Source organism: Miniopterus natalensis, chromosome 18, assembly GCF_054644295.1.
Source record: "Miniopterus natalensis isolate mMinNat1 chromosome 18, mMinNat1.hap1, whole genome shotgun sequence".
NCBI lineage: Eukaryota > Metazoa > Chordata > Mammalia > Chiroptera > Miniopteridae > Miniopterus > Miniopterus natalensis.
The window spans coordinates 15810694-16281165 of record NC_142098.1 but is presented as its reverse complement, the minus strand read 5'-3'; the positions used below and the strand labels follow the sequence as shown (position 1 = coordinate 16281165).

General features: G+C 53.7%; 3 protein-coding genes and 2 long non-coding RNA genes across 7 annotated transcripts; 1 reads left to right on the top strand and 4 right to left on the bottom strand.

Moving 5' to 3' along the window:
• Positions 1–20309: 20309 nt before the first annotated feature.
• Positions 20310–421002, top strand: GSE1 (Gse1 coiled-coil protein). Of its 2 annotated transcripts, none has more exons than XM_016197171.2 (17): positions 20310–22658; positions 168543–168723; positions 385485–385703; positions 396688–396887; positions 402075–402247; positions 402735–402932; positions 403472–403663; positions 404048–404364; positions 405025–405349; positions 408101–408714; positions 409959–410071; positions 410379–410649; positions 412174–412287; positions 413102–413473; positions 414023–414295; positions 416207–416310; positions 417039–421002. In XM_016197171.2, the coding sequence occupies exons 1-17, from the start codon at positions 20310–20312 to the stop codon at positions 417171–417173; spliced, it is 6150 nt and encodes a 2049-aa protein (XP_016052657.2). In that variant the 3' UTR covers positions 417174–421002. The 2 variants fall into 2 exon arrangements, with proteins under 2 accessions (XP_016052657.2, XP_087683226.1); XM_087827100.1 differs by having other exon boundaries at positions 402072–402247.
• On the bottom strand, positions 62910–74520 carry LOC148091017 (uncharacterized). The gene is made up of 3 exons (XR_015716009.1): positions 74500–74520; positions 66171–66352; positions 62910–63493 (listed from the first exon to the last, which is right to left on the bottom strand). It is a non-coding gene; the product is annotated as an uncharacterized LOC148091017 (long non-coding RNA).
• Positions 415507–417277, bottom strand: LOC107525105 (uncharacterized). Its single transcript, XR_001602025.2, has 2 exons — positions 415965–417277; positions 415507–415661 (listed from the first exon to the last, which is right to left on the bottom strand). It is a non-coding gene; the product is annotated as an uncharacterized LOC107525105 (long non-coding RNA).
• Positions 420257–430648, bottom strand: GINS2 (GINS complex subunit 2). Its single transcript, XM_016197199.2, has 5 exons — positions 430527–430648; positions 429997–430111; positions 426184–426283; positions 423202–423328; positions 420257–422967 (listed from the first exon to the last, which is right to left on the bottom strand). Exons 1-5 carry the CDS (start codon positions 430614–430616, stop codon positions 422842–422844), a joined length of 558 nt encoding a protein of 185 aa, XP_016052685.1. The 5' UTR covers positions 430617–430648; the 3' UTR covers positions 420257–422841.
• An 8632-nt stretch (positions 430649–439280) lies between these two features.
• Positions 439281–468745, bottom strand: CLMB (calcimembrin). 2 transcript variants are annotated; one of them, XM_087826773.1, is made up of 5 exons: positions 468582–468745; positions 464422–464628; positions 458890–458935; positions 443229–443369; positions 439281–440921 (listed from the first exon to the last, which is right to left on the bottom strand). In XM_087826773.1, exons 3-5 carry the CDS (start codon positions 458915–458917, stop codon positions 440863–440865), a joined length of 228 nt encoding a protein of 75 aa, XP_087682899.1. In that variant the 5' UTR covers positions 458918–458935; positions 464422–464628; positions 468582–468745; the 3' UTR covers positions 439281–440862. The 2 variants fall into 2 exon arrangements, with proteins under 2 accessions (XP_087682899.1, XP_087682898.1); XM_087826772.1 differs by lacking the exon at positions 464422–464628 and having other exon boundaries at positions 439282–440921.
• Between the last annotated feature and the right edge of the window lie 1727 nt (positions 468746–470472).

The following is a 470472-nucleotide window of genomic DNA, read 5'->3' as shown; positions in this document are numbered from 1 at the left end:
AGGTCCATGATAAGAGGGGGTATCCAGGCTGTTGTATGAGTTTCTTATGGCTGCCGTAACAAATCACCACAAATGTGGTGGCTTAAAACATCACAGACTTTTTTCTGTAGCTCAGAAATCTGACATGTCTAACTGGGCCAAAATCAAGGTGTTAGACGGGTCTGTGTTCCTTCTGGAGGCTCTAGGGGACCCTCTGTATCATTATTTTTTCCAGCTTCTAGAGGTCGCCCACATTCCTTGGCTTGTGGCCCCTTCTTCCACTTCAAAGCCAGCAGTGTTAGCAACTTCAGATCTCTCTCTGAGCCTGACTCTCCTCCCTCCTTCTAAGGACCTTGTGGTTGCTATTGAGCTAACCACAGACTGATGTGAAGGTTGGTCTTTGGACCCCAAGGTCAGAGTGGGTGACAAGGAAAGCTACTGCCTAGGGATTGGAGGGGGCTGAGGAGCCACAGAGAGTCACCAGAGGATGTGACTGTTTCACATAGCTAACACAGACAGATGTGGGCTGATGGGAACATGGAAGCCCCAGACTTCGGAGTGAGGAACCCTGGCTTGGCCTCTCGCCAGCTGTGTGACCTAGGATGGGTGACTCTGCCTTTCTAGCTTCACTCTCTGCAGGTGAAGGGTGGGGGCATGGGAGGCCCACCTTGCAAGGGCTTGGAAGGATAAATTGGATCACATCATTAATTGTGTGCCCAACACAAAGTAGATGCTCAGCCTGTGTTGGCAACTGACCATAGGGGCACCCTAAACTGAGCCCCCGGGAGATGATACTACCTGGGGTGAAACGATCCATCCCAGAAGCATCTCAAAAGGTGAGAAAGTAAAAGGTGTCCAAAGATGAATAACTTTGGTGACAGCAAAGAGACCAGAGAAGTCACTGTGGCATATAGTAGGTAATGATGGATGTGTGGAATGGATGAGCAAGTGGGGTGGGGGGAACCAGCAGGAGGACCTGGGTTCTGTGCAGGGAAAGGGCCTCTGTCCAGGGACAGAGCCACCAGCTGGGGTCAGGGGGCCAGAGGCCTGGAGCTCGCCTGAGGCCCCTGCTCTCCCAGCCGTGCCCCTTTCACTGTAAAGGTCCTTTAATCTGATGAATGGTTGGAACTGGCTGTGAACCAGCCTGAGGCTGCTCTAGGGAGGGGCAGCTGCAGAGCCCGCAGCCGGGGCAGTGACCACTGGATGAATGGGGGGGCCTCCTGCCCAGAGGCTTCTGTCCAGGGGAGAGCCCCAGGTGTGTATTGGCTGGTGCTCCTGGCAGGTGGCCACAGGTCCAGGGTCACCAAGTCCCCTGAACTACCAGGAGCTGTGTGACTAAACTCAGGCAGTGGATACAGAAAGACATGGTGAGCAGAAAGGAAGCTGCCCTTCTGCTTGGGACGTCTAGAGCCCCCTGAAGAGCAGCCCCCATCTGGAGACTCACCAGCCATCCGGAGTGGCCACAGGCCTGATTCTTACCACATGCAACTGTGTGCCTGGATAAGCCACGACTCACACCTAAGAGATGTTCGCATTTACTGAGCACCTACTATGCGCCAGGCCTGTGCTAAGGCTGGAGAGAGCCATTGTAGCCTGCCTCTGTCCTGTGCTAGTTGTGTGGCCCTTAACCTCTCTGTGCCTCAGTTTTCCTATCTGTCAAGTGAGGATAGAACAGTGCCTACCTCATAGGGTTGTGGTGATGATTAAATGAGTCAACTCATGTGAAGCTCTTAGAAGGGGCCCTGGCCCTGGGACCTGGCAAGGTCTTTGTAAGCATTAGCTGTTCAAATAATAGGCATCATTTGACAGTCCCCACTGTCACACGATGTAGAGCACTGGCTGTGCACAGGACCTCCTAATGGAGTGGACGCAGGGCAGTGCCCTCGCCAGAGGAGGCCGTGGTGTGTGTGCCGAGTCTCTCCTTTTCCCTGATCGCTGGTTTGGCACAGTTCAGTCTGACCCACACCTGTTAAGTCAGGTTGCCTAGGACCAGTGATGGGAGGGAGGCAGATGTGGCCCCCGAACAAGTGAATCGAGAATGGGTTGAGATTTTCATTCCCCAATTGGTGGTCTTAGAGGTCTCGACCCTTAAGGTGCGCTTTCGGATGAGCTGTGCCAGCATCTAGGTGCTTGGTGGAAATGCTGCATCTGGGACTCAGCCTACTCCCCTGGGCGACTCAACAAGGCCTCCATGCTTGTCGGAGAAGTGCAGGTGTAGACATGGATGCAGGCCCGGTTGGCCTGGGTATCTGGGGAGACTTCGGAAAGGGGATGTCTGAGGAGCTGAGCTGTACAAGATGATCTGACTCTGGAGAAGCAGACAGCAGGAGGCTGATGCTGTAGTGATGGGAACAGCTGTTAGCGGGGCTGCACCGGGAACAGCCAGATGGGGGCTGTGCATGTTGGCTGGGTGGATCCAGGACACCATGGCCTGGGCCAGACCAAAGAGATGGACTGCCTCTATCCTCAATATTTGTGATACTTAGAATGACCACACTTTCCACATATCAAACTCATTTACTGTGCCAATAACCTGGTGCTGGAAGCGTGATCATGACTCCGTTTTATAGGTGGAGTAAGGGAGGTGCAGCAAGGCGGAGCGACTTGCCCGAAGTCACTCAATTTCTAAATGGTTGAGTCAGGATTTAATCCCAGATATCGTGGCTACAGAGTCCTTGCTTTTGGCCAGTCTCTGAACTGCCTCTCTGGGGGCACTAGGGAGCCACAGAAGGTTTGAGGGTAGAGGAGTGATGTGAGCAAAATGGAGTTTTGGAAGTCTGGGGGTGGCAGCAGCATGCTGATGGGTTGGTTGGGGAAACACATGTTTGTGTGTGGGGTGAGGTGGGAGATGGGGGTGGGAAGGGCAGAGGGAGAGGCTTCTATGGGACACTGTCCCCCATACAGGCAGGAAGTGGTGTGATGGCTCGTGGGAGGGGTCAGAGAGGCTGAGACGCAGCCAAGGAACAAGGTCTCAGGAGAATTCCAAGAAAAAGGACAAGGTGGGCCCCCAGCCCCAGAAGCCTAGGACCAAGAGGCCAAGGTCTGAGGCCACGAGAGAGGTTTGACTGCCTGGGGACAGAGGCCTGCTTGGAGCTGTGAGCAGGGTTTCCCAGGCTTGTTTTTTCTACTTTTTTTTTTTTTTTTACCTCTTTCCCTGTTAGTCAAAGCAGACCTGGAGTCCCTGGGAACTCCCTGCCGACCTGGCTTCCATGAGAGCCAAGCCCGGAGGAAGGAGACCCCCTGTCAGGCCACATCCTGCTTCCCCGCAGGGAGCCCCCCACCCCTCAGCACAGGCCCCCAGGGACATCCCTGGCCTCCCCTCCCTCTGAGAGTTGAGGAGAGAACCTCACTCTGCAAAGAAGGTCAACGACACGTCTGCCTGTGACACGTGTCCTGGGGGAGCGGGCCTGCTCACCTAGCCCTGCGGGCCCCGAAGTTGGCCTGCCTGGGATGGTGGCTGACCTTGGGCGGGTTTCTTAACCTCTCCTGGTTTCCTTCTTTGTAAACACAGGGAGATTAATTATAATAAATGTTCAAAGATTCCCATCCAATGGGATTGTTTTGAAGATTTCTTGAAGATCATGAATATGAAGGTCAGAGTAGTGCTACAAATAGACCCATTCCCATTTTTTCTGGCCGGGTTTTGTTCTAAGAGACTGGGGAGACCATAATCATAAAGCCAGCCATTCAAGGTTTAGCAAATGTTTGTAGAGCGCCTACTATGTGTCAGGCAGTGTCCCAGCCCTGGGGGAGAGAGCCACACCTGGGAACAAGCAGACAAAAACCCTAAACATCTCCAATTTTTATTCTGGGGCTTGTGTGCCCTGACCTGTGCCCAGTGCTTCCATGTACCATCTCATTAACCTTCACAGAAACCCTGTTACAGGATTGTCGTCTCCCCGCTTTTACAATTGAGGCAAAATTCCAATCACCTAAAATTTACCATTTTAACCATTTTAAAGTGTACAACTCAATGGCATTTAGTATGCGCAAAGGCTGTGCAACCATCACCTAAATCTAATTCCAGAACATTTCATCACCCCAAGAGGAGACCTTATACCCACTAGCAGTCACTCCTGATCCCCCCTCCCCAGCCCCTGGCAACCCACTAATCTTCTTTCTGTCTCTATGGATGTGTCTATCCTGGACATTTTATATGACGGAATCCTACCCTTCGTGGCTTTGTGTCTGGCCTCTCTTACTTAGCATGGTGTTTTCATGGTTCATCCGTGTTGTAGCATGTGTCAGGACTTGACTCTTTTTTTAAAAATTGAATTTATTGAGGTGACATTGGTTAATACAATTATATAGGTTTCAGGGGTACAATTCTATGATACATCGTCTGTATATTGTATAGGGATGCTCACCACCCCAAGTCAAGCCTCCTTCCATCTCCGTTTACCCCCCTTCTCCTCTTCTCCCTCCCCTTCCCTCCTCCCCCCTCCCCCTTTCCCTCTGGTAATCACCACACTGTTGTTCTGTGTCTATGGGTTTTTGGTATTTTTTTTTTTTTTCTTAATCCCTTCACCTTTTTCACCCAGCCTCCCAACCCCGCTCCCCTCTGACAGCTATCAGTCTGTTGTCTGTCTCTATGAGTCTGTTTCTATTTTGTTTTCTAGTTTATTTTGTTCACTAGAAATCCACCTATAAGTGCAATCATATGGTCCTTGTCTTTCTCTGCCTGGCTTATTTCACTTAGCATAATACTGTCCAGGTCGATCCATGCTGTCGCAAAGGGTAAGCTTTCCTTCCTTTTTACAGCCTGGAACTATTCCATGGTGTGAATGTCCCACAGCTTTTTTATCTGCTCATCTACCGATGGGCACTTGGGCTGTTTCCAGATCTTAGCTATTGTAAATAATTCTGCAATGAACATAGGGGTGCATATATTCTTTCCAATTGGTGTTTTGGGTTTCTTGGGATATATTCCCAGAAGTGAGATCGCTGGGTCAAAAGGCAGTTCTATTTTTAATTTTTTGAGGACCCTCCATACTACCTTCCATAGTGGCTGCCCCGGTCTGCATCCCCACCAGCCGTGCACGGGGGCTCCCTGTTCTCCACACCTCCCCAGATCTTATTGTTTTTACTCCTTTTTGATGGCCAAATAATCCTCCCTTGTGAAGATAGACCCCATTTTACTTATTCACTCTGTTGATGGACATCTGGGTTATTTCCACTTTTTAAAGGAAAAAACAAACGAACACTGGGGACAAACCAGCTCCGGCCCAAGGTCAGCACTTGCCTATGACCCAGCAATTCCACATTTAGCATTTACCCAAGAGAAAGGAGCGCACACGTCCACACCAACAGCTGTACACGAATACCCACAGCGGCCCATTCTTAATGACCCCCGCTGGAAACAGTCCAGATAGCCATCAGCAGGGAAGGGACAAATACACGGGGGTGTCATTACAGAATGGAGCACTACTCACCAAGAAAAAGGGAGGGAGGACCGGCTCACGCAGTAACTTGGAAGGATCTCAAAAGCCGTATGTTGAATGAAAGAAGTCAGACACGGAGTGCGCGCTGCGTGACTCCAACTGTATGAAATCCTTTCTAGAAAAGGCCGAGTGACAGTGATAGAGAACAGAGCAGCGGTTTTCAGGGGCCGGGTGGGGGCTGGGCTGGGGAGGGGCACGAGGGGTTTTCAGGGGTGATGGAAATGTTGATGATTTTGAATGGGGGGTGGCCTTGCGAGTGTATACATGTGTCAAGCTTCCTTAAATGGATGCATTTTGTTGTATAAATTATGCCTCCATAAAGCCAGTTAAAGAAAAGAAACTGTGTCCCAGCAGTACATACCCACAGTCCTCTCCCGTGTCTAGCACCAGGTCCCGTTCTCTGAACCATGAAGCCCAGGTGCCCTAATTCTGCCTGGTCCCCGAGTCTGCAGCAGCTTTGAGCCCCTCGTGCTCAGCACTCAGTAAACCTGCTAGAAAACCTGGTTGGCCGGCTGACTGAGGCGCCCTGGACTGGGCAGAGTGGTGGCTAAACACTGCCCCAGGGACTGGGAGCCAGGTCCCCATCCGGACCCTGCGGCTCTGGCCACCAGCTCTCTTTGCTCTGGTGGTGTAGATGTGTCTATGCAGCTGGGCAGTCAGCTCGGTGGCACCTTCTAAGGCTCATCACTTTTCTCCTGCAGCCTCTCAGCCACCCTTCGAATTGGCCACCTTCTCTCTACCTCACAGATGAGGAAACTGAGGCTCAGAGAGGTGATGTCCCTTGACCTGTCTCACAACCGGCAGATGGAAGACCCAGGACTTACACGCAGGCCGCAGGTGGCCGACCCGGGGGCATGTCCACCCACAGGCGTCCTCAGTGTGCAGAGCACTGGCCCCGAGTGCTCTCTGAACCTGGGTCAGAACCTAAGATGCTGGGATGTGTGGCACCTGGTGTCTGGGTGCCTGGGGAGACCGGAGGCAGCGCGGGCAGCTGGCTGGCGAGGGACTGTGGGGGTCCTCTGTGGGGAGAGGCTGGGTGTCACGTGCACTGTGTATGTCTGTCTCCGTGTTTCCCGGTGTGTGAGGTCTTGTGTCTGTGTCTTCTGGTCTCTGTGTCTCTGTATCTCTGTCTCTGGGTATCTCTGTGTCTCTGTCTCTCTCTGGTATTTCTGCCTCTCTGGTTCTCTCTGTCTCTCTGTTCATGTCTCTCTGTCTTTCAGTTTGTCTTTCTGTCTCTGTTTCTGTCTCTCTGCCTCTGCCTCGATCTGATGTCTCTGCACAGTGAGAATCATCACGTCCCCTCCCTGCCTCTGGCTCCTGCGGGAAGAGAACCCTCGTCAGGGTGGGGGCTGCAGTGAGGGCGACAGGCCCGCCCTGACCTGGCTCGGCTTCTCCCCAGGCCAGCTCTGGCGCCTCCGGGCCGGCGGGAAGAGGCATTCAGCCCAGGGAGGCCGGGGCCTGGCAGGCAGGCCTTTCCTGGGACGGGCCGCCTGCGCCCTTTCCGCGGCAGCTGGCTGGCTTTCTTCTCTGACACCTTTGGGATGAACTTCCCTGGGGTTTCCAGGGCCCTAAGCCCGGGGGAAGACCGCTGCCCCCTGACCCCATGCAACCACTCTCTGTGCCCTGGGGTCCTCTGGGAGGGGAGGAGGTGGAGGTTTGTCCCCTCCCCTCCCAAGTGCTGCCTCTGCCCTTCCAGGTCCCTCCCAGCCACCCATCCCCCCCCCCTTCCTCTGCTCCCTCTGTACTTCTTGGCCCCTGCTTGAAAGAGCTGCTACTGAGGCCCTAACAGCTTTGAGGGTAGAGGCCATTGGCCATACTCCCAAGGTCACAGCCCCCCAGGACAACACTGCCCTTAGCTAGACTCCAGAGCCGCCAGCCCGCCCGGATGAGCTATCTGTAAGAGTCTGTCAAAAAGAAAGGCAGCTCATGGCCAGGCGTGGCCTTGGGGTCCACCAACCCAGGTTCCCAGTCCAGTTCCCCGAGTCAGTTACTGCATGTGTACAGGGTCAAGGTCATCATCTCCAGGCGGAGGTGAGAGGCCTGAGCCTACGGGGTAGCTAGGAAGGCTGAGACCACAGACAGGACCCAGGGCCACACAGACCTTTAATAAACATCAGCTCATCGGGGCCCACCAACCACCCTGACTAGCAAAGGGGGTGCTCTGCCAAGAACGACTGTCTCTAATGTGAGACACCCCTGTGCTCAAGGTTTTCTGCTGGTTCTTTTCAATATGTTCTTCCAACTGGACTTGTAAAAACCAACATGTATTGACGAGCTCCTGAGATTCCACTGAGGGTAGGCAGTCCCTAGGCCAGAACCGTGCACAGACGACTTCTCACTTGTTCACTTGGGCCAGTGTGGGGAAGGTACTTGGCCTGGCAGAAGGAAAGGTGGCAGGCAGGGCTGGCTGGCTGCCTGAAGGAGGGGGCCTGTTAGGGGAGGAACACACTGTGACTTTAGCTCCTACCCGGCCCACTAGGCCCCCTCTCCACCTCTGATGTGTCAGGAACTGTATGTGTGTCCCTGGCCCAGCCTGCAGGCTGGCACCGGATGCCGCACACCAGGGTCCCGGCAGCTGGGAGGGTGACAGCTGGGCCCTGCCCTGGGGACAGGTTTTAGCACGTTCCCTTCCAGGGTGGAGGCAGAATCAGTATGGAGGGAGGAGGGGGCCCTAGAAGGGGTAGGGGTGGGGTATGGGGGCAGCTGGAGTTCTGACTGTCCTGGGTTCAAGTCCGGACTTGTCCTGGGTGTGCTCGAAAATGACTAGACACGTCCCTTCCCTCATCTGCAAAATGCTGATGATATTAACCGCAAGGTTGTTTCGAGAATAAAAGTACAGGACGCTGAATGCAGTTGAATGAAAAGATTTTCCCCATCAAAGTAATGCAATAACCTCCTTTCGCACATCAGCTCTAAGAGGTCAGGGCTGTCGTGTTACAAATGAGGAAGTTCAGTCACAAAGAGCTTCAGACATTCTCTCTGGTCATCAGCAGCAGGGCTGGGATGCTCTTGCATTGTTTTGGCATCTATGTGGCTGGTCTCCTAGCTGGATTTATAGGCTCCCGAGGCCGTATTTCTGCAGCTGGCAGGGAGCCCACTCGATAGCCAGTTAGGGAATCAATGAGTGAATCAGTGAACGTTAAGCTGTGTGACCTCAGGCAAGCCTCTTCCCCTCTCTGGGCCTGCATTTCGATATCTGTTAGGTAAAGGGTGGGCACACCTAGCTCCGGAAAGCTTTTAGGCCAAACTCCAGGAACCCAGTGAAGAGAAATGCAGGTCAGGGCCTGAGCACAGGGACTTTCCAAATTCCCTGGTCATTTTTAGCCTTGCTCCCAGGGGACAAGTGACCCTCGCTCTGTCCTCGGCTCGGCCCGCTCTCGGCTAGTTCTTTTTCTGGCTGTATGAACTCAAGCCGCGTGCACAGCCGAAGTTAAACTCAAGAGGGCTGTACACGTGGCTGGGGCGGGGAGCCAGAGCAGATGGCGGGCCACCTGTTGAAGGGTGGCTGTGAATCAGCAGCTCCCACCCAGCCGCCCCTCTGCTACCCATGCCCCTCCCTCCTCCCTGACTCTGAGTTCTCCTTTCTCAGCTCCATGCTGGGCCCCCACGGCGTCCACAGTGGGGGCTCCGGGTCTGGGGCTCTCACAGAGAGGGGACCCAGCTGAGGCTGGCAGGAGACAAGCATTGCCTTTAGAGCCTGGTTCTTGAAGGCTGGGGGAAGGCGTGACTCTGAGCAGATGAAGGATCTGCTCTGGGGTCCGGGGTGAAGGGAAATGCTGTCCCACTGCTACTGGACATGTGCTTAGGACTTCAGGGTCTCAGCTTTTGCCACAGCTCCCTGCTGCCAGGGGCATGTCAACCCTAACTGCCAACGCAGGAGCCCTGGGTCTGTGGGGCAGCCCAAGGGCTGTGGGTCACATCCTGTTGGTCCCAAAGCCAAGGCTAGGAATGGGTTCTTCAAACCAAAGTCATTAATCTTGGTTAACACAAGGGAATTGCAACTCAGCTCAGAGATGACCTTCCCTGCCTGCTCCTTTCTCAGAGCCTGACCTTCCTGCATATTTTAGGGACATAGCATAGAGTTCCCGTGTGAGCGCCACCATTCTCTGTCCCTCTGCTTCTCCTCAACAGAAGAGTTGTATCTTTTCTCTAAATTCAATCTGCCTATCTTCCATCCCTACCTTCCTTTTATCCAGAAGTAATTCCTTTCTTTCTACTGCTCGTCTACTCATCCATCCATCCATCCATCCATCCATCCATCCATCCTTCCTCTTTCCTTCCATCCATCATCCATCCGTCCATCCATCCTTCCTTTCCATCCACCCGTCCACCCATCTGTCCATCCACCCATCTACCCATCATCCATTTTTCCTTTCCTTCCATCCATCCATCCATCCATCCATCCATCCATCCATCCATCACCCACACACCCATCTATCCACTTATCCTGGCACCCAATAGGTGCTTAAGAAATTGTAGTTGAATGAGTGCATGACGCGTTTTTCTAAGCAACTTATCTAGTGACCTTATTAAAAGGGGTGGAAAAGAGTCACCCAGAATGGGTGGTTTTGGCTGAATGAGCTCCTCACACCTTTCCTCACCCATCTATTCATTTATTCACCGGCTCATTCTTCAGCAAATATTTAAGTGCCTCCTAACTGCCAGGCATTATACTAGGTTCTGGTACTGGAGATACAGAATTGAGCAAAAACAGATGTCTGGCCCTTACCCTCATGGAACTTGCAAATTTGGGAGGAGACAGATGTTAATCGAATAACCACGCTCATGAACCCATAATTGCAAACAGCAATAAGTGCCCAGAAGGAAAAGAAATCACCTAGCATATCCCAGAGGTTCCTGAGCCAGGGCAGAGGGCCTGGGAAGGCTCCCATGAGGCCTGGACCCCCAGGCAGGAACCAAAGGATGAGCCAAGTGACATCAGGAAAAGGGCACCTGTGTCTGGTGGCTCAAGAGGGGGAATTAAATAGAGGGACCTGGTTATAAAAGTGATAATGTAGTTGCAAGAGCAAACAGGGGAGATTAGAAACTGCAGGAAGCTGCCATCAGCCTGGGTTGGAGAGACAAAGAAGAGACAGAGTTACTGAAGCTGCTAGAGCCACAGAGAAAAGATGGCTGTTTCTAGAGATGCTGCCTGAAGGTGGTGGTGGTGAGGGGTTGGTAAGAATGCAGAAGGGGAAAGATGGAGAGGGGAATGGGGGAAATGGGGGAGGTGTAGGGAGGAAGAAATACCCTGGCTTCTCCCTCTCCCGCCCTTTGGTCTCCCCACAGGATCTTCATTGGGGGAACCTAGTGGGAAGCCAGGAGGCAAGTGAACCTGGGAAATGCCATTTGCAGGGTCTGCCTACAAAGCAGAAGGGTGCGGAGTGGCTCTGCCTGGCACAGACTGGAATTAAATAGGCACAGGGGGAGGGAATCAAGTTCCAAGCAATCAAAATGGCACGTGCAAAGGTCCTGTGATGCTAAGTGCATGGTGTCCCTTGGGAAGGCACAGTGGGCCCAGAGGTCCTGAGGTCTCCTAGAGACATGGGGAGGGGCCAGCAAACAGCGAGTTTGATCTCTAACCCGAGACCCTATGAAAACTGAGAAGGATTTTAAGCAGTAAGGGTGCCACAACCAGATTTGCACTTTTGAAAAGACCACTCTGTCTCCTGGGTAGAAAACACATGTGAGGTGCCCTCAGAGGGGAAGCAGCCATTGCGGCCCTGCCAAGCCCATTGCCTAGTTCCTGGTTTCCACTGCAGGCCCGGGGGTCTTGAACTCTCCCCAACCCTCTGGTTGGGGACAACCACAGCAGGAGGAGACCTCCAGCTCCTCATAATGAGGTGTCCAATCCTTGATCATCTGCTTCCTTCCTTTGAGACCTCTGTGTCCCAGAAGAGGGCCCCTGCTCTCCTGCCTCAACTAGCCCCTTACCCTCAACTAAGCCCCCCTCCCCCCCAGCTGCCCACAGCCTGGGCCGGGGTGCCAGCCACTGCGGCACCTGTTCACGGCTGTTCTTCACATCTCCAGTGGCTCAGCTTTCAGGTCTGATAAATATTAATGGCTGAGTAGGGTCGCGGGTGGCCCCACAGGGAGATAGTCTTTCTGGAAGACGCGTCAGGATGCCCAGCCAGAGTCCCAAAGGGACACCAGGCCTGACTCCAGCCTCCTTGCCTGCCCCCACCGCACCCCACTTGAGGGCAAGGCTGGGGTCCCAGGAGACCCCCAGAGCATCAGACTTGTTTTGGTTTTCTTTCAGAACCAGAGCTGCCATCATGTGAGCTAAGCTTTGGGCCCCAAGGAAGAAATGGAGTGAGAAAGAAATGAGTTCTTAAATGACTGGGTGAGGGCACCTTGGCCTCAGAACCAGGAGCCCCATTTTCCAAAGGGGTGGAAGAGCTTTTAGGCTGAGAGTTCTCCTTGAGACTGCGTATGACCTTGGGGGAGTCAGGGCTGCCCTGGGCCTTGGACGCTCCCTCCACCTGTTAAATAAAGGGGTGGGCTGGAGAAGATCCAAAGTTTCAACTCTCTCCAAAAATATATACTTTAGAAGACATGCACTTCTTGAGGATGGAAAGCATTTCAGGGAGTAGCAGGGGGTGAAACGGACCTTGTGCAGCGCCCACTCTGTTCACAGCTCCTCCACATCCTGGCACTTGATCGCCCCGTGGCAACGGGGGGAGGTGGGCATGTTTTTTCTCCACAGCCATATGGACTAAGGAAATATGGCTCAGAAGTTCAGCCACTTTCCCAGGGTCACACACAAACATGACAGGGCTGGGATTTCTATCCAATTCCGGAGGCTATGTGGTGCAGTACTTAATAGTGGGGGCTCTGGGTTCAACTCCCAGCTCTGCAACTCAGAAGCTGTGTGATCTTGCGCAAGTAGCTTAGCCTCTCTGGACTTCAGTCTCATCTATAAAGTGGAAATAATACTTACTCCCCTACCTCGTCTGCCACTGAAAGGATGAAACAGACGACGGATGGAGATTTAGAACAGAGCTTGGCTAGCGAAAAGTCGATCTCCTCACTCCAAGGCACATCCCACTGTACCATCCCGCTGGGTGTTTTCGTGGACCCTGTGCAGTATCTAACACAGCCCCCCAGATGGGTAGGTGGGCATGAAACATGCTTTGACCCCAGGAGGGAGTAGAGTCAGGCCTCAAAGTGGGAACCAGGGACTATAAGTCCCTGTTCCTGGTAAGCGCCATCCTCTCGACAGCTGGAATGTTCTAAATCCTTCTAAGACCTGGGCAGATTGGAATTTTAAAATGTGTTTCCCCTTTTAGAGCGAGCCATGCCTAAGTATTTCTGGCCCGTGAAAGGAACATAGTTTCAGAGCCAGGACAGAGAAACCATGCGTGCTCGCACAACCCAAAGAAAACACCGGCTACCAAGCCCTTTCCCTTTGCAGCCAGTGTGGGCTTCCTGGGGGCTGCCTGGGCAGGCAGGGTGGTTGCCCTGCTGGGAGATGGTCCATGGGCTGGGGCTAGTGGGTGGGCAGCTGAGAGGAGGGACTGGGAGCTAGGGAACCCTGGGAATCCCACAAGCTACCACAAATGTGGTTTGAAACATGTTAGCATGCAGTGAGGTCGAACATATGCCTACCCCATGACCAGCATTCCACTCCTAAGTATCTACCCAGCACAGGCGCCTCGTGTGTTTTCAAGAAGACATGGTTGACAATGTTCAGAGAAACAGTACTCATGTTAGCCTAAAGTGGGAACTACCCAAAAGCCCCTCAACAGTGGAATGGGTGAATAAATTGTGGTATATTCCTCAGCGGAATACTATATAGCAATAAAAAAGCACTGCATACTCCTACATGCAAAAACAGGAGAGTTTCACAGACATAATATAGAGCCAAAAGCCAGACTCAAACAGCACATACAATATATTTCTATTTATACAAAGTACAAAGACAGTCTGCGCAGACACACACTCCAACATGGATGAACCTTGAAAACATGCTGAAAGAAGTCCATCACAAGAAGCCCACACATGTGATTCCGTTTATATAAAACATCCAGAATGGGCGAATCCATAAAGAGAGAAAGTACATTAGTGGTTGCCAGGGGCTGAGGGATTGAGGGGTGACAGCTCAAGGGAATGGGGCTTCTTTTTCAGGTGACGGAAATGTTTTCAAATAGATTGCGGTGATGGTTGCACAACTCTAAATATACTAAAAGCCATTGAATTGTACATCGCTGAATTGGTGGATTGTGTGGTATGTGAATTATATCTCAATAAAGCTGCTAAAAATAAAAATAAGCACCAATTTGGTGTTAGAAGTCAGGACGCCTGGAGTTCTTCTGGCTGTAAGTCGTTGGCCTTGGTGGGGGGTGGTGCCTGGAAAGGGGCTGCTGGGAGCCTGGACAGGCTTTATTTCTGGGTGCTAGTTATACAGATGTGCTTAATTTGTGAAAATTCTGCGAGCTGTGCCCATATGATGATGTACACTTTTCTGTATGGAGGTCATACTTCAACAAAAACTTTTTAAGAAACAACACCGCAGTTTCGTGTTGGACACATGCTTCAGGCCCAGTTTACATCCCCATCAGTGCGTCCAGCCCCAACCAACCGCAGAAATAAAGACCAGGACAGGCAGGCCGGCGGTCAGGCTTTGGAATATCCTGTAGTGACTCAGAGTAACAGCTGGAAAGAATCTGTTGCTGCCGACTTCCCAGCCCCCGTTAGCCAGCCCTGAGGACCTGCCACAGCCCACTGAGTATGCCAGGGCCCTAGAGCTTAGCTGCTGAGGGTTAGGGGAGCCTGGGCTGGGGCAGGGCCGCTGGTGAAGCCCTGGGCCCAACTCTAAGGCATCCAGCAAGCCCTGACCAATAGCCTCCCTAGCCGGACCCAGTCAGAGACAAGGGTGCCTTTATTGCTAAGGATCAGGGGAGGCTGGCCTGGCAGGCCAGGAGCTGGGCACACGGCAGTGCACTTCAGAGCAAGGCTCTTGGGCCAGGCTGCCTCGGTGTGGATTCAGCTCTACCACTTCCCAGCTCTGTGATCTTGGGGACATGCATTCAGCGTTCCCAGTCTCGGCGTCCCCATCAGTAAAACCGGGTAGTGTGCCTGTTTCTCAGTCTGTCTTGAGATCTAACCTAAATGATGATGTAAGCTCTGAACATAGCACCCGGCATGTAGTCAGTACGCAGGAAACACTGGCTGCTATCCCGACGTGCTGTAGGACACAAACTGGTCTGTGTTGAGCGCCGACTGCATGCCAGGCCCCCTTAAGGCAGTTCCAAGTCATCACCTTGTACTTTGGTCCCCTCCTCCCCCACCCACCTACGCCCGACCTTCTCCAGAAGCCTCCCTGGCTCAGAAGCCTGGGAACTAACCACAGAAATGATTGCTGTGGATTCTGTGCTGCAAATCAGGGGTCTGTTGAGAAGCCAGCAGCAAGGGAGTCTTTGAGCACACTCAAGATTTATGTGGAGCGCTTGTCCCTTCATCCCCAGTGGCAGGTCCACCCTGGCGATCATTTATCAAAGGAGTTTTATGAGGCTCTGAAGTTCATGGCAATAGCCTGGGGTTTCGAGATGGCGGAGGTTGGGGGGAATGGTGTCTCCCGGAGAGGGAAACGGGGCTGTTTGCTTCTCGGTTCTTTTCTCAGGTTAATAGGAGCCAGGCACATTTTTAGGGGCGCCTGATTCTGCTCTTCAAATCTGTACCCCGTGCTCTGATCCATAACTGTGTAATGCAAGCAGTGATTTTTTTTTATTTTATTTTTTCCCCAGAAAGCACTTTGCAGCTTACAAAATGCATCAGCCTAGGGTCATCTCAGGCCCCAGATATAGAAAATGGTCCCCCGCCTCCGCTCTCTGAGGCTGCTGTATTTGAATAAAGAAGGGATACCAAGATAGGGTGGCATACACACATCTTTTTTAATGTTTCTGTTGAACAAGCCAGCACAGCTTCCACATACAAAAGGTTTCACCAGCCCCAGCAGCTGGGAGCTCACCCTGGACACAGGAACCCTACCCTTCAGCCCCAGCTTCGTGGTCTCTCAAATGGAGGTGGTGATTCCTGTTCGTACGACCAAATAGATGTGAAATGGTTCATAAACTCAAGGCCTCCATAACCCCCCTCGCCCCCGGTTTCGTTTTTCTCCATTGTTAACTATGGCATTCCTTCCTCTGAGAAGGAGAACATACTTTTGCCAGGGGCCTGCTATGCTTGAAGCCCTTTCGGAGGAGAGGAGAGAAGTGCCTGCTTCATTCTGAGGCAAAAGAAAAAAAGGAGAGAGAGAAAAAATAGGGCAGTCAGATGATAAATTTTGTTTTTCTGGTCCCCAGCGAGCTACAGGCCAAACACACAGCATATGTAGCCTCAGAGAGAGGAAGGATGGACCAGCCTGGGAAGGTAAATGGGCCCTGGGAGGGATGCCAGAGGTACATGCGCAGCATAGAGAGAGAAGGAAACAGGCAGGGGCCCCAGTGAGGAGGGAAGCAGGGCCTTGGGGTCTGGAGAAGCTGGGGGCACATGGGAGACTTTGCTCTGAATTGCCAGCACCGGGGACAAGTAAGAGACTAGAAGACAGAGCAGTGGAAGGCGGCAGGAGTAGCTGGGCGATTCTGGAACTTGGAAAGCACGGTGAGGTTTGGGATGCAGTCTGGCATCCCAGGTTCAAGCACGACTGGGCCCCCCACTGTGCCCCTGGCCTTGAGACACTGTGGGAGGGACAAGGGAAGCCACCCAGGCTCGGCTCTGGTGGAGAGGCAGGCCCAGAGATAGATACATAAAATCACCTGTGCTAAGTGCTTGGAGCCTGGAAACTAAGTCTCCCAGCAGGGTGAGGGCAGATTCCTGAAGCTTCCCAGCCAAACCTGCAGGAAGCCGCAAGTCTGAGATGTGCCCAGATGCTCCACACTGTCGGCTTCTGGTCTCCTGCGCAACCGAGGGGGCGGGCCTTTCCTCCTGGGTCCCAGAGCCGGGTCTGCCTGTGAGCATCTGTTGTGGCTTTTCAAGTCCACTACACTCGTGTCCTAGGACTAGAGATGGGGGGAGCTGGGTGGCACACTGTGTGGTCTGGAGGGAGCTGCTGGAAGGGTGGTGAGATTCAGGGAAGCACGGAGATGGCTCTGCTGGGGTCGAGAGGCTGTGGCTCTGGGCTATTTTGGTGGCTCATACCTGACTGAGCTTTTCTCACCTTCCCCTTAGAAATTGGAACTTGGAGTCTACTTTGGCATGCGACAGTAATACAAATGAGCTTTGACACTTCTCATCTTCTGGCACACTTGGCCTGTTGTGTGCCCAGGCACAAACCTGTCAGGGCCTCAGCTTCCCTACCTGTGAAATAGGGTACACATGCGAGGAAGGAGACAAGACTCTGTAGGCCCTTCTTGCCCTGACAAGCTGGCATCTCAGACTTAGGGCAAAGCTCATCTTAATGGCTAACAAAGCCAGGGAGACATGGCGCCTGGGTCCAGCCATGACCTTGGGCCCTTACTTCCCTTCTCCATGCCTCTGTCTCCTCACCGGCGATGTAACAAAACCTATCTCATGGGCTCAGTGTGGAGATTTGGTGTTTGTGTCTGTAAGGCCCAGGTCCCTGTGTGTGATTAATTTTCCGGCTCTACTGTCACGTCTGTGTTCGCAGCGTGTGCTTCACCTGGACTGTCTCACTGCAGCCTCCTCCTGGCTCTATGGGGTACGTTGTTTTGTTCTCCCTGTTTCACAGGTGGGAAAACTGAGGCCCGGAGAGGTTAAGTCGCTGGTAAAGGCCACACAGCTGGTAAACGGCAGACCTGTGATGTTAATCTGGGATGCCTATCTGTGCTAGTGGCCCCACCCAGATGCCATCCACCCACAGATGACCAACCATCATCATCTGCCTGCCATCTCCCCTGATCCGTGTGCCTGCCCGATCCTGGCTCCTGAGACGTGTGGCAGGGGACTTTCCTGAGTCACTGGGTCATTGAAGGAAATAAAACATCTAGCTGGATGCCCCTCTCCTCCCACTCCTGGTCTGCTTCACGTGAACACAGAGACACACGCACGAACACACGTGTACATATGCACACAAACACACATGTACACAGCAACACATGCAAACACAAATACACACAGACACTTGAATGCATGCCCATGCATATGCTCTGGCACATTCATACATACACACATGCACACCCAAACCCATGCACATACCAATGCATACATACACGCATGCATACACACACTTTCACACATGTGGCATGTACTCAGGAATTTCTCCTGGGTGACTCCAACTTAGTCAAGAAAACACCACCTCCCTCTTTTTATCCCATTGACCCCTGTGGCCCTCCTCCCTCAGACTGTGTGTGTTCCTCATCACAGTGTCCCCTTCACCTCAGACTGCGGACAGGCAGTAGCAGAGTCCCCTCAATCACTGGATAGAGCCAGGAAGAGTCAGCACACACACACTGTCACCTATAATGTGCCAGGCCCTGTGCCCAGAGCATTGGGCTCTCTCTGCCTCATTTGATCCACACACAAAAACCTGGTGAGGATCAAAATCTTATTGTACAGAGCAGGAAACTGAGGTTTAGGGAGTTAAAAGGTTTGCCCAAGGTTCACTCAGCTAGAGAAGGATGGGACAGGATATACACAGTGAACAAGACAGGCTTGATTCCTGCCCAGGGGAGGGAGCACCCAGGCTCCTGGGGAGCCAGACATAGAACAGTCGACAGAAAATAAAATCAACAGCAAATTCCTATGCCAATGAGCTGAGTCAGAGAATAACAGGAGGGACCTACTTGAAATGGAGAAGGCAGGAAAGACCATAAAGAGGAGGAGTTGGTTTGGAAAAGAGAGCCTGGAAAGGCATTGGAAGTGGAAGGAACAGCATGTGCAAGCCTCAAGGAACCCACGAGTAACCCCACAGTGGACCTGCATTGCCTGAGTTGGCATTGTTTTACCAGCAACCTCCTGGTCTGTGTGGGGCTTGATACTTAGGCTAGGACACAATTAACCAGACCTCACCCTTTAAAGTTTTTCTAACCAGTCCACCTCCTTTCATCAGGTATTAAAAATGCCAGAAGCAGAGAAACCCCTTGCCCTGGCTCCAACATTCCTTCGGGACAGTTTGGCTGACACAGCTTTTTTATGGGCCTGGATACGGGCCTGCATTTTGCATTTCTGGCAATGATGATGATTTTCCTGTTCACCCCTGGACTGTGACCCCTGGAATATCCACCAGGGTTTCCAAAGAGGTGGCCCTTTCCTCTTGTTCCATTTATTTATAATGCATGGCCCTCCTCCACGCCAGAGGAAGCCTAGTTTTATTTACATGTCAGTGCCCCAGAGGGCACAGGGGCCCACATGGCACCTTTGTCCCCAGGCTCACTCTGGGCTCCAGCTGGCAGGTCAGGACAGCTGTCACCTGCTTGGAAATCAGAGACTCAGAATTTTGAGGCTGGAAGGGGTGACATTTCACAGATGGGAAATATGAGGCCCAGAAAAGGTCTGGATGTGCAAAGGCCTCCTAGCCTGTCAGAGCAGCAGGGAGTACCGAGGGGTCCTTGCCATGTCCTCTGCCACAGACAGTCTTGATCAGCAGAAGGGTGATGGGGACCAGATGTTTGCCTAGTGAGGCTGCACAGGGTCTGACTCCCAACCCCACCACTCCTGAAAAGTAACTTAACTCTCAGTGTGTTCTCTTTCTCACCTGTAAAGTGGGCTTTCCATCACACTCAACCCTGAGTTACTGGGAGGAGTAACTGTGCTGATGCATATAAAGTGCTTAGAAAAAAACCTTGGCACATGCTAAGGTTTCTCTCTGTGTATTATATAAACACTATATATCTATTCACATATACAATAAATATATGGAAACAGTGAATCTCCTATCAGATCTCCTGCTTAACAAGAGGAAGAAAGGCCCCAGAGTTGTTGAGTCACTTGCCTTGGAACACACAGCCTTGGATGCACAGGACCCTTTCTGCCCCTGGCCAGTGGTGTGGCAGGCTGAGGGCTCTGTCCCCAGGATGGTGCACTTACTAATGTGTTCCAGGAGTCAGGGGATGGCTCCTCTTCCCTCTGCCTCCAAAATTAGAACACTGGGCTCTGGAAGGTGCCCCCAACTCTGGGCTACTGAGAGCTGCAAATGGCCCTTATTAGAATGAGGAGGGGGCCTTAGCACCCCTGAATGAAACTGGCTCCTGGGCTGAGGCTGCTCCTCCCCGAGAGCTCCTCGGCTGGCTCCTTAGTCTCAGGGGACACCAGCCACGTCCTTACCTGGCTCCTCCAGCGTCTTGCTTGACCTTTACTTAAAGACCAGCTGTAGCCGCTGATGGGTTTCTGCGGGTCCCCCGAGGAGACCCTTCAGACAGCTCGAGCCCGGTGCGCTGGAGAGAGCCCCTAATTGGGGCAATGAATCATCGTTTGCGGCTCCCGGCTGGACACAAAATAGATAGAGGAGCCGGCGCGCTTTTGTGCGCAGTTTGGGACGCGGGGGGGAGGGGGGAGGGAAAGAGGGGGGACAGCGGGGGAGGGGAGGGGGAAGGGGGAGGAGGAAGGGAAGGCGCGCGAGGGAGGGATTCCCCGCCCGCCGGTTGCCGCCCGCCCTCCTCCCTTCCCCTCCCTCCGCGCCGCCCGCCGCCCCGCCTCCCTCCTCCCCAATTAAATGACCCAACGCTTTGGCAGGCGCCGAGCTCGCACATGCGGCTGCCGCTCCAGCCGCCCGGGGCCCGCCGCCGCCGCCGCCGCTGCGTTCCGGGCGCGCTGGGCGCGGCGCCGCCGGGGGCTGGGCGGGCCGGGGGCGGGGGGGGCGCCCCTGCGAGCGGCCGAGCGCCCGCGCCCGCGCCGGCCGCCCGCCGCCAAACTTTGCGGCGCGCACACATGCTTCAAGTTGGGCGCGGTGGCGGCGGCGCGGGCGGGCGCTGAGGGCGGCGCGGGGCGGCCATGAGCGGGCGGCCGGTCTCCCGCAAGCAGCGGCTCATGGCCGCCGTGGGCGAGCGGGCGGCGGGCGGCGGCGGCGCGCCGCTCTCGTGCTTCATCTGCGGCGGCGGCATCGGGCGCGGCAAGGAGCTGAAGCTGCAGGTGAAGCAGCCGGCGGCGGCGGCCGCGGCGGCGGCGGCGGCGGGGGGCGCGGGCGCGGGGACCCCGGCGCAGCCCTTCTTCCCGTTCCTGCAGCAGCAGGAGCCGGCGCCCGGCGCGCGCGAGCTGTCCCCGGCCGACGGCTGCGTGCTGGTGTGCGCCGTGTGCCGCTGCTTCCTGGGCGAGCAGTGGGCCGCCTTCGAGCGCGCCCGCACGCCCGTGGACAAGCGCATGTACTGGCTCAAGCGGCCCCACCAGTGCGACGCGGGCGCGGGCGGGCGCCGCGGGGGCGCGGGGGCCCCCCGCGAGTGGAACGTCGCCTACGCGCTGGGCGGCGCGGCCGGCGAAGACGACGACGACGACGACGACGGTGGCGGCGGCCCCGGACCCCGAGCCGCGGCCGAAGAGCCTCGAGACTCGGAGCTGTCGGAGCTGTCGGACACCGACCCCCTCTCGGAGCCGGACCCGGGGGCGCGCGACGGTGCGAGTCCCCGCCGGGACGGGGCGCCAGCGACACGGGCCACTCTGGGGCCTGGGCCTCTCGGGGGCCGCTGCCAGGAGTGGAGGCCGGCGCCGGAGCCCCCTCCGGGACAGAGCACCGAGCCCCGCGCGCAGGGTGACGTGCAGGAGGAGGAGGGGGACCCCTCGAAGCTCCACGTGCACGGGGAGCCTAAGGCCGGCGGCAGGCGCAGGCGGAAGGGTGTCGGGAGGCAGTGGGTCCCTGAGGCCCGGGCCAGCGTCCTGAGGGGCATTCAGGACCCTTGGCAAGGCCCACCAGCCCAAGGGGCCCCCGCAGGTGGCATGAAAGGAGCCCCTTCGGGCAGGGCCGCCAAGACTCTGGAGAGCAGGCCGGTGGCGGAGCCCCGTGGAGGCTGCTGCTTGTCCGAGGACAGTGACATCAACATCACCAGCGAGGAGGAAGACCGAAAGGAGCAGCCTCTCCGGCGCCCCTGCGGCCCCAAAGAGAAGGAAAACGGGGGCCGTGTCCCCCGGGTTCCTGCGGAAAGCCGCGCTGCGCCGCCAGAGGGCCTTTGCTGCTACATCTGCGGGTCGGCGCTGTCCCCGGCCTCGCAGCACCAGATCCACGTGCAGAAGCAGGAGAAGCTGGCCCAGGCCCCCTTCTTTCCCTTCCTGTGGCTGCATAGCCCGCCTCCCGGGGCTCAGCCCATCAGCGAGGGCGGCAGCACCCTGGTGTGTCCCTGCTGCTTTTCCTCCCTCATGCAGCAGTGGCAGAGCTTCGAGCTGGCCAGCGTGCCGGTCCTGCAGCGACTGTACGTGGTGCCTCTGAACAGCCACGCCCCCGGCATGGCCTCCAAGGGCAGGAGGCTCCCGAGGGAAGAGGGCCCACCCTCGCTGACCCTGCCAGAGGCCTGCTACCTCTGTGGGGAGGACTGCACCCCTGATGCCCGGGCAGTGGCCTCCCGGATCCTCAACGGCAATGCCAGGAGCACCATGCATTTCCCCTTCCTCAGCCTCCTGCCCTGCCCTCCCAACGCCCGGGGCCCCAACAAGCGCTGTGAGGTCCGGAGCTGCCCCAAGTGCTTCAGCGTCCTGGAGGACATCTGGGCCTTGTACCGGGCCTGCCAGAACGAAGAGCTCATCACCTCGGTGCAGGGCTTCCTGGGCAGGTACCACCAGGCCTTCCCTGCCTCAGACCCTGCTGTCTCCGAGCTGCCCACATCGACCCAGGGCAGCGCCGTGTCCATCTGCTACATCTGCGGGACTGAGCTGGCCCCCGGGAAGGAGTTTCAGCTCAACGTGAACCCCTCCAGTCGCTTGGGCGAGAAGGAGCCCTTCTTTCCCTTCCTCACGGTTTACCCACCCGCCCCGCGTGCCAGGCCTGCCGACTCCACCGGCCTGGTGGCCACCTGCGTGCTCTGCTACCACGACTTGCTAGGCCAGTGGCTGCAGCATGAGGCACGGAGCGCCCACCATGCTGTCAGCGCCTGGTCCCGGCAGTACCAAGTGGACACGTTCGTGTGCTTCTTCTGCCAGCAGGAGAGGAAGCGGTGTCTTGGGCTGAAGGCTGTGCGGGTGGCCCGGCTGCCCTTGTTTCTCTACACCCTGCGAGCGAGCCACAGCCTGCTGGTGGACGACGGGCGGCAGCTGATCATTGGCGCCTGCGTGGAGTGCGGGACCCTGGTGTGTGCTGGCCAGGGGCTTACCCGCCAGGGACCCGTGGGCTGGAACTCCCCAGTGGCAGCGGCGATAAAGGTAAGTAGCGGTTCTCATCTCATCCTCTGAAATCCGTGCAGGAAAAGAAAGGATGTTCTCCGTTCCTCTGTCAGGAGGCGTGAGCGCTGGTTCTGTGTGGTGTGTTCTAGCAGGAGGTGCCCTCCCTGAGTCACCAGGCTGGCACTTGGAGGTGGGTGTACTGGCCTGGCTGGGCTCAGAGGCATGTAGCAGGTAGAAGAGTCGGGGGCCAGGAGTGGTCTTGTGGAAGAATAGGGCACTGCTGAGAGCAGCAAGCATGGGCCTGAACTTGAGTGTGTTTGCAGCAGAATCTACCAAACAGAGGAAGTTCGGGGCATGTCTGTCATCCGCCTGATAACATTGGTAATTAGTCCAGCCACGCAGGTCACGGAGAGGTCTCCGTACTTACCCGGTTTCAAACACATCAGAGGTGGAAGTTCCTCTTCACTAGAGCTCCCTGGTGGCTTAGCTTTTCCAGAGTTTTCCATCCAAGTTCACACTTTTCCTTTGTGACTCTGGTTGCTTCACAGCAGATAGAAAGATTTCCAGACGTGGGGGTTTGGGACCCAGGGGGACAGTGGCCCAAACAGACTCTTCCCCCTGTGGGAAGTGAGTCTTTCTTCTCTGCAAGTCAGCTGTGCAGGAGGAGGCAGGAGGCCTGGCGCTGGCCCTGTTTATAAGGCGCCTGCCTTCACGCTGCCTGCCCAGGAGGAGCCAGACAGGGCTCAGTTCATTTAGGATCCGGCTTTGGAAAGGCTGCGGCAGGAGCTTCCCCGGGTGGGTCTGAAGTGGGCATCTGTGAGCTGTGATCACCAGTACGGCCACCCAGGGCCATGAATCCGGATTTCTACCAAAGACAGACCGGCTTGTTTCAATCAGATGCCTGTAGTGGTAGCCGCTGGCGAGGGGCCTGCAGAAGGATGTGGGAATTGGGGAAGTTTGTCTCTGGTCTGTTCAGTAATGGTCGTCCCATCTCTTTGAAAGGTTCCTGGTCCTGCCTCCCAAGTGTCCATGTGCGTGGTGGTAGCACCTTTAAAGTGGACCCGGCCCGAATTTGCCCACCTCCCCTCATGCTCTGTCCAGGGTTCCCTCTCCACTGATACTGCTTTGCACTTTAGAGCTGCCTTTGAGGGCTTTGGTGCAGTGTCCTCTCATCTTAAACAGAGGAGCGTATCACCTCTCATTTGCGGTGGGTGGCAAGTCTGTGCGGCGCCTACTGCTGGACATCTGAAGAATTGCAGTTTCCAGACGGGCTGGCACTGAGACAAGAGCCCCGCATTGGAGCAGGACAGACTTGGGTTCCAGTCTTGTCCTTTCTCTCTGAAACCAAGTGCCTGCGCGTCCATTTGTTATCCTCGCGGAGCTCATTTCCTTGGTTGAGGAGTGGCAGCCTACATCACCTGCTTTGTAGGGTCATTGTGAGGATTCCATGAGTCGGGGAATTTAAACTCGCCTAGAAAGTCAAGTGCTTGGATCATAGTGTGACCCTCATGTCCACCCAATGTGTGTGATGGGGCAGTTTTTTCTAGGATGCAGGCTGGTCTTCCGCAAGGCTTCAGGTTTGCAGGCTGGGTGTGGATTTTAGGCTTCACGATGGTGTGTCATGGTGTAACCAAAGTGCTTTTGGTGGGGCCTCTCAGACAGCATGTTCTGTGCAGAACATCCAAACTGTGCAGAGTTTTCTCATGTTGATTTGCTCACTCATCAGGATTGATGAGATGCCAACTGGGGGCCTCAACTTGATAGGAGCTCAAGGAAACAAAAGAAGCTACAGTTCTCAGTCCAGCTAGGGAGGGGGTCGTCTAGGGTAGCCTGGTGTGGATGAACACGCAAGCTGGTGTCTGTCCAGAAGGGGTCAGCATGAGTTTGGGAAGGCTGCTGAATGTCCAACTAACTTTTGCACCATTTCTTTTCTTTTTTTCTTTTTGCTCCTCACCATCACCCTATGATGCCCTATGATTCCCATTTTACAGATGAGTAAGTCCAGACTCAGAAAGTCAGATGACCTTGGCAACTATCACACAGCCTGTAGATGACTGAGGGGGCTGTTGAACCCAGGTCTTCTGACCCCTAAATTCCATTCATTGGATGGAGTTGGGTAAAGCAAGAGAAAAGCTACAGAGGTCAGAAGGAGCCATGCAGCCTTGAATGGGCAGGAGTACCTATGAGTATGGTGGGGCGAGATGAAGGGGAAGTCAGGTTGGAGTAACTAGAAACCTTGAAATCAGGAAAAGGAAGTTGGGTTTAGGGGAGCAATAAAAAGTTCTTACAAGAAGACTTGGAACAGGCCAGGAAGGGAGCCACCCAGGACCTGGCAGGGGCAGCAATTCAGGTGGGTGGTGAGGCCATCCGGACTGTTTGTGGTGGGGGCAGCAGAGTGGGTCTCAGGCTCCATTAGAGGGATAGAGAAGCATAGACCCCGCCTGTAAGTGCCCCTGATTGAAGGTCAGTAGATGTCAGAAATGCAGCCTCTGCCTTTCCTCCCTGCCATTCATTCAGCAAATATTTATGGAGCCAGGTGCTGTTCCAGACACTGAGGATTTGGTAGCAAGTTCAGAACCTTCAGTGTCAGGGGGACAAAGAGTCAACAGAGAATACAGCTTCCTGCAGAGCTGTGAACACAGCAGAAGGAGGGTGAGCCCAGTGCCAGGCTGAGTGTGGGGAATGAGAGCACACGTTTGCAGGAGCTGGGAGCACCGTGAAGGGACTGCCGGGCAGGAACTCTCCGGGCAAAGAAGCAGCTGAGCCACCTGCGGAGGTGCAGAGGCTGAGCCAGCTGGGGAGGTGCAGAGGCTGAGCCACCTGAGGAGGTGCAGCGGCCTCCACACTCATTTCCTGAGTCCTTAGTTCTGTGTCTCTCTTTGGTGTGTGGTTTGAGAATTTGGGTGGGAGTGACTGGGGCTTTGGAGGGTGGCCGCAGGGAAACCACTTAGCCAGGACAGCATGTTCCAGAACCTCATCTATACTGCCTCCTATAAGGCCTCAGCTGTTTCCTGTTAAGCATTGATTCATTAGTGACTCAACTGTAAGTAGTACAAAAGAAAACTTGAGGGAGGGAGGGAGGAAAGGAAGGAAGGGGAAAGGAAAGGAAGAAAGGAAAGAAGGGAGGGAAAGGAGAGTGTTATCGGTGCCCTCTGGATGTGTTTGTGGCTTTTCTTTCCAGCTGGACTCCGTGACCCTGGGAGAGCACTCTGCTCTGTAGTCACAAAGTTTCGAGCTGGGTGCTTGGATAGGGCTGTGTCAAGGCTGGGCTGGGGAGGCTGCAGCTCACTCTTTCAGGGTCCTGGCATCCCTTCCCCAAGGAGGAACCCCATCATACACAAAGCTCTGCAAAGCCACAGAAAGACCCTGGGTTGACCTTCAGACAGACCTGGCTTTAATCTTCATTCTGCTGGGAGCTGGCTGTGTGACCTTGGGCAAGACTCATGCCCTCTCTGAGCCTCAGTTGCAGTGGAGATGATCATCCTCTGGAAGGTTTGTGATGTCAGAACAGCTTGCGTGCAGCAAGGGTACGAGATGAGTCCATGCTTTTCTCCCTCCCTGAGATACTGGATACTGTGGTGGGTCTCTCATTGTCACTCTCAGGCTCTGATATGCAGTCCCTGGCCCCCACCTATCTGCTGGGGTTGGGGAATGGTTTTCCCTCTCTTCAAAGCTAGTGGGCACAGCTGGCCAGGCTGCTGGAGGTGGCACTGGGGACTTGATGATGATGATGATGCCTGTATAGGATGTTTTCCATGTTCCAGGCTGTGCCACATGCTTCACCTGTATTCACACTTGCTGAATCCTCACAGCCCTGATTAGGGAGGTGCCACTGTGCCCATTTCATAGAGAAAAAAGCAAGTCCAGAGAGGTCAAGTAATTTGCCCAAGGTCACTCGGCTAGTAACAACAGGACTAGCATTGGACCCAGGACTCCAGTTCTGTAATCTGTGTCCCAACCTCATCTCTGTCCTGCCTTTCTGTCCCCTCTTGGGCTCCAGTTGTGAAGGTGGCAGTGCCCAGAGGTTGGATGGGTCATCATTTTCTCCGCATGTGCCTCCTCCCACCCCAGGGCAACGGAGAGGCAGGAGTTAGTTGCGTGGACTACTGGCTGGCTCTCTGTTCCCTTTTTCTCCGACCTGCTGACGCGTTGTGCCCTTCGTCTGTGCTCTCCCCAGCATTGCTCAGGTGTTCAGATTTCAGCCGGGACCTCCTTCTGCTGCTGGGAGAGGCCTGCTCTGTCCAAGATGGGTCAGCTGCATGATCGATTTGCTTTCCTTGCAAGCCAGTTGGCGGGCAGGCCGCCCTTCCCTCTTCCAGCTCCGTCTGGAGAGCGTTCTGGGTAATGGAGCATGCAGCTGTTTACCTAACCGCACCCTGGCCCCTCACCGTGGGGACGCCTTGCCGAGCCCCCAGTGCGGCCTCCGAGCCCAGAACAGGTGTTGCTGCCGCGGTGCCTTTCTTTTCTCAGCGCTGACATCTGAGGCCTGCAGAGAGCGTCTGTCATCACTCGCCTGTCAGGCCCGGCACGCACATCTGTTTCCCGTGTTTCCTGGCTATCTGCGCCCACACGGCTCCCTGCTCTTCAGGGAGGGCCTGGCAGCTCCTCCTGCCCAGGTCCAGGCTTGGGGGGCACCTAGGCCAAGGCGACGGATCAGATGGGGGAACTTTGTGGGCTGCCCTGCTGGGCTGGCACTGGCACCCTGTCCCTGGAGGCAGCTGGGAAGTAATGGGCTTTAGGCCTTTCTCAAGCTCCAGCCACCTTCTCCAGGGGAAGCCTGTGCTTTGCTTGACGGGTTGGGAGCCATCTGCTCTGAGGAGTAAACTTTCCAGACTTGCCTTGTCCTAAACCTGGAGGCAATTGGAGACAACTGGGAAAGAGGAAGTGGAGACAAAAGGTCTTCAAAACTCAGCCTTCCTTGGAAGCAGGGAAGGCAAGGGACAGGGCTGGAGGAGGGGTGGCTGTCTTTGGCCAGGGCCGGAGTCTGCATAGCTTTCTGGCCTCTTCCCTGGTTAGTTTCCCTGGATCGCACCCTTGAGTGTTTTCCGAGGGTTTATATGTTCTGGGCAAGTTTGCCTCGTTTGCACATTTTTTCAGCTGGGGAAGAGCCCATGTCTGGAATTTAGGTTCATCTTCTGCCCTAGGTCTGTATTTCAGTGGGGAAGGTGCAGAGGGATGGGACGCCTGCCCTTCAGAAAGAGCATTTCAGAACTTGGCTTCTGTTCTTCACGTAGCCCCAAGTGGGATCTCATGGGGACAGTTGTAGAAGGAGCTTCTACTTACCGGGTGGCCTTTGCTCAGTTTCAGCATCTGACAGAGTGAAAGGCCTGGTCTTCAGGGGCCACAGGTGGTTTGCATCACCCCCGTGAAGCCTGCCTAACTGGTGGCACCGTGTTGAGAAGGATGCTGAGCTGTGCCTGGAATTGCTGGGAAAATATCTAGTGATTCGTCGGTGGTCTCTTCTGCGGAGTTAGGAACAGGAGCGTGACTTCTGGACGTCTAGGTTTTCTGTATTTTATCTTAATTTTTCCATAGCTTTATTGACATATAATTGACATATCACATTTAAAAGTTTAAGGTATAAAATGTGTTGATTTGATACATTTATATGTTGAAAATGATTACCACCATAGCGTTAGCTCACATAGCTACGCTTTCTTTTTTGTGTGTGTGTTAAATCCTCACCTGAGGATATTTTTCCCATTGATTTTTTTTAGAGAGAATGGAAGAGAGGGGGAGAGACAGGGGAGAGACTGATGTGAGAAAGGCACATCGATTGGTTGCCTCCTGCACATGCCCTGACTGAAGCTGGGGATCAGGCCTGCAACCAAGGTGCGGGCCCTTGACCGGAATCGAACCTGAGACCCTTCAGTCCACAGGCTCTAAACACTGAGAAAACTGACTAGGGCTGCCCTTTCTTTTTGTGGTGAGAACACGTAAGATCTACTGTCTTGGCAACATTCAAGGATACGTGATACAGTATTATCAGCTATAATTGCCATGCTGTAATTTAGATCCCCAAACTTGTTAATCGTATAACCAGAAATTTGTACCTGTTGTTTAATGAGACCTCCCTATTTAATGAGGTCTAGGTTTTAAATTCCATATATGATGCTGGGGTCCCGAATCACCATGATACTCTGTCCTGGTGAGAATGATAACATGCTAGGATCAGAAATATCCTCATGGATCATCATTTTTCAGACAATGCTACACCAGAAGGACCAACAGGCCCACAGCCTCATGCCACTTTTGCTGGTTTATTTTGTCAGTAACACCAACTAACTATATGTATAAATAAGTTTTTTAAGAAATTCTGGCAGCCCTGTGCCGGGGACGCAGCTGCAGTTCTGCTTCTCCCCTTGTTCTGGGCTGCCCTGGAGAAACGTAAACACACTTTCTGCCCATTAGCTCAACAAATGTTTGCGTGCATGCCTGCTGTCCACCAGGAGCTCTGTGAGCACCTGGCACTCCAAGGATGTGCTGTGGAATCAGGCAGCCTCTGCCCTTGGGTGCTGGCAAGGGATTGGGAGTGAGGGACCTGGCTGTAGCCATGCAGTCTGTTTTCTGCTGAGAGCCCAAGAGGAGGCTGGGAAATGGGTATGTTCCGGGAAGGCTTCCTGGAGGAGGTGACATCTAAGATGAGTCCTGAAGACTGAAAAGGCTCAGCCAAGTCCACATGGGAGTCATGTGCTCCTGGCAGAGGAGTATGTGCAAAGGCCCAAGGTGGGGAGTGTAATTGCTGAAAAACCTTAAGTAGTTCTCCTTGCAGTGGGAAGGAGGGATGGGGCAGGAGGGGTTGGCAGTGCTTGGAGTCCCTGGATATGCATGTGATTCAACTTGAATAAATCTGAATTTAAAAATGCCAATGACTAGACTGTGATGATTGGGGGGGGAAATACCAGAATTAGAATCAGAATCTGTGAGAGGTAGTCCTAGTGGCAGTGATATTTTAAAGCTTCCAGAAGATTCCAGCATTGGGGTGAGAAGTGCTGATAGAGGTAAACACAGCCCAGGAGTTAGGGACCTTTTTCTCTTGAAGGCATAGCAATCACAAAGGATTCCGTGCATGTGCTCAGTCTGTCTTTATTGAGTGCCTGCTGTGTCCCAGGCACTGTTCTGGGCATTAGGATCCAGCAGTGAGCAAACCAGACTGGGTGCAGAGAGGGACTGTGACAGTGGCCATGGAGTGTCTGGGAGACATAGGTGAGTGGGGGCTGTCTCAGGAGCAGTGAAAAGGATCTGGGCAGGGGCCTGAGGTGGGACCTTGGAACAGGGGGAAGCCGAGGTGCCAGAGGTCAGGGAAGGTTGATCTCAGAGGCCCACAGGGGCCTGTCATGTGGGACCTCATTGGCAGGAGGACTGTGGGCTGACCCTGAGAAGATATTGATTTTAAATTGGAGTAAAATTCACATGCCATAAAATTCATCCTTTTAAAGTGTATAATTTGGTGGTTTTTAGTACATTCACAGACTTGTGCAACCATCACCACTATCTAATTCTAGAACATGCCCGTCACCCCCGTAAGAAACCTTGTGCCCATTAGCAGGCAATTCCCCCCTCTCTCCCCAGCCCTGGCAGCCACTAATCTTCCTGTCCCTATGGATTTGCCTATTCTGGATGTCTCATGTAAATGTCTCATATGGGGTGAATGGCTGCTTTCACTTGGTGTTTTTGAGGTTCAACTATGTTGTGGCATGTATCAGTATTTTATGCCTTTTTATGACTGAATAATATTCCACTGTATGGACAGACTACATGTTGTTTATCCATTCCCCAGTTGATGGACATCTGGGTTGTTTCCACCTTTAGGCTGTTGTGACTATTGCTGCTGCAAATGGGTGTGTGTAGGTTTCTGTGTGGACATGTGTTGTTGTTTTCAATTCTCACCTGAGGATATCTTTTCCATTGCTTTTCAGAGAGAGTGGAAGGGGGAGAGAGAGAGAGACAGACACCTACGTGAGAGAGACATCGATTGGTTGCCTCCGGGGATTGAGCCTGCAACTGAGGTATGTGCCCTTGGTCAGAATTAAACCTGGGATCCTTCAGTCTGTGGGCCAACACTTACCACTGAGTGAAATCGGCCAGCGCTGGCCATGTGTTTTTATTTCTCTTGGGGGGACAACTGGAGTGGAATTGCTGGGTCATCTGGAGGCTCCCTGTTTGAGAAAGTCCCATTTGTGACTCCTTGAAGCCTTTCTCTGTTTCCTCACTGACCATAGTCACACCTCCTACTGCAGGTCTCCAGGCATCAGGTTTGTGTCTAAAGCTGGGAGTTGATCAGCTCCTCTCTGGGATGAGGGGAGCTTTATTAAGAATTGAGAACATGTTGCACCTGCTCTTGAGGCTTTGCCTTGCTCCAGCCACAGCCCTGGGAATCAGAAGCCTTGGACTCTTGCCCTAGCACTCACTGTGGCCTTGGGCAAGACCCTAACTGGGTCTCATGTTCCCCTCTGTAAAATGGGAGCAGATGACGAACTTTTAGCTGACCCCCTTGGCTCCCACTCGGCTGTCAAGTTCTAACCATCTAGTCTTTCTGCACCTGTTGGCAGGAGTGGGGAGAGACCCCTGAGGCCAGGGGCTGGCTTGGCTCTATGAGACTAGTGGCTCTCGGGTTCCCTGGCCCAGCACTGGCCACCCCAGCCACTTGCTTTTGGTTCCTGCTGCCTGACCTGTTTGGTGTGGAACTGAATGAAATCAATTGCTGGATTGGATTTCCCTCTAGAAGTGCCAGCAACCTCGAATAAATGACACAAAGGTCCCAGTTGGTATTTGGCTCAGCAGAGCCAGGACCCTGGGCAGGAGCAGCCACCTCTCAGGTCTACTGTTTCCTCCTGGCAGGCTATAGGGCCAGAGGGAAGGGGGGAGGAATCATTCAGGGACTAAGGGAGGCCCCCTCACAGATCAGAGCCACCTCATCGTGCCCACCAATTGCTGTGATTGGTGGGGCAGAGCTGGTGGCAAGGAAGGGCATTTAGGTTCTAGCCACCCACCTGGTCCTGATGAAGACACAGTGAGGTCTAAGGTGATGATGATAGAGATGGCAGTGGCAGACAGTATCAAAAGCATCCCCTCTGTGCGAGCCTTGTCCTAAGAGCTTTGCCTGTATCACCTCATGGAACCTTTCACTAGTCTTATGAGGTAGGTTTTCCTATTTTATAGATACGGAAATTGAGGAACAGAGAGGAGAACTCACTTGCCCAAAGTCACACAGCTGGGAAGTACTGGAGCCGAGACTCTGATCAGGCTGTTTGGCTTCAGCGTCCACACTCCTCCCAGATGCAATGCCAGGAGGTAGCCGTGTGGGAGATAAAGGTTGGCTCAGTGGACAGCAGATCGTGGTATGTGTGGTTCAGTCGGGGAGAGGGCTGAGGACCCAGCCAGGACCTGGCCTAGGGTAGCCCACAGCCAGTGTTTGGAAGCCTGAAGGGAGATGGCAATCAGGGAAGTCTGCCTGGAGGAGGAGTCACTGATGGGGGTGCTACAAATGGGTAGGATTTAAGTAAGTGGTGACTGTGAAAAAGGCCTCCCCTTTCCAGAATTTATATGCCAGTAATGCCATTTTAAATCTGTCCTTATTTTATTCTCTAAATGTGTTGCTTGGATGTTGCCCATCAATTGATTATACTCCTAAGAACCACTTCAATGTTTTAAAGGTATTTTCAGATTGTATTATATTTTACATTTACGAACAATATGTGCTTTGTCCTGGCTGGGGGTTAGAGTGTTGGCCTGCACACTGAAGTGTCGAGGATTTGATTCCCAGTCAAGGGCACATACCTGGATTGCAAGTTCAATCCACAGTCCTGGTTGGGGCGCATGCAGGAGGCAACCAATCGATGTGTCCCTCCCCCATACCCCCTCCTCTCTCTCTTAAAAGAAAAAAATCAATGGAAAAAATATCCTTGGGTAAGGATTACAAAAACAAAACAAACAATATGTGCTTCATGACAGAAAACTTAGAGTAGGTGAGAGATGAACCATGTGTCAGGCTCAGCTCACCTCTGCCCTGTGGGTCCTGCCTGATCCTCTCGACCTTTCCACAGCTATCCATTGATTGTCCACCAGCACCAGGACCTCTGTGGGTCTTGTTACTGGCTCCTCTCTGCCACCAGCTAACTAGGTGACCGTGAGTAAGATGCCAACTCCCCTGGCTGTCCATTCCTCCTTCGACCCCGGAGGGTGGCCTCAGCTGCCCTGTGGGTAGGTGGCATCAGTCCCATTTTTCAGATGAGGAGGCCAAGGCTCATGAACCTGAGAGTTTGGATCAAGTTACTGACAGTAAATGGCAGAGAGCTGGGACATGTGAGAACAGGGTGGTCTAATGCCAGTGCCTTGGCTGCCCCCCTGCCTGGGGTTAAGTGGCACTTACGGGAGATGATGGAGGGCTGGCAGGGGCCTGGCTTCATCTAGCCCCACCTGGTTTAGCCACACAAGGAGGCCGCATTGGTCCCCTGCACCAGATTCCAGAGAGGGGCTCCTGGGAGGGAGGGTCAGAGCGGTGACACACTGCAGCAGTGTTTTATAAGCCTCCCCAGACCCGTAAACCCGTCTCCCGGCTTCCAGATGAGGGTTTTCTCAGACAGGGATTAAGGCTTGTGTGGGTTCTGACGCCCACCACGGAGGGATGGAGGCAGGTGGGAGGCAGGCGTGGTCTTTCAGACTCCCAGACACGGTGGGGCTGGGCCAAGGGGGCTCTGTAGGCTCCTGGTGTCCGCAGCAGTGTCCGATCTGAGTCCAGGGAGGCTGGAGGAGCCTGAGAGTGTGGCCTTCGCTTGGCTGTGGTGCAGACACTTAAATCCTGATTCCTCCGAGCGGCTGGGTCCTCATTTCCCTTCCAGAGGGTATTTCTCACAGTCATGCAGTATTTTTTTTGGTGTGTGATTATGCGATGTCTGGGGGGCTGCCGGACGAAGGAGGCCCAGAATGTCCGGCCCACGGCTTGATGCTGGTTTCACAGGCCTGGGGCTCTTGGGCAGGGCTGTCTGCACTGCAGGCTGAGCACCGGGGACACCAGGAGCCACCTGGGCCTGCAGAAAGCATCTGGGCCCAGGGGCCAGTCTAGTGGGGATGGGGCACACGGGGCCCCTGCTGAGGTCCAGGCTTGGGTCTTGCTGGGGTTGGAGTTGGTGGGCAATGCCATTCTGGAAACAAAGCCCACATTTTCCTTGGTGTAGGAGCTGAGGTTTTGCCAGTGGAACTGCACGTCCCCAACTAAGCATGAAAAATGGCCACTTGACTCACCACCCTCAGCCGGCCCTGGCTGGGGAGGTAGAGAGTTGACTGTCCCCCAGTAGTCTCTTCCTGCCTCTCAGGCTGTGTGTGAGCAGGCTTGGTTGGTGGCCTGAGCCTCCTACCCTCTCCCTCCTTCTTTGAAACTGCATTTTCTTTCCTTTTCAAAATATGGAAATGGGGAGCCTGGTTTTAAGAGCTCCCAGGAGGTGTGATTGCTGATTCCTTTCCATTAACAGTTGACACCTGGACCATGTTCATCTGTTCCCTGTCACTTGCCAGGTGACAGGGATGAACAGGGCCTTTCTCTGGGGCTTAAGGACTGGCTTCAGGGCAGGCCCCAGGGAAGGCAGGCAGAGGGGACAGGGAGTCGCTGGAGGTTGTCTGAATTGGAGGGACAGAGGGTTGTTGGAGCCCTTCTCCCCCCCCAACTTGTTCACAGACATCCCCCATCAGACACACTCACCTTCTCTCTCACACACATGCACACACCTCCACTCTTACACCCATTCCCTCATTGCACACATACTCACACACACACGCCTGCTCCGTAGTCTCTGACGGAGAGTGTTAAAATTCACTGCAATTGGGTTTGTCTTTTTCTCCCTTTAATTTTGTCAATTTTTACTTCATGAATTTGGAAGCCCCTTCCCATTTATGATTGCTTTGTCTTTTTGGCGGATTTTCCCTGTCATCGCAATGATATATCCTTCTATCTCTGGCAATATCTTGAAGTCTATTTTATCTGAACTCTCCCATCTGAAAATCAAGGCCTCTGAGGTTCAGAGAGGGAAAGTGACTGGCCCAAAGCCACACAGCTGCCGGTGTCAGGAGCAGGAGTCACGCTTGCTCTGTAGCTCCACCCCACCAGCTGCTTTGGGGCGGTGGTTCTGAGAGAAGCCCCTTCCTGGTAAGTTTCTGGGCACCTGCATTTTGATGTCATGATTGTCAGGCGGCCAGAGTTGTGTCTGAGCCCGCCCTCAGCAGAGAGGACCCCCCAGGAGCCCAGCATCTGGCCTGCAGCCTGCAGGAGCCCAGCTGAGCATGCTTGGAACACCCTCTGGAAATTTCTCGCCAAACTCTGCTCTGGAGCTTCTGGCCCTCTCCACCCCATTTGATGAGATTGTTCTGAGTGTGTCGGGCAGATCTTCCCAGGTGTCACATGTAGAAAGAATTTCTCTGGGTGGCAGGAGACTGTCCGCCTTTGCTAGCCTCCCTGTGTAGGCTTTTTGGAGCTTGTGCCAAATCCACTTCCTGGTGGCTTCACCCCAGCTGGGCCATGGCCTGGAACTCCTGGGGGCTCCATGCTGGCGCAGGCTGCCTGCCAGTGCTCCGAGTCATCCCGGCAGGCGCCCCGGTCCCAGAGAGAGCTCTCTGTCTCCATGGAGCATTCTGGGAAATCCAGGGCTGTGCAGGGAGCCTGGGTGGGGGCGTTGCCTAGGAGATGTTTGTGGGGGGAATTGACAGAGGGGGCATGTTTGCCATGAGCTGTAAGTAGGGGCCACAAGCACTTACGATGAGTTGATTCATCCAGGAGTTTCACTGAGCCCCTGCTACGTGCTAGATGCTACAGAACGAGAGAGGAGAGTGGCACACGGAGTTCAGGCCATGAGTGTGCCAGGCGGAGGGTGTGAATGCGGTTATTTAGCTAATCCTGGACGCCATCCATTGTAAAGCGTGTCATTGTTTTACATACCACTGGGCAAGAAAACATGCTGCCCGTGAAATCAACACTCCACCCATGGTAAGACTCATCTTGACTTCAGAGGTTAAACTGTAAGTCAATCAAATGTATGAAACGCGATCATAATGATGACGTGATGATGGTGCTGAGGAAATGGCAGTGACTGCTGCCAGGTAATACACCCTTGCAGGACACTGTCTTACCAGCTCTGTGAATAGGACTCTGACAGGTGAACGGGGGAAGCTGGCACCCGTTTTTCCTGCTGGGACCCTTGGGGTGATTTTGCAGTGACTCAGCAAGGTCGGTCCCGCTGAGCCTGGGTTGGTGCCATCGGAACGCAGTTGCCCTTGAGATGCTTCTTGCCTCTGTCACCTCCAGATCCAGGGCAGGGCAGCGGGGAGCAACCCAGCTGCCAGGCTGGCTCTGTGGCATCCGCTGCTGAGGACGCTGGGCCCCCAGGGGCATGGTGGATCCCTCGTGATTCTGGCTGCAGTGGCACTGGGACCTTAACCAGACGGAACGAGGCATCAGTAGAAGCTGGCAGCTGCGTGGCTCGGGGTCCCTGGCTGGTTGGAGGGGCAGGAGCAGGGCCAGGCAGTTCCCCATGCTTCCCCGCTGCCCTGCTGAGGCCCTAAGAGGTCCCGAGAGGGTCAGGGCACCTGCTGCAGGGCTGAGAACCCTGCAGCCACAGGAGCCTTCCTGCGCTGGGGATTGAGGAACAGGGACAGCAAAACCTAGCTTCCCAGATTTTCCCTATTACAGAGCGCTTCTCCGCTTAGCTTCATCTGACTCTCCCAGCCATCTGTAGGAAAGGGGTGATGTAAGCACTGTGTCACCCCTTTGGTACGGACTGCGGGACCAAGGCTCCAGGGGAGGTCATGCTGTGTGCGCTCCACGGGCAGATGGTGTGGTTTGGCAAACAGCATTCTGAAGTCAGAGCTTGTCACCCACCCCTGCCACCCATGTGGTCCTCACACGTTACTTCATTTCTCTGAGCCTCAGGCTCCTCACTCATACCCAGGGATAATCTTAGGACCTTCCTCATAGGGACGTAAAGCGACTGAAGCCCCTGGTGGAGAGCCTGGCAAGCAGTCAGGACTCCAGGAGTGATGGCTCTGGTCCCTGGGGGCAGAGGAGGGAGGGAGTGTGAGAGGAACCTGAGGCCCTGCTCACAGCCTGGCCTCAAGGGCTGTGGAATTTACATGCCCTGTGCCCCTCAATGTCAGAAAGCCCCACCCATGAGCCCTCCATTGGGGCCATCTGTGTCAGGTAGCAAGAGCTCCTGGTTAATCTCCCATGAGCCTTGGCTTATCCAAGAGGAGGCAGCTTGGTGGATGGGAAACTGGAAGTAGCCTGGGATCTGAATTCCCTTATCCCTTCTCTAGGCTCCTGCACTCATCTGAGGTATGAAGGGGGTATTCGGGTGATGGACCCCACATGATTTCTGGCCCTGTGAAAAGCCACATTGGCATTTGACGGCAGTCAGCGGAAATGTGCCATCTGACTGCTTATCGGTCTGTCTCTGGGGCCTCATCTGTATGTGGGAATTACTGTAGTGTGTATGTCACAGGGCCTGGTGCATAGTATGTGCACACTAAACATTGGCTCTTATTATTTTTGCAATTTGTCATTTAGTTTCCTCTCCAGTCCGTATCATTCTGGAGAACTGACCTGTAGACCTTAAAAACACAGGAATCGAGACCCCATTAGTTGGATGAAATGAACAAGGAGGGGCCATCTTTGAGGTCAGGCCCTGGGGAAGAGGGACACTCTAGAGTCAGGAGTTAGGAGAGTTTAAAAAGATCTCCCTTTCTCAGTGTGGTACCTCCATTCTCACAAATACATTTCCTAACCTCAGAACTCAATGCAAACTGTGGTACATATATGCATTTTTCTGGGGAGAGGAGTGTAGCTTTTAATGGACTCTCAGAGGGGTTGTGTGCCTCCCCAAAGGTAAGGAGCCATTGTTTCAGATGCACTTACCTGCACACACGCATAGTGCTATGCACACGAGCCGACTCCTCACCATTCCTTGAAACTATGGACTTGTTCCTGCCTGAGTCACGTGTTGACACATGCATGCTCTCTCTTCCACTTTTCTGCCCATTTTCCCACCCCAGGAAGCCTTCTTTGCAGACTCCCATTAGCTGAAGTCTGTCCCCTCTCCTGGCTGTCCTAGGCACTTGTTTGTATGCAACTTTTTCACGCTTGATAATAAGTTATTACTTTATTATATGTGGTCTCATGCTGTCTTCTGATTACTTCACATGAGTAAACCCTGTGTCTTCAAGAGGATAGAAAAATAGCTGAAGTTGGGATTTCTATCCTTTGACCCTCTGCTGGTTTTCCTTTTGTGCATTGTACAGGGATTTCTTGCCAGCCATGGGAGTGGCATTCCTGAAGAGTACCGTGGTTGGCAGAACCACAGTTGGCATGATCAAAGTCTCAGACAAAATAAGAGGTTAGGGAAAAGAAAACAATAAAGATGGCATTAAGTATATGTCTTTCGAAACCACTGTAAATAAAACTTCCAGGAGACACCATTGCCAAAACACACCAGCTTTGTCCACATTTAAAAGCCTGCTCCAGCTGGTAACCTTTTCCTGAATTAAACTTCTTCAGTGGATGGGAAACTTGGCCGTCATCTTGATGTGATGTTTATTTCTTTTTGAGTCCATCTAGGTAATTTATGTTTTTCAGGGAACTTACCCGTTTCATCTAGGTAGTCAAGTTAATTGGCATAACTTCCTTATAATATTCTGTTATCTTTCTCATGTCTGTAGGTTCTGTAGTGATGTTCCCTGTTTCATTCATGATATTGGTAACTGGTGCCATCTCTTTTTTTTCCTTGATCAATGTAGGTAGAAGTTTATCAGTTTTATTGCTTTCCCGAAAGGTTTATATTTAAGAGACCGTGCCTCTTTAAGTTTTTTAACCACTGTTTTTCAGCCTTGAAATATGATGTCTTTTGCTCTTGCAGCTTCTCTGGCTCTATTTTTGCAAGTGTAGATGAAATGTTTGTGAAACCACTAGGCCTTTTCCAAGTTATTCATGCTTATAGGCACATTTTTCATGCCTGACCTCTCTTCTTGAGCCAGTGGAGATTAAAGTGATTTCTCCTATCAATCTGCCCTTGTGACATCCATGGGTGAAGTCAAGATGAAGTGTCCTTTTGCTCGAAGGGACCTTATCAAAACCTGAATAAGTAAGAAAGATGCTAGACTTAAACATTTTTTAATGCAGAAGAGAAAACTGCATTATCCCAGAACCACAGATTGTGCAGAATTGCTGGCTCTGTTGTTTGGAACATATATTTCAATAATGTTATGTTTCACTTCTGATTATACAAAGTATTCACTTTTTAAAGTATTTGTGTCCTCCCATGCTTTTGCTACAAAGTATATTTTATTTGTAATCTTGATTGAAACTCCTGCTTCTCTTGTCTTTGCATTTATGACAATCTCAGAGTGTCTCTTTAGAATCATAGAACTGGGAGGATACTTAATGATCCTTGAGTCCAACCCCTCTCACTTTATCAAAGAAAACTCCAAGGCTCAGGGAGGGGAAGGGACTTGCCCATGAACATAGAACATGTTAGAGGCTGAGGCAGAATGCCAATGCCCTGGGACATTTCCACTTCATCAGCCAAGGCTGATGACAGATACCTAGTGACAGATATCTTGATAATTTTGCATTAGTAGTTTGAGGGGCTGTGGAAGGCCAGCCCCAGCTGCTAAGTCCCTGTGGGATCTCCTACTCCAGGAACAAAATAGAGGTTCATGAGGATGAGGCCAGATGGTGAACAGTATTCTTCTGTGAATCCACCACCTCCTCCATCCCCAGGGCCGCCCTGTGCCCTCTCAGAGCTATGGGAAGTTTCTTCTGTGTGAATTTACTTTTCTTAAAAGTAAATTTTTAAGCCCTGGCCAACATGCTCAGTGGTTAGAGCATCGGCCTGCATACTGGAGGTTCTCAGGTTCAATTCTAGGTCAAGGGCATGTACCTGGGTTGCAGGTTCAATCCCTATCCCCAGTTGGGGCCTGTGTAGGAGGCAACCAATCGATGTGTCTCTCTCACATCAATGTTTCTCTCTCTCCCCCTCCCCCCTCCCTTCCACTCTTTATAAAAAAATCAGTGGACAAAATATCCTCATTCCTCAGGTGAGAATTAGAAATAAATAAATAAATAAATTTTTAGCTTTATTGAGATATAATTTGCATACCATAAGTTTATCCTTTTAAAGTATACAATTTAGTGGTTTTTAGTATATTCATAAAATTGTGCAATCATCACTACTGTCTAATTACAGAATTTTTTATCACCCCTAAAAGAAACCCTATCTCCCCCCCACCCCGGCAACCACTAGTCTATGGATTTGCCTATTCTGGACATTTTATGTAAATGGAGTCATACCATATGTAGTCTTTTGTATCTGGCTTCTTTGTTGTCAGGGTTCATGCATGCTCTAGAATGTCAGTGCTTCGTTCCTTTTCATGGCTGAATAATATTCCATTGTATGTATTTGCTACATTTGCTTATCTGTTCATCCATCGATGGGTGTTTTGGTTGTTCCCACGCTTTGACTGTTGTGACTAATGCTGCTCTGAAATTCATGTGCAGGTTTTTGTGTGAATGTATTTGTTTTTGTCTCTTGCGTAGACACCTAGGATTGGAACTGCTAGGTCATATCATACCCCTAGGTTTAAGGAACTGTCAGATTGTTTTCAAAGAGGCTGCACAGGTTTACATTCCCAGCAGCAATATATGGGGATAGGAATCCACATGTGTGATTTGCTTTTATTTTGTAACTAATTTTTATTATTGTTTTACTGTATCCTAAAGTCGTGTAAACTTCAAATCATTACTATGAGTATCCACTCTTTTGTTTTGTTTTGGTCATATAGACTCTACTCTTTTTCTAAGTTCCTTAGGTAAAATTTCCCCCCACTCCCTTCAATGAAGTGATACATCCCTAACACAGAATTTTTAAAAATTTAAATAAATTTATATTTTGTTCACCTATTTCTGCCCCTCCTAGCCAAAAGCTGATGTGATTTGCTTTTCATTGAGGAACAAAGCAAGTGGGCAGGTTATCTTTAATTCTAAAACTACAACAGTATACATTCAAGACATATTAAATTTTTTTCCCCATCCTTTAACCTTTATATCAAAACATAATTTTAATACTTTTTTTTCATTTTAAAAGTGACAGATCTCATCTCTAACACATACTGTGTGGTCATGGGCAAGTAAGTTAACCTCTCTGTGCCTCAGCTTCTTCATCTGTAAAACATCTGTGATTGTATCTGCCCGAGAAGGGGGCGGATACAGCGAGTTCGCGTATACCCAGCTCTTAGCATGCATAGTCCCTGGCAGTTAGGAAGCCCCATGTAATACTAGCTATTATTTTATTAGGATTACGTTATTGTTGCGGGGAATTTAGACACATACACAAAGGAATAAAAGAGCCGTGCTCACCCCGCCCAGCCTCACAGCCCCAAGGCAGCGCGTTTCCTCCGGGCGTTTCAGTGCCTCTGTTTACCAAGGTGAGATGGAACCCTGTTCAGTTGCGCGTCTTGCTCAGTCCCTCCCGTGTCCCAGCGTGAACATTTCCCAGTATTGCTGTAAACATAATTGTAATGTCTGTGTGAGACTCCCGTGTAGAAGGGCCTTGGCTGACCCGTTCACCCCGAGAGGGGCCATTTAGGGAGACCAGAGCTGTGTCCGCCACTGTTCATGTATTTCGGGCAATGCTGGATAAGCTTCTTGGCTTGAGATTTCCCTGATCTCATGAGGGACAGGTCCTGGGAGAGGGGATAGACTCTGGCCCCCAGTGAAGGTTGCAGAGCTCGTGGGTGTGGGTGGGAGCACGCAGGAGAGGCTGCCTGGAAGGGGAAAGATGTGGCACCAAGGGATCAAGGGCAGCTCGCTTAAAAATGTTGAACCTTTTCCTGAAGTCTAACAGTTTCGTGTCAAAAATTTAGACAATAGAGATAAAAAGGAACAAAAATTGGCCATAATTCCACAACTCAGAATATCCAGCCTTTTTTCCTACGTGCGTGCTTGTGCTCACACACACTGTCGTGGGAGGGAGCATATTGCATGTTGTTTTAACTAGTCTTTTGCACCTCGGATATCATGACTATCTCTTAGAGGGGTCAAGCCTGTGGACTGTGGAGCAAGACGCTTGGGTTCAAATCTGGTCTTCACCCCTCACTAACTGTGTGTTCTTGCGTCAGTTGCTTCACGTCTCTCTGCAATAATTCCCCATCTGTAAAATGGGGATAATAGGAGTATTTCTATCATAAGGTTGTTTTTCAGATTAGACAAATTAGAACGTATCGGAGCAGAGTGCCAGCTGTTACCCTACCATTCTCATATTGCTCAGCATCCTTCAAAAAAGGACTGTTATTGGCTACGTAGTGACCCCTGGTCATCTGTTGCTGAGTTTTCACAGATGCAGATGGCTCTGCACTAAGCCTTGAATCTCACCTGCCCCTCAGCTGCCTTCACCCTTGGACCTGGCCCCCCACTTTGGTTCTTACTGGGCGACCTCAGGGGCTGCCCTGGCCTTGCCTTGCCAGGCAGTGGGGAGCCTTGGTGGCCTCCTGGCCTCCTCGCTAGCCGTGCAGCAAGTGGCCAAAGGGGTGTGAGACCAGGAGGGGGAAATATGGGCCTTTGCTGGAAGCCACCTCAGCCCTTTTGGGAAGAGGTGAGATTTCAACACATGCCTTCGTAAACAAGAGTGAGCCTTATTCTTGGTCCTTCCGGCCGCATGCCTGCTCCCCACCTCGCTCTGGCTTTCTGGGGCAGAGAGGCTGCTGGAAGGCTGGCCTTGCCTTCTGCTCCCCGGGGAGCTGGCAAATCATGACAAAGCCTGTGATGCTGGGAGACCACAGGGAGCTCCCTGCTTACGGTGTACCCAGCAAATGGGCTTCCAATGGATTTGCTTTTCTGGGCTGTTAAGGCGACATCAAAAGAAAAGGGAAAATACTGAACACCTACTATGTGCTTGTATTCCTCTAGTCATCCAGTTCTTCCGTGTCTGTGCATTGAGCGCTCACTGTGTGGCGAACATCAGGGCTGGAATGACAAGTATGCCATCTGTTGAGTGCTTGCGATGTCCCGTGATAGAGGTGTTAGCCTGCTTCACTTTGAAAAACTTTTTATTTTGAGATGATTTTGTGAGAAGTAACACCAAGATCCCACTACCCTTCACCCAGTTTTCCCCAGGGATAGCATCTTGCATAATTATAGCACAATGTCACAGCCAGGATACAGACACTGACAAGCCACTGATCTTATTTCCACCTCACCAGTTTTGGCTGTGTGTGTGTTTGTGTCTCTCTTTTGTGTCTGCTTCTGTGTGTCTCTGTATAAGTTTCTGTATGCATGTATCTCTGTCTGTCTGTATGCATTTGTGTGTGTCTGTATTATATCTCTGTGTATCTCTGTGTGTGTCTCTGTGTGTATGTGTCTTTGTGTGTGTGCGTACGTGTGTGTTGTCTCTGTGTGTATGTGTCTGTTTTGTGTGTGGCCTGTTTCATTTCACAGGGAGGAGGTGAAGCTCAGGGTCAAGGCCTTACCCAGGACCAGGCAGAGCTGGGCTTCAGTCCAGGCATTCTGACTCCACGTCCCTGAATTACTCCAGGAAAACAGTCCTATTTACTCTTTGCTGCTGTTCTTGGACTTGGTAACCTGCCCTGGTCTCTGTTGCAGCTATGAGCTGAGACCCCCCCCCTTCCCGCCCCAGACACACTAGAATCCTAAGATGTTGATGCTGAGCTGCTGGCTCCTCCATTTCACAGAGGAGAAAGCTGAGGCTCAAAAAAGGTAACAGAGTTGCCTAAAGTCACCTAGCTGGTCAGGGGCTGTTTCTTCCAGGTCTGCATCTGGCAGTGACCACAATGAACTTCTTTTTCCAAGAGGTAAAAGGACAGAGGACGCTGTTGATCATAAACACCAGGCTCTGGATTCAGTTTGGTTGTCAGGGAGACAGTGGGGGCATTCAGGAAGGTTTCTGGACAGGAGATGACGCCGGAAATGTGCAAGGTGACCTTGGACACTTAGCATGCCCCAAGTGTATGCCAAGGAACACTAATGACTCGGCTGTTGGGATGATATTTCTTTGCTTTGAGAAGTAGTAGATTAAAGAGAGCTACACAGGGTTGTGTGCTGCAGGACTTATCAGTGCCTTTAATGCAGTAATGTGCACTGTGACCGTCTTGGTAGGGGCCAGACTTCTGTTCTGCAGTGTTTTTCAGGAAAATGTTGTTAACAAGAACCCCAGTGTGAGATTCTGAGCTTCTGCTCTCAGGGCTGGGGTGGGCAGAAACCCAGGGAGCAGGATACGAAGGGCCGAGTCTGTACTTTTTTGAGAGGAGGCTGTTATGTCTGCAAGCAAGTGTTAAGGGTGTCTGTAGCTCTGGTGCGGCCAGTTGTGGGGCCAGAGGATCTCAGAGAAACGAAGGCTCCTTCCCAGCACAGGAAACACTTAGGAGATAAGGCAAAGTGCGGAAAGCGGGGTGCATCTGTCTACCACTGCAGCCACAGCCATGTGCCTTTGTGTGGACAAGGGGAGAAACACTCACGGATGAAGCCAGCTGTCTCAGATTGACAGAATTGCAGGTGATTTATGATTTTTAATATAAGATTTAAAAAAAAACACACCAACAGAGGTGGTTGGGCTCCATTCACCGGGACAATAAGAAGCCATTGTGTGTTTGGAGCAAGGAAAGGTTGAGAGCAATATAACAAAAGTGGTTTTAAAAGAAGGGTTTTTCTGTGTGGTGGTGGGCAGGAAAGTTGGAAGGAGAGAGGGAAACAGGCAGAACCCGCTTGGGAGGAGGCTGCCCCTAACCCTGGCCTGGGCAGGCGTGGTAGCTGAGGGGGGAGAGCTAGAAATAGCCTTGTAGCTCCCCATTTTCCTGAGGCCCAGAGAGGTTAAATCACTTGCCTTGAGTCAATCAGCTGCTGGCCTGCAGACCTAGGACTTGGATGTGGCTCTCTGATTTCTGAGTCATAGAAAATTGCCACATGGCCATGGTGTCTTCATCCGCGTTGTATTTTCCCACCATTTGGGGTATGCACTACTGATCTACCTGGGAGGGTCAGAATGTCCTAAGGCACTGCAATACCACAAAAATCACAGAAATGTTAGAAAAAATAAGCCCCGTTGTAAAAGTTAGCAGCTGCTATTCAGTCACTTCTGGTCCCCAGTCCCTTTTGGATGCCTTTGGGGCCAGAAAAGATTCAGAATTGTTCAGCCCCTCAGGCAGACTCTTGATCCTGTCTCTTACATCACACCCAGGGACCTGGGCAGCACCCTTTCATCAAACCCATTATATTCTGCACAAAACATATGACTATTCATACCCAGTAGGGGGGAAAATGAGACTATAAATAGCCTCTAGGCTCTAGGCTGGGCAGGTTTTGCTGACAAATGGGTTAAGAGACAATTTTGGTTTCCAGAACTTTTGGATTTGGGGGTTTGGGGATCAGCATGATGATTGCCTCAACTGGAGAGATGCCAGTGAGTCACCACCGCCTAGAAGAATCTCAGTTTAGGTGCCAAGGAGAGGCGGCCACTCTCCTCTCTGGATTTTTGTGTTTATTGGAAATTAGAGGTAGGTGGGGGAAGGAGCTGTGTCCAGCTGTAAACATCGGCTCCCGCAGGGGGTTGAAAAACCACCGACTTTTTATTCATTGTTTGACTTGTTGCAATGAGCCTGTGTTACTTTTAAAAAATTTTTATAAATATATCTTTATTGATTTCAGAGAGGACGAGAGAAAGATGAAACATGAATGATGAGAGAGTCACTGATCAGCTGCCTCCTGCACGCCCTGACTGGGGATCGAGCCCGCAACCCGGGCATGTGCCCTGACCGGGAATCGAACCACGATCTCCTGGATCCTAGGTCGATGCTCAACCGCTGAGCCACGCCCGGCCAGGCCTGTGTTACTTTTTAAATTTTAAGGAGAAAAGGAAAAAAATGGTCTCCAGTGTGCCTGGTACTTTCCTCGTACCAAGGAGCTTTGGAGATTTTTCTTGATTAGGTCCGAGGCTCTTCCCCGTTGCTGGCAGCCAGGCCTACCCGGACCTTGAGAGGCTCCGTTCAGTGCATCCAGTGACCTGTTATCATTCCGCACAAATGCTCCAGCAGCACTGGTCTCCCCTGGAGGCCACATGTTTAGACGGGGTGGGACCCGCTGGCATTTGCATTCCCTCATTCAGAAGCTAAATGGATCTTTTATTAAGATCAGCAAAATCCATTTTTAAACTGAATTTGAAGGTCACCTTGTGCTCAGGTTTCTCCCGATGCTGGGAGCATTCACAGCATTTGCGGACTGGCCACATGTCTTGGAGACGACTGCACTGTGCCAAGGATCGAGTACTGCAGAGGGAGTCGCAGGACCTTGCACGGGACCATTGGCTGTCTGGTTACCTCCAGCCAACAGCTTAACTTCTGTGTTTCCTGTAGGGGTTGGGTGTGATTCATTCATCAGTCAACCATTTATTGAACACTTAACTACGTGCCAAACACAGGGAAGAGCAAGACCTGGTTCCAAGGAGCTCAGAGTCTGGGGCAGGGGTGGGGCCTAGACAGGTGGACACGTGGTTCCAGGACAGTGGAGCGAGAGCTGGGTTTGGATCAGCATTGGAGGGAGGGATTGTGGGAACACAGTGAGCCCCTCATTCCCTGGGGAGGGGGCAGGGGAGGTTTATGACCCCTGGGCACTTCCAGCTTTAAAATCTTGAATCCATTATATCTCAGTGTAGGGCCTAAAATACAAAAGAATTGGATTATTGTTATTTTTTGCTTATCAAATTGCAGTTCTGGAAGATGGATGCGGGAGCTGTATTTCTCCAGCTTCCGGGGGTCATATAAGCAGCGGCCCCTTAGCAGGGCTATTGGCTGTTTTCTCCCAAGATCTAGGCTGTGTGTCACTCAGGCCAGAAAGTGACCAAGCCCCTTAATCGAATGCCTCTGCCTCCTGGTTGGCAAAATGGGCGAGTCCTAAGAGCTCCAGGGATGGCCATGCCTCTGGGCCCTCCGCCTCCGGCCACCCTATAACCCTGCAGGGACCCTTAGGGCCATGGACAAGTTCACCCCAGCCCCAGCCATGGGGGATGGGCTCCCAGAGGAAGGAGCTCCCGGGTCCCTCGCTGTAAGGGGAAGAAGGCCCTTTCTCTGCCGGCTTGATGAAGGGCTGAATACAGCTGGCCCAGTGCATGCAGCCTGTTCACTCAGCAAACATTTCCTAAGTGCCAGCTGTGGGCCAGGCGCCGTCCAAGGACGAGGCGGCATGGGGACAGCCATGAGCAACACAGACAGGAGTCCCTGCCTGCCAGGAGCTGACCTTGTAGCCAAGGAGACAGGCAATAAAGAAGTGACCGAGCAGAGCATACTGCACGTCCCATGGTGGCCTGGGGGAAGAGGTGATGGCAGCTGAGAGAGATGGGAAGGAGGTGGCCCAGAGCCTGCTGGCCAGAGGCTTGGCTTGGGGAGGGGCACTGACTGCTCCCTCCCTGGGAGGCCCCCGTGGCTTCAGTGATGTCTCAGATTTTCCTGACAACGCTGGATGCCACTTCTGGATTCTCATGAGCACCACTGAGACACCTTCCCCCCACCGCTCTGTCTGCCTCTCAGTCTCTCTCTTGTGTGTCTCTGTCTGTCTTTGCCTTTCTCTGGTCTCTCTGTCTCTCCCTCTTTGTCTCTGTCTCATTCATTCTCTCTCTGTCTCTCTCTCTCCCCAGCTCTTCACTCCCTGGGCTTAGGTCCCAGCACTGCCTCCCTGGCCAGGCGTCCCATGTGTTGGCACAGAGGAGCCTGGGTGTGGGGTTCCTTCTGTCCGCCGCTGTGGCTCATGGAGTCCAGCTCGGACACCGGTCCTTTTGACCAAAAGCCTCAAGGGACGGAGATGTATTTATTCTGAACTGTAAACACCCTCTCGGAGAATACAAAACAGAGGGGCCTGCTGTGTTTATTTTATCAGAAGCATATTGGCCTAACTGCGAAAAGAGACAAATTTGTTCACCAAGATTCCCCTCCTTTATTTCCGTGTAAATAGGCAGTTTTTTCTTGTCTGTCAAAAAAGTACTTTGGGTGGGAACTAGGAGTTTGCGCCTCTGCCCTTTTTTTTCCTCTCTCTGAAATCTTAAGTTTGGGAGCTCAGATCCAAAAAGAATAAAATGGGGACATTCTTTCCAGTGGGCTCACTTTCTTCACTCAGCCACAGGCAGCAGGGAGGGTTTTAGAGCAGGGATGTGATGTGACCAGAGAGGAAGCTGACCCCTGTGTGGGGGGCCCACTGGACACCCAGAGGCTGGTGGCCAGGAGAACAGGGAGGAGGCTACTGCAATAGTCCAAGCACAGACGTGGAGGCAACGTGGACAGTCACTGTGGGATGGGACAAGCCAGGCCTGGAGACAGACTTCCAGGCCAGAAGACATGACCTGCAGCTCTACCTGACTTTGCCCTGCTCTATTTTCCCCTAAATAAAAATAGCTGGGACTGTCACCCTTCCTTCTGCTGTCTGAGGACAATCCCACCTTCTCCCTCACCAGCTCCTTGACACCTTGTCACTCTCTTCCACCTTCAAATATACTTGGGTCTCATTTTTGTCACTAACAGTCCTTGTGGGCTGATTTTATCTTTCCACCAGGCTCAAAGTTCCCTTGAAGCAGCGACCTCTTAAAAGAATCATTGGGCATTTTCCGTATCTCTTGTCTCAGGCAGCTAGGCCACCATCACTGCTACCTACTGTCATCCCATAATAATAGGCATAATTAATATTTGTGGAGTGTTTTCCTGAGGCCTTTGGTGTCATTTCTCCATGGCTGCCTGTATTCTCCATTTCGAGAGCAGGGAAAAGAGGAAACTTTGCTCAGAGAGGTCATTTGACTCCCCAGAGTGACACGGCTGTCCATGGTGGAGGCCGGACCTGAACTCAGGGCCCTGGTGTCTGGATCCTGTACTTTCTGCCCTGGGCTGGCGTTTCCTGGGGGTAGGCTGGCTCCCTCACACAGGATGGCTCTTATAAGGGGCCTACAAATGTGACATTAGCTGACAGTGACTCATGGCGAGCAAGTTGTACTTTTTGACTCCACTTCTAGTCTTATTGTGAGACAACTGAGGGCTAGTGTCTCATTTACCACCTCCCCCTTATTTTTATTGTGGTAAAATGGACATAACAGAAAGTTTGCCACAGACTTCTGAAAAAAATTTTTGTTGTTTTTAGAGCCTTTTAGATATTGGGATCACAGATGAGGAAGGTAGAACTTTAAAACAAAACCCCTAGATGTAGTTTAGTTACAACCTGTGAATGTTGAACAATACTGGTTTTCCAAAAATCTTTAAAAGGTTTTTAAAAAGTGAGTTGATGAAAAGGAAACTTCAGGTGACTGGTCATCCCTGTGGGTGGTGTGGAGCCATCACCAGGCTCCGGGTAGGCGGCATGCGGTAACGCCCCCCAGGCCTCCCGTGCAGGCCACAGATGGCCCTGGGGTGACTGTGGGCTCTGTGGCCCATGATGTGGAAGTGTTGGGTCCCAGAGCCAACCTCACCTGCCCAGCCTTTGTTAGCACCTGGGCTGTGAGCGGCCAGGCGGGCTGTCCTCCCAGAACCTCTCTTTCCTGGTCCTGCCGCCTTCTGGAATCCAGCACCTCCTGAGAAAAGCACCTGAGTGCCAGGGTCTCAGGAGACTCCCCACAATCACACCTCCCACCTGTGACATGGCCAGGCGTTGGCACTAGGGGTCTGCTGGAGGCTCAGCCTGGCTAGGGGCCGGGAAACAGCTGCTTGGCTGTTAGGGAGCTAGGGGCCCACAGAGCAGAGCCCAGCGTGGGAGGTGCTGCGGGGAAAGGTGGCTGACACTCTCCTGTGGGTCCTGGAGAACACAGCCAGTCCTAGACAGGGCGGTGGGTCCTCACAGGGCAGAGTCCCCCACCCTGAAGCATGTGTTAATAAGTGGGTGTTTTTAGCTGTCACATGATGGGCCCACCAGCATTCATGTTGCCCTGCGATCCTCAGGACAGACCCACAGAAAGACTCGTCCCCCGAGTGCTAGCAGTGCGCTCCCTGGAGAAGCTGTGAGCCCCTTGGAGAGTCCCTGGGTCCTGGAGGCCAGGCTTTGGGAAGATGACTTTGTTTGCTAATAGCACGGAAGCCTCCATTTTGGAGCCTGACAAGAAATCACACCCAGTTCCCTTTGTCTGTTCTGGTCCAGGCTCCTTCTTTAGAGCCCAGATGTGGTCCACCCTCTGTGGGCCCAGAGCGGAGCCAGGCCTGGTCTGTGGGGTGGGAGGCCAGGGGTCAGGCCTCGTCCCCCCGCCACCCTGGCGACAGGCTGCTGGCCTCCTGGCTGTGCCCCAGGTCCTCCGGAGGCCAGCCAGCCCTGGCCTCTTTCTCTCCCGCCAGCTCCCCACTCCCCGCCCCCCCAGCCAGAACATCTGTGTGCTCAGGGAATGTGGCTCCCAGCCCGCCCCAGAGAGGCTCTCTTCCTAGATGCTCACTCCTTTGGCTCCCAGTCCTCTCCTCTGGGAGTGGGTCCTCAAGGGCACCTGGCTCAGGGGCCTCTCCCTAGCCTCCCCCTCTCCCCCAGGCCCCCGCCCCTTGCCATTTTCCCTCCAGCTGTTCTTGCTGGCCACCCAGCCAGAGCTTCTTGGCAGGTCTGGCCTTGACCTATGCGCATTCCAGGCCTGCAGCAGCTCCACAAGGGGGCTGGCTGCTCAGGTGGGCTCCTGCCTGCAGTGGGGACACACACGTGTGCATGGCTGAGGAGAGTTTAGTGAAGGGCCTGTGCACCCAGGTGTGGGCAGGAATAGGCAGAGCATGGGGAGGGCAGCTAGCGGTGAACACTGAGCCACCAGCGAGCCAGGGTGGTCTGTGTGCAGGCCCGTGGACAGGACACAGGATGCAGCTGGCCCACACAGCCCTGCAGAGAGGGCCTGGGTGATAGATGCAGTCACTAGCCTGCTGTTCTCTCCTCCTGCCAGTCCTGCCCACCAGATGCCAGCAGGCCAGACACCCACGGATGCTCATCACACAGATCAGCCTGGCAGGACAAGAGCGAGGACGAAGGATGAGTGGAAGGTGGACCTGGACTCCATGTTACAGATAAGAGACTGAGGCCAGGGAGTGTGGTTTTCTTTTCGTAACAGCTTTGTTGAGATATATTTTACACACCATACAGTTCAGCCATCAAGCCTGTACGATGCAGTGGCGGTTAGCATGTTCACAGTGTCCAGCCATCACCGCTGCCTATTTTAGAATATTTCTATTACCTCAAAAGAAAACCACCCCCTTTACCCATTAACAGTCACTCCCCACTTCCGTCCCCCAGCCCCTGGAAAACACTGATCTCCTTTCTGTCTCTATAGATATGCCTGTTCTGGCCGTCTCATATACATGGAATCCTACACTGAGTCATATTTTGTGACAGGCTTCTTTCACGTATCATGATGTTTTCAAGTTTCATCCATGTTGTAGCATGTGTCAAGACTTCATTCCTTTTTATGGCCAAGTAATATTTCAGTGTATGGACTTACCACATTTCGCTTCTCCATTCTTCAGTTGCTGGACATTTGGGTTATTTCCACCTCTTGGCTATTGTGAAGAGTGCTGCTATGAGCATTTGTGTACGAGTTCTTGCGTGGATGTGTGTTTTCATTCTCTTGGGTCAATAGCTAGGAGTGAATTGTTGGGTCATATGGTAATGGCCAGACTGTTTTTAATGGGGGCTGCACTACTTTATATTTCTGCCCTGCAGCATTTGAGGGTTCCAGTCTCTCTACATGCTCACCAGCACTTGCTATCACTCATCTTTTTTATTTTGGCTATTCTAGGGGACGTGAAGTGGTATCTCATTGTGGTTAAGTGGAGTGGGATTTAAACTGTGCTCTTTCTGCCCCCAGAGGCTGTGCCCTCCCCTCAACAGGAGCTAACCCTGAATGGGGCTGTCCTCCCTGGGACTCAGTGTCCCCAGCAGCAGACGGAGCTCCTGGAGGGCAGGTCATGTAGCCCTGAATCCCCTGTGATGCCAGGTCGACCTCCTCCTCCCCCACACCTAGCCCGCCGGGGGTGCTGCGTGCTCACAGATCCTTGCAGAGTCCTTGGGCTAGGACGTAGGTCAGGGTGGACTGCAGGCCCCGAGTTCTGGAGTCTAGGCAGTCAAAGCCCCTGGCCTGGGGTATTCCGGAGAAAGGCCCCTGAGAACCCCCGGATGTTCCAGACGTATAGCTTGCCCGAATCATGAATCATAAAATCTCTCATTTGTTGGGCACGTGCACATCCCTTAGCTCACTTGCTCTTCCCCACAGCCCTTGAAGAGGTGAATGCTGTGATCATCCTCTCCTTTTTATAGGTGAGGAAACAAGCCCAGAGAGGTCAGAGCACTGCCCTGAGGCTACACAGCAGAGCGGAGACTTGAACCGGTGTTCAGCTGATCAGTCCATGCTCAGGCCACGGCCTTCATAGCCTTACTTTATCCCCCTTCCGTTGGTTTCCTCCAAACCGCTTCGTGCCCACAGTGCTGACATCAGCGGCGGTGAGAAGCAGCAGCGAAGGCCCTTGTCCTCCCGCTTGGGCGGCTGGGCTCCCAGTGTCCGCTTGTCAGCAGCAGATGGGCACCCCTCTGAGCCAGGTACTGTGGGGGAGGGGCGCTGAACTGAGCCCCAGTAACCTTCCCAGGTGCTGCCGCCCTTCAGATCATTCCTTCCCTCACTGACTCACGCAGCAGCTATTTATTAAGTGTGATTGTGTGCCTGGCAATTAAGCATCGGTAATGTGCAAAACCAGACACAGCCTCTCCCTCACGAAGCTGCCAGTCTGGTGGGAGAGAAAGACAGATGCTAGCCGCTGAATCACACAAACAGATGTAAGCTTGCAGCCAGGGTAAGGGCTCGGCGGAGGGGAAAGCAGGTGCCGGGGCCTTAACTCCGCTGGGGGGACAGCTTGTGGGAAGCTTCCTGGAGGAAGTGACTGTTAATCCAGCGGGATCCAGGGGGATAAGGGGAAGTGGACCAGGCGTAAGAGGGGAAGGAAGAGCATTCGGGGTAGAGGAGAAGCATGTACAAGGCATTAGAGAGGCAGGAGAGCGGCAGGAGAGCCGTGCGCCGTGGGGGGGGCTGCACCTGGGGAGGGAGCTGAGGAGGCGGGCAGGCCTGGGAGCAGGGGCAGGAGGCCTTCAGGAGACCGGCCAGGTGCAAAGGGTTTCATCCGGGGTGACACTCCTAGATTTGTCTTTTGAGAAGCCTCGTGGTTCTAGAGGTGAAAACTAAAAGAAGGCAGCAGATTTTGAACCTGATTTGAACCAGCAACAGGGACTATCCAGGGGCAGAGTGAGTTGACTATCACCCCGGACTGGTATGAGAGGTTTTTCACACCAATGAATGGGGCCTCAACAGGCCCTGGGCACCCACTATTCAGGGACCGCCCCTCCTTGCCAAGATCCAGAGGGACGCCCCAGGTGGGGTTTGGAGGGTGCTGTAAAACGGATCTGCCTCTCTTGGCCTCACCCCTCCCCTATCCCTCTACCTGTTGCCAGCACCTCTGACCTGGCTGGGCCTCCCAGTATCCTTACCATGGCCCGTTCATTCACAATCTCCCACTGCCTCCTTGAGAAAGGGGGGACTTCCAGGCCACAAGGATGGAGGTGCTGGCCCTGGGCCAGCCTAGCTTCCTTGCTCACCACTCGCTCCCCAAATGTCCCCACCCCAGCCTGCCCTTTCTTTATGGCAGGCAAAGTGCTAATTCCCAGCGCAGAGAGGTGGGCCAGAGTCTGCGGCCAAGAGAGGAGAGACTGTTTACAGCCTCCGGCGGTTCTTGGCTCCAGCGGTCCGGCGGGCTGGCCTCGCAGTGACATGTTTATTTTCTCCAGGCCCAAGCTGGCCCCCACTCTTGGCAGGGATGTCTGAGGGTTCTTGGTGATAGGGACAGGCTGGTGGCTGGGGGGCCGTTTGTGTCCGTGCTCGCCTGCTCTCTTCCTCCCTCCTGTTTCCACATTCAAGGAGGCAAAGTGTGGAGCCAGGCCAGGGCAGGGGGGTGGGGCTCACTGCCCTCCCGAGGGCACTGCCCCCTTCACAATGCCTTTCTTGCCCCTTTGGCCAGAAGACCCTCTGTGGTCCAGGGTTCCAGAGTCCTACCGGGAAGGTCTTCAGGGTCCAGCAGTCTGCTCTGTGGCATTTTGGGGGCCCCTCTCCTGCCTGCCAGCCTCCACCATTCAGTCACTTCGCAGATTACTCCCAAGCTTCTGGCTTGTGCCAGCCCCTGGTGACAGCAGTGAGCAAGACAGATGAGGCCCTGTCCTCTGGGGCTGGCAGCCCAGCTGGGAGGGGTCTCTCAGGCCCTGTCGAGGGTAACTGAGGATCTTTTCAGAGGCCCCTAACCCTTCCTCGACCAGCCCCAGAGCACCTTCCCATTCCCAGGTCTGCGGGGCCACCAGTAGTCCCATGGCTGGTGGGAGTGAGGGAGCCTCACTATGGAGCCGGACAGTGCTGGGCTGAATCCTGGGTTTGCCTCTGACCAGCAGGGTGACTGTGGATGAGTTCCTGCCTCTCTCCCAGCCTCTACTTTCTCATCTGAAAAATGGGACAAGGAGTGGTGCCATTTTACAGCCGACCTTATGGGGCTGATCATTTATTCATATATCAGCTCAAGGTCACCCTGTGCCATGCTCGTGCTGGGCAGGCATTGGCACACGGAGATGAGAATGGCTTTTTGGGGCAGCACCTGAAGAGGGTGGTGCATAAAGTGAGGGTGGCTTTCTGGGGGCACCAGGCTGGGGAAAGACTGACATGATTGTGTGGGTGTGACTGGGAATAAGTTGGTATCCTGGGGCCTCACTCGAGGAGCATCTTGTCTAGGCCAGGGTGGCCCCATGGGAGGGCGTCCAACTACGGTCCCTGGAAACAGGAAGTTCAGGAGAGTTCAGGGTGCTCAGGCCCACGGGACCCACCCGGAGCCCATGTGCAGTGCGCAGTACCAGTTGGGGAGTCATGACGCCTGTTTCTCATCTTGACTGGCTGGTGACTTTGGACAAGTCATGCTGTCTTGCCCGGCCTCAGTTTCCTTGGAGTCTAGCCCTGCACCATCTCAATGTTCCCTCCAGGTTTAGTTCTTGAGCTCCGTCAGAGAGGGACCATCTCAGTGGATGCTCCTGTCCACACTTTGGGGCAAGTACCATCCTCAGGCCGGCTTTCCTCGATTGAGATGTGGGCAAGTGCCTGCGTACAGACCCAGCACGTTCTCTGACCGCGCAGGTCCTTAAAATGCAGCCTTTCACTGGGACACAGACTTCTTGCTGCTTTCTAACTCCTGTAGGTCCTTGCCCCTACAAATGATTCCACAGGAAACTCTGGGGCCTCCAAACTGGGAATTGGGACACTTTTCCTTCAAGGACCAGAGGATAAATATTTTAGGCTTTGGAGGCTGGTCCCCGTCCCATATTCTTCTTCATTATTTATTTATTTTTGTACAGTCCTTTATTTATTTTTTTGTTAATTCTCACCCAAGGAAGGATATTTTTTCCATTGATTTTTTTTTTGAGAGAGAGAGAGAGAGAGAAACATTGATGCGAAAGAGACACATCGATTGGTTGCCTCCCACGTGCAGGTACTTGCCCTTGACCAGGAATCAAACCCATGACCCTTAGGTGCGCTACTGATGGTCTAACCACTAAGCAACACTGGCCAGGGCTGGACAGTTCTTTAAAAAGTAAAAACCGTTCTTAGCTCGGCTGGCCGGTGGGCCCCAGTTTACTGCAGCCTGCTCTGGACTAGCTGGGTGGGGTGCGTCAACCAGCATGCGAAATTTGCGTTTTCAGAGCTCTGTGCCCCAGGCCTACTGTGCTGCACATATCTTGGCTACTGCATTAACTCTTGACAACACCATGATAGCCACTGTGATCCCATTTACAGATGAGGAAACTGAGGCACAGGGAGATTAGGGAACTTGCCTGTGGGGTCATAGCTAGTCAGGACAGTATCAGAATTTGAACCCAGACCCTCAGCATCCTGGTTCTTAACTATGGTGGCTTGCTCCCAGAAGGCTGTGGGAGCCTGGCATTCCCTGTCTCCTGTCCCCAGCCCGATTATTTAGAATGTCAAGGTAGCCCAGATTCTATTTTTGGCTTTTTCTGTGCCTCCCTTAGCCCCCAAGAGGCATGCATCCGCCTTGATATTTACTCCTCTCACCCTCTCCTTTACCTGCCCCACATTAGAATAGATACCTTCTGGAGCAACGCAGAGTTCCAGCAGTGGCTTCAGCAGCACCTGGTTCTCCATGGGTCTTGTAAGGCAAAGCTTCGTCCCTTCATCTGCTTGGCTTACATTCTGCATTCCTATATCTGAGCCATGTGGGTTTGGCCATGGCACGTGACCCCGGGCAGGGAGGGGGAACCCCAAGTGGTCAGCCCGACTTTACCCACTGGGCCTGCCCTGGTGGTCATGCCAGTGGAGGCTGAGAAGGCCACTGGGAGAGGCTGTCCCCTCCCATTGATCAGACACCAGGCACTTAAAGTGACCCATTGGTGTCCTGAAACTGTCGGCCACCAGAGCTGATTTCTAACTTTCTGGCCTCTAGAGTTGCTATAAAAAAGACAGGGAGTTTGGACAGGCAGTTCAAATGAAAGAAAACACAAATGATAAATTTATGGGACATAGTTGTATGAAAGCTATTAAAACACCAGAAAAATGGTAAGACAGTGCTGGTGAAGTTGCAGGGATGTGGCTTATTCCTATCACTGGTGGCCGCACAGGTCTGGATCGGATTGTCTTTCCCCCAAACCATTAGTCAATATGTATCAAGGGCTTTAAAAACACTTGATGCTTTGACCCAGTAATCCCATTTCTGGAAATGCCTCCTAAAGAAGTAACCTGCAAGGGTGAAAATGATAAGGCACACAAAGATGTTCTTTGCACCATTGTTTATAATAGTGGGGGAAATGCCAAATGTCCAACAGTAAGGTACGGTTAGGAAAACCGCCGTGTATCTCTTGGATGGAATATTATGTGCCAGTGGCGGCTGAGAAGGCCACTGGGAGAGGCTGTCCCCTGCCATTGATCAGACACTAGGCATTTAAAGTGACCCACTGGTGTCCTGAAACTGGTGTCGATGGTGTCCATGGAGCCCATTTCAGCACAGAGATGCTGATGACCTAATGTTAAGTAAAAACAAGCAGAACACAGAACTGTCCATGTGTCGTGGTTGTAACCTTAAAGAAGTATGTCCATGTAAATCAAGGCTGCAAGAGGACTTGGAAAGTTGATGTCGCTGCTCAGAAGGTGATGGGGGACCCCCCTCTCTCATTGAAAGGTGCTTTAATGCTCTTACCATGCTGTCTTGGCATAAGGAGGTGCTTTTGCCACTTTTGTGCTGCGAGACCTCAGATAAGCCATTGGCCATGTTTCAGCCTTGTTCCCATCATCTGTGAAATGCTTTGGCACCTTCTCGGCTTCCCTTGGGACTATAGGATTGGCAGGGGCCTGTTTTGCAGCCCTTTATGGGTGACAGTTTGTTATCTTGCATGGACCCTGGTGAAACCAGAGGTAGTAAGGTGGTGAGGGTAGAGGGAATGTAGACCAGGCCACCACCCTGCCAGGTGCCCCGGGATCTAGGAGGCAGGTGTGGAGTGGCTTGTCCAAGGCCACACAGCTCCTGAGTCTTGGAGCTGGGAGCTGGTCCAGGCCCTTTCCCCAACTTTGATGCTGCCACTTGGGGTAGAGCGTTTTTTCCACAGAAGCCATTAAGACCTTTAAACTCTCAGGTCTCATGACAGCTGGGGGCTGAAAGCTTCTGTGTCATCTTGGTGCCAGTACCACTTGAAACATAGCCCATCAAATGGCTTTTGCTTTGTGGAGGATACCTGTCATGGGCTGAATTGTGTCCCCTAAAGTCCCTATGTTGAAGTTCTAACACCCAGGACCTCAGACTGTGGCTGTATTTGGAGATAGGGCCTTAAAAGGGTGATTGAGTTAAAATGAAGTCATTAGGGTGGTCCCTGATCCATATGAGTGGTGTCCTTATAAGATGAGATTAGGATCAGACAGAGAGGGAAAACCACGTGAAGACACAGGAAGAGACGGCTGTCTAAAGCCAAGAAGAGGGGCCTCAGGAGAAACCAATGCTACTGACACCTTGATCTCTAACTTCTAGCCTCCAAAACTGTGAGAAAAATATACCTCTGTTGCTTGAGCCCCTAATCTATTGTGTTTGGTTATGGCAGCCTGACTAAAACACTGCCCTATGGACATCCATGACGGGGTGTCCACCCACTCACAGGATGACAGCTGAGAGTGCACAGCAGTATGTGAAGACGGGACATCTGGGTTTTAGTAATCATACTTTACTGTTGCACATTTAATGTGTTTCTCCAACTGTTATAAATAATAGCGCAAAGGACATCTTTGTGCACTTGAACATTTTCATTCTTGTAGGGTATGTTTCCAAAAGGACCATATCTCTGCAAGCACCCTGAGTGCATTACTCAGCAGGTCTGGTCCAGGCCTGGGGAGCCCAGAGCCTGGGTCACACTATCAGAAATGCCCTTGAGAGGACTAAATGACCTTGAAGGTCATTTTCTGGGATTCTCATAGCAGACAGCATGGAGGAGCCCCTGAGCCTGGGATGGGAAGGCAGGTGCCTGCAGGCCGCCCAAGCTTGCAGGCTCCAAGGGCAGAGGGCAGTGGGCTATAGGCAGCTGCACTGAGTCAGTCATGTGGGAACGGAGGCCTTGGTTGTCCCCACAAAGATTTTTCTGTGGCTGGTTCCTGGTGGTAGGGGAAGGCTGTTAAGTGAGGCGGAGGCCATCCCAGGGCGTCTCTTGCCAGGCTGGGAGCTGGCACCAGTGCCCTTCCCCCGGGTACATATTATCCCATAATAGGGTTTGGCTGTTTGGAGTCCAGAGACAGAAAAAAGATTGACATCATGCAAGGATTGGGTTTGGTGAGTGCAATGCCTGCTGGCCCTTTCTCCACATTAGTGGCTTCTGTTCACCTGGGAATTGCTGCCCCGGTGGCAGCACCTCAGGGAGGCTGACTGCACTGGGCGAACAATGTCCCACTGACTCACATCCACCGGAACCTGTGAATATGACCTTACTTGGAAATAAATTCTTTGGAGGTGTGATCAAGTTAAGGTGAGTTCGTAATGGTTCTAAATCCACTGCCTGGTGTCCTTGTGAGAAGAAGGGAATTTGGACACTGGCAGAGAGAATGAAATGCAGAGTCAGACACACAGAGAGAGGCCACATGAAGATGGAGGCAGAGAAGGAGGGATGCAGCTACAAACCCAGGAAGCCAGGGACTGCTGGAAGCCACCAGCAGCTAGAACAGGTAGGAAGGACCCTCCCCTAGAGCCTTCGGAAGGAGTGTGGCCCTGCTGACACTTTGATTTCAGTCTCCTCCGAACTGTGAGAACATACATTTCTGTCATTTTAAGCCACCCAGTGTGTGGTACTTGGTAATGGCAGTCCTGGGGCAGCATGCACATAGCCGATGGCCCTTCCCTTTCCTCTTTCTCCAGGGCCCTGCAAATGTGACAGGGTTGGATCTGGAAGGTCCCTGAGCCATCTGTTCTCCATCTTCCACATTTGACCTGGGGATCCCATGCTCAGAGGGAACGTGACTTACCCAAAGCTACACAGCGAGGTGGCGCTGGTCCAGAGCCATGTGTTCTGCCCCCTGGCCTGCCCTGGTTTGTGCATTGAGGGAGGGTCTGCATAAGACTGGGGTCCCTCTGCACCATGCCCCTCTCTGCTGGGACCTGGTCCATGCATTGGGAAACCTCTGGCAGGAGTCAGAGGGCAGTCTGCACCATGGAACCAAGGCATCAGGCTGGGGATGCAGGCCCCAATCTGCGTAGCTGGGGGCCAGGCCTGTTGCATCGTGTGCGCCCTTCCCGATTGGTTGGGATGGGTGACTCCCCAAGAGGCATCTTTTCCTTTGGTCATTTTCCCCTTCCTGTATACTCCAGAATTGCAAATGAAGCCCTATGTACTAGCTGAAGCCCCAAGATCGTGGGACCCATCCTTGTTCCCCTAAGACCACAGAAGGGCTGCTTTGTGCCCATTGTGCAGATGGGTGACCTGGGCCTGCCAGGCTGGTGTTTCTTTTTCTCTTTCTGGCCTGGGTCAGGGAAGGCAGGCTCTCCTGATTATCTGGCCCTGTGGGTGACAGGAGTTTCCTTGGGACAGGTGGGCAGCACTTCCCTGGGTGACCCCAGACTGAAGGAGGCGTATTCCTGCTGTTACTTCTGGCTTTTCCAGGTGGGCCCTGGGCTGCTGCCACCCCCAGCAGCCCCCAGCTGCTCATACTTGGTGACCCGCAGGATCTCACGTGATGTGAAGCATCCTCCTGGCCCCAGGGGGCGGGAAGGGGGACGACAGCACCCCACACTCAGCCCCTCACCCCTTTTTCAGGAGGCTGGGGTGGGGCAGGGGGGAATCCCAAGGCACGTCCTCCACCCTCTGGGCCCAGAGCAACTCGGCATAACCCCATGCCCAGGTTTTCAGAGCACTTTTTGGTTCCCCCTTTCCAGTGGGTGGCTGTAAAAATAGCACTTGGTTTGAGTTAGGAGCTGGGGGCGGCGGGGGTCTGGTTTCCCTGCTCCTGGAGGAATTACCGGCCCACATGTTGCCAGGAGCCTTGGCTGGGAGAGGCAAGCGCGGCTCCAAGCCGGCGAGCGGGCGGCGGCGCAGATGGAAACTCGATCACCCCCGGCTCAGCAGACTGTTTGATTTATTTTAAAATCAAGCAGATGGCTGCTGCAGGGGTTTGTTTAAGTTCAGCTCAGAGCCGGGCCCGCGGCCAGGAGCCTCGGGGCAGCTGTGCCAAAAATTTTTCAATGACTTTGGTCGTCAAACCACCTCTTCCCCTCCCTTTTGAACTTCAGCCCCGCCGCACACATGGCGGCCTTCTCGCGCCTTCTCCCCGCGCCTGCCCGCCCTGCGCCCCCTCTGCAGTTCCCCCTTTGTCTCTCTGTCCCATGCCTGAATCTCTGTCTTTGTCTTTTAGTTTCTGTCTCTCAGTACATGCCTCTGCCCTCTCTCTTTCTCTCTCTCTCTCTCTGTACATAACAGAAAGGGACTCTGTCCCTCTGTCTCAGTATGTTTGTCCCTCTCTGTTTCTCCCCCCTCCCCTCTCTCTGTCTCTCTATTACTGCTTCTTTCTCTCTCCACCACTCCCTTTCTCAGGAAACCTTCCCAAATGTTCTCCCTGCTCCCTGGCTTACTCCAGCTCCCTCCTGCCCCACCCCCACCCGCCTGTCCCCCCACAGCAGCCCCCACTTCCCCATCCCTGGCCCAGCAAGGCACATGGGAGAACAGCCAAGCCTTTGTGGCCACTCAGCGTCCTCTGGGCCGTCCCTTTTCTGAGACACCGTGGCTGGGAAAACCAGGCCCAGACCGTAAAATCCTGGAGAAGACTAGCCTCCAGGTCAAGTGGCTCAGCCCCCAGCTCTGAGGCTAGGAAGCCAGGGATGGCCTGCAGCTGTCCTTGCTGGGGGGCAGGTGGCCTGGTTACTCGTGAGGAGCCCACTGTGTGGCTGGTTGGCTGGGGATGTCATTGCAGGCTGCTGGTCTGGTTCGTGGTCCCCTGACGTGCACACACACACACATTGCTTGTGAACAGGGTGAGTGGCATTCCCTATGCCCCCAAAGGGATTAATTGGTCTCCTGTTCAAATGGCAGCAGGCTCTCCAGCCCAGGGACTGTCCACGGGCCATGGGCCCCTATCCAGGGCTGCCCCTCGACTTTATCCCCTACAGGGCCCAGCCCCAGCTTCCTAAATAAGAGAGGCTTTAAAATAGCAGCCAGCTCTGTAAATAACCTCAGGTCCAGAGAGGACACTCTCCAGGTGGGTGGGGCACGGCCCCTTGCCTGGGCTGGGCCAGGCTCCATGGCAGGCCCCAATTCCCGGGTATTTTTCTGCCTCTGGGTGGAGAGGCCTGCTGTCTGACTGATCTGGTAGGATCTGACTCAGCTGCCCTTCCCTGTCCCCCAGGGTCACTCATGACCAGCTGGCCTTGCCTCAGGGATGGCTGGAGAGGCCTACAGCACCCTGGCCACATGACAGCCGAGGGTCTGTTGGGTGGGGGCTCCTGGGGGAGAGGTCAGGATGCTGATTGCGCATCTGCCTTCTTCTTGGCTGAATCCATGGTGGTGGGAATCTGCCCTGGTCCCCATTGCCCCTCTACCCTCGCTAGGGTCCTTGGTAGAATGACCTCATGTGCTTTAACGCGGAGGCCCTGCCTCTTCCTCCTTCAGCTTCTGCCCTGAACTGGGCCCTCCAAAACCTGGGGAAAGATTTGTTGAGAATATCAGTATGGGAGCCCAGTCCCTGTGTGGGGGCCAGAGCAGGACTCCTCAACTTCGGTATCACTTGCCCACCAGCGTGAAGTGGTTACAGGACCACGGGTTGGGCTGGGGGCAGAGTCCTTGGTCACAGGATTTACGGCCCCCACAGTTCCCCTTGGGGATATTGTCATGTCCCGGCACAATTGCATTATTTCTCCAGGGCATGGTTGATGGTTGAAACCCACCCACCAGCAGTTTTAGATCTTGAAAAAACACAGCGAAGGGGAGGGGGGGTGTATATCTATTTTTCAAAGCAGCCGGTTTCCACCTCCCATAGCTGCTGTGCACCAGCATCTCTGTCAGATCAAACAGTTTGGAAATTTTAATGGATTTTAGCGCTTCCTTGAACACAAATGAAGCCCAGGAAACCGAAAACATGGCCCAATTAAAAATGCATCTGAGATGGAGGGGGGATAGTTCTCCTTGAAAATGCTCTCTCTGAGGTCAGGAGCTTTGGCTTATTTGTTTTCTGTCTCATTGGTCTCTAGCCCGGTGACGGCCTCTCCGGACTGAAATCTGGGTCCATCCATGCAGAGCTTCATTCAGATGCCGACTCTCCCCTCCTCTCTCTCATTGTGTTAATTTCTCGTGCCAAAGAAGAAAGGAGAAAAAATTGAAAACTGTGTACTGCATACCCCAAAAGTGTGTTTGTGAAATTTTTCAAAATTTTATATTCTAGGTGGTTTTACCAATTTGATTTTTTTCTGATTAACTGTACAATAGATGAGTTGATCTATCGGGAGGGCATGAATCGAAGCTATCACGCTATTTCTTCTATCTCAACCCTACCATTATTATAAGTTTTAAGTTCTCCAAGCTCCTGAACTCAGCGATGCCAAATGGGCCAGCACTGTGTTTTTTACACTTTTTTTTATTGTGTAAAAAATAAACAAAGTGAATTTTCCCGTTGTAACCGTTTTAAAGGGTACAGTCTAATGGCATTAAGTACATTCACACTGTTACGCAACCATCACCTCCATCCAGTTCCAGAACTTTCTCACCACCACGAATGGAAACCTGTGTTCATCACCAGCACCGTTTTTAAGATGCTCTAGAGGCAGAGACACTGCTCTTCTTAGCTCCTCAGGGCAGCACATGGCACATCTCGGGGCCCACAGAGGAGGGGTTCTACCGAGGATTCCTGTGTATGGGGTGACATCCCATGACACTGGCAGAGAGAACCAAGGAGAGAGAACTGTCGTAGGAAATCTGTGCTTGATGACAGGAGTGAATATGGAGAGCGAGCGAGAAGGGGAGAAGTGAGGAAAGAGGAGGGTTGGGAACACAGAGGAGAGATGTCTGGAGCCAAACTCATTAAAAAAAAATCCTCGGTCTGGTTGGCAGCTGAGAACCATTTTTATATTTGGGTTTTGCTTGAGGCTCTACAAATTAGCGTGGTCTGTTCCAGTTTGAGTTTATAGCTTAGTTCAGTTTGAGGCTGACTCCCTGGTTTCCTGGAGGCTGAACCCTCAGTGGGATCCAGAGGCTCCATCACTGGTTCCATTGAGGTTTGTTGAGCACCTACTAGGTGCAGAGCACTGTTCCAAGTAAGGGAGGTGCAGCTCTGGACAAGACAGACCTGCTTCTGCTCCTTTCGCGTTCAGGACTGTGAAGAAATAAGGGAATTATTATGTAACGTGGTATCACGTGTAGATCCGTGTGACAGATAAAAGAGTGAAGCTGGTGAGGGTTGGAGGGAGTCAGGACCAGGCGCTCTGTGGGATTGACGAATAGGTGCTGTGGTCAGGGGACCTCTGAGCAAAGTCCCGAGTGGAGCCAGGCACAGGCCAGGTGAGGAGTGGTCCCAGCAGAGGGAACAGAAAAACAGTCAGTGCAGAGGCCCTGAGGTAGGCATGAGTTTGAGGATTTGTAAGAAAAGCAGGAGGCTGGCATGGCTGGTGTGGATAAGCAGGGAGGGGGGAGTTCAAGAGATCAGTAGGGGCTGCAGGACATGGAGTATTTGGAGTTTAAGTGGGAAGGGGATCCACTGGGGGAGTTCTCCAGGGAGATGTGACCTGACTCATATACCATCCCCCCCAGTCCCTCCGCAGCTGGGTGGAGAGCAGACTGGAGGGGGCAGGCATGGACATGGAATCAAAGAACACACTGAGCCCGTCAGATTCCATTTATTTCCCTTTCAGTAGCCCATTGATCATTTTGACTACTTCATGAAGAGTCTTGGTTTGGAATTGCTGTCTTTAATGCCTAACACTTGTAGTATGAGTTATCTATTGCTGTATAAGAAAATACCCTAAAATGTTGCAGCTTAAAACAACAAATATTTATTATCACAGTTGTTGGGGGGGGGGGGGAAGAAATTCAGGAGTAGCTCAGCTGAGTGGTTCTGGCTCTAGGTCTCTGATGATGCTGATATCAGGATTTGACCGGGCTGCTGTCTCATCTGAAATTTCAACTGGGGCTGGAGGAGCAGCTTCCAAGATGCATCCATGCAGCTGTGGGCTAAAGGCCTCAGTTCCTTGCTAGCTGATGGCAGGAGGGCTCAGTTCCTTGCCATGTGGTTCTCTCCAGAGAGCAACTGGCTTCACCCAGAGTGAGTGATCCAAGAGAGAACCAGGCGGAAGCTGCTGGTCTCAGAAGCAACACACCTCCCTTCCTCATGTTCTGTTCATTAGAAGCAAATCACTAAGTTTGACCCACATGTAAGGGCTTTGCCTAGAGGGAGGTGTGTCAGAGCATCTGTAGACATATTTTTAAACCACCATACTTGCCTATATCTGTTTAATAGAGAAAAAACAGGCCTTGGGCCCAGAGCCTTGGTCAGGAATAGTATATAGCTAAAATTGAATACCATTGCTTTGTTTTCATGCTATGTATTTTTGGGGTTACCTTCTATTTATGTTGCTTAATACTGATTTTCATTTTAGGGTGGCCATATTAATTTTAAATGTATTTAAACTTAAAAAATGAGTTGATTGAAGGAAAATTATGAAGTAAGAAATACTAAGTAGAATTAAAATGAAGGACAAAGGAAGTGAAAATGCCAGAAAGTAGGGAGGTGGAACGTGACGGCCAAGTCTGGGGCCTGCAGGCTTGAGAGTGGCTGAGAGTGTGGACTGTGGAGCCAGACTACCTGGGTTCAAATCCTGGCTCAGCCACCTACAGCCATGTGACCATGGGCAAGCACCTAACCTCTCTGGGCCTCAGTTTCCCCGTTGACTAAATGAGGGAGCAGCCTGCTGCCTGGTGCTGCTGTGGAGCTCAGAGCGGAGTCTCCACAGAAGGGCTTGGCACAGGGCCTGGTACGTCTTCAGGGCTTGATGAGTGTCCCCTGCTAGGGACAGTACTGTGCTTTCAGCACCACCACTGTCTGTGGGGCTGCTCCTGATGACCCCAGGGTAGGGTGTGTGAGTGTATGAAGCACGCATGAGGAAATACACCCCTTTCCCTCTGTTCACACTGAGCAATGGTAGCACTTGTTGGTGAAGGAGGGAAGACGCCTTTCTTGGTTCTTTATCAGGTCAGCAAACTGAGGTTACCCATGAAGGAATAAGTAGCTCAAGCTGTGGTTTACTCTCCCTACCTAGCTGCAGGCATGCATCCATCCGCTCATCCAGCCATTCAGGCACCTATCCACTCACCCACCTAGCCTTCCACCCTTCCTTCCACCATTCATGCATACATCCATCCGCCATCCATCCGTCATCATCCACCCAGCCATCTGCCTTTTCTTCATTCTCCGTGTCTGTCCGTCCATTCATATATATGTCCTACCTGATTCCTTCTTTCCATTCATTCATCCATCCATTCATCTCTGGCTTTTGTTTCCCTCTGAGCATCCATCTACCAATCTATCCACCATCCAGCCATCCAGCCATCCATTTAAAAAAATTTTTTTGTTGTTAATCCTCAGCTGAGGATATTTTTTCCATTGATTTTTAGAGAAAGTGGAAGGGAAGGAGGAAGGGGAATGGGGAGAGAGAAAGATAAACATCAATGTGAGAGAGACACATTGATTGGTTGCCTCCTGCATATGCCCTGACTGGGGCCGGGGATCGAACCTGCAAGCCAGGTACATGCCCTTGACCAGGAGTCGAACCCACAGCCCTTCAATGTGTGAACCGATGCTCTAACCACTGAGCAACACTGGTCAGGGCCCAGCCATCCATTTTTCCTTCCTTTCATTCATTCATCCATTTGCCCATTCATGTCTGTCTGTGCATCCATTCATTCAACAAGCATTACAGCCCCTGCCACCAGAGAGCTCCAGTCCATTCAGGAAGGAGTGTGTATTGTGAAGGAACTGAGAGGAGATGGTTGCTTACCTTGTAATGGTGTAGTGAGTGCCTGCTGCGTTCAGTGAAGGCAAGGGCATGTGGCCCTCTCCTCACGGACCTCACAGTGGGTATGTCCACAGGACAGAATGTGTCAGAAGGGGATGCGATCAGCTCTGCCTTGCAAGGGACGCAATACTTGAAGGGGCTCTTGAGGGATGCACAGGAGTTGGCTGGGTGGGTGAAGAAGAAAGAGTGGTTCAGGTACAGAAATTACATAGGCAGACTTGAGGAATCCTATGTAGTTTAGGGGTATCTGAGACAGTAATGGGGGAAGGATCTTGGAGGTTGGGGCCAGATGGTGGGTGGGGACCACTTGAACAAAACCCCGAGAGTTGGGGAGGTAAGAATAGGTAGAGAGGAAGTGGGAAGGGAAGTTCATTCCAGGGCAGCCAGGACTCTGGATATATCTTGACTCTGCTGGGCCCCTGGAGATATTCATTCATTTACTCACTTATTCATTCAACATTTCCTGAACACTGGCCATATGCTGGCATGGGGCATACAGCAGTAAACAAGACAGGCAAGGTCCTGCCCTCATAGGCTTACAGTATGATTGGGGGCACCAAACATTAAACAGCTAAGTCAATGCCAAGAGAATGTCATACTGAGAGCAGTGAGAAGAGACATGAAGAAAATGTTGCAGGAGAGAGGTGTAGTGGGGAATGCCATCCCAGGGAGGGCCGGGACAGCTCTGCAAGGGGGTGGCAGCTAAGCAGAGGGGCAAAGGGGAGAGTGCGGCTCCCAGAGGAAGAGCACAGCATGTACAAAAGCGCTGAGGTGGGAGGTAGCATGTAGTCTGGGCTCTCAGGAGCCCTTTCACCTAGCTCGTGGTGAAGAACACGTGGATTACAGGGGTGATCTTGGGAGTCAGGAATAGGGAGGGCTTTGCAAAAGATTTAGTTTGTGCTTTTCCTATAAGTGCTGAGGAGCCATTGAAGGTTGTTGAGCAGGGGGAGAGTTGTAAACACTGCTTTGGGGCAGCAATATATAGGATGTCCAGGAGGGGGAGGGCAGAGCTTCTAGGGCCACAAGCTTCTGGGAATGCTGAGTCAGTGCAGTTAGTGCCCTGGCTTTAAGGTCAACCAGGCTTGGGTTTGAAATCCCTGCCCTTCTCTGCACCAGCTGTGTGACCTGAGCCTCAGTGTCACCTGTAAAATGGGAATAACAATAGTGCCTACTTCTGGGGTTGACATGGAGATGCTAGGAGGTGCTGGTGTAAAAAGACCCTACCTATAGTGCATGCCTACAGTATGTGCCTAGCGTTGGTCCTAGCTGTTTCCCAGGCCCTGTGCAAACCATGTGAATTATTGGTAGCAGGTACAGACAGGCAGGAGGGCAGATCAGTCATGTTTTGGGAGGGGAAGGGGGTCAGCGGGAACATGTTCTTGAGCCCACAAGACCAGTTAGCAGAAAGGATCTGCTTAGGAGATGGTACAGAGAGATGTGAGCCTTCTTCTGCCTCAGTTTACCTTGCTGCAAAGGATTCTGGGGGGCTCCTGAGCCTGGTGCCTTTGGCCCTCATTGGAGAAAACATACCCGAAAGAGTTACGTGGCCCTCCGCCCAGCAGCCTGTTCTGAGCTGTGCAGTGCCTGGGCATCGGGCACGCCAAACAACTGTTTTTGAGTCACTGTTGCAAGGCTGCCAAGTGGAATTGCTTCCACACACTCAGCTCCAGTGGGAGGGGTGGAGAGACACCGCTTTCTCCACCGAAGGTGAAACAAACTGGCTAGGAGTCAAGGCAGCCTGCAGAGTGGTGGGGGACATCTCTGGACCGGGGGCTGAGGTCCACCCAGGCTGACAGGACGCCCACCTCGTGGGCTGCTAGCCTGGCTCCCGGGTGGCAGGGGCGGCAGAGGGGAGGCGGGTGGGCTGCGTCATGGGGCGCCTCTCTCTGCAGTCATCGGCAGGCTGGAGCCAGCTGCTCTGGCCTTGGCAGGGTGAACACAGAGCAAGTCAGCGCAGCCTCTGCAGTGCCAAGGCTGGGAGCGGGCTCCCAGCTCCTGTTCAGCTCCTGCGGGCCTAGGCCTCTGTGCCTGCCTGGCTTCCCCCAGCCCCAGTCTGGCCCACTCGTACCCCCACGTTCTCTGACTGTGATGGCTAATTAAAGCTAATGTCTGTCGGGTACTTTCTATGTGCCAAGCACTGTGTTAAGTGTTTTTATTTGTACTAAGTTATTTAATACAAAGCTTATCCCTTTTTTATTGAGAAGGGAACAGAGGCACAGGGAGGTTAAGTAACTTGCCTAAGGTCACACAGCCAGCAAGTAGCAGAGCTGGGATTTGAACCCAGGAAGTCTGGCTCTAGAATCCATGCTCTTAACTGCTTCATGAGACTGCCTCCCACAATCAAGAGTGAGAGTGTAAACTGTAACCCCAAGTGTACAAGAGATGACCTTTTCCTTAAATCAAAGCAAATCCAAGTACGAGTCTCAGCCCTTTCCTCATGGTTGCAAACTGGCTGCCGCAGCTCTAAGCATCACATTCTTACATGATAGTATCCAAAAGCAGGATAGGAAGGGGTAGGGGAGGGGCCCTCTTGCTTTTTTCTCTTTAAGGAAAGAGTATTTCCCAGAAGATTTTAGCAAACTTGGGTCTCCTTGTCCATGGTGGGTCACATGCCCATCTGTAACTGCAGGGGCACTGAGAACTTGAGTCTCTGACCTTCTCAGACTTTATGGGGACAAGCTGTGCCATCAAAAAAAGAAGGGGCTAGGAAAGGCCGGTGGGTAGGCAGCCCAAACTGCCTGCTCCTTCACTGATCTTCAAGCAGCCTTGCACTGTAGGTGGTGCTATCTCCATTTTATAGACAGGGGAACTGAGGCTCAATGACAGGGGTCTTGTCTGGCCTCTTTTGATCCTGTGCTGGCATTGAGTGTCTGGGCTGTGTGGCTTTCCTTACTGTTTGTGTTTTAGAACTGCCTCTCTAATTGGAGGGTCAGCCTCTGACTGTCAGGGACAGGGCTTATTTGTCTTTTGAGTGTCCTTGTCTGAATCAGGGATGAGCATCTAGAAGGTTCTAAATCAACTTGTCATACATAGAAGGGTTTGTGTTACCCACGACCTTTCTATTTGCAAGTGACACTATTCCACCTCCAACTTGCTCTTGCAGAAGGGGGTACTATTGAATGGATGAGGGTGAGGGTGGCTTCAGGAACTCTTGGATCCAGGGCTTCTCTAATGTCTCCATTCTTCTTCCTTTCTCCATCCTCAGCTCTGCTTTCTCCTGCATGGGAGTCATTCTACAAGCGTTCTCACATGCTGTGAAAAATGGCCATTAGCAGTTCTAGGTTGGCATCTAGTGACTACAGAGGAAGGAAAGAGTGATTCCTAGCAATGTCCCAGGGAAGCCTCTGATTGGCCCAGCCTGGAGTAAGTGCCCACCCCTCTAAAGGGAAAAGGAGTGTGTTGATTGACAGCCCCCCTAGGTAGGGGAGGAACAAATATACTGGTTAGATAAAATGAAAAAGTTTCTTATTATGGAAGAGTGGGTGGAAAGACAGAATGATGGAAAGATGAAGGATGGATGGGTGATATATAGATGGACAGATGAGTGAGTGGAGTGATGGAAAGATAAAAGAATAGAATGGCCCCGCCAGGCGTGGCTCAGTGGTTGAGTGTCGACCTTGGATCCAGGAGATCAAGTTTCGATTCCCGGTCAGGGCACATGCTCAGGTTTTGGGCTCGATCCCCAGTCGGGGGTGTGCAGGAGGCAGCCGATCAATGACTCTCTCTCATCATTGATGTTTCTGTCTCTCTCTCCCCCTCTCCCTTCCTCGCTCTGAAATCAATGGGGATATATTAAAAAAAAGAAAGAAAGAATAGAATAGTAGTGGGTAGATGGATGGTTGGATAGATGAATGGATGTTTGGATGGATATCTGGATGGATGGTTGTTTGGATGGATGAATGGATGGATGGGTAGATTAATGGATGGATGATTGAGTGTACAGATGGTTAGACAGACAGATGAATGCTTAGATGAATGAATAGATAGACCCATAGTTGGATGCAAGGTTGGAATACAGGGGTGGCTGGTTACATGTAGCCCCTCTTCCTGCCTTCCTTAGGGGCTCTCTCTTGGAGCTACCTGTATGAGTAGTACAGTAGCTAACACTGGGTCTTCCGCTCCAGCAGCTACCTGCCTAGGCCCCAAAGCCCATCTACACCTTCATTTTCACTTCTGTGTTAAGGTAATTTCTGCTCCTTCCTCCTGTGAGCATCTCTTATAAGAGATGTTCTCCCAGCACACAATGATGCCTGGTCATCTTAGAAAACTTAGAAGATATAGAGAAACTTGCAAAAACACATGGAAAGTCATCATGGTGCCAGCCCCCAGGGACCCCGGATTCTGAAGCCTGGGAGATGTTGCTCTGTGGCTCTCCTCTGACAACTGCAAGTGCCTGTGCTTGGCTGCCCCTGTGCCCCTGGTTTAGGGAGTGCCAGGCACATGGGGCCTGGGCCCAGCCAGACTCACTTCCCCACAGTTGAGGGGGTGGGAGACGGAAAGCCACAAGCCTTCTTGGCAGGCAGACCAGAACCAAGGCGCTGGCTTTGGCACATCTCTTAGGAGGTACATGTTGGTTGGCACATGGCCACACCAAACCAAGTGCTTTTACAACTCCTTCCTTGGGAGCTGCCTACTGAACCCGAAAAAACATGCAAACCCCAAAGGGAAGCCCTGGCCACAGGTGCTACCTGGAGACACAGTTAGAAAAGACCAGCCCTCCTATCTGAATGTAAACTGTACTCTTTTGAGCACCAATCTGCTCCCCTTAAGCCTCAAGCTTCACTTGGGAAGAATGGGGGCTCAGACTACCCTGTCAGACACCCTCAGATGGGCAGGTGGGTGGGGTCTCAGGGTGTGGATGGACTCTGAGTATCTGGAGCAAAGAGGTTACTTGTCCTGCTCAGGGTGCAGGAGCAAAACGGACAGATTCAGACTGGGTCTGCTGCCTTGAGGGCCCTGAGAAAACCCGGCTGAGTTCCTGTGTGAGGAGTCACGTGACAGAGAAGGCAGTCCTTTCCCCCCAGCCTCACTTTGTATTCCTTCCATAGCTCCGGGGTGGGGGTAGGGGTGAGGGGAGAGGGTGGGGAGAGTTTTACCAAAACACCAGCCCCCTGCCCTCTGGTAAGATACTGTACTTGACCTTGTGTCCCGAACATGAGCTCCTTTTCACTGAATGTATCCTGGAGGCCTCCCTGACTACTCCAGCTGAAGAAAGCTGCTCTCCACTCTGGTTGCATCTTTAGGGTCTCAACTCTATGTTTTTGTCCTTTCTGATGTGAACAAATGTATGGATGAATGGCTCTAGGACAGCGATTTTCAACTGGTGTGCCGCAAGAATTTTTAAAACATGCAATACCTATTTAGTCAGGGGCACTGAACTCTTTTCCCTTAGGTTGTCAAATTTAAAAAATGACAGCAGGCAACACAATAGACTTATGGTGTAAATGAATCAAAATTATACCTTTTTTTTTCCAGATGGGCAAAAAATACATTTTTTGGTGTGCCACAGAATTTTAGTAATTAGTTTATGTGTGCCATGAGATGGAAAGGTTGAAAATCACTGCTCTCGGATGAAACACAGGACTGGGCCATGGGTTAGAGAGGGCAGTGGGCAGGCAGGGGCTGGGAGACCTGTGCTTTGATCCCAGGGGCCTCTTGGGACTGCTAGCTGGACAGGTCCCCCACCCAGGCCTTGTTCTCATCAGTGAAATGCACAGGGAAGTACAGTCCCAGCCTGTTCACCCCAAGAATCCATGTGGTTACCTCCCTCCCTGCTTGCAAACCAAACCATGTGTATCAGCCAGTCATTAATTTGTTTCCTCGCTTTTTATTAATCATTCTGCCCACCAGCCAGAACCTCAGATGGGGATGAAAACCCCTGGGAGGCACCAGGTTGACAGAACTGGCGCCCCAAGCAAAGAAACAGGAGCTGGAGCCTGTCTGGGGCCCTCAGTGGAGGCTGCAGGGCTGTTCAACCTTTTGGGATATTTAGAACAGCTCCAGGGGCCCTGTTTGTCTCCTCTTATTGGGGTGGGAAATGCTCTGACAGCTGTGTCTGTGCTTGCATGTCTGTGTTCCTGTGTACACGCATGTATGTGAACATGTGCACACACATGGTATGAGTGCAATATGTTGTGTTGTGTATGTTTGTGGTGTGTGAAATCTGTGGTTCACGTGTGGTATGTGCCTGTGTGCTATGTGTGGGTGTGTGGTGAGTCCATGAAGAGTCTGTGTGCATAGTGTGTGTTTTTGCACGTTTGGTGTGTGCATAGGGGGAGCTTGATGTGCGTCTGGGTGCATGTGGTGCATGTGTGTTTGTGTTTATGCGTGCATGCTATATGTGGTGCATGTGCGGGGGGTGCATGGGCGGGGCAGTAGGAACAGACGGACTGACAGGGAGTTTCTCTGGATGATTAATGGCCTTTGGAAGGAGGCACCACATCCATCAGACACTCCTGGCAGGTTCTGAGCTTGGCACTCCGCCCACCTTCTGGCTGAACCAGCCCAGGTGAGGCTGTGTTTCCAGCCCGGGTGGCCCAGGGCTGGAAGGCTGGGTCCTGGAGGGGACAGAGAGCCCTGTTCAGAGCTGCCTTGTCCCCCATTATACCTATGGTGTAGACCACCCGGGCAGCAGCCCAGAACTCAGCTCTTTAGCCACCTCCCTAACACATACCTTTTAATAAATGCAGAATCCAGGGCCTCCCCACAGGGACTCTAGTCCGGTAGTCCCAGACCAGGGCCCAGGAGTCTGCATTTTAAACAAATGTCACAGGAGTTTGATTCTAGAGGGCTTCAGACTACACTTAGAAGAAACCACCTAGTGCTATAAGGAGCCTTGGCAAAAGTTAGGAAGGTGCCCTCCCTTTTCCCCTCCTGGATTTGCCCCTTGAACATCCATTCTCTCTGCCTCTCATTTGCTGTGTGACCTTAAGCAAGTCACTATACCTCTCTGAGCCACTTCCTCATTGTTTATAGTAATTCTGTCTCTTACTAGCTTTAGGACTTCAGCTTCTTCATCTGTGCAATGGGCTTAATACTAACCCTAGCCTCCTGCTTTGGTTCTTGGATTCTTGGAAGGAGTGAATGAGCTATGTCTTAGGAGTCCCATGAGCACTTAAGTCACCATCACTGCTGTTCTATGCCCTGGAGATGGGATGTGTGGTTAGATGGGGCGGTGTGGCTCACAGTGGGTGGTCAGGGAGGTGAGCATCACTTTAGATCCTATTAATAGTATCTGTGCTTACTGAGCCTGCTACAACCAGTAGGCTATGTCCTCATCATCCTCAGTTTACAGACAAAAATACCCAAGGCTCAGGGAAGTCACATGACTCACCCAAGGTCACTGAGCACAGGAAGAGCAGGATCCCAAAGCCTTGGCCCTCAGGAGATGGGTGAGGTTGAGGCTGCCAGGCCACTTAATGCTCCCCCCTCCTCCAGCAGCCCTGGGAACCAGGCTGCAGGGAGCATGGGACTGGAGGGGTTGGGAGGCGCTAGAGCCACAGCCACTAGCAAATCCAGCCCAGCTGGGGGATTAGACTGCATCTGGCTCGGTTTACACCAGAGAAACAAAGGCGGCTGCCGGCGCCTTTATCTGGGGGCGGGGGGGGGGGGGCTGGGGGGGGGGGCTCTCTTCTGGCCTGTCCAGGACCTGATGGAAGGGAGGAGCAGAATCTGGGCTCTGATCCCCAAACTTGCATCCCCGCTCCTCCACCCCAGGGCGGTGACCTCACATCTCTATATGGAGGACAGGATGTGCCTGGGGTGGGGTGAGGTGGAAGAAGGATAGGTTAGGTGGTGGGGGGTGAGGTCCCTCATGGGGGTGGGGGACAAGGAATCCTAGGAGCCTGGGGCTCCCTGCAGCTAAGCTTCCCAGGCAGCTGGCCCAGCCCACAGTGGGGAATCCCAACCCAGGGGCACTGGGCATGTGGACTGTGTGCCCTTCCCCCTCAAGCCCTGGCCCCAAACTTAGCACTAGGTCTCCCTCTCAATCACCGAAGGGAAACAGCCAATAAAACAGAGAATCAGAGCAAGCCCCACACCCCCACCCCACCCCATCCCACCCCTCCTCCATCTGCAGGGGGGGTGGGGGGGTTTTGGGCTACCCTCCCTGCAGAGAGGTGTTGGGGGGTATGGAGTGAGTGTTTCTGGCTCCCACTTCGCCCCCAAGGGTGTTCTGATCTCTTCCCCCTAGAACACTGGGGGTGGGGAAGTGTGTCGGTCCCTCCCCCAGGCCGCCCCGGGAAGCGCAAGGAGGGTGCCGGGCAGGCGGAGGCGGCGGTGAGCGCGCGGCTCGCCGGAGCCAGGAGCTGACCTTATTAGCCAGGGGCAGCTGTTCACGGTGCACATCTGGCAGCGGGCTGCGGCCGTGCCCCTCCCCCCGCCCGGCCTGCGTTACCTTCCAGGAATGCTGGCAGCGCCTCCCGCATCTGGAGCGTGTTTCTGGGGGCAGCCGGCGCCCCCTCCGGCGCCTGTCCCGGGCTAGGGGGGCGCCCCACCCGGATTTCCTGGCTCCTCCCTCCTCTGGCTGCCGGCGGCGCCTCCCGGGCAGGCCTGCGGTTGGGCCACTGGACAGAAAGGGCAGCGGGACTTGGCTTTCTCCCCGTGGAGCTGGGGGACCTCAGGGACCAGCTGTGAGGCCCCCATGGTAGACAGGGGGAAACTGAGGCCTGGAGGAGCCCACCGCCTTGGCCAAGGCCTTTTGGCTTCCTGTGGTTATGCGGCCCAGCAGCAGATGCTTTCAGTGTTAAAACCACAAAGCCTGAGTCATTCCGCACCCTGTGGCATCATCCTGCTGGGTCTTCACCTCTGGCGGGCTGGGCTAGAAGCTGAGGGCTTGGGCGGCCTGGGGTACACAGTAAGGAATGAAAAGGCAACACCACGTGGCTTATGCCATGGGCAGTCCAGGCTGTGTAAGGCATTGGAGTCTGACTGGTTCCCAGCCCAGCTTCACCACTTCCAAGCTGTGTGACCTGGTTTTGTGACTTAACCTTGCTGTGCCTCAGTTTCGTTTGCAAAATAGGCTGCCCAGAGTGCCTACTTCAAGGAGTGTGGCACTGTGGGTGACACCAGACCAGGGACTGGGCCCGAGAACAGGGAGGGACGGGGTTCGATCTGCTTGGGGTGGAAGTGGGGGCTTCCCTGAGAGGACAAGGAGGGCTGATTGAGCATGAGTCAGATGTAGAAGAGAGGGAAGGATGTTTTGGAGGGAGAGTACAGCAGGCATGTGGGCCTGGGGTTGATGGAGCTTGGATCTGCAGTAGAGGTGGGAGGGTCATCGCAAATGCTTGCTTTTGGGTGCCAACAGCCAGCTTCTCTTGGACTTTGTAGCTGGGCCATGGGGAGCCCTTGAAGGTCCATGAGCAAGAGAGTGGCTTGTGGACCCCTAGGCAGCAGTTGCCTCTCCTGCTTTGAGTGGAGCATCCCAGAGACTGTGAGGGACAACAACTGCCGCCTATAAGGCCTTAAAATTGTGACCTTCCTGCTCCCACCAGGCCGCCCTGTGACCTCTGTCCTACTGTCTCTGTCACCCCTTTCTCAAGCCCCAGACCTTCCTCCTGCAAGATGTCCTGTGAATCACATAGACCCCGGGGTACGTGTGTCAGCTCAACCTCACTCTAGAGGTCTTCAGTTCAAAGCTTGTATCCCATGGAGGGGATGAGGCAGGCTTCCTGAAAGAAGAGTGAAAGTGGACTACGGGCAGAGGAGACGGACGGTATGGCTGGTGGAGAGGACGGCACGGGCAGAGACTAAAAGGAAGGTGTGAGCATGAGCATGGCACACACTTTGGGCGGCCTGTCCAGATGACTGGAGGGCTGGGTGGGGCTGGAATCCAGAGAGGGGAGTTCAGACTAGGAGTTGACAGCTTCAAGTGCATACTTGGGGATTTGCCTCATCCTAAAGGTATTGGGGAGCTACTGAAAGTGAGTGAAAGCTCCATGGGGCAAGACATGGGTCTGCTGCTCCAACCCCAATGCCTGAGTGGGGCCTTTGGATGTTCTAGGAGCTCCCTAATCATGAATTGAATGAATGAATAAGGGTGCTATGGGAGGAAGGCCAAGGGCAGGGCCAGTGCAGAAGAGTGGACAGTAGGGAGCTGAGGCCTGGGGTCCTGGCTTGGGCCACGCAGCCCAACTGTGCTTTAAGATCCAAGACAGGGGCAGTGTTGGCCATGGGTGCAGGAGGACCCCCGGGTGGTGGCATTCTGCCAAGAACACTTTCTCTGCCCAGGTTCCCTGCCAGGTCTAGCCATAAGAGCCTGGGGACCTGACCCTGGCCTGGCGCCATAGGGCACCCGGGGGGGCCACCTTCCAGCCCAGCCACCCACCAGCCTGCCCTGACCTCCGCCAGACACTGCGTCTGGCCTGCCAGCATCTGCTGCCTGCTTCCTCCCTCCCCCAGTGCATGTTTGTTTTTCTTCCAGAACCATCACCTCCCACAGAGGCAGTCATCCAAGAGAGGTGGTGTTCTGGAGACATCCCTCTGCCCTCTGCAGCCCCATCATGCCTCACAGCACTGGAGGGGATGGCGTGGGAGGCTGGGGCCCCGGCGGGCAGGCGGCATCCTCAGGCGGCCAAGATTTCGTCAGCCGTTGGCTCCTTGTTCTGCTGGTGGAATCCAGAGCAGGCGTGAGAGCAGCCCTCGCCTCAGCGTCCTGGGAAGGGGCTCTGGACGGCTTTCTGCTTGTCTTGGCCCCTTTCCCTGCTCCCTTTCTGCCCCCTTGGAAGAGTCAGGCAGGATTGGGTTAGAGCCCCAGCAGGGGAGGGCTCCAGGCCCCAGCATAAGGGCTCTCCCTGGGGCCCCAGGACCCTGGGCCTCATTGGGACTGCCCTCACTTCAGGCCTGGTCAGGACAGAGCTATTTGTAGGGTGCTGACGCTATTCCTCTGTCCCCTCCCTCACCTTGGCTGTCCCCTTCCCTCCCCATTTCCTCCTTTCATTTAGCCAGTTCATCCAGTGGACACCTAATGAACACCTACTGTGTGCTGGCTGTTGACAAACCCTGCAGGGCCCCACGCTGGGTAAGGTAATGACCTTTGTGTCAGCATGGAGGGAAGCCATTGGAGAAGGGCAAGGAGGATGCCATGACCAGAGCTGAGCTGTAACAGATCACCTTGACTAGTGTGGAGAAAGGAGTTGAAGTGGCTCCTCCCAGGGGACAGATGTGTATTGAGCAGGGCAAGGGGTTCAATTGGCCGTTGAGCCCTGACTACAGCTCTCCAGGGAGCCCATGACCAATGTTCAGGAGAGGGAGCTGAGGCCAAGAGAGGTGGGAGGGCAAAGCCAAGGGGGCTTCTTCTTGGTTACTCTGTCCCCCTCCCAACAGGATTGGGGAGATCACCTAGGGTCTGCGATTTTTGCCACTTTTTGTGGTTCGACAGAACTCTGTCTCTACCATCCCCCCCCCCAAGTTTTGGATTGTGAAATCCTGCACTGGAATCTGAGGATCCTAGATCCCAGACTGAGGGGCCTTCAGGCTGGCAGGGGGTAGGGTGCAGAATCTGTTCCATGAGATCCTGGGACAGGCAAACCAGCCCATCTGGACTGTGATGACACCTGTCATTTGGGAAGGGACACCGGGAGCCCTGGAAGGATGGAAATGTTTTATATCTTGATGTGCTAGTTACATTGAGCACTTAAGTGTTTGTAAAAGTCTGTGGCCTAGTGGGAAAAACTTTTCTGAGGGCCTAGAAAAAGGAGCTCTGTGGCACCACCAGTGGGCTGGGTGGCTTTATGCGAGTCACTGAACCTCTCTGAGCCTCAGCTTCCTCATCTGTAAAGTGGGGACACTGGTGTTGCTTTCAAAGGGCTCTTGTAAAGATGAAATAAGTTAATACAAGTGCAGTGCTTAGCTGTTGTTGCTGTTCTGATCAACCGTGTATGCACCACGGGGTTTTCTGTGCTGCCCCACAGTAGCTGGCCCTGCTAGTGCCTTCCCCAACAGGAATTTCACACCCTTCCTGTGGGTGCCAAGCTGGATCCTTCCTCCAGCCCACAGAAGACAGATGTGTTGTTCTGACCCTACTTTTGACTGTCTTGGCTCACTTTTGAAAAATGCCTTATTAATAAAAAGCTGCCCTAAGATCCTGAGTTCCAGCCTGGCACGGGTAAGGAAGCAGGTTCCCTCTTCATAAGCCTTCTTCCCCTCTTTGGAGACAGACAAACCTGGGTTTGAACCTGGCTCTGACACTTTCTGATTGTGTACCTTGGGCTCATTGCCTCCCTTCTCTGAGCCTCAGTCTTTGCATCAGTAAAACAGGGCTGGTGATTTCTATTCTAAAGGGTTGTGTGAGGATTCAGGGTGAGAGCCCCAGCCCAGCACCTGACAATTAGCAAATGCCCGCTTGGGTTGTGTTGCCTTGTGCTGCCTCCCAGGCACTCCCTGTTGGTGCTGGGGCTAAACTGTGCACAACTCTTCCCAACTCCACCTTGAGTGATGTCTCATTGGTAGCTCAAAATCAGTTGTGGTAGGAGTATTTACACCATGGTAATTGGCAGATGCTATGAATCAGTTGTTTTGTTTTTGTTTTGTTTTTCAGAAAGCTGGTTGTGAAACGTTTGCCACACATCCCTGGGGAGGGGTTGTCAATGAGTCTGAAAGAGCTGTGTCTTTGACTCACCATGCCCAGTGCCCTGATTTAGGAATACGTCACACAGCTAGTAAAATCCAGGCTCCTTTGCCTTAAGTACTCAGCCCTGCAAAGACAGTCAACAAGGCTTCCTGGAGGTGGTGGAGCTCCCAGCCAGGCTTCAAGGGGCGCTCTCCCTCACCTCTGTCTCCCACCGTTTTTCTAGGACTAAGGGTGGGCCAGACACCCCTTAGTACATCGTCCCCAAACTTCCCCTGGACTGGAGCTGAACAGGCAGCCTGCCCATCCTTTGTGGTAGCTGCCAGGGAAGGAGTCAGCCCTTGGAAGGCAGCTAATCTCTCTTAGTTTCTGTCTGTACCCCCCTGTCAGCCAGGTCCTCTTCACTCCCCACCACCCCCAGTACCGCCCCCACCCTGGCCACTTGTTCTGCCACTGTCCAGTGTTCCTGTGCCCGCCTTGCAGCCCACATTCTCAGATTCGTGGGTCTAAGTGTCCAAGTGACTTTCTGGCACCGAGGAAGAGCTCAGTGCTTTCCTCTTCACATGCCCTAATACCCTCTACCCCCTTCCTGGAGCCCCTCCTCCCCTGTCATCTCTCCAGGACTCGCAGCCTTCAGTGGTTCCCCCTGCTGGCTGCAGCTCCACACACAGGCATTCGCCTGTCCCATTGCTGGGGCAAGGAGGGGGATCCCATAGGCACATTCAGAAGGAACCAGGCGGGGCTGCTGTGTGGGGCTGGGCATTCAGGTCTTCCACAGAGGTGCCCTGCGCACATAGGACGTGCGGGCACCAGTGGCCCTGGGTCTGGGAGGATTCAAGGTTTGGGATTGGATGGGGCCTGAGGGTGAGCATTGAGCTGCCCCCAGACCCCCAGGGTGAGCACGTAGACTCTGGAGAACTCAGTCCTGGTTTGGATGTCCAGCTCTGCCACTGAGTGAAGCACCTTGGGCCATTAAAGAACCTTCTGGGGCCACAGTTTCTTCCTGAAAGACGGAGACAAAAGATCGTTGTGAGGAATTCTCCAACATCACTTTTTGTTCGGTGCATTCACACTCACATACTTTTACCAGCATTCATTTCATAACTTTATTCAATTAGGTCCTCTTTTTCTTAAGAAAAAGGAAGCTTCACATCACAGCTGTGGTCCGTGGCATTGGCCAATAGTGACCGTGCACCCGCCCTGTTTTTATTGTTGTCGTCATTGGAGACGGAGCTTCCTAACTAACTGTGATAAAAACCTCCCCTGGTTTTTGCCCCTTTTGGTTGGGTTTATTGAGATAAAGTTACATGCCTTAATCTTGATTTTAAAGCAGTTACGTTAAAATTTTAAAATATTTAACTCTTGAAATAGCCCTCAGCATTCCCTCCAACTGGCAGTTAATTTAGTGCTTTTTATACTTGTAAGTACCAGGAGGGTACAGATTAGGGGCCTTTCTATTAAAGGGGCCTTTAATCTGTATCCCCCTCTGGCTGGAGGGAGGGGGTGGGGGTGGGGGCGCTGCCTTGGGGTCAGCCTGGGCCAGTCTGGCTGTTCTGGGAGATGGACCCTAGGTGGCGCTCAAATTCCAACCGTGCAGTTTCCCATCCATTCCTCACTAGAGAGATACTGTGTGCATGCACGCACTGTGTGCACACGCGTACAGGGGCCATCTGTGTATAAATGTGTGTGAATGTATTGGGGGATGTAAGTGTGGGGGTGTCTGTGTGTGTCTTTGTATATGTAAATGTGGGGGTGTTTGTATGTGAGTTGTGGGGAAACTGTGTCCTGGGTATTTTGTTAGTAGTGGATGAGGGGGGCGTGTGTTTCTGCGTGTCTGTGTGTGGGTATGTGTCTGTGCGTGTGAGTGTGTATCTGTTTGTGGGTATGAGCTTCAGGGAACCTCGAACCCCACACTCTCCACCAGTACTCCACCCCTCGCTGGTAGCATGGTTGACATGGGGTGCTCTGGACCCCTGCAGGACGTCCCAGCTGCAGGGACCCTGCACCTCACTCCACCCTGCCTCGCTCACCCTCAGGAGATGTGATTAGCAGATGTACAGGGCCAGGCCGTGATTTATGTTCCTGTCACCTAATTATTCCCAGGCCTAGAGGAGGAGAAATCAAATGCTTTACAGGCCCAGGAGCCTGAAATCCTGGCAGGGGCTCCAGGGCGCCAGGCTTCCCACCCCCACCCTTAGAGGCCCCAGGTCTCCGAGGCCCCGGAGAGGGGGAGGCCGCAGCCAAGGGTACTGGATGAAAGGGAGCGGTGCTCTCTGGGAAGCAGACCTGGGTGGGGGACCTCTGTCACTTCCTATGAGTGCTGAGGGGTGGGGGCTGGGTGTGGGAGTAAAGGGGCCATGGGGTCAGCCCCTTCTTTGAGGATTTATGGCTGGTGCATCCCCCACACTTACCCCAAGGCAGCTTTGTAGAGGGCCCAGATTGGGTCACCCTCTACTTAGGTTCCTATGGTGGCTTCCCCAATGCTCTTAGAAGGAATTTCCAAACTCTTAACTCAGGGCTCACGGGATGTCTGAGCTCATCTTGTGGGCCCCCTCCCCCACACGCCCCCAAGCATCCTTGGCTTCTTCCCACTTCTCAGACACGCCTGTTGGTTCCCACCTCGGCTTTTGCACTTTCCGTTTCCTCTGCCTAGAATGCTGTTCCCTGTCTTCTCAGGGTCACTGCTCTTCCTTGAAGCTGTCACCAAGGCCTTCCTTGACCATGTGTTCTTGTGCACTCACTCTGACCCCAGGTATCCTCTGCTCCATGTAGGCAGGTCGGTGTCACTTGTGCATGCTGTCCCCAGTGCCTGGAAACGTACCTGGTGGGGAGGGAGAGCTTAGTAGATATTTGTGATTTGGGTGCATGGACAGACAGACCGACCATAGATGTGAGCCAGCAGCAGTGTTGAGAGGCCTCAGATCAGGGCAGACAGGACCTCAGAGCTCAGGGGCACTGGACCCCTGGGGATGGGAGCAGGTGGCTGTGAAGACCCCCAGTTCTGGGAGAGGCGCCCTGCAGGGGATGGTATGCGCTCATCGGGCGAGTCCAGGTCTTGGTGACTGCACAGGGCCTTCTCTGTCCTTCCTCTTCTGGCGAGCCTGACTCCAGCCCTCATGGAGGTGGGTGGGTGGGGGCTGCATCTTGTCCCTAAGCCTCCAATGGAAGAATTGCTGCCCTCAATGGGCAGTGCACCAGTGCTCAGGAACATGGCCCTGACCTAGAGTCACTGGCGTTGACTGCCAGTGTTGGACTCCCCAGCTGGGTGGCCTCAGGGAGGCTGGCCACTCAGCCTCTCTGTCCCCCTTATCTCTACATGGGGCCCATCGTTGTTGTCCCAGGGGCTGTTTCAGGGACTCAAAGAGGGGATGTAGGGAGGGGCTGGGTGCATGGCCAGCCTGCCAGGGGGCTGGGCTGTAATTGCTGTTGGAAAGGTTTCACCCCTCTTTCTCTTCTACAGTATCAGGCACCCACTGTGTGCCTGGCAGCCGAGCTACACATGCACCTAAAGGCCTTTCTACAGAAAGACCTGGGGCTCTGCACAGTGGTGGCTCTTATCTCCCTGCTTTTGTGTGGAGCTAAGGCCTGCTGTGGGCAGCCCTGGCCTTAAGAGGACTTTCTTTGGGCCTGCTTGGTGTCCTCCAGCCCTGCCCACCTGCTATAGGCTGAGGGCACCGTGAGGTGAGCCCAGCTGCAGGGGCAGGCAGACAGGGACAGGGACAGGCAGGGCATCAGCAGGGGACCCTGAGGGCAGGTGGGCCTGGGGCTCCTCAGGGAGCTCACAGCTGCCTTCTACCTGGCTTACCTCCTCTCCTTTGGCTCCCATTCCCTTTTTCTGTCTTCACTTATTTTTTCCCTCTTACCTCTTTTCCTCTCTCTCCCTCCCTGTCTCCTTCTCTCCCTCTCTGCCTCCCTGTCTCCTCTCTCTCTCCCCCCTCTCCTCTCTCTCTCTCTTCCCAGCAGCTGTTACCTAATAGGCTGTTAATGATGATACAGTAAGTGGAAGGCACAGTCCTGGGGGAGCCGCCATGATCTGTGTAATTGGTCTCGAAGGAGACAGAAGTATCTAATATTTACACACCAGCATTAGTCTTTTGGGAACCTTATCTTGGCTGGAGCTGAGGAGGGGGAGACGACTCTGGCTGGCGCCATCTCCCCTCCACCGGCACCCACTCAGAAAGTCTTTGGTCAACGGGAACTTCTCCCTTTGAGTGGGGTGCCAGGGCTGGGAGGCTCAATGCTGGGGGTGGTTCAGTTGGATTAGTTTGGGTGGGTGCTGGGCACTCTGCACCCCCTCCAGAGACGATTACATAGTGAGAGTCCCCGAACACTGAAGAACTCAGGGTGGGGTGGCAGAGAAACAGACACAGATAAGAGGCAGCTCCCAGGGGTATTTGAGTCTCTGGATCCAGCCATGCCTGAAGTCCTTCTGCACCAGACTCTTCACATACCAAGTCAACAAAGTCCATCTTTTGCTCAGCCGAGTTGAGGCACAACTGAGGAATCCCATCTTACCCATGCATGAAAGATATTTAAGCAACAGCAGTGTTTGTTCAGATTTCATCGTTCCCAGTAGCCCAATATACCCAATCAAGAGAAATAGAGTGGCTCCAGAGGGGGATGCTGGGCTAGAGCCCACCCCCACCAGGCCCTGTCTTTAGGTCCCGTGGGGCAGGGAGAACCAAGGCTGCAGACCCTCCCCTCGCCTCACAGAAGGAGGCATGGGGTGCAGTGAGGGGTGGCTATGGGGACCATCGCAGTTTCTGCTGATGGAGTGCTTGCTGTGCCCAGCCTGGGATCTAGTGTTTTATGGGCCTCGTGTAGATAACACCCCCATGGGAGAACCATGTTAGCCCAGTTCAGAGACTGGGAAACTGAGAGGCAGACTGGGTGCAAACCAGGCCTCCCAGTTTTGGAGCAGGGACTATAAGGGTTCTGCCAGCACCCAGCTAGGGAGAACTCGCACAGTGGAAGTCACTCAGTGGAAATGACAGCTCTTTAGAGCAGTGCCCTGGGCTTTCTGCCAGGGCATGGGACAGGCGGGAGTCCAGGCCGGCTCTGGAGCTGGGGGCTGATCTGGGATCCCACTGCCAAGCTGTCCACCCAGCGGGATGCTGTGGGTTTTCCATGTGGCTGTCCCTGAGTTGTTTCTTTGACAGTAAACTGGTACCAGTAAGTTATGTTTTCTTGAGTTCTGTGAGCCCTTCTAGCAAATTTTTGAACCCGAGGAGGGGGTTGTGGGAAGCCCTGATTTATAGCCAGTTGGTCAGGAGTACAGAGGCCCAGGACATACAATTGGCGTCTAAAGTGGGGGCAGTTTCCTGAGACTGAACCCTTGACCCGTGGACTCTGTGCCAACTCTGGTAATAGTGTCAGAACTGAACCTAACTGTAGGCCACCTGGCCGTGCCAGTGTCCAGAGAGTTGGAGATTTGGTTGTTGGTGTGGAAAAGCTACGCAGCTGGTGTCAGAAGTGTCCTGTGGAGAGAAGTGGATTGTAGTCGGGCGGGTGTTACTCTGCTGGCCTATGGACCTGGCTCTGTGTGGGGCCTGCTTCTCACAGCACTGGGCCCAAGAAGCAAGTGCGGGGAGGGCAGGCAGATGGCCCCTCACGGCCCAGACCTGACACCCTCTCTGAAGATAGCCAGTGTTGCGGGAGTATAGCTGCCAGTGATGTAGGGGTGAGAGCAGTGTAACTGGGTGGCCCTCCGTGCCTCATTTTTCTCATCTGTACAATAGGGAAGGCACCGTTTCCTGCTCTCCGGCTGTGGTAGGGTTCTCAGGGGTGGTATAAGATTTGTGGGACAGTACCCGCCAGGCACACACTGCCTCCTCCCACATGTGGTGTTTATTAATAAACTGGTCATGGCCTTGGGCAGCTTCTCACCAGTCCTCTCCCAGTTTTGTTCACCATCCTGAGGCCAGGCTGAGCCCTTGGCTGTGCCCTCAAGAGATACACCCCCCTTCCTGCCCACTCAAGAGAGAGAAGATGGGTGGCCTTTCTTTCAGAAGGGGCTTAGACCTTTTTCCTCGGATCCCTGTCCACACTGGCATAGTGGCCATCCATATACCACATGGTCCCTGGCAGAAGTCCCTGGGGAGCCGCTGCCCAGCACCAGACATGTGCTCTCACAAGGCCTGGTCCCTACAGAACCCACTGACAGTTTACAGACAGAGCAGCCTCAGGGGTGTCTGTTCTCCATCACCCCTGTATCAGCTGGCTATCTCCAGGACGTCTGGTGAGCTGTGCTGGTGGGGACAGGGTGGTCGCCCCTCAACCGCTGTGGGCCCCTGCTGCCTCCTAGGGAGCCCAGGCAGGGCCTCCCTTCCCTGAGCCTCCAAAAATCCCCTTGCCATGGAAGCGGGGTGCCTGCAAGCACCTCATTCCTCTGGTCATAAAATAATATGTGCTCATTCCTTTTAATTTTTATAATTTCAGAAACTCCCCAATGTATGAAAAATGGCATTTTGCAAGCGCTATTTTAAGTGCTGTTTTTTTCTAACAATTTTATAACAACTCACTAAAGTGTAGAGTTCAGTGGATTTTAGAATAGTCACAGAGTTGCAGCCATCACCACTATCTAATTCTAGAACACTTCATCACCCCAAAAAGAAACCCCTTACCCTTAGCAGCAACTCCCCATTCCTTGCTGGCCAGCCCCTGGCAACCACTGATCTACTTTCTGTCTCTGTGGATTTGCCTGTTCTGGACACTTCATATCAGTGGAATCATATATGTGTCCTTTCATATCTAACTTCTTTCACTTAGAAGAATGTTTTCAGGGTTCATCCATGCTGTAGCAGGCATCAGTGCTTCGTTCCTTTCTACAGCTGGGTAATGTTCCATGGATGGATATGCCACATTTGGTTAATCTGTTCACCATCGATGGGCATTTGGGCTGTATGCAGGCGAGGCTGTCATGAATAGTGCTGCTTTGAACTCACATATGTTGGTTTTGCATGGACATAAGTTTGCATTTCTCTGGGGTGCACACCATAGAGTGGACTTGCAGGGCTACAGTGACCCCAGGTTTCAGTGTACTTCTGCAACAGAACCTCTTCCAGCTCTCAAGGTCCCGCTTCTATGTTACTCTGTCTGATCCTCTCAGGACACTTCAGAGGCATGTAGCCTGTCCCCAAGGGGAAGGACTTGGGTCATGTTTGCCACTGTGTCCCAGTCCTGAGCAAGTGGTGGCACAGAGTAGGTGCTCAGTAAACAGTGGGAGCCTGACTGAGCCCTGTGACCTGGTCCTTAGGCCAGCCGTGTTGGCCCTCTGCATGGGGGGAGATCAGCTTCCCTATGGTGCCTTGCTCAGGACCTGGCACCTGTCAGCTGGCTCAGGTAGAGGCAGACACTGCCTTTCTCCCTGTTGCACTGGGCTCAGCAGGTGACCTGGCCCAAGGTCATCAGTCCCAGGTCTGTCTGACTGAGAAGCCAGACAGGGCTCAAGAAAAGGATCAGCGTGACCCTGTAGGAGGCCTGGGGCCTGCCTGTCATAATTCCCACTGGGCCTTGCTGGGCCATCTGAGCCTGCCTGCTTATGGGTGGGGCCCCAGCTTCCCAGGGTGCAGATGAGGCTCTTTCTAAACCCAGAAGGCCTTTTTTCTTTCCTGTATAATTCTAGGTCCAGAGACCGAGTAATATAGCGACTGCCCAGAAGCCTGGCACGTGGCTGTCTCCTCAGCCCCACACTTTACTCTCTGCATCTGCATTCGGGCCTTGCTGTCACACTGCTGATCCTCTGGGTAACTACCTGCCCCTCACATGCCCAGACTCTGAGATGTTTTGTGCTCCCCCCAGCACCTCCCTAGCCAGCCCGGCCAGGCATGGGGCAAAGCTAGCCTGGCTGGGGGCATCACCTCATCTGTGATGTGGACAGTCACATGCCTGGCACAGAGGAGCTCAGTGCTTGTTTGTTAGATGGGAACAGAGCAATCAGGTGGAGCTTCCTGCCCCTTCTGGCATCAGAGAGAACTTTTATCCAGCGTTTGTTCTGTACCAGCGTGAAACTGATATGTTAATTGCACTAAATGAAAATAACAGCCATGCTGGGCTTCCCTGGACTGTATCTTCCCACTGAGCCACACCCTCCTGCTGGGCCACACCCCGTGGGTAGGACCATATTCTCCTGCTCTGAGGTTGGGGGTCATTTTTATTTTATGGAGGGGGATCCAAAAGGCCAGAGAGGCTGGTATGGTGCCGGGTGGGCTGGAAGCTTCTATGCATGGGCTTCCCTCTGGAGCATTGGGTGGTGCCCGTAGGGGAAAATGCCTGTGTTGCTCTGGCAGATCGCCCGGGGAGCTCAGGCCTGGAAAATACCCAGGTGGTGGAGACAACAAAACTGGATTGGCTCTGAGCCCCATGTGTCAAGGCTGATTTCAGGCAGACAGTTCACTATTCTGAACCTTGGCGCCCTCATCCATAAGAGTGGGCCTAGGTCACCCATCCCAGGTTTTTGGTGAAGCTTGCTAAACTCACGTTGAACACTTCCGTGTGCCTAGGGCTGGTCCCAGCCCTGGAGCTGTATGTAGTGGGGTTAGCTAGTACTCCCCCAAATGCATGCCTTGGGATATGACCTTACTAGGAAGGAGGGTCTTTGCAGAGGTAATTAGTTACAATGAGATTATACTGGATTAGGGTGGCCCTAAATCCAATGATAAATACCCTTAGAAGAAGAGGGGAATTTGGACACAGACAGAATGGCGTGTGAAGACAGGGACACAAGCCAAGCCAGAGATTGCTGTCCGCCACTGGAAGCAGGAGGAGGCAGGAAGGATCCTCCCCTACAGCCTTTGTGGGGAGCACAGCCCTGCCAGCACCTTGACTCCATGCTAATGGCCTCTGCAACTGTATTCTCTCACAGATGTGAGAGAATACATTTCTGTTGTTTTTAAGCCCCAGCTTGTGGTAATTTATTATATGCCCTGGACAAGTAATACAGTCTATTAACTCATTTAATTCTCATGTCCTATAGCTAGGAACTGTTACTAGGTGCATTTTAGAGATGAGGAGACTGAGGCACTGAGATAGAGTCCCTTAGCCACACAGACGTGGCAGAGGCAGGGAGAAGGCCAAGTGAAGACGGAGGCAGAGATTGGAGTTACGCTCCAGTCTCTGCCAGGGATTCCGATTCCTGAGCCCAGAGTTAACACCACCACCGGGGGTTCAGTGACTATCCCTGGTACTTAGTAGATGCTCAGTAAACATCTGTTGCCTGGAAAACCACTGCATGGAGTAGCCTCCGCCTGGCTCCTGAGGGGAATTTGGCAGCATTAGGAGGCTAGGCCTGTTATTAGACACTCAGTATTTCCTCCTGCATAGTACGAAGCTCCAGATTTTTCCTCCCCTCTCCCTATTACTTAGGCCTCCTGTGCCCTTGTGCCTACTGTAGAAATCAGCTCTAGACAGTGGTTTAAGAGGACAAGCCCTGCCTTCCTCAATTGTTTCCTCAGCTCCCTGGGCAGAACCCAAGTTAGTTGGCAGAACTGCAGAGCTCTGGGGGGCCCAGTTTGAGAAGCATGAGTTGGTTTCAGGCTTCAGGCTCCAAGAGTGCCCTGTAGACTCCACTGCTGGGGTTGTGGAAACAACAGGAGAACAATGAGGCTGTGGCCTCCAGGGGGCCCTGAAGCTGGGACGGGTGCGAGAGGAAATGGAGGGTATCCTGGCCGGGGGACTTGCATAAGCTTTGAACACCCTGAGCTTCCAGCCATCGAAGAATTCCGCAGGCATTGTCCACGAGCCCCCCTGAGGCTATAGATGCACACTCAGAGGCTCTGGGTGACAGGACTGGTCTGCCCTTGCAGCTGTGTGGCCTCGAACAAGATGCTCAGCCTCTCTGAGCCTCATTTTGGTTGTCTGTGATGTGGAATCAGAGGCCGCCTCCCTCATTGGGGTTCTGGCACTCCTCAGAGCAGCTCCAAGCAGCTTGCTCGATGTAGCAGTTGGGGTGTGCTCCAGCTCCAAGGCACCCTGCCCCCACCAGCAGGCTGCTTGCAGGCCCGCTGAGGATGCTGTGACAGGGAGAGCATATGGCGGGCATATGCCATGCGGGAACACGGCTGCCCACGGGAAGAGGCAGAAGTTCTAGAGAGGGAGCTAAGCCCTGTGTTGCTGATGGCAGTGTGTAGCCTCTGGCACCCCTCTACCCCTGGCCCTCCCCTGGAGGGTGAGCCTCTGCTGGCTTGGGGACTTGGGGTGCGCTGGGGGGACCTCCTGGGCTGATGGGTGATGTGCCTGCTGCCCACTAGATGTCGCTGTGCCCTGCAAGATCTGGCAGAACCAGCCCCTTGATATGCGGTGGGTTTTCTCTCAGGGGGCTACCTGTGTAGCCTCTTCTGTGTCTCAATCTGGGACCCCCAATCCAGCCTCCTTTCCAGAATAGGTGGTTCCTCCTTCCCCTGCACCTGTAGGAAGACTATGAGTTAGCCAAGTGGTGAAGGAGGGTGGGCAGGGCTGTTCCCAGTGGAGGCACCTGTGTCTTCAAAGGCCAGGAGATGGGACCAGGCCGTGTGCTGTGAGCTTGGCGGCAGTGAAGGAGGTTCTGGGTGGCTGGAGCATGGCATGGGCGTGGGAAAGCATGGGGTGGAGCTGGAGCTGCACCTCATCGCCCCACTGCCTAACCTGTATCGAGCCCGTACCAGATGCCAGGCATTACCTCATCCCATCCTCCTAATCAGTCCAGAAGGGGGTGCTGTTGTACTTGGTGCTCAGAGAGGCCAAGTAACTGGCCTGGGGACACACAGCCAGTAAGTGGAGCTTGTATGGAGTCCTTTCAAGGGGTAGCATCGGAAGTGGGAGAACAGAGGGAGGTCCTGGGGGTGGCCATTGAGCCCTTTCCACCCTTGGGACCCAACTCTTGCCTACTACCCTGCCCTCCTCTGTCCCTCTCCACCTAGGTGCCCCACAGGCCTTGTTCTCTTGGCTGCCTGGTTTAGGACCTGAGTTGACCCTTAGAGGTTGTCCCTTCACCTTTCCCTCACTGCCCTCCACACAGCAGGCATCTAGTATATGCTCTGCTCTCTGCTAGGTAGCTCCTCTGCATGTCTTCACCATGGGGAGGGGTGTCCCCTGAGCACCCAGTAGGTCTGGCAACAGGAGTCACAGATTGAAACAGATGGCTCTGGTCTCTCAGCCTCTGGGGCCTTTGCCACCAACTGGGAAGTCTCAGAGGTCACCCATCCACACGTGGCTCTCCACTTTGCTTGCTCTGAGTATAAATCAGGTCACCCACCAGGTGACAGGGATAAGTATGTTTCTGGGACAGCAGGGGTGTTTGCAGTGGGAGGGTTGTGGACCCCAGGCTCTGTGATCAGAAAACCCCCAGAGGGAAGGACACAGGAGGGGGTCCAGGCTATGGGCAAGAGCTGGTTCAAAGCCCACAGCCTCATCGGTGGTGTGTGCTGTGCTCGTTTACACAGGTGATGGTGAGGCTCAGGGTGGGGAGGGGCATTTGGGCCTGCTGTGCCCCCCGTGCTGTGCCCACTGTACCGTTCCCCTGAGAACCCCCAGGCCCAGGAGAAGGGAAGGGTGGGGGAGAGCCCTACTGTGGCAGCAGCGAGTGGTCTAGGCAAGGACCTGCTACCCACCCAGATCCCATGTGGGAGCAGATGGGCAAGGAGAAGGGAGGCGGCAGCAACAGTTGGTGCTGCCAGCTTCTGGCTCCCCCGCGGTGGCGGGTGAGAGAAGCAGGGGATAGGAATGGGTGGCAGAACCCAGCCTGCTGTCGGCACCTCCCCCTCAGCCTGCCTCCTTGGCCCTTCCAGAGGCTTCTCCCCCAAACCTGCCTGGAGCCTGCCTGGGACGCCCGAGAGCCCCCTGGTCAGAGCTGGGCTCAGGAGACCCAAAGGCCCAGCTGCCAGCCGAGCTCGGAAGCATCCTGGCTGTGTGACCCAGAACCACTGAGGGTGCCCCTCCCAGCCTCGGTTTCTCCATCTGTAAAATGGGGTGATGTCAGTGCCCACTTTTGAATGCTGACTCTACCATATGGGGCTGTGTGACCTTGGGTACGTCCCTGATCCTCTCTGTGCCTTGGTTCCCCATTTGTAAGTGGGGAGAGTTATACTAATATCTGACTTGTAGTATCGTGGGGCCGAAAGGAGTTTTTGCAGTAAAAGCATGTTGGGGGGGGATGCCAGGGGGCATGAGCTGTGGGCTCTGTCCTTGGCAGGGAAACTCAGATGTCACTGGGGGGCAGGCTTTAGGTAGGGAGGACAACCTCAGCTAAACATGTTATTTATGGTGTGTGGTTATAATCAGGCACGATCTATGTACTTTGCATATGTGAACTCATTTAACTTTACAACCCTTAGGTTTGGTCCATCATTGTTGCAGTTTTACAGATGGGGAAATGGGGGTGTGGGGCGATGGAGGGTCTTGCTTTGGGGTACTGCTTCACATACCTTCACAAAGCCCTCCACTTGTCCGGCCTGACTCTAGTACCCTGTCCAGCCTCTGAGCCTCTGTTCACTCAGGACTTCTATCCGGGATCCCGGGATCCTGTTGCCCCACCTCCCTCCACCTGCCCAGATCCACCAGCTCAGATCACTTGTCCATCCCAGTCCCAGGTGCTGGACTGGCCCAGCCGTGCTTTCAGCCCCAAGGTCTCACCCCTCCCTCACCTATTCTCTGACCTCAGGACATGCTTGCCCTAAACAATAAAGGTTTTACTCCAGTGCAAGGGAAAGGTAGGATGGGGTTTCTGAATGGAAGGGACATCTCACCTGGAGGTTAGGAGTGAGCGATCATGGGGCATAGCCTGCTGGGGGGAGGGGGGGCACTCTCCAAGGGCCTCAAATGTCCTGCCAGGGCCATTTTATCCTAGGGTTTCATTCCAGGTTCAGGGGTAGTTTTCACATATTTGTAAGTTGATTTATAGAAGAAGTCTTAGGAGATATGGGAAATGAAATTACATTTGGTTAAGCATTTTACAGATGACCTTCATTGAAAAGAAAAAAGAGCCCAGCCGGCATGGCTCAGCAGGTGAGCATCGACCTAGGATCCAGGAGATCGCGGTTCAATTCCCCGGTCAGGGCAGGTGCCCAGGTTGCGGGCTCGATCTCCAGCAGGAGGCAGCTGATCAAATCCTCTCTCTCATCATTGATATTTCTCTCTCTCTCTCTCCTTCTCCCTTCCTCTTTCCGAAATCAATAAAGATATATATATTTTAAAAACACCTAAAAATTAAAAAGAAAAAAAAAAAAGAAACTAAAATTGAATATCTTCTTGCAGTTTCTCAGCTCGGAGACTCCAGGAAGCCGGGCATGGCAGTGGGGGGCACAGGGCCTGGACTCAGTTCCTCGATTTGCCCAGCGACCTTGGGCAGCTTGGCTTACTTTCAGGACCTTGGTTTCTTCATCTGTAGAATGGACAGAATAACCCTTGTACAGCACCTCCAGGGGGCCTGGGGGGAGCAGAGGCTTCCTCACCTGCTTTGAGAAGGGACAGAGCTGGGCCAAGACCCCATTCACCTCCCTGCACGCTGCAAATGCCACACAGGCGTGGCCATTTCACCGCAGGCCCATCACACAGCCTGGAGTAGCTCAGCTCCGCTATAGGGACCGACTGGCCTTTTCCTGTTATGGGATGGAGGGAGAGAACAGGGGCCCGTGGGAACATACATTTTCCTGGCATCCTGTCCTGGAAGCAGGCTCTGAGTTCTTCTAGTGTGCAAATGACAGCAAGAAAGGTCCAGAAGGCCGTGGGTGCTGCCTCCTACATGTGCAAGGGAGGGGAGGGAGGAGGGGACAGAGTTTAATCTCAGGGATCTTTTGTCCCGGCCCTGCACCCAGCAGCCTCCTCTGAGCCTCGGACGCAGGTGGTCATGAACATGCCCATTTGTTCCTTGTTCTGTTTGGCACATTTTCATTGAGTACCTACTACCTGCTGCAGAAATAGGGAGCATAGCCTCCTGGAGCACAGCCTCCTGGAGCGCACAGCCAGGGGCCCTTCCCAGCTGGGATCCAGGTGAGGTGAGGCGGGGTGCCCTTTGACTCAGATGGCATCAGAGAATTCCAGCTAGAGCCCCCCACCCTACCCCATTGGTGAAGAGGAGGAAGGTGGGTTTCCCCAGATGTTCAGCCCTGGTTGGGTCACTGCGCTGTCCTCAGAAAGAACACAGCCCCATCATGTGGGGGCTTGTGGGGCCCTACCCCGCCCAGTGTGACCTCTGCTCCCCTGGCCAGCCCTGCCCTGGTGGGAGGCCAGGCCTGTGGCTCTGCCAGACTCGGCTCCTGCCAGCTGGCCCAGCCCTGCACTGTTGCCATGGCAATCCTTCAGCATGTCAGTGGGCCTGCTGCTCCCCCGTCATCTCTCTCGGGGGCCAGAGCCACTTCAGGGAGGCCCCGGGGGCTGCCAGGCAGAGGTGAGGTTCCCAGAGGCTCCAAGGGTCCTGGGCCCAGGTCAGGCCTTGACCCCTGCTGAGGGGTGGGGTGACCTCCTGACAAAGGAGGGTTCCAGAGGGTAGCCAGGGAAATGGAGGAAGCAGCTCCATGAGGCCAGCACGGCTGTTTAGAACCAGCGCATATTAAGCTGAACCTTATGAAATGGAAAAAGTGGTGATTTCATATAGTTTGTTTGATCTGATCTTAGGTGCCTCCGTAGTGTTTGTCACAGGAATCAAAATCGGTCACTCTCATGGGCCATATCCAGGAGGCAGAAGAAGTTCAGCCTTTAATGCATGAACCAAGTGCATTTCCAGACCAGACCAGAGATCTCAAACTTGTCCCCGAGCCAGCAGCATTAGGGTCACCTGGGAACTGGTCAGAAATACGGATTCTGGACGAGAAACTTGGGTGGCCCAACTATCTGTTTAACAGGCTCTCCAGGGGACCTTGATGCTGCTCAAGTGTGAGAACCTCTGCCCTAAAAAAATAAAAAATAAAGCAACAGACTGTGTTTTTCTAACAGGCAAAAAAGGAAAGATTTGATGATCTTTGTTATTTATCTTTATAAATAAACGTGATGATAATAACGATGGTACTGTCAGCGAGGCCTTGCCTGACCACGCTGTTTTAAAGTACAACCTCTCCCCTCCCCATACCCCCCCAACCCCCATGCTTCATCTTCCTCCATGCCTCTAATCACCTCTAATGAGCTGTCAGGAGCATGCAAGCTAGCCTGGCCCCCTCCCCACACCTCGTCCTCAACATCGACAATCGACAATCGGACAGATTACACATGCTACTTATGGTTCTTTGCTGTCTCTTTTCTTCCCCCACCCACCCTGCACCTAGAGCACAGCCCCGCACAAATAGGGGCTCAGTACACATTGAACTGATGAATGGAGGAACCCAGACACATAGCTCTTTCAGCTCAGCCTGCCTCTCATTCTCCTGGATGCCCGCAACAAGCTGAGGGAACCAAACGTATGGTGCTCTTATACCCAATATGCAGATGAGGAAACTGAGCCTTGGGGAAGGGCAGACTTGCCCAAAGTCACCCTCGCCTCAGACACCTGCTCTAGTCTGGGTCCCAATCCAGAGCCCCGATAATTGTGGGTAAATTCAGTCCCCAAGGATGAGCTGTCCTGGACTTGCCCTTCTACTGCCCCAGTCAGGCCCAAGAGTCCAGAGCACTACCAAAATGGAAACTGTTACCCTGGAAATCTCCAACCCAGGGACGGAGGAGGAGACCTCAGCATGCAGCCTCAGGGCCGTGAGGATGATGCCTGCCATATGAGAGGCCCCTGGTGCAAAGACACACAGCTAATTAGCTGTCAGGAGCGATGCAAACTCTACCCTGGCCCCTCCCCGACAATCTCTCCCGGAATCGCCCTCCGCCACCGTGTGTCACCACATGATAAAAGGAAATATGTTCAAAGCTGAGCCACTAACAAGAGATGGGGAGGCTCACAGACTCAGGGAGAACCAGATTGCCTCTGACACTCTCCGAGGAAAGGGGAATAAATTAAAACCATTAAAAAAATAATTTGTCATGGTCAGGTTTCAGAAAGAACACATTCTTGAAGAGCAGGGTATTCTGAGCGTTGGCTGGGAGGTGCCCACAAAGGGATGGAGGGCCTGGGCCCTGGGCTCAAAGTAGGCCCTGCCTCTTGCTACCTGTGTGACCTTGAACACCTCACTCCCCTGCCTCAGCTTACCTAAATGTAGACTGGGGGTGATAAAAGTCCCTACATCATAAGGTTCGAGGAAGATCCTATGAGATGAAGTGCTGCCTGGTGGTCAGAACCAGCTGGGCCACCCTGGAGACATGAGTGCTCCCCTTCTCTGCAGAGCAGGAAGAAGCACACCATTTGCTCACTCTTGCTGAACCCTAACTGGAAGTCAGGAACAATTTTAAACTTTACATGAATTCACTTATTTAGTTCTGGCAAAAGTCCATTGTACACATGAGAACACTGAGACCCAAAGAGGCCAGATTATTTCGCTGGTCATACACCTAGTGAGTGGTGGCACCAGGACTCCTGCCCCCCTAAGAGCCCTTGTGGAGTGTTGCGAGGATTAAATCACACACATAAAGGGCTCCATGCCTACCTGGCACACAGCAGGCACCCAATAAGTGCTGGTTGGCCCTGGGGCCACAGCAGAGATGCTAATCAGCAGCTGTGTGCCCAGGCTGCAGGAACACAAGCATCCCAGGGCAGAAGGACAACACCTGGATCATGGGGGTGGCCTTGGCCCTCCAGGTCCTGCAGGGTGGGAGGGAGATGAGGGCAAACCATGAAAGCTGGTAGCTTAAAACTCTGACTGGGCACCCAATTTTCACGTGCCAGGCCTTTCCCCAGGTGACCTGAGCTCCTGGGAGAGGACGAGACCCTTTAGCACACAGCCTCTGTGAAATGGGCTGTCTCGGTTGAATCCCCCTGAAATGCCAAGCTAGGCCTCTCATCTTTTCCACATGCCTCCCTTTCTCTCTACAGCCGGGCTGGGTGGGTCAACAGATGTCCCCAGGAAAAAACAAGAGCGCATCTGGATGCTCATGCTGACAACTGAGGCTGCACATGTATTGTGTGTCCTCGTGGACAACAGCCCCCCGGTGCTCATATTAAAGGACATGGGGCCAGCGGTGGGGACACCACAACCCTGGCCTTTGCAGCGCACTCCAGGGGGAGACGGGCAAGCACAGAGCAGTCACAACTCACCTTGGGAAGTGCTGTGATGGTGCATAGAGTGGCTTCCTGGAGGGGGGAGGCCCAGGAGAGTGCTATGAGTCAGCCCTTGTTGCCGTGGAAACACACTCCTGCTGGATGAATCCACTGAGCTGAAATATTTGACCTGACCAGTATCAAGGTCACTGAAAGTAAAGCCACAGTGTGACCTCAGAGACCAAAGGTGATGGCAGGGTTAGGTGGCTGGGAGGGCTTGCTAGCGGGGGGAGGAACTGGAGCTAGCCCCTCAGTGCTCCAGGGAGGGCTGGTGGGCTGTTACCGGGCCCCTCCCCTGGGCCACCCCAGCCTAGGACCACCATTCATGATCCTTTCAGGGGCTTGTACTGGGAGGGGAGGGGCCCTGCCCCATCGCTTAGTAGACCCCCCCACTTCTTCCATCCCCCTTCTCTGCAGTCTCATCTCTGACCCTTCAGCTGCAGCCAGACTAATGCCCTGTGGGGGGGTCACCACCTCCAGGAAGCCAGATCAGGGGCTCCTACTGCCTCTGAGGTGCTCCAAAGCTCCCGCCTGCAGAGCTCTCCACCCTGGAATGGACCCCTTTCTGCTTATGTATCTCCCCTGGCAGTTCTTCTTTCTCCATGCCCCCCTCCCCAGCCCAGTCTCTGACACTGATGTTTTCCATAGCAAGAATAATCCCTCAGAGGGAGGTCTGACTGCATCCTGAGCAAAACCCTCATCCCAACCCTGTGTGGCTCTGTGCTGGTCGCTTACCTTCCTGTGCCCCTGAGAGCTGTGACTGCAATCTCTGCCTGACAGCCCTGGAGGGCTATTTGTAGACCCTCAGACTCCAGAAGGGTCAGCCAGGCCCTTGGAGATCCAGAGCACAACCCAGGTTCTTCTACTTTATTTCTCTCTGCCGCCATCCTAGTGAGGGATGGGAAGGGAGTTTAAAGAGGTACAGATGATGGTGGGCTGGAATAGAGCTCAGCCCAGGGTGGCCCCCTTTCCAGCCTGGGCATCAGGGAGGGCTTTCAGGAGGAGGCGACACCTGAGTGAGATTTCCACGGACTCAGTGTCACTAGGTGGGAAAGGTGGGATGGGGATTCCAAATGGAAGGAGCATCTCACCTGGAGGTTAGGAGTGAGTGATCGTGGGGCACAGCCTGCTGGGGGAAGGCTGAGGGGGTGCTGGACTGGGGAGTGGGACCCTTCTCCAAGGGCTTCAAATGTCCTGTCAGGGCCATTTCATCCTGAGGTTTCACCCTAGGGGCAGAGGGGCCCCTGACAGATGGGAGTAACGTCTGTGCGGACACTTGTCCTGGACAGAGTGTGATGTCTGCCTCCCTGTCCCCGCCCTGCTCCTTTCTAGAGCACGAGGAAACCCCACAGAAGCCCCATCTCAGCCTGGTCCTGTGTGGCTGGATGAACTGGCCCCCCAGTTCATGTGCCCAGTCCAGGTGGAATGGGAACCTCGGCCTCACCCAGCTGGGCCTCTTCCAAGTTTCACCTGCTTCTGCTCTGGGATGCCCCTGAGTTCCTGGGGCCCAGCCTGTTTCACATTTATCCCCCCATCCTCACCATCTTTTTATTTCAGCTTTACTTCTGACCTAGTGGTGCTGGGAGCACATCCCACTTCCCTTCCTTCCCTCCTTCCCTCCTTCCCTCCTTCCCTCCTTCCCTCCTTCCCTCCTTCCCTCCTTCCCTCCTTCCCTCCTTCCCTCCTTCCCTCCTTCCCTCCTTCCCTCCCTTCCTCCCTTCCTCCCTTCCTCCCTTCCTCCCTTCCTCCCTTCCTCCCTTCCTCCCTTCCTCCCTTCCTCCCTTCCTCCCTTCCTCCCTTCCTCCCTTCCTCCCTTCCTTCCTTCCTTCCTTCTTTTTTATCGTCACCCAAGGATATTTTTTCATTACTTTTCGGAGAGAGTGGAAGAGAGAGAGAGAGAGAAACAGTGATATGAGACAGACATATCGATTGTTGCCTCCCGCACGGGGCGGGGGATTGAGCCTGAACTGAGGCACCTGCCCTTGACCAGAATGGAACCCAGGACCCTTCAGTCCATGCGCGGACGCTCTGACCACTGAGCCAAACCAGCCAGGGCACATGCCCCACTTTCCATCCTTGGCACCAACCTCTCTGAGACCTGAGAATGGCCTTCGGCCTGGGGCTAGAAGACAGAGGGAAGGGACTGGTGTGGGTGCCGCCTTGAGGCCTGGACTCCAGGAGGTCTGTCTGTGCGTAGTGTCCAGCACCCAGCTCCACGCTGCTTCTCAGAGGCTCAAGTACTCTCTCTCCCTGCCATCCTCCCAGCAGCTGTCATTCCAACGCATATAGAGTCACAAAAGAAGACTGTGAAAGTGGCCCCTCCCCCTCTGTTGAGAACCCCTGATGTAGGGCGTGTCTAGAGCACATAAACAGCGGAGCGCAGGGGGTTAAGTCCTTGTATTTTGAGATCAAGACTCTGAGTTGCTGTGTGATGCCAGTCTGGTGACTTGGCCTCTCTGTGCCTCAGCTTTTGCCTCTGAGGAATGGGACAGTAACAGCTCTATGGCCGTGTGTGGGGCTGTGGTGAAAAGTAAACAGGCTGGCACTCCTGGAGTGCTTGGAGGGTGTCTAGCGTATTGTAAATGCACAATAAACATTCACTGTTATCACCGTGTCACTAGCGGGGGTGGGAGAGCTGCTGTCCTGTATGGCCACCTTGGGAATGATGGGAGGGGAGTAAATACCATTTTGTTCTTCAGAGCAAGCAAGCAGTGGAATTAGACCAACAAGGGCCTGCGGGTAAATGCAGGGTGTATGGAAGGGGGTGGGGGGGAGTTGAAATTAGCTTACTTGGAGAAGGAGAAGCTTGTCACCGGTCTCAGCTGCCTGGCATGCCTGTTTCATAAAGCAGAAAGGAGCTTGGGGCCGCCTCCAGTGGGGGAGGCAGTCCTGATTGCCGCTAATGGGAGCTACTCAGAAATGCTGTCCCCCTCCCACTGAGCCTGACATCCTGGGACCTAGTCTCTGCCCACCGGACCCCACCACATAGACCTTCTCCAAGCTCAGGCCACCTTCTGGCCTCCTCCTGATTATGCCCAGCCTAACTGGGGTCCCCCACCCCTCATCTCAGCCCTCATCTTGGAGGCTCCATGCCCCCAGAGTGTGGGGAGCTGCCCCGTGATACGACGAACACCCTGCAGTGAGGGCCTCTGGCTCTGGAGGCCACCACTCCCCCGATGCTGCTGGGGGCAGACACTGAAAGGACACATGTCCAGGGCAGGTTCTGATTGTCGTGAGGGAGGAGGGTTCTGATCAGGCCTTGGGGGGGCATCTGTTATGCACAGGAGGTAGGGGTGTGAGACCCCACCTGCACCTAGGTGTACGAGGTTCATACGACCTAATGGCACATTTTTCCAGTGAGCATCCCAGGGTCAGGAGGTGAGGGCCCATGTCCACGGTCGGGGGCACGTGTGGACCCAGGTGTCTACACTCAGCCTTGCCGTGCTCTGGGTGCCCTGTGCCCCGTGGGCTACAGGACAGTTGCTGCACTCCCTGTGAGAGTAGCCTGGCAGCCGGCAGAGCCCTAGACAGGCGACGCGAAATGATGGATTCCAGGCCTTGGCGCCGCTCGGGAGGGAGGAAGGGAATCGCTCATGCTGTCAGGGGAAGGCCGTTCCAAGGATCCCGAGGCTCCCCAGGGAGGTGGAGTGGCCTCCTCTCCAGGCTATGGGCACTTAGGGGCTGAAGTGACATGTTTCTGCCCTGGGGGCAAGGCTGTGTGTCTTCTCTCTCTAGGACACTGTCTGCAGTCAGGAAGGAGTGATTTGAAAGGTGGGACAGGGATGACCTCGCTCATTGCTTAGTTAGGGAAACTGAGGCCCCCAAAGTGAGTTAGTGCTTGTCAGGGCCCTCAGGGAGGCTTTACCCTTCACTCCTGCTTTTGTTCAGCCAAATTGGGGATCGCTGATGGCAAGCTCTTCAGAGCTGCCTGGGGCTTCCCTTTAACTGGGTAGGAGTGACAGTGTCGAGCAGGAGAAGGACCCAGTCGTGGAGCTGAGCACATGCTTCCTACAGGGCTGCTGCAGCCACTCTGTCCCTGCGGGAGGAGCCGAGTGGCCTGCACCCTGTGGGCCTGTTTCTTCCTGACCTTGAGGTAGCTTTTGTTGCCTTGCCCACTTCACAGATGGCAAGACCAAGGCTGGCAGGTCTGTGGTGCTGACTGTCACACAGCAGACGGGATGGAGCCAGGTGCCAGGCCTGGCTGCCTCGACTCCTAGACCCACCCCCTAACTGCTGGGCCCCTGCCTCTCCAGGAAGGGAAAGGGATGGTTTGGGGTCTCAAAGAAACAGTAAGAGCAGGACGAGGGGGGGTGAACATTTTCTGGGAGGTGTAAGCGTAGAGAAAGGATCTAGTGGACATTTATGGGTACTGGTCACTTTGAGTCCCATGCAATTTCATCCTCAGAAAAACCCTGTGACCCACATCTTTTGGTGGCCGGAGGGACTGACATCTGACTTGATGTCACACGGCCAGCAGGCCGGGGAGTGGAGACTTGAACCCCGCTGCATCCTGCCCCTTCCCTTCTTATCCCCCCTGCTGCTGGATAGCCGTGCCCACTGAGCTGGGGGGGACGGGAGAGAGCCTGCGGGGGTGGCTCTGCCCTCAGCCACAGGCCCTTAGGCCCTGGAGCAGCAGCTCCTTCCTGCCTCAGAGCAGGGATGTGTCTCCCGCTCAGCTAATTATGTGGAAAATTGGAAGAAATTGCAGGAGCCTCAGTGGGAAATGAGGTCAGGGCTGAAGGTTATCGGAGCAGCAGCAGTGGCGGCCAGCCGGCCTCCCTTGAGACTCCCTGCCCCTCCCCGAGGCAGAGCTGCATCCGAGGCCTCCTCCCCAGTCCAGAGTCAGGAAGCAGGGGAAGCAGTGGGCAGCTAACCTCACTCACCCCCAGTATGTTGCCCTATCCATAAAAATCCAGACGCAAAATGGACCAGCTTTCCCACCCCCTAGACACCTGAGTCCCCTCTCTTCTCAGTCACTCCCTTCGAGTCTCCCCAAGGATCCTGGGCATGAAAGGGGGTACTGGGCAGCAGGGGGCTTGTCGTGGGCCATTCAGGGGCACTGCTGGGGACTGGCAAGAAGGAAGTGAGGGCAGTGAATATGTGTGTGTGGGGGGGTGTGTGTGCTTGGGTGCACATCTATGTACATGCAGAATAAAGCCAAACCTCTTAGTCTGAACCTCACTGCTCTCACTGTCTTCAGCACCTCATTCAACAAATATTTACTGAGCACCTACTATGTGCCAGGCATATACTTTCTTCTAGCTATACTCACTCACCTCCATTCTCTTGAACACATTTACACTTTCCCTTACCCCTAGTTGTTTCCTCTGCTGGCAAACTCCTATTCACCCTTCAGAACCTTCTGCAGGTGGCCCCTCCTCAGACAGCCAGTGCACTAATATATTCTGCTGTGTAAGAGGCAGCAGAATGTGCTGATTACACATGGATGGTGGAGTCAGATGCGTGGTTTAAACCCTGCCACAGACTAACTGGTTGACCTTGGCCTCACCACTTGCCTCTCTGAGCCTCAGTTACTTCATCTGTGGAATGGAGATGAAAGAAGTGTCCCTGTCAAGATTAAATGAGTACTGTGTGTAAAGAACTCTGTTCATTGCCTGTCATGGCCCAGAGGCTTTGTCAGGGTTTGTCCCAGTTGGTGAGGAGGGGGTGGTTTTCTCGGCTCCCCCTAGCCCCCCAGGAGTCTTTTCTTCTCTATGTTCACATTAGCACTACCTGTCTTGCCACCCCAGTGGGTGGACAGGCCTGGACCTCGGGAAGGGTCATTGCTTACCTGCTCTCAAGCCTCCGACCTGGGCGGGGAGGGGCTCCAGAGAACATGGGTGCAGAACCTCTCTCAGCTCTGACGCTGCAGCAGCTGTACCCCGAGGCCCTCCTCCTAACAGTAATGATGATAATGATAAAACTACCAACCACCGCCACCCCGCAGGGCCTGCATGGCAAGGCCCTCCTGCCCTACTCTGCACTTCGCATTCGGCTCCCTCCTCAGCTCCCCTTTCCCACTGGCCCCCACCCCATGCGTGGGTCCTCAGTGGGCAGTGGGTGTGACCGTTCTAAGGGGAGGGTATTGTAAGTCAGTGGAGCCAGACTTGGGCTGCAAACTGCTTAGGATAAAGGGCAGCCTTTATGGGTGTCCAGGTATCTGATTGAACCATGTCTGGCTGCCAAGGATGGGAGTGAAGCCTGAGAGGCTGGCCTGAGGCCCCGCTGCTGTTATGATCTCAGGCTGCAGCTGTCCCCAGAGCCCTTGGGCCTGAACAATTCACCTGTCAGCCCAGACTCAGCGGGAGGGGTCCCAGCCATCCCAGCAGGAGTTCCTGTTCCAGAGGGGCATTGATTCTGTCACTCCTGGGTGACAGCCCACTAGCCACCACCCCCTGGGATAGACTTCGAGAGTCTCCTCTCTCCACTCAAAGCTGCCCAGACATAGGGTCTAAAGGAGGAGACCCATTTCTACCCTGGGTGGTGGGCCAGCTTTTCCCACCTTCCAGCCGGCTCTGATTTAAACCAAGGTCCAGGGAGGGTGGAGAAGGGCGTGGCTGACTAAGACATCCTCTGAGCCAAAGATTTCCCATGTGGTTGCCCTGGGTGGGCAGGGGCTCCATTTTATGGATGGAGAAAACGAGGGCAGGGCTGTTCAGAAACTTGCCCGAGGCCACACTGGAGCCACATCATGTTTTTCTTCTTCTTTTTTTTTATTGTCATGCTGTTTAATACAGAGGTTGAGGGATGAAAATAAATGAGCCGCCCCCACATCCAATTTCCTCCTAATTGACAGTTGGCAGCCTCCTGAGGGCTGGTGGGCCCCTCCTGGGGGATCGCCCCTCATCCTTCCTCGGTTCCCGATGCAGTGAGACGGCTGCCCCAGCGGCATCAGAGGCTGACTGGGAGGTGGGCGTAATTGACTTGTAACATGCAGACCATGACAGGCTGTCATCTGTGTCAGGCTCTGGTGGGAGTGCACCTGTTCGTGCGTGTGTGCCGTGTGTATGTGCATGCTGTGTGTGTGTGTGTGTGTGTGTGTGTGTGTGTGCGCGCGCGCGCCCTCCCTCAGGTTTTAAGACGATAACAAACATCCTTTTCTGGTTAGGGAAAGGCTTACAAACACAATGGAGGTGGCAGACAGGGCTGGGAACCAGGACAGACGAGGGGACTCCTGATTCCCTGGAGCTTCCTCCCACACTCTGCCTGCCCTGTCCCCTCCAGAAGCCCCTCTCTGCAGCCTCCCCCGCCCCCCTTTAAACCCAAGCCATGGGGAAAGGGCTCCAGTGCCCTTGAAAAGTAGCCAAAGTGCCTTTGTGCCCTCCATTGGGCAGCAGGTTCCCCAGGTCTTGGGGTGAGAGGTGGCCCTATAGGTAGGGTGCCTGTGCTTCACACACACACCACTGACCAAGCAGAATCAGGGCCAGTGCCTCATGTAGCTGCATTCCGTGGATGTGGACATTGCTGAGCGTTTTGGGGTTTGCATAGCCAGCTCATTTTCTAGGTATGAAAACTGAGGCCCGGAGACGGTAAGTGACTTGCCTGAGGCTGCACAGCTGGTAGAGCTGGGATCCAGACTCAAGTCCATTGGACTCTATCCCCATGCTCTTCCTACAGTGTTGCCATATTGCCTTCTATTTGGGCCCTGGTGTGGCTTCACTCCTCTAGAGTCACTCTGGCCGGAAGGGATTGGGCAGGTGCTTGAAAGTAACCTCCCTAGGCCACTTGGTTCCCTGAACAGATCCTGGTGCTCTGGCCCTTCACCCTGCCTGCCACCACACAGCTCCGTGGTCTCTGGGGAGTGAGAGAGCACTGCCCCGCACTCGTCCCTCCAGGCCCATCTCAGCCGGGGCAATGACCGTGGTGACCAGCTGCTCTCCCGCTGGCATCATTCAAGAGCCCCATCTGGTGTCCTCCTCCAGGGCCATTTGTCTCGGTGACATCAGGGTCTCTCCCTCTGCCCAGCTGACTCTCTGAGGACACTGCCCACGTGGACATCCAGCCCAGTGAGCTCCAGACACTTGAGGAGCCAGAGGTGGATGATTCCATTTGCAAATATGGATGATTTTCTTTTCAACTATCTTCAGAATCTGGAAACAATTAAAGCAGCCCAGTGGGGGCCGAGTTTATTAAATCAAAGCGTGCAGGCTGTTGTGTTTGCTGGGTTGATGCTGCCCTGGGCTGCCTGCTTTGTTACTGCTCCGTCCCGTGTGCGGCCTTGAAGGAAACACACGCCAGAGGGAGGAAAGATCCATTTAATAATCCTCAGAAGGCCGGCTCCCCGCGAGCTGCAGAGAGCGTCGCCCCGGGTGTTTCTGGGGTGGGCGAGGTTCTGGATGAGGTCTTGCCTTCCGCTCTGGAAAGAGCAGTTTCTAAATGGGCCTGTCTGCTGCTTCCGACAGCCCATCCATCCCGGGCTAGACGGAGGAAGAAAGAATGGAAAGCAGGCAAACCGTGAGGGCTTCAGATGTCTACCTCGTCTTGTAGCAGCTCCGCCAGCTTTGGTTTCTTTATTTCTTAACTGGAGCCAGTACCCACTGTATAGTGGCTTGGTTGGAGGCACAGCGGATGCTGTCAGGCCCCTCCTTACCCCCATCTCCCTTGCCTCTGAAGCCTGAAGCGTGGCCTCCAACTGCCTGCCCCTGAATGGGTCTCTATTCCAGGTGCTTTCTGGGGCCCCAGGAGCACGCTGAGCCTGTGCCGGGCAGGCCAGAAGTGCTGGAAGTTAGTGCCCTTCGCCCTTGACCGCGGGGAATTGGTGTATAGGAACCCCGCCTCCCTCCCACCAGGAGGATCATTGATCGCATCTTTGCAGTGGTCTCTAGAGCTCCCTGGCAGGCGGGATGGAAGAGAATTGAGGATGGGGCGACCTGCTCAGCCTGGCTCTCTCTGGCGTCCTTCGCTTCCCTGCCTTCTCCTCCTCCTACCTGCTCTCCTGACATCTCTGCTCACATTTGGGTCTTTGTCTCCCTCTGCTTGCTCCTGGGTTCAGTGGGATGCAGAATCTGGCTTGGGGACACAAGGTCTTGGGACCTGGTAGCAAAGTGTCATTGTGGTTATTGCATCAGCAGTCTTTTTGGGGCAAATGGAGAGGCGTCCTCAAAGCCTGAGAACTCTGCCAGGGAGAGAGAGAAAAAAAGTTTACAAAGTGCTTACCTATATGGCTTAAGGCATTTGGCCTCTGTCCCCAGGGGCAGTCAAGCTACAAGCAGCAGCCCTTGGCTTACAGCTGGAAACAGGCTCAGAGAGGCCAAGGGACCTGTGGGGTCACAGGCCAGCCAGGGGTCTTCTGACCCCATAACCTACCTCCTTTACCACTGTCTTGGGTGCTGGGGACAGAGTCCCAGTGGGGAGGGAAGCATTGCCTGAAGGGAGGGGGCTGGGGGAGAGGGGGCAGTTCCTGGGTCACATTCTGGTAAAGATGTTTTCATTCTTGGGAAGCATCCAGAGGCCCCCAGGGCTGGGGTAGGGCAATCTCGGGAGTACCTGTGGGGCCCTCGTGGCCATTGTCTCAGGACGCTTTCTTGAAAAGACTCTTCTTGCAAACACCCTCCGGCCTCACCCTTCCCTCTGTGGAGGTGGCTCTCTGGGCCCCGCAGATGGACAGGCTATTGGGTGCATGACTCTGCCCAGCGCAGGCCACCGACACTCTGAATACAAGGTGTAGGTGTGTCCCCAGGCAGTCCCATGCTCTCCTTTCCCGTGTGGTTCTCAGCTTCAGGGGGCCGGGTTCACCCTGGCCTTGCCTGTGCTTTGGAACGGCTTCAAGCGTGGGAACGATCCGTTCCTACAAGTTCGAAGGAGCCACGTCTGGTCTTCCCATTCCTGCAGTTAATCCTTTGACAACTTTTCTGTTTCTTCCCGGCTTTGAGGTCTGTTCATGTTTCTACTTCTCTTGGATGAATTTTGGCACTTTCTACTTTCTGCAGAACTGTCTGGTTTTGGCGAGGTCTTCCCATGTGCTGCGTTCAGCCACACATGGTGTTCCATGAGCCTCTGCTGGCTCGGCGCCACCACCCGCTTCCCGCCGACCTGCCAGGCCCAGGCCCCAGGCACCTGCAGCCAGGCCTCCAGGCAGTGCCGGGGGATTGGTTAAGGGACGTGAGAAGGAACAGGAGAGAACCCTGTAGTGCTGTTTGTGCCAAGGTGCCCCTGTTCTGCCCTGGGCAAGAACGGATCAGGACTGGCTGGGAATTGACACGATGACAGCCTGGAGGTGAAAGGTAAGAGCTTTGAGGCCGCAGAGGCTTGCTCAGACCCAAGCTGTACCCTCAGAGCTAGGAGATGCCAAGTAACTGCTCAGCCTCTCCAGGCCCCAGTATCCTCATCGCTAACTTGGGGTGACCGTCTTCCCGTGCACCTGGGGGTACAAGGCTTGAAAGGGAGAAGGGAAGCATCAAAGCTGAGTGAAGAGCCCTCTTGAGAAAGGGCATTACTGGATGTAATTCCACCCTAGCAAACCTGACTGGAACATTTTGAAGGAACTTATACATGAATGTTCACAGCAGCATTGTCCACAATAGTCAAAAGGTGGAAAGAGCCCCGGTGTCCATCAACAGATGATAAACAGGATGTGGTCCAACTGTACAGCAGAATATTACTCAGCCATTAAAAGGAACGAAGCGCTGCCCTGGCCAGTGTGGCTCAGTTGGTGCATCAAAAGGTTGCCGGTTCGATTCCCAGTCAGGTCACATTCCCACATTGTAGGTTTGATCCCTGGGTTGGGGTGTGTGCAGGAGGCAACTGATCGATGTTTCTCTCTCACATTAATGTTTCTCTCTTTCTCTCTTTCTCCCTCTCCTTTCCTCCCTCAAAAATGAATTTTAAAAAATCTTTATTAAAAAAAGGAATGAAGCACTGACATGCTAGCTACAACATGGATGAACCTTGACAACATCATGCTAAGTGAGAGAAGCTAGTCACAGAAGGCTACATATGTATGATTCCATGTATGTGAAATATTTAGAATAGAAAAATCCATGGAGACAGAAAGCAGATTAGTGGTTGCCAAGGGCTGGGGGACAGGGTGGGGAGTGACAGCCAATGGTTACTAAGGGCCACTGAATGGTTTACTTAAAATGGGTAAGTGTTCAGGTTTATCTTATGTGTATTTTGCCATCACCACAACAACAGAGAGTTAAAGAAGAGGAAGAGGTGGGGCTGTGTTGTTTAGTGACACCCCCACAGTGATTGTCATCAGTGTTCTTAGGCTTGGTGACCCAGGCTTGTGGCCCGGGTTCCAGTAGCTGTGCGCTTTGCTCCGTGGGCTTTAGGAACCCGTTCAGGACTGTGGAAAGCATTCCTGTGCTCTGCAAGCCAGGTGCCCGTTCCCCTCTCTCCAGTGGAAGGAACTCTGGTCCAAGCTGGTCTAGTCACTGGCACCTGGACCCTGCAGGCTCCCCAGGACCCTGGCCCTGCACCTTCTGCAGTTCATGGGGAGATAATGCATTTTCTGCAGTTTCTCCTTGAGCAGCCTTGAGAATCAAAGTGTTCCTAATTATAGCTTGTTGGCAGCCCATGTCTGGTGCTGGGAGGCGGTCAGCAATGAGAAGCCACATATGGTTCTGCTGCGCCTGGCCACTGAGTGTGGCATGGAGTGGTCAGCTGGCCACAGGTACTGACCTGGGCCCGTGCTGGCCCCCACCTGCAGGTAGAGAAAGATTACAGAGCACATAGCCTCAGGAATTGGGAGGAGAGTGGGTGGTTCCAGCCAGCAAGAGCTCCTCAACACCAAAGGAAAGGACAGACATGGAAGCCACATAGAAGGCAAGCAGGGGAAGGGAGGGTGGGAGAGGGAAGCCCAGGCCAAGGGCCCTGAGAAAACAAAGGTCCAAAGGCGAGAGCTCGGGACCCTGAGGGGCTGTGCCCCTGGCAATGGCAGGAGCATCTTGAGGGAGGGGCCTGGAAATTACACTGGGAAGTGCTTGGCGTGATCTGCCTCACCAGATTCATCATAAATATCCACTGAATGCAGGCCACACCAAGGAAAGGAGAGAAGGTTCTGAAGCCAGCACCCAGCATAGCCATCCATCGATCCATGGGGTCAAGGTCAAATCCCAGGGCTCTGACCTGGAGATGGGAAGCCAGTCAAGGCACAGGGACCCAACATGGGAGAATTGAGGTCCTGCCCCTCTAACCCCAGGCCCCAGACCAGGTGGGAGCTGAGCAAAGGAGCACTGAGGCGCTGAGCCCCATGCTCCCAGCAGATGGCAATCTTGGTCCAGGAAGGGAGGAGGCAGATGGCCGAGCAACCAGGCCTGCACGCTGCCCTTTGGCCCCTGTTTATTTTTGCACAGGTGGGTATAAGGCCTCACACAGCTTCAGTGGGGCTGTGGGCAAAGCCAGAGTGGGTGCTTCCTAAGTCCCTGAGCCTTGGGGTCCCCACACCAACAATGGGCATATTTTCTGCCTCAGAGAGTGAGGAACTGATGGGTAATTGTGCTAGCATGGCTCTTGGTAGGTGGCCAGAGCCTCAGAGAAGGTAGTTCTAACTTTTAGATTGCGTTGGCAAGGTTCCCATCCCCACTTTTGGGATGAGGCAACTGAGGCCCAGAGAGGTTGAGTTCCTTGCCCAAAGTCACAGTTTGGAGGACAAGACCAGGCCAGTTGGCTCCAGCTTATAGGGAGCTGGAAGACCCACCCGGTGGCTGCTTTTGCTGCGCACTTGCTGTATTCACTGTATGAGCACCTTACATAAATCTTCTCACTTAATTCAAAGTGGGAAACTGAGGCAGGAGGATCTAAGGAAGGTGCCCCAGGAGTGTCAGTGGTGTCTCTGCACACAGAGGGAACATCAGGTTCCCGTGGACCATTTCTGTATGTAGAGGGGACGTAGACAGGCAGCCTCAGAGGCTTTCCTGGCTAAGTCCAGAGGAGGCACAGTGGCAGCTGCACTTACTCTAATTATATTATGTCATTTAAGCCTTGTATATGCCACATAAGAAAAGTCATTATCGTCACTCCTATTTTACAGATGTCAAAGCTGAGGAGAGAGGTTGTCTGGGCCAAAGTGCAGGATTTGATTCCAAGTGAGTGAGGGGCTCCCCTGGACTCACCCTGCATGGTCAGAGAGGGGCGCCTCACTGACCCAGGCTCTGCAGGTCTCGGCCTGAGAGCACCCTGTCTTCTTGCCACGGAGCCATGGGTCCGAGAAGGTGGGAGCAGCAGTGGTCCTTATCTGCTCCTCGAGGTAGGGGGCCTGCACCCCATTGCTCAATAGTGCTTTGCTTTTCTGGTTCTGTTTTTATTTGCTTGTTTTCCATTTTTGAGAAAGGCGGCATTATACTTAACAGCGTAGTTCTTTTTTAAAAATCACTTGATCCTGAACTGACTTGTGCTTTTATGAGCATGAATTCATGAAGTTTGTGGTTATTGTTGTTGTTTTCGCCTCAAATATTTTGGGGGTATGTTTTTACCCCAAATTTTAAAAAATGCAAATGGTAGCCTGGCTGGTATGGCTCAGGGGTTGAGCATCGACCTAGGATCCAGGAGATGGTGGTTCGATTCCCGGTCAGGGCACGAGCCTGGGTTGTGGGCTTGATCCCCAGTCGGGGGCCTGCAGGAGGCAGCTGATCAATGACTCTCATCACTGATGTTTCTATTCTCTCCTCTCCTCTCTCTGAAATCAATAAAGACATATATTTTTAAATTGCAAATAAAGTGATATTATGTGGTATCGAACGAGAGGCTTTTGGGGCCTGGTTTATTCCTCCAGCTTAGGTGCTGAGCGCTGGCTCATGCCCTGGAAGGTGAGAAAATTGTGGGGAGGGCAGTAGGAAGCTTGTGGTCTGAGTCCCTGGAGAGGGGACCCGTGTCTTCCTGTTCCCCATCCTGAAATTCCTTCTCCCCAGCCAGCCTGCCATTCATCCCACTTAAATTAGCTCCTGGGGCCCTAGCTGGTGTGGCTCAGTTGATGGAGCATCATTCCATGTACCGAGAGGTCACTGTTAGGGCACGTGCCTGAATGGCGGGCTGGATCTCTAGCAGCAGACATGCAGGAGGCAGCCAATTGATGTTTGTCTCTCTCTGAAATCAATAATTTAAAAAATATATTTAAAGTAGCTCCTGGGCCTGGAGCCTCAGTTTCCTCATCTGTAACGGGGTTGAGCCATCTCTGCCTGCTTCTCGAGGTTGTTGGAGAGCTGCCACTCAGCCCTGTGTCCTAATGCCTGTGAGTCTGCCAGGAGCTGTACCAGCATTGGAGGTGGTTGTTTTCTGAACCCCAATTTCTTTAGTCTTCATTCAAATCCCTGAGGCTTTCTGGCCCTCCCCTGACCAAGTTAGGATCAGAATCTTGAGAAAAGCCTTTCCTGATGGAAGGAACAGCATTTCAGAGTAAGCAAGGGCTTTAATCTGGCCGGATCATTCACCAGGTAGACACCATTTATTGAGTGAAAGGGCATGACTGCAGGAGAGTTATCAGTGGAATTATTTCATTCTTTGCATCCGCAGAGTTAGTGGGGAGATTGAGCCCTGCTTAGGCCCCAGAGAGCACTCCCTTCACCCAAGGGTTGCTGAAGTCAGCACTTTCATTGGCAGCTTTCCTAGAGCTGGAAGGTCTGCAGCTCTGTTCCAAAGCCCATGTAATTTTGGAGGAGACAGAACTGGCCCTTGGAGACAGCTCTTCCCTGCAGGTGAAGCCTGAGGCATGGTGGGAGGAGCACGAGGCTAGGCATCCGGAGGGTTTGGGGAATGTGCATCTGGGTCCTGCTTCTGCCTGTCAGTGACCTTGGGCAAGTCCCTTACCTGTCCAGGCTGAGGCTTCTCTGCCCAAGACTCCTTCCAACACCGAAGCTCTCCCATTCCGCCAGTGAGGGCTCGTCTCCCGGGCTGAAGTAACTGGGGCCCCTGATCTCTTTTATGTGGGTATCCCCCCCCCACACACATTGTTCCTGCAAACTATTATCATTAGTTTACCAAAGGTCACCCCTGCTTCTTTGTATTTGCATAGATGTTTTTCCATTTTCAAAGTCCTCTGAGGACATTGTCTTGTGTAACTGCCTGGCTTCTTAGAATATCAATACAGAGAGAAGCAGAGAGAGCAGGGACAAGGAGAGGGTCCTATGGGCCAGGCTGGTGTGGCCAAAATTGGCTCCTCTGGACTGAGTTATCACCAAGTCCTGAGTTGCCTGCCTGGATCATCCTGGCAGAGTTTGCTTCAGCAACAGGGACAGGTGAAAGCTCACCTGGGAAGGGCCGAGCCAGATGGGAGAGCTGGGCCAGGCGCCCTTGTTCTGCCCATGTCTCTGGTCGGATGTGGGGAAGTTTGGGAAGATTATCTCTCTCTGCTCTAAAGTTACTTAAGAAAGGACCCAGAAAATAAAGCCACAGTGTAAGCAGCCTCTCTTTCAACATAAGCACCATTAGGCTTCAGAGCTGCAAGGAATCTTACAGGTCGTCAGTTCCGAACCTTATGGGGGTGGGGCAAGGGGCCGTCCAAGGCCAGGAGAAGCCAGGTGACTTATCTGGGGTCATGAATTCTTGACAGCAGGCAAGTGATGGAACAGCACTTGGTGGTGACATTCACACCCCCCCCCCCAACCAGCCACCGAGCAGCTCAAAGCAGCCCTAGCCACAAGTTAATTAACCCTCCCAGCACCTCTCCAAAGGAGATAATTATTACTCATATCCCCTCCATAGGTGGTTAAACCAAGGCCCACAGGGGTTGAGCGAGTGTATTAAATGCCAAATGGAGAAGTTACTCTGCATCGAGCTTAATCTAACCTGCCTCTTAATTAGCCGGGGCTATTAGTCTCCAAGTACTTTCAAAGACTCCATTTTTGTTGTTTTCTTATAAAAACCATACGCAACACTCCAGAAAAAGAAAACCCCAGAAGAACATAAAGCATCTGACCTGGTTTCCCTTGGCCAGAACTGAGGCGAGTGGGCATGGTTTGGGGGGCAGGGAGGTTACATCCTGAGGCTGGACTGTCTTTTTTGTGAACCAGGTCACTTCCTGGGTTATGGGTGACATCATTATGGGGTCGGAACATGGAGAAGTGGGGTGCAAGAGGTTAGGGTTCCTTCCGAGCCTCATTACCACTGTCTTGCATTCAGATCTACAAAGGACACTGGTTAGATCCACCTTGTCTGAGCAGGTCAGGGTCACCATGACATACAGGATTGTTTAGCCAGAAATCATGGGATCCCCAGGTTTAGCCTCCCCACGTGCAGAGCGCTCGTTTCCATTGCTCACAGCTAAGGGAACCCCAAAGGCTCTTGTATTTTCCTAAAATTTTTATCGTGAATTATGACTTCCCTCTTTCTATCCATAATTTTATGTTTTCTGTATCAGATTTGTCTTTATCACCTATTGTAAGGTTTTGTTTCCTGATTAATTTGTATAATTGGGTGCTGTATCAGTACCTAATGCTGCATAACCAATCGTCCCCCAAACTCACTAGCTTAAAACCACAGTCATCATTGACTGTCTCTCTTGTCCCTGCTCCCTCTGCTTCTCTCTGCATTGGTTTCCTAAGAAGCCAGACAGTTACACAAGACAATGTCCTCAGAGGACTTTGAAAATGTAAAAACATTTATGCAAATACGAGGAAGCAGGGGGTGACCTTTTGTAAACCAATGATAATAGTTCTGTGGGTCAGTACTTGGGGCATGGCTCGACTGGCCAGTTCTGGCTCAAGGTTTTTCAAGGCATTGACTGGGTCTGGAATCATCTGCAGGCTGGCCCAGGGCAGGAGGGTTTGCTTCCAAGGGGGTACCTTCACGGGGTGGGCAGGTTGGGTCCTATCTACATGGAAGGTGCCTCCACAGTGCTGCTTGAGTGACCTTGCAACATGGCGACTGGATTCCCAGAGCCAGCAGCCAGCAAAGCGTGGTGGAAGTGGGAACACCTGATGACCCAGCCTCAGAAGCCATATCCCTTCACCATATTTCACCAGCCACACACATCTCTCTCCTGTCCTTCTCTTCTGCTCTTGTTCACTGACCTCCAACACCCCCCTCCTCCCTCTGTCCTAACCAAGTGCTGAATTGGCAAAAGCTGAAAATAGCCTGCTGGGGGCCCTGTAGTTGCTGGAGATGAGTGGGTGCCAGCCCTGTTGTGCCCCACCCTCTTAGCTCCACTTGGCTTCCAGCTAGGTCTCTCCCTTTGACTTCTGAGGCTGCAGCCAATGATGGACCATAGGCACTGTTGTTCTGGAGCACAGAGGGGCTCAAGAGGGATACTGGTTTTTGCTCACTGCTGCCAGTGAATGGGGTTGGGCCATTGCGAAATCCATGGGCACCCTCTCTGGGAGTGAACCGCAGAGTTCCAGAAAGCAAATTTTTATTGCACTGTGCAGCCTTGCCAGGCCCGTGGACCAAAGGAAGGGCACTAAATGAGGTAAAAACAATATTCAAGTTGTTTATGCAGCTGGGTTCTGTCCTGAGTGCTTCCTAGGTACATTCACTCCTTTAATCCTCAGACAACCCCAAGGACGTAGAGACTATTATCCCCATTTTATAGATGAGGAAACTGAGGCCCAGAGAAATTATGCCGCTTGCCTAAGGCCACACAGCTAGGAAATGGTGGAACTGGGCTTTGAACCCAGGCAGTATAGCTCCAGAGCTCCTACTCTTACCCATTTTTCCATATACCTCTACTGCCTGGTGCTTTTGGGCCCATCTCTTTGCCCTTCTGGGCCTCAGCTTCCTTGTGCGACTACAATGGAGGGGAGAGAAGAGAGGCAGGACTACATGGTCTGTGCAGTGCGTGCATGCACACGGCTGTGGCTCTCTCCACGACAGCTGCCTGCCAGCCCTCAGAAGCACGCTGTTCTGCTTTCAAGATGCCCCCAGCGCAGGAGATGGCCCCATGGGTCAGGAGGCCAGGAGAATTGAGAATCCGCCTGATGGGCTGTGCTTTAGCTGTCGCTGCAGGATGACTCTTGGCGTGTAATCACAGCGTGCGGCATGGGGACAAAGAACATGACAGCGGAGAACGATCAGACAGAGAGAAGGCGGGAGAGGGCAGAGCAGGCGGGGCCTGCCCTGGAGCCTCTGCTTACATCCACTAGGCGGGAACCAGGAGAGGTGGCCCCGAGACCTGCCCCCATGCCCTCCTCTCTACTCCTGCCCCAGACACCTGATCTCCCGCAGCACACCCTCCCTCGGCCCCCAGGACTCTGTGATGACAGCACACAGCCTCAGCTTTTCATGTCCACCAATTAAGGGATTTGCTGGGTTGACGATTCTTGGAAACTCTGTGCAGATGTTGTGTTCAAGCCAGTGAGGGAAAGGCAAGAATCCACTAACTGGATCTTAAACTCCTGCTGCTGGGAGTCGTGATCCACGGTCTGTTGGGATCATTCGGGCTGGAGGGGCTACTAGGAAAATGGTGGCCTGTGGAATAATCAAGGAAGGCTAGCCGATGCCGGGTGAGGGCTGGCACACACGGGCCACCGGGCGACAGAGGCTACCCTCTCGGCTGCTGTAGGCAGACATTCAGCAGCAGGCAGGTGACAGGCTTTGCTAAGATTTCGGCTCAGGGGTGTGGGCTCTCTTTTTGTATTAGATCTATAATAACAGACCCCAATTTGAATAAAAAATTTAGTGAACATAGAGGGAATGGTGGGAATACAAAATCACCGTTTGCAAACACTAGAAGAACCAGTGTTTCAGACAGGAATCGTCAGTGGATGCTGAAGTCAGTGGGTGACCGGCAGTATGGTGGAAACAGGATGTTTGCATTGTCTCAAAGTGTCTCTCCCTGAGGTCCGTACTGATTTTGAAGGAGAAAGTGGTCACTTTCAACTAGGCAGGTGCCACCTACTCAAGTGACCAATGGTATAACCATGAGGGAGGAACAAGTGACATCATGGCCTCCTGATATCATACGCTGAGAAGAACACAATGTCACTTCTGGGATATTCCTGCCAAAAAATGCCCTGTTTCGCCCGGCCGGAGTGGCTCAGAGGTTGAGTGTCGACCTATGAACCAGGAGATCGCGGTTTGATTCCTGGTCAGGGCACATGCCCGGGTTGCAGGATCCATCCCCAGTAAGGGGCGTGCAGGAGGCAGCCGATCAATGACTCTGTCATCATTGATGTTTCTGTCTCTCTCTCTCCCTCTCCCTTCGTCTCTCTGAATTCAATAAAAACATTAAAACAAAAAGCAAAAAACAAACAAAAGTGGCCTGTTTGGTTAAACTTAGGTGAGTGTGCCTCTTGACCTCGTTCATTCTGCACCAGGTGGAGTTTTGGGCCAGCCCCTCCCTACTCAGCGCCACTCCTTCCTAGAGCTCCTAAGAAAGGCAGAGTCTCGGGCCCTGCCCCTGACCTAGGACAGATCCTGTACTTTGACAAAACCCTGGTGCTTCATACACGCGGTAAAGGCTGCAGGCAGCTCTCTCGAGAATTCTGCAGCGCCTGCCAACTCCAAGGGTGCATGATTTTCATCCAGTTAGTTTCAGCATTGCAAGGATCCCTGCAGGGAGCAGAACTTCCTGGCAGATGAGAGGAAGCAAATGGGAATGAGGGGCTGTTGGGGTGAGGCTGGTTACCCTGGAGATTGGGTGGTTCCCTGGCCTGTTAGCACAGAAAAGATGGAGTGTCCTGGCAGGTCGCTGAACGCCTCTTCCTCTCTTCACCCCCTCATCCTGAGCTGCTGGATTTACAACCCGGGCCGCATGTGTGTCTCGCTCGACCAGGAGGAGGTCAGCAGACCCTGCCATGAAAAACAAGCCCAGGCAGAGGGCCTGCTCCCCCGAGCTTGTTAGCGGGGAACACAATGGCCACTTGATGTTTTCCGAGGAAGGGTTCAGGCGGGTCACCCACGTGTTGGCATAAGCTCTTGGTACCCTCGCCAAGTGACTCATTCAAAATGGGAACATTTATTTGAGGGCATGTGTGACAATGCAGCTCTGGGAAAGAAAACGGGGTGTCAGTATCCATGTGCCTGGCTGGTCTCCCCTAAAATCACTGCTGTCATCCGCCTCCCTGAACTGGGGACTTGGCTGACGGGGTGTCCATTCACAAGTGGGGGCCCTCCCGGCAGGAGACGCCCCTCCTAACAGTAGATTATTGTGGAGCGCCTGGCCTGGGAGCCGGGCCTCGGGAGTACCGAGCAGGCACGCCGGAGCCACAGTCGTCGTCGGGAGGTGCTCTCGGGCTTGCCAACGCTTATTTGGCTCTGTGATTTACACATCTATTAGTCCAAGTGCCCAACAGCTTCAGATGCGTTGGGATTTTTTTGGAAAGATGAAAGATTGGGGGGCTACTTGAACATCTGTTCCAGTATCACTTGGGAAGTTTCAAGTCAGGCAAGTCTGTATTACCAGCCAGGATGGGATGTTCTATTCCCTGTGTAGGGAGTTAAAAAAAGAGAGTGGAAATAAGACATGAGTTTTTGCCTTGCCCTGTGGCATGGGGCTGGTGCCTGGGGCACCTCAAGAAGCAGCTTCGCTGTGGCAAAATAGGTTTCCTGCCCCGAGAGGGCCAGTGGATACGGGCTGCAGGGGTCGCACTGCCTGCCCTGGAAATGCTACCGCTGCGGCTCAGCTCTCGGTGCCTCTGGTCTCCCCTTGCGTCTCCGGGGACAGGGAGAGCAGATGAGTGTTCTGCGGTGTCACTGAGAACTCTGGCTCATGCGAGAGACCAGCTGGAGGCAAGCGCTGGGGTCTGTTCGAGACAGATGGCTCTGTCAAATTTGGCTCCGGGAAATTGTGCAAGACATGCGACACTTGGCGGGACTGCAGAGGCCTGGGCTCCCAGGGTGGCCTCAGGGGCCGACTCAGTGGGGCCCAGAAAGAATAGGAGAGTGGGGGGGTTCACTGCCTGCCTGCCTCCTGCACCACCCACTCCATGGTTTTAGGGAAGGACTTCTTGGAGCTTAACAACCACTTTCGTGCTCACAATGACCCTTGAGGCCTTTCATGATCTGCCCACTCCCCACCTCTGACCTCATCTCGCTCCACTCTAATCCAGCTGGCCTTTCTATTCCTCGAACACACCAGCCATGTGGCTACCCCAGGGCCTTTGCACTTGCTGTTCCCTCTGCCTGGCATTCTCTTCCTCTTGCTATCTGCCTTCCTCGCTTCCTCTTGGGCCTGTCCTCCATTGTTACCTTCTCCGTGAGGCCTTTCCTAACCACCCTATCCAAAATTCCAGGCTCCAACTTGACAATTTCTCTCCCACCTTCCAAGCGTTATTTCCTCCCTCCCATGTGTTGCTAACATGCTGTTTTACTTGTTAGCTGTCTGTCTCCCTTAACCCTACCGAAACCTAAGTCAGCTCCATTAGCTCCGTGGGTGGCCTGGTTTCTTCATGGCTGCGTGTGCACAGTTCCTGGAACAGTGCCTGGCACACAGTAGGTGCTTGACAAATATTTGTGGAAGGAAGAAATGAAGATCAGTGAGAAATAAGCAGTCGACAATATGTAGCCTCCCTCCCCCATTTTGACATTTTAAAAAATAATGAAAGAGGCACTGACTCTGAATTCCCCAGAGAATGTCAGAGCCGCAGTGGGGAGCCTCACAGGCAATAAAGCCACCTGGAAAATGAACAAAGACACAGAGCATGGAAGCCACCTGCCTGAGGTGACACCAAGCACCTCTGTGCCCACCTTGCCCACCCTGCAGCCTGAGCCGACTGTGAGGAGGATGTTGGGCAGCTTGGGAATCTGCGACATGTCAGGCACCAGCTGGGGACCTGAGAAGGTTCAAAGAGGATTTGATTTGTCTTAAGGAGCCCTTTGTCTGGGGAACACTCTGGTGTCACTTAGAATAGCAGAAATCAGGGATGCAGGCTGCTTCATAGAGGAGGGACCAGAGCCACATGGGGTTCTGTCTGGCTTCCTGGAGGAGGTGACATTTGTGCTTGTGTCAGTGGTATCTCTTGGGAGGCATTTCGGCCCCAGCAAAGCTGCAAAGCCAGGAGGCCAGTCTGTCAGCGTCCACACAAGTCACCCACCCTGGGGAGAGGGGGAGTGGGTGCTGAAATCCAGCTCCCCTCTGCCAATGAGCCATGAGCCCTGGCCTGGCAAAGCTTGGCGTGGCTGGCCCTAGGGATGCTGTGGGGAGAGGAAGTTGGCGAGAGAGCACTGGGGCCTGGCCACCCATCTGGCCTCCACCTGGGGTGGGGGATCAGTGCAGCAGCAGCCCTCACCACTGCCCCTGCCACCCCTCCCCTGCCCGGGGGTGCCCAAGCCCAGCCCAGCAGCCACTTTGTGGAAGAGCTCCTTTGTGCCTGTCTGGCTTTTGTGTTTTCTTTCCTTCCCGAAGCAACCAATCAGCATTTTCTGGATTCTTCTTTCCGAGAGACCTGCTACCACCGTTGCGAGGACACTGTGCCTCCCTGCCTCCTCCCCAGCTCCTCCCCATGTGCTGAATGGAGGGCTGTGTGCCCTTGCAGGACAGACGTGCCCACAGGGCTCAGGGTCGTGGCTTGGGCGCAGTGTGTGGCCTCTGCCAAGCAGGCAGGCTGGACCTCATCCCAGCCCCTCTTCTCCCTGCCAACCCCAGCTGCTGACCGGGCCCCTGGCCCCCAGGAGAGCCTCTCCACGTTGTCCTCACCCTGTGGGAGGCTGGGGGTGGAAGTCACGGCCAGCCAGCCGGCCATTCAGCAATGAGAGGCCGCCTCGCAGGCCTCTCTGTGGGATCATTCAGCGCTGGCTCTGCCTCCTCCCTCCCTAGCACAGAACGCTGTCCTTGCCGTTCTCACCACACAGGGCCCTTATTTCCCTTCATCTTTTATTAGAGCTGGTTTGGGGTTGACTGGGTCAGGCTCTGGGGACTTAGACAAAAATAAGGCAGCCCTGCTCCTGACCCTCAGAGCTTGGTAAGGAGGCAGAAAGGTAAACAAAATTACTACCCTCAACCTGGGAGTTTTCATCATCTCACAGTCGCAGCTACTTGCTGTGTGTCTTTGGGCAAATTACTTAACCTCTCTGGGCCTTGAGTGCTCATCTGTAAGATGGGGATAATAATGCCTATTACCTCTCTTGTGAAGAATAATTATTTGTGTGTTTGTGTGAAGATTAAGTTGTTTTATTTTTGCTCAGCTTTATTAAAGTATACTTTACATACAGTAAAACCCATGAGTTTTAAGAGTCTAATTCAGTGAGTTTTGACAAATGTATACAGTCATGTAACCACCACCACAATCATCCCACAGAATGTCTCCATCGCTCCAGAACGTTTCACTGTGCTCTTTTGTAGTCAGTCCCTTCTCTGGACCCCAGCCCCTGGCAGCCACAGTATGATGTCATTGCAGGTTTTCTGTCACGACATCTGTGCCTTTTCCGTTAGCTAGTGGGCAGGTTAGAGGCCCATATTACTTTCCTGTGGTGATTTAGTTCTCAGCAAGTGTGTAAATGACCACAAAGTTGGTGGCTAAAAACAACAAATTTATTCTCTCAAGTCCAGGGGCCAGAAGTCTGAAAGGAAGGTGTCGGCAGGGTTGGTTCCTTCTAGAGGCGCAGAGGGAGAATCTGTTTGTGCCTCTCTCCCAGCTGCTGGTGGCCTCTGTGTGTGTGTGTCAGTCTCTGCATTCCATTCTCTCTGCCAGTGTCCAAATTCCCCTCTTCTCACAAGGACACCAGGCAGTGGATTTAGGGCCACCCTAATCCAGTATGATCTCATTCTAACTTGATTACATCTGCAAAGATCCTATTTCCAAATAAGGTCACATTCTGAGTTTCCTGGTAGACGTGAATTTTAGGGGGCACCTCTATGTGCCTCAGTCTGTCCATCTGTGCAGAGGGGTAAACAATAAGGCTGTTAATTAAATGAGATAACATGGGCAGAGACCCCAGAGTCCCTGAATCAGCCAGATCAGATGGCCTGTTCTTGCCAGCATCACTCCAGCAGTGGCAGTGACCCCTGAGTCCCCTCCACTATCTGTCTTCTTTCCCTCCACACCAAAGCAACCACTACCCAAAGTTTGATATTTTAGGCTCCGTGCATATGGCTCTAGCTTTGTTTGGCTTGCTTCTAAACTCTGGATGCATGATCTGGAGCACATGTCCTCCGGCACCTGCTTAGGGCTTGAGGTTTACTCCAAGAGATTAATGTAGGTCCAGCCCATCCCTTTTCCTGGCTGCATAGTACTCCATGTATGCCATTTATTAACTCGTGTTTCATTGATGGAGGGGATTGTTTCTGGTGTCCTGCTATTACAGATGCTGTCTAGTCTACCTGATGCTCATGTGTGAGACTTTCTCAAGGGTTTGTGGCTGAATTTCACGGTGACAGGTGGAGTCATCTGCTTTTCTGGATCTTGCCAGCATGCTTTTCCCAAACCAGCTGTATCAGTTTTTCCTCCCCCTGCAGAATAGGAGACCATCTGGGCCCCATGTCCTCACCAATATTCACTTTCAAAAGTGGAAATTGAATGGAAAACTGGAGGCTAAGGGTGGATTGCAAGACATGGGAATGGAGGTCAGGACAGCAGCGAGCCACACTCGTACCTATGTGGACACCGAGGCAAGGGCGTAGCCTGCCTTTCTGGTTTTCAACACGTGGGTACCACCTGCTCTGTTTTAAGTCATTTAATTCTACCCACAGCTCTCCCTTGCAGGTTCCATTGTCATCCCCATTTTGCAGGCAGGAAAACTAAGGCATAGAGAGGTTAAGTAACCGATCCAACGTCTGGCCAGCAGCAGAGTCAGGATTTGAGCCCAGTGGGCTGGGGCTGGATCTGTCCAGGTTCTTCTCAGGGAGTGTGTGGTGGTTTGGCGGCTATGCCAGCTGTGGTCAACATCTGTTGGTCCCCTCAGGAGGACAGGGATCTCCTGTATGGCCTCTTTACCACCCTGCCTGCTGCTGTCGTCTCACCCAAAATACCCACCAGGCCCTAATAGAGACGCTGGTGCGAATGGATTCACTGCCTATGTTGACTGCATGTTGGGAACCGGGAGATTTTTAAACATAGCTCTGATTATCTGCAAGGCATGACAAACCACCCCAAATTTTTTATTATTATTATTGATCCTGACCCAAGGATATTTTTTCCATTGCTTTATCAGAGAGAGTGGAAGAGAGAGAGAAACATCGATGTGAGAGAGACACAGCGATTGGTTGCCTCCAGCACTGGGCCAGGGCCGGGGATCGAGCCCGCAGCTGAGGTACATGCCCTTGGCCGGAATCGAACCTGGGACCCTTTAGTCCGTGAGCCAACGCTCTAACCACTGAGCAGGAGGGCTAGGGCTAACCACCCCAAACTTAATGGCCTAAACCAATAACCATTTTATTGTGACCTCCCATGATCTGGGGTCCGACTAGGTTCAGCCAGGTGGTTGTCACTCAGGGTCTCTCGTGCGGTTTCTGTCACATGGGGGCTGGGCTGGGAAGACTCAAGTAGGAGAGCAGAAACAGCTGGGACTCCCCAGGTCTCTCTCTCCCCTTCTCATGGTCTCCCCACGTGTTCTCTCCGGTATGGTGGCTTCAGGGTAGCCCTGCTTCTTACATGGTGGTCCAGGGTTCCCAGGGTGTGTGTCCAGAGGGAGAAAGAGGGGACAGGGTGCAACAGGCAGAAGCTGTGTGGCGTTGATTGAGGTGAAGTTCATGAACAGAATTAACCATTTTTAAGTGTGCATTTCAGTGGCATTTCATACTTTCACTATATTGTGCAACCATCCCCTCGGTCCAGTTCCAAAATATTTTCAACACCCCCAAAGGAAACCCTGTATTCAGTAAGCAGTTGCTCCCATTGCTCCTTCCCCGGTCCCTGCCAACCACCAATCTGCTTTCTGTCTCTATGGATTTTCCTACTCTGGTCGTTTCATAGGGATGGAATCATACAATACATGGCCTTTTGTGACTGGTTTCTTTCTCTCAGCACAGTGTTTTCGAGTTTCATCCATGTGGTAGCCTGCTGGAGCTTCATTCCTTAACAAATTCAGGGGTGGGGAACGTCTGGCCCGAGGGCCATATACGTGTACAAATGGGTGTACTGTCGGGCTGTAGGTGGGCAGGCCAGCCAGGGAAGGGGAGGCAGGCAGACTGGCCCCCTGCATTTTGCCTGGTTGTTGTCAGAGGAAGGGGAGTGGGGAAGTGGACACTTCCACCCACTTGAGTCCCTGACTTGGGCCCATAGACTCTTGGGGGGTGAGACGGAGCCTCACTCTGCCATCTCTGGAGGTGATGTCCCTGCAGGTCCCAGGCAAGGGCTACTGGAGCTTAGGGGGGTCCTCCTGGCTCCCCCTCAGCATGGACGTGGAAAAGGGTGAAGAGACGCTGGGGTTCCCCCTGTAACATCATGGTCTCATCCCCCTTAAGCCAGAGACGAGAGAAATCCCAAGGCTGCCACCCTCCCATTTTCTCTTCTTAATGAGTTTCATGTAGGGCTTTTCATTTCCTTAATCAACAATTGCTTCTCAGAAGTCTGAGAAGAAGGGACTCCCTGCCCTGGAGGAGTTTTATGATCTGATGGGAAAGTCGGGACACAAACACATGGTCTCATCCTCATGTTACTAAGTCAGCCCTGCGGATCCGCACTCTCGTGGACCCGAGCAGCTCTTGGAGGCAGGATGGAAGTTCTCAGTGCCCCAAAGGGCTGCCCGCTAGGTGCTCAGAGGGTGGGCTCCCACATCTGGGATGGAAGGCCGGCCCTGGGAGGAGTCAGGGGAGGAATATGACCCCAGGGGTCCTAGGAGGCCATGCTATGGGGGGTGGGGGCTTCCGTTGAACCACAAGGTTTGGTTCCGGTGGGATTTGGGTGAGTGGCCTCACAGTGGGCCCAGGGCACACGGATGAGGATGGTGAGATTTCCGCAACAGGTCCTTCTGGGAGAGCGAGGAAAAAGGTAGGTCGAGGCCCCATCAGGGGCACCCTGGTAGAGTTGATTCTATGGGCAGCAGGGCGGCATTGAAGGTTTTTGACAATCAGACAAGTGACACAATGAGAATTCTTCCCTTAGACATCTGTCAGTTTCCTGTTGGGGGCCGGCACTGGGCATTTAACAAGCAGCCTTTGCCTGCAGAGTCGGGGAGATGCAGGGGAAGGAGCTGCGCTCACCCTGGCTGAGACTGGGAGTGGCAGAGCCTGGTCCAGGACTGCCCCTCAGGGAAGCCATTTGGGGAAGAGTGGTCTCCTCAGGGGATCCGTCTCGAACTCAGCCAACCAGCAACCCTGTACTAACTCAACAGCTCAAGGTGGCCAACTTGGGCACTGGCTTTCTGTGGTTGCTTAACAAATGACTGCAAACTCGGTAGCTACAGTGACACAAATGGATTCTCCTACACGTCTGGAGGTCAGAAGTCCAACATGGGCCTCACTGAGCTAAAATCAGGGTGTTGGCAGGGCTGGTTCCTTGCCTTTTCTAGCTTCTAGAGACTGCCCATAATCCTTGGCTTGGGGCCCCTTCCATCTTCAGAGCTGGCAGTGTTGCATCTCTGTGACCTGATTCCATAGTCACCTCTCCCACTCACCACAGCCAGGAAACCACCCAGCAATCCAGCAGCATCTCCCCATCTCAAGATCCTTAACTTAATCACATCTGCAAAGTCTCTTTTGCTATATAAGGTCACATATGTTCAGATTCTGGGGGTTAGGGCAGAGACAGTTCGGGGGTGCCATTATCCTGTCTGCGGCACACTGGATGACCAGTTAGCTAGACAGGTAGAGGCCAATAAAGAGGGGCAGGAGAGATCCAAAGCCTGGAGGTATAGGGGACCCTCCCCACCCCAAGAAGAGGGAATAGACCAACTAAACTTGCCACCAAAGGATAGGGAGCACGGGCCAGGGGTGGTCTGGGGCAAGGAGGGGAAAGCAAGAGCGTGAGGCAGAGACCTGACCTTGGGTGAGCATGTTTCCATTTCTCAAGGTCGATTTGCCCAGAAGAGAGTCTCTGTTTGTAGCAGCCAGCCTGGACAGTGGTACCCCTCTGGATGAAGGACCCCACAGTTCCAGGAAGGTGCTTTGTTAAGGGACTTCTTTCTGACGTTGCTGTTGGGGTCTGGAACGCCCTCTTCAGCTGATTGACACCCTTGGTCCGTGAGAAGGGTCCTCTGGGAGGACCATCTTTTTTTCTGGCCCTGACAAAAGAGACCTCATGTATTTTAAAATAATTAGACAGATTCAAGCCCCGATGATGATTCGTGAGTGTAAACACTTGTGTGGATGGGGCGGAACTTTCAGGACGGGGCTGTCAAAGTTCATGTAGCTACATGTGCACCGCCTTGTCTTCAGAGAGAAAAATGCATTTGGGGCTGACCTGGCAAGTCTAGGAAATGTGATGGCCAAACACTACCTTGGTCATTAATGGGTTTAGTTCTGAATGGCCGGGGCAATGAGTCTGACATGACAGAATTTTTGTGTCTGTTCGGGAATTGGCCGGTCCTCAGGGCAGCAAGCTGGTGGGTGGCAGCCAGGCTTTTGGGTCCATCTGGCCTTCCTGTGTGCCACCAGCCAGCCAGCCCTCACCTGGCCTCAGGGAAAGCCCAGGCTGCCCCCACGCCCACTTCCACCTCACAGACGGCTGAGGCCGAGTGCCTTGCCCAAGGTGGCAGGGGGTGTCCCAGTGGGCCTGCCTCTGGTCATCCGGTGGGCTTGCTCCTGCTTTTAGGATTCAAGCGCAGCACGTTCCATCTGAGGCCTCTGCTGCACCCCTTGCTCTGCAGAAATTAAACTGGGTTTAACTGTAGACTTAATTACATTTTTTATTATGTTAAACTATATCATATAAAATATGCCATTTTAATCATTAAGTATGCAATCAGTGGCGTTAATTACATTCACAGTGTTATACAGCCATCACCACTATTCATCTCCAGCACTTTCTCATCTTTCCAAACAGAAACTCTGAACCCATTCAGTAATAAGTCCCCACTCCCCTCCAGCCAGCTCCTGGTATTCTCTAATCTACTTTCTGTCTCCATGACTTTCCCTGTTCTAGATATGCCCTATACATAGAGTCATACAATAATTGTCCTTGTGTCTGGCATCTTTCACTCAGCATAATGTATTCCAGGTTTATCCATGTTGTGGCATGTGTCAGAGCTTCATTCCTTTTCATGGCTGAGTAATATTTCATTGTATGGATGGACTACGTTGTGATTCTCTATTCACCCACTAAGGATTGCGTTTTTCGAGCAGTCACTATGTGCCTACCTCAGTTCTCACAACGGCCCTCTGATTTAGATGCAGCCTCACCCCATGTTGTGGATGAGAAGACTGAGGATTTGCAAAGTTAAGCAACTTGTCCCTGCCCACCCATGTAGCATGTGCTGTGCTGGGGCACCCTCAGGTGGTTGAACTCCACACCCCTTACCTTAAGCCCCCCAGCTGGCCTGCCTCTTGTTTATTTGGGGGTGTGGTGGGGCTGGAGGAACAGTAGTCGATGCTGGGCAGCTGGTCCCCAGGAGCTGGGGCTGCAGAGCTCACTGACCTCTCTGGCCCCTTGAGCATCCTGGATGGGAGCATTCCGTGAGCGGGTCCAGAGTTCTTCCGCAGGGGCTGCCTTTACTTCCTTCTTGACATCCTCCCCCCTGCGCAGATTTCCCACACAATTCCAGCTGCCAGCTCTCTGAAGTGGCACAAAACCTTCCCAGACCCATAGGACTTGGCTGGCACCCCCCCCCTCTCACCTCACATGGCGCCTTGGCGTTGGCGTCAGGGAGGTTGCCAAGCCCGCTGCAGGAATGTTTATGGTTAAACCTCCCAAGTCGAAACCGAGACCGTGTTGCATTTTACAAGCCCAGCAGAGTGGTGCCCTCCGAGAGTGTTTGCTAATAACCCAGGCAGCTGGCAGAAGTGGCCCGCATTAGGGGGGGGGAGATGCATGAAATTCCTGGGGTCCATTGAAGAGCTGCTGGAATATGGGGTGTCCCCGGGAGGTGGGTTCTGAGGGTAATGAGTGGTCTCCAGAAAATTCAATCTCCTCCTAAAAGTCTGCCCTTTCCTGCATAAGCCGCACTTTAGTTAAAATGGGACGAGTGGGGCCTGGTGTTGGGAGCGATTAGGTTTATCCCAGGCTGCTCTAAAGGAGCAACAGAGAGGAAATCCGCCAAAGTAGCATTGTTGGGCTGAGCTAGGGCTTTTCTCTGGTCTGTGATGTCTAGGCGGGGACAGTGCCTTCTCACCATCATCTCTCTCCAGCTCTGTTGCTGTCTGCGTCTCGTCTCTCTTTGCCCTTGAAACAAGGCCCTGTCTCCCTAGGTCTCCTCCCAGGGCAGGTCAGAGAGGTCTCCCCTCAGGCAGCAGCCCAGCCTAGGTGCACCCTCCTTCCAGATGCCACAGAGGCCCTGGGTGTCAGACCCTACTGTTTGTCTCATAAAATGAGCACAGCTGGAGGCCCGCAACCTTGCCCCCAAACCTGCCCGTCCACTTCCAGGGTCCTGCAATCAATTCAGGTACAGACCAGCCTGAACAGGCCATGCCCGCGGGAGGGAGGAACAAGCTGATCTGGGTTCCATGACCCAGGCAGGCAACTCTGTCCACCTCGGTGGATCAGAACTCGAGAACCGGCAGGACTCCCTAGGCAGGGACCCTCCCAGATCTCCCCACCCAGCTCAGCTGCAAGCAACCCTCTGAACAGCTGTTAATGGCTGCCCCAGATCTCCAAATCTTCCACTTCCAATTTCACATCTTAGAATGTCACCTGGGGGAGGAGACACAGCCCAGGAAGGGAGAGAGGAAATAAAAGGGAGAGAGAGGGAGCTCGAACGCACACTGTAATCTTCGCTCCGCGGCTCAGCTTTCAGGAGCCCCAATTAATCATTATTAATTTAATCCAGGATGACTCAGAGTCGTCCTGACAAGAGATCAGGCACGATTTATCCCACCTGCTCAGGGACGACCTTATCAGAATTCAATGAATTCGTCATTGCATTAAGTGAGGACCCTAATGACTCTCTTGTCTGCCCAGTTTACTGAATGACCATCAGCCGCAAATGACTCATGGCCTCCCCATCCCCACGATGCTGCTGTCAGGGCTTTTCATGGACAGTAAGGGGGGGGGCTAGGCTCAGGCAGGAGATCAGCCTGTCCCCTTCTCCAGCATGAGAGCATAATTTTCTGCTCTGGTGCCAGCCGTTTTCAAATGTATTTGTGCATCAGAATCACTAGCGGTGCTGGTTTACAATGTGAGTTACAGGGGCCTCAGTCCCAGAGCTGCTGATTCAGAAGGTGTGGGTTGGGGCCCAGGAACCTGCATTTTCCATGAGCACTCCTGGTAATTCTGATTGATACGAAGGCCTGTATGTCTCAGCCTGAGAGCACTGCGAGCTCCTTGAGATAAGTTCCAGGCCTTACCCATTGCCATCACTTGATGTATTAGGCAGGGCAGGTGATGCTAGCTCCTATAACAAATGGCCCCAAATTTTCCATGGTTAATGCAGAATCATGGTCCAATAGGGCGTTCAGTAGAACCTCCATGAGATGGTTCAGGGACCCAGGTGCTGCCATCTCTTAGGACCTTGGAGTCCCCCTCTGCTAGTCCATCTAGCAGATGGTGGGAGATGGTGCAGTCGTGACATGACTTCCACTTGCATTCCAATAGTCAGAACTAGTCCTGTGGCCCCCACCTAGAGATGATGGGGCAGAAGACTTTGCTTATCTATGTGTCAGGGAGAGGAAGTGGATTTGGTGATCATCGGCCTGTCTCTGCCTCACCCAAGGCCTTGCAGGGTTCCCAGCACGTGTCTGGCATTCAGGCAAGGTGGCCAAGTGACTGGAGGCTTGCCATCTGATTGGGTTCATCTCTGGGGCTCCAGGATATACTCCAGCCATGGTAATTCTAAAGGTTGGGAAGTACCCTAGGAAGTGAGGTGCTTTGGGCTTCAGATCCACGTTTCAATGCTCAGTCACTACCCAGATGTTCCCAGTCTAGAAGCCCATCCTGATAATGTTACTGCTCACCTTTGGCTAGTGGTGGGTGGTGGCTGTTGTCATTCCCTACCTGTCCCTCTAACGATGCTCCTCCTCCTGCAGGGAGACCTCCCTGTCACCAGAGGGCGCTGAAATGCCCTCTGAACTAGAACTAGCACCTGTGGTAATCCTAGTAGCTGGAATTTAGCGAGAGCTTGCTGTGCCAAGAGTTTTACCTGGACCCTCACAACAACCCTGGGTGGCAGGTTCTACTGTTACTCCCATTTTAAAGACAAAGAAACTAAGGCACAGAGAGGTGAAGCAGCCTGCCCAAGGCCCCACAGCTCACAAACTGCAGATGAGGTTACAAATATGATGGCTAGGAGCAGGCCTCTTGTACTCCAGGAAACCTGGAGAAAGTGACTTTAACCTGGACCTGCCTCAGTTTCCCCATGGGGTGAAAACAAGATGCACCCCTTAGGGTTAAATGAGAGAATGTGTGTGAAGTGCCTGGCACGGGGTGAGTTCCCAGTAAATGAGGCATCTGGGCTGGTGAGAGCTCCTGCTTTAACGTGCTGGGATCTTTAATCGAGTCTCTTGTAAGCTCTGAGTGTAAGGGCTATGCCCTACACTTTTCCATGCACTCCTTAGAGCTGGCCAGGATGTCCTCACTGACTGGCTGTGGAAGTATTCACCTCCTGGCTCCAGACAAAGACAGTGACCCAAACTGGGAGAGCAGGACTAGGAGCAGTCCTGGGGGCAGGAGAAGATTCCAGAGTGAGAGTTTGACAAGAATAAGAAAAAATGTTGGAAAGTGCCTTCAGAGGCCCTCAGGGGACTTTGCAAGCTTAGAGGGCAGGGTGATTGCTGTGTGTCCTCTCTGCATCAGGCGCCCGAAGTCATAGACTATCAGAGCACAGAAGGGCCTCAGAGATAGCTTTCTTGTTTCATGATGGGGAAACCGAGTCCCAGAGGGAGGAAGGGATTGATCACCCTGTTGTTTTGTGCGGAGCCTGGAGTTGCCCCAGCTGATGCCTGGACTGGTTGTCTGTCGTGATCCACGGCTTGGCGAGAATGAGCACTCAGGTGGAGTGGGGGACCCTCTTTTCAGAAGTTACTGGGCACCCACAGTGCCTGGTGGCTTGGGCTCCTGGCTCACCCCTTTGGGCATCACAGGTGAGGCGGGGTAACCTCAGGGCAGCTCCATTTCAATGCAGGAGAAGCACAAGGCTGTGGTTTTAGAAAGGAAAGGGAAAGAGGGGCTTTTGGAATTGAAACCCCTAGTGAGCAGCTGCCGAGTGGGTGGTCCTGTTGCCTTGAACCAACCAGACCTGGTGTCAGCTGGGAAAGTGAAAAACTGCCTGCTGGCAGCTGGACCACGACTTTCCTGCTGAACATAAGTAACGCTGGCACTCAAGACTGCACTGGGAACAAGACAGCCACAAGATGATCAAAAGTCTCCTCTTCCACTAGCATCCCTGACTGCTGCTCTTCAGCCAGCACAACTCTAGCCTCCTAGAGAAAATTAAGATCCCCCATCACCAAATAGCCTCTGCTTTAGAACAGCATCCAGCCCAGAGCAGCACCCACCTCCTTAAAGCCCGCTTAGGGCCATGTGCCCAGCCCAGTGCTGTTAGAGCTGCCCCCTCCGCCCACGGTTCAGCCCTGCTCCGCATATGGGACATACTGCGTTACCCAGGCTCGTGCTTGCTTCAGAGCACAAGGTAAACCTGACTGCAGGCAATCCTGGTGGGCTTGCTGGTGGGCCCTGCCCAGGCCAGGCTGCTCCCTGCGGTGGGCATGGGGAGTGTCAGGTTCTTCCCACCCAGGGGGGACTGAGGAGCAGTGGTCCTAGACTCTAGCTGCATGTGACAACCACCTGGGGAGCTTTTAACAAAAGCCTGATGCCCTGGCCCTGCCCAGACCAACTAAACTGGAATCTCTGACCATGTACCTCAGGCCTCAGTGTTGCGTAAATTTCCCCTGTGGTTCTGATATGCAGCCAGAGTTAGGAATTGCTGTGCTAGAGACAGAGCAAGAACCTTCCTCTGATAGTTTATTGGCTGCCAGTGTCCCTAAAGCACCCTCCAGCTCTGGCTGTGTTCCCGCTCAGCTGCATTTCCTAATTCTCCCAGCTCAGGGCAGGAATGGGAAGGCAGGTGCCAGGTCCTGGGAGGCAGGCCAGGTCCCGGGAGCCACACCACTGTCGAACAGGGTAAGGGGGCTGGAGATGCTTAATCATGGGATGCATAGCGTCTCTTCCTACATGTTGGATGTGTGGTGCAGAAAATAAGTAGATCTATTCTGGATGGAGCCAAGGGCTTCCCTCAGACTGGGGGTGAAGTTCCAGGAGAAAGGGTTTGACTCCATAGGGAAGGAAGTTTCTAGCAATTTTAGGCCATCCGGAGAGTGGGCTGCCTCTGGCCCCAGGCAAGGCCACAGGAGGCAAATTTGAGGGAGTGGTGGGTTGACGGAGTGGCTTTTAGGCAAAGCATTTTCCACAGAGGAGAGCCCCACACAGAGTCAGTTCACATGGGGAGAGCAGAGGTGAACCTGGGTGTTCCAGTTCCCAGTGGTACTTCCGCCAGGAACTGGGACCCAAGCTCGCTTTGGGAGAGAAGGAGGCCTGGTGTCCAAACCCAGCTCACACCATCTAGGATTCTAGCCCAGAGCACCAGTATGGGGGCCCCAGTACCTTGCAATTCAGGACAGGAGAGGTGGTTCTGCATGGTGGACCCAGCTTTAGGGTTTGGGGAGGGTTTGTGCTCAGGTCACACAGACAGACTACAGCAGACCTACTGCTTGGGGACTGGGGTCGGGGGAGCTCAGGCATGGCTCCCCTGCTGATGCGTAACTTCTAAGGGATTTCAAATAGTGTGCTCAGTGGGAAGCAGGGACCCTCCCCATCAGATTGGGCAGCTTCTTGCCAGTGGCCACTCCTTCCTCTTCTTTCTTTTCTATGCTCTCTCTGGTTTAGCCATCTGCAAGGTTTGGAACCGTCCCCAAGCCTGCCCTCACCTCTTCCACCAGTGCAGAGCTGGGGAGTCCCCAAGACCACTCTCAGGTCTGATAATTTTGCTATAAGGACTCAACTCAAAGCTGAGAGCTGTGATAGTCACCAGTGTGGTTTAGGACAGTGAAAGGATCTAGACTAAAGACGGCCATGGGCACAAGCATGTGGGGTGGGTCCAGGAGAGGTCCGGACACACAGCTCCCAGGTGTCCCTTCCCCATGGAATCAGGACAGCGTTAACTCCTCGGGGCAACAATGGTGACACATGCACGGAGTGTCACAACCAGGGATGTTCACCTGGCCCTCGGCATCCAGACACGAAGATATGGCTGACCTCCCACGTGGGGGACCTTAGCCTCCAGCCCCTCTGAGGTTGCCCAAGATGCCCACCATAAGTGGCACTGAAGCCTAGACTATAGGGGTGGCCCAAGGCCCCAGGTAAACAGACACTGTGATCCAGCAGGCCATTCCAAGGGCCTGTAGGTCCCTCCTGGAGCCGAGGGCAGAGCCAGACCTCTCTGGACACGGTTCATTCTTCATCGCTTACAGACAGCTACCTGGAGTTCAGGAAATTGGGACTCAGCTTGTTGAAGCAGGTATTGGGTTCTTGATATACAGGGAAGGATATAGGCTGTGCTTACAATGTTGACAGCTTCCTCCAGGGCAAGAGAGGGATTTAGCCACAAACTTTGGGGAGCCCTGAATAAGTGTCAGAGTCTCGGCTTCCTCATTTTTGAGGTAGAATTAAGAGCTGCTTCCTCTGTAAATTAAAAGGAGCCATCTAAAGGAACTGTCAGCTCTGAAGACCTCACTGCATGTAACTGATGTCTCAGCCCAGGGGAAGGGCTACTGTCGTTAACTATCTCATGGATGCTGAGCCCAACTTCCAGGAGGACCCTGAAGGAACCTTTGGGGCAGCCAGGAGAGAGGACACATCTTAAGACACTAGATGGAGTGTCAAAACAGACAGCACCTCTGCTTCTTAGGCCTATAGTGCCATCCTCAAATATCAGCACCCATTTTAAGCCACAAAGTGCGATGCTGATGACAGACAAAAACACAGGGACTTCATTTAAACTGCTCAAAAACAAACTCCCCAAGAACTTTAAAAGCAACTGCCGCCCAGGCAGGTGGCTCAGTGGTTGAGCATCGACCTATGAGAAGATCGAGGTTCGATTCCCAGTCAGGGCACAGGCCCGGGTTGCAGGCTCGATTCCCAGTGGGGGGCGTGCAGGAGGCAGCTGATCAATGACTCTCTCATCATTGATGTTTCTGTCTCTCTCTCCCTCTCCCTTCTTCTCTGAAATCAATAAAAATATATTAAATAATAATAATAAAAGCAACTGCCCCCCAAAAGATCTTCCAGAGGCAAGCCTGGCTTGACATTGCCATGTATATCGAAAAAGAATGAAATACATACATTTTCAATGCTTTGCCAGTGCAAGGCTCTCAGTAATACATTTGTTGAATTGTGCAAGGCAGACTGCCTGCCTCCATTTAGTCTAAATCAGCAAGGTTTTGACCAGAAGCTCTTTGGAGAGACCAGGGCAGGTTCAGCATTCTAAGATCGTGTTTTCTGTTACCATAACCCACAGGAGAAGGCTCCCCCGGCGGGTGACTATGCTGCTTCGGATGGAGGCATTTCCGCTGACTCGGAGCTTTCCAAGTGTTCACATGGGCACGTGGTAGTGCGGGAGTGGGAGAGCCCATTCAGTTAGGTGACAGGTCATAAGTACAGCAGTCGTGGGGCTCTGGGGCTGGCCTGGGAGTTAGGATTTGGTTCTGCAGGCCTAGGCAGGGCCCGGGAATCTGCATGTCTAACAAGCTCCCAGGGGATGCTGATGCTGTGGGTCTGGACGACTCTGACTAGTGTGGCACTAGACTCAGGCTGCCCGATCAAAACAGAGTAACAGACACATATGTCATGTCAAGTGGTCTAGTGGCCACATTTTTAACATAAGAAGAAATGGGTCAGATTCATTTTTAGCATGTATTTTCTTTGACTTGGAATACCTGCAATGGTGTCATCATGGCGTGTGACTGGGGGCTGGGCAGGCGGCAGTCTACCCTCCGTGGCCCTCCAGGGAACAGGCAGGGAACAGCGTCTGCTGCCAGGGCTGCCCTCCCGCTGCCCCCTTCTCTACAGGCTCCATTCGGGGCTAATGATCCATTTTCAGCTGCTGCTTTGCGAGCTGGCACTCGGGAGCGTTGCTCTGCTGCAAAGCTGGGCAGCAGGCTGAATCCTGTTTGCCTGGCCTGCTGGCGGCCTAGGGTTGGGGCTTCGGGGTGAGGGGTGGACATGGCCGAGAAGCGTCCATTGTGCCCGCAGCAGCTGATGTGGTTACAGCTGGCGAAGAGGCGGGCGCCCCCCCCTCCTCCGCCTGGGCTCGGGAACAAACATCTCTTCTTACAAAAAAAGAAAAAAGGAGAAGTGACAGGGGTCGTGGCTGTGCTTTCCACATGACCTGCCCGGGAACAGAGCGCGTCTTTGTTAATCCAGCCGTCTGTCAGTTGGCCTCTGCATGGAGGCATAAGCCACTTAGCGCCACCTCACCCCTGACCCGCCATCGGGTGCTCAGCTGGGCTGGACTAGGGGGGCCCCCGGCCTTGGCCTGAGCCTCCTGCCAACTTCCCCAGCAGCTGCCTCCTGCAGGGTGGCCCAAACAGAGCTGTGCTGACAGTGATGGGAGAGGACTCGGGGGGAGGCATTGGTCCTGAATGGCACTCTCAGTTTGGGAGCTTATAACTGCTATGGACCTCAGTTTGCTGATCAGGGAAATGGGAATAAGAGCCATGGCTACCCCATTGGATGGCTGTGAAGTTAAATGCATTGCTATGTCTCACCTTGCTGGCGATGCTCAAGAAACACTAGCTTCTTTAATGAACCCATCATTCTCATTAATATTATCTTCACCCATCCTTTGTTTCATGTCTGGGATCAGTTTTCCTGCCCCTCTTTCACCTTCCTCTCTTCTCCCTCCCCTCCGCCTTCTCCCTTCCTCCCTCCTCATCACTCCCCTACTCCCTTAGACCCTCTCATCTGCACCCCCACACACCCTGTTACTCTCCCTGCTCCCAGGCACCCGGGCATCATCAGTCAGCCATGCCAGACCCAGCCTGTCCAGTGGCCAGCGGGGGCTGCCAAGGCTCAAGAGGGTGAGGTGGTGGCAGCTGGAGCATGCCAGGCTGGGGAGGGGGGTTCCGGCCCCATCTGGAAAGGGCATTGTGCCAGTCAGGACACCCAGGGAGGGTGCTTGGCCTGTGCTCCTCTCCTGGTCCTTCCTGCGAGCTGCTGTCTCCCTAGCCCACCCACTCTGCTTAGCACCCGAGACAGGGCTCCAGGTCATGGGGCCAAGTGGACTGTGTCCCTGGACTGGGAGTGCCCCCTGCACTGTAAGAGCCCCAACACTGTTCGCAGCCAAAGCCCCAAATTGCAGCCTGCTCAGGGGTTCTGGGTACAGCCTGGGGCAATACACACAGAGGGGCCCCGTTTCTTTCAGAGCCCTTGCACTTCAGAGCCTCCGGGGCAGGAGCAGTTTGAGGTAAATATAGCCCTGGCCTGCCTCTCTCCACAACCTCATAAACACCGGTGGGTCTCTCAGGAAGGTTTAGCTGGTGTTCCAGCCATCAGCCGGCTGACAGTGGGAGCACTGCAGGGAGGAACGGCCTTCTCCTTGGTGCCAGCCCCAAATTCCAAGGCCCAACAGACTCCCTGTTTCGTGGGCTCTCCCCTGTAGCAGATGGCTGAGACCAAAATCCCACAGACGCTGGCAAAAGAGGAGGTGCCCCCCCGCCCCCCGCCAGGCAGTGGGCTCCCACCAGGGCATCTGGGAGCCCCAGGTGTTCCTTGGCTCTGGTCACATCCCTCCAATCTCTGCCTCCATCATCACATGACTTCTCTTCTATGACTCTCTGTGTCCCCAAATCTCTCTCTGCCTTTCTTTTATAAGGACATCTGTCATTGGATTCAGGGCCCACCCTAATCCAGTCCGACTTCATCTTAACTTGATTCCATCTATGAAGACCTTATTTCCAAATCAGGTCACAGCCCCAGGTCCCAGGAGGACATGCGTGGGGTGCGGGCACTGTTCACCCCAGTGCAAGCAGGAGGAGGAGGGGAAGGTCTTGTCCATCCAAATTGAAGCTGGCCTCTGAGAAGGGACAGCTGAGGTCCCCCTCCACTTGCGGTCTAGGCCTGGCAGGGCTGGAGCGATTCCCAAGGTGCTGGACCACAGAGCAGGAGATGAAGTGACCCCGAGGACTGATACCCGGTGTGCGATCACTCCTTAGACCCCGGCCACGGGTCAGGGAGCAGATCTGCTCCTGCCATCCTGACGGGACAGAAGTCTGTGGGGCCTGCTGGGCACTTTCTCAGAGGGGAGGGACCTGGCAGTGGCCTCTTGTCCCTGAAACCACAGTGGGGAGTTTATGCAGCCAGGTGGTCCCTGGGTTCAAGTCCCCGCTCTGTGCCTTCCTGGCTGTGCCCGTCTCCCCTTCCAGGGAGTCGCCCCAACTGTAGCAGGACACGAGGGCTGTTAATTCTTGATGATTTCCAGCAGCACCTTCCTGCTGCCCTGCTTCTCAGGCAGGGCCCACCCCCCACTGCCATGTATCTCCTCCTCAAGGCCCCAGAGACACCTTGCTCAACCCTTGTCCCATGCGGTTCCATGTTTGGGGGCGCTGCCCCGCCTAAAGACCACCCTGGTGGGTGTCCTGGGTCGGCCTGCCTGGTTGGGCCAGGGCCAGGCCATCTTGGCCTTCTCTCTCTCTCCAGGACAACGGCCCCTTTTATGTCAGCTCTGAGTAAGCCGAGCAGAATAATCCCACCCTTGCCCCCAGTTCTCCTTCCTGCCACCCCCCCCCTCCGCCCTTTGCTGTGAGAGGGTTTCCTGCCCTGTCGGTCACCCCGGGACAGCTGGAGGGGCATGGGGCCAGGGGACTGAGGCTTTGGCCTGAAGCAGGAGCCTGGGGCCAGCTCAGGCAGGAATGAGGATCTGTAGGCGGGGGTCCCAAGGCCTGGGCTGGACGGCTGTGGTGAATGGGTGTGGGAGCTGCTGCGCTGCTCTCACGGCCAAGACCTGGTCTCTGCCACCCTGCAGCCAGGGCTGAGCTGCCAACGTCTACCCTAGACCCTCACACCTGCTCATTTTGGGGGGTTGGGAGGCCACGAGATGTGAACAGGTTTCAGCTGGCATGGGGAGGGATACAGCCTAGCTCCGAGAAGGGCGGCCCCTCTTCTCCACCCACCCTCCTCCCTGGCAGTGCCTCATGGAGCTGAGGGAAGGAAGAGAAAAGGGAAAGAAATTATCCTGCCAACCAGTGCCACCAAAACAGCCCAGACCCAGAGGCTCATTGCTCACCCCTCCCCAAAGTAGGGGGCATGAATGCTGCCACCTCCCACAAACCCTTTGGAAAGTTCTTTACACCGCTCTGGGTGTTCAGTTTCAAGCTCACAACTCCTGAGCAGAAAGTGGAGGCGAAGCACACGTGGCATGCTGTGACCTGGCCCAGCACTGGGCAAAGGACAGCTGGGGGCCAGATGGAGGACGACAAGCACAGTGGGGCCTGGGGAGAATGCAGACCTTGCTGGCTCCCCCACTGTCCCCTATGGAGGACGACAAGCACAGTGGGGCCTGGGGAGAATGCAGACCTTGCTGGCTCCCCCACTGTCCCCTACACAAGTGCATGCACACGCTCGCATGCACACACACACACACACACACACACACACACACACACACACACACACACACACACACACACACACACACACGCTTCCCTAGCCCTCTCCAGCCTCCTCCAGCTGCTCTCAGGTGGCCAGCCAGCCCAGGCCATCTCTCTTTAAGAAACCCCACAGCGCCGAGCTGTCTCCACCTCATCACTCAGCCTTCAGCTTTCCCCAGCCTGCATTTTTACGCTGCTGTTTCTGGAGCCTTATCTCCCCAGACAAGATGCCCCGAGGCCAGGCACTGGTGTGGTCTCTGTTTCTTATGTATCTCCCAGGGCATCTGGTAGGAGAGACAAAGCAGTTCCGGGGCCAAGAATTCTGGGCCTTCGTATCTTGATCAAGATGCAGACTGGCGCAATCCCTGTATTTGCCATTTGCTGACCTAGCGGAACATCCAGGACATTTTGGTTTGGAGGGACAACTGGTCACAGTGCTTGAAATCAGGGCCAGCTCAAAAAACCTGCGGTGCATGCCCAAGACAAAGGAGAGGGCCAGCTAATATCTGGGCACCCAGCCCTGCCCACTCCCGTCTTTACCATCTTCCTCCAAGAACTTCCAAGGGCACCTCTGCAGAGTTAGCCTTTGACAACTGAGAAGGAGACAGAGGGGTGGGTTAACGGAAAAGGGAAGGGAGGCTGTGGCCAAACTTATCACACTGCTCAGCCCTGAGGGTCAAATAGCCCAGGCCGGTGTTTAAACCAAGACCCAGATCAGGAGCCTGCGGACGACAGCAGTCAGGCCCTGCTCTCTGGGCATCTCGCAGCCTCAGTTCTGCTGAGCCCCCTCCTGCGTGTGTGTCGTGATTGGAGGCTGTTTGCGGACAGTCACACTTACTTGGAGAGTGGAGCCTACCCTGAGTATGTCAGGGAGCGTGCAGGGGTTAGAGGGGGTCTGAGGTCAGCTTCTGTCTTCTGAGAGGAGATACTGGTTTTACTGGTTTCCCTCATTTATTTGACAGTCACTGAGCACGGACTGTGCGCTGGATGGAACCGAAATATCACATGGCACGTACTTATGCTAAACAGTATTGGCGTTAAGGCAAGAGAGGAGCAGCCGCATGCTGCAGGCTTGTGGGCTTTGCTCCGACTGCTCCTGAGTCAGTGCTCAGGGCCACAGAGTGCCCTGGATGGACGGACACATGGCAGAGGCCACCTTATCTGTCTGCTGATTTCCAAAGGGTCATGTGACTTACTGGAAACTCCATAGCAGCCAGTTAGCTTCTGGAGCAGGCCACGCTACAATAAAAATACAATGCCAGTCACATATGCAATCCCCCACTTCCTAGTAGCCACATTAAAAAAAGCAAAAACAGTTTCATTGCAAGAAAAAAACATTTGTAACTATGTGAGGTAATGGGTGTTAACTAAACTTAGTGTGGTGGGCCTGGCCGGGCGTGGCTCAGCGGTTGAGCGTTGACCTAGGATCCAGGAGATCATGGTTCAATTCTCGGTCAGGGCACATGCCCGGGTTGCGGGCTTGATCCCCAGTCGGGGGCGTGCAGGAGGCGGCCTATCAGTGGCTCTCTCTCATCATTGATGTTTCTATCTCTCTCTCTCCCTCTCCCTTCCTCTCTCTGAAATCAATAAAGATATATTTTAAATAAATAAGTAAATAAACTTAATGTGGTAATCATTTCACAATATATACGTATGTCAAATCATTATCTTGTACACTTGAAGCTAATACAGTGTTATATTGTCAGTTATATCTCAATAAAACTGGAGAAAAGAGTAAAAAATAAAACTGGAGAAAAGAGTAAAAACGGGTGAAATTAATTTTAATATATGTTATTTAACCTAACATATCCAAAATATTATCATTTCATCTTATAACCAATATATTAAATTATTAGGAAAATGTTCTTTTTTTCTTAGCAAGTCTTTAAAATCTGGCGTGTCTACTTACACATCTGAATTAACACGGGGTGCATTTGAGGGCTCCATGGCCACATGTGGCCCTTGGCCACTGTTTTGGACGAGTGGGTCTGGGACGCACATCTCTTGACTCTTGGTCCAGGGACTTTCTCTCTTCCAGGGGGGGATGAGCACCCAAAAAACAATCTCAGTGTTGATTGGGGTGTCATCCCCTGCTCCCCACGGAGCTGCTCAGGGGTGAAGGGATGTGCTCATGACCATTGGCCAGTAGGGGGCAGTGGTAATTCAGTGCCCTGGGCCTTTCCGCAGACCAAGCCACCTGCAAAGACAGCAAGTGTCCTCAGCAGAGGGGCCAGAATGAATAGTGGTCTTTGCAGCAGATTGAGAAGGTCGGAAACCCCTGATGTGTCTGTCATTCCCCATCCTGACCCCTAGCGGCTTTGCAGGTGTCACCAGCCGTCATGGCACCATAGCTTGTTTCCCTGCGTGCCTTGGGAGGTGGGAGGTGGCATTCTCTTGGCAGGATGATCTGTTCTCTCATCAGGAATGTGGGATATGCAGAGCTGAACCTGGGCAGGTGTGAATGCCTGTCGTGCTCAGGTAACCCAATCTAGCTTGGCTGCCTCCCAGTGAGGCATGGGAAGGCTTCACAGGGTCTAAATATTGAATGAGCTGCCACTTGAGTCAAAAGTAATCACAGCAGGAGTCCCACAAGTGGCGCCCTGGTGCTTATGTCGGGATCCTGCTTTCACAGGGCACAGGGCAGGTCCTGCAGGGCACTCTAAGGGCCCCTGCCCACTGGGGCTTTCATTCTCTACTGGGGCCTAAGGCAGAGGCTACATTTATTCTCTAACCATGTGGCAAGTTCTCTGGTGCAATCTGCTTTGTTTACTTACCCAGGAGCATTTACTGAGCACCTACTGTGTATTGCATAGGTATTGTGTTCCGAGGATAGCGTGGGAACAGGACTGGACCTTCGTCTGGTGGGACCACATGTGAAGCTGGGGCTGACACGCTTCACCGCAGGCCTCTATTCTGCTTGGTCAGTACCTGTAGGCTCTAGGTTTCCCACATTTCCCACCTGATGCTGCCCACCCTAGGGCTTTCTCTGCCTTTTCTGATCAACAGCGCTGGGGACCAGTGTCCCAGGAGCAGCCCGCAGCCCGCAGCCCGCAGCCCGCAGCCCGCAGCCCACAGCCCACAGGAGGTGCAGGGAAAACCCTCCTGCCTCCTCCTACTCAGGTCACAACTAGATCTACACCTGCCCTTAGCAATGAGATTGAGCTACAGTCACCCACAGAATAGCCTTGATGAGCAGCCAAGCACCCCCCACTGGCTCCTTTACTTTCTGTCTCACCTCCCACCCCTGTATCTGTTCCTTCCCAAATCAATGACTTCCACTCTTACCTCAGGGTCTGCTTCTGGGGGATCCCAACTAAGACAGAAGCCCTGTCTTACCAGTTATGAAGGGTTTGAACATCAACGTAGGGCTGGGATTCCCAAGGAAGATAGGGCCTGAGCAAGGCCTCAGAAGAACTGAGAAGGTTCGAGAAAGCTGGGAAAGAGAGGGGTTGGCTTGCCAGACAGGGACAACAGCAGCTGCAAAGGTCTGGCAGTGGGACAGGGCAAGGTTTGAATGGGGCGGGTGAGGGGCTGCACAGAGGTCTTCCCATGGGGGGGCAGGGACCTGCATCCACGATGCCTTGGGACAGGGCACTTATCCCCAGCCCCACTAGGAGAACCAGCCCTTTGCAAGAAGGGGCATCTTTCTCTGGGATTTGGCTGCCCCCGAAGACAAGTCATTGAGCCTCCCTGTGCCTGAGTGACAGTGCTCTCTCCTATGGGGATTGAATGCACAGTACATGGAAGCACTCAGCGCGGTGAGGGGCACACACGGAGTGGGGGCTGTCATGGGCTCAGTATTGGCCGTAGTATTGGCACAGGTCACCAAGCCCCGCAGGCAGGCACTTTAGCAAAGGACCAATGAAGATGTGGCTTCTCAGCTCCCCCCTCCCCCTTAACCACCCCAAACTGGTGCCAGTTAACTAGGGGTGGGGGAGGGCTGTCAGTTCTTGGGCTACCTTAGCTATTGGCTCAGCTGTGATGTTTACCTTGGGCCTTAATGTTCTCACCTCTGAAATGGCCCAGCAACCTCACAGCGTCCCCAAGCAATGTGGCTGATGGGCCCGCCACTTGTAAGTCAGGCAGTGCTCTTAAGGAGCCAGCAGGGCCAAGGGGCTGCAGGCACTCAGATGGCCTCGTCCTGTGTTCTCCCGCTTCCCTGGGTCCAGCGGGGGTGGGGTGGGTAGGGTGTTGCACTTTGGGCCAATGAGATCACTATAGGATGGGCTCCCCAGCCACATCCCATTTGAGCTTGGCGGTTATCCCGCAAGGTCTCAGGCAGCCACTGTCACGACCATTTCACAGATGAGCAAGCTGGGGCGCTACCCAGAACACAGAGTTCACAGGGGCCTTGAATTCCAGACCAATATTATTTCACTCATTTCCTCTACACTTCCCTGTGACCTCTTAGAGTCCCGTCTGGAGGCTCTTCGAGCACATTCTGCCTCGTACCCAGTTATTTCAGGAGGGCTTTGGGTCCTACTTCCTTGAAGGGCTTTTCACAAATAGTATACATTTAGTAAAATACTATCAAACCAAATTGAAGCTGCCTGTGTGGAAACACCTGGCAAAGTGCCTGGCAAACATAAGGTGCTTAATAAATGCTTGTTGGGTCACTGGCTGACCTTCCCTCCCTCCCTGTCTCCATTCAAAGCATATAGCTGACGCTACCCAGCTGACTCATTTCTCCTTTCGGGCTATGTTCCTTTAAAAAAAATTACAGGTTCTCAGATGGATAATGACAGGCTCCAAATTTTCAGAGGAGAAATTCTGTCTGGGAAATTTTAAATAAGGCAACAGGGAGAACCAGTCAGGGCCAGGGAATCCATTTTGCTGCTGTTCCTGGGACCAGGGGCCTTCAGAGGGGCCTGGGTGGAGAGTAGGGTGAAAGTCTGTGGCCCTACCCGGGCAGGATCCTGGTTACCTTCCCACAGACGGAGCGAACTCTTGAGATGTGGGTGGCTTAGCAGACATGTGTCACCCACCCGAGGGCTCTTAGGTGGCCACAGGCCATGAGCAGTTTTTCTTCTTCTCCCCCTAATGTTGTGCCTGTTTGTTTCCTTGGAGGCTAGGAGCCTGGTGTGGTGGGCACTGTGACCCAACACGATCCTTTAAAATGCCAGTCAGATCATGCCATGTCCATGCTCAAAGTCTATGTGGACCCCCATCTCACCCTGAATAAAACTAGAGTCCTTCCCTGGGTGTCTGAGTGTCCTGGGGCTGCCACAACAAATGGCCACAAACTGGGGGCTAAAAGAACAGAAATCTCTCCTCTCACAGTCCTGGAGGGCAGAAGTTAAGGGGCCAGCAGGGCTGTACTCCCTCTGACGGCTCTAGGGCAGCATCCTTCCTGCTTCTTCCAGCTCCTGGGGGTGGGGGTGCTCCTTCGCTTGTGGCCACATCCTTCCAACCTCTGCCTCTGTCTTCACCTGGCCTCTCCTCTGTGTCTGTGTCCTCTCCTCTTCTTATAGAGACACTTTATAGGATTTCGGGCCCACTCTAATCCAGTACGGCCTCATGTTAACTATTTACATCTGTAAATACCTATTCCCAAATAAGATGACATCCTAAGGTTCTAGGGGGGACAGGAATTTGGGGGGGTGCTATTTAACCCAATACACTTAGCCTGTAAAAGTGTGATTTGACCACTTAACTCGCTCCCCGGCCTCCTTTCTTCCCACTCTACGTGGCTGCCTCAGCAACACATGCCTTCTTGCCACTCCTCCAAAGTACCTCAGGGCCTTTGCACCTGCTGATTCCCCTGCCTGGAAGGAACTCGGAGCTCCTGTCCTCACTTCCCTCAGGAGTCTCCTCCAATGGCCCATCACTCTTGATCCTATTTATGTAGCTTTAGTTTCCTTCATGCTACTTACCCCTGCATGTCATGTGTTTCATATTATACATCACATATTGTAGAGATCTTACTGCCTTTAGGGAGTCTGGAAGCCTAGGGACCTTGTCTGTCTTGTTCACAGCTGTATCCCAGCTCTTAGAACAGTTCCCAGCACATAGTAGGTGCTCAGTTAATCTGTAGCCTAAATGAATGCTCATATAACTCAAGTGTTCAAGCTTTACCGAATACTGTGGTACCCTTAAAATAATGATTTATTCCGCAGAGGAGCCTCGGGGGCCGTAGGACAGGGAGGAGAGGAAACGGGCAGCAAGAGGTCAGCTCCACACTCCCCCACCCCTTATTCCTGAGCTTATTCTGCTTTTATCTATTTCTTATTTGAAAGGAAAGCAAGGGGAAAATTCTACTGCCTGCAGCCAGTTGAATCTCCAATCTAGAATAACAGCCCCGTTTTATGAGGACAGTGCGGCTCTGGGAGGAGTCGGGGACACACCCAAGGTCCCTGAACCAGTTGGGTAGAGCCAGACCCAGAATCCGGCTCTCTGGCACCAGGGCGGTGTCCCCACACCAAGCCTGACCGCAGCTCCTCCCTCCCCCGGCAGCCTCGGGTGACCGTTGCTCAGGACTGGCACTGGGCTTGCGTGGGAAGGCGCCCGGGGCTCTGCACCCAGCAGCTACAGGTCAGAAGGGCAGATTGGGTGGACCCTCCCAGCCTCCCGGAGCACAGTGTCAGTTTCCAAGTTCAACATCACCGTCCGCCAGAGGCCAGCTCAGTGTCACATGGCACACATTCCAGGAAACAGAGTGTCCTCTACCATCCCTGGCGGCCAGTCCGGGTCTGATAGCACCAGATGGGTCAGCACCTCAAAACCGGGGGTGTGAGGGCCGGGGGACAGCCCACCCAGAGTGGCCGAGAACTCCCTAAGCCTTCTGGAAACATTGTACCCAGTGGCCACACTGTTTGCACTTCCAAACCCTATTGCAAAGAAAAATAAATACATAAACCTAATCAGACGTGAACTTGCCACATGCAGTGACCAGTGGCCTGTTTGTATTGCTCTTGTGCCAGCAGCTAACATTTACAGGGGTCTGCTGGGTCCAGGCACCGAGCTGTGCTGCTCTCGGGACATTGCTCCCAGCTCCCGGATGGCTCTGCACGGGAAGGGCTGTGTCTCCCATTTTACGTTTGAGGAAACCAAGGTCCAGGTGACTCTGGGGTCACTGCTGGTGAGGGACCCTGCATGGACACGTCCCCGGTTGCTCTGAGGTGAAAGCTCACGCTTGTTCCCACAGTGTCTCCAGCCTCCCAGGAAAGCTGTTGAAAGAGAAAACAGGACAGGGCTCCACTGTCTGTTGCCTGAGCATTTGCGGTTCATGGCGCAGATGGAGCCTCGGAAAGCTGCCCGGGAGCCAATGTCAGGTGGGCCTGGAGCACTGAGGACCATAGTCTCTGAACCAAAAATGAGGTCATGTGGTCTGACAGGCATTTCTGTGCCAGAACACAAAGTGAGTGGGAGACGGTGTTCGGTGCCAAAGGCCTGGCATTTCTGGAACCTTCTGATGGTTGCTGGAGACCATGGGATATCGGGATTGGGAACCCTGTGTACTTCAGCTGCCCTCAGGGTGAAAGATTAGAGGCTGAGGGGGTCAGGGGAGGCACTGGCGGGCCAGGGCCTATGCAAGTCAGGTTCCAAGGAGGCCGTCAAGTTGTGCCGGAGTCTGAGTTGTACACTTTAAAGTGGTGCATTTTATGATGTGTAAATTATACCTCAGGTTTGAAACAGCCTCAGTGGTGGGGGCATCGCTTGGGGTCTGGACCTCGTGCTTTATATCTTCTGTCTCCAGTGCGTTGAGCTCTGGGGCTCATTACTGTCCCTCCACATTTTCGCTCTATCACGGGTTTTCAAACCAAGAACTGGGTCCTGTGATCGGATAAAGGATTTAAAAATTGATTTAAAAGTATATTCACATGGGGCCAGAAAAAATGGCCTGAAGGTTCACACTTGACAACCACTTTTCAGTGCAAAGAATACAGTTTTCCGGAACTAGGGCCTTTCTGGCTTTTTCAGGACTTGGGACCATCCATCCACTGGGACAGGGCAGTAAAGCCAACAGGTTAAGGGTGAGGAGGACTGTGGAGCCACCAGCAGAGTTTGAATCCCAGCTCCACCACTTCCTGGCTGTGTGACATCAAGCTAGTTATTTAACCTCTCTGTGCCTCAGTTTTCTCATCCGTAAAATGAGAGTGAACATTGTTAGGATGAAAATGAGTTCAATGCTTAGAACAGTGCCTGGCACTTAGGAACTACAGCGGTACCTCGGTTTTCGAACGTCTCCGTTGGCGAACATTCCGGGTTACGAGCGCCGTAAACCCGGAGGGAAATGCTTCGGTTTTCGAACCCGCCTCGGGAGTCGAACATGCCACGCGGCTTCCCCTGAGGGCAGGATCCTGAGGCCCAGCTGTCGGCTGTGGATCCCTCGGTTTTCCAACGTTTCAGAACTCTGTCTTCCAGAATGGGTTACATTAGAAAACCGAGGTGCCACTGTACTTGCTTTGTGAATTTCAACTCCTATTTTCGAGCTGATCATAAGCAAGGATATCATGGGCACCTGGTATGTGCTTGTGCTGTGTGACAGCTCGGCAGCGACACAAACAGCAACAAGCATTGCTTTTGCTCACAAATCTACAATTTTGGGTGAGGCTGGGCAGGGAGGGCTCCTCTCTGCTCCACTCTCAACTTAGCTGGAGGGCCCACCTCCAAGATGACACACTCACATGGCTGGCAGGTTGGGGCAGGCTGTCTGCCGGGAGCACAGTCATTTTGGCTCCCTGCATAGCCTGGGCTCTGTCACAGCACAGTGGCTCCGTCCCAAAACCAAATGTCCCGAGAGAAAGAGCCAGGCAGAAGTGTATATCACCTTTATGACCAAGTCTCCTTAGTCACCTAGCATCCGTGGAGGCCTCCCCCAGTCCCCATGTTCAAGGCAAGGGAACAAAATGGAAAGATTTTGGAAGAGTGTGTGGGATGGGAAATACCATTGTGGCCATTTTGAAACATAGAATCTGTTCTTGCAACATAAAGGGTCAGGGCTGGATGGGTTTCTACAGGTCCCCTCCCCCCAGCACCCCATTTTACAGATGGAGAAAACAGGTCCTGAGAGGAAAGTGAATTCTCAAGGTCACAGACTCTCCCTCTGCAGCATATTAGCTTATTCAGAAGGATGCCAACTTTCCTGCTTAATAGCAAATTCCTGGAGAGGAGGGGCTGAGTCATCTTTATAATTGTGTCCCCTTGTTCCCCAAATGCCTGGCACAGATCCATGGCCACTCCTGAATCCAGCTGGCCCCTGGGCCATGGCCACTCAAATCTTTAGCGTTCTCCCGCTCGTGTTGACCTCACAGTGCTGCATGCAGCAAATGCTTAGTCAGTGCTCAGCCTCTGCCCTTACCTGACCCATGCCAGGTAGCTTGAGCCCTGCCTGGGGGTGGCCAGGCTTGGCAGACCCCTCCTCTTACAAATAGAACCCCAGCAAGACTGGCCTGGGTGGGCCCCAGAGTCCCAGGAGGGACAGGGGCCTGGCTTCCTGAGTCCCTTCTGGATGTGTCTCTGTGGCTGCAGGAAGAGCGCTTGAGCCAGATAAAGGCCCAGCGGGGGCCTTTACCAACAAAGGAAGCCAGCCGAGGCCTCTTCTCTCCCGCCTAAACACTCTAAACGCCTTTCAAGCTCCCCTGGCAGACTGGCGGCTATTCACAGGCGAGAGGGGGAGGTAACTACCGCACAAAATGGGGTGGGAGGCGCCTCTGCCTTCCTCCAGCAACCCAGAGGCAGATCCATTTATTTTAAAAGAAAACAAACAAAAAAACCTCATGTTCTAGAATATTCCTTCTCAGAGTGCAGGCCCCTTTCTGGGCCCTGCAGAGTGTGCCCTGGGGAGGCAGTTGGACAGAGGTGATGGACCTCAGTCCCTGGGTCTCTCCTCAACTCCCCTCGCCCCACCTTGGGTTCTTGTGGGCTCTGCCTCTCCTGTGATTTGGGAAGCCTGCCACTCGACCCTGCAGCTGGCTGTTCTTTCTGGGGACCCACCTTCACCCCAGGCCTCCTGCAGCTAATTGTATGAACAGGGACCAAGGAGACCATCCAGACCTCCTGCCACACCCTGCAGCTCTCTGTCCCCCGGCCTTGCAGTAGCAGGCTACTGGATCTGCAGGAGGGTGCTGATGGGCCGGTGAGACAGGCATTCAAGTAGTGGTTTAAAGTAGGGTCATTGCTTTAACCCCCAGGGGGGCCAGAGGCTCAGCTGACACTACTGTTTTTAACATTTGAACTCTGCTCTCTGCCCCTACTTCTCCCCCCCAGTTCCCTGGGTTCTGCAGAAAGAGCCGCAGTCTTAGAATGAGACCAGCCCTAGTACCACCTTTTCCTCGCCAGCAGTCTCCTCTGTTTTCTCATCTGTAAAATGGGGATTAACACTATCTCCCTCTCGGGGCTGTTGTGTGTGAAATTAATCCAGAAGGCACCAGCAAAGCGCCCGAGTCCCTATATTTACAGGTTTCAGCTTCCCTGAGTTTTCTCTGGGGGGTGACATGGGGATGACAGTAAGGTAGAAGTGAGGGTGTCAGCCCCTTGGACAGGTGAAGCCTCAGAATAGCCTGGGTTCCCAGTGGGTGCCGGTAAATGTTAGCCAGGGTGCCCTGCTGACTCGGGGGATGCCACCCAATCCGAGCATGAGCTGTCCCTCCCCCCAGTCTCTGCTGGGCTGCAGGGGCGTCTCCTGGCAGGGCTGATGCTGCTTAGTAACGAGCCCCTGGGGCACTGCAGGGCGCCTGAGAGAGGGCAGGAGAAGGTTCGCTGGTGCCAAGGCTCATTAAGCACTGCCGCTCAGATGGGGATTAGGAGGGAGCCAGTCCGCCATTCCTCGGGTTTGGTTATTAAAGGCTCTGTTCAAGGTAAACACCAGGAGCTTCCTTTCAAAGCCGCACCTGCTAATTAGAGGGCAAGGAACTCATTAAAACAGTAACTTGGGGCTGCCTGGGAAGGAGGGCTGGGGGCAGGGAGGCCGGGGTACTAAGAACCAGGGTGGGTCATTCTTAATGGGCAAAGAGGACAGACACCCCCATTCCATTGTGGGTGCATCCCAGGGCCACGAGAGGAAGGTGCAGGACCCCTTTCTCCAACGAGCCTAACCCGGAACCCTGAGCCTGGGCCTCTGGCCCCTTAGCTGTTAGTCCTTCAGTTCCGCCTGCACCTGCCAGTGCTGTGTCTCCTTGATGGGCTCATCAGGGAGGAGTAGGAAAGACCAGGAACAAAGCCACGTTTATTAAACGCCTGCTATGCCAGGCTGAATACTGGTGTCCAAGATGTCCATGTTCTGATCCACAGAACCTGTGCCTGTGTGGCTTTACGTGGCAAAAGGAACTTTGCAGATGTAATTAAGCTAAGGACTTGGAGATGGGGGGTTGATCCTGGATGATCAGGGTGGGACGAATGCCATCACAGGGTTCTTATAAGAGGGAGGGAGGAGGGGATGCTACGGAAAAGGAAGTAGGATATGTGATGACAGAAGTAAGAGGCTGGCGTGATTTGAGGAAGGGGCCATGAGCCAAGGAATGCAGGCAACGCTGGAAGCTGGGAAAGATAAGGAGATGGATTCCCCCCTAGAGCTCCAGAAGGAACCAGCCTGCCCACACTTGGATTTTAGCCCAGTGAGTCCTATGTCAGACTTCTGCCCTCCAGAACTGTAAGAGAATAAATCAGTGTTCGAAGGCACTAAGTTTGTGGTCACTTGTTACAGCAGTCACAGGAAACTGATGCCCGGGCCAAGTAGCAGGCACTTTGTATGGGTCACTTTCCAAGCACCTGAGGGGGTGCTGGGCTCTCAAAGCTCACGGGCAGGGATCCTGGCTGCACAGTCTCTACTAGATCTGGGTTGGGTGGGACAGGGCAGGATGTGGCACCGGTGTGGTTGCTACATTGTTTTCTTTATATTTGATGTATTTTATAATTATGGATGCTTTTAAATGACAACTGCTTGGTGCCAAATTCTGCGCTCTCTGACTCCCCCAGCCTCCCTTTCACAAATATCAGTGACCAAATGTGAAGTCAGACCTTCCCCAAGGAGTTCAAGTGAGTGGTAGGAATCATTCCTTTCTGGCAGCGTAAATAGCCTGAGGCACAAAGAAACCGGTAATGGCTTGATTTCCCAGCCTAGCAAAGAGTCAAGGGTTAATCCAGTCAACGAGATTGTGAGTTAAAGGCCAAATTCATACCCTGCTGTGTGACCTTGGGCAGAACACCTCGCCTTTCTGGGCTCAGCCTTCTCCTGTGGAAAACAGGGACATGCTTCTGATCTTCGCAGCTTGCTTGAGGGTGTAAGGTCCGCCTCCCCCTCCTTAGGTGGACGCCTGAGACATTTAATGAGCATGTGTGTCAGGCCCTGGGACCTCTGGATGAAAGGGCTATGTACACCTGACTCACCTTTATGGCGATTCTATGCCCGAGGGTGCCTTTTGCCTTGACCCGGGGCCTCAAGGTGCGGGACCAGTTTGGCTACACCTGAGCAGTCTCTTAGCTGCTCTGCCCCAGGCTCTGGGGGTCTGACAAAGACCATGGGGCCCCTCCCCTGGACAAGTGGCCCCAGGGACAGCCTTAGGCACAGAGTGGGGGATCCAGACTCTCAGTCACACCGGGCTAGTGGGGCAGGTACCTAGAGGTGGAAAAATGCAACGCTTCTGTGCGCTGTCTGCTAGGGCCTTGTCCCTGTTGGCCACGAGATGGGGCTGCTGCATCAAAGCTAGATCTGTGTGCCTTGGTTTCAGGGGTATAGACCCATGGGTATAATCCCTCCTCCCATTTTACAAATAATAATAAAGCCCATGAACGCATATGTAGAGCACACTCCGGCTACTTTATACTTCTTAGCTCCTACAGTTTTCCAGCAACCCTACAAAATAAAGGTCATTGTTGGCCCCACTGTCCAGACGGAACAGCAGAAGCTCAGAGAGGTGAAGTGACTTGCCCAAGATCACACAGCGAGATTCACAGCCAGCTCTGTGAAGTTTCGTAGCCAGAGCCCTTGATTAATATGATCAAAGCTGCCGCCTCCCCTGTTTGTACCTCCTCTCCCCTCCCCTGTCTTTCCCTCTCCTTACCACCCGTCTACATCTTGTCTGGCAGCAATTCTGAAACCAGGGCCAAGGTGTGTTCTGACTGTTGAACACGTTTCCTCCCCTCCCGTTCTTTTTTTAAAATATATCTTTATTGATTTCAGAGAGAAGAAAGGAGAGGGAGAGAGAGAGGTAGAAACATCAATGATGAGAGAGTCATTGATCGAGCCCACAACCCGGGCGTGTGCCCTGACCAGGAATCGAACCCCGATCGCCTGAATCCTAGGTCGACGCTCAACCGCTGAGCCACGCCCGGCCGGGCTCCCCTCTCGTTCTTAATTGGAGAGAGGAAGGTGTGATTTTCCCCGCCCCCCACACACTGTATTTCGTTGTTTTTCTTACATGGGAATCCCTGGTTCTGCCTCCTGTCTGCGCCTCTCTGGGTGCTCCCAGCCTCAGACACTCCCCTCCGCTTCATCTTCCCTTCCCTTCCCAGCTAATGCCTTTCCAGATGGTCTGCACAGGCTTCTGAGGCTGTGGTGAACATCAGAACCTGGGGCCTTGTTAAAGGGCAGGTTCTGATACAGCAGGGCCAGGGGGGGCCTAGGAGACTGCATTTCTAGCAAGCTCCCAGGGACAGCCCCTGCCCTGTCTTCACTCCCTGCTGCTAGGCTGTATATGCTCTCAGAAGTCACCAGCAGCCTCTAGCCAGTGCTGGTGACCAATTCTTGGTCTGTGTCCCCTTTGATGTCCCCTTTAGCCCTCTACAAACTACTGTACTCGGCAGGATCCAACCAGAGAAGCTGAAGTGGGAGATGGATACGAAGAGTTGCACCTCCAGGGACTGGCTTAGCGAGGGTGGGGCTTGCCGGGCAGGCCCAGAATCCGCAGGGCAGGTCCCCGGGAAGGGCGGCTGCCCCTTGGGCCTGGGCTGGCACGAATGTCCACAGACAGGATTTCTTCTTCTCCAGGGAAGCCTCAGCTCCGCTCTCAGGGCCTTCCCACCGGCTGGCTCAGGCCCACACAGGTAGTCTAGAACAGTCTCCCTACTGGGAATCAGCTGATCCTGGGCTTTAATCACATCTGCAAAACACCTGCACCTGGATGAGTGTTTCAGTCACAGTAACACGCACGCTCCTGGACTGACTGCAAGGGCTGATGGTTTATAGTGAGATGAGCATGCAGAGCTATTTGAGTGGCCTGAGCGCTCAGGGACGGTCACCTCTGTCCTCTCAGGGCCACACCTCCAGCTGCTTCCTGCACATCTCTTCACAGATGCCCCATTGGTACCCTTTCCCTTGAATGCAGGGCGGCCCTAGGCTTCTCCTCCCACGCCCCTACCTTCCCATACCTGCTCCTCTCGTGTCCTTCTCGGGTCCGAGGGTGCCCCTGTCCCTGGTTTCTCAACCTCAGCACTATTGACATTTGGATTTGGATCATTTTGTGGGGAATGGTGCTATCCTGTGCATTGCCCTCTGGATGCTGCCAACAGTACCCCCAGTCATGACAACCAAAAATGTATCCAGATAAGGCCAGATGTCACCCCCGTTGACAACCCCTGCATCCCACTCACCCAAGGGTGGTCACTTTGGGTTGAATACCATGTTATCTCCTCCAGGGTGTGGGCACCAGGCCTCCCCGCTGTCCGGGATCCAGGTCCTTCTCTGTTCTGTTCCTTTTCACTTTCATTGGATCTTTCCCATCGCTGACCAAGCTCCTTCCTCAACTCCAGGTCTCTCCTCCCCCACAGATGTGAGGATGGCACTCCTCTATGCCCTTCCTTGGCTCCCCACTGCTGACAGGTTCAAAGGCTTCACGGAATCTAAATGGCGTCAAGAACGGGATTTCTGAGCTAGAGAGGCTGCTCGCCAGCTGGGTAGCCCTGGGCCTCATGGCCTCAGTTTTACCATCTGGAAAATGGGAGTCACACTGTCCACACTTTGGAGCAGTGCTTGGGTGGGGGGAAGAGCCACACAGGGGCCACTGGTATCACTGCCCTGTTGCCCATAGCCCCTTGTGAGGGCCGTTCCTGGCTTCATCCACCATCACTGTTTTTTCACACCAGGGCTGCGCGCCTCCACACCTGGTGAGCTCTCCCCTTCTCAGCTTCCCCTCCTCCTGTCTCTGTCCCTCAGAGTCCTGCTCATCCTTGGAGGCTGAGCTCCCATAGCACCAACCTCACCTGGCATCTCGACTGAAGACTGAGCTCTGAGGTGCAGGGGCAGGGCGGTGGCCTCCAGGGGCACTCAGCATGGAGTAGGCCACTCATGCGGGAACCCTTAATTGGGGGCGTGGAACCCCTCACTGGAGACCCCAGCCCTCCCAGAGCCCAGTCAGCCCCACACCACTGGCGGGGCACCGGGTACAGGTGAGCTGGTCCAATGCTGGCTTGCTGACCCAGCCCTTTGCAGCCACTCCCACTGCCAGAACCCACCCTGCACAGTTGGGGTGTCAGAGGGCAGACCTCTGAGGCAGAGGTCCCTTGTTTCCAAGGGAGCCAAAGAGGCAAGTTCAATCTGCTTTGTAATAAATGAGGCCTTTGATCTCGCAAAACTGAGTAATTAGCCAGGAGCCAGCGAGTTGGCACCTTGGCAGGCTCACAGCCTGGCTGAGCCTACTCCCACCTGGGCCTCTCAAGCTGCAGGAGGTGGAGGCAGAGGCCAGCCACACTGTGCAGGTCAGGTTCCTGAAGATGCTGGGTGGCTATTTTGGGGGTGCTTGGGGGGAGTGTCACCAGGGACAGAGATTCACACGGTCAAGGAGGGGACCTCGGGGACCACTTTTTCCAACTCATTTTCCCCATCTGAAAATTGGGGCCATTAGTCCTTTGCTGACAGGGCTGGTGTGAGATGCCACCATGATGTAAACAGAGCAACAGGGACATACTGTCCTGCTGGCCCTCTCATTAGCTCAGGACACTCATCTAGGGCCAACACTAGTTTGTAGGATGGCTCTGCAGCCACAAGAAAAGGTGCCCCTTTGGGCAAATACAACTGCCAACCAGAAACCCAACTGTGTCATGGTCTTCCCTCCACAGCCGCCCAGAAGCCTCCTGGTGGCCAGGCCTCATTTCCGTGGGTGGCATGTACGTTCCCTTAGTGTCCCCATATTATTTCTGTGTTCATCCTCGGGGCACCTCCTTTTAGTGAATCTCAATGTGAGGGGAGGCTGTGGGGTGCTTTAGTCCCCCTGAATCTTCATCAGCCCCATCAGGTAAATAAATTTAAAATGTGTATTTGCACCCTGACTGGTGTGCTCGGCAGTTAGAGCATTGGCCTGTGCACTGCAGGGTCTCGGGTTTGATTCCTTGTCAAGGGCACACACCTGGGTTGCAGTTTCTTCTCCGGGCCCTGGTTGGGGCGTGTGCAGGAGGCAACCAATAGATGCGCCTCTCTCACATCAATGTTTTTTTCTCTCTCTCTCCCTCCCTTCTCTAAAAACCAGTGAATTGTGGATTAACCAAAAAAACCCTATGTGCTAGCTAGGCCGACCCACCCTCCAGGCAGCATCCCTCTTCAGGGTTCCCCCTTTGCGGATTTGGCTTCCTGGAGCCCCCACCACGATTTGAGTGGTGATCCTGTGCTCTGCGCCAGCAACAGCCACAGTCGTAATAACTGATTCAGGAGAGACGGAGAGGGAAAGGAGGGAAGGGAAAGGCAGGAGAGGCACGCCTGTTTTCGAGGGGGAGCCCTGAGCCCGTGGACACACATACCCTGCCCGAGGCCCGGAGGAAGCGGCTGCCTGGGAACAGGTAGGGACTGCCTCAGCCTCCACGTCCGGGAAATACTTGTGTAGAGTTTCCTGCTCACCTCGGGGCTCCCTTGAGAGCCCCCAGCATGCGCCCTGGCTGGCTCTAGAGGGAGTTCCAGCAGTGGGGGCTGGGCTGCCTCATGCCCGCCCCCCAACCTGGGCTGCAGTAGGACAGAGCCAAGGCTCATGGGCCTTGGACAATTCCTGGGACCCCAGTGTCTCGGGGCTGTGACAGAACTGGGCATGGGGTCTGGCCTTGGTTGGAATGTGGGCTGGGATCCTTCTGTGCCTTGGGCCTTGGTGATCACTAGGTTATTTGACAAAATGCATTAACCTTTTCCTGCTGCGTGCAATTCAGTGGTGTTTGGGACTTGGCCGCTGGATTTTGGAGCCCTTGTTCCTTCCCTGGATTATTCATTCAACAAACGTTTATGAAGCCTGGCTCTGGGCCAGAGAGTTGGCAGGTGTTTGCTCAGGGATCTCCAGGTCTGAACACCAGACTTTGAAGACAGTTTCTCTGGTGCTGGCATTAAGGGATCTCCTCCTGGGAAGATAGAGGTACCTCGGAATCAGACCACCCACTGTGGCCTTGGTGAATGGCATGCACTGGGCAGCCCTCTCCAACCTGCCAGACTGTGAGCTACTGAACAAGGGCAGAGCCTCATAACCCAGTATGCACATAGTGTGTGTACATGGACATGGGCACATCCATGTACATACCCACAGGCATTCATGCCTGCACATCCATATGCTGAAACACACACACAAACCACATGTGCACACATGCACATGTCCACAGGATGTGCACACAGGTGTGCATGTGCGGCACATGTGTGTACGTGCCATTAATGTGTGTGCATGCCACCCACGTGTGTGTGTGCTCACAGACACACACACATAGGCACAGACATGCACGTGCCACAAATGTGTGTGATCTCACACACACCCAGGTCTGCCTGAGCATCTGGAGGGTTTGGGGCACAGGATGAATGGAGACTTGTGCCTGTTTCTTCTCTTTGCCTGGCCACTGTGTCCCTTATCACACAGGGCTTCACTCATGTGGACACCCAGCCCACACTTCGGCTGCGGCGCCCTTGGCCAACCTCAGCATGGGCTTTCTAGAAGGCATCCTCTCAGGAGGCCAGACTGGAAGGGGGGACAGACTTTGCACAGCTCTGAACATGGACTTGGGCATGCTAGCAGGGAGACCCAGGTCCTGGAACAGGGGCCATGGCCATAGAGCAGGGGCAGGCCGTGGGGAGTGGCCCTTGGCCCCACAGACTCCTTGCCCTCTGGGACACGTGGGGCATGCCAGAGCTGGGAGGGTCTCTAAATACAGGGTTTGGGGCAGGGGTCCTGAGTGCTTGGGCCTGAGGCAATACTGACACACATTCTGTAACTGAAACAGAAATTTCACAAAATGATATTTTTACTGCATGCGAAGCACTGCAGTATTTTTTATTCTATTCCATTTCCCTTTTAAAAAATTGCTCTCATGTGGGACACATCCCAGAGTTTGAGAAACATGAGGCGGCTGACATTTCAGGTTCTTCCCACCTCTGAGGTTTGGGGCTGATGGAACCCTCCCTGTGTTCTCATTCATCTTTGCAATAAGACAGATAATACACAAACAAAGCCAGCTCCCCCTTCTCTCCTCAGCCCGCCTCCGCGGTCCACGGCACGCCCGCCCGGCTTGCACCTCCTCAGGTGCAGGTTTTTCTTCTTCATAGTGCTCAAGAGAATCCCAGGATCAGACTGAAGCTCTGGGAATGGAGGCAGCACAGAGGGAGGGTGCCTCCCTGCTCCTAGAAGCTCCTGCCTCCAGGCTCTCCTAGGCCTTCTCTCTGCCCTCCCTCCTCTCTTTCCCTCTCAGTTCTGGGGAAGGGCTGACTCACCCACTCTTATCTCCCCCTCCCAATTTTTTGCCCACTTTATTCTGCTTTCTGGTCATTGTACTATTAGATCTTTACCCCTCCCCATCTCCAAACATACCTCCATCTGGGTCTTGCTTTACCTTTAACCAACTGTTTGTATTAAGTTGCTTAACCTCCTGGTGGTTACAATGGGGGTGTCCTAAGCGCCCTCGCAACTTCCTGGGCTGTTCTGGGGGGCAGTTTTGCATGCAGGTTAACAGTACAGACTGAGGATGACAGCATGGCTGCATCTGGGTACAGAGCAGGCTGAGTGACCTGGGGCAGCTGACTTATCCCCTCTGTGCCTCAGTCTCCTCATCCATAAAATGGGTGTGTAATAGGAGCACTTATCTCAAAAATCATGTTAGGAGAATCAAGCAAGTTAAAACTTGTAAAGCATTTGAGCGATGCTTGGCACATACATCAGATGACGTTAAATAATTATCTTAAGGCAGCGATTCTCAACCAGTGTGCCACAAGAATTTTTAAAACACGTAATACCTGACTATTTAGTCAGGGGCATAGACTTCTTTTCCCTTAGATTGTCAAAAAAAAAAATGACAACAGCCAACACAAAAATAGCCGTCTGGTGAGACATCAGATTGGCAAAAAATATATTTTTTGGTGTGCTGCAGAATTTTAGTAATTAGTTTGTGTGCCGTGAGATGCTAAAGGTTAAAGATTGCTGTCTTAAGGGGTTGCCATGAGGAGAAATAAAACCAGCGAGGCTTTAATGAGCAGCCCCTAAGGACCAGGCAGTATTTTAAGCACATGTATCTTGGGTCTTTTTTTTTTCCTTGTGTCATTATGACCATTTTACAGCTGAGGAAGCTGGGCTCAGAGATGCTTAGTAACTTCTTCGTGGCCACACAGCCCATAGTGAAGGAGGCAGTGTCTGCAGCTGGACAAGCTTGATAGATGGGGGCTGCTACCAGCGACGTGGTTATTACTGACGTTGTTGCTTGAGAATGAAACGAGGTGACGGTGCAGAGCTCGGCCTGGCACTGGGAGGCCAGTTCACACGGCAGTGCGACCCGTTAGCATCCTTGGGTCTAGCAGCCGGGCAGGTGTTTGCGTGAGGTCACAGCTGGCACCTGTGCCCCCAGGTAGCCCAGGCCTGACCCAGGTGGCTGTCTTGGATAGAGTTAATGCCGTGCGGGATCACGTTGGTCCCCTCGGGCCCGCTTTCCTGGAGTGCCACTCTCACAGCGAAGGGACTTAGCTGGCTCTGGTGTCAATTTCCCCCTCCTGGAGGCGGGCCACTCGCCATTTAGTAAATCTTGAGCTATTTTATGGGATTGCAATCGACCGTCCCCCCAACGGTTTGTTCTAGAGTCTCCCTGGGTATTGATGCCAAGCCGGCTGGCCTGTCATTCCCATTCTGTGAAGGGGGCACACGTGTCTTCGCCCATCCCCAGGATCTGCTCTCCCTTGATTTCTCTGAACAAATGCCCAGCAGAGCTGACCAGGCTCTGGCAAGATTTGGCCTTTCTAGAAGCTCCTGCCTTTATTTCCCACTCTTACTTTCCCCTTTCTACCCCAGTCGGGACTCCCTGCAATTAATTATTCCCTTCAGATCTTTTCAGGGAAGGCAGCAGTGAAAAGCCACAAAAATCACTGTCTTCTTAATTTTCTTCCATGATTAGATCCCTTCCCCTGGATGTGTGTGTGTGTGTGTGTGTGTGAGAGAGAGAGAGAGAGAGAGAGAGAGAGAGAGAGAGAGTCTTTCTAACCTTCCCCTTCATTCTTGGCTAATTCAGGATTCTTAGATTCTTGAATTGTGTCTTTACACCGTGTGCCTGTGTTTGGATTTTCATTTTCGATGACTTTCATGTTTCCTATGGTCCCAGAATTAGCGGATGTGCTACTGTCTTCCTGCGACTGAAATGTCAGGGGCAGGAGGTCTGGAACTTTCCCTGTCCTCCTCACTGCTGAATTCCCAGTGCCTAGGACAGTGCCTGGCACAGGGCAGAAGCCTGATAAATATTCTGAAATTAGTTGCTAGGTCTGTTTTGTTCTTTGACATTGCCCCTGCCCCCGAGAATACCCAGCACTGGGGGATTTAGGGAGTTTAGGGGAACTGTCAATCTCAATGGGCATCACTGTAGCCAAAAAGGAAACAGATTGTACAAATCCCTCAAAAAACAATGTAGGTGTGCAGACCCAGCCCCGATGCAGCGGGGCGTGGTGCATTCGGAGTTTGGACTGGGGGCGAGCCGGGTGCTCGCTGCAGTTCTCCAGGTTAGAGGCTCCTCCGTCCTCAGGCTGGGCCAAAAGGCACTCGCCAGGATGGCTCGGAGGCGGTTTGGCCGGCTCAGCTCCTGGCTCTGCCCCCAGCCGTCCCCCAGGCAGGTTACACAACCTCTCTGGGCCTCCGTATGATTTCCTCGTCTGGAAAATGAGACCGAAAATGACAGTGTCTACCTCACGGGTTGTTGCGAGGACGAAGTGAATTAAAATATGTGGAAAGTACTTAAAACAGTGCAGAGCTTGAAGCAGATGCTATCCTGTGTTTATTAATGTTATTGCCATGATATTTGTTATTTTTTCATATGCTTCATTGAAACCTCTTCGGCTGCTGAAAGAGGATTCTCCGCCGTGTGCCAGAACATCAGAATCTTTCTAAATTTTCTGGGACCTGCAAACATATAACGCGTCCTGATGTGTGTGTTTCAAGTGAACATCTTGCGTTAGGACACAGAGCCTGGTGGTGGCGGCTGGCGGCTGGGGCACTCGCTTGGCTTGTTAAGGATCCAGGACCTCTGCCCTCAGGCCTGGAGGGTGCCCAAGACACCCCTACACTCTCTGGGGGGCGGGTGAGAGGCGACGTTGTGTCTGCAGGCCCGTGAGCACCAGCCTCCGACCTGTCCCAGCCGTCTCCCTGACACCGCCAGGCCCAGCCAAGTGGCAACCAAGCAAATGTGACGCCCTGTGAGGCTGTTTGCTGTGGCTGTCATCGTGTTTTCACGATCCTGTGACAGAAACTCTGCCCCGGCGTTAATTTACATTATAGCCAGTGCACCCCAACGTGTGTTTTTAAAGGGTATAATTTCTATCAACTTCAATTAGAGCTATTTTTATTTTTGTCACCCTGAAAAATTTCCCTGCGGTTAAGCTGCCATTTTTCACTGTAATACCCCTGGCAAGGGCTGGGGAAAAAATTAATAGTCTAGTGATCACTTAGCTAATGCACTGTCAGGGCTTGATAAACTGACTGCCCTGGGTGAGACGGCGCAGTTCCTTCCACAGTAATTATGTCATGTCCACCTGCAGCGGGCAAGGCCCCTTGGGTGGCGGCACAGGGTCGAGCTGAGCCCCACTGAGCCCAGGGCAGAGCCTCCCTCCCATTCCCCCGGCCCTCGCCCTTTCCTCGGAAGCTGTCTTTGCGATGATTTAAGCCCACCAGGGCAGGCTTCCGCCCATCTCCCAGCTGTGTGACAGGCTGACAGGTTGCTAAGCCTCTCTGATCCACATTTGGACAGGGACTGTGTCATGAGGGTTACTGTTAATAAGCTACCTGACCTCCCCAGTGCAGGACATCAAAGGAAGTAATGCCAGAGGGCAGGTGGGTAGGGGAAGCATTGTGACCTGTTAATGGGACATCCATTTACAAATAGAGGGTGCAGGCCCTGAATGGGGAGCTGGCAGGTAAAGCTAGGTGCAGACCCTGCAGACACAGGAGGGAACAGGGACGTGATGTAGTGGGATGTGAGTCTGGGCTGGGGGCAAATGGAGCAGAGGAGCCTGCGGGAACAGCTTCCTTCCACCTAAATCAGGCAAGTGGGCCACCAAGCTGTGGCACAGCCACACCGTGGACTACTGCACCTCCACAACAAAAGGAACCAATGACTGATATGCCCAAGAACCTGGGCAAACCTCCAGGGAACCATGCTGAATGGACGCGGCCAGCCCCAGAGGGTAGCATGCTCTATGACTGCAGTTACGTGACATGCCTGAAGTGAGAAAGCTAGAGAAATGGACGACAGATCAGTGGCTGCCAGGCTTGGTGTTGGGGGCAGGAGGGAGGTGGGTATGCTTACCAAAGGGTGTCACAGGGATGCTGGTGATGGAACCTATACCAGTAACAACACTGCAGAGGACAGAATACACACACGGACAAGGACAGGTGAGACTGGGGGATTCTGCACGAGATAGGTGAGCCATCAATATCAGTATCCTGCTGCTGAAATTGTGCTCTAGTTTTGTAAGATGTTGCCGCTGGGGAAAACTGAGTAAAGGGTACATAGAACCTTTCTGCATTATTTCTTACATCTGCAAGTGAATCTGTAAGCATCTTAACAGAAAAAGTTAAAATTGAGACAAAAATAAAAATCAGATGTTTCTCCTTGGCTCAGACCCTCCTGGGCTCCTCTCTCACTTCAAACGAGAGCCAGAGTCCTTACAGGGCTCCACAGACCCCTCTGAAATGTGACCTCATTGCTTACCTTGCTCCCCTCCAGCCACACAAGCCCCTTTGCTCTTCCTCAAATACACCAGGCACACTCTTGCCTCAGGGCCTTTGCATAGACTGTTCCCTATGTCAAAAACACTATGCCTATGGCCTTCACATAGTTCCTTCCATAACTCAGATATCTCTTCCATCAGCTCTATGGGGGACACTGTGCCAGGGCTGGGGTTACAGGGTGCCATCTGGGGAGTGACAATATGGGGAGGCAGAATGTGGCCCCTAAATCTGTGGCACTAAGATGAGGGCACTATTGAAGGTGGGTTGGGCGAGCGTCCAGCTCTGCCTAGAGAAAGGAGCTGGGGACAGAGTCCAGGAGAGGGGGGGTACACCCTTAGCTGAGGAGGAGGCAGAGAATTAGAGGGTGCCATTTCAGGCAGTAGAGAGGCATAAAGCATTGTGGAGTGGGAGGGGTCTTGTGGGCATTGACAGTAGCTCATGAACAGACCCCCATGTTGCTTTCCACCCAGAACCCTGAACCAAGCCTCAGCCTGCCCAGGAAGTCCTCACCATTTTACAGATGGGGAAGCCAAGGCCCAGAGAGGTAGACTCACTTGCCTGAAGGCACACAGCTCATAGGTGTGGGGCTGGGATTTAAACCAGGCAGGCCAGTTTCTGCATCTGCCCCCAGCCCCTACAGGATGCCTGCAGGGGAGAACAGAGGGTGATGAGCTCAGTGGTGCAGACACAGGTATGAGCACCAAACCTTCTGCAGTCCCTCGGGGTGCATCATTCGGATTCAGGTAAACCAGTGGGCGTCTCTCTGCAGCAGCCCCCCATCCACCATTTCTCCCAGCCTTGCCTCTATTCTGAGTCAAGCCTCGATCCCCTCCTCCCACAGACACCCCTCCAGCCACACCGCCCTCCTGCTGCTTCTAGAGCAGGGACCAGCAAACTGCAGCCAGTGGGCCACATCCCACCCACAGCCTGTGCTTGTACCACCCATGAACTAAGAAAGGTTTTTACATTTTTAAATGGTTGGGGGTGGAAATCAAAGGAAGAGCAGTATTTCACAACATGTGAAAATTATGTGAAATTCAAATTGCTGTGTCCATAAAGTTTTATTAGAACAGTCACACATTTTTCATTTGCGTGTTGTGTAAGGCTGCTGTAGTGCTACAATGGCAAAGTTGAGTCAACAGAGACCATTTGGTCCCCCAAAGCTGAAAATACTAGTTGGCCTTTTCAGAAAAAGTTTGCAAACAGTTTGCTCCTGCCTCGGGACCATCTTGCTTGCTGGAACACCCTTCCCCCAGCCATCTATCTCCACAGCTAGCTCCCTGTTTCCTTCAAGTCTTTGCACAAATGTCCCTTCTCTAGGGGCAAGCCTATGGAAAATTCTAACCACCCACCCACCTTCCTCCTTACCCTCTTCTCTTTGTCTTTTTGGCACTTCCTACCAGCTGACATGTGAATACGTATTTCTTTATTGTCTGTCTCCCTAACCAGAATGCCAGCTCCTTAAGCTAAGGAATTTTAACTGTTTTATTTGCTGCTGTATCCCAGGCACAGTGCCTGGCACATAATAGGTGTTTAACGTTTATTGGATGGAGGGATGGATGGATGGATGGATGGATGGATGGATGGATGGACTGGGACAGGTGGATGGATGAGTGGGTAGATAGACAATTAGATGGACGGGTGGGTGGATGGACAGAGAGATGGATGAACAGACATGGATGAATGGACACAGGAGCAGTTGGACAGACAGGACGTCTGGATGGGTGGACGCATGGTTGGTGGTTAGGTGGGTGGATGGATGCGAGGTATGACAGATGTGTGAAAACTAGGCTGGGCAAATCAAGTGGCTCTTGGATGCCACATAGAGTTGTCAGAACTTTGGTAAAAGAGTTTACTCAGGGGGTTGGCAGGTTCAGTGTGGTGTTTCAGAATGATTACCAGGCCCAGAGATGGTTGGGGGTGGAGCAGGCAGGCTGTGTGCTCAGAGACTAGTGGGGGGCTCTCTCCCTGGAAAGCGGGAGAAGATCAGTAGGAGCAGCAGGTACCAGCAGAGATGGGAGAGGGGAACCCTGGGATAGTCCTCCAGTGATTGGCCTGAGATCAGTGTAGCTCCCCCTGCCGGCCTCCTGGAGGTGGCCCTGGAGGCTGATGCCAAGGACTGGGGCTGCCTCCATGTCTCAGAAGGCTCTCTTGCTCCACCCTGGGCCTGAGCTGGATCCCCCAGCAGCACCCACATGGGCTGTTGCCTGGCAGTCATGGGGAGGCTCTCTTGCCTCTGGAAACAGTGAACTTCTCCATCGCAGCCCCCTTGAGGGAGGGGGCCAGGGTCATGCCTTCTAGAATGTTTCCTTCAGTCACAAAAGCATCAGAAGCTGGGCATGCCTGCCTCTGACCAGCTCCTACTGGCCTACCTGCTGCCAAATATCTTGCCAGCCTCCCTGTGGCCCCACCCTTCTCTACGAAACCTGCTCAGGTGTGTCTCCTGAGGCTCTAAGCGCTAGTAGCCGAAAACTCCCACTTTGCAGTCCGAATCTCGGAGACATCGCTCCCCACCTGCCCATCCCACACAGTGGGCCAAATGCTGCGAGTGACTTACCCTTTCTGTGCCTCAGTTGCCTCATCTGTTTAATGGGGCCCAACAGTTCCTGACCCCGGGGCTGTCTAAGTCTTAATGGTCTGATGCCTGCAAAGATTGGCCTGGGGCTTGTCACTTAGTAGGTGCTATCCATGTATAGCTGTGACCACCGAAAGCCCCAACCATTTTTGCCCCCAGCCTCCTGCTTTAGGATCATGACCCTTCCACTCTGACTTGGAAAGAACCCCAGTTTCAGCTGAACCCAGAGACTCTTTGCCCTGGCAGCCCCAATGTCTTGAATCAGGACTTTCTGGTTCTCTCTGTGGCAGGTGGGGCTGGGCTTCCCCACTTTCTTTCTTTAACAGGTGCATTCACGGGCTTCCTCTGTGTCAGGCCTGTGCTGGGCTGCATGAGTCCTAACCCAGGCATCCCCCTGACTACCCCACACTGTGGGCATGACTCTCAGCATCCCCTTTTTCAGATGAGGAAGCTGAGACTCAGAGACATTAAAAACATGCCAAAGCCCTGGCGGGGTGACTCAGTTGGTTGGAGCGCTGTCCCATACACCAGGAGGTTGTGGGTTTGATCCCTGGTCAGGGACCAACCGATCGATGTTTCTCTCTCACATCGATGTTTCTCTCTCTCCTTTCCTCTCTCTCTAAAATCAGTAAAAACATATCCTCGGTTGAAGACTAAAAAAAAAGTGTGCCAAAGACCACCCAGCTGGGAACCCAGGCATTCTCTCCTACCCAAGTCCATGCTCTCTTTCGTTGGCCACATAGGAATCTGTCCCCCTTTTCAACACTGGGTTTGGCTGCTACCCTCCTGAGAAACGCCTTTGCCTTCCTCTAGCTCAGACACCCCAGGCGAGGTGCCCTGTGCCTGCTGGAAGGGGCGATCTCTGGGCACTTCCTGTCCTCTTAGCCTCAGTTTCTCCATTTATAAAATGGGTTGGTCATACTTCCCCACCTAGCCTATCTGATAGAACCATTGCAAAGCTCCAGGAGGTGGTTCTGTGCACACCCCCCTTACATATCATCCAGGTGGACAGTTCTGACTGTTTCTGTCCCTCAGGTGGCTGCAATGAGTCGTCACCTGTCCAGACTTGAAGCCAGGGACAAAGCCTTCATTTGATTTTTCTGAGGCCTGGCCCCTGTGTCTGTTTAAGCTTCTGTTGTCCTCCAGGCTCAATGAGCCTGGCCTCTGAGGGGTGGGAGCACCTGGGGGAACTCGGGTGGGGACGAATCGCATCGACTCCAGCCTGTGACCACCCCACCCCCTACGGAGCGCTGCAGCCGGAGCGCCCCTAATTGCTGTCACAGATGTGGCAGCCACCAGCCTCTCCAGCATGATCTGCTGTGTTGCACAAGCTTAATTAGTCCCTGATTACTCATTTACTGGGTGCTGTGTGTATTCCATATCTAATAACTTCCCAATTATGCCCGGTCTGCGCCGAACATTTAATAACCCTTAGTTGCCTGCTTATCAAGGACTCTGTATTTGGCAGCTCCATCTGCCCCTGACCCAGAGCCTTATCAGTCCCTTTATTGCAGTATTTGGAGTTCTCCGCTTGCTATTATGGAGCTGTTACAAGGAATTAAGGGGCGTAAAATACTGTTTTCGGCCTCTGACGCACTAGCTTTCAGCTCAGACAGGAAATCCCAACAGAGCCTGTTGAGCACAGTGTCTTTGTGGGTGGGCTCTGGTGGGGACCAGGGAAGGGGGAAGTGGGGCCCCCATGGCAGGTCTGGCCCGTGCCCCCTTATTTCCCTTCCTAGCAGATGGCACCAGTCCTGTGACCTGTGTGTGCCTGGCTGGTGGCAGAGGTCTCCACCAGCCCAGGAGGTACCCCTGGGTCGTGCCCACCCCACCTTCCAGCCAAGGCATGCACCCTGACATTGATGTTTGGGAGGGAGGTGGTTTTTCTCCCCAAACTTGGCTTCCTGCCAGTGCCTGATTTTTCTTCAGGGTGAAAGGAATGTGATGCCGTGTTCTTTTGTGCAGTTGGGGTGCTGGCATCTCCTCTTCTGTCTCCTACAATCTGTTCCCTGTCTCATCTGAGCCGTTGGGTCTAGGTATTTGACAGGACAAAACACTGGCCTGGATCTTCGACTCTGACTTTGTCCAGCTGGGTGACCTTGGGCAGCTGAGTTGACATCTCTGTGCCTCAGTTCCCTCCTCTACAAAGTGGCAGTTAAGGTAGGGTTGTTGGGAGGATTAATTGGGCTACTGATGTCTGGTGCTTAATGGGCATCTGGCACATGGTAGGTGTTCAGTATATCTAAGGTAGGCATTACTAGCCTATTTCCCAGAGGCATACACTGAGGTCAGATCAGTTATGACTTCCCTGTTTCTCCTAGTTATGCCAGCAGCAACTCAGGTCTCAGTCCCAAGTCTGCAGTACTCAAGATTGGCGCAGCGGTGTCCTGGAATGCATCTTGAGCTTACTTGGGAAAAGAGAGAAGATTCAGGGTGATCCGGAAAAATAGGGGAGCACACACCTCAGGTCTTGTTCCCCTCACTTCAGAGACCCCTGGGGCTGCCTTGGGGCTTCAAGCCAGCAGCTGGCAAGTAGCCTAGGAGGCAGCCCTGCCAGCTGGCACTGAAACTGCCCAAGGCCAAGGCCCTGAAGACTTCCCCAACACATACCCTTCCAGGCCTTTTGGGGTCCCCAGTCACTGTACCATTTTGACACTTGTTACTAATGCTTATTCTGTCAGATCATGAAATCGACTGTTGTTTCTTGAGCACCTACTATGTGCCAAGTGCTTTAACAGAAATAGCTCATCTAATTCCTTCCACCATCCCTCTAGGAGGTAGGCAGTCACTGTGTTATTGATCCAGTCCCATTTTGCAGAAGGGGAAACAGGCATGGAGACATTCAGTCACCTTGCTAAGATCTCCCAGCTGAGGAAAGTGGCCAGCCCCACCCTGCTGCAAGGAGGCTGAGAAAAGGAGTCTGGCTGGGTATCCAGGAGGGAGAGGGATACAGGCTCCGGTAATAGCCACCAGTCCCTGCCAGAGAGGCTGCTGGAGAGAGAAATCCTGAGCCTTCCATCCAGCAGCCTCTGGGATGCTATGGGCCCTCAAACTGGAACTTCTCTCGTCTTTAAAAATACATGTTTTGCACATTACAACACAGATGAGCCTGGGAGACATGATGCTGAGTGAAAGAAGGCAGACACAAAGGGCCACATGTTGTAGGATTCCATTCATATGAACCATCCAGAACAGGCCAACAGAGACGGAAAGGAGATTGTGGATGCCAGGGGCCGAGGCGGGGGGGGGGGGGGGGGGGGGAATGGAGGGTGACCGCTAGTGGGTGGCGAGGTTTCTTTTTGGGGTGATGGAAGTGTTCTAACACAGATCCTGGTAATGGTTACACAACTCCACAGATATATCAGAAGCCATTGAATTGTACACTTTAAGTGAGTGAATTGTATGGCATGTGAATTATATCTTAATAAAGCTTAAAACAATAGAGCAGAGGTTCTCAGATGTGGGGATCTCATGGACTGAGGCAGTTAATAAAATCAAACCGGGAGCCCTGAAAACAACACAGTGGTCCCTTTGGAGCAGGGTATGGTGTCTGCCTTCTCCCCCACTCCACCCTCACCCCTGAATCTACCTTGAGTTGGTGCTCAGAGACCACTTACTCCCTGGAGAAAGTGTAATACTTTGAGAGCTCATTAGGATATCCAGTGGTGGGCTGCAACCCCCTTGTATGTTAAAGAGCGCTGGAACCTGCCCCTCTCCCCTGCACCTTTTGTCCTTTCCTTGTTAACTGACTAGCTTTCTGCACAGTGGCACCAGTCCAGGGATATAAAGGAAACAATAGCATTTATTCTGCTTGGTCTGTGGGGCCCCAATAGCTCCGAGATGTTGCCACTTTTGGGGTGGTGGGAGGGAGAGATATGTCCCAGGCCTGGTCCTAATAGTATTTTAAATTAAGACTGACCCCAAGCCCAGAACTTGTGGCTCTGGTAGAGAGAAGGCACAATGAATGTGTTGGTCCAAGGGCCTGCGTTTTGTTAGTGAGGAATTGTAAATTCGGCTCTGCAGGGTGAGGAAAAGGCAGCTCTCTGCCTCCGTCTGGTCTGTCTGAGAACCTTTGCCTCCACCTAAGGGGAGGCTGCTGTGAGATAATCCATATTCACAGCACCGCCTGTGTCTGGCAGCCTTGCCCATCCATTAATACTGACCAGTGGGAAGAGCTAGACCAGAGGAGGGACTGGAGTCCGTCCCCTGGCGTTTCTGGCATGCAGCTTGGCACACAATGTTCTAGGGAACATTTATAGCTGGGCGGGTACTATTCTAGAGCTTTACTTGTTGTATCAGTTATCTACTGCTGCGTAACAAACGATTACAAATTTAGCAGCTTACAAAGCATTTATCATCACACGGCTCAGCTGGGTCCTCTGCTCAGGATCTCACAGGCTGCAAGTCAAGGTGCTGGCCGGGCTACACTTGCACTGGGGAAGGACCCACCTGCACATTTATTGAGTTTGTTGGCAGAATTCATTCATCTGTGTGACCAAGGGCTGCTGTGAACATTCAAGTTTTTCTGTGGACCGCAGTTTTGGTTCTCTTGCATATCTGCCTGGGAGTGGAATTGTGCGGTCATATGATAACTCTATCTTTGACCTTTTGAGGAACTTCCAGGCCCTTCTACACCATTTTACAATCCTACCAGCAGTGTAGGGGTGTCACACAGTGCTCTAACATGTTTTTGATTAGTTGCCAACACTTAATAATCATGAGAGTGCAGCTTTTAAAAATGGATTCCTAGTTTCCTCTTGAAAAATCAGATCTGGCAAGATGGGGCTGGAATCCCTCCATGCAGCCCCTGCTGGTGCTGAATGGGGCCGCCCCTGCATTCTCACCCACCCAGTGCCTGGCTTATGGTTTACCCTCCAGGCCCCCATGGGGATGTGTGTTTGAATCTCTTGTCCTGCCTATCCCCACTCCCTTTCAAAACTTGCTCCCCTTGAAGGCTTAGTTCAAATTCTACCTACTCCAGGAAGCCTGCCTGGATTTCCTCACCCTTGTGGAGTTCTTTCATTCTCAAACTCCTATAGTGCTTGTTATCTGTACCCCTTCTTGCCCAATAATATTCTCTTTCCATCTTCTCTTTTCTAATTAAAAGCTGTGCACTTCCCACCCCTGATTGCTTTGTAACAGCCAAGTTTTCTCCCAACTGCTTGGATTCGAATCCCAATGGTCCCTGAAGCTGGCTGGACAGGTCATCCTATGACTAATGCTGAACATAGCAGCCCTGGCAGAGTTTTCCAAGATGATTAGGGCAGGGTTGCAAGAATGGCTGAAACCTGCCAGGGTGGGATCTGTACCGGGCTCCAGGGTCCCTGCCATGTTGACGCCCCCTCCCCGGGTCCCGAGCAAGCCAGGGAGTGAATGAATGACTTGTGCTGGGCCAAGGTGCCGCCTCCTCCTGGCTCCAGCCTCAGCCGCCAGCACGCCTGTGGGATTTGTGGGGGCTGTGGTCTGGGCTGTGTCACCATATGGATCTCATAAATTAAAGCGTTCCCGGAAACAAACGGTAAATTTATCCGTCTCTTGCACAGAGGGCTGGTGGAGCCTGTGCTCACCCAAGGAATTCTGAGCCATCCATCTCTCTTAGGCACTTTGGTTTTATAGCACTAATCCCTGAAAAAAAAACTGGATCAGCACGAAGTTGCTTTTCTACAGCCAGGCTGGCCCTGGAGCTCATAATCAGGAAGTGGGGGTTGCCAGTCCCCCAAGGAGCTGCCATTGGGTATTCAGGCCCTGAAACCCAGGCAGGGACTTAGCTTACCCCCTCCTGCCCAGGCCTCTGAGGTCAGAAGGGAGAGCCCAGAATATGAAGGCCTGCTGACCTGGGCTCACCCTGTCTTGGTGTCCTCAGGCTTCTACGACCCCTCTTTGAGCCTTGGTTTCCCCAGATGTGAAAAAGGGGTGGGGCGACCAGGATAGTCAAAGTCAAAATGACAGAAAATAGAACAGTGGTCGCCAGGGGCTGAGGGAGGGAAATAGGGAGTTAGTGTTCAATAGGGACAGAGTTTCCATTGGGATGAAGAGGAAGTTCTGAAATTGGATGGTGGTGATGGTTGCATGGCATCGTGAATGAACTTAATGCCACTGAACTGTACACTTAAAAATGGTCAAGATGGTATATTTTATGGTATATATATTTTACCACAATTTTTAAAATCTAGAAAGGATGGCTACCCTGCTGAGTGAACTGACGATTAGCCAGGTTTATCTTTATAGTTACAGCTAACTGGTAGGTAGTTATTACCAGCTTCCATGCAGAGCTGAGTGGGCTCCGGCAGTGATGGGGACTGTAGATGGGGCCACTGTCCAGCGAGCAGCCTGTTGCTCTTGAGCAGGGTTTGCTGGGAGAGGAAGACTCTTGCACTGGCTTTGCTGGGAACCAATTCTCCACTGCCCCTCACCAGCCAAGCTGAGTTCCTGAAGGCAAAGACCAGGCCATCGTGGGGAGGAAGGTGTTCAATGGCCCAAGAGACCCACCCATTGGACACCTCCAGGCAGCTGTGGCCAAGACTCACTGCGTCTACCCTCCTGTCATTCCAGGTCACCTCTGCATCTCTCGAGGCACCGACTGCCATTCACCCTCCTACCCGGGAGCCCGAGCCCTGGCTGGGTACCCCAGCAGAGAGCCTGCTCAGAGGCCCCAAGACCGCCCAGGAGCTGGGGCCACCCCGGTGTCAGCAGAGCAGCCTGGACGGAGCCGGACCAGACCTCACAGGCACAGGTAGATGCCAGCTCTTTTGTATCTCTAGGAAGCGGAGTGGATCATGCTGCCCCTGGCAGGGAGGGGGCCCCCAAAGCCAGCCGCGGCTCAGAGTTCCACCCCGCGAGCACCCCATGCTGGCGGAGAGCCTGCAGGCCGAGTCTCCCATTCTCGAGTTTGGATTTTTTTTCAATCGTCCTCAGGGATTAAGCCAGATTGTGGTTTAATCAGAATCCCTGCTCACCCTTGATTCACAGGCCACCTTTGTTGTACTGTATTTATCTCTCCGTTCTATTATATGCACATATTCATTTAAAAAATTAATGTAACAGATGCCCATGAAGCCGATCCCAACCCAGGCACTAGATGGTCCATCAAGCTCGGTGCCCTTGCACCCCGCTCGGCCCCCGGACGGAAGCACCGTCCGGAATTTGCTTTTCCCGTAGCTGCGTTTGCCTAAACCTCCCATCCTGGCTTTCCTGGTGGTCTGAATTCTGTGCCCCAGGCCCGGGCGCCCCTCACTCGGCATCCCTTGGTGCGTCCGTGGTATTGTCACTAGCTACTCTTCCGTTGTTGTGCTGCTTGGCCCTGCGTGTGCCCACTCTCTCGCCGATGGCACAGGGATCTGTGTGTGCCCACTCTCTCGCTGATGGCACAGGGATCGTTTCTGGGGTTTTTGGTTGTGAACGCGCCATGTCCTGGTCTGCGTCTCTCACTGGTGTTAACCTCAGCTGGGCCAGAGGGGATAAGGGCATTTGGCTTAAGGAAGATATTGCCCGCTGGTTTCCGGCGTGGGCATTTCCCTCCCACCCCACCAGCCACGGAGATCCTGTCTGCCCATCTTGGCACCGTTGGCCATCCTCCGTTTCCTGATGACAGAGAGGCTGGCCCCTCCTTGGCCGATGGGCCTGTGAGGCATTGATTATGGGCCCTGGGCTGGGGGCAGTGAGTGGTTCCCAGGTCCGGCCCTTTAGCTGGACTTTGGCATGTGGTGGACACCTGTGTTCTTACCCAGGAGGGTCCCTTGGGCTGTATTTCTGTCAGCGAGACCCCTCAGAGTGGGTTCCTGTGTGTGTCCTACTTTGTTGCTGCCCCCAGAGGACTGAGGACTGAGACCCGCAGTCTGCCTGCCTCTGTGCTGGCCCACTGTGGGCAGCTGGCGGAAAGCTCTACTTGTTCTGGAAATGGGCCAGAGCTGGGAGGAAACCGGCTAGCAGGTGGGGGAAGGGTCGGGAGTGTTGAGGCAGCTGGCCTGCCCTGTCCTCATGTTGGGGCTTCCATCTAGGACATCCATCTCCAAGGCAACCCCAGTACCCACCCCTTTCTCTGTGATGTTGACTCGGCAAGGAAAGAAGCTGGGCCTCAGGCCAGGGACAGACTCTGCTGACCAGCAGCTTATGGGCAGATGGGGATGGGGTAGTCAGGTGCCAGCGGGGGCCTGCAGGTGGTGGGCAGGGTTGCTTTTGGGGGAGCCATTCCCCCCAGCTCCCCAGCACACTCAGAGCCTTGGACAAGCCCCTTCTCCCATTCCGTGCCTCAGTGTTCTCATCTGAGAAATCGGAATGAAGGCTAATGTGAGTACCTGGCTCGTGGGGCAGGTGTGAGAATTAATAAACCAGGATATGGAAAGCATCAGTGCAGGTCCTGGCACCCTGAGTGCCCATCAGTGCTGGCTGGTGTCAGTGCTATTGTTATTTATAATTCCTCGTTACCCAGCTGGCACCTCCTCCAGGCATCACGGAGCATCCCTGAGGCTGTTATGCTGACCTGCATTCTCCACCCTAGCAGTCCCTCAGCTCTGGGTAATATCCTGCAAAACCATGACCCTTGGGGACATTACCTACCCCTCTGGGGTTGGTACACACAAGGTCCAGCCCCCTGCCCTGGGGCTGCCTGGGGCAGGGCAGGGGCACCAGGGGCACCAAGCCCACGTCTACCAGCTGCTCCCCATTAGGCTGCAGCACTGCCCGGAGGGTAGGGGGTGTGTAGCTTCACAGCCGGAGACCTGCTGGGAGCTCATCCTGCTGTCAGGCCCCTCCTTGGGAGGCCGCTGCTGCTCAGAAACGTGACAGTGAGTAATGGTTATTACACACCTGCCACCTCTCATCCGGTGGGCGGGCACAGCCCCCGGGCCAGCTATGCGTTGCCAGCTGGACAGCGGGGCGGGCGCAAGGGGCGAGCATGTTCAGACACATGGACACACATAGCGCAGGGACACACAGGGACGGACCTGGCAAATGCACCCGTGCAAACACGCAGATACACACAGACACATGCATAGGGGTACACCTGCACACACAGGCACACACAACCCTCTTGCTTCATCTCTCCAGCGCTCTGAGCCCCACTCTGTCTTCCCCACTGTTCCTCCCGCCCCCTGCAACGATGGCTTCCACCCCAGCACAGGCCGGGGCAGGGCCTTTTCAAGAATGGCAGGGTGCTGTGGGCAGGTCAGGGATCGCATCTGTTGCCTTGGGGTGTAACAATCCATTGAAGTCCATTTCCGATCGCCAGTTCCCCATAAATGTCTGCTACATGGGGGACAGCAGCATTTTCCATGGAAAGGAAGCTGTCACACCAAGAACCCCTTGTTGTGGGCCTGGTGGCTGAGTCAAGTGCCCTCAGGGATACACATGGCCAACCTGCAATGCAGAAGCTGTGTGATTCTTGGGCGCAGCTTTCCGAGTGCCCGCCTGGGGTGGGGTTACTTGCTGGCTGCAGGGAGTGTAGCTCCAGGGCTACGGGGGAACTGGCAGGCAAGGCACAGACCTTGGACTGACCATCGTCACCAGCTGGTGGGAGAAGGGTGCTGCCAAAATCTTGCCATGAGGCATCCTTCACTGGTAGGGCAGCAAGCCCCCAGCTCAGCTCTTTCCAATATCCTTAAGCCTTTAGTCAAAGGAAGATCCATTTCTCATGTGTCACTTGCTTACGGTATAAAATCCAGGGAGAGGATACTCCTAATTCATCACCGGCTGATGGGAACAGGCATTTCTGAACAATTGTCTTTGTATTGTCACAGCCTGCTTGGGAGGGAAGCAGCAACATCTGGGGATAAGCAGGGGCGTGGCGTGGTGTCAGGGACACAGGTTCAAGTTTCCAAGCCTCGGCACTGCCGATTCCCAGCCACTGAACTTCTGTGAGGTTCTGAAAATTCCCAAAACTTAGCTGCTCCGACCAGGTGTGGCACAAATGAAATCTTGCTTGTAGCATAGTATCAGTGATGGGGGATGAACACAAGGAGGCACCCAGGGCTGCCGTGCAAGACTGTGCAGGTTACACACTGCACAACTGCAGGGGGTGCCCTTCTTGTTGTGGTCTCTATAAATGTGCTGCCTGCAGGGCCATCAGGGCTGCCATGCTGCTTCGCTGAGTGGTGGCCCCCTAGTTGTGCCACATGGGCCCTGGATGTCCTTTCTAAGCTGTGGAACAGCTTCTAAAGTGGTTAATAATATCTTTATTAACCCCAGCCGGCGTGGCTCAGTGGGTTGGGTGTTGCCCCGTGCACCAAAAGGTTGCTGGTTCGATTCCCGGTCAGGGCACATGCCCAGGTTGTGTTCGGGAAGCAGCTGATCGATATTTTACTCTCACATTGATGTTTCTCTCCCTCTCTGTCTCCCTCTCCCTTCTTCTTTCTCTAAAAATCAATAAAAAATCTTTTTTTTTAAATGTATTAATTGAGATAGTGGAAGCCACAGACCCCTTGATGGGATTGGGATTGGGTCACGGGAAACCAGGCCCAGATCGAGTCTCCAGTTACGGCCATGTTCCTGGGGCCTGGACATTGAATGTTTATAGAGCCGACGTCCATCCTGGGCCTACTTCATTTTCTGCCTCCTTTCCCCTCTGGCCGTGTATTTAAATGAGTGTTTCTTGATGTGTTTAGGGTGTGGACATCTTCAAGCATTCAGATCCAGTATTCCCTGAGTTCAAATCCTGCCTCTGCTCTTTCTGAGCTTTTGTCATTAGGCAGACAAACCTCTCTGTGCCTCAGTTCCCTCCCGGTTGTGAGAACCCAACTGATCCATGTCCAGTGCTCAGCACAGTGCCTGGCACATGGGAACTGCAGAGAGCACGAGCTGGTGACCACCCGAAGACCTGGCCCCACAAACGCCTTTGTCTCTTTGTTGGGCAAACAAGCTCCCAGCTGGCCAGGGCTGGGCCTCCTTGGCCAGGAAGGCAGCGCCTCCACTTGGGTACTTGGCTCAGGCCCCGAGAAGTCCTTGGCAGGCCTTGCTTGGAGCCGGTACTGGTGCTGAGTGCTTTGATGAAGGCGCTGGAGGACTTCGGCCCCTGCTGCCAGGCGGCAGCTGCTTGGAGGGCATGGGCAGCCAGGCTTGGCTGCAGCTTCCCCAGCCCTGTGGGTCAGCCCCCCTCCTCCCAGCACTAACGAAAAGGCACCTTATGCAGCAGGAGTGCTGCCCTTCTCCTGTCACCCCTCTCTCATCCCTGTGCGTCTCCTGCTGAGCCGAGATCCAGTCAGTTTTTTCTCCCACTAGCTCTGTGTTTATCTTCTTGGGAACTTCTTGTGACACTGGGGAGCTCAGAGTTTGCAAGTCAGGGCAGGAGCCTTAGAAGCCCAGGCAGCCTGGGAGGCTCTTTACTTGTAAGTCGATCTCTCCCCAGAAACCTCTTTGAATGTTTAGTGGGGACTTACTGCTCTCGGCCCCCTTCGGTGCCCTCCTCTCTCTGTTTATTACTGCTCCTGCTTACCCAGGTCTGGTTGCTTTCCACTGGTCCCCTTGGCTAGTGTGTGACTTTGTGTGTCTGTCTGTCTGACTGATTCAGATTTCCATGAGATAAAAAAAAAGAATTTAACTTGGGCAACTTAATAAACCGATAAACTGAGCATTGACTTAAACCCAGTTCCTTATGGCACAAAGATAAAAGCATCCCTTTATACCTGGCACAATTGCTATTAAAAGGGTCTGTTTGCCCTGAAGTCTAATTTCTTTCCAACTAAGTTTGCGGTTGATTTCAGGTGGAAAAGAAGAGGTCAGCCGGGCCACAGACATGACTGTTCCGGGGCTCAGGGAAGGGTGCTGGAGCCCTGGACCAGGCACAGCCTACCCCTCCATGGTTACTGCACTGTGGCCCACCTGTCCACCACTCGACCGTGGTCTGCAGCTGCCCACTGACCTGCTTTCCCCTCGACAGGGTTCAAGCTGATAAGCTGGCACTCGGGGACCTGGGCTATCACAGTTTGACACCATATGGGTTTAATTGGCTTGAAGAGCGTCATTTGTAATACTTTCGCTGTGCCCACACCAACTTTCACCCAGGACCTTCTAATTGAGAGCAGGAACCCATTTGAAAATTGGGCATCTCTCCCAGCGCCCTTTGCTTGCATTGTCACCATGATTCCAGTCCAGCGAAGTTATGATTGCTCGTTCACATGTCTGTCTTCACTTCTACACTGCCTTCACATGTACATTTGCTCACAGATATCTACTGAGTACATACAATGTACCGAGGCCTGCATTAAACACTGGGGGGCACATCGGTGCACAAAACAGACACAAAATCCTGCCCCCAAGAACTTTCATTTAAGACAAAGGCAAATAACTCACAAATAAGCAAGTTAATGTGTGATACCAGGTAGTGACAAGTGCCATGAAGAAACGTAGGGTGGGAGACATGGAGGCATGAGGGCTATGACTTTAGACAGGGTGGTCACAGAAGGCCTTGCTGAGGAGGTGGCATTGGGCCTAGAGTCCCAGGCCAAGGGACAAGCAAGTGCAAAGGCCCTGAGGCAGCCCGTGTTTAGCACACTTGCCATCTCCATGAAGGCAGGAACTATATCTTACTGTCCTCTTTATCTCTCCAGTGCCTGGCACAGTGTACATAATAGCTGCTCGGTAGATGTTTGTTGAGTGAATATAAGTTTTTCAGTCAGCTGGTACTAGGGGATGGGATGGTGGGGAGAGGTAAAGAGGAAATAAGAGTCTTATAAGCAAAGGGGGTTTGTGTCTTCCTGAATTTCCTGGGCCATGAGGATTGATGTTCCAAGCAGGTCTTTAATTCATACTCCATTCCAGAACTTTTCTTTCTTCTCCAGGGCTCTGCTCTAGAATATAAAATTTTAACTAGTACAGGCTACCTGCTTTTCCCCAAGGTTTCAGTGTGATCTTACTGGGGTGAAGACACTTCAAGGTCTCCTGTGAATGATTGATCCTTCCCCAACCTACCCACCCACACTCCAGACTTGGATGACTCCGGGGAGGGTTTGTGAGCTCCCTGGATCACACACATAGAGAAGACCATTTATTTAGCAACTGCTGCATGTCAGGTGCTGTGAGTCAGGGAACAATTTTTTTCTTAGTTGTATTAGTTTCCTGTGGCTGCTGTAACAAACCACCATGAACTTTGTGGCTTAAAGCAACACAAGTTTATTACCTTACACTCTGGAAGTCAGAGGTCTAACATGGGTCTCACTGGGCTAAAAGTAAGGTGTGGATAGGGCTGTGTTCCTTCTGGAGGTTCCAGGAGAGAATCTGTTTTCTTTCTTTTCCATCTTCTAGATGCCACCTGCATTCCTTGGCTCATGGCCCCACACCACTGCAACCTCTTACTTCTGTCATCACACTTCCTCCAACCCCCCTCCTGCCTTCTGCTTGTAAAGACCCCTAGGATTGCATTGAACCCACCCAGATAATCCAGAAAAATTTCCCATTTCAATGTCCATAATTTAATCACAGCTGCAAAGTCCCTTTTGCCATATAAAATGACACATTCACAGGTTATAGGAATTAGGATTTGGTTATCTTAGGAGGCCATTATTTGACCAGCCACACTGGTCATTCTGCCAGGCTGAGCTGGCCGTGTGCAGTCTGTGGGGCGTAGTGTCCATGCCCACGACTGAAGAGCAGGCAGGCTGGTGAGGACTGCACCGGGAGATAGAAATTAGTACTGAGTGCTGACTTTGAACCAGGCATAGTTGTAGGCTCTTTGCCAGGACTGGCCGTCAGGCCTCATGGCCATGTGGCCAGAAAAGTCCTGATTTAACCTGGTTCACCCCAGCAGGAGTGCTTGGGGCCACTCTGAGTCAGCTTACTCCTCTGGAAGGTGTGGTGATAGCAGCACCTTTCTCACAGGGTTATTGTGGTGAGGATGACCTCAGTTACTAACTGCATTTAAAACAGGGATGGGGGTCTCCATGCCACCCTGACTGGGGGTGTCCCAAGAGAGGCTGGAATCTCACCCACCCCAGGAAGTCTCAGGTGCAGTTTGGAGTTTGCCCAGCAGGTGGTGCAACTAAGCACTGGCAACATGGCCAAAGTCACAGCCCTTGGGCTGCCCCTACCCCAGTTTCCCTGCGCTTCTGACCACCCTGGCTGTGGAGGAGGGGATCCACCCCAGAGACCCGCATAAGGCTCTCCCCTGGCCTCCTACCAGCACACCCCAGGAAGCAGCCTGTGAACCCACCTTCGGGCACACTGGATGTCCTCCTGGGCCCAGCCTGTACCATAAAGCAGCTGAGCAGTGATCCTCACCCTCAGGGAATGCTGAGCCCTGCTGCCCCCAGATATGCCAAGATGGGTTCTCACAAGGGGCAGAATGGCAGAGAAAATGCAGTGCAGCTGGGAGGGCTCCAAGGAGGAGGCAGGAACTGGGTATCTGAACCCTTGTAGGCAGAGAGGAGACCTCTCAGGGAGGAGACTCAAGAGCTAAGCCCCCAATGATGATAGGCTTCTTCCCTCCCTCACTTTTCTTTCCTCCCCTCTCCAAGTCTCCCGCGGAGCTCCTCTGTGGGGCACCAGACAGCACAGGCCCGGGGCAGGCCTTCCCTGGAATTTCCCCCCAAGCCTGTGACCCCACCTGCTTCTGCCTGCCCATCAGCCCCCTTCTCTCCCACAGTCCCAGCATCCTCCCTGCCTTCTCTTTCCAGTGACAGCCCCTCTTCCCACAGGGCACCTGAATTCCCCTTCGTCCAGGACATGAAGCCTGCGCCCTCTCCTTCCACCTAAGCTGAGTTGTCCTCGGCCCCTTCTCTCTGGTGCTTGCCCTTGGCATTGATGACCTCCAGGAATACCGCATGGATAGCTCCTGCTGCTTGGGGTGCATTATAGCACCTATGGGGCTGGTGCCCGGCGTATAGCAGGTTCTCAGAATTGAATGATTATATGGACGAGCAAGGGTTCCCTTGATGGGGGGTCACATTGTGAAACCCTCTTGGGATCTGGGATCCTCTCTGCCCCCCAGGGCACAGCAGTTCTCCCATGTGCAGTAAACACCTGGGGCCACCGGGTCCTGCTGGGACAGCACAGGCCAGAGTTTGCAGGGAAAGCAGGAAGCGGCCGTGCAGCTCCCAGCCCCCACCACCCTCCGAGCCCTCGGGCTCCCGGCTGCAGCTCAGGGGTGTGTGCCAGCGGGTGGAGGCTGGGGGGGCAGGAGGAGGGCCCGCTGTCCGCCGCGTGGTTGTGCTGCGGCTTGCTCTCCCTTGCATGCTCTCTCTCTCTCTCAACTGACTTCTCAGGAGTTTGCTCCTGAACCTGAACTGCAGACCCGAGAAAGAGTCTCTCTCTGCTCTTCTAGCTGCTGCGCCCCCTGCCCTCCCCCATCCCTCCCCAAGCCGAAGGGAGCTGCTCCAAGGCAGCCAGGCCAGGGGGCCAGGGGGCCAGGGGCTGGGACAGTTAGTTCTCATGGACCAGAAGAGCCCCAAGTGGAAAGTGCTCCTGCCGGGTGAGTTCCCCGGGATGGCCCCACGCTGGGCTGTGAAGGGGGGTTGTGGGTTCTGGGACATTGCCCAGACCTCCAGAGCGCAGCTGGGGGGAGCAGAGTGCTGAGTGGTGACTCGGTGAGGGGTTCATGTCCTGGCTGTAGGGGCACCACAGCTCATGCATGGCCCAGGGGGTAGATACATAATATCCCCAGGCCCCCCAGTCTGAGCCCAGGGGGACCCTAAGGGCGTGTGGAAGAATGTTGGGGCATGGCAGCAAGCCCCACATCCCCTGGGGACCCTCCCTGGGCATATTCCCCATGCCCTTGCCATGGGCAGTTTTTTCTTCCCACTGCGCTGTTATAACACACAGGCTGGCATAGGGCCTGGCACTGGGCACCTGTGGGTGAGGACAGGTGAGCCTGCCATCATCCCAACCAACAGGATAAAGATCAGAGGTAGAGGTCACTGAACCCACCCTCCTTTCCTACAGAGGGGGAAACTGAGGCACAGAGGAGGGAACTCTCCTATTAGGGGCTGCCCAGTCGCCAGGAACAGAGCAGGGCCTACAACCTGGGTGACCCACCTGCCAAGCCACCTCCTGCTTCCAGAAGTGGAAGGAAAGGGCAGGAGGGTCCAGGAGAGGAGCCAGGTAGATCAGGCAGCTCCGGAGCAGGTGGAGAAGGCCAAGGACACATGTGGTGGGTCTCGGCTTCCAAGGATACCCTGGGAGGACTCAGGTGTGTGTGGCACAGGAGACATCGAAGCCCTGGAGCTGCTTGTTCCTATACCAGGTGGGGTGCCAGGGCTTCTCTACATCCCCTTTCCTCCTGTCACAACCAGCTTCTTGGCCAACACAGGTGACATGCAGGGCCCCGGGCTGGGAGGGGAGGCATAGACTCTGGTCCTGACCCTCCACTCCTTGGCTTGAATTTAATCTAATTAAAAAGGGACACACTGGCTACGGGAGCACACAGCCCTGCCCATCCATAAGCAGGCCAACTGTGAAGTGGCAAGCTTCCTGTCCCCAGTAGTAGTCAAGTCGGATCCATCAAACCTTTGGAGAGGTTGTAGAGGGGCAGAGGTCAGATAGGAAAATCTTCCTTTCAAGTCTCAGATTCCAGGCCTTTCCTCCTCTGTGCACCTCATCTGTGCAGCAAGAGGGCCATAGCAGGTCGCATTTAGCAAGCACCTACTGTATACCAAGGCTCTGCCACACTTGGCAGGCACTATTTCACTGAATCCTCACAACACCCTGGGAGGTAGAGGTAGATGGTGTTCTTTTCCCCCATAGTCCAGATGGGAAGACTGAGGCACAGAGGGGTCAGGTGATGTGGTGATCGGCACTGGGCCGGTAGGTTGAGTGGCAGAACTGGGATGCAAAGTGTGGCACAGAGCTTGCACCCTGAACCACCATGCAGGATAAGATGTATCCCCAGTTACAGGAAGTACAGCCCCATTTAGGAAAATGTTTCCTGAACTTTGAGAAGTTCAGAAGCTTCCAGAATCACTGCAGGGCTTTGGTTGGGAGGACAGTGGGCTGTGGCTTTCCAGGCCCCATGTCCTCTGCTTAGGCTGAGGACAACCCCAGACCTGCCTGGACAAGCAGGTGCCAGGCAACAAGGCACCTATGGTGATGGGAGGTGGGGCACCTTGTCCACGCAGGGGGTGCTGGGGCAGCACTGTCAGGCCTCACCTGTCTCATGGGTGCTGGGAGAACGGCCAGGGGCCGTCAGGTACTCTCTGTTCCCATCACTCGAGCACAGCCCCAACTCCAGCCCCTTTTTCACTCCTTTGGCTGGCCAGCCTGGCCCCAACTGCTTGCCTGCATGGCTGGTGGCAAACTTGCCCCAAGTGGCCCAAGGCCCCGTTTCCCAAAGTGCCTGATACCCGTGCCTGCACTCTCTGCGATCCAGACCATCTTAAACAAAGCTGTGCACCGGCCTGGGTTGTGGGCACAGGGTCTTGGTGGATGGTGTCTCCCTTACTCCAGGTGCAGCTCAGCCCTGCCTCCTCCAGGAAGCCTTCAGTGATTACTCAGGATCTCCCTTTTTTCCTTTTTCTTTAATATGACATCTTTTCCTCAGGTCCAGAGTGAGAACGGAGCTTACTTGGCTTCAACTAGCTCTAAACTGGGTCATATTTGAGGGCATATGAGGCACTATTATTTATAATGTGAGGATGCTAGGTGAACTCTGGGTCTGTCCCTGGCAAATCAGGACATGCAGTTGCTCAGCTTATAACACAATCATTAGCTATTTCTGTATTGCCTTCTCTGGTTATTTCTTTTTCTTGTCAAACAAAACAGGCAAAAATGTGAAGAGGGAAGGAGAGAAAGGGAAAGGAAAGATGAAGAGCTCAGGCTATTGTATATGCTTCTTGCCAGTGGAGCCTCAGTTTCTTCATCTGTAAAGTGGGGCTACGGCAGGCAGCTACCGCATAGGGTCACTGTGAGGGTCAAATGAGGCAATGCGCGTAGCAAACGTTCAATCACATATCGTTGTTGCTGATAAGTGTCCTGTCCTCACACCATCCTTCCAGCACCAAAGTGATGTCAGGTGGGCCTCTGATACGCTGGTTGCTGTCTAGAAGATGGTCTGTACACAGAAGGTGCTCACTGAACGCTCCTAGAATAGGTGGGTGGATGGATAGTAGAGGATGGATGGGCGGATGAATGAATGGGTGGAGGCTTGAATGAAGAATGAATGAATGAATTCTATGTCTCCTCTCTTCCCAGGCATGCCTGGGGACCTTGGCCCACTGGCAGCAGGCAGTCAGGGACAGGTATAACTGCTTTTGTCCCCAGCGCCCCCCATGGTCACCCACTGCCATGGCAGGGCCAGACTTTCTCCGCATGGTTGGGTGCTGCCTGCCAGGCCTCCCTCTCACCCTTCCTCCTGGCAGCTCAGGACAGACAGGTCTAGTGGGTTTCTAGATCAGCAGCTCCTTACCCTGTCTCTCCCTCTCTCGGGACTGTCTCTGTGTGTCTGTGTGTATGTGTGTGTCTATGTGTGAGAGTCTCTTGAGTACGTCTGTGTGTGTGTCAGTGTGCGTGAGTGGTTCTGAGCCTTTCTGTGTGCGTGTCGGTGTGTGCGTGCAGCAGGCCCAGCATGCGAGGTGGCCCCTGTGGCCTTGAGCGGAGGGAATTAGTAAGCAGACAGTGGCTTTGGCAGCTGGCCGGGCCCACAGCCCCTGGAGGCTGGGAGGGGTGCAGACGTGACACACTTGACCTGCCGGTTCAGTGGGGGCTGTGGAGGAAGAGGTCCCTGAGGCCAGTTTTCAGAACCCCAAACCCCCAGCCACCCAAGGCAGGAAGAAGGCCTCTGTCCTCTGTGGGGCAAGGACAGTTGCATGGACAAGGGCCAGACTGTGTCTCTTCCCCTCGGTGACAGTGGCACCATGTTCTGTCTTATGGGGTTTGGGAGACCATCCCAGATACCCCTTCCCAGATACAGCATGAAAAGTGGGGCTCTGGGCCTGGCTTGGAATCCTGGCTCTGCCATTTAGAGCTGTGTGACCTGGATGAGCCACCTGACCTCTTTGGGCCACTCCCTGCCGTGAAACTCACTGACCCAGGCTATGAGAATGGAGTGGGTTGGGGCGTGAGGCCCTTAGGACAACCCAGCTCAGCCGTGTCACCTGTCTGCACCCTGGTTGTCACTGTCCCCATCATCATTGCTGTTCTTGTTTGGGAGCATTTGAGTCCCAAGGTCACCTCCTGGACCACCCGTTGCCCACCTCCTCCAAGTGCAAAGAAACACAGGAATCTTGGGACCCTAACTAGGGAGGACCCCATTGGATCCTTACCATGCCCAGGGTGGGAGGCAAGCTACCAAGGTGAGACATGGCCCCATTATCTGGAACCACTGTGCTCAGAAGTCCCCAGAAAATGCCATCTTGTGAGCAGCACCCGGCCACCCTTCCCCACCTCTGATCCTCTGATTCTCTCTCCTCCTCACCCAGCAGGGTACAGGAGGGGAAGAAGCATTTATTAAGCACCTAGTATATCTCAGCTCTCAAGCCATTAGCCTGTTTTACAGATAAGGTCATACGTGGGACCTGGGACCAGCCCAGCAATTCCGAAGCAGGAATTCCCACCAGGCAGCAACCTCTGCCCTCTGGATCGGCCTCTCTCCCACCTCCTTGAGCCTGAGCAACTGCCCTCAGCCCCCTGGGTCCCCCACCACAGAGCTTGTGTACCCTATAGCCTCCTCTCCTCCTGCCCCCAAGAGGCAGAGCATGGCCAGATAACCGACAGCACAGTCTCAGGAACCAGGCCATGCAGGCAGTTCTGTGCACCCTCTTAGAGCCTCACTTTCCCCATCTGTAGAATGGGGATGGCCAAGGATCTCCGTCTTCTCTGGGGTTGGGAATGCTGAGCTGTTATGAGTGCTGCTGCTGCTGTAGCCTTGCCCTTCAGCCACCACCACTTTCCCCCATCTTTGGGGACTGTCCTGGCCCCAGGAGCTGGTCTGGGGTGAGTTCGGTGGCTGGGTGGGCTGGTCTGGCCGCCTTGCGTCTCCCTAATGGCAGGTTTGGTCATAGACAGAGCCTGTGGCCTGGCGATGTGGGGTGGTGGCTCTGCTCCCACCCGCCCGCCCTGTGGTCTCGGTGGGGACACGTGAACACAGCCTGGCTCTGTTCTCCGAGCTGTGGGAGGCAGACTGTCACCGCGGGAGCCAGGAACTGGAGGTGAGCCCAGGAGTGGGGGAGGGACGGCAGATGTCTGAGCCTTCATCCCTCAGTGCCAGGTCCTGCCAAGCCACAGGTGCCCCTGAAACACAAGGTTTGAATGGGGTCCCACTGGGTGGAGGGCTGGGACTGGGCGAGGGGGCACTGTGAAGGGGAATGCAGGATGGCGAGGAGGAGTCCTTTTGGAGGGAGAGAAGGTTGTGTCCTGGGGAAGAAGGTTGTGTCCACGGTGACACAGGTCATCAGCACACCCCCTACATGGCCACCACCAGGGCTGGGTGTCCGGATTGCTCCTGCCATGGTGCAGTTCATGCGTTGTGCAAGCTCAGGGGCCATTTGGGTAGAGTTGTGCAGTGGCCCAGGGCCCCCCACCCATCTCCACCAACCACATTTTGATTTTTGGTCTGGAATTCTGGTTACCTTTGATCATAAGCCAGGAATGTTGGTGGGGGTGATGTGTGTGAATGATTGTGGATAAAGGGGCGCCCATGGTGGGCCGCACACGGTGTGGGGGCTTGAGGGGGTTGCAGGAATACATGTTTATTCCTTAGAGGTCAGAGGGACATCTGCATGTCTCAAATCATCCTATGCACCCCATTTACCACAGGCATCTGTGTGTCATCAGAACTGATGGGTACCATGCCTCCCCGCCCCACCTGTTCCCTCCTTTGCCTCCTGGGCCTCCAGGCCAGGATATAAAGTCATAACTTGAAGGCTCACATGTGGGCTGCTGGCCAAACAGAACCTGGGAATCAACGCCAATTGAAACCTTTCCTCACTGTGTGACCTTGGGCAAGTTACCGAATCTCTCTGTGCCTTAGTTTCCTCATCTGAGAAGTGGAGGGTGGTGGTTGGATTAAATGAGATACTGATGGAAAGCACTGGGAGCAGGGACAGTGGGCAGAAAATGCCAATTGCTGCTTCTCACTTCACAGGTCCTGGGTAGAGACTGCCGGCTTCCCTTCCCTCTAACACTCAGAGGTCCTGGCAGGCAGGGGGTTGGGGCTCACCTCCCTTGTCCCCTAGGGGTGGCAGGGCAGCAGGGATGGGCCCTGGCTTCATAAATACCTGCAGGGTTGCAGGGGGAGGCCTGTGGCTTCCTGGGAGCTGAGGGAAGGGCGTCCCGCCCCCCTCGTGGAGATTGTGTTAGAACTTCTGTGCTGGCGCAGAGGAAACCACAGGCTCTGTGTTGGCCACTCAGCCTTATCTCATGCCTCCTGCAGACAGCCCTGTTCCTAGGAAAGGGCTTATCTGCCTGGTCATCTGCGCCCCAGCCCCCTAGGAACACATGCAGTTTGGTGGATTTCCCTGGGAATGGCAGCCCATCTCCTGGAGGTCAGGACGAGGTGGGCCAGGGCAGGGAACTGGGACGGACAGGAGGCCCTGCTCTCCATGCTTTGCACAGATTCACTCTCTGAATCCTCCCCAGACCTGTAATGAGGCAGGGGCACTTACTAACCCATCTTAGAGAACAGGAGACTGAGATCTGGGCAAACCTTTGTGCCCTGTGACCTTATGCAGGCCCTGGGTCTCTGGGTGTGCTGGGCAGACAACTTGGGGATGGAAAATAGCCACCTGTCCCCCTTCACCCCTTTGGTCCACAGCAATCTGGCTACCTTAGTGCCTCTGCCATCTTCTTCCCTCGGGAGACATTCTTTTAAACCAGCGGTGGGGGGGAGCAGAATTGGACCCTCCCCAACCAGTGCAAATAGTCAGAGGAACTAGAGAGTAAAAATATTTGGTTTTCAATCTCAGCTCTGGTCCTTCCTGGCTGACGCCCTCTGGGCCTCTCAGAGGAACGTATGCCCCTTCTGTGTTCCAGGCATGACCCCAGGCCCTGGCCCTGCTGCTGGCTGCTCCCTAGAGAGCCACAGGCCCACCCTCACTTCCCTCAGATCGGTAGGTGAAGCCACACTCTCCGCAGGCTCCCCTGACCACCTACCTCCTCCATGTCACACCCCTGTCCTTCCTTTGGGATGTCCTAGGCACAGGTCACCATCTAGTAGCATATTTCACAGGTTTTTCTTGCTTACCGTCTGCAGCCCCACTGGTTGGGCAGCCAAGACAGTGAGTATGTATGTGCATCTGTCCCTGTCCCTCTCCTCCCAGCACCTAGGACAGTGCCCGGCACAGAGTAGGCTCTTCCAAAATGAGTGAATTGACAGATGGATCAGCAAAATAAGAAAACTAAGAGCTCCTTCTCCCCTTTCCTCTTATCAGTTATCGATTATTACCCACACTTTACTCCTAAAGAGATTGGGTAGGTGCTCCCGGCACACAGTAGGTACTTCCAAGCATGGATTTCCTTCCCCACCTCCATGGTGAGCCACTGGCCAGTCTCAGGCCTTCTGATTCTTATGGATCAGCCCAGATCTTGCCAAAAATGAGCAGCCCTGTTCCTGGGGGCATTTCATGCTGCCCCCTACCCTCAGGCTTCCACTGGGTCTAGCCCCTGCTCCCTGGTGGGCTGCCAGACCACCGGCAGAACCATGAGGGGTCCTGGCACATGCTCCCTCTGCTGCCTGATACCTGCCTGCCCGGAGCCGCATGGCCATGGCCCGGGAGTCAAGGAAAGTGGGCCGCTACAGTCATCCTGTTCCTCCTCCCTGGAGGTAAGACCTTTGCAGGGTCCAGGGTATGGCCCTCCAGAGGGGGCTGGCCCCTTTGGCCTTCCTGCCCCGTCCATACCTACTGGGTGTCCCAACCCTGCCAGGCATGGTGGGCAAGGGGCTTGTTTTCCAAATCCAGACAGAACAATCAGGTGTTTGGACTTGGGAAGTCAGAGCTTGTCATTTCCGAACATTCTGATGGATTTTAAGGACCACAGGACTGGCCACAAAGTCCTAACATGTAAGGCTCCATATCCCTGAATGATAGTAGGGGTCTTGTCCTCAGGGATCTTCAAGTCTAGCTGGGAACACTGAGAGTTAAGGACACACCACTGAGGTAGTCTTGGGAGGGCGTCCTGGAGGAGGAGAGATGGTGCTGTGACTTGAAGGATTTCAAGATGCAAAGGAGGGTGGTCAAGGTCTTCTTGGAAACAAAGGGAGATGGTTCTGGGGTGTGGAAGGGGTGATGCCCGAGGGCTTCGTGTGAATAGTGGAGACACCGAAACGCCCGCATCTCTTCCCTGAGTCCCTGGATCAACTCCCATAGTTATAAAGCCCAAGGAGCCACTTGGTCAAGGTCACAAGCGAGGTAGAAGTTGGGGCAAAATGAGGTGAGGGATCCTTCCCCACACTGCCCAGGTGCCCCCACCTCCTGGCCACTCCGTCCTGTGGGATGCTCCCCATCTCCACAGCTCCCCGTCATAACTGGGTTAAATGTTGCACCTTAGACATTTGGTCTGTGCTCTGCCTTAGATGGTAGCAATTCAAAATCCTGACATAAACACAGTTAACAAATTGGCTCCATTTGGTGTGGCCCCAGATCTAATTAGATCCAATTAATACTCACTGGGGGGGGGCGGTCTTTGCCATCAGCCTCTGATCCTTCATCGCCCTTGAAAGCCAGCCCTCCCCCGCTCCTCCAGCCAGAAGCACCATCCTGCGTCTGGGTGGGAGACACTCCTCCTGTTCTCTGCCTATTATTTGGGGACCTGTGAATTTTCAGGTGGGTGTGGGAACACGCTGGTTGTCTGGAAAAGTCCTTGTAATGCATGTTTATTTAACTCCTTTTAATTGAGGTAAAATTCACATAACATAAAACTGACCACTTTGAAGTAAAGAATTCAGTGGCACTTGGTACATTCAAAATATTGTGCAACCATCACAACTATCTGGCTCAAAAACATTTTCATCCCCCCAGAAGGAAACAGCCATAGCCATTTCATGTTCTCCCTCCCCCAGCCCCTGGCAGCTACTAATCTACTCTGTCTCCATGGATTTGCCTTTTCTGGACACTTCATATAAATGGAATCCTGACTATATGGTCTTTTGTACCTGGCGTCTTTCACTCGGCATCGTGTCTTCAAGACTCCTCCATGTTGTAGAGTGAATCTGTGCTTAATTCCTTTTCATGACTGAATAATATTCCATTGCATAGCTAGGCCATGTTTTATGTATTCTTTCTTCCATTACTGGGCATTTGGGCCATCTTCCCCTTTGGCTCTTATGAACAATGCTGCTGTAAACATTCGTGTACGAGTTTGACTTCAAACACCTATTTTCAGTTCTTTTGGGTATATGTTTAGGAGTGAAATCTGCTAGGTCATACTATTAATTTTATTTAATAAGGATGTATTTTGCTCTTACTAGGTGCCAATTTAGTGTTCATGGCACCCCTAAAAGGTGGATGACGTTAGCCCATTTTACAGATGAGGAAATTGAGGTTTGGCAGTTAGACACAAGGATTTGAACCAGGCAGCCAGACCATGGCAGCTCTCGCTAACACTCAACTGAGGCTGGCAGCTCTGGGACCACTTCTCAGGGTGCCAGGGCTCAGAATTCTGGCCAAGCCTGGGAGGACTCCCTTGTGCTAACCACCCCTCAAGAGGCTGCTGGGTGAACCTGAGGTCACTGTGTCTGTTTTTAGAGAGAATTGTCATCACAGAATAAGCTGGCGGTGGGGACCTCTCAGTGGCAGGTCCCTCGTCCTGACAGCAGCCCGGGAGCACCTCACTGACTGTGGGCAGGCCAGACACACTCCTACCTGAGGTGCCCGAGAGAGCCCTGCCTGAGGCCCAGGAGTAGATGACAGCAGGGGGCCCTCGGCCCGCTCCCCTCTCCAAGGCTCCCGCACTTCCCCAGAGCTCGTGCTTTCTGCTCAGCCCCTCTCCTGAGGCGGGCAGCTTGTCCACAGTGCATCCATCACGTGGTCCTGGGCCCCGGCGGGGCCACCCCCTGAAATGTGGTTATCTCCCAGCGACACACCACCGCAGGCCCGAGGGGCACGGGCGGCTCCTGTGGCTTATCTCTGCTGCCGGTTGCTCCCTCCCTGGTCACTCCGAGTCCAGCCTTATCTTGGCATTTCTGGCCCTTCCTTTATCCCCAGCCCTGGGTGGGATGGGAGCCAGCCCCTTTGCATTCCTGGACCCTCGGGGACAGGTTTATTCCCCTCCCAAAGCTAATCAGCCATGAGGCACCCACTGTGCGCACTCGTGTCTGAGAGGACACGCAGTGACCCCTAAATCTTCCGACATTCAGACCCCATGGGCTGGGGAGCCTACCCCTGGACTCTGGGTGAGCGGGAAGGACGGGGCCCCGTCCTCAGATGCAGAGCAGGTCAAAGTGCCTTCAAATAAGAGCAGAAATCCTAGAAACCCTCCTCCTCCACATAGACCGCTCTGGGAGCAGGGACTCCCACCATCCAGCCTGGGGTTGTCACTGGGCCCTTTACCGTAACCTCCTAGGCCTGGTGTGGGCACACAGAGCTCCCTGCACAAGTGTGCACTCTCACACACACACAGCTCCCACCACAGGCACACACAGTCCTCAGTATGCAAGCACACATGTATATTCACATACATGTACTCTCATAGACACACACTATTTGTCTCGCACTCAAGCACACCACACATTCATGTGCACACACGCACACACACACTCATATGGCGTCTCCCTCTGACACACACACTCCTCCCTCGCCTAGCCTGGGTGACAGCGAGTTTCCTTAGTAGCTGCCCACAATTGACTATTCATGCTTCCCTCTAATTGCCTTGTGGGTGTCTGTCTGCTTGGGGAGGGGAGCAGAGGCTGGGAGGAGACAGCAGCAGGGTTGCTGGGTTTTTGAGGATGGGGCTGAGGTAATACGTGTCTGCTATTAAAGGGAACCCCCCCCAAGGGCACAAAGTCACCCAGCAGGGGGTGGGAGGACCCCATGTACCTCTTACCTGCAGAGCTGGGGTCAGAGTGGTTCCTAGGCCAGTGGCATGGGGCCCACAGAATTGTGTCCCTGGCCCAGAGGCTGTTGTCATCAATCCTTGGCCGTTCCCTACAGGGCTTGGCAGCCATCCCCATCTTTGGTTCAGATCCCGGTTTGTTGTTTCCTCAGGATCCTGTTAACGCCAACAATCCCTCCACTTTGGGAGCCTTTCTTTTCCAAAGCAGCTTCACAGAGCGCCTTGTCCTGGACTCTGTGCTCTGCAGTGTCGCCTCCCTTCACAGATGGGGACAGGCTCAGGAAAGGAGAAGGATGTGCCTTGGGGGCCACCCAGCCTAGGCCCCCTGATCTAAGGGCCCAGAGACCCCCTTTGAGAGGAGAAATGTGCCTCACACTGGCCAAGACCCCCTTCTCTGAGGACAAGTGAGGTGCAAGTCTTTGTCCTTTGGAGAGCTGGGATCAGTTTGGAGAACGTCTCCATGGTCCCAAAAACATAGTCAACAGGTTTGGGGGTTCTGGCTTCCCTACCAGCTTTGCTGTTTACTTGCTGTGTGGCCTTAGACCATCCTCTCAACCTCTCTGAACTTTCATTTCCGCACCTATAAACCAGAACTAACATTAGCACCCACCCCAAAACCTCACCAGGAGGCTCACATCGCTCCTGCTAATAGCTCGGCATGGGGCCAGCGGAGAGTAGACATCAAAGAAGTGGTCTCGAATATTATCATGAGAAAAGATTTTGTTTCCCTGTCTCCCTGCCCCCTGGGTCTCACTTTTGCTTCTTGTGCAAGCTGGGACCTGTGCAGGCAGCGGCTCAGCCCACAGAGGGCCAGGTGTGTGGGTGGAACAGCCTGGATGCCCTGCAGCCTTTATCTACCACGACCTTGATGAGCTCCAGCTAATTAAGGCCAGGCCCTCCTGAGGGGACGCACGCATGCATGGAGGAGTGGAGTGACTTGAAATTGGTCCCGCAGGAGTGGGATCCGGAGGGGGCACAGAACAGGCCTGTTCTAGGCTCATGGGCCTTCGCTGCCCTGGGGGCTCTTTGGCAAGTGACCAGTGGAGGTTGGGAGAGCACTGGGAGATTGGTCTTTGGAGGGGGCCTGCTGTGCTCCGGGCCACTCAGAGTCTCCGCTAAGCCAGGTTAGCTGCTGGACACCTGTCCCCGCCCTATCCCGCCCAGCCTACAGAACAGCTTCCTGTCCTAAAGGTCTCGCTGGCTCCGTCACCTGCTCTAGGCCCTGGGTTGCTCTGCCAGATGGGAGACAAGCTCATTCTTGCTGAGGAGGTCCTTTGTCACATGCTGGGCCCAGCGGGCAGGGCAACCTCGGCAGGTGTTTTGGGGTGGGTGCTGCTGGCCAGTAGCTGCTTGTCTGAGGCCAGGAGCCAGGGTGGAGGGGAGAGCACATCACCTGCGTGTCTCACAGCGTGTCCTCCACGGTCAGAGTCCACGGCCCAGGTGCCTGGCCAGAGGCTCCCAGCAGCAGAGTAGGAGATACTTGCTTCCCACCCCCACCCGTGGTCCTCAGCTCCCTCAGGGTCCCTGTGGAGCAAGACAGGAGGGAAAGCTGAGAGCCATGGCTCAGGTGGACCCGGCGAGGAGGGGGCGCCCATAGCCCCCTCGCCTGGCAAGTGGCCACCCCCGCTCCCTGGGTTGGGCTGGCTGCTGATGGATGATAATGCGACCCCAGGAGTCTGATGAAGTTCATTTGTCACCTGCGTGTGTTTTCGCCTCCCCGCTCTCGAGAGGCAGCTGGTCATCCATCCTGGAGCCTTCAGAGGCCTCGGCAGTAATGGGGTCATAGATCACTCCCTTGTGGAGACAGAGCTGGACAGAGGAGTGGAGCCATTAAGAATGACCGCTGATGACCCCCAGGCCAGGATGGCTCCGGCGCCAGCTCCGGCTAGGGCCTGCCACCGCCCTGAACTTGGGTGAGGGTGTGAGAGGGCCACAGGAGGTTTCCAGGGTTGGCTCACACTTTGTGGGGGGTGCCAGGGGAGGGCAGTTCTTCTAACTGGGAGGGGGGTGAACCCCCGCCCTCTGAGGGCACACAGAGCAGGTGTCACTGTGCAGGCCTGTCTGGGCCTGTCCAGTGGCCATATGACAGCTGGCCCTTTGGTCAAGGCCTCTCTGTGATAAGTCAGGGTTGATAGGACACCAGCTCAGAGACCACCCTGTTTAACCTCGGGTGACTGTAGGTGGAATCCTTCACCTGCCCCCTTACCCCAGTTCAGCTCAGCAGTGCCGCCCTGAAATTGTAGCAGATACCTCCACGTTTACATCCCTCCTGCCCTAAAGGGGGCCAGAAGCCCCATTCTGCCTGGCTCAAAACCCAGCCTCACCATCCTACATGCTATGTAAATGGGCAAGTCCCTTATGCTCTCTTGCCTCAGTTTTCTCATATGTAAAATGGGATAATAACTCATGGAGCTCTGTGGCGATGAAACGAGTTGTAAGTGTAACACACTTCAAAACAGCATCGGGCATCTGGCCCTGCCGAGGTGAGACCTGTTACTGTTGTCAGCAGCAGCACCGTCGGTTTATAGCACCGGCTCTGCTTCTGGCTGGATGACCCCCAGGGAGGTGCTTACCCTCTCTGGGCTTCAGTTTCTCCACTCATGGCTGCAGCTCCCACCATGGTCATTCCTGCCAGCTGGGTTTCCAGAAATGGGTGCCCAAGAGTGGAACAACTGGCCTCTCATCTGCCATTTTCCCGAGTCCTGCTGGCTGGGCACCCCCCCTCCTCTCCTAACTCTGGGGGCCTAAGTCGCTACATGCTGGGTGTGAACCTGAGGGATTCCTTCTCTCGGCCCGCCCTCTGGCCCTTCAGTGGGTGGGTGGTGCTCTTGGCTTCAGCCAGGACCCGTTTGCACTGTGGTGGCCTTGCTGGTTGAGCATTTGTGTTGAGCCAGAGGGAGAAAAGCAGGGTCCCAGTCAGGAGGCCCAGATAGTGGGACTCTGGGCCAGGCCTGTTCACATGAGTCAAGTACTCCTCATGGGCCTGCAGTGACAGAGCGTCAGGTGGGGAACCTGGGGCACAGAGGTTCTGGGACCACTAGGGCCACACGCAGCATCACACATAGGGTCTTCTCGTGTGAGCTCTCCAGAGTTCTTGGCATTTTGAGTGCGGGGTCTCCAGATGTTCCCACTCACTGTCAGACAGCTATGGTCTCGAGCAACAGCTTTGCTGGTCCAAGATACCACCGCAGGTTCTCCACGCAAGCTCCCTGCGCCCTGCACAGCAGACACTGGGCCTGAGGACAGTGTGAGCTCCTCCAGAACTTGACAGTCCAGCCTCCAGGCCCTGCGGAGTCCCACACCTGCTGGTTTCCCAGAATTGTCCCTTCCTAGGTGTCCAGCCTTCTCCCCATCCTGCCTCTCACCCACGCCACTTGAGCCCCACCAGCATGATCTACTGTGGTCCCATCTCTCCTGCTTCTGCCGAGGGGTCTTTGCACTTGCTGTTCCCTTTACTTGGAACGCCCTTTTCCCAGAACTTTGCGTCATTGGCTCCTCCCACCCTCAGTCCTCGGCTCAGACACCACCTCCTCCATGAGGCCTTTCTGGATCACCTGGTCAGATCGTCTCCCCCAGGGAATCACTCACTCTCATACCTTCTTGATTTGCTTGCTTCCTCATACTTGACACTAATTATCCAAAATTATCTTACTCGTTGATTTCCGTTTGTGTGTTGTTTTAATCTCTCTGGGCTTGAACATACGCCTTATGAGAGCTTGTACATCTCTTTAGTTTGCCTGTGTGTCCCCAGAACATGGGACAGTGTCCGGTGCTCAATACTTATTGGCTGCACAGATGGGTGGATGGATGGACGGATGGATGGATGGATGGATGGATGGATGGATGGATGGATGGATGGATGGATGGAAAAAAGAAGGAAGGATTGGTATTTGAATGGATATTTGGATGAAAGAAAGGATATTTGAATGGATGGATGGATGGGTGGGTGGGTGAATGGCAGAAAAGGTGAAAGGAAGGCAGGCATCATCTGAGCTTCTTTGCTTTCCTGAGCCAGTTCTGACCATTGATGGGGGTCAGTGGGAGGTGGCTGGTGGCTTCCGTGGGAGGTTGGGGAACGACAAGGTGGGTGAGAAGGTTGGGAATGACAAAGTTGGTGAGAAGTTGGGTCAGATGACAAACCTCCAGGCAAGGTCACAGGTGTGTCATGAGTCCCACAGGGTGGAGGAAAGCTCTGTGACATCCAGGGCCGTCTCTGAACCTTAGAATGACTGTTGCTAATCAAGAAAGGGAACTCAGGCCCGGAGGCCTCCCAGCCCCCGGCCCCCCTCCCCTGGCACCAGTCAGGGCTTGCCTTGCCTCCTCGGAAGCCATCTGGTTGAGCAGAACCTCCCTACGAAGCTGCAGGGGGTCATACCAGGGGGTGTGGTGGGGGTGGCGGGGTCATGTGTATTTGCATCAGATTTGCATGCAGGTGGTGTCAGACCTGTTCAGAGCTCCTTCAGCGATCATGTGTCTGCTTTTCTTCCTGTGCCCCACCCACCATTTGTCACTGTCCTGGAGACCCTTCAACAGGGAGGAGGTTGGCCTACTCTGCTGGCTGAGCCTCCAGTGTCCCCTCCCTGTGAGTGAGAATAATCCATTGAGCCGTTCCTGCTGATGCCTCCACTTGTATAACCATTGAATCCTCACAACCCTGTAGCATATGTGCTGCTGCTGCCCCCTTTTACAGAGGAGCAAACTGCGGCCCAGAGAGGAGCTGAGAGCTTTGTATGGATCAGGGATCGGGGCGCCAAAGTCTCATAAAGACCCCTCGTAGTCCGGGCTCTTTGCCTGTTTTAACCAGGAGTAAATGGAGGCACTGCAGAAGCCTGAGAAGGGACAGAGGGAGTAAAGGGCCAGCACCTGTGCTTGGGGGATACCCTGAGATTCATCCTCAGATCTGGCTGGGAAGTCGATGTACTTGTGTGTCCCCAGAATCTGTGACTGTTGCTGGCACATAGTAGGTGCTCAATAAATACTAAGTGCCTGTAGCTTTGTGAGGTCATAGACACACCTCTGCTGATGTAGGCAGGACATCATTCAAGTGACAAAGGGGAAGGCCCAGCAAAACATGGAGACAGAGGGTCCTTTGCTTTCAGGCAACAAAGTCAGGGTCAGACTCCCGCGGAGTGTGGGGACATGCACCGGGGCGGGTAGGCAAGGCCACAGCCTGGTGAGGGCAGCAAGCCCCCTTTGAGCCCTAATTCTAAAACCCAGCTTTGTGTCGTGTCATATAACAATATGATAGGTTAGGGTCAAGCTGTGGTCCCATAACTTGTTGGAAGACATTTCAGAACAATAAAGGTGTCTGGCTTTATATCTGCTCATATTTTATCCTGGCTTCGGCCTCTCCTGCTTACTTGTCGTGGATTTACCGTGCGTATATTTTAAACGGGTTGAAGTTGGATGCCAGTGTTCCCCTGTCCCCTCCTGCCTGCCTTAGGGAGCCTGGCCCGGAGCCCCCCGCTGGCCTCCGCCTGCTGAAATATTTACCTCCAGGCTCCTGTGACAGCCGGAGCTGCCTCCCGAAGCAAAGGTTATTGGACTGCGAATGTTATGACATTACATTTTGTGTCTGCACTCTTGAGATGCAAGATGATGGCAGAATGCTAAGCTCTGGGCTGGGCCTGGTGGAGAGCCGGGCCCCACAGGGAATTGATAGCGGTCCACTTTATTACAGGGCCTTCACGCCCCGCGGCTGGCGCCCTGGGAGTTGAGTTGACAGAACAAGGGCGCCAGCCTCCCTGGCTGGGGCTGCTTAACCGGTTTGATGCTGTCAGCTCTCCAGGCCCCCATGGCTGTCAGCCTAGCACACACCAGACGGAGCAAACCCACAGCAGCAGCAGTCACAGCCGGCGCTGTGCAGGACGGAGTCCATTCTGCGCACTGCACCGAACCCTTTAGGTTATTCAAATACTCTTTAGGCACAGCTACTCTCTGTAATAGGCGTTTTTAACCCTTTATCAGTTGAAGAAACTGAGGCAGGGAGATAGAGTGACCTGCCGCAGGAGTGTCCTGGGTGCTAGAGTCCAAAGGCCCGAGATCAGAGGGTCAGCAGGGCCAGGCTCCCTCTGAAGGGTCTAGGGGAGGATTTGTCCTGCCTCTTCCAGCTCCTGGTGGTTTCCTTGGCATTCCTTGGCTTGTGGCCGCATCTCTCCAGTCCCTGCCTCTGCTTTCACATGACCATCTTCCGTGTGTGTGTGTGTGTGTGTGTGTGTGTGTGTGTCCAGGTTTCCACCTTCTTATAAGGATACCAGGCAGGCATTAGATTAGGCCCACCCTGATCCAGTTGACTCATTTTAACTTGATTACATCTGCAAAGACCCTATTTCTGAATTTGGAAGGGACACTATTCACCCCAGTACATTTGCCCCAGGTCAATGTAGTAGATGTTGTTGGAGTGCTGCCAGTATCTCCTCCACTTATCCCAGAGTTCAGAGAGCTCCATACACCCCCCCATAGCTTCTGGATCTCAATGCTTTAGTGTTACCTGGCTGTGCCCCCACTCTAGGTAGGAAATTGACATCCCCAAGAGCAACCCCTACCCAAGAAGGAAGGTGTTGCTGGACAGAGACCCCACCCTCTTCTCAGGGACAGTTCTCTTCTAGGGTCCCCAGCCAGACCACTGGATGTGGTCCCCTCGTTGGCTTTCCTCTCTTCCCAGTCTCTGCTCCACTCCCTCACTTCCTGGAAGTTCCAAATAGACTTGCATTTGAATCCTGGTCTCAGGCTCTGCTTCTGGGGGAGCCCAAATTAAGACAATACTAACAATAACAACAAAACAGCCAGCAGGCATAGCATTGACTCTGTGTGAGGCAGTTAATTCATTTAATGCCTGCGACAAGGCCTAGGGCTGCCAGATTTAGAAAGAAAAACAAAACGTGCAGTTAAATTTCAACTTCAGATAAACAACAAATACATTTTTGTGCAAGTATGGCCCATGTAATATATGGGATATACCTATCCTAAAAATCTGTTCTTCGCCTAGAACTGGGATGGGGCGGCGGTGAAAGTGACTGCTAATGGGTACAGGGTTTCTTTTTGGAGTGATGAATATTTCCTAAAATTGATTGTGGTGATAGTTGCCCAATTCTATGAATATACTAAAAACCATTGAATTGTATACTTTAAATGGGTGAATTATTTGATATGTGAGTTAAATCTTAATAAATCTATTCTATTTTAAAATTTATTTATTGTTTATCTGAAATTAATTTCACTGGGCATCCTGTATTTTATCTAGCAGTCTTATTAGGGTGTAGGTTCTTCCACTATCCCCAATTCACAGACGAGAAAACTAAGGCCCAGCCAGATAGCCAGGAAGTGGTGGAAGGGTCTGGAACCCAAGCAAGTTGGTCTCCTTAACCATTAGGGAGCATTGCCTCTGGAAAGACTGCAAATCTCCTGAGGACAGAACCTGAGGCCAGAAGGGGTGACTGTGTCCAAGTTGGCTGACCCTGGCTGGGCTGGGAACCCTTCATGACAATGTCTTTCCATCCACCCAGAGGGGAGCATGTGTCTCTGAGCAGCTGAATCCTGGTGTGGCTGGCAGAGCCTGGGCTTCTCTCCGCCCCTCCCTGCCTCTTTGCATTTGGCTTCCTCTCTTCAACAGGACTGAGGGCTAGCCAGAGAGGGGAGGGTCAGCTAGATGGTCCACTCGGACCTTGCTGCTGCAGGCTGCTGGCATGGGGCCTGTGGTCATTGCTTCTGACAGGCCCAGCTGCCTCCCATGCCGCAGCTGCCTCCTGGAAAATGAGTCTGGGAGCTTCCGCTGTCCGAGGGCCCCTGGCTGCTCAGGTGCAGAGGGGAGGCACTGGTGTACACCAGCCACCTGATGTCTGTGATGGACATGTCATCCCCTTGAATCCTGCTGGTGGTTATGTCTGATGTCGCAGAACCTGGCACACAGTAGGCGCTTAATGAGCAATGATGGCATCGACTCACTCTATCTTGGAACTGAAGAGCTGCTCAGGCAACTGGGAGTGTGTTTTGTTAACATCATTTTGCAGAGATGACTCCTGAAATCCAAAGGGCCATCTGTCACTGGCTGAGACAGGTCCGGAGTCTTCCGGAACAGTCTTTCTTTGGGCTGCTGTGTGATTTGCAGTCCCACAGAGGCCTCAGGACCCACACTGTGAGACAGCAATCCACTCCAGGGCTCGGATCTTTTAGGGCTTCTGGTCCAGAACCAGGCCAGCCCCCAGCCTGGTGACTGCACCCTGAGCCACGGGGTTTGCAGTTGCCTCACCCACCCATCCATCCCTCCCACCCCCTCACAGGTGGGCCTCTTTGCCACCAGGGGGCAGCAGGGACTTGACTGCCAACCCTGGGCCCAGCACTCCTGACTCAGGCCCCCTGGGCTGCTGCTGAGCTTGGGGAATTTTGGTCATGGGTGAGGGGGCGCTCTTCTGCAGAGGGCAGTGAAATGCACCTCCTCCACCCTCCCCTCCAGTGGCCCTCCCCACGCTTCTGCTAATCTTCCTGTGAGCAAAGGAATTAATGAAATACTACCTTCCTTTGCATCAGGCTGACTGGCTGCTGGCTCTGGGGTTAATGGTTGAGTTTTGCTTTCCTCCTGGAAGAATGAATATTTCGTCACTGCAAGGGAAGCCAGCTGTCAGGTGGTCCAGGAAGGTTCCCGCTTTACCCGCTGCCCACAAACATCTGTGAGGGTGGGGGCCAGTGAGGGGCGGCAGGAGAGGACAGGAAAGAGGTCAAGGCCTGAGAAATTAAACGTTCATAAATGCAGGCCTGGCGCTCACAAAGTAGGGCAAAGCCATTAGCGCTCATTAAAGTTTAATACCTGTCGGGGCTCCTGCACCCCATTGGATACTGCTTTAATTTGATGGGTGTAGAGGGAGAATTCTCAAATACTCGTGGAAGGTGGGGCTCGCCTTTCTCATGTTAATAGAAAGAGGACAGTCGGACTTTGAGCTTCACCTTCAAGCCAATGATTTGGTGTGTCCTTCGGTTAGCAGTTTTGGGGGGTCTGCCTTCGCCACCTTCCCCTGTGCTCACTTGGTGGGGTTGCTGGGTTAGTCTTGGACAGCTCCTCTCTTCCCCTCCCTCTACCCATCTCCCCTGTATCTCTTTTCCTGTAGCAAACTAAACCTTTCTCATCGCTTCTCACTGCTTCCAGAAAGGCAGCCTTCCCCAGGCACCTAGAACCCCCAGCTCATGCATGGGCCCCGCCTGAACACTCTGGAAACTCAACAAAGGGCAGGCTGGAAGCATCCTGGAAGGCTCCCTAGAGGAGGTGGCACTCAGTTGGGCCTTGAAGGATGTGTGTGGGAATTAGGCCAGTGGAGGAAAGCAGGTGGGCCTTCTCAGTTGGGGATTGTGAGCCTGGATACCTTGAAAAAGTGAGGCTGGAGGTTCTGGCCACAGCGAGGTGGGTGAGAAGCAGGAAGGAGGGTCTGGGGCAAGGTGGAGCAGGCCCTGAATGCCAGGCTCAGAAAGGAAAGGAAGAAACTAAGATTATCATGTCCCTACTGTGCATCAGCTTCTTCCATGTGGGAAGGGTGGCATGAGTCTCCCCATTTACAGGTGGGCAAACCAAGGCAAGAGAGTGGGCCCATCTGCCCAAGGGTGGACCAGTAATGCAAAAGGGCGTTTCAGAGCCTGCAGGCCTGGCCGGGCTGGACACAGGCTGGCATGTGCACTGGCCGGAGACATCCTCCCAGTGGCCAGTGCCCAGCTCTGCGGCTCTGGCTTTGGGCCTGGCACCATGCCCAGGCCTCACCACAGCAGCTTCAAGCCTCCCTTCTCAGCAGGGCTTCTAAGAAAACCCTTTACATCTTTCGACTCTCCCTTAATAAATGTTCCTTCCATCTGTCACCTCCGCCCTCCCCTGCCCACACTCTCCAGGGGCCTGCCCAGAACAGCTCCTAAATCGTCCACCGCCTGCCTCCTCCGGCTTCCTCCTGGCCACTCGCCACCCTCCCCAGGCCTCAGCCCCTTTCCCAACCTGGCTGGTAGCAGAGCAAGCCCAGAATAGATCAGGAGAGAAAGGAAAACCACAAAGTCCCAGGTCCTGCAGACTGGATGTCTTGGGAGAGTCCTGCAGGACTTGGGGTTGCCCCAGACTACGAGACCCTGAGCCCAGGGCCCGGAGGGCTGGCTGTCCTCTTGTTGCTTGTGTTCACTGAGCTTCCAGATACTCGGGGGAGTTACTTCCTTTTGCCCCTGGGCTTCTTCCTCTAGAAGGTTCCCTCAGGTATTGATAGGGCTGTGGAGAGCATCCTGTCTGAGCCCGGCAGCTGTTCCCAGCCTCAGTCTGTGCTGTTCACCCACAGCTCACATTCCAGGGTGGAAACCCACTCAGATCCCGTGAGAAGAAGGTGGGATATGAGCACATCCACCCCTCCTGCTCCCCAGTTCCCAAGCCTTGGGGGTAAGCTCAGCCTCTTCTGGGCCAGCTCAGGCGCTTGACGGGGAGGTGGCTGGGAGTGGGCGGGTGTAGCTTGTGTTTAAGGGACAGGAAGGCCCTCACGTAGACAGGCCCTGGCTTGAACTCCGGAACAGAGCAGATCTGCTGTAACTGTAATGCCAAAACACTTCCCGATCATTTTCCTTTCTCCCCCCACCACCCACTTCCAGTTTGATGTGGGAGGAGCCATCCCACTGTGTCTCTCAGCCCTGCGATCTGCCAGCACCTTCCCATGCCAGGCTGCTGCCAGAGGCGGCACTGGCTGAGGAAATCAGTTGGCCCAGGGCCCGGGCAGCTCCCTTCTCTCCCCAACTTGGAAAGTGGGGACTGTGCGCAATTCAGGGCGTTGAAGTCTTTTCGAAATTCTCCCAAGGGCTGCCCAAATCGAACAGACCCCTTGGAGGACCCCTTGGGGTGGCTTCAGAGGAGGCCCTCTCTAGGGAGCCTGTGACCCCACAAGGCTTGGGAATGTCAGATGAGAAAGAGAGAGAGAGAAACAGGGACAAGACATTTGAGAGAGGGAGCTCCCTCTTCAGCTGGCTGAGGGGTGGGGGAGAGAATGCAGGGGAGATATGGGGTGATATAAAGGGGAGAAACTGACACCCCAGGGCCTCCCAGCTCCCTGTCTCCCTGTGAAGTCCTGCTGGGAGGAAGAGAAAAGATAAGGTTTGGTTTCTCACACACTGGTGAGCGTTCAAACGTCTTCTCTAAGCCCAGTGGCAAAGTGGAGGTTTTTCTCCCCTTTCTCAGGCAGGGAAGTAAATAGCAGCTCAGAGAGGCAGAGTGCTGGACCCAGAGCCACACAGCAAGACTCACAAGAGTGTGAGCCTGCCCCACAGGCAGTTGACAGGCGCTGGTGTCTCCTTGCACTGTCCCTGCCGAGAGCACATGGCCTCTGGTGGCTGGGCTCGTGGAGGGACTATTCTGGAGACCGAGGTCTCCTCCAAGCTTCTGAAGCTGTCATATCTGAACTCACGAGGTTCCAAAGTCACCTTCCAGGCAGGGAGCCTAGGCTTCTGACTCAGCCCCTGGGGCTCCCCGGAGCCTCTGGCAGCGTGGGCGGCACCACCTGCCGGCCAAGCAGCCGGCTGGCCCCGCTCAAGGACACCTTTAGCTTCACACCTTGGTCGTCAGTGCACCCGCTTCTCTGAGGACCTGTCGGCCTTGGGCTTGGGGACTGAAATGACAGAAGAGGGGCCCCTCTGGCAGATATGATTTTAATTCAGGCATCTCCCCTGGGTTTCTCCCCTGAAGCCCTCACAGAAGGAGGCATGAGGCCTCCGGAAGCAGATGAGCCCCAGAGAGCTGAGCCATCCCCTAGAAACACCTTTACAAATTCCCGAGGCCCCACCCATAGACCAGTTTATCAGAATCTCAGGGTGGAAGGTCCGGTGCATTGGTGTATTTTCAAGCTTCCCGGTGATTCCACGGGCGCCCTGGGGAAAGAGCCCCAGTCTACACTGGGCATTCTAGAGTGTGCCGGAGCCAGTGCTGCAGTAAGTGGTGTCACCTCTCTATGCCTCAGTGTCCTCATCTGCAAAATGGGGGTGGTGGCAAGGATGAAATGAGTTACTGCATGTGGATAACAGGCTCCTGCTGGTAAGTGGGGTGGGAGTGTTAGTTAATACCATCCTTTGTGGTGGATCGATTCAGGCAGAGACATGGGAACTCTGTCCCTCCCAGGTCTGGAGGTGGAGGCTTGGAGGCAGCCAGGCTGGGTCAGTGCATACTTACTGAGCACCTACTATGTACCCAGTGCTGCTCTGGGCATTGGGGACACAGCAGTCAATGAAACAAAGCCTCCACCCTTATGGGGCACACATTCTAGTGTGTTTGGGGGAGGAACAAATAAGGAATATGTGCAAAGCTCCCAGAATAGCCCCTGCCCCTGGGAAGCTCTCCCCTCACCCCCATTCGCCGCATTGCTAAGAGGAATCCAGCCACAGACCCACCACCCGTCCAGCTCCAGAGGGCTTTGCTCGGAGCAGCAGACACAGAACCTGCTAGGTCACACTGTCGCAGGTGGCAGCCCCTGAGCAACCCAGAGCAAACCCCAGGCAGCTTCCTGCAGGGACTTTGTGTTATGGCCACACTGAGCCACCCACTGTTAACAACTGTGCCCTCTAACCAAGCCAGCACATTGAATAATTAATGCTAATTCTTCAAAAGTCAAGACTGTGTATGGTTGTGTGTCTGTGTGATTGCGTATGTCTGTTATGTGTGTGTACACGTGTCTCTGTGTAGCTGTGTGCATGTGATGGTGTAGCTCTGTGTCCCTTTGTATGTTTATGGGGTTATGTACTTTCTATGACTGCGTGCCTCGTTATATGTCTGTGTGTGACTGTATATGTCTCTGTGTGCCTGTGTGGTTGTATATCTTGTGTGATCGTGTCTGTATGATTGTGTGTGCCTGTGTGTGGTTGATATATCTGTGCATAAGCATGGGTCTCTGTGTTGTTGTGTGTGTAATTGTGTATATTTGTGTGTGTCTATTTATGTGGCTGTATATCTTATGTGATTTTGTGTGTAGTCATGTGCTTTTGTGTGGTGGTGTAAGTCTGTGTGTTTCTGTGTGTCTGTGTGTGATTGTGTGCTTGGAAGGGGGTGTGGCACAGACCTGGCTTTGACCATGCAAACACCTGTTTGTGAGAGGAGAGCCCGAGGCCTGGTTTGAATAGCCAAATCCGTGAAATCGGCACAAATCAAGAAGCCCTGTACTCCAGGCGGCCTCAGAGACTGCCCCCCAAGATCTTCAGTGGCCCCTGGCTGGGAAGGCGGAGGACCCCCGCAGGCTCAGGAGCTTCCGTTTTCTGAGCCACCGCTGGGCTGGGCGGTCTCAGCGGCTGGGAGGGGCCGGCGGGGGCCCCACCCCGGCAGGAGAGGCAGCGGGCGTCGTGCATTATTCAGCAGCTCCTGATTTCGCATTATTCTCCCTGATACTTTTACAACCTGTCAGTAAATAAAAAGATTCTGCATTATTTATAGAAATGGAGCAGAATTGGCCTCGAGGATTTAGTATTGCTATTATTAGGGCGTCCTTAGGGCCATCGGACTGGGGTGGGGTGCGTGGGGCATCGGAGGCTGAGTGCTGAGGGAGGCGCTGGGGAGCATGTGGGATGCTCTAACTACTGAGGAGTGTTTACCGAGCACCTACTGTATACACAAGGCGCTGCGCGCAGGGTCCAGGGGCAGGGCACGCCTTCCAGGTATTTATTCCATTTGGCCTGGCGCTTCGTCTTCAGATTGTCAGACGGTCCAGTTGGGGTCTGGAAATAGCAGCTGCAGGTGGTTCGGGCCCCCTGGGCATGCACTGGTCTCACCCCTCCCAGTCCCGTCTGCAGACACTGAGTCTCACCCATGTGCCTTCCCCTGGAGGGGCCTGAACATCCTAGGTTTTAGCATATAGCAGGTGTTGCTGGACCTAAGGTTCTTCTACCTGCTATTAAAGCCGCGTTTCTCAATCTAGGTTCCAGTTCTCTACCAGAACTTTTAAACTTTGTGTTCTTCATGTCTATGGTTGTTTATATATAAATTATATGAGCATATTCTGGTTACCAAGCGACCACCCTTTCAACAAGTGTTTCCGGGTACTCAGGGCCTGTGTATTCATGCAGTCACATGGGCACATATGTCACCTCTGGGGACAACAGTGAATGCTGCATCCTGGGTTTCTCAAAACTAGAGCCCAGACATGTTGAGTGTGTGACCATCTTCTCACAGTCCCCCAGTCCCCAGATCTGAGAATATTGGCCCAGAAAAGACAAGAATCCTATGCCAATTATCTGTAAGCCCAGTTCCCAGCACGTAGTAGGTGCCCTACAGTGTCTGGCATTGAGTTGGTTAAGAACTCTCCGTTGCTGCCTGGTGAGGAGGTGAAATGAGCCAGTAGACACTGAGATTGGGAAGTGGCCTGTCATCAGGGCCATGATATTTTCCCAACTGAACCCAGAGATGCTGAGGGGTCCAGGGAAGACATCGATGGGGTGGAGTTGATCAGAGAAGCTGGCCACTGAAGGGGAGACTGGAGTGGACCTAGAAGGAATGAGCCTGGTCACAGATGTGAGAGGCCAGCCTCACAGGTGAGAATGCTGACTGGGACGGTCATGGTTGACTGAGAGCTGGCGCCAAGCTGAGCCTGTAAGAGCTGAGGTTGGAGATGGGGCTATGGGAGAGGAAACAGGAGCTCTGCAAGCTAAGCTGAGAATGGGCTTTGAAACCACAGGACAGTGCTTCCTAAAGAAGGTGTCCCTGAGAATGTTGGCTGGGTGTATTAGCTATAGATTGCTGCGTAACAAATTACACAAAAGTTAGTGCTTTATTATCTCACAGTTTCAGCAAGTCCAGACTGTGTGTAGAGCTTCGGTGAGTCTCCTGCTTCAGGAGCCCTCATAGGCTGTGGTCCAGGTATCAGCGGGGCCACAGACTCACCTGAAGGCTCACTGGGGAAGGACCACTTCCCAGCTCACTCACACAGTTGTTGGCAGGATCCAGTTGGATGGAGGGCCACAGTCCCCTGCTGGATGTTGGCTAGAGGCCACCTTCAGTTCCTTGCCACGTGGCCCTTTCCCACATGGCAGCTTTACTGAAGTGAGCAGGCCAAGAAGGCAAGAGAACATGTGCCAGCAAGAGAGGGCTTGCAAGACGGAAGTCGCAGTCTTTGTGAACTAATCTCAGAGTGACATCCCATCACTCTTGCCATTTTCTGTCCATTAGAGGCCAGCCCCTAAGTCCACTCTACACTGAAAGGGTGAACACCAGGAGGAGGCGGGGTGGGGGCTCTGTCAAACCTGCCCCAACACTGGGCGTTACGAAAACAAAATGTTCAGTTTGTAGTGTTAATGCATGTACCTTCCAATCCAGGGGAGGATAAATTTATCAGTGTTTCCACAGAAAGGCCCCCCTGGGAGTCATGAGAGACTGGGGAGACTGTTACCTAAGGAACAGTGACAGTGTCTAAGACCAAGTGAGGTTGAGGTGCTTCCCCTTGGCTTCCATAGGGAAGGGTAATCAGCAACTGGCTGCACTGGGTGCAGGGCAGAGTGGGGGGAGGGATTCATCCTAATTCTTGAAAGCATGACCCCAGCCCCCAGCTCTGCGTGCTCTAAAGGTGAGAAGAGCTGCTGGGCAGCCCTTTCTGCCTCCACAGGTCCAAGAGCTCTCTGGAGGCGGGCGTAGGGAGCAGTACAGGGACACTCCCAGGGTGCCTGGGACACCACCCCATTGGCTGGAACTCTGGCTGTCAGGGTCCGTTCCATAACTTGCTGATTCCAGTGCAAGATGAAAATCAATGTCGCCTTCCCGTGGGCCTGCCACCCCAGACCACGGTGGAGGGGTCACTCCCAGGGATCACAGCCTCCACCCCAGGATGTTCTGGGTACCTGGGTGGGTGCGTAGAGGGGACCAGGGGTGGAGGTGATGACAGAATGAGAGCCTTCCCATCCTCACAACCAACCTGGTTGCTGCTCTGGAAGAAGGTCCCTGGGGGGCAGAGAGGCAGTGGGAGGCAGGACCATTGCCAATCGGAGGCTTCAAGCCCCAGTAAATACTGTTGTCCCATTGGACCTCATTTACAAGACATAGATCCAGAGATAAAGTTGTTAAGAGTTTAAAGGTGGTGACCACAGAGCATTAAATTCCAAGCACTAGACCCTTTGGAACATGAAGCCCTGAATGAGTGTCCTGGGGCTACTGTAACAAATGACCACAAATTCTATGGCTTAAAACAACAGACATTTATTTTCTCACAATTCTGGAGGCCAGAAGCCCAGAATTGGTATCACTGGGCTGAAATCAAGGTGTGGGCCGCCCTCCTCCCCTCCTTCGAGGCTCTGGGGGTATCCGTCCTGGCCTCTTCCAGCATCTGGGGGCTTCCAGTGTTCCTTGGCTTGTGGCCGCATCACTCCTATATTTAAGGCCAGCATCTTCGTATTTCTGACTCCTCTGTCTTCACGTGGCCTCTCCCCTGTGTGTGTCAAAGCCACCCCCCACACCCTCCTCCCTCTTTTACTTATTTATTTATTTTATTTATTGAGAAACTTAAGACTTGAGTACATCACATAAAACCAATTTCTTGGTGGGGGAAATGCCTCCCTCTTATAACAATGCATGTGATTGCATTTAGGGCTAATCCTCCTAACTTAGATCCTTAGTTCATCACACCTGCAAACACTCCTTTCTTAATTTTTGTTTTTTGCCACATAAGGTAACATATTCACCCGTTCCAGGGTTAGGACAGGGACATCTTTGGGGGCCATTATTCAGTCCCTAGACCCTGTGCCACACACCGTTGGAGGCAGCCCTGGTGTTTGTTTAGATGTAGGTTACAAAGCTGAACCTTTGACATACATGTATGCAGTCAGAATTCTGCTCATGAAAGGCCTGGCTTCTGGAAGGTTCCATGCTGCTGCTGCTGCTGGAAACCCGCAGGGAACACCCCTCAGAACGCCCCTGCTGTTCTGCTTGTCTCGTGGCTGACCCGAAGGGTCAGAGTGCTGGTTCTAATTTCAAAGCCCACATGTTTCCACGTGCACTGCCAACCCAGGGTGAAACCTAGTGGCTGTCACACTTCAGTGGGTAGCTGGGACCCTGGCCCTAGCCCCAGGGATACTGACCTAGGAGCACAGGGCCAGGCCTGGGAATCTGCATAGTAACAAACACCACAAGGATATGGCACCACCCTGGGCAGAAGCCCCTGTTTTCTGAGCACCCAGAGATCGAGGTTGAAGCAGTGAGCCTGGGGGCAGCTTGTGGCAGCTGGGGTGGGAAATGAGGCGTCCTTCGGGAGTTGAGAAAGGACTTCTACCTGGGAGGAAGGCAGAGGGTGTCCCTGGGCCCTAGGAAGGAATGTTACTGAAGACCCGAAGATAGATGTCACCATCTTCCCCAGCTTTCATTCCCAAGGACAGTAGCCCACTCTCCCAGCTGCATGTGGAACACCATCTTCAATTGCTAGCGTCAGTGCCACCTCACATTAGGGTGACAGTGGTGTGCTTTGGGCCCCAGTGGTTTCCCACTTTCCAAACTTCCCTGTGGTCATGCCATTGAAATCACCTTTAGTCCCCGCTTCCCAGGATGTTTATGTCGGTGCTACATGCGGGGGCAGGGGGGGCAGCAGTCGGTTTACAGTTGTTCATATGGAAAAAGACATACAGGTTCTGATTATTACAATAGCTGTTAACTCAAAGAATGTCACAATGGCACAGTGATGTACGTGTACATATGTGTACCAATTACATGCATGTACCACTGTCCTAACAGGCTTTGTACCTTATAAAACTTCCACACGCCAAGAAAGCTGGTATTTCAGGAACCACATTAGTTGCCAAATAACTGGTATGGTCAAGTGTTTCTCAAACTTTTATCTAAATGACCCAGAACGTGAATTTACATTTTACATCATGACCCAGGCCCCATGTGCACGCATGGGCCCTTGAAAACAATGCATGAGAGGCTCTTGTGTTTTCTCTTTGTGTGCCATGGCAAAAAGATTCTTGCCCCATCCATGGGATGATTTCACAACCCCTTCATGGGTCTCAACTTGCAGCTTGAACAACAAAGGTGTGAGGGTTGGTGCCGCGGGGCTTCAGAGAAGGGAGAAATCCCTGTCGATTAGGTATGCATAGATATTATTAGCACAGTTTAATTTTTATGCTCGGGGATCTTATCGTCTCAACCGTTGTGTCTCCCTAAGGAAATGTCTACATAGAAAGTGCTAAATAAAATATTAGTGATGAGTGAACAAATGGATGAACAAACGAACGACCCATTGCACAACCAGCAGGTTCCAGGTGTCAGAGGTGTCCTGGTGCTACACCAGGACATAGTTGGTGACATAGCTGGCAGACTGGGGCAAGAAGTGATTAGGTCCCCATGCCCGGCTCCCCCCTCTCCCATCCCCACCCCCCCTCCGAGGCAGACGACTAGCTCCCTGGCCCTGCCTCCCCACCAGCCATGGGCCCCAGCAAACCTTTCTACAGCAGCCGGCCCTGCTGACCCCGCCTTTGGGATCTGCTGTTTGGAAGAAGATTCATTTCCTCTGCAGCTGACGGACCGCAGAAGAGCCGGGGAGGACGGGAGGAGCGGCCCCGCCGGCCTCCAGAACTTAACGGCTCGTTCCCCTGTCCTGAAGGTGCTTGCTGCCATCCTGGCAGTGACAGTTTTATTGGCAGGCAGGCCTGCTAGAAGGATTGTAGGCTATTTACAGTGTTGAGGCCATGGCTTTGCAAGGAGACAGTTAACATAAATTCACATGATGGATCCGTTATCACTTCATTGAACTTGTGGCGGACCCATCGAAGGCCGAGCAATAACACACTGTTTCCTGGGTTTGCACAGCTCTGGGATACATTAAATACACTTTATTTATGACTCGCCATCGCTGCACTGTGGGCAGGAGAATGCAGCTTTTGCAACTATCGTCTAATTTTATGATGAGCATTAAAGCCAGGCCTATAATTTGCACCTTTTTTATTCATTAGACAGTGGTGCAGCCATAAGTCAAAAAGGCCCAGGGATTTAGATGCAGATCTAGAAGATAAACTATTGACAAGCCAGATGTATTTTTACATTAGAGCGCCTTTACAATAGTTTATGTTGAGAGTGGAATATAAATTGCGTTATTAAATATGAACCGCTCTTGGAACCAGTGCTCGCCAGCGGAAAAGAGGGAGGGGGCTCGGAGCCCGGAGCTGGGAGGGACCGCCTAATTTCTCAAGGTTGAATGTGTGATTCTGCTCTATGGGTTCTCTGTTTGGAGCCCCGAGTGGGAGCAGGTGGCGCGATGGCGTTGGGGCAGCAGATGCTGGAGCAGTGGGTTCAGGCTGACCCTCCTCTGAGCAGGTGGGAAGTCAGGGCTATGCTTCGGGCCCAGCTCCTTCCAGGAAGAGGGGCTCGGTCAGCTGCCAGGTCAGCAGGGCGCACATGCCCTGGAGGAGTCCCTGGTTGATGGTGGTGATATGCGGTGCCTCACTGACCTGCGAGATGCCCATCAGACTCTTACTGGACAGTTCAGCAGCCGCGTGGTCTCCTTGCCAGGAGTTGGGCAGGAATTTGAGGGCTTCTGGCATAGACACTTTTATGGGGTCACTGATTTCTGGTCCTGGGCTGGCCTAGAGGCCCAAGAACCTGCAGTAGCCCTGGGCTTCTCCACCCAGTGATATGATGTTTGAGGCTGGATCATTCTTTAGGGGTATCCTGTGCACTGTAGAATGTCAAGCCACATTCCTGGCCATCTCCCCAGCTGTGACAACCAAAAATGTGTTCAGACATTGCTAACTTTCCCCTGGGGGTGATATGGCGCCAGTGGAACCACTGAAATAGCCCTGTCAGGCCACTTGACTAAGTGTCAGGGGACCGGAGTGCAAGCTCCAGCTCAGCCACTTGCCACTGCTGTGGTTTTGCCTTTCCTGACCCCCATGTTCTCACCTATGAAAGGACAGGTTTTCTGACTTGCTCCTGAGGATCTGGACGGGCTGACACCGTGTGTCTGATCAGCTGCAGGAATCCAGCCTTCCCTGCTGGCTGGGGAGTGGCTCCCTGCGTGGCTTTGTGAGCTCTGTCCCACCTTGGGTGGCCCAGACCGCTCCAGCACTTGTAACACTCAGGAGACATTCCTGGAAGGCTGGATCCTGAGCTCAGTGGGAATGGATGGGGCTCTGTGCCCCTGATATTCACAAGGTTCCCACAGGCTACATCCGGGATTCTCAAATGCCAGCATCATCAGCACCCCCTGGAGGGTGACTTAACATCCTGATTGCTGGACCCGCCCCAATCTTTCTGACTCAGTGAGTCTGGGTGGAGTTGGAGACTCTGCCTTTCTAACAAGTTCCCAGGTGATCACAGAGAGTCAACAGGCCAGAGGAAGCCAGGGTAGAGCAGGGCTGCTGAACAGGAGTCTGTGGGCTGCCCTGAAGCACGTTAAGTGCAGTTATAGAGCTTGGGCTGACAGGTTCAGGGTTGCGAGCCAGGGGACCCCAGGGCTCTCCCAGCTGTGCCTTTGACAACCAGCTCCCTCAGAAGCAGACGATGCCGCTTGCTCCCTGCCTTTCCCAGCACACTGCTCCTCTCAACTCTGGTTCTTTGCCCATGGTCGACTGCCCATCTCCCTCCTGGCTCCCCATCCAGGTCAGCACTTGGCACTTCTTCTAGGAAGCCCTCTCTGACTGCTCCAGCCTCCCAGCACAAAGGAGCACCACCGTCTGTGGGATGTTGGGGACAGGCACCACCAAGAGGACCTGGTCCAGAGCTGAGAAAATAGAGAGTCCCAGTGTCATCCCTTCCAGGCTACTGACTCAGGATCCCCTGGCCACTGTTTGGGAAATAGACTGAGGTGGCAAGGATAGAGCCGGGACCATTAGGAGACTTGCGATAATCAAAGCTAGACCATGATGGTTTCTGGGACCAGAATAGTAGCTTTGGAGGGAGTGACTGGATTCAGGGTACATTTAGAATGTAGAGTTGTTGGGATTTGTTGGCAGATTGCAGGTGGAATATGAGAGAAAGAAGACTTAAGAAATCTCCAAGTTTTTTGACTTGAGCAACTGAAAGGATAGCATTGCCAGGAGGAAAGGTATGGGGAGGGGGAAGAGCTCCATTCTGGCTGTTTTGAGAGATGCCATTAGACACCCAAGTGGAGATCCAGTTGGCAGTTGGTATTTGAGTCTGGAGCTATGAATACAGGTGTCCTAGGCACACAGATGGCATGTGAGGCTGGGGGCCTGGGGAGACACCTTGGGAGTGAGTGGTGGCTGGGGAGCACTGAGCCCTGGAGTGTGCTGGCAGTCAGGGGTGCTGACGTGGTCACTGCAGGGACAGCAGCGAGAGTGCACGGGCCCTGCCCTAATGGGTGATTCTCACTATAGAGGGTGCTGTAAACACATTAGGAGACCCCAACTCAAGTGGGGGTCAGGGCTTCTGAGCCTTGAACGCTTGTTGAAATCACCTGGGAATTCTGATGCCCAGGCCCCACCCTCAGAGGTCCTAATGGAATCCATCTGGATGGGACTCCTGCGGGGTGTTGAGAGCTTCAAGGTGATTGTGATGTGCAGACAGGGCTGAGAGCTGTTGCTCTGGGAAGGCCAACGTTCTGGGGTGCTGAGCAGGACAGAGCATAGTCAGGGACAGGCCTTACCTGGGAAGGGCCCTCTGAGACCTAGCTAGGACTATCCAGTTGTTCCTTCTGCCAGCAGTTATTACGAGATGGTGACGCGCCCAGCCCTGTGTTAGGGGCTGGGATGTTGACCTAAACAAGACGAGTGCCCTGCCCTCCCGGTGTCTGGAGGAACCTGACAGTTACCTCGGCAGACACTAAACATCACGCTCGTCACAGTGGCTGAAATTAGCACCGTGTGCAGGGAGCCCAGGGGGTAGCAAATCCAACCTGAAATCAGGGAGGACTTCCTGAGAGTAGCAATGCTTAAGCTGGGCTTTGAAGGCCCAGGAAATTCTCTACATGGAAAACTAGAAGCATTCCAGGCAGAAGGAATGACATGGGTAAAGGCTTGGAGACTGAAACAGTGTGAATGTGGGGATTTGGCTGGGGCTGAAGATGAGCTGTCAGCGGCGGGATGCAGACAACTGCAGGGAGCAGCAGAGGCCAGATCAGACAAGGCCTTGGGCACTGAGGGTGAGTCTGGACTGGTGCCTGAGTCATTGCTGAATGTGGATTCTGCTGGGTTGGATAGTGTCGCCCCAAAATGCATGTCTACCTGCGGCCTCAGAATTCGACTTTAATTGGAAATAGGGTCTTTGCAGGTGTCGTTAGTTAAGATGGGGTCATACTAGGTCAGGGTGGGCCTTAAATCCAAGACTAGAGTTCCCATAAGAAGGCCATGTGCAGGGGCCAGGGTTGCCGGCATCTCCCAGGAGCTGGAAAAGGCAGGAAGGATCCTGCCCTAGAGCCTCTGGCGGGAGCTGCCTCGCCCACGCCTTGATCTCTAACTTCTGGCCTCCAGGCTGTGAGAGAATAAATTCCTGGTTTTGTAAGTCACACGGTTTATGGTACTTTGTTACAACAGTCACAGGAAACTCATCCAGGGCCAAGCAGGTTTGAGTCTCACCTCCACCCTCCCCAATTGACCTCCGAGGACATCAGGGAGAGGGCGAGCCCCACTGCTGCCGAGAATGCCGGGGGACCTCAGGGGACATCAGGGAGAGGGCGAGCCCCACTGCTGCCGAGAGTGCCGGGTGGTTCCACGGCTAAGACCGCCCCGACTCTCCCGTGCCAGCGGTCCTGTGTGTTCTCCCTGTCCCACCCAGTCATGTGTCCTGTGTCTGATGGATCAGATCCCCTGGTGATGGAAGGGAATGAGTCCGCCGACCTGGAACACCAGCCTGTTCCCCAAGGCTCAGCCATGTCTGCTCTCCTGTGATCAGTCAGTGCTGGCCAGAGGGTAAGGGGAGCAAGAGGCAGGTGGCTTCTTGACACCCTGATGAGGGGGTTGGGGCCTCCCACCAGGCCCCCTGCAGAGAGGGTGGGGGCACCCAGGCCCCTGCACTGGAGCTGCAATGCCACGGGCCTCCACAGGGGACACCACTGAGATGTGTCCTGTCCTGCAGGGGGTCGTTCTGGAGGCCGGCTGCCTGAGTCCCAGCCTGGCACCTGCAGCCTCCTGCCTGCCCCATGGTTGTGTCACCTGACCCTCTGGGCCTCAGTTTCCTCCTCTGTCAAATAGGAATAATAACAGTACGTACTTCAGGGGGCATTGGGAGAGTTAAGAGTTGATATATGTAGAGTATTTAGAATAGTGCCTGACGAGCATTGAGACCTATAAAAAGATGTTTGTGAAACAGAGAAAATCTGGAAGAGAAGCTGGAAAGGTGGGGGTACAAATGGAGGCCCTGGTCTCTCCTGGACGAGGTCCCCCAGGGATCTGGGCCCAGGATAGATGTGTCTGGGAGTCCCCTCTGGCCCTGGCCCCAGATTGTGGGAGGTTAGAGGCCCAGGGCATTATGCCATGTGTCTGCCTTCCACAGGGTTACCCCGATTCCCCGTCTCATCCAGTCCCAGGAAATGTACTGCACAAAACAGCACAGCAAGTAGGACATCAACTCCACCCCTCATGTTCAACAAGAAGCAAGCTGAGGCCCCGGCTGGTGTGGCTCAGTTGGTCGAGCATTGATTGTCCCATGCACCCTGACGTTGCCGGTTCAATTCCCAGGCAGGGCACAAGCCCAGGTTGTGGGCTTGGTCCCCAGTAGGGGGCGTGCAGCAGGAGGCAGCCGACCCATGTTTCTCTCTCACATCGATGTTTCTCTCCCTGTCTTTTCCTCTCTCTCTAAAATCAATAAAAACACATTTAAAAGAAGCATCAGCACGCTGAGGCACAGAGAGGGGCAGGGCCTGGGGCGAGGATGTGGAGCCAGCTGGGGTTCTGACTCCACTGTGGTGCTCTCTGTAGTATCATTTAATCCTTGCCTGGTGAAGCCTGATCTTCTCACTGCACAGCAGGTGACCCTGAGTCCAAGGAGGCTCACAGCCCAGGCCTCAGAGATAGTAGGATATAGAGCTGGGTCTCAGACAAGGCCCCCAGCTAGGTCACCAGTTATTCATTCAACAAACAGTTGGCCGGCTACTTTGTGACTGGACACAGAGGACAAGGCAGGTTTCCTAAACTATCTGCTGCTCTTTTGCAGACCTGCCTTTGGGAATGGTTTCCATGTGTTACAATGCATCACTTTTTATCCTACCTGCTTCCCCAGAGCAGGAGGGAGAGGGGTTAGCTATATTTCCATCCTTACTATTTTCTTGGAAAATGGCCTCCTGGGGGCCTGACCCAAGGGTTTGCTGTTTTTTTCTAAAAGAACCAATACTGGTTAAAATTCACGAAGGCTTTCTCTGGGCCAGGCTCTGCCCCCTTTCCCCACATGACTCACTGAGTCCCTAGGGCACCCCCGAGGCAGGCATTTTCATCATCACTCCAAGGCCTCCTTGCTGAACACCTCTGGGGGACACCCCTTCCGTGTGGCCTTGGGAAATATTCAAAACGCACCCTTCCTATTTATAGAGTTACCCCAGCGTGGGAGATGCTGGGCCTAGAACCCAGACAGCCCATCTGTGGACCCCTAAGCCCAGCTGTCCCCCCAGGATGTATCTGAGGCCCAGGTCACCCTACCTTGGCCCCTACCTCCCCCATCCAGGGCTGTGATGCAGCATCAGCTTCTCCTAATGAGTTAAGTGACTTTGCTTCAGACACAATCCCGTTTACATTATCGGCATGAATAAAAGATGACTTCTGTGGGGTGGCTGTCAGGATCCTCCACCAAGCACCACGGAGGCTCCCCTCCCGGCAAGACCAGTAAGAGGCTCTGCAGGGAAGGAGCTGCGGAGGGGCACCCCCACGGAGCCACTAAATGGGGGATATCAGCTTCCTCCCCAGGAGGTCTCGTAGTTGGGGGTGTCTTTGGGGGCAGTGCAGGGAGGTGGAGGTGGAGGTGGAGGTGGGAGGTGCTACTAAGGAAGGAGAGGCAGGAGGAGTACTGGGCTGGGAGTCCAGGCTCATGGCACCAGTGTTTATTGAGCAGCCACTCTGTGCCTGGCGCTGATCTGGCCAAGAAAAGAAAGAAAAAGGCAGACAAGGACCCTGCCCTGAGGGAGGAGCATGGATAGAAAATAAATGTGTGCACAAAATAATATGCAATGCCAGGCGGGGTGGGAGGAAATCTGTGGAAGCAGTGAATCTGGGGGAGGGGAGGGATGGCACAAGTGGGAGCTGTGATTGCAGGAGGTGACATTAAGACCTGAAGGGAGTGAGGAGGGACAGGGTCCAGGCAGAGGCACTGCAGATGTGAAGACCCTGGGACTGGAGCCAGGGAGTGAGGAGAGGCGGGTGAGGCCATGGAGGAAGCAGTGAATCTGGGGCAGGTCTTGCAGGGCCTCAGAGGCTGGCCACTCAGGGCTTCTTTGCTGAGTAGGATGGGAAGGAGCCTTTTGGGCTCCCCCATAGCTGGAGCACCGCTGCCCTGGAGTAGGCCTTGGTGGACTCTGGCAAGCAAGTTTTGGAGGAGGGAACGCTGGAGGCTGCCGGCTACTCATTAACCAGGACTGGCCACTCTGGGCTCCAGGGGGACAGACAGGGCAGGGCACCCTGCTCATTGCCTCGCAGCTTTATCTTGGCAGCAGATGGCACAAACCACCGAGCTAATATTGAACTTGCCTGGATTTTAAATAGCAGCTGTAAACACCACTGCTCCTAGCTGCCAGTCCTCTGATCCCTGCCCCAGGAGGGCATTCAGGTGTGGCTGGCCCCAAGTGTGCCTCCTGGGCAAACACCACTGAGGGCCAAGGGGGCAGAATTGGTTAATCAGGAGCAAGAATCTGAATCACTTGACCCACCCCTGAGAAATGATGTCTCCTCTGCTCACCTTTTGGACTGGAAATGGCCCAAAGGGACCCTTGTCCACAGAGAGGGGGCAAGTGGCCCAGCCAGGCTGGGGAGCTGTTTCCAATCCTGCGTGGACATCGTCTCTGAGCAGCAGGCTTCTGTCTTTGCCCACTACCCAACCCCATAAGCCAGGAGCTGGAGTCAGGCCCCTCTGTGCCTTAGACCCCCAGGAGCATTTCTGAAATCATCCCAGGCAGAGCCCCACCTGCAGGGGTTCCCATCCAATCGGTCTGGAGCCAGATGGGGCCTGGAAATCCCCCTCCATACCCGGGGGAACTGCTGTGCTCTGAACACAGGACATGCCCAGCACTGTGAATTCTGTGACACACCAGGGGTGATAGGGGCTGTGGACAAAAAAGAAAGTAGATCAGGGCAGGGGTCAGGGTGCCGGAAGGGGTGGGGCAGCATCCTTCCTCTGCCCAGCTGATGGAACTGTGCTGAGTGTGTACATCTGTCGGTCCTTCCTCCACCCTTGCCCCACCCTTGCCCCAGTTCTTCCTTTGCCTGCACTGCTATTCCCCAGCTCATAGGGCAGGGCCCCTGAGCCCCTGGTGGGGGTGTTAGTCCTCGTACTTGCTCCCCACCTTGGGGAGCTAACCTGAGGACCCTCTGGTGAGACCAGAGCCCCTCTCCCAGCACCCAGCACCCAGCACCCAGCACCCCACAGCTTGGACACTAGCATGCTGTTTAGAGACGTCTGTTAAAACGGAGAAAATTCTGTGGTCTCTGGAAGGAGCCAGAAATGCAGTTCTTGTCTCCCACCTACCCATTCATTCACTCATTCATTCATTCAGGGAGGACTTGAGCATCTCTGTGTTCTCAGCACTGGGCTAGGGCAGGGGTCCTCACACCCACCCACACCACGCCACTCCATGTGTTCCTGCTCGGAAGTGGAGGGCTGAGATGCAAGGTCAGGTCGATGGTCAGGATATTTTACCTGCTCTGCCCATGGACCTGCCTTTCCTTCCAGCCATGGGACTCTGAGGGTTTCCTAGAGAGCAGCCCGCTGGGGTCTGGGGCCGCAGGAGGGAAGGATGTCAGTATTTTAACAACTGGCCTGTCTGGACTAGTTGGTACAAGCCGCACATTGACCCACCAGCCGTGGGACTCACCTGTCTCATGTGGTCTGGCCCCTGCTCACCTCTACAAATCCTGGCCTCAGGGGGTCCCAGCCCTCCGCCCAGCCTCCACCCCTCTCCCTTTTCTCCCAGCCCTCTAGGATCTTGCTTAAATACTTTAAAACAATCTAAAAGTAATTATCTCGAACAGTCTGCTTGGGAACACCTGCTCCAACCGTCCCTCGGAATCGCTAATGTGCCTGCACTGAGCACTGACAGGCGTGGGGCTCCTTGAGCATACCGAGTCGCCAGATGCTCCCGCGCCTTGGCGCCCCACTCGCCACCCCGCCGCGTGGCACGGCGAGGGCTGCCCAAGCCTGTGTTTCCAGCGCTCCCCGCACAGCTGTCACTTACATCCATCAGTAGGAAAATCATCACCCCACGAAGTCATACATATGGAACATCATATTTGCGGAATATTTATTTTAACACGTTTCAGGGCCTCCTTGGGTTGCAGGCAGAGCCTTTGCCTCACGAATAGGCAGCTGGAGTAGGGCTTTCATCCCAGAAGACAGCGGGGCAGCAGAGAGCTGGGCGGGCGGTACGCCCCTGTCCCCTCAGGCTGGCCTGGGCCAGGGACCCCAGCCCGCCCAGGGCTCCAGTGAGCCCTTGGCATTTTGGGGTGGGGGCTCGGCAGTGCCCTGTGTCCCTGGCTGCTCCTGAGTCATCACAGCTGTGGAACAGCTCTCTATTCTGTGCTGTCTCAGTCAGGGGCCAGCCAGAAAATAGAAACCACATGAAGTATTTCAACAGAGAGAATTTAATACAGGGCGTTGGTGAAACAGGTGTTAAGGCAACGGGGGGGACACACAGGTTAACAGGGAGGACCTGAGGGAAGCAGTATACTTCCAGGGCCAGGGAGGAGGGGGGTTCCTAGAAGCCAGAAGCTTAGCAGAGGGGGGACCCACAGAGCTGGGAGCCAGACCTGGGAGGAGGGGGTGTTGCTGGGCTGGTGCTGGGAGTGGGGGGGGGCGCAGAACTGGAAACAACCCCTATGGGGCAGGAAGGGAGGGTAGGGACCACTAGGATGATGCTCGTGAGACAACGCAAACTTCTTGGCTGTGAAGGGGCATGGATTCTTCCTGCTGGGAACTTGGGGGTAGAGAGGCACTGCTGCATGCTCCAGGAGATACTGAGCTGCAGGCACCACCTGTCACCCCTACACTGCTACCCCCACCCCACCCTCCAAGGCCAGCCAGGCAGCCTGCCCTTCCCACCTTCCTGAAATCACTCAGCCCCCATTTATCAAACTGCTGGGCAATCTTTTCTCCCTAGCCTCTGAAGGCTAGGAAGGAGCGATTTTGGTCCCAGATTACAGATGGGGAGGTTGAGGCTGAGAAGTAAAGTAACTCTTATCTTGGCCAAGAATCCACAGCAAGAAAGCAAGTAGGAATCTGAACTTCCTATACTGCAATCTCTTTGGCTGATGTCTTAAAGATCTGTTCGTCCTTATAGATAAGGAAACTGAGGCATGGAAAGTGATGTTACCTACCTACCCACAATTGCTCAGTCAGTCAGTGGGGTAGACGGATTCAAACTTTAGATGTTCCTGCTCCAGAATCTACACTTTTAGCTACCACTCTGTAAGAATTTGTGGAGAGTGGATGGGTGGGTGGATGGATGGATGGATGGATGGATGGAGAATGGATAGATAGGTGTATGAATAGGTGGGTGGATGGATGGAAACATAAACAACAGAAAGATAGCCCCTTGGCCCCAGGCATTTGCAGTCCCTGGAAGTGTGCTGAATTAACCCTACTTTAGCCCACTTCTGGTGGCTCAAAGATCCTCAACTCTTATGCTTGAAGAAGAGGCTGGGGAGGGCAGGACAGAACATGGGCTGTGGAGTGTCCTACAGACCTTGGTTTGAATCCTGGCACTCCTCCTACTGTTGAGTGACCTTGGAGCCCCAGTTTGCTCACCTGGGAAACGGAGCAGTGAGGCTACACCATCTCATCCCCGCCTATGAGCAGAGACCTCATGGAGATGTAGTAGTAGAGAGCATGCATCTTAAGTGTACGTGACCTCCACCTAAGTCAAGGTCCCAGCCCCTCAGAGGGCACTGGGCATGAGGATTTTTAAAAGCTCCTTGCGGGTGATTGTCCCATGCAGCTAAGGTTGAAAACCCCTGCATCCAGCAGATTCTTATGTCCAGTATTCGGACCCTGAAGCTAGGCCCAGAATTGCAAGGGGCCTCCAGGGGTGTTAATGTGCAAAGCCTCTCCATCTAGCCTGACAGGGGTGCCTTGTGAAGAAGACACAGGAACCAAAGGAAGACAGAAGCTACCTGGGTGTGTGTGGAGAGATCATTCACAAAATCCAGCATCGGATCCCGTCACTGGGGAAGTGGGCAGCTTGCTCAGACACTGCTGATCTTTGCTGCATGGTGGTGTATGGCAAAATATTTGTTTTTCAAGAGAAGCCAGAAGTCCAGATTTTTCTGTCAAATATGATTTTTAAATGCTGGCAACTAATGTGAATATACAATTCTTATGTTACCGTAGGACAAAAAACACACAAAACCACAACCTTGTTTGCAGGCCACCTTGGCAGAGCTTGCTTCTCTGGTCCAAGTGTCTGCTGGCCCCAGGTCTGACTCTTTGGGGGATCAGGGCTGGAAACTGGCCTCTGGGTGGTGTGGAATCTTCCTCCCAGCTCTCCTCTGACACTAGGCCTTGACTGTGGAACCTGCCTCTGGTCATCCTAGAGTGGCCCTGCTGTCCAGCCCCACTGTGAGTCCACCTGGCAGAAGCTGATCACCTGGCACCCTAAGCGCTTAGAGCCCAGAGGGTTCCTGGGCCTCCTCAGCCCCCCAGTCACCCCTGCACCCTCTCCTGACAGCTTTATCAAGCCTCCAGCCTTCCCAATCCCATTGTTCCTGACATCTGTTTCGGTAAGTGATTAATTGCAATTAGCAAGCGGTTTGAAAGCCCTTGGAAGTATACTCAGCAGAAAACTCATCAAGATTAATGATGGCGGGGTTGTCAGGAGGGCGCATCCCAGACATGCCGCACAAGCCACCGCAGCGGGCTCCACCGCTGTTGTCGGCCAGGCAGGTGATGGGGAGTGAATTGGAGGTGACACCCCCGCTCCACGCCCCCCAACTCGCCCTACAACCCTCCTCCCCCATAAACTACCACTAGATGATTTCTCATCAAAATGCATGAATTACCCCCTAATGGGCTATTAATAAAGCCCTCCGAGTGTCACAAGATCAGGTTCTAAGTGTGCAGAATGGATTGCAGAGCTTCCAGAACACTCGCCCTTGACTGACACAGGCACATCCAGCTGGGGGAGGTGGGAGGGTGGCAGCCTGTCCATGGCCACCCCCTCCATCAAGCGGTTCCATCAAGGGAACTGAGGACACACAGGAAGTCAAGATTCATGTCTGTATTGGAGTGAAACCTGATCCCAGGAGGCAGAAATCCTTGGTGGCATCCACACTATAGGCAGGTAGAGACTGGGTGGGAGAAAGGTGAGGAGCAGCTTGAAATTTAGACCCAGTCTTGGCATCCTGACTGCTTTTCTGCTGCCTTGCAGGTGCCTGAGCACCTGAGTTGCACGTCTCCAAACACGAGAGCTCCACATGGTTGTTTGTGTGTTTGTGTGTTCCTTTCCAGGCCTTGCCCACACATACGTATGTTTACCTGTGTACACATTGGGCACGTATGTTATATGTCGTGGACATTGTAGCAGGTATCATTTGTGGGCTATATTGCACACCACCTTTGCTATTATAAGTGTGCCTTCATGCGTTTCCACAGTTACCAGCATCCCTTCTCTTCCCTCGTTTCTAATGAGAACAGACATTTGTGGAGGGACAATCATGTGTCGGATGTTTTACAGGCATTCTCTGCAATGCTTCCAACAAGCCTGAAATGCCTCTAACTGATAGATGAGGAAACTGAGGCTGGGGCCATGTAAGCGGCATGTCCCAGGCACACAGTTGGTGACGGAGTGAGGATTTGCACTCAGGTCTGTCTGACCAGTGCAGATTGAGCCTGTTGTCTTGAGGTTTAGAGCAGTGACACTGTGTGGGTGGAAGGTCTCTGTTTTTAATCATGTGCTTTTCTGAGTTTGCTGTGGAGTGCTGATAAATCCCCCAGAGACTCTTCTAGGGAAACTGGAAGGGGACTTGGAGGTTCCAGGGGACTCAAGGCTATAAGATGTGAGCAAATAACCCAACCCGCCTTGGGTTGGATCCATTCTCTGGCTTGGTTTATATTGTCACTTTCTTTTCAATTTGTCTGCACAAAACCCTAATGAGGCAGCTCTTATGCCCATTTTAAAGGCAAAGAAACTGAGGCTCAGGAAGGTGAAATTGTTTGGGTCAGCTCACTAGACATAAAAGCAGAACTCTGATTTGATTGAGCTTAGGTCTGCCTGACCTCAATCGTTGGATCCCTTTTTTGTTCTGACCCCCAAGACATCTGCTCTGCCCTCTGCCAGCCTCAGAGAGAGAAGACAAGTGTACACCATTGACCATGATTGCTGGCCACCCCCAGGTTCCTTTGCTGCCCACTCACTGTAGATTCCTGACAGGTTCTGGGGCCCATTTGCTTGGCATTGATATCTATCTCTGACCAGATGAAGGTTGGGTGGGTGAGTGGGTGGATAGATGGATGGATGGATGGTGTTGGATGGATGGATGTTGGATAGATGGATGAATAGATGATTGCATGGATGTTGTATGGATGGATACTTGCATGGAATTGGGCAAATGAATTGCTGAATGGTTGGATGTATGTATATAGTGGATGTTGGACAATGAATGGATGAATGGTTGGATGGATCAGTAGATGTTGGATGTATGGATGTATGGATGGATTAATGGATGTTGGGTGGATGGATGGAGTTTGGTTAGATTACTAAATGGAAGGAAAGAATTCTTTGCCACTTTGAGGGGAAGGAAGAGCCGTAATTCCTCATATTCCTGGTGAAAGGTATGAGCCTGAGAAGAAGCTCTGCAGTGTCCATTTGAAGGACTGTACCAAGGAACAGTCCCTTGGTATAGCCCCTCACTGTACCAAGGAACAAAGAGAGATTCAGATTCAGGGACTTGCCACAGTCATTGGATTTATTAGCAGCAGAGTTGGGAACTCTGGCCTCATTTCTGTAACATAACATGACTCCCAAAGAACACCTGTGATCCCCTCTAGTACATGAGGATCATCTAGGGTGTGATCTAGGTCAACTAGGTTGGGGCCAATAATAATAGCAAGGTTATAATAAAAATTAATAACATCCCCTCATGTTTATTCTGTGCCAGCTCCTTACATGTGTATGTAACTCCTTTAATTTTCCCAATAATACAGTGAGGAAGGGACTATTATCTGCATTTTATAGATGAGGAAACTGAAGCACAGAAAGGCTGAGTTATTTGCCCAGGGCAACACAGTCAGGAAGCGTCAGAGCCAGTGTGTAAGACTGGCCGGAAGCTGTGCTTATCCATCTCTGCCTGTCCCGCCAGGTGGGCCTGTGCAGCCAAAACCCTTCCTACCCCCCTTCCTCCCGGACCCCACAGCTGAGGGGCTTCACAGGCCTGTGACATGTACAGTCACATGGGGCCCCACGCTTGGTTTCACGCTGTGGTGTTGCTATCTTAACACTCAATACTTTTTGAACAAGAGGCCTGCATTTTCATTTTGCAAATTTTGTGGTTGGTGCGCCTCATGGTCCCTATCCCTTGTCCTGTCAGGCTGGCAGCAGGGCTGGGACACTCACAGGTAGGAGGCCCACCCTACCCATCAACTTCCCAAGGTTGGGCCTGGTCAGGGTCCTGCCTCTGCCCAGTCCTGGAGATCCTGACCTTTGTCCCCCACCACCTCTTCCCCCTCTATCCCCACCACTGCAGTGGAAATTCCAGGAGCCCTGTGTGCACCAGGCCGGTGCCCTAGATCTGTCAAAGCCTGACTTCTGGGATGGGTATAGCTGGGGCTAAGGGGAGGGGGGGTGAGGCCTGCTTGCTTTCCCACTGTCCCAACTCCTCCCCCTTTAGGAGGTCTTGAGGGGTAATCTGGGGGCTTGATGGCCTATTTGAGAGAGGAGAGAGAGGGAAAGAGACTTGTAGGATGGTCTGATAATGAAGGGAGAGCCCTGAATTTCCTTCCCCTGAATGTGCCACTCAGCTCTGACCATCTTTTGGTATGTGCTTCAGTTTCCTTATCTGTGCAATGAGGCCTGACTGAGGTTTGACCAGGGGCCATGCACCCAGTAAGGCTTCTCAGGGCAAAGTGGATGCTGTGGGTCTCATTTCCCACACAAAGGAAGCTGAGACCAGGGAAGGGGGGATCAGGTGTGTGCATACCTGCAGGAGCGTGCTCAAAGTTCAGCCAGCGGGACGGGGCCACCCATATTCCATCCCCATTTGTGGGCTCCAATGCCCGAGCCCTTGGTGTCCCCAAGCTGCCCTATAAGGCAGGAAGGGTCTGGGGTTCCAGGGTCCTGAATCCCAGGGAAGTGCTTTGGAAATTGATTTCAGCTCTGTTGGTTCCCCTAGTCCATGCAGCCTTCCAGGGAGGGGCAGGGAGCCTAGGTCAAGGGCTGCTGGACCGCTTACAGGGCCCCGGGTTAACGGAGGTCGTTTGAACTTCCACACCCTCTCTACTCTTTAGCTCCTCTCCCCTTCCTCCTGCACTGGTATCAGCATACGACAATTCCGCAAGGTAGTTTGTCTCATCCTGGTTTTGCAGGCAAGGAAACTGCCCAGAGAGCTCAAGACACTGGCCCCCGGCCACACCGCTCACTCATAATTGGCTCAGCCCAATCCTAGATCTGAATTTTGGTTTAGGCACCAGCTAAGTCATTGACACTCTAGTGTGATTTTGTCAGCCTGCCCTCTCCCTTAAGTAGTATTCACTCCAGCTTGCTATAAGCCGGCAGTTGGGGTGGGGTGGGGGTGGGGTTGGCCTCTTATGTTAATTAATTCCTCGTCTAGAATTCGGAGCCACAGGGCCATAGCGAGGGTCCCTGTTAGAGCGGTCCTCCCTTCTTCGGTGGGGGTAAGAAATGAAACTCTGGGCCTAGAGGGTTAAGGCATGGGTCTCAGCAGCCCGGAGGGGTAAGGATCTGACCTCCCGGGGAGTCCCCAGGAGCCAGCTCCAGCCCCGGGCCTGGCCAGCTGGACCGGGCCCAAACCCCGGAGGGCCCGTGGGCGCCGGCCTCCCGGTCCGCTCGCCCAAGGGGGCGTGACCGCTGCCTGGCAGGGTCCCCGCTGGCCGGGCGCCAGGCTCCCGGGCTGGGACCCCACGCTGCGGCCTTCCCCGGCTGGAGGGAGAACCCGCCGGCCGGAGAGCGGGCTGGGCTTGGCTCTCCACCCAGCTCCCCCTGCCCCCCCAACTTCCTCCGCCCCCCCTGCAGTGGGCGGCCCGGGTCGGTGGGGGCGGGATGGAGCGAACCTTGAGCTCATCAATAGGAGACATCTGCTTTACAAAAGGGGGGGTGGGAGGGGAGGTTAGCGCCGAGGTCGGCTCGGCGGAGCCTGCAGCAGCCCCCCCCCCCACCTTCCTCAGCGACTTTTGGCCTCGGAGCAGATGGCGGGGGGAGGGCACGGGGAGGGGGCGCGGGCGCAGCCGGCCGGTCCCACATATTACCACACCCATCAAATTTCCCATGGGGGGCGCGAGGCCGGCTCCCCCCGCCCGGTCGCCCCGCCCCCTCCCCGGCCATCTGATCTGCTCCCCCTCCCGCGGAAGCCTCAGCCAGGCTCCCCGAGGAGGCGCCCGGGGTCACCGAAGCTCCTTGCGGGACCTCCAGATAATCCCCCGCCCCCAGAGGAAGTGGGGGGGAGGGCGGCGAGCCTCTTTTACATGTAAATACGGGAACTGGCCTCCTGAAAAGGCTTTTTTTTTTCCCCTCCTCATTTTTGTTTCTAGAAAGCCTGATGTCGCCAAGATCTGGCCTCCTGCTGGCCCACAGGGCTGCCTTAAGATGTCAGGAAGGAGAAATAATGCCATCTAGAAAGTGGGCACCCACAAGCCCAGGGGAGGCAAAGCTACATGTTTGCACAGCCCTTTGGTCTCTCCCCAGGAAGAGGCCCTGGGAGGGTTGCTGCCAGGTGTCCAGGATCAGAGCCCAGGAAGGGATCTGGGTTTCAGTCCCAGCGCGGAGATTAACTGCCTGTCACTTCAGGCTGTCCTTTGCCCTCTCCTGGCCTCAGTTTTCCCACCTGTGAAGTAAATGCTCCGGCTTCCCTTTCAGATGTCAGGAGTCAAGGAATTGTGGTGGGGTGAGGGGGTGGGTACCAGCGAAGCTGGATGCCACCCCTAGAGCCAACAGGGTATTAGTTCAGTGGCTGGCCTCTTAGTTTAAATCCTCCTCTGACCCTTTAGCTGTGTGGTCTTGGGCAAGTGGATTAACCTCTCTGGGCCTCCAGTTTCCTAGATCATAATAGTACCTGCCTCACATCACATCAGAGGATCATGTGATATTAAGTGAGTTATAGGTGTCAAATGCTGGACGCAATAAATAATAGCTACTCTTAGTACTTTTATTATCACTTAAGCCTGCGCTCAGTGACCACTTCCAGGAAACTGTCCCAGGCTTGGGGAGGAGGAGATCTGTTATCATCCTCAGGGCTGCCCACCTCTGTGTGTATCTGCCTGAGTAGGAAGGAGCCTATGCTTTTGGTTCTGCCTCCCACTTGACACGCCTCTCATTTCTGCATCCCCCACAAGGCACGTAACACATAGTGGGCACTTTAAAATCTGTGGAATGAGTGTGTGAGTGAATGAATGAATGAGTGAATCCACACACCTGACATGAGGGGCTCTGAGCCCAGCCTGAGGGCCCCTGAAGGGCCACCTGTTCATCCTCACCCAGTGAAGTAGGGAAGTGGGGGGCGGTGGTCTCCAGGGTGGCAGGGGAGGGGAGATGTGCCCATGCCCTGTCCTATTGGCACCCTCAGGGCCCACCCCAGGTTCTGAACAGGTAGGTCATAACAGCTGCTGTCCACTGAGGCCCAACTGGGCGACGGCTCTGTCCCCATTTAATTCTCACAAGAACCCAGGAGGGAAATGCTGTTATACCCTTTTACAGATGGGGAAACTGAGCCTGGAGCTGTTGAGTCACTTGCCCAACCTTTCACAGCTAGAATTCAAACCAAGCCATTGGTTCCACAGCCTGTGTCAGCCACAGCCTCTGAATGTCTGATAACTGCTACCAGGATTCTCAGGGCCTGTCATATAAAATCAGTGTGAAGACATGGAGGGCTGAGGTCACTGAGCTGTGCCCAGGTCTACAGGCACTGCCCATGCTCCCCAGTATGCATACTGGGGATCAGCCGGCCGGCACAGGCAGCCGCCAAGGCCACCCAGTGCCGTCTTCTGCCTGCCATCCCTGTGGGCCACCTGGCAGGTGTTGGCTTGAACCTCTCATCCAGGGCCCCATGATCAGAGGTGCCCTCCCTGCCAGTTGGGCATCACCCAGAGGCCCAGGGCAACATTGGGCCCTTTCAACCTTCCTACTGGCCCCTGGAAGCCCCTGGCCAGGGCTGTCAGGGGTCATTGGCAGCCACTCTGTCTGTGGGCCCCGGGGGCCATGCCCTCCCAAGCCCTACTCCCTCACCCAGCCCTGACCTGGACCGTGATTTATGGGGTTGCAGCCAAAGGCCAGTGGCTGTGGGGCCCAGGGACAGGGGTCAGGGCAGCCAGGAGGCGCCAAGGATGAGGGTGGTGGCCTGCCCTGTGACCCAGGTGGCTGGGGGCTCAGGGGAGGGGTAGCAGCCGCAGCATGGCCTCCCTTGGGTGAGATGAAGTCTTGATTCCTGCCATCTGGCTCTCCCAGCCTGGGAGGTGGGGGTGCCCCCCACTGGCTCAAATGGCTGAGCAGAGGGAGGCCCAGAGACAGATGGTGGTGGGCCTAGAGGTAGAGGGTGGACTTTGTTCAAAGGCACTTGCAGGGGGGAGAACACAAGGTCTTTCCTGTGTTTGTTCGTTCTCTCTCTCTCTCTCTCTCTCTCTCTCACATACACACACACACACATACACACACCCCAGGTGCCACTCTGAGGCACTTTGTAATTCTGGGCCTGTGTCACTGGGGAGTTGGGCCTCTGAAGAGCCTTCAGGTCCGGACTTGCCTGGTGAAAATTCTCCAACCACAAGCACAGGCACATGTGCATACACACATGTGTGCACAGAGATACACACACACATGCACACAGATATGTGCACACATGTATACATCCACAAGACACACACAGTTATACAGATGCATGAATAGAGACACAGAGCCCCATACACATACATGTGTACACACTTGTGCACATGCACAGATACACACACAAGCTTGCTCACCCACAGATGTATCTGCCCTTCAAGGGTCACCAGCCCGCTGAGGGTAGATCCCTCCCTCTGGGCTTCAGAGCTAATTCTTTCTCCTCCTGAACAACTGGCTCCCACCCCACCCTCTCCCCCAGCAAAATCTGTTCCCAGAGAACAGGCCTCTCTCCCCATCCTGCCCTCTCACTTTGCCATATTTATCTGTTATCCATATTTATCTGTTAATGCCTCATTATCTGTCTTGCTACTTAGAATGTAAGCCCCCAGCAAATGGACTCTCCACGTCTTGTTGACCAGCATGTCCTCAACACCTGACACAGCTACTGGCACAGGAAATGTTTGTTGAATAAGTGAATGAAGGAATGGTTGAATGAATGGATGACTTGGGACAAGTCTGGGCTGGATAGTTACCCTAGAACATTAGGATTTAGTTAAACCTCTGCTGGGCTGTGGTCTGGAATTAAATCTCGGCTCCTGATGATGCTCTGGCCCCTAGTAGCTCTCTCCAGCTGAATCCCCACATTCCATGCAGCCCCTGCTGCAGCCACACTGACTGCCTTGCTGGTCCTCAAACACATAGATCTCATTCCTGCCTCAGGGCCTTTGCACATGCTGTTGTTGCAGGGCTTCGCACTCTCTTCTCCCAGCTGTGTGCAGGATTCAGTCCCTCCTGTGTTTCAGGCCTCAGCTCAAATATCATCTTCCCAGGGAGGCCTATGCTGACCACCCCTCCTTAAAGCAGCCATTCTGTGGCCTCCCCCACTGGCTTTGTTTCCCCATGGCAGTCTTTGGTCACTGAAATGTTTACCATCTGGCTCACTGTCTCAGCATGAGGTCCATGCACACAGGAACTTGATCGTAGCCCCTGTTGCTCCCCCAGCATCTGGAAGAGTGTGGGGTGCTTAGTAGGTGGCTGATAAACATTTGATGAATGAATGCAAGAAGGGTGGTGTAGCGGGCTCGTAGGCCTGGTCAGAGCTGCTAATGTGTTGGGAAGCAGGAGGTTGAACCCAACAACAGAGGTGAACTGAGGAAAGCAGTGTGCACTGTCTGGTGTCAAGGGGTCATCCAGGAATTTTTGGTCAGGAGAGGGATGTGACGTGTCTGTTCTTCCAGATTTCATACCTGCCTTGAACCCAGGCGGTATCCATGAGGAGTCTCAGTCAGGCATCCTATCAATGGGGACTCTCACAGCACTCTGTTCCCTCCCTGGGCAGCGTTAGTCCTGATAGCCCCCTGAATTAGTGTCCTTGAGCTGCCGTAACACATTATTACAAACTTGGTGGCTTAAAAAACCAGAAATGTGTTATCTCTCTGCTCTGGAGGCCAGGAGTCCAAAGTCAAGGTGTGGGCAGTATTAGTTCCTTCTCAATGCTCTAGGGGAGCGGCCTTCCTGCCTCTTCTAGCTTCAGGTCGCTCCAAGGCTGCATCACTCCAATCTCTGCTTCTGTCCTCATGTGGCCTTTTCCCTGTGTCTGTATCTCTCTATGTCCTTTCCTCTTCTTCTAAGGACCCCAGTCATTGGATTTAGGGCCCACCCTCAATTCAGGATGATCTCATCTCGAGATCCTTAACTAATTACATTGTTATAGTGCTGGCTCGCTCACAAAGACCCTATTTCCAAATAAGGTCCATTCTGAGGTTCCAAGTGGATGTGAATTTGGGGGATACACTATCCAACCCTGTTTAGCCCCCATTCCCCTCTCAGCTTGCTGCTGCCTGCCACATGCAAGCCCTCGGCACCGCCACCCTGCCCACTTAGAAAACCTGACACTGCCCAGGCAGTTTCCTATTTAAGGGGAGGGGGCTTCCTATTTAAGCGTCGGTCTCTGGGGGGCCAAGGACAGGTCTTCTGGTGTGGTCCCTAGCAGTCTGCCCACCTTGAATGAACTCTCTGCTGACAAATAGCTTGATATTACCCATCCCGCCCCCCCATGAGAAAGCTGCAGCTGGAAGATGGAAATCTCAGGTCCCATTGTCCCCAACAAAGACAGCCCTAGCAGCTGTGACCAGACTGTATTAGAAACAGGCCTGTGAGGGCCTCACAGTGCAGCACATGGTCAAGAGCGTGGCCTGGGGCACTTTAGCACAGGTTCTACTATTGGTTCAAGCTGTGTGACCTGGAGTCAGTTTCTTCACTTCTCTGTGCTGCTCCCCAACCTGTGAAATAAATATAGCAATAGTAATGTGTTAGCTACTACTGTTATTATGGGCAAAATCTAAAGTATTATTACAAAAAGTGCAAACCTAGAGGCAAATCTCCTTTTAGCTGGGAAGATGAAGCACCAGACATAGATTCCCCAGGGCTCCTGCTTTTCTCCTCACAGAAGTGGCTGGGACAAGAGGAGCCCTACTGTTGGAAAGACAGCAGGAAAGTGTCAGGCTGGGTCATCTTGCCCAGGTTCCCTGGCCTCTCTGAGCTGCAGCTTCCTCCTCTGCTGAAGGGGAGAGGTGCCCACTTGTAGCACCTTGTAGCGCCCAGAAATAAGCTTTGCAAAAGGCTCAGAGCTCCTGTGATGAAGTGAGGTCTTGAAGGGTGGCAAGCAGGCTCTGGAGCCAGGGAGGGCCATTCCAGCTGACCTGAAGGGCACAAGTCTCAGGAGCTAGAAAGCTTTATGTGGGATGACTGGAGCCTCAAGTCCTGTAGGGGAGACCAAAGAGGGGGTAGGAAAGATGTCTGATGCCTTTTCCAGATCAGCCCCTCATTCAGCTGGATCCCTGAGGTATGTGATACAGGAGGCCATTCATTTTCACAGCTGCCCAGCCTGGTTTATTTGAAGAGCAGACCAGAACAGCCAGGAAACCGGGGTGCGGGCGGGGGGAAGGAAGGGGGACTGTTCTGTTTCCTGAGAACACTGAGGCCCACAGGGCAAAGGTTGTGATTTGCTGTGCCCTGGTCCCCCATATCCCCCAGCCTTCTGCAGGCTGGGTGGGGTGAATCCTTTAGCCCGTGTACACACACACACACACACACTCTCTCTCTCTCTCTCTCTCTCTCTCTTACTCTCTCTCTCTCTCTGCAGCTGGGGCTCTGTGTTGATAGAAAAGCTGCCTCCTCTGGATGCAAACCTGTGGCAGCTGAGAGGGGCTGGAACCAGCACCTGGCCTCAGGCCTGACCTCTTGTCCAGCACTGAGCGGGGGACTCCCTCACTCTCCCTCTAACCCAACGGAGGCTCAGAGGGGCTCAGTGCCCCCCTGGGGTTCCTACCTGCACCCCTCCTCTGTGCTGTCTCTCTGTGACCTTGTCTTGGGGGCCCAGCTGGGCCTCCTGCTTCCCAGCAGCGAGTCTTGGCCTCGGGTGATCTTGAGGCAGCTTTAATTCCTTGGGCTTCCCCCGCCGCATGCTCGCCGGGAGGCTGGCTGCACGGTTACTGTCTTTTCTTCACGTCTTGCCCTTGATCTTCGCAGCCTTTTTCTTCCAGCCTGAATCGCCGGCAGTGCCCCACGGGGCCTCTTGTTTCAAGCTGACGGGCACTGGGCGTGGGGTGCCGTGTCTGCAGACAGCCCCCGCTGTCTCCGCCACTCCCCAGAGGGCTCCTCGCTGCTGTCCTTTCCTTCCCAGGAGCACCTGCCACTGGGGTAATTAGGGGCGCGACACCAGGTGTGCTGCCCTGCTGCTGGCACAGCGGAGCTGGGAGTGTGCTCCCTGCTCCATCAGCCGCACAGAGGGGGGACTGGGAGCACGGAGGGGGGACAGAGGACCCTGCCTGCCGGTTGCCGCCTCGCATGGCCCCTCACAGGTGCAGGCCCAGATTCTGTTGAGCTAAGCTTTGCGTGGCGGGCGGCTGGCAGCGAGCTGCTGAGCCTTCCAAAGGTAGCAGCCATCTGCACTGTGATAAAAAGCCCCAAGGATGATAAATAGACAAGTCGCACTTTTATTGGATTGCAGTTCGGGAGCAGCCACTTTGGGTTTGGCACTGTGTTAACGACAGATTTCTGCTTCCCTTGCAAGGCCTGGCCTCTGGGGAGAGTGCCAGCAGTGGCCCTCTCCTGGCAGGGGAGAGAGTTCTCCCTACCCCCTGCTGGGGGCGCTGGCCTGCTCCCACCCACACAGCCCCTCTGAGGTTTCTGCTGGGGGCCCATCTCACAGCCCCCTTGGGTCCAGTCGATGGGTGTGTCTCCTGCCTCTGACACCTAATGGCCATGTGTCTCGGGCAGGCCACCTATCCTCTATGCTGTGGGTGTTCCATCTGTGAAATGGGCTAATAATGGCTTTTCCTGCTCAGGCTGGGGAGGTTACATGAGCAATGGTTGTGTGTGCAGCATTTGGAACCGTGCCTGGCTTACATACGGTGAGCGTTATGTAAATATTAGCTGTTGGTATCCAAGCCACCATCATCATCGTTATTGCTTCCAGACAGCCTTGCCTGGCCCGGGCATCCCTCCGGGCAGGGAGCTGTATGGGGCAAGATCCAGGAAGAGGGGCCCCATTCCTGGAAGGATGTGGGCTCTCCCATGACACGAAGGACCCTGTTTATCTTCTCACTCATTAGGTAAAGGTGGGAGCTCAGGAGCCAGCCAGCCAGCCTGGCTCTGTACTGATCAGCTGTGAGGCCTTTGGCAGCAGCTGCGACACTCTGTGCCTCGGTTTCCACAACGTTGTTTTGAGGCTTAAATGAGATGATATGCTTTAAGCTCCTGGACCCATGCCTGGTGCCCAGTAGGCACAAATAAACGTTGGCTCGTGGTGGTGTCAGTGGTTCCTCCTTTGGGCACTGAGATGACAAGTCCTGAGAAGGAGTCAGGCAAGAGTTCGAAGAGCAGAGGGGTGGCCGGGGCAGGGCTGGGCCCTCTCTAGACAGCCCATGGTCTGTTCTCAGCATATGTAGTCGAGGGACCTACTGTGCCCAGCCTGAGAAACGTGTGAACAAGGAGGGAAGGAAGGCGCAGCCGGTGGTGGCCCAGCTCTATCCCACTCAGCTTCCTGTGCACTAAGTATGGGTTAGCTAATCTCTTTGAGCCTCGGTTTCCTCATCTGTGCCCTCCCCAGGGGCCTCTGCAGCCCCCACCTGACTTCTTTTCTCTCTGCTGACACATGGCTTCCTTTGTCATCCTCTCTCCCTCCTCTGTCCTCTCCCTTCTTCCCCCCTGCAGCCTCTTCCAGCCTGGTCCTCCACACCCCTCCTAGTTCCAGTGTGTTGCCAGTGCTGAGTGCCCAGGACTGGGCCTTTCTATTTGCAGCCAGGACATGAGCCAGCTCCCCAGGCACAGACCCTGCATGGGCCTCTTACCCTAGGCCCCCAAGCCAGGCTCTCCTTACCTGCTCTGTCCCCTGGGGGTCGGTGGAGGGCTTAGGTGGGAGTGTACAGCCCCTCCACTCCCTTCGTGGCCTGGGGCCCTATAAGAGTTCCTCTTCCCCCCACTGGATTCTTCCTTCAACCACCCTTGGCTTCAGCCATACCAGGGCTCCAGTGATCCTGGTAGGGGAGCACAGGACAAGCGAAGGCACCAGAGGGAGGCCCACATGAGCATGGGGGTGCCAAGAGCTTAGGCTCACAAGTTCAGGGTTCAAATCCCAGCCTTACCACTTGACCCTGTGCAAGTGAACTCTCTGGATGTGGACTTTCTCATCTGGAAAGTGGGGCTGCTAAAAGAACCAGTCACTTGGGTATGCTGTGAGGACTCAGGACAGCAAGTGGAAGGGCTCAGGGCATGTCAGCTGTCACCATCACTGGGCCAGGTGCTTGGCATTTTACTTTCATGGTGACCCCATGAGGTTGATCCATCTTTCCACTTCCTAGGCGAGGTGATGGAGGCTTTACAGGGCTTGGAGCTTTTTTTTTTTTCATATATGTAAATATCAAGGGGCAGAGACTGAATTGAAACCACCATTTCCCCCTAGACCATGAAGAACTCAGGAAGTACATGGAAGAAGAAATGAGACAGGATTTTAGGTGTGAGTGCCTTCCTGGGCACAGCTTTGAGGCCATCTGTGTCCAACCTGTACCCAGCCTTGTCGGCAAAGTTCCAGAGAAGTTAAGCGAGTGGCCTGGCATCACACAGCTCTCACTGCCAGGACAACATGCTCTCTCCTGGTGGGGGACTTGGGGCAGCTTCCAATTCCTCCGGGCCTGCTCTGTCTCAGTGATGGAGACATGAGTGCAAATCTTAATGGAAGAGAGAGAAGCACAGCCCGTTGGGAAGGGAAGGGCATTCTGATGGCTGTTGAGGGTTGACTGAAGCCTGGCTCCCCTCCCTCCTTCGTAACTGACTCTGGGCTCCTTCACAGGTCCCTCACCCAATACCTGCTTTGGAAGAGAGTGTGCAGACATCAAGGGCCAGATAAAAATGATCCAAGGCTGAGCACCTCAGCCTTGTGCATTACACCTGGGCCAAGCCTCAGGGTTGCTGCAGCAGGCTTCCGGATCTTTCTGCACGCTCTACAGAGGATTCCAATGTGCAGCCAGACAGGGTGGAGGACCCCATGTCCTTAGGAGCCTGTGCTCTATAAGTAACTTAGATATTGAACGGTGGAATTTCAGAAGCACAGAGAGGCCAACTGCAAGGGAGGAAGGGAGAGAGCATTTATTGAGCACCTACTGTGTACCTGCAATGTTCTAGGCTCCTGACACATGTGCATGTTAGCGCAGTGAAGTGGACATGAGACCCAGAGAAATGAGGTGGGACCCCAATGGGAAGATGTGCCCCTTGATTTCTGGTACCTTCTAAAAAGAGCGAGGTCCAGACTGGTGGCCCGTTTCCTTCCTGCTCACTCATCTGGCCCCACTGCCTCCATCTGCTGAGTTTATTCAAACTGGCAGGCTGGCAGGAGCGGAACAGGGGAGGAGGGGGGGTGTCCCGGGCTTTGGGGGCACTGCTGGCAGCCTGCCCTGTGCCGCCCACACCTCCTGCCCCTGCAACCCCAGGCAGGAAACCACCAACGTGCTTATGAAAGAGGCAGGCACAGCTGCTGTTAACAGGTGAGCCCTTCCCGAGCTGCGCCTCTCCCAGGGCCTCCTGGAGAAATCCGTAATGAAGTGCAGCTGTGAACTCCGGTTTTGGGTCAGAAAGGCAATTTCTCATCTCTCCTCCCAGCAATTGAGTCGAAAATCCGGGAGCTGTTTGCCTCTCTAGTGCCTCCACCCCTCAGCCCTCGCCCACCAGAGCCAAGGCTTAGGAGGTGGGCAGCAATATTGCTGCTGTCAGAGGCAGGTGGCCCGGGCGGGAGGGAGCAAGCTGGAAACCAAGCTCCCTGGGGCCCCGTGGGGCTGGCGAGGTGGGAGCCGGGAGCAGCTGGCTGGGGTGCTCCGGGAGATCAGAAGGCTGTTTTCCCCCTCGTTTTAATTGGTCTTTGTGACTCTAATGGCAGGCCCGAGTCACCTAGTGGCAGCATTTTGGCTCGAGGCTCCTGCCGCGCACCACATCTGAGGCATTCAGAAGGTGCCAGGCAGCTGTTTCCAGCCTAACTGATGTTTCTGGATGGTGCTGGGCCTGGAAGAGCCTGGAAAAACAAAGCCAGGGGTGGCTGGGAAACCTCAGGGCCCTCGCTGGGACAGCAGCCTGCAGCAGGGTGGCGGCATGGGGTTGGGAAGAGCCCTGGGTTCCAGATCAGGCCCATCAAGTCACCTTTGGCTTCAGGGTCACCTGAGAAGTCAGTTTCCATAAGGCCCAGATGACAGGAGGGATGTTTGCCAACTAAGATTGATTGGAAATGTGAACCCAGTGGTGACTCCTCTGTCCCTGGGGAACAAGGCTTAAACCCAGTTGTCTTGTTTTCTGTCCAGCAAAGATTCACTCAGTGACTGCTGAGTGACTTGGAGGAGGTGGCAGAGAGGAGCAGTTGTATGCTACTACAGGACGTTTGCTCTGGGCCCAAGGGCTTGGCTTTGCATTGCTGCTCTGTGAACTTGGAGAGATGGCTTGACTTCTCTGATCCTGCCTCCTGTAAATTGCAGGGATTGGATTTGCAGAGCCACTTTGAGAATTTGATGACAATAATAATATTGTGGAAATACAAAAGAGTGTGCCACCTGTGGCAGACGAATTACCAGTAGCCCCTTCCTGCCACCCTGCTCACCAGGGCTCCCAGCATGGTCGGCTGAGGGAGGGCAGGGTCTCACCCCAGTGGCCTTCTCCCCCCCGCCCCTTTGTATGGAATCAGAACTGCACAGCTGCACCCAGCCACTGTCTCACAGGTTTGCTTTGTGGTCAGCTTTATTTTAAGCTCCTTAATTTTTTAAAAAAATCAGGGTTATCAAGACATAACTTACATGCAGTCACATTCACCCTTTTCAAGTGTACTGTTTGGTGATTTTTCACCAATGTATACAGTGGTGAGACCACCACCACAATCAAGATATAAAACTTTCCCCCCCAACCCAGAAAATTCCGTGGTCTCCCTTTTGCAGTCATTCCCTGGCCCCTGGAACTACAGATCTGGTCTCTGTCCTTACAGCTTTGTCTTTGCTAGAAGGTCATAGAGGTGGAAGCATTCAGTACGAAGACTTTCGTGTCTGGCTTCCTTCTCGCCCCACACTGTTGTTGCAATCCATCGAGTTGGTGTTCTTATCTTGGGTGCCCAGTGGTGGTCTGTTGTGTGGATGCTCCACAGTTGGTTTGTCCGTTCACCCGTCAGTGGACATTGGGCATTTACTTTGTGTGTTTTAATTTCCTCCACAACTGTCCCGGGCTGCTGTAACAAAATATAATAGACTGGAGGGCTTCAAACTACATTTCTCCCAGTTTGGGAGGCTGTACGAGATCCGGCTGCCAGCAGATTCAGTGTCTGTTGAGGGCTGGCTTCCTGACTCTCAGACAGCTGCCTTCTTACTGTGTCCTCATGTGACTTCTTTGTGCACTCGCAAAGGGACTATTCTCGAGTCTCCCCCTCTCGTAAGAGCACTGATCCCATCATGGGGCCTCACCCTTATGACCTCATGTAACCCAAGTTTCCTTCCAAAGGCCTACCTCCAATACCATTGCACTGGGGGTTAGGGCTTTAACACTTGAATTTGGGGGGACACAAATGTTTGGTCCACAACAGCAACACAATGCTGTCATGAAGTCCATGGCATTATCATCCCCTCTGACCAGTGGTCACACAGAAGCCCAGGGCCATGCCACCAGCCTCCTCCCCACAGGCCCCGAAACCGAGAAACCCGAGAGGCCCCTCCTTGGCTGCCCTCCTCCCCTTTCCCGTTCCCAGAGAGACCAGGACCCATGTGCCCGCAGCAAGAGAAGCATCCTCACCCCAGGGACCCATCTCCCAGTGTCAGGTCTGACCTTGGTTGGAGATGCCTCTTTGTCCCTGCTGGAGACCCATGGCCAGCACGAATAATTGGATTTTAATAAAACGGATGGGAGTGCGGAAGCTGTCTGCCACCCTGGCCTGCACCGAGGCCCTGCAATTAAACCGATTATGTCTTGAGAGTCAAGCTGTCTGACTCTGCATCCCTAATTTGGTGGTGCTTGCCGGCCCTGCCAGGATGGTTGTTTATTTATTTACCCAACGATCACAAGCTGGGACACGCTGGGTGCCAGGGTAATTAACGTGGGGTGGTGAGCCCACTCCAGGCTCCCCTCTCCCCATCCCGAGCTCAGGGAGTCACAGGGAGACTTTACAAATGCTGACACCGACACTCCCCTTCCCCTGGGTTCTGATGTAGTTGATTTGGGACAGTGGCCAGGCCATTGGGATTTTTCAAAGCTACTCCAGGTGAGTGTGGCTGGCAGCCCCTGACCTAAAGGAAGCGGATATTTCTGGGAGCCCAGATTGAGTGCTATCTCCTTCCCTGGATTCACCCAGGCTCCTGGGTGCACAGGCTGTTCCCTGGATTCACCCAGCTCCTGGGGGCACAGGCTGTTCCCACGTGAAGGCCTGTAGTCCTCTCCCTGTCATGGGCTCCCAGAACCCTGAAGAAGGCTCTGAGAGTGGGGACCCTAAGTATAGACATTGCCAGAGAGAAACATCTGGTGGGCGGGACTCGGGTGTCTTTTCGGGGCAGCGTGTTGGTGGTTTCTGTCCCCCATTTATTTGAACAAACATTCATTGAGTGCCTCCTTTCTGCCAGGCATTCTGTTGGTGCCAAGTGGGTGGAGACTCCTGTGTAGGGGCTGCTGGGTCCCTCCACCCCGACCCTGTGTGCACCAGAGGCCTTGCCTGGAGAACTTGGCCTTCTCTGGGAGTGTGTTTTGGCAACAATTACCCCCTTGTCTGTGTGTTTTGAGCTTCATGTGCCCCTAAAGAGGTGGCCCAATGCTGTGGGCTCACCATTGGGCAGATTGGCAGAGACAGAGATCCAGGACCTCGGGTGAGACACAGACCTTCTGGGTCCGGGCCCCACTCTATTAGATGGCGACGATGGGTTACCATCCGCAAAACAGCCCTTCTGGTTCTTGCGCTGGGTGAAGGTTCCCGATTCTGGCATCAGCTCAGCTGATGGGGTGTGAAGGGAAGCCGTTTTGGGGAGCTCTGCAGTAAGACCACCCTTGGCAGCTTGTCCAGCCCTCTGGGCCCCTTCCTTTCCCACGGGCCCTCCTTGGAGGCTGTGCAGACCACTCTGTGAGCAAACACGTCCACACGAAGGCACAGCCCTGAGCACACGGCACATATCGCCAGGTGTTTGATGATGATGATGAATTGGGAAAGGGGAGGCTGCAAGTAGGCCGGGAGCCAGCTCTGGAGGGACAGGGCTAGGGGGCTTCTTGGTGAGGGCAGCCCCTTTAATTAAAGTCAGTGAGTAGAGGTGGGGCAGGTCCCATTAGGTGGCGACCCTGGGGCTGAGGGTGGCTCCTGGAGTCCCAGCTGCTGAGGGCTGTGGTTGGCTTGTGTTCCTTACCCCCAGTAGACAGCCCCCTGAAAAGCTGAGCTAAGGGGGGGCTGTGCCTGAGGAAAGCCCTAGCCCTAGGGCTGACCCCACCTACTTGGGGTCCCTCTCCAAAGCTTCTTGCCCCTCAGAGCCTCTCCATAGTTGCCTCAGTCCCCTTGGCCACTCAAGGCCCACATCCTGAGCCTGGAAACCCTCATGTCAGTTAGTGCCTGCACCCCATCCCGGGCTGAAATGCCCTTCCCTCCCAGGGCCCGGCGCATGCATGCAGACTCCCATGGGTCAGGCCCTGCTCTATACATCTTCAAAGATGTATGAACTCGTGACATCCTCACTGGAACCCTGAGAGGAGGTGTTCAAAGTGTCCCCATTTTCCAGATGAGAAAACTGAGGCTCAGAGAGGCTCATGACTTGCCTGGGGATACACCATTGTTAAGTAACAGAGCTGGTATTTGAACCTCGGCTCACCCTGGCCTGGTGCAGAGGAGGATGGTGTCTCACTGAGTTAATACAGTCCAGGCTGGGAAGGGGGTCATCGAAGGGCAGGACAGTAATTTGGGAGACTTGTGTGCCAGACCCATGGTGTATTGGGCATGTGCTGCAAAGGGAGTATGCCATCAGCATTCTCTTTGTCTGGTTTTGGGGACTGATGGAGCAGGGGCACCAAGACTGGGTGACGTGGAGTCATGGAGAGAGGGCATTCCAGGAGGCAGGCAGGCACTGCGAGGTGGGCTTGGAGGTGGGACCGACCAATAGCCCTTGTTCTGGAACAGTGCCTCCCAGTGTATGCTCTAGAATTTCCAAACTCCCTGTACCTCCAGCAACACACAGCCCACCATATAAAGGAAAGGCCAGTGTGGTGGGGACCAGGACCCACTGCAAATCCCCGAGGACAGGGAGGAGAGGTTTGTTTTTCTCCCTTGTTGTCTGTGTGTGAAAAGACTTGAAGCAGCTAAGTGGTATTTAAAGGAGATGAAGGAGATGAATAGCATCTCGGGTGGAGAGAATTGAGCGGGCGAGCACCAGCCAGGAGACTGTTGAAGGAACCCAGGCCCTGGAGGGAGGAGAGCTGGCCCTTCCCCAGGGGAGACCACAGGGCACGCTGTTTTCCAAAGACGCTATTCCACTGTTCACCACGTGAGGACAGAAACAGGCCTTTCCCTGCTCAGTCACAATGACCACTTCCTGCGAGGTGGCGCCCAAAGAAGCGGACCGGCCAGGGGGTCTGCAGCCTCCTCTCAAGAAGACTTCACCAGTTGGGCTCGAGGATGTCTTCTGATAAATGAGCCTCAGAAGTCCGCGCCCCAGGCTGGCTGCTAGCCCAGGATGGCTGAATTGGTGAGCCCAAGGGCTCCTGCCTCCCTGCTTTTCTCTGACTCCCAAAGGAAGGGCAGCTGCATTTGCCCGGGGGGTCGCTGGGATAGGGATGGGCAGAGGAGGAGGAGAGAGGTCCTGCCAGGCTTTTTGCAAAAGGGCAGGACTCCAGAGGGGGCAGGACAAGGGGTGGGAGGAGGAGAGGGGAGAGTGTACATCACCATCAGGAGTCAGGAAGCTGAGGGGGGGCGAGGGGGCTCCCCTGAGAGGCCTGCACCATAGTTGCCTTAGCTGCCCCCCTGGCCACAAATCCCAGGAATTTGGTGGCTGCAGCAGGAGGATGCCTCTGACCTGGATTAGGATATAGGTTATCTTGGGTTTCTCTCCTGTCCTTTAAAGAGTCAGCACAGCAGACCTCACTGTCTCCCTCCTGCAGTGAAATGCGTCATTGCCCCAGGAGTTGGCAGCTGATAGCTTTTGGCATGTGGGGAGCTGGGTAAGGGGTAGATGCCCTCCTACACCCTGGGCTGCCTTCATGTGGGCCTCCCCACCAGCAGAAGTGAGCAGGCTAGAGAGGTCCTCAGCCCGGGGAATGAGTCTGAGTGGTTCGGCCTTGGCCCCCAGGCAGCCAGTTTCAGCATGGCTAGGCAGAGGGACAGATATGGGGGCTGAGGGAGCTGACAGCAGCCCCTGAGCCCTGAGAACATGACCCAAGGCTTGGTGCTGCACACACCCCCTGTTTTCCCAAGAACAACAGTAACAGCAACTGATGTTTATGAAGAACTCAATGCATAGAGGACCCTGGTCTGAGCCCTTTCTAGACACTGCTCCATTCCTCCTGTGACAGAGGGCAGTGCTATTGAACCCATTTTACAGATGAGGAAACTGAGGCTGCACCTTCTGCTTCCTGTCTCCAGAGCATTGTGGTGTCCAGAGCTGTGTCATTTTTAGTCCTTTGATCTCAGGCCCTCAGGGACTCTGGATATTTCCATTTCACTGCTGTATGTGACACTATTGCTGTCTTCTACTGGATTGGTGGTTTCTGATGGTTCCTGGACTCATTCACCCTGCAAGTGTGACATTGGGGCCAAGTTAACGGGCAGGTAGGATATGCCCAGGGTGACAACCCTGCCCACACTGAACACTAGCCCCGGGGACCTCCTGTGTCCTGTCTACACTTGCACACAGGAACAGGTGGTGTCAATCAGTTATCCCTTGATTTTAAGTCTGTGTCCTTCCTGGGAGGCTGTATTTCTAGTCTGTGCTCTCAGAGTGGGAGGGAAGACTGTCCTAAGAAAGGGGTATGAAACTAGGTGGGCAGGATTTGGGAAGCAGAGCCACCAGCAGCCCATACAGGTCCTTTGTGCAAATCAGAACGTGCCTCTTCCTCCAGGCAGCTATACCCAAGCCCAGGTGTGTTTTGATGAGCAGGGTGAGGCTGGGTTTCAGCTCCCATTTATCATTTTATACAGGTGCTCTTGTGCAGTGAATGACTTAGATAACTGTCCTTGGCAGCCCAGCTTCCAGGGCTCCTGGTGGCTCCTGATGCCACCACCCCTAGTTGGCTGCTATGGGCTCAGAGCACAAACCCAAGAGCACCCAGATGTTCTTGCACCCTGGGGAGAGCAGGGTGCTCATCTCTAGTGCCCTGTGTGATGTTTTTTGCTCATGTGTTTAGAGGGGTGTGCTGGGATCTGGTAACTCATGTCAAGGGAAGGTATAGAGGTGGAGGACTCTAAGAAGTTATTTAGCCCAGTGTGCCCATTGTATATATGAGAAAACTGAGGCCCTGGAAGTTAGTGTGGCCTTGAGCCTGTCATTATTAAGACTTTGTTTCTCCTGTCCAGTTCCTTTTTCTTTTGTATTGAGCCCTTGCTGTGCGCAGAGCCGAACAAGTGTTCAACCCCACCTTGACAGAGGAGGGTGCTGAAGCCCAGGGCGGCTGGGATCACCCAAGCTCACACAGATGAGTTAACAGCCAGCTGGATGTGAGTCTCCCACTTAGCTTCCTCTGTCAGTTCCCAGCAGCTTCTCAGAGTTCCCACCAGGCAGTAGACCCCACAGTGCCCTGGGATCAGCTCTCTTCCTGTGGGTTAAAGAGGGGCCCTCAGGACTCCACAGGACATATCTTCACCAAATTCCTGGCCTCGCATCTGGCTTCCCCCATGCCTGCTGTGCCCAGAATAATCAAGGCCCTCCTCTTGCTGTCAGCAAGGGGACGGCAGAGGGGTGCTAGTGGCATGGCTGGGAGTTCTGCCCAAATAGGTTGCACCCTGCCTCCCTCCCAGCCCATGTCCCTGGACCAGATAAAATATTCCCCTATAGCCACTCTAGCCTGAAATATGAAGTGTGTTCAAGGTCAAAGGGGCTGGCTGGGGAAGACCATGTGTCCCTAGTCCTTACAGCAGCTGTTCTCAGCTCCAGCTGCACATTGGGACCACCTGCATTCTAGAAATACTAATGCTTGGGCCCCATCCCCAGAGATTCTGATATGACTGGTTAGGGGTGGGGCCCCAGCCTGGTATTTTTAAAACTTCCCAGGTGAGTGGCATGTCTGGCAGAGATGAGAGCCACCCTCACACCGATATTCATGCCCATGGGAGGGACACCTGGCTATTTGGATGTAGAACTGAGTTGTTTGCTAATCTGCTGGACGATGGGGGAAGAAACCCTTGATAAAATGGAGTGTAGTTAATATAAAGTCCTGCACTTAGTTTCTGAAAGCAAACTGACAAGCAGAGGATGGGGAACTTTCCTTGGTAGGAGGTCAATGAGGCCTTGGCTGCTCCAAGCAGGGCAGGAGCCAGCAGTGACCTCCCTGGAGACATTAAGAGATGGGAGGGAGGCAGGCAAAGGTGGAGCACACACACTCCACATCATGGTCCTGTGGGCCTAAATTTTAATAAGGATGTTGACAAACCTAGGAACATTCCAGAACCCAGGACTGATGGGGAATGAGCTGGGGAAACCAGGGTTGGGGTGGGGATGGGGTGAGATTCTACTGGAGCAGAGCAGACTCCGGGAACCTTGGAAATGGGCTGCAAGTATCTAAGGTCTGATGACAGGTGGGGTGTGGCTTGGCCCAGGGAGCGGAAGTACCGAGATTTCAGTTCAACTCAAGGGGGTGAGCCATGAGCTGGGCTCCCTTAGAATAGTGTTTCCAAGTATCTCTGCCTACACTTGGGACTGACTTTAGCATAGGTTTTTCCACCTGGCTGCTACTGGCACTTGGGGTTGGATGATTCCTTGTGGTGGGGGCTGTCCTAGGCATTGCACGGTGTTGAGTGGCATCCCTGACCCCCACCCACTAGATACTAGTAGCACCATACTCCCTTATTGTGACAACCAAAAATATCTGTAGACTTTGCCAAATATGCTGGGGTGGGGGTGCAGAATCGCCCCCCCTACGCACTGAGAACCACTGACGAGGAACAATGGCCCTCTACCCTGGCTGCACAGAGGAATCTCCTAAACACTTCAGAAAATACTGATGCTGCCTGGGTCTTTGCCCAGAGGTGTGATGTCATTACTCTGGGTATGGCCCAGACAATCCGGGGAGGGGGGTTAAACTGCCCTAGGTGGTTCTAATATGAAGCAATGTTTGAGCCCCCCTGGGGAAGACTGTTCCTCAAACTTGAGACATGGTAAGAATCACCTGGGTGGTGGCTCCAACGACTGTGCCCCAATTTAATTAGAATCACCTGGAATTCTCAGACTCGTGTGGGAAAGGCTGCCCCGTTTCCATAAGCCCCTTGCAGTGTGAGGCTCCAGGATTCTGAGCTGAGAGGCCTGGCTAGCCAGCCTGGCTGGGACCTCAAGTACCTCCTGCTGGGTTTCCTCCCCGGTCCCACCGCCCTCCCTCCGGCTCTCTGCTTCCATCCCAGGGGCTGGGCCTCTCCTCACCTCCCCCACGACTTTATCCCAGCCACAACAGCCACCCCCCCACGCCCTCTGCCAGCTCCAGCGAGCCGCCAGCAGCCCGCCCCTCCTTCTCGCCTCCCAGCCGGTGGCTCTCAGCGCCGGCTTGATTTAGTAGGCGTTGGAGGAGAAAGGCAGCTTGAAGAGTCACTAAGAGCCTTGATGCTGCCCAGCACTTATCTGCAAAAGAGAGGCCGGCAGCCCCGGGAAGGAGCTGGGGTGTAAGGAGCCAAACACCTCTCCACCCAGGAGGGAGCTTGGCAAGCCCGCCATCATCCCAGCCCTCTGCAGGGTTATTGGCATTGCGGGCTACAAGCACCCTCCACCTCCAGCACCCAGGGTTGGTGCTGCCCCTCCCTGCCACACCCCGGGGAGTTCCCCTGCAGTCTCCTGCGAGTGGGGCTTAGCTCCTTGCAGCCCCAAGGCAGCAAGTTCAGAGACCCCTGGGTTAGGAGAGGTGTCAGGTAGGCTCCTAGGGAGATGTCCTGTGGTCCCTGGCTGGCTACTGGGGGCAGGGGAGGGGCCTCCCACCTGGATTCTTTGCTCCCCCCACCCGAGCCTTTTGGTTGTTTGCCTGCCCTCCTCTCCTGGTGCCCGTCCCCCTCCTTCTCCTCCTCCTCCTCCTCCCTGATGAAAAATACAAAAGAAAAATGCGGCAATGCCCAGGTCTGGGGAGCCTCAGCCCGAGGGATGGAGAAATGAAAAGCGGCCCCAATTAGAGGCTTTGGTTCTGCAAACTTGATGCTCGGCACTTGAACTGTCACGGCGGAGCCTTAATTAGCAGCGGCGGGGGAGAGGTCAGGAACAACTCAGCAGTCTTGACAAGCGCGTTATCAAGTGCAGGGGAGCCGGGGCTGCCCAGGCCGCGGGCGGGGCGCGGAGGAGGGGAGCGGAGGGGAGGAGAACGGCGGGGGCGCCGCGCGCGGGGGGCGGGCGGCGGGGAGGAGGCGCGCGGCCCCGCCGAGCGGGACGGGAATAAGATGGTTGCTGCGAGGCGGCTGCGCAACCACGGCTGATGGTGCGTGAAGCCTCCAGCGAGGGCACGCGAGAAGGGGCGCGGGGTGCTCCTGGGGGCGGTGTGAGAGGCTGCTCGGACCCTCCAGGATCCCCCAGCACTTCCCCCAAGGCCCTGCAGCAGGCGCGCGGGGGCGCAGCGGGCAGGGTGCAAGGCGCGCAACGGAGCGGGCGCCCTGGGCTGCTCCTGACCGCCCCCCCCCCCCAGGAGTCCGGGGCTCCACGCCCCCCGGTTCCCCAGCTGTCCCGCGACCACCTTGCCCGCCCCGCCTTGGCACCTCCCTGTGTTCCCAGCCCCAGGCGAGCAGCGGGTGGGAGAAGCGCGCTGTGCGCTTCGACGCACCCGCCGCACAGTGACCCCCGCGCCTACGCCGCCGGCTATGCCGGGAAGCCCCTCCTAGAGTCCCTTGGGTCCCCGCGGCTGGCGGGGGCGGCACAGCATGCTCGGCATGAAGACCTGGTCGTCCCTGCTCCTGAACCTCAGTAAGTGCCGGGCTCGCCACCCCGGGAGAGGGAAGGGGGAAGGGCCCGGGATGGAACTTTCTGGGGTGTGCCGCCGACCCCGCCTGGCGTGCTGACCCAGGATTACCTCCAGGTCATGCACGTGGTCCCCAGGCGCGCCGCTGTGCCGCCTCCTCATCCTGTCAACTCAGAAAAGAATCCAATCGATTTATTTTTTAAAGTAGAAAAGCTCCATCTGCCCGCCTGTCTGGCTGCGCCTGGGGCACGTTCGGGGGCTGGCAGATGAGAAGTGTGGAGAATCACCTTCAGATTTTGTCCAAAGAGGTGGCTGGCATGTACTGGCCTTGCTGCTATCCAGGGGTTTTGGTTATCATGGTCACTTAGCAAGCTGTGCCGGGCATGTCAACCCTGGCTGGCCCCTTTGTGTCAGCAGAAAACCAGGGGACCAGGATCCAGGAGCAAAAAATGGGGGAGGGGGTTTCTTCTTCCTCTTTACTTGCACATAGGTGGGGACGAGGGGTGGGACTTACGCTGTTTCACTACAACTTGTCCCCTTCCCAAGCTGTGCTGACATCTCCCTGGGCCCATGCTAGCCTTCTGCATGGAAGACCTTTCTCACTGTGTGAAGGTGGTGACCTCTCCATTGCTAGTGCATTAGTTAGGCAGTGAGAGAGTGAGAAGTGTCACAGAGCCTGCTGTGGGCTGTACTGAGTCAGTCCCTGTCTGAGAATGTTTATCAGGACTCCGAGGCCAGGGACACCCCTGCAAGCTGAGAGTGTGAAGGTGGCGTGGGCAGGGCAAGGGCCCCTGAGGTTCTTGGCTGGAGAGGAAGGTGGAGGTAATGATGGAGAGAAGGCAGCAGTGAACAGTAGCTCAGGTTCCCAAGGTTCCTTCAGGGTGATTCTCGTCACTCATGTAGAAGATGGGTGGAATGATGGCATCAGCATGGCCCCCCTCCATGAAAGGCTGGACATCTTGACCTCCAGGTGCCTCCCCTGCTGGCCTTTCTTCCAGCTGGACCAGTTTGGGGTGAGGGGAATGGCTGGTGGAACCTACCTGGCCCCAGGGATTCCCCTCTTGCTCCCCACCCCCTCACCCAGGCGGCTGGGGTCCCCCAGACCTCCCCTTCCTGCCTCCCCTCCCTTCCAGCCCTGCATCTCTGAGTATATGCTTCTCTGCCTGTTTGAACTGCAGCTTTTAAAGCTTTTTGCCTTTTGAAAACTCAGGGGGGGAATAGTTGCTTGTGGAGAGGTCGTGAACAGTTGATGATTATAGTCCAGTGGGTAGAAAGAGCTTAAAACAAATCCCCATCCATCAGATGTCAGCTTAGGTGGTTTCCAGTGTTCTCCTGGGGGGGCGGGGTGGGGGCGGCAGCTTAGAGGAAGGGGGGCTTCTTTCCTTTGGACTAGATGAACCTGCAAAACTCCCTCTTATTCAGGTGTTTCATCATCGCTCCTGGTCTGCTGGCTCCCTCTGATCTCCTTTCCTCTGGGAGCTGGGGGAGGGGGACAGTGGAGGGCCCTGCCCCATGAGACCTTGGCTGTCCCAGAAGGCCCTTCACCATCTGTGTGCCCTTGGCAAAGTCACAAGGTATCTCAGAACCTCAGTTTCCCAGGGTGTACAGGGAAGACTGTCACGAGGGTGTGCGCCACCACCTTCCCAGGGAACCGTGTCCTTGACCCACAGCATTCGGTAGTGAAATCTGAGGCTTCTCCCCTGCCCATGAAAAGCGACTTCCTAGGAGCTGGAAGGGCCTCACTCTGTTCCCAGAGCCCAGTGCAAGGGGCAAGGAAGAGAAAGCTGGCAGAAGGGACCTGTGTGAAAAGCTGGATCAGCTGCTTGGGGTCTCCGAGGAGCCCCTTGCAGACCGAGGGCTCGCTATGCACAGGCACCATCATTTGCCTGTGGTCGCGCCTCAGGCCTCATGGCAGCTTCAGGAGAAAGATGCTGGCTTTGTGCCCTCTGGTTTTTGCAGATGAGGCAACTGAGGCTTAGGTTCAACTCACTACTGAGGGTCACACAGTCAAGTTAATAATAGTGCCTGCACACTGCCAGGCTAAAAAATGCCACCAGCTACTACCTCTTCTGGAAGACCCTTCCGGCTTCTTTCTGCAGTCTCCCTGTACCTCAAGGCCTAACTTGAATGCCACCTCTTCTGAGAAGCCTTTCAGATTCTCTCCAGCCATAAGCCATTTCTTCTGCTGCCTCCTGTTCTTGTGGCCAGTATTATTTTCTTCTAGGTGGAATCCATACCTTGTATCTATTACACCTAGTTTCTCTCTCTTTTCAGAAATTCCATGAGGAAAGATCCTTTTCATTCCCATCTCAGAATCTCCCAAGTTGTTGAGTATGCATTAGGTGCCCAATAAGTGCCGGTTGGATGATTAGAAAGTGACCATTTTTCTAACTAGACCACTGTTTGGTCCCATTTCCTCTATGCTCAGTGGGCACTAGGTTCTGACAAATACTGGAATAACATCCAAAACCAATGTAGACCCTTGGGGTTGCTTTCAGATTGTTTCCAAGTCCCCTGGGTGGTGAGGCTCCAGCCCTGAGAGCACTCTTTGAGGCCAGGAGGGCAGGCTCACCTCTGGACCGCTGGCCAGCTGTGGGGATGTTAGAACAGGCCACTGTGGGTGGACCACTTGGTCAGTGGGGAGGATTGCCCCGAAAGCCAGGTCTGGGTGACCCAGCTGCCGGCTGCTCTGCAAGGGTAGGGGGCTGTGATTGTGTGTGGGAGTGAGAAGCTTGGGCAGCTTGAACACAGCCTTCATTGTTGGATTATTCCCAAAGCAGGGTCCTGCGGAACCTGCAGAGGGTGGTGGGGGCTGTCTGAAACCCATAGCCCAGACCAGGCTTCTCTCCTGAGATTTCTTGGCCTCAAAGGACGGTGATAGCACCTGGTGGCTGAGCTTGTCCATCCAGATCAGCAGCCATGGGAGGTAGGGATGGTGTTTGTAAGCCCTTCAGGGAGGGTCAGGTGGTAACACCTCTGTCAGCAAGGAAGGCTTCCTGGAAGAGGCATGGGGGGGCATCATGTGTGCTTGTATCTTTCAATAAGTAAACCAGACAGGCCACTTCCAGGTTTACAAATGTGAATTGAGCCACCTAAAGGCTCACGGCCCTTCTGAGCTTGTGGGAGGACCCCGTCCATGCTCACTTGTCCTCTGCTTCCATCTTCCTGCCATGCTATGACTGAGAACAGAAGTTCGCAAGAGTGATTGACTTTTCCCATCTATTGATGTCTAAGAGTATGAGCTCTGGAAGGAAAATGGGGTAATGCTTATATTAGTTTACTGGTGACATCATAGATCATCTGTACTGGTGTGGATAGTGTCCTCCAAAACTCATGTCTACCTAGAGCCTCAGAATGTGACCTTTTGTGGAAATATGCAGTTGATTAAGAATCTTGAGATGATATCAACCTGGATTAGAGTGGGCCCTAAACACAGTGACTGGTGTCCTTATAAGAAAAGAAAACAGACACAGGGAGAAGCCACATGAAGATGGGAGGCAGAGGTTGGAAGGATGAGGCTGGGAGCCAAGGACCACCTGGCTTCTGGGACCTGCGTCCCACTGCCTTGGGAGGCTGGGACTTCACTTTACCTCTTTGGTCTCCAGTTCAGGTGGGAGAAATGAGCTGGTCTGACAGGAGGAAAGACCTTGCTAGTGCGAAATGAACACAGTAGAAGCCCTCACCCTCAGTTGCCACCTTAGCTGTCACCTGTCTACAGCTTAGGGATGTCCAAAGGTGGGGGTGAGGTAGAGAGAAGAGTCAGAGCCTCTGGCCAGGCAGCGGGATTCCTGGGACCCTGTCCTCACTCACCTCTGACAACAGTAAGGGGGCCCAGGGGTTCATCACTTTTGCTCATCCCGGCCTGATCTGCCACCCCGTCTGTCCCTAGGCCCCCCTTGGCCTCTCTCCCAGTGAGGCTCACAGAGTGGCAGAGCTGGGGTCTGTGCATGTTCAGTTCATCACCTCCCACCCTCCTCTAGAAGGTCAGCAACATGTGTCTGCCGCTCTGTTCCTGCTGCGTCCTCAGAACAATCTGGAATAAGTAGGCACCGAATCCTTGACTGACTTGCAAGGAGGGACAGGAGGAAGTGTCTGCCTCCTTCACCTGACTTAAGACCCCTTCACATACAGTCTGGACCTCTGGATTGAGGAGCCCTTCAGCTACCTAACTTGTGGATGTCCCATGAGACAGACTGAAGCCTGGAGCAGGTTAGGGCTTCTCCAAGGCCGGTGGGCAGGGCAGAACCAGGATCAGCCTTTTTCCCGGGTAAAGTTGCTGCTGGGGATCTGAGCTGCGTCACAGGCCTTTTGCACCCAGCCTGGGGTGCTCTGATGCCACCATCACCTCTAGATTTTCTTTGGTGCCTCTTGGGGTGCTAAAGTCATCACACCAGTGACCCCATCCGACAGAACTGAGTCCCTTGGGCAGAAAAGCAGTTACAGAGGACTGTGTAGGTGCCCCTGGGAGGGGCTGGGTAAGCTGACAGGGCCCACAACCATCAGGCTGCCAAGGGCGGAGGGGGAGCCGGGAAGCCCCTGACCCCCCCAACCAGCCACCAGAGTGGAGAAACCCCAGTGACCTAGTCAGTGTTTCTTTTAATTAGAGACAATTAAAACAGTGTAACGGATGGCAGTTTGGTCGCTGCTTCAGGAAGAAGCAGAGAGCCCAAACGGAACCGAAAAAAAAAAAAGATAAAATAAAACCCAGTGAATTTTTAATAGCAATTATCTCCTGACACATAGTGCGTTGCCATCTGGCAGACACACAAGCCCACTGAAGCTTGATGCTGGAAGGAGAGGGGCAGCAGAGGGAGGGGCAGCTGCAGGCTGCCTGCTGGCAGCCCAGACCCAGGCGCCCCCTCCGTGAGTGGGCCCCATGGCACGGCTGAGGTCCTCACCTGCCCGCCCTGCGCTATCTCAGCCCAGCCCCCTCATTCCGCAGAACCTCGCAGGACAGCACCCCAGCCCAGCTCTCCTGACTTGACTGAAGGGGCTGGGCGCTCAGCATTTCTGATGAAGGGATGCCAGGCCCTGTGGCTGCTGGTTCCCTGGCTCTTCAGGTGCCAAAGGCCGCCACATTTTAGCAGTGAGCATTTGAGGATGCAGTGCCTCCAGTCTCGGTAGCCACAGTTTAAAAATGAAGAAGGTAGCACTTGTCACTTCCTACCGTGTCCCAGTGCCTCAGGCCATTCATTCAGCCCATCTTTATTAGGCTTCCACTCATGGCTGGATCCCAGGATGCACCCTGATGGCCCAGGGATGAAAAATTTATCCCCATTGACACTTAAGTTGGGGGAGAAATCTTCAAATGGGTGATTACATGTTAAGCCATGTAGACACTATTGACATTTGAGGCTGAGCAGAGGCATCCTGTGCACTGTAGGATGTTGAACAGCATCTCTGGCCTCCACCCATTAAATGCCAGTAGCATCTTCTCTGTTGTAACAGTCAAAGATGTCTCCAGACACTGTCCATGTCCCAGGGGGCAAAATGGATCCGGTTGAGAACCAGTGGCTTAGTGTAAGTGCATGAGTTTGTTGTGGCTGCCATAACAAATTACCACCGACTGGGGGATTAAAACAACAGAAGTTTAACCTCGCAGCTCTGGAGGCTAGAAGTCTGAAAGAAGGTCTAGGCAGGGCCTCACTCCGTCCAAGGCCTCTATGGGAGGAGCCTGCCTGCCTCTTGCTTCTAGTGGCTCCAGGCGTCCCTTGGCTTGTGACTGCATCACTCCAGTGTCTGCCTCTGTGTTCACATGGCTTCTCCCTGTCTTCACATGCCATTCTCTCTCTCTATACCCAAATTCCCCTTTTCTCATGAGGACATCAGTCTTTGGATTTAGGGCCATCCTAATCTAGTATGACCTCATCTTATACCTGCAAAACCCTGTTTCCAAATAAGGTCACATTCTGAGGTTCTGGGTAGAGTGAATTTGGGGGGACACTATTGAACCCAGTAGAGCAGTGCTTCAGTGGAGGGAAGGATCATTGGTGAGCTACAGGTAGCACAGAGTAGGGCAGCCCAACCAGTGTGGGACTGGGCAGTGGGTTCCATGGGAGGAAGTGGCTGTGTGTGTAGGTTTAAGAGCTTATTTCACCTCGAGAGAAGGTGCTGGCAGAGCCCTTCTCTTGGCAGCTCTCCCCTCTGTGCCCATCTGGAGAGGTAGACATCAGCAAACCCATTTCACAAACCTGGAACCTGAGGCCGCCCACTCTAGTTTTTCCAGAAGTTGAAGGGCACATTTGCAGCCACTCTTCTCCCTGGGGTGGCCTCAGCTATAGGATTTGGATTCCATACAGCAGCCAAGGCTGGCCCTGTTATTTGATATTTTGTGGCAACCTATCGTGGGTTGAATTATGTACCCCCAAAAATATATACAAGTCCTAAACCTGGTACCTTATTTACAAATAGGGTTAAGATGAGGTCATACTGGGTACAGTGGGTCCTAATCCAGTGACTGGAGTCAGATATACAGTGACAGACAGACATTCAGAGAGAATGCTATGTGAATATGAAGGCAGAGATTAGAGTGATGTCTCCCCTGGTACCACATGAAGGATGGAGCTGGGGGCCAGGGCAGAAGCAGGGGGCCAGCAAGTTAGCTACTGCATACGTCCAGGCGAGAGGCGCCGAGGGCCAGGCTAGGTGAAGGGGGCAGAGAAGGGGCCAAGAGGCCCCAGGTCTGGGCTCCCATCTGGGGAAGAGCAGGCATCTCAGTGCCTCCTCCCACCCAGGGCAGCCTCTTCTCTGATGGATTTCTGATCGTCTTGTCTCCTTCGGAAACAGCCCGCCCTCATCTCCTCCTCCTGCCCTCCTCTCCACCCTGCCTCTTTGGCAGCTGTTGTTCCTGGGAGCAAGGAGAACAGCTGGAGGTGCAGGGAGGGAGGCTGATGGGGGACACCCCCCCCCAGCTGGGACGCCTCAGGGGCCGTGCTAGCCAGGCAGGGAGTCACATTTCATTTCTCTCTCTGCGGCATTTCCCACAATTAAACCTGAGTGCCTGTGCTGATGGCTTAACCTGGCTTCCAGGAGAGCGCTCCCTCCCCAAGAACCCTTCTCTCTTCCCTCACTGGGCCCTCCCTCCTCACTCCCCTCCTTTCCCCTTCCCTTCTCCTTTCTTCTCCCCTCCTGCCCCCTCCTCCCCCTCAGCTTACCCCCTCTCCCCCACTCTTCCCCCCCCCCCCATGACGGATTCGAGGCTGGGACCTTGGTGTCTCCCCCTTGGCTCTGTTCTCCAGACAACTCTAGTTTATTTCCTGATTTAGTCCGGTGACCCCATGCCCCCCATGCCACAGCTAATGCGGCTCAGGGACAATAAATTGTTGTGACTTGTAGTAACATCCTGATGGATTAATTGATTAATTGACCCCACTCCCCTCCCCCCCTCCTGCTAACCCCTCATAGATAGAATCCCAACTTTTCTATATCTCTCCCCGTCGCCTGTCCCCACCAGCCAGGTTCCCACATGGGGCAACCAAGGCAGGACAGTTGCAGGGAAGTGTGAATGTGGACAGCAGTGTAGACAAGCGTATTGCTAAATCTTTACTCAGCATTGAAGGTTCCACAAAACTGCTCTTTCCCGGGGCAGAGACTGTCACCAGACCATACACACCAGGCCACGGGCTGCCTCAGGGCTGCTCCTTATGAGGGGTGGGCTGTGTCTGGCACACCTGCCCCCTGGAGGCTGGGCCCGAGCTGCCCCTTGGGAAACTGGTGTCCTGAAGCAGGTGAGGGCAGGAGCACAGGATGTCTGTTCATTCAACTTGGCCAAACTGAGGGGGAGACAGACTTTCGTCTCAGGGCCCGTAATTATGCTGAGGCGGGAGTGATTCTTTCTAATCATCCAGCCCAGCCCTCAGAAGCTGGTTTCTCTGTAGCATGTCTGCCTGCAGTGCCCAGGCAATTTGGGGCTTAGAAATCTAGCCGCTGGAGCACCAGGTCGCATCTCTGCGGTGACAGGAGCCCGCGCCTGGGTACTTGGGCCTGTGATCCCAGCAGGATGCACTCTCAGGAGGGAAATGGGGCATCTTGCTTCTGGGGGAAGAGGAGACGGGAGCCTTGTGGGAATTATTTCTTGAGGCCTGTGAGGGCTCCTGTCTAAACGTGACAGACTCCCTGAAGGCCTGAGGTGCATGGAGGGGATTCCTTGGCAGCTTCGAGGGGCCTCATCAAGATTGACATGACATTCAAAGAATCGTATGTGGGTAGGGGATGGTGAGGTTTCCTTGTGCCTTCTAATCCTTCACTGTCGCACATGCCTCTGACAGTCCCAGAGAAGGTGGGCAGTGTGCAAAGCTGGGACAACACTTTATGCTTTAAACCTCACGCTGTCACGGCCTGGTGGGGACGTCTTAAGTGTTTGGGGTACAGAATAAATCATAGATTTCCATCATCCTAGACATAGGTCCTCACAGCTGCCACTTTTGCCTATTGTTCCCTGGGTCCAGCCTCACCAGCCGTTGTTTTTTGTTTCTTACCTTCGCATCTGCCTCACAGCCTTTGCACATGCTGTTCCCACTTTCTCTAATGCTGTTCCTAGCTCACCCTGGCTTTTCCTTCAGACTGAGCATCTTCTAGCCCATTTTCTGGGCCCACGTTATTCAGATGTAGCCATGTGACTTCTCGATTCTGTGCATTTTCCTGCAGAGCTGGGCTACACCAGGGCAAGACCTAGGTCTTTAGCTCGGCAGCCTGTCCCTTGTATCTTGAACATGTATGTAGGAGGAATCAGTAAAGATTCTAGCTACATTTTCTGTTTTATAAGCTTCCTAACTCTAGCCAAAATTGAAAACATGAGAGACCTTCCAGCACGTGCCACCTGCTTGCAAGCGGTACCCTCCTGGCCAGGGGCTGTCCAGATGACCCTGCTCAGGCCATCTCTAAGTGGGTACCTCTGTACACCTTACCCTCTGTCCTCATGCATGCCACCGGCCTCCTGGGCCCTCAGGAGTCATTCACTGGGCACAGAATAGGCTTCATGGGTTTTTGGTGTTTTTAGCAATTTAAGATCCTGTTCACATACCATACAATTCACCCTTCTAAAGTGTACAAGTCACCAATTTTTAGTATGTTCTCAGAATTGTGCAACCATCATTACTATCTCATTCCAGAACATTTCTAACACTCCAAAAAGGAGCTCTGTACCCATCAGCTGTCACTCCCCACCACTCCCAGCCTTTGGCAACCACTGTCTACTTTCTGTCTCTATGGATTTGCCTATTTTGGGCGTTTTATATAAATGGAATCATGCAATTTGTGGCCATTTGTAACTAGCTTCCTCCATATGTAGTATGTGTCAGGATTTCACCCCTCTTCATGGCTGAGTAATATTTCAGTGTATGGATAGACCCCGTTTTGTTTATTCATTCATCTGTCAGTGGACATGTTTGGATTATTGTGAGTAGTGCTGTGTGAACTTCGACAAATTTTGTACAGATGTGTTTTCAATTCTCTGGGCTTCCAGGTTTTTAACTCACTGCCCCTCCCTATTTGGTGGACTTCCTGTTGACTCTGGGGGAGATTGAGTGCAGTGGGGGGGCAGCTGTGGGTGTTCATCGTCACAGCAGAGTGAACATTTCTTATGTCACCAAGTGCCTGAGACTGGCCTGAGCCCTTTCACAGAGACCTCAGCAGCTGGGGTGGGGCTATTATCATGCCCAGTACACAGTGGGGAAACTGAGGCTGCAGCATCAGGCTTTGTTTCCTCCTTGCAGCATTCTAGACCCTGTTTCCAGATCGGAGGACCCGAAGCTCAGAGGGCCGCGGGGTGCCTGGGGTGACACAGTGGAAATGGCACAGCGATGGGTGGTGCTTGTCTGGTGTCTCCTATGTTCTTGGCCAGCCCTTAGCACTCAGTGGAAATCTCTGAACTCTCACAACACCCTGATGAAGTGTGGACTGGTACTGTTCCCATTAGATAGATGAGGAAGCCGAGGCACCGAGAAGCCAAGGCACATGCCATCGTCTGTATCTCAGTTTCTTACTGGAGGAAGTCTGTAACCTCCATAAGCCTCCATCCCCGCCCCCCTCGCCTGCTCACAGGTCCCTGGGGAGCCCGATTGCCACCCCCCCCATTTCTGAGCTTACCTTCTTGGGCTTGGCTGCTCCTGGGAGAACCAGAGCCTCCCCCCCCAATTCCCAGCCACCCCAAGCCTATCAGCAGGCCATCAGCCTGTTCCTGCTCTGCTTGCAGTGTCCGATTGCCCTCCCAGGAGACAGAGCAGCGACCATCCCCCCAGGGGTGTCATTTTCATAGCAGGTGTGGTGGGCAGTGGGGGCAGCCAAGGCTCCCCAGAAAGAGTGGGGGCCAGATTGGGGGGCCAGCACTGTCAGGGGTCCCAGGGCCCCTCAGTGTGATTTTCCTGTTTGACACCCCAGCAGCCCCTCCCTGAGGTTTCAGCTTAAGGGCCAGAGCCCTCTCCGCCTCCCTTTGCTCCTGAAATAATAATCGCCCCAAGCAGCTGGGTTCCGAGCTCAGCCCGCACTGGCCGGTCCCCCAGGGAGCAGCGTGCACAGAAACCACAGGTCCCTGTCACGCCTTCCTCACGCCCCCGCTCTGCCCCTGACAGTGTGTGATGCCTTTGCTCAGATTTCAGTTTTATGTTTTAGCTTTCCCTTATTCCCTCCCTGGGCCATGTGGCCCCCTGCCTTGAGTTTCTGCATTTCCCCTTGCTGTTCCACCAGTGCCAGCCAGTCCTGACACCAGCTCTGCCTGAAACGGCCAGACCTCCCTAAGTTTAGAGCCAGACTTTCCAGGTTCAAGTTCAGGCTCTGCCACTAGCCAGCTACACAGCCTGGGCACACGGCTCACCACTCTGTGCCTGTTTTCCTTAACTGTGAAATAGAGATAAATGGCACTTCCCTTTTTGAATGATGAACAGAAGTAAACCACATTTAGTGCTTAACACAGTGCCTGTCTCACAGTCGGTGGTTTTTGTCCTTGGAGAAGTGGGCATCAGGCTCAGAGATGACAACAGAAGAGTCAGTGGTGAACTCAGTGGGAGGCAGAGGGGTATGATGCTTGAAAAGGGTTTTGAGGGATGTGTAGGAGTTTTCTAAATGGATGAGGGGATAAAAGGGTCTCTCCAAGTAAAAGGAACCTCAATCAAGGAATGAAAGTTATTTCTTTGTATATGGATTCCTCTTCCTTCTAAGTAGAGAGTGAATCGAGATGTTTTAGTTGAGCTGAAATCCTCTGTCCTGTACATGTGCCAAGGTTTGAACAATCAATGCCCGTTTGCTGGAAGTGCTTGACGTAGTCAGTTTCCAGGAGCTGAGATGATCTGGTACAGACAGGATCTGGCAACCTCCTTTTACCTTGATGCTAGAGCAAGTCATGCATTGCATAGGACAACTTACTCTATGTCCAGTACTTTGGGAGGTATTGTTAGAAGCCCAGAGAGATGCAGTAACGATGGCCCTATGCTACCACATCCCTTTGCATTAACTTTTTATTCTCAAAACAACCAGAATGAGGAGGGACTTGTTTTCACCCCCATTTTACAGATGAGGAGACTGAGACTCAGAGCCATTACTTACAACTTCCTGAGGTAAACAGCTGGGAAGTGACAGAACTGGGGCCAACCCAACCCTCCTCCCCCATCCACACCCTTAACTACTGTGCTTAGCCATCTCTGCAGACATGCTTGCCCTCCTCCAGGCCCCTGGCTTGGTATCTGGAGACCTGGGCCCCGACTGTGCCCCTTGGAGGCCAGTGAGCTGGCCTGAGTCATCTCACCTCTGGATTTACCAACCTCCCCATAAAACGGAGCTGCTGTTGTGGACAACCTTCCTGGTTGTTACGTTCAGGCAGAGACTCAGATGGTTGCAAAAGGCCTTTGTAAGCTAAGTGCCCTCCTTTTGCCCGCTGCTGCCGTTATCCAGAGAAGAGCAGCAGATATATGAGATGTGAGTGGCCCAGTGCCAGAATCCACCAGAATCTGCCAGGACCTTCCAGAACCTTCTACCTATCAGATGCGTTTTTCTAGGGGTGTCCTGGGTGGTGCTTAGTTCTGCCAGGTGAGAGAGAACAAGAGCTCATGCAGGTGCCTCCTGGAGTAGGGGGCTGAGAGCCGACTCTGAGCTGGGCCTGGCGAGGTGATGAGCCCATGGATATCTAGAAAGGCTGACACTCAGCTCAAGAGCAGACATCAGGGCCAGGCAGCTTGGGTTCAAATCCCTACCCCAGCTCTTACCACTTGAGTGACCTTGAGCAAATCACTCAACTATTCTGTGCCTCAGTTTTCCCCTCCATAAAATGTGAACAACAGTGGTTCTTAAGTGTGGGGTTGGTATGAAAATAGTGTGTAACATGGATGGGACGCATCTTTTCAATGCCAGACTCTGTTGTAAATGCTGTATATTAGCTGCTGTTGTTACTGTCTGGTGGGTAGTGGGAGAGTGAAAGCAGGAGTGTGCGGGTGGAGGGGAGTGTCTGGAGTTAAATACCCTCCTTGTGACCTTTAACTCATGTGAGTCCCTCTCTCTGTGCCTCAGTTTCCTCATCTATAAATTGGAGTGGTGGGGATTGGTTGCGAGGGCTGGAAGAGCCCCTCCAGTGCCTGTGGGCCCACCCTGGGCCTGACCCACAGTAGTTGCCCCATGGACGGTAGTTTCTGTGCCCTTTCTCTTCCACCAGCTGCTGTCCCCACCTGCTTGGCAGGCCCTCCGGGATCGAGTATCCCAGAGGCGGCAGGCTGAGACCAGTGGGCCTCACAGCTGCACACCTGAGAACCTGCTGGCAAAGTGTTTGCTTAATTAATTGACTTTGTGAGAGGGAGCCTCTCCCCGCGTAAATCTACCAGCAGGCTCTGGTGCTCACTGCCGGATGCAGCGAATGCAAGACTAGACTTTAAATAAGGGTGCGGTTATTGTTTGAATAATTGAAAACCGTCGGGGAGACAGCAGGCCTCGGCGCAGCGTCCTCCCGTCCACAGCCAGCTGGCTTCTGGGCTGTCCCCTTGGGCACAGACTCAGCCTACAGACAGGAGCAGCTTTCAGACCTGTGTGTGGATTGAACTCCCCCCACCCCCAGCAACCTTCAGGACAGGGATAGATGGAGTGCCCCCAATTCCCAGATTGGGAAACTAAGGCTGGGACAGTTCAGAGGCAGAGAAAACAGGCCTGTATTGCAGTAATTTGGGCTTGGTGAAGCTGGCTCTGTTTTCTTTCCTGTGGGAAAGAGGGGCCCCACTTCCAAAGCCCCTCAGGGATTGTGCTGTTTCACCCACAAAGGCCTGCAGATCTGCAATGGGTGCTTTTTCATGGGGCACCCAAGACCATTCTGTGTCCTTTGGGAACATAACCTTGAGTCAAACTGAACTGTAGTGTCCCCGCTCCTCTGATCCTTCTGGCCCTGCAGCGAGAGAGGCCAACAGGGACCTGTGCCCGCACACCTCTCCGGACTTTGCTTGTTCCCTTTAACAAGGGAACGCAGGCGCCAGGCTCTGGATCCGGGAAATTTGGGACAGGGTGCTGCACTTCCATTTCTGTTGGTGATGCCGGCTTCCTTCTGGACAGAAGTTGTTTTTTTAAAAAAAAAAATTAGTTTATGTAAATTATCCCTCCAGAAGCGAAAACAACTGGTTGATTGGAAGGAGTGGTAAATAAATAATAGGGCTGTACAGACGTGTTGGAAATCACAAAGTGGCCCTCGAGCTGGGAGAGGCTACATGGATGAGGACCACCGACATCACCCCCTTTCCAGTGCACGGCCCTTTGGAGATGGCTTTATGCACAGCGTTTGCCTTGCCTTCCTCATAACCCTTGGGGAGGGCTGTTACTTCTCCCAGGTTTATAGATGGGGAAACAGAGGCATAGAGAAGCTAAATAACTTCCCCACATTACACAGCACAGAGCTCCCTGGATACCCCAACACCCTCTTTTCTCTCTAGCCAGCTCTCCTGCTCTCCCTGTCTCTCTGGGCAGCCCTTCCATGACAGCGTGTTGGGGGGGGTGCCATTTCCCCTGTGCCCGCCCCTGGGGTCTAGGGCACCTGTAGCTGCCCTGCGCATGGCTGCATCTGACTTGGACCTAAAGCATCTTCTTGCCCAGTCCACATTCAATCTCAGTCCCTCAGCACCTGTGCTCGGCCCCGAGCCAGATCACCCACTGCCCAGACTGTGGTAGGGCCTCTTCCACCACCGCAGACAAAGGCGGGATTTATAGTTGTCACAAAACTCCCAGAGACATTCTGGGCAGCATTCACACTTCCACCCCTTCCCCAGACAGGCACCTCAGGGCTACCCACGCATGGTTTCCTGCACCCTGGAGGCTTCCATTCCAGCCCCTGCTTTGCCCCAGATGACTGCATAGGCCCAGAGAGAGAAAGCGACTTGCCTGCAGTCACACAGCAGGGTGCGGCCAGGTTCCAGGTTCAGCCTTGGCACGGCCAGTTCTCAAATCAGGGGAGTGGCGAGCTCTGCGCTCCTCTGTTCCCGGTGCCTTCACTCCTGCCTTCATTTCATCTTTTGGAGCAGGGAAGGAGGGCGCGAGGTTCGGCCCCCTGAGCGCTGTGCCTGCCTGCAGTCCCTGGGAGGGCATCCTTCATCCTGCAGCCCCACGCCGCCACCGCCGCCGCATTAAGGACAGATGGATTACAGCTAATGAGCCTGCTTGCACCATTAACACTCGAGAGCCTTCCCGGGATTAAAGCCACGCGCAGCCCGCCGGGCCGGCTTGTCACTCTCGAGGTGGCGCCGAGGCGGCTGGCTGTGCATCAGTGCGCCTAATTGTTCCTGTAATTGGGAGCCTGATGCCAGCCTCCCTGGGGACGGCAGCCGAGCAGGAGCTGCCCTCCATGTCCCCACCCCTGCCTTGCCTCTCCTACCCACCTGACCCCTGCCCAGCCTGGCTTGGGGGCTGGGGGTCCCAGGAGCTGCTGCGTGCCCCTCCTGCCCCTCAAATACCTGTTAGAAAGGAGGACAGCCCCTTTGCTCAGTGCCCACCCTGGGCTGGGGTTTACCCACACCCGGACCCGCATCGCAGCCCCTCTCACACGCTCTACTGCTTTCTCCCATTTTCACACACGCCATGTGTGTTTTCATACAGTACACAAAAGTTACACACTTCTTAACACCTGTACACACTCCCACACACATACTCCCACATTCACACGCTCACCTGTACTTACACACATGCATTCTTACACGTGCACCTCACACAGGTTCATATGCTCACGCTCACATTCCTGCCCTCTCTTTCACACACTCAGCCAACATGCACATTTTCACACAGTTCGCCTGCAGTCTCACACATGTATACACGTTTACCCGGGAACGTGGACACTCCCACATACCCTTTCTAACACTCAGACTCACATGCAATCACTCCCACGTCTACTCTCACATTCACACACACACTCACTCACGCACAAGAGTCCCAGGAAGCCCCCCAAGGGCGGCATGACCCCCGTTTTTGCAGCATCCACGTTGTGTGGAGTCACAGTTGTCTGTGAGCACTGGCGGCTCAATTCAGGAGATGGCATTTCTCCCATCTCAGAATCTCGTGGCTCTGAACTAATGTAGCCTTGCCTCTGTGCCAAACCTACTGTGGCTCCCTCTTGCCAGCCAGCATTGCTACGGAGTGCTCCCTTGGCCTTTGCGGGGAGCCTGTCCCCCTCCTGTCTAGCCTCATCTCCCCTCCCACCCCCAAGCACAGACCCCTTGAGGACCCATCTCCACCACTGTGCAGGGCCAGGCTGTACCCTCTGCCAGGAGCACCATCCCTGTGTTCCCCATTCCTTGCCCTGTCCCCATACCACCCTTCGATGTTAGCAGCACATTCACATCTTCACCTCCACCCCACAGGGAAGCTCCATGTTCACTCAGACTTAGCTTTCAACCCAGAATGGCTGAGTTTGCCTTGCTAAGCTTTACCTTCCTGCTGTTTCCTGGCTGGCTGAGTCCTGCATGGATAGAGAGAGAATTTTTAAGTGCCATCTCTGCAGACCTCAGTTCTGAGGACTGTCGCATCTGTCCCAGTTGTGAGGGGTCGTGTCAGATGCCTACCGGTCCTCATGCTGTCCGTATTTGTAGCCTGGGTGAGTTGATTTAATAAACACTTACTGAGGGCTCATTGGGAGCTGAGCCAGGCAAACAGGAGCTCATTGAAATCTCATTGCATCTGCACGATGCCTTCCATTCTTATTTCTATGTGACAGACAGGAAAGTGAGGCACAGAGAGGCTAGGCAACTTGCCCAGGTCACACAGCTGGGAATGGCAGTCCAGGATTTGAACACAAACCTTCTGTCCCTGAGTCCACATGGGAATCCCTGGCCATGCAGCCTTGAGTAGAACAGAAGAGGGGAGCTGGGGCCTTGGAGGCCAGAGCCGTGCCCTTGGGAGAGGAGACAGGTGTAACATAACAAGGAATACATACATGGTTTCTGCCCCCAGTTCCTGACCCTGAGCTCCTAAAACCCTTGGGATTTCCTCCGTGATAGGATTGTCCTTGTTCCAATTAGGCAGCACTGGGTGGGCGTCGGGATGGCTTTAGGGTGGGGGCTGGTCACCATGTTATGATTAGACGCTTAGAACTTTCAGCTCCAAATGCCTGTCCTCCAGGGAGGGGAGAGGGGCTGGAGGTTGAGTCGGTAATTGACCCATTCCTACACAGTTCCCGAGTTGTATCCTTTATAATAATCCGATAAACATAAGTAAAGTGTTTCCTGGGTTCTACGAGCTTTTCTAGCAGATTATTGAACCTCAGGAGGGGGCCGTGGGATCCCCTGATTTATAGCCTTTCATTCAGAAGTCTGGACGCCTGGGACTTGTGATTGGCGTGTGAAGTGGGGGCAGTCCCCTGGGACTGAGCCCTTGACCTGTGGAGTCTGTGCCAACTCCAGGCAGTGAGTGCAGAGAACTGGCGACTTGGTGGTTATAGAAACCCCCGGGTGTGGTGTCAGAAGTGTTCTGAGGAGAGGAACTGGTTCCTCTAGGAGGGAGGGAGGGGAGGAAGGAGGAACCCCACGGCTGTGGTTCCTGGTCATAAAGGGCTGCTCAGGCAGCAATGACCCGTCACTGATGTCCCTCTGCGTCACCTGTCACTCCTCTGGGCTTTCTGCAGAGCGGCGGCAGCAGCAATGAGGGGTCAAGCGGCAGAGGGAGCTGGGCCATAGAGGCTTCTAGCAGGAGCAGGCAAGGGGAGCCTAGAAGAATGGCCTTTAAATCATCCAGGCAGCCAGTGCCCAACCTCACTGTGACCTTGCAGGTAGCCACCCTGCTGTCTGCAGCAGGAAGGAGGCAGAGGAAAAACGGGGAAATTAAGTGGACTTCTCCAGGGGTGTCTGCCCTCCCAGAGGACACAGTCTGCTTCGCCGCCTTCATGGTCCTTCCAGCTATTTCCAGAATATCATCATCCTCTTGCAGTCTTTTCTGCACTTAATTCAGCTCCAGTTATTAAGCTCCTACTGTGTGTTTACCTGTGTGCTCAGAGTATGGAGGGAGGAAAAGACCTGAACCCTGATCCCTGGTCTCTGTCGCTCATTCATTTATTCATGCAGCCGAAACCTATCATGGTCTACAGGGCTCTAGGTACTGTGTTAAGCTTTAGGGTCTTAGAGAGAATTCTGGCTTATTCCTCGACAGCATGCCCAGACTCCCTGCTCCCTGCCAGGTATTAAACTAACTAGTTTGGTTACAAAATGCTCACAGCCAACCAGGGAAGGACAGGTGCATAAGCAACTCAAGTTCATGGTGGAAAATACTGTGAGAGAAGGAAATACAAGATGCTGTAGGAGCAGGCTACCTGGAAGTCATGAAGTTGGACTGGGGTTTTGAAGGATGTCTAGGAGTTCGTGAGGTGGAGAACAGAAGACGAAGTGTTTGAGCCTGTGGAGGAGGACCATGTGGGGCCTTTGGGAGAGGTTTGAGCAGAACAGAGAATTAGGCAAAGGCAAGAATTAGGGAAGAGTGGAGAGAGGTGGTTGAGCCGAGACGGGCTGGACCCTGGAGAATGTGTACTGTTTAGTTAGTGGTGATGGAGAGAGTGAGGCAGCAGGAGCCTCCTGACTCTGAAAGCCCCCCAGGGGTTGGAGTTGGTGTGATGGGAAATCAACAGCCTTGTATACTTTTATATTTTTAATTATCACTTCTTTTACATTGATTTTTTTTGCCCATGGTACAAAACACATGATGAAAAGTGAGCCTGGAGTGGCCATCCAGTAGAATTTTCTGCAGTGGTGGGAAGTGTTCTACATCTGTACTGTCCCACGCAGTTGCTACCAGCTATATGTGGCTAGTGTGGCTGAGGAATGGAATTTTAAATGTTGTTTAATTTTAATGAGTTTAACTTTGAATTTAAATCACTTCCTGTGGCTAGCGGCTACTGTACCGGGCAGCCCAGCTCTGGAGTGGAAACGAAGCCTCCTCCCTGCCTCCAGCCACTGCCTACCTGTCTTAGGCTTTTGAGCAGGGCTGATGGGATGGTTCTGAACAAGGACCCCACAGGAGGTATCTTGAGGTCCTTTTTCCCTACTCCCCTTGATTCTCAGCGGGCTGATCCTAGGCGCTGAAGGAGCCTGCCTCCAGGTGACTCATGACTGGAGCACCCTGTGTCTGCAGATGCTCAGAACAAGCTGCAGGAGCCCCCAGGCAGAGACGGGGGTGACACATCACCTCTCCAAGGTGCAGGGACCGTGTATGAATCCAGCACCCCGCCGTGAGTTGCCTCTCTGGTTCAGTTACCCGTGCCTCCTTTAGGAAAGGATGGACCCTTCTCAACTGTGTCACCAGTGTGGTGGCTCAGACTCCATCGTGCTGGGGTGAGTAGTGTTCCCCCCAAATTCACATCTACCCAGAACTTCAGAATGTGACCTTATTTGGAAAAAGGGTCTTTGCAGATGCTATCAAGTTGAGATGAGTTCATGCTGGAGTAGGGCCGGCCCTGAATCTAATGAGACACACAGACAAGGGGAAAGGCATGTGAAGATGAGGCAGAGATTGGAGTGATGCGGCCACAAGCCAAGGAAAGCCTGGAGCTTCCAGGAACTGGAAGAGGCAGAAAGGATCCTCCCCTAGAGTCTCCAGAGGAAGCGCAACCAGTTTCAGACTCTGCCTTCCAGAATGTGAAAGAATGAATTTCTGTTGTTCGAAGCCTCTAGTCTGTGGCCCCTGGCAGCACACAGAAGGCATGGTGGCACTGACCTGTCCTTGGCCTGCTAGATGTCTCCTGGGGTCCCCTGTGCTGGACATCAGGCTGTGCCCATGGCTCTGCGCTGAGCATTCCCGTAAGCTGGAGCTCCCAGGAACACCTCGTATTTTCATGTTAGCTGGATGAGACTGCATGCTGGAAATCTGTGGCAGCCTCTAGGTGTTCACTTGGTGTGGCAAGGCTCTGATGGAAGAAGCGGGTGGCCTGGGTGCAGGGAGACCTGGAGTCTCCTCCAGCTGTGACCAGTCTGTCTGAGACTCTGTTTATTGACTCAGCCATTGGCCTTAGTTTCCTTATCTGTGAAAAGGGGGCATGGGTTGGGCAGAAGCATCCAATCCAGCACCCTCCTTAGAGGCCTAGATAATGAACTTGACCTTCTAGGCTCAGAGATAGCTCCCTGAGATGTCCGGAGGTAGGCTTCGTGGATAGGCAGGTGGGCTGGGAGATGGTGCTGAGGCTGTTACCATGGAGATACCAGCCTACTCCTCAGCCTACCCACCTTACCCGCCAGCCCTTGCTGCCCTTTCAAGGGTGCCAGGCCAGCCTGGCCACCACAGAAGGGCACTTTGAGTGGAGGTGGGTACATGACCAAAAGATGCTGCGGCCGCCCCGACTTTGATCCCAGGGCTGGGCAGGAGAGTATTGCTGACACCCTGCTCTAGCGCAGAGCACTGTATCCATCAATATAAGAGGAGGCTCTGTACAGTAATAGCGTGGGGCCTGCCGGGCAATTGATTTAAATCATTTTATAGAGAACCTATGTAAAATAAAAAGCCTTTAATCACATTTGTATCCATTTCCAGGCTCAGTAAATCAATTTGAATTGAGCTGGGTGCCACGGTTACAGCTGATTAGCGTGTGTATATATGGTCAAATTAATGCCGGCCAAGTCTGCTGGATGGGGTGCAGCCATTAGCTCCTGCCTGAGCCTGCCCACTCTCATGGAGGTGGGGGCTGCACCCTGGACCCCGACCACAGGGCAGGCTTCTCTCCTCCTCCCTCCATCTGCCTGGATACCCACAGCCCTGCTCCAGGTGGTTCCCGTGGGTGCCAAGAGGAGGGCAAGCAGCTGGGCCCCACGTGGCCCCACCATTCCAGGGGCAGCATTTGTGCAGCTGGAAAGAGCTTTTTCAGTCACTTCTGCTGCAGCTTCCCCTGCCCCCTCCCCTTCTAGCAGCCTTGGGTGGGCTGCCCCTGCCGTGTTCACATGGGCAGTGGGCATTGATTGAGGCCTCCTCTGGGCCTGTCCCTGGGGCTAGGAGAAGAGACCCAGGATCCGATTGCTTCTTACCCTGTATTTGTGGAGCACCTGGGACCCATCAGAACCATGCAGATAGCAATTTGTGCCCTCAGGACAGACAATAGACCAGTATACCAACAGAAGACGTGGGGTGTTGGCAGATGTGGGTGCTTGGGGGAGGGGGCTGGGTTGCAGTTTTAGAAGAGAGTGGGTTGGGAACGTGGCTTTGATCTGTGATTTGCAGGCTGCCCGGGAGTGAGCTAAGGAGCAGTTGTCTGGGGAAAGGTGCCCCGGGCAGAGGGAATGGCAAGAGCAAAGGCTGGGTCCCGGATGAAGGGGAGGGGGGCAGTGCAGGGACATGGAGCAGGTGAGGACACAGGCTGGGTCACAGCTGTGACTTATGCAGAGGGAGGAGAGGACGGCAGAAGTAGGGAGATCAATTGAGGGAGGAGATGAGTAAAAGGCAAAGTAGGTTCTCCTAGGAGGGGACAATGTGGTGCCCGGGTCCTACTCCATGTGTGGGCTGAGCAGGGACAGAGAATCTGCTGGGGGCGGGCACACTGGGCTTGGCTCTGTGCAGCCTGGACAGTGTCTGTTACTTGGGGGACAAAGTCCCTGGCTGTCTCTGCTAGCTTGGTGGTGATGTGGCCTGTGGCCTATGTAGACAAGAGGTGCCTCTATCACCCTGCCTTTGTCCCCAAACGAGGCTCAGAGACTGCTCTGAGTACCCCAGCAGGGGCTGAGGCATCTTTCTGCTTGCTGGGCACCACTGATTGCTGGAGAGTTGACCCCTGAGCAGGCAGCCAGGCCTGGAGAGCAGGCTACCCAGTGCAATACCTACTCCTCGGAGGCCACTGGGGCCAGACTGTCTTGGGGACGCTGGGATCTTGATGGCAAGTATGTTTGATCCGTAAATAAACTGGGTCTGACTCTTCAACGAGTTTCCTCTTCCCTGGGAGCTGCCCAGATGGGCCTCGGTAGAGGTCTCTACAGCCCTGTCTTCAGCACTTCAAAGGCTGTTCCCACCCAGCAGGCTCCCCCCCACCCCCCCCACCCCCACCCCGGCCCCACTGAACCTAGTGGATGCCTCCCATTCAAGCCCTGCCTCTCAGATCTATCCTGCCCCATCTCACCTCACTGGTCTTTCCCAGGACTTCCCTCAACAAGGCCAATGTCAGTAAATGCATACCTGGTGCTTAGGAAATGCTACTCCCGTTCTCAGAGCCTCACTCATGTTAACTCATGCAGTATGCACAGTTGCATGAGGTAAGTACTTTTATGGCTCCATTTTACAGATGGGAAACTGAGGCCCAGAGAGATTTAGCAACTTGCCTGAGGTTGCACAGCTCAGAAGTGGGAGAGCTGGATTTGAACCCTGGTAGTTTCCAGATACCATGCCTTCAATGCCCTGCCAGGCTGCCTCAGAGAGGAAGCTCACTCAGGCATCTTTCTTCCTGGAAGAATTTTTCCCTGAAGGATTATGACATGCGACCTCACAGTGCCTTTCCTGAGGTTGCATGACCTGGTGCTGGACCCAGATTATGCTTGTTTATCCTACAAGTGTTTGTTGAGCACCTGCTATGTGCCAGGCTCTGTGCCTGGAGCTGGGCACACAGCAAGGATCAAGGTAGATGCCTACCCTGGAGGAGCTTATTTGTGGGTGTGGGTGTGTGTGTGGGGGGTGTGGGTGTGGGTGTGTGGGTGTGACAATAAACACAGTGATAATAGGTGATTGGGTAGTGATACACGTTAAGAAGAAAAATGCAGCCAGGTCGGGATAGTGAGTCAGGGGCTAATGTCGATGGGTTGGGCAGGGGAGGGCCGTGTGGAAATGACTTTGGGCAGGTGCACATGAACCCTGTGATATCCAGGGAGAGCGCTCCAGGGAGCTGGGGCAGCACGTGGAAGGGCCCTGAGGCAGGTCCTTACCTCAGCGTATTCCCAGCAAACCTGGTTTGAGGTTTTAGACTCTGTTGGTTTCCTAGGGCTGCCATAGCAAATTACCCCAAACTGTGTGTCTTAAAACAACAGAAGTATATTCCCTCACGGTTCTGGAGGCCAGACGTTCGAAATCAAGGTGACAACAGCGCCGTGCTTCCTTCGAAGGCTCTAGGGGGAGTATCTTTCCTTGCTTCTCCCAGCTTCTGGTGGCTTTTGGCAGTCCTTGGTGTTCCTTGGCTTGCATCGCTCCAGTCTCTGCTGCTGTCACATGGCCATCTTCTTAGAAGGACACAAGGCATATTGGATTAAGGGCCCACCCTAATCCAGTGTGACCTCATCTTAACTATTTATATCTGAAAAGACCCTATTTCCAAATAAGGTCACAATCTGAGGTTCTGGGTAGACAGGAATTTGGGGAAGGTCACTCTTTACCCCATTATAGACTCAGATTGCTGGAAGGGGCTTTGGGGTTCACCAAACAAGACCCTCTCATTTGATGATGAGGAAACAGAGCTCTGGTGGGCGAGGAGGTAGTGGCCCAGGCCCTGCCTATTCTAGGCTCTCTGCATTGCCCTCCCTGAAAACGGGTAGGTGGTAGGGAGGCGACTAACCACCGGACGAGCCTGCAGAGCCTCAGCCTGGCTTGGATGTGTCCAAGTCAGGATGGCAGCCTTCCTCTGAGCTGTGATCACATGGATTCTTTGCAACTCTGCATTATTTAGAATGTGGCCACTCTGGTGATCCGTGGCCCTGTTGGCAGAGGGAGGGAGAAGACCCAGGATGACAGTGGCCTGTTTCCCAGAAGCTATAGAGCCATCATCCGGCTAATTAGGAGAACTTCCCCAATGTGTTCCGAGGCAGAGGGGTACCATGGGGCAGGGAGCGAGCACTGAAGCTGGAGTCCAGGCCTCTGTCCTGGCCATGTGAGCCTTGATAATTTGCTCAAACCCTCAGGGCTTCTGGAGGCTTTGCCCTCAGATGAGTGATGAAAGACAGCCCTGTCTCACTGGGTTTTGAGACTCAAATTGAGCCCGTGCTTTGAAATCTTTAAACTGGTGAGAGGGTGTTAAGACCTACTCAAGGCCTCCTGGAGGCTGGGGGAGGGGACACTGAGTTTGTGACCCTACGGGGGCAGCTTGCTGTGCTGGAAAAGATCCAGGAACCCGGAGACCTAGGGTAATTCTTCCAAGGTCCCGGAGTCTCAGATTCCTCATTTGTCAAGAGCCACAGACAGCACCTGCCTCAGAGCATCATTGAGCGGCCCCGGTGAATCGATCGATCTTCTGGAGGCCAGAGCTGGATCCCTGTGAAGAATACGGCCCCAAGCTTGTGTCTGGGGTGGGGGGAGTGGGGGCATGGCCCAGAGCAGGGGTCTGCTGCTTCATTTCCCTGGGGGCTGGGCCCACTATGACAGTGACTTGACCCCGCTCCCCAGAGGTGAAAGGTCCCCACTTTGCAGCCAGCAGTAATTCCCAGAACTATCCATCTCCCGCCGCCCCTCGCCTCCGAGTGCCATCACCGGGATGAGTGATGGGCGCCTCTCGAGGGCCCAGGCTGGGAATTGCTACAACAGGTTTATGCCGTGTGAGTGATGGTGTTTGCGCCGCTGAGGCCGGGCGCCACAGGGCCCCACAGTGCCAGGGATGAGACTTCACAGAGTACAACAATAAATACCGCGGGCAGCTTCCAGAGAGAGAGCCGTTAAGAGGCTGACAGACCACCGAAGGGCCTGGGGGAAGGGGCGCTGCAGTTGGGAGGCCAGGGCCCTGGGCCGCGCGTGTGACTCAGCTGCTGCGGGGCTGAGGATGCGCCGGGCAGTTTCTGCAGATCAAGGGCAGAAATGGAATTGGGGAGAAATTGGCTTATTTGGAGAACCGGGACCATGCTGTCAGGTCAGATAGCAGCACCAGAGTGTTTGAAAGATTCAGAACCTGTAATTCAAGGTCAGGTTCCCTGGAGGGTGTATGAGTGGCCGGCTGCAGGAGGAGGGGGGCAGGAGCAAAGAGAAGCTGATGTTCACAGACTTGGAACCGCACAGCTGGGAAACGTTCCCCACCCTGGCTGTCACTGGGCCGGCTGGGGGTTCAGGGGCTGGGAAACGTCCCTCACTCAGGTTGTCACTGGGCCAGCTGGGGGTTCAGGGGCTGGGAAACGTCCCTCACTTAGGTTGTCACTGGGCCGGCTGGGGGTTCAGGGTTGTCTTTGGGGTGGAGTGTTTCCATGGCCCACCCACCTTGTGTCTGGACCTTTCTAGTTCCACTGAAGCTGTCACTTAGCATCACCGGTGGGCCTCGCTTTGGGGACCCGCCTGGGCCTGCCGAGCTTCAGTTGAGTGAGTGCGGTTCTGGAGTTAAACCCCCTTCCTCATCCGCCTGCTGCCATTGGGTCGTGTGAGAAATGTGTTGCAGCAAGGACTCTGGAATGCCTGTGTTGCTGAAGCTCTGTACCCTGAACCAGAGGTCTCGGCCCCGGACCTCGGTTTCCTCATCTGTCAGATGGGGCTGGAGAGCCATCCAGTAGAGGGGTGGATGATTAGAACAAATGAGATCATGTGTGTAAATCCTTAATCGCAGTGCCTGGCACGGTGTCAGTGCTTCTGGAAGGCATCTTGCTATTACTTTTTATCAGTATTTCTAATTTAAACATATTTTTTCCTAATGGAACAGAGCAGGAACCTTCTAGCAGTGCCTGGCCTCATACTTCCAGGAGGCAGGGTGGAGTGGTGGGTAACACCTCTACTTGTTAACTTGCACCTTAGTCACAGCTATGAAGATCCGATCACTAAAGAAGGCCCCAGGCTCGGGTTCTGGGGGTTAGCACGTGTACACAGTGCACAACGAGAGTTTTGCTCAAGTTCACAGGGCCGGGGAGCCCTGAGATAGCACGCCACCATTCTCTGATGCTTGCCTGGTGCCAGCATGGTCTCGGCACCAGTGTCGCAACGTTTTTAGTCCTTGTGCCTCCCTGTGAGGGCAGTGCTCTGGTGATTCCCATTTTTCCAATGGGGAAACAGGCCCAGGGAGCTTATGTCACTTTTGCCCGAAGTCTCACAGCTGGGAGGTGCGGGAGCTGGGTGACCCATGCTCAGGGACTTTTGCTGCTGACTGCTGTCTCTCTTTGCAGCTCAGGAGGGCTGCACTTAAGTGGGTGGGGGCTGAGGGGTAGGGGAACCTTGGCCCAGAAACCAAGGGACACATGGCAGGGGCTGTGCTGGGTGATGGAGGAAGGAAGACCTGTTGGATAGCTTGGCAGGGGTGGGGGTCACAGTGCCCACTAACTTCCATTGCCCTGCAGACAGTGACTCCCCTCCAGGGTCTTATCAGCTGCTGCACAGCACTCACCTCACTTCTACAGCACCAACCTGCTGGGTTGTTGTCCAGGTTTCCTCACCTCCAGCCCCTATCAGGCCCATACAGGCATGTGCACACACAGACACACACACATGCAGACACACAAGCACGTGTGTGCACATGTACACACACATATGCAGACATAGACATGCACACAGTAGACACACATACACATGTGTGCACATAAATTACACACACGGATGTGAGCCCAAGGGGCAGGACGTGGGTTTGCCAGCTGCTTGCACCCTCACCAGCTCTTGCACCTAGTGATGATCAGCAGATCACCCGCGGGAGGCCACCAGCTGGGCGAGGTGCTCTGCAGGACACTTCCATCTCTCAAGCCTCGAGAAGCCCTTTGGTTTTTCAACCTGGCTGTTCCTGCTGCCAGCTGCCAGGTGTTACAAAAATAGCAGCAGTGGTCAGCCGGCATGGCTCAGTGGTTGAGTGTCAACCCGTGAACCTGGAGGTCAGGGTTCGATTCCCAGTCAGGCCACATGCCCGGGTTGCAGGCTTGATCTCCAGTGTGGGGCATGCAGGAAGCAGCCGATGAATGACTCTCATCTCTTGATGTTTCTGTCTCCGTCTCCCACTCTTTTCTTCTCTCTGAAATCAATAAAGACATATTTTTTAAAAAGTTCACCTAAACATGCATTTAAAGCCACCACCCTGCCCCCGGTCTCATTTTTTACCTGCAAACTCAGCCCCCCAAATGTAGAGCACTAATGTGCATTGCTGGCAGAGTTGTGGTGAAATGGACAGACAGCTGGAGCCCGCCAGCAGCTCTTCACCAGAAGAGCCCCTTTTGGAAAAGCAAATGGCAGGTTATAGCCACACCCGTGGAGCTTCTCCTTCACTCAGATCCCAGAAATCTTACTCTGGGGCTTATTCTAAGGAAGTAAGGCACAACAAACAAAACAGTAGATATGAAGATGTGTGTAGCTGCAGTGAAAATACCCGGCTATGGGTACTGATCTTAGCAAGGCAGAATATTAGGGCATCGAGACAATAATTTCGGAGACCGTGGGGAAAATAATGGGCTGCCAGGTGCACAGAGGGGTCCTCGCAGCCTGGAAAAGGTATGTTCTTTTTTCTCCTGTCCTCTGGAGAAGGGAAAAACAAACTGCAATGTGTTTTGTAGCTCACGCGGGCTCTCTGAAAACCTCCAGAGAAGTGATAAACAGATCTTTGCATCCTGGTGCTGGCTAATTTGTTTTCAATAGGTTTCAATCAATTACGTGGGGGTCCTTGGGAAGGGGAAGTGCACCAGTAATTGGCTAAAATAAATCACTCTGCACTTCAAAAGCAGCTCTCCGCTGAGATGGGAGCAGCCCAGGCTTCGATTCTTAATAACAGGAGCGCTTGTCCCCACCCCCTGGGTCCCTGAGCTCCATGGGAACCGCACACCGAGGGTCCAGGAGGAGGGGCACCCTGTGGCAGTGATGGATTTGGCTACTCCGCAAAGGTCACCTGAGTCTGCATGCCGGTCCTCCCTGTGTCCCGTGTGAGTGTCCTGCGGCTGTATCACAAGGTGCCAGAAATGGGGGCTTGGACAGCAGAATTCTATTGTCTCACAGTTTTGGAGGCAGAAGCCTGAGATCAGTGGATCAGCAGGGCCAGTTCCCTCTGAAGCCTCCCGGAGCATCTTCCTGCCTCTTCCGACTCCTGGTGGTGGCCAGCCATCCTTGGTGTTTCTTGGTTTGTGGCCACACCCCTCCACTCTACCTCTGTTGTCACATGAGCTGTGTGTGTCTGTCTCTGAGTCTCATCTCCCCTCTTATAAGGACCCCAGTCACGTGGGAGTAAGAGCCCACCACTTCTTAGCTCACGTCTTAATCACATCTGCAAAGGCCCTATTTCTAAAGCCACATTCAGAGGTACTGGGATTCGGGCTGCAACATATATGGGGGGGGGGACACATTCAGCCCACCATACCCCCTTTTGGGTGAGGGCTTCAGAGGGCAGGCTGCCTGCTGTCTTCTGCCGTCCCCTCTGCATGTGGGTGGGAATGGGGCCCCGACCCCAACGTGGTGCTCCAGGAGCTCATGGCCCTGCTTTCTCCCCTCCTCCCGCCTTTGGAGTTTAGGTTCCTTCAGATGAGTAGTTTTATTTCTGAATTTCCATCAGGCCCTGGCAAAACTCTCCTCTAAGGGCAGCTTGACCTGGGGGAGGGAATGGGGTTAGGCACGCGGGAAGCAGACGGTGGGAAAGGGGACTGACGTTCATCAGTGGGGGAGCACCCAGCACAGGCCCCGTTCAATGTTCGTAAAAATCATCCATGAGCTGAGCGAATGCGCCACTTCTGGCAGGAAGATCCCAGGAAGTGAGGAGTGGCTCAGTGGGGGACAGTGAGGAGAGGAAGTGTACTCTGCAGACATTGAGCCAGAGGGGCAGATAAGCATGTGAGCTTGGGGGCTGAAGACTGGGGTTCAAAAGAGCCACACGGAAGCCTTATGGCCATGGTTATGAGGACCTGGATATACATCATTGACTTTGACCTTGGCAGCTGCCCGGAGATCAAAGGAACTTCCTGAGGTAAGGGAACCAGGTGCATCATCCAGTCTGTTTTCTCATCACTTCATGTGTTCATCTGCTCCTACAAACCACTTCCCTGAAGAGGGAATAGGATTATTTCCATGTTACAGGTGAGGAAAACTGAGGCTTGGCAGGACTATGGCAGTTGACATCTAAGCAGAGAGCCACCTGGCCGATATCCCCTGCTGTTAACTGTTGCACTGCCGGGTCAGAGAGAGGATCGAGGGAAACTGGCCTTCCATGCAGCCAACCAGCACTGGAGCCGGCCAGAGCTGAGGTTTCCAGGTTGTGGTCCGGTTCTCAGCCTGTCCTCTGTCCTCACTGTGGGTCCTCTGTCCTCAAGGCCATGCACAAGCCTCAAACTCTAAAAGAAGTTGGGGACGGAATGCTAAATGCTCAGAGGTGAGGCCACTCCTGACCCACGGACGAGGTCACATACTTGGAGTGTTTGTGGAGCAGGGAAGGGCCACCTCCAGCCTAACTGTCCTTGGGGGTCTCCTTGAAGCTTAAACAAGATCAGCCTGGTACAGAGCCTGGTGGTGGCTCTGGGGAATCGAGACCAAGAAGTGGAGTGATAAAGAACCACTCACTGCAAGACAGGCCAGGCCCAAGCCCTCGTGGGAGACGAACTCAGGCTAGGACGTAGACCGGAGCGTGGCCTCAGATGGTGATGAAGAGCGTCAGAGGAAAACGTGAGGATTCAGGGATGGGCGGGGCGATGGGATAAAGAGGTCAAGGAAAGTCCCTCCAAGGAGATGACTGGACAAAGCTGGCACCTGAACAAAGGGGGGGAGGAAGCCATGCTAGTCTCTGGGGAAGGTAGTTGGGGCAGCGGGAACAGGACGTGCAGAGGCCCTGTGTTCTGAGCTGGCCTGGCCCATGTACAGAACAGGAAGACACACAAACCACTCACCAAGGAGCTGGAAATGTCTGGATCCAGGAGTCTCTCTTCCCTGTGGCTTTCTCTGACATCCAAGAGTCACTCATTTTGTCACCACATTGCCTGCCAGAGTGACCCCGGGGGAGGCAGCCCCCAGCTGGGAAGGGCAAGGGCAGGCGTGGTGCCTGCTGCCCGGCTGCCCGGCCTGCATCTGCCCCCCACTGGCCTGCTCACCCATCGTGGTGGCTTTCTGATGGAGTGCTGTGCTCCTTGAAGGGACTCTGGGGCCCCTGCTCCGAGCCAGGTCAGAGCCCCCATGAAATTACAGCTGTAAGACACGGTGAGGGGGAATGGGCCTCTCGCCCTGCCTGTAATTATGGCCCGTAGAGTGCAGATTGCCGCAGTCCAATTAATTAAACAAGGCAGCGACCCAAATTATGATCCCTTGCCTCATACTGAGCAGTATTTTTAACCTTAACTGTCGCAGCTGAGCTTAAATTTCCTATCTGGACAGAAGTGTCACCCGCGGGAGAAGAAGTGGTGTTGAACTGAACCTCACAGGTGACAGACCCTGTAATTAGAAACTGTAGTGTCCCCGAGACTGGTCTTTAAAACTGTCAGGAGCCAAACGGCCGTCATTTGATACAAGACTATCATTACCCACGAACCTATTAGCTGCAGGTAAATAACATATTATGCCAGGGACAGAAAGCAGGCAGTTTGGGGAATTCGCTGACGCTGATTAGGACCAGCAGCATGAAAGATGGATGGTCACCTTCTCTGTCCCTTCATTAGGAGGCAGGGTCAGGTGTGGCTGTGGTCTCGAAAGGGAGCCTAGGCTGCTGACCCTGCAGAAAGCCCTGAAGCCCTGCCTCCTTCGTTCACAGCAGCCCCTGCCTTCCACCATGATGCCCGCACATCTCTTCCAGACTGTGGTTAACACTGATCCCGATGGGGCGGAAGGGCTCAGGAGAACTGCTGTGTGTGACCCCCTGGGCTGAAGGGATGGTGGGACGTCTCAGTGGGAAGGGACCTGGATCCGCCCGGAGGTAGCCACCCTCAAAGCCCGGGCTCTGGAAGGGTGGGTGGTGGAATAGTTTGTACAACCTGTTTGGCCTAGTGCATTCAAGCTGCCTGATACGCTTTCCCCTTTCCTCATACAATTACGAAGCCAGATTTGGAAAGGCCGCCTGAGGTCCCGGAGGCCTGGTTTCCCAAAGTGCAGGTGAAGACCAGCCCTGACCACAAAGCCGTCACGGATGCTGCTCAGATGCGGTCTGTTAAACTTACCGTGATGGGACTGCCGTTCTAATGTGCGTCGGGAGAATGTGGCTAGTGCGTGGGGTCTTGGGCGTCTGGGCTCAGGATGAGTGCATTAAGTAGTGAGTGTGGCCATTTAGACAAATATGTAGTAAACCCGTCTGCCCAGTGCCTGGGGCTGCAGGTAACAGAAAGCCTTGACTCTGACATAACCAATCGGGCATTTTAATGTCCCGGGACAAGGGTGCAGAGGTAGGGCATGTGGACCTGGGGCCAGGGAGCCTCAGCCTGACTCTGCCTCTCCATGGACATCATCCTGGGGTGTGTTTGTTAGATAAAGAATTTAGGAAGATGAAGTTCTAAAAGGAACATCCAGCTATTAAATCACTGGATGGAGAATTCCTTCTGTACCCAACCATCCACCCACCAATAACACACCTACATTCATAGCCATGTGCACACACCGGCACCCCCTCATGCACACAGAAATGCCCCACTTGCATACACGCTTGTACATACCCATCTGCACCGGCTTATACACATACCCACAAGTGTGCACACCCACCCCAACAACACACACCCCCCCCTTTCTCCTGGGATTCTGGTTTTTTAAATGTTTGCTCTGTGCCCCTCCATCCTCATGCCTGTGGATACACAGACCCACTGGGCTCGCTCGCTGTTGGAGCCCAGACCTGTGCTGAGCATGGTGAGCCGTGCATGATGTGAGAGGGGCCCAGAGGGGAGGGTGCTGCCAGGGGCTAGGGTGCCAGAGAGTAGGGTGCTGCCAGGGGCTAGGGTGCCAGAGAGTAGGGTGATGCAGGTGGACTGGGGATGGGCTTCACCCCCGAACATTAGTGTCACCTGTGACAGCACTGTCCAGTAGAACTTTCTGCAGGGAGGGGAAATGTCCTCTGTTTGCACAGTCTGACGTCGTCACCACCAGCCACCTGTGGCTCCTGAGCATTGAAATGTAGTCAGTGGGACCCAGGAACTGAACTTTTCATTTTACTTTATTTTAGTATTTTAATGTAAGTAGCCACATGTGGCCGCCTTATGGGATGGCCCAGCTCCATGGGGACGCGGGAGAGGAAGCAGCCCCTCTGTGTGGATGTGGAGGGAGGACTTTGCAGATGGCTGGGGTCTGCACACAGCCCAAAGGATAAGGCGGGGACCCACCAGAGGAAGGAGGGAGGGTTATTCCAGGAAAAGGGGATGAGACCAGCAAAGGAAGGATGGGAAGGGCAGGATCCATTGGGAATCACAGAGGCTCCTGGAGTGGCCGGTGTAGAGTGAGGATGGACGATTGGAACAGGAGGTTGTCCCAGGTGGGAAAAGCCTGGAGCACCGTTCTCAGGGGGCTAGGTGTTTTCTTTTAGGTGGAAATAATTTATGTCAATGCGGTTTTGAACCTGGGGAGGTGGTGGTGGTGCAGTCATACTGATAACGTCAGCTAACGTTTATTAGCCCTGTGCCTGGCATTGTGCTAAGCTCTTCAGGTGCCGTATCACTCGTTCATTCATCAGCTCTTCTGAGAGCTCCTGCTACTTGCTGGGAGAGGCAGGCAGAGATGGCTTTGCTCTGAACCTGACAGCTCAGTGAGAGGGAGCAGCAGAAGCCCCACATCCACACATCTCCAGTCTCCCATCCTCCCCATGTGCCCAAGTTTCCTGGGCCAATGCCCCTTTCCTCCAGAGTCACAGACCAGATCTGCGTGCATACTGTCCCCCAAACTTGGAATCTGCAGCCCTGCTGGGCCAGGGACTCTTCTTCCTTCCCTAGGGGGTACATTTGGGGGGGGGCTGCAATTTTGTGAGAGCGTGTCATGGTGACATATTTGGTCGGCCTGGCTCTCTGGCTGGGAAGATCCATCAGCCGGCGTCCTCGACGCTCGCCAGCCCGAACCACGTTTTAATTTGCCAGTCTGTGGGTTTCCTATACACGTATTCATCTATATTTGTGTCAGGCGAGATTGCTTTTGTCTTCCTCTGCCTGCTAATAAATCCCTCTGTAGATCTCTGGCCTCCGCATTCCACTTACTTGGTATCCGGTTTGGAAATTGAGTTGGGGGTTGTGGCGACTCCAAGGAAAAACAACTCAAGAAGCCAAAGCCTGGCCATCTCTCTTCCCCCCACTCCCCAGGCTGCTGGGCTGAGGGTGTGAGGGCAGCTGGGCGTGGCTGGCCTTCCCAGGGGGACCCCGGGGCTGCTCCTGCGCAGCAAATGGCTGCTGCACACTTGGCCAGGGCTGCCATACGCAGTGCCACAACCAGGCGACTTAAACAGCAGAGGCTTATTTCCTCAGTCGGCAGGGCTGCTTTCCTCTGAGGCCTCTGCTCGACTTAGGGCCCACTTTGATGACTTCATTTAACTTAATCACCCTCTCTCCAAATGCAGTCACATTCTGAGGTTCTGGGGGTTAGGACTTCATCATGTGGATTTTAGGGGAACACAATTCCACTCATAACAGGGGCTTTTGAAGTACGATAGTCATCAGAAAAGTATACAGTGTACCCCTCGTGTGTGTTTACAAGCTGAACTCACTGTGTAAACAGCACCGAGATAAGAAACAGAACTGGTCAGCTCCCAGAAGCCCCTTGGCCTCTGGTCAGCCACTGTCTCCCTGGTGTAGTCACTGCCCCGACTTCTAATCCCATGAGGTAATTTCTCAGAACTGGTGATGTTTCAAAGTGACATATTCTAGGCGGCTTCTGCCCAATTACTGCTCCATTTCAGCACGACTGGGGGCAAGGTGGGGAGAAGCGGAGACAGCTCAGGAGCGGGGACAAGCCGCCTGGGGGCTTTGCAGGTGGGCTGCCTTTGGGAGGAGATGTGGTCCAGCTGTCCCTCGACCATTCCCTGGGCGTGCCTCAGGGTGGGGTCAATTGCTGAGTCTTCCGGCAGCTGCTTCATAGACACATGGCAACAGTTACCCAGAAACATGGGCCCGAAGCAAAGAGGTCACCCTATAAACTTGATGTGCTGGGAAAGTTGATTTCTTGCTTGGTTTTTATCCACAAAGTAAAATTTGCAGAAACTTAACAGTGCTTTTTGTCTTTTACTTGCATCCTGGCACCCGTGAACTTGACATTCAAAAGAACGGCTCATAAACATCTGCATGCCCCGCCTTGTGTCCCATCCTTTTGGGAATACCGTGGGTGTGTTGGGTCTGTGACCTCAGGGAGCTGACACTTGGAGTATGTGGCTGCGACAGGTCACACTGAATGCTGGCTGGTTGGAATGCATTAGATCTGAAGTAGGGATTGGAGTTGGGGGATGAAGACCACAGCAGGGGACAGGGACTTGAGCCAAGACCTAAAGGAAAGAGGGGATCGGGATGACCTCAGTAGAGAAAGAAGCTCGCCTCGGGGAGGGGTGCAGCTTGGACAAAGGCTGCAAGGCTGGATCCATCAGGGCTTTTCATGAGATGGGAAACTTGGCCTTCCCTTAGTGATGGGAGCCAGGCTTTGTGTGCGCACACGTGGAAATGAAGCTGGCTGATAGGGTTGGATCTGTGCCGTGGACAAATCTGAGAGCGGGACTTTGGAAGGAGATACGGAGAGTTTTGGTTCTGGGGAGGTCATGCGGTGGGACCTGAAGGCCCTGCGCCACGCCCTGGAACAGCTCCCGAGGCTGCCTGGGCCTCAGAACAGCAGGGCAGTGGCTGGCTGGGTGAACCCACTTCTTGCTCGTCTCAGGAGCCCAGAGCTCCAGCGGTCAGCCCAATGCCCAGAATCATGTGAACATGGGGAGGCACGTCACCAAAGAGGAGGCCAAGGTCCTCTCCAGACCATTACAAGCCTCACAGCCCTCCTGGAAGGGGCCACCTTCTAGAGCTGCCCACCCAAGGGGGACACCTTGGCTCCAGTCCCTGGCTGCTCCCAGACTCCCAAGTCCTGCAGCCCTAGGTCTGACTGAGTTCCACTTGGCCTGCTTTACCCAGGCCCTCCCCTGCCGTCAGCTTACCTGGTGTTGAGTGGGTGCCTAATAATTGTGGAATTCCACTGAACTGAGAAACGAGAAGGCCCTATCTGAGGTAGAACAATGGCAGACTAGCCAGGCTTCGGGGGTGGGGCCCACTGCTAGCCTGACGCCTCTGCCACCTGTCTGTCCCCCCACCACACACACACAGCTTGTGGTGAGACTCCTTCACAAGGACTCATGGGTGAGTGGCAGCCCCTCCCTCCCCCAACCACAGACTGCAGGAGGCTTTGAGGTGTTAAGATTCGAGCCCCCCTAGCCCCACATCATGATTGCCCCTCCTGATCTCTCCGTCCCCTGCAGACGGTCTCTCTGACAGAACCTGACAAGAGCCATTTCCAAGATGGATTGATTCAATTTAGCACAAATTTTTGCTGGATTTGGTGACGTATGGCTCCCTGTTGGAACTGCATCAAATGTGACTCCAAAGAGAGAGGGTTTATTAGGCCAGGCAGCCCTGAGCAGGTGGGGCCCACAGGGCGGGGGGGAGCAACTCCAAGGTGGCCACCATCTTGTGTGCTTGTGCTGGGGTCCCTCTGGGACCCCCACCTGTCCCCCAGCTCTCCCGTCATCCGGGGGCCCGCTCAGCCCTGCTCAGAGGGAAATGCCTGTGAGCTGGCTTTTCACTATTCTCCAGGGCCTGAATTTCCATTTTATTCCCAGAAGCAAAGTTTTGCTATTGTCTCAGACCCCACCATGGGACACCCAGAACTAAAGACTTCTTCCCTCTGGGCTGATAAATTCTTAATGCAGCTGTTCCAGCACACACACAGCACTTGCCCAGGCTCACCCCAGCCCAGGACCAGCGCCCCAGTTGTGTGTGTGTGTGCGTGCAGCGTGCACAGCCCGCCTGGACTAGGGGGAGGGGCACGCACACCACGGCTGGTGGTCTCACTAGGCACCCGAAGTTGGATTCTCAGCAAGGGCTGGGAACTGCCTCTGATGGTCACTGCTGAAAGAAAACACTAGAATGGAGGGATAAAACCCAGCCTTGGTCAGTGTGGGTGCCCTCCCACAGCTCCCACTACAGCAGAGCAAAAGTCAAAGTCACGTCTAGAAGTAGGAAGCCCTTTGTGACACCACCACCCCCAAGGCCTCCTACTCCCTCCTAAACCCACCTACCACCCACCCCCCTTCATCTGCTTCACTCCAGCCACAAGGCCTCCTGCTGGTCTGTGAACCCACCAGGCACACTCTTAGCCTCAGGGCCTGTGCACCTGCTGTTCCCCCTCTGGAATGTTCTCCCTGAAATCTGCACACTGCTCACCCTCCTGGCTCCTTCAGGCCTTTATTCAAAAGTCAGCTGCTCCTTGAGGCCGACCATGTGGACATTTAACACTGAATTCCTCTCCTTGGCTTTATTTGTTTCCCTTTGTATTGATCACTCTTTAACCACACGTACTAGTGAGCTCCGTGAAGAGAAGGATCACTTTGTTCTCTTGACTGCCATGTCCCCAGCACTCAGAACAGTGCCCTGGTACTTGGAAAGTATCAGACAAATGAAAGGGTTGCTGGATAAGTGACTGGCTTCTGTGGTCATGTTTGCTAGACATAAAGAAGCAGGAACCTGGCTTGATTTTTCCCTTCCTACGTGTGGTAGGCTGAAAAGTAGCCCCCAAAAGACGTGTCCTATGAATGCAACCTGTGAATGCAGTCTGATTCAGAAAAGGGGTTTTGGCAGGTGTGATTAAGTTAAGGGTTGTGAGGTGAGATTACCCTGGGTTATCCAGGTGGGCCCTAACTACAATCACAAGTGTCCTATGAGAGAGAGACAGAGAGGCATCTGAGGCACAAGTGGAGAAGGCCACATGACCACAGAGGCAGAGACTTGAGGGATGTGGTCACAGGCCAAGGAGGACCTGCAGCCTCCAGGAGCTGAGAGAATCAAGGAAGGCTCCTCCCCTAGAGCCTCAGTAGGAAGTACGGCCCTGCCCACACCTTGACTTCACTCCAGTGACACTGATTTCCAACTTCTGGCCTCCAGAAACATGAGAGAATAAGTTTGTGTTGTTTTGGCCCACCAAGTCCAGGGTTGTTTGTTGTGGCAGCCACAGTAAGCTAATGCGGTGTCTGGCACTATTTAATACATATAGATAAACTCCAACAGCAGGGCAGGGGCCAGATAGGCAGCGTGGAGGTCACCCTTCCCCAACGGCTGAGTCTGGGTTTCTGGGTACCAGAAGCTGCAGATTGGGGTGATTCCTAGTAGGGCAGTGGTGGAGAGGGTGGACATGATATGTGGGTGGGAGAGGAGGGGAGAGAATGTGCCCAGGTGCGAGGTATCTACAGGGAGCACTGTCCCTTGTGTCCCCAGCCTGGCTCAGTCTCACCGTGAGGATCATTAAACCTCAGCCATGAAACAAGGATGCAGGAGCGTCTCACTCAGCACTGGGGTAACCCTGTGGCTCAGAAGGGCTCCCTCAAAACCTAGCTTGAGCCTTGAGCCACATTCCTGTGGCCCAGAGGGAAAGGAGCAGGTGACCAGGGAGGGATCAGAGCAGGTGATAGGGCCAGGTGCTGAGGGAAGGCTGTTGGGCCATAGGGCAGCACCTGGTACCGCATCCTGGGTCCTCCAGGAAGGACCCAAACCCCCCCTGCTCCAGGGGCCCAGGACCACAGGCAGCCTGGTGGTGATCTCCCCACATCCTTGCAATCGCCATTTGTCTGTGTGGTTGGAACCCCAGGCTTCAAAGTACCAATGTGCTAATCCAGCCCCTTCACAGTAATTGGGGGGGGGTCTTGCTTTTGATATATGTGGTGTTTTCTCCCTCTATTTTGAGGCAAATGGCTGATTGATTGCTTTTCATCTCCTACTTTGAGTAGCTGTAAGAGCTACTTTGTGTAAACATCAATTACCAGCGAGTAATAAATTAGGGTCCCTCACACCGCACGCATTAGAGTCCAGCCCGATATCAAAGTGCTCCCATCACCCAGGAATGGGAGGGTGGGGCTGATTAGCTGTGTGATGCCGGCAGAGACTGAATGCTAATTTAATTACAAATCTTGCAAGAGGATGGAGGGCAGAGGGACCCCATCTCACCTGTCTCCTTCGAGCATGGGGACAGTTGGGCAGGTTGCTGGCCATGGCCCTCAGAAAGTCCCTCCCACTCTTTTCCTGACCCTGAACCCCAGCCTCAGGCATCGGGGTCACCTTGGGGACCTCTGGAAGCCTTGAAACACCTCTGGCCTGTCTGCTGTCTCAGGACAAAGTAGCCACGTTGCTCTGCAGCTGTTCTCCCTTCTCTTCCCTCTCCTGCTCCCCAGGTGCCCCTGAGGCTCTCTTCAGTGGCCATCTCCTTCCCTTGTCTGCCTAGCTTCTAGAAGGACCTAGGGCACTTGCTGCCCCAGACCTCAGCCTCACCCCTCCTCCAGGTAGCAGAAGGGCCTTCCTTCCCTGCGTGGACTCCCACGGCTGTCCAGCCCTGGTCCTCTTCTCCCCGTGCTCTGAGAGGCCCCCAGGGTGCACGTCCCAGGTGGGGGATCGGTCCCACTCTCTACTGAGCTTAGAACCCCCCACCCCACATGGATGGTGGGGTAAAACACAGGTCTCGAGGGGGGGCCTGGAATCTGCATTTCTGCTCCCAGGTGCTGCTGCTGGATGTGTGGGGACCCCATTTTAAGAACTAGAACACGTTGGAATCCCTGGGGGCTCCCTAAAAACAAAAGACCCTCAAGGTCCAAAGGTGATTCCAGGGTGTGGCCAGAGCCCTGGAGAGCTATCAAGAGCCCTGGAGAGCTGTGGTCAGAGAATGAGGGGCTGCCTGTGAGTGCTGAGGTCCGAGCTGCTGCTCCCAACACCTCCTCTCCTCGTGGAGGATCCTCTCCCCACTTGGCCCCTCCCCTCCCTCCCTCCTTCCTCTTCCTCTCCCCCTTTCCTTTCCTCCTTCCTTCTCCTCCCCCCCCCCCTCAATTTGGCCTCATGGGAGAAGACCAGTGACCCAGCCACCACTCTGGCCAGGAGCCCCTAGGGCTTCCCTGGAAACTGACCCAACTGCTGCTCCCATTTCCCCCTTCATGAGAGCCCCCTTCCCTCCCTTGTGCCCTCTGAATCCTGCACCCAGGGCGACCCCTGCCCTTGAGCCGCACCCCCCCCCCCCCCAGGGCTGCTTTTGGAGGAGAGAAGGCAGCCAGGCCTGGGAGGAGTGGGCAGGCCTGGCTTTGCAGCCCCTTGGCCTGGCCCTGCCAGGAGCAGCGCCCGCTGGAGGTTTGGCTCAGTCCCCTGAGAGGTTGCCAAGCCCCATTTCTCACACATGCTGCACCTTTAACTTGCCCAAACTCCTCACACACAGGCATCCACAGAGCTCAGAGACTCCAGCCCATTGTTCCTAGGAAGGGCCCCGTTGCCAGAATCCATCATATTTGATGGAGATTTCTCAAGTCCAGACCACAATGCCTGGTTGTGGTTCAGGAGTCCCCAGCCCCCACCAGAGCAACTGCTCCTCTCCCCCTCCCTCCTACCCCCCTCCCTCCTCTGCCTGTGTCTGCCCTGGGGCTTGCAGGGATCCTGGGAGCGAGGTCAAGGTTGGTGAGTCAGAAGCTTGGCAGGGATGTGTGTATGTGTGGGCACACACGCGTGTTTGCATGTGCGGGCACGTGTACACCTGTGTGCATGCACATTTATGTCTATGTACATGTGTGTACGTGTGTGAGTGTGTGTATATGTGTGTACATGTGTATCTGTGTGCATGTTTGTGAGCATGGGTGGGTATGCACACATATGTGTATGTATTTGAGTGCACCTGAGTGTGTATGTTTGTGCAAACATGTATGTGTGTATATCTGTGTATGTTCGTGTATGTGTGAGCACACATGTGTGTGCACTTGCAAGTGTGTGCTTGTGTGTACACACTCTTCCTCCTCTGTCGCCAGGGTGCCTCCCATTGACAAGTGAGCATTGATGTTCCCCAAGCAGCATTCCAGCTTCCCAAAGTCATAGTTTCCATCTGCAGGCATGGTCTGTCTCTGCCCTGTGCCTGTCCCTGTCCCCAGGGGCCTGCACTCTAGCCTGGAGGGTGCCCAGGGAGCCAGGGGCCGCCTGGTCTCAGCCCACACTGCCTCCTGTGGCCTCTCTTGCAGGCCTTCTGTAGACTCCTGCTTGACAGGGTTAAGTAGCAGCGAGCTGGCGTCGCAGGGAAGAAATACAACTGCTCCTGTTAGCTCATGGCCTGGGGTCACCCTGGAGTTTGCTGATGAGCTCTGGCAGCTGGCAGGCGGGGTGGGGGTATGAGAGGAGGGCAGCAGCCTCAGAAAGAAGGGCCAGAGGCTGCTTCCATCTCACACCCGCCTTTTCTCAGGGCTCAGAGCAGTACTTTTTGTGTGTGGGGAGATTACCTGAGCATGTGGGGGGCCAGGGATGCCCCTGTGTTCTTCCAGGGTACCCTGTGGTCAGCTGTGAAGAGCTGGGTTTTGAGGATCTAGGCAGGTGGGGCAGGGGACCCACTGGAGCCCACAGCAGCACTCTCTTGGTGGGTCCCATGGGGGCTCCTAGCACACATGGGCAGGACCTTCTAGACACCCTCAAAACATTGTGGGGAGGGCTACTTTCCTCCCATCTCTTCTGTCAAGACCTTAAGCCAACTTGCCACCCTGCTGTTTCTGTGGCTAGTGGGTCTCCCCCACCCAGCTCCCAGGGCTCTACTCCTGGCCCAGCTTTCTTACCACTGGGCACATGGGGTAGGAGGTGGGGGCAATCAGGAGCTGGATGCAGAGAAGGGGGGGAGAAATAAAATGCCCAGTGCCTGGCAGCAGGTACAGGTAGGAGGGGAGGCTGTAGGGTGCCGGCCCTGTGGGCAGCTGCCCAGTGGGCATCACCTGTCTTCACTCAGGTCCCTTCCCCCTGCCAGAATGTCCTCGGAGCAAAATCTGTGGTCCCCACCTGCAGACAGATCATTGCACATGAGCCTCGCTGGCACGGGTCCCATCATATACTCACTCCTGGGGGCAGGAGGAAGCGGAGACCCCCGCGGCTCAGAGACAGCACCGGGTTTAATGCTTTGGCCCAGCCACTTACCCTCCTGTGCCACGGTTTCCTGTCTGTGAAATGGGGCTGTAGGGGTGGCAGTGACTGAAAGAGCTTATGTGCATAAAAACTTCCAGAAGATTCCTGGACACAGAATGGAAGCCCAGTACACATTAGCATCTGTGCTATTTGTCTTGGAACCGGGTAAAGACATCCTCACGCCGGGCCGCAGCCCAGAACTGCCCTCCCCTGCTCTCGGGCCTTACACCGAAGCCATTTGCTGGAGAAAGGAAACGGCTGATACCCCGAAAAAATCCTCCGCTCCCCCGCCAGCCCTCCTCCCCTAAGCCAGCTCTCTCGCCTCCAGTTCTGAGCAGTTTTTTTCCTTCCTTTCTTTTTTTTTATCTTGCCGGCAGAGCGTCTTGCAGTCGGTCATTCCATTTCATTTCTGGTCTTCGGAGAGTGACATTTACATATTAATATTTTCCGAGGGAGCCCCGCGCCGGCGGGAGCAAGTGTCTGCCTCGTGGCCTCGCATCATGTGCGGGAGATAAAGCGCCAGCTCCTCCGTGAATAACGGCGGGTGAAAGCGGAGTGGCCGTGAAAGGCCGCACATTTGCCCTGTCAGCATGTGGTACATCTGCTCAACAACTGATTTAGCGCGCCTTTCTCCTCCCAAGGTTTATCTCCACTTACAGGGGACACGCTCTTTGTGAGGGCCTGTCTCTCCTCTCTGCCTCCCTGTCACTTCCTGCCACCGTCCCCCAACCGGGCGGCAGAGACAGGGCTCCCAGCCTGCAGGGCAATGTTGGGCGCTGTTAGCTGGAGCCAGGCGCAGCTTGAGTGCCAGCCGGGTTATCTCTCCCCTGCAGAGGACAGAGGCTATAGCCCCACTGTCCCTGGCCACCTGGGCATCTCTGCTTCCTGGTCCAGGGTGACCCCGGGCAGCTGCCCTGGCATCTGCAGGGGGCTTTGGGTGTGACTGATGGGTTTTGTTCTCTTGGGTTGGGAGGACCTGGGAGAGGACATGGGGGGGTCTCTGGGCAACAAGAATGCTCACCATGGATGGTTCAGGGCCGACCAGAGCAGTGGGTCATGGGAGGAACCATGGAAAATTGGCAACAATACACTGACCTCGCAGCCAGGACTGCGTTGTGTGCTTTGTCCATATTACCTCATTAACTGTGGGGCAGGGATGAGACCATCAGCATTTTACACCAGGGGAAACTGAGGCACGGGGAGGTGGAGTGGTTTGTCCAAGGTCACACAGCTGGGAGCCAACACCAGGCTGCACAGGAAAGCTCCAGGGTGGCCATGTTCAGGCTCCAGTCCCAGTTCTGCCTGAGAACAACTGTTGCCCTCTCTGAGACTCAGTTTCCCCTGCTGTAAAGTGGGGGTAACACACCATGCAGGAATGAGGTTCAAAGCCTTTGTAAAGCCAACACTTGGTGTGTATAACCTCGTCTTCAGTTGCTCTGTGTGCAGGGCATCCTCTTGGGGCGCTGGGCTGTGTTTAGAGCCCACGTGGTATAAAAAGGACCTGTTGTCATTAAACATGAGACTCGCTGCACCCACCTGAGGTGCTCACCCAGGAAGTACCAGTCTTGTCTCCCAGCTCACAGGAGGGTCTCTCTCGTCCCATCTATCTGTCCATCAGTCGGTTTCTGGCGCTCCTTAATCGGTATAGTAAAGGGCACTTGGCGCCATGGTGCGCCTGCCCAGCCCGCTGGTTATGAGAACAGAACCTGGTGTCTGTACCAGGATGGGCACGCAAGCCCATCGGTTTGCGTGGAAACACCGGTTCCTGTTTCCAGCCAGAGGCCAGGATGCAGGAGGCTGGAACCTCAGGGAAGAGCCCCCCCTACAGCTCTGCTCTCCCTCCCTGGCTCCCTGGGAGAGCCCTTAGATCTTTCTGTGATGAGGCAATGTTCTAAATCTGCACCGTGCGGTACAAAAGCCACCAGTCACCCGCGGTTATTGATCACTGAGAATGTGGCTCGTGCAGCCAAGTACTTGGGATGTCATTTAATGCTGATCGATTTAAATGGGAGCATCCACACATGGCTCAGGGCCACCACGTTGGGCTCTGGGGGCTGGTCTGCTGTAGGACTGGCCAGCCTGTGGGCAGATCTCAGCCCCTGCCTTACTGTATGTGACCGCAGACCATTTTCCTTCTTGTGGTCCTCAGTTTCCCCTCTGAGGAATTGGGATAATGAAGCAATTACCTCATACGGTTGTGGGGAGGGCTTGATGAGACCCATGTCCTGTCCGGGGGGGTGGGCTCTGAAAATGTTCCCAGCCCTGACCTTCTCATCATTATCATCTTTGGCATCTTCATCCATGACTGAGGTGCCCCGAGTGGCCCCGCTTCTCCCTGACACTGGAGCTGGGGTTCCAGAAACCTGCTTGTGGAAAAGGAACGAGGCAGACCTGTCCCTGATACACTCTGCACTTGGGGAAGGGTCCCTGGTGACCCACATGCTTTGTGCTCTGACCTTTCTGATGCCCAGGGAGACTGGGACCCCCCCAAGGGAATACATGGAGGGGCTCTGTGAGTAAGATGGGGGGCCTCGGGGAGGGAGGAGGGGAGGGGGGAGCAGTGCACTGTTTCTGCTGCAGGGCCTTAGAGTAGAGGGGAGCCTGGCCCCTTAAGGCCTCTGGACAGCTGGACAGCACCTCTAGGCAGTGGCTGGAAGAGAGACTGGTCAAGAGGTCTTTTCTCCAGTAAAGACCAAGCTGGGAGGCTTGGAGAGTGAGTCTGGGGTCTTCAGGAAGGCCTCCAGGATTAACATGGTTACAGCAGAAACTCTGACCTGGAGTTGCCCTTCTGCCTTGACCAGTGCCAGGAGGTTACTGACCCACTGATTGCTGATGGCAGTCCAGTGATGCTTACTAGGGCCCCAGGGCAGGGGGCACTGGTCCCAGGCCTGGGTACTGGTTTTCTATCTAGACTTAGAGTTTTAAACCTGAAGAATGACCCTATTCCTATACTTCACCCCAAGCTCACCTTAAAAGAACTAGAGCCCAAAGTAAGTTTATGATACAGCCAGGATTGGGTCCCAAGCCTCCTGCCTCTGTCCTGTGCTGTCCTCCTAGCCCAGTCTCTCTGGATACTCCCTGGGCCCTCCCTTCTGCCTGGTGCAGAATCCTGCCCAGAACTGAGCCTGTGGACATTGAGAGGCCTGTGTTCCAGGCCCAGCTTTACCTGCTGCAAACTTGTTCTGAGCCCACTTGGGACCTCTATGGACCTCAGTTTCTTCTTCTATGCAGTTGAGTCCCCCAAACCCCCTTCCAACTCAGGCATCCTTACATTGCATTCGAGAATGTGTGTTTGCAGCCTCCCTGTGCCTCAGCATCTGAGCATGCGGGAAGGGGATTCAGCCCCACCCTGCAGGAGAAGGAAGGAGGTGTGTTGGGGGCAGGGACCTGGCTATGGGCTACAGCTGCCCCAGGGAGGCCAGCCTCTCTTTCTCAGTGTTCTCGCCCTGTAAAATCCAGAGCGTGCTGGCGCTCGGCCCAGGGGGTCTTGAAGGGTTTCCACATACTGTTTTAAGATCCTCTGCTAATGAGGGCCCTGGCAGCGCCAAGTGTTCCCGTGCCTGTGCGTGCCAACGAGAAACCGGGCACGGCTCACAGAAGTGAGTGGCATCTTCTAGCTCGGGAAAGTGGTGGAGGAGCGGGCCTTTGGCCCCTTGCCTGTGGAGTCTCTCCAGGGCCTCCGAAAATTTCCAGGAGCCCTCGTGGGGGAAGAACATTTGGAAGCCGGGCCCAACATTGCCAACTGTGCGGCCTTGCCCTCAGTTTCCCCATTTGTAACAGGGCATGCCTGAATGGTGACTGGGAGGGTGGCAGCTGTAAGGATTTCATTCGGCAACCATCAGCCCCGCTGCACCTCTGGCCTTATAGATGCCTTCGGAACGAGCATCTCCTCCCTCCCCACACCTTCCTCAGGCCCCCGGGTGAACTGTGGGATTTGCCAGCAAGTGGCTCCTTCATTTATGCTCTCTTTTCTCCCACTGTTAAGGTCAGCTAGCTGCAAAAGAGGAAATGACAGGGCTGGCTTCCCTACCAGGGGTGCCCTTCACTGCCCCCCCCCCCGGGGCTGTGGTCAGGACTGGCCAGGGGTGTCAACAGGTGTAAAAGATGGGCACGAACCCAGACCCACCTCATCCCAACACCCCGAGGGTGCAGCCCTTCCTCCCCTCTGTGCCTGGCTAGTCCCTGCCCATCTTCCTTCCTGGGTCAGCGTGACTCCCTCCCCTGGCAGAAGAAAGGCTTCCCTGGCCTCCACAGTCCACAGGGCTCACTGCCACCCCCAGGGTCCCTGCATTGTGTGTCCATCTGGAGTATTTCAGGCAGTAAGTGGCAGCAGCGCTCTGGGCTGGCACCATCCTGAGCACTGCGCAGGCATCGTGTGTGAACTCTCCGGGTGGGTGATTAGTCCCACCCTACAGATGAGAGCTGAGACACCCAGGGGGACACAGCGATAGTGTGAGCAGGAGGATTGGAACCACGGAGGACCTGCGTGTGTACACCTCTCTAGTACAGCTCTGTCTTCTGCTTTTGTTAAAGCCCCATCTCTGCCCTCCACACACTCAGGAAGGTGCTTGGTAAATATTTGTTGACTGACTGTCTGATGAAATAGCTTCTGGGTTGGGAGGAATTGGTGGGGAGAGTCTCCAGGGACTGATTAGGGAGCCAGAGTGGGGACTGAGGGGATTCCGGAAGCTGTCTCACCCCTCCTTTGGCCCCCAACCCTGGGGGCTGGCGCTGATGCAATTCCAGGTGGAGGCAATAAGGCGGGGGATGGGGCCCCTCACTCTTGGCTACCTGCACCCAAGAACCATCCATGGGTTCCATATGTCACCCCACAGGCTCTCACTGGGAGAATGGGGAACTCCAAATGTTCACGAATCTCAGGGGAGAGGCCTGCCCCCTCCCCACTCCGCTGTTCACAGCAGGGAGAGGACAGACAGCACAGTAAACAGAGGGTGGGCCTGCGGGACCAGATGCTGTAAACAGCCCCAGACTGAGCCTGGGGTCAAGCTTCTGAAGTGCTTAAGGGTAGGGGGCCAGGTTGCTAACTCATTTCCCTTCCCAGCGACAAGGGTCCTGGGGCTTTTCAGGAGTAACTGTTTCCCTCACACCTGAATGCCTGGGATGGGGGGCCCACGAGAAATCCCCATCCTCCTAGTTCCCTACCACATCCTAGGCCATTTTCCCAGGGCTGGGGCACCCACATTTTCAAGCCCCCTCTGCCCTGCAGGTGGCTGCCTTCTCTGGCCAGAGGGTGGTCAGCAGAAGAGGTGATGCAGGGGCAGGAGGTGTGGTTAGCACTCAGGCCTTGAGACCAGATACTCCTGGGATCCAGTCACAGTAGTGCCTACTCTCGCTGGCTGTGTGGCTTCAGGAAAGGAACTTAGCCTCTCTGGACCTCTGTTTGCTCATCTAGAAATGTGGGATGCTCCTGAAACACAGAGTGAGATGACCTGTATTTAAAGATGCTTCTGGCACATCAGAAGCACTCAACAGTATTAGTGTGGCCCAGTGATTGTGAGGTTGTTAGATGGGGCTCAGGGGGATGCCCTTGTGGTACTGAGCTGTCGGGGGCACCTCTTTGAGACAGCCTGATCTCCTGGGGCTGGAGGTTGGGTGGTACCTCGGTGGGGCTGGTGGACAGTCTGGGGCAGAGGACCAGGCAGGGTAGGGCTGTGCCATGTGGCTCGCTGGCAGAGGCCAGGATGCCAGGTATTGATATGGTTCCAACTTGTTCACATTCCTAGTCGGGGAAGCCTGGGGGAGCAGAAGGGCCAGTCAGCTTCCCCCACAGGGGTCTGATGGCCTCAGGACATCCTGTGTATGTGAAAGGCATTCACGTGCTGGAGAAACTGAGGCAGCCAGCCTCCACCACAGGGCATGTCAGGACAGCCAGAGCCTCATCCGTGCATTTCAGGGCTCTCCCACAGCCCCCTGAGGCGCCAGAGGCTGCCATTAGTGAATCCACTGCAGGATCAAAGCTAATGAGGAAGCTTCCCCCTCCCCCTCTCAGAACAAACAACTAGCTCCCCTGGGTGATCTGACTGCTCCCTCTGCAACCAGCCCTAGAGGTTGCGTCACCAGTGCCTGCTGGCCCTCGCGTTTCCCAGCCTCTGGCCTCTGCATGGAGCCCTGGGCCAGGGGGCTGGGGGCAGCAGCCTCTAGGGGAGCTGAGTCCTCGTGGAGCCGTTGATGACACACCACACCCTGCCCACAGCTGGACCCCTGTCATACTTCTGTCTACCCCAGGCTGGTGCGACAACCACCTCAGGGACACAAAAGGCCCCTCCACTAGGATTAGCTCCTCTTTCCCACCCAAAGGGTCAGAGGGCAGAGCAGTGCCCTCAGCTAGAGGGCAGGATGTTTTTGTGGGACAGCTGGCCATCAGCTTGGGCCCGGCTGCCCGCCGGTGTTCAGTGGATCCTGGGGGCTGAGAAGGAGGTGGCCAGGCCTACACCAGACTTCCTTGTTTCATGGTTTTGCCCCTCCTGCCCAACGTTTGATGCTCATGATAGGTCAGCAAGCTTTCCTTTGCAAGGAGTCAGCTTCTCATGGTGCGTGGGCACTGTCCACATGCCTGAGGGTCAGTTAGAGTCCCCAGTGGAGCCCAGACACAGTCATACACTTCTGGGGGTTCTGATTGTTCCTCGAGGGGCAGCGTGTTTGTGGTTAGACTGTGGACCCTGCCCCTAGAAGGTATGGGTTCAGATCTCATCTCCAGCTGCTAGCTGTGTGACCCTGGGCAAGCTACCTCTCTGGGCTCAGTTTCTTTTCATAAACTAGGGGTAGGAACAGTCTCTACCCACACAGGGATGCAGTGAGGCTTCAATTCCTAAGTACGTGGGAAGCATGTAGAATGGCAGCCGGTGGAATGCGTGCTAGGTGCCTCCAATAAATCACATTGTGAGAACCTGGGACCTGGAGGCTGGCCTGAGGCAAGAGGTAAAGACCCTCAAGCTCTCGCCCTCCCTCCAGGACACCCTCTGGTGGCCTCAGATTTGCTTAGTTGACTCTGCCAGGAGTGAGAAATGTGGTGACTTGCCTGACATCTCCACCCAGGGTCTCAGGCTGATATGGCTTTCCTTCTGTCCCCCAGAGCCTGGCTCCAGGGCATGGACAGACAGTCCTGGATGGTCCCAACCTTGGAACACAGGCTTTGCTCTCTCCTCCTAGTCAGAGCAGTTGATAACCTGACTTCTAGTTTGCCCACTGGACTTTTCTACACCCCACCCTGTGCCAGCACCAAGCTAGGAGCCATACTAATATCCGCTACATGTATTGAGCACCTACTATGCACCAGGGTCTGTTTTAGGCACTCCCCTGAGGTTAGCTGGGAGACCTCTTGCCCTGACCCATGGGATAGGACGTCCCCAGGCAGCCTGGGCCCAGCCTCTACCAGGCCACTTGCCCCCAGCCCTCAGGGAGCTGTAGAAGTTCAGGCTGCCAACCCCATTCTCAGACTGCTTAGGGTGGGAAGGACAAACAGACCTGTTCTGTTATTGGCCAAGACAGACTGACAGAGCCCCTGTGGAGTGGTGCGGATGTCCAGGGCTGTTGGGGGAAGAGGTGAGCATAGGGAGGGTGGAGGCTCCCCAAGTGGAGGCAGGAAATCAGGAGGGGGAGGGGCTGGGAGCTCAGCCCTCATCCAGGGTTCAGGCCCAGGTGGACATGGGGCCTGCCAGCCTGGCTGCGGCTGGGAAAGAAGGAATTTAGAGGCCCCTCCGCTCACTTCTGATGATGTCCGCTCTCTCTCACACAGACGACCAGAGCCCATAATTAGTTTTTAACCTGTCCCCGCCGTTAACTCAAAAAGGCCACCATTTGTTCCAGGGAGCTGCTGGTGTATAAAGAACTAAACATGGCCAATTTTGTTCAGGATGAATTAAGACTTGTAATGTAAAATGAGTTCATCTATTTAATTAAGTAGCAGCAATATGAATGTTAAATTAAGTTCACAGCAGACATGCCAAAATAGTGTTATAAAAATATTGTCAGGCTTGCAGGGATTTGGGGAGGGGCGTGGCTGGGATTTGGGGAGGGGTGGGACCCCCTCCTTGATGAATCTGAAGTCGGTTGAGGCCCTAGCCCTCTCTCCTCTTCCCGGAGCTGGAGGAGGCCCTTTAAGCCTGGCAAGTTGTAGCCAGGACAGATGCCCAGGCTCCCGATGGCTCCCCACTCCCCCTGCCCCACCCCTTCACCTGTGCACAGGCATGCTCACGCATGGAGGGCAGTAGGGGAGGCCGCTTGTCTTCTTGGCAAGTGACTTATGGGAAAGGTGCTGCCCCTGTCATGGGAGAGGGAAGCGGAAAGGACAAAACCGAAGCGAAAGATATGCTATGAGAAGGACCCTCCCAGAGAGGGTGGAGGAACGAGCTAGCCCAGGTGAGCAGGTGGGATGGGGTGAGTGTGAGGTCAGCGTGCCCAGAGCTGGGCCAGCAGCTGGGCTCCTGACCCTCCCTCCCAGGGTCACTGGCATCTCAGAGAGGAGGTTCACACAATGCTGGAGAGCATGGAGACCCTCTGGAAAGCACTTCCTTTCCTTCCACCCCCAAATCAAGCTGTCCCGGGGAGGGATTGTGGCCACAGTTGAATTCTGGGATCATCAGCTGCCCTGGATGGGGAGTGGTGGCGAGCTTGGTTTGACAGCAGCGGGCTGACTGGAAAGCACAGGCACACAGACTGCCCTTGAGGACAGACGCAGAGGCCACCGTGAGCACATACGGGAGTGAGAGTGGAAGGAGGATTAACTGTAGCTGGGAGTACGGACAGTCAGGGATGAGTAGGAGTTCGCCTGGTATGTGGGGAGGAGAAGGGCATTCTGGGAAAAGAGAAGAGCATGTGCCTAAAATTGTGCTGAGCACACTGCAGGTGGTTCATCGTGGAGGGAGAATCGGGGAGACAGCTGGAGAGATGGGTAAAGATGTGAGGGGCCTTGAGCATCATGCTAAGCAGCTTGCAGACTCTGAAGGCAGCGCGGAGGCATCCATCCATTAGTGCTGTTCCAGCCTGTGCGCACAGCAATTGGGGATTCAGACAGACAAAAGTCCCTGCCCTCGTGGACTGTATGGTTTAACCAAGGCCGTCGATAAGAAACAAACAGATAAATAAGCAGTAGGTTTGACGGTGAAAAGTGACCTGGAAAGAATGCAACAGGGTAAGGGAGATTGGGATAGCCAAGTGGGGATTGCTGTTTTTTTATGGGGTGGTCAGAGAAGGCCTTTCTGATACCCTTTAGCAGAGTTCAGAAGAAATGAAAGGTGACAGGGACATCCTGTTTGCCCAGGCAGACCCAGTTTATGCCTCTTGTTTGCGTGATTTTAAATACAGCCCCTTTGTGGTCATATGGGTTGGATATCTGGCAGAAGAGGTAACACAGGTTACAAAGGAAGGGCAAGGGCAAAGGCCCTGAGGCCAGCGAGGGAGAGAGTAGGTGGGCAAAGGGCAGATAGTACACAAGATCCCAGAGAGGGTTGTAAGAGCTTGGCTTTTACTCAGAATGAGATGGGAGCCATTGAGGGTTCTGTGGTGCAAAGGCACCAGCATCTGCCTGGCCTTTAACTGACCTCCTCAGGCTGCTGTACAAAGAATAGACTGCAGGGGGCGAGGGTGGCAGCAGAAGACCAGGGAGGAGGTACTGCAATAGTCCAGACAATTGAGGACTGGATGAGATGAGTGCAGTTATAAACATGTTTTGCAGGTGGAGCTGACAGGCAGGTGGATGGTGTTGCGGGTATGAGAGAAAAGGGGATCATGCTGTTGGGGCAGTTTCCGCGGAGGTGGGTAGGAGGCCTGGGAGAAGGAGCAGAACCTCCTGGTTGGGGCTGGTGAGAGACCTTGGACAGCTCAATATTGCGCCTGCAGCTGTGTTTTACTTGGTCCCCATACAGTGTTTTAAATTATTTTTAAAAATTTATTGCCAATATTTTTAAACCAGTAGATTAAACCCCAGATTTCTAGCTTCTCTTTAAAAAGTCTGAAGCTCTGTTTACACTTGGGTCTGTTGGCACTTGTCGGTGGGAGCTGAGCAGCCCCTGCTCATGTTGGGAGGGCCATGTGTTTGCTCCAGGCACTGGTGTCATGAGTGCGGGACCCTCTAGACCTCAGCCTGCCAGTCCCTTCGGTCCAGCCCCTTGTGCCATGCACAACCTGCCCACATGCACCCCGCCTCCTTGCCCCAGTTGGAACCAGCTCTTGGAGTCTGGTAGGAAATGGAAGGACTGTCAGGAAATCCCTGTGGGTTGTGCCTGCCCTCCTGTCACCCCTGGCCCCCAAATTTCCAGTTCAGCTGTCAGCCTTGGCTCCTAGAAGCCTGTGGAACCATTTAAAAGGCTCCTAAGGATATTGATCAGTCTCTCTAAAATGGATTATCCCGTTTACCTCCCAGCCGACTGGATGCCCCGGGTAAGATCAGAAAGGAATTATGTTAGCTGGAGGCAGAGGGAGCAAGGGTGAGAATCTATCTCCTCCCTGGTGAGGCAATCTTATCAGAGCTGAACTTTCCTCTCCATCTTGGGATATAGGATACTTTGGGGATGGCGGAAAGAAATAATAATCTTATGATTTGCAGCCTGCTCAACACCGAGCCAGCAGGGAGGGGCAGTGGGGGCGGGCTGGCTACGGCGGCGAGGACCATTTTTTGTCGGAGCTATTCCCTGGAGAAATCAGGCCCTTGTAGAAATCCCCGTGGAGCCCCAGCCTTGGGTGGCATGCCTTCGACCCGCTGCGTGAGGATTACAGCCCCACGTTGAGGGCCCAGGGGACAGGCACGTTCATTAAAATTTGAAACACAAATGGAAATTGCTACCTGAAGCCTCAGCGAGCAGCCAGCCTGTGGATCTGAGTTCCCGTTAATGGATTGAACAGAGAGGAAACAATTACAGCCACCACCATGGAAGGCGATGCCTTTGGAAATAGTTGGAATCCGAGGAGAGAAAGTGCAAACCTGTTGGAAGCGGGGGGGGGGGGGGGGGGGGGGGGGGGGGAGTGGTGAAGTCCAAGTGGTGGATGATTCTGTGCCCGTTCTCTGCCCCAGGCCTGAGCCCCAGCTGTAGGGCACAGTGCCGCTCTGGCCTCTCCTCCGTTGCCTGGAGGGCGTGAAGTATAGCTGGGCCTGTGGGGTTGTCACCTGGCTGACCCCCACACAGTGATGCTGTTGGCACTCGTTTGCCACTGGCTGAGTTGAGTTGCCTGGAGTCAGGCCTTGGGGGCAAGGGTTTTATTTGGAAGCTGATCCCAGCAGACACCAGTGTGGGAGCTGATAGAAGGGGCATCATCAAACCCAGTGTGGGCAGCAGGAGCTCAGTCTTGCTGGGGACCCCTGAGAGATGGTGGGGGATGCTCTCCCATTGTCCCTACAGTCCTGGGATGCAGGACATCAGATGCACCGCAGGCCGCCTCAGGTGCAGGGGCCAGTTGTCCAGGGGCTGTCGGTGGGGAGCTTCTGACCTCTGTTTGTTTATAACCTGGGGCAGGGGGCAGCCCTCACTTGGCACGGGCCCTGGCTCTCACACCCGAATGAACACAGACTATTTGTAGACAGAGACTGAGCAGTCAGTGTGTGCTGGACTGCAGAAGCCTTTGTGTGGCTTTGGGTAGGAGAGGGAGGAAGGAGGGATCAGGAAGGGCCTCGGTTAAAAACCCTGTTCCGATGGCTCCAAGTCCCAGGGATGCAAGGGCTGGTGGGGCGGGGGCACCGGAACCCAAGGATGGTCCCTGTGGCATCTTAAGCAGAGTGCCCTGGGAGCTGTGCCCCACCCACCCCTTCCGGCCCTCACTGCTAAGGTCCTTGCTGGGCTGTCTTTTGTGTGCAGTTGTGTATATTCGGCAAGGGCTGGGTCAGGGACTTGGAGTCCCAGCTGAGTGGTTATAAGGAAATGGGGGCGGGGGGCTCCCTTGTTCTACCCCAGGACAGACCGGATGGCCCTAGGTCTTGAGACAATGGGCCCAGGGAGGAGCCAGGTGCTGGGCCCAGGGCAGGAAATGGATGAATTGAGGATAAACACAGACCTGCCTGTGGACTTGAACTTGGGCTGTAGAGAAGCTGGCCCGGACTCTAGAGCGTCTTGGATGCCCCATGGAGCTTGGGGAGAAGGAGCAGGAGTGGAATGGGCTGAGGTAGGAGATAGTGGCCAGAGAGAATGACCGTGCACTTGGTTTGCTCTGAGCGCTTTATATATTAGCTTCTCATTCTCACAAGGGAGTATCATCACCCCCACTTTATATATAGGAAAACTGAGGCGCAGGGGCCGTGCCCAAGGCCGCACAGCCAAGCAGTGGTGGAACGGGATTTGAACTGGGCACTCCTGCTCCGGACCCTCGTTCTTACTGCTGCCCCACCTTGCCTCCCGAAGCGGGGCTCCTGCCCATATCTCTCCACCTACCAGCTGTCTGAGATGAGCTCCCTCCCCAGCATTGCTCATAGCTGTGACCCTGGGCAGAGGCCTGAGCACCCCCCATCTCCAGGGAAGATAGGACACACCCATTGCCCTGGTCCAAGACTCTGGACTCTCTTGAGAATTCTGGCATACTGGCCCACAAGGGTATTTTGGGGAGGGGGGGAATCACATCTGTTCTTAGACATGTGGGGCGTTTCCCACATAATGTCTTCCAAAGTGACCCCTGTCTTCCAAGGTGGGGGACACAGCAACCCATTAACACAGGAAGAATATACTAGAACTCCGTTTTTTGAATATTAAAAAAAATGTCTCTTTTACATATACTTTATAATGGAGAGATTATGAATACAGTATTTAGTACATAAGAACAATTCGTAAATAACATTGAGAGATGAGTGTCCAGAGTTTGTTTTGTTTTGTTTTGTTTTTCACTTTTAAAATCAACTTTATTGGGTGTAGTTTGCATTCAGTAAAATGCAGACATTTTAAGAGTTCTGCTCACTGGCTTTTGACGCAGATGCCAACACTCCAGAAAGTTCCTTCCCAGGTGCATCTTCCCAGCCTTCTCTCCTCCCCAGTCACGTGACCACCGATCTGTTTTCCATCACTCTAGGTTAGTTTTTTTTCCTTCTTTTTAAAAAAGGTGGTGGTAAAATACACAAAACGTGAACCTTAGCGTCAGTGGTATTAAGTGCATTCACACTGCTGTGCAGTCATCCCCGCCGCCCATCTCCACCGCTGCCCAGCCCTCCCCCAGCCCCTGGCAGCCACCATCCTACTTTCTGTCTCTGTGATGTTGACTGCTCTTCAGAGGGACCTCACAGAAGTGGAATCATACACTATTTGTCTTTTTGTGACGGGCTTATTTCACCAGTATAATGTCCTCAAGGTCCACCCATCTTGTAGCATGTGTCAGGGCCTGATTCCTTTTTAAAGCTGAATAATATTCCATTGTGTGTCTGGACCCACACTTGGTTTATCCATTCATCTGTCGATGGACACTCGGGTGGCTTCCACGCTTCGGCTGTTGTGAGTAATGCTGCTCTGAACACAGTGTACAAATGTGTGCTCGAGTCCCTGCTGTCCGTTCTTTTCTGTGTACACTAGGGGGGTTGTGCCTGCTCTGGAACTTCGTGTAAATAGAGTTACAGTGTGTACTCTCCGGTCTGGCTGTCTTAGCTCAATGGTCAGTCTGTGACATTCATCCCGGTGGTCACGTGTGTCCATAGTTGTCATTGCTGAGCGATGTTCTTTCGTGGGGTTCAGCAGAACTGCGGATTCCTTTGCTGAGGGACAGATACTTGGGGCTGTTCTGTAAGTGAAGAGTTAGGGAGCCTGACCTAGAGAGCCCAGCGTGCGTGGCGTTTCTCGGAGCTGACAGTACGGAACCCCCGCTTCTGCTTGCTGCCCTCGCCCCTCTGAGTGGCAGCCTGGGCCAGGCCTCCCCTTGTGCCCTCTGAGTGGCAGCCTGGGCCAGGCCTCCCCTTGTGCCCCAAAGGGGTCCAGGCATGGAGACAAACAGCAAGACCTGCCCTGTGTCCATGGTTCCTGCTTGATGGGGCCAAGATTACAAGACAGCAAGGAGCTAGTTACACAAATAGGGCTTCCTCGGGAGGCCCACCAGCTTCCACACCTGGCTTCCAGCTGGGGCACTGCCCCCTTCCACTCAGGGGCCACAGCAAGGCTGGGGAAGGGAGTCTCTCAAATGGGGACCAGCTTTCCCTTGGGGCTTCCTTCTCCGCTCACCCCGAGCAGGGGTGGACGGGGGAATTAGATCCAGAACCTCCAGGCCCCATCCCTCTGTTAACGGGAAGATTTTCCAGGCTTCCAGGCCACCCTGGGAGGCAGCAAAGGGTAAAGGTTGGCCTTCTTATCGGGGCTCCTGGAGGGAAGGATAAACACAAACAAAGCAACCGGAGGCCTCTGGGAGGGACAGTTTGCTGATAAGAGGAAGGCTAGCTTGGTGGTTTGGGTGAAAGCAGAAGTGGGTGGGATCCTCAATAATCTGGTGCTGCTGTGGTCCAGCCCCAAGCCCAGGGGCTGAGAGACCAAAACAAATCAGCCCCTAGCCTGGGGCCCCTTGGGAACCATTTTTCACCCCCACCCCCATTCCCACTTGGCTTGTGATGTTCCTTCAGGGCCTGATAGATCAACTTTCCAAATTCCCTCAGATTTGGGCCCTGGGCCTCAAAGGCACAGCCCTGCCTCTGCTTCATATGGTCTCTGGATAGGCATTTATTGAGCTCCTCTGTATACCAGGCCCCAGGCCTGGGCTTTAAGATTCAAAGATGGAAGATGCAGGAAGGGCTGGGTCATCAGGACAGTGGCTGCAAGAGGGGATCATGACAAGGGCAGACCCTAAGGGCCATGAGAAAGAGACTCGGGAACTTGTAGGGGATGTCTAAGGGGGAAGTGTCCCAAGGAGGGAGGCCCTGCAACTGCCAAGGATTAGTAGGATTGGCCAGGTCACCAGCCAAGCTTCCGTGGGTTTGGCTGAAGGCCAGAAAGTTCTGAGTTCTCAGCGGGGCCTCACTCACTTGTTTCCTTTAGGGAAGTGAGCTGACAGGGTTTAGATCAGGGCTGCTTCGAAAAACGAGAAGCAAAACCCTCTCTTGGTTTATTGCTGGTGGAGCTGGCTGTACGGGGTGGGAGAGGCAGGCCCCTTCCTGAAGCCTGGGGGCCGAGCCACCCCCATTCCCAGGGGTAGGGGGTGCCTCTAAGGTGTCTGCCACTTGCCAAACATCCCTCCCTCCTGGTATTGACCTCAGGCAGGGGCCTGTCTATGACATGGGGACATTCGCCACACCTTACAAATAATGGAATGTGAAAGCCTCACTAGAGGCCTGAAATGTTCTACACTTTCCAGGTAGTAGCTCCGTCTTCCACACTCAGTTCTGGAAGTTCACAGGCCCTGAGTGGCAGGCGGGTTTGAGCCAAGGCCATCTGGCCCCCAGGCTCCCTACCCCTCCGAGGAAGCTGCCTGGCCTGGAATGGCCCATCTCACCTCTTTTCTGAATCCAAAAAGAAGTGACCCAACACCTCCTTGCAGGGACCAGGGAAAGTGGCTTGAGAGGAAGGGTGCAGAGGTTTGGGGCCTTCAAGGAGAAGCAGGCATGGCTGGCTCAGCCTCCCTACAGGCAGAGGGAATGCCACTGTCAAGACTGCTCATTAGTCACAACAGGGAAGGCTCTAGACACTCAAGATCTGGCATGGTGGGGGGCTGGTGAGGGACCAATTGTGCTGTGCGTGGGACACACACTCCAGGAATGTGGAGAAGAGAGAGACAAGGGAGGCCTAAAGCAGTCAGCGGACCTCCAGCCAGCAGGACCCATCCCAGTTGGTGGGTGGGACCAGCCCATTGCCCAACACCTGGCTGGGAAAGCCCTTTAAACCCTTTAAAGCAGAAGTGGAGGAATGAAGCGGGGGCGGGGGACGGGACACGGATCACGGAACACAAGCCTGCTCATCTGGAGGCTCAGCAGCAGCCCCAGGCAACATTTGATCGGATGCCACAGGGCCTAAAATTGGGGCTTCAGGTTATCTGTGCGCTGCAGTGGTCCATCCTCTCGCTGTCCCCATGACTATAGATCACTAAGGTCAGGCCTTTGTGAAGAGGAACTGATCTTGGTTTTGTTTTTCACAGGCATCTGCTCCGAGCAGGCGGAAGGGGAAGGGTCAGATGGAGGAGGCTGGGGGAGGGTCAGAAGGAGGATCCAGGTTCTGCTCCTGGGAGCTCAGTGAGTCTTGGCACCAAGTCAAGCTTTAAATATTGAAAGGCTAAGTGAGAAGTCACAGTCTGCCTGGCCAGACAGACCTGTGGTCACCTTGGATGCCCAGGGTCCCTCAGAGCCTGAAAGCAGGGAGAGGGTTGCAGGCAGGGACACCTTCCAACTCCAGGTCCCATGGAACAGGACCCTACTCCTCCAAAGCTTCCAGAACCACCTTCCCAGACTGGGTTATAACCCAGCCCCCCTTCTGAGGCTGTGCCCTGGGTTGCTTTGTATCTAGCCTGGGCATGATTCATTCATTCACTTTTCTGCACCTAGTCCCCACTGTGGGTCAGCCACCAGAGAGGCACTGTTGCCCCCCCAGTGGTAGAGGAGCCCAATGAGGCACCATAGAGCAAGGTGAACCAGGCAACCAAGATGCCAGGTGTAAGTAAATTTAGGGATCAAGTGCTACAGAAACCCCGCAGCTGAATGAGGTGATGGGGTGACTGGGAGGGCTGTGTGAAGCACTTTTGACCAGTCAGGGAGGGTCTTCCTGAGGACGTGATGAGTGGAGGGAGGGATGGAGGGGACCCTGTGGATATCTGGGGTAAGAAAGTTCCAGGCAAAGGGCATAGCCAGTTCAGGAAGAGGCCATGGGAGGCTGTTGCAGCTGGTGTAGAAGTGAGGCTCTAGCCTGATTCCTCTCAGGGTAGAACTTTCCAGAAGTCACCTGCCTGCCTCCCAGGCCTCTCATCTCTCTCAACCACAGCTGGAAGGGTGGAGAGAAGGCACACGGGCCAATCTGAACTGTTGCTGGTCCACCCTGGAGCCACCTGTGGCTACCGGGCTGGCCTGTCAGCAATGGGTTTTTAATTATCTAAATATTGCCTTTGCCCTTTACTTCCCGCCGGGACTGCTGAGCTCTGCAAAAGGCTAGTAGCTTTCAGTAGCTCTGCTGGCAGGTGCGGGGAGCCGGCAGCTTTTCTCCCTCGCCTGATTACCCGGCTATAATCTGCTGGCTTTTATTGTCGAGAAACAATACAGCAGCGTGGCAGGGACTTTAGAAAGTGTATGTTGGGGGTGGGAGGCAGGCAGAGATCTAGGAATCGCTCTCCACTCCTCCTTGCCATTTACCCCTTGGCATATACCGGCCTCACCCCTGGCCACGTGTGTCCTTTATTTCTTTTTAACTGCATGCCCGCGTGGCATGGGTACAGTTTGCAGCTGGGGAAGCTGGGCAAGTCTGGGTCTCAGCGGAAGGCGCCTTGAGGGAGCCGGCCTTGGAAGCAGGCAGGTGGTTTGATTTTGGACTTCGCCACTCTCCCAGGCCCCAGGGACAGGAGGACAGAGCAGGTGCGGCTACTTTCAGAGAAGAGGTCATATGCCAGGCTGAGCCAGCTTGTGGGAAAGGACAAGGAAGGCAGGCTCCACCCTACAGTGCCAGGCCCTGGACACAGGATTTAAGCCACCTTAACTGCCTTCCCTAACCCAGCTCCCTCTCACCCTGGGGGTCGTGTGGGGACCCCTGCCTACCCCCACCAGTCTTCCTCGAGCCCCCAAGTCTGCCCCCAGCACCAGTATTCCCAGGCAGAAGTGGCCAACAGCCCACCCTGTTGGATCTAGACCTCCCACCTGGTCCTACCACCTTGGCCAAAGTGGTGCCCCCAACATGGCCTGGCTCCTTCCTCCTCACAGCCTCGCCCACTCCTGTAAGTGGCTTAATTAAGGAGCTCTGTGGTTTATTTATGCATGGACCTAGCCTAATTGGCATGTTTGTCTTTCCTCATTATTCCCAGCTGGACAGAGCCGTTTGAACAACAAATGCAAAAAGGCCGGATTTCTCCAACACAGTGTCTATTTTTGAAAGCCTGCTCGGTGCCCCCGCTATTAGCCGCGTGCACATGTTTGCCGGCTCCAGCCACATGCCCGTAAGCACTTAATTGTGGGTGCAGTTAGTCAAGGCGGGCAGCTCTCTGCAGATTTCAGGGGTGAGGGAACCTAATTACACCTGCAATTGAGTGCTTTCGCAGGGACAAAAGATGCCTGTTCAGCTAATTGCAGGCACCAAAATTGCCCCCACAGAAAGAATCCCTAGCAGAGGCTTTGAGAGCCAAGGCCATGAGTTGTAATAAAGAACGGATAACTCAAAATTATAGCGGTGGGGGGGTGCTTGTTTTGGCCTAAAGGATTCAGCTTTCTACAGCAGTCATTACAAACCTCTGGGTGTTTTTTTCCACTGTGGGAGCTGTTCTGTGGCTGGGTTGGTTTGTTCATTAGTGCCTGCCTTCACACAGAGAAATGTCACATTGAAGGGAAATTTGGGGTTAATCACCTCCTCTCACCAATCTGCTGAGTAGAATGATTCACCAGGCTTACCTGGAACAGACGGATGCTCACCTGCCCTAAGGTCTCAAGTCCAGTGTGTTTGTTTAATGAGTGTACAAATACCCACTGAGCTCCCGCTGTGGGGCATGGCTCTAGGGGACATAGTGGCAAACAGGCAGTGCCCTCATGGAGATTACATTCTGGTGCGATGTTAGACTGTGCCACTTCTTATGCTATGGTTTCCTCTTCTCTGCAGATCCCTTCAGGCTGGCCTTTTATTTGTTTATCCAAGCCAGCAGAGTTGTATAGGCTTCGGTAATTTCCACCTCCGAAGTCATTGAAGATCTGCTTGTATCAGCTGTTGTTACTGTTGACTTTCAACCAGGAAGTGTGGATTTCTCATGTGCCTGGTTATCTTCAACTGTGTGCTGGCCATTATATTTGGGGGGAGGAATTTTGCAGGCATAATTCAAAGCTCAGGATGAAGGTGCTTTCCTTCAGAAGGACTTTTACTTGTTTCTGTCTGGTGCCTGGAGACATTATCACTTTGGAACCTTCTTAATCCAGTTCAGGATTTGATGTTCTTAGGGCAGCACTAGAGACTGCAACCCGCCTGTGCTTCTGCACAAGGGCTGGCTGGCTATCTCCCCCTTCACTCTCACCCTGCCTGACTAGGTAGTTCTCTGGGGTCCAAGCTTATTATGGGGAGGGTCTCCTATTAGACCCCCAACTTGTACAGAGACCTCAGGCTTTGCTTTCTGTCCCCTTTGATCTTTAATACCTTAAAAATGGAAGTTCAAATTTTACGGGATCCACAGATGTTGCCCTTGGGGTCAGTGTGGCCTCTGTGCCAGGTCAGCACCAGGTGATCCAGTTTCCCTGTTCCTTTTGGCCTGGTGATTCCTTATAGTCTTGTCAGCTCTTGGGCCTTTTAAAAAGTTCAGGGATATATAATATTTTAATCTTCACCCAAGGATATGTTTTTATTGATTTTTGAGAGAAAGAGGAAGAAGGAAAGAGAGAGAGGGAGAGGGAGAGAGAAACATAGATGTGAAAGGGAAACATGGATCAGTTGCCTCCTGTACTTACCCCACCGGGGATCGAACCTGCAACCTGGCTATATGCCCTGACTGAGAATCAAACCTGCAGCCTTTTGGTTGGGACAATGCTCTAACCAACTGAGCCACCCACCAGGGCTCAGGGGATATTTTTATCCAAATTTTGGGGTTGATTTTACAGACCATTACGAGAAACAGGAAGTCCAGTCCACTTCTCCAAGCAGGGTGGTGTAGGGGGAGCGGGGGGGGGGGGGGCAGAGGACAGAGCATGAGAAGGACATCCACGCTTTGCATCGCAAGTGGCAGGGAGCCACTGTGTCCAGTGGTCAGGTCAGGAGCAGGCAGCTAAGTCTAGCATACAGGAGGGAAAAGTAGAGAAAGAGTCTGAAACCAGTTGATCCCACCAGGGCCATCAGCAGCAAGAGGGCAGCTTAAGTGGGGGCTCTACTGAGTTTCAGCCAACATGGAGTGCCAGAGCCTGGGACAGGGGCTCAGCTGGAAACAGGACAAAGGCAGTTGGAGGAAGTCACAGGAAGGCACTCCTGGCTGCGTCCTAGGCATTACCAGTCTGACCATGCCCTAGCTCTTGGGCAAAGTTAAAACCACTTCTGGCATTCGGCTGGGTCTCACCTAGCCCAGAATGTTTCCCCCACCTCCACCTTTTGACCTGTCCCTAAGTACTTTCAGTTGTAAGCCACTTGATGGACACAGCAGGGCCAGTGGCATGGCACAGAGTTCAAGTTCTGTATCTGGCAGCAGAAGGGGTCTGAGACCCTGTTTCTTTAGCACCTTGTATAAGAGATGAGATCCCCTAGGACAGTAAAAGGCTGTCTGTAGGACAGAGTCTCGGGGGGTCATGTGGTTAAGCAATTCTGTGAGAACTTTCCTCGTGTGACACGGAACACTCCACATGCATGTACTCTGCCAAGGGTAACATCCCTGCCTCCTTGTCATTTGTGTGACCTTAGGCCTGACCTTTCACTTCTGGAGCTCAGTTTCCCCATCTGTAAAGGGGGCAGCAGTTGTCACTCCCCACCACTGAGGAAGAACTGAACAAATGGGAAAGATGAATCAGCACCAACTGAGTTGTGAAGTTTGGGAACATGTTATTAGACACACGCCTTGTCCCCCTGGCTGGAGGGTGTGATGCCCAGAATGGGGTCGGTTAGCTCAGAGTTTTAGTAGAGCACCAGTGAGCTCCTCCCATTTTTGACCTTTGGTGGGCAGGAGGGAGATAGCTGTGTGTGTGATTGTGTGAGTGTATGTTGAGATTTTTGAAGTCAGGACTGGGATGTGGGATGAGTGTGAACCCACCCTCGATCAGCAGGCGAAGGAGGAAAAGCGAGCTGCACAGGGCAGCCTTCTCTTTGGAAACCTGTTCTGTTTCTTAAATGTCAGAGTGAGCAGATGGTGTGTCTGAGTTTTATTAATCATGGGCTTGTGGAGCTGGAAGGCCTGGGGGATCATTTAGTCCGAGCATCCTACCAAGGAGGAGACTGAAGGCCAGAGAAGGCCACAGTTACGCTGCACCTGTGGTGTGGGTGAAGCTGTGCTGGGACCCAGCATCCTCTCCCAAACCCACATGCCTCCCACTCTACTGAACTAAACAGGTGTATGCTCCCGCCACCCCAGGAACAGTCCTCCTACCTCCCAATTAAAAGTTGATTCTAGGATAATCCACCCCCCACAAACAACCGGAAATCCTGTCTTTAGGATACATGGGTCAGGATTGTGGTCACCAACTGAGAATGTTCCAGCCGTGGTGCTTTCTGTTCAGCTCAGCACATGCTGGTGTTTGCCAGGTGCTCTCAGTGAACTGATTGATAGTTGTGAAGCCTTGAGGACCTGGCCACTCAGCACCTGGTTTGCTGGTGGCCCTACTGGACACACCTCTTTATCACAATTCATCTGAGCCAAATGACTCCTCCCAGCTCCAACTCTTGACCGATGCCATTTCCTCCCACATGGCAGCTGTTGAAGTGGACTGTTAATACAGGGCACCCGGAAGTTCACCTCATCCCATGATGTTATGAAATTGAAACCACCGTTTTAGCCCAAGTGGGCAGAATGGCTCTTTTGTCCTGCATTTCCCAAATGCATCCTAGAGCTGTTCCAATTAGCCATAGATGGCTCCAGCCAGCGCCACGGCCTTGATTCTATGAAGATAGTAAGGTGGGACTAAATCATACTAGAGTGTAACTGACTGATACTTTTCACAGAGTAGGTTTTGTTTAGGTTGGAGAGAAAGAAGACTAAGGAGAAAAGGGAGAAACACTGAGAGGTCCAAAGCACCAGGGTGGACCACCTAACCTGTTGGCCCCTCCCCCTTTATTTCCATATGAACACTGCAACATCACTGGGTTCTTTCCCTTCTGATCCTATTTTCTGAATGATAAGCTCGTCCCCACTTTGGAACCATCAGTTCTAAGCAGCACCAGAGAGTCAGAGACAACTGGAAGGCCACAGCACCTTTATTCATCCCCTCTAATTTTTCATATGGTAAAATTGGAGCCAAAAGAGGGCAGGTGTTTATCCAAGGCCAATGGTAGAACTAGGTCTAAAAACTCAGTCGCTCAGCATCCTGGCTGGATCCTTTATGCTACATCGGCGATTTTCAACCCGTGTGCCGTGGCAGGCACACCAGTGCGCTGCAAGAATTTTCAAAACATGCACTACCTGCCTATTTAGTCAGGGACACTGACATCTTTTCCCTTAGATTATCAAATAAAAAAAATCACAACAGCCAACACAACAATAGCCGTCCAGTGTGAATGAATCAGAATCATACCTTTTGTTTTGTGTTGTCAGATCTGCAAAAGATACATTTTTTGGTGTGCCACAGAGTTTTACTCATTAGTTTATGTGTGCCGTGAGATCAAAAAAAGGTTGAAAACTGCTGTGCTCTTCATGAGGACAATTTTGTGCCCCTTTCCTTCGGCGGGAGTTTTGCTGTGTCGAGATATTTGCATGGTCACAACTGGGGTTGCTGCTGGCATCCGGTGGGTCAAGGCCAGGATGCTGCTAAACATCCTACTGTGTGCATGGTAGCCGGCACAGCGAAGAAGTATCTGGCCCCCGAGTGTGAGAAACCCCTGCCACATCCATGCTTTGACTGTCCTGCTTTGGGGACATGTCAGAACCCACGCCTTCAGTTCAGGCATGACCCATTGGAGGAGAAAGGGCAGCTCTTGGGCATGCGGGACAGCGGAGAGAGAGTGGCAAGGGAGGTGTGGAAGGAAAGGGAGCGGCAGGGCTGACCAGGGTGCTTTGCAAGGTAAAGGTAGAGAAAGAGAAAAGAGGCCCTGGGCTCCCCACTCTGATTCTGTCACACTGACGCCCAGTGCCCAGCGTGGGAGGAAAAGCAGGCACGAAGCCACCTTTTCAGAACCACATCTTGTCGGCCAGAGGGCTACACAGACCTGAAGCAGTTGGGCCCAGGGGTAGACAGGGAGATCCGCGTGTCATCCACCAACGGGTAATTATGTCCCCGCAGTAGCTTCTCCTGCAGCAGACGCCAGCAGCAGGAAGGGCTGCTCACAAACGCCTTGTTCCCTTGAACAGGCCGTCGCCTGGTCCCCCGGTGCAGGCGCAGGCGGGAGAAGAAAGCCTCGCCGGCTTGCCCCCGGGCAGCAGAGCAGGACAGTGGCCTGGAGCAGGATCTGAGCAGGCAGGCCACACACGGGCTGTCACTGTGTCCACAGAAGGTGCCGCCTGGCCTGTCCGGGATTGTGGGAGCCGCTTCGATGCCTGCATTTGCCTTCCCCCGGGAGGCCTTCCTCAGTACTTTTCGACAGCTGTGTGCCAGGCCTCTGTTGGCTCTGCACAAAGCAGAACCTTGACAAGCAGAGCTGTCTGAGATTATGAATAGACAGCCTCCAGAAGTGGCCGCCTGCATCCCAGGAGGCGTGCGAGGACAGGCAGAGGGGCCCTTTCCCGCGGGGAGCAGTGTGGCCCTGGCAAACCCAGTTGCAGTCTGTCTGATTCCTCCCAAGTCCTGAGCTTGCTGGCAGCCCACTCCAGCAGCAGACCAAACTGAAGGTCAGTTCTGGGCATAGACTGCAACACGCAATGTGCTTGTCTTTCCTTGGTGTTTTGTTTGTTTGCTTTGCTTTTAATTAAAATAGGTTTCTGGGCTGAAGCCTCTTTTTCAGCTTCTACAGCAGGGAGGTGAGGGGGGCACCAGAGAGAGCAGTTTAAAATGCAGGGTCTCGGTTTAAATCTATGCTTTTCTTTTTCCGGGTGACCTTGGGCAAGTCATTTTACTTCTGGATCTTAGTTTGCTCATCTGAAAAGTGGGGATAACAATAGACTTATTTTTGTTGTGAGGATGAAATAAGATAACGTACTTAAAGCATCCAGCGCAGTGCTGGTGTTAAGTACACATCTGTAAAAAGGGTCCTTTTGGTAGGTGTTTGAAACTAATGCGGCTGCTGTAACCAAGAGGCTCATCCTACTAGAAGTTACACTTTTTACACACTCACAGTGGTAGTTACACAGTAGATAGGCCTTTCTCAACCACGTGCCCACATAATACACAATTGGTAGGGGGCCTGGAGCTGGGGCCTCTGCTCTCAACATTTAGGGGGTTCATGGAGGTGCTGCGTCTTCCATACATGGACTCAGGTCATCCTGTTAGCTGATATCAGGTGAGCAGACCTGGAAGGAGAAAATGGAGGCTCATGCAGGAGGTTTTCCTGGGCCAGGTCTAGAAGTGGCAACTTATTACTTCCACCACAGTCTGTTGGCCAGAACTTGGTCATCTGGCCCCACACATCTTCCTGGGAGGCTGAGGAATATATTCTGGGTATGAGCCCATGAGGAAAGGAAAACAGATTTGGTGAAAAGCCGACCACCATGGCTTCGAGTTGTTACTGTTGCCCCAGACTGGTGGGGCCAGATGCAGAAGGCCAGCAGAAGCCTCAGTTCCCATAGGTTGATCTGGCCAGGCCAGCCATTCCCTCGAGCAGATGGCCACACCTGATGATCTGTAGCCCAGGCTGTGCCCAAACTCCAGCCAGCAAATGTGGATCATGGGGTGTGGGAGGGAAGTGAGAGGGTGAGCAGGCACAGGGAAGCCCTCCCATCCCGGTGAGGTGTTGACTTAAGCTTCATGGAGGATGGGCAGCTTGAACACACAGCTGACCAGGGACCCGGGACACTTCATCTTCATCCAAGCCCTTGCTACAGAGATTGATCCAGCTGGCCAGAGGCCATGGCGTCCAGCCTTGGAGAACACCCAGGGCCTACCTGGGTTTTGGCAGGACAGAGGGTGTTCCATTTTTACAGAAGTGACAGGATGTATTAGTTTCCTGTGGCTGCTGTAACAAATTACTACAAACTGGGTGGCTTAAAACATCAGAAATTTATTCTTTCCCAGTTCTGGAGGCCAGGAATCTGAAATAAGGTGTCAGTAGGCCTACCATGCTCCCTCTGAAGGCTCTAGGAGAGACCCTTCCTGCCTCTTTCAGTTCCTCTTGGCTCCAGGCATTGCTTGGCTTCTGGCTGCATCACTTAATCTCTGCCTCTCTTTCACAGGGCCTTTCCCCTTGTGTGTCTTCTCTTTTTATAAGGATATTGTCAATAGATTTAGGGCCCACCCTGATAATCCAGAATGACCTCATCTCGAGGTCCTTTTCCAAATAAGATCATATTCACAGGTTCCAGGTGGACATATGTTTTGACAGGCTACCATTCAACCCACTACACAAGTGCAGATGGAGGACCCAGGAGGCCTGGGTAGACCTGAGACAGGACAGCAAACCCTGGATGGGGTGTACCCTGGAGCCACTGGGTAATAGGAAAGCAAAAGTAAACCACGCAAAGATGGGAACAAAACCTAGGTATACAGACGTCACCATGAGGTGTGACCAGACAGAGGTTCCCCCTTTCTCTTTTAACCTCAGACTTGCTTATCTTGAGACCTCAAACATTCCATACTGTCCAGTCACCTAAGGACTGGAGCCAGAAGAAGGGGAGGAGAGGGTGGGTGTGTCCCCTCTCTGTGTGTCCTTGGGTCAGTGATTCACTACTTGAGGCCTCAGCATCTTCACATACAAAATGGGGGATGGTCATTGTACCTCTTGGAGGTGGGCACAAGTTCAAGACAATACAAAGCAGGGAGGGTGGAACAGTGGTAGACTGAGGCCTTGTGCATGGTAGCTGCTATTATCGCCATTATCCAAAACACAGGAGTAATTACAGCTCTATTTATTGAGTACTTACTCTATGCCAGGCACTGGAGGGGTTACACACCCATGACTTTCTGGAATGCAGGGGTGATTTCATCTTGTTTTCCAGGTGAGGAAACTAATGCTCAAAATGGTGACATCACTGCTAGAGGACACACAGTGGCTAGAGGCCCCAGCTGGAATTTGAACTCTGGTCTGTCAACTCCAAGCTGATGGTTGTGAACATGGACTCTGGAACCAGCTCAGGTTCAAATTCCAGCTCTATCACCTACTGGCTGTGTGTCCTCAGGCAAGGTGCCTGACCTCTCTGTGTCTCATGTAGAAAATGGAACTCCTAATGATGACCTTAAACAGGGCTGTCATGAGGATTCAATGAGTTATCCATAAAAAATGCTTAGAACAGCAACTGGCACAGACTGAAGGCACAGGAAGCATCAGCTGGCATGATTATCCTAAAGAGGGAAGTGGGGGGGCTGACCCAAAGGGGCAGTTCAGATTAGTCATGTGGCCTCCCAGCCTCCCCTCTCCTCCCTTTCCTGGAATCCTTGGGGAGCAATGATCTCTCCAGAAGGTGAGGTCTCGGCCTGGCCTGGACGGCCACCAGAATGCCAGTGGGCACACACAGGCTGGAGCCTGGTGCCCCACCACTGCACACCCAGACCTCTGTTTTTGGCATGTGGCAGGAGGCTGTTTTTATTGTGTCCAGCTGATGCTCTTGGCCTGCTAGGCTCTGTGCTGTGGCAAAGGCAGCCCTACTAGAGAGAGTCTGGGGCCCTTCCATTTGGAAGGAGCAGGGGAGGGATGGGAAGGAGGGGGGCCTCCTGCATCTTCAGGGTAGGGATCTGGTGGGCTCTGTTCTGCCTCCTGGGAAGCAGCCAGCTCCCAGTTTGTTTTCCCATTGAGAGACAAAGTGGATTTTCTTTTCTTTCCACCTAGCCCAGACCATGGCCGGGAGCTTTCCTCTGACCCTGGGTTGATGTGCAGACTAGGCACGGGCCTCTCAGGGAGTTTGAGGGTTGTTTGCCCTCTGGTGGCCCACCCTTAAGAAGGGGCACTGGCGGCTCAGCCTGCCTCTTTCTAAATGTCTGACTCCTCCTCAGCGGTAAGCTGAGAGAGAGAGGAGAAGGTATTTTGCGACCAGGCTCTGAGAGAGATGGAGGGAAACATCCTGTCCTTGCACAGAATCCCGCTGGAGTGAGAACCCCACGAAGAGCACTACCCTTCTCACCTGGGCATCTGGCAGCAGATACGGGTGTGGCCCAGACTGGCTGTCCCTCCCGCCCCCAGCCAGGGCATAGGCACCCTCAGAGGAGGAGTGGCTCCCCTGGGAATGAATGGCCATAGTGATGGGATCCAAAAACTACAGCCAAGCCACAAGGGCCTGTGGGAAAGGGAAAATCCTTCCAGCTCCCGGTTCAGCCACATTATGGCAAACAACCTAGCCATTCAGTGGAGAGTCAGCCGTTAAGGAGGCTGCTTGGCATGGCGGGGGTGGCTTTATATTTTTCAGCTGTTTTGGCATCAGGTCGGGAGCTGTGGTACAGCCACCCTCCCAGAGTGGATCTCATATTTTCCTCCTTTACAAACGTCCCTGTCACCAGGAAATGTCACTAACCTACTTTGAGCAGCCCATACTCAGGGCCAAAGGAGGCTTAGGTATCACTAGAATCTTACAGCTCACCTCCTTCCCAAGGGCGTGGCTAAAAGCAAGTAGGGCTTGGCTTGAGCACTTTGAGATAATTTGATGCAGGCATTCAAATACCAGGGAGATGTTTGCCTTTGACAGTGAAGCAAAGATAAGCCAGTGCTGGCCCAAAGGGTGGGGTCCCCTCTTCTTCCACTCCCACTCCTCCTCACCCACCACCAGCAAGTGAGTGAGGCCGGGAACCTCTGGGAGGCTCTGGCTGCCTCTCCTCCCACAATTTCAATCCCTGATGGCTTGGGAGTGGCTGTCTCCAGGGGATGTTGCATAGAAGCCAAGCCAGGCCAATTGGAACTCAAGACTAGAGACCCCCTCTACCACTATCCCCCCCCCCCCAGCCGGGTGCATTCCTCACAGGTGGCTCCCAGAAGGCAGACTCCTTTTGGCACCTCTTTCCCACTTTAGGAGGGGAGGGGGGCACCCAGCAGATTGGGGAGCAACCTCCCTCTGTACCCTGCCTGTGATTGGCCCATAATTACAGGCTTATTGCCTGTACAGCTATTGTGTAATGACATGTTTGCAAATTAATTTTTATGGCTCCTGCCATTAGCATATACAGAGGAAGGTTTAGTATTAATTACTACTGTTGTTCCTGTAATCCTGGAGAATTAAAAACCAATAAAAGAATGACAACAGAAACTGATAGTTTAGGATCTTTAAAAAATAGTTTTGTGTTGTTTCCCCAAGTAGGAGCAGGAATTTTTCCAACCTTATGAGGCGTTAGGGGGGCGGTCGGCAGCGTGCCCTAGTGCCCCCCACTCCCAGAGGGGCGCAGATTATCTAGTATGCGGGTGATAAATGGGTGGGAGGAGAAAGCGGGGTTGAAGCAGAGGCCGGTCTGGGCGGGGATGGGGGTGGGCGGGCAGGTGCTGGACCCCGACCCCGCCGCACGGGCCGTCCTCTCCCTCGCACGGCCTCCGCCCGCGACCCGCGCAGGGGGAGGCACGGGGAGCGCCGAGGGCGCCGCCACGCAGCCCCGGAAACAAAGGGCTGCGGCCGCCGAGGGCCGGGCGCGACCTCCGGGGTCAGCGCGGGGTTGAGCGGCCAGATGCTGGCGGCGGGCGCGGGCTGCCCGGAGCGGCCTGTTTCCTTCGGGTCAGCAGCCCCGGCGTCCTCCAGGGTGCCCGCGCGCGCTCCGCCTCCGGGGTAGAGGGTGCCAGGCGAGGCGCTGCAGAGGCCGGGCGGGGATTCAGAGATGCTTCTCGCACCCCCATGCGGCCCAGCCGGCGGAGAATACAGCTGCCTGCGCGCTGCACCCACTCCGCGATCCGAGGCGGCGGGGAGGAGCGCCACCCCCCCACCCCCTCACCCCCCGGCTCCGAGCGCTCCGCCCAGCCTATTTAAGATTTTTCAAGCGGGGGTGGGGTTTGTGGTGAGTGGCCTGGAGGGGTCCGAAGGCACTCCGGGTACCCCCATCTCCTACAATTTGCTCTTCGGAGCTCTCCTCTAGAGTATCATATTCGGGGAGTTCACTTGTCATCTGAAAGCCGCCACGTTTAGCAGGGACCCCGGGCTGCCGCTTAGGGACCCCTGATTTACGCAGTGGCTGCGAAGCGTTGGCAGGAACCCAAGCCTGGCGTGACCGCGGTGCCCCGCCGCGCGTACCTGCTGGCTCAGGTCTGTTCCTCAAACCACCATGATTGTATCGGGGTCAAAAGGTGACCCCTTCTGTCACCAAGTAGCGATTCCGCTGGTTGTGCCACCCAGGGGCCCTTAAGAAGGTAAAAAGGCTTGAAAATAAATTGTCACGTCGAGAGGCAGCTTTGCTGCGAGCGTTTAAGTGTGTGTGTGCGCGCGCGCGCGCGCCGTGCGTGGGTAAATGGATCCTGTCTCTTTAAAATCGCTGGGCTGGACAATGAGCGCACAGGATGTGGTTTGGCGTTTGGCGGCAGGGTTTTTTCCCCTTCGATTTGGGGAATTATCACATGGGGCCTTCTTGAGCTGGTGTGAAAGAGAGGCGGCGTGGGGAGGAGAGATACAGGCTCTACACACTCACACATACACTCTGTGCAGTTGATCGTTTTCTTAAACCAAATTAGCCAGGGCTCTCGTTACTATGGTGCAGCCAGGGCTTGCAGAATCCCAGTAATAGCATTTATTAGGTCTATTTGCCTGGAAGCATGCCTTCCCGGATCTGATAATGCACCAGTGCAGGGAGAGTGTGGGAGATGGTATCAAACATTTGATTACACTTGCAACAGGGAATTTTCAGGGATGGGGTGTGGAGTGAGGGGTTAGAGGAAAAGGTGAGAAGCCACTGGCCTTAGGAAGTCACTCCTGGCCCGCCGGGGTGTGCGTTTCCGAAGCCCCGTGTGGGTTTCACAAAAGGCGGGCCAGAGCCCCCGGCACGGTTTGGGGATCCTCTTCCCAGGCTCGGGCGACGAGTGAATTCCCCGCGCCCGCAGCTGTCAGACGTGGGTGGGGAGGGAGGGAGGGCGGGCGGGCGGGCGGGCGGCCAGAGCGCGGAATTGGGCAGCCGGAGGGGGAACCGGCGGCGCCCGCAGCCGCCCACTGTTTGCAAGTGGCCCCCGCTTTAGGGCAGAGGGGAGCACCCCGCCGCTAGCAGCAGCACCCTCCCCAGCCTTGGAGAGGGGAGTTCTGCTCTCTGCGCCCCGATCCCGGTCTGCTGCCCGGCTGGGCGGCCGCGCGGGGGTAAGCTCGCAAGTGAAACTATTATTATCGCCCTGCGAAGCATGGAGCTCTTGGAAGATGCCGCGTAGAGACGGAAGGAGCCGCCGCCGCCTGCAACCGCCAGCCTCTGCGCCCCTACCCTTTCGCTTTCATTAGGGGAGACAAATCTGCTGTCAGGCAGCCAGCTTTCCAATTTACCGATAATGATTCTTGCATGAAAATTGATCGAGGGGCTCTCCACCGCCGTGCGCTTTTTCCTCCCCGCTCTCCTGCTCCTTCTGCCCTGCTCCTTCAGCCCGGGCTCCCGGGCCCCCCGCGAGTTCTTTCTCCTCCTTCCCCCACCCCTACTCTCTGAGTCAGTGGTGGGACGCAGGGCCAAGGAGATAACAAAAAAAAGGGAGGGGGGTGGCGAGAGGGGGAGGGGAGTCAGTCAGCTCCTCGGCCTGCTTCCTCCAGCCGGAGACTTGTTTGCAATCGCTGCCTCTTTTATTTACGAGAAGAAATCTCCCCCTCGGTACTTCTTGGCTGTTTGGGTATTAATTTTCTCCTCTCCCCTCTCTCACTTGCCCCCTCCTCCCCCCCCGCCCCTCGTCACCCAGTAGCTAAGGGGAAACGAAAACAAAGCCGATTTCTCCTTGGCAACAAGAGATACCCCCTCCTGCCGCCCCCCCTTCCTTTTTCCTTCTGGTTCTGAACGTGAAACCCTGTTGGAAACAGGTCCCTTGACCCTCGCCCTTGACATTCAAATGGCTGAATGGAGGAGAGATTGCTACTCGCAGGTCTTGGGGGCAGCTTTCCTCTCTCTCTTTTCTTTCAAATGAGTAATCCCTGAAGATCTTAACCCCCCAATTTCATCACCCTCAACCCCCCCCTCTTTATTTTTCTCGCGCTCCTCTCCGCTCTCCCGCCTGCTTCCCTCCGCCGTGCGCCCCCCTCCTTTTTTTATTTGCATCTCAAGTCCAAAAGGCAGAAAATACACACGCGGCGAAGACACCCGGCAGCCTTGGAGGCTCCGGCCCCGTCCTTGGTCGTCAATTACCTCATTGTGGATCTGCCAGGGCCAAGGTGGCCGAAATTGCCCGGGCGCTGGCCGAGAGACAGCCTTTTGATCATCTTAGGAAGGGGGGAAAAAAAGAAAAAAAGAAACTGAGTTTTTTTTTTTTTTAATCGCTGTCGGGATCACTCTTCTGCCTTTATTTTATTGTTTTGGACATTTTTGAGCGCCGTGGCTGGAACGGCGCTTTTTGTCTCACTGCTGGGTTTTAAGATTTTTATTTTTTTTTTCCTTCATCCCTCTGGCCACTATGGAATTCTAATTTGAATCATGTTTGGATTGAAGCCGCCTCTGTATTACTTACCAGGTAAGCGAGCTGTGCGCCTCCCCGGGTCCCGCGCGGCGCCTGCGGGTCCCGGCCCGCCACCCCACCGGACCCCCCGCCCGTCTCCCCCCGCCCCGGGTCAGCGCGGCGGGTCCGCCGAGCCCCTCGTGGGCTGGCGCGCGCCGCCCGGGTCGCTCCCGCCGCGGTGCAGCCCGCGGTGTGTGTGCTACGTGCGGCGGGGAGCGCCCACCCGCCCGCCGCCCCCACCGCGCCGCTGCCGGCGGTTTTGCGTCTCGCTCCTTTTGTCTGTCTGCCCGTAGCCGGCTCCGCGGCGGCGGCGGCGCGGCGAGCGGCCGGGGCACTCAAATCTTCCGAGGTGAATTAAGCACCGGGTGTGAAGTTACTTTCCTGCAGGCCGACGGGATCGGGTGGCAGGCGCCCTCCCCCGTCCCCAGTCCCGGGACTTATTTTCCTCTCCCTCCAGCCAGCTCCGTGCGCGGCCTCGGCGAGAACCCGCCCCCCTCCCGCCCCCCTTCCTGCCCGGGATTCCCTGGAAGGTTCTGTGCCTGCCGAGGTCGGAGGAGGGGGCCGGGGGAAGCTCTAGAGGATGGTTGGCGTGGCTTCCTGTTTTCCTAACCTTCTTGCGCGCTGACACAAGCCTGCCCAGTAACTTTCTGTTTCGGGGCAAGTGGTGCTTGCAGCCCGAAGGGGAGCGGAGGGGTTGACAGCAGGGGATTTGGGGGAACCTCTCTTAAATTCACCTTATTTGGACTTTGGAATCTTAAAATAATTACATGTAGGCTAAAGGGAAGCTGGAGAGCTAGGGGTTGCTGGCGAGGGAGGTGGGAGGGAGCCCTGGGCATCTCTGGGGCCCTACCCGCTGCCCTGCTGTCACCCCCTCCTCCAGGCCCTTGGGGTCGGGAGTAACGCACTAGGCTTGCCCCCGCAGGACCACGTGACCTGCAGGTCAGGAAGGCAGGTCTGCCTGCGACCTTGTTCTAGGAATGAGCTGTGTTTTTATTTCCCCTTCCTTACTTTGAGAGTTTCATCTTCCCTGGGCGTTGACACATTTCCTATAAATTAGGGCATCCAGGGATCTGGGATTGGGGAGACCTTAGGGTGCTGTAGGAAGGAGAGGGGAAGTTCCTAGGTCTCCGTTGGGGCTTTTAAAATACGGCAGAGGGGGCTATGGTGGAGGTTTGTTTCTGAACTGTTTTGTTGGGGAAGGTGCACGTGGCCGGGTGTTGGGTTTTGATGTTTTCCCTCTTGTTTTCAGAAGCTCCTGTGACTTTGGTTGAGGCTCCCACAAGCCCTGGAGTGCTGGAGGGGGCGGGGTGTGTGTCTGTGTGTGGTATGAGCCTAGGGAAGACCCAGCTTTGCTGCATCCGGCCCTAGCTGAGGTGAATTAGGGGCAAACATTTTCCCCAGGTTGAGAGTGCAAAAGGAGGAAAGTGGAGGGGGGGGGAGTAGGAAAGACTTTGTTCTGTGTGAAATCTGTATACATGCTCTTTCTGAGTTTCTCTGTTTTAGGCCCCCAGCCTTTCCCAGGAACTGACAAGTTCTGCATTTTATGCTTAGTGTCTACCTCACTTTTATAGGAAGAATATTTTTCAGGGTCTACACTTTTTTCATCTCTTTTGCCTTCACTGCCTGAAATGCAAATCTGGCACTTCCCCTCCCTTCACACTGCCCTTAACTGATCCGATCCAAATTAGAATTGGAATCCCCAATTGACAGGAGGCAGGAGGGTTGTGTTCTAACACAGGGCCCAGTTCCCCCAGGCTCAGAGCTGGATTCATGGGAGCTGGTGCCTGGTGAAATGCTCCAGGGCCCTTTGAACCCAAGATGTAGCTGACCATTCCTGCTGTAGCCAGCTTCCCAGTCAGCCCGCCTCCCCCCCAGCGTGAGCTGTTGGAAAGCAGGGACAGTTCTTTCCTCTTTGTATCTGCAGCGCTGCCTCCCCCACGCCTCCCCCACACGCTCGCCTTGCCTTGTAGACACTCAGCACAGGTTTGTGGCAAGAATGAATCTTCTTAAGTACAGGGCATCTTAAAAGCACAGGTGCTTGTAATCTACACCCCACTTCACCTGCCATTGGGTGGCTGCTGGCGCATATTTATTCATCAGGTGACCGATTTTCTATTTACACTGGGAGTCTCGGTAAGAAAAGGAGGAAGTGTCAGGCTAGGAAATTCAAAGCAATTAAGGGAAATCAGTCCTGGCTGGCGTCAACCCTCAGCAGTAGGACTGGACCCAGGGGAGGTCAGGAGAGGTCAGGAGTGTGGAAGGTCAGGGCCTAAATCATTCTCTGCCTATAGAGGGAGGTTTGTCCCCCACTAGCGTCTTCTCATTTTTAATCCCCCTACTAGGATTTTATACTTTATAATTTTGATGTAACAGTGTAGAACAGTGATTTTCAACCTTTTTTATCTCACGGCACACGCAAAACTAATTACTAAAATTCTGCAGCACACCAAAAAATTATTTTTTGCCCATCTGACCAAAAAAGGTATAATTTTGATTCATTCACATTGGATGGCCTTTATTATGTTGACTTTGTCATTTTTTTTTTAATTTGACAATCTAAGGGAAAAGAGGTCAGTGCCCCTGACAAAATAAACAGGTATTGCGTGTTTTAAAAATTGTTGCAGCACACCAGTTGAAAATCACTAGTGTAGAAGCTTGCCTGGGAAGGACCGTGGTCAACTACTGTTGCTTCCCTGGGCTTCAGTCAACTCATCTCAGATAAGTAACTGTCATTGTGAAAGGAGTGACCCACTTCTCTTGACCACTGTTTGCTCTTCCCTCCCCACAAGGGCTTCACAGGAATCTCTCCTGTAAATCCTTCCCTCCCTTTGAGATAAGTACTGGCACCTGCCCATTTCACAAAGGAGGAAAGTGAAGCCCAGAGGGGCTCAGTGAGTTGCCCAGCTTGGAAGTGGCAAGCTTGGATGTGAAGCTGGCTCTGCCCACCATGCTGGCCAGTCCGGGTACTGTGGCTCCGTGGCCTTAGAGGAGAGGCTGAGCCTGGCCTGCGGAGGCCTGACGCCCAGGTGCTCTTGAGCCTCTGGGATCTGGTTCTGTCCCCAAAGATCTCATCGCAGTGTCTATAACTGCAGGGAATGAGGGCCCAGAACCTGCCTGTCCAGTCGTTATCCCGGTGGCGGTTCAGAGTCAGGCTGGCACCAGGCACTGCTCTTCCTGTTTGGCAGGTGATAGGACTAAGGCTGGGCAGTGGAGGTTTGAAGTTCAGCTCTGTCTCTTCTAAGACGTGACATTGGGTGAGTTGAGCTGTCTCGGCTTCAGTTTTCCCGTTAGTGAAGTAGGATTCATAATTGTTTCCACCTCAGTATCAATGTAAGGCAGGGGTTCCATGGCCTGCTGCCTGTTTTTATAAATAAAGTTTTATTGGCACACAGCCACGCCCATTCTTTTATGCACTGTCTGTGGCAGCAGCAAAGTTGAGTAGTTACAACAAAGCCTGCCAAGCCTAAAATATTTATCACCTGGCCCTTGACAGGGAACGTTTGCCGACCTCTGGTTCGGAGATTAAGTGAGTGAATCCTTGCAAGGCACTGAGGATGGTGCCTAAGACAAAGTTAACGCTTAACAAGTGAAACCTACAATCATTATTAAGGCAGAATTATTTGCAGAGTAACAGGGCTTCTTAGTGGCTGACCCTGGACTTGAACTGAAGTCTTTAGACTGGGCCCCTCGGCCCCACGACACAGTGTCCAGTCTCTGTGTTCATTCACTAGTGGGGCGGAGGGAATGGGTATCCAGAGGAAGGACACTTCCTATGTCAGGAGAAGGAGGCAGGGCTTTTGTGAAAGGAGCTGGGCCCCGTGGGTGGGTGGGGTCTCTCATCTTCTCAGGCTCTCCTGTGTGCACGCGCCCAGTTCCCCTTTTTCCTGAACTCCACCAGACTTCAATTTCCAGGCAGGCGGGGACTGTGTGTTTCCTTCATTCTTGGTTTGGCACCAGACCAATAATAACAATATTAAAAATAAAAATAATGAGGAGGAAGAAGCGGCTTCCACTTCTTATGTGATGCCCATTCCATGCAAGATGTGCTATTCATTTAATCCCACTTGCCGGCTAAAGAAACTGAGGCACAGAGGTTGAGGTCAGACAGGCAGTAAATGGTGCCGTTGGGCTTTGACCCCAGGCAGTCTGGCTCCAGAGTCCCTGCTTAATAAATATTTGTTGAACGAGTGAGGGAGGGAATTGGCCGTTGGTGTTGTCGGTGGCGCCCTGCCGGTCCCCTTATCTTGTTCCTGGAGTTCGTGAGGGAGGACTCCTTAGCTGTCAGCTGACCCCACCCCAGTCCTGTACTGAACTCTGGGTGACCCGAGTTTCCCCAAGGGATTGACTGTCTACTACAGGAATCTTCAGTGAGGAAACTGAGGCCCAGAGAGGGCTGGGGCTTGGCCTAAAGCCACACAACCTGCTGGTAGCTGCTCTTGGAGAAACCAGGTCTCCCCAAAACATTTTCCCTTTTACCCAGCTGCCTCCCAAGGGTCAGCCTAGCCTGGGCCTATATGTACACAGTCTTTGACCTGCTTTCGAGAGCATTGGTCCTCCCCTGCTGGGAGCTGAGGGTGTCCTGGAGAAGTGAACCTTAGCCCAGACAGCCTGTGGAGAGCTGTCTAGATTTTATTTTTTACCTCCCAGACTGCTTCCAGAAAACCTCAGTGTGAGGCTGGGTGTGGGTCAGGCCCACCTGGGTTGGGGGAGGCAGCTGAAGGTGAGGACAGGCCAGAACCACTGACCTCCAGCTGCTGGCTCTCAAATCCCCTGGTGTCACCTCAGGAGCTGAAGTTAGGAGGGAGTGTCAGCAGTTGCCAGCTGTGACCAAGCTGGTGCCCAGCTCTGGCTTGTCCTGGGAAGCTGCTGGGTCCTAAGAAACCCGCGGCTTTGGGCTGTCTCCCGAACCACCCCAGGCCTGCTCTGGGAGCAGGTTGGGCCTAGTGGGATCTGAGTCAGATAAAAGGACAGCGTTGCTATTTCAGTTGTGATTGAGAAAGCTGCTTATTTACAGCTCAGAAACTCAGCGGGGACAAGCATTTCAGCTCTCATCTAGCACTTTCCAGGCAGTCACTAATTAATCTTCGGATACCCCTGAGAAATGGGGAGGGGCCGCCACATTTCCATCTGTCGGCTGGGAAAGCCAGGGGCCCTTTTGTCCCAGCTTTGGCCCAGCCCTTCCCTGTCGGGCCTGGTCTGGTTCCCACCCCCCCTGCTCAATTTGGTTCTCATTAAGATTTTTTTCTTGCTTAAATGTGTTGTTCTTACTTCATGGGTGGGAATCTGATATCACCCCATTGGAAACTTTTCCTGCTTATCTTCTTGATTCTTGGAGTCAGGAGAAGTTTCTTTTAAGCTCTCTGAGCAAAACAGGCATTATGATACCTGGATTCCTGCCCTAGAGTGAGGCAAGGATGGTTCCCTTCCTTCTGTGCAGGAGGAAGTAGGGGGTTGAAGGGGCAGCTGGCCAGGGCCACCCGGCTCCCAGAGACAGAGCCAGCGATGGGAGGAAGTGTCTGGACTTGGGCTTATGTTCCAAGGCCAGTCTCCATCACTTATCCATCTTCCCCCAGATGTGGACATGTGTGAATAGAGCAGCCCCACCCTGCTTCCTTCTCCCAACATCAAGTGCAGATGGGCCCCTCTAGTCACCTGGTCTACCCTGGCATTTTGCAGCTAAGACACAGACTTTGCTGGGCCCGTTGACTTGATTCCTCTCCTTAGATTGTTGGTGAGGTTGTGTTGGTAGACATGGCCTCTTCATCTCTTAGGGTACATCCTATCATACTCTGCTTTGCAGGAAAAAAAAAAATCAGGCTTTTATAACTCCTAAAAGTAGTCTTTCCCAAAGGCCAGTGGACTCTCCCCTCTTGGGGGTCCTCAGCGAAGCAGTTTCTCATCCATATTTGGAACTGTCTCTCCTTGGTGGTCTAGCTACAAAATCAGAAATTTTGAAGGCTTGGGGGATGGGGGGAGCACACTAGAAGGGAAGAAGGAATTTGGGGGTGAGGGAATAAAAATAGATGCAAAGCTTTTTTTTTTTTTAAAGAGCTCCATATAGATTTAAAGTCCTTTTGTTAATTTAGGAACATAAAACCGTGTGATGTATAGCTTGGTTTGCTCGTAAAATTACTAAGTGTGGCATATTTAGAGCTGTGAAAGCTTGGGGTAAAAGGGAAAAAAATCAGTGAGAATTTTTTTACAAGTCTTTAGGGGGAAATGCATTTTTCAGGCTTTTTCCCACCGATGCCAGGCCCTCCCCAGCTCAGGCTGGGGTTGATAGTTGCCCTGAGCCTGGATTATACCCGTGCTGGAAGCTGAGGGGGGTGTTGGGGTGGGGGCTGGCTGGGTTCACAGTAAACCAGGCCCTGCTCTCAGCCCCAGAGCCGGAGCCCACCCAGTCTCAGAGGCCAGGTCGCACCTGAAGCCACGACCTTGAGGGATCAGTGCTGCACTGTGTTCCTCCTGCTCCTTCCCGCAGCGAGACAGGAAGCGCCCTCTGACCAGGCCTGGACTGCTGCCCAGTGGGCAGTTGGCCACTTGCTTAATGGCCTGTGGGGTTGGGAAGTCATGGAACATTGGGCTTGGAAGGGACCTCAGAGGTCAGATGGCCCCACCCCTCCCTTCTCTTGATTTGGTGATCTCTTAGGGGTCCCCTTCCTGACAGACCCTTTATGCCACCCCCACAGGTTGTTAGAATGTTGCTTTTCACACAGAACACACATGCTCATTTGACCTAGTTTCTGTCCTCTTGGGACACAGAACACATCTGTGCCCTCCTAGGTATCAGCACCCAAGCTGGGTGAGGCCTGCCCCACAGGGTGCCTGGCCCGGCACTGTGTTGACCAGACAGGAGCAGTGAAGGAGGTCCGTGTCTCATCCTCAGGTTGCTTCAGGAACAAACGGGGTTTGAAATGAGCAAGGACAGAGCGCTCTGGAATCTCCCAGGACTACCTTGGAGGAAATCCAGGAAGGCTCCCTAGAGGAGGTGGCGTTGGAGGTGGGCCTTGGGAGTGAGGAGCATCAAGGTATGAGGCTGAGTGGAAGGAGGCCACTACAGTGAGGAGGGATGAATAAGAATAGTGGAGCCATTCTGGAAATACTCCGCATGTTAAGTTCACATCAGACATGTTGAGAGCTGGGCGCTGTGCCATCCCTTCCCTGTTTGGGGGTGTTGCGGATTGAGTAATCCAGGGTGACAAATGCTGGTGCTAAGGGGCTTTTCTGGGAGTGCAGAGGAGGCAACGCTTGGGTTTGAGGTTGTTGTGGAGGTGGTGTCCGAGAGGCCACAGAGATGAGGAGACATTGGAGCTGGCCTTTCTACTGTGGGGGGAAACCTGCCCCTTTCATCCCTGCTGTGCGCTTGAGAAGCAAAGCCATTGCTTCTGACCTTCTTCTCAGCAGTGCCCTCTAGGGGCAGGGCTCTGAAGCCTGTGCATCCCTTAAAGAGTCTGTGGGGTGTCCAGAGAGCAGGGCCCCTTCCAGGCACTGAGCGTCTTGGACCTAAGGCCTGCAAAGAAAAGAGTGAGCAGCCAGGATTGGGCCTCAAGCAGAAGGGGAATTACTCACCATTAGTAGCTGTGGGCTCTTGGGTCTTTCTCCCACTCTGTGCCAGATGCATCAGGACCAGTCCTTGCCCTCAGAGTCCTGGCAGGGCAGACAGGGCCCAGCTGATGCGAAGCAGAGTTAATCCCTGCAGAGACTGGGCCAGGCCCCTGGGAGATGGTAGCCTTCAACATGGGGCCTCCCAGGAGAGACAGGAAGGATAGTTTTAGGGAGAAGGGAGAACTTGGACAGCGTAGGAAATGAAGCCCATGGGTGGGTGCAAATCACATTCTGGAGGGTCTTGAATGTCATAAAGCCAGTGTCATGAACTTGATCCTGTTGTAAGTGGGTGGGAATCCAGGGCTTTAAAGCAGCCAAGTTCATCTGATTTTTCAGCATGTGTTTATGACATGTAGGCACTGGCCCAGGCACACCAAAATGTAGCTGAAAAAGCCCCAAGGGCCATGCTCCTGTGGAGCACCTGTTCCAGCAACGAACACATGGTGCTTTGTCCCAGGATGCAGGTCCTGGAGAAAGGGAGAGGGGGAGAGGGAATGGGGGTAGCTGGAGTGCGGGCAGAGACTGTTTTATCTAGGGTGGCCAGAGACTGGAAGAAAGGGAGGTGTTAGTCCTGACAAGATCTGAGGGAAAGTGCCCAGGCAGAGGGTCAAGCGTATGCGAAGGCCCTGAGGCCCCAAGGATGTCTGTGTGGCCTTGTGGCTTCAGGGGTAAGACATGAGATAGGAAAGCTGGAAGCAGAGGAGGGGGAGATAGGACTTGCACTTCAGTGATCACTTGTCTGGCTGAGATAGAGTCCAGGCAGTCAGGGGGACAGCAGGGAGACCAATATGAAGGCTGCTGCCATTGCCCCAGACAAGAGGTGGGTGGCAGCTTGGCATTGGGGGTGGGGTTGGGGGTCTGGAGGTGGAGATGGGTTGTCCTATGTGTTTTAAGAAGATGGCTTCAACAGCCTCCCTCGTGGAAGTAGTCAGTGAGCAGAGGCTCCCCTTACAGTGACAAGGTCCTGCAGTCCTCAGGAAGACGGCTGGGGCAGGGGCCTCGGAGTGTGGGGTCTGTGAGGAAGAGCATGAGTGCTTGTCATGGCAGGTGACCTGGGGACGGTGAGTGAAGATAAAGGTAGAGAGTGGAGGCTGAGTGTGGGCTAACAACTCAGTGGTTCCCAAATTGGGGTTCCCCGGCCAGCAGCACCAGTGCAGACTCGCGGGACCCCCTTGAGACTGCTGAGGCAGAAACCATGGTGGGGTCTAGCAATCTGTGTGCTCACAAGCCCTCCAGGGGATTCTCATGCTCAATCAAGTGTGAAAACTGGTCTAACACTTTGGCCTGACTGCCGAAACTAAGTTGGGGTGACCGAGCCTGTAAGATTAAGTTTGAGAACGGGGTTGTCATTTTCAGAGGAGTCCTTGGTGAGTGAAGGAGCAGGGATGTGAGATGCCTGCAAGCCCTCAGGCCAAGGAGGGAGGGTGGAGAAGAGTCAGGAAAAGTCCCCTAGAAAGAAAATGGTAGGTGGAGTTTCAAGGCCTGCATTCCAGGAAGAGGTGGGTAATGGGCCCAGGTTCCTGGGGTGCCCTTGCTGGGTCTGTCTGGCAGGCCTTGCCAGGTCAAGGTCAGCAAACTTATCTGATGTTGCAGTGCTGGTTAAGAGCAAGGACTCTGGAGTAAGAGCATTGCATTCTATCCTGCTGTGCTCCTGACTGGCTGTGTGGCTCCAGACAGGTTACTTACCTTCTCTGGGCCTCAGTTTCCTCATCTGTTCAGTGGGGCCAGTGGTAGTGCCTCCCTCCTGGGACTGTTGTGAGCATTTGATGAGTTAATCTGCGGAAGCCCAGGCCAAGCCCTGTAGAACCATTAGCTTGGATTACTGTTTGGATTAATTGTTCCCAGCTGTGGGCTTCATGCTGCCCATGTCCTGGATTCTGGACTGGTGTCAGGAGAGGGGGCCCTTCCCGAGGGACCAGGCTGAGTCCTTGACAGGAATGGGGGTGGGGTGGGGGCAGGGCAGGCAATGTCCATGGGGCAATGAGGCCAGTGAGGGTCGATTTGCTCAGACTCCTGAAATGGCTGTCAGCCAGCGGGACTGTGCACAACGCCCTGGTCACAAGATGGCAAGTTCTAAATAAGTAAAGAAGAAATGGAATCGCCTTGATTAGATCGTCCTGGCCCCTTTCCCAGTGCCCCCCACACCCTAAAAGCTGAATGGGGTGTCCCCACCCCTGAGTCTTAGTGAATGGCTAGTGTCATTGCCCCACCATCTTCAGTGGAGAGTTTCATTTTAATGACTTCCTTCTTCAACCCTCCCCCCATCCCCCAAAGGACTCTAGTGTCACCCTCAAGCAAGTGACAGACCCTGCTGCCAGAGCCCCGAGGCAGACAGCACCTTGTCTCATACACTGGGGCCTGCTTTGAAGCTGCCCGACACTGGTCCCCACCCCCTTGTCACTCTTGTCCTATAATTCATTTAGGATTAGCTTTCAGACCTCCTCGACAGTCCTAACTTCTGTTGTCTTGGTAACTGTGTCAACCGTTTGCTGGTTTCCCGTGATTATCTGACAAGAGAAAGGGGGGCAGGCAGGGAGCATAAAGGAAGGGGAGGAGAGGAGATAATGCCTGGGTCTTAATTGAACTCACTGGAGGGCCCCGCGGGTGGGGCTGCCTGCTGGAGAGCCTCGGAGAAAGGCCCGGTGAGGTGAGCGGGACCTGCAGCTGTGTGGAGAGGGGGCAGTTCACACAGGCTTCTCACCGCTCTGGGAAGGAGTGTCAAAAGTACCCTCGGCCTTTATCTTGGATCTTAAGGGGCCAGGGACAAAGGTGTCACTTCCCCTCCCCTTCATTTCCCTTTTGGGAAGTTTCGCTCACAGGCAAATTTCAACTAATCTTGACTTGAGCAGTAACTCCCTGCCCTGGAGTCGGCAGGCCGGATGAGCAGTTGCGGGGCTCAGGGGTGGGTCTGCAGGGGACCAGGACACCCTAGGATGGAGGGAGACTTCATAAGCAGCAGGGTTATAAAACAGTGTTATTTGATCGTGCTCAGGGATCCCAGAATTCAGAAAGGGCATGGGGGGATACGCCGGTCTCTGCGCCACGATGCTGGGGGCCTCAGCTAGGAAGGTTAGGAGGCTGGAGGTGATGCGACGCTGGCTGTTGGCTGGGCCCTCGGCCCGAGCACCTCCAGTGGCTTGGGCTCCTTCACACCATGATGGGTCCAGGGAAGCATGTGCTTCTGACGTGGCAGCTCAGGGCTCCAAAGGCAGGCAACCCAGCTCACGAGGGGGAAGCTACACAACCTTGTAGGACCTGGCCTCAGAAGTCACATGGTGCCACTTATGCCACCGTCTGTCCATTCTAAGTGAGGGCGAGCCCTCCCAGGTCCACTTGGAGAGGATTTAGGCTCTACCTTTTGATGGGGGGAGGGTAGCAAGGTGTTAGGGGAGCATGTGGGGTGGGAGATGGCGCGGATGTTGACCTCTTTGGAAAATGGTCTGTGACACACACCCAACTCGCCTGCCCCTCTCCCTTTCCAGATAGATGGCAGCCTTGCCTTTCCCAGAGGAAAAGATTCCATCTTTTTCCAGGCATAGCTTCTGAAGTGTCCCGAAGATGTATGTTGTGGGGCTTCAGGCACAGGCTTTGGTGCTCGGTGGGGCAGCTGGGAGGCTCCTGCCCAGGTGGTCTCCCATGGCAGTCAGATTCCCCAATTTCGGGTTCACCAGCCCTGTACAAATAGGAGTTGTCTCTCAAAAGAAGGATGTTGTTACTTGTCACTGAAGAAGGACCAGCCCCTCACCAGGATCAAGGGGAAGACCAGAGTGCCTTTTGGGGAGCCGCTAATGAGCTATGTCTGATTTTTATGAAACTCCATGGTAAATTATTCATTTGTGCCAGAAATGAAAGTGTGGAACTGGATAGGCTCATGAATATTCATCCTGGACTTCAGCACGAAGGGGCTGATCAGTGACTAGAGCAGCCAACTAGACTCATGACCCAGATACGGGCGAGTTCCCTGGGAGGTGGGACCTGTCACTCTTCTCCCTCAGTTTCTTGATCCAGAGATGGGACTGATAACTCACAAAGCATTAGCACAGTTGCGCCTAGACCATCCTGGGACCAGGTTGAGGGAGGGGAGCATTAGACAGTTCCTGACCCCCAAGTTTCACAACAGATTGTTGGTGTTATGGAGTTACTGGTGATGGTAATGCCTGCATGGAAAGAACTGGAAGTCCCCATCCCCCTGCCTCTGCTCCTCTCTAAAGTTTCCTGAGGCTCAGTGCTGGGGACTCCATAGAGAGGTAGGTCCCCTTTGATGAATACCCTTTGGTCCTGGTGGAATGTAATAGGCCCTCCCCTGTATTTGAACCTACTCTACATAGTAAGTTAGCATTACCAGCATTGTTCTGCTGGGATCTGCTCCTCCTTGACAGAACCCAGCTTCCTTGAGAGTCAACACGCCCTGCCCGATTGTCTCGTCTGACCTCTGTCTCTCCTCCACGCTATGGTTCAGCCTGTTTCCACTGCCTAGAGTGCCAGCTCAAAAGTCCCGAAGCCTTCGTGGGCCAACCCCTTTGGGACTGGTCATTTCTTCCTCTGTGATCCCAGGTTTTAATAACCAGGAGCAATCTTCCAACCTAGCTCTTCATTTATAAGGGAGCATAGTGCGATAGTTGAGTTCATGAACTCAGAAGCCATTTACTTCTTGCAATATCTTGGGCAGGTTACTTAAGTACACTGCCTCCGTTTACTCGTGTAAAATGCAGAGGATTATATTTCCTGAGATTGCTGTGAGAATTGAAAGGGTTTGAACATTTAAAGTGCTTAGCATGACATGTAGCACATAGTAGGTTCTCTGTAAGTGTTTACCAGCTATTGATATCATTGTTAGTGTGGTTGTCATCATCATCTTATTTCCCTTTGGGATCTGAGCTCTGGGGCGGGCCTGCCAGGCACAAGGAGGGGGCATTTGCTGGCAACTACAGTCTTGTGTTAATGTGTATTTTCCCTGCTTCTTGGGAACTGATGACTTCAGTTCCTGCCGCGGGGAAGGCCTCCAAGCTGTGCGTTGGGCTTCTGTGGGTTTTGACAGGTCTCTCTGGGGGTTTCTCACCTGCTCTCAGTCTGGACAGGCCCATTTGTGTTACAGCCCCTGGAGACCGCCTCTGCGTGGAGCTGAGGCCACTTCCTGCCTGAGCCCTGGGGGTGGAGGCAGAGGTTTCCATCCCCTGCCTAGCAGAGGACACAGAAAAGCAAGGTTTCTGGTGGCTTCCGGGGTTACAGCCAAGATATGAACTGTGGCCCTGGGTTCCCAGGCTGAACTGACTACTCCTTGCAGTGGTTTTCAGAGAAAAGGGGTCTCAGGGGCAGACCGGGCGGCCAGGTGGGATCCAGTGTTGCCTGTCTGAGCCCCAGACACACAGGCTGTTTCTGGAGGCCCCGTCCAGGGTGGAGGAGCTCCGGATGGCCTTGGAACTTGGTCAGTGTCCACCTTCGAGGCCTTGGCTTCAAGGGAGATCCTCAGAGCCCAGAGTCATGGGGGGCTGCCAAGTGTGTGGTCACGAGAGGGACTGTGCTGGGGGCAGAGAGGCCTCGCGCTTCATGCATCTCTAGCAATGATGCTGTGGGGCCTTCGGGGTCCTGCAGGTGGGCTGTTGGCGGGCTCTTGGAGAACTGACATCTGCTGTGTGGCAAAGCTGTGGCACTTGATCCCCCGCCTGCCGAGAGGTTCGTGAAAAGCATGTGAGGTTTTACTTGGCTTATTGAAACCAATAATCCACCTGCCTGCTTTTCATCCTGGGTTTTCATGCCTTTGACTCGGGGCTCTGTCAACTCCCAGGCTCTCGGGCTAGGAGAGAGGCAGCCAGCGTGTCAGACCGGTGGGGCGAGCCGAGTGGAAGGAATTATAAAGCAAATAGCCTGCAACCAACTTTGTTCTCCTTGCCCTGGTTTGGAAAGAGACACTTGGCTTCTTGCAACTGCAACTGCCGGGGCAGTTCCCGAGCACCTGCTGGTGCCAGGCCCGGGTGGGGCTGAGAGGAAGATCGAAAGTAAGTCACAGGTCATGCCTTCGAGGCCCTCCTGGCCACCTGTGGAGGGGAAAGGCTCAGCCGTGAGTGGACTGCATGCTTCTGGGCCTTGGAGGGATGCAGATAGCTCCAGGGGCTTGGAGGGTGGAAAGTTCCCATTTGGCTGGAGTAATCTCAGTGGGCTTCCTGTAGGAGATGGTGTTGGAAGCAGATTCTGAAGAGTTGGTGGGTTTTGAAAGGGGAAGTGTGAAGACACCCAACTGTACCAATGACTCAAATGACCTGGGATCTTAAGGGGCAGGTTTTGATTCAAGTGGGTCTAGGTGGGGCCTGACAAGCCACATGGGGACTTCCCTTTCCTTAGGCCTCAAAGTCATCTGCACTTTCCCCAGGCCTAGGTGGCACCGATGTGGTTGGTCCATAGACTGCGCTGCACTTTGCATAGCGAGGGGCTGGACCTAGCCGTATGTACCCATTGCAATGTAAAATTAAATAAATTTAAAAGAAACAAAATTACAACTTTCATTCCTCAGTCACACTGGCCCCATTTCAAGTGCTCAACTGCTCTGTGGGGCTGGTGGCCACCATATTATGTTTGAGGCCATAGGGAACCCCTGGAGCAGAAGCTTGTCCGACCTGTAACATTAAACACAGGAAGGACTGAAGCAAAGGGAGAATTTAGAGGTGACAAGAGCCCAAACAGGGGAGGTAGGGCCGGAGCCCTTATAGAGGTCAGGCTGGCTGTGTCGTGCCAGGGAGGAGGTGGAAGTGAGGGACACGTGTGGAAGCTGGAGAGATGGTGTCAGTCCCCATCAATGAAATGGGGAAGTGAGTTGGAATGGGGGTGGGTGACAGAAACCACCAAGTGACGGTTTGATGAAGGAAAGAGTGGTTTCTATTATCAAATGGCATTGGATTTGGGGACCAGGTGGACGCTGGAGGAGAATTCTAGTGATCTATATGTATATGTGTGTACACACATAATCTTCTGAAGTGGGGTGTCTTTAGAGGGTCTCCAAACTAATTCTCTGACATACACACATGCACACACACCTCGGTTCATCCTCACAGCACCCCTGGGAGGCCCAGAAGGACAGGGCACCTTTGCTTTATTTTCCAGAGCAGGAGAAATGATGTGTCAGGAGCACAAACCTGATAGAAGCTCTTCCAGAGCCCAGCTCTTCTCCCTTGATTTCCCCAACCCTAGGAGTCCCCACAACTACAGGATCTCAGGGGCATCTTCCAAGTGCTAGAGAAGATCCAAGAAAGAACACCTCTGAGTTATATGGGGGGCTTCCTGGAAGGTGTATGGGGCCTGTCATGTCCGGGCATTCCACACAGGCAAAGGCCTGGATGTCGGGAAAACCTGGGCTGTGAAGAGGAGGTTTTGACTGTGTTAGAGACTGTCAGGGTTCTGGGGCATGGCGAGGTCTGCTCATGGAGGTGCCTGAAATCACAGGCAAGGAGTTTAAGGGGCTGTATATGGATTGATTCATCCAATCTTAATAATCCCTGTCAAACAAGTACGGTTATCACCAGGCGCATTTGCAGAACAGAAAACTAGGCACAGAGAGGTTAAGTGACTTGCCCAAGGTCACACAGCCAGTAAGGTGGAGCCAGGGTTTGAATGCTGACATCCTGATTTCAAAGGCAATAATAATGACTTCCCTGTTTCCCAGCCTCTCAGTTAGGCTCCCCCCTCCCCCAATGTCATGGCACAAAACATATAATTTAGAGGCAAGCGTACCTCCTCACATATGGAGGCCCCAGCTGTCCGACCTTGCACAGGTCCTTTCATTTCTCTGAGTCTCTGTTGGGTTTTTAAAAAATCATTGAGAGAAAATCCATACACCATAAAAGTCACTCTTTAAAGTGAAATTCAGTGTTTTGTAACACAGTCACAGAGTTGTGCAACCATCACCTGTGTGGTTCCAGGACAATTTTTTCACTCCAGAAGCAACACTGTACCCATTAGTAATCACTCCCCAGTTTACCCCATTTTCCAAGCCCTGGACAACCACTAATGTACTTTCCACCTCCGTGGATTTGCTTGTTCTGGACAGTTCACATGAGTATGAACCACATACAATATGTGGTCTTCTGTGTCTGGCTCCTTGCACGTAGCACAACGTTTTCCCGGGACATCCCATTTTGTACCTCAAATCAGGACTTCATTCCTCTTTATGGCTGAGTAATATTCCATTGCGTGGGTGGACCACATTTCGTGTATCCGTTCTTCATTGATGGACATTTGGGCTGTTCCCGCCTTTTGCCTGTTATGAGTAATGCTGCTGTAAACATTCAAATGCAAGTGTTTGTGTTCTCTTGAGTGTATACCCCAGAGTGAAATTGCTGGATCAGATGAGAACTACGTTTAACCTTCTGAGGAGCTGCCAGACTGTTTTCCTGAGCCTCAGTTTTCACTGCTGTAAAATGGAGCCACGTCCCTTGGACCGGCTGTATTTCTGTATTAAGCAACACATCTTAATTGGAAACACTAAGGAGCTAAGTGAAGACTTCCATTGCTGCTATTCATGGCAACACCAGGGTCATCACAGCAGGGGAGCCCAGAGCAGTGGCCAGCAGCACCCTTGCTTTGCTCATCTCTGCTGGGAAGCATTTTCCCTCCTTTGGCTCAGAATGGAGTCTTTGTAAATGTCATTCTTCATGTGGCTCTGGGGAACTTCCTGGGAATTCAAGGGAAATTTCTCCAGAGCCCAGCTCCATAGAAAAAGGGGTGAAGGCTGGGATACATTGGTGACCTCTGCCATGCTCCTCTGGGTGGGATTTTCTGGACAACTTAGCCAGATGCAGCATTGCCTTCTTGGCCAGAGCAGAATTGGGTCGCCCTAGGAGCTCAGGTTCCAGAGGGCTGGTCTCGGAGAAGCCTGGTCTCCGTGGGGGGAGGGGGTACCCAGGCCTCCTATCTGGTTCTGACAGGCAGCTCTGGAGCCTGAGTTTTTCTTGGAGGATGTCCAACTAGTACAGAGCTGGCTTGGCCCCCGTGCTCTTGTGGGAGAGAAAGGAAGCTATTGAGGGCCGGCCATGGAAGTTGTAAACGGGATAAATGGTCCTCCAAAATGCTTTTCCTCAGCTCTGCTGTGGGAATCCAGCCTGGGAAAACCCCAGTGTCTGTTGTTCACCTGTAGCCCAGAGAGGGAAAGTGACTTACCCAGGGCCACACAGCAAGTTTGAGCACAGTAAGGAGAGCTCCTCCTGACACCAGCCTGTGCCTTTTAGCAGCTCCCAAATCCTCTCCTGCCCTCCGAGATAGCCTCTTCTATCCCATTAAATCCCGAAGCTTAATACCCGTAGGTCAGCAGTGACCAAAGTCCATGAAACTGCCCCTTGCTCCTCTTGACATGGCCCCAGGGTCAAGAGGCCACTGAGTAACCTTACAGAAGAGATCCTGAAACCACATAGTTCCTTTCTAGGCATCTCTGCCCCACCTGGAAAGGGCTCCTCGGCCACAATAGCAAGAGCCTGCTGGTGAGCAGGTTTGGGAACTTAGCAGACGTTCTTTTAGAATGCACTTTCCTCAAGGTTTCTGGGCCATTAAATAAAATGGAGATTGAAAAGGAAGGAAGGGAGGAAAGGCGGGAGGGAGGGAGGAAGGGAAGGAGGGAGGGAAGGCTTTCCAGCTCTGCTGAGGTTTGGATGGGTTTTCCTAGAAAGCAGGCCCCCTAAGGGTCTCCTCACCCATCTGCAGCTGGAGGGGGAGGCAGCCTGGCGTTTGTCCTTGCCACCTTGGAGACCTGCCGCCGTGGCCCCCCAGACTGACAAGGTTATCAGGATCTGCTGTGGGGAGGGGAGGCTGTAACCCCCAGGGCCCCCCTTTAGATTTATCAAAGTGCTCCCTCCTGACAAGGCCTACAGCCCTTGCCCCAGCAGCCAGCAGCTTGCTTAAAAGGTTAATCCCCTCCCTCTGTGGCTGCTCCCCGAGTCCCCTCTCACCCCTCCCCAGCTTTTTACGCTCCAGTTAATTAAATGTGGCTGACTATTGTCAGAAGACAAAGTTGGATATTTATTACACCTTGGCGCTCCCGAATGTCAAAGGCGCACACAGTTGGAAGAAATACTGGCAGGAATAAGCCGAGCATATGCCTGCAGGGTCCAGGGCGACCCTGCGGCTGCCACCTCGGGTGACCTGCAGTTCTTCCAGATCTGGCTGCAGCTAACTGCTCTCCACCACCAGGAGTCCCACCATGTGGGTTTTCCTGGCACCTCTGGCAGAGCCGCAGGGAGATCTATTATCCACATAAACATCCTGGTTTCAGAGGTTCTTTCCCTGAGAGGAATTGAAGATGCTGTTAAAACATATACAGACCTTCCTTATATCATCTGGTGCGGCCAGCGTGGGTGGTTGTGGGCGAAGGAGTCTCCCTTGTGCTGTTCCCTGTTCTCTGATCCCCTACTTGGGCCTTGGCACTCTCGCTTTTTCACTTGCACACTTCAAAGCAACACGGCTGCTACTGATTTTCTTTTCTCATGGAGGGGGGAATATGTATTTGTTCCTTTTATAGGTTTTTTCCCCCTTTAATAATAATGCTTTAAAGATGTTTGACATCTGTAACTAACAGCTGGCATCCTGTTATGGAAGAATGTCCTTTTATTTCAAAGCAGGTTGAACTGTCATTAATAGTATAATTAGGTGATTATCACTATATAGCAGAAAACTGCTTAATTGCAGAGATCGCTTTTCTAGGATTCCAGTCTTTTTATGGTTATATTTGTTTTAGCTGTTTGAATTTTCATGATATTTTAGCATTTGGTATGTTGCCTCGTTTGTGTGTGTGCGTGCGTGTGTGTGTTTCTTCCTGTTTGTTAATGTGTCTGACAGCTGTCTTGGGAGCATTTGGTCCCAAGGAATCTCCCAGTATTAAAGCAGCGATGTGGGGAGGGTACCTGGAAGATGTTTCTTACCCCAGGCCCTGTTTAACCTGCTCTGTGCCAGACTGGAGTCCTGCAGGAGCAGGTCCGGGTCCCAGGTGTCCTTTGATTTATCTGCTCTCGCTGAGGATCACAGTATGAAATTAGACATTTAACCCTAGAGCTAAGGTTGTCTGTTAAGGGGCCCCTTTTACAATGCAATTTATTTTTATGGCACGTCCTTAATACACAATATTACCGAATGCGTCTGAGTCATGTGGGTTCCAGAATGAAAGGCACATCCGAAGGGACTTGGTCTCAGATGTAGCTGGAATTTGCAAATAAATGAATGGGCTTTACAAAGCCAAGAGGAAAGAGTTCATCTTTCTAAAAAGGACTTTGAATGAAAATAAGTGCAGTAGTGAGGATGCCTTTTAAAGCAAGCAGAAGCCAGGCGCTGGCCCTCTCTCTGTGGACACCCTTAGTTTTAGGCTGCATTTGCACAGTGCTGGGGGCTGTGAGCTGACCTGAGTGTCTTCCTTCAACCCCAGGAGACTCTTTCGCACCTGTTCCAAGAGCAGGGGTATGTGATGGGTGTGAGGGTTTTTAAAAAATATTTATTTTTTATTGATTTGAGAGAGAGAGGAAGGGAGAGGGAGAGAGAGAAACCTCCATGTGAGAGAGAAACATCCATTGGCTGCCTCCTGCACACCTACTGGGGATCCGGCCTGCAACCTGGGCATGTGCCCTAACTAGGAATCAAACCAGCAACCTTTTGGTGCCCGGGATGGTGCCCCACTAACAGCCGCACCAGCCGGGGCTGATGTAGAGTTAAAAGCCACTCTCCTTCCTAAGGTACGGAGAAATCTGATGACAGCTGTGTCCTGAGGTTGCAAATTTGGGTTCCCAGCTTTTCTTGGCCATGCCCGGTGTGACCTTGGGAACCTCATGCTTCTGCCCTGTTTGGCCACTGCAAACCCCAAGGGACATGCAGCAGGGCCCCTGGGTTGTCACTGGGCCACCAGTGCAACCCCCACCCCTTTTGGGCAATGCTGCCTGGTTTCTATGAATGATGGCAGGCCCCTCCCTGATGGCAGGCCCTGTGTGGAGGCTTTGTCACTCTAGCCACGTGTTCTGGAAAGAAATCAAAGGTCCTGGAGGTGGTACAACCTGCTCCAGCGCCAGCCAGGAGCCAAGCTAGTTATAGACGCAAGTCTCCCCCTTTGAGGTTCTTTCCATCACACATGGCGGGAAGCAGAGATGCCAGCCTGCCCAGTGATGAGTGCCTTGGGACAAGGATGGCAGGACCGTGGTGAAGAGCCTCCCTGAGAAGTGGGCTATGCATTTAAGGCACTTTGATTTTTATGTGTTGTCACAGGCATAAGGCCCTTCTGAGGGTGTGGAGGAAATGATTCAGGGCCAGTGAGAGCAGAGCAGGCAAGAGGGTTGGCTGTGAAAAGGACCCTGTCCTCCTGCCCCCAGCCCTGCCTTGGCAGCTAGAGACCTCTGAGCACCTACTGTATGCCCCATGCCAAGCAGTACCTTTGTTAGCCCAATGTGTCCTCTCACCACCCCAGGATTATCTCTATTTCCCAGAGGAAGGAGCTGAGCCCGGAGAGGCAGTCACCTGTTCCGGGTGTGAGTGGCACAGAGGTCTAGGGTCACTTGGCAGGTCCAGATCACCCAGCTCAAAGAGCGGCACCCTTCAGAATGGCAAGTCAGGTGGCAGGCACTACGTTTAAGTCAGAACTGATGTTTCCTTTACCTTTGCTCAAGAGCTTTGGGGAGAAGTCAGAGTCCTGTGTCCCGTCCCGTCCCCGCCCCCCCCCCCCCCCCCCAGCAGATTGGATAAAGAACTGGGATTCAAGGTTGTTCCTGGCCCCTCGCACAGCGCCTGTCATCTCCAGCACTTTGTAATTCTCAGCTGAGCCTTGCAAGCTGGTCAGAAGCCCCGTGGGCTGACTGCTAATGGCAGGAAGGCCGGTTTGCCCTCTGCTTTGTTTCCTTTCACAGGGGAACCTGGGGTTAGCAACCACGATGGATGGAAGATCACTGGTGCCTCAGATCGCTTGTGCAGTGCTGTGCGGCCCTAGCCAAGTGCCTTCCCCTCTCTGAGCCTCTCTTAGCAGTCAGCCACCTGGTGTTGGGAGGCTGCCTGGCCTTTGTTCTCCTGGGGCCCAAGAGGCTGATGAAAGGCCTGTGATTCCTTAGATAAGTGCTGCCTCCTCCCAGCCCCACTTCTATTGGCACCCAGCGGGCTGTGATGATTGGCAGGGGCCTCTCCCAGGACTGCCAGAGCAGCCCCAGATACTGCGCGTTGACACCTGGGAGGGTAGCTGGGACAGCTGCTCCTGCACAGCTGCCCCTGAGTTTTATGGCCAGAGGATAAATAACCCTAATCAGTTTTTTCACCTTAATGCCGTTGATAACGTCCACAGCATGGCCCCAGGGCCCCAGTGTAGAACAGCTGTGAACTTACTTGGGGCCACAGCCAAGCACCTCATCCCCCAGATGACAAAGTCACAGTGGACATTGGCCAGGACTGGTGCCCATTTTACAGACAGGCCAACTGAGGCTCAGCGAACTTTTCCCCACTGCATCCCTTGTGTGCTCACCCTGTTGCTTACATTCTCTCTTTTGTTCCTCACAGCAAGTTATGTGGTCACTGTTACGGTTTTATGTTGCAGACAGGAACAGAGGCTTAGAAGGGCTTAGAGGGCTACCTGCCTGCAGTCGGTAGAAGCAGGATATAAACCAGCTTGTTATTCTCTGAGCAGCAGGCTAAGCCGTCCTTTTGGTCAGATCAGGTGGCTCCCCTGCCCAGAACTTTGGAATGAAAGCCAACGATCTTAGTGGTACTGCTGTGCCACACATGGGCCTGCCTCAGGACCTTGACACACACTGCTCCTGCCCATCCTGCATGTGCTCTCAACACACCTGACTTGCATTTTTTGTGTGTTTTACTGTCTCACCAATGGGACTGTAAGCTCTGCCAGAGCAGGGAGAGATCCGGTTTGTCTTGTTCACAGAGCATCCTGGTGCTAACACAGTGCGTGGCCTGCAGTAGCTGCTCAGTAAATGCCCACCAGTTGAAGGCTACACCTCCCTGCAGGTCACAGCTAGTATATGGCTCCAGATTTGTGGTTTTCTCTTCCTTTAGGCAGCCCAAGCAGAGAGAACTCTGTGTGGGAAAGGGGGACCTGGCGATGCCAGCTGGGAACCTCCTGGGTTTGGGGAACCAGAGTGGGCCTGGGGGGCAGGAAGACCCTCCCCTTGGGTGGGGTTTAGGGAACCCAAGAGCCCTCCCCTGGTCAGGGCTTCTGCTTTGTGGGTAGAATGGGGGTTTTTACAAAATCTAACCCACCCACTTCTTTGAAATTCTGGTGGGGGCCAGCTGGGGGGGTGGCAGCAGTCACAGACACTGCAGCCTTTGTATCCTTGGAATCCTTCTGAAGCCAACTTGCTGGGAAGGGCGCTTTGTATTGTAAATTTCCACAGAGTAATTATGTCTTAATGTATGATAATCCAGCCTGGCCCTGTTGCCAGGCAGCCTGTGTCAGCTGTGAACCTGGGTCGGCTGTGGGCATGGCGGCCAGGGTCAAAGTGACATGTCCTGGAGATCTGGGGACAGTAGGGGTCTGGCAGGGTCCTGCTGTGTCATGACCTGGGGCTGGGGTTTGGGAGACCCACTAAGGATTTCTGGCATGGCCACATGCCCCTCATCCAGGTGCAGAGGACACCAAGGAGTCCCATCTCAGCTGGTTGCCCAGGTTCCTGTGGCAGGTTTGTCTGTGGTCTGGGCCAGGAAGAAAGTCATAGAACTTCCAAGTCTTAGGTCAGAACCAGCCCTGAAAGGTCATCCAGGCTCTTAAATACCTCCATGGATGGGGAGCTCATTCCATTTAGTAGACAAATATTTATTGAACATATACTGTATGCTGGGCACTGGGGATCCAAGACTGAACAAAGTGGACAAAAATTCCTGACCTCCCGGACCTGACATAGTAGTGGGGGAAGTAGACCACAGACAAGAAAATAAGACAGGTGTCAGATGGGGTTAAGGGGAAGAGATTCAACAGGAAGAGGAGGGGAATGGGGGGGTGGAGGTTTTGACAGGACAGCCAGGGGAAGTCTCTGCATAGGAGCCTGGTGAGAGTGAGGACACCACCTCTGAGGTTTCTGAGGGAAGGGCAGGCTGTGTGAAGGGAACGTGGACATGCCCTGTGACTGAAACTTAACCCAGCTCCTGGACCAAGTTGCCAGGTCCCCTGGCTCTAAATGTCCCTTTTGTAGACGTTTGTAGAGCGTCTACAAGCCCTGGGGAAGCAAAGATGAGCAGGAGGTGGTTTGGGGTCACACAGGTATCCCAGCCCTGCAGTAGAAAAATTTGTGCTGAGAGGGAGAAAAAGCTGAGTTTGGAGAGAGCCAGCAAGGAGTATGTGCAGGAGCTTGTTGGGGGCCCTTCCTAGAGATGCGAGAAGGCCTTGAGGAGCAGGCGGTAAACCCTGGAAGCCGGACAGCGTCTGAACCCAGGCAGGGAGGGCAGTGTCTCTCTGCCTCCTTGTTGAACTTCTGTCCTCCTGCCATTCTGCCCCTCAGGAATTAATTAAGGTTAAATGTGGCCGTAAGGGTGGGGCCCTTATTCCATAGGATTAGTGTTCTTATGAGAAGAGACACCAGAGAGCTCACTCTCTCTACCGATTATGTAGAGACAGAGCAAGAAGGTGGCCTCTGCACCCCCAGGGGTGCCTCACCAGAGAGCCCTCACCAGACACCAGTCCTACCTCCAAACTGTAAGAAAACAAATGCCTGATGTTTCAGCCCCCTCCCCAGTTCGTGATACTGTGTTATGGCAGCCAAGACCATCCCTAAGGCCTGGATGTAACACTGGGCGTTATCTTATCCTGCCGGGGGGTGGGGGGTAGAGGGTTGGGGGGCTGACTTTGCCTCCACGCAGGGCTGGGCCCTGGGCCTGACCTGGTGCACAGTTGTAATAAGGATTTGGTGAAGCTCCTCTGGCCTGGTCTGGGGGTGGGGATGGGGGCCTCTCCTCCCAGCCTCTCTTGTCCATGAGGAACTGGAGTGGGGGTCAGATGGAGGAAGTTTTCTGAGATGGGGGCTCTTAAGGGGAAGATGAAGCCTCCTTGCCCACCCTTCTGTGTGGGGAGGGGGGCAGGGAAGTCAGACTTGGAAGTCATATCACTGATGGCAGCAGGTTGCTGGGGTCCAGAATGTTCAGTGGCAAGAAATGCCAGGAATGGACACAATACCGTCTTGGCCAGGCCTGGGCCAGTGCCATGTGGGGCCAGTGTCCTGGGAGCCCACAGAGCCTGGGGGCTGGGGCCAGAGGCCCAGAAGCTGGGGAGGCCCCAGCTCTGTGCTGAATCTGGGTGGGATGGCATTCATGGGGGCCAGGATAAATCTTGGGGTGTGCCTTTCAGTATTAGGATTTGGGGGAGCTGGGAGGGGCCAGGATGATGGACCCTCTCCTGTTTCTGAGCCACTGTTGTGGGAAAGGATCTTAGGCAGACGGCTGGAGAGCCTGGTCATATGAGGTCTTTGTTCCCTGACTTCATAGAAGTGTGTGCATTTGCATGTAGGGGGACAGGGACAGGCATCGCCAGCTAACTTCGCCATCCAGTGGGGACTGAGCCTTGCTTTACGTCTTGTCTCTGATCCCAGGGACTAAATGCAGAGATTCTGGGGTCTTGCAGACTGTCCATACTATCCACACTGGACTTGGTAAATCAGGCTGACCTCTAGCCTTCGTTCAACTTGCCCTTCCCTCAAACAGGGGAGATGGATTCCAGCCCCTCCAGTGTTATAGGAGTCACCGGCTGAGGTTCCCAGTCCCAGCTGGCTGCACCCGAATCTCATGGGGTTTGAAAAATACACCCCCTAGGTCCCCTATCACCCAGCAAATCTGATTCTGAGGCCCTGGGGTCTGCACTTCTCAAAGCCCCTCATCCCAAGTAGATGATCAGTCAGATTTAGGAAGCAGATACTGCCAGTGTGGGATGCCTGGGATGGGGTGGGGAACTTGGTTCAAAATCTTTAAACCAGCCCTGGCTTCCGATACCCATCACCTCCCTTCTATTAGTGGGCTGTCTGGCACAGATCAGGAGGGAAGGGGCGGGAGTGGGCGAGAGCAGACACAGCCTCTTCTGCGCGAGCCCTGGTGTCATCTCACTTAGAACTCTGAACCTGGCAGATGTAAGAGGATGCACTTAGCACCCCAAACAGGGCTCTGCAAACACACCCCCTCCTCCGCAAGGTGTCAGCACCCCCGGATTAATGTGTCCCGGCAAGAAGGGAGTGTGCCAGGATTCCCTGTGACCTTGGATCCTTGGCGCCTGCAGGGTGGAACTCCGCTGCAGAAGTTGGCCAGGGTTCAGGGGGGTCGGGAAGCCCCCACGTGTGGGGCTGCTGCAAGTGCCAAGTGTAGGAAAGGAGATGGTGTTCTTCGCGCCTCTTTGGAGGCTGGCCAGAGCCCTGTCACTTGGGCAGGGTGAAGCTTCCTTGGCCCCAAACCAACCAGGAGGACCCCCTTAGTTAGGGGAGGGGGTTTCTCCTGGCTTGCTCTTGCCTCTAGGGGGCCGTCTGGAGCACAGCCCTCCCATGTACCTGCCCAGGGGCCCCCTGAGCCTAGGCCTCCCTGTGCTGATAAATTGAGCTTCTGTTTTCCATGGTTCAGGGCACTGGGGATGGGGAGAGGCCATTCTGCACAGCTCCCCCCCTTGCCTCTTAATGCCTTTTTACCCCCGGAGCCCGTCTGCAGAGCCTGCGGTTGGTCGGCTGCCTTGTCATTTAGCTGTTCCGAGCCAGCGATCGGGAGGCAGCACAAACTGTGGCATTTGCTGAGCATAAAAATTCAATTAATTCCAGAAGGCAGATTAAATATAAGTGAGTTTTAATAATTTGCTGTAAAGTCGGAGGATTACTGCGGGCAGGAGGAGGGAAGCCACACATGCGTGCGTGAGCAGGTTGGCACATTCGTGGGGATGCCAGCTGGGGACGCTTCCTGGAGCCCCAAATTTCTTCCAAGTCAGGCATGCCCTGCTGCCCTGCAGCCACCTTGGGAGGGTAGTGTCATGGGGATTTCCAGTTGGAATTCTAGAAGATGGAGGGTGAGGCTGGCCAGCCTTCCAACACCCCACCCCACATTCCCCGTGCTGGGGTATCTGGCAGCTAGAGTTTCTTTCCAGAATCCCCACCAGTGAGGATGCATGCCCAGCATGCCCCTTTCACCCTAATTTCCCCTTTCATTGCCTGCCTCCAGGGTGCCCCAGTCCTGGGCCTGGGGCTGGTTTGTTCTAACTTTTTAGGAAGTAAAGTGATATCTAAAAGGACCTGTAGACTCCTCAGATTGCAAGGCTCTTTGGCCCCCTGGGACCCAGCGCCCAACACACACATACACACATTCACACACATACATGTCACACCTACACTCACACATGCACACTCACACATGCCCTCACACACTCACATACATAGCCACACACACATGCTACACACAGTCACACACAGTGCATGCACACTTGCATGGTCCTGTCCCAGAAAGCTAGTAAGTTAGTCACCTTCCCAAGTTCCCTCTAATTCAGACGCATCTGGGAGAAAGCGTGCTTTTCATGCCTGCCTTTTGTCTTTTCCCACTGCCAAAACACACGAAAAAAGGAGGCCTGGCCCCCTCCCCATTTTCCTTCCTGTGCCACCAGAAATGAGGCCTGACCCAGAAAAGGCAGTTGGTGGAGGGGGCTGTCTGGAGCCTGCCTCCTGGCCAGCCGCCTCTGCCCCAGGGGAGGGAGGGAGAGAAAGGAGGCAGGCAGCTTTTATGTAAAGACAGTGATGGTCCAGTGAGTACAAAATGCTATTTCAAAGCCAGTGTTCATCACTACCACTTCCCACTGTGATCTCCATAGATTTCTTTGTCTCCTTCAATTGGCCCTAATTATGGAACTGGAGGCTGCCTGATCAGTTTCATTCTTGTCATGAAATCCTGAGGGCATGCATGGGGATGGGGACACGGGCTTGCCAGCTGCACAGCCCGCAGACTGGTCTGGGTCTTTGTGTGCGTGCCTGTGTGTGTGCACGCCTCCGCGTGTGTGCGCGCCTCCGGGGAGGGGGCGTGCATGCACGTGTGTGCTCCCCCCCCCCATGTTCCCCAAGATGCCTGGCTCCCTCTTTTTGGGCAGGAGGGAGTTCCCAGTGGACCTCCCAGCTGAGAACTGGCTAGTCGGGATGTGCATATGGTAAGCAGGCTGGGATGCTGGCTGCCACCGAGATGAACACCTGCAAAGATGAAAGCCACAGCCAAACGTGGCATACCCTGCCTTCCCTCCACGCTCCCTCTAATGCCCTAATTATGCCGTGTTTGTTTCAGTAATTTACACTCTCTGGGTACTGATCCATCAATAATGAATGTATTACCTGTCTCTGGGTGAGGTTTGGGAGATCCAGGATGCTGCTTTGAAAATGTCGGCAAAGCAGGATGATCGGGGAGGCAGAACGATCCCCCCCCTCCCCCCCGCAGCCCTTTTCTCTCCAAACGCTCGTTCTTTCTCAGATGGCAGCGTATTTGGCAAAAGCCGTCTGAGGCTGGTACTTGGTACTGCTTTTCCGTTCCCCCTTCGTTTTATGCCTTTTTAATATTTAAAGCCATCATTGGACTGAGCAATAAAATTCTTTCAAATCAAATTTTATTCTCCAATCTCATGCTCTGCTCTGGCTTCCCTCTGGCCGGAAAAGTTGGTGGGGGGCAGCGTTGGCTGAGCAGGGGTGTGGGGGGAGTTCTGTTTGAATGAAGGTTGTGCCAACGTGGAGGCTGCCTTACCTCTTCCCTCCCTCACCCCCCAGTCCAACAGTCATCCGAGACCCTCACGGAAGTGAAGAGCTCGGTCTGTGATCCAGCTGTCACTAGTGACAGACCCACCCAAGAAGGACCAGGAGGTGTTTATCTTTTGTGGGGCTGGATCCTCTCTCCTCCCTTTTGCTGATGGGAAAGAAAAATTTCCAGGGCATTTTTTCAAAGGTGGCGGGTGGAGGAGGCATGATGAACCGTGAGGGGTTTGATGAGCGGGGGGAGAGCCGTCCAGTCTCCACCTGCTGTTGTCTCAGGAGGACAGGACAATAAAATGATCAGCCTCCAGGGTGCCATCCTTCGCAGCTCTGCCTGCCAAGTTCGTATGATGCTGGCATCCCGGGATGTAAAGGTCTCTACCCATTGGTCTCCAGGGGCCACAGAAATCAGGGGTCTGTCTGGGATGATTTGTGCTCTTCCATGCTGCTCTGGCTCTCAAAGGGGCCTGTTCCACCTGGGGCTTTCCTTTTTTTCCTTTCCCCTTTTTGGTGGCCCTCCTGTGTGGCAGCCGAGGTGTCATCTTCAGGATACCCAGGGATGGAGCCCAGAGCTGGGGGATCCGTACCAGGAGACACATTTAGGGACACCAAGGACAGCAGGATTCTCTACTGTGTTGGCGGCAGTTTCTCCAGTCTCTTGCTTTGGCACATGGTTAGTTTGGGGGTGTTTTTCTGTCCAGCTGTATGTATTTGGGGTTGGGATGGAAGGCAATTTTTTCGCCTTGTTCTAGCCCAAGTTTGGCATCAGGAGAACCCATCCTGGCTCCGATGCTTGCCTCAGTGTGGCCTTGGGCAAGTCAGCTTCCCCTCTCTGGGCCTCAGGTGCCTCTTTTGTAAAGCTGGAGGTGATGACACTAGCAGCAGTCTCTGAGCACTTCCTAGCCAGGTCCCTGAGCTACACCTCTTCTGGCTCAGGGGTGCAATGTGGTACTGCAGTAAGGAGCACGGACACAGAGCCCACCTGCTTGGGTTCACTCCTGGCTCTGCCACTTCTCAGCTGTGTGACCTTGGGCAAGTTACTTAGCCTCTCTGGGCCTCAGTTCCCCTGACTTTAAATTGGGGGTAATAGAAGAACCTAGCTCATGGTGGGAGTTGGGGCTTTGGAAGGATTAAATGTAAAGTGACTAGAACAGCAAATAGCCATGCTATCAATAATAAATTTCCCATCCGTTATCTATGAGGTAAGACAGTAATGATCCCCATTTTACAGGTGAGGAACCCGAGGCTTACTGAGGTGCTAATTTGTTTCAAATCAGATGGCAAGAAAGGGGCTAGTCAGCCCAGCCAGCAAGGCTCAGTGGTTGAGCTTCGACCTATGAACCAGGAGTTCATGGTTCGATTCCCAGTCAGGGCACATTCCTGGGTTTTGGACTTAATCCCCAGTCTGGGATATGCCGGGGCCAGCCAATCAATGACTCTTGTCATTGATGTTTCTCTCTCTTTCTCCCTCTCTCTGAAATCAATAAAAACATTAACAGGGAGAGAGGGGCCAGTCAGCTGCAGTACTTTCCTGGGGCTGCTGTAGCAAAGTACCACAAACTGCCTGGCTTAAAAATCAGAACTGTAGCCCGGCCAGGTGTGGCTCAGTGGTTGAGCATCGACCTAGGATCCAGGAGATCTCGATTCGATTCCTGGTCAGGGCACAAGCCCGGGTTGCAGGCTCAGTTCCCAGTCGGGGGCGTGCAGAAGGCAGCCGATCAATGACTCTCTAATCATTGATGTTTTTATCTCTCTCTCCTTCTCCCTTCCTCTCTCTGAAATCAATAAAGATATATTTAAAAACAAAACCATAAAACAGAACTGTATTGTGTCACCTGCTCTGGGTAGGAATCCAAAATCAAGGTGGCTCTCAGTGGGGTTTGTTCCTCCCGAGGGCCTAGGGCCATGAGAGAAGCATCTGTTCCAGGCCTCTCTCCTTGGCCTGCAGACGGCTACCTTGTATTTCTCTCTTTATACCATTCTCCCTCTTTTCATGTCTGTGCCTAATTTTTAAAATAAGGGCTCAGTCATATTGGATTTGGCCCACTCTATTCCAGTATGACCTCCTCTGAACTACTTAATTATATCTGCAGAGACCCTAATCCTAAAATGAGGTCACATTCTGAGGTCCTGGGGGTTAGGGCTTATAATTCAGCCCATTGCCTCAGGCCAAGAAGGGCCTTCCAGTGAAGAGGCCCTGGGCTCAGTGGGTTCTGGCCACGGACAGTTTTCCGAATGCCGGGAGAGAAGAGACCTTTCCCCCAGGCCCCTCTCCTGCCTGCTCCTCTCTGTGATCTCCCCTGCCTCCGGGTGGGCTCTGTACCAGCTGGCCCTGGGAGGGGAGTTTCTTTCAGATGCCCCCTGGAAGGGTGGTTTCCCTCCCTCTGGGAGCCACGCTACGCTCGCTGTCCCACCACCAGGCTTTGTGGCCAAGAGCCACAGCTACTCCCAAAAGGTGCTCACCGGTCCCCCTGGGCTCTGTCTTCATGCCCATTGTCCTGCTCCAGGGCTTCACATATGCAAAGCATCCCCTCTACCCACCTCTGAGACCTGTGCCCACAAAACCCTGGCCACACACCTGCAAAGGGCAGCTTTCTCCTTGTGTTGCAAGGAACCTCCAAGCTTCTGCCCCCTCTCTTCTGTGCAAGTGAGTCATTTCGTGTCCCCAGGCCCTACTGAAGCCTCAGCCCCAAGTCACTCTCCTGCCTGGGGTGGGAGTGGGGGGCACAGTAGCTAACTTTTCAATTTTAAATAATTCCGGTAAGCAGCAGGGAGAAATAAGTGCCCACAGCTGCCAGGAGTCTGGATCTAGCTGGTTTTTATTGAGCTGCCTCAGTCCAGAGTGTCGGTTGGTGAAAGTGTCTCTCTCCTTGGGCTCCCGTCACCCCTCTGAGGCATGGAATTGGGAGGGCACTTCCACCACTTACTGCCTGGAGAAGACAGAAATAGGGTGGCCCTTGGCCTGGGTGGGGGTCATAAGCTGCTGGTCACAGCCTGGATGCTCTGGTGGGATGACTAAACCCCACTTCTGCGGGTGGCTGGAGGGCTCAGCTGTAGAAAATGAAAAAAATAAAGAGCGGGTTGGAGAAATAAAGGGGAAAACAGCAATGCAGAGCCCCAATTGCTAGCAGATGGTGCTGGTATTAGGAAAATGAAAATACATGCAGTAAATTTGCTATTTGCCAGTGTTAATTTCTTATCCCAAGGTAGAACCTTCCCCCTGGCCCTAGCCATGCCATCTGCATGTTCATAAAATACATTACAGCAGAATTGATCGAGCGGCAGTGTGCATGTGGGGCTCCGGGTGGTCGGGCACCGAGGGGGAGGGCAGGGGTATGCGGATGCACCTGCCAGGGTCCTGGGAACAGCCTGTGTGCTTCCCACCTTCCCGTGCACCTGGGTGCAGTGGGGGCTCCTTAGGTCAAGCCCCTTGTTGGTTTTGCCCCATCATTGAGCAGAGGAGGCAGAGGTGGGGGTGGGGGGTGGCAGTTAGGACCCTAGGATGGTCTCCCACTCCTGCCACAGTTGTCCCCAAGGAGTCAGTACTACCAGGCTGGTGATACTTAGTCTGGGTTAGTGGTCCCCATCTTCCCCACCCAAGCCTTCCCGGTGCCCCTCCAAGACTGTTCCATGCCTGGCAAACAAAGAGTTAAGGGTTTGCAAGGACAGGCAGCCCCGACCCTGCTCCAGCCTCTGGCCTTGCTGGACAGAGTGTTCAATATTTTAATGTCATCCCTGTGGCTGCCTCTCTGTAACCTGTCACCTGTGGTTCTCCTGGCTCCCTACAGCGGAGGCGGTCCCCCTTCCCTCTCCATCTCTCCTTTTCCAGTGGCCAGGAGGTTAACTGGTGAGCCCACCCCTTTGGTGGCAGGACAGTGTCCTCATCAGTTGCAGTTCACTGGGGCGACCCCCTCCCCACCTGGCTTCGTGCATTCCTTAGTTCCCTGTCAGGAAAGTAGAACCATGCCAGCCCTCGGAATGGACCCACCGCGGCTGCCGGGGAGAAGGAGCTCCTTCCACCTGCTTCTTAGGGCACAGCATCCCCTGTGGGGCATCAGGTCCTCAGTCCAGCTGCATTGAGAGTGGGCCTTTGAGCCCTTTGGGCCCCTGGACTTGAGACACAGCACACGCCCAGTGGATGGCCAGTGTCCCCCCCAACGCCCCACTACTCCCCCCTCCCTGCTGCGTGCTTTGGGGGCCAGTGCCCCAGCCTGGGCCGCTCTGTCTGCTAATTACCAGTGTGGGAACAGCTTTATGGTCCTCCGGGGCCCTGAGAGAGCCCCCCACATCTGGTCAATTAATGCTGAATCTGTAATTCGGATGACATACAACCCCGGCCAGCTCTCCAAATGAGGCGATTAAAAGGCTCTTCCCCTCCTTCGCTGGAGAGCAAGCAAAACGGGGCCTTCTTTATTTCTCGGGATTGATGGGCCCTGCTCGTGACCTTTGCTAGGACAAGAAGTATTATCAGGAATACTTCTGTATTTCCCGACTTTGCAGCCTGCGTAAATCTCCTATCAACTCAGGCAGGCGGGGAAATCTGCCGCCGCTGTTATTAATACGAGCACTTTCCTGGAGGAAGGCAGGCCTTTGTCAGGGGGCCCCAGACGGTGAGGGGGAGCGGGAGGGCCCGGGGCTGCCGGCGCCACCCCGCCCACGGTCACCCAAGAAGGGGCACAGTTGTCCTCACCTCCAGGCCCGCTGGTTTCCCCTCCCCCACTGCTCCTGGGGTGCCCTGCTTCCCCTCTCCTCCCCCCTCCCTGCCCCCACCCTCCTCGCTAGAGCTTAAAGAGCGGTTTGCCCCAGATGTCTCATCTCAGGGCTTGGGGTTGGGAGGCTGCTAGTGCCTGCCCTGAGGGCGTGAGACCCAGGATGCCGTCCTGTGCCTCCTGGGGGTGGCTTCTAGGTCAGGTAGTGCCCTCCCTGTTTATCTGTGGCAGGGGTGGGTGGGCCCGTGTCTGCCCCCACTGAACTGCAGACCTGTTTATGAGGCTGAGTTGGGTGCAATTCAATTGGCTTCAAAAGAGAGGGCTGTGGGCCTGATGCCAGGTCATCGGAAGACTCTAGAGGAGCCTGGCCGGAACCTGGGGAATAACACTTATGAAGTCTCATGTGTGAGTGTGTGAATGAATGTGTGACAGTGTGTGAGAACGTAAGAGATAGTGCGTGGGTGACAATGTGTGTGGGACTGTGTGTGTGTGTGTGTGTGTGTGTGGTAGGCAGCACAGAGGACAAACACCAGAGTCTGGCTGTTTTGTCCCTTAGTGGAAAGCAGCAACCCTCAGGGTCAGGTTGGGGTTCACGCCCTGGCCCCACCTTACCTGCTCTGTGGCCCTCAGCAGCCCACTTTTCCTCTTAAAACCTGTTTTTCAGCCTGTAGAATGAAGATACTGCTATCCCCAAGGGTCCACGGGGGGGGGGGGGGGGGATAAAGGGGATAATACTGTACGCATCGCATGGCTTGGCGGTGAGGGGACTCAGGATGGCATTCTTGGGGGACAGGACAGGCTCACAGAACTGGACTGAGGATGACATGAGGCTGGGTGCCCTTCTGGGGACAGTGGGGGGCTTTAGCCAGGCCTATGGGACGGTCCCTTTGTTCTGGTATTTGAGGCCAGAGCCAGGTCACACCCTGTGTTGTCAGGGCCACCGGAGACCCAGCTGGAGAAGAGGCCCAGTCACCTGCCCTTTCTGCCCCGTTCTCCCCAGTGTGTGAAGACCCTCTGACATTGATGGCACAATTGGGGTCACCCTGACGGTCTGAGCAGGAGACCTCTTGCTTTCATCAGATCCTCAGGAGAGCTCCTGACCCCAAAGTGCAGGGTCCTGGGCTGGTTTATTCCCAAGAGCTGCAGACAGAGTCTTGCTAGGAAATCGGCTTCTTCATCCCTCTCCTCCTGCGGCCTCGCTGGCTCAGGGTGCTGGGGAGGTCCTGGGAAAGGTCTCCTGGGCCTCACAGTGATGTGGGGTGGGCTGTGGGCTGTCAGTGGTGGGAAGGGCCTCCCCCCTGGGCCAGGCAGGAGCTGTGCAGCTTGGGCCCCAGCGCTGAGGCGGGCCCTGGGCTGGCCTTGTCTGGCTGGGTCCGGTGAAGCCTGCAGACTCCCGGCGGTTGGCAGCCTGCAGTGAGCACTCAGACTTCACCAGTTCCGTTTTAATTTATTTTCATTTCAGCTTGTAGCACCTGTGGCCAGTGGCCACACCCTGGACAGTGCAAAAAGAACAGTTGTGGTAGGAGCAGGTCTTCCACATTTTTTTCCTTTTCTGACTCATTTACTGTGTCACAGGGACCTTAAACACAGCAGATACAAAAATGTTACTCCACCAGAACACAGCTCCTTGAGGATGGGACCTTCTCTTACGTTGTTTTTTATGTTTAACTGCCAGCCCAGAGCTTGGCATTTCAGGGCTGCTCAAATATCTGTTGAGTGAGTGAGTGGATGGATGGGTGGATGGATGAATGACAACCTCAGCTCTGCCATTTGCCAGCTGTGTGGCCTTGGACAAGTTACTTAACCTCTCTGTGCCTCAGTCTATGAGAATAATAATAGTACCACTTCAGGGAGCTGTTAGGGGCTTATGAGGTAGGACACCCAAAGCATTTGGAGTCAGGTCTGATGAGGACACGCTGTGAGTTTCTGCTTTTACTAGTAATGGAGGGAACCAGTCTGAGTAGTGGTTCCCGAGCAGCTCCACAGGCCACCTCTCTATAGGGCCCTCCTTCCCCTGCCTGGATCGCATGCAGATCTGAATGAGTGTCACCTGCACTTTTATAACTGCAAGGAAATTGAGCCTTGGTTTGGAAACTGAACCCAGAGATTCCAAGTGACCTGGCTGGGGTCACACAGCTACTTGGTCCATCACAGAGCTGGGACTGATCCTGGGTGTCCTGAGTCCTAGTATAGTGGGTCATTGTTGATGGCTGTCACCTACCTAAACAGACCTCTCCTCACTGGTCAGATCTGCCAACAGCCACCTGCCCAGGAGTTGCTCACTCTAGGGCAACCCTCTGAAGGGACAGGCTTAGGGATAGCCAGAAATACCCTGCCCTGCCCCCTCCAGCAAGGAAACTGCCCTGGCAAGCTGGGGGCTCAGTGCAGCTCTGGAGACTGGCCTGGCCTGGACACATCCCACCTTACAGCCTCTCAGCAAGGCCACCCATGCAAGTAATGTCGCCTCACTAAGCCTTGGTTTCCTAATCTGTAAAATGGGATCACTGGTGCTGTGTCTCAGAGGTGGTAGTGAAGAGAGTGAAATACTGCACTACAGTCTGCTGAGACCAGGGCTGGTGCTGCGGGCAACCTTGGGGAAGTCACCAGAATTATAGGGCCTTGAATGGAAGCACCAAGTCCCCTTCTCTCCCCTCCTCCTGAGTCCTCAGCCACCCCTCACAGTCCTGGAGAGTGGCTGCCGTGGCTTTGGAGCTACAACATCCAGCCTGGCCTTCCAAGTCACCCTAGGGGTGCCTCCCCCAAGGTCTAGTGATGCCTGGTTCTCTGCAGCCCCTTGATTTCCCCTCTCCCAGGGGCCTGATGTCATCACATAGGGGCAGCCTAGCAGCCTGAGGGGGAGGTACATTCCCACAGCCAGATCCCCTCCTTCCCTCTCTCCCCCTAGCCCCTTCCCCTCCATTCTCTCCTTCCTGCTGCCCATCCTTCCTGCCCCCCTTAGCCTCCCCTCCCTCAGGCCCCTCTGCTCCCCCCAGGGCTGCCCTGTGCCAGCTCCTGCCTGTGTGAATGTCTAATCTCCAATTTTATTCGCTGGACTCTAGCCCATTTGCATAATCCACATAGTCACCCTGGTTTTAATTGCCCACAACTCTGCAGAAAGATCATGTGGTTAAGTGGTAAATCATAATTAGATAAATAATTGGTTTGGCCACAGCAAGCTGCTTTTGTTACACCTGCCATCTGCTGGACCCGTTTTTTCTTCTGGCCAGAACAATGCGGTTCTGATGACAGGGCATGCTGCTTCTCTCTTATTGGGAGGGGGAGGCTGGAGGAGGGGCTGGGCGGAGGGGGGCTGAATGGAGGGGCTCGGAAGCGGAGCCTGGAAAATTGCCCGGTTGCTGGGGTCCTGCCTGGCCTGCGTGTATCTCTCTCTCTCTCCCCTTATCCCTGAGCTGGTGCACCACACATTCGCCATTCATTACCCGGCTTGGTTAATGCATCAGAGTGGCAAATTTGACTTCTTTGCAGAAAAGGGAGGGAGGAGAGGGGGTGAGGGAGGACTGGAGCAGCAGGGGCTGCCCTAGACCTGGCCCGCCTGCCGTTTGTCCAGTGGCCCTGACAGCCAGGGCAGGAGGCCTGCTGTGGAGGGCCTGGGACCAGTCCCGGGGGGCTGGCAGGGCAGGTGGACAGAGGTTAGAACCTCAGATCTCCCTGCCCACCGCAGTCAGCTTCTCCATCTGCTCTTTGCTGGAAGGGCCTTCATTATCCATGTTCCAGGCCCCATCTGTGAGCCAGGAGTCTCCAGGGGACCTGGGGATCCTGGGCTGGCCATGTTGCCTAGCCTGGCCCTCTGCAGGGGCTGACTGCCTTTCACATTTCTCTTCCAAGGCGCCTCAGTCCCCTAGACCACCGGGAGCTGCTTCAGACTGTCCTTTGTTCACTCATTCCTGCATGCATTTGTTCAGTCATTCAGCAAACTCTTGCTGAGCACCTTCCTATGTGAGTGTAAGTTCTAGAATTCATCCCTGTGAGTCAGACCTCGCTGTGTGACTTGAGCAGGTTCCATGACCTCTGAGAGCCTGCTACTTCGTCTGTGAAACGGAGACCATAGTTGTCCCTGCCGTGTAGGCTTGTTGGATCATCAAAAGACATGATACGGATAAAGTCCCTCCAGTGACCCCACATTAAATATATGCTCAGCACCTGTGCTCGCTGGGTGCCTGACTGCTAATTGCGATGGCTGGTTATGGGGATGGGGCCACGCTGCCCTCCTCCAGCTTTAACGGAGGCCTGCGAGGCTGTGCTGAGTTCAGTAAAGGAAGAGGCACCCGGTGTGGTGGGAACGACCCAGGAAGAAGGGGGCCTTGGAAAGGAGCCAGGTGGTGTGGAGAGCAAAGGCAGGGGGCCGCCCAGACCAGACATCCCTGACCCTAGAGCATATGTGTTTCTGCTCGGGGCAGGCCCCTGCCCAGACGGCGCTCTCCCTGGACGGCCTTCCAGGCCTCACAAGCTGGCCCCGGAGGCCTTGTTTACTGAGTCCCCCGGGTTCGCATCTGCAGAAGTCCAGGAGTTACCCTTTCTCTTTGGCGGCTCAGCTCCTCCTTGTTAGCTTGACAGAAGGCAGCCAGAGAGCTCAAGGCCCGTTCCTGGACACAGGTTGCTGGCCTCAGTTTCCAGAAACACTATCTTCCTTCCTGAAAACCATTATGCCTGTTGGGGAACTCTGGACACGTCCGTGTCGCTGGAACTTTGGAATGTCAGATAGTTTCTGTTTCTCTATCAATCTATCCATCCCTTATCTCCCGTCCTTCCCTTCTTCTATCTGCCTGTCATCCATCCTCCTACCTATCCATCCATCCATCATCTATTAGTCATGGTCCCCCTCCCTCCCTCCTCCTTCCCTCCCATCCGTCCATCCATCCATCCATCCATCCATCCATCCATCCATCCATCCATCCACTCACCCACCCACCCTTCATCCATCCATCTGTACTCCCTATACTTGGTCTAAAGGCAGGGTCTTTTCTCTGGCAGAGACTTGCTGTGTCACACCTCCCAAGAGGGGTGTATTTGCTCTCCTGACACCATCATGATGGTCCCCCTAAAAGAGTGGGGGAACCTCTGCTGCAGACTTGTCACTAACTTGGAAAAGGAAGCCTCAAGGCAATTCCCTGGGAGGAGCGTTCTCAGATCCGTGGCGCCTTCTAGACTCCTGCTTTCCTAGAGACCTCCTTGAAGGGACTTGGGGGTCTGATTCACTGTGGTCATGGCTCTGGATTCTTCCAGAAACCCTAAATTCAGATATTCTGCCCTGTTTTCTCCATGAGCCCATGTATGCCTCTCAGACTGAGTATCTCAACCGTTGGCTCAGAAAATGTGGTCATTTTTATATCCTAAGTTTGTGCTGCCCAGTATGGTAGCCATTGGCCACATGTGGCTATTTCAGTTTAATTTTTTAATTTTAAATTAATTAAAGTCAAGTAAAATTTAAAATTCAGCTCCTTGGTCTCACTGATCATGTTTCAGTGCTCAGTGGCCAAATGTGTCTGGTGACTCTGTATGGGACAACTCGGAGAACATGTTGGTCATTACAGAAAGTTCTCTTGGACAGCACTATTCTAAGCATTTATTCCTGCAGAGTCTTTTTTTTTTTTTTTAAATATATCTTTATTGATTTCAGAGAGAGGAAAAGAAAGGGAGAGAGAGATAGAAACATCAATGATGAGAGAGCCATTGATTGGCTGCCTCCTGCACACACCTGACTGGGGATCGAGCCTGCAACCCGGGCATGTGCCCTGACCGGGAATTGAACGCCGATCGCCTGAATCCTAGGTTGACACTCAACCACTGAGCCACGCCCAGCCGGGCTAAAATAATCTGTTTTTAAATCAATTTTAGAAAGAGAAGAAGGGAGAGAGAAAGAGAGAGAGACATCTGTTTGTTGTTTCACTTATTTATACATTCATTGGTTGATTCTTGTATGTGCCCCTACCAGGGATCAAACCCGCAACCTTGGCGTATCAGGTTAATGCTCTTACCACCTGAGCTACCCAGCCAGGGCCATACAGAGCCTTAAATAACTAAAAGATGGACTGTCCTCAGTCATTCTATTCTCAGGTTAGATGTTTTCTGGATTTTCCCAGTAGGGGAGGAAGGACTGAGCTGGGAATCAGATTTGAATTTTCATCTTGTCCATGTGCTGTGTGACTTTGGTTAAATCTCTTAACCTCTCTGACCTATAGAGATCAGATTTTGGGAACTTTGGAAGAGGGGGTATCTCGCTGTCTTTTGGAATGATAAAGAGGAAAGTGTGACACGGGCCAAAATAGGTTTGTACTGTCCTGAGGCCTGGAGACACTATACTTGTTAAAAACATAAAACGTAAAGATGGCTGGTGCACTAGAGATGTGGTTCCTCAGACCTGGATCGGGACGGGTTCAGGGAGAAAGTTTATGCCTTCTGCCAAAAACAGCCTGCAAGAAAAAATATCTCCCTCTCTCTCTCTCTCTCTCTCTCTCTCTGCATGTGTCCCATCTCCTGTTTTTTCACTGTCTCATCTCTGAGGGAAGGCAGCACACAATGGCCCAGAAGGTTCTTTGCACTGGATTCCTGCTCTAAGGGCCCCATGTACTGCACTTGGGTTCGTCAGCACCAGGCCTGGGCCAGTGACTCCCAGCTCCAGGTGCTGCTCTGGTGGGCTGTCCCCTCCCTGCTTCTGGTACCCTCTCCACTGTGATGCCCTGACCGTTAGGCTGTCTGGCCTGGGCAACCCCCATCAGCAGGCATTGCTTTTCACAACAGCACCCACACCTCGTCCCGGTGAGACCTGACTTTCTGGACTCTGTGTCCTACCTCCAGACAATGCACATTAAAAAGATCAAAACTAATTTTGATCTTTCAGGAATTGCCAGTGTAACTTACAACATGCTTAAGAAAGCGCCAGCACTCCAAATAGCTGAGTGGGACACCTAGCCCCCCTCACATGGACCCTGGCCCCCTCAGCCAGCTCAGAGAACCACTGCAAAGGCTAGGGGGGGAGTATGTGTCCCCGACAGCAGGCAGGGAAGGCGCCCCTAGGTATCCCCGCAGTGGTAAGCCCTGGGTTGGGGCAGCTCCCTACGCAGGGGAGTGGTGGCTTGGCTCGTCTCACTTTGAGATCTGTTTTCCCAAAAATTCCCTCCAAGTGGGCCCATTATATGTGTCCCGCCCAAGTGAGCTGTGCCAGCACAGCCACCTGCGCTGTGATCAGTGACAAAGCCGCGACACTGATTGGGGTGAGCTGGCAGTGGGTGGTGCCTCTGAGCCCTCCCCACTCCCCCATCTTCCTACTCCCCTAATTATTTTTCTTGGATGTTGTGAATTAAATCTTCCAGTAACCACAGGGGACGCCTCTGGGTGAGGCCCCCCTCACATCTCGCGTGCCGATAGAGGCTGGTAAATGAGTAATGTTGACTGACGCTGGGGACCCAATTCTCTCTGAATATAATTCCCCTTCGACTTACCGGGAGCTTCCTGAAGAAGCCGGAAAACAGTAAGCACGCCTCCACCAGAGGCTGGTAATGTTGCCGCGAATTCTTTGGGGGAAGAGAGCCAGGGTAGAAATAAAGTTAATTTTTAAAAGAGAATCATGCCACAAGTCAGGTGACAAAGCGAGCTGGTATAATGGGGAAAGGGTGAGCCCCAGGCCCCAGGCCTTCCCCCCCGCCAGTGGGGACGGGGCCATCTGTTGTCAGTGTAGATTCCTGGGCTCTACCCCCACTTCCACCCAAGTTAGAATGTGGGTGATGGACATGGTGGGGGGGGCACCTGTCAATTTGTTTTAACCAACTGCTTGTGGTGAAGCTTGGGGATCATGGGTTAATAGAAAGAACGGTGGGGTGAGTCTTGAGAACTGGCCTCCTGTCCACGATCTGTCCTGGCCGACTGACAGCAGGCTCTAGCATTTCACTTCTCTGGCCCGCTCTCCACCTGAAAAATTGCCAGAAATGGGCGGAGGCAGCCGGAGGAGTTGGAGAAATACAGCCCAGGCCCCTCCTTCCCTCTTCCTCCTTTCCTTCCTTCCTCTAAGGTCCCAGCCAGCTCTGACCATCTGTGATGCTTACAGGCTTGTCACCTGTAAAACAGGTGAGCTTGTCATCCCAGTCCGTGGGCAGGGCTCTGAGACTCCTCTCTGTAACATGGAAAGGTGGCGGTCCTCCCTCCTGTGACAGTGGTCTGGCTGGTGCTGGGGCAAGGTGCCCCCTCAGGAGCATCTGTAGCTGGGATCCCTGTGCTGTGGGAGGGGCTCCAGGTATGTTGTAAGCGTGTCCTCTCACAGCTCTGTACAGCCCTCCAGAGACACGGGGTCACCTCAAAACAATGTGGTTTCCAGCAGGCCCTGCTGTTAATACCACCTCCACCTCGGATTATTAACAGTAGTGCTCACAGATGGGGTCAGGCAGCGTGGGGACTTTCCCAAGGTCACGAAGCAATTTGCCCGCTGAGCCAGGAATAGAACTCCTGAGCTGGGCTGCACTAACCCTGGGCTCAAATTGCTAGCCAGGCAGGTCTGTGCTAGGAGGGGAGGGAGCTGGAGTCCTATACTATGTGGGCCAAAGGGAGGGGCGGGGAGCTGTCACCCCGAGTTGTTGGTGAAGGCCAGCCCAGAGCTTTCTCCAGTGTCACTGTCATTCCTGGGAGAGGAGACTGTTCTGAACTCTGGGTGAGAGGTTGGTGTTGAGTGGGGATGGCTGAGTTCAGAGCTGGCAGAGCTCTTGTGGTGCGTCTATCTGTGTGTTTCTCTTAAGATCATCAGGGAGTGGTTAAAACGAAACAAAACAAAAACCCAGCATTTGTTTTCCTGGTGACTATTTGCAGAATACTCTAGCTGCTCAGAGGGGGAGGGATTGGCGTGGCATCGCAGATGTAGGGCTCTGTAAGGGCTGATGGGGAAAAATCCACCCTCATCAGCTCTCGAAAAGCACTCAGCATTCTAAGAAGAGAGGGCTCCAGCATATATTCCTGGGGCTTCCTGCATCCTGTTTTTGGCTGGGTTTATTGGGGGGGAAGGGGATGCAGTCAACATTTGTTGCTGATGAGGGTTTGTGTCCTAGGGGCTTCTTAATTTCATTTCGATCAATTCAGCAAACGTTCGTCTAAGGGCTTGTGAAGGTCCAGAAATAAGCAGGCTTCTTTCCACTCCACCAGTAGCTGGGCCTCCTGAGTGCAGTGCAGAAAGTAAGGTCACCCCTGCCCCCCCCCATAAGAGGGGGAAGGTCAGTTTCCACTGGCAGGGTTAGAGCCACAGAGCCACATCCAGGAAGGCTATCTGGAGGAGGTGGAATTTAAGCCAGAGCCTGAGTGGAAGAGGTATGCAGCAAACAAAGAAGGTTTGGGAAGGGCTGGGGAGGGTGCACCTGGCATCTGGTACAGCCTGAACAGAGGCAAGGAGGGAGGCTCTTCATCTAAATTAACCTGCCAGGGGAGGGTGAGAGGACACTGCAGAGCTGGGAAAGTGTGGTGGGGGTCCTGTGCGGTGAAAGAGACCACCAGACATTTCTAGAACGGCCTGTGTGGGGGAGGTTAGAAACTTGGGGTGGCTGGTGCATGCATTTCAAGTAATGACAAGAAAGATGGGAAAGCACATGGACTTGAGGGACCAAGGGGGAGACTTAGAACTGGAGAGGGCCCATCCCCATTGGGGATGGAGGGGCTGGGCAAACAGCCCCACAGGAAGGGACGCAGGAGAAGGTGGCGGAGCCATTGGTGTCTGCCAGGTGTTGCAGAGTTGAGTAAAGTGAGGCGATGAGGTGATGTGGAGGACACTGTGGACCTTTGGGGACACTGTCACAGTTTCACACCACAGCCCAGGGTGTGGCAGCAGAGACTGGGCCTGCAGAGGAGCTTTTGGTGACAGGCAGTTAGGAGGAAGCTGGAGTTAGGAGGAGCTCACCTGCCCCCCTGGGTAGGAGGTGTCTCAGGATGGGGGCTCAGCAGATTGACGCCAGAGTGGCCACGCAGGAGAGAAAACAAAGGCCCTTCTTGGAGCAAACAGGTAGAAATTGACCGAGGCGATGCGCCATACAGCAGCACCTCCATTCTGACCTTCAACTTGGGGCCCTACAGACACACAGAGGATCTTGCGGCAGCCAGCCAAAACCTCAGCACCAGTAACTTCCAACAGTGAAAATGATGCTTTTAATGTAATCCCTTCTCCTTGATTATTTCCATTTGTGAGACCAAGTTCTAAAGACTAAATAGAGTAAGAGCCGGAGTGAGTGGCTCCTCGCAGCCTATGTGAGCCAGAGGAGACCAGGTCCTGCAGCCGGCCTCTAGTCACAGGGCCTCCCACTCACTGGCTTGGCAGTGGGGCTCAGCCAGGTGAGGGCCAGTCATCTGCTCACATCAGGGCTTGCTTGTCTGGATGCATTGCCTGTCTGGAGGGCGAGCCATAAAGGCAACTGGGATTTGATTGTCCAAGTGACAGTTTGGGATTTTAATAACAGGCAGTGGATACTTAATCCAGAAATTTGTCAGGAGCATAGTAAGGATGGGAGAGGCGCCAGGGAGGAAGGGGAGAACTAGGGTTCAGTTTGGTGAGGACTCCTGGGTTCAAATGCCTGGCACGCAGTAAGCTCTCAACAGACCCCAGCCGCTGCCAGGGCTGAATATGTGGCGTGTGGCTCCGAAGCGGTGGGTTGCAGACATGAGGAGGGGGGTGGGAACACCATACAAATGTGTGCAAATCACAGGCCTGTATGTATGTGGATGTCTCAGGGCTCTTGGATACTTAAAGAACTTTGCAGGCTTTTAACTGTACAAAGAATATTGGGGAATGCGGACCCCCCAGTAAGTTCCTGGGGATCCCTTCAAGTTTGTGTGTGTGTAAATGGAGACCCACGGGCCCTGGCCAACCTGAGGTTCTAAAACATCTTCTGGTCCTGTAACTTCACCCTGGCCCTGTCCCAGCCAGACCTGTCCTGGACCTTAGGGTGACTCACTGCCCCAGGCTTCTCTGGGTACCCTCCTGGGCATGTGGCCTGTCTGTGGTGGCCTGGGTAGGACAGGTACACTGCTCTGAGCTGACTGACAGACCAGGAAGAGAGAGGAAAACCCCTCAGCCAGCATGAGGATGCCTGGTTAGTTTTTATAGAGGGCTGTTCCCTGTTGAGGGAACCACCCAGATTTCTGGATGTCCATGGGGCATCCAGGCTAAGAAGCCGGAAGTGTGCCCACTGTGGTGGTAAATGTGGCATGGGGTTGTGGAGGCACTCTAGGGCCACACTGGCCTCAGGTCAGGGTCCAGGGTTGGGGGGCTTCCCTGCCACCCACAACTTCTGAGGGGCCTAGCTTCCTCGTGCCACCCCCACCCCCCCGCTCCCTCCCTGTCCCCCAGGACTGCCTAGGTCACAGCTGGCCTCTTTCCAGCCCAGTGGCCAGGTGGCAGAAGCAGCTCAAAGACAGGTGTGTGTGCCTTTTGGTGTCATGACCTCCAGCTGCTCAGTGCTCATAGGGGCAGGGCCTCCCCCTGGAGCCAGAGAACTGCTGATGAGGGCAGTTTTGGGGGTGGGGACACTGTGAACCCCCCACCTGGAGGGCTCAGAGGTCAGCTCTACAGAGACAGCAGTGTGTGTGTGTGTGTGTGAGGGGGTGGGAGGCCTAGTGTGGAGAAATGCCCTGGGAGCAAAATATGCTTGAACATGACTACTTTCTCTCAAAGTGCTCCAGAGTAAAAAACGCAGTGTGAAAGGGGGTTTCCAGGGGCTGCTGTCTTCAGCGGCCGCTGCTTGGGACTCTCAGGGAAACTTCAGGCCCTGACCCATCTCTCCCAGGACAAGCAGGGGGCCTTCAGATCAGATCTTTTAAAAAACTGAGGTGAAATTCACATAACATGAAATGAACCATTTTAAAGTGAATAATTCAGTGGTATTTCATACAGTCACAAAGCTGTACAACTGCCACCTCTATCTTGGTTCAAAACATTTTCTCACCCCAAAAGGAAACCCCATACCCATTAGCAGTCACTCGCCGTTCCTTCCTCCCCGTAGCTCCTGGCAACCACTCATCGACTCTGTCTCTTTGCATTTATCTATTTTGGACTTTTCTGTGGATGGAATGATATAGTATGTGGTCTTTTGTCTGGCCCCTTTCACTCAGCATACCATTTCCAAGGTGCATCCATTCTGGAGCATGCTCAGTACTTCATTCCTCTTTATGGCTGAATAATACTCCATTGCATGGATAGACTACACGGTTCTTAAATCCATTGTCAGTTGATGGACATTTAGGTAGTTTCCACTTTGGCCCACTATGCTGCCATGAACATTGTGTGAAGGGTTTTGTGCAGACCTATGTTTTCATGTCTCACTGTTCATCCATAGTGGACTGTGTTTCAGGACTTCGGTCTTTTTCGTGGCTCAGTAATATTCCACTGCATGGACAGACTTACATTTGTTTATCCATTCATCTGTGGGGGGACATTTGGGTTGGTTGGATAATTTTTAAGACACATCTCTGAGAAGGAAGCCTTGATTGAATGCTGTCAACATTAAGCTAAAGACAAAAGCAAGAGACTTTGGTGTCCTGCTGGGCCCTTCTCTTTGACTCTCTTCCCCTCGGTCTGGCTACACAGACCTGTAGGTGTCAAGCCAGTAGGAGCCTGAAGCCAGAATGGGGCTGGGCTCAGGTAAATGCTAGCATGATTCTTGAAGTGTGTGTGATTCGTGAAGGGGAGGGAAGGACATTCCTTCCAGGACATGTGAGAGAGAGCAAACCAGTCCAATGCTGCCTCACCCCAGGCCCTGACAGCCCAGGGCTGACGGTGCCACGTGGTCTGACTGGCCTCCCTGCCCATCTGCCGTGGCGTTGACAAGCGCTTCCTCATAAACCTTTTCATTTGCTGTTGCCTTTCCTTCCATTTCCTCCTCTCACCAAATAGAAGTGGCTCTATTGAGCTCCCACTGCGTTCCAGGCACTGTGCAAGGCTCTTCCTAGTCTAGTATCTCATGTAGTCCTCACTAAAACTGGGAAAGAGGTGTATTGCTTGTGTCTCAGCAGCTGGCAAAACTAGTGCACAGCCAGGCCGTGGTCAGGCAGGCTCAGCCCAGGTGCCTGTCCTTAGACCCTCTCCCCGCCACACTCATGTCCCTCTCAAATGCAGAGTGCGCTCTTGGAAGCCATGTTTGAAATTTGCTTTTTGGATGGCCATTGAATGAGGTTCATATATAGGTGCCCAGGCAGTTTTATTGAGGAAGAGATGGTGAGAAAGTCTCCAGAGGGTGTGGAAGTAGTTTAATGGCTGGAGAGGGTGGTGCTATAGGGTGAAGAGGGAGATGAAACTGAAAGTTTCACAGCTGATCTTGACCTTGACCACTAAGCCAGTGCATCATGGCCCAGGAGTCAGCCGGCACTGCTGGGACTGGGAATATTTCCCTGATGGGAATCTAAGTCTGAGAAGGAGAGAATGCTCTGCTCCGACACTGGGGGAGAGGGGGTGTTTCTGGCGTGGTTTCTGCTTAGCTGACATTGTTGAACGTTACACGGGTGCCCACCGCTACCCTGGAAGTTTCCCTTCCTGCCCTGGAAGGCAGAGCCCAGGAGCCTGTACCGGTATATCCCACTCCGTGCAGGCCTGCCAGGTAGATGGGATTCGCGCTGAGGACTGTGAGTCGTCTCCGATTACATAAAACCCTGCCAAAGTAAGACCACTTCGGGACATATTCTCTGCTGACTTTACATCACAAATGTTGACAGTGGGGAAATGTGGCCAGGTTTCTCTCCAATATGAAAAATGGGAACTAGGCATGCGAGGAAATGAAAACCCTACATCCCACACCAGACAGCTGCGTGGAGGAGGAGGTGTCCAGGGAGCCCCTGGGAAGTGGGTAGGTTTCTCTGAGCCTCCATTTCCTCATCTGGGCAGTGGGGTGGCGCTAAATATGGAAGGGGTTAAGGGAGGGGGGTCAAAGGAGCAGCACGTAGGAAAGGCTCTGGGCCACCAGAGGTCAGCTGTAGCCAGGGGCCACTTCCCTCCTGAAGCCGGCAGCCAGGAGGAAGGACAGTGTTTTGTGGAGAGGGGCTTGGGGCTCTGCCCGGGCATCAGGGGGGTGGGCATCAGCTCAGCCAGACCCACCTTGAGGGTGTGGGACCCTGTCCTCATACTCAGTTTGGAAAGATCCTGGGAATCCTACAGAATGCCTGAGACTCCAAGTTTGTGGGGAGCTAGGGAGGGTTTGTGCATCACCCATTGCAAGGCCACCAGGTTAGCATTGGCCGACTGGAATCCTGCAGCTGGTGGCAGAGGCATGGGCGGGGGTCACTACTGGCAGAAATGTCCAGAACTACCATCCTCAGGGCTCTGTGGACCCCCAGCAGCTTGTGCAGCCTCCCCTAGGAGTTGCTGCCCGCTTTGAGGGTTCAGGCACCCCCTCCATCCACACTCCCCCTGCCTTGGCCTGGCCCTGCATTTAAAGTTTAAAGGTTTTAAATGCAAATATTTCTCTTTTATAGATGCCAGCTGTCTCCAGAGAGCACGTTTCCTCGCTGCTCAACTTTATTGTCCAATTAGCTTCCCATATCTGGGTACTGGAGAGCCTGGGGGGCTGAGAAGGGGGGCTGGAGAGGGGAGAGGGCTGACGGGAGGGAAGCAAAGGCCCCTGCAGTGGTTCCAGAACTGGAAGCTGCCCCCCAGGGTACCCTGTGGGGGCGGGTTGGGGAGCCTGGGTCAAAAGGGGGAGGGTGGCATCCCTCCCAAGTTTGGAGGTACCTTTCAGATTCCAGGCTCCAATGGGAGAGGCAGGAGCTGGGGCGGGGGCAGTCAGTGACAGGGGTATTCTTTTCTTATTTAAAAAAAATAAAAGCCGGCCTGGCGCACACTGGCTTCCTTTTAGTGCCTTTCGAGTGTCTCCCCCCTCCCCGCGCCTGCTTTCTAGCCGCTCTGCGGCTTCCCCATTCACCCGGGCTCGGCGGTGCTCACAAAGCAAGGCAATTAGAATTGAAAATCTATGCAAAACAGCTGTTAACTGATTGTAAAGGAGTGCAGCTGTGTGCTGGGTGCAGCTTGGGAGCAGTGCTGAAAGGGCAGGAAGTGTCGGGGCAGCCCGGGGTTAAGAGGCAAAAGCCTGTGTCCTAGTCCAAGGGATTGCCAGGCCTGAGCCATGCCGACTCCCCTGGAGGTGACTTTGGCTACTGGAGAGCTGCTGAGATGGTGTGGATGGGGGCTTCTCGGGCCAGGCCTGGTGAGGGAGGGCCTCTGTTCTCCCCTCGGCCATGGTTCTTTCCCTCCATTTATCCATTCAGCAGGTCTCCCTGGTGGCTGGGGCTGTGTCACAGCTCTGAGACTAGAGTCCCTTTCCCCTCTGGGCACTCACTGTCTCACGGGGGGATGGGTGGAACCTGGGGCTCCAACAATCACAGCGAGGCCTGGCCACCACTACCACCCCAGCTTGTTAAAGGTGTCCCTTCGTGGCCCTGAACCCAGACAGTAGCTCAGTAGGTGGCTTAAGAGTCTATTTCACGTGCATGCACACACGCACTCCATTATCTGAGACCCGAGGGACCCACTGCGCTGTGGGATCACTATCTAAGAGTGGGACTCAGGGACTGGAAAGATGAGTTCCAGAGGCGGGGATGGGAAAAACCTTCTTGGAATAGATAAGATTTAAGCCCTGCTTTGAAGAATGGAGAGGATTTCTGGGCCAATGATAGCTGCTGGAAAAGAGAAAGAGGACCCAGGAGTATAAGCAATGGGGGTTTGGCCACAGGGCAGAGCTGGGCAGGAGGGGCTGGGGACAGTGGGGAGCTGGGCAGACCCCCTGCCACTCAACCCTGGGGGCCCAGGTGGTGCCCTCTGGATATGGCTCCCCTGGGTGGGGCTGGTATCCTTGGGGTAGGTGGACCACTCACAAAGAGGGGTTGTGCAACCTCCCAGAAGGGAGAATAGTTTTCGGACACTGGGACAGCTGCTGATGTTCCCAGATGGGGGCCTTAGACCTGAAATGCTTTGAGACCTGTAACACCCCTAACTAGGTCTATCTGCAGCAGGTAGTTACAGAGTCGCTGCCAGGTATAGGTGGACAGCCAGGGTCCGGATCAGGCTTGGCTTGAATTTGTGTGCCCTGGGCAAGTTAACTTTTTCAGGTCTCCTCACTGAGCTTTGTAATGGAGTTCATGCCAGCTACCTTGCAGGGCCTCTAGGGATTAAGTGACATGACTTAAACAGCCTTGGCACATATTAGGTGTTTAGTAAATGGCAAAAGTGACCTTCCCTTCCTACCCATACTGAAGTCCAGGTCCCTAATGCTTATTTGCAGATCCAGGTGCTGAATGAGGTGGCTGGGGCCATGATGTCAAGGTGACATGCAGCCCTTATGTGCTAGGAACAACTGGTGAGCGTGGAGGACACAGCTTATTTGTGAGTCCTGCTAATCCCCAAAGGGCCCAGAATGATAGAACAGGACTGCAGGATTCCCTTCCCTGGTCTCAAGGGCCCATCAGAAACCAGGGGCTGGCACCTAGGCTGGGACTCAGTGGAGGACAGTTACAGATAGTGTCTTTTCTCCTAGGAACCTCTGGTTAGGTAGGTACCCAGGCAGTGGTGGTGATGGGTTAAATTGCCAAGTCACCTTTCTGTTTTCTTGCTGCCTCTAAGTGCCCTGCCTGTCAGCACCTCCTGCCTGTGTCTGTCACGCTGGTCTTTTTGAGCAGCTGAGGCCAGCCTGGCATTTTCAATTCTGTATCTGGGAAGGCTAGTGCCAACAGAGCCCATGCTTGATGTTTGTTGAGAGACTAAACGCCCACTGTCTTGGTTAGAGGCATCCCTAATCAGATCCCTTCTGGGCATCTATGTCAGAGACCCCTTGCTCAGTTCCCAGCCTAAGGGAGTACGTGTAAGGGGGGTCCTGAGGATTAGCCTGAGGGCTTTCTTTTCCTTTTAGCCTTGCAGATTTCACAGGTCCCGGGGCTCATGGAGGTAGGGCTGGATTTTGCATGGATCCACCTGAGTAGGTGCTCTGAGCCAGGTGAGGGCCTTTGGACTTCTGCTTCCTGTTCCAGGAGGCACAGTTCAGGTTGGCAGGGGTCTGGGGGTGTGGTCAGGCATGCACCAGCATCCTGTTTCCCCTGGCACAAAGGAAGCAGGACGCTGGTAAACAGGTGTCCCTGCCCCTGCAGATGTCCCCACAGAGCCCCCTGCCCCATAGGACTGGCCCCAGCACCTTGCCTTTTCACCCAGAACCGTGTTTCTCTGTCCAGTTTCCAGGCAAATGGAAATGAGGGAGGAGGTCTGGGAGGGAGTGATTTACCCAGAAAGGGCTCACTGCTGGCTGCAAGGTGGGAGCTGCGGAGGAGAGAGAAGGAACAAGCCTGGAGGGAAATGGAGGGCAGCCAGCCTGAGCCCCCAGCGGAGGGAAATTAGGAGTCAAGCTACAAACCTCGTTAGCAAGGAGCGCGCAGGCTGCAGGGGAGCAATTCCCACCCTTAAACTCAGAGGCCGTGCTCCCGGATTACTAATTTCCTTGGGCCTGGCGCACAGACAGTGAGTGTCATCCATCTCCCCGGTGCCAGCGGGCCCAGTGGCCGCCAGCATTTTCTGGCCAAGGCGCACACAGTCGGCTCGCTATTGCCCCCTAGCGGCCTCTGGGTTTTCCTGCAACACCCAGCTGCTGCTCGCGGCTGTGCCGGGAAGGGGAGACTCCAGGTGTGAGCCGCTCCAGGCACAGCTACCAGGGTATCCGCGCGCACGTGACCTTGAGCAACTCTCGGCCCCAACTTCCTCATCTGCGAAACAGGATCCGACCACCCGTCTCGCAATCCAGTGGAACCAGATGTCTACAAGGAAGGGATCTGCCAACTCCAAAAATTAGCTAAATGATAACCCGCAGCGGCCCCCTCCCCCCAGATTTTTGTTGGCCATTGTGGTCCTCCTCAGACAGGTGGAAGAACTGGTCCCTCTCGCCACCAAGGCCTCCCCAGGGATAAAGAGAAATAAACGGGAGCATCGTGTCCAGGTGAGGGGAGGTTGGGCCTAGGTGTCCTGACCTGGGGGCCAGGCAGAGGAGCCGCCCGGCCTGATGCAAGTTGCTCCTCCATTTGCGTGTTACTTCCCTTCCCCCCCCCCCCCCCCCCGCGGACCGTAGTCGTGGTGGGAAAGGATTGGAACCGACCCATAGGATTTTAATTTTGTTTTTAAGGCCCTAGGCGAGTAGTTGAATTCCCTCCTAACGCCTTCTTCCCATCTCCTCCCCCCCGCCCCCCCCCCCCCGCTAGACTCCCCGCGGGGATGGAGGCACCCTCCCCCACGCCCTGGCCGCGGTGAATCTGCCGGCTATTGCAGGGTATAAATTACCGGAGGCCGCGCTGCGGAGACGCCGTGTGGTGGGTAAATTAAAGTATCAAGAGAAGGCCAAGACCCACCGGAGCGAGGCGGGTGAAGGGGAAGCGCCCTTCCCGCGCAGGGCCAGGGCCAGCCGGCGCCCGCAGGTAGGAGCTAGTAACGGCCCCCCAGTCCGGCCTCGCGGGTCTGTTTCCCTTTTCGTTTGTGGTTGGCCAGGAGCCTTGTGCAAGGCGGGAGGCTGACCCGTGTGTGCCCCCACTCCATGTGCCCTAGGGTGCGCTTGGTCTGAGATGGACCAGGGAAGTGGGTGGCCCGTTAGAGCCTTGCCCCTCGCCCCCCAGCGGGCACACAGGCAGGTTCTGCTTCCCGCTGGCTTGGGCCCCGAATGCTCCAGGCCCGCCAGCGTCATCGGGAACAGATGGATGGGGGGTGGCAGGCGCCCAGCGTTCCCTCCCAGCACAATCCGGGCTGGCGCGGGGAGGGAGAGGAGGGAGGAAGGTGGGTGAGACAGGGCCCGCGGGGACGGCTGCGTGTGCGCCAGCCAAGCGCGGTGCGGGCATGTCCCGGGGCAGGTTTGGAGCTGGCAGAAGCGCGGGCTGGCACCGGGCGCGGAAAGTTGAAACCCGCAGCGCGGCACTCGAGCGGCTGCTTGGGGGGAGGGGGTGTACTTGTGTGCCTCCCCGCTCAAAAGTATGAAAGCTGTAGATCAGAGGGTTTTCAAAGGGGGATGTGCGGGGAAAGACCCCGGGGCATAGGAGCGACGCTGAGGAGCTTTGGACGCACGCAGGGTCAGAGCACGGGGCGCTGGAATGCGCTGAGGTCTGGGGCGCCGGGCTAAGCCTGTCGCATTAACCCGGCGCTTCCTGGAGACCCCGGCGGCGCGGGGGGTGGGCTCTAGCGGGCTGCCGGGGCCAGCCGCCGGTGGGGGCGGGGCGGAGTCCGGGGGGTGGGGAGGCTGGGGCCCCCGGTTCTTCGCTGTGCGGGCTGTGGGTGCCTAGGAATTACAGGACGCTCCCTGAGTCATTCCAGTCTGTCAAGTGCCTGGGTGAGGTAGGGTGGGGGGTGCCAGGAATGGGGAGGTGCTGCGCTGGGGCCGGAGGCCCAGTGGGTCGTGCCAGTTTCTGGAGGCGGACGGCCTCGCCTCTGACCGCAACCCCAGCTACTTAATGATCTCTCTGGCGGAGCGGCGCCTCCGTGGACTCTTCCTGCCGCGGGGACGTGGGTTTTTTTAAACAACTACCCTTGCCCCCGGCATTGTGGCCTTCCCAAAAGTTACTTAAAACGGGAGGGGGTAGTTCCTAGAATTTTGAGAGGAAGGCGCAGAGGCCCAAGTTCTTAGCATTCAACCCTCTCATGGTGGGGCAATAAGGTCACGCCTTTGGGGGGGGAGGGTAAGTGCACACAACCCATCTTGTGCCCCTCCCCCCAACACGCATACCAGCTCTAAGAAAGTTGCACTTCAGAACACGTGAGTTTATCCGTTCACTCATTGGGCCTGCGCCGTGCCAGACACTGTTCTAGGCGCCGGGGAAGCGGTCACAAGACGCGCAAGGGCTCTGCTCGAGTGGCGGGCTTGATGGAAGTGACTGCTCCCTACTTCTGGAATCAAGTGGCGGGTCTTGGACACACGTGTATCCCGAACCTCTGCGCAGTGCAGCCAGGGGCTCGCTGGAACCTTAGGGTGGCACTTCCCCTACCTGCCAGTGTCCTCGGCTCACCTGGCCGGCCTGGTTGGGGAGGGGCGTGTGCTCGCGCGAGTGTACCCGGCGCCCGTCGGGGAGCGCGCGTGTGTGTTTGCGGCTGAAACCCGACACCTCCCGCTGGCTGAGGTCAGGGAGCCGGGAGCGAGCCTGTGGCCCGGGAGTGGGCGGCGTTGTGCTTGGGTGTGTCCTCGGCGGCCGCGACAGCAGCAGGTGTTTCTTGGCCTGGGCCCCGGAAGCTCCACCTCCCCAGCGGGCCCGAGCCGCCGCCGCCGCGGAGCAGCCCGGGGTGAGATAAGCAGTTTAGACAAACACTGGACGACGGTGGCTCCAGCATGTGTCAGCCGAGGCAGAGCTGCGGGGCCCTGGCATGAAAGGTGAGCGCAGTGCGCGTGGCAGGGGACTGGGGGGGTGGGGGGGGGTCTCCCCGTACCCTCCCCCCCACGCCCGCCAGCCTCGCCTCTCCAAGTTTGCGGGTTCCGCGGGGGTGGCCGCCAACGGCTACCGGGCAACTTCCCCTGGAGTGTGAGCGGTGATAAGAGCCGAGCGGGCAGGCGCCCAGAGGCCCCCTCCCCCTCGCCCTCCCCCCCGCCGCGGGTTGTAGCCTGGGCGGCCTGGCTCCGGGCGGGGACGCCGGCCGCCGCGGGGCGCGGGCTTGGTGGCTGCGTTCGGTGAGGGGCGCGCAAGTGCGCGCGGGCGGGTGGCGAACGGGCAGCTGGGGGTGGGGAGGGCTCCGGGTGAGCTGTGGACGCTCGGGAACCAGAGTGAAAACTTTGCGGCGGCGGCGGGGGAGGGAGCCAGGGGGGCGGCCGTGCGCCCCCCGCGGCAGGTGCTGGCGGCGGCTGGGGGGTGCGGCTGTTCGCCCGCTGGGGGCCTCCCTCGCGGTTTAGGTTTTTGTCTCGCTCCCCTCCCCCTCCCCTCGCTGTGGGGAGACCGCCAGGAGGGCGGGTCTGCAGCCTCCCGGGTCTCCGACCCCCACGCCCTGCCTCCCAAGGGCGCGCCCCGGCTTTCCTCCTCCTCCTGCCCGCCTCATTGGAGCGGTTCCCTGCCCCTTCCGAAGATGGCTGCCCGGCCTCGGAGGTGGGAGGGTGATTGCATCCGCCGCCCCCCACTCGCGCTGCCCTTTTTCCCTGCCCGGCCCTTCCTGCTCCGCCTGGATGCGCCTCCCCACCCCCAGCCCTCCCGGGCCGGCGGCTGGGCGATGGGCGGCGAGTGGCCCGACCGAGTGGAGCCGATTCAATTATATTGCAGCACCAGAGACACCTCCTCGGCCGCCCGCCCGCCTCTCCGGCAGGCTAATTAAATTCCCTCCTTGGAGGCGGAGCAGGCGTTGGGCTCGCCCTCCCACCTTCCCCTTCCGGCTCCCGCTCCCCTCCTCCCCCCGAGCTCGGGGTGGGGGGTGAGGGGATCCCATCGGCTCCAGGCTCAGGTCGTGGGGAAAAGGGGTTCCCCGGATTGGGGGGAGGCCCTCCACCCCGGCTTAATAGGGTGAGGGTCCTGGCCCCTTCACGTGACGGGCTGGGGGGGCCCTTGGTGGGGGAACTGCCCTTTCCAAGTTGTAAGGGCTGTGTGCCTGGCCCGGAGCACCTGCCGGCCCCCAGCTGGGTGGTGGAGACCAGCCGGTGTTTAGTCCTTTTGGTTCTTGTTTGTAAACTAGCCTTTGTCTGCAAAGTGCGTCTAAAATACGTTAAACCCTTGTTAACCCCTGCAGTGCCTTATCTGGGGCCCACAAAGGTTGGGATTTGGAAACAAAAAGCAGGACACCAGATGAAAAAAAAGGGCTGCTTTTGTGAAAGGCTCTGGAACAAAAGGCTTAGCGGACCCTGGGTGGCAATCTCCTGGCCTAAGCCGATTTTCTGGAGGCTGGGATGGAGGGGCTGAAGGTCTTGGTGTGGGACACTTTGAAACATGTCTCCTGGTTGGCTACTAGGGTCCTCTCCCCTGGAATTCTTGGAAGGCATGGGGGGGAGGGTGCTCTGGAGGAGTGGAAAGGGGGGGGCAGGTGAGGAGCCTGACTCTGGACCTCCCTCAGTGTTACTTAAGCTTGGGGCACGAAAGTGTTGCTCATCCTGTGTTTACAGGCCACCTCCACCCGGAGGGATGGTGGAACCTGAGGCACAGGCTGCCACCTGACTCAGCTGGGCCACGCCACAGGTGAGGGGGCCCAGGGTGCGGGCTCCAACTGGCAGCTGTGTGTCATCCCAGCTGCTGTCTGTGCCGGGGAGTCACTGCCCCGCCCAGAACTAGGAGGCACCCAGTAGGCTGGCTCTACCAAAGCAACTGCACTGATACATCACCACGGCCTGGATCAGTGGAGCCCTGACCTCTGAGGGAAGGGGGTGTGGGGGCCCTGAGGGCCTGTGCCGGGTTGGCTTTTGTCGCTTTGTGTGGAAGCAGGAGGCTGCAGCAAGGAGGGGAAGGGGTGCAGCTGGAACCAGCCAGGGTTTTGACACTTGGTGGATTTCTTTCTGTGAGCCTTGGGGCAGGTCAGCAGCCAGGTGGGACCTGGAGTTAGCCCCACCTTGGGAGGCCTGTCCTGTGGGTCCAGGCTCTGAACAGGCAACAGGCTGTCCTCTATAGCACATGGCCTGACCTGTAGGGGACAGCTCTCAGAATCCTAGCTTGTCAGAGTTGAAAAGGGTTTACATATCCCCTAGCTTGGTTTTCTAAAACTGCTGGTGGCCACATCTCCCCAAACCCAATTAAGCCGGAGCCTCTGTGTTCCTGGCCCCAATGGGGGCCAAGGAAGAAGGGGTGTTCTCAAAACTCCCCAGGTGACTCTAAGGCACAGAATTAAACTAGAACCAGTCCCCTGACAGATGAGCAAACAGGCCCAGCACCAGAGCTCATAGCAGGAATTGGACCCCTTTGGGAGCTTCAATGGCCTTTGCAAAACTGTCCCCTTGGGCAGTCCTCTGGGGTGCCAAGAACTTCCCTGTCTCTGGAGGAAGTTCAGGGGCTGAAGATTGAAGGGAGCCTTGTGGTTTCAGAGTAGAAGCCACCTGCCCCTGTGCTCAGCATGTCTGGCCAGATGAACCAGAGCAGAGTCAATATAGCGCCTCTCTGTGGCTGACCTGGGTCCTGCATCTCTAAGCTGGAGACCTCCCCAGCCCTCTGAGTTCCTTTAGCCATAGTGTCCACCCTCCCCTGCTCTAAAAGAAGAGGGGCCTCCAGTCCCTCAGGGTGGGTGCTGGCAGCTCCTACCTACTTTGCGAGAAGAACGCAGGTGAGCAAGACCTGGCTGCTACCTCTCTCCTTGCCCCAGGAACTCGCAGGGGCTTGTGGAGTCAGCTAGCAAGGCCGGTTTTTCCTGGCCCCATCTGAAGGCTTGGAATTCCCAGCCTAGGTTACTCGAAGTCCACACTAGGCTGGGGTTGGGTGGTAGCATGTTAATTACCTCTGTTATGGCAACACAGCAGTCTCCAAGCCACAGGGCTGCGTGAGGCCACCTGCCCTGTCCCCTGGTGCTAAGAGAGCTGTGTTTTTAACCTGCAGGGATCCACATGTTTTGGGTGACATTTCAGTGTGGTCACTGAGCTGAAGACTACCCTTATGGCTTTAATTTCTCCCCTCTTTCGGAAAGCATGTGGGTTGCTGAGCTGCTGGCTTCACTTCCCCATGCTGGTCTTTCCAGCCGAGGCCACAGGCGGGAGGTGACGTTTCACAGTGTTCCTGTCAGTGAGAATTTATCGCGTGCCTCCTATGAACCCAGCCTGCACTGGTTTCTGGGAGGTGTACAGACAGATAACAGGAGATCGTCCAGGGTGGCCCTTTGCACACCTGCCAGAACTGTGCTGGGTGCCTTGTTTTTATTGATTTCAGAGAGAGGAAGGGGGAGAGAGGAAAAAAAACCCATCAGTGATGAGAAAATCATTGATTGGCTGCCTCCTTCACACCCCCTACTGGGAATCGGGCCGAAACCCCCGTATGCGCCCTGACCAGGAATTGAACTGTGACCTCCTGGTTCATGCATGGGTCAGTGCTCAACCACTGAGCAACACCAGCTGGGCTGTGCTGGGGGCCTTTTAATCTTCCCTCTGCAGCTTGTGCCCCCACCAGCCTCTTCACTTGTGCCTGCTGGTTGAAACCACAGGCATTCATACTCCTGGTCCTGGCCATGTCTTCGCTAGGGCTGCTCCTCTGCATGGAATTTTCCAGTCAGCTCCAAATCCCAGGGGTCCTTGTTCTGCCCCTCCCTTCCTGATGCTTTGAGCAGGTTCCCAAGTTCACAGGCGAAACTACCAGAGGAAAAGTGAGAGGAGCCTTGGGGAGGGTGGAATCGAGGTAAGGGGAGGGGCAGAGAGTTTGCTAGCATCTGTGAAAAAGGAGATTAGCTAAACCTGAGGCTGTGTGGAGTTCCAGTGGGACTTGGGGGTTTCTGAGGGGTGACTTTTAAATGAGAAAGGAGTGTTTATTGTTGGCTGCAGTTCAAAATCACCTGGGGAACCCCCAGGCCCCGGCTGGACTTATGACCAATTAAGCCCAAATCTTTAGGGGGTGGGGCACAGACATCTGTATTTTATGTCTCTCCCCCAGGTGATTGCAGTAAGCAATCAAAGCTGAGCTAGAAGGGCCTTCTGCTCTGGGGAGTGGGTAAGCAAGTTCTCTCCCTGGGGAAGGTGGGTGATGCTTAAGGAGAACTAGGGTCTCACGTGGGAAGCCAGGGTTTGCCCTCTTTGTCCCAGAATTGGTTGGGGCAATCCTGCAGGCCAGAGCAAACATCCCCTTGGGACCAGGCAGCCTCACTTAGCTAGGGAAGGCGGTGGAAAAACAGTGGGCATGGAGACCTCTGACTATCCACACCCCATCACCAGGTCACCGGATGGCTCTGGGCTTTGTGTGAACCCGAAGTAAAACCCTGATGGTAATTCTCCTTACCTGGCCCAGGTGAGCCAAAGCCTTTCTTCTGAAGGGCCTTCAAGTGCAGAATTATATTTGGATGGGTGGCTTCTGTGTCTATCTGGAGTGCTGGCCAAACCTTCTAATTCTGGAACCGGTTTCTCCAGCTGGAGAACTTGACATGTGTATGAGGAGTTGCACGTTGTAGTGGCTTTGAGGCTGCCAGAGCTGGGTGGGGGCATCCCACAGGGACAAATGATGACATGGACCCTCCATAATAATCCCCCCAGCTGTGTCCCATCTGTAAGATGGGGATGTAGAGGCCTCTGTGCCCCCATGGGTTCAATGCTGCCAATAGGGAGGGCCGACAGTTCACCCCTGTTCTCTGTGACACTGGTATCCTGGGATTTTAACTTAAGAGACCCAGAAGACTCTGCCTGTGCCCCTGACCCTACACCTTGCAGTGGGGTGGGGCTGCTGCCACCTTTCCCACCAAGGCCCAAAGGCTCAAGGTGCCAAATAAGCCCCTGCTGAACCGGCACCCCCTGCTCCCCTGCTGGGGCCAGAGCAGCCAAATGTGTCCTGGGGCCTCTCTGCTCCCAGGGTCTCAAAGTCATATCTGCTTGCACTCGCACGTGGACACACCTTTTTCAGCCACCTTGTTGCCTCCCTTGGTGGTTGTGCCCTGGGTCTGGGACGAGGGAGGCACTTTTTCACATGTCTGCCCCTCCCCCAGCCCTGCCCTTCCAGTGCTCAGATGGTAGGTCTGTGGCCACCAGCAGCAATAAAAGAAATCGATCTGTGAGCTTTGGTCAGGGCTGTATTGATGTTGGAGAGGTTAAGCCGTCCCGAAGGAAAATCTGTGTGTCAAGCTGAAGAGAACGAGACCTGCCGGCAGGGGCAGGGCGGAACCTCCTTTGTGCTAACTCTAGTCTTCACTCCTCCTGAGGTCCTGGGGACCACCTAACATGCCACCCAGCCCTTTGGTAACAAGAGGGACGAATCCCTTCATGTGACACAATCCCATGGTGCGGCGGTGTATGCCACAGCAGGTCTTGATCCGGGTTAACGAGTCGTCTCCGGCATATAGTGACCAGGTGGGAGTGTCCCTCTCTGAACCTAGAGGTGCCGGGCTGTTGTGTGTATACTGGTATGGAGGTGATGGTCAGTCTCCGCTGTTTCGTCTTCCTTTGAGATGGGTCTGACTTTCAAGGTCAGGATCATCCCCATAACCATTAACTAGGAGAAATGGGGGTCCCGTGGGGCGGCTCCTCCTGCCTAAAGTCATACAGCTGGTAATAGTAGAGAGAGAACAGGAAACTAAGGGATGTGAGCAGACTCATCCTATTGAATTCCCGTGTTTGGGTGCAGTTTTGTAACTTTTGCATGTGATTTTACTTCTCGCTTAACTATATTGAGGATTCACTAGCTGACAGCCGCTGCTGTGCTCAGCGTTGTAGATACAAAGTGGAATACAGGGAACGCTGGGGGGACTTCTGCCGGAGGAAGGGGGGCTGTGTGATCATCCCTGCCACCTCACCAGTGTGTGGGGGTAGAACCGAGGCTCCACTCTGCCCTCGGCCTCTGGGCTCTTGGGGGCGGTGTTTAGATGGTCTCTTAAAGGATTTCTTGTGGGCTCCCAGGGGGAGCCAAGGTGTGGACTGAGATTGTATGTTTTAAAGAGACTCACCCTCTGGTCTCTTTCTGGCGCTCTCTTTTTTTAATATGTAAGTAAAAACAGCCAGCTGCAAAAAGTTAGGCCTAAATAAATGTCCTACAAAACTTTATTAGACTAAAGAGGGCTTCCTTAGTAGGGATGTCAGACCCTGGAGCCAGTAACTTAGGGACAGGGAGTGTATTGTAACTAAATAGCTGGTTCCCAAGTTGGAACTGTAGAGCTACGTTCTTCCTCTCAGCTGTACTGTGTCTGGTGAGGTGTCAGTGGGGTGCCGGGGTTTCACGCCACAGCTACAACAGCATCCATGGCACATGTGGCAATACCGTCACAAGCCCCCATGGGTGAGTTTACATGGGTTCCGAGAAGAAAAACAGGTGCGAAGACTTGAGCTCCTTAAGGAAGTCGCTGGGTGCTCCAGGAGGAGTTGTGGGAACACACTGTCTGCCTATCCACAGCCAGCCACCCAGACCTTTATTTACTTGCCCCTCTCTGGCTAATAGGGGTCTCTGTATCCCCCTGAACCTCCAGCCCCCAAGGACATTTGTTGACCCCATTGGGGAAGAAAACGCTACATTCAGCAAGCACTGTGCTTAAGGCCTTTTTCTGCATCCACAGCAGGTCTTAAAGTGAACCGGGTAGCTCCAAGGTGTGATCCAAGAGAATTTGGTTACACCTCCCAGAGGGGGGAGCCTGGCACCTGTGAGAGCCAGTTTTAGACCTGAGCATCCTGCCCAGGTTACTAGAACCTTACAAGTTCCCAATTGTAGCTACAGAGGGATATTTGTTTATATTTTAGTGGAGTCGAGAATTATTTAAATCTAGACAGTGGGGCTACTCAGCAGTTTGTGGCAGTCAGTTGTGGCCAGAAAATGGTGACCATCCTGCCAGTGGCATGGTTGGGACTAAGGAGATCACAACTCATTGTTTGTGACTGTTAGGCAAGCTTTGTCCTGGTGGCTCTGTTCTGAGGTCCATTTTGGCTGGAAGGTAGTTGGTTTTTCTTTAGTGGGGCATATACTGATGTGTGGACATGGTAAACAGAGCTTTGAAGATGGTAGATGAGTCCGGGTGAGGAAACATGAAAACTTGGAGTTTTCTGGATCTTACCTTTGATACCTGGGTAGATCAGCCTGGGTAGATGATGTTGGGGGATGATGTTAATACCAGGGGTTTGATATATAAAGAGTTTCATGCTGTAGGAGTCAGTAATGGGTTCAAGGATGCCTCACATATCTATGGGGTTTACTGGTGGCCTGCTGTGAACTTGGTAAAACTATCTGCAGAATTAAATCAGTAGGTGTATTTTTCTGGTGAGAATGTCTGGTCTGCAGCCCAACTTGAGAATGGACCTTTTGGCAAAAGCAAAAACCATTTTATAACTTGAGGCCAGTCCTGGCTTGAGTGAACTGGCTTTGATTCAAGTGAGACCCACCTGTGGTTGACACGTGCCAGGATCACGGCCTCCTGCCTGATGGGCTCTCACCCCCCGAGGCTGAGGGTGGAGGTGTTGACCTGCTCCTGCTAAATCTGGATTGGATTCAGATGTTGACAACATCTGAGCTGAGGGGCCTGGCCACTGATGGTTATTAAGCTCCTCCAGACGTTGTTCATTGCCTGAGCCCACGAAGGGTTTCAGAGCTGGAGACGCGCCCCTGGCATTGAGCGAGCAGGCCAGCCCAAAGTGATAGGGAGTGGTGGAGCCTTTGGCAAGCTGGAGACTTAGGGACAGACTAAGAGACAACTGCCGCTCTCAGGATTGTGGTTTTGTGGCTTCTGATTTTTTACGAGAAACTGGAAATCTTTATTTTGACTTGAAATTTTCTGTTTTAAAACATTCTTCATTGATTTGCATTTAAACAATATGACTTTAGGCCAAATAAAAACAGATCTGTGGGTAAAAGGCGGCCTGCTTATTAGCTTTTCCCTTCTCCTGTCTAGTCGTCCCTCCGGGGTACTGGAAACTGAGGCTTGGCCCATCAGTGACCTGGCAGTGCTCCGCCGAGAAGCTGAGTTGGGGACTGGGCAGAGAACTGGTCTCCTGGCTGGTTTTCCAACCAGTGATCCAGTCCCCCGACTCACCCCGGGTGGTACCTGCTGTTCGGAGCTCCCAGCCTGCCTGTACAGGGATGCAGGCATCCCCTTTTCCGCATTGAGTCTGGTCACCTGTGAAGATGTAGCTGGTGGACGTCCTGATCCCTGTTCCGCCCCTGAGCACCTGCTGAGTGCCCTTAGGGGCTGGGGAGCCAGGTGGAGAATGCCCACCCCGCAGAGACAGCTTTTGTCAACCTGCACTCAGTATTGAAGGCACAAATGCTCTTATATTCTCTGTCCCTCCCTCCCTCTCTCCTAGAGTAGCTTCTCACCTGAGGGGCAGGGCAGGAGCTGGTTGAACACTCAGATTCCTGGGCCCAGCCTCCTCTCTGCAGGGAGGCAGCAGGAAGCAGGGCCTGGGGCTGGTCAGGCAGCAGCCTCTGCTTCCCTCTAGTCAGGGTGTATCCATTTGGAGTAGGGACCTGGCCTTGACCCCTGCCCTCCTGGCCTGTTTCCCCACCTGCTGGCCCCGGCCTGCCGCTGTATGGAAATTTGGAGGCTTGGAGGCATTCAGTGTCCACCTCCTGGCCAGGTTGGGTTCGTCTCCCTCAGGACCTCTTGTCCGCATTGGACACCTTTGACCCCCACCCACTTCCTACACTCTGCACCTCCTGAGTCACTGAAAGGGTTCCTTTGTGAGCAAGGCTGTGCTCAGAGGTGGCCTGGTTAGCTCAGGCGCTGCAGGCACACAAAGGGTGGCCTCCAGGTTGTGTCCTAGGCCTACTGTGGCTCCAGCATGGATTCCCTGCAGGAATATGGGCTCAGGGGAGGGGGAGGGCCCAAGGTCAGGTCTTCATCTTTACCCCCTGGCTTTGTGTCATCTCTGATCCTCACTGGGACCATCTGTAAAATGGGGGTGGTATGGAGGTGGTCGCTGTCTTAGCAGCCAGCAGTTATAGGACTGGGGTCTGCAAAATGGGAGGTTACCCCTGGTGTGTGTGTGGGGGGGGATCCTTTTCATTGCCCTCTCTCTTTCATTGTTTTGGTTAGTCCTCACCTGAGGGTATTTTTTCCATTGTTTGTTTGTTTGTGTGTTTGTTTTAGAGAGAGAGGGAGGGAGAAAGGGAAGGAAGGAAGTGGAGAGATGGGGGGGTGGAGCAAACCCACAACCCATGTGCGTGCCCTTGACTGGGAATTGAACCTGCGACCAGCCAGGATGCCCTCTCATTTTTAAGAGGACACTTCTGGTACAGCAGCAAGGAAAATGGGGTTCCTATCCTGGCTCCTCAGCCTCTCCGCATGCAACCTTAGACATGGTATGACTCCCGGCTTCAGTTTGCTCATCTGTAGAGTGGGGGTAAGAGGCAGAATAAACCGTGGTAGGGGGCTCCTTGGCCCTGGGACCACTGAGCCCAGCGCATTGGACGCAGGGGTGATGGAAGGGGTGGGAATTGGGCCAACTGGGGTCAGCTCTTGGCGCTCTCTCGGTTCAGCAGTGTGACTCTGGGTGGTCTGCCTGACCTCCCAGTCTGCTGGGGGGTCTGTTCTTGGAGTTATTGTGAAGGGTAGCTGATGCTCAGGGCAAAGTGTTCTAGAATGAGCTTGGGAAAACGTTCCCTACAGTTGATGATGATGTTAGGGAATGGCTCCCGGGGTCCAGGATGCTGTGCTGCAGCCTTGACCTTGTCTCTCAGCCTTTTCTTATCTTAATTGTTCGCTTCCTCGAGGCTGTCAGGCCCTTCCAGTCCCCTTGGCTGCTGGTTTCTGCCTCTTCCCTCCCCTCCCAGGACGGCCCTGCCACCCCCTAGCTGCTCTGAGCCTTTCATCTGTCCCGCCCAGGCTTCTCCAGACGCAACAGCTTAGAATAATCTCTGTCAAATGTCGCTGCCATCTGTTGCCTGACTTCCGTCCTTCCCCTCCACCGGAACCTCCGGGACTCCCAGTCATCTGTGGCCTTGAACCTCAGCCCCCTAGACTGTCCTTGGAGGCCTCTGTCAGCGGGCTGCCTGGGCGCCAACCCTGTGCCCATCACTCTTCTTGCCACCTACTTTGTAACTCCTACCCAGGACAACCCCCACTGGTGAAGTAGCCTGGGGCCTAAGCCCTGCCGGATCTGCCCCCCCGCCATGTGCTACACTTGCACTGAGTAGCACACACATATAGGGGTCTCCTGAAAGCTCTTGGCTACTGTTCTCCCCAGAACCCGGATTCATCTTCCTGAGTTACTAACATGGCAGTGGGCGGGCAAGGCTGGGGAGAACCCTAAATGTTGCCCCCATCAGCCCCCACTTGCTGCAGCCGTGGGGGCATCCTGGGGCCTGGACTAAACCCACTCGCAGCTACTGGCTGACCCCAGAATTACCTTTGCAAACAGCTCACCCTGTGGTGCCAACTCTGTGGGGGTGGACTCTCCCCTAGGGGAGTGGGCTCCTGTCTCATTGCTAGGGTTCTGGCAGACACTGTCTGCTCCTGCCTTCAGCATTCTGTAGTGACTTAATAAATGCTGCTGAGTGACAGGTCTGCACCACAGGGAAGGCTGACAGCCTTGTCGTAAAATGAGCGGCCTTGTTACTTATTTCACTCCTGGGTCAGTGTCCCCTGTAGACACACAGGCTGGCCTCTCTCCCTTCTCCTCCCTCCCCCTCCCTCTTCTCCCACAACTCTTCTTCCCTCCCTCTTTTCTCCCTTTCCCTACCCTCTCTGTCCTCCCCCTCTCTTCTCTCCACCCCCTCCCCCTTGTGTTCTCTGGCCTCTCTCTCCGGTTCCAGGTCAGGATCCTGGCCATCTGCTGGGGCCTTCTCCCGCTCCAGCAATTAGTGAGGGCTTTGGCTCAGCCTGCCAGCTACTCAGGGCATTAGCCTTGGGGCATAAGCCCTGTTCAGGGATTCAGGGCAAGAAAAAGGCCCCAATCCCCTTAGAAGCCTACAACCTGAGGGGGTGTCCTTAGTAGAAAAAGAACATTAAGGTGTCAGCAGGCCACCCCTGTGCATCTGGGAGCAAAAGGACCTTCCCCACTCTCCCAGCCTCCTCTCCCGCCCCCACCCTCACCCCAAGAAAAATTGCTTCGTGTGAGTAAGCTCAGAACACCCAAAGGCAAATATAATAATGAATTTATTATGAAACCGCTCAGGCTCCCGGGATCACGTGGCACTGAGCTGCCTCCTGGCTGGGTCTCTATATAGGCTGACCCGGCCTTGTTAAGGCTGCAGAAGCATCTCCCCTTTGGTGGGGGCAGAGGGGCCCCAAGCCAGGGGGGGACGCCCTTTATTTGTTCACAAACATTTCTTTCTGCTGTAATGAAAAATTACCAAGAGGGGTGATTAGAGAATGCAAGTCCAGATTGTGCACGGGGCCTGAAAGTGAAGCCCTGCTGGGCCCAGCCTTGCGGGGTGTAATTACCCCAGGGGGAGCCGTCAGGGGGAAGGGGCGGATTGGTGCTTGAACCAGGAGCCAGCAGAAAATTCATCTCGGCTATTAGCTTGTAATTACAGAGCATGGAGGGAGCAGGCCTGAGGTCTGGAGCCTGGAAGAGCTGGGATGAAAGGAAGTGGTAATTATGGGGTCCACGGGAGGCCGGGAGGGAGGGAGAGAGGGAGGCTGAGTGCTGATTAATAAGGCCCCTCCACTGTGGCGCAGAGAGGGGAGCAGGAGCCAGCACCACATTTAATGGGGTAGGAGCCTCCTCCACTTTTTAAACCCTGCTGTTGGGAGCCTTTGGACAGCATGCACCCCAATGGGGCCTGTTCTGTAGAACACAGAGCAAGGTGGGTTCTGAGAAAGCATCCTGGGTGTTCCAGCCAGGCCTGCCCCTCGCCCTTGGCTGTTTCTTCCTTTCTTCCATGCCTTTTTCTTTTTTTTTTTTTTTTTTAGCTTTATGCTGCTGCTGGTCGTATTAAAAACCTAGGCAGAGGAGAGAGGAAAGTGTTGATTACAGACACCACAGTTCAGTAGAAGGAGCAGAAGCGGCAGGGGCCTCATCCAGGTTCTGAGACAGGCAGGCTGGCTCTGCTTCTCCAGATCCTTGTCTTCCATGGAGTGGCGGGGCCTGGTCACTTGTGGGTGCTGTTAGCCTGGTGGCTTTTCCTCTCTGCCTGCCCTCAGCCTCTGGCAAAAGCTCATGGGCTCTGGGCTCGGGCTCTGTTGGGCCGGCTTTGGAAGGGTCCAGGGAACAGAAAGCTGGGGCTGGCGAGGGAGGGGGCTGGTGGCTTGAGGGGGCCCAGGAGCTGTTGGATTTTGCTTCTAGGGGTCTGGCTGTGTTGGCTCTTTTCTCCTGGGGGGTATGGTGGGTGGAGGGGACAGCCTATGGGGGCTGGAGGCCCTGTCTAGAGACGGCAGCCTGCGATGCATATCAGGAAGCCATGGAACTGGCTCACTCTCCTGCTGAGTCAAGTATGTCAGGGGAGCTTGTACTAGGCAGCGAGGGGGCTGTCCCTACCTCCTCACCCCCCTGTGCCATCCCCAACCCCCCAGCCCTCATCTATCATTGGCCTTCACTCAGTAGCGCTTACTCCCAGCTGTTAGGATAATGAATTTACATGAGCTGATAATGTAGACAAGAATTCAGTCAATGGCCAGAAGCGGCAGAAGTTAATAAGTACCTGTCTAATGAGGGCAGGGGGAGTAGGCACCCTGGGGCCCCCTGAGGGTGCAGGGGCCGCCCCCAGGCTCCCCTCCACCCACCCCTGGGCCTCCACTGTCACAGTGCCTGGCCTCAGCCCAAGAACAGCTGTGTGTAGGAGGCCCAGTCCACCATTCTTGGCAGGGCCTGGGGGGTAAGAGCAGGGAGTGGCCCTGAGTGAGCCCCTGCCTTCGACTAAGGGGCGAGGCAGGGGTGGGGGGTTCTCAGTCCCGTCAATCCACAGCAGGTCCAGGGTGACCCTCTACGGGGTCTCTAGGTTCCCCGAGCTTGGTCCCTGTCCTTCTGTTCTAGGTGTGCGGGAGCTGCCATCCCTGGCTGCGGTGTCCCCCCCAGACCCCCTGCTGATGCGCACACGCTGAGGAAGAATGCTAATTTTAGACTCCTAATGAAGCTGCTCATTTGGAATTCTATTTTAAGTGACCTGACATCAGCAGAGCAGCTTTCCTGGCTCATAGCTGTTGGAGCCCACAGCTAACACCATGGCAGGGATGCTGGCTATGGGGGACCCCCAGGAACCCAAGGGAGTGTCTGGGGAGCAGGTGCCAGGCTTTGTCTGAGGATGGGGAGGGCAGGCTCAGTGGGGGGGGAGGGGTGTCACTGTCTGGATACCAGCAGGAACTTGACAATGACATTCAGGTGGTGGCTGACCCAGGAAAGGAAGGGGAGGCAGAGGGTGGACCTGACCACCAGGAACCTGGCTGCTGGAGGTGGTGGGGCTGGGGGCTATAGGTGAGGGTTTGGGTTCCGGTTCCAGCAGGGACACCCCAGATCTCTTGGTTTCTGCACCTGGCTGGCTGGCTGCCCTCATCTGGGGGACACCCCCGTGCTCCTGTTGGCTGTCCCCACTTCATGTAGGCGAGTCTCCATCTCTTTGAGGGCCCCCATGTTTTGAAAGCGCGGTTCACTGCAGAAATACCAGAACCTCAACAGGTTAAAAAGAATAAAAAAGCGATGTGCTCCTCTTGCTACCACCTAAAGGCACCCACCACCAGCCATAAGGGGTGTGTGGCATTTTGGTGCCTGGCCTGGGATTTGCCCTGTGGCTGCCACCTGCCTGTCCACCTCTGTGCCATCCTGCCCAGCGTGGGCAGCTGGCGGCCACAGCATGTTCACCCGAGTTGCCAGCTGGCCAGCCTGTCATGCGGCCACTGAGCAGTGACCTCACATCTGCTCCCCGGGCCTCTGGAGCTGGTTATTGGGAGGTGCACAGGTTACATTGCCCATCCTCCCCTCCCTGCTCCTCCCGTCTGTCGTGGCAGTGTATGTGCTGTGGGGCAGGGCAGAATGAGTCTGGATCTGGGCCCTGACCAGCTTTATGTAAATGGGATATAGGTGCTGTTTGAGTAACTGGTCCTGCTGCTGACCATCTGTTAGTCCTTGGATCCAAGCCTGCCCTTCCTCATCTGTAGAATGGGCATAAATACACCTTTGTCTTAGGGTGTTTGGGATTTAAACAGAAGTGGCCACATCTCTCAGGAATGGGGGGAGGGGGGGTGATGGCATCAGAGGGGACTCTGTGGCTAAAGGCACAGAGTACTTCTTTGTAGATGGTTGAACTTTTTCTGTTCAATATTATTTCATATTAGCTTCAGTTATATAGCATAGTGGTTAGACAACCAGATGGTTGAACTTCTTGGGCTCCAAGAAGGAAGGGAGGTGAGGACAGGTTGAGAAGGTAGGTCTTGATCAGACAAGCATGTGGTGACTCTCAGTGTATCAGCTACCTGATGCTGTATAACAAACTGCAGTGGCACCTCAGTTTTCAAATGTGATCCGTTCTGGAAACGTTGGAAAACCGAGGGATCCACAGCTGACAGCTAGACCTCAGGATCTTGCCCTCAGCAGAAGCCCTGGGGCATGTTCGACTCCGGAGGCGTGTTTGAAAACCGAAGCATTTCCGTCTGGGTTTACGGTGTTCGTAACCCGAAATGTTCGGCACCGGAGACGTTCGAAAACCAAGGCACCACTATATCCCAAACCTAAAAAACATTCAGGGATTCAGGAACCGCTCAGCTGGTGGTTGTGTCTAATCTGAGGCTTGACCGGGGTGGAAGAGCAGCTGCCGAGATGGCGCGTCACACGGCTGTTGACTGAGAGCTCGGCTCCCTGAAACGCATCTCCACAGGCTGCTTGAGCATCCTCACAGCATGGCAGCTGCCACCCCCAGCTCAGGCGATCAGAGAGGAGGCGGCTGCCCAAGTGTCTGCTGACTTTGTCTCAAGTCACACACTCGCTTCCCCCACATTCTGTTCATAGCAGCCTGGCCCACATTCAGGGGAAGAGAATTAGTCTCCATCTCATAAAGGGATGGGTGACAAAGACTTTGTGGACATTTTTTAAACCACTACACAACAGGCCCCTTATCCGCAGGGGATGCACTGCAAGACCTTCAGCGGCTGCCTGAAACCACAGATAGTAGTACTGAGAACCCTCTACATACTTTGTTTTTTCCTATACATGGGGACACTTTACAGCTTCTCTTGGGTGTATCTGAGTTGCCAGCTTCACTACCCTTGCACTTTGGGGCATTATTAAGCAAAATAAGGGTTATTTGAACACAAGCACTGAGATACCGTGACAGTTGATCTGATGACCGAGATGGCTACTAAGTGACCACCAGGCAGGGAGTGTGTACCACATAGAAACACTGAACAAAGGAATGCTTCATGTCTCGGGCGGATGGCAGGACGTTGCATCATGCTACTCAGAACAGCACACAATTTAACACTTAAGAATTGTTTATTTTTGGAACTTTCCATTTAATATTTTCAGACCCTGGTTGACCGCGGGTAACTAAAACCTCAGAAAGCACAACTGCATATTAGGTGAAACTATTGTAGTCAAATATACTTTATTTATTTTAGTCAAATATACTTTAGCTCTGTGTGCGTGTTTACGCCTTTGGTCAGACTTTATGGTTAGGCCTCAGACTGGGCATGTGGTGTAATGAGCGGTAAGAATGCTGCATCTGAGCCCAGGAAATGGGGTTCAAGTCCTAAACGTGCTGCTTAACTATGTGACCGTGAACCATCTATATGGCCTTAACTAGTGTTCAGATAGCTCCTGGCTTTAGTTTCCCCACCTGCACTCTGCTGGCCTCTGAGTGTTGCCTGAGGCCATGAGGAGTGGGCACAGGGTGGGGGGTGCTACGTGGTGGCTCTGCTGGGGACCCCACAAGTTCAGGCCTACATCTTAGCATCTCTAGACAACCCCCCCCCGAAATTGACCCATTGAATGTGGATGCCAAGCAAGACCCTGAGGACTTGTGGACCACCCACATCAGCTTCTGTATGAGGGGACCACATCCTTGGTGTCCCCTGTGGGCAACAGGATGAGAGCTCTGGTCCCCTCCATCCTGGGGCGCCCTGTGTTAACCTTCACCAGCTGCCGCAGCTGCCTGCTCAGGGACATGGAACTGGCCTTCCGCCTGAGGCGTACATGCCAGGCTGGGCCTGGCTGTCCCCAGGCCTGGGGGAGGCAGCAGCGGGGAGGGGGAGTGTTGGGGTGGCCACCCCAAGCAGTGCATAGACTTCTGACAACACATCGCCTTTACCTGTTGAAGCCCTAGGGTAGGGCAGGAAGCACAAATCCAGCAGCTTCTGCCCTGGTTTACTAGGCCTGACCTGTGTGGCCTTGGCCAGAACCCTCACCCTTCTGGACCTAGGACCAGAGTTTTTGCCCCAGTTGGCTGATGGACTGTATAATAAGTGATCCCTGGTGTGTGCCTGCCCTGCTCTGAAGCCCCACACATAAATTAGCTCCTTGAATCCTTCTGGGATTAACCTCAATGAGGTAGACTTTCTCCTTATCTTAACAGACAAGGAGACAGGTTCAGAGAGGTGAAGTGACTTGCCTGAAGTCACACAGCTAGAGGCTACAGAGCCAGGTTAAAGCCCTGGGTGCCTGGCTGCTGAGACAGTGCTGAGCCCTTAGCTTACCTCTAGGCCCCTGCTTTCTGCTGACTCCATGGCCTTGGCTGTACCTCCCATCCTCTCTGGCCTTGCTGGCCCTGGGAGGAGGAGAGGGCACTAAAGACAGCCTGGGGCCAAGCTTCCAGAGCATGTTGTCCATCGTGCTCACTGGTCCTTAAGTGGTTGGCTGGGTGCCAGGCTGGCTGAGAAAGGACTTGTCAGAACCTGCGCTTTCTGGCAGGCAGGCTGCTGGGGGCAGGGACCCCATGTGCCCCCAAGTTCTTGGGTTTCTCTGCTGGGTTCTATGTGGCTGTGGACATGTGGCTCCCTCCTCTCCCACCCCCTCCCTCCCAGAAAGAGGAGGATACCAGGGGTCAGCCTCGGGTGGGTGCCTGGGCCACTCAGTGGGGCTGCTGCTGGGGGACACTGCTGCACACGTGACCCACCGGCAGCTGTGAGGCCAGCTTGCCGGCTGTGGGCACAGGGGCTCTTGTGGGGTCCTTTGTTTCCGAGGTACAAGCCCTCACCCGAAAGAATGGTATTCCCTCGAGCTTATGCCTGCCTCAGTATTGTCTTTTATGCGTCAGCTGCTCCCCCCACACATACACACACACTGCCACCACCTTGCACCCTGCCTGAGCCCCCAAGATATTTTTCCTGCCCAGCAGGAGACTAATGGCACCAGCATGGCTTGGCTGTCTGGGACTCTGGGCTAGGGCATGTGTTCAGGGGCAGTGGGCAGGCCTGCCCCTGTGGGGTCCCCTGTGCTCACCTGGCCACTTGGGAACAGGCATGGAAGCAGGTTCCAATAAGAACTGTTTGGACTTAACACAGAATCCAGAAGGTGAGGTGGGCTCTGTGGTGGGGTCGCAGCCTGGGGGTGGGCCTTGTTCACATCCCTGCCCCATAGTGTTCTTCGATTTTGCGTGCCCCAGGCCCACAACCCTACCTACCCCCTCCCCAGACGACTCCACGGGGTTCCCAGGTCTCCGTCTGGGGGTTTGGAAGTCAATTTGCTCCTCCCTGTGCACGTCCTGTGGCCCCTGCAGCTTTGAAGCCAGGCCTTGATTTACTCCTGGAACGCGCCATGGTGAGGGAGCAAGGACTGGGCTGGGCGGGTGGCCCTGAAAGGGCAGGAAATGTTCATGGAGAACTTATTTATGGCACCCGTCTCCCGCCCAAGACAGAGCTGGGCCCTTACTGATCAGCTGTGCAGGGCAGGGGAAGGTTCAGCCTCCTCGCTGACACTTGAATGGGACTGGAAAGGCTGGGGGCTCTTAATAAGGTGGCCAAGTACCCACCCCCAATGGTGTTTGATGTCACCCTGGTGGGCGGCAGCTCCTTGGCCCCCAGTGGGGAGAGGGTTTCCCCACCGATGACTGTTAGATCTGCAGTTTCGTGTCTTTAGCTTCTCCAGGCAGGGTCCGCACCTGGTGAGGGACCACGGCGGAGTCCGGACACTGTGTCCCCCACCTCTCCCTCAACTGCTGGCACTACCCTTCCTCCACCGGCTGTTCTCTGAGGCACCTTCTCAGCTGGAGACCATTCAGGGCCCTGGGTGGTTTTGGGACTCAGGAGGGCATGCTGGGGACAGGCAAGGGCTCCAGGCCACCTGCCTAGGTCAGGTACTGAGCCTTCACTGTCTGAGCCTCGTTTCCATTTTTCTAAAATGGGGACAGTAACAGTGCCAGCTTCATCGGCGTTGTGCCGAAGGCCTGGCAGAAGCATGTCAGCCAGGAGTTGCTGGCGTGCTTGTATTCATTGTCGTCGTTAGTTCAGCCCTTTTCCTTTCTGCTGGCCCCGTCCCTTGCCTCCCAGGCCTGCCCACTGGCCCTGGAGAGGTTGTAGGATTGTGTGGGTCGAAACTTTGGGCTTCTGGAATCACTGGGGTTTTGGGCATACCTTGTTCTCTAATTACAGATCCAAGAGGGTGGGGGTGGCCCTGGATCCTCAGGGCACTGGCTGGACTCTGGGTTCATGGCCCATTCTCTCTGCAGCGCTGGCTCTCTCTGCTTTGCCTGCCTCTCCTCTGGGGCCGCCCAGGCTGCTTCTGCTCCCTGCATGCCGCCTGCTGGCCGGACCCCGAGCCCCGGACCCCGCTCTGGTGCTGGCCTCCTGCTCTGGGTGACCTCTGGTTCTTCTCTTCCTGTTTCAGGCATGAGCCATGAGCCCAAGTCCCCTTCACTAGGAATGCTTTCCACCGCGACCAGGACCACCGCCACCGTCAACCCCCTCACCCCCTCGCCGCTCAATGGCGCCCTGGTGCCCAGCGGCAGCCCCGCCACCAGCAGCGCGCTGTCGGCCCAGGCTGCGCCGTCCTCCAGCTTTGCCGCCGCGCTGCGCAAGCTCGCCAAGCAGGCAGAGGAGCCCAGAGGTAAGCGGCGCCCGCCACGCGCCTTCCCGCCGGACCTCCCTCCGCTCCCGAGAGGACAGGGGCAGCCGGGAAGCAGCTGGTCCCCACCGGCAGGAACCGGGGCTCCCATCTACTCCTGGTTTTCTTGTGCTGGTTCTGTCTGGAGGGAGCAGCACAGTGAGCTCAGGCCCTCCCAGACCCCTGCCTGGCCAGCGAGCCCACCCAACCATGGGCACCTCTGCTTGGCTTCTGCTTTTGCTCTGTCCCCCACCTCTGTCCTTTCTTATATCCAGGAGCCACCATGGGGGCGTCAGTGGTGGGGATGTGACCCGGCTGAGGAAGGTGCCTACAGGGGCAGTGCTCTCCCCTGACCCTTCTCCCTAGAGCCCCTGGATTGTTCCTGGGGGGCCCATTCCCCAGGTCCCCAATTTCCCAGAGAGCCATGTGGCTCCAGGCTCTGATGGCCACTTCAGATGTGTCAGGGAACAGTCTCTGTAAAGTCAAATGATCCTGGAGCAGGTGTTTCTGGGGCAGCTCAGCCCACCACTGCCTATCTCCCTGAAGTAGGAATTGCTTGGTGGCATGGACAGAGGTTGGTGTTGGTGTGCCCTAGGGGTTCAGAGCCATAGCTCCTGGTGTCTCTTGGGCAGTGACATGATGTGTGATTGGGCAAATGCTCATCCCCCTTGAGCTTTAGTCGTCTTGTTTATACCATGAGGCTCCCTATGCCTCCGGCTTCGGGCACTCTTCAGGATGACAGTCCTGCTGCCCACGTTAGTCCTGGTCAAGGGCTGCTTGTTCAACAAGTAGGGATGGGAGACAGTTTCCAGCTGAGCTGCCAGGAGACCTGGGCCCAGGCGGATTCTGTTGCAGGCCTCTTAGACACCCTCTGGACTTAGTGCTAGCAGGCAGGGGGCCCACATCTGGAGCAGAGGAAGCAGGTACTCTGGGCGCCTCTCCCTGTCGTCTGCCTTGCCCCGAAGGTCCAAAACTTGGCATCTGGGTTCCAGGGCCTTTGGGAGCACCCAGGAAAAGTGTGCAGGAAGGAGCTGTGTCGATTCTTATGGGCTCTGCGGCCTCAGCTCAGTGGAACAGACATTTGCCCCGACCAGGGTGTGCTGGGGCGGGGGGGGGGGGTGTCTTCCGATTCTGGAATCTCCTCTTCCCAGGCCCTTTCTGCTACCTGGTTTTCAAACAGGAGAAAGTGCGAGGGGAGTGAGCTTAGAATTGATGGGCAGGGTGTCATTGGCCCAGGCAAGAGAACTACTGGGGCCTGGTTTCATGTCCACCTACTGTGGGCTGCTCTGTCCACTCAGGCAGTGTGGCTGCCAGCAGACCTTCCACATCCCTGCATACACACCCCTCTCACCCTCCGTGCCACGGAGACTCTGTGACCACTTCTGAGCAGCAGGCTGCAACAGCCCTGCCAGTATTATGAGGCCTGGCTGCCTGGGTCCACGGTGCACCAACCAGCTGAAGAGCGGATGCCCAAAGGGGGCAGCAAGCTGAGCGCTCTGCCCGGGCCCACTGAGGCCCCAGACCAGACCAGACCAGACCAGACAGCCCAGGCAGGCTACAGAGCACCCTGGAAGCAGCTCACATAGCAGGAACCTGAGCTGGAATCGAGGCTTGGGGGGGTCTCCTCAGAGCCAACGAGAAGTCCCTGAGGCAGAATTTGCCCAGCAGCTCCCTGCTTTGGCTGTCTTCTCTAAGAGCGTTCCAGAAGGCAAAGAAATGGGGCTGGCGTGGCTTTCAAAGCTGCACATGGGAGGATGCTGGTTCCGCCTGGGCTGAGTCACGCTGAGTGTCAGGGCTTCATCAAGCAGCTGTGTCCACTCCTGGCCTGCCGGGCTCAAGTCCTGGAGTGACACCCTGCATCTGTGGAGGGTACAGCAATGAAAGGGCACGCTTCCCTCCTTGCCAAGGCAGGTGGTGAAGAGGTCTGCAGATGTGGGACCACGTGTGGGCCTTGGGCGCACAGAGCAGGAGCTGTCTCGGTGGCCCTTTGTCTCCTCTCCAATGCCCTAGGCTGGCCTGGTGTCTGGTTTGAGTGATGGGCCAGCAGGCAGCCAGTGTGCCAGAAGCTGCTGGGCCTCGCCGGCTGGGAACAAAGTGTGCTGCTGGCAGGGGTCAGGCTCTGTGGCTGCAACCGGGGTGTATTGTGTGACGCCCTGGGAGGTGTCAGAAGAGGGAGTAGAGGGCTGAGCCACGCTGGCCTGAGCTTTTGTTATCAAAGCTTGGTATCTGCCCCGGCTTACTGATGTTATCCCCCTTGTTCAGCTGAGAAAGCTGAGGTGGGGGCTGGGGGCTCAATGTTCATGGGCCGTGGAGCAGTACTTGGACCTTAAGATGCTCTGATTCTTGAGTTTTGCTGTGCATGTGCCTGGGCCTCATCACTGTGTGTCTGGCTGTGGCGGCCACGAGCCATGGCAATGAACTCAGTTTGTGATTCTCCATCTGGTCAGCCCCAGTCGGAGCTTTGATTTGAAGACATGAGATGCTTAGTTCCCCTCTGGTACATCCTCTGGGTCACACTTTATGTCTGGTCCCCATTTTTCTCCCTGAGTCACCCTAGCTCTGACCTGGCCATCTCCATCTGTAGGTTGGCAGCCCAAGTTGGTTCATTGTACAGCTGGAGAAACTGAGGCTCGGGGAGGTCAGGTCGTAAGCTAAGGTCACATAGCTGGCGAGAATGTACCCTGTGCCCTTGCTGCTGCTGCTGCTTAGGGCTTTCCAAGTGGACTTGGAGAGCTAGAGTTAGGACCACAAGCCTGAGCGGATGATCTCAGCCAGGAAGGAGCCCCCTTGGCCCCTAGCCCCCTTCCTGCAGCAGTTCAGGGAGCACTCAGTAGTCTGTTCCTCCCTAGAGGGTGTAGGGAAGATACCAGGGTCAGCTTCTGGAAGCCTGGGGGCAGTGGGGCAAGGGACAGCATGCCCCAGCACCCCTGTTCTGTCTCTCCTTCCTAACCAGACACCACAGGGGGACTTTTGGTAGGCCTGGCAATGCCGAGGGTAGACTTGTTAACTTTTTAAGATATAATTCATGTGCCATAAAGTTCACCCTTTAAAGGAGTACAGTTCAGTGATTTTTAGTGCATTCAGGGTTGTGTAACCACCACAATTCTGGAACGTTTTTAGCATCCCTAAAGGAGAACCTGGACCCATTAGCAGTCATTCCCCACCCTGTCCTCCAGCCCCAGCCACCACGGGTGTGCTACACTGGGTGTTTTACCTCTGTGGGGTCACACAGCACATGCAACTGGCTTCTAGGCCTCTCCATTGGCACAGCGTGGCAATACAGGACTTCATGCCTCCTTGTGATAATCACCCTTGTGACTGGGTGGCACCACACCCCTGTTGTGGGCACATGAGGAGGCCGACCAGACCCATCAAGGGCTCTCCCTTCGTAATCACGGCAGTGACCGTTTATTGAGCACTGGCTGTGTACTGGTCTCCCCCCTTGTTCTCAGGTTACCCCTGGCCTCTGTTCTCTGTTTGTTGTGCTGGTGGACAAGACTGAGCTTCAAGCTTCCCAAATCTTGAGCAGCCCAGGGGCAGGTTGGAAACTCTGAGGACTTGTGTCCCAGGACATTGCAACCTGCTGTTTCTCCCACCAGGGCCAGGCCTCTTGTCTCTGAAACCCCCCGACAATGGAGTGAAGGGCCTTCATACCCCCAGAGGTGCTGGCATCTCAACATCTGGGGATTGAGGTGGCCCAGGACCCCATGGTTGACTCCCAACAGCCTCATCCCCGTGGGCAGAGGTCCCACCTGGAGCCCGAGCAGCTTCGAGACCTGCACAGGGAAGTAGTGGGAGAGGGGACACTACAGGCCCCTTGCCGGGCCCCTACCCCCTCAGGCCCCATGGAAAGCTAGACTGACTGTGGCTTTGTCAGCTACAGGCTGCCCCAGTTCCTGTCCTTGCCTGGAGTGCATCCTGCTCACCTTTGACCCTCTCCACACTACACCCCTCCTGCACTGTGAAAGTGTCACCTTATTTTGAGCTATTGACCAAGCTGTCCCCTCTGCTTCTCCAGCTAATGTCGTTCCTCATGTTTCCCAAGGGTGCAGTTTAAAAATTCAGTTCAGAGGCCGTAATCCTCTGCCCTAATGTCTGCTCTACCCAGAAGAAGGCAAGAGAAAGGCTGAGGAGGGTTGGCCCTCAGCGGGAAGTTTTATCTTTCCTGAGGCTCCCAAATGCATATTCTTCTCATTGCAGCAAAACCGGACTGGTTGGTCCCCTGTGGCCAGTGTGGCTGGGCGTCAGTCCCTGGGGGCCGGATGCCTGCTGCACCTGGACCGCTTGACCCTTTACCCACCCTGGGGCCAGTGCTTATCGGGCTATTAGCGATCCTGGTTCACGTCCTGGCTGTGTGACCCTGCCCATGTCGCCTTACCTCTGTGAGCTTCTGTCTTTTCTCAAGGATGAGGATGATATCTCTACTTCATAGATTTTGATGATTTCGCAAGAACACAACAGCGCCAGGCACAGCAGCTGTGTGCCATGAACGAGGGCCACCAATGCCACCGCCTCTCTACCCTGACCACTGCCACTCCCCACCACTAATACCACCGCCATCTCCTCTGCCCCCCTACCTTCCCACCCTCCAGAAGCCCAGCCAGGGCTTGAGAGCCCTCCCTGAGAGGGACCTGGGAAGGAGAGTGCTTCCCTGGGTGGGGCGTGCTCCTGGACACTGGCAGCTGTGCACCAGCTCTTGGACTGGCTGAATTGGGCCTGACTTTGGGAGGGAGAAAACCTGCCCATCTGGGCTGGGGTCAGCCATTGCCACCACAACTGCTCTTGTCTGTGCCACCGGTGTGGGGTATGTCCAGGTCCAGGGCGGCCTCTGTCCATCACCAAGTCCCTTGTCTTTACTCCTTGGGAGAAAGGGGGCTCAAGGAGTGACCAGGCCCACACCACGTACTGGAAGGAGCCTCGGGCTTCAGGTTTGGGTCCGAATCCCAAGTTTGGGTATGACAGTGCGCCCATGGGACCTTTTTTCAGTGACAGGCTAGGGGCCCCCACCTTGAACTAAGGTGTCATGCAGGCATTGCCCCTGGCATTTGTCATCAACTGCTGGAGCCCATCCCTCATTACCCTGTCCATCAAAGTGATGTCCCTCTGGCCTCTCGACTTTTCCTCCACTTGGAAGCTGCTAGGCCAGTTCCAGCCTTGGCCTGGCCTCCCCTCCCTGCCAGTCCTCCTACCAGAACCTCTTCTGGACAGACTCTGCCCTCCCCATAGGTGTCTGAAGCCCCAGTTTGGGGCCTTGGAATGAGTCCTAGCCTTAGGAGTCCTAGACCCATTGTCACAGGTCGTGGCCCCTCTGAGCCTCCCCGCTTCCTCCAGAGCTTGCAGGGCATGTTGGGCATGTCCCAAATCATCCCGTGGGCTTGGGGGGGCTTCTTGAGCGACTGAGTGAGGGTGTGAGACGGTTCGTTCACACTTCATACCTGCCTAGCCCTGGCTGGGGTCTGACAGCTGTGCGCCCTGCCCTAGGAACCTCCTGAGCCTGACCCTTCCCCTCTGCACCCCCACAGAGGGCGAGTCTGGTAGCCTGCGTCCCCGCTGCCCCGAGCGTGACAGGGCAGGGGCTGCTGCCAGGCAGCCGCTCTCACAAGCTGTGTGGCAATCTGCTCGCCTCCGTGGTGCAGCAGGCGCCTCCCGTGGGGCCGCAGTGCCCGTCTGCTGAGAGGCGGGGCTGCAGAGCACAGAGCCCGAGGTGTCCTCAGCCACTGGGGGAAGATGCTCGAGACACCCAGGGTCACATCAGACCAATCCTAATTCTGATCCACTCTTGTCCCTGCGTGTTCCTCCTGCCTCTTGCAGAGGCTGATGGTCATGCCACATGGTTCTTCAACCCATGCAGAGTGCCCAGGGGCTCGGCTGTGCGGGGTGGGGTCTCCTCAGGTAGCTGTGGCCTGGGGGCCTTCTTTGTGGCTAGGTGCTGGACTAGGTGGAGGGAGCAAGGGTGGACTCTGAAGCCATGTGGGCCCATTCAAATCCTATGTCCAGTCCTCCAGTAGAGCATGTCTGGCATGTGACATTGCCACCCTGAGCCCTGTGGGACAGCTAAGCAGCCTTACCAAGCTGGCATCTGCACAGACCACAGGCACCATTTTTGTCTCCTGTGAGAGAAACGACCAAGCTACCCTGGCTTTCTTTAGATCAGACACAAGGAGGTTGACAAAGGTGGTGATGGTGGCAGCTGGACTTGAATTTCTAGCTCTCGTTCAGGTCCAGAGCCCTGAACACTGGGTCCCCAGCCAGCTTCCTTCCCCGGCGTCTGTTGGCTGCCTGCCTCATCTTTTCACTGGCTTTGCAAGCGGGTCTGGTTACGATCATGCCCCTGGAACTGCCTGGAACCAAGGTCCTATCCCTGAGTCCCAGGGAGGCTGGGGAGCGTCCCTCCCTCTGTTTCAGTTTGGAGGTGTACCTCTGCCTGCCAGCCTGCCTATCACGCAGCCTGCGTGAGCGAGGGTGGTCCTGTTCTGCCACCTGAAATCGGCCTCTTTCAAAGGCAGCGACAAAGCAAACGAGGGGAGAAAAATTCCGCCTGGCACTCCAGCCATGTGTGTGTGTCAGCCGTGTGCGGCTGGCAGGCTTGGCGAGGCGGCATCTCCCTGTGGGTGTCTGCAGCCCCATCTGTGTCGGCACAGGTGTGAGCTCCAGCAGGGGTGCCCTCTGTGCCTCTCCCTTCTCTTCTGTCTGCCGGGTTGGGGTTCTGGAGGCAGGTGGGCAAGGGAGGCAGGACCTGGGGGAAAATGAGCCCCTGGGAAGGGGCAGCAGGCATGCCTGGGAGCTGAGCACCCGGCAAGATGGGAGGGAAGGTAGGGTGGGCACCGTGGAAGTGACCAGAGCAGTGGACTGGTGGGTGATACCCAGCCCTGATATTAAGAGCATGAGGCCTCCCCTGGCCATGATGATGCAACAGTGATTTCCTTGTCACCCTGTAAAGCCCCAGGGTCCGCTGGTGCCAGCCAGAGTCATGGTGTCCCCAGGGTTATGATGGTCTGACAAAGTTCTCACTGCCCAAGGTCGGCTCATACCAATTCAGGATGACCTGGGACAGAACAAAAGAAGAAAAAGGGAGCGGAGGAGGCCGGGTGAAGAGAGCACAGAGGGTCTGCTGGGCTCCCTCCCACCCAGACTGTGGGTCTCAGAGGGGAGCCTGTGCTGGGGCGAAGTTCAGCTGGGAAGGGACCCCTGCCGCTCTGTTGCTGGCTGGTAAATCCATAGCAACCATCTCCTGCTGGCATCGGAGCTGTCCATGCAGTGCTGCCCCGTCCAGCCCTGCAGGCCTCTCAGGATGATCTCCCAAGGGTCCTTTTTTAGAGAAATGCATCAGATGGTCACCGTCTTTTCCTCTGTTCTGTCACTCCCCCAAGCTAGGCAGTGGCCTGACTCCATGCAGGGACAAGTCCAGGGTGGACAAGAGCTGTTTGGTGTGACTGTGACCAGTCCTTTCCCTCTGCACTCCACAGTGTCCCAGGCAAGGGTGATCCTGTCGCAACACAGGGGTCCTTGTTCGGGGCGTGCAGTTGGTGCTTAATGTTTGTGTAGCTGGTTCGGTGCACGTCTAGGAGAGCTGACAGGGCTGCTGCAGTCTTGCAGTTTTATCTTCAGGCCTCACTCCCCGCCCCTTGCAGTATCTTTGGGGTCTCAGCTGTTAATTACATGTGCCCAGGCGGCCTTGGGCGCTAATCCTCGAAGTCAGACAACAGAGGTGACACTGAGCGCTCTGCCTCTTGTCATCTCCAATCCGCACGCGTCCACTGACTCCTGCCGCATGCCTCCAGTTAATTACAGCGATCACGGCCCTGCCGCTGCCGCCGCCGCCTTGAGAACGAGGGTCGCGCTGCCGCTCGCTAATTGGCGGGTGCGGGGTCGGGGATCGATGGCGTGCTCGGGCTGGCTGCTGACAGCCGGCCCCGAGGGATTAGGCACTAATTGTGGATGGCCTCCCAGGTGCGCCCCCCAAGTTCCCTCATTCTTAGAGGGGAGGCTAATCCGGAGGCTAATGATGCAGGGCGGTGAGCAGGAAGGAGCGCGGGGGCAGAGCCAGGTGGCCTGAGTCTCCCTGGCCGTTCCGCAGCCCTCCGGGCTGTCAGGTGCTCCTGTTCCTAAGGGGGGGGCATAGGCGCCTCCCTCTGTGAAGCCCAGAAGCGAGTGCAGGGTGGGGCTCAAGGTTTCTGCTCTCATCTTCCCCAAGCCCCGCAGGACCAGAGCCCATCTGGCCCTTGACCCCAACTTGGCCTCCGGACAGCTGCAGTCTCTGCCTTGATGGGTGGGGCTCTTGGTGTGTTGAATTTCTTTACTTTTTTGGCTTCAGAGTATGAATATCCACCCTCCCTCTACTCACAGACAGAGTTTAGACAGGGCCGCCCAGAGTACAAACTGGGCACACAGTAGGTCCTTTAGGCAGCCAAGCACCTGAGGCTGAGTGACATGAGTTTTATTTATGAGCAGTGGTCTCATCAGCACCACTCACAAGTAGCCACAAGGTGACATACCTAACTGTCCATTGATGATGGTAGATCAACAAAACGGGGTCCCTTTATACAACGGAATATTATTCAGCCCTGAAAACGAATGCAGTCCTGGCACAAGTTACAGATGGGTGAACCGTAAAAATATCATGCTGAGTGAGAGAAGCTGGACACAGAAGGCTGCATGTCATGTATGGTCCCATTTACATGAAATGTCCAGAATAGGTAAATCTATGGAGGCAGGCGGCAGATTGGTAGTTGCCAGGGGCTGGGAGGAGGGGAGAGAGTGCTCATGAGTACAGGGTTTCTTTTTGGGGTGAAGAGAACATCCTAGAACTGATTGCGGTGATGGTAGCACAGTTGTGAATATACTAAAAACCACTGAATTGCAAGCTCTGGTATGGGCAAGTTCTGTGGGGTGGGAGGCATACCTCAATAATGATGCCACCGATCAGATGGGTAGAAATTCCATGGAAATTCCTTTTTTTTTAAGAGAAAAATTCCTGGTATTTTTTTTCAAAAATTTAAAATGGGGCTTTTATCAAAATCTAAATACCTACAGAAAAGTGCACAGACCATAGCATCCAGTGGGACAGGTTTGCAGAGTGAACCACAGATGGGAAACAGTGAGGCCCCAGCGCTCTCTGCTCCCCTCCCCCGCCCCCAGCAGGTACAACTGTCAGCATTCTGAGCCCCCCCTGCGTTCGTCTTCACTAGGTGGTGGTGCCGGTGGTGTTGCCGTGACTCACCATGTGCCTGTAGCTCTGGCTGCTTCCTGCCCCATCCTGACACCACCTTGTAGCTGCTGGTGGGCCTCGGGGTAGTTTCAGGTCAGCAGCTGCCAGGATCCCTGGCGGTGACTTTGGTGGACGCCAGCCCTGTTTTGCCGGGTACAGACCCAGGAGTAGGATGCCAGGCTAGGCCCTGGGTAGATAACAGAGCCCGAGGAGACACAGACAGTTTCCCGAAGTTGCCCAAACCTGGGTGAGAGTCTGGGTGCCATGCCCTCCCTGGTTTACCACCAGGACTTCCCTCCATCGACTGTTAGAGTGGACGGCAGCCCACTGGTCCCTCAGAGCCACTGGGTCAGTCCCTAGCCAGCGCCACTCCCACGGTGCTGCTAAAACTGGCTTCCTAGCTGGGTCTCAATGACATGGGAGGCCCCAGCTTGTTTCAGAGCCTCAGAGCTTCCCCACAGGTAAGCAAGGCCTGTCCTTTCCTCTGCTGTTGGCTGTCCCCCGGCGTTATGGCATCTGACCAGGAGGCTGGGAGCTTGCCTCTGTGGGTGGGTGGCAGAGCTGGGATCTAGACCCAGTGCTTAGTTTCGGAGGTTGGCCCAGCCGACTGGGGGTTGCAAAATTTTAGGGTGTGGGCTGTGGTTGGTCCATGAGTCCTCACTGCCCACCTGGCCAGGCACTGACAGTTGGGAGCTGGGAGTAAGGGACACCTGGCCTCAGCGTTGTTCCCGGGGTCACTGAGCAGAATGTGGCAGGCAGCTTTTGGGGCACAGACACTGGGTTGGGTTAGATCCGGCTGGGCTGGGTGTCTCCCCATAGGGCTGCCCTCTACAGTTGTGTGTGGTGTTCAGTCCTAGGGAGCTACATGGAAGAGGCGTAAGGGAGCATCTGCCATGTCTTTATCCATGGGGCCTCGGTGTCTCCACTCCCACCTCGTGGTCACACCACTGAGGCCAACTTGGCTGGTCAGGACCTCTGGGTCAGAAGGGCATGGACCACAGTAATTCCTTCATCTCAGTGGTGCTTTGGCTGCTGAGATGGTCTCAGAGGGCACATGAGCTATAGGCCACCCTTTGAGCAAAGGCTTATTTTTGGTAATACGAGAGTGACCACTTGATGATGTGGAGACGAGTGTCCTGGGACTGACACAAGTTCTGAACAAAATTCAGGGAGGATGCCTGCAAGGTGACGGAATTCTCCTTCTGGAAGGGGAGGTCTGTGCTAACATCTGCTTCTGCCACCTCCCCAGGGCTCCGGGTGCCCCAAGTGGGGCTCCTAGAGACAAAAGGTGCCCAATTGGACCCCTTTGTAGGGGTTTGTGTTTGTCCCTTGAGTCTGGGAGTGAGAGGGGTGTCTTTAGGCTGCTACTCAGGACTGTCAGCAGCAGCCTCCATGACAGCTTCACCCAGACCAAGGCTGGCACCCTGAGTCCATATGAAAAGCATTCAGGTGACAGGTCTACACCCCTGTCCAGCAGAGCACACAGCCGCCCAAGTTCATACATACCCCTGTGACTGTGCAGTTGGGCTGCCTGCATGTACAGTGCCAGTGGTGGGGCAGGGTGTGCCCGTCACCTGCCTGGTGCCTGGCACTTAGTTGAATCTTTGCAGTGATGTGATAAAATTTGGGGGTCCCCTATTTGGCCTGCATTGGACACAGGGCCCTGGGTGCTGTTCATGGCTCTCAGATGAGGTCTGGGTCTGGAATGGGGACCAGGGAGCATGAGCCAAACACTGAGCCATCTGAATCCACAACTAAGGCTCTGTCCTTCTCTTGCAGGGTCTTCACTGAGCAGCGAGTCGTCCCCTGTGTCCTCTCCAGCCACCAACCACAGCTCCCCTGCCAGCACACCCAAGCGCGTGCCCATGGGCCCCATCATTGTCCCCCCTGGGGGCCACAGCGTCCCTAGCACACCGCCTGTGGTGACCATCGCCCCTACCAAGACCGTCAATGGCGTCTGGAGGAGCGAGAGCCGGCAGGTGAGTGCCGGGGTGCGTGGTAGAGCCGAGTGTGACCACAGGCCACAGGTATGGGGAGTGTGGCCTTTCACAGTGAAGGACTGGAGTTTGGGGTTCAGATCCCCCTCCTAAACTCGTGCTCTCCTGGGCCTCTTTCGTCTCTGACGACAGCACCTACCAGGAGGGTCTATGCAAAGTAAGTACTTTCATAGATGTCATTTATCTCTGGCTGCCACCACCAAGCACCACAATCAGGGCGCTTACGGCTATCCCCACAGTTCTGGAGGCTGGAAGTCTGAGATCAAGTTGTTTGAAGGGCTGGGCTGTCCTGAGGCCTCTCTCCTTGGACTGTAGACAGCCGTCTTCTCGCTGTGTCTTCGCCTGGTCTCCCTTCTGTGCACGGCTGTGTCCTGATCTATCCTTATAAGGACACCAGTCACATTTAGGACCCACCCTGATGACTTCATTTAACCTAATCACCTCTTTAAAGGCTCTGTGTTCAAATACGGTCACATTCTGGGGTCCTAAAAGTTGCAGCTTCAACGTGAATTGGGGGGTGGGGGGGCATAACATAATTCCACCGAAACCCCATGTAAAATGCTTAAAGTGGTGTTTGCACAAGCACTTAATAAACAATAGCTGTTATTATTACCTATTGCTCAAACAAGGAATTGAGACGGGCAAAGCCAGCCCACATGTTCACATCACATCAATTGTCACATCAGTTTTATGTAACTGTTGACGCCTGCCGAGGGGGGCCCTTCCCAACACTTGATGTCCCTGTGCCTGGCTGCTGCCCGGTGACTTGCCAGTGCAAAAGGAGCTGGTAGCCCTGGGAGCGGCCGCTCCTTTGCACCACCGGAGCTGACCCCTCCCACCTCCACTCCCCCCACACCTGGTGCTCCCGCCGGGCCGAGGAGCCCTTCCTAATTAAGAACACTGTCACTACGCTTCTCCTGGATTTTTCTGCCAAGTTCCCTGAGGGATGGCACCACTTGGAAATACTAATTAAACCTCAGAGAAGGCGGAGGGGGAGGGGGAACTCCCACCTCACCCCATCTCAGCTCTGCTCTGTTGGCTGGGAGTGGGCATCAGTGCCATCACTCAGGGTCTGTCTTTTTTTCTGCCCAGAGGGGTGGGGGGGTTCAGTCAGGCAGGGGGTGTCCTAGGGTGAGGGAACCCAGTGGGGATCCCTGGAAACATCTGTGGCCTAGGACCCACCTGGATATGACCGTAACTTGACCCCACATTAGAGGCGACAAACCCTCCTGGATTGTCACCTGGCAAGGTCCCCTGTGCCTGTGCTTGCCTAGAAGCTGCTGCCTTGGTTTGTATTCTCTGCCCTGTGTGCACTTCAGAGACTAGAGGGGCAGGGCAGGGCCCGGTAGGTGGATTCTGGCCAGAGGGGGTCGGAGCTGCCCCCTAGTCCTGGTTTGAGGGAGGACAGGGGGTCTTTCCCAGAGTCTCCTACCTCTGGAGAGGACTGTCCCCCTCACTGTCAGCAACCTGGCTGTCAGCCTTGACCTCGGGGCCCAGCTACCTGGCTCAGACAGCTGCGGCTCCTTGCCTTTCCCCTAACTCACTTGGGTCCAGGTGGTTTCTGAGTCCTGCTTTGTCTCTGGCTGGTGACAGCAGCCACAGCCCAAATTGCCCCCTTTGCTCCCACCCAAGATTGGTTTCTTCCCTGCCCACCAGGACCCAGGATGCCCTGTAAACAGTCCCCTCCTGCTGCAGGCCTCCTCCCCAGCTCCTCGCCCAGAAACATTTGCTAACCCCAGAGAGAGGGCCGGGCCATAGATCTGCTCCAGCCATTGGCGGTTAATGAAACACTAATGCCACCAGGGAGGGCGGGAGGAAGGGAGCTGGATTAGCAGTTGATGTATGGCTCATCAGCTCAGCACAAAGGCTCAGTGGGGAATTTAATCCTTCTGGGGGGGCTCAGGGAGAGGCTTGAGAGCAGGAGAGGGGGCGCTTCCTAAAGTGGTAGCCCAGGACTCATGGGGGGCCCTCCTGCATGGCGGGGCTTGGGGGGCTCTAGGGCCCCTTCACTGGGGTCACCGAGATTTCCCAGGTAGTCGGAGCTTCGAAAGGACAGATGAGATGAAAAATAGTCTATTTTAAAGCTAACAGGGCATGTCCTGTCTGTCTGACTGGAAACCTCTCTAATCACCAGAGAATGAAGGATTTTCCTCCCTCCCCGCCTCCCCCTCATTCGTCTTTCTTTCATCACTACAGCTGCGCCTGCAGCCACGCAGCCGCGGCGGAGACATAAAAAGCTGCCCACAGATGCTCCTCGGTGCGTGCCTGGCCGCCGGGGACAGCAGCGGGAGCCCGGCCGGCGCTGTTGGGGTGTCTTGGGGTGGCTGGCTGAGCCTCCTAGGCCTCGCCTGGGTTGGGGACTGCTGCCTGGGCCCATCCCACCCTGGGCAGCCCTTGTGCACCCTCCGGGCTGGACTGACCTCATTCCCAGGTGCCTGTCACAAGCTTAGCAAGGCACCAGCCAGACAGAAGGCACGTGGGTCTGGCCCGCTGAACCCCCTCCTGCCACCTCCCCCCCATGGCCTCTCCAACTCCTTGTTTGTCTCGGCCAGGCTGGGACAAGGTGCCATCTGGCCCAGCTGCTTTCAGCAGGGCTTTGTCCCACCGAGGGAAGGAGGCGGCTTTACACCATGGTGGCTCCAGTGCAGGGTGGGCCACTGGAGCTGGTTGGTGTGGGGCCGTGGTACCTCCTCCTGACAGTTGTTCGCACTTGGGCCGGCCTGGCCCTGTGCCCGGCGGGGTAAGGGTGTAAGGGGGAGCCAGCAAGCCCCAACCTAGAGGTAGGCCCTCAGCGGCAGTGTGGACGGGGGAGTGGGGATAACTACAGGCTTGGCGGTGCACTGGTGCGTGTGAGCCTCCCCCGACCCCCACTCCCTCACACGTTACCCACTTCCCATCTGCACCTGTGCACCATAATCGCTGCTCTATGGGCTGGCACTGTGATTGGCACATTTGACAGATGGGGAAACTGAGGCATGGGGCAGCTATATAAGGGAGTCATCTAGGGTTGTCCAGGACTGGGCAGGGACCATCTCCTAAGATGACCTTGGGGCACCCCCTACTGTCCACATAGGCAACTGGAGGACCCCAAGGCCAGGTGCCAGCCCCTGTATAGAAGTTTCTGGAAAACTGGGAGGCAAGAGTTGTGGGCTCTGACTCTGACCCAGAGCATTGGTGCGTGTGTGTGTCCTATCCTTGACACCCACCATGTGAACACCCTTCTGGGAAGGACAAGTTCGAGTTTGTGAACCCGCGAGGACCTCGCGCTGAGTGGAGGGGCCCTCCCAGCATGTGGGAAGGGAACAGATGTTGCTGCTCATTAGGGATTCCAATCAGCAGCCTGTCTCCTTCAATTAATTACCGCTGATGTGTCTTCCGGAGGGCTGAGGTGCACAGCGGCTGCCTGGCCCGAGCGTATTTGGTGAATGTGCCTGATGGGTGGAACGGCCCTTCTCCGTGAGCCTCCGCCGCCTGCCAGTGGCCTGCTCTGCACTGTCCCGTGGGCGAGCATGAAGGTGGATGGGCCGCTGCTGCGATCTTTCCCTCAGTGTACACACAGGGAGTTAGATAAGTTGGGGACTCTGACATCTCCATCTCCTGGGAGAGCAGCAGCTAGAGGAACAGGCAGCTAGGTGTCTCCTTGGGGGTCAGGCCTCAGCCCTAGGGCCTGGCCCTCAGGTCCAGGCATGCCACCACATGTCCAGTGGTCATTCCTGGACGTGCTCCTCAGCCTGCCAATTCAGCAGGATAGGGTCACGGCCTCCCTCATTTTCGGGGTGTTTGGCATTTTGTAGCAAGGTGGAAACACCGTGAATTTGGGGTAGATGAACTTGGGCTTGTGCCCTGGGAGTGCCACCTGCTTTCTCCGAGCCCTGGTTGCTGTCTGATCAGTAGTGGTCAGACCTGACATTGTGCAGATTGGCCAAGGGAAGAAAGGCCTGGCTAGGAAACTGACTTGGAAGTATGTGGTTGCAGCTCAGGGTAGGCCTGGAGTGGAGGCGAGAGGGGCTATTGTAATGGTGGAACCCTCCCAGATGGCGGGTGCTCCAGAATCCAGAGCGAGAGCCCTCTGGCTACTCTTAATGCTCCCTGAGCCTTGCTACGTGGCTGCCTTTCAGCCACATAAATGACAAGAACAGTCAGAATCTCCCGATGGTACAGTTTCTTGGAGCTGGACACTTTGTGGATGGGCATGTGGAACGTCCCTCTGTGTGGCTTGGGTGGCATGCCTGTCCTTGGTTCTGGCAGAGGCCTCTTGCTTCCCCTTCATGCCCTGGGCCAGCCCCTTCTCTGAGTCACTGGGCTCCACCTTCCCGGCCAGGCCCCAGACTCTTCTCTGTCCAGGAGTCCGGGGCAGGTGGGGCTGCAGCCCACAATCATCTCCCCCGTGTGCGCGAAGGTGTCCCCAGACAGGTCCGGCCAGTTGAGGCCCTGCAGCTGCCTGTTCTGGTTGGTGCCAGGGCCACCCCAAGGGTTGGCTGGGGGCAGACTGGTATGTTGAGCTCCAGGGCAGCGCCAGCATCTTGAGGCTGAGTCACTCTGTGGGCACCTCGGGTCAAGGTATCTGTGATACAGGCTCGCAGCTGTCAGCACAGTTGACGCCTCGGCCCCTGGGGGATGCCTGTGAGCATCTGGAGATCAGTGGGCAGGGCCCCGTGATTCTGTTCCGCCTGCTGCTGAGCAGCGCTCACTTCCTGCTGGGGGGTGGGGGTGCTGAGACCAGCATCTTCTAACTCCTCGAGTTTGGGTTCTGAGCTAATGTGACCTTGTGGGAAAGCCGTGCTGGAAGCGCGTGGGTGTTTGTGCAGGATGAGGGGCCCCTGCTCTCTGCTATGTCCCCTCACGGACACTGGGTACTCTTGACCCCAGCAATGCTGGAGGGAGGCTCTTTCCTTCCCCACTGCACCAAGGAGGGGATGGCCCCCCTGGTGGGTTTCAGTCCAGACTTGTCTCTCACCAGGACCCATGTTCTCCCTTCTAACCACTCTGCCTCCAGTGCCACATGTACCTCCGATTTGGGTGGAAAACCTTATGGGAAGGACATTTCTAAAACATGCACTAAACCTGTGGCTTTTCCGTATCTGAAGGAAGACCGGCCCCATCCTTGTGGGCAGCTCTCCCTCGCCCACCCTGCCCCCACCCTGACCCACTGCTCTTTGTCGCCAGCAGGACACCAGCTCTCGGGGCAGCAGCAGTGGTCGAGAACGCCTCATTGTGGAGCCCCCGCTGCCCCAGGAGAAGGCAGGGGGCCCGGCCATCCCCTCCCACCTACTCAGCACCCCCTATCCCTTCGGCATCTCCCCCAGCTCAGTTGTGCAGGACTCCCGATTCCCACCACTCAAGTAAGTCTTCAGATTAGGTTTGGGACAGGCACAAGTGCTCGGGGTCTGGGTCCCTGCGGCTGAGCCGGCAGCCGGGAGCCTGCAGCAGCTGAGGCTGAGGGCTGCCAGATGGTGGCTTAGCCCTAGGCCCGCAGCTCGTCTGCGCCTGCTGTCCGTTTCCACGCTGAAATGATGGCTGGCTCTCCCGTTCTCCCTAAACCCCTGTCCTGGTTCCTGGGGCTGGGGGTCCCTCTCGGCTGCAGATAGCAGACGTGTGCCTGTTGGTGAGGACAGCGAGGGGCCGTGCAGGCGAGGAGCAGCGGCTGCCCACCTCTGTGCCCCGGGCTTCCTGCCAGTACCAGCATCTCGTTAGTGAGAGCTGGAACCTATCCCCAGACACTCGTCCTTCTGAGAGCGGTGGTGGCAGGGGGAGTGTGGGGAGGCTGACCCATTTCCCAGCCTTCAACAGGCGCTCCACTCACCTCCATTTCTCTGTGCCCGCCTGCAGCCTCCAGCGGCCTGTGCACCACGTGGTGCCCCCCAGCACAGTGACCGAGGACTACCTGAGGAGCTTCCGGCCCTACCACACCACCGAGGACCTCCGCATGTCCTCCCTACCTCCCCTCGGCCTGGACCCTGCCACCGCCGCTGCCTACTACCACCCCAGCTACCTGGCCCCACACCCCTTCCCCCACCCGGCCTTCAGGTGAGTTTTCAGAGAATGCCTTACGCAGCCCCCACCGAGTCGCCAGGGTTACTCCACATGCCCTCCTGTTCAGGCGCTGGTCTGCTCGTGGCAAAACGGAGCCTGGCCAGGAATGTGGGGACCATGGGGGCCCGACTCCCAGTGAGAGCTTGCAGCAGCCTCCCAACCTTCCACATTAGCCATTAGCAGCCTGCCCTGGTAGAAATCCCCCGTGTCTGAGCTGTCATTTTCCCACTTCCTCCCTTTGTTGTTGGCTCCGCTGGCAGGACTGTTGATAAACAGCACCAGGTTTCACGTGGGAGAGGGACTCCCTTGCTGTGTGATCGCCCCCGTGGAGATGTGCGGTCTTGCTCTGTGTAGAAGCTTCCTGAGTCTGAGCCTACGGGGCTGTATGTTGGCGTCCAGGGGCCTCTGTCAGCAAGGGGCTTTGTGGCTGGCCGTGCGTGTGGCCTCAACTGGGCCTTGGTGGAGGCTATAGGACCAGGTCCCACCTTTTTCCCTTTAACGCTGGTGTTCACTGGCCTGTCTTCTTGGCACAGAATGGACGATTCCTACTGCCTGTCTGCCCTGCGGTCCCCCTTCTACCCCATCCCCACCCCCGGCTCCCTGCCTCCGCTGCACCCGTCGGCCATGCATCTTCACCTCTCTGGGGTCCGCTACCCCCCCGAGCTGTCCCACTCGTCCCTGGCAGCGCTGCACTCGGAGCGGATGTCCAGCCTTAGCGCCGAGAGGTAAGTCATGCCCCGGGCCGGCCCGCTCTCTCTCCTCCCCCGGCCCCCATGGCAAAGCGGAGAAAAGCCTTTGTGCTGGGGGCTCCTCAGCCACTGCTGTCTGCAGCCTACTCACCTGTAAATGGGACAGTGGCAGCTGATGCTTCTCGGCGATGGTTGGAATCGCCACCTCCCAGCATAAGCTTTCAGTGAGGCTTAGGGAGTTAGTACACAGCTTGTTTTACAGACTTTGAGTTTCTAATGCCCATCATTCGGGTTAGAATGTGGGTTTTCCACCGAAACCCTGGGCTTGGCTGTCAGTTTCTCACTCCGGGAGGTCTTGTTAGGGGACTGTCCCTGGCTCCCGGTCACAGTGAGCTCAGGCCCCCTTTCCGCCCCCCACAGGATGCAGATGGATGAGGAGCTGCGGCGGGAGCGGGAGCGCGAGCGGGAACGGGAAGCCGACCGTGAGCGGGAGAAGGAGCGAGAGCGGGAGCGGGAGAAGGAGCGGGAGCGGGAGAAGGAGCTGGAGCGAGAGCGGGAGAAGGAGCGGGAGCGGGAGCTGGAGCGCCAGCGGGAGCAGCGGGCCCGAGAGAAGGAACTGCTGGCCGCCAAGGCGCTGGAGCCCGCCTTCCTGCCCGTGGCTGAGCTGCACGGGCTACGCGGCCACACCACGGAGGAGCGGGTCAAGTCCTCGGAGCAGCTCACCCCAACCCGAGCAGGTAGGTCCCCGGGAGGGACAGACCTAGGCCCCCCGGGCGGGGGCTGGCGTGCTGGCTGGTGTCTTCGACTGAGCTCTCTGAGGCACAGGCCTGATCCTGTAGCTTCTGCCAACTCCACGGTATAGATCCCACCAGCTATAAACCTGAGGCCACTGGACAGAGTTGGGAAGAGGTGCTCAGTGACACACAGTACAGATTCAGCAGACATAGCTGACCTCAAGAATATTCACAGTAATGCAGCGTAGCAAAAGGATTAGGAAGTGATGAGCTTTGAGAATTTTTTACCTTTGCTTTTAACATTTTATTTCATTGTAAGTATATGTATCTAATTTTCAATAAGGATTTATTTAATAACTGGCTTGCATGAATTTCTAAAAATGTAATAGTCTGCTCTTGTGAGCCAGTGTGTGCCTGCCAGCACCCCACTTGAGGTCGGTTGCCCCTGGGCTGGGCCGGAGCAGCACCTGCCGGCAGCCACATTTCCCTTGGGACAAGGCATGCTTCCCAAAAGCATCCATGAGGCCCCTTCTGGTTGTCTTGGTCCTGGCTGTGGGGTGGCTGCTCTCTGGGCAATCGGGCAAGAGATAAAGAGGCAGGAGGGAGCTGGGCCCGGCGTGCTGGGATCCTGCTGGGATGTGACGGCCTTTCTCCCCCCCACAGAGAAGCTGAAGGACGCAGGCCTGCAAGCGCCCAAGCCGGTGCAGCACCCCTTGCACCCAGCACCCACCCCCCATCACACCATGCCCAGCCTTCTCTCCAACCATGGCCTCTTCTCTCTGCCGGGCAGCAGCGCCGCCACGGCCCTGCTCATCCAGCGCACCAATGAGGAGGAGAAGTGGCTGGCCCGGCAGCGGCGACTGCGACAGGAGAAGGAGGACCGGCAGTCGCAGGTGTCAGAGTTCCGGCAGCAGGTGCTAGAGCAGCACCTGGACATGGGCCGGCCCCCTGTGCCCACGGAGCCCGAGCACAGGCCCGAGAGTGCCAGGTAGGGTCACCGGGTCAGGGTGCATGGGAGAGCATTCGTCACACTCAGATTTGTCTCTAGTCAGCCAGTGTTTATTGAGCACCTGTGGTTTGCCCAGCTTCCTGCTGAGTGTCTTCACTTACTGCGTTTCATTTTCACGGTCTAACTGCCCACAAGGAAAGAGACTCTGAGAAGGGAGAGGAGGTGCTCAGAGGCACGCCATTCCTAGGGAACAAAGCCCACCAACCCAGTGTCCAGAGCCGGGGCCCTCCCCATGCAGCCCAGCTGTGTCTGCAACGGGACATGCATGGCATGTGACAAGTATGGGGGAGAAGCTGTAATTTATCATTATAGGCTGTTCTATCTCCCTCTGTTTTTAAGCCCAAACTTTAATGAGAAAGGGACCACCTTTAATTTTTAAGTAGAAAGTTAACTTTATTGCTTTTGTAATAAAACATATACCCATTTTCTGGGCCCATTATAAAAGAATTCTCCAGAAGGCACTTTGGCCTATCTCTGGGCCCCCCGGCTGCCGACACTTGCTTGTGACCTTGACCCCAGCGCCCCCTTCTCATGGCTGCCCCATGGGCCTCCCTGCTTCTACCTGTTGTTCTGGCACCTTACTCCCCATCTCTCCAGGGCTCATTCCAAAGGCCAGGCTGAGACCCTCAGCCAAACCTCCAGAGCTCTGCCGGGGCCTGGCTTGGGGACTCAGGGACACTGGACACTGCTTCCCTTCTCTGGGCCTCAGTTTCCTCAGCAGTGCACAAAGGTTGGGCAGGAAGATTTCTGAGTGTCTTTCTAGCTCTTGATATCCACCGTGCTGCCCTGGAATAAGAAGCACTTGGGTGTCTGGGCATTTAAAATGTCCATTTGCTCCCTCCCTCTTTCCACCAGTTTTTGGCTGACTGATGGGTTTTCTTACTGTGTCCTGGGCTTGGCTGGCCCATCCAGCAGCCCTGCCTTGGCGTCCATTGTTGAGTAGGTCTGAGAGGGGATTCGGGTGGCCAGTTGGCTGTGACTGGGAGTGAGCTTTAGGCAGCCCCCCCTCCCCCCAGGTCTTCCAGCAGTGTCAGGCCTGCTCTCTGCTGCTGATTGTCCCTCTGCTTCTCTCAGCTTACCCTGAGGCCACACAGAGGCTTAGTCTTATCTGTTTGTGAGCTGCTCTCTGCTCCTCTAACTCCCCTCGTGCCCAGGGGACTGGGAGAGCAGGCAGCACAGGTCCACATCTGATAAAATCCGGAGCTCTGATTCCCTCGGGCATATCCCAGCCCGGCCCAGCTTCCTGGTGCAGCAGTCAGGGCTCCAGCAGGGGTGACCTCCACCTCAGGGCCTAGCAGCGCTGTGCAGGCCTCAGGTGTGGGGGGGAGGGAAACGGCTCCCAGCTCTCACCTGGCCTCCGTGGTCCCCACTGCAGCAGGTGGCACGCTCAGCCTTACAACAGCATGAATTTGACATTCTGACCTGCCCATGTGCTCCGAGCTAGAAAACCATTCAGTGCTTGGCTCCCGTGCTTGAAATATTTATTCTGCTAACAAGCTTTATTCCTTTGTTGTTTATTTAAGGACACATAGCTCTCTGTGGTTCCCTTTGTACTCTGCCGATCAGATGCTGTGGTACAGGGCTATCTCCTAGCCTGAGTCCCGTCCCGGGAAAACTAGGAGGAGCCTTCTTGGCTGTGGTTAAATGTCTCCTTCCTTGGCCAGGCCTGGAGACCGGAGCCTGGTCATGTACCTGCAGTGCCCTCTGCCTCTTCCCCTTCCATCCCCTCAGACTTCGCCCTGGTCACCTGGGCAGCATAGCTCTTCCCTTAAAAAATACTTTGAAAAAACAACACCCAAAAATAGCTTTTTGTTGAATCTTGTTTAAATGCATTAAGGAGAGAGTAGTTTGGGACTGTGTGGCGAAGTGGCGGGTCTGATGGACATCCTGATCAGACCCCCAGCACAGCTGCTGCTTTGGGGCCACGTGGGGCTGCTGCAGTTCTGACGGGGACCACTGGGGGTCAGCAGTGGCACAGGCCCACCCTGGCTGTGAGGGTCCTGCATCCAGTCCCGTCATCCAGTCCTGTCATGTGTGTGTCCCCCACCCCCTCCCGGTGTCACTGGGCTTCACAGGCCCTGGAAGTTGGTCTCTTCTGTCTGCAAAGACAGTGTGGAGAGCGGAGTTAGGGCCACCTTGAAGGCAGCCAGCCTACCCTCTGTTATCTGCCCACTGCTTGGCATATCTGGAGGTGGGTACCAGCGGCAGGGCCACCCACCCCTTTGGCGCCAGAGTCCTATCTTTATTATCTATGCAGTGGGACTCCTGTGGAAAACAGATGAGCATCTGTCATAGGGATTCAGGAACTGGTGGAACTGAATGAGCTATTGTAAGTTTTGGGTGAGAAACTGGATAGAAAGAGGGTCTGACCTGGGCCTGAGACCGTCTCTGTGCCCTCAGCAAGCAGTGACCACCCCCAGCCTCCGTGTCCTCTCAAAAGCAGGTCTCCACATACTTGCCTCGAGTTGTTTGAAGAGGAAGTGGAGTCATGTGAAATGGCCAGCACTCAGGTGAGGAGTGGAAGCTGCGTCCTTCCCTCCAGTCCCTGATCAAGTGGCTTAGAGAAGGAGGCCTTCACACCCCTCTAGCGCCTGGCTTGCAAAGGGGGCTCCCTTCTGGGCCATTTCTGAAGCTGCCTCTTACACCCAGGCCCAGCCTGGGAGGCCCATGGATGGGTGGCTGGCATGCCCATTCTTTCATGAGTGACTGCTTGGTCTGCTTACTCTCTAGGCCGGGACCAAACCGTCATGAGCCAGGCAGCCGAGACCCCCCACAGCACTTTGGAGGGCCCCCGCCCCTCATCTCACCCAAGCCCCAGCACCACTCCGTGCCCACAGCCCTCTGGAACCCAGTGTCCCTGATGGACAGCACCTTGGAGACACGGCGGGCCCCTGAGAGCCACCCTCTGCACAGCCACCCTGCCCCATTTGAGCCCAGCCGCCAGGCAGCTGTCCCATTGGTGAAGGTGGAACGGATCTACTGCCCAGAAAAGGCGGAGGAGGGACCCCGGAAGCGTGAGGCCACCCCCCTGGACAAGTACCAGCCACCACCACGGGAGGCAGGGAGCCTAGAGCACCAGGCCTTTCCTCACGGGCCTGGGCCCTTCCTGGCTGAGCTTGAGAAGTCCACCCAGACCATCCTGGGCCAGCAGCGGGCCTCCCTCACCCAGCCAACCCCCTTTGGGGAACTCACTGGACCCCTAAAGCCAGGCTCGCCCTACCGGTCCCCGGCACCACGGGTCTCTGACCCCACCTACATCTACGATGAGTTCCTGCAGCAGCGCCGAAGGCTGGTCAGCAAGCTGGACCTGGAAGAGCGCAGGCGGCGAGAGGCCCAGGAGAAAGGTATGGACTCCCTGGGTGGCCCCTGACCTCTCGGGACTAGGGAGCAGTAGTGCCAGCCACTTGGCCCCTCCTACCACCTCTGCCTCCAGCTCTGGGAGTTTTAGCAGCTCAAGAGAGCAAGGCAACTGGCTTCTGCGTAGCTACTTGACACCTGCTGGGGAGACAGACCGTCCTACCAAAATGCACATTGTCCCAAAAAGCCAAAACAAAGTCTGTCTGTAAAGATGGTTCCACAGAAATGCATGATTAATAAATGATGAACAGAGGCTAATAAGACAGTTTTAAATATTAATAGTGCATCATAATGGGAGGAGGGCATTGAGAGACTGGGCTTGGGCCCAGCAGGGGCTCTGTACACAGGGCTGCCATCATTAGTTGCAGGCAGGCCTGGGCAGGGGCAAGGGCAGGTCTGGCCACCTCTGTCCTCCTGTGGGGTGGAGGGACTCAGCAGCTCCCTGGGTTCAGCAAAGAGCCAAGAACAGGTAAGCAGTCCCAGGGTGAGAATGACTGTCCCTACCTGCCACCCCCATATGACCAGGAGGGATCAGGGACCCAGACCAGTTTCTTTTCTGCGGGAAACTTGGGTCCTGTGCAGTGCTGAATTCAGTCTTAGATAGAAGCTGGGGCCAAGGCCAAGTCTTCCTGGGTTGTTGGTCTAGGCTAGACTTAGGGCACAAGAAGGACTTTTCCTCTATTCACCTTGTAAAGGAAGAGTGGGGAGTCCCTGGTGCCCTTGGGTGCAGGGAATCTGCTGCTGTTCTCTGCACATTTGAGTTTGCATGCAAGCTTAGTGCTTTTGAGACAACATGATCTGAGTGCCTGTCCCCTCCTGGGTAATGGACCCAGATGGCCACAGCAGGAGTGAGCGGATGTGCACAGTCTTGGGTTGTCATGGATACGGCCGCAGGCCTGTGTGACGTGACAAATAGTCCCCTGCTGGGGATGTGTGTCAGCCCAGGGACTGCCTGGCCACTTGTGGGGTGGAGGGACTCAGGCTAAGGGTCCAGGGGCTATGGGTCCAGGCTAAGCCTGGCACCTGCCTCGTGCTCCTGCCTGCCATCCTTATGAAAAAGCTCTAGGACTGGAGGTTGATGTACATTTTTACCTGGTTGAGTGGAATCAAGGTTTTGGGGTACAAAAAGAGGCCAATAGGGCCTGGCCTGATGGTTGGGTCTGCCCCCATGTCCATCCACTAGAGAACCAAGTGTTCTTGCCCAGCTAAATACATCTATTATTGTCATCAGGATACTACTACGACCTGGATGACTCCTATGATGAGAGTGACGAAGAGGAGGTCAGAGCCCATCTCCGCTGCGTGGCCGAGCAGCCACCCCTCAAACTGGATACGTCCTCCGAGGTATCTGGGGTCTCATCACTGCTGTGTCAGGCTATAGGCTGGGCTTCTGGTGCCACATCAGCACCTACCTCTTGTCTTTTTCCCACTGTCCCAGTAGACTCCACATTTGCTGGGATCTCCCTGCACTCCTCCAGTCCCCACTGACTGCAGGTGTCTAGGCATGCTGTGAGGGTCCCCTTCCTCCGAGGCCCAGCACAGAGTTGGCCATAGTACACTGGCTTTGAGGACCCCAGGAGGGACCCATGGAACAGTGGAATCACACCATTGCTGGTGATTTCAAACTCATTTGTTTTCTTTCCCAATCTAGAAGCTAGAGTTTTTGCAACTTTTTGGCTTGACCACCCAACAGCAGAAGGAGGAACTGCTGACCCAGAAGCGGAGGAAGCGGCGACGGATGCTGAGAGAGAGAAGCCCATCTCCCCCGACAATTCAGAACAAGCGGCAGACACCTTCACCGAGACTGGCACTGTTCACCCGCTATAGTCCTGATGAGATGAACAACAGCCCCAACTTCGAAGAGAAAAGGAAGTTCCTGACCATCTTCAACCTGACCCACATCAGTGCCGAGAAGAGGAAAGGTAGGCCTCACCTGGGCCTTTTGGGGGTGAGGCTCACTAGAAGCTTCTGAAGAAGCAGGTGGGGTTCATAGACTCCTGGGGATATCAGGGACTCAAGTTCCAGGTGGAATCTGAAAACACTTTGGCCCTGGGGCTCTCTTAATTCCTTTTGGCTCCTCAAGGAAGCAGCAGTGCCTCTGCTTTCACAGACTTGCCCCCGTATCTCTGCTGCCTTCTATCTGAAAATCCAATTGTCCCACTTGAAGCCTGTTTTCTCATTTCATCGGGGATGGAAAAGAAGACTTGCTAGTGTTTGTTCTGTATGTAAAGCTGCTCTTTACACTTGTCACTTGAGAAGGCAGGTTTAGCGACCCTCCTGGGCACGAGGCACAGGTGTACCACCTGTGGCAGAGCACTCCAGGCTCCATGGTAGGGGTGTTTCCTCTTGCTGGGCCGCTGATATGGTCCACTGGGCTCTGTGTTCTGATGGCAGGCAGCTTAGGTGGTCTGTGGCCAACAGGCAGAGCCGACACACATTGTGAGTGGGTGGCTTGCCCTGAAAGGTACTTCCAGATCAGCCGTGTTGGGGCTGACTCTTGGGGCTGGAATACATAGCACTGAAGACATGGTGTGGTCTGAACACTTTCTGGGGATGTCCACTTCCTTGGTCTGCCCGTCACACTCGCTTAGTGCCGGGATATTGGTTGATGTGAGAACTTGGCATGTCTAGGGTGCTCATTTGCACACCTCCAAGTCCCCGTTGCTGACACCTGGTCACCTCTGGAAGGAAGTCAAAAAGGGAAAAGTGTGTGTTGGTCATGTAGTTGCTTCATTATTCGGGTGTAGCATTTTACTTTAACCAGTAGGTTGGAACTCTTGCTTTCACCTAGAAGAGCCAGTGATATGTTGATAACCAGCACAAATCCCTGGGAACATGCATAGTTCTGTTCATAAAAAGTGTCTTTTCACCTAATTCCTAGAGGTAGCCACCGGTAATATGGCCATTTAGGTCTCGGCAAAAAGTGCCACTGCAACAGGAACTCATGGCATCGAACACAGAAGTCTCTTCCTTTTCAGTAAATGGCAACCATCACAGGAATTGCGCTCATGTGCCAGGAGGAGTGGAGAGAAGAGAATGCACCGGGAAGCAGCCTGTGCTTCCAGAGGTGCTGCGTGATCTTCAGGTTGTTTCCTTGTGTTGGGGCCAATATTTTTGTCTTTTAAATAAGAATGCATCCTCAGAAGTCACCTTGGAAGATCATAGCTACCCATTATTTCGTATAGCTGTCATCACCATATACATACACAGCTATTTTTGGAACACATCTGAAATGTTACGTAGCAAAAGTTGAGAGGAATCTCGGCTCACTCTAACATGAAAGTTCTTCCTCCTTTAAACACCACCTTTCCCTGTGGTGCCTGCTTTGTGTTTTTCTTGGTTTAAAGGACTCGTACCTGCCAGTCACAGCCTGGGCTAGAATCCTGCTCCCCTTCCCTCTCAAATGATGCAACTATCTTGTTAATCTCAGGCTGCTTTTCTCATAGACAAAGAGAAACTTGTTGAAATGCTCCATGCCATGAAGCAGAAGGCACTGTCAGCAGCAGTGGCAGACTCACTCAGAAACTCTCCGAGGGACAGTCCTGCTGTTTCCCTGAGCGGTAAGGCCCAGGGCGGGAAGAACCATCTGCCACTGCCCAGGACTGTCCTGGGGGGCTGCCCAGGGTCAGAAGCGACTGCTCAAGGTCTTCATCATGAATCTTTCCTCCTGGAGACAGGATGCGCTTCTTTCTCTCTCTCATACAAGCTTCCTCTGTGATTCTGAAGGATCTCCTTGGGCCAGAACATGAAATTTGGAACTCGGGGCTCAGAGTGAAGGGGGAGGGTCCCAGCTTCCACAGAACTCTGGCAGTCAGTGTAGTCGTAGCCATCGTCCATCAGTCCAGTGGTGTCCCAAGCCACCGAAGCCCTGTATCCCAGGTCTCGGCACCACCGCATCATCTCTGCGGCTCCTGCCTGTCCTTCCTTGGCACCCCTGTGTCTGTCTCATTCTTCCTTCTAGGCCTCTCCAGCATCTGCTTTCACACCTCCTCTCTCTCCTGTGGCTTTGATGATACATCGCTGTGCTGCTAGATGGAGCAGGAGATCTTTATTACCCAGCCCTGTTCTTGACTCCTAACAGTCTTTCTTGTCGGGTTAGGCTACACTACTTCCTACCTTTTGGATGACCTAGAGCAACTTGCTTCTTCCTTCAGATTCTTTTTCTTCCCAGATGCCTTCCTGGGGCACCTTCTAAGGATGGACTTGCTGCCACCACACCCCGTCTTCAGGCCAACACAAGGCTCACTGAAATTAAGCGGACTCCTGAGTCTTGTCTTTTGTACTAGGTCTTTGTTAAATGTAAGTTTTAGAGGTCAGGGCCCACCTGGTCTCTTGCAGCTCTTAAATATGTTCCTCGCTTTCTGTCTCTAAAAGAACCAGCCACGCAGCCAGCCTCTCTGGATATGGAAAAGCCTGTGGGTATTGCTGCTTCCCTGTCTGACGTCCCAAAGGCCGTGGAGCCTGGGAGACTGGAACAGCTCCGGCCACAGGAGCTGTCACGAGTCCAGGAGCCAGCTGCTGCCAGTGGTGAGAAGGCCAAGCTGAATGAGGCCCCTGGGGGCAAGAAGAGCCTGAGCATGCTGCATTACATCAGGGGCCCCACGCCCAAGGACATTCCCGTGCCACTGTCCCACAGCATCAATGGGAAGAGCAAGCCATGGGAGCCCTTCATGGCAGAAGAGTTTGCACATCAGTTCCACGAGTCCGTGCTGCAGTCCACCCAGAAGGCCCTCCAGAAGCACAAAGGTAAGGAGGCTGTCTCCGCTCTGCTCGTTACTGTAGCTCTGGCTAATGTTCACAGGCACCGGCAGTCACTCAGCAGCCATGGGATCGCAACTCTGGAACTTCAGTGTGCACAAGGCACTTGGGGAGGTCATTAGAAGTAGATTTTGCCTAAGCAGATCTGGGGTGGGGCCCAAGAGTCTCCATTTCTAGCAGGTACTCGAGTGATGCTGCTGCTGGTGGTCTATAGACCATACTCGGAGGAAATTTAACATGTGATGCCATCTGAGTTTAATTGAGGCACTTCTTTTAGTAAGGCCAGGCGAGGTACCTTTCTTGCAAAAATAGGATCCCTGTGTCCTACAGCTGAGGCTTTTCCCAGTGCCCCCACACAGACTTGCCTGGAAATCTCCCTAGACTTGGTGGGCCTGGTGAGCACTTTGTGACCTAAAGGCTGTGCTAGGCCCACGTGTGAGCTCCCAGGTTCACTCCTCTCCAACATTTCAGTGGGAGTCGCTGATGGTCAGATAACAGGGTTTGCTACATTTCATTCCCGCCGTTTCTCCTCCCCAGGGAATGTAGCTGTGCTATCTGCAGAGCAGAACCACAAAGTTGACACGTCCATCCACTACAACATTCCTGAGCTGCAGTCCTCGAGCCGGCTCCCTCTGCCCCAGCACAATGGGCAGCAGGAGCCTCTGGCCGTGAGGAAGGGCCCCCTCCCACAGGAGACGGACCAGGACTCGGAGGAGGAGGCAGACGGAGAAGAGGACGACGACGAACCCCCCAGGCGCAAGTGGCAAGGGATTGAGGCAATTTTTGAAGCTTACCAGGAACATATAGAAGGTACGAAGGGGAGGGGGGAGCAGGATGAGAGCCCAGTAGAGAAAGTGAAAGTTTAATAGACCAATCAGTGCAGGATTTCACTGCCAGCATTGGGGACAGTTTCTAAGTGACAGCACTGGCAGATTTTCTGGGGCACAACTAGGTACTAATACTACAAGGTAAATTCTCCTCTGCTGTTTTGCCCATTTCAAAAACTGGTCCTCAGGCTTCTGTAGGTGCCTAGGCTTACTTATTAGTGGCAATTCCTCGTGGACAAAGTTGAGACCATTCTCACTGGAGAAACTGAAGTACCAGGTACTTACCACCACTCAGTGTGACAGCCTGACACTCACAGCTACATGCAAGGGTTCTAGAAAATGAAGTTTATTAATTTAGCTGAGCTCCAAATAGCCAGGCCTGATCGTCTGAGCCTGCCTCGCATTTGAAGCATCTCAATGCTGGTGGCAGTTTCCCTCTCACGCTCTGTCATCCTCCTGGACCAGCACTTTGTGCAGGGAGGCAAGCCCATCAGCCTCCAGAATGCTTTATTCTCAACTTTGAGTGCATACTCTGCCTCTGCCTGGTGACACACATCCTGCGGGGACTCGAGCCCCACCCCCTCCCCCGGTCTAGTGCACCAAGTGGTGGGGTCACAGGCTTGCACCCCGGTGGAGTTCTGGCACTGTCACTGCGCTTCTAGCTTCGATGGAGACTGGGGTGCTGTGAACTTGATGCAGGGAGAAGTAGGGAACCCAGCCTTTCCCTCCATAGTGAGACAGGCAGGGGGCTACTGGGAGTAACGAGCCCAGCACTGGCGCGTGCTGAGCCTCTGGTCTCGGTCCCGCTGACATGGGGAGCCCTGGCCCCTCTGCCCTCACTGCATTGGCAGCGCTGTCAGTTTGACATAAGTTGGGAAGCGCCAGCCACAACTAGCAAAACCCAGGCTGCCACCTCCTAATTCATTACTGTGCTATAGAAGAGTTTTATCAAGTATTACCAAGTATTACTATGTTGTAATTATTAAACATGAGCACTTGATTATGAATATCATAACCATTTCAAATACAATGAAAATCAGAGACAGACTAATAAAGGGATGCCCATGTAGCCACAACAATTCCTATGGTTCACTTCCTTTCCTCCCCTCCTTCAAATGGAATCCTTTGAATTTATCCATCACTTCTTACATGTTATCTTTTAAGTAAATACATGTATGTGAATCCAGAGCAATATACAGCATTGTTATTTATTTCAATGGAGTGAAATTTATCCACCGTTTCTGGGTTGATGTTTGGGACTTCCTTCCCTTTCCCCAAGGACCTAATACCCTGCATTTCTTTCTAAAAGTCTTCACGTTCTGCTTCTCTTATGCCGAGAATTCATTTGTCTAAGAAATAACAGAAAGAGAATATTAATGTTTCCTCCTTGCTGAATTTGACTTAATACATTTAAGATTTTAAATCTGTTTTCTTAAGTGGCATTAGATGCTAATTTTATTGTACTTAATTTGGCTATCACAACTGTTCAGGTGGCACCCCTTGGAAGTTACACTCTTGTTAAAGCCTGGAAAGACAGATTTTATTTTACTAAGTTTATTCTGGCTGTTTTCTATCAGCTTAAAAACTTTCAAGGCTAACTCCTAAATTTTTTTTTCCTTTTTGAAAAATTATCGTTAAGGCCATAAACTTACCCTTAATTGCTTCTTAATCTGTATCCTTTAAATTGCTTTTTGCTGCTTGATCCTTTGTCTTTGGTCCTACTGGGCTGGATTTAATTTAGTAACACTGATGTATTTACCGGCGTGATACAAAGAGCTGGAAGCACTGTGGTCCAAAGGAGCGCACTATGCTGGCTGCATTAGAGAGGGAAAACAATCGCCAGGCCTGTGACCCTTGTAGACAGAAAATATATCAACATCACTTGTCTTTTCAGAGCAAAATCTGGAGCGGCAGGTGTTACAGACACAGTGCAGACGGCTGGAGGCCCAGCACTACAGCCTCAGTCTCACAGCAGAGCAGCTCTCCCACAGCATGGCGGTGAGTCTTGGGAGGCCACACACGGGAAAAGGAATGAAAATCAGCTCCAGAGGGGGTTTTCTTAAAACACTTTTTTTGTTTAACTTTCAAAGTTTGGGTTCAAGAGCACCCATACAGACAAGTTTTGAGGGAAAATCCTGCTCTTAAGAGTTTAAAACTTAGGGAGCAAATTCAGGGGTCAGTTGATTACCCTGGCTAAATTAATTTGCAGAATATTGATCCTGGAAGGATGAAGATGCTATTTATATATACCCCTTTTGGGGATTTATTGCCTTTGTCAAGCTCCCCTGAAGGAAGATGATTTTACTGAAGGACTCAAGTTATTGAGGAAAACAAATCACCTCTTTCCCCTTTGCAGCCTGGTTCAACAGGTCTTCCAACTATGACATGTGACAAACCCCGAGGACTTCCTCCCAGTGAGGGGTATGGGGCTTATGCAGATCAGGTCTGCATATCTCAGCCAGTCCTAAAGCAGCAAAGGTTTTATAGTATCAGGGCTTACTTTTTAAAATCTCAAGGTCAAGCTGAAAGAATAGTGGATGCTGGTTCCATGAGAGCAGGTATGAGAATCTAAGACTTTGGAACAACCAGTTCAGTCGGCCCCCAGAGCCCACTCTCAGAACTGGGAGGAGGATATTGTGGTTTGCTTTTCCAAGTGGCCTCCAGCACATTTCTGCATCACATACAGTTCTGTGAAACCAGTTTAATGTGAATTTCTCTATCTGCAGGAATTGAGGAGCCAGAAACAGAAGATTGTCTCAGAAAGGGAGCGACTCCAGGCGGAACTGGATCACTTACGGAAGTGCCTTGCGTTGCCTGCAATGCATTGGCCTAGGGGTTACTTTAAGGGATATCCTAGGTGACGGTTTCCCTTGCACTAGGCCGAACCTATAGTATAGAAATATTATCTATTTTATTACCTTGAATATTTAATATTTTTCACTGGGAGGTTTGAAGCTTAAAAAAAAAAAAAAAAAATGTGCCATGCATGAAGCAAAGGATTCCAGGCTCCAGAAAAAGAACGAACTCACCTTGACTTCAATGCAATTGAATCACCTTTGTAATTCAGCGAGCAACCAATGTAGGACGACGCCCATATATTTTTTTAAAAGGCGGTTTTATTCTTTCTTTCCCCATGTCACCGTTTTTAAATCTGAAAATGAAGGCTTCATTACCAACACTAAAACTTTATCATTTGTAGCCCCTGGGTGCATAAGATTGGATCAAACCGCTTGTGTTCTATTTCTTGTGTTGCCATATTCCTATGCCTGAAGGACCCAAGTTTGCTTTTGCTGCAGCATGGGGTCGGTCTCCTTCCCCCCAGGATGGAGACCTGCTTCAGCTGAATGAAGGTGGGGTGCATTTTAAGTGAAGGGCTTATTTGTTTCAGTTGCTTTTCTGCAAAATTTTCTTCAAAGCAACAGGTCCTAGGAGCACACAAAGTAACAGTACTAAAGCCTCACCCATGTGCTTTTCCCTGGAAAAGCTCTTACCTAAAGGTAAAGCAAATCGACAAACTGAAGGTACCTTTTTTATTACTCCGTGGGGGAAATGTACAGAGCTCTATGTATACATATATTCACACCCACCAAATTGTTGCTGCAGTGGGGGGTGTTTTCATACAAACAAATTTTGAGAGAAAAGTCAAAGGTGCTTCAGCCTTGTACTGTGTATATATATTAAAAAACAAAGTTTTGTATGTTTTTATTACTTTAATTATTGTTATAAAAAGCCTGCCATTTTTAATATGTGGTTTTGGGGGATTTTTGTTTGTTTGTTTGTTTTCCTGTTTGGGGGTTTTGTTTTTTTGTTTCTGTTTTTTGTTTTCCTGGGCAAAAAAAAAAACTTGCTTTTAGTGTTTGTACTGCTGCTGGTCAGGACATTAAATATTGAAGTGTTTTTAAAAATTAAAGAAGAAGAAAAGTAAAAGAGCTTACCACTGGCGCCTATGCGATCACTTCATTTTTGAGTTGCACCAGAAAATGTAGAAAGCCATGTGTTACTTCTTACCTCCTCCTCTGCCCCCTCCCCTCAGCTCTGGACAGCAAAGAGCAGTTATACCTAGTTGCTATTAGTGAGGAGGGGCTAGTCCATGGTGAACAAGACGCATACTGAGTGTGCACCTATGTGTGCACATACAGACATGGGGCTTTTGTACAAGAACCTTTCAGGAAGTGAGCAGTTTCTATGATAGAATTCTAAGGTGTCTTACAGCAGTCTGAGAACAGGTGCAAAGTAGAAGCGTTAGAGGCTTTATTTAGATGCAAAGCTTTGTAAAAGCCTAAAAGTAGGATAAACAATGTCTGAGCTGAACTTCTCCTCCTTTTGAACTGACTGTGACAAGCACAGGAGCAGCTAGAAACTGGGATAAGCAGATCAATACAAAGCAATGGGGAAAATTTTCCTTCTTGTCCCAGTTACTGCTCATTCAGGCAGGGTTTAATCTAGATCAAGAAAGTATCTCTTGCCTGAATGGGCTTGAACCAGAGGCCAAAGCAGCCAGTGTGGTTGGTCTGCCAGGGGAGGCGGGAATAGGAGGAGGCCTGAGCGTGATCACACCCCTTCACCCAGGGGAAGGGCTGGCTGACCTTCATGAAGGCTACTCACCGATCAGTGGCCGCACCCTCAGCCCCAGACCTTAGCTGCGCAGAACAGCTTGCTGGCAGATGGCATTGTGTCGCTTTATCTGTTCCCACACAGTTTGCTTTGTATGTCTGCCAAGAATCTTCCAGTTATTAGCAAACTCAGACAAAAAGTGCCGCCAGTATTATCAGCAGTCAACAAGCGCCTTCCTCTCCACAGAAATGATTTGATGAGAACCAAGGGCTGTTCTGTGGCCGCCTCCCCTGCAGACACCGAGAGCAACATGTTCCACAGGTGGGGACAGGTGTGCAGAGGGCGCTCTATTGCCAACAACCAGGGCAAAATATCACTCAGTTTCTCTATTTAAAATCTGCTTGCTGTTTCTGGTCTGAAAGCTTAAGAGCTACATCTTAGTACTTCACTCCCAGTCCTTCATCACAGAAAATTTCTGAGTACATTTGCTGATCAGCTTTGGTAACGGCCTTGGCTAAAGTAAAAGAAAAATGTAGATCTAGTAACTTGATGGGAAAGATAAGCACAGCCCCATCCCTCTGCCAGCCGAGGGGAGCTCCCTTGGTTGGGTTTGTTTAGTTGTTAGGGGAGGATGTCCTGGCACACAGGACAAGGGAATGCGCCATTCCAGGGGAGGTCTCGCCCCAGGGGTGGGAGATGTGTCACTGAGCTAGTAATAACTGCTTTTTCTCCTTCCCATTGAAAATGCCACTTATACCCTGCACTTGAGCTTCTCTGTCACTCTGCCACACCAAACTCTCATCTCTGGAGATCTCTGAATATTCTTGGGCTCAAGAAGTAATATGACAATCAGAGAATATAAATATAAACCAGTAAAGGCAGCATAATAAACTATGAAAAAGTTAAAGTGTCTTTTGAAAACAAGTGCACCACTAAGACATAGTACCCAATAATTAGTTTTAAAATCTAAAAACTTATTTTCATCTCATAAGTTTCTTTTCAGTTTGGGCTTAAAAATGGACAAATGTGCGCTCTCTGAAGCTTTTTGTTCACCTTATTTCATGTTGAGTTTAAAAGAAAAATTTCAGAAGTACACCAAATTTGCTCTAGAATTGATTTTGCAACCTCTGTGTCAGTATTTTCGTGAAGAGCTCAGTCCTTCACAACCTCATGTGCCTCCTACAGCACCAGGAGGAGACGGCTGCCATCTGTCCTCTGAAGGGGATTTCACTAAACTTGTCAGGGACACCTTCCAAAGCTGAATCCTGTGGCTCCATATTTAATCAGATACTTAGAAACAAACCAGAGCTTTCCTCAAAACTTGGTTTTCTATTTCATATAATCAGAGCCAAACTGACATGAAAAGAATTTCGTGATATAATCAATTGTCTAAGATAAACGACCAAGATAGGATTTTGAACAGTTTAGTCTATATATTCTAAAGGAAATAAAACACTAAATTGGCATTAACATTCTAATAGATCATAGCCTTAAGAAAATTCAAAGAATATTCAAAGGAGCCCACACTTCAGCAGTGAAGAATTACAACACAGGAAATCTTTAATTTGTACATGGAACCATATTCTCTAAACGCTGCCAAATCTCAAATACTAAGTCAAGATCCTCCCTTCCCTCTGAGCCATGTATTTATTTTAAAGCGTAGAAAATTCCAAGGATCCACCACAAGATGGAGATGGTCAGCACAAGCCGATTCTGTTACTCTTAAATAAGTGTATATTAGCCACTTAGCAGCAATCCCTATACTCTTTCAAGTAACCAAGCTATTGACTTTCTTACTACTTGCAGTAGCCTGTCCCCAACTTTTGATCCAGCACTTAACTTAAACTCCTTAACTCTGCTTGACCTGAGGAAGACCATGCTAATTGGTTGTGTTACTTTGTATGTACCCTGTGCTTAATTGCTAGAACAGTAAAACCAGTACATGGGAGGGAGGAGGAACAGTGCCTCGGTCACTCTGGGGGCAGTTTAGATGCTGTGAAATTAAACCTGTTCTAAGTGTACTTGTTTGAATTAATTGTATTGTAATATTATTTGTTGAATGTAGTAATTAGGTATTTATGAATATATTGCTGTAATTTCTGACAACATCCAAAAAAATAAAATCTTCCTAAATCATGTTAAGTGAAAAATCTTTTTTATGTTACAATAAAACAAGGCCAAATTTAAAACAAAAAAACACACTCAACAACGATACGGCTTTTAAGTAAAATATGAAGACAGATTCAACTGTACCTCAGTCAGTTTTTAAGAGAAAGGTATTAAGGGGTGATCTGAGATACACAGGATTCCTGAACCTCCACAATAACATGGTTTCATTCAAGAAGATTCATTCCCCCGACTGACTAAATCTGAAGGACTCTACGTAAAAGGGAGAAAAGGCAAGTCCTGTCATATGAAAGCAACCTTCTAAACAGTCACCTTAATTGGCAGAGCCAAGGTCTTCTGTGTCCTAATCCCTCTGTGTCTGGCCCTTCAGTGTTCAACCAACCATCAGCTGCTTGTTGGAGGGACATCTAGATGGGTAACAATTTGGAATGGAGAGATAGTGCTTGAGTAACTTGAAGTAAGTTTGGACTTTGAACACTGAAGGGCAAATACCAGATCTTCTCCAGGCTCAGTAGATTATGCATGTACACTTCAAAAAGCCTTTAAGATACCATGCTACCACTTTTGACCAACAATGTTAGTCAAAAACCAGCTGGCTACAGAAACTGCCACTCGTCGTATGACTAGACCAGCGATTTTCAACTAGTGTGCTGCAAAGATTGCTTAAACGTGCAATACCTGGCTATTTAGTCAGGGGCACTATCGTTTTCCCTTACATTGTCACAAAAATGACAACAGCCAACACAACAGCTGTCCAGTGTGAATGTATCAAAATTATACTTTTGTCAGATTGGCAAAAAAAATATTTTTTGGTGTGCTGTAGAATTTAGTAATTAGTTTATGTGTGCCATGAAATGAAAAAGGTTGAAAATCACTGCTCTAGACAATCTTTTTTTCCCCTTTCAAGGTAATATAATTTCTATGAGGAATTTAGCAATTCCCAAATGCTGTAACTGAAATTATTTTCTTACAGAACAAAAGAATTTAACCCTTATTTGAGCCACTGTCACCTATGACAGTCTTTTCCTAAAATGCATCAAGAGCAGCGTTATAGGTTCGGTTTTTCATTGTCTTCAGCTTCACTCCAGCACTCAATAACATGGAATTAGTTGTTCCCTGACTTTGCCCTTGATAAGCAAAAGCAATCCTTTAAACCTTAACCAGAAGTAGCAAAGAGAACAAGAGACAACCAGAGTGTTTGAAATTTACAGCCTCTACATACCTCAGTTTGGTCTCTCAGATCATTTTAGCCACATGGCTTGCTGCTTCTGCTTAGTAGTAAAGCAGGAAAAAATAAACCCAACTGATTGGATTGATTCCATCTTTATTATGTATCAGAACTTAGATGATCAACACCAGTCAGCATCACAAGCCACTCATCTGCCATCCTTACTCTGTGTGAGCAACCTCTAGATTCTAAGTTTAACCCAAGAGATCCATATCAAAAAAATTAAAAAGCCCTAGGGCCACATCGCCACTTGTATGTCTAGCTTTTCAAAGCAACATGTAACATCACCGAACACATCCCCACATCACAGTTCTGTGCAGGAGACCTGAGACTTTGCTAGGGAGAACATCTTGCTTGCCAAAGCCTTTTCTTTCCTCCATAAAGGAATAGTTGGCTTCTAGAGACAGATGTGGAATTAAAGAATATATTGAGAACTAAGTGCAACCTGTTGCTTTCCAAAAATGTTATGAATCCATTCCTTGCTTCATTACACATTTTTCTTATATTCAAATTAGAATTCCAGAACTAGGAGTACCTCTATCATGTCCTGAGCACTCACACACCACTCGGCAAGCCGCCTGCCAGCAGACACAAGGCCTTTACAAATCAAAGGTCATTCTCTAGAAGTCCTGAGACTGGACGCTTTCAGAAGGTTGCAGGTTTGTGCGGAGTTTGTACATGTGGTTGAGAGCTTGTGTGAGGAATGCCCCACTGGTGTTGATCTCCATCAAGGTCAAATTATCCAGCTAAAACACAAGAGAAAACAGACTGGGTTGGTTGAGGAGTTTCTGAGTTTGAGGAAAAGGTAAAATCTACTGAACAAAAATAAGAAACCAATAATTTTTAAAAGCACAGCCAGTAATTCCTGCTTGTGATAGCCTAAGCAGGCAGAATGCTGCAGGAAATCCCCCAGCAGCACTGGGCTTTCCTGGGCCCCAAGGGGAGGCAGCCGCCAGAGAGGCAGCCAGCAGTACCCCTACCTTCGCATGTGCCTCCTGCTGCCTCACGAAGCTGTCAGCAGACACCCGGAGTTTGGCTATGCGAGTGTCCCACACATCCTTGATCAGGGTGCGGATCTCATCTGCTTTCGGGATGTTGTCTGAAGCACTAAAGGAAGCAAAGGTGAAATAAATTATCTAAAGAAGAACTCGGTAAACTAAAGTAATATCCAACTAGAAGTGGCTTTAAAATAAAGGTTGCTTGGATTCAGGCAAAATACACAAGCTGTTCTGACTCAATATTTGTTTTGCCTTGCATTCAATTTTAAAATGTAAGGATTTCTAGCGGTTAAGTTTCGTGGCAAGAAAATTCAGCCATGATTCACACAGATATTTATGCTCATGTTACCTGTCCCCCAGCAGGCAGCGGTACAAGGGCTTCTGTTCCCTACAATAATTAAGTATCGGAGAATAAGCTCTAAGTTGGACATCCTGTGTCTCAGGATAACTGCATGTTCTACGCTATAGAATTTCCATCTAGAATGAATTTGTTTAAAGGCTGCCTCAGAGATCTTGACTTTTATTGCTCATACCCCATCGGCTATTCAAGGGCTTACAACCCACCAGGGAAAGACAACAGCTCTGTGCCAGGCATTGTGCTCAGCACCATACAGCATTTCTAGCTTCACAAAAGCCCTGAAGGGTAGGTATTGGTCTACTATATAGAGAGAACAAAAATACATTTACAAAAATCACAGAAAAAATTGCACATTAGCATAATCTGAACACACTTATACATAGTATATTCTGGGTAAAAGTTTGAACTGGAGTCAGTGAGAGGTGGTCACAGTCTTCCTGTGGGAAATTTTTTCAACTAATCTTTGAAGGAAAAGACAAACTAGAAGATAAAAGCAGAAGCCAATATCATTCATCACCAGGCATTCTAGGATAAGCTGGAAATGATATCTCTTCACATGCTAAAATTAGCTCGTGATTAGATGGAGAATCAGTGGTATAAAATTTATGTAGTGGGTTTTACTTAAAGCCCAAACATCTGGATCCTTTGCTCTGAACAGCAGGTTAAAGAACAAAGGACCTCAGCTCCTTGTTAACTGAACTGCAGAACAAAGGTACAATTAGGTCCCTTAGTCAAATGAATTCTGAAGAATTCTAAGACGAGTTTCAATAGGAACTGCATACATAATATACTGAACTTCAAAAATGAAAGATGAACAGGCCCCTCACCTCTGCTTCCAGATTCTCCTCTCTGAGTCACTCTCCCCACTGCCACAGCAGGCTTTCTCAGATCCATAAGTGGCACACTTCTTCCCGAACACCCTCCCAGGGCCCTCCACAGACAGAAGAAAAGCCTCAGCTCTCCATATGCCCCAACAGCTCTGCTTCCCAAACACACCATGTCCTTTCACATCTCTGCCTTCTTTTCCAGTATATTTTCCCTCATCTACCCAGCCTAAGACTACCCTTTCCTGGCAGCACCAACATACTGTTAGAAGCATTTATCACACTGCAGTCTAACTACTGGGTAATAGGGTCACATCTCTCCCTCACTAAACCAGGAACTCAAGCCTATAATCATATCTAGTGGAACACTTAGTAAGCTGTGAACTAAAGCCTCATAATAACTGAAGGACAAGTCTGTGTTATGTACCTCGAATTTTCATATGCATCCAGAAATGCCATTTAGTGGGCCCTTGGTCCTTGCTCTAGAGCAGGCAATAGAGAGCTCTCCAAGTTTTATTCTAGTTCTGCTCCTGAATCCATTAATTAAAAGGTGTCAAAAGCTTGGCACTTTACAAACCACATTCTAAGTTTGTCCTAAGCAAAATTATCCACACTTTTCTGCCCCCTCTACTGATTTTTCTTTCTTCTTTCTTTTTTCTTTTCTTTTCTTCTTTTCTTTTCTCTTTTCTTTTCTTTCTTTCTTTCTTTCTTTCATTCATTCATTCATTCATTCATTCATTCATTCATTCATTCAAACAAACATGTGAGCACCAGGCACTGTGCTAGTACACACAAGACAGTCCCTGCCCATTACAACTGGGGGTGGAAGGAAGAGCATAGCCAGACAAGTGATTAGAAAATTTTAACTGACAAATGCTATGGAGGTGTACAAAGATGCCAAGAGGACAGGTAGGACAGGAAGGGAGTACCTGTTAGGCTAAACCAAAGAAGGGAGCAGGGAATAGATGGACTTACCGGCAGAGGGTACAGTATATGCAAAGCCCTGAGGTGAAGACCTTGGTAGGTATAAAGAAGTAAAAGAAGGCAATGTGAGCCAGAAACTTAGAGAATCGGAGGGAAGAACTGTAAGAGAGTTATGAAAGAAGGAAGAAGGAAACCAGCCTACGCAGTGCTTTAAATACTGTGATCAGGACTTTAGACTAAACCCTGGAAAGGTTCCAAGGAATATGGGAATCACATGGCAGCTTTATCTTTAAAGGACCACTCTGTTTGCAGTGTGGAAAGTGAATTAGAAGCTGATGGGGAGCAACAACTAGAAGTAGGGAAACAATTTACTACAGCACATTTCTGCCACTAGCTGGCTTTTCTTATAGCTCAGGGTCAGAGGCAAATATGAGTTCTCTGCCCTTTCATGTGACAGATGTGTAAGAACTCAAATGCACATAACGAAAGAATAAAAGGGTAAAGCTTTATTAATAAAACATATTTATCGTTAAGAAAAAGGCTACTGCTGAAAATCATGATGGAGGCTCATATTGGGTTCAAATATCAAGTGATAATTAGGAGGCAGAATGAAAAGAACCAAGGGATTTACTGGGAGAGGGAAGGGTGGAGAAAAAGAAAAATGAGAGAGGGAGAGAGACTCCAGGCAGTGAGCATGTGCACACAGATGACTCCCAGATTACTCATCCGAGGAAGCGGTGGCCAGGGATACCACTTACTTGGTAATGAGTGTGGAACAAGAAAGGAAAGGCAGGGATTAAGGGATAAGAACCACAAGTTCAATCTTACATTAGGGCTCTAAGATGTGAGATTACTTACTGATTTAACAGGAGTTTGGTCAGTTCCATATAGTAAGGGCTAGGCATAGGGGTAAAAGTTTCTTCCATTCGTTCATGATCCCTAATCTTCTCCAACTTTTCTGAAATTTAGAAATGAATACATTTTACCATCATCACAACCACAATTTTTTAAAAAATCTTCCAAATTTACCAACTGCCTATATTACCTATTCAATCAACTAGCAAATATATTTTTAAAAGTTTTTGGAATATCATTTGTATCACTAATTTGATTCAGGGCCTAGTTCCTGGAAAACATCCGAGAAGGTATAAATTATTGTTATTGTTGCTTTGCCTGCAAAATATATTAGTAAAAAGAATGTCAATCAGAAGTTCTTCTCTTAGTGAAAAAACAAAGTATTCTACTTTTGATGCAAGAAGTGATGAAAGTAACCAGTGACTGGAGAAATTTATTTATACTAAACCTTGTTCATAAGAGCAAGTCTACAACTACAGCTACTCCAGTTAGGGGTGAGATGATAATAATGGGAGGTTGGAAGCCCAGCATTAGAATCAAATAGCCGAGTCCAATTCCATCCAGCTCTTGCACTCCTCTCCACATCCCACAACTGCCTTCCCCCTCTTTCCCTGACTTAATAGCCTGAGAAAACCTCCAGTCCTAAATCTGGCTAAGTTCACTGTGGCTAAGGGACACACACAGACACAACCATGCTGTAGGGTCTCACTTTAAAGGACTGACCACCCATCTCCAGGGGGCCCTTGGCTCTATCCTGCAATCCTATGAAACTTCCCTGATCCATTCACCCTCTTCATGCCTTCTCTCATCTCACTGCCCTAGCTCTCAGCCACTGCCTTGTGGAGTGCCTGCATGCTCCCACCACCACATCTTCCTAACCTCCCTGCATCTATCGCCATACACAAAGGCCAGCCTTCCAGGTATACACTGGACCCTCTCTCACCTGCACAGAAATCACTCCAGCAACTGTCTCTCTCTCTTGAATGATCATTTCCCCTCAATATATGACCATTCCATCAAACACCCTACAACATCTTCCACCTTAAAAAGAAAACCTGCCCTGGCTGGTGTGGCTCAGTTGGTTGAATGTCATCTCATGCACCAAGACGTCACTGGTTTGATTCCTGGTTGGAGCACATGCACCGGTTGTAGGCTCGATCCCCAGTAGGGAGCATGAAGGAGGCAGCTGATGGATTTTTTTTTTTCTCTCTCTCTCCCTCTCCCTGAAATCAATAAAAACATATTTAAAAAAAGAAAGAAAAGAAAGCCCTTTCCTGACTCCAAATCTTACTCCAGCTACCAATCCATTTCTCATGCCCTTTACAACAAAACTTCAAGAGTTGTCTGACACTGGCATTAACTTCCCCTCAACCACTCAGAGGGGTGTCTACACCGCCCCTCCACCAACTCAGTTCACCAAGGTCCACATCCTCCACTAGGCCAAACCCTGTGGCTACTTCTCAGTCTCCACATCTGACAAGGGTCAATCCTCTCCCCTGGGGTGGATTTATCATTTAGCTTCTGGTACACCAGAGTTCTCATCTCACCAATTCCTCCTGACCTTCCTGACCCCTCAACACTGTGGTGCAGGGCTCAGTTCCCTGACCCTCTCCACCACCTAACCCCATATCCCACATGATCTCTTCCTGCCTCATTTAAATACCATCTATGTGCTCATAATGACATCTAAATTCACATCCCCAGATCAGCCCTTTCCCTGAATTCCTGACTCAAATACTCCACTGCCCATATTATTTCCATGTGGATTTCTATAAGGCACCTCCAGTGTAAAATGTTCAAACCCCCACTCCTGGTGTCCACTTTAGCCTACACACTGCTCCTGCAGTCTTCCCCATCTAAGGAAACAGCAACTCCATCTCCTTCTGTAGCTCAAGCCAACAACCCTGGTGCTAATCTTTAATTAACTCTGCTCTCTCATACCCCTCAGCCAGTCCTTCAGCAAATCCTGCTGATTATTCCTTCAAACTATCCCTAAACTCCAACCACCACTGCCTATTTCAATCAGCTGCTCAAGCTCCTCTCAGCTCTTGCCTGGGTAACTCTCTCCTGCTCTCTCCCAACACATATCTTCTCTGCACAGCATACTCACTCTTTTCTTTTTTTAAAATCTAAATCAGAATATGAAACACCTCTGTTCAAACCCTGCAACGAATCAAAAAGATTGCCATCCAATGTTGGCCAGGATATGGAACACTGGAAACTCTTGGACAATTCTGGGGGGGTTACAATAATGGCTCAACCACTGTGGTGGACTGGTTGGCAGTTTCTTACAAAGTTAAGCACAGTCTGCCCTAAGACTGCAATCCTACCCCTCTAGAAATAAAAACATATCCACAATAAGACATGGGCAAGGCTGTTCAAAGCAGCCATATTCACAACAACCAAAAATGGGAAATAACCCAACTGTCCACCAACAAAAGAATGGGTGAACAAATTGTGGCATACTTATACACTACAACTACTCAGCAAAAAAAGAATGTAATGAGACATGCAACAACAGCAGTGACTCTCTAAAACATTATATTGAAAAAGAAGCCAGAGGTCAAAATTGACATACTAGATGATACCATTTATACGAAGTTCAAGAACAGGAAGAACCAATGTGGTGGCAGAATCAGAAAGCAGTTGGTTCTTGGGCAGTGTCTACTGACTGACTAGTGAGTAGACACTACAGCCCAGGACTATGAAGGAGCTGGGGTTTAGATGGGCCAAAACTGCCAGAGCTGATCTTAAATGAGGAGCCTTGAAGGGAAGCAGCCCTAACAGGTCTGGTGGGACTAAAAAAAACCTTCCAAGCAGAAGAAATTGGAGTTTCCCATTATGTTTCAGGGCCACTCACTCCTTTAGGACAGGGAGTAAGGAGGAAATGCCCAAGCAGTCTATTTCTTAAACTACATTTGAGAGTGCCTGGCCGAAAGTGTCCTTGCTTCTAGGAGGCAGGTATCCCCAAGTGATTCCCAATGGGGAGGGGACAATCAAAATCCCTGAGCTTTCCAAATTCTACATGCATGACTATTCTATTATTACCACCACCACCACCACCACGACGAAGATTCTTTGCTATAATGAGACACTCATATCTTTGATAGGGACAAGACTGCAAAGGATAAAGTCAGGGTAAAGTCTGTCTGTGTCTTTGATGCATTATTTTTTGCTTTTTTCTAACAGCTTTATTGAGGCATAATTAACATACCACACAATTTACCCATTTAAAGTATACAATTCCACTGTTTTTAGTATATTCACAGAGTTGGACAATATCTTCTTTACCCCAAAAAGGACCCTCCACAATCCCTCTATCACCCCCAAAACCTCCATCCCTAGGCAAGGACTAATTTAGTTTGTCTCTGCGGATTTGCCTGTTCTGGAAAGTTCATATAAATGGAATAAAACAAATATGGTGTTTGTGGGTGTGTTTTTTCAGTTAGCATAAGGTTTTCAAGGTTCATCCACATTGTAGCATTCCTTTACATGGCCGAATACTATGCCCTTGTATGGATGACACATTATTTTCATGCATTCTCTATAATGTAAGATAACTCTGCTCCTCACCATGTTCATCTATATACTTATGTTTTTAAATTAAAACAAATGCTTCTTTAAGGTCTTATAATACTTTAAATTTTAAAGCCAGGTGAAACAGCTTTAAAAGGTGATATACGCATCACCCTAAACTGACCCCCGGTAATAGGCATCAGCTGACGCTAAGGAGTGAACCTGGAACCATTAGTTTCAGCCGATCAGCGGATCCTGGAGTCGACCGCGGAACCCCGGCCCTTTCACCCACGTCCTTACCCACATCCATCCACTCCGGAGGAAGCAACCGACACTTCTGTCTTTGTTTCAGGTTAATCGCCAGCCACAGAGGCACTTGCACTGGTAAGCCAGGGTTAAAGGGCCCCAGGTCCCCCTGCCGGAGGAAAAACAAACCCCGGTAAGACAAGACGGAGCGGAAGGTATTACTGGACCTCGCAGCTGTCAAGTAACAGAACGGGCCCCGTGTCCATAGCAGTCCAAAGACAAATACAAGCCCCGCCCTCGCGCGTGGGGCTGGCCGCACCCGCAGCCCACCTGAGCCCGGTTTCCCGAGGCGCTGCGGGAGGCCGCCCGAGAACACCTGCGAAGCGCTCGCGGGCTCGCTCCAGGGGTCCCCCAGCCCCCCTCCAGACCTCACCCCAACCCCGTCCACGCAGCCCCCGCGGGCTGGGCACACCGAGTCCGCCGCCTGCCTTCCCGTCCGAGACGGGGGAACAGAGCAGGGCGAGTGGCGTCCGCAGAAGCCCCGGCGGCCGGGCCTCTCCCAGACGCGTTCCACCGGCCCTTACCCCGATGAGGTAGATCTTGTCCAGACTGAAGTTCGGGATAATGGTCACCAGCTCCTTCTCCGCCAGAAACTCCACCTCGGCCGCGTCCATTGCGGTGCAAGCGGCGGGTCAGGGACTCGTCGTAGCCTCCGGCCCCTCTGCGCCCGGACCCGCGGCGTCCCTAAGGAGGTGCAGCTGCAGCCGCTTTCGCGCCACCGTGCAGAGCCCGCCCCCAGGCCGGAAGAACCCTTGGCCGGCCTATAGCAACGCGACGCTCTCCGCGCGGCGGCGGGAGGCGGGGAGCGCGGCTGCTACGAGCCCGCGGATTGGCGAGCTTGAACGAGGTTTAGCGCCTACTCCCTTCTGCAGGCCACGCCCCCTCCCGTGTCCCGAGCCCCCTTCCCACCCGGTGTTCGCTGCGCGCCTTCCCGTATCTGGCGCCAGGCTTCCGAGTCCCTTTACCTGCTCCGCGCACCTACCCGCCAACACCCTGAATCAACAGCACCCCTTATTCCTGGGGCCAGGAGTCAGTGCATTTATTGGGTCACAGCATTACCTGAAACAGCCCGACCCCCTGAGAGCGAGGGAAGGCATTTCCCTTCATGTCACAATCTTCTGCCCTCTGTATACATTGGTTAAAAATCTATAAAAAGTGTAGATTCTTGCCCGTCCGGGCGTGGCTCAGCGGTTGAGCATCGACCTAGGATCCAGGCGATCGAGGGTCGATTCCTGGTCAGGGCACATGCGCCGGTTGCGGGCTGCAGCCGATCAATGACTCTCTCATCACTGATGTTTCTCTCCCTCCTTTCCTCTCTCCCTCCTTTCCTCTCTGAAATCAATAAAGGTATATTTAAAAAAAAAAAAAAAGTGTAGATTCTTCTACCCAACCCACATCTCCCAATTCAGAAACTGCCGGGTAAAGGCTCAGAGTCTACGTTGGCAAGCGCCCCAGGTGAGGCTTATGAAGGGGCAAATTTGCAGACTGCAGCAGAGAGGTATTGCTGTGCTCATCTGTTCGTTGAACAGGTACACTCTGTACAGTGGGCTTGTGTGAAACCTAATAGCATGGTCCTCAGTCTCCCCGCTGTGCCTGGGATGGGAACAGAAAGCTGAATTTTAACCAGAGCCTTGGGAAGGGGGGAGGGACTCTGATGGGATGCTAATAGGAGGCCAGGGAAGCTTCCAGGGAGGTAAGGCAGCCAGTGCAGGACTGGTGAGGACAGGCAGAGGGCTGGACTTGAATTTGAAATTCTGTTCATTAGGCCCTGAGAAAAAGCACAGGGCACAAGAGGGTCCTAGGCTTCTGTACCCTGGCAGGAAAGCTACCCAAATCCAGATAACCCCATGCTTTACTCTCTAAGACCCCTGACCTACCCCATTTAGGGTTGCTGGGATATTTTTTCCATTGCTTTTCAGAGAATGGAAGGGAGAGAGAGAAACATTGATGTGAAAGAGACACATCGATTGGTTGCCTCCCGCATGTGCCCCAACCGGGGCCAGGGATTTAGCCTGCAACTGAGATACATGCCCTTGGCTGGAATCGAACCCCAGACCCTCAGTCCACAGGCTGATGCTCTAACCACTGAGCAAAACCAGCTAGGGCAAGACAGATTCTTTCAAAGAAAATAAATGAAAGTCCCTCGGGAAGCTGTGTGACCCTGGGCAAGTGAACACTCTGAACTTCAGTTTCCTCATCTGCAAAAGAGGTAGGAAGAGAAGGAGCCTGGGGTGTTTAGGGAGGAGGGGAAGCTTTGGGACACCTGGCTCCTCCTGAAATAGAAGCTCCCTCAGACATCTGCAGAGAGTGTGTGCCAACATGTCTGGGTTTTGATTGATGGGAGAATGTTTTCTTCGCTGGCAAATATTTGTGTTCCAAAGTTGGTGAGGCTTCCCTGCTGGCTTTTTGCAGCCTGTGAAAGAGCAAAGGAAAAGAGCTGGTGGGAAAGCCAAGGTTCAGAGGGGGAATAGTAGGGTGAGTAGGAGAGCGAGCAGAGCCCAGTGTCCCCATCACCTGAGTCCTGTTGTCCTTGTCTGTAAAATGGGGACAGTGCTGCTGCTGACCCCACTGGGATGTTGGGAGAACAGGAGATAGTGTGCAGCATTACGCACTGAAAAATGGGGGTGTCTTAGAGTCTTAAACGCCAGTGTACATCAGGATCACTTGGAGGGCTCATTAAATGACTTTCCATTCATAGCAGCATGATTCACAACAGCCAAAAGGTGGAAATGACCCAAATGTCCATATTAACAAAACATGGCCTATATGCATACTATGGAATATTATTTGACCATAAACAAGAATGAAGCACTGATACCTGCTACAATGTGTGTGAAACTTAAAACGTTATGCCAAGTGAAAGAAGCCAATCACCAAAACCACGCATGATTCCATTTATATGGAACCATCCAGAATAGGTAAATCTGCAGAGACAGAAAGGAAATTAGTGGTTACCAGGGCTGGGGAGAAAGAAATGGGGTGTGACTGTTAATGGGTATGGGGTTTCTTTTTGGGGTGGTGGATATGTTCTGGAATTAGATAGAGGTGGTGGTTGCACACTATAAATATACTAAAAACCACTGAATTGTACACTTTCAAAGAGTAAATTATTCTTCAATAAAGCTGTTATTTAAAATGCCCTTCCCTGAGCTCCAGGCTCAGACTTTCTGACTCAGAAACCACATACTTAACATGCTCCCCAGGAGGTTTTTATAGGGAGGAAAACTGAAGAGGGAAGTGATTGCCCCAATCCAGTCCACCTCTGAGCCATTCCCAGGATCCAGAGAGGGCTTCCAAATCCCCAGTCTCATGCCTGGCCTCTTAAAGTGGGAGGAATGAGACAGTAAGCAGACAAGAGGAAAACTGAAGGGAGGGAGGAGGGGAATGATGGAAGTGGGGTGCTACTTGAGATGGGGTAGGTAGGCCTTCCTACCATTATTTCCTGCTGTAAGAAATGCCTCCCCTAGAAGGCTAAAATGCCCCATGTGGTAATGAATTAAGAGTTGGAGATAAAATTAATGGGGTGAAGGGACAAATCCTTCATGCCAAATAATTCCAAATGTCTATAGATGCCCAGCCTTCAAGAAAGTGGAACATAACACCCCACTCCTGAAGTGTGGGCTGCCCAGAGCAACTTCTTTCTAAAGAGAACAGGACGGAAACAGGGAAAAACAGAGTAACTTGACAGTGGAGAAACCTCGCCAACATGACCTCAGCCAGGTGATCAAGGTCAGCATCAGCACTGATAAGCCATGGTGACCGCATGCACGCTTGATATCATGGGTGAGAAGGGCACTTTACCTCCCAAACCTACAACCCCAGTCTAATCATGAGAAAAACATCAGACAAATCCCAATAGAGGGACATCTCAAAACTGTCAAGGTCGCCCTGGTTGGGTAAGTCAGTTGGTTAGAGCGTTGTCCTGATACTCCAAGGTTGTGGGTTTGATCCCGGGTCAGGCCACATACAAGAGTGAACCAATGGATGCATGAATAAGTGGAACAGCAAATCAATATTTCTCTCTCTCTCTCAAAAAACAAAAACAAAATACCTGTCAAGGTCATCAAAAACAAGGAGAGTCTACTCTCATCATTGATGTTTCTGTCTCTCTCTCTCCCCCCCCTTCCTGTCTCTGAGATCAACAAAGACATATTTAACAAAAAAATAAAACAAGGACAGTCTGTCATGGCCCAGAGGAGCCTAAGAATTCATGATGACCCAATGTCATATGGGATTCTGGATGGGATCCCAGAATTTAAAAAAAGGACATTAGGGGGAAACTGAGGAAATGTGAATAAAATATGGACTTTAATTAATAATAATGTATCAAAATTGGTAATTGCGACAAATGTACCAGAGTCACATAAGATTAACGACAGGGGAAACTGGGTGGGCAGTATATGGGAACCGTCTGTACTATCTTTGCAACTTTTTTGTAACTCTAAAGCTATCCTTACCAAGAAAAAGTTTATTTTAAAAAGCCTTCCCAGGCTCCCTGGGGAAACCTAACACACCCCCCCAAGCTGTGAACCTATTGCCCTCCTCCGAGTAGTTAGCGGTACAATCACTGTTGGTCACAAAGAATTTAGGCCAGCAGAACAGAGCTCCAAAATGAGCCAGCAACGTGGACTTCTGATTTAAAAAAAAACCAAAAAACTTTTATTGATTTTTAGAGAGAGAGGATGGGAGAGGGAGAAACAGCAGTGTGAGAGCCAAACATCAATTGCCGGCCTCCTGCACGCCCCCTACTGGGGGTCAAACTTGAAACCTGGGAGTGTGCCCTGACTGGGAATCAAACCAGCAACCTTTCAGCGCACAGGGTGATATCCAAACAACTGAGCCACACTGGCCATGGCTGGACTTCTGATTTTGAAAGCAGTGGATCATTCTGCAATGATGAAAATGTTTCATACATTTCCGGCCAGTACAGTGGCCACGTGTGGAAACTGAGCATTTGCAATATGAGTGACTGACAGGGGACCGTGATCTTTGAAGGGTCATTCACTCCTGTGTCTGACGCTGGGCCAGCAGCCCACCGATGCATGCCCACATGTGATCTTGGGTTGAGCATGTCCGGGAAGGACCTGCGGTCCACCTGCTCATAGCACGCTCATTCAATCCTAGATTAGTTTAAATCTCTGCCATGTGGGAGTGATTTTCTTATAGTGAGAGGTGGCCTAGGAAAACGATGAATTACAGTGAAGAACACAGGGGGTGGGTGAGAAGCTCCACGGACTCTCAGCCCTGCCTGTGCAAGACACTCATCTACCTGGTGCTGGGGCCACGCCTGGACCCGAGGAGTCAGAACCTGTGGAGTGGGGCTCAGGCCTGGGCCGAGGCTGAGAGCCACTGCTCTGATAAACTGAGTCCAGCCTCTCTCCTGTGGTCTCTGGGGAAACTCGGGAAAAGCACTGGCTTGTAGCTAGTGGTGTCACTCACTTGAGAAGGGCGCTCGAATTACAGCGATAGCAGCGGAAGAGAAATGCAGAATGCAAAACGCCTCCTCAGGGTGACCTCCTTGCCTTGCCTCAGCTGAAACATGCCAGCAGTGTGGTTCAGAGCAGGGCTCTGCCAATAGGACACGACTGCTTCCCTCATTAGACCCACTGGGCTCCAGGGGGCTAAGAGCCACCGCTCCTACTGTGACTTGAGCCCATGCCTGCATCGTCTCTCATGTGGAGACGATAATATGACCAATAATATGACCTCCTGCAGGACTGACCTTGGTGACTCTGATTGAATTAGGCCACCCCACTGCCACTGTGCCTATTCTGAACATCATCATCTCCTAGAGCCGGTAAGGTTCCCAGCTGTGTTCAACATGGCAGTGGCTCCTACTCTTAGCAGGATCTTCTTTCTTTCCTTTTTATTTTTTTATTCTAAAAAAAAAAAAAAATGTTTATTTATTGCCCTAGCTGGTTTGGCTCAGTGGTTAAAGCATCAGCCCATGGACCGAAGGGTCCTGGGTTTGCTTCCAGCCAAGGGCCCGTTTCATACCTTGGTTGCAGGCTCGATCCCTGGTCCTGGTTGGGGTGCATGTAGAGGCAACCGATTGATATGTTTCTCTCACATCGATGTTTCTCTCTCCCTTTCTTTCTCCCTTCCACTCTGTCTGAAAAGCAATGGAAAAAATATGCTCAGGTGATAAAAAAAATAAATTTATTGATTGATTGAGAGAGAGGGAGAGAGAAACCTCGATTCATTGTTCCACTTATTTATACATACATCCATTGGTTGTTTCTTGCATGTGCCCTGACCAGGAATGGAACCCGCAACCTTGGCATATTGGGATGGTGCTCCAACCAACTGAGCTACCCAGCCAGGGCAGGAGTGGTTTCTTTTTCTCATGGCCATCCCACGAGGCATTATCCCTGCTGAGTGTGGCAAGAAGTAAAGCAAGAAGGACATGCCGTGGCCAGCTCTCTAGGGGCTGCTATGTAAGCCACATTTGAGAACGTGGGCACAATCCCGACTGCCATGGGAGGCCATCGGAGGGATGCAGGTCGGGGAGGGACATGAATAGATTCGCACTGCAGAAATACAACTTTGGCAGGAGACTCGCCTGGAGGTTGTGAGCAGAAGTCCAGGTGAGTGGGAGGTGGTGGTGGCCAGAACTAGAGCAGCAGGCCTGGGGGCCGAAAGGAGGGGCTGTCTGCAACCAGAGCCCATTGATTGCCTGCATCCAGAAAAGCCAGCTGCAGGGATGCTGCTGGACCCCACCCAGGTGGCCACAGGTATTTCCCCATCCTCCTGTGGCCCCACCCAGCCTGGCAGCATGCCCTGCCCCTCGCTGGAGGGCCTGCAGGTTCCTCCCCGCGGCTCACTGGCCCGTAGGGTTTGGCGGGGGAGCCATCCTGCCAGCCGCACTGTGCGCATCACAGCTGAGCCAGGCGCTCTCAAGTGGCTCCGACATGGTGCGAACACACTCTTGTGTCTTTTTGCCATCTGCTGCTGTCATTAAAAAATTACATTTCCATCTGTTTTCACACTTTTGTCCCCTCCCAGCCTCTCTTCCTGGAAGCATATAGTACGAATTCCAAGTCTCGGATCGGCCATTGCTGGCCTCCTGGAAACTGGGAACTTCCCGGGGACACACCAGGGTTAGGGGCAACAGGTTTTGTCAGTGGCCAGAGCTGTTAACTTCCATTCATTTCCTCTTCAGTCACCATTTACTGTAGCCCCTGCTCTGCTACCCCCCTCACTTTGGGGGGAGCCATTTACAAAGCTTTTTTATTGTTGGTTTTAATCAGTATGTGCAGCTTTGGCATTAAAAATAGATGAAAAATAAACTGCAGACATTAGTAACCATCCCCCAGGATATATTGAAATAGAGGAACCGACTCAGGAAATATGAATCAAAGAGCTGTGTTTTGAGTTCAAAATAAATTGTTATTCTAAACCAGCTCCACAGAGGCCCCCACCCCACCTGGACAGCACCCAACCTTTAACGAAGGGTCCAGTCCATGTGGGACCCAGCAATTCCACAGGTGGTGATGGCACCAGTGGGCCTGGTGGATCCTCTCAAGCACAGCTTTGCAGACACCAGCGTTATTGCCAACATTCTAGAGGCCTCTGTGAGAAAGCCAAGTCCAGTGTCTTGCGCAGCCTCAGGCTGGCCCTTCCGCCTGGTCTTCTTCTTGTTGCCATGGGCACTAAAAGCCTGGATGAAGTGGTGATTAGCCAGGGCAGGTTGCTGAGTGGACTGTAGGCCTCTGAGCAGGGCCCACGGAGATGTGGGGCTCCCCCTGGCCTGTGGATGGAGCCGGCTGTCAGAGTGAGCACCCAGCCCCAGCCCTGAGGCCCAGCATCTCTCTGGGTTCCAGAGGGAACAGGACTAGGGCCACAAGTCATGAGCAGAAGTTGTGAGTGCACTTGCCTGGCCTGGCGTGTGCTCCATGGTTCTGCCATCCTCCATGAGGACATACTCTGGTAGCTGCTGGCCACAAAATGAGGCACATGAAGCAGATTTGAACCCAACTAGAGCCTGACAAAGCCCAACTCCTGGCAGCCACTCAGCAGAGCCACGGCCAACTCAGAGACCAGTGAGTGAGAGATCAATGCATGTTGGTTCTAAGCTACTGAGTCTGGAGGGTGGGGTGTCTTAGTCCATTGGGCTGCTATAACAGAAGACCATAGGCTGGATGGCTTATAAACAGAAATTTTTTACTCACAGTTCTGGAGGCTGGAAGTCCAAGATCAAGGCACCAGCAGATTTGGGGTCTAGTGAGGGCCCGCTTCCTGGTCCATAGTCTTCACATGCAAGGAATCTCTCTGGGGAATCTCTTATAAGGGCACTAATTCCATTCAGGAAGGCTCCACCCTCAGGATCTGATTACTTTTCAAAGGCCCCACCTCTTAATACCATCACATTGAGGGTTAGGTTTCAAGTCATGAATTTGGGGGGACACAAACATTCAGTCTATAGCAGGGGTTGTTTGTTACACAGCAAAAAGAAAACTGACTAATACACAATGTCACAGTTTCCATGAGTATCATGAGTTAAAGTATGCATAAAGTGCTTAGAACAGTCCTGCACAGAGCAAGCAATATGAGGGCTAAACAAATAAAAATCCTGAGCACCTCTTAAGTGTGAGGTCTGGGATAACACTGGTGTGTGAAAACTCGTCCCTGACTTAGAAGCTTTATTTTCAAAGGGTCGTGTGTGAGGGTGTCCAAGGATTGAGAGTGGGTATATCAGCCCTAGATCCTGAGTCCCAGCTGATGGGGTCACCCCTTCCTCTGATAACTTGCACATCAGTGATTATGAACATATGAAAGGGTGACTTGCTCTAGGACAGGCAAGAGTGCTGTGAGAGCCAGGGGGCAGAAAAGACTTCAAGCTGCAGGGCCCAGCGTGGAGCAGCATCAGGAGGCAATGGACCTAGGCTTTGCCCAGGGACTGGGCTGGACTGGGAAAGGGGAGCCAAGGGATTCCGGAGACAGGTAACTGCATGAATGGGGTGGCAGACTGTGGTTCCAAAAATGGCCACAACATCATCTCCCATCCCACATGCTCTTCTTACAATGTGCCTGTGCTATCACTCCCATTGAGAGGCTGTGCGTGCTAGAAGCAGGATCCACTGTATCATTCAGGGGACCTGCTGAAAAATGAACATGTGGGCCACTGCTCAGCAAGAATTAAGAATTTCCAGGCAGTAACAGCAAAGTGCAGGTCCACCTGAGAGAGGACCCTGTTGGATAGTGCACGTTGCAGGCCCACAGAGCCGGCCCTGACTGTGGGGCCCACCATACAACCCAGGTACTCAGTGGTCCTGTGTGCCCAGGTGTGAGTGTGGGGGGACTGGCTCCAGACCCCCTTGATGGCTCCTTCCCCGCCTCAATTCTTGTGCAGTGAAGAATGAACTGTGCCCAGAGAACTGCCCGCTGCCCGTGGTTCCTGAGAGGTGACCTCTAAACCTTGGAACCTGCTGCCTGATAGGAATGTCTTTGTTTACCTGGGCCTTGGGCCACACAGAACAACCTGTAATGTGATTAATGGTGGGGCCTGGGTCACATGGTATCAGCTCTAGAGGGGCGACAGACTGAGGCCACCAGGTGGGTGGTCAGACATGTCTACATGACCAACCCCCAGCGAAAACTCTGCACACCAAGATTCAGGTGAGTGTCCCCGGTAGGCAACACCTAGGGGGTGTGTGTCACCATCACTGCTGGGAGAAGTAAGTGCTGTTTTGTGTGACTTTCCTGGATGCTTTCAAATGCCTGGTCTCTCCTGGAGCAAACCTTTTAGGCTTCCTCCCTTTGCTAATTTTGCTCTACATTGCTTTGCTGTAATAAATCGTAACCTCGACTATAAGTTGTTTTTTTTAGTTAAGTTCTAGCAAGTTATTGAACCTGAGCATTGGCCTTGGGAATCCTGGAACTTCGCTCACTTGTCCTCTACCCATGTACTCCAGGGTCACCTCCTAGATAGACTCCTTGCTCCCAGGGCCACGGCCCAGGCTCTGCTACGACAGTGGACAAATCAAAGTCAGGATAAACCACCCAGCCTCTGACAGAAACCAAAGAAAACGAACCGAAACACATGTGCCATGATCAGAACAGTCTATGGGGAAAGGACACCAACAATTTGGCGTTCTTTAAAATAATACAAAACCAGTGCCTCCCATCCTAGAGATGCACTATTACCAGGATCCCGCAGGTGGCAGGGACGGAGCTGGGACTCAAGGTTGGTGTGACTTATGAGCCCGTGTCCTTGGCCATGTCCAGGCCCACTCAGCAGTCTGCAAATCAAGGGGCCCGAGACTATCCAAAGGCTCATCACCAGGCAGACCTCTGTGATAAGCGATTCTCTTAAACCCACCTCTGTATCCATGGGTGCTCCATTTCCTCTGCCCAGCCCAAGAAGCAGGGCTCACCATTCATTACAGAGGATCTTTATTTATAATGCAAAAAAAATTATAAATCACTTTTGGACTGTTTTGATATCTGTAAAACAACTTATAAAAAATGTAGCCACTCCTTTGCAAGAAGTTCTCGTATGTGTTGATCTCCTGGGCACCGTCTGCATGGCCCAGGATGCTGGGTGTGTGTTTGTCCAGAAGAAAGCCTCTCCCTGGCACCCCGATGGCCAACACCATGGCCCTGGGGTCAGCAAGAATGTGTAGGCATTAGAGGTCTGGTCCACTCAATGGGGCCAGGGAAACATCATTCTGGAAGAGTGCAGGGCTGATTCCTTGCTCATCTTGCCACACTTCTGGTCAAGTGGAGAAATTACTCTTGCATCCATCTTACTCAGCACATCTGTCCCAGGCAACTACGCCCCTTGGGGGCCTGTGGAACGAGGGATGGCCAGACCAGGAGCCAATCGATGCCAACAAATCCCTGACCTGTGCCTCTTCCTCAGGCTTCAGGGTCTATTTCTCCATCCTCTGGACATGACCCCGTCTCTTCCAGCCAGACTAGAAGACAGAGAGGGGATCAACATGTGGATAGATCCCCCACCCCATTCAGGCCCCCTTTCCCTGGGAGCTGTGGGGCCAGTGCCTCTGGGCTCCTTGCGATGCTCTCTGAGATCCCCCTCAGTGGTGTCAACGGATGTTGAGAGGGGATCCGAGTGATGCTGGGTCCCACAGGATTCCCAGGTAGCCCTCATCCCATACTCAATGCTGAGACCCTGGGTCCCTGGCTTAGGTTACTGGGATTGTGCTCCCCTGGGCCCACCCTGGGCTCAGCCTCTTAAAGCCCAGGGCCAATGGGCTTGACATTTTGATGACAATTTGATGCTCAGAGAGAGATGGCCTGCTCCAAGTCAGCAGGTGGCTGGGCAGGGCTGGGGTTCTGATTCCTCCCTGTCTGGGGAAGCCCCAGGTAGCTAATCATCACTCAGAGCCCTCAGGCCTGGTGGTCTTTCCTGAATATCACTGGTGAGAACATCTACAACACCCCACAGAAATCAGCCCTTAGCCTTCCTCGTCTTTAATCTTCCACAGCCTCTCTGAGGCACTATTATTGTCTCCATTTTAGAGATGGAAAAACTGAGGCTTGGGAGGTGGAGCTTCCTGTTCAAAGTCCCATGCTAATGAGTGGCAGAGCCAGGATCCAAATTCAGGGTTTTCTGACTCCAAACCTGTACCCTTTCTCCTATGCTTCCCTTCCCTGAGTGGAAAAAGTGGAGGGTCAGTTCTGAGATCTGCCTCTGGATAGGACAGGAGGGGACCCGTGTGCTAGCCCCTCTGCACTAATCTGCCCCTGGAACTGCTTAAGCTTAAAAGGAACCTCTCCCAGGGTTAGGAATCCCCCTGGGTGCCCAGGGCCTCCAGGCTCTCAACCCCCAGACCTTATAGAGTAACCACGAGTCTCCCCTGCACTCACACAGCCCCAGGAGCAGGGAAGATGGTTAGGATCCTATTTAACAGATGGGGACACTGAGACTCAGAAAAGGGAGTGTAATGGCAAAGCCAAGGATCTGGGCCTCCACTACCCACACTGAGCTCTTGATTAGATATTGGAGCAGGAGCCCAGCTCTTCTCCCACTTTGGTGCACGCCCTCTGGGTGAGTCCCTCTCCCTCTCTGGACCTCAGCTTCCCCATCTGTAGAGATAAAGACAGTACTCACAGCCTATAGGGTTGGAATGAGAAATAAGATTTGTGAAAAGCATTTAGCCTGGTGCCTGCCACTTGGGAAGGTGACATAGGAATGTGATCGATTTCAATCCTTACTGAGCATGGCCCAGCCCCAGTAACTGCAGAGGCCTGGCCCAGAGCCTAACATCTTTCTCTAGGTCACCTGCTCTGCTGTGCAAGCTGAGATCCAAACTCAACAGATCTGGAAAAGTGTGCCTAAGTCCCCCGCACCAGACTTCCATGAGCTCCACATCAGCTTTGTCAGCCTGGGTCCCCAACAGGAGTCAGCCAGGACTGTCTTGATGGTTGGTTGGCTGAATGATGCCAGCCACAGGGAGGGCGTTTAGACTAGGGGTCCACAGGGTGAGCTCCAGATCACACAGCCTGGGTCTGAATCCCAACGCTGCCACTTTCCAGCTGTATGGCAAGTGTCTCGACCTCTCTGAACCTCAGTCTACCAGTCTATAAAATGGGGATGAAAACCAGACCTAACTCAGAGTTACTATTAGGACTCAATTACTGCTATCAGAATCATTACTTCTTCTTCTTCTTATTACCATTCACAACAGCACCCACAGAACCTAGCACAGGTCGGGCTCAATAAATCTATTTAGTGAACAGATGAACAATTTGTCCCGCCAGCTCCAACAGTATCTAGAGAGGAGCACTTGGGGACACCGGTTTCAGCCTCTCCCTCTCCCCCTCTCTCTGGGAACAATTCCATCATCTCTCCCCTCCCTGCAGTGAGCCGCATCCGGAAGGCCCAGAGATCAGCCCCAGCCCGGCGTGGGCACATTTCCAAAGCTGTCCCGTCCAGCTGAACCTCTGCAGCCAGCAAGATGGAGCACCAGTGGCCAGGCTCGCGGGGGAAGGCACATCCATCATTTACCTTCGTGAGCGTGCCCAACCCCATCCATCACTCGCTCGGCTGCCGGCAGGGATTGTCTAGCTAATTACTTAACATGCCACATCTTGCTGAGGCTGAGCCACCGTGAGGGGCCCACCGTGGAGAACCGAGGGTAAATTTTTAATAAACCCAGGGGGGATGGGGACATGAACTCAGACTCATAGCACAGAAGGGGGCTCCCAGCCAGACCCCCCCAGCTCCAACCTGGCTTGGCAGCTGAGCAGGGTGGCCTCACCTGTCCTCCTGGAGTCCCTTGGCAGCATCATGCCTGTGGGGGTCGGGGGGGTGATGATGATGTTGGGCACATCCAGGTGCTTGTCGCTCAGGACGGGGGCCTCATCGTGGCTGCTGCTGCTGCTGACACACATTTTAAAGCCTGAGAGGGCAGGCCGTGGAACACACACGTACACACACGACAGAGAGACAAGCATCAGTGGATGCTGGGGAACTGCCCACCGCCGGCTGCCTGCCTCCCTCCCTCCCCTCACTATCTCTGCGAGTCCCGACAGCTCTCAGGAAAGAGGGCACTGCTGTTCCCACTTCACGGATGAGGAAACTGAGGCTCAGGACTGTTAAATGACCCACCTGACGACCTTGCAGAACATGGTGCGGACAGTGAGTTTTACCTGCTTTGTTCACTAATGTAATTTCAGTGCCTAGAACAGTGCTGGACACATAGTAGGTACTCAAAACACAACTCTAAACAGATGAAAGCAACAGAGCTTGAATTGGAAGCCAGGCCTGTCTGAGGGGAAGCCGTGCGTGAAGTTACCTCTCCCCCTAATGACTTTCTGGAGGAGTTTGTGTAAGATCAGTTTGTTTTTTCCTTATGTGTTGGATTCACCAGTGAAACTGTCTGGGCTTGGAATTTTCTTTGTGCAAAGACTAAATTTTTTTTTTTTAATTCTCACCCAAGGATATTTTTTCCATTGCTTTTCAGAGAGAGTGGAAGGGAGAGAGAGAGAGAAACATCGATGTGAGAGAGACACATTGATTTTCAGGGCTGGAGATCAAGCCTGTAACTGAGGTATGTGCCCTTGACTGGAATCGAACCCGAGACCCTCCAGTCCATGGGCTGATGGATGCTCTAACCACTGAGCAAACCAGCCAGGGCTGTGTAAAGACTTTTGATTACAAATGTGATTTCTTTAATAGATATGGGGCTCGTTAGCTTTTCTGTTTCCATCTTGCGTCAGTTTGGGTAAGTTGTGCTTTTCAACTGGTCCATTTCTTCTAAGGTATTAAATTCCTTGGCCCACCTCTCCCACAAATGAAGTACAGGTAATTTGGCCAAGCCCAGTTACAGATCTCCACCTGACACAGGAGTTCCCGCTGCATCCACCCCACCAAATACCTTCCTCCATTCTTCCTGCCTGAGTCAATAGCATCACATCCTCCAGAAACCAGAGCGTGGGCCAGATTTCTTCCCTTTCCTCCTTTCCCTCCAACGCCCCAGCCAATTTCATCAACCTGCAAGCCTGCAGGTACCACCCCTCAATATCTCTGACACCCTTTCTGCCCTCCAAACAGCAGCCAGAAACTATAGATCTGAACATGCCACATCCCTCCTTAGAACACTCGCTAACTCCTGACAATATGTGCGAGGAGCATTTCCCAGTATGTTCCCTGGAACACTGGACTCCTGAGGCTCCCCAGGAAGGGGGGGGTTCCATGATCAAATGAGTTTGGGAATCCCATCTACTCTGTCCTTCTCATGGAGAGAATTAAAGGCTATGAGAAGTCCTGCAGTAAGGAAGCTGCTTTAATTGTGCTAAACCTTGGGCTTCCTAAACTTAAATCACCTTAGAGTCTGTTAACATCTCACAGAAGCATGAGTCATAAAATACACTGTAGATCATAAGTGTTGATCAAAAATTAAAGTCAGCCTCTTAGCCCAGCTTTGAGCTTTCACAATCTGGCCCAAACTACCTGCAGCCTCATTCCCTGTCACCCGCCCACACTCTCCAAACTGCTCAGTTTCCCAGATACTCTGGGCTTCACAGTTCCTTCATGCCCCTGTGCAGGCTGTTCCCCACCTGGAAAGCTGTTCTTCCTTTACAGTGGGAATGAGCTCCTACTCATCCTTCAAAGCCTATCACAATAGGCTCTTCTTTGGGGAAGATGCCCCAGTAAATCTGATTCCTCCCTCCTTTGTCCATCTACACTCATTCATTCATCAATCTTCCAGCACTGATCATACTGCATTGATGTGATTAGTTCTTAATTCTGTCTCCCTTTGCTGTGAGCGGCTGGAGGATAGCCACTATCTCACTTGACTCTACCATAGTAACTGGGACAGAGCAGTAGGAGTGCTTTAAATTTAAATTGAAAAGCAACTCTAGGCACCATGGGATTGGGTGTTAAAATCCTTATCTCTGTGCTCTGCCACTCTGGTTTTTCCTCCAAGCAGCCCCAGACTGGGATTGTATTAGCTCAAGTATCTGAGCCCCTGGCCAACAGCCGGAGCCAAGCAATGGGATGATTATTATTTCTACTGCTTCTCAGGCCAACCCCGAGCACCAGGGGGAACAGTGCTCCTGAGTGACCTCTATAGGATCAGTGTGGTGGTTCTCAGGTATTCCCTGAGGGATGGAGTCTAAATCCCCACCCCTTTAGTGTGGGATAGATTTGGAATGAATTCTAATGAATAGAGTAAGACCTGAAGGGATGCTGAGTGACTTCCAAGGGGAGGTCATAAAAGATATCATAACCACTCCAGCTGCTCCTAGCTCTTCTTCTGGGGAAGCCATCTGCCATGTTTGAGGACATGCAAGCAGCTTGTAAAGAAGCCTCCGTGGTTGAGGAACTGAGGCCTCCAGCCAATAGCCATGTAAAGGAGCCACCGAGGAAGTTGGTCCTCTAGCCCAGTCAGGCCTTCAAATAAGACTGAGGCCAGGCCAACAGCTTGAATGTTACCTCACAAGAGACCCTGAGCCAGAACCTCCCAGCTAAGTCATTCCTGAATTCCCGATCCACAGAAACTGAGATAATGTTTAAGCCACTAAATTTTGGGATAATTTGTTACACAGCAATAGATAACTGATAGTTAGCACAGCTTGCCTGTCCTGGGAACCCCAATCCTGTTTCCTTCCTGAGGAGCCTCTGTGGCCCCTGACTCTACCAGGCTGGTTAGTTCTGTAGGAAGAGGCCCCATCAGACTATGAGCCCCTCAAGGGCACCCACCACGGTCTCTGCCAACTTGATCTAAAGCAGTGGTTTTCAAACCTCCTTTAAAGCAGCAGAGCCATATGCAGAAGCCCAGAATGTAAAATAAAAGGAAGCCACTTGGAGGAGGCCCTCCCATTATCAGTTAACAGTTGACATTTAAAGAGCATTTGTGGCATATCAGACACAGTATTGAACACCTTCATGGCCACCCTGAGAGGTGCAAAGTGCAATCAGCCCCATCTCACAGATGTGGAGAGTGAGGACCAGAGACAGTAAGAACTTACACAGAGTTTAACAGCACGTGGTGAAGCCAGGATATGAGCCCAAACCCAGGTCTGTCTGATTCCATAAACTGGTGCTAACCACAATTCTATATAATGGAGCTGGAAAGCTTTATGAAAAAAGGGCCAAATAGTAAATATTTTTTACTTTAGGGGCTATGCAGTCTCAACTTTGCCACTGTAGCTGGAAAGCAGCCACAGAGAGTATGTAAGTGAATAGGCGTGGCTATGTTCCAATAAAACTTTATTTATAAAAAAGAATGGCAGGCCCGATTTCTGTAGTTTGCCAATCCAGCTCTCTAACATCCCAGTTTGGATCAGGGATCTGTATGGTGTTCTAGTAAGCAATAATAGAATCTTAAATACCTGAGGACCCTAAATGCCAAAAACAAAAACAAAATCCCATACCTGGCTGCTATGGATAGTGACAGTGCTGGCCTCTGAAGGGCAGTGGGCACAATGCAATGAGTGAATTCATGTAAAGCTCTTGCCCAGCTAGCAGGGCCCAGGGGGTGCTCAATCCCTGCTAGCTTCCCTGTAATCATCCATAAAGAGCGTCTCACAGAGCACCCGCAACAAAAGGAAGCTCTGATTATTGTTATCTGTGACAGGAGGGAGCCTCCCTGCTCAGTCTCTAAGGCCCTTCCTCAGTGAGTATTCCAAAGTTCTTAAAATAAAATGCTAATAGAGAAAAGCCACACTCCTCCCGGGGCCCCATATTTGCATTTTAACATGTTCTGGGAGCTTGGTGACAAAGCCACATTCTTAATCAGGAAGCATCAGGTCACTCAGTGGGCCCAGGAGAGAAGCTAGAGGCAGAGAGGAGAGAGAGAAGGAGGGAGGGGAGAGGAAGGAGGGGAGAGGAGGGAGAGGAGAAGAGGGAGGGGAGAGGAGGAAGGAGGGTGGGACTCCAGCTCCCCTCAAATCCCGAGGCTACGCAGCCTCCAAGCAGAGGTGGCTGAGCAGGAGGGAAAAGCTCTCAAGAGATAAAGCCGACTTTGGGAATTAACAACAAATGCCAACCCTGCCCCAGACAAGGAGCTCACTTGTGCTAAAGCCAGAATTGTTATTTGTTAATTACCTGCCTGCCTCAGGCCATTAAGAGCCCATTTCCTGAGGGGAAGGGCTGGGCTGGGGTTCCAGGGCGCTGGGATCCAAAGGGGGGGGGGGGACCAGCACCCGGAGCCATTCGAGATTTCAGGGTGTGATGGGCAGCTTGCGCAGGAAGCCTTCGCCAGGCCTTGATTGGGCCCTGCTGGTTCTGGGCCCTGGAGATAGGGCAGGCCAGACTGCCCGAACTCCGGCCTCCGGAGCCTGCCTTCCTGCTGTGACGTGAGGTTAGACTGACCTCCTTTGCAACCTGGCTCTGCCCTTTCCCTGTGGAAGGGCAGCGCTGTTCCAGGTTGGCTGCCCAATGCAGTCACCTGGGAAGTTTAAAAACACCGATGTGGGACCCCACCTGCAGGGGCCTAATGTCACCGCTTACCCCCAGAACTTTTCCAAGTTCCCAGGAGGGCCCTAGCCTGTGCGGCTCAGTTGGTTGGGAGTCATCCCATACACCAAAAGGTTGCCAGTTCAATTCCCTGTCAGGGCACACTCCTGGGTTGCAGGCTCAATCCCCAGTAGGGGGCAGGCAGGAAGCAGCTGATCAATGTTTCTCACATCCATGTTTCTCTCTCTCTTCCTCTCCTTTTCTCTCTTTCTAAAATCAATAAAAACATATTTTTAAAAAAAGTTCCCAGGAGAGTCTCATAACCAGGATTGGGAACCCCCAAGCTAGGGTGACTAGGAACAAGTGGCTTTACTTTATGAGCCACAGTTTCCTCGGGTGTAAAAATGGAGTAGGAATGAAATACCTACTGTGGGGCATGTAGCTGCCAAGTGTGGCAGAAATGACCAACATGAGCCAGCTGACCAGGGCCTGAGGGATCCTGGCAGGGAAATGAGGACTGCTGCCTCCTCCTGCTGGGACCAGCCACTCCTGCAGCATCCCTGTGCCAGGCTCTGGGTTGAGCCTGCCATTTTCATTATTGCATTAATCCTCAACTAGGATCGTGGCCATTCTCCAGATGAGAAAACCAAGGTTTGGAGAATAGCCATTATGAGAAAACCAAAGGAGGCCCAAAACATGCAGAGGCCAGGTGGCTCAAGGCCTGAGCGCCCACCTCGCCCCTTCTGGTATCAGCTAATACTTCTCAGCCTTCAGAAGCCCTGAGCCACACAAGCCTATCCTCTGTTCAAGATGCCCCAGGTCCCTAGAGACAGGGCATTATTCCCTATGCCAGCTCCAAACCATCCCCAGGCCACCACTACCAATAGGCCCCATGGTTGGAGCCGAGAGCAGGTGCTGTCCTTCGGCAGGCATCACGGCTCAAGGGCACCCTCTGCTGGTTTGTTTAAAAATGATGCTCAGGCTGGCACTCTGGTGCCAACTCTGAGATGCTGCCTGAGACCCTGTCCCTAGGATGGTGTCCACTCTTTCCCAAGATACCATCTCACACACAGTAGGCCTGCCAGACCCAGATGCAGTGGAAGGGCAGAACACCTGGGCTTCAGTACACCTGGGCAGTGGCTCCATCTCCTTGGACCTCCTTTCTTTACCTGCAAAACGGGGTAAATAATTGTCCCCACCTCCAGGGTGCTCGGAGTGGATTAAGAACCATGTGAAGCCCTCACTCCAGCCAAGTTGGGCACCATTATTATATGCATCTTGCAGGGGAGAAAACCAGAGCTGGCCACAGCAGCACACACTTGATAAACATAAGCTGTTATTAGTAGCACGAGATTCCAATCTTAGCACTTATTCATAGATTTAGCCAATACTGGGCACCTCCTGGGTGCCACCCACCACCTGCGTTGGGTCAGAGACCCTTGCAGTCACACAGCTGGAATGGGGGCTGAATGTTGTTTGTGGACTGACTCTGACAAAATATTCCTGGTTCCAGCGTAACACTCCCGTTTTCCTTATTGGATTGGAATGGCCACAGGCTTGGGAAGGAAGAAAAACAGTCCAATTTTCAGCTCTCCTGCTTCCTGGCTGTGACTTTGCCTGGCCTGGCCTCAGTGTTCTCACCTGTAGAGTGAGTCTGCTGCTCCCTTGCCTTGTAGCACAGGTATAAAGCTGAGCCCAGAGGAGGGCCCAGAGGAGGTGTTCAGTCAACAGGCATTTGTGTGGGGCACAGAGAAGCCAGGGGCCTTGCCCAAGGTCATGTGGAATTGGATGCTGAGTCTCGCCTCCCTGGGCCCAAGAAGCAAATAAACACCTGCCAGAGCAGGGTCAGTAATAGGAGGTACAAGATGATGGGAGGGAGCATCAAGATGGGGAGAGCCATGGGAATCAGAGGGGCCAATCGAGAGCAGCAGGGAAGATGGAGGAGAGGGCACTCAAGTCAGCCACAGCAAGCACAAAGGCCCTGGGGCAGGGACAAAAGGCCCTGGGGAGGGACATGGGGTGCTAGGGCCAGCACTAATTCCTCAGAGATGACCAGGCACCTGGATTTAGTACAGATCTTTCAAAAACCAAACCAACAAATGTCTCTGAGGGTTTCAGATGCACTTAATCTTTTTTTTTTTTTTAATTCCAATTAAAGGGAAAGCCTTGTATTATTATGGATGAGGCCAGGGCAGCGTGGCGGTTTTACCTTCTGGAGGTAGCTGGCCCAATGGAGATGGCAGTGGATGTTTTAAATCTCTTTTTAATTAAGGAAAAAGCTCTGGCTTGCGTCAGGGATGAGCTGCTGGAGAGAACCTGGGAGGAGCCAGAGAGAGGCTCCAGCACAGCAAGGTGGGGGATGTCTCCCTGACTGGCCCCGTCCAACACCCACCGGCCTGTGCCCAAGCAGGGACTCTGGGAGCCTTTCCCTCCTGCCAGCCCTTCCCAGTTCCAGAAGATGGTCCCGAATCCTCCTAGCATCAGCCCCTTCTGGGATGCTTCAGGGTCTCAGCCACACTTTGGTGGGCTAGGCTCAGACAGCAGTGTGGTCTTGGGCAAGCAGCCCCTCCTCCTAGCTCTCAGTCTACTGATCTCTAAAATCGACACAAGAAGATCACTGAGAACTGAAGTCAAAGAAAATAAAGTACTTGGCATCCCCCTGGCCTGTGGTAGACGCTTGGTGTGGGTAACTCAGGATTCCTCACTGATGACGTCTGGAGCCAGATCATTCTTTGTGGTGGGGCTGTGCTGTGCATTGTAGGTGTGTTTAGAAGCATCCCTGGCCTCTAGGTGCTCTTGCACCTTTCAACTGTGACAATAAAAAACGCCTCCAGACACCTGGAAGTGTCCCCTGGGGGTGAGGTTGACAGGTAAAATTCAGTACACATTTCTTTTAGTATACTAAAAAGTATGTCCCATGCAATATTTGGGACATACTTATATTAGACGATTTTCCTTGTTTATCTGAAATTCAAATGCAATGAGGCACCCTGTTTTATGGCTTTTTTCCTCCTGTATCTGGCAACTCTACCACTTGGGGGGTAACAAATCAGCAGCCATAGCACAATATTGACAAGTGTTCCGCACTTCAGAGCGATGCCCAAGAGCTGCTGTCTCCTCTGTCCCCATGTGGCCCTACTGCGTGCCTGTGCAGCTGGAACTACAGGATGGCCTGAGACAGAAGGACTGGCATCCCCAGCCTGCCTTTCGCCAGCTGTGTGCACTGAGCGAGTTTCTCACCCCCATGAGCCGGTCTTCTCAGCTGCAAAGGGGCGAAGTTGTAGATGGCAACACACGGTTGGCCCCTTGACGGAATAAAGAAAGATTCAAACTCTGACCCTAGATCATAAAATCGTAACCTGCAAGCGTCTCATCAGGATGCATGATACTGAGTGGAAGGTGTCTGGGGCGGGCTGGCCAATGGCAAGGGCTTGGTGGGGCCATATCATTAGGACTGTGGTTACTGTTATTAAAGGGGCAATTAGCTTCCAGGGCCAGGTTCTCAGGGCCAGGCAAGTGCCTCACTCCTCCCCCCTAGTCTCAGCCCTGCCCAAGGTTATGCTCTCTCTGGGTACAGTCCCCCCACCATGTCCAGTAGATGGGCAGGTAAAAGGCCAGTTTCCCTCGATCCAGGACAACCCTGCAGGGCCACAGGCTCCAGAGCGCCCGTGGGACCGTGGAGGCCTAGCTGCAATACTAGGAGGCCCAACTCGCCCTCGGCCAGCCCTGTTTCCCACTGTCCATGGCAGGTGTTGATGCCACGAGGCCTCCTCAGGCCACAGGTCTGTCCTGCCACCCCGGACAGGCTTAGGACAGTTATCAGTTTCTGTGCTGAACTCCCAGTCAAGTCAGTGACCTCTCAAGGTGGGTATCAGGCTCGCTCACTATTGCTTGGGTCATGGAGGGCCTGGCCCAGAGTCATAAATAAAATTTTAAAGACATTTCGAAAGGGCAGGAAGAGTATGGACACATCTTAGCAATAACAATGGTCACCACATCCCAGGGGACTTTCTCAGCTGCTGACATGACTCCTTCCATCCCAACAACAGCCCCGCCCAGGTGCCCATTTTATAGTTTAAAAGCTCAGATTCAGGGAGCTGAAGAGCCTCAGCCAACTCACACAAGATTTGGATCTGTCGGAACAGAGTCCCTTAGCTTTGCACTGGCCTGTCTCGGGCACCGTGAGGCCTGCAAAGCACAAAGCGAAGGTGGGGCGGAGAGGTCAGAAGTGGATGTGGACACAGCACTGCCTTGGCACAGACCTTACTTGGGTGTCTTGAGCAACACAAAGCCAGGGAGATCCCCGCTGGGGGCAGCTAGAACCAGGCAGTGAATCCCAGCACTGGTCTCCATGTCCCTGGTGTCCCTTCTCCTTCCTACCCCTCCCCAAAGGCTCACTCTTCATCTTCATTCCAAATACTTGCAGAGCACCTGGTCCATGCCAGGCTGGGAGGAACCTGCCAGGCAAGAAGAGGTGGGGTGGGGGAAGGGCACACATCTGGGTGCCCAGTCACATTCCTGACGCCCTCCAGGCCCCAGCTCAGTCACATTCTAGCAGTGTGACCTTGGGCAAGGAGTTTTACCGCCTGATGCCTCAGTTTCCTCATCTGTACGCTGGCAATGATGAGGAACTCTCCTCGATACGGGAGGACAGGCGTGGAACCTGGCTGGTGAGCACTGAACTCCCTCCTGGGCTGAGTGACGGCCTGGCTGCCCCAGCCAGCCCGAGACAGCTCCTGGGTCTCCAAGAGAGTGTTCATTTCGCAAACACCGACTGTGTCCCTACTGTGCGCTGATCCAGGGTCAGGTACAGGCTTTGGGGATGAGCAGGGTAACTATGGTTTGTGACCCTGTGGAACTGGGTAAGGGGGAACTGTCGCCTGAGTACTAACCGACTGGTTCCTACCCAGGCGTGGTGATTAGGGACTGTCTCCTCCTACCTGCTGTGACACTTGACTTCTACCCTCAAGGCCCTCCCTGCCCCATAGGGAGGGGCAATGGGTGCTGGAGGTTTGGCTTAAGAAGGCAGGGGGCTAAGTCCCTGTTGTGAGCCTGAGGCTGCTCTCTCCAGGACAGGGCCGGGCAAAATTAAGCGCCATCTGCTTCAGTGTTTAAAACAGTGTTGGATTGTCCACCCCTCCTCTGAGCAGGCAGACTGGGGGTCTCCCAGGCCCCCAGCCCCTAGCTCCTGGGCAGAGATCTGCTGGTCTCCGCCCTAGCATGCAGCAGTTAGTACTCAGGCGACAGTTTCAATGGCGTTCACCTCCCCCACCCCCACAGTTCCATGAGGTCAGAAACCACGGCTGCCCTGCTCATCACTGAAGTCCTGAACCTGGCCCCGGACCGGTGCACAGTAGGGATGCAATCAGCGTTTGTGCTATGAACAATCTTGGCCAACTCTGGACCACAGCGGTGGGAGAGCTGGGACCAGTGTTCACACTAGAATGGGACAATATGCTGTGACTCTCATTTTCGCTATGACCTGGGGCTAGTCTTGGACCTTTGACACCAATCAGAAAAACAGGCCTCGTAACTGCCAGCCCCCAACGCCCCCCACCCATGTCACAGGATGAGTAGAGGAGAGGCTCTGAGCCCCTGGGAAGGGAACCGGGAGAAAGGCCTGGGCAGTGAGGTGGTCCAGTGCCCAGGTGGCCGGGGAAGGGGACTGTATGTGTCCTTCTTGGTCCCAACCATCGCCATCATCATATACTTGGCAGGAGACAATGTAAAAACCCACCCAAATCAGCCAAATCCCAACAGTGGGGCATTCTACAAAACACCTGACTAGCTGTCCTCAAAATGGTTGTCACAGAGACACAAAAAACGTCACAAAGACAAAGAACTCCTGAAAAACTGTCACAGCCCAGAGGAACCTAAGGAGACAGGACAGCAAAAAGTAAGGTGAGATCCTAGGACAGACCAGGACACTAGGTAAAAGCTAAGGAAATCTGAAGAGTATGGACTTTAAAATAATGCACCTGCATCAGTTCAGGAACTGTAATGAATGTACCATGCTAATTAATGGATTATGTTTACAGGGCAAAGTGGCTGGGTGTATATGGGAGCTCTGCACTGCCTTCATAATTCTTCTATAAATCTAAAACTGTTCTAAGAAAATAAAATCTATTAAACAAACGAACCAACCCCCAACCCAGGATAAAGTCTCCATCTCCTGGCCTTTTCCCGCCTGGCCCCAGGCTGCCCAGAAGTCCAGTTTGCTGGGACCAGCCGTGTCTCAGGAGCCTGTCTCCACGGTGATGCAGGAGTTGGCTGGGGCTGGAGCTGCCTTCCAGGGAGCCCCAGAGACCACGTGGGCCCCCCAAGGTGGCCCTGGTGGGAAACCCCCACCTGCGATTTAACTTCCCCCTGTGGAGGTCTCCGCATACCCAGAGCTGTCTCCAGAGAGGGGAGGTGCAAATGGCCTGGGTGGACAGCAAATCCTGTTCGCTGGACGTCAGTTGTAGTACTCATCTCAGGTATTTCTTGAAACCTGGCCCTAGAGATGTTCCCATTCATCGCTCCACTTTAAAGATGGGGAAGCCGAGGCTTGGGCATGTGGAGTGAGTTGCATAAGGTTGCAGTTAGCCAGGGGCAGAATGAGACTTGAACTCGGAACTCTGACTTGAATCCCCCTAGGGTTTGTTAATAACCCCCAGAGCTTCATACTCAGTAGGACTGGGTGGATCCCAAGAATGCACACGCCTGACTAGTTCCCAGGTGTTGCTTGGGGTGCAAGTCTGAAGATCCCAGTGAGAACCACATGGCCCCACCATGCTGTGTCTTGGGCAGTGCCACCTGCCGCTGACCGGTAGAGAATGTGCTTATGAACCAGGGAAACCACCACCCCTCCTGATAGGCCACGTGACCTTGAGCTGGAAAGAGCTCCCCTATGCCTCAGTCTCCCTATCTGTAAAGTTACCTACATAGTCCAGCTGTCGAGAGGATGAAATCAGGGGCACATGCTTAGGGAGCAGTGCCAGGCTCACCGGGATGCCCGCCCAGCACGCACCCCGTGTGAGAGAGGACACAAGGGAGGTGCTCTTGGACAGTGGGGTGTTCCAATACGTCAGCAGCTGCCACGGACAGGCCCTTGAGCAGAAGGACCCCACTTAAAGTGCACCACCGTGCCCACTCGCCTTTGGAAACAGAAACAAGAAGATCTAGGCAAAACTGTACCCCTCCCTCCAGGGTCACTCTCTCATGATCTCCCACCTTGGCTGAGTCGTTACCGCCAGTAGGGAGACACACATTTCTGTCCCACATGCAGGAGGCTCAGAGGCGAAGTGACTTGTAGTGGGTTAGATAGAGTTCCCCCCAAATTCAAAATTCAAGTCCATCTAGAACCTCAGAATGTGATCTTATTTGGAAATAAGGTTTTTGCAGATGTAATTAGTTAAGGATCTTGAGATCATCTTGGATTTAATGCTGGTTCTAAGTCTAAAGACTGGTGTCTTTATAAGAGGGAGGACACTAAGACACCCTCTAATAGGGTTAGTGGGAAGATTTAGGAGCTCGTGTGGATAAAGTTTCTGGCTACAGGGGCTACTTAAAAAGTCAAATTAAAATGTTTTCCTGTGCCCAGCCAGCATAACCCAGTGGTTGAGTGTCAACCCGTGAACCAGGAGATGGCAGTTCGATTCCTGGTCAGGGCACAGGCCCGGGTTGTGGGCTCAGTTCCCAGTAGAGGGCGTGCAGGAGGCAGCTGATCAATGACCCACTCTCATCACTGATGTCTTTCTCTCTCTCTCCCTTCCTCTCTCTGAAATCAATAAAAACATATTAAAAAAAAATAAAAGGGGCAGGGGATCTCAACCAGGGCTCCAGGGAGGGGCTTCAGAAAGTCTGGGAGATCCTGCAGTAAAATGAAAACAACAAAAAAAATGTTTTCCTCTGAAAAAGCCATATGGGTGGTAGCTGAACCCAGGACTCTGGGACCAACCTGTCTAGGTTCAAACCCCACATGGGTCCCAGTTGTGTGGCCCCAGGCAAACTGTACTGCCTCTCTGTGCCTCAGCTTCCTCATCTGGAAACTGAGAATCCCAATAATACCCACTTTGTGACAGGAGAAGGGACGGGTGAGTCATCTGCATAGAATGCAGAGACCAGGGCGCTGTCCAGGCTAAGCCCCCCAGTGAAAATTCACCATTTATCCGGATTATCTCACCTGGATTCTGACTGTTGGAACTTATCCCAAAGAAATAATAATTTTTAAAAAGCAAAAATGTTCAAAATGGCATTATCTACAAAAGCAACAAGTTGGAAACAACCCGAAGACCAACTCTTGGCAGAACCTGATAGAGTCACTGAAGAGTTGTGAAAAGATGCTACCTCGAGCAAGACAGCACTAGCACTGAAACATTACATAAAACAGAAATAAAAGACAACGCGCAGAACTGCACGTGCCAGCGCCGACAGCCAGGTAAAACCATGCTTGCTGGCAGCCAGGTAAGGGAAGGCAAGTGGACAACTGGGGAGGTCACAGGGCTACAGGGTGCCCAGCGTCCTGAGGCTTCCCCGAATGTGACGTATTCCTATGGGAAAAGTAAAAACAAGGCTCTGCAGAAGGTGTTGGGGCACCAGGGCTGGCAGACTTGGGCCGTCTTGGTTTAGCAATGACAGAGGGGTTCTGTGCCCTGCCCTCCCTCAGGCACACCCAAGCCTGTGCTGGCCAAGGCTGTGGGGAGAGCTGGGGGTGGGCAGAGCGCTGGCAGCCCGGGGCGGGTGGGCCGGCCCCAGAGAGCCAGCGATGAAAAATGTATGAGCAAACCTGCTTGGTACTGCTGCTCCAATTCCGGCACTTAGCTCCTCAAGGGCCCAGCCCGGAACGAGGCCCTTTTAGAAGCTCGAAGCCCCAAGAGCACTCAGCCTGCTGCTCAGCTTTCAGTCCTGGGTGGGGTGGGGGCAATTTCCCAGGGACACTCAGCATCTGCAGCTCCTGGGTCCTCCCTGGGTTGAGTCCCCAGCCTGCCTTGGGCTGGAAGATAAATGGTCCCAGAGGTCCCTTCAGGGGCTTGTGTGTTGTCAAAGATGTCCTGATACCCCAGGCTGGTTTGGCTCGGTGGTTAGAGTGTTGGCCCACTAACCAAAGGGTCTCGGGTTCGGTTCCCAGTCAAGGGCATGTACCTGGGTTGCAGGTTCGATCCCCAACCCCGGTTAGGGCGCATTTGGGAGGCAACCAATTGATGTGTCTCTCTCACATCGATGTTTCTTTCTCTCTCCCCCCGTCCTCCCTCCCTTCCACTCTCTCTAAAAATTAATGGGGGGAAAATCCTTGGGTGAAGATTAACAAAAATTTAAAAGTAATAATAATAAAATGCCATCTTAAAAAAAGTCTTGACACAATAGTCTGGTGTCTGTAGAGGGATGAATGGATAAACCAACTGTGGTCTATATACACAAGGGAACATTACTCAGCCTTATAAAGGAAACTCTGACACATGAAACATGGGTGGACCTTGAGGACATTATGCTGAGTGAGATAAGCCAGTCACCAAAAGACAAATACTGCATGATTCCACTTACGTGAGGTCCCTAGAGCAGTCAAATCCAGAGACAAAGGAGGATGGTGGGTGCAGGGGTTGGGGGAGCGGAGGTGGGGAGTTAGTTTCAATGGGGACAGTTGCAGTTTGGGAAGGTGGAAAAGTTCTGGAGGTAGGTGGTGGTGATGGTTTCACAACAATGTGAATGTACTTAATGCACTGAACTGTACATTTAAAGACAGTTCAAGTGGTAAACTTTATGTTACGTATATATTTCCATTATAAAAACCAAAACAAAAAGCTTGTCCTCACCACCTACTCTGTGTCCGACCCTGGGGAGAGCCACAGTGAAGTCTAAGGAAAAGGGTCCTGGAGCTCTAAGGTTTGGTCTCTGAACATAACCTTTGGACCTCCACCCCCCAAGGATACTCACCCAACAAACACCTCCCCCAACTCCTGCCTAGGTTCAGCCTGGAGCCTCAGAGGGACCAGGCCCTGGAGGGACACGGGTTGTTTAGGTCTCTCTAGCACCCTCTGCCCAATTTGCGAACAACACCCTGATTTTCTCCAGGAGAACCAGTGCTCCCTACTTGAATGCAGTCTTGGAGGAGCTGTCAACTAAGTTGCCCTGCCCCCCTCTGAAGGACGTAAGCCCTGAGCTGGACCAAGCAGATGCTCCCCTGGAGCTCACTCGTCCCAGCTGTGGGACCTGAAGGCATGGAACCAACCTGATGGATGGTCCTTCATCCTGGCCTGACCTCCCAGTGCCTCCTGACTTCCTGTGGCGGAGGGATGGGGCCAGGGTCAGGCCCCAAACATCTAAGAGAGTCAGGGCTGGTGAACATGCCGCATGTGGGTGAGGGGCCATCTAGGGAGACTCCCAGATTTCAGGCTGGGGAGGCAGGGGTGGGATGGGAGCGTCTGTTACAGAATAATGAATAGGCTTTGAGGGGAGGTCTCCGTGTGGGTCACATTGGTCTGGGTGCCCCTGGGTCATCCAGATGCTGAACAGAAAGGTCTAGATCACAGGGCAGAGGTCTGGGCTGCCTCCGCCAATACCTACAACACCTCTCAGTGATTCTGTCCTTCTAGAACTTTCCCCTTGCTGGCTTTTCCCCTCTCCCAGCTTGCCTTCTCCAGCCTCTGGCAGGCTGAACCTGTTTTCTCGGTGATAAGAGGCCAGCTGGGCGGAGAGCAAATGCCCTGTACGTGCCTGGCACCTACGTCTAGAGCCTCTTACTCCCTCTCCACAGCCCGGGATTAATCCCTGAGAAGGAAACTGAGGCCCAGGGGGCACTGCGACTTTCCCATGTCGCTAAACTGCCAATGAAAGGAAAGGCTTGGAGGAGCCCTCAGAGTCAGAGCAAGCATTTATAGGGTGCCTACTGCATACAGGTGCTGCCTTAAGTAGGAGGGGCCCCTCCCTCTCCAGGACAGGGTCTCAGGGCCTCCACTCCACCCTCTCCTGCCTCATTCCTTTGCCTCCCCCCCCCCCCCCCCATATCAGAGCTGGTGAAGGAGAGCCGCCCACCTTACCTTTCAGACAGGAGAGCTTCAGCCCCATGTCGGCGCCTCTGCAGGCCTGTGGAGAAAGGAGAGGCTTGTTTGTGTTGGCCACGTGTGGCCAGGCCCCCCCCCCAGCCCTGATGGGTGCACAACAGGAAGCAGTGGGGAGAGAAACCGAGGCCTCCAGGTCGCGGCGCTTGCTGACTACATCTGGGCTGAATTTGCTCAAAGCTGAGTCTGTGCTGGCGGAAAAAACTTTCAGGCGCCTCAGAGCTAAATATACTGGAGGCTGGCTGCGGTCTTGGGTAAAGTTGACGGGGAGGGCGTGGTCAGGGCTGCCGATGCGGAACCCACACCACTTGGCTTTCCTTTTAGGGGACACAGATGCTGGATGACTTCATGTGAGGACCCTCAGCCAGGCTGCGGGGGTGCCCCTCTTTTAAAGTGCAGATTCTTTGGAAATCTGACAAATTAAGCTATAAGGGGTATGCAGTCCCCAGTCCATGAGCATTAAAATTGTCCCAACCAGTGTTCCCACAACCTTCCTGCAATGTGATGCATCCTTAGTGTTCTGAGTAATCAATGAATAGAGGCAGCAGCTGACAGTGCTCTTGACACTCAATTCTCAGCAACAACCCTGCGAGGTGCTATTACTGTCCCCATTTTACAGATGTGGAAATCAAGGCTCAGAGTGGTAGTGTCACCTGCCCAGCTTACTATGAGAGTGGAGCAAGGTTTGAACCCAGGACAGCCCTGACCCCTGGCTGGGGCCCACAACACAAGGGCCTTCAAGGCTCTGCAGGCCTTCCTGGGAAGGGGAGGCTCTTGTTTCCACTTTGGAGGACTCCCTGAGTCTTTGAGAGGCTGGTGGTGGGGTGCTCACCCCTTCATCCACAGAGAACCCCCTGTGTGCCAGGCTGATGAGTGGAGAGGGGTGAAGGGTGGCCATGAGAAGTGCCCCTCAGATCTCCAACACAGGCGTGTGGGCCAGCAAGGGCCCCAGCCCTTTGCTCTGAAATCCACGGTCTGCATCTCCTGCCTAGAGGCTGGGATCTAAGGCAGGTGCTCCTGACTGGCAACTCTGATTTTACCAACCATTCTTGGATGGCCCCTACCCTTCCAGCCTCCCTAATCCCTGGTGTCAGACCTCCCAACAACTTCCCTGCCCCATCCCCATTTCCCACACATTCCCCATCCTGGCATCTGATGTCAAAGAGGACCCACACAGGTGGATACAAGGCCAAATGGGGCACCACACCTGAATCTAGGTTGTTCAGACTAGTAGGGGAGGCAGGCACACCAACTGGGCCTGACAAAGGCATGGTGAGCCCAGGGGAAGCAGAGGAGGGTTCCTGCCCCAGCCTGAGAGGCCTGAGGAACATGTCCCTAAAGATAGCAGGGGTAGGACAAGCAGGGAACAGCTGCTTAGGCCCCAGGAACAGAATGGCAAAGGTCCAGAGGACAAGAAGGGCATGGTCCATGGGAGGAACCAGAGGGTGGGAGGTGAGGACAGGAGTAGGATGCGGAGAAGCAAAGATGAGCTGCACCTGAGGGCTTTGGTGGCTGGTAACAGGGTTCAAAGGTTATTTTAAGGGCACCAAGCAGCAAATCCGTATTCCAGGAGTCTTTGTAGGCCTAGGAAACACCAGGTCCCCCAGATCATCGTTACATGGGCGGTGCCGCTGGGCCAGTAGCCTCGGCACCCTTGGGAGCTTGTTGGCAATGAAGCATCTCAGGCCCACCCAGACACACTGAGCCAGAATCAGTATTTTAACAAGGTCTCCTCGGATCCATGTGCTTGTTAAGGTTGGAGGAGCTCTGCTCTGGGCCAGAAAAGTGGAGCCTGAACTCTGCAATGGGGCAGTGGGAGGGAGAAGCAGCTGAAGTCCAGGTGACACACAGGCTTGGGAGATGGTGGGATCTCAGAAGGGGCCGGTTGGGATGAGGGGCCAGGATAAAGCCTTCAATTTTAGCCAGGTTGGATTTATGGGGCAGGTAGGAGGTGCATGGAAACATGCACTAGGAGTAGGGGAGACGGAGGAAGAGGGGAGAGAGGGCAGGAGAGAGAGACAGACAGAAACAGATGGGACAGACTCAGGACAGCTGTGTATAAAAGGAAGCATCTCCCACTTAGGAGCAGGCCCTGGAGTGGTAGCTCTCCTGGCTGGAACCAGAGCCTGCCTCAGCCATGTGTCCGCAGGCAGGTTCCTTAACCATCCTAGACTTCACTTTTCTCATCTTTAAAATGGGACGATGCACTTGCAGCCTCAAGTAGCAACAAGAACCGAATGTCAGGGGTAATGGCTGTAAAAGGGCTTCAGAGGAGAAGTCCAAGAAGTGTCAGCTGCTATTATTTAGGACAGAGATGGAGGGAAGGGAGATAGCGGTCTCCAGCGGGGCCTTTCCTCCAGGGTCTCACTCCTCGGAGTGTGGTCCTGGATCAGCAGCATGGCCACCATTGGGAGCCTGTGAAAAATGCAGGTTCTCAGGCCCCACCCCGCCTAAAGGCTCAGGAGATGCATTTCGACAAGCCCCAGGGGATGCTCGTTACTGCTGAAATGCTAAGTGCCGCATCTTCCCAGCACACCGGCACACAGAATCACCTGGGTGCTTTTAAAAACTACAGGTGCCTGGGTCCCATCCCAGAGATTCCAGAGTAATTGGTCTGGGGTGTGCCCTGGCACTTTTAAAAGCTCTCCAAGGGATTCTAATGTGCAGGATGAGACACTAAGGAGAGGGTATCCTTCTCAGGGGAAGAGGTTGGGCTGGGGCTGGAGGAAGAGAGAGCCCAGGACCAGGCCTGTGGCAACAAGGGACACCTTTCCTGAGCATTCACTGTGTGCCCAGCCCGGGGCAGAGCCCCCTGACAGAGATTCATGGTCAGTTAATCCTCACAACAACCCTGTGAGGCTGGAACCATTTCCATCACCACTTCACAGGTGGGGAAACTGAGGCACAGAGAGGTTAGTTAATTTGCACAAGGTCATTGGGTAGCAAGTGGTGGGGCCAGGATTCAAGCTCAGCACGTTGGGCTCTGGAGCCCATACTTCCAAACACAGAGCTTTCGGGTGGGTGGTGGCATGGACCTGACCTCTGTCTCTCTCCCCAACCCTCCCAGGCTGGGTGTCCCCCTCAGGGGTTCAGCCAAGGTCAGATCATCAACAAATAAACCCAGGATCCCTGATGGCCGTAAGAAAGACACTTAACATCACAGCAGTCCACACACAGGCTGTGCAGCGCACTCCAATTTTATGGTCTATTCTCCTTTCTTTTTTAAGTGTTGGTCACAGCCCACTCAAGAGATTTTCTGTCACATCCCATCCGGGGTTTGAACAGTGATTTATGCTGAAGTGTTCACAGATGAATTAATGTCAGGACTTAGCTGTAAAATACTCCAGAAAAACAAGTGGCGCAGGGCACAGGGCAGACGTACAGTGAGAGCAGGGGGATGCTGTCTGCTACTGAAGCTGGGAAATGGGAATTCATTACTTACTTGTGTGTCTGAAAAACAATAAAGCAGCCAAAGGAAAGACAACCATCTACCAAGTGACAGTATGGGGCTGATGTTCCCTTTTCTGATCTTGACCATTGCACTGTGTTCTATAAGAGGGTCCTTGCTTTTAGGAAACACTGAAGTGTGTGGGGTCAGAGTCATCATTTCTGCAACTTAACTTTCAAACAGTTCAGCCAGAAAATCACAACACGCATGTGTATGTACAGAGAGAGCCGACAGAGCCAATGCAGCTAAATGCTCGGGTCTGGTGCTGGATATACAGGAGACCCCTGTGCTCTTGCAACTTTTCTGTAAGGTTTAAACTATTTCAAGAGAAGAAATCCACAAAGTTAAAAGAAGCAGAGAGAGAGAGAGAGAGAGAGAGGGGAACTCAACAGGTTACATCTCCTCTGTGCCCAACACCACTGCCTCCCAGCAGCGCACACAGGGTGCGGTGTTGCCCATCAGCTCCAGTTTTCCTAGAACCTCTGTGACATGGCTGGATGTGTGCTCCAGAGACTGGGGCTCTGGCCTGGGGAAGGCTCTGTGTTATGCCTTCCCCAGGAGCATCACCTCCCAGAAGAGTTGTCCTGAACTGATAGGTTCTGGCCCCAAAGCTGTCTTGTAACTTGAATACCTATCTCAAAATCCTCAGGAAAGGAAGAAAACTTAAGAGGTTGAGGACCCGGGAGGAGTGGCCCCAGCCTGGATTCAGGGAACACTGCCGGGCTAGAAGCTGCGCCTGAGTCAGGCAAACATCTCATCGAGGGTCATGTCTGTGTGCAGCAATTCCATGTCAGGTTTTTAAATTCCCAAATGGAGAGTGGACACAAACCGACTTTTCTTATCCCAACGCAGGTTGCTGTAACTCTAGTCACTGTGCTCCGCACAAGGATTGAGGGAAGGCAGTGGGCTGGGCAGTGGCGGAGAGGAATAAGAACCAGGCATCTGAAGGAGCTGTGTGACCTTAGGCAAGTCACTTCCCTCTCTGAGGTGCGGAGGTTCTGCCCCCCAGGCTCAGTGTGCTCATCTGTAGAACAGGCATCCTGCCCCCAGCCTCTGGGACAGGGCCTAGGACAGTCATCCTTGTTGTCATCATTGTCACTGTCGTAATATCACTATCGAATACTCTGCAGCATCTGAGGACACTGCATTAGAGGACTGGCAGGGGCACCGGGCAATATGGTCCCTAATCTGATTATTGGCGTGGGTGTGGCCTGTTGTATATGGAGGAAGTGCTCCCAGGGGTGATTTACTTGGGAGTGTGGACGCCCGTCCACTCCACTCCTTCTGTGATCAGAGCTGCCAAGCGGAGGCTACAGATGCTTTTACTGGAGAAGCCCCCCTCCTTCCTGTAAATGGGCCTCAATGTTTGGAAAGAAGGGTTTAAAGCTTGATTCTGCATCTGAGTGGAAGCCAGGCAGATGCCTCACTGTGGGAGTGGGGCTACTCTTACCTTAAACTTCATCGTCATCGTCACAGTAACAGCAGACAGATACCAAGCTAATGCTTTCAAGAGGCCAAGTCCTGGGCTGAGTTCATTATAGAAATGATTCCACTGAACCCTAAGAACACCCTAAGAGAGAAACATCACTGCAGTCCCCATTGTACAGACAAGGGAATGGACCTCCGAGTGGTCAAGCGCTAATAAGTTCGGCTCTGGGAGGCCGAACATCAAAGCCCAGGTCAATCTGGCCACACGCTCCAGGGCTATGTCATTCTACAGGCCATGCATCTTCACTGTTTGTAATTAGAAAAATAAAGATTTAATGGGAGGAGGCCCCTTAGCTTGACAAGATGGTACTGCTCAGTCAGGTCCACGAGAATTGCTAGTTTAGGTATAAATGTTCTCTCTTTCACACATTTGCAGGAGTGTGAAAAACCTCCCTTTTGTATTGAATCGGGTTCTGCTTATGTTCCCTTCAAAATATCAGATTGTTAATTATTTGCACAACAGCCTGAAGTAGAGCAGGTTCTTTCTTGCACCCAGGCATAAAAATCTCCCTCCTGACAAATGGCCATGACAGGATCCTCTCTGGTACCAGAAAGGGTCAATGATAAAAACTCACTTCCTCCTGCAGGGGTGCGCCCCTCCTCTGAGCGGTGGCGAGATAGATGGATATCTGCTGCTTTGCACACCACAGAGCCCTCTCGGAAACTGAACATCTCCAGGGGAAAGGACACACTTGGCCAAGTTGTCTGTTATTGTTTTTACAGCAGCCTTGAAGATAGAAGCCATAAACTACCAGCCCACAGCCGTGCTTGCCAGTCACCGCCTGCAGGTTTTCAACACAAAGAGAAAAGGAAACTAATGTGCTCTTTACACAGAGTAAAAAGTAATTAAGACGTAGCGCTGTCTCAGGGAGACACAAGAACCACTCACTGGCTGGGGGGACCAACGTCTCCTGGTTCCCATCAGTTACTACTTTTGTGGATCATGAATGTTGGTCTCTAGAGTGTGAGATAAACCTTCCAGGAGTGAATCACAAATCTAGGCCTGGAAGTGGCTGTAGATAGGTTGCCAGATAAAATACAGGATGCCCAGTTACTTCATGGGACATACTCATACTGGAAATTAGTCATTTATCTGCAATTCAAATTTAACTGAGCGTCTAGTATTTTTGTATTTTTTTCATCCTCACCTGAGGACGTGTTTTTTTTTTTAATTTTTTTTACTGATTTTAGAGAGAGAGGAAGGGAGAAAGAGAGAAATATCGATTGGTTGCCCCCCATACATGCCCTGACCAGGGATCGAACCTGCAACCTAGGAATATGCCCTGACAGGGAATCAAACCGGCAACCTTTCGGTGTACGGGACAACGATGCTCCAGCCAACTTAGGCACCAGCCCAGGGCATGTCTTATATTCTATTTTATTTTTTTATTGATTTTAGAGAGGAAGAGAGAGAAACATCAACATGAGAGAGATACATCGATCAGTTGCCTCCCACATGGACCCTGACTGGGGATGGAACCCGAAACCTTGGTATGTGCCCTGACTGGGAATCGAACTGGTAACCTTCCGGTGCACCAGACAATGCTCCAACCAACTAAGCCACACCAGCTAGGGCAGGCCTTATATTTTTATTTGCTAAGTCTGGCAACCCTACACAGAGGTGGTCTTATGTCTAATACTTGGGTGTTTCTCAGATGAGGCCATGTAGGCCCAGAGAGAGTGCAAGGCAGGGTCAGGCTAGAAGTCTGGTCTTGGTCTCTGTACAGCCACCTCCAGGATGAAATCAGAATAACCCTTTGGAGGTCATGACTCACCAGGGTGCCTCACCTTACCGTCTCCTTAACAAAGACCTCACTTGAGGACCAAGGGCAGGGGTGGAGAATCACAGCTGAGGAATGTGACTGTTTGCCTAGGTGGGTGGACCCACCAGACAAGATGGAACCAGATTCCACTCCCTGCTGGGAGGATCTGGGCAAGCTCTCAGAGTGTTTCCTTACTTCAAACTCAGAGGCTTATAAAGGCACTAACGGGGCCATTCCGGGCTCCCAAGCAGTCGCATGGCAAATCTTGGTGTTCTTCCTTCTTTAGAAAAGGCATTTTCTTTTTGCCACAGGATTAGAATTCCTGCAATTCCAGCCAAAGGGACTGTGCTGGGAACAGATGCTACAAGCGTTAACATGCCGTCTATCCTGGTACACAGAGTGCAAACATGAGCATCTTCCTGGCTTCAGCCCATGGACCTGCAGGAGGCTATGAGCTCCACTTGGGGAGGCAGGGTAGTTGCTGGGGTCCACAGGGACTCACCAAGAGGAAGTGAAAGGATGGGGGTGGGGGTAGGGACAGGGTGCCCACTGAAATGCCCAGCTGCTTCTTTGTCACCCAGCAGGGTCTTGGGCCACCTGGGGTCCAGCCTTGGCCTCCCACTGATTGGCCAAGTAACATTGAGCAAAAGCCTTGCCCACTGCTCCTCTGGGCCTCCTTGTGGTCAAGCTCACTGCTGATGGTTTGTGCACCTTTCCACATTTTATGTCACTAGAAATGTTCATTTAAAAATCAGGAGTATGCTATTAGAAGCCAGGTTAATGATTAATTAACCATGGGGTTAATTTAAAAGCATGTAATTGTTTTTACAGCAGCATTGAAGATAGAAGTCACAAACTACAGCCCACAGCAGTGAGTGCTTGCCAGCTCACCCCCTGTAGGTTTTCAGCGCAAAGATTAAAGTAAACTAATGTGTTCTTTACACCAAATAAAAAGTAACTACGATGTGGCACTGCCTATGGGAGACACAGAACCGCCCACTGGCTCCAAGGGGAGATGGGGCTGGGAGGCGCAAGATGGGGTTCCTGGAGTAATTGTTTCTGGGTGTACACTTCTGATGTGTACATATTACTGTATGTATATTATACCTTAACCTTTAAAAAAAATTATGTTTTTATTAATTTCAGAGAGAGGAAGGGAGAGGGAGAGAGAGAGAGAGAAACATCAATGATGAGAGAGAATCACTGATTGGCTGCCTCTTGCACACCCCTCCCTGGGGATGGAGCCCGAAACCCAGGCACGTGCCCTGACCGGGAATCTCCTGGTTCATGGGTTGATGCTTAACAGCTGAGCTACACCAGATGGGTTATACCTTAACCTTTTAATTGGGGGTAGGGGTTTGCACTTGGTGGTCTCAGAGGCCTGGCTAGCCTCTGCTATATTCAAGAGCAACTCAATGCGAGAGCTAGGGGTTCAAAGCCTTGCCTTGCCACTTACCCACCTTTATAAGCCTCTGTATCCCCATATTTAATATGGGGATATATAACTATTTGGTCAGAGGATGAAAAGAGAAAACGCAGGTGATGGGCACCAGCACTTAGTGCAGGGTCTAGCACTCGACACGTGCTCAATAAACATTAGATACTAGTGCTTTCTTGTCCACGTAGGGGAGTTCCCATTTCAAGTCTCCAGAGGTGATCTAAACCTGGGGCTCAAGGACCCCGCCAGCACGAGAAGGGCTTCCAGGGAGCAGAGATTAGGCATCAGAGCTTTCAGCTTCCTTGGAGCTAGCAGAGGGATTAAGTCTTTCCATAAATACACTGCCTCCCTCTCGTCCAGAGGAAGGAGTACGAAGGGGGGGGGGGGGGTACAGAACCCAAGGTGGGTGTGGCCTGGACAGGTAAGGGAGTGTTTCCTATAGTTAATCCAGGAATGCAGGGGCTCCCAAGCATTCCTGGAAACTGGGCAGGAAAGCCCAGAGCCTGCCAATTCAGGTGTGCCTTTATGAGCCTCAGTCTCCTCATCTGTAAGATGGGGTATTTGTTCCACAAAGGTTGCGCCTTTGGGGGGAGAGGGGGGCTGTCTTTCTTTTTGGGGGTGGTGATACCAATCTGTGTTTACTGAATAACCTACATCCAGGACACAGTGAATGATTCCACATCAAGGCTGCCATAGGTGTATCCCCCTTTTAAGCGAAAAACCACCCTCCCTGCCCATCCCCCTTCCCACGGCTGCCTTTCAGCGGCTCTTCCTCAATGGTTCAGGACCACTCAGACTCTTCTCTCCATTCTCTCAGGCCTAACAGCCAGCCAGGGCCACTCTGGGAGAAGTCCCCACCATCCCAGCCTCAGCCTGGCAGAGCTGTGGGTCGTGTGAAGAGTGCCCCCCCCCCCGCCCCCAGTGCCACTGAGCTCAGGGGGCCAGAAGCCGCGCGTGCGTTCACACCGGTCGCCCTTTGCGGTTGCAACCTGCTTTGATGCCCTGGAAGCGAAGGGGGCCCCTAAGTGAGGCGGTTCATAAATAATACATTTTTAAATACTCGATAGAGGGGAAATGGTTCCTCTCGAGGCCTCCCGCTCCCACCCCGGCCGGGCTCCTTTCCAGCTTTGATGAATGACGACGGTCTGGTCCCTTCCCAAGGAACTCGTGACAGCACAGGGTGTCAGGTGAAGAGTGGGGGCCAGAGGTTCCACGCGCAGGGACACACCCCCACCCGCCGGGTGAAAGTTGCAACACGGCCAGAGGGGGGCCCAACTTTCCCCCAAACCGCTTCTCCGCAGAAAAGTCTGCGAGAAGTTGGGGGGGGGGACTCCCGGACCCGCGAGGGCCCCCTACCCTTCCCGGGGCGCACTCCTCCAGCCGCCGGAGCTCGCGGGGCGTGGACGCCGCTCAGCGGGTTTGAGGCACCCGGGAAGGGCGGCGTCTTCTGGAAGGGATGCGGTGGGGTGGGGTGGGGTGCGGGGGTGGGCAGCGCGGGCCAGGCGCCGGGGCGCGCATGGCGCGGGGCACTCACCGATTTTTGGTGGGCTCACTGCGGAGCCGCACCCGGGGCGCGCGAGGCCCGCCCAGGCGCTGGTGGCGGCCAGACTCGAGTGGTCGCCGCAACGAGCCTGCGAGAAACAGCAGCGGGGGTCATGGCCCGGGCGGGGGAGCGCGCTGGGGGCCGTTCCGCCCGGGACGGCGCAGGGCGCACGCCTCCCGCTGCCCCCTCCCGGCCCCTCGGGGCGGCGCTGGCCGAGCCCCGCCCTGCCCGCGGGCGCCGGATTCCACTGGCCGCGAGCTGGGGCGGCGCGGGGGCGGGGCCGGGGCCGCGCGGGGCTCGCCCGCCTCCTCCCGGGGTAGAGCGCCTGGGGCGCACCCCTCCGCGCCTTTGGCAGCCGCGACTTCCTTTGCCCACCTCGGTTTCCTCTGACCCGACCCAGCGGGAGCCCAGGGAAAGTTTAGGCCGTGGTCCAGTGGGGGCTCTCCACAGTGCGCCCCTCCTCGGCTCTGGGTGCCAAGCCGCCCGCCCCTGTGCATCCCAGCCCTGGACGGTGAAGAGGGGTACCCCTTTCTCCCATACCTGAGTGGCCCCACCGCCTGGCTGGGGAGGGGAAAGGGGAGAAATGGGAGGCTCCCCATCTCGCCATCCACAGCCCCACACTCCTGCCCTGGGCCCTGGGGCCACATAAGCAGTGCGCTCCCGCTCGCCCCCTCCCATCTTGTCGCTGAAACTTGTGGGGCTTCAGATGGCCCTAGTGATCAAAGGGAGGGTTCCCCGTGTTAGGGTCTGGCCCTTTGCCTCTCCGCACATGCTTTCGCACCCCATTTCTGGAGGTGGAGACCTGGGGGTGGGCCCAAGAAGGGATGTCAGGCTCCAGGGTTTTGATGATTCCCATCTGGGAGTAATTCCCCGGTCCCCTTGCTGTGGGTGCAGGGCCTTTTATCCACATGGGTTCCTTAGGAGGCTCCCACCATGAGGCGGCCTCTGCAGGCACATACCCAGGAGGAACAAAAGCCATCCCCTGCCAGGTGTTCTTCCTGCCATTGTCACAAGCCTGTCGTGCCAGTTCCATCTCACAAGCCCCAGGTTTCCACACCCCATGTTCTGTGTGTTTCTGGAGGGTTACAAGGGGAAACTGAGTCACAGAGCAGGACAGCGACACTCCTTTGGTGAGTGCAGGAAAGAACTGAGTTGCAGGAAGTAGAGTCAGCGTCGGAGCTGTGTGTTCTCCCCTCGAGGCATTCCTGAAGATGTTGTAATCTCTTGGTTCCCCTGACCGTATAAAGTCCAGAGTGACTGGAAGAAAATGTACTATGCCCTCCCCAAATAGGACAGAGGGGGGCAGGGTTAGGGGCGGGATATCCCTTCCACTGGTCCCCAGGCCCTTCCCTTGGAGGGGATGTGGGCTGCCAAGGGTCCTGTGTCCTTTCGTCCCCTCTAATGGTGGCAACAGAGGTGTGGGGAAGCCCTGGGATGGCGGGCATAGCCACTCACATTCTTGTTCCAGAGGGTGGAGAAGGACCTTTTCTGAGAAGCCTTGAGCAGGCCGAATGCTGCGTGCTGGTTGTGAGACCAGCCTGTCTCTGGGCGCTGGTTTCCACAAGAAGAAACGGGGATTCATTCATTTCCACAAACGCTTTTGAGTATCTCCTCTGCCCAGGCAACTGGGGTACCACAGTGAACTGGACTTGTGGCTCAGGGACATCACAGCTGGTTAGTGGTGCATTTTGACCTTGGGGCTCTCCTGCCCCAAGTCAAGAGAGGAGCCACCTGTCTCAGGGGAGTTTGGCCCAACCCTAATCTGCAGGAGGAGACAGGGTGCTGGGGGAGGGGATAGCGCACTAATGAGAGTAGGCCCGGGAGGATTCCTTTTGTCAACTGAACCGGATTGAGATAAGGAATGGAAAGAATCCAGTTTAAT

Coding starts and splice junctions, on each gene's coding strand:
- CLMB (XM_087826773.1), bottom strand. CDS start 458,917: ATGGGGCTGAAGCTCTCCTGTCTGAAAG. Junction 443,370..458,889: donor GAAGCTCTCCTGTCTGAAAG/GTAAGGTGGGCG, acceptor CTGCCCTCTCAG/GCTTTAAAATGTGTGTCAGC. Junction 440,922..443,228: donor AAGGGACTCCAGGAGGACAG/GTGAGGCCACCC, acceptor TCTGTCTTCTAG/TCTGGCTGGAAGAGACGGGG.
- GSE1 (XM_087827100.1), top strand. CDS start 20,310: ATGAGCGGGCGGCCGGTCTCCCGCAAGCAGCGGCTCATGGCCGCCGTG. Junction 410,072..410,378: donor AACTGGATACGTCCTCCGAG/GTATCTGGGGTC, acceptor TTCCCAATCTAG/AAGCTAGAGTTTTTGCAACT. Junction 416,311..417,038: donor AGCTCTCCCACAGCATGGCG/GTGAGTCTTGGG, acceptor CTCTATCTGCAG/GAATTGAGGAGCCAGAAACA.
- GINS2 (XM_016197199.2), bottom strand. CDS start 430,616: ATGGACGCGGCCGAGGTGGAGTTTCTGGCGGAGAAGGAGCTGGTGACC. Junction 430,112..430,526: donor ACAAGATCTACCTCATCGGG/GTAAGGGCCGGT, acceptor TTCCTCCGGCAG/GGGGACCTGGGGCCCTTTAA. Junction 422,968..423,201: donor AGCAGGAGGCACATGCGAAG/GTAGGGGTACTG, acceptor CTTGTGTTTTAG/CTGGATAATTTGACCTTGAT.